The 576,716-nt window shown below is 42.5% G+C and overlaps 1 protein-coding gene and 1 long non-coding RNA gene across 6 annotated transcripts; one reads left to right on the plus strand and one right to left on the minus strand.

Annotated features, from left to right (window-relative positions):
- Positions 1–25,520: 25,520 nt before the first annotated feature.
- Positions 25,521–444,115, minus strand: cadm1a (cell adhesion molecule 1a). 5 transcript variants are annotated; one of them, XM_071327348.1, is made up of 12 exons: positions 443,987–444,115; positions 124,060–124,077; positions 107,186–107,332; positions 94,160–94,312; positions 92,392–92,529; positions 83,943–84,101; positions 77,472–77,568; positions 74,619–74,791; positions 65,072–65,158; positions 51,653–51,685; positions 30,656–30,784; positions 25,521–29,785 (listed from the first exon to the last, which is right to left on the minus strand). In XM_071327348.1, exons 1-12 carry the CDS (start codon positions 444,057–444,059, stop codon positions 29,667–29,669), a joined length of 1,326 nt encoding a protein of 441 aa, XP_071183449.1. In that variant the 5' UTR covers positions 444,060–444,115; the 3' UTR covers positions 25,521–29,666. The 5 variants fall into 5 exon arrangements, with proteins under 5 accessions (XP_071183449.1, XP_071183477.1, XP_071183469.1 ...); XM_071327376.1 differs by lacking the exon at positions 65,072–65,158; XM_071327368.1 differs by lacking the exon at positions 51,653–51,685.
- LOC139568238 (uncharacterized) lies at positions 249,700–253,983 on the plus strand. Its single transcript, XR_011673549.1, has 2 exons — positions 249,700–249,812; positions 250,014–253,983. It is a non-coding gene; the product is annotated as an uncharacterized lncRNA (long non-coding RNA).
- Positions 444,116–576,716: the final 132,601 nt, after the last annotated feature.

Consider the following 576,716-nt stretch of genomic DNA (forward strand, 5'->3'; position numbering starts at 1 on the left):
ATCCAATTATTTTAAATGTGCTAGCCAGGTATGCCCTGTGTTACTCTGTGTGAGTGTTTTGGGACCACTAATATGGTAATATTTTGATAATGTTATGGGTTTCCCTGTTTATGTAGATTATATGGGTAATCCTTGTCGAAGCATTCTGTGTGGGTAACCTTTCAATGATGTTCTGTGTGGACATCTGATCAATCCTGTGTGGATGTGTAACCATGTGCGCTGAGAGTCGGGAAGCAAGTTCAGGGAGTGAGTGTTTTAATTAATGAACACATCATAACACAAACTAAAACATACAAACAACGCAGACATGACACAGGAACAGAAACAATAATGCCTGGGGAAGAAACCAAAGGGAGTGACATATATAGGGAAGGAAATCAGGGAAATAATGGAGTCCCGGTGAGTCTGATGACAGGTGTGCGCCATAACGAGCAGCCTGGTAACCTAGAGGCCGGAGAGGGAGCACAGGTGACATGATGGTTATTTAGTAATGTTCTGTGTGAGCATTTGATCAATCCTGTGTGGATGATCATTAAAGGCTCTGTGTGAGCCTGAGATAAATAAAAATTTGTAGATAAATACTATGCAATGTTTTAAAATAGTTCAAGTTGAAGTCGGAAGTTTACATACACCTTAGCCAAAAACATTTAAACTCAGTTTTCACAATTCCTGACATTTAATCCTAGTAAAAATTCCCTGTCTTAGAGGTCAGTTAGGATCACCACTTTATTTTAAGAATGTGAAATGTCAGAATAATAGTAGAGAGAATGATTTATTTCAGCTTTTATTTCTTTCATCACATTCCCAGTGGGTCAGAAGTTTACATACACTCAATTAGTATTTTGTAGCATTGATTTTAAATTGGTTAACTTGGGTCAAACATTTCGGGTAGCCTTCCACAAGCTTCCAACAATAAGTTGGGTGACTTTTGTCCCATTCCTCCTGACAGAGCTGGTGTAACTGAGTCAAGTTTGTAGGCCTCCTTGCTCGCACACACTTTTTCAGTTCTGCCCACACATTTTCTATGGGTTTGAGGTCAGGGCTTTGTGATGGCCACTCCAATAACTTGACTTTGTTGTCCTTAAGCCATTTTGCCATAACTTTTAAAGTATGCTTGGGGTCATTGTCCATTTGGAAGACCCATTTGCGACCAAGCTTTAACTTCCTGATTGATGTCTTGAGATGTTGCTTTAATATATCCACATAATTTTCCTCCGTCATGATGACATCTATTTTGTGAAGTGCATCAGTCCCTCCTGCAGCAAAGCACCCCCACAACATGATGCTATCACCCCCGTGCTTCACGGTTGGGATGGTGTTCTTCGGCTTGCAAGCCTCCCCCTTTTTCCTCAAAACATAACAATGGTCATTATGGCCAAACAGTTCTATTTTTGTTTCATCAGACCAGAGGACATTTCTCCACAAAATACGATCTTTGTCCCCATGTGCAGCTGCAAACCGTAGTCTGGCTTTTTTATGGCGGTTTTGGAGCAGTGGCTTCTTCCTTGCTGAGCGGCCTTTCAGGTTATGTCCATATAGGACTTGTTTTACTGTGGATATAGATAATTTTGTACCTGTTTCCTCCAGCATCTTCACAAGGTCCTTTGCTGTTGTTCTGGGATTGATTTGCACTTTTCGCATCAAAGTACGTTCATCCCTAGGAGACAGAACGCGTCTCCTTCCTGAGCGGTGTGAGGGCTGCGTGGTCCCATGGTGTTTATACTTGTGTACTATTGTTTGTAGGTGGTACCTTCAGGCATTTGGAAATTGCTCCCAAGGATGAACCAGACTTGTGGAGGTCTACAATTTATTTTCTGATGTCTTGGCTGATTTCTTTTGATTTTCCCATGATGTCAAGCAAAGAGGCACTGAGTTTGAAGGTAGGCCTTGAAATACATCCACAGGTACACCTCCAATTGACTCAAATGATGTCAATTAGCCTATCAGAAGCTTCTAAAGCCATAATGTAATTTTTTGGAATTTTCCAAGCTGTTTAACTTCTCTGGGATATGTGGGACGGTAGCGTCCCACTTGGCCAAAAGCCAGAAAAAATGTAGCGCACCAAATTCAAATATATTACTGTAAAATCAATCTTTCATGAAATCACACATGAAAGACACCAAATTAAAGCTACACATGTTGTGAATCCAGCCAACATGTCTGATTTCAAAAAGGAGTTACGGCGAAAGCACATCAAACAATTATGTTAGCTCAGTACATGGCCACAGAAAATCACAGCCATTTTCCCAGCAAAAGATAGTAGTCACAAAAAGCAGAAATAGAGATAAAATGTATCACTAACCTTTGATGATCTTCATCATACATTTATGTTTTGTTCGATAATGTGCATATTTATATCCACAAATCTCGGTTTACATTGGCGCCATGTTCAGAAATGCCTCCAAAATATCCGGAGAAATTGCAGAGAGCCACGTCAAATAACAGAAACACTCATCATAAACTTTGATGAAAGATACATGTTTTACATATAATTAAAGATACACTTGTTCTTAATGCAACCGCTGTCAGATTTCAAAAAAACTTTACGTAAAAAGCACACCATGCAATATTCTGAGACGGCGCTCAAAAATAACAAAATTTCTCCGCCATGTTGGAGTCAACAGAAACCAGAAATTACATCATAAATATTCCCTTACCTTTGATCATCTTCATCAGAATGCACTCCCAGGAATCCTAGTTCCACAATAAATCGTTGTTTTGTTTGATAATGTCCATTACTTATGTCTAAGTAGCTACTTTTGCTAGCATGTTTAGTGCACATGTCCAAACGCTCGCGCAGATGCAGGCGAACTCGGACAAAAACTTCAAAAAGTTATATAACAGGTCGAATAAACTGGTCAAACTAAGTAGAGAATCAATCTTCAGGATGTTGTTATCATATATAGATTTTTATAGTAATTTATTTGAATTTGGCGCTCTGCATTTTCTCTGGCTTTTGGCCAAGTGAGACAGTAGTGTCCCGCCTAAACTCAGATTTTTGGATATAAATATGAACTTTACCGAACAAAACATACATGTATTGTGTAACATGAAGTCCTATGAGTGTCATCTGATGAAGATCATCAAAGGTTAGTGATTAATTTTATCTCTATTTCTGCTTTTTGTTACTCCTCTTTTGGCCAAGTGGGACGTTAGCGTCCCACATATCCCAGAGAAGTATTAACAAGAAATTTGTGGAGTGGTTGAAAAACGAGTTTTAATGACTCCAACCTAAGTGTATGTAAACTTCTGACTTCAACTGTACATAAAGTGCATTCGTTTCGAAACAGTAAAACAGGCCTATGTATGAATATACCCTCATCTTCACTATGTAAACATCCGACTTCAACTGTATAATGAATTCTAATAATAGTGGATAGGTAATTGCGATAGAGCTGTGATCATGATTATAATTGATATCTAAACATGGGTATTACTTATTGCAGGATACAACTGCAATGAACTGAAGTTGTGGGCAGGAAACGGCTCTGTTATTCCAAAATGTGTTTTTTCCTTATGGATTGACTGATGTATTTTATACATTTGGTGCATTACATGTTACTTTTAAACTCTAGGACATTTCATTAGTAGGAAGCTGAAATAGAAGAGATAGTTGTCAAGTTTGTTTTTAACCTTACAATAGAGGTAAGCGCAGAATGTTGTTGGGAATAGGTTATACAGTGGGGAGAACAAGTATTTGACACACTGCCGATTTTGCAGGTTTTCGTACTTAAAAAGCATGTAGAGGTCTGTAGTTAACAGACCAAAAATCCAGAAAATCACAAGTAATTAATTTGCATTTTATTGCATGACATAAGTATTTGATACATCAGAAAAGCAGAACTTAATATTTGGTACAGAAACCTTTGTTTGCAATTACAGAGATCATACGTTTCCTGTAGTTCTTGACCAGGTTTGCACACACTGCAGCAGGGATTTTGGCCCACTCCTCCATACAGACCTTCTCCAGATCCTTCAGGTTTCGGGGCTGTCGCTGGGCAATACGGACTTTCAGCTCCCTCCAAAGATGTTCTATTGGGTTCAGGTCTGGAGACTGGTTAGGCCACTCCAGGACCTTGAGATGCTATGATACCTATGATAAAAATTACAGACCTCTACATGCTTTGTAAGTAGGAAAACCTGCAAAATCGGCAGTGTATCAAATACTTGTTCTCCCCACTGTATATATTTTTCCTACTGGTAAGAATAGAAGGGTTTCCATGTTTTAGTCTGTTGGTGAAAGCGAGTCGTGCTCGCTGGGCTATATCGGGCTGTAAGGGATGTAGTGGAACATTTGCAGTAGAGGTCTGAAAAGTTGAATCGGAAACGTTCTTTGATCATTTCTGATTACTGTTTCTGGGTTTTATAGTTTAGGTAACACCAGTGAATTTGACCAGGAAGTTAAGGTATTCTAACGTTATAATCTGTTTCCATTACGTGGAACAGTGTCCGGTCACTAAAGTGGATTGCAGTTTGAGTTTATTTTTACAGGGACAATGCACATTAATCAACGTTTCAGTAAAGTGCCGGTTTTAGCCAGCCGGCTAATTTTCAACCGCAATCCCTGGGCAGGTTATTAAAAACTACAATAACAATACAGACAATCACAGAGCAGTAGCACAAAAAGCAACAAAACAAAATACATAAAAGCAACAGTGCTTCAACACCTCACAAGCTACAAACAACATGGAAAGTGACAATACACAGCTAGGGATTATGTTCACAAGTCTGATTGGCCTTTAGCCATGTCTTCATGTTTTTTGTGAAGATGTGATAGGTGGTACAGTTGTGTGTGATGGCAGGGTATTCCAGACATGGGAAGGTCTCACAGAGAAAGTAGATTGACCGAAGTTGCTTTTCCTTAAGGGAACTATACAGTCCCCTCTCATGGCATACCTTGTGGATCTGCTGCCATAGTTCTTTTGTTAAACAGAAAACCCAAACCTGAGTGGAGGGGGAGCCAGGCCATTTAGGACCTTGATTACAAGACATGCGTCGGTGTATTGCACAATATTTTTCAACTCAGGAGCTCATACTTTCTGAGGATGTAACAGTGATGATGGCTATTGGGCTTCCTATCAAGCACATTGAGAGCCTGTTTGTAGATTGACTGAATGGGTTTTAATATTGTAAAGCAAGCTCGGGCCCAACTAGTCAAGCAGTATGTTAAGTGGGGAAGTATCATAGATTTGAAGTACAGTTTTTCTACCTCTGTAGTCAAACAATTTCGTATAAATCGGAAAATAGCCAGGTTGAATTTGGTTATTTGAGTTACATTTTTCACCTGTTTTTTAAATGAGAGTGTGGAATCAAGTATGATGCCAAGGTACTCAAAATCGGATACCACCTGGAGCTTCTCCCCTGACACATAGACATCTGGCTCAGTGGCATCAGTTGTCCTCTTTGTGAAGAACATGTAGACTGTTTTTTTCACATTGAGATGCGAACATGAGTCACTGAGCCACTTTGCAACCTGAACCATTACAGTGTGAGTTCCTGTGCAGCTTGTTGTTTGCGCTTTGCATGCACATATATCACTGTATCATCTGCATACATTTGAACTTCAGACCCAGTACAGACAGAAGGCAGATCATTAATGTATAGGCTGAACAGTATTGACCCTTGGGGCATGCCCACATCATAGCTAAGAGTTGGCAACAGTTAGTTTGACTATTACGCTGATGAGACAGCACCACCTTTTTGAAGGTTCTAGGTTTGTTAAATAACAGGTTTATATTTTTACTAAATGAATGCAACAGGTTGAAATTATTAGATCGCTGGAAAGAGGTTACGGGTTTGTTTATTGTTTATTTTATGTGTCGAAACACTGTATTATCTGATGTGTTTTGAGTAGGATTCTTCCTTCCATGACTGATGAAAGTCCCCTACAGTATGTATGTTAAAGATGTAGGAGACCACGTCTCAAACAACTTTTTAATAGATGCCTGGGATCAAATATCACTGATTCCTTACGCTGAGAAATTGACTACATTTGCGACAGTGCGTGAACCAAGGGCTCTCTATGGTCAGGGCGTGACACACACATGGAATTTTCTGAAATTTTTATTTTCTTTGTTTTAATTGAACACATTAATTATTTTGATAAGACATGTACTGGAAACATATATATATATATAAGAAACACTTATTTGAAGGGTTTGTATGAGCTCTGACCTCTGTCCTGACTTTCCAGTGTGGTTTGATAACCCTCACTGGAAATCCATTTGGATAATGAATTTAAGGTCATTTGTAATACTGATATGAAGGTCATTTGTAATATTGATAATTATGATGAAGTTTATAGTTCTTAACCATATTTGTGTTTTGGACCAATGGGAAGAAGGAGAGGGCATTGCCTTTGACTAAGGGTAGGCTGTCTTACGTTTATTTTACTATGACCGTACGGGTACAAATCTTTTTCTTCATGGAGTTATTAAGTGTAGTGATTCTAATTCGGTTTTGTTGTTTTTTGACCACTAGTTGTGTTTTTTGTGTTGTTTTTTTTTACACATGACTCACATTGGGAGTCATGTGTAAAAAAAAATGGGGGAGGTAACAGTCCTTTGAGGTTTTGGATTGAAGTTTACACACCTTGAGTGATAAGTAGGAGTGTATTGAGTGATATTTGAAGGAGTGTGTTGTTTGTTCTGTTCTGTTAGATACAAATCTCACCAGATTAGGTCTGCTGGATTGTTGGGATTTCTCCCAATGGGTTATAGGGCTAACTTCCTGATCCTGTGGCTCTGCAGTGAAGTTGACAGTGTGATGGGGAGTATGAGCCCATTTGAAAAAACTGTTTCAATAGAATGTGATGTTATTCTTTTTGACATTTGTTGTTGTCCGAAGTAATAATTTATCATATAGTCAATGCTTGTGTGGATTTCCAGAATAAAAAAAAAACGGAACTTAACTGTTGTTCTGATATGTCCTCTCTTGAGGTTATCATGAAAAGTGACGTCAGTCGGTGTCTTAATGCATGGAAGAGATAATTGGACCGAACAGTGTGGGTACCTCAAATCCCCCTCTAACTGGCTGAAGAAAAGCAACAAAGGCTTTCAATACGGCCCTGTCTGCACCACTTCTACCGAGGGACCTGAGTCCGAGCCAGCAACCAGTGTACAGCATCCGATCTAAGCTATCAACTGCTTTTCTCTCATGTATTTTCTCTCAGGAGTGTTAGAAGAGTCCACGTGGTGTGAGCATGGGGAGAGATCTGTTCTAAACTTCTCTTATGTTGCTGGTATACTGGTTGACAAATGGACAAGACATAATGGGTGGGAAAGGTGGTGGCGGCTCAGGTGAGACATTGAAATTGGGACATTATCATGGGCCATCCACTTTGAACTGTAAAGCTATCTGAAGACAACGAAGAAGACGCCAGAAGATTGAGTGCCTGAAGAGGAGATTGGTCAACTGTGCCCAAAATTAGACTTGTCTAAAATAGTTTATTTTGGGGTATCAGGTTGATTGTAGAGGTCTGCACACTACACAAATTTATAGTAATTTAAATTAAGAGTGCAGTAAGATACTGATCTGTAATTATAATTGTGATAAGAAAGTTAATACTAGAATTATAGGATAACTATACTGTATGTTAATATAAATGTACAGTGGCAAGAAAAGGTATGTGATCTGAACTTCATCTAGGTCACAACAATAGATAAACACAATCTGCTTAAACTAATAACACACAAACAATTTTATGTTTTCATGTCTTTATTGAACACACCGTGTAAACATTCACAGTGCAGTGTCATGTATCTCCCCAAGGAGAAGTGGGTGTGGAGTCAGGCGCAGGAGAGAGCAAACTTCGGAAACGGGCGTTTTATTATACAAGTCCAAAGAACAGGAACAGGACTACAACAGTAGCCTCAAAACAACCGGACACCGTCCAGAAAAAAACACCTGTTCAACAGAACACAAGAAAACGCAACCCAAACAAAATGACAGCTAACGTAACAATCCCTCACAAAACCCAGAGGGTATGGCGAAATTAAAATACCCCCCTAATTACCCTCAATCGAACACAGGTGAAACACACGACAGACATAACCAAATGAAAAGGAAAAAGGATCGGTGGCAGCTAGTAGACCGGCGACGACGACCGCCGAGCGCCGCCCAAACAGGGAGAGGAGCCACCTTCGGTGGAAGTCGTGACATGGTGAAAAAAGTATGTGTACCTTTGGATTTAATAACTGGTTGACCCTCCTTTGGCAGCAATAACCTCAACCAAATGTTTTCTGTAGTTCTGGATTAGACCTGCACAACAGTCAGGAGGAATTTTGGACCATTCCTCTACAAAACTGTTTCAGTTCAGCAATATTCTTGCGATGTCTGGTGTGAACTGCTCTCTTGAGGTCATGCCACAGTATTTCAATTGGGTTGAGGTCAGGACTCTGACTGGGACACTCCAGAAGGCGTATTTTCTTCTGTTGAAGCCATTCTGTTGTTGATTTACTTCTGTGCTTTGGGTCGTTGTCCTGGTGCATCACCCAACTTCTGTTAAGCTTCAATTGGCGGACAGATAGCCTAACATTCTCCTGCAAAATGTCTTGATAAACTTGGGAATACATTTTTCCGTCGATGATAGCAAGCTGTCCAGGCCCTGAGGCAGCAAAGCAGCCACAAACAATGATGCCCCCTCCACCATACTTTACAGTTGGGATGAGATTTTGGTGTTGGTGTGCTGTGTTGCCATTTTTCTCCACACGTAGTGTTGTGTGTTCCTTCCAAACAACTCAACTGTAGTTTCATCTGTCCACAGAATATTTTGCCAGTAGCGCTGTGGAACATCCAGGTGCATTTTTGCAAACTTCAGACTTGCAGCAATGATTTTTTTGGACAGCAGTGGCTTCTGCCGTGGTGTCCTCCAATGAACACCATTCTTGTTTAGTGTTTTACGTATTGTAGACTTGTCAACAGAGATGTTAGCATGTTCCAGAGATTTCTGTAAGTCTTTAGCTGACACTCTAGGATTCTTCTTAACCTCATTGAGCATTCTGCGCTGTGCTCTTGCAGTCATCTTTGCAGGACGGCCACTCCTAGGGAGAGTAGCAACAGTGCTGAACTTTCTCCATTTATAGACAATTTGTCTTGCCGTGGACTGATGAACATAAAGGCTTTTAGACATACTTTTGTAACCCTTTCCAGCTTTATGCAAGTCAACAATTATTTTGTTCAAGGCATGGTTCACATCAGGCAATGCTTCTTGTGAATAGCAAACTCACATTTTGTGAGTGTTTTTATAGGGCAAGGCAGCTCTAACCAACATCTCCAATCTTGTCTCAGTGATTGGACTCCAGGTTAGCTGACCCCTGACTCCAATTAGCTTTCGGAGAAGTCATTAGCCTAGGGGTTCACATACTTTTTCCAATCTACACTGTGAATGTTTAAATGATGTATTCAATATAGTCAAGAAAAATTATATAATTTGTGTGTTATTAGTTTAAGCACACTATGTTTGTCTATTGTTGTGACTTAGATGAAGATCAGATCAAATTTGATGACCAATTCATGCAAAAATCCAGGTAATTCCAAAGGGTTCACATACTTTTTCTTGCCACTGTACATCCTGCCAATGTCGATGTGTGTTAAATTTACGTTTTTTGCCTTTGAGTGATAGGACCAATGTGAATCACTGAGCAATATCATGCTAAATTTGGGTTGGATAATTAATTGGGGTTTGATTATGATTTGGAAACTGAATGATTTTTAAAACTGAAGGATTGATTTGAGTTTAGTATGTTAATAACTATATGAGTGAAGCAATTAATGTATTATGGATTGATTGTTTTGATTGCTGTTGTGAACTGAAGATGTTGACACTATTCTCAGCATGCCATGGTGAATGGAGCGTGTGAACTCTGATCCGGAAAGTGAAACTGATCCCAATCTATTTGATCTATAAGCTTTGCCTTATACATAGTGGAATCATGATGCTTGTCCTGGGTCATGTTCATTAGGTACCAAAACAATACATTTTACTTAAACCAGTCACTACCTGGATTTGTCCAACAAGGTATGCTAATTTTAGTTTCTGGGATGGAAATAGTTATTTCCACCATGCTAATCCATTGGAGTGTGCTAAATGACTAAATGTTATTTTATTAAACTCCATTGTTGCATGCACAGCATTAAGCATTAACTATTTGCTTTTCACTGTCTATGAAGATATAGCCTTGAATCATGTAAACTGTATGCATCTTTTGTTTTTCTTCATGGTGACTGTGTATCATGACCTCCCCAGACACATGGGTAGAATGCTTAGAATATGTGTTAGAGGTTGAAATGGGAGACAGTGCTACATTTCTTGGGAGGAGGCTGAGACCGTGCTATAGCAGCCGGTCACATGCAGGAAACCATGCAATGAATTATTGCTTTTATGCTTCTTGTTTTATGAAGAATGTATGCATTTCCTTCATGTGAATTAATGATAATAAATCTTGTAATTTTATTTTAAGTTGAGTGGACTCTCAAAATGGGGGAATGTTTTAGAAATTACAAGATTATGTTATAATACTGTTATTGCATCAAATGGTTGTTTTATGCAACAGAATAGAGGGTTCTTATAACTCTACTGTGTTTGTGTGAACTGAAAGTGGGCCTCGGGGGGGCTTAAGATGTATGATGCTTTGGGGGATAAACCTAACAAGACCGCATTCCATAGCATGAGTTGGTGTTTCTGTTCTATAGGGTACCAGGGGGAGATGACTCCAGGGTCTCTACACAATGACAAGAGTTTTTACAGCAGATACTGTCTGCTGTGAATTATAAGTATCTTTCATACAAATCTTAACTGTGTGACCCATTCCATACATCTGTTGTTTGTCATGTAGACTGAAGGGGGTGTATCTTGGCTATAAAATACCTGTGTACCTTTGTCTCGGAGCTCTCAACGAATCACCTAAGAGTGAATTGTCGACCAGCCATCATTATCGTAGAGCACTCAATCGATTCACTTTATATGTGTGTGTTGTATTGACCTGCTCCCTTATTAATAAGTGAATAAAGATTTAGTTTAAGTATGACTCTGACTTGTGTGATAAGTTTGTCTCTCCTCATTTGATAGTAAAGAAATTAACCACCATGCTCTATCGCACAAAAACAACCATATCTACACGCACAAAAATGTATAGTGCGATCAGTATAACATAGAGCCTTCGTAAGATGCCACAAGTCAAGACTACATGTATTTTCAGATCTCGCCCCCCATCAATATACCGGAAGCCGTCATAGGGTGTATCATTCAGCGGGCGAAGCACAGACCTGCCTTCCTCCTCGGCAATTATGTGTGAAACACATCTCACTGACCTAGAAATGCCTAGGACATGATGAAAACAAGCCCAGATTCTCCCAGGGTGAAATTCCTCTTTAATAAAGGACGTGGGCAGAGAAGAGAAGAGATTGAGTGGAGACAAATCTTGCACACAAACACATCAGCATAGAACAAAGAAGTGAGACACAATGAAAGGAGAGAGAGAAGGGAAATAGATACCATAGTCTGGTAAAGCCCATAGATTGTAATGAACATAAAGTTTTCCATCCTCTGGACACAGTGCGTCTGTTAGAGATACATTTTAACGAGAAAAAAAATGGGTAAAAGGAAAGGGATATGTGATTCCTCTTGTAGAACAGTGATTTATGTCAGAATAACAAACAGCCAGTGACAGGTTGCCGGTGACTGAAAGCAAGGAGACACGGCGTGAGCAGTAGTCGAGAGAAGCTGTAGCCAGTTATACTCCTGAATCATCCCCTCCAATAGAACATGCAAGGAACCATAGGGAGGGTAAAGAGCTGGAGACTGTTCAAGTGTTTGAGCTTGATTGTTGAAGTGAGCTTGGAAGTGTTGGAAGCCTAGCAGTAGCACACACAGATATAGGTGTTTGCTTATGTGATTGCAAAAACTCAGGTAGACCCCTTGGTTTGTGGGGGACCCACAGAGTAGGAGAGCCTGAGGTTGAGCCCAGAGAAAGGGGTTGAAGAGAGGCTATAGGTAGTCTTGCCTTCTGAGGGGCCTGCAGCAAGTTTAGGTTGGACAGGTGGCCTGTGCTGACTGTGATGCCAGCGTTGACTGTGTTGTTGGCAATGTCTCTATGGCTCACAGCACACTGGCTCTCTGTCACTGGCCACCACATGCATGCTGCCTAGAGACCTGGCTAGTCTGGAGTGGCACAGGGAGCTGGCAGAGAGGAGGGAAGGCGTTAATTGAGTCAACATGGAACCATGAATGGCAGCATCCTGACTTATGAGCATCTGAGGCTACTATTGAATATGATCAGCCTGGTAGGAATAGAGCACACCAAATGGATCATATGCATCAGCCTATAAGGTACTTTGACTGCTAATATGCCTGCAAGGACCATTGCTCATGAAACAGCCTACAAGGGAGTGTCCTGACTTATCAGCCTCTGAGGCTGCTATTGAATCTGATCAAGCTCTGAGGCTGAAAGCTAATCTGATCAGCCTGTCAGGAATGGCGCTCTAAATGTAAATATTACCCACAAAACATGAAGTGTCCCTTATAATTCTACACATATCAGTTATGGAAGCTAACAACCAACACAGATAACTAGCTAGCTAACAAGACAACCTAGCTTACTAGCTAGCTAGCGCACAAGACTAGCTAGCCAAATTAGCTTGCTGCCAACCCGGATAGCAAGCTAGCTTACAAACATAAAAATATTGCTCATCTACAACAATCAGTCTGATATAATATCAGTGATGTCAGTATAAAGTTGCCTTAATTATGGAAGATGCTAACTTTATTACCTTTTTTCCTCTAGGCTTCATCTTTCTGGCTCTGTTTGAATGTGTCTCAATGGCTCGATGTTCCTTGCATGTGATTGGCTCTGGTCTTGGGAGCGTCACGTAGCCTGGGAGACAGTGCTGCCTCTCAGGGTTGCCTGTCAGATGCTGTTCAGGGCTTAAATGCCCCACGAGTGAGCAGCTCAAAGCAAGGTTCCGTCAGGAAACTCTAGTCAGTCTTTATCTCAGCTGATCAGTGTGCAGCATACTACCAAATATTGACAAACTCTCCTACCTAATGTACGTTGACCAGTCCAGCAAACATAATTGCAGTGCAATATTGCTAGTGTTTTTGCCCACCACCTGCTTTTGGTTCTGATTTTCTGTCTGTCAGGAGGGAATGGCAGATATTCGGCTCCCTGCCCTTAGCTTGACTTTAATACACATACTGAACAAAAATATAAACCGAACATGCAACAATTACAACGATTTTCCTGAGTTGCAGCTCATATAAGGAAATCAGTCAATTTAAATAAATAGATTAGGCCCTAATCTATGCATTTCACATGACTGGGCAGGGGCGCAGCCTTGGGTGGGCCTGGGGAGGCATAGGCCCACCCACTTGGGAGTGAGGCCGACCCACTGAGGAGACAGGCCCAGCCAATAAGAAATCAGTTTTCCCCACAAAAAGGCTTTATTACAGACAGAAATACTCCTCCGCACCTTGAGACATCTGTGGCGTTGTGTTGTGTGACAAAACTGCACATTTTAGGGTGGCATTTTATTGTCCTCAGCACAAGGTCCACCTGTGTAATGATCATGCTGTTTAATCAGCTTCTTGATATACCACACCTGTCAGGTGGATGGATTATCTTGACAAAGGATAAAATGCTCACTAACAGGGATGTAAACAAATTTGTGCCCAAAACGTGAGAGAAATAAGCTTTTTGTGCATATGGAACATTTCTGTGATCTTTAATTTCAGCTCATGAAACATGGGACCAGCACTTTACATGTTGTGTTTGTAACATATCATACGAAATGGGTGATGGACATCCACAAATTAATACATACCACATGAAACGTAACGTATCATACTAAATGGAGTGTCTCGGATTTACATACAGAATAATATAAAATGCTCTGAGACCAGGTTGGATGGCACTCTAATAAATGTAGAAAATCGGCAATCAAAATAAACGTACCACAGCGACCATGTTATTTTTGGGAAGCATAGTTCAGACATATAAAGTTTGTAAGTGAAAACTACTTCTAAGATGCAAATATTCAGTTTTTCCAAACTCCTTACGAAAAAAGAGTCAGAGTGCAGTATAAATGCAGTATGCTGCAAATACTGCATCTAAATACTGCATTTTTTTTTACTGCAGTAATTTTGCAGTGTAACTGCAACCAACCATGCTATTTTTTTAGTTTTTTGTGTTGTTCGTAACTTGTTTTGAAATGTTGCTGCTACAGTCTCTTATGACTGAAAAGAGCTTCTGGACATCAGAACTGTGATTACTCACTTCAGATTAGACAAAGATTTTTTCTTCAATAAGTCAGATGGGAGGGATATAATACAGACACCCGACCATGCCCAGATCCCCGTCATTCACTGGAGAAGGAAACTGAGATTCCGTGGAAAAAGATCAGGATGCCTTGTGAGGATCAGGTGACGAGTGGCTAATCTGCCTTTGCCTTCCATCCTGCTAGCTAACGTTCAATCGCTGTAAAATAAATGGGAAGAACTGAAAGCGTGTATATTAATTAAAAACTGTAATATATTATGTTTCACCGAGTCGTGGCTGAATGACGACATTAAGAACATACAGCTGGCGGGTTATACACTCTATCGGCAGGATAGAACAGCAGCCTCTGGTAAGACACGGGCGGGGGCCTTGCATATATGAAAACAACAGCTGGTGCACGATATCTAAGGAAGTCTCAAGGTTTTGCTCGCCTGAGGTAGAGTATCTCATGATAAGCTGTAGACCACACTATCTACCTAGAGAGTTTTCATCTGTATTTTCTTGTAGCTGTTTTACATACCACCACAGACTGATGCTGGCACTAAAACTGCACTCAATGAGCTGTATACCTCCATAATCAAACAGGAAAATGCTCATCCAGAGGCGGCACTCCAAGTGGCCCGGGGACATTAATGCAGGGAAACTTAAATCAGTTTTACCTCATTTCTATCAGCATGTTAAATGTGCAACCAGAGGGAAAACAATTCTAGACCACCTTTACTCCACACACAGAGATGCATACAAAGCTCTCCATCGCCCACCATTTGGCAAATCTGACCGTAATTCTATCCTCCTGATTCCTGCATACAAGCAAAACTTAAAGCAGGAAGCACCAGTGACTCGTCTATAAAAAAGTGGTCAGATGAAGCAGATGCTAAACTACAGGACTGTTTTGATAGCACAGACTGGAATATGTTCTGGGATTCTACCGATGGCATTGAGGAGTACACTGGCTTTACACTGGCAGTCACTGGCTTTATCAATAAGTGCATCGAGGACGTCGTCCCCACAGTGACTGTACGTACATACCCCAACCAGAAGCCATGGATTACAGGCAACATTCGCACTGAGCTAAAGGTTAGAGTTGCCGCTTTCAAGGAGCGGGACTCTAACCCGGAAGCTTATAAGAAATCCCGCTATGCCCGCCGACGAACCATCAAACAGGCAAAGCATCAATACAGGACTAAGATCGAATCGTACTACACCGGCTCCGACGCAAGTCGGATGTGGCAGGGCTTGCAAACTATTACAGACTACAAAGGGAAGCACAGCCGAGAGCTGCCCAGTGACACGAGCCTACCAGACAAGCTAAAGAACTTCTATGCTTACTTCGAGGCAAGGAACACTGAAACATGCATGAGAGCATCAGCTGTTCTGGACGACTGTGTGTTCACGCTTTACCTTTAAATAGGTCTTACTCACATCATTGAGAGCTTCAAGTTCTTTGGCGTCCACATCACCAACAAACTAACATGGCCAAGCACACCAAGACCGTCGTGAAGAGGGCATGAGAAAACCTATTCCCCCTCAGGAGACTGAAAAGATTTGGCATGGGTCCTCAGATCCTCAAAAGGTTTGACAGCTGCACTATCGAGAGCATCCTGACTGGTTGCATCACTGCCTGGTATGGCAACTGCTTGGCTTCCGACCACAAGGCACTACAGAGGGTAGCGCGTACAGCCCAGTACATCACAGGGGCCGAGCTTCCTGCCATCCAGGACCTACATACCAGGCGGTGTCAGAGGAAGGCCCTACAAATTGTCAAAGACACCAGCCACCCTAGTCATAGACTGTTCTCTCTGCTACCGCAGAGTCTTGTTCCAAGAGGCTTCTAAACAGCTTCTACCCCAAGCCATAAGACTCCTGAACAGCTAATCAAATGGCAACCCAGACTATTTGCATTGACCCCCCTTCTACGCTGCTGCTACTATCTGTTATTTTCTATGCATAGTCACTTTAATAACTCTACCTACATGTACATATTACCTCAATTGCCTTGACACCAGTGCCCCCGCACATTGACTCTGTACCGGTACCCTCCTGTATATAGCCCCGCTATTGTTATTTACTGCTGCTTTTTATTATCTCATACTTTTTATTTTTTTATTTTATTTTCTGCATTGTTGGTTAAAACCTTTCTGGACTACCCATCCCGGATCCGGGATATTTGTCATCAGAAACGCTGACTAGCATAGCGTAGCGCGATCGGTATATAATAAAATATAATTTCATGAAATCACAAGTGCAATATTGCAAAACACAGCTTAGCCTTTTGTTAATCCATCTGTCGTCTCAGATTTTGAAATTATGCTTTACAGCGCAAGCAATACTTGCATTTGTGTAAATTTATTGATCGCTCGACAAAACAATAAGAACACCTAGCGTCAGGTAACTTGGTCACGAAAATGAGAAAAGCAATCAAATTAATCGTTTACCTTTGATGATCCTCGGATGGTTTCACTCATGAGACTCCCAGTTAGACAGCAAATGTTCCTTTTGTTCCATAAAGATATTTTTTATATCCAAATACCTCCGTTTGTTTGCTGCGTTATGCCCAGGAATCCACCGGAAAGAGCGTTTCTTGACAACGGCGGAAAAAAATCCAAATTATATCCATAATGTCCACAGAAACATGTCAAACGTTGTTGATAATCCATCTTCAGGGTGTTTTTCAAATATCTATTCGATAATATATCAACCGGGACAGTTGGCTTTTCACTAGGACCGAGAGAAACAATGGCTGCCTTTCACTTTTGCGCAAAAATCACTCGGAGAGCCCCCACTTACGCAATGTGGTCGTTCACGCTCATCCTTCAACATAAAAGCCTGAAACTATGTCTAAAGGCTGTTGACACCTTAGGGAAGACATAGAAAAAGAAGTCTGGCAATAGGTATGCATGGGAACAGAGAGGTCTCAAAAACAGGGCCACTTCCTGGTGGATTTTCCTCAGGTTTTAGCCTGCAATACCAGTTCTGTTTAACTCACAGACAAAACTTCAGAGTGTTTTCTATCCTAATCTGACTATTATATGCATATTCTAGTTTCGGGGGCTGAGAAATAGGCAGTTTCAAATGGGTACGCCTTTCTGGACAAAAAGCGAAAACTGCGCGCCCTAGTCTTAAGATTAAGGGCTTGTAAGTAAGCATTCCACTGTAAGGTCTACACCTGTTGTATTCGGAGCATGTGACAAATACAATTTGATTTGATTTGACATGTCCTAAAAATGTTAAAGATTGCTCAGAAAACCAGGTGTTGTAATCAGCGTATGCTTACTTTGATTTTGACCTTACGCCGATTAAAATAAGCAGAGTAGGGTGTTAACATGACTATTCCAAAATCTGCCTACTGCCATAATCAGTTAAATATCGTATGATTACTGGGGATATAAACATTCTCACGACCACCCCTCATCACTGTCAAACTGTCAAAAGCTCCCTAAAACACTTCTCTGAGCAGGCCTTTCTAATCGACCTGGCCGGGGTATCCTGGAATGACATTGACCTCATCCCGTCAGTAGAGGATGCCTGGTTATTCTTTAAAAGTTCCTTCCTCACCATCTTAAATAAGCATGCCCCATTCAAAAATTTTAGAACTAGGAATAGATAGAGTCCCTGGTTCACTCCAGACCTGACTTCCCTTGGCCAGCACAAAAACATCCTGTGGTGTTCTGCATCAGCATCGAATAGCCCCCGCGATATGCAACTTTTCAGGGAAGTTAGGAACAAATATACACAGGCAGTTAGGAAAGCTAAGGCCAGCTTTTTCAAGCAGAAATTTGCATCATGTAGTACAAACTCAAAAAAGTTCTGGGACACTGTAAAGTCCATGGAGAACAAGAGCACCTCCTCCCAGCTACCCACTGCTCTGAGGCTAGGAAACACTGTTACCACCGATAAATCCACTATAATTGAGAATTTCAATAAGCATTTCTCTACGGCTGGCCATGCTTTCTACCTGGCTACCCCTACCCCGGTCAACTGCCCAACACCCTCCACAGCAGCCCGCCAAAGCCCCCAAAATTTTTCCTTCACCCAAATCCAGATAGCTGATGTTCTGAAAGAGCTACAAAATCTGGACCCCTACAAATCAGCTGGGCTTGACAATCTGGACCCTCTCTTTCTAAAATTATCTGCCGAAATTGTTGCAACCCCTATTACTAGCCTGTTCAACCTCTCTTTCTTATCGTCTGAGATTCCCAAAGATTGGAAAGCTGCCGCGGTCATCCCCCTCTTCAAAGGGTGTGACACTCTAGACCCAAACTGCTACAGACCTATATCTATCCTACCCTGTCTTTCTAAGGTCTTCGAAAGCCAAGTTAACAAACAGATTACCGACCATTTAGAATCCCACCGTACCTTCTCCGCTATGCAATCTGGTTTCAGAGCTGGTCATGGGTGCACCTCAGCCACGCTCAAGGTCCTAAACGACATCATAACCGCCATCGATAAGATACATTATTGTGCAGCCGTATTCATCGACCTGGCCAAGGCTTTTGACTCTGTCAATCACCACATTGTTATTAGTAGACTCGACAGCCTTAGTTTCTCAAATGATTGCCTCGCCTAGTTTACAAATTACTTCTCTGATAGAGTTCAGTGTGTCAAATCGGAGGGCCTGTTGTCCGGACCTCTGGCAGTCTCTATGGGGGTGCCACAGGGTTCAATTCTCGGGCTGACACATGGGAAACGTGTTAACATTGCCAAAGCCTGTATACATCAATGATGTCGCTCTTGCTGCTGGTTATTCTCTGATCCACCTCTACGCAGACGACACCATTCTGTATACTTCTGGCCCCTCTTTGGACACTGTGTTAACTAACCTCCAGACGAGCTTCAATGCCATACAACTCTCCTTCCATGGCCTCCAACTGCTCTTAAATGCAAGTAAAACTAAATGCATCCTATTCAATCGATCACTGCCCGCACCTGCCCGCCCGTCCAGCATCACTACTCTGGACGGCTCTGACTTAGAATACGTGGACAACTACAAATACCTAGGTGTCTGGTTAGACTGTAAACTCTCCTTCCAGACTCACATTAAGCATCTCCAATCCAAAATTAAATCTATAATCAGCTTCCTATATTGCAACAAAGCATCTTTCACTCATGCTACAAAACATACCCTTGTAAAACTGACCATCCTACCGATCCTCGACTTTGGCGATGTCATCTATAAAATAGCCTCCAACACTCTACTCAACAAATTGGATGCAGTCTATCACAGTGCCATCCGTTTTGTCACCAAAGCCCCATACACTCCAACCACTGCGACCTGTACACTCTCGTTGGTTGGCCCTCGCTTCATATTCGTCGCCAAACCCACTGAATACAGGTCATCTACAAGTCTCTGCTAGATAAAGCCCCGCCTTATCTCAGCTCACTGGTCACCATAGCAGCACCCACTCGTAGCACGCGCTCCAGCAGGTATATCTCACTGGTCACCCCCAAAGGCAATTCCTGCTTTGGTCGCCTTTCCTTCCAGTTCTCTGCTGCCAATGACTGGAACGACCTGCAAAAATCATTGAAGCTGGAGACTCATATCTCCTTCACAAGCTTTAAGCACCAGCTGTCAGAGCAGCTCACAGATCACTGCACCTGTACATAGCCCATCTGTAAACAGCCCATCTATCTACCTCATCCCCATACTGTATTTATTTATTTATCTTGCTCCTTTGCACCCCAGTATCTCTACTTGCACATTCATCTTCTGCACATCTACCATTCCAGTGTTTAATTGCTATATTGTAATTACTTCGCCACCATGGCCTATGTATTGCCTTAACCCCCTTATCTTACCTCATTTGCACTCACTGTATATAGACTTTTTTGTTTTAATTTTTCTACTGTATTATTGACTGTATGTTGCTGTATGTGTCGAATTGCTATGCTTTATCTTGGCCAGGTCGCAGTTGCAAATGAGAACTTGTTCTCAACTAGTCTACCTGGCTAAATAAAGGTGAAATAAATAAATAAATAAAAACTACGGAACTCAGTCCACACATAGCAGTTTAAACCTGAAGCCTGGTGTACGATTCACAACAACTGGACCGTTGTCATTAGGCTGCTTTTCCATAATTAGTGAGGAATTGAGTATTTATAGGACTATTATTCAAACGCTGTACACTTTTCTCATCTTCCAATATTTCATCGATTGAACTTGAATATGGCAACTTTCAGGATGAATTAAATCACTGTATTTTTTTAATTCATCAATATATTTCGGATCTCCTTATTTAAAGCGGTGGCTTAATATAAATGTACTGAAATCCCTATTGAAGGAAAACTCCACAAGAAAATATGTTGGCCATCAAGTGGGAGGGTTACATTTATTCAGTGTGTGCAAGGTAGCCACACCCGTAAAGCGTGTAAAGCCTGTCGCATGCTTCTCAGTCAACAGTTTGTGCATATATTATTACAACATTTTTCTTGTGTTTTCTTGAGGCAAGTTGAAGTACTGTAGCCAAATTCTATGCCCATTCGTCTGTGGTCAACAGTACTGCATTTTAAATTTTTAGATTTCAGTAATTTAGCAGACACTCTTATCCAGAGCGACTTACAGTAGTGAGTGCATACATTGTCATACTTTTTTCATACTTTTTTCATCCCACAACCCTGGCATTACAAATTGTTCAAGATTTTTTATTTTTATATTTAGTATCTCACCGAAGAAACTTCGCCCCTCTGTCACTGTGTATGTAGGCAATCTATCGGCCGCTGTCTGGTAAAAAAGAGTATGATATTGTTGCCGCCCGTAACATTGAATATAAGGGAAGAGAGCGAGCGTTGAGCTAAACTGAGTGAGCTGAACTGTGAATGGTCCTGGCAAACCAAAAAAAAGTGTCAAGGGAAGCCCGTTTGGATTGGCATCACTCCAATCACATCAATAGCCAAATGTCATTGACAGAAACAACTTGAAGTGTTGCATCTCATTGCGTTGTCCTCCGGTGGCTAGCTAGCAAGCTAAACTTGTCCCTTTCTTAAATTAGCCTGTTTTCTTTGCGACTTGCGGTAACTCCGGTGTTCTAAATCAATAGATGTTAAGTAGTCTGAAAATGTCGGAAACATTGACTTGCTTGACCATGCTGTAGGTCATGTAACTGTTTGTTACATGCAATATGCTTTGTGGATTTCAGACAGATGTTGCTCTCTGGTTTTGTGATGAAACAAAGGTGTGGCTGAATTTATTCTGCAATTGTGTCTTATAGTCTCGGCCTTAGGCCTATTCAGTGGCAGAAAAAGTATGTGAACCCTTTGGAAATACCTGGATTTCTGGATAAATTGGTCATAAAATTTGATCTACACCTAGGTCACAACAATAGACAAACACAGACGGCTTAAACTAATAATACACGTCTTTATTGAACACACCATGTAAACATTCACAGTGCAGGGTGGAAAAAGTATGTGTACCCTTGGATTTAATAACTGGTTGACCCTCCTTTGGCAGCAATAACTTCAACCAAACATTTTCTGTAGTTGTGGATCAGACCTGCACAACGGTCAGGAGGAATTTTGGACCATTCCTCTTTACAAAACTGTTTCAGTTCAGCAATATTCTTGGGATGTCTGGTGTAAACTGCTCTCTTGAGGTCATGCCACTGCATCTCAATAGGGATGAGGTCAGGACTTTCCAGAAGTCGTATTTTCTTCCGTTGAAGCCATTCTGTTGTTGATTTACTTCTGCGTTTTGGTTCGTTGTCCTGTTGCATCACCTAACTTCTGGTGACCTTCAATTGGCGGACAGATAGCCTAACATTATTTTTTTGTCGATGATAGCAAGCGGTCCAGGCCCAGAGGCAGCGAAGCAACCCCAAATCATGATGCTCCCTCCACCATACTTTACAGTTGGGATGAGGTTTTGATGTTGGTGTGCTGTGCTTCCATTTTTCTCCACACAAAGTGTTGTGTGTATCTTCCAAACGACTCAACTGTAGTTTTATATGTCCACAGAATATTTTGCCAGTAGCGCTGTGGAACATCCAGGTGCACTTTTGCAAATGTCAGACATGCAGCAATGTTTTTTTTGGACAGCAGTGGCTTCTTCAGTGGTGTCCTCCCATGAACACCATTATTGTTTAGTGTTTTATGTATCGTAGACTCGTCGACAGAGATGTTAGCATGTTCCAGAGATTTCTGTAAGTCTTTAGCTGACACTCTAGGATTCTTCTTAAGCTCTTTGAGCATTCTGCTCTTGCAGTCATCTTTGCAGGACGGCCACTCCTAGGGAGAGTAGCAACAGTGCTGAACCTTCTCCATTTATAGACAATCTGTCTTACCGTGGACTGATGAACAGCAAGGCTTTTAGAGATATTTTGTAACCATTTCCAGCTTTATGCAAGTCAACAGTTCTTAATCTGAGATCTCTTTTGTTCGAGGCATGGTTCACATCAGGCAATGCTTCTTGTGAAGAGCAAACTGTTTTTTATAGGGCAAGGCAGCTCTAACCAACATCTCCAATCTCACCTCCTTGATTGGACTCCAGGTTAGCTGACTCCTGACTCCAATTAGCTTTTGGAGAAGTCATTAGCCTAGGGGTTCACATACTTTTTCCAACCTACACTGTGAAAGTTTAAATTATGTATTCAATATAGACAAGAAAAATTCAATCATTTGTGTGTTATTATTAATAGTTTAAGCACACTATGTTAGTCTATTGTTGTGACTTAGACGAAGATCAGATCAAATTTGATGACCAATTTATGCAGAGATCCAGGTAATTCCAAAGGGATCGCATACTTTTCCTTGCCACTGTATATCACAGTGACAAGGCATATGAACAAATAGGATATAGAGCAAACAACACAATTATCACAATACAAGCCAGTCCATAGTTCCCACTCCTAGTCAGTAGCGGTGCGTGAGTAAAATCACTGGGGGGAAAAAGCCATATTACATGGCTTTTTCCCCCCAGTGATTTTACTCACGCACCGCTACTGACTAGGAGTGGGAACTATGGACTGGCTTCTTCAAATTAAGTGTTTGTCATTCAACGAGAGACAACTAGTTTTCATGCATTTTCACTTGAGAAATACTGCATCAAACAGCTTAGTTAGATGTAAAATTGCGTGACTAAGACCTCAGCAAAAATGTCAAAATGAATAACTGATTTCTTGATTTATCTTAGATTAATTCTGACTAATTTGAGGAAGTGTTACTGGCTGTTGTTGCTACGGGGTCTCAATCGGGACAAAGAGTAACATTGACACTTTTTTCTACTTTTTCAAGCGATGGTCTGTTAAGGGAGTATGCGAGGCACAGATGTTCACTTCACCTAGCCGAGTTCTACTAGGAGCAAACCAAACCTGGTACGCTGGTGCCTTTACAGTTGAAGTCGGAAGTTTACATACACCTTAGCCAAATACATTTGAACTCAGTGGTTCACAATTCCTAACATTTAATCCGAGTAAAAATTCCCTGTTGTTGGTCAGTTAGGATCACCACTTTATTTTAAGAATGTGAAATGTCAGAATAATTGTAGAGAGAATGATTTATTTCAGCTTTTATTTATTTCATCACATCCCCAGTGGGTCAGAAGTGTACATACACTCAATTAGTATTTGGTAGCATTGCCTTTAAATTGTTTAACTTGGGTCAAACGTTTCGGGTAGCCTTCCACAAGCTTCCCACAATGAGTTGGGTGAATTTTGGCAGATTCCTCCTGAGCTGGTGTAACTGAGTCAGGTTTATAGGCCTCTTTGCTCGCACACACTTTTTCAGTTCTGCCCACAAATTTTCTATGAATTGAGGTCAGGGCTTTGTGATGGCCACTCCAATACCTTGACTTTGTTGTCCTTAAGCCATTTTGCCACATCTTTGGAAGTATGCTTGGAGTCAATGTCCATTTGGAAGACCCATTTTCTACCAAGCTTTAACTTCCTGACTGATGTCTTGAGATGTTGCTTCCATATATCCACATAATTTTCCTCCCTCATGATGCCATCTATTTTGTGAAGTGCACCAGTCCCACCTGCAGCAAAGCACCCCCACAACATGATTCTGCCACCCTCGTGCTTCACGGTTGGGATGGTGTTCTTCGGCTTGCAAGCCTCCCCCCTTTTTCCTCCAAACATAACTATGGTCATTATGGCCAAACAGTTCTATTTTTGTTTCATCAGACCAGAGGACATTTCTCCAAAAAGTACAATCTTTGTCCCCATGTGCAGTTGCAAACCGTAGTCTGGCTTTTTTATGGCAGTTTTGGAAAGGTGGCTTCTTCCTTGCTGAGTGGCCTTCCAGGTTATGTCGATATAGGACTCGTTTTACTGTGGATAAATATACTTTTGTACCCGTTTCCTCCAGCATCTTCACAAAGTTCTTTGCTGTTGTTCTGGGATTGATTTGCACTTTTCGCACCAAAGTACGTTCATCTCTAGGAGACAGAACGCATCTCCTTCCTGAGCGGTATGACGGCTGCGTGGTCCCATGGTGTTTATACTTGTGTACTATTGTTTGTACAGATGAATGTGGTACCTTCAGGCGTTTGGAAATTGCTCCCAAGGATGAACCAGACTCGTTGAGGTCTACAATTTATTTTCTGAGGTCTTGGTTGATTTCTTTTGATGTTCTCATGATGTCAAGCAAAGAGGCACTGAGTTTGAAGGTAGGCCTTGAAATACATTCACAGGTACACCTCCAATTGACTCAAATGTTGTTAATTAGCCTATCAGAAGCTTCCAAAGCCACGACTTCATTTTTGGGAATTTTCCAAGCTGTTTAAAGGCACAGTCAACTTAGTGTATGTAAACTTCTGACCCACTGGAATTGTGATACAGTGAATTATAAGTGAAATAATCTGTCTGTAAACAATTGTTGGAAAAATTACTTGTGTCATGCACAAAGTAGATGTCCTAACCGACTTGCCAAAACTATAGTTGGTTTTTGTTAACAAGAAATTTGTGGAGTTGTTGAAAAACGAGTTTTAATGACTCCAACCTAAGTGTATGTAAACTTCCGACTTCAACTGTATGTGCCTGCATAAGGTAATTCTGAATACCAACTACTAATAAGTGCATAGGAAAGCAATACATTTCCTAAATCTGAATCGGCCCCGTAGTTTGGAGAAAGAGCTTGCTCTTGATATGCTCCTCAAACCACAAAATGTGCTTAATGGACTGTGTAATGGCTCGAAAAACCTGAGGCCATGCATTCAATGTTAAGCATCACATTTTATGTCTCTTTATACATGTCTCTTCATGCATGAAAAATAAAAATTAAATAAGGAAGAATGAAAAACAACACATACACCAGTTACTTTGAACATTAATATATTTTCTTTTTTATTAAGACAAGAACTCATTTTTTTTTGTAAAAATGTCTATTAATGAACCAATACAAAATGTGTATGGGAATGTGGATATCTTTTTTCTTCATTAATACACATTAACATTGCCCAAGTAGACCTACAGCAGAAAGACAAAAATAATCAATGAAGACAATGAATTGATAAACAACCAAACGTCCTGGGAGGAAAACCAAACATGAGAGACGTGTTTAAATGGATAGTTGCACAGCCACAGCTGAGTGTGTTCTGTTCCTGTGTCATTTTTAACAAACTGAGTACTCATACATTATGAACTATGTCTATACAAAGTCATACTTAAACACATATTATACAGTTCACTGAATATTTAAGAAAATACATAAAACATGTACAGCTTAAATGCAAAAAAAACAAAAAAAACACCAGTTGTCTCTTGATCTAAAATTATTAGCGTTTTTTCCATCAATTTGTGGTGGGGCCTAGACTTTGCATTCTACCTGAGATGCAATCACACCATTCAATGCACATGAACCTGAGACCAGTGGTGTAAAGTACTTTAGTAAAAATACTTTAAAGTACTACCAAGTCGTTTTTTGGGTATCTATAATTTACTTTGTTATTTATATTTTACTTCCCTACATTCCTAAAGAAAATAATGTACTTTTTACTCCATACATTTTTCCTGACACCCAAAAGTACTTGTTACATTTTGAATGCTTAGCAGGACAGGAAGATGGTCCAATTCATGCACTTATCAAGAGAACATCCCTGGCATCTCTACTGCCTCTGATCTGACGGACTTACTAAACACAAATGCTTCGTTTGTAAATTATGTGTTGGAGTATGCCCCTGGCTATCAGCAAATAAAAAAAACAAGAAAATGGTTCCGCCTGGTTTACTTAATTTAAGGAATTTGAAATTATTTATACTTTTACTTTTGATACTTAAGTATATTTTAGCAATTCCATTTACTTTTGTTACTTAAGTATATTTAAAACCAAATACTTTTAGACTTTCACTCAATTAGTATTTCACTGGATGACTTTCACTTTTACTTGAGTCATTTTCTAATAAGGTATCTTTGATTTTACTAAAGTATGACAATTGGGTACTTTTCCCACCACCGCCTGAGACAGGAATTAACATAAGAATGTAAAAAGTAATTTGATAAAATAACACGGTCAGACTACCAAGTTAACAGTACCTTGAGTCACAAAGGGGCATTTCATGAGAAAAATAAAACAGATAACAACACCTAGGAAAAAGAAATGACAAAAAACATTCTATACCTTTCTGGACTTTTCACATCCTTCCAAATAGTTGTCCATCATCGAATTACATTTGATTTCAGTCTTCATATCACCGGTGTTAAGTAGGTGCTCATACAAATTAACATTTGTTTTATGTCAACTATGCTCGAGGTGCATACTTTCCACAATACACTCCTGTTTCCTATTGGTTCTGAAAGTGGTCCCCATTCCAAACCACAACACACATAAGTAAAAGGTTAAAAAGCATAAACAAACATATATATCGACCCAGTCCACACAGCGGTGAGTACATTTAATAAAATCTCCACCTACAGAGAGTGAATAGATGTGTTCACTTGGTAAGAACATACTTTTTTAGGTCCAGTTTTGAATGGAAGCCACCACACTTTTTACCGAAGCGAAATGATGCTCAATGTTAAATACAAGTCACACAACCTCAATCTAAACGATGGTAACATTCTCTCTGTTGTTTGTTCCGTTTAAACAACAGAGGGAATCCAAAATGTTTCATATGATGTCACAGTCTAAAATGAAGCATTTAAACGAGTCAGGAAGCCACCGCTGTCCTGATAAACAAACAGCATTGTCGTCGTGGTACAGTGTTAAATCAGTGATAGCTCCTTTTCCAAGATATCATATTTGGAATATATGTCAAATCAAACATGAAAGCAACTTCACCTCTTCAACCTCATTGTCATATCAACCACCTCAGCAGGACAGTAACTAAATTGAACAGCAATGCTGACTGTGGTGATGTAGAAATGAAATGAAAAGTAATAGATAACATAAAATGACTTTTGGCATTCCCCAATTCTCCCCCACTGGCCCTTTCAACATGGTCTCATCTTAAAGCTTAGGCAGGTCATTCACAAAGAAAGAAAATAGAAATGGTGCACACTCACATACATGCAATGTGGTGTTGACTGACTGTTTTGGCAAGTGAAAATTGTTGCATCATGACAAGACCATGTACAGTTCAGAGGCTGAGGTGTGATGGTAGTGGCATAAGGCCGTCTCCAGTGGTAATTCCTAGTGACACACACGCTCCTCAACTGTCATCACCCATTCAGGAGTGTTGTACAGTATGGAGTGACAAAACTCACAACAAACAGCTTGTGATAATCATAAAAACCACAAAATTATTCTGTCATGAAATTCCACTAGGATGTAAAAAATATTTCCTGGCACGTGTTGATGTATAATACATTGGTGTAAATTTATTGGCTGGACATAGTTTGTATATTGTTGAAACTACTGAACTGTTTTGTCTTGAAATCATATCCTTTGTAAAAATGTCTTAGATACAATGATTGTATGTTCTTTGCTCAGAAGTTATGTATCCCCTATTTATCACCATCTCCTTCAAAATCCTATAACCCTTTTACAGCTCTAGTTCTAATTTTACACACAAAGCTGGAAAAATACAACTAAATGTGTGATTTACCTGTTCAGTATATACCAAGATGAAGGTAGTATCACTTTATTAATGTTGATTGCAGTAAGTACCTCACAACCTAGATTGATATCTCTCTTATAATGAGAATATTCATCTTTGATAATCAACATTATAGTTTGGAGATGTCTTCCGGTCATTTCGCATTGAAATTAATCCTATCAGTATTACATAGTTTGTTTTCCCCCCTAACTATATTACAGCTTGGCTAAACTGAGGCATCTTGATTTAGAGACAAAGGGTGAGTACAACACCAAAGAAACCATTAAAAACAAATTATTTTTGTCAGATTCAAAAATCTGAATGAGAGAGGATGTAAAACCCAAAAATGTCATCACAAAAAAAGAAATGCCTGCCGGGGGATTGCGGTTCCATTCAGTGGAACAGAACAAAAACATCATTGTACAGAGAATAAAAGGTGAAAATAATGAATTGAAAATGCCTCTAAGTTCAGCATAGCGAGGGTGAAATAATGTGCCTTCTACTTTCCTTATTCCAAATTGTGGCAATCTTTTAAATGCGCTGGCATATCTAATTTGAAAAACAAATTGAAGAGACAGAGGAAGGAATACAAGTGATCCACGGTGATGAGGAATTGGCCCCGATACAAAGAAAACAAGGACAGTTTTCGAGACCAATTGTCCTCTACTGTCTTCCTTTAGATTATATTTCTGTGTGTTTGTGTTTTGAAGAGGGGGGAGGGAGCACAATGTTATTTATGGGTAATAATATTTTCCTTATATTCATTTTTCGAATATGATACGTAAAGCGTTGGATGTGTTTTGGAGCTTTCAAAAGGTTTGGAAAAAAAGAAAGGTGGTGGTTGAGACCTGGCCTGCTCACAGTATAGTGGAAATAGGGTTCTTATGAGCTTTTGGTATGCAGGAGAGGACGTGTGTGCGAACACAGTGGGAGAGATGAACAGAGCCGCTGTGTAATTTTACCCTCATAGGAAAGCCAACAGCACAATGATAATGAAGAGAGTGGAAGAGGGAGGGTGGGGAGCAACAGGGCATGTTGATGGGGGGGAAATAAAGAATGAATAGAAAATAAATTCAGAACAAGGCACAGAATTTTCTGCAAATGGTTGAACTAAACAAAATTCGTACCAGCAGTTTTGGGAGGTGTCGCATGGTGACGCTCTCTTCTACAGTGATTTCTGGCAACCCCCAAACCCCCCACCCTTACCAAAAACCTCCCCTCCCCATCTTTCCACCTTATACACACAAAACCGTTCTTACTCAGCTGCAGAGACTGGACAATACATTGTTCAATCCCGGGCAATCACCCCTAAAACCAACCTACCCAACCTAATCCAACCAATTCTCAAACCCCAAGCAACCCCCCCTCCCCCCAACCCAAAGACAGCGTGGTGTTCCACAGAAAACAGTATTGGGGCCCTGTGATTTCTATATGTAGTACTCCTTCTTCTCGTCCGAGTTGTTGTGGCCCCCCTCTGCGTTGATAATGGCCGTGTCTGCATCTGCTGCATCGTCGGCTCCTTTAGCTTCATGCGTGAAGTAGGTACCTGAAGGGGGGGATGATAAAAATGGACACTTCATTGCTAAGCTCCTGAATTCCTACTCAAGTTTCCTTGACATTAAGAAGCAAATCATTGAACCAAAACAAACCATGAGGTTTATTGTAGAATATTTGATCTCATAAAATACATTATTAAAATATAATCATATTAAACTCATAATTATGTCCGTTGGCACACCAACACAAACTCTAATGGAAACTGTAACTTAAAAGTTATATATCAGCTGCTAAGTTTTTAATTCTTGTAGGTCAATTATTTATTTGCCACTGTAAACCATTACAAACAAATCATTTTCTTGTCATTTTTTGTTAATCCTTGCCTAGTTAAATAAAGGTTAAAAACCTCTCTGTTGGCATTCTTTGATTCACATTCAAGATTCGCACATGGATATACAGATTCTGCTTCAGCTCGACTCACAACTTCGAATTAACCTTGCCAAGTTCACCGAACGAGTGGGAATGAGCAATCCACTTCAAACTTCATTTCTGACAGGGATTATTCACATCCCAACAGTGTTGGGCCTGATAATGAAGGCGATAGCTCAGATCAAATGGAGAAGGGCAGGGAGTAATTTAGAATCAAAACCAAAACCATGTTCTGTACTCCAAAGACCACCCCTTCAAAAGTACAGTAGCCATAAAAGAGAAAAAAATCTGATTGGGCTCAGGCGGTATGGTAGAATTACTAAAACAGAGTTCAGGGGAGAGGGAAGTGGATTTTTGATAGCCCAGGACAATATTAGTATGATACTGAGTAAACAAAAACATGACATTATAGTGTGTCTGTGTACTTTCTAACATTGTGATTCCACAGAGGTGCTTCTATAGATAGAAAACAAAAGGGTTTGTCACACACCTTTGTGTCTTGCAAAGTACCGTCCCAAAATGATGAGTAGACAGAGCATGGCAAAGACAACCACAGCCACCACTCCTCCAATGACTGCATGGTCGACCGCTCTCGGTGCTCCCTCTCCAGCTCTGGAATCTGTAAGTACAATAACAGAAACAGCTTTTAGAGAATCCACAAACAGTGCATGCTAATGGAGGACATCACACCCACTTTGGTGGATTAAAGATCTACAAAGAAATAATGATAACATTAATCCTTCATAGTACATCATCAGCTACTCCAGCCTAAAATACACAAATGCTGTTTGCAGTTGGAAAAAAGGGCAAAATGAGAATTGTGAAACATTTCGGAAATCACAGCAATAAAGGCCATGAAGATTCTTTCTAAAACACACAATATTATTCAAGTAAAATGTATATTTTATATTCCAGCTTCCACCATAATGGAACTAAATATATAATGAACTGAATTATATAAAACGTCCAGAATGTGGTAAGAGTTTGGTTTGTTATGCAAAATTACTGTTTTTGGAGAACTGCTATACAAAATTAATTTACATATCACATAGCATGTTATCCAATTTACAGTAAGAGCATGCATAACTCTACTGTGGTTGGCAATTTAACTGAATGGCAGAAGAAGATAGTGGAACATTTAAACATGATTTATGAAGAGATACGGGTGGTTCTCAACTTCAATCTACCAGAGCAAGCACCGCTGTTCAAATAAATCTGGACCCTGCCCTGTCTCCAGTCAGAGCTATTGAAATACATTTAGCTTGCAACGACTAAAAGTGCAGTTTCCAGGCAATTTTTTTGAAAGATTTATACCAGTTTGGCCTGAAGAACAAGGCAGGCCTCAGAGGCTCCAAACCGTAATGATATGTGAAGGTTATTGATCATGTGTAGGGATCCATGACAACCAAAAGTTAATGGCGGTTTGTGGACTTGATTGGTTCTTCACGGCGCAAAGGAGGAAAATCTTTCATCAATAGCTCACACTCTGCTAGGAAATGATTTTGGGTGAGAGAATAGATAGGAGACCGGGGGCTTTCGACAAGACCTTACGTCATTGAGAGAGGGAAAAGTTTCAGATTCAATGAGGGATTATACATTTGTAAAAGTGAGGCTTTGGTAATAGCCTATGCCACATCACAGCTACATTCCCGTATACTGTATATCAAAGACTAACCGATTCGATTTTGTCATTCCGGGCGTTTAATTCCAGACCTATGTATGTTTACAGGTGCATCATCTTCAAAGAGCTATCCCGAAAAGATAGGAAGGCTAGAGGGAATGGAGAAGGAAGGAAAAATGAACAACCGTCCTCTTTCCAATCGACTCACATCCACCGCACTCATCGCTAGCCTGAATCCCAGCTTAAGGAATTACTGGTTGGACTTGCCACAATTTATTAAAGGATAACGAAGAGAGAGAGAAGTCCATGCTGTTGGGCAACATGGCCACCCTTACCCAACTCACCTCATAAACAACTCACTGGTAATACTGGGGGGAGAGAACGGGAAGGGGGGAGAGAACACCAGTCACAGTGCTACCTGCCAAACTCAGCCAAACTCAACCAAACATTACTTGATAACCCTAATAGGTTATTTTGACTTCAGATTTCCTTTTTCCGCGCTGGGCAGATTCAATTAAAGTCTGCAGAAATCCTTCTGACACTTAATTCGCTCTTGTCAGGGAGGGCGGTAAAGACGTGCGCTAACACACTTTCCTATTAAGATGTTAATGTGGACTTGGGCTACGCCAGTCCGTGAGGCTGGGGGATAAACAGAGGCCTATGGAAATGTCAGGGAATTTTGCTCTCTCCCCTCCCCCTGAATAAAATGACTTCCTTTTTCTGTACTGGATGAGGGAGGAGAGGAGGTACTGGGTCCATGGTGGGTTTGACATCCCACTCAGTACTTGACACTAATTAACATAAACTGACAAATGGACTGGGCTAGGGGAACCGACTGTCGCCTCCCATCCCATGATCTGACCCCCAGTTGACCCCCACCCCTCCTTCGCCATCTCTGTCGGCCCACCCTCCCTTGCCAGCCTCAGTGCAGCGACTGTAGACAAATGACAGGGGGCTAGGGAACACAGGCAACAAAAATCTGACTGTAGATTGGAGTTTATGATGGAGCGAGGGGCGTCACTCAGGTCATAATGCAATCAGAAGAGGGGGAAATTGTAATTTGATAAAAAAGTCCACTGTGAACCAACATTGTTGCATTGTGTAATTTTAGAGAGGGCCAGATGGTTTGGAAATGAGTTGCTTCACTCTCATAACACAAACCAATGAACGCCTAATCTCATCCAGCCCATTCCGCCCCAGGAATATTCAATAATTCACAGAGAATTGGCATGGTAATGTAAACCCCTGAAATGTCCCTCCATCCAAATTGACTGCAATGAGTCACTTAATTATACCTATTGCATGGTGCTTATAGATGAGTCATTACCACCAACAACAATCCTTGTTAAACACTTAGGATTTAATGGTATAAAACTGGAGCAACGGAGCATCCGTACCTTTCTATACTTCAAACAGATATTGGCGTTAACAAAAATATAACAAGGTGTATATTTTCAGTTGATTGACCCCAAAATCTTTAGGCAGATTAACCCTCCATCATGTGGGTTAAGACCAAGACTTTATTCAATCAAAAACGGGTATAAGATAGTTTTCAGGGTGAGGCAACACAACAATTCTTCATGTGTTGCATGCTGGAAATTATATCCGGTTGACTTTTTTGTCTCACACAGTGCACCTGGTTTAAAATGAATCCAACTGTGCATTCTCGCAGCACAACAAAGTGTTGTTATGTCTAACCTAGAAACACCTGGTTCATGTTTTGTCTGAACAGGGCCCGAGTGTAAACGTCAGTAAAACCAAATGCTTTTGAAGCCGAAGTGCCAGCACCCAGTGAGCACAGCTAGGTACTCAGATCTCTTTATCCTCCATCACCCATCTTCTCCACAGGTGGCCCCCCCGTGGAGAGTGGAGATTGTTACAGACATGGCGAGATGGCACATTGGTGCTACCTGACAGCAGGTAATCAGGGGCGGACGTATTTCTCCATCCCCGGGCCTGGGGTGTTCCCCAGATTACTACCCAGATGCTGGAGCCCCCCAAGGCAACACACTAGGCCTTTTCACTCTGCATTGTTCTTATCCTCAGGCTATCTTAACCCTGGGCTAAGCTTTAGACCTGGGCTAAGGATTCATAATTGTATTCCAAAGCACTGGGCTTACGGACCAACACACATTCTATCTCTGCCACGTGACCAATGTTAAGCAAATTATTTACACATTATTTCCTCTTGCTTCTAGCCTTTTATTTTCAACAGTGATGGTTTGAGTAAACCTTGCTGTCTGCCTGTCTGACCACGGAAACAATGTTTCACTTTTGACATATGATATCGCCCCTGTACAGCGAATGCTGTGCATGGACGAGACAAACTTCTCTGGTCCAGCCGAAATCATGCAACAATAATATTATCATGGATTGCTATATCCAATTAAATGTCAATAGAAAAGCTATGAAAACAGATGAACATGAAGCAGTTGCTGCCCTTCTAGCTGGAGAGTTTGTGTCTTCAGTTGGCTAGCTAAGTGAGATGTTAGCCAGCCTGCAGAGCTATCATTTTTGTTAGTCATAGCAACCAATGTTTTTGCATGGATAAAAGTATTTGGTTTCCTTGTCAATTATTTGTCCTCAGATGGGAGTACTATAAATGTACTTATTAAAATACCATGCAGAACGCATCACAGGCATCACAAGCATATGCAAATTAAGTGAAAGTACAGCTTTTGTGATTGGACAGTGAAAATTCTATGCCTTGTTCTTGACCCCATTTCACACGGGCTATTTTGGCACAATTTTTTTTACTGTGGTAATTTTGCAGTGTAACTGCAGTTAGAGTGCAGTATAAATCAAATGTTATTTGTGTGTAGACTTTACTGTGAAATGCTTACTTACAAGCCCTTAACCAACAATGCAGTTCAAGAAGAGTTAAGAAAATATTTACCAAGTAGATAATAATAATAAAAAGTAGCACAATAAGAATAACTAGGCTATATACAGGGGGCACCGATACAGCGTGCGGGGGTACAGGTTAGTTGATGTAATTTGTACATGTAGGTGGGGGTGAAGTGACTATGCATAGATAATAAACAGCGAGGAGCAGCCCGGTGGCGATTTGATTAATTGTTCAGGAGTCTTATGGCTTGGGGGTAGAAACTGTTGAGGAGCCTTTTGGTCCTAGACTTGGCGCTCCGGTACCACTTGCCGTGCGGTAGCAGAGAAAACAGTCTATAACTTGGGTGACTGGAGTCTCTGACAATTTTACGGGCTTTCCTCTGAAACGCCTATTATATAGGTCCTGGATGGCAGGAAGCTTGACCCCAGTAATGTACTGGGCCGTTCGCACTACCCTCTATATCGCCTTACGGTCAGATGCCGAGCAGTTGCCATGCCAGGCGGTGATGCAACCGGTCAGGATGCTCTCGATGGAGCAGCTGGAGAAACTTTTGAGGATCTGGGGACCCATGCCAAATCTTTTCAGTCTTCTGAGGGGGAAAAGGTTTTGTCGTGTCCTCTTCACAACTGTCTTGGTATGTTTGGACCATGATAGTTCTTTGGTGACGTGGACATCAAGGAACTAGAAACTCTCGACCCGCTCCACTACAGCCCTGTCGATGTTAATGGGGGCTTGTTCGGCCTGCCTTTTCCTGTAGATCACGATCAGCTCCTTCGTCTTGCTCACATTGAGGGAGAGGTTGTTGTCCTGGTACCACACTGCCAGTTCTCTGACCTCCTCCCTATAGGCCGTCTCATCGTTGTTGCTGATCAGGCCTACCACTGTTGTGTCGTCAGCAAACGTAATGATGGTGTTGGAATCGTGTTTGGCACGCAGTCGTGGGTGAACAGGGAATACAGGAGGGGACTAAGTACACACCCCTGAGGGACCCCAGTGTTAAGGATCAGCATGGCAGACATGTTGTTGCCTAGTCTTACCACTTGGGAGCTGCCCGTCAGGATGTCCAGGATCCAGTTGCAGAGGGAGGTGTTTATTCCCAGAGTCCTTAGCTTAGGGATGAGCTTCGTGGGCACTATGGTGTTGAACGCTGAGCTGTAGTCAATGAACAGCATAGGTGTTCCTTTTGTCCAGGTGAGAAAGGGCAGTGTGGAGTTATTCTGCAATTACTGCGTCCAAAATACCAGTCGACTGCAGTTACTCCACTTTTACTGCAGTTTCAAAACTGTAATCTTTTTTTGTAAGGGTGGGCTAAGGTGCAGTGTAAACGTGCATAGTATGGGCCAACCTGGTGGGCCAGCCTGGTTACGCCACTTCGATACAGCTACGACCGGAAGTGACTTTTCGGAACAGGTTAGGAGAGCATTTTGGCTAACCATAAGACTTTTCCTAACCCTTAATCTGATTATTTTAACCTGCTACATTAATTATCCTAACCTACTGCCTAAGTTCTCCTAAGCTGCTACCAAAGTCACGTCCAGTTGTACCTGTATCGAAGTGTGTGAGTGAGTGTTGTGAGTGTTTTTAGGGAATCTCGGAAGGCCTGTCTCAAGCTCAACTAATCTCATGCATGTGTAACCGGTGTGAAATGGCTAGCTAGGTTGCGGGGTGCGCGCTAATAGCGTTTCAATTGGTGACGTCACTCGCGCTGAGACCTTGAAGTAGTTGTTCCCCTTGCTCTGCAAGGGCCGCGGCTTTTGTGGAGTGTTGGGTAACGATGCGGTAACGATGGGTAACGAGGCAGTTGTAGATGTGTGCAGAGGGTCCCTGGTTCGAGCCCAGGTAGGGGCGAGGAGAGGGACGGAAGCTATACTGTTACACATGACGAGGGAAAGTGTCTGAGGTGGAAAGTTAGAATTGCATGCACATATACAGGCAAGGCTAAAAACAGGCCTCAAAAGCAGAATGATTTCAATGAATACTGTTTACCATTATGTCCAGAAAGGTGATATCTTATTGTGAACTGTACAAAGAAAGTGTTGAATAGATGGGAGCAAAACGAGTGAAAGTAAAGAATGAAAATTTGCAACCACCAACTTTTGCTTTTAGAAACATCTATGTAAATCTAAAGACAAGGATTATTTTCAGCTGCCAGAATACAACACTCAACCCAAGGAATGGTGATGTACTGAATTCAGAGAGCCGTTCTCTCCTTTGTATGGAGAAAGTGGTAGACAGACCGCCAATAGGGTAGTCTCTAGATCTCCATCAGACAACAACTGAAACTCTAAACTTGAGTACAAACATCCAAGTGACATTTAATTCTGGGTTGTCAAAGTCCAAGACAAAGACTTAAAGAGAAAGAAGAATAGGTCTCAACAAAGCACTGTGTGGATACAGGACCTTGGGGTTGAAGTGAAATACCAGTGTGAACACAGTCTTGATGAGGGGAAGGAAAGGATGACTCTCAGGGGGTGTCCATCTACAGACCACAGTGGGAGTGCTGTCATGCGGGGTTACTCTCAAACACGCTTTCCTGATAGAGTTGGTGACCGGCCCCTATAGGAAGTCACCCGCGAACAATGGAGTCACGTTTACACTCGCTGAGGGCTGGTTAGCTTGAGAGGGTCGAGGCACTCTGCCGTCCACACCTTTTGTAACCCGAGACACATCCTCCAACACTCAGAGAGGAAAACACAGACGTGATGGAGTCTATAGCGTTTTGCTGCTGAGATGTGGCGACGTGTCGTGTGTGAGTAGCAGCACCTTCCTGAGGTGTTCAACAACTTGGGATTATTTTGGACCAAAAACGCCGCCAAAGAAGGAGCGTTCTTTTGAGATTGGTCCCCTCACGCTTTTTCCAGCGGGACACCGTGGGGTAATTTCCCTCCCTCTCTCTCTCTTGATCTATCCATCTATCTTGTCAGTGGGAAAGAAGAGAAAAAAGAAGAATCTATGTCTATACTGTTTGCTGAGAATGTATTGTACCCAGTCACCCACACCTCCCTGTGGTTTCTTTACAGTCTAGGTTCTGATCTAGCCCAACACGCTCCAATTTACCACCAAACAACTTGAATGACAAACGCCCAAGCTATATACTAGAGTCCCACAGGGATCTGACTCTGTCCTCCCTGCTCTCCTTTCCCCCCGCATTCTCTCTTTCTCTCCATGACTGTTTTGCTAAGCGTCGCCAGAGGATAGAGAGGGTGAGTGTTTCCAGCCCTCTCCCAGTTGTTTGCTGTTTATGTGGAGAGATAGTGTTGGTTTTCTCTCCACCACCCCCATCCATCCCCGCTCTTGTGAGTGGAGCCTGTAGCCACACTTGATCTTGCTCTCAGAGTCAATTACTTTGCTTCCTTGGGATAAGGCTGCTGTTGTTTTTCAGCATCCGGGATCGGGGCACTCATTGTCAAGTTCTAATAACTTTCTCAAATGAAGCACACGATAGCAATAGGCCTCGATGCTATCCTCTGGTGGACAATTAAAATGGTATTCAGTCTGGCCTATTGCCATCTCTCCTTGTTTTGTTGCCTTTTGACATTTAGGACGCACAAACAAACACACTCATATGAACTCTTTCAGTAAATCTCCACCAGGTATTTCAAACACATTAGCCGAGCCAATTTAATGAGCATCGCTCACTGAAATCAAGGATACTTTAAGTGTTTCTTTGAAAATATCCACTCTGTTTCAATATGCAAAATTTGTGAATTACCGAGCCAATTTCTAGAAAGGCCACTCCAATAGTTTTTCAGCCTGCTTTTTTTCCAATGCTTATGGTAAACTGTTGCAAAATAAATAAATACCAATCTGAGGTCACTAACTCTCTTGGTCCATAGACTACTCTAAAGTCTATAGTGATCCATACAATGAGGTAGCCTATATTTGCCATTTGTATGAACTATTCTAGAAAGGCTAGAGGCTAGCTTAAAGAGACGTAGGCCTAGATTCAATCCGGGCTGTGGAAGATCCACGTTATAGCGTGATTGACATTTAAAGGTAATTTCCCGATTGAGGAGCTGACATATGCAGCGTTTGCCGTGCGTGAGTGTGTGAGAGTGAATTTCTGTGAATTTGACTCTCTTATGAATGGTAAGTGTATGTGAATGTACCCAAGTGAGTGTGCATGTGTGTTTCTAAGTCTCTGACTGAGTCTGTAAATATATGATTACATTTGTTGCTTTCTGTGGTATGGAAACTGCGTGCCCGATCATGGTGGTGTGTCGCTCTGGACTGTCATCCGCTGAGGTCTGTATGTGTGAATAATGAGAAGAAATAAGGAGGACATTTTCAGCTTTAATATCTCATGATTAGGGCCTAATTAGATGGCTCCACAAGGAGGCAAAGCACGGCAACAGGCCATCTTGGGCTCTGCTGGAGTGTGTGGCTGTGGTAGTGTCCACAGGGCAAAACACGTGTACAAGTGAGTGTATGTGGGACTACTAGATCATAACTCTGAAGTATGTTGTGTCAATTTTGTATATCACACAGGCGCAATGGTAATACTACATAGCAGCATGTTGATATATGTGTGCTATCCTTCTCAACGTCATACTTAAGCAGGTCTTATACGTTGAAGGTATAAGGTATGAAGGTCAGTGTTTTTACCAAACATCAATGTGCCGATAGTGGTTGAGGATTTGTGAAAAAACTAACTCACCGTGAAAATGTTCTGGTTCAAGTTTAAATTTACTTCCACTCACATGGTGGTTGTCTTGGCATTAAAAAGAGTGCATCACAAGTCCAGTGTAATTGTATTAATTGTTTTCTCTCAGGTGCCACTTTTAAGATGGATGTGAATTTCCATCATTCCCATACATATTAAATTAAAAATGTGATTACTTTTATCCTTAAACACAGAACATTTGTGCATTGTAATTTCAGAAAATGTCCATAACGCCTTCAGAAAGTATTCATACTCCTCGACTTATTCCACATTTTGTTGTGTTACAGCATGAATTCAAAATGCATTAAAAAATATATATATATTATTGCCCATCTACACACAATACCCCATAATGACAAAGTGAAAACATGTTTTTAGAAATGTTTGCAAATAAACTCTTCAAGCAAATTGGTTGTCTTGTCATAGATTTTCAAGCCGATTTAAGGCAAAACCGTACCTAGGTCACTCAGGAACATTCAAGGTCGTCTTGGTGAGCAACTCTAGTGTATATTTGACCTTGTGCTTATTGTTATTGTCCTGCTGAAAGGTGAATTTGTCTCCCAGTGTCTGTTGGAAACCAGACTGAACCAGGTTTTCCTCTAGGATTTTAGTATTGTGGAGTAACTACAATGTTATTGATCCATCCTCAGTTTTCTCCTATGATAGCTATTAAACTTGGTAACTGTTTTAAAGTCACCATTGGCCTCATGGTGAAATCCCTTAACGGTTTTATTCCACTCTGGCAACTGAGTTAATTCTACTTTGACATTGTGGGGTATTGTGTGTAGGCTAGTAACTCAATCTCAATTTGATCATTTTCAGTCTGTAACAAAATGTGGAAAAAGTCAGGGGGTGTGAACACTTTCTGAAGGCACTGTATGTCTGCAGTAATTGTAGAATAATAGTGTTTCACAATATTTTCCCAACCCAAATTATTTTTGGCCCGACACAAAATTGCATCTGATGGTGCAGTCTTCCTATTTGTCAATAAAAGTATTTTCTTGTCGAATAGGAAGGCTGCACCCTCCCTGTCTTCTATCAGCGTAATTTAGAGGCATGGCCATCTCTTCACGAGCACAACCAATAATGGTTTTATTGTGAAGGTGTAGGCTACATTACATGGATTTATTAAACTTTTTAAAGTGTATATGTTCCAAAGGTTTGCATCAGTGGCTTGTATAGATGCCAGGAGATGCAAATGTGTTTATGTTAATTGACAATCAATTACTGTGAGACCGGCAGTTATTTGCTTGACAGTCATCGGCTGTCGAAATTTCGTGACCGCCACAGCCCTAGTTGAGACCTCACGCTGTTAAGATTTGAAAATTCAACAGTTGTATTGGAAGGGGTTGGCGCTGGGGGGCTGTGTGTGGTGTTGTCCTAGTTTCCTGGGGGGGCTTCATTTTATATGTAGCTCCTTTAAGTACCACCATTTGAGTAAGTGTACGGTAAAGTCAGAGGCAGTTCAACAAAGAACAGTGAATTAAATGACACAGAGGAAATGGCTTAAAAAAACAAATTAACAAGAGGATTTGTCTCCGTGCGCAACTTGCCAGATACACATTTACCCAAACCACCAGCCGGGAAGATGTGTCTCTTTCCGCATTCTGTGAAATATAAATCATAACCTCCGAGAGCATGCGGAAACAAGGTGTCCACGTGCCAAACAAAGCACGTCGCCGTTTCACGAGTGCGATCAATTTGTAGGGGAGGAATGCCAACCCCTGGGGGACACACGAAAGTATCTCATTCAGATCAGGCAGCGGGCTGATCTGAATGACAGGAGATCTGCTAATTGGATCTTCTAATCTGGTAATTAAGCATTAGTGATTGCAGTGGTGCAGCTGTGCTGCCTGCGGATAGGAAGAAAATCAAAAGACAGCAGCATCAAGCAGGTGGGTGCCATACAAAGCTACATACATATAGTACATGTGTTACTGCATAGCCTCATTAGATATAACTGCATCACAACTGCACTGTCTCTGCTGTTAAAAAGCCCATTGAGACAATTTAATGATGTCAGTTTAATATTTTTGCCTCCTAGATAATGCACTTGTAAATAAAGTAGCCCAGCTTAATACAAGTCCAGAAGCCTTTTGAGACAGAATGTGTGTGACTAGACATTGGTTACTGCTTGTTTAACTTGTAAGAAAGAACTTGTATACAAGTTGACAGACAGTCAGATGAGTGTGTGCCAAAAACTTAATTAGTTGGATGGTTTGATTCTTTGGAGTGAATTTATTTGAATTCTCACTACCCAACTAAATGTAACTAAATTACTAATTACTTCAAAAACACAAAACTCAGGTGAGGCTGAATAGAGAAAAAAAACTAAATCAAAGTTATCATTTAATTTCCAAAATCATGATCTGGGATAGCTTTGCCATTTTGATCTAAATTGTTTAGTTAATACATTTAATCTGGGTGCCATGGTAACAGTAGACGGATAGGTGGAAGACGTCTCTCCAAAAGCTGTTTCAATCCATGGAAGAGTATTATTAGTGCGTGACTAAGGCTTCTCTATTATGAGATATGGGGATAGTGGGGAAAGGTGCAAATAATGTCAATTAATACCAAGTCTTTTATGGTTTTCCCTACACTTGTACAGCCATTATGTACATAATGAATGAGAAATTGGGTTCTGTGCTTTTCTATGAAGTCCCCTCTCCATTCACGGAGTTTGGGGTCGGGATTTTACTGAAAGAAAAAAGTATTTCACTCATTGTGAAAATGAACCAAGTTCTCTGAGTTGCATGCATCTTCTGTCTCTTAGGAAAGACCTACATTAATTTGGACGTTTTCAATAGAGCTCTCGGTATCTTGGCAACCATTTGAAATCCTCATCGAGACTTTGATATAATCATGGACGAAGAAAAATATAGACCCAACAAACATAACTGACAAATAAAATCTATGATTTTTCTTTCTTTCTTTTATTTCACCTTTATTTAACCAGGTAGGCTAGTTGAGAACAAGTTCTCATTTGCATGATCTCTAAACTAAGAAAGTTTGAATAAGAACTAGTTCATGGTTCTCTCCATAACCACGTCCTAATGTATTCCAGCGGCCGACTATGTTTGTCAGGATGTTCAGAGGACTCGACAGGCCCAGAGACTCTGCAGCTCATCTCATAGATACACCGCCAGCCCTGTTAATGGGAGGCAGAGAAAAAAAACCTGAACAGCGGAGCAATAACTGCTTTTGCTTCACCGTTTGCCCTTTCTTCTCCTCTACCGTCTGTTTATCGTCCCCTCTCCAATTCCCCACCCCTCTCTGTCACCAAGCTGCCCGGAGCCTTGTCATTACCGTATTGGCCGACAAACTCCCCAAGATTTATATTTACAGTAGCGAGGGTCGGACAGGAGTGGGCCGCCGGTGTGGCGTGGAGGCAGGGGAAGGAGAGGAGGGCAACCTTTACAAGCCGGTTAAACCAAATGGATTTTTAGCTTGACAGAGAGTGCCTGAGGAGTCTTTGTATCAGACAAACAAACCACCCCATTAAATTCCAGCTGCTTTAATGTAGTTGTGGGCAAAGAAAAAAAAAAAAGCAGAATATCCTGTGGCAAGTAAAGAATTAGGGACAGATGTTGTGGCAGGGCTCGGTTAAAATTGGACTCTGATGTTGCTTATTTTCTTAGTGAGTCAACATCGACTAGATCCCCCCCAATGTGTGTGTTGGGGTGCCACGTGTATATAACATGACAAAAAAAGAATTATGTAAATATGTGTAAACAACACAAGACACCACTGGGGACCATTTGTCCATTGTGCGAGAGCCAGGGGAAGTGAGTTTTGTCAGGGCTAATCCAGGATAAGATGTCCCTTCCAGGGAACGGTGCAAAGCCTGGGGCGAGCAGGTCCCGTTTCCCAAAAGCTTCCCTCATTTCCTGAGAAAAGACGGATAAAGGCTAATTCTTGTCCTTGGCTGCCATGGAAGCAGTCGACCCACACCGGCGAGCATACGCAGAGGTTCGCATTGACAGCCATCACCTTTGCCTCACTGCGGTGGTGGCCATGTAGAAGTACCCTCTGGGGAAAGGGTTCTACATGGAACCCAATATGGTTCTACCTGGGACCAAAAGGGGTTGGTTCTTCAAAGGGTTATTCTACGGGGACAACCCTTTTAGGTTCTAGAAAGCATCTGTTTTTCTAAGAGTTTACAGCTGGTTGATGGCTTTGAGTTGGACAATGAAAACACCACAAAAAGCAGGCAAAAAAGTGGAAGGAATAAAATGTGGCAATGTATGAATGTCAGCCTAGCAGGGTGTTTTGATTTCCTATCTGTAGGCCACTGTGAGCTGTCATTATCAGGTTTTTGGGTGATTTTCGGTCCCTTTCTGAGGACATACAGCACAATCCTGTAGTGCTTTCTTGGTGAGGCCATTGTTCACAAAGCACGCAGTCATAATGGAGTCCAGAGTGTCGAGAAGAGGTGATGTGTAATCCAAAACCTCACCTCAGAGGGGTCTCTGCTCTCATGTATATGAATTATGGGAACATTTTTACATTAAAGAGCGTCTATTATCCCTCTATTCGACAGATCGGCTCATTTTTCAGCCAGTCAATGTACAGGTGCTTTAAAAGGCTTGTGACGTTCAGAATGTACATAATTTATTTGCGGTGTAGAGCTTAAGAATAAACCAAACCAACAAATTAAGGCAGATTTGGAAACACATTTCCTTCAAGAGGCCAAAACAAATCTTTACACCATGTAGAGAACTGAAACCCCAAAAACTACTGGCTAAGAAGCCTTGCCAGAGAATTACAAACTGTACCTCTGTTTACCCAACATTTCAAACAGGGCCATAGAAGGGAAAATGGGAGAATAATTGAAGAAAATGGCTTAAATGAAGGGCCAGAGCCTTGGAAGGTAGCATTTGGCGTGGGCTGCGAGCGATGGAGAGGAACTGCAGGTGACTGAGGAACTGTTGATTCAGTAGACGAAGCTAATTTCCACACTCATCTGCCCCGCTGCTAGAAATCACCCCCACTGATTCTCGCTTCCCGCCAACCACCAGGGCGTCTAGGCCCCAGACGACCCCTCGGTGGTCCATTTAATTTCAGCCGAGGATGAGTTAGAGAGGGAGAAGAAGGAGGGGAAGAGGGTCCCTTTTTGGTTGTCTGCCTTAATAGTTTGCGATTCTCCTGGCTAATTACGGCAGCATATGCGCCTCACCTGAGAGAGCCCCACAAGTGGCAGGCTCACAGACACAACACGTGCTACAAACACACACAGAGCGTGCTCAAAATTACAAACGCATCTCACATGAAACCCACACATACATGTACCATCAACATGCTACACTTATGCCATACATATTCAGCTCACGTACACACGGACACAAACATAGATACAGCTCTCACGACATACTTGCCATTTAAATGCATGGTGTGTCCACACAGTCTCTCCCACCTAATTTCCCACCCGTTAGCATGACTTCCAAAGCCAGTGGACTAAAGCTGTAATCAAGGAGTCAATGAAAACCCTGACAACTCCGACAGACCCGAGAAATAAACACACCGGGGGAAACAATAGGATGCGGCAAGTCTTGTGACGAATCCTCTAGGTGACTCAAAGTCGTGTTCCCGTAATTTACTGACCAGGTCTGAATATTAATGGCATACAAAGCCTAGTTTATAACTGATTGTGCCCACATTTTCAGATATGCATCTGTGTCTCTTATCTGTCCACTGTGTCTGCATTGCGACCAGATTTTCTGGTCCCTCCTTTATCTTTATTTATTTAAGACACATATTGATGCCATAAGTCAATGGTGCCACCTGTCAATGATTTTAGAAGGCGGGATAATGATGATTTAAATCAGGGGTGGGCAACTCCAGTCCTTGGGGGCCAGAGTGGTGTCACACTTTCCCCCCATCCCTAGCAAACACAGCTGATTAAACTAATTGCATTCCAAACTGAAGATCATGATTAGTTGAGTATTGCAGTCAGGTGTGTTAGCTGGGGCTGGTGCAAATGCGTGACACCAATCAGGCCCCCGCGGACTGAAGTTGCACATCCCTGATTTAAATGGTTTCACTGTCCAGATCCGTCTACACTTGTAAGATATCCAGACACAATGCATACTTCAATACCTCCTGAGGTGGTCAGGAAGATCTGATCACAATCAGATCACAATGCATCTTTTAATCATCTACACCTGTCTGAAAATGTGGGCACAATCAGTATGTGGAAAAGATCAGGAACAAGGATGCATGTTAGAACCAGGTATAAATGGGGCTCAAATGTGGCAAACTCTGTTCCCTATTAAATGGAAGAGATAAGTCTTCCGCTTCACCTGCTGCAGTTCCAGCTGGGAGCAAAGTGGCCCTTATTCCGCCGTCTTCCCGCTCCACCATCGCTTTCCCAGTGGCTTCCTGGGCCTAGCTCAATTATCCCCTCCTTCTCTCGCACACCGCCCTGACAGGCACGTTGGCAGGAGTGTCTTTTCCAGCGTGCTCACCTCTCCAGATAGAAGATTAGCAGGCAGAGCTCGTTATCAACTAATGGAACAGACTTTAGACCTGTTCCATCCTCTGACCATGCCCTTTTCAAAAAGAATGTGTGGATAGGAGCAGAAGATTCTGTTGAAGATATAGAGATGTAGTCCCCATGCCAACCCAAACAGGGGCTCTCAAGTGTAGCATTATGCAGAGCAAAATGTCTGTTTCTTGAAACAAGAAGTTCAATAATGCTGGCTTCTCTCTGCCACAACAAGCAGGGGCATCACCATGGTGACAGCTTCCAGGGGAGAGGTAGTTAGCTAGTGCTGGCACTCTTCGGCATGTAAAACAGGCGCGCATCAGCAGAGGCTCAGCTCATGTCAAACAGAGGCTTAAGTTACTTTGCGCTGAGACAGAGAGAGAGAGATACATAAATAAGCTGTTGCTTAATGTTCCCAAGCAGCAAATGTCACTTTTCCTGAGGATTGCAGGGAGTTTACTTCAGGTGTTTTGTACTATTGGGGGTGACTTTGTGATTGCTTCAGGAATATGAATGAAATATTCTGAGTAACATTCAGAAAAGCAGAGGGCCCTCAGCTACACATTGGGCAATGGTGAGATGGTATTTCCTGGCCTTGAGGTAATTCAAGCATGAAGAACAAGGTAGGACAACAACAAAAATCATGTACTCTAAAATGTCATGCATGAAATGGACACACACAACCCCCCCACCCAAAAACAAGCGCACCAGTCCTTGAAATTCAATTGCATTACTTCGACCATGAGGTGAAATAGTATTACCTTGCCACCACCACACCTTCTGCCTTAATCTGTGTGGGGATCTGAAATAATACCGACGTTGGCTTTACGCCGGGCTTCTTGCAGATATATTTTTTGCAATCAAGTTACTTAAGGCACATCATCAAACAACTGGCCTGGACATGTTAGCCTCATGTTTGTAAAGGCCAGAGTGAAACGTGTTGGCTTTGGAAATTAACAGAGTGAACGAGGGACCAACCCTGAATGCATTCACACAGCGCGAGAGAGAGGACACACTCTGAAGAATGCATTCACACAGCGCGAGAGAGAGGACACACTCTGAAGAATGCATTCACACAGCGCGAGAGAGAGGACACACTCTGAAGAATGCATTCACACAGCGCGAGAGGACACACTCTGAAGAATGCATTCACACAGCGCGAGAGGACACACTCTGAAGAATGCATTCACACAGCGCGAGAGAGAGGACACACTCTGAAGAATGCATTCACACAGCGCGAGAGAGAGGACACACTCTGAAGAATGCATTCACACAGCGCGAGAGGACACACTCTGAAGAATGCATTCACACAGCGCGAGAGAGAGGACACACTCTGAAGAATGCATTCACACAGCGCGAGAGGACACACTCTGAAGAATGCATTCTTTGAGAAAAAACACCAACATCATTTATCGTAAAATAAAACACACAAGATGACACATTATTGATAAATCAGATTGAAAAAGTCAGCACCCCAGGCAGTTTGAAACTAAATACACAGTGGGTCAGGTAAAGGAAACGCTGGTGCCAGTGTGTGGCGATAGAAGTGCTGTCTGACAGCGAGGCTGACGTGCTGATAAGGGTTTGATCTATCTGACCAGGACAGCAATGCGTCTCCCGGCCCGGCCCTGCACTGTAATTCATATTCCTGAGGCAACCCCACTTCAGCTCTACGCCGCAAAGGAGTAACAACAACTTGGCCTTGTAGTATCCATCTCCAAAGCAACTGAATAGTGCTTCAGCTAGAGTGAAGCACTTCTGACAAAGGGGACGATGCAAAAATGTAGCATAGATACACAAATGTGACTGCTTTACTTTGGTGGTAGTGTACTGGTTACTCTTCACTGTAGTATCTTTCTACCCCCTTCAGTCCAACCCCACTCCCCTCTTATTTATGTAACATCGTGTTTCTAGGCTATACCGAGGGTAAAATAGGTTTATCAGAGAGCAGAAACATCTCCCAAACAGTGAAAGTGCACCAAAACAACAAGAACACATTTTGTAACGATAGAATGCAAATGTTTAATACTTCTGCGACAGCTTAATATTTCACAGTGACCTGTGTGAAACTTGTTTTGTTGGCATCATTGTATTCCATGTACCTTGAATGAATCAAATATTTTTTAAGGCCACTGAAAAGCTTTCTGAACCGAATGCAAAGGTACAGTTTAATCAATATGTCTATCTTGCCGACAAAGAAAAGCTATAATGCTATACTCAGAAGCTAGCTTAACCTTAAGAGAGAGTTGCATGCGTCTTACTGATCACAAACATTGATTTATCAGTTGGTGTGAGATAAAGCTGCTTGAAATTTTGCATAAAACATATTTCACACCAGAGTTGGCATTGTGTTAAAGGTTACTTCAGGATTTTGACAATGAAGCTATTTTTCTACTACCCCAGAGTCAGGTGAACTCATGGATACCATTTTTATGTCTCTGCATCCAGTATAAAGGAAGTTAGAGGTAAACTCAGCAAAAAAAGAAACATCCTCTCACTGTCAACTGCGTTTATTTTCAGCAAACTTAACGTTTGTAAATATTTGTATGAACATAACAAGATTCAACAACCGAGGCATAAACTAAACAAGTTCCACAGACATGTGACTAACAGAAATTGAATAATGTGAACAAAGGGGGTCAAAATCAAAAGTAACAGTCAGTATCTGGTGCGGCCACCAGCTCCTTCAAGTCCTGCAGTGCATCTCCTCCTCATGGACTGCACCAGATTTGCCAGTTCTTGCTGTGAGATGTTACCCCACTCTTCCACCAAGGCACCTGCGAGTTCCCGGACATTTCTGGGGGGAATGGCCCTAGCCCTCACCCTCCAATCCAACAGGTCCCAGACGTGGTCAATGGGATTGAGATCCGGGCTCTTCGCTGGCCATGGCAGAACACTGCCTTGCAGGAAATCACACACAGAACAAGCAGTATGGCTGGTGGCATTGTCATGCTGGAGGGTCATGTCAGGATGAACCTGCAGGAAGGGTACCACATGAGGGAGGAGGATGTCTTCTCTGTAACGCACAGCGTTGAGATTGCCTACAATGACAACAAGCTCAGTCCGATGATGCTGTGACACACCACCCCAGACCATGACGGACCCTCCACCTCCAAATCGATCCCGCTCCAGAGTACAAGCCTCGGTGTAACGCTCATTCCTGCGATGATAAACGCGAATCCGACCATCACCCCTGGTGAGACAAACCTTGACTCGTCAGTGAAGAGCACTTTTTGCCAGTCCTGTCTGGTCCAGCGACGTGCCCATAAGCGACGTTGTTGCCGGTGATGTCTGGTGAGGACCTGCCTTACAACAGGCCTACAAGCCCTCAGTCCAGCCTCTCTCAGCCTATTGCGGACAGTCTGAGCACTGATGGAGGGATTGTGCGTTCCTGGTGTAACTCGGGCAGTTGTTGCCATCCTGTACCTGTCCCGCTTCTATCTCTGACAGGTTAGTGTGAGGAGGTAGGGAGGGGGCCCTCTAGTAGGACCCCTCCGGTCCCTTCTTGTATGACACCTGGCTGTGGTGGGTCAATCTGTCTTTGGCAGGCTAGTGCGAGGAGGTAAGGGAGGAGCCCTCTAATAGGACCTCTTCAGCCCCTCCTGGTAGGACGCTGCATGTGTGATGTTCGGATGTACCGATCCTGTGCAGGTGTTGTTACACTTGGTCTGCCACTGCGAGGACGATCAGCAGTCCGTCCTGTCTTCCTGTAGTGCTGTCTTAGGCGTCTCACAGTATGGACATTGCAATATATTGCCCTGGCCACATCTGCAGTCCTCATGCCTCCTTGCAGCATGCCTAAGGCATGTTCACGCAGATGAACCCTGGGCATCTTTCTTTTGGTGTTTTTCAGAGTCAGTAGAAAGGCCACTTTAGTGTCCTAAGTTTTCATAACTGTGACCTTAATTGCCTACCGTCTGTAAGCTGTTAATGTCTTAACAACCGTTTCACAGGTGCATGTTCATTAATTGTTTATGGTTCATTGAACAAGCATGGGAAACAGTGTTTTTAAAGCCTTTACAATGAAGATCTGTGAAGTTATTTGGATTTTTACGATTTATCTTTGAAAGACAGGGTCCTGAAAAAGGGACGTTTCTTTTCTTGCTGAGTTCAGTTTCGCGAGCCAATACTAACTAGCGTTAGCACAATGACTGGGAGTCTATGGTATCTTCTAGCACTTACCACAGACTTTCAGTCATTGCGCTAACACAAGTTAGCAATTAAGATAACGCTAGTTAGCAACTTCCTTCATACTGCACACAGAGACATACAAATGGTATCCATGAGTTTATCTGACTCTGGGGAAGTAGATAAAGGGTTTCATTGCCAAAATCCTGATGTATCCCTTTCAGGGTGAGAAGGAGTTAGATAAATTGTGTGTATACAGTACCATACCTCCCTCCCCATAACTCCTTGCCCCAAATACCTTTACATGTCTGCATATGTAAAATCATATCCAGAAATATGTTCATCTGGTTTCACCAATGTACTATTTGAATAGTGGAAATTGCAATAACTTATTCTGGGGCTTATAGCAATTATAAGTGATACATCATAGGCAAGGCAGACATTACTCCACAAGGTTAACATTACCCTTGTGACATGGTATTTAGAATGGCAGTTAACTGCGAGAAAGCAAAGTTATAACCTGGCTACATGTACCACGTAGCAAACTACAGTATGTAGTCAAGCCTCAGTGCCTTTCCCCCTCAGAAAACACCACTTACACACTGCACACCCAGGCTGGTCCTGCTACTCAAAGAACAAGTAATAGGGCACTTCCTATGCCTGAAAAGCCAAGTAGAAGGGCACTCCATGTCTCAAAACACTAGCTGCATACAAAAATGTCTTGTCCTCTGAGCTCTATGAATAGTCTGCTGTTTGTGGCCCATGTGGACAGAAACCAAGCGGTAATTATCTGGCAAACTGAACTACGCTGTCTGAGTACCAGGTGATCTATCACCTTACAAAACCAGCCATTTAGACATCATTTAAATTCATCATTTTTTTTTTTGAGGCAGGTCAATATTTATTACTTTTGGGCGCAAAATGAGAACACTGGAGGCAAATGTCAACAAGTACTTATGCACACTCATGCGTTGTTATGGAGATATTATCTGGTGTTCAATTAAGAGTGGCCATTTTGATTAACCCAAAAGGGGTGTTTTTTTTAATTAAAATGTACTGGCGAGGATTTCTAACACAAATACACACTAACAGACAGAAAGTCAGGCGGACGGACAGACATAGACACATGAAGGATGGATAGTCATACAATAGACTGGACCCATTCTATATGTGCTGTAGCCAACTCTTCTCGTGTTGTCATAGTATACATGTATGGCATGAAAAGGAACAAACACAGAGAGGAGTTAGCTAAAAGGACAAACTGGCTAAAAGGACCAGCAGGTTAGTCATACAAATGCCCAATTCCAAATGGACCCCTAATTCCTTTCTTATAGGGGAATTGGGCCTACACAGTAATGTGTAAGCAATGCTGACAAAATTCCACCTAGCCTATCAGAAGGCAAAGTGGAGCTATTACCATATTGGCTATATCCTTCTGATTCTTTCAGATCTACACAAGTGTGTAGAGGCTAGGGGATGTTTTGCAATATCTGTACAAACAGACAGAAATATGCACATGCAGACACAAACAAGCAGAGACAGACGGACACAGTAACAAATGAAACCATAGCAAATCATTGTTTCATGTACAGGAGGCATTCATCCACAGTGTGGCAGACAGTACAGTAGGGTAATCAAAGGAGAGCGAGAACTTTAAAACATTGCCGGTTATCAGATGTCATGCTGCGGTGGGGCATGCTGTGGCGGGCAGACAAAAAAGAAGAGGAGGGAAGAGATACCAACCGTGTGCTGCGGGTTCAGTGCTGGGCGTAGTGTCTGAGCACACAAGGACGGAGGGACAGTAGTGGTGGAGGGAGGGAGCAGGAGGAATGTGGCATGCAAAAAAAGGAGAAATGGGGACGGGAGGGAGAAAACAAATGGAACCCATAAGCAAGCATTCAGAGACCATTACATGACAAAGACTAAGACACAAGGCTTAAGGGAAATCAAAGGGAACCAATGTAGTGCAAAGATAAAACACAACACACACACATTGGACATCAAACTGTGAAGGGAGCGCCATTGCCGCTTATGGGAGGACGGCAGCAATCGTGGCGGCGTAGACAGCGTTCACATGGTACACAGACAGCTCATCAATAAAATACAACTGCACACACTCCTGCATTATGTTGAAGGCCAATGTGTGACTGTGGGGAGCTGGGGAAAACATTTTACATTTCATTTACAAAGGGCAGAATTCGGTATGGCTGTGCATATTTTGATCAATATGACATGACTTTGGGAATCTCAATAAAAACCACTGAAATAACCTTTGTCAAATGCAATCATACTAACCTTGATGTGACAAACCGCAATGGTACAGGGCACGCATATTACCCATAGGACCTTTGAGTTGTGAAATATATATATTTTTTGGTGACTTGGTTCCTCAGCAGAGAAAATATCTGTTGTTGCGCAGTATAAAAGCATATGAAAACCTTTATTTGTTGTTTATTTTTCAGTATTTGTTTTTATGATAAAATGACATCAAGAGTATTTCAATAAAATAAATGTGGTTTGCAGAGGACATTGGAGGATAAAACAGGCACTTTGAATTAGCTGTTTATTTAACTTATTCTCTCTCCCTTAACTATAAGTATCCATGATGGATCAACATAAAAAAAGCCCATTTGTTTTTCTGTTGTAAATCCAAAATGTACTATCGCAAATTAGTCCAATTAACAAAACATCATTGTCCCCATGCAGCGCCATTGTGGGGACACAAGCAAAGGTTGTTTTCCCTTTACCACACTTCAGCTTTATCAGACCTCGAGATCCAGGAAACTGTAAGGCTTGTTATGTGGTAACCCTATTTGCAATGTCAATTTCTGCAAGAGTGGGGCGTAACTCCACATCCTGCTCCCTCTCCAGGGAGATTAAATCGAAATCTTGATATAATCCGATTGTGGTCTTTTGATGATTTTGGGCAAAGTTTACCAGTTTCCTTTGCGTTTATCCGAAATCTTAGGAAACGAAGGAGATATGTGTTGACTGTGCTCCACCGTGTCGGAGTAGAGGGAGATGGGAGCAGGGGGACCAATCTGAGTCCCAAATGGCATTATATACTGCAGTAGTGCACTATATAGTGAATAGGGTGCCATTTGGGACGTAGCCTGTGTCTTCCTGAGATGAAACACCTGCCTCGGAGGACTCGGCTGATTTTAGAAACGCAGGGAGATGTCTGCTTGCCAATCAAAGCAGCCTGTCAGGTAACATGGTTTCTCACTGTTTTATCAAAGTCGGCCTGTACCCAACCAAAGCTAGATTGTTGTTGAGAAACCTGTCAACGAACACAGATACTAGCTAGCGCATCGGAAATCACGTGAACACCTTGCATAATGCAATGTTTCAATTCCAGACAACATAGGTATCAAACATATTTTATTCTGAAAGTGGTTAGACACCTCCATCTCAGTCACAGTTAAGTTGGGGCTAGATGCATTTCCAGAGCTGTATGTAAACAGACTTCCCATGTTTCCCCTTATCTACTGTAGACATGAGAGGATGAGTGGAGGGAGGTGTTCCCTCGCTTTCTACACCTCTCTTCTCACTACCTCTCATGTAGACCTTCTATAAGTCCATTAATTGCCCTTATTAATGTAAAATAAATATGCCAGGGCTCTCCAACCCTATTCCTGGAGTGCTAACATCCTGTAGGTTTTCACTCCAATCCCAGTTGTAACTAACCTGATTCAGGTTATCAAAAGCTAATTATTAGAATCAGGTGCGCTAGATTGGGGTTGGAGCAAAAACCTACAGGAAGGTAGCTCCCCAGGAACAGGGTTGGAGAGCCCTGCTATAGGCTATGCAGAGTCGTAGTCGGGTCCATTCGTGTCCACTCGGGTCTATCAGCTGTAAGTACGTAGGTCCGAGACCCAACGACAATCAAACAGAACCCGACCCGGACCCAAGGGAAAAGTTTGGGTTCGGGAAGATCCGTGGAAACCTCTACCAGGGTGTGCAGGCATCTCAACCCTTCTACACATAAAACCACCAGGGACATGAGAGTTAATGCTTCACCTCCCTCATATTGCCTAAGGACCAGGGAACAGGGAGAGATCTCAAACAGCGAGCCTAGATCATGTCCCTCTCAGCGGGGAGAGCCAGGCCTCGGAGGGCCTGCTTTTCCTATGGTCCTCCAGAAGAAAAGCACTGTAGTCCTGTTAAGTAATGCCACAGGGCTCCAGCTAGGATGACAGTTCTTTAGCATAATCGCTTGAGCACCTCGGCTTGCTCTTTAAAATAGATTCCAACCTTGTAAAAGGGAAGAGGGGCCATTTCACTGCTCGCTTTTTAACTACCGCTTCTTTGCGCTTCCTCTATCGGGCTGCTTGTAGGCCAGATCACCACTGGTACAACTGAAAGCAGGAGTTATCAAAGAGGAGTACACTGCATGTCCTCAGGAAGGAGGGAAGAGAAAAACGCAGTGGTTCAAGAACAGTCCTGAAACGAGTAGACATGAAGAGCAGAGGGGGAATCAAACATCTGCACAGTCAAGTAAGGGTTTTTACCTTCTTTCTCAATCTACATTTTAAGACATAATACAACATCACAGCCTCTATTTGAGGCCTAGTAAAATGTCTTCGGGAGGGACGGGCTCTAAGCAGTCCTCCTAAGACAGCTGGAGGGGCTGCTCAAGGGGCTCCGCTAGGGATGTGCCGCTATACAGCAGTAATATACCGCTGCTCATTCAAATCAAGCAGTACAATAAAGCACCCGTCTCTGCAACCCTCAATCATCGGTGGCCCCTGGATGTCTGCTAACCCCATTACTTGGCTGTGGCAGCTGCGCCGGCTGGTCAATATGTTTACTGATGAGCTATCGCCAGCCCCCGGTGCGGTCCTCCTTCCTTTTCTCTTTCTCTCTCGCCTCGTGTCGCAGGTCACCTGAGACACTCGCGTCCTTATTGACATCAGCAGACGTGACAATGGGCACGGAGCTTCCCAGCTAATTGCTATGGTTCCCCACAAGCCCCTAGTGGCAAAATGTGACATACTGTAGCTTCAGTAGTCATCTTGTCATGAGGACACCTGTTAAAGTTTTACTGATAATGCCACTGCACCATCTCTGCAAAGTCTGTTCTGGTTGACAGTACAGAGAAGATAATCCCCACTGGAACCACAGTGGTTGTACTGTAGAAGTACAATGTCACAGTGAGATCATGCAACAGCGCGCTTGAAATGTAAAGGTCATTTCCTATTGAGCCGACATATGCAGCGTTTACCATGAATGCAGTCCCTGTGAACGCGGGAAAATTGCCTTTAAATTTAAATTGCGCTATAGCGCTGAACTTTGGCGATACAGATTGAATCGAGCCCTAGATCTGCATGGGAAACCGGCCCCAAGAGTCAGAATCAGTGGTGTAGTTGAGGGTAAATGATGTTTATGCACCTATTTTATTTTGCTCCAGTGTTTACCTACCCTTTGCGGAAATCTGTTTATAAAAGTATAGGGAGTGTTATTTTACTCACTGTGAACAGCAATCAGCGTTTACCCACCTAACTATTTTTTACATAATCTAAATGAGGATACTATGATATATTCTGTTAGTGGGTGGCAGGTACAGTAATCACTACAGAATTACATTGCTTAGGCCACAGATTATATTTATCATCAACGTACCAATAGTTTGTATATAAATAAACTTGACTTGCAGTGCTCTGTTATGACCGATAATCTCCTTTCAAAATCAAGGTGTAAACACAACAGAAATATACCAATGCTTTTGCACACACACACACACACACACACACACACACACACACACACACACACACACACACACACACACACACACACACACACACACACACACACACACACACACACACACACACACACACACACACACACACACACAAGATTCGCTGTCGTAGGTGATTCAGGGCTAGCTAGCTGATTACCTTTCCCAGCCTACTTTATGAGTCCCATCTTCTTGGAGCCATCATGGAGCGCAATCATGGACTCCAATAACAATATACCTCTACATAAAGAAGACGTATTTGCCGCATTTCTGTGTTTGCATGATGCTAAGCCTTATAAATTCCGCGGGATGCTCTCTCTGAGCGGTGTATCACACGACTGCAGTTGTTGTTTTCCCCCGTGGGAATACAATTGACCTTTAGTGAATTAGCCTATCCTCTGCCGGTGAGCCATCCCTCTCTGTCCCTGCTTTATGCCGCTGGAAGGAATCAAGACAGGCAGAGAAATTGACTACTCTATCTCGCAAGAGCTTGTGCAGGCGAGGGCCTCATTTGTTCAATTCCAAAATCAGTTTACCAGATGGTGTTTTGCAATTTAAGCCTTGACGAAAAAAAGTATATTTGGGGGTAGGGGTAAAATGAATTGGTTGCCATCTCTGTTTATGTATTTTCATCAATTAACAGGCGTTGGCGGCTAGTGCTCCTGATACACAATTGTTTTTATTAGCGCGGGTACATTTTATTAATGGCTTTTTCTGTTGTACGTCTCCCAAACGCTGCTTTACGAGCGTCTATTTCCGTTTCTGGGTTGGGGTATAATTCTGTGACGTCTCATTCTGGTACATCATTAGTCATATACTGTATTCAATCTGAGAGAGAGAAAGGGAGGGAGGGTGAGAGGTAGAGAAATGGAGGGAAGGAGAGAGAGGGAGGGAGAAAAAGAGAGTAAGACAGAGGGATCCAGGGAGAGAGAGAGGGGAAGATAGACGTAGTGAGTGTGCTAGAGATTACTCTGTGTCTTGGTATCTGTGGACTTCACCAAACAGATAGATTCAACCTTCTTCCGCTCTGCAGGAGTGGGTCCGCATTAGAGATGACAATAACTACTGTTGCCCCTGACAACCAAAAGGACAACGGCCTGCCCAGAGGACAGGGCCAGCACAAACACTGCATGTCAAGAGGAAAATCTATTTCTTTGCCTCTCTGACAGAAAGATAGAGAAAAAGATGGAGGGAAAGAATAAGGGATCTGGAGAAATGGAGGGAAACAGTACAAAGAGGGAGGGAAAGAATAAGGGAAGCAGAAATACATATTTGGTAGGAAGAATGAGAGGGAGGGATGCCGGTATAAATGGAGACATACAGAGAAAATGGGAGCAAGATTTGGCCTTTGATAAAATTTGCACAAAAACAAAGCAAAAAAAAAGATGGCAAAATATCGATAAACATACATTTCGGAGCTGTTTTTATAGAGCAAAATAAGAGGCACAACAAATAAAAATTAATGACATCTGTCCCCAGTACAGATGGTACACTCTTAGAAAAAGGGTTATTTTAGGATCTAGATAGCACCTTTTTTTCCCTAAGAGTGTAATGAGCACTCAAAATATATTTATTTTGCAGTGTAAATGGCAATTTAGTAATCTCTAAATGCCACCTCCTGAAGCCACCGAGTACTTTATTCTGGCATTGGGGCTTTAATAGATTTCAATAAAGTTGCAGTATACCAACATTCCAGTCCCCCTATAGACAGAAATAAAATATATTTTTGATAAACTAAGTGGCCTCTACCCCGCGTACCCTCTGCTAGATTGTTTGCCGCTACTTCCTATGATATACAGTTAAAGTCGGAAGTTTACATACACCTTGGCAAAATTTAATCCTAGTAAAAATTCCCTGTCTTAGGTCAGTTAGGATCACCATTTTCTTTAAGAATGTGAAATGTCAGAATAATAGTAGCGAGAATGATTTATTTCAGATTTTATTTCTTTCATCACATTCCCAGTGGGTCAGAAGTTTGCATACTCTCAATTAGTATTTGGTAGCATTGCCTTTAAATTGTTTACGTTTAACTTGGGTCAAACGTTTCGGGTAGCCTTCCACAAGCTTCCCACGCTGGGTGAATTTTGGCCCATTCCTCCTGACAGAGCTGGTGTAACTGAGTCAGGTTTGTTGGCCTCCTTGCTCGCACACGCTTTTTCAGTTCTGCCCACAAATGTTCTATAGGATTGAGGTCAGGGCTTTGTGATGGCCACTCCAATAACTTGACTTTGTTGTCCTTAAGCCATTTTGCCATAACTTTGGAAGTATGCTTGGGGTCATTGTCCAATTGGAAGATCCATTTGCGACCAAGCTTTAACTTCCTGACTGATGTCTTGAGATGTTGCTTCAACATACCCACATAATTTCCCTGCCTCATGATGCCATCTATTTTGTGATGTGCACCAGTCCCTCCTGCAGCAAAGCACCCCCAATACATGATGCTGCCACCCCCGTGCTTCACGGTTGGGATGGTGTTCTTCGGCTTGCAAGCCTCCCCCTTTTTCCTCCAAACATAACGATGGTCATTGTGGCCAAACAGTTCTATTTTTTCCCCATCAACCCAGAGGATATTTCTCCAAAAGGTACGATCTTTGTCCCCATGTGCAGTTGCAAACAGTAGTCTGGATATTTTATGGCGGTTATGGAGCAGTGACTTCTTCTTTGCTGAGTGGCCTATCAGGTTATGTCCATATAGGACTCGTTTTACTGAGGATATAGATACTTTTGTACCTGTTTCCTCCAGCATCTTCACAAAGTCCTTTGCTGTTGTTCTGGGATTGATTTGCACTTTTCGCACCAAAGTACATTCATCTCTAGGAGACAGAACGCGTCTCCTTCCTGAGCGGTATGACGGCTGCGTGGGCCCATGGTGTTTATACTTGTGTACTATTGTTTGTACAGATGAACGTGGTACCTTCAGGCAATTGGAAATTGCTCCCAAGGATGAACCAGACTTGTGGAGGTCTACAATTATTTTTCTGAGGTCTTGGCTGATTTCTTTTTGATTTCCCCATGCACTGAGTTTGAAGGTAGGCCTTGAAATACATCCACATGTACACCTCCAATTGACTCAAATTATGTAAATTAGCCTATCAGAAGCTTCCAAAGCCATGATGTCATTTTCTGGAATTTTCCAAGCTGTTTAAAGGCACAGTTAACTTAGTGTATGTAAACTTCTGACCCACTGGAATTGTGATACAGTAAATTACAAGTGAAATAATCTGTCTGTGAACAATTGCTGGAAAAATTACTTGTGTTATGCACAAAGTAGATGTCCTAACCAACTTGCCAAAACTATAGTTTGTTAACAAGAAATTTGTGGAGTGGTTGAAAAACGAGTTTTAATGACTCCAACCTAAGTGTATGTAAACTTCCGACTTCAACTGTATATGCACCTGCGCCAGTGGAGAAATGAAATCAGCCGGCACAGCGGATTATTACCATAACAGACTGTTCCCTCACATCTAAATACACAGTAATAATGGAACGCCCCAGAGAGTTAAAGGAAAAATCCTCTCAAAACTATATTTTGCTATTTTTATTAGTCCACTGTTGATACAGTCCCAAAATGTTTTGCATGTCAGCAGTCAAGTTTTCAAGATATTGGACAGTCAAGAAGCAAAGTATCACACTTTGCTTCTTGAAATGTGTGTGATGTCACTGTACTCCTGCGTAAATAAACTTGATTCTCAATAAGTGTTTAGTGCATTAACGGCTATAATTGCTCCAGGGACGCTGCACTGCACCTGACCCAATGCGTCAAGCCCTTCGGTGTGTGTCCGTGTCTTGGGGGGTTGGGTTGTGAGCAGAAATACACATTTCTCTTCTATGCAAGTTAATGGACAATATAGTACATCTTATCTTATCTAATTGCGATACTAGATTACATGAGTCTGCCAAAGCAGGTAACAGCCTACTAAGACACACTCACTTGTTTGATGTGAGTAGAAGGTGTATCCAATCAGCAATGTCATTAGGTCTTTGGTTTTTCATTTAATCCAATCAGATAGCATAATCGAGCACAATGCCTAAGATTTCCTGGCTTCAGTAGATTTGTTCCAATTGTGCTGAGAATGGTCTGTCAGAAACTTTCATAGCATTTCTAGCTCAGGGCTGCTCAGCTCAAACGCCATCCTTAAGTGTTGTTTTGTTTATGCACATTTCAAAGATTTGGAATTGCAATGCTGAAAATGGCCTTCAGCAAATAGTTTCTGACAATGAGAGTTGTTATGAACAAAGAGAGAATTGCAATTGCAAGTTAATTTACTAGCCGTCGCAAATGGCTTTATGTGGCATTAAGTTGAAAACCTAATACAATCGAATGGTTATAGTTAGGGCTCTATTCAATCTGTATTGCTGAAGTGTTACAGATTGAGTGATAGGAATGTAAATGTAATTTCCTATTGAGCCGTCATCTGCAGCGTTTACCGTGAATGCAGTCTCCACTAACGCCGAAACATTGCTGTAACACTGAATTTCCACAATACGGATTGAATAGAGCACTTAGTCCACAATAGTATGGCAACCAAGATGTCGTATTGACCTGATAATTTACTTTAAATGTAGTTGAATAATGATGATTTGTGGCATCATCGTGTTGTGTTGTCATGCTCATGTGACTGTCACGTTCTGAGCTTAGTTACTTTGTTATGTCTTTATTTTAGTTTGGTCAGGGCGTGAGTTGGGGTGGGCATTCTATGTTGTTTTTTCTATGTTTTGTTCTATTTCTATGTGTTTGGCCTAGTATGGTTCTCAATCAGAGGCAGGTGTCAGTCGTTGTCTCTGATTGGGAGCCATATTTAGGTAGCCTGTTTGTCATTGTGTGTTGTGGGTGATTATTTTCTGTGTAGTGGATGTCACCTTACAGAACTGTTGCGTTTCGTTCTCCTTTGTTATTTTGTTTAGTGTTCTATTTTTAATAAATATAATGATGAACACTTACCACGCTGCGCTTTGGTCCTCACCTTTTTTCAACCACGACGAGCATTACAGTGACCCTTTTCAGGAAGCTAGGCGTATGTCGCACATCACTACTTCAGAGAGGCATTTGAACTTCTTAAAAGTTCAATCAAAATGTGTTTTTTCTCTGGCAGAAATGCCCCCTGGAACATGTGAACTTACATGTACCTTAATAACAAACATGTATTCCATCTGTAAATACGAATACAATTATGAGCCTAGTTGGTTTAGCTATGGATAAAGGGGAGAACCTTCCCAATGGCCAGGATTGGCTGAGATAATGGATGGGCTGGACATGCTGGGAGATGAGTTTGGATTGGTCTGCCATGTAGCTTGCTTCTGTCTATAAAGTGACCTGATCAGTATGTGTTGATAATCCTTTCTACCGTGGCTTTTTTGAAAGGTTTAACGTTAGCCATCAAGAACTAGAAAAGTTGTGCTACTTTTCTCAACAACATTGATACCCTGAATTTAGCAGGTGCCATCGACAGATCATTTTGAGAAAAAAATCTGCACACGCCACGGTCAGTGTGAACCGGAGTGACTTGACACAATGCTGGCCAAACAAAAGATAAATGGTTCCAGTCTGCCGTCGTTTTCATTGCAAGTTAAAGCATACTGTTCGCTAGCTAGCGAAGGTTAGTTTGCTGGCTTGCTATCTAAAGTTACGTGTATGATCTGTGTAGTAATATTATTCGAATCAGAAAACCATTTGCATTGCTAGTTATAGCCTAATGTTAGCTAGCTAGTTAACATTGAACCTAGTTGGTTAGCTTTAGCAGTTATGACAATCAGTTTGTATTGGTAGTAGTACGAGTTGAGATTATGCTGGTTCATTGTTTAGCTAGCTAGCTAGCTACATGTCCAAACAAAAGACTCCACTTTGCCAGATGATTACACAACCTACCAAGTCAGCCAGGTTTGTCTGGGGGTGATTACGGCCATTTAGTGTATTTCATGTGTACATGTCTAAACAATATTGACCCATCCACTTAGCTAGATGGTGGTTATAGCATTTATTTCACATGAACCATCCATTAGACAAGTGTGTCTGGGTAAGCGTCATCTAATAATTATCTGGACACTTTCTGTTTTTGATATTGCTACTATGCACATATGCACTGTACCGCTTACACCTTCTGTATCCTGTGCATGTGACAAATAAACTTAGATTGTATTTGATATAGTGTGTGTTTACCAGAGACAGTAATGTGAAGAACAACATGACCTGCACCAAAGTCAGATTAGGATATAGGCCAAGGACTAGATAAAGTGTATTTTTACCTGGAGTTTTTCCTTATTGTAGGCTACTACTTGAAATCGTTGGTTGTTTACTACACCACTCACTCTGTTTAGCACATGGCCTCACATGTATCCTCGAAGAGATGGGTGGGGGTAAGACTTAAGAGGGTGTGAACGATGCTGAACAAAGAAGAGCTCTCCAGTTGGTGTATCAAAATATTCAAGGGCCATTTTCTCAAAAGTGGGGTTAATCAAAAGTGGGGTTTGTCAACTTTCAAAGCAGAATTTCATTCCCATTGTTCCTTAACTGCAGTGTATGATATACAATTTTCTAGCTCTGAGTCTCTACTTTTATCCAATGTAAAAAACACAATTTAAAATTTTGCTACGTAGGACCGAATCCAGATGGTGGGTCACATATACGCTTTTGGACAGAGAAAGGAAACACAGTTGATCATAGTGACAGGCCACAACCATGTCCAAAACTAATTTAACGGATTGTTTCAACATCAATTATAGATCAACTGGTTGACTCACAGCCTACAAATACCAGGGCCTATTGTCCATGTAGTCGTATTCATTCATTCTGATCAAAAAGGCAAAACTGATCTTAGAATATCACTCTTACTCTGAGATGCTCGGTACATACGGCCTCAGATCTAGAGGACTCATTGGTACCTTGTCAGTGTTTCTCCTGGACAGAAACCAATTCAAGTTTGGGGGGCATTAAAGTAAGCCAAAGCAATAGTAAGGACAGACATTGAATCTGCAGTAACTGGTTTTGAGGAGAGGTGAGCCAAGATTACAGGAGTTGTAACAGAAAAAGGAAATATATTGCCTGTTCATTGCAACAGGTACACGATAATACAAGAAAGGTAGGGGAGAGATCAGAGCTAAATGTATCACTGTACCTGCATTCTGTATAACAGGAAATAGGATCCAACGAGGGATTACATGAACGATGTGCCGACATTCACATCATGAATGTATTCTGATGACGACGCCAGGGACGGTTAACTTTTCACATATATCGCTTTTGCGACTAAGTTGATTGCGAATGTATTTTGAGGAGTGGCAAGGGACATGAACTTTTCCAGTCACTAAGGCTGCGATTACACAGGCAGCCCAATTCAGATTTTTTTCTCTCACTAATTGGTCTTTTGAGCAAATAGATTAGCTCTGAAAAAGTGCTGATGTGAAAAGATCTGATGTGATTGATCAAAACATCAATTCATGGAAAAAAGATAAGAATTGGGCTGCCTGTGTGAATGCTGCCTAAGAGTGATATGCACCTCATTTGGGGAAAGACGAGTCTATTTGTCTAAAGGACATGAATGTGAATAGCTGGATGGGAAGAGAAGGGAGTCGTCTGCCTGTCCCCGTCTCCGCTCTTTTGTTTGAGCGTATGAAAATATGCCGGCATTGTCAACCCGCAGGAAACACAAAGGAGATATGTAATCCCTGGCTCAGACAGGGCGGAATACAGCCCAGATCGTGATAAGCTTGTGGGAGCAACAGGAGAGGGAGAGAGAGAGAAAGAGAGGGGTGATTCAAGGCCAGGACAGGCCGAAAATATTTTTGGTATCTCAGATTGTTCTGTCAATGTTCACATATAAACTTCACTGGGAGGAATGATATTTGTCATGCTTTTTACATTTGTATCACATTTTTTTAACATAATGATGAGCTTGGCCATGTTAGGTACTTTTAGACCTATACATGCCTCCTGTAAGATCTTACGATCTGTGAAGTGGACATGATACGGACAACATCTTGGTGTCATTATACTCCTAATAGTGTGCTTTAACATATGGAGTATGTCTAGATTCTGAAATAATATTTTTTATAAATGAATGTGAAAAATTGTATCTCAAAAGCACCCTTTTCATTTTAAGACATATTGTTTGGAACAATATACTGTACAAGTACATACAATTTCCAGAGTGGGCTCTCTGCTAATTTTAAATTATAATCTATTTTATGAGCAACACCAACACAGTAAATGGGAAAATGGATTCAAACGGAACTCCCTCTGCTGCTGATTTTCTGAAAGTGCAATCCTAAAGGAGGGTTGGGATTGGTTAATGACCTATTATGTCAATTTCTATGTATAAAATGGGTCATATCATTAAAAGTACCAGAGTCCACTCTGGAAATTTGACATGTTTGAAGAGTATATTGTTCCAAACAAGTAGCCTAGTGGTTAGAGCATTGTAAAGGTTGCTGGATCGAATCCCGGAGTTGACAATGTAAAAATCAGTCGTTCCGGTAGGCTGTCATTGTAAATAAGAATTTGTTCTTAACTGACTTGCCTAGTTAAATAAAGGTTGCATTTGAAAAAAAATAAGAAAAAGGGTACTTTTTAGATATTCATATTTTTATGTTGAATAAATTAATGTGAACATTTCTTTTTCTGAATCTAGATATACTCCATATTTGAGCGCACACATAAGATGTTGTCTGTATCATGTACGGTTCACAAATCACAGGGTCTTACAGGAGGCATATATAGGTCTAAATAGGGCCTAAAATGTCTGCTTTCATCTTTTAAAAAATAAAAAGAATTGTGATACAAATGTAAAAAGCATGTCAAACATCCTTCCCTCTAATTAACTTTCTATGTGAAAATTGCCAGAACAATCTGAGACACCTAGAATATTTTTTGGGGGTGTGGAATCGCCCAGGAATAGATGGAGGGAGAGGGGGAGAATACAGAGGGAGGGCGAGAAAGGGGGGAGAGAGGGGGAGAAAAAGAAAAGGATAGAGAGAGAGCGGCTGAACATTTTAGTGAGAGAAATGTGATGGGCGCGAGCGGGTGGATGATGAGTGCCATTGACAGCCCCGCGCTGCAGTGAGAGGAGGGAGCCTAGGCCTGGCCCCTCCAGTGCGACTCTGTTATTATTATCGTTCCTCCGAATCTTATCAGGACTGGCTGACGGCAAATATTTATCTCTTTTCCTCACACTCTCTTTCTTGTTTGCTCACAAACACACACACAGGCATGCACTAGGGGGTGTCAGGTCACACATTACAGTGGGTAATGGTAACTGTAGAATGAGAACACATAAATACGCATGCACTCACACAGTGTGGATGGTGGAAGTGGTGGTGTTTGTGGTGAGGGTCGGGTTTGGTGGGTATGAGGGTATCGCATATGCACACAAAACGCACGCACAACCACAAAACACACAGGGAGGTGGTGGGAGGTGATACTGTACCTGCAGTGGCTTCAGGGAGGGAGATGGTTGTGGTGGTGGGAGTGGTGGTAGTAGCTGTAGTGGGTATAGGGGTAGTGGTTGGGGCATCTGGATGAAGAAAACAAATACATGACAGACAAGGAAACTAATGAGTAAACCATGAAAACAAAAGACACAATGAAACAGAACTGGGTCCAAATACTATTTGAAACCTTTCAAATACTTGTAGTGTTTGCTTTACCCCATCTAGATGTCCAGATGGGCAGGGTTTGCATTTCTGAGACTATTGTATTGGTCCATGAAGCCAGCCAGCTTAATCGAGCACAGATAAAATATTTGCAATTATTTCAAATAGCATTTGAACCCAGGTCTGCAATAATATGAAACAATTGTGATGGGGAAATTATTAATTCATACCAGTGGCAGTGCATTTGTTTGCCTTTAAGCCTGTCATAAACCAAGCTATATCATTATTTTTAAGCTAAATTAAGGGATTATTTCCGGGTGGTTCAGGTTAGGGTGTCCAAATGTGTCAATTAATCTCTCCTACGGATGCTGTTGGCATGATAATAATAACAAGCCCATCACAAGTTAAAACAGAAAAAAACTGCAGTACTTTCGTAAAGTATTCAGACTCCTTCCCTTTTCCACATTTTGTTATGTTACTGCCTCATTCTAAAATTGATTATTTAATTTTTTTTGTCAATCTACACACAATACCCCAAAATGACAAAGCGGAAACAGGTTTTTATCAATTCTATCAAATTTATAAAAACAAACAGAAATACCTACATAAGTATTCAGACCCTTTGCTATGAGACTCAAAATTGAGCTCAGGTGTATCCTGTTTCCGATTGGAGTCCACCTGTGGTACATGATTTGGAAAGTCACACACCTGCCTATATAAGGTCCCACAGTTGACAGTGCGTGTCAGAGCAAAAACCAAGCTATGAGGTCGAAGGAATTGTCTGTAGAACTCTGAGACAGGATTGTGTCGAGGCACAGATCTGGGGAAGGGTACCAAAACGTTTCTGCAGCATTGAAGGTCCCCAAGAACACAGCGGCCTCCATCATTCTTAAATGGAAGAAGTTTGGAACCACCAAGTCTCTTCCTAGAGCTGAGCAATTGGGAGAAAAGGGCCTTTGTCAGGGAAGTGACCATGAACACGATGGTTACTCTGACAGAGCTCCAGAGTTCCTCTATGGAGATGGGAGAACCTTCCAGAAGGACAACCATCTCCGCAGCACTCAACCAATCGGGCCTTTATGGTAGAGTGGCCAGACAGAAGCCACTCCTCAGTAAAAGGCACTTGACAGCCTTCTTGGAGTTTGCCAAAAGGCACCTAAAGGACTCTCAGACCATGAGAAACAAGATTCTCTGGTCTGATGAAACTAAGATTTAACTTAATTCCTACGGTGCAGCATGGTGGCGGCAACCTCATCCTGTGGGGATATTTTTCAGCGGCAGGGACCTGGAGACTAGTCAGGATCGATGGAAAGATGAACGGAGCAAAGTACAGAGAGATCCTTGATGAAAACCTGCTCCAGAGCGCTCAGGACTGTGGTGAAGGTTCAACTTCCAACAGGACAACGACCGTAAGCACACAGCCAAGACAACACAGAAGTGGTTTCAGGACAAGTCTCTGAATGTCCTTGAGTAGCCCAGCCAAAACCCGGACCGATCGAACATCTCTGGAGAGACCTGAAAATAGCTGTGCAGTGACCATCCCCATCCAACGTGACAAAGCTTGAGAGGATCTGCAGAGAAGAATGGGAGAAACTCCCCAAATACAGGTGTGCTAAGCTTGTAGTGTCATACTCAAGAAGACTCGAGGCTGTAATCACTCCCAGAGGTGCTTCAACAAAGTACTGAGTAAAGGGTCTGAATACTTATGTAAATATGATATTTCATATTATTAAAAAAACATAAAATAAAAAAATAAAAAAAAACTTCTCCAAATTTGTTTTTGCTTTGTCATTATGGGGTATTGTTTATAGATTGATTAGGGGAAAAAACGATTTAATCAATTTTAGAATAAGGCTGTAACGTAACAAAATGTGGAATAAGTGAAGCGGTGTGAATACTTGCCAAATGCACTGTATAAAACCAAAACTCAATAATTAAAAAAAACATGATGGACATGATAAGTGATGAAAATGCACTGTCCAAGTCTCAAAACATCAACAAACATACAAAGTGGCGCAATGTGAGGTCCGATGGAGGGAGGGACGTTCAGCACACAGACTTTCAACTCAAGGACTACCCCCCAGTTGCATTTTCCATTTACTTCATTAGTCGACTCGACCCCCCACCAATAACTGTAGGGGGAAATCAAAAGTGACATTCTCTCAGTCGGACTGGTGGTGCTGCATTGATAAGAACTTGGGGCTGAGGCTTGCGGTGAGGAGAGAGCCTCGTCACTTGTCATGCTGCTCAGTTGCCTGAGAGTGTAGCGAAAAACAGGGGGAAGTGTTAAAGGAGTGCAGAGAGCGAGTGATTGCAGCATTTTTTTCCCGAGGATGAGAGACACAACCAAACAGGTTAATGAAACGAGGGGAAATAAAGAGTGAGAAAGAGAGAGAGGGGGATGGAGAGAAGGAGAGAGATGGAGTGAAATAGAGTTAGAGAGTATTTTCTGTTGTGCTAACAGGCGTGAATGGTGACGTGCGCCCGCGGCCGCACAACTGTTTGCCTGTCTGTCCTCGTCCAGCCAGACAGATACCACTGTGTTAACATCTGTGGAGGTGGGTGGAAATTGGCCGACAGCTTCCCTTCCTCACTCCCTCTCTGCTTTCCTTGTTGTCTGAGTTCTATCAGAACATCACGGCAGGAGGGCCCAGAGACACTTTCCAACAGACGTGGAGGACTTGGGAGGACTGGGAGGCTGGCAGGGACACATCAGAGAGACGGTGACGGCAAAAACGTAGTCTTCAAACATGCCGTGTTTACCAAGCCTTTCAAATATCACTGACAGGATACACAAAAATATTTGAAATACCTCATTCCAAATGCATGTAAATTAAATTCAATGAATACTACCCATCCCTGCAGGAAAATGCAGCTTGAAAGTAAAGAAATTGAGAAATAGTGTTTGTATCTGCTGAAATGGAGGGGTCACTTTCTCCTCCGTTTTTATTGCTTTTGGTTGTTCTGACTGACAGTTTGTAATATTAGCTGCAACTTGTGTGTCTGAAATTAGCATATGCTGGTGGACTGTTTTCATAGGTTTTGAATGATTTCGGATAGCTTTGGCAATGACTTCACGTCAACTTTCAGAATTTTCCCATAGGGCTCTGGTCAAAAGTAGTGCACTATATGGAAATATGGTGCCTTTTGGGATGCAACCAAGGCTATTGAATTACAGATGTAGGATCTTAATTGTATCACTCTGTTGCAGGAGAAATTCCCTGCAATGCAGGAAATGTAAAACGTCTAGTGTATTTGAGGTCTGTAATTTCCAGACTTGATTTTCCCCAAACGAAAAATATATCAATCCCTACAAAAATGTCCATTCATTAAAATCCACATAATAATTCACATTTCCTGTTGCTGAAAATTGTCTCAAATTAAGATCCTATATCTTGCAACACTTTCATTTACTCTCGTGCAAACACATAACTCTAATCCTGACACTAACCTAACCATAACCAATAGATTTGCTGGTGCCATTTCCATTCTAGTTTTCCTGATTGAAACACCCATTCTTTCATTTTACTAAGATCCATCAAATCACAGTGGGCATCAATCGATCTTTCCAAATGTTCCTTCACGTCAACAACACTCAAAGGTGGCGGCCATCTTGTGATCAAAGGGTCACCTTCCCTCTACTACAGCCCACTTAGGCTACCGTTGGTATATCTGTAGCACATTCCCTCTTACCTACTTGTGTAACAACAAGGCACTGTATCTCAGTGCAAGAGGTGTCACTACAGACCCTGGTTCGATTCCAGGCTGTATCGCAACGTGATTGGGAGTCCCATAGGGCGGCGCACAATTGGCCCAGCGTCGTCTTAGGGTTAGGCCGTCATTGTAAATAAGAGTTTGTTCATAACTGAGTTGCCTAGTTAAATAAAGGTTAAATCAATAAATGTACTGACATGTATGCGTATGTGATAGATGCAAACACACACACACTAGATGTTAATGTTTTTAAATATATGTAAATTGTAAAGTATTTTGTCTGTAATGTCTTTTTCATTATGTGTCGGACCCCAGTAAGACTAGCTGTAGCCATTGGCGTCGGTTAATGTGGATACTAATAAAAATTTAATAAAGGAGGGAGGGGTGGACGAGTTTGGTGGCATATTTCTCCAAGGGAGAGGTACTTGAAGAGATTTGTATGTTTGACATGTCAATAAAGTACTTTTATGGATCATGGGTTGTCAGAGCTAAGTTGTTACCTGTCCCAAACTCCCTGTGATTAACAAGGCATGCCTTGACAGGGCAGTTGCTTTCACGCTGTTTCTCGGAACAGTGCACCCATGTTGATTACCTTTGCCAAAGGTGAGACAGAAGGTGGCTTGGGGAGTAGTGGCATGATAAGTTTCTACACTAACGGAGGAATTCAGCTTGGCATTAAGAAATGGAAAATAGATTGGTGAAGTGCTTGATTATAGTTGATCACCTTGTCAGTGTAAAGGAGTATATTTAAACTGCAGTATATTTAGGTACATTCGACAAAGAGGAACAGTTGTAATATATTTTATTGTAATATATTATGTTTGGCTCCCAGAGTCCTTCATGGTTGTTCAGCCTATATTTTGTTAATGACCAGTTAATCGTTTGGATATTCCCCCCAAAAGGTACATTCATCTTCACCCAACACATTATAAAATAGATACATGCGTAAAGAAGTGAGTAATTCAATGTGAGAGAAAGCTAGAGAGTTGTGCAAAGTCTCGAGAATCCAGCCAGGAGCGGTTTCAGAAGCAAACCAAGCCGGCCTTGAGGTGATCTGAATTTGTATTCAAACACACTCTCTAATATTCATTTTTAATTACTAACAAAGAACATATTCCATTCCTGTAAACAGAGGTTTGAAAAAACAATGGCTGAACGAACAAATAGGGAAGCCTATCTTGCGGCGGGAGCCGGCTAACTGGGCTTGCGCCACTGATGAGTTTCACACGTGTCAGGATCTGACAAACTTGAGCTCAGAAGTGACGCTACTTAATTGGTTTTATCCCGTAATAAACTGTGAGGCCCAGCAGATGTTTGGGATCATCGGTGTCAATAGCTCATTAAAAACTTGGCAGCGATAATAAGATCTATACTTTCCCTGCTTCCCACCCTCCAAACAAGCTCGACTGGAGTGAATGTTCACCAAGGTGTCCCTTATAAAATGAAGCACTCCATGCTACCCGCTTTTCCAATGATGTTGTATCAAATGTAGTGGAAGCTTACAGAGTTTTAAATATGGGGAGCTGCGAGTGAGTTTTCCTGTTAAGTCACTGTGGATTGTTTACCAGGGCAGATTATGAATCAGCATCCCGGGCCCAGAGAGCTTGGAGTGGAGGCTGCATTAAAATAGTGGGACTGCCTGACAGAGAAAGAGAATATCCCTCCACAGTCAAGCTAAATGCTAAGAAACTCAAGAAATTGAGAGTTTCTCACTTCCAGTGTCTCTTGGTTTTATCCCCTTAGACAGCTGAGTACAAACAGACCTCTGGAAATTAGCTGAGGTGATACAGCCGAGACACACAGATGTAGGGAGGAGAGAGGCAAGCAGGCAACGTCTCAATTAATCCTTTTTTAAAATGTATCCTTTATTTAACTAGGCAAGTCAGTTAAGAACAAATTCTTATTTACAATGACGGCCTAGGAACAGTGGGTTAACTGCCTTGGCCAGGGGCAGAACAACAGATTTTTACCTTGTCAGCTCGGGGATTCAATCTAGCAACCTTTCGGTTACCGGCCCAACGCTCTAACTACTAGGCTACCTGCCACCCCTTTAACCAAGGGATTGGTGTGGGAGTGGCAAACTGGCACATGTGGGGTTAGTATAAGAATCTCACTCAATAAGGGTCAGAGTAAAAGTCAATGAAGAAAACACAGAACAATCTGGCTAATAGAGCACTTAAAGTATAGTGTACTTTGGGCTGTTGATTTCCCTACTAGCCACCTGCTGGAGTCACACAGCTTTACATATTGGAGAGAAGCAGGAAGAGTGGAAAGAAATCCGGTCAAATCTCCTAAATGTCTACCAAACATTCTCTTCCTGAGCTCATTAATTGTGTATCGCCTTGGGTTTCCAATGTCCAAAGGCGAAAACAGATTGAAGTGGTAAACGAAAGAGCCACACGGTATGTCAAGGACGAAACCCAGGTACAACTTTCGTTCAGACAGAAATCACTCCTTTTCTTACTCAATCATTCCAGAGAGTTATGAAGAAGTGTGGAGATGCCCAGAGAGCTTGGAGCGGAGGCTGCATTAAAATACTGGGACTGCCTGACAGAGACAGAGAATATCATTCCAGATAGTTATGAAGTGTGGAGATGGGTGAAATACGTTACACTACAGCACAATAACACTAACTAAAACACTAACTAACTAATAACACTCTCCCACTCCCAAAAGAGCGCCAAGGGGGTAGTTGACTCCAATTTAAAAGCTTATGAACAGCATGGGGGAGTGACCGCCCCCCCTATTCACCCTGGCAGATAGCAGGCGACTCTTACCGAGGCCCTTCTGTCGCCTGCACAGCAATGGGACGGTGCCCGGCATTCGCCGCGCAAAGAACCTCTCCCAAATCTGCCAGCTGCACGATATGACAAACAAGATTGATGGGGCCTCTCTTCTCCTAACTAGGAGGAGTGGAGGAAAAAAGAAGAGGGGAGGAAAATAACTAGTCTCTGGCAACGGCACCACACTAACAACGGTCATTGGAAGCCAACGGCACACCTGCAGCGAATGCTTGTCTCACGCAATCAACGGGTGGACAATTACGCGTTAATAAAGAAGGTGTGGAGGTTACAAGGGGGAAAGTCCCTCGTCGAGACAACTCATCTGTTTTGAATGGCATCCTTTTGTATGTTTACTTAATTGTGTTCATTTTCGTGCAGGGGGAGACTGACACTGGGATCCCTCTGCAAATTAGCCACCTTTGCTGGACTAAATCAATGTCATCTTGCATCGTGGGAAGCAGTACACTGCACTAATTATGCAATTGGTTGTTATTCAACCAGAAAGATGAAGAGGAGCTCTCTCTTCCATATGGAAGGCTGATATTTCTATACATTTGCATGTCTGCAGATGGGCGTGTCACAGTAGCCAATAGCCATCTCTGACATGATCTAATAGTCTACCATTGATCTCAGGTTATCTGCCTTGTAAATTGAAGCGCCAGCTGACCCCTAACCAGGAGGAAATATTGGCCCCCAGAATCTTATGAAAGAGCACAAGACCCTGGTTAAGAATGGGGGTTGGAGGAGGGTGTCAAGATTAGATAATGTATAGCTTCATTATAATGGCTGGCTGATGATATTGGTTCTGGCTGTGGCAGGACTGCACATGTTGTTTCCCTACAGCTGCTGTCCTGTAGATTGTCTCCAGTTAGGCTTCCTGATCGTGAGTTACACCTGATGCGTGGCGACCGGGATGCTGCCTTACCTTGCTTGGCTGCCTCTAGAGAGTAAACAACTGTAAAACACGTGTTGTTGCCTGGCCGGGAATAAAAATATGTTTCCTTATACTAGGTTAGGGTGTCCGGCAAAAGGTTGCTGTTTTAAATCCCCGTGCCGGCAAGGTGGAAAAATCTGCCGTTCTGCACTTGAGCAGGGCAGTTAACCCCCAACAACTGCTCCCTATGAGCCGTGGACATCGATTAAGGCAGCCCCTCGCAACTCTCTGATTAAATGCGGAAGACACATTTCAGTTGAATGCATTCAGTTGTGCAACTGACTAGGTATCCCCCTTTCCCTTAATAGGAAACGGTGTCTCTTTATTTGCGACAATATTTTTCATTATGTTCTTCATTTTCCAAGCCAGCGTGTAGATAGGTTGAAGACAAAAAAGGTTACTGTAAAGGGTCCGATACATTTGTTCAGCTCTGGCTGTGTGTCTCCTTACAGGGGGAATTAATACTGTACCGGCCACACAACAATATGACTTACAGCTTGACTCAGGTCAGGTGTTGGTGGTTGGGATAAACACAGAAAAGCACATACTCCAGACCAGTTTAGGGGAGTGTATCGTCAACAGTAGCAATCAATCTTCAGCGCCGATGTTGACGCCAGGGGCAGGAGGAGGAAACCCCCGGAAGCATCGCAGGAGGACGGAGAGGAAGTGTAGAGAGCTGAGAGAACTAGAGCGACATGCCGCCGGGCACGGCGCAATAAAAGCGAGAGCTAGTAAAGGAAGGAGGTCCTCTTTATTGGGTTAGAGACGCCTCTGTAAACTGGTTGCTAAATCTCATTCGACTGCAGGGCCCCACCAATTTTCCTTTACCGACGGGCCGCTTGAAGAAATGGGTACCGGGGAATGCATTCTTTCTCCCGGTAACCAGGTTAGTGTCAACTGCCCTGCCGTTGCTCTCCATCACTTAGCTTCACAATAGTCAGGGAAACAAACGTATTAGAGGGATGGGGGCCGGGGTTATATCAGTTCTGCCTGTCAACTAAGGGGAGACAGGGTGGGATGGGGCGGGGCGGGATGCTGAGGCTTCTTGACTTACTGTACGTGAGCTTTGATGGGTTCAGGAGTGAAATTCCGTGGGAGGTTTCAATGGGAAATGATGGAAGGGGGGAAAAGTGTATTACACATTTCTAGACCACTCCAACCTAGAGGATATTGAGGCCCCCACTGAGCATACTGGGACGGTAATAACTTAAATGGATTTCCTATTGTAATTTCCCCTGACAGGAAAGTGCATTATAGTGAAAATGTGTAGTACCAGTGTGGTTAATACTTGAAATAAAAACTGTTTACTACAAAAGCCCTGAATGTGTCACACATGCATTTTTCAATGTTGGCCACTGTTGAGATTAAATGCAGGTATTGTCGTATACCAAATTTTTAAAAATACAATACATGTTTAACAAGTGCGATAAAAAGGTGGAGACAAGTCGACGCATAATCTTTCACAAGCCCTGTTGTTTTACCGTGTTCGTCATTAACACCACCTCCTGCTCTTCCATTGTAAATAACATCCATTCAGCGATTTGTTCCTGTGTCAGTCAACAAGTCCTTTTTTTCAGTCCATTAATGCCCTCAAAATAGCAGCCAAATAATTTATCCTGCAAGCTTAGTACGATTTGGTAAGCGATATCTGCCGAGTCAATTTGCCAGATGGAAAATGACCAGATTAGATGGGAATGTCCTGCAAGGGAGGAATGTCATTGGAATCAATGGTATTGAACCGTGTTCAGATAACGCTGTCAGGAGAGGGGGATAGAGAGAGAGAGAGGATGGGGGGATATATAGAGAGAGAGAGATGAATAGAGAGAGAGGGTGCTGGGAGGTAGGTACCATACACACGTAGAGTATGTATGTAGTCATAAGAGAGGGAGAGAGAGCGAGAGAGAGATAAAGACAGAGAGAGCACTGAATCGAGAGGTACGAGGTATGTACCATAGACATAGAGGATGTAGTCGTCATACGACTCGCCCACTGAGTTGGCAGCGAAGCAGCGGTAGGTGCCGTTGTAGGTCTTGTTGAGGTTCTCGATGTACAGGTCCGGGCCGGTGATGAGGGCGTGTGAGGGCAGATCGTCGTCCACCTTCACCCAGTTGATCTGCTGGGGACTAGAGAGAGAGAGAGGGAGAGAGACAGAGAGACAGAGAGACAGACAGACAGAGAGAGAGAGAGAGAGAGAGAGGACAGCAATGTCACTCAGTGATTAAATAATACGCGTTTGGACTTTTGGGACTAGTCTATTGGCTACACGGGAAAAAGAGGAGACATTAATGTCACTGGTCACGCGCATTGTTTCCCCTAGACCTGGATGTTGAATACATAATACACATCCAGGTCTAGGGGAAACAATGCGCGCCAAAAAATATTTTAAAATCATGGGATTATTTAATTGGTTCCTTTGTACTTCCTTTTTTATGGCACATCTGATAGGGTGCATCCTTTAGGATAAACATCAACACACCCAATGAGATTCTTTCACCTTGCCAAACTATACTGAACAAAAATATAAACGCAACATGTCAAGTATTTGTCCCATGTTAGATTGGGTTGAAAAAAAAGATCCCAGAAATGTTCCATATGCACAAAAAGCTTATTTCTCTCAAATTATGTGCACACATTTGTTTACATCCCTGTTAGTGAGCGTTTATCCTTTGCCAAGATAATCCATCCACCTGACAAGTGTGGCATATCAAGAAGCTGGTTAAATAGCATGATCATTACACAGGTGCACCTTGTGCTGGGGACAATAAACTGCCACAAAAACGTGCAGTTCTGTCACACAACACAATGCCACCGATGGCTCAAGTTTCAAGCGAGTGTGCAATTGACATGCTGACTGCAGGAATGTCCACCAGAGCTGTTGCCAGAGAATGTATTGTTAATGTCTCTCCCATAAGCTGCCTCCAATGTCGTTTTAGATAATATGGCAGTACGTCCAACCGGCCTCACAACCGCAGACCACGTGTAACCATGCCAGCCTAGGACATCCATATCTGACTTCTTCACCTGAGGGATCGTCTGAGACCAGCCAACTGGACAGCTGATGAAACGGATGAGTATTTCTGTCTGCAATAAAGCCCTTTTGTGGGAAAAACGAATTCTGATTGGCTGGGCCTAGCTCCCAAGTGGGTGGGCCTATGCCCTCCCAGGTCCACCCATTGCTGTGCCCCTGTCCAGTCATGTGAAATCCATAGATCAGGGCTTAATGACTTTATTTAAAATTAACTGATTTCCTTATACGAACTTGAAATTGTTGCATTTATATTTTTGTTCAGTATATTTGTGTGTGTGTGTGTTTATAGCTGTGTGTGTGTTGAACTGTGTGAGCTATTAGTTGGGTAGCCTTTAATCTTCCTGGCCTCTCGACGTGGTTAACTACATTACCCAGCCATATTTGTTCCCTAGCTACCTTGGCAGGAAGCTTACATGAAGTGCTGGATCTGGATCCCATTTCTTTGACGATGAGTTATGTGAGAAGAACCAGACGGCACAGAGGGAAAAAAAACAACAAAGCACCTCTTAGCTCTGTTCTGCTCTCACAACCTTCAATGGCGGGTTTGCTAGCTAGCTAGCGCACCGTTATTTCCCCTGAGTGGGCGCCGAGGCCTCTCCCTTGTTGTTCTGTTTTTGTGTTGCCGTTTAAACTTGTTCCCTCCTTTTGAAAAAACTTTTTGGGGGGAGAATGAGGGAGGGAGGGAGGGAGAGAGAAAAGGGAGGAAGAGAGAGTAAGGGAGAGAAATATGAAAAAAAGCACTAAGCCACGAAACAAAAGAGCAGTTTGAGCTCAATAACAGTTGATCTCCCGCCTTTGTGGCTGGGTGAAAAAACAACATTTGATGGCGAAGGCGGCGGGCGGCTCGAGAAAGCAAATCAGAATCCCTCGTCAGGGCGAGAATCTTAGGTAGCCGGAATCAGAGGTTAAATATACACACACAGTGTCGGCCGCTTCTGCCGCGCTCCCGATACGGAGTAAGGAGAAATGACCTAGAAAAAGTGGTTTACTGAGGAAGAGGGGATGACACAAGAGAGATAGAGACTGTGGGGGAATGGAGAGAGGGAGAATGGGCGGCTAGAATACAAATGGACACACACGGCCAGAGCCCGCCACTATCTGGCCGCAGTAATGAGTGCAGAGAACTCTCACGGGCTCTAATGAAAATGACTTCCAATTCTCTGGCCCACTGTATTGATTGTATTTTCATCTTTATTAAATGAATACGGGTGAGAGCCGCCTTGTCTCTCCCTGCTGAGTGCAAAACTTGAAGGGGGAATGGGAGGGAGGTGTGCGTGTGGTGTGTGTGTGTGTAGTCTGTGTCTGTCGAAATGTGGAAATGTTAGAGGTCTCCTCCTTCACAATTATTGTGCCTCGGGACTAGAGGATGGGTAATGATGTAATGTCTTCGCAGGGATCATACGTCTGACAGGATCATGTAATGACCGTTTGTGTTCCGCAGCGGACCGCTGCAGCCGGCATCACGTTTCCACTACGACCGGCCACCGCTTGCTCCCTGAGCTACGGGCGGGCGTTTCCGTCTCTGCATGCGTCCGTCTTCAACGCATTTACAAGCCCACAACCACACTGTGCTACACCTGGAGCATGTGTAGTATGCTAATAACAGAGGCTGTGAGCTAACAGGAAGAGGGGAGGGGGAGCAGTTTCCCCTTTGTAAAAATATGAAAAATACATTCAACCTACTCCGTACTAGCCATAAATATTCATACACGTACATCAGTAAGCCCGTGGAGGTGTGTGAAGGTGTCGATATGTAAAACGTGTGTGCGTCTTACTGCGGTTTGCCTTTGGCCTGGCATGACAGCTCCATGTTCTGTCCTTCCCTTGGCAGCCCGTCAGGAAACTCCACTACAATCTTCACCTCTGGTTTATCTGTGGAAGGAGAGGGAAGGGGAAAAGAGAGAGAGAGGTCAATGAAAACGTCAATGTAATATGCAAGTCATTAGTGCCATTACAAGTTTATCAAGTAGGTAGGCTCTAGTCTACTTAATGTTTCTTCATTCCAAGTTGATGCAGGCCATGCAATGTGAAGTGTAAGGACGTGTGGTTGGCAGGTTCACGAAACAAATGTTAAAAAATTTGGAGCAAAATGTATGAATATTGTATAAAAAAAAGACAGTTCTAAAGCTTCAGGTACAAACTCAGCGTTTGTATTGTAGTTTGGTAAATCTTTGTTTGAAACCATATTTTTTATCTATCAACACGTCACTATTATTTGGGCTCCCGAGTGGCGCAGTGGTCTAAGGCGCTGTATATCAGTGCTAGAGGTGTCACTACAGACTTCCTGTTTCGAATCCAGGCTGTATCGCAACCGGCCGTGATTGGGAGTCCCATAGGGCGGCGCACAATTGGCCCAGTGACGTCCGGGTTTGGCCGGGGTAGGCCGTCATTGTAAATAAAAATTTGTTCCTAACTGACTTGCCTAGTTAAATAAAGGTTAAATAAAAAGTATCTATGCAATGCTAAGGTCTTTCAGAGTTTGGGCCTCAATAAGTACCAGTGGAGGCTGGTGGATGGGAAAATCGGCTCCTTTCTATCCATTACAATGACACCATCCAATGGTTCCTCCCTCCATGAGCCTACACTGGTAAGTAGCCTACACACAACACCCTCAAAAACGGCCACGTTCTCCTACTGTATCCTCCTATCTTCACAGCAGCACACTGTCCACTTCCAACGGATGCTCCAAGCCTCTCCTCTCTCCTCTCCGGTGTGCAGTTTGTCAACAGTCCATGGGACCGACAGCAGGCTACAGCTACACCATTGACCTTTCTGGTCTATCAGTAACAACCTTTAGCTCGTCCATTAACATGACTGGCCGTCATACGCAGACTGCAGAATGGACAGGTTTGGCCAGGTTCTACTCCCCACCACCCGGTGATAGACAACAGGTAAAGGGATGGATTTGACGCAGATGTGTCGTCCATAGCTGTTTTTACAACATTTGCTGTGGCATGTTGCCTACGGGGGAGTTGGAGGGATTGTGAAGGGACTGTTTGAGGCGAGGTTGAGGCGATTTGACAGATTCTGGCCTTCAGGTTGCGGTAGTGTGTGAAGGAGTGTCCCACAGCGAACCTATACTGTTTATTTTTAAGTGTTGGTTAGTCGTCCAGTCGATATCGATTCGTTTATTTAGAGATTTTCTTTTGCAGGGTGAAATTAGTTGAATTTCAATATGTCCCTTCGGGACTTTAGCCACAGTTGCCGTAATGTTTATCAACTTCCAACACTATCTGCCGTCCTTGCAGTATCCGGGGAAGGCAACGAGATGAAAGAGAAAATAAAGCTGCCTCGCTAACAAGACGTCTGGACCTCAAAGACACTTTGGACGCTTTATGTAAGAAAGCCATAAATGTCCTCTCAACAACATTTAAGACAGAAACAGGATTATAAAAGTGGGTAAATCAGTCGGGGCTGCCTTTTAATGTTGCCTTACAGTAAGTTAACACTAATAAGGCCCCCCTTTGCTCCCTTTGGCAGAACTCCAACTCGCCTGCCGTGTTCAGAAGAAAGAGCAGCCTCTGTATTATGTACAGAGCTAATGAGAGCAAGGGGAGAAAAAACAGAGAGATAGAGGGAGAGAAGAGGAAGGGAGAGAAGGAAAAGAAAGATAGACAGACAGGGAGAGAGCGCGTGAGAGAAAGACAGAGAGCGACACAGAGGGGGAAGAAAGAGAGAGAGGGAGGGAATAGAAAGAGGCAAGCGAGAGCGGTGGGTGGCAGGGCGATAGAGAAAAAGAGAAAAGAGAAGCAATTTGAATTTGAGGCAGAGTGAATGGAAAAGATGTGAGAGAAGGAAGAGAGAAAGAAAGAGAAGAAAGAGAGAGAAAGTCAAAGAAAGCACACCATTACCTTTCATTAACAGTGCCCAGGCAGCAACGGCTGGCGTGGACCACGAGAATAAAACACACACAGTATGGCTAATGCACTCCTGCTGGGTGTTGTGTTAATATGACCATCATTATCATCACATTCATCATCATCATCAGGTTGTAATGCAACAAAATAGGAAAAATGCCAAGGGGGATGAATACTTTTGCAAGGCACTGTACCCATAAGAGAGGCAGTTCGGGGCATGTTATTAGGGCTAAACTAACCATAGTTTGGAAATGTATCCAAAACACCAGTCTCAACGTCAACAATGAAGAGGCGACTCCGGGATGCTGGCCTTCTAAGCAGAGTTCCTCTGTCCAGTGTTCTTTTGCCTATTTTTCTTTTTTCTTTTTATTGGCCAGTCTGAGATATGGCTTTTTCTTTGCAACTGCCTAGAAGGCCAGCATCCCGGAGTCGCCTCTTCACTGTTGACGTTGAGACTGGTGTTTTGCGGGTACTATTTAATGAAGCTGCTAGTTGAGGACTTGTGAGGCGTCTGTTTCTCAAACTAGACACTCTAATGTACCTCGACTAACCGGTGCCCCCGCACATTGACTCTGTACCGGAACCCCCTGTATATAGCCTCCCTACTGTTATTTTATTGTTGCTCCTAAATTATTTGTTATATTTCTCATTTTTTTCTTCTTAAAACTGCATCGTTGGTTAAGGGCTTGTAAGTCAGCATTTCACATGTGACAAATAAAGTTTGATTTGTGTCCAAACTTTTGACTGGTATTGTAGATTAGATATTTCTGTATTTCATTATCAATACATTTGCAGAATTTTTATTTGATTTGCAAAAAGCGAGGTCCATACAGAAATGGTTTGTCAAGATCGCTGTGGAAGAACTTGACTGGCCTGCACAGAGCCTGACCTCAACCACCTTCGGGATGAATTGGAACGCCGACTGCGAGCCAGGCCTAACCGCCCAACATCAGTGCCTGACCTTACTAATGCTCATGGCTGAATGAAAGCAATGTTCCAACATCTAGTGGAAAGCCTTCCCAGAAGAGTGGAGGCTGTTAAAGCAGCAAAGGGGGGACCAACTCCATATTAACGCCCATTATTTTTGGAATGAGATATTCGACAAGCAGGTGTCAACATACTTTTGGTCATGTAGTGTATATTTGCCTATTCTGCTCAGTGTTTGACCTGTTGATGGGTTCATTTCCCGAGGAGTATTTGGGTACTTTCACTAAGACTGATGTTGTTGTCCCCAGGGCTCCTGTAGTTGAAGTTGCTGTACTTGCAGATCACTAAATATGTTAACAGCGGAGCTCCACTATCCGGTCAACACACAGCAATCTGCAGGCCATCCATCTGTCCAAATTACAGCCCTGGCAGAGGCTGTGCCACTCTGTCTGGCACCATTTACATTTTACTCATTTAGCAGACGCTCTTATTCAGAGCGACTTACAGGCTCAATTAGGATTAAGTACCTTGTTCAAGGGCACATCAACAGATTTTTCATCTAGTCGGCTTGGGGATTTGAACCAGCAGCCCTTTCGGTTACTGGCCCAACATTCTTAACCACTAGGATACCTGCCGGCTACCTGCCACTATGTTGGTTGGACAGGCATGTACTGTTTTTAATAGAAAGAACTTTGTTTCAGGCTTGTTCGCTTCTACACTGCACTCTCCCAAAGGTTCTTGAAACCACTTTGCTCTCTTGTGGTGTGTGGATTAAAATGAATACAATGCAATGCAGAGGGTTGGTACTGACAAAAGACACTACAGTACATCCCTGAATTGTCCTCTCACTGCAGTGTAATATCTCCTGTCCTTGTCATCTTCAAAATGTCCTCATGAAACTAGAGGTTTAGTGTTTTGATGGCTACAGTACCAGTGTCTGTCTCGGAGTTGTCCCATCTTAAACTCGCTAGACACACACACGCTCCGGTGACTTCCTGGTATTACCACTTGGGGAAAATGAGAGCGTCTCTATTGTCCAGGGAGACGACCATTATCATTATGCTAACAGAATTATTTGCTTTATTATCTGCGTCCCCCAGCAGCACTCAAGCCTCGGCCATCCATCTGCCATGGGCAGCTGAACTAGTGACCCCATGGAGGAAGGGGGGGGGGGGGCAACAGAGCAGTAGGGCAACCCTGCTTACCTTGCCCAGCAAGCCATCAATATTATTACTGGACTTATTTAATATCCCTGGCCATGTTTTTTCTATTTTCTATATGCACTCAATAATTTTAACATGGATTGCTTTTGCCTGCCCCGACAGCCAGGCAAGGCGAAGTGTCTGGTGAGAGCGCACAAGTCGGACCGTGAAATGAGAACGTGTAGAATTTGGGCTGCTGGCTGGCTCACCTTGGAGGAGAATTTCAAGAATTTGGAATGATAGTTCATTATCACATTATTTTGTAGTAGTCACTAAAATGTAGAATCCAATTGCCGCCATATTGTTGGGACCATGTGAAATTGTGTAACATCGAACCGTATCCGCTCTTCCCTTTCCATATTTATCCAGTGCAATATGAATAAGTACTTGTGCGAGCGTGACAGTAGGGGCATCCCAACCAGGCTCTGCAGAAGCAGTTGGAGGGGCAGCCTGGAGAACCAGGCTGTCCCAGGGCTCACGTAGTGGAATTTGCTGTACTTGCAGATCACTAAATATTTCAACAGCGGAGCTCAACCCGGCCGCTCCACTGTCCAAACTTTTCGGTCAACACACAGCAATCTGCAGGCCGTCCAGGAGTCCAAATTACAGCCCTGGCAGAGGCTGTGCCACTGACTGGGTGATGGGCGTGGCGCAACATTGGGCGGACGGGCATGTACCCTTTTTACGAGAGAGAACTTTGTTTCAGGCTTGGGATGTGTTAGTTTCTACGCTGCACTCTCACAAAAGTTATTGAAACCACTTTGCTCGAAACTTGTGGTGTGTGGATTAAAATTAAACCATTACATGCAATGCAGAGGGTTGGTACTGACAAAAGACACTACAGTACATCCCTGAATTGTCCTCTCACTGCAGTGTAATATCTCCTGTCCTTGTCATCTTCAAAATGTCCTCATGAAACTAGAGGTTTAGTGTTTTGATGGCTACAGTACCAGTGTCTGTCTCGGAGTTGTCCCATCTTAAACTCGCTAGACACACACACGCTCCGGTGACTTCCTGGTATTACCACTTGGGGAAAATGAGAGCATCTGTATTGTCCAGGGAGAGGACCATTATCATTATGCTAACAGAATTATTTGCTTTATTATCTGCTTCCCCCAGCAGCACTCAAGCCTCGGCCATCCATCTGCCATGGGCAGCTGAACTAGTGACCCCATGGAGGAAGGGGGGGCAACAGAGCAGTAGGGCAACCCTGCTTACCTTGCCCAGCAAGCCATCAATATTATTACTGGACTTATTTAATATCCATGGCCATGTTTTTTCTATTTTCTATGGCAGAAAGAAGTCTATTAGGCCAGCCTGTGCACTCAATGACTTCAACATTGATTGCTTTTGCCTGCCCCAACAGCATGGCAAGGCGATGTTTCTGATGAGAGCGCGCAAGGCGGACGGTGGAATGAGAACGGGTAGAATTTGGGCTGCTGGCTGGCTCACCTTGGAGGACAATTTTAAGAATTTGGAATGATAGTTCATTATCGCACATTTTTTTTTGTATTCGCTAAAATTTCAAATCCAATTGCCACCATATTGGTAGTTCAATGTGAAACATTGAACCGTATCCTCTCTTCCCCTTCCATATCTATCCAGCGCAATGTGAAAAAAGTACTTGTGCGAACGTGACAGCAGGGGCAGCCCAACCAAGCTCTGCAGAAGCAGTTGAGAGGGGCAGCCTAGAGAACCAGTCTGCTACTGTAATGGGAGCGTGGCCAAATGTCACGACGAGGCACATGAGCCCGTCTCTTCCAAGGAAGAGTCAGATGGAGCATCCTTGTTTATTTTGTATGTCAAGTTTTGGAAGGAAAGGCAAGAGAAAATACCGTTACCCTTTTGTGTAGATAATGGTATCTGAAGCCTAGGTCTTCAGCCCAAAGGCCAAGTCAAGCACTTCAAGCACTTCAGGGCCTTACCCATTGTATCATAATGCCACTACTGCATATTAAACATAGGCCAAACATTAAGTTGGTTGATTTTAGTTCCTGAAATGCAGTCTGGAGGCCTTTGTCTGTCGTCTCAGGTTGGACAAAGGCCTCTGAGAACATTTTTCAAAGAAAAAGGGCAAAATTGTGTTGGGTGCAAAAAAGTATGGATAGACGAAGTTCAGTCAACATATGTGGAACAACAAAATCTAAAATGATTTCCCTCAATCAGTAGAAAACCCATGCTCTCCATACGTTTTCGTATAATATGTGCAAAGAATATTTCTGTAAAAATAGATAGGGTTTGAGTGTCGGCCCATACTCACAATGTACCACAAGGTACGTCTGGGCCTGGACATCTTTGACGGCTGGGTGGTCCACGATGCACACCACGGGCACACCGTCATCCTCCTTGGTGACGGTGAACGTCAGCTGGCTGGTCACGGTGAACATGGTGTCGTACGTCTCCTCTACCTTCGACTTACCTGGGAGGGAAAATGAAGACAGACACATTTAAAGGTCCACTGTGTGTTATTTACAGCCATTTTCTATTATAATTTTGTTGTTTTTGGAATTGAGTGGGTCTTTTAATACAGACCACCGTATTTTATGGCACCTGATGAAGACCTGAGTGTTCGAAACGTTGTCACCAATAAACCACATGCGAGCATAGATTGCAGTGTGCAGAGTTTCTTTATATCGTTTTATCGTATGACAATATACGGCACCTGCTCAAAGACATTGCAAATACAGTTGAAGTCGGAAGTCTACATACACTTATGATGGAGTTATTAAAACTCGTTTTTCAACCACTCCACAAATTTCTTGCTAACAAACTATAGTTTTGGCAAGTCGGTTAGGACAGCTACTTTGTGCATGACACAAGTAATTTTTCCAACAATTGTTTACAGACAGATTATTTCACTTATAATTTACTGTATCACAATTCTAGTGGGTCAGAAGTTTACAAACACTAAGTTGGCTGTGCCTTTAAACAGCATGGAAAATTCCAGAAAATTATGTCATGGCTTTAGAAGCTTCTGATAGGCTAATTGACATCATTTGAGTCAACTGGAGGTGTACCTGTGGATGTATTACAAGGCTGACCTTCAAGCTCAGTGCCTCTTTGCTTGACATCATGGGAAAATCAAAAGAAATCAGCCAAGACCTCAGATTGTTTTTTTTACACCTTTACAAGTCTGGCTCATCCTTGGGAGCAATTTCCAAACGCCTGAAGGTACCACGTTAATCTGTACAAACAATAGTACATAAGTATAAACACCATGGGACCACGCAGACGTCATACCGCTCAGGAAGGAGACGCGTTCTGTCTCCTAGAGATTAACGTACTTTGGTGCGAAAAGTGCAAATAAATCCCAGAACAACAACAAAGGATCCTTGTGAAGATGCTGGAGGAAACAGGTACAAAAGTATCTATATCCACAGTAAAACGAGTCCTATATGGACATAACCTGAAATGCCGCTCAGCAAGGAAGAAGCCACTGCTCCAAAACCGCCATAGAAAAGCCAGACTATGGTTTGCAACTGCACATGGGGACAAAGATTGTACTTTTTGGAGAAATGTTCTCTGGTCTGATAAAAAATAAATAATGACCATCGTTATGTTTGGAGGAAAAAGGCGGGAGGCTTGCAAGCCGAAGAACACCATCCCAACCGTGAAGCACGGGGGTGGCAGCATCATGTTGTGGGGTTGATTTGTTGCAGGAGGGACTGGTGTACTTCACAAAATAGATGGCATCATGAGGCAGGAAAATTATGTGGATATATTGAAGCAACATCTCAAGACATCAGTCAGGAAGTTAAAGCTTGGTCACAAATGGGTCTTCCAAATGGACAATGACCCCAAGCATACTTCCAAAGTTGTATTTGGCTAAGGTGTATGTAAACTTCCGACTTCAACTGTACCTGTGACATATTTTCCTATAGGGAAGAAAAATGCCACACAAGACTGTAAGGACCTACTATAACGCAATCTTCTTAATCTTTAGACCACGAGACATTAATGTAACACGCCTAGCTATACATTTTCTCTTCATAAGGACACCAAATAATCACATAAAAATGGTATTTGGTACTTTTTGTGGAAGTACACACATATTTTCCCCCCATGAAAAGCTTGTATTATGTAACCAACCACATTGAATTGGGAGTGGAATATGTTTAATTTGTAACGAAATGGTAATAAAGGGATACTGTTGTACTCAAGGCTACGTGGGAAGACTAGTAATAACTTAGCGTAAGGGAGAGGCGTCCATTGTGGGTCTCTGAATGGAGCGGCTCTGTGAAAGTGACCTTGTACAGTAAAAGTAGTGGAGAGGGGGAGACGTCCTTGAGAATGGTCAATGGAAGGAGAATCAGCTGGAAATGTCTTGCTGTCGAGGGCTTTTGTGAGTCACTCAATGGCTGCTGTGTTGGATGGGACAGTTTATTTGTGTTGTATTTAGGAATTTTGATCCAAAGTAACCCCTGCCAACAGTACACAGCGAGGTGTGAAGCAGGCCTACACACATACCTTGTTCTGATGACTAACTGTGGTGCTACACAATACAGACAACACACTCTCCACACACTGAATAGGCAAACTGCGCCCCACAACTGCACAAAGAGCGGAGAGGGAGGGAGAGAGCGGGCAGGGATGGGTTCCTTTCCCCATTGTCCCATTTTGTAACAATATTTGGAAGCATGAGTGTATTTTGGTCTTGTCAATAAATTAAATAGATTTAAATTGGATTGAGAGATGGGGAGGTTGATGAGGGAGGGATAGAGAAGGAGTGTGAATGAACAAGGGACAAGAGAGGAAGGGGGGTTGAGAGAGAGATGGGCCCATGAGGGGTGTGTGCTTAGTCTTGTCCTGTACTCTCTGTTCACCCATGACTGCATGGCCACCCACGACTCTAACACCATCATCACCGGTGACGATGAGACAGCCTACAAGGAGGAGGTCAGAAACTGGTAGTGTGGTACCAGGACAACAACTTCTCCCTCAACGTCAGTAAGACCAAGGAGCTGATCGTGGACTGCACGAAAGGGGGTGGTGAGTACGCCCCCACCCACATCGACTGGGCTGTAGTGGAGCGGGTAGAGAGCTTTAAGTTTCTCAGTGGCCAAATCACGAAGGACTTCAAATGGTCCATACACAAGCACACAGTTGTGAAGAAGAATCTTGAAAAGATTTGGAATGGGCCTTCAAATCCACAAAAAGTTATACAGATGCACTATTGAGAGCATCCCACAACCCACAATACAAAACAGGCTACCTAAATATGGCTCCCAATCAGAGACAACGACAAACACCTGCCTCTGGTTGAGAACCATATCAGGCCAAACACATAGAAATAGACAAACAACATAGAATGCCCACTCAGGTAATTTTTTTTTAGACCAGAAGAAAGAGTGCCTCCTACTGGCCCTCCAACACCACTTCCAGCAGCATCTGGTCTCCCATCTAGGGACCGACCAGGACCAACCCTGCTTAGCTTCAGAAGCAAGCCAGCAGTGAAATGCAGGGTGGTATGCTGCTGGCATCGATAAAGATAGCAGCACAAGCCGAGCAATGTAAAAACAAATTCTGTGCTGATAAAGCAACGTGGAGATGGAGCACCGAGGTGTGTCTTAAATCAAACACAGTCAGTTATTTTTCTGAACTGAGAAACCAGCTAAGGTAACTGCCTGACCAATGAGATCAAGTGAACAATTTACTATTAGGGGAAAGACAGTCAGCAGACACTGGCTCTATCACATCGAGAATGTGCAAGGTATATCTTGACCTAAGGAGTTCCCCTACATTTTATGTTATTATTACACAGTAGATAATTGCTGGTATGTTGCATATCACTGCACTGGGCAGTCAACATTATGCTATAGCAAACCTGTGCTGGGCACTTCCTCAAAAGATGGAGATGCAAATACCTTTTGAATTGGATGATGCAAACAATCTTATTTACTTATGAAGATATCATCTTCCCACAGTGATAGCATCTCTGTTTGATAGCCAGAATCTTAGATGTGGCGCTTGAGATTACTCCAACACTATTTTTGAGTGCTAGCGTACATATTAACGTTAATGAAAAGCTAATTGCTTTGGTAGTCGAAGAGTGAAGCTCGGGGTTCAACATCAATGCAGACAGAGTCAAGCTACTTTTAATTGCTTAGCTATTCCTTCAGATGCAGCGCCATTAACAGTCCCTGCTACTTTACATTCGAAAATCGATCATTGTAATTTCAGCACCATTTAGGAGCACGGGGGGTGGGGTACGCTGGTGGCCTGCATTTGGGGAGAATGAACTCAGATCCGTCGAAACGCCTCAGACATTTCTTGACTACTTGCCCACTGCAAGTTCAATTATGCTTTTATCAATTTGCTAGTCATTCTGGCACAGTGTGGCAGGATAATTGAAATCACCCTGGTGGTTCTCTTTGAAGACTTAAGGCTAATGGCCATGTTCGCCCTTGTCCGTCACTTCTCCGTCCACCCACCCACCCACCCCCCGCCTCTCTCTCTCATCTAGTCTTGTCCAGACAAAAACCTGTGCTGCTGGAACTCCCATTGTTCCTTGACTTTCATTTCACTCGTACGCTTAAGTGCTGGAGATATCCGTGGAAGTCAGGATATAAAAGAGGGGGAAATATTAACCACAGAACAAAACAAGCAGGATAAGAAAGAGGACAATAAAGAGGGAGAGGGGTGAAATGAGAAGGGAGACAGAGAGAGGCCAAGGGTGAGGGGAGAAAGAGAGCGGTAGAGACCGAGAGAGAGCAAGAGAAGAGCTATAATGGTAGTAGGATAACTGAGGCTTTGCTTCAGAGGCCGACATCTTGGTTTACATTCAGGACAGGTATGTAACCTTTAAATGATATTTAAAACACGCCCGATTATCCCTTAAGGTAATTAGGTTAAATCATGAGGATGTTTAATTAGAAATAATTCTGCAAGGTGCCGAAAGCAATTTGGAGCAGGCGGCGAGTGGCATGGACCGTGGTGACACGTTCTTCCCTCTTGTGTTCTACATCCTGGCTCTATCTCAATTAGTCATTCCATGATTCCTCAATTCCTATCTCCTTGCCTCCTTCTCAACCATATTAGAGGTCTAAGGTCAGACCATCTCCAAATGATTTTGCAAGGAACCCAGGAAAGATGACTTTATAAAGAGCCCTGGTCTCTTCTGAACTCAAGCATCCTCCTTCTCAACCTCCACATTCTGTCCGTTAAGTTATTAAAACTCCCACATATCTACCTCAATTACCTCGTACTCCTGCACATTGACTCGGTACTTGTACCCCTTGTATATAGTGGAGTTATCGTTACATTTTTACATTTACATTTTAGTCATTTAGCAGACGCTCTTATCCAGAGCGACTTACAGTAGAGTGCATACATTTTATTACATACTGAGACAAGGATATCCCTACCGGCCAAACCCTCCCTAACCCAGACAACGCTATGCCAATTGTGCGTCGCCCCACGGACCTCCCGGTTGCGGCCGGCTGCGACAGAGCCTGGGCGCGAACCCAGCCCAGCCTGGGCGCGAACCCAGAGACTCTGGTGGCGCAGCTAGCACTGCGATGCAGTGCTCTAGACCACTGCGCCACCCGGGAGGTCGTTACTCATTGTGTATCTACAGCGCCATCAGAAAGTATTCACACCCCTTGACTTTTTACACATTTTGTTGAGTTACAGCCTGAATTGTGATTCAATTGAGATTTTGTGTCACTGGCATACACACAATATCCCATAATGTCAAAGTGGAATTATGTCTTGAGTCAATAAGTATTCAACCCCTTTGTTATGGCAAGCCTTAATACGTTCAGGAGTAAAAATATGCTTAACAAATCACATAATACGTTGCATGGACACACTCTGTGTGCAATAGTGTTTAACATGATTTTTGAATGAGTACTTCATGTCTGTACCCCACACATACAATTATCTGTAAGGTCCCTCAGCCGAGACGTGAATTTCAAACACAGATTCAACAACCCACAAAGACCTGGGAGGTTTTCCAATGCCTCGCAAAGAAGGGCACCTATTGGTAGATGTGTAAAAAATAAATAAACAGACATTGAATATCCCTTTTAGCAATGTGAAGTTATATTACACTTTGTATGGTGTATCAATACACTGAGTTACTACAAAGATACAGGCATCCTTCTTATTTTTACTATTTTCTTAGTAAAGTTAAAGAAAAACCATGGAATGAGTAGGTGCATCACTGCCTGGTATGGCAACTGCTCGGCATCTGACCATAAGGCTACAGAGGGTAGTGCGTACGGCCCAGTACATCACTGGGGCCAAGCTCCCTGCCATCCAGGACCTATATACTAGGTGGTGTCAGAGGATAGCCCAAAAAATTGTCTAAGACTCCAGTCACCCAAGTCATAGACTGTTCTCTGTGCTACCGTACGGCAAGCAGTACCGGAGCGCCAAGTCTAGGTCCAAAAGGCTCCTTAACAGCTTCTACCCCCAAGCCATAAGACTGCTGAACAACTCATCAAATGGCCACCCGGACTATTTACATTGACCCCCCCCCCCCCTTGTTTTTACACTGCTGCAACTCGCTGTTTATTATCTACACAGTCACTTTACCCCTACCTACATTAACAAATTACCTCAACTAACCTGTACCCCCGCACATTGACATGGTACCAGTACCCCCGTATATAGCCTCGTTATTGTTATTTTATTGTGTTACTTTTTATAATTTTTTAAACTTTAGTTTATTTGGCAAATATTTTCTTAACTCTTTCTTGAACTGCATTGTTGGTTAAGGGCTTGTAACTAAGCATTTCACTGTAAGGTTGTATTCGGCGCATGTGACAAATAAAGTTTGATTTGATTTGTGTCCAAACCTTTGACTGGTACTGTATGTAAATGATATATTTCTGGTTTTAATTATCAATACATTTGCAAAAATGTCTAAAAACATGTTGTCATTATGGGGTATTGTGTGTAGATGGGTGAGACAATTTTTTTTATTTAATCCATTTTGAATTTGGGCTGAATAAGTAAATGGGTATGAATACATTCTGAAGGGACTGTATTATTACTTTAACTTTTTGATTATTTCTCTATTTTCTTTCTTTCTGCTGGGAAGAGGCCCGTAAGTAAGCATTTCACTGTTAGTCCACACCTGTTGTTTACGAAGCATGTGACGAATAAAATGTGATTTGAAATCTGATTTGAACAATGCGGCATGCCATATTCATCATGTTGATGTGACAATTAAAAGCAAAAACATGGCCTCCACTCCACATCGTTCAAGACGAAGCAAGTCTACGTTCAGAGGTGGTTGGCAATAGAAAGCCCTGAAACTGTTGTCTAGCAACATCACAAAACAGTTTACACGGCTAGCAGTAAAGTTCAGATGTTGGAACTCTCCGTCATCCTCTGTTTGTTGTCAGGTAACTTCTCTTGTCAACAGAGAGTGAAGAAAGATATCATCCACACAGCTAGGCCTTCCCAGCGCTATTCAACAAGACTGTAGTAGTTACGCTAATGGTTAATGCATGGAATGGGCACCAACTGTTCTGGAGTGCCACAGTGGGTGCAGACTTAGGCAGTAGAACACCGGATTCCTCTAAACCTGGTCTATATTGAAGACCATGATTAGTTGATTACCTGAATCAGGTGTGTTAGCGCTTGGCAGAAAGTTGAAGGAAAAATCCATTCAAATATTATCTTTTAAAAAATTATAATATTAGTCCATGCATCATCATCATAATGTGGCAAGTGACACTTTGCTTCTTGAAAGTCAAATATCTTGAAAACTTGACTGCTGACATGCAAAACATTTTGGGTCTGTATTAACAGTGGACTAACAGTGGACCAAAATATAGTTTTTGAGTGGATTTCTCCTTTAAGCCTGCATACACTGCACACAGTCCTGCAGGACCAGAGTCAGCCTACCGTCTCCTGAGTTAAAGTGGTCATTGAGTAGATGAAACCAAGTTGAAAGGCTTTGACTCCTCATTAGGGCTTTGCACCATTAGTATGAGGTTGTGGTTATGACGTGGGTGAAGAGCTTTGGACTATGCTGAGTAGGAGCTGAAACAGCAGGGGGTCATTCCATTGGCCCAATCCTGGGCCCCCCTAATCCCAGCTCCCTTTGAAGAGAGGCTTGAAAGCTGTCACTGTGCCAAGAGGCTCGTCGACCACTGAGCCAGCCCATCACTCTAATGGAAGTCATTCAGAGCCACGGGAGTGACCCAATTAGGCGGAAGTGTCATTGACGTGGGGCTAATTATAAAGGAATGAGGGAAGGAAGGAAGTAGAAAATAAATCAAGAGAGAGGAAAGTTATAAAGAGACCGTAGAGGTAGCGGTGCCAAGAGATGCGTTAAAGGAAACGTCTATGGAGATGATGAGGGGAGGGGTTTTGGTGTTGACTTGGTGATGAGCCATCACCCACTGAGTCTCTGTCTGGTTTTATTGACAAACTATGTGAAGGCCTTTGAATAAAGATATGGTCATGAATGTATCACTATATCACTGAGTCAATTCATTTGAACCTAATCAATGTAGGGAATGGAAAATGATGCATTTCCAACAATAGATAACTTTACAATACATACGGAGTACTTCACTACAATGACTTTAACCGTCGTCTTCTTATCCGTCTTCATAAGAAACATCTTGTTTAAGACTTTGGTCTTTCAGTCGGAGACTCCGCTGAGTTGTAGAAGACCACTAAAGTATTTTGTGAGTGACAGGGTTGACAAAGTGTTTTGGGCGTGACAGTGTTAACGGGCAGTAACCTACCTTGGAGCTCTTTGTCTCCCTTCATCCATCTGATGGTGGCGGCGGGCTTGCTGCCCATGGCGGTGCAGGTCATCTCTGTCTCATTGCCCTCGATTACCTGCCCCTCCCGGGACTCGATGATTGGGTTGCCTGGAGGGACTGGCAGGGGGGACAAATATACACAGTGTTTAAGGAACTTGGGGCATAAATCACTCTAAAAACCAGGGGGTTTAAACCACCATCTTAGATGTCTTAACCATTTGCGGAAATACTTTGAGATAAATCAGATTGACTACAGTTGTTTTGTTGTAACAAAACAAAGTCAGAATGCGCGCAGAAAAGAAAGTGTGAAAAAGGACAAAGTTATATTTAAGTGCGCGTATCCAAGTCAGAATCAGCACCTATCAGCTTTTGGCGAAAGGCTGATAAAAATCACCCACTTTATAATAAAGCCCCTACGCTGACAATATGCAGTACACTTCAGATGTTATAGGATGTTTTCCCCTTCTCTAAACTAGACTGTTCCCATAAACATGTGAGTTGAGACCACTCACCGATTTTGGGTTACTTAATTCCAGCTCTTGCTGGCTACCTACCGCCACTTGAAACAGCTTGATACCATTTGCACTGTTCTACCCCTGCCTTGGCCCAGACACACAGATCCAAGCCAGAGCCAGTCTCCCCATTTCCTCCTTGTGAACACTTTCAGATCACAATCATTCCCCGCATCCCGCTGTCAAACTTCATTGCCAAAACGCCATCATTATGTCTAAGTGCGTGCTCTTGTTTCAAGCACGTTTTGTATGTCGCATTGTATAATACGCACACAATGTAATTTCTCCTCAAAAACCCTGTGAGGATGCACAGTGGAGAACTGGATGGGTGCTGGGTTTTGATTGGCGTGGCTCTTGAAGTGTTTGTGCTTTGACGCCAAATAGGGCTGTGAGCTGAAGACAATGTTCGTCAACTAGCTTGACAAGGTTTAGATTGAAGCCGTTCTGTTGGCTTTGGATTGTTTTGTATGTATGCTTACAAAACATGACATCATGAAAGTGACATATAAAACATATTTTGCTTTCAATGAAATGGCCTCATCCCTAAAAGCGAGAGTTTTACTCCTGTTAATTGGACATTGGCTCGACACTGGCTCGACACCTTGATGACTGTTTTTATTTGTCCTTTATTATCATTATTGAAACCCTGCACTTATCTTCTGTCACAAAAACAGAGTGAAGAGAAAGGGTTAAAGTTTGTCTCTGAGTGCAAAAGTGAGTGAGAGAAGGCTACTTTAAGATACAGCTGAGGGATCAACCACTCCATCGGTCTTTGACGTGCCAGTGATAGCTGTGTGTGTGTGTGTGTGTGTGTGTGTGTGTGTGTGTGTGTGTGTGTGTGTGTGTGTGTGTGTGTGTGTGTGTGTGTGTGTGTGTACATGTTTTACTATACTTGTGAGTATCCCAGTATCTCTACTTGCACATCATCATCTGCACATCTATCACTCCAGTGTTAATGCTAAATTGTAATTATTTTGCCTCTATGGCCTATTTATTGCCTTACCTCCCTAATCTTACTACATTTGCACACATTGTACATATATTTTTCTATTGTGTTATTGACTGTACGTTTGTTTATCCCATGTGTAACTCTGTGTTGTTGTTTTTGTCCCACTGCTTAGCTTTATCTTGGCCAGATCGCAGTTGTAAATGAGAACTTGTTCTCAACTGGCCTACCTGGTTAAATAAAGGTGAAATATAAAAATAAATACAAATAAAAGTGTGTGTAGTCATACTCAGCACAGTGATGTCAGCATAGGCCTCCTGTGGAGGGTCTGTGTACAGCTGGCACACGTATCTCCCCTCGTCAGACAGGGTCACGTTGGACAGAGACACCCGCAGCTCATTGTCCGAGAAGTTCACCAGCTGGAAGCGGGCATCTTTCAGGGCTGAACGGTCAAAGAAAGAGAGATAGGGAGAGAAAGAGGGAGAGAGAGAAAAGGAGCGATAGAAGGGGGGGGGGGGGGGTAGGTCAAAAGAGTGTCATTGTTATGCACGGACTATGAAGATGACTGTCGACCTACTAGGTGAGAGTATACAGTAAGTGTGTATCTTTGAGTGGAGTTCCAGGTGGAGTTTCAAGAGTATGAGGTAAAGTCTACAGACACGTGGTCGCCATATGCTCACTCCCACACTTCCGACTCTAGTCCATCACATCCAGCAAACCTTGCTTGCCCACTATGGAGAGAGCTCACATAGAGGGATGCTAACCAAACAACAAACGCCAGACCTAACTTTGAGGTCTTCGTATCCAGCTCAGGGTCCCTCACCTAATTAGAACAGCAGTGTGTGTTGAATGACACACACACACACACACACACACACACACACACACACACACACACACACACACACACACACACACACACACACACACACACACACACACACACACACACACACACACACACACACACGCGCAGACTAATGAGCAGTCCATCAGTGGTTTGTTTTGCCTTGGATCACGCGATGGAGAATGCCAATGGAGAATGCCAACGTCTGGTTAAGATGAAACCTTCCCCCCACCAACCCCAACAGATTGACAGCGGCCATTTATTGCTCTCTGTGTCTTCTTCCCCTCCCCAAGCCACGTTTATTCTCACCCACAGCAGCTCAGTTCAAAAGAGCAAAACCAACAACATAAAAAGAGGTAGCGTGAATAAATACATAAATAAATGGAAACAAATAGCAAAATGATCTGGCATCATTACAGTTTGCAGCGGCGGGCACATGAAAGCCAGGGATGTGATGGCGATGGGGGATGGGGAAGGGGGTGAAGCTGATTGTTCTTGGTTCCAACTGGTTAGCCGTGCTCTTTTGCTTTTATTCCAAAAGCATGGGAAAAAGGGAAAAAGAGGAGGAGGAGCGCAAGAGAGGCTGTCAGTCAAACGCGAGGCCTTATAAAAAAATATATAAACGCAATATGCAAGAATTTCAAAGATTTTACTGAGTTACAGCTCATATAAGGACATCAGTCAAATAAATTCATTAGGTCATAATTGATGGCTTTCACATGACTGGGGATACAGATATGCATCTGTTGGTCACAGATACCTTCGAAAAAAGGTAGGTGCGTAGGTCAGAAAAGCAGTCAGTGTCTGGCGTGACCACCATTTGGCTCATGCAGCGCAACACATCTCTTTTGCATAGAGTCGATCAGGCTGTTGATTGTGGCCTGTGGAATGTTGTCCCACTCCTCTTCAATGGCTGTGCAAAGTTGGTGAATATTGGCGGGAACTGGAACACACTGTCGTACACGTCGATCCAGAGCATTCCAAACATGCTCAATGGGTGACATGTCTGGTGGGTATGCAGGCCATGGAAGAACTGGGACATTGTCAGCTTCCAGGAATTGTGTACAGATTTCTTGTGACATGGGGCCTTGCAATATCATCCTGAAACATGAGGTGGTGGTGGCGGATGAATGGCACGACAATGGGCCTCAGGATCTCGTCACGGTATCTCTGTGCATTCAAATTGCCAACGATAAAATGCAATTGTGTTCGTTGTCCATAGCTTATGCCTGCCCATAACATAACCCCCCCGCCACCATGGGGCACTCTGTTCACAACGTCAACATCAGCAAACCGCTAGCCCACACGACGCCATACACACTGTCTGCCATCTGCCCGGTATAGATAAACCGGGATTCATCCGTGAAGAGCACACTTCTACTGCAAGCAAGTGGCCATCGAAGGTGAGCATTTGCCCACTGAGGTCGGTTACGACGCCTAACTGCAGTCAGGTCAAGACACTGGTGAGGACGACGAGCACGCATATGAGATTCCCTGAGACGGTTTCTGACAGTTTGTGCAGAAATTCTTCGGTTGTGCAAACCCATAGTTTCATCAGCTGTCCGGGTGGCTGGTCTCAGAGGATCCTGTAGGTGGAAAATCCGGATGTGGGTCCTGGGCTGGCGTGGTTACACGTGGTCTGCAGTTGTGTCCGGTTGGACGTACTGCCAAATTCTCCAAAACGACTTTGGAGGAGGAATATGGTAGAGAACATTTAGCTCTCTGGCAACAGCTCTGGTGGATAGCAAGCATCCCAATTGCATGCTAAATTGTAGTCTCAACATCAACAGTGAAGAGGTGACTCCGGGAGGCTGGCCTTCTAGGCAGAGTTGCAAAGAAAAAGCCATCTCTCAGACTGGCCAATAAAAAGAAAAGATTAAGATGGGCAAAAGAACACAGACACTGGACAGAGGAACTCTGCCAAGAGGGCCAGCATCCCGGAGTCACCTCTTCACTGTTGATGTTGAGACTGGTGTTTTGGGGGTACTATTTAATGAAGCTGCCAGTTGAGGACTTGTGAGGCGTTTGTTTTTCAAACTAGACACTCTAATGTACTTGTCCTCTTGCTCAGTTGTGCACCGGGGCCTCGCACTCTTCTTTCTTTTCTGGTTAGAGACAGTTTGCGCTGTTCTGTGAAGGGAGTAGTACACAGCGTTGTACCAGAACTTCAGTTTCTTGGCAATTTCTTGCATGGAATAGCCATCATTTCTCAGAACAAGAATAGACTGACGAGTTTCAGAAGAAAGTTTGTATCCAGTTGTTTCTGGATATTTTGAGCCTGTAATCGAACCCACAAATGCTGATGCTCCAGATGCTCAACTAGTCTAAAGAAGGCCAGTTTTACTGCTTCTTTAATCAAAACAACAGTTTTCAGCTGTGCTAACATAATTGCAAAAGGGTTTTCTAATGATCAATTAGCCTTTTAAAATTATAAACTTGGATTAGCTAACACAACGTGCCACTGGAACACAGGAGTGATGGTTGCTGATAATGGGCCGCTGTACGCCTATGTAGATTTTCCAATCAAAATCATCCGTTTCCAGCTACAATAGTCATTTACAACATTAACCATGTCTACACTGTCAATTTGATGTTATTTTAATGGACAAAAAATTTGCTTTTCTTTCAAAAACAAGGAAATTTTTAAGTGACCCCAAACTTTTGAAAGGTAGTGTATATCAACAACACAGATGTGGCTTTGGCCAAAAAAACGGAGAGAATTGGAGGTGGTGAGAAACTGAACACTGATACATTTTTGGACGGTACAACAGTGTTAGGACTTGACAACACAAAAGCTCTGTGTTCAACAGGGAACATAGCCTTTCACTAGCGCAGTGGTGTTGTTCCTGGACACAAGCATCGCCATGTTGTGAGGGTTCAGTGGCCCGCCATGTCCCCATTACGGCACAACAACGGCGCCCGCCCGCGACATCCAGCTCACCATGGGGGAGCCCGGGAATGGACACGCAACGTGTCCCCACTAGCTCCTGCCGCAGCAGTGCTGTCCAATGGGGTGAGTTCAAGGAAAACAAAGGCACTAGAAGTGGAAAGCAATTCCACTAAAGAAAACTAACTGAAAAAGAAAGTATTTCGATGTTGATTCGTTCTTTCATTTCCTTTAGTTTGGCAGAGGGTTTCTCAGATAATGTACTTCTTGGAAAGTACAAACACAGGGGCAGACAGAAGTGGGCAAGAAAAGGCAATGATAACACAGTAAAAACAAGTGTGGAGAGACACTGGTGAGGCAACAAACACTTGATCAAAACAATATGTGGGAATATGAATCATAGTGGCAAGGAACAGGGAGAAAACAGACACAAAGAAGAACAAGGACAAGGAAACAATGGGAAATAGCCCAGTCACACAGCAGGGTTGGAAACCGCAGTACATTTCAGACGGAATAATAGATATGGGCGGTAAAGAAAAGGCAAGCAGGACGCTTCGCAAACAAATTAATTCCAGTAATGTCAAAGCATGCCTGGCGAGGTATTTCTGAGGTATTTCTCCCGATCCCCTTCTTCTTTGGGTTCAGAGGTGCTACAACATGGAGGATGACCCCTCTCCCTTTCTTCTCTTTTTCCACCCCTTTCTCCCTCATCATGAGTTCGGGCTGAGGAGAGACGGAGCAATTCTGACAATCGTAATTATCATTGAAGCATGCCTGCAGCGAGGATTTTGGTAACAATAATGAAAACAAAGTCTTTGGATTAAGTGGAGGGGGGGATTGTCGCTGTGGAAGTCTCAAAACACAGCAGTAGACTATTCCTGCTGATTCAAACTTGAATACAGTAGCTATAGGAGTTTCAAAACTAGCACATGTATTTTATGTAACACCCACACAAGGCAGAGACTTGGAGGAACGTTTGTACTGTATACATTTTATTTTAGGGAATGTCTATGTATAATATCTATGGTGGTCTTGAATTAGATTGTGAAAACCCAAGTCAATGTTCTTCATGCAGCCTCTCTACAACCAAACAAACAGCCTCTCTATGAAAATGAATAAACAGCTTTCTTCAAAATAAAACTGATTCACAGTTCACATTGCAAGAGTATTCAAAAAACATAATTGGTTTTGGAGGGTATTGCATCACTCAATTCGGCTCTTTTGTTATTTACCTCGTATCAGAAGGCCCCAAGCCATCTCATGAATAAAGTGATCCTACTTAGGTATGAAATAATAAAACAGAGGACTTTCTGTCCAAGATTTCAAATTCATTTGCCTGGGTCAGATCAACGCGGACAATGCCATTAAAAAAAAAAAGACACTCATTTCCATTCGCGAGGGGTGGACAGTCGCCTAAAGTGGTGTTGAATATACATTGCTTATTTTCGTGTTATCACAAATAGCCAAAGGTCCGTTCGGCACCGTCGAGGAAACGGATGATGGAGCTCAAAAGGCTGCACAAACACACCAAATCCATTGAGTCCTGGCAATCTCTGCATTGAAATGAAGCTGACTGTAAACACAAAAGGGGGGAAAATAAACTCCAATTCATAGCAGAGCAAAAAATATATATAAAGATGAGATAAACTCAACTTTGATGGCTGCAATGGGTTATTCCTTTCTTCTATCTTTCTCTCTTTTCTCCCTCTCTCTCTCATTGTATATGATTTGCGTCGTTTCGCCCTGGTTTCATCGAGGAGGGCTGGCTCCAGCTTTGAGGAGGGCTGACTCCAGCTTCTTGGAGACAAGCTTCTGGGTTCTTCCTAAGTGGCGGCAATCAATTCTGATTAGTGGACCCGGCTACTTTTTGAGAGGAGCCCATTAAAGTTTTATTAAGGAGCGAGAGAGGGCGAAGGTAGGTGGGGGAGGGTAATTTGGCTCCTCTGACAGACCCCCACCACACACATATGCAGACACGATACACTCGCACACACACACTTCAAGCGTTGTAGAAAAGGGAATCTTGGCGCCCAACCTTCCTCTTCTCCCATGGCCCTTTAGCTGATTCCATGCGGTTTTCTCACCTTTGAAGGGCGCCTGAGAGAGACATCTTTAAATGATAAAGCGAGGGGCGGAAAGATCAGAGAGGGTGAACTTTTGGCTTGGCTGCTGCCGTCCCCTTAATGGCCGGGTCAGTGCCTTGAAAAACCAGAGGAGATGGAGGTGAGGTCTTCATTAAGAGATTGGGAGCTGTAGTGGTCAAGGTAAGGTAAAGGTGTCCTTTGGTAATGCAGAGGCTGCTTTCAGACAGGTACCATCCGGGGCCCAGGGGACTCTGGCCTTCAAAAGTATGGCTGTCCACCCACTGTACAGGTATCAAGTGTCTGCCTCTTCACTGTGAATGCCAGTCCAAAAGCGTGTGTGTGTCTCTTAACTCGCTAAGTGTGCCTACAGTATATCATTGTGTGTGTGTGTGTGTGTATTTGTGTGTGCTCACTTTGTGTGCAGAGGGCTAAGCCTGGGAGGAGGTGAGGCCCCCTCACCACACAGGGCTATGACCGCTCCCTTGAAGTGGGGTCACAGGATGTCAATGTCAAAGCTCTCTCCTCTCTTTCTCTCTCTCCTTTTTTCCCCCAATATGGATTTTAGTTGGAGGGGCCCAATATGATATTCCAGGGGAGGCTGGTAGCAGAGCCAAGCTATAATTAAACAGTGCAGCTGCAGTGAAATGCCAGAGTGTTCTTGGGAAAAGATCACAAGAGATCAAGGCGCCCAGTCAAAAGATGAGATGCCCTTGACAGCCAGCTGTGGGCTTGGTATTTGGTGCCCCAGCGAAACAGAAAAACACGAGGCGCGATTTATGCATGCGATGGGGGTCTTGAGGACATGGCTGAGTGGCTGTGTAGGTGTGTGAGGAAGAGTTTGTGTTGGTGCAAAGGGAGGGAGGGACACAACATTGGATGCGTCAGAGATAGATGGGAGAGCTTCCGAGGACGTGGCTGCTTCTCTGTGTCAAATCAAATCAAATCAAATCAAATCAAATTTTATTAGTCACATACACATGGTTAGCAGATGTTAATGCGAGTGTAGCGAAATGCTTGTGCTTCTAGTTCCGACAATGCAGTAATAACCAACAGTAATCTAACCTAACAATTCCACACTACTACCTTACACACACACACAAGTGAAAAGGGATAAAGAATATGTACATAAAGATATATGAATGAGTGGTGGTACAGAACGGCATGGCAGATGCAGTAGATGGTATAGAGTACGGTATATACATATGAGATGAGTACTGTAGGGTATGTAAACATAAAGTGGCATAGTTTAAAGTGGCTAGTGGTACATGTATTGCATAAAGATGGCAAGATGCAGTAGATGATATAGAGTACAGTATATATACATATGAGATGGGTAATGTAGGGTATGTAAACATTGTATTAAGTGGCATTGCTTAAAGTGGCTAGTGGTACATTTATACATAATTTCCATCAATTCCCATTTTTAAAGTGGCTGGAGTTGAGTCAGTATGTTGGCAGCGGCCGCTAAATGTTAGTGGTGGCTGTTTAACAGTCTGATGGCCTTGAGATAGAAGCTGTTTTTCAGTCTCTCGGTCCCTGCTTTGATGCACCTGTACTGACCTCGCCTTCTGGATGATAGCGGGGTGAACAGGCAGTGGCTTGGGTGGTTGTTGTCCTTGATGATCTTTATGGCCTTCCTGTGACATCGGGTGGTGTAGGTGTCCTGGAGGGCAGGTAGTTTGCCCCTGGTGATGCGTTCTGCAGACCTCACTACCCTCTGGAGAGCCTTACGGTTGTGGGCGGAGCAGTTGCCGTACCAGGCGGTGATACAGCCCGACAGGATGCTCTCGATTGTGCATCTGTAGAAGTTTGTGAGTGCTTTTGGTGACAAGCCGAATTTCTTCAGCCTCCTGAGGTTGAAGAGGCGCTGCTGCGCCTTCTTCACAACGCTGTCTGTGTGGGTGGACCAGTTCAGTTTGTCCGTGATGTGTACACCGAGGAACTTAAAACTTTCCACCTTCTCCACTACTGACCCGTCGATGTGGATAGGGGGGTGCTCCCTCTGCTGTTTCCTGAAGTCCACAATCATCTCCTTTGTTTTGTTGACGTTGAGTATGAGGTTATTTTCCTGACACCACACTCCGAGGGCCCTCACCTCCTCCCTGTAGGCCGTCTCGTCGTTGTTGGTGATCAAGCCTACCACTGTAGTGTCATCCGCAAACTTGATGATTGAGTTGGAGGCGTGCATGGCCACGCAGTCGTGGGTGAACAGGGAGTACAGGAGAGGGCTCAGAACGCACCCTTGTGGGGCCCCAGTGTTGAGGATCAGCGGGGTGGAGATGTTGTTACCTACCCTCACCACCTGGGGGCGGCCCGTCAGGAAGTCCAGGACCCAGTTGCACAGGGCGGGGTCGAGACCCAGGGTCTCGAGCTTGATGACGAGTTTGGAGGGTACTATGGTGTTAAATGCTGAGCTGTAATCGATGAACAGCATTCTCACATGGGTATTCCTCTTGTCCAGATGGGTTAGGGCAGTGTGCAGTGTGGTTGCGATTGCGTCGTCTGTGGACCTATTGGGTCGGTAAGCAAATTGGAGTGGGTCTAGGGTGTCCGGTAGGGTGGAGGTGATATGGTCCTTGACTAGTCTCTCAAAGCACTTCATGATGACGGAAGTGAGTGCTACGGGGCGGTAGTCGTTTAGCTCAGTTACCTTAGCTTTCTTGGGAACAGGAACAATGGTGGCCCTCTTGAAGCATGTGGGAACAGCAGACTGGGATAAGGATTGATTGAATATGTCCGTAAACACACCAGCCAGCTGGTCTGCGCATGCTCTGAGGACGCGGCTGGGAATGCCGTCTGGGCCTGCAGCCTTGCGAGGGTTAACACGTTTAAATGTTTTACTCACCTCGGCTGCAGTGAAGGAGAGCCCGCAGGTTTTGGTAGGGGGCCGTGTCAGTGGCACTGTATTGTCCTCAAAGCGGGCAAAAAAGTTGTTTAGCCTGTCTGGGAGCAAGACATCCTGGTCCTCGACGGGGCTGGTTTTCTTTTTGTAATCCGTGATTGACTGTAGACCCTGCCACATACCTCTTGTGTCTGAGCTGTTGAATTTCGACTCGATTTTGTCTCTGTACTGAGACTTAGCCTGATTGATTGCCTTGATTGCCTTGCGGAGAGAATAGCTACACTGTTTGTATTCGGTCATGCTTCCGGTCACCTTGCACCTTGCCCTGTGTGTGTGTGTGTGTGTGTGTGTGTATGTGTGTGTGAGTGTGTGTACACTCATGCCTGAAGTCTCTGAAGTAGACAGGACTTGGGAACTTGTTGCAAAAGTGTGCGTACATTAGGGCTATACAGTATGTTTGTGTGTGTGGGTGTATATCCAACCTCTTTAAATTAATGTGTGTGCGAGTGGAGAGTACTACACTGAACAATAAAATAAAACGCAACATGCAAACATTTCAAACATTTGACTGAGTTACAGTTAATATAAGGAAATCAGTCAATTGAAATCAATTCATTAGGCCCTTATCTATGGATTTCAAATGACTGGGAAAACAGATATCCATCTGTTGGTCACAGATACCTTAAAAAAAGGTCCCACATGTGAAGAAGCCAGATGTGGAGATCCTGGGCTGGCGTGGTTACACATGGTCTGCGGTTGTGAGGCTGGTTGGACGTATTGACAAATTCTCTAAAACAACGTTGGAGGCGGCTTATGGTAGAGAAATGAACATTCAATTATGTGGCAACAGCTCTGGTGGTGCTGTTGCCAGATAATGTGCACAAAATTTGATTGAAATATGCTTTTTGTGCATATGGAACATTTCTGGGATCTTTTATTTCAGCTCATGAAACATGGGACCAACACTTTACATGTTCCGTGTATATTTTTGTTCAGTATAATAACATCAGTAGCAAATTTTAGGATAATTCTACTGAAGTACTAGTACACACGCTTCAAAAACTCTCGACCACTTGTACACTCCATTCTGGGTTGGCTACATGGTCTTTTCCCCGCCCTCCGTTCGTCAAATCTGATCTCTACTCCTCCTTTCCTATAGGCAGAAACTCAAACAGGAAGTACCCGTGCTAAGGTCAATTCAACACTGGTCTGACCATTCGGAATCCATGCTTCAAGATTGTTTTGATCACCTGGACCGAGATATGTTCCGGGTTGCCTCTGAGAATAACATTGACGTATACACTGACAAGGTGACTGAGTTCATCAGGAAGTGTATAGGGGATGTTGTTCCCACTGACAATTAAAACCTACCCAAACAAAAAAACGTGGCTAGATCGCAGCATTCGCGCAAAACTGAAAGCCCGAACCACCGCATTTAACCATGACAAGGTGACTGGGAATATGGTCGAATACAAACGGTGCAGTTATGCCCTCCATAAGGCAATCGAACAGCAAAACATCAGTACAGAGACAAAGTGGAGTCGCAATTCAACGGCTCAGACACGGACAGTTGAAGTCGGAGATTTACATACACTTAGGTTGGAGTCATTAAAACTAGTTTTTCAACCACTCCACACATTTCTTGTTAACAAACTATAGTTTTGGTTAGGACATCTACTTTGTGCATGACAAGTAATTTTTCCAACAATTGTTTACAGACAGATTATTTCACTTATAATTCACTGTATCACAATTTCAGTGGGTCAGAAGTGTACATACACTAAGTTGACTGTGCCTTTAAACAGCAACCCGAAACGTTTGACCCACGTTAAACAATTTAAAGGCAATGCTACTAAATACTAATTGAGTGTATGTAAACTTCTGACGCACTGGGAATGCGATGAAATAAATAAAAGCTGAAATAAATCATTCTCTCTACTATTATTCTGAAGTTTCACATTCTTAAAATAAAGTGGTGATACTAACTGACCTAAGACAGGGAATTTTTACTAGGATTGAATGTCAGGAATTGTGAAAAACGGAGTTTAAATGTATTTGGCAAGGTGTATGTAAACTTCCGACTTCAACTGTATGTGGCAGGAACTCCTGACAATCAAAGGGAAAACCAGCCACGTCGCGGACACTGACGTCTTGCTCACGGACAAGCAAAACACCTTCTTCACCTGCTTTGAGGATAACACAGTGCTATCGACGTGGCCTACTCCCGAGGATTGTGGGCTCTCGTTCTCCGTGGCCGACGTGAGTAAGACATGTAAGCGTGTTAACCCTCGCAAGGCTGCTGGCCCAGAAGGCATCCCTAGCCGCGTTTTCAGAGCATGTGCAGACCAGCTGGCTGGAGTGTTTACGGACATATTCAATCTCTCCCTATCCCAGTCTGCTGTCCCCACTTGATTCAAGATGTCCACCATTGTTCCTGTACCCAAGCAAAGGTAGCTGAACTAAATGACTATCGCCCTGTAGCACTCACTTCTGTCATCATGAAGTGCTTTGAGAGGCTGGTTCAGGATCATATCACCTTTACCTTACCTGACACCCTAGACCAACTCTAATTTGCATAACGCCCCAATATATCCACAGACAATGCAATCGCCTTTGCCCTATCCAATTGCAGTTGCCCTATCCCATCTGGACAAGACGAATACCTATGTAAGAATGCTTGACTACAGCTCAGCCTTGAACACCATAGTACCCTCCAAGCTCATTAAGTTCGGGGCCCTGGGTCTGAACCCCGCCCTGTGCAACTGGATCCTGGACTTCCTGACGGGCCGCCCCCAGGTGGACCTCCACTATACTGATCCTCCTCCTGTTCACCCATGACTGCGTGGCCACGCACGCCTCCAACTCAATCATCAAGTTTGTAGACGACACAGCAGTAGTAGGCCTGATTACCAAGAATGACGAGACAGCCTACAGGGAGGAGGTGAGGGCCCTGGCGGAGTTGTGCCAGGAAAATAACATCTCCCTCAACGTCAACAAAACAAAGGACCTAATCGTGGACTTCAGGAAACAGAAGAGGGAGCACACCCCCATCCACATCGACGGGACCGCAGTGGAGAAGGTCAAAAGCTTCAAGTTCCTTGGCGTACACATCACTGACAATTTTAAATGGTCCACCCACACAGACAGTGTGGTGAAGATGGCACAACAGCGCCTTTTCAACCTCAGGAGGCTGAAGAAATTTGGCTTGGCCCCTAAGACCCTCACAAACTTTTACAGATGCACAACTGAGAGCATCTTGTCTGGCTGTATCACCGCCTGGTACAGAAACTTCACAGCCTGCAACTGCATGGCTCTCTAGAGAGTGGTGCGGTCTGCCCAACGCATCACCGGGGGCACACTGCCTGCCTTCCAGGACAGCTACAACACCCAATGTCACAGGAAGGCCAAAAAGATCATCAAGGATATCCACCCAAGCCACGGCCTGTTCACCCTGCTATCATCCAGAAGGCGAGGTTAGTACAGGTGCATCAAAGCTTGGGCCGAGAGACTGAAAAACAGCTTCTATCTCAAGGCCATCAGACTGCCATCACTAGCTGGCTACCACACGGTTACTCAACCGTGCAACTTAGAGGCTGCTGCCCTATGTACTGTACATAGACATGGAATCACTAGTCACTTTAATAATGGAACACTGGTCACCTTAATAATGTTTACATACAGTTTTTTTCATTTCATATGTATATACTGTATTCTACTGTATTCTAGTCAATGTCACACCGACAATGCTCGTCCTAATATTTATATTTCTTAATTCCATTATTTTACTTAGAGGCCTGTGTGTATTGTTGTGAATTTTTAGATACTACTGCACTGTTGGAGCAAGGAACACAAGCATTTCGCTACACTCGCAATAACATCTGCTAAATATGTGACCAATACATTTTTTATCTGATTTGATTTGATTTTGAAGTGGACCGAAAGATTATTGTAGACTTGATGACAGTATGTGTATGTGTGTCAATGTAGAACTACACTGAGTATACCAAACATTAGGAACACCTTCCTAATTTTGATTTGCACTGCACACTTTTGCCATCAGAACAGACTCAATTCGTTTGGGCATGGACGGGCCAGGTGTCCATGCCCAGACGGGCCAGCATTCCACAGAGAGATGCTGGCCCATGTTGACTCCAATGCTTCCCTCAGTTGTGTTAAGTTGGATGGATGTCTTTTGTGTGGTGGACCATTCTTGATACACACAGGAAACTGTTGAGCGGAAAAACCCAGCAGCGTTGCAGATCTTGACACAAACCGGTGCGCCTGGCACCTACTACCATACCCCATTCAAAGGCACCTAAATATTTTGTCTTGCTAATCCACCCTCTGAATGGCACACATACGCAATCCATGTCTCAATTCACTCAAAGCTTGTAAAAATCCCTATTTAACCTGTCTCCTCCACTTCATCTACACTGATTGAAGTTTTTTTAACAAGGGACATCAATAAGGGATCATAGCTTTCACCTGGTCAGTCATGCCATGGAAAGAGCAGGTGTTCTTAATGTTTTGTACACTCAGTGTAACAGGCCTATCTATTTCCAAGGTGTGTGTGTGTATGCTTGTCTCTGTGTGTGTGTGTGTGTGTGTGTGTGTGGGTGAATGTATGCCTGTCTGTGTGTATGTGTGGTACTCACGTCGGACGTCTCTGAAATAGATTGTCTGTCTGTTGGGGTTGAGGAGCTGGATGACCGAGTCGTCGTTGTTCTTCACCCTGCAGCTGATGACGGCCACGTCTCCCTCCACCACCGCCACATTGTCCGTCACCAGGTTCTGACTCTGGACTGCAGGGCACAGACAGAGACAAACACTCATCATTACAACTGGCAGGCTGTGTGCAGTATAGTTTTTCAAACCAACGAGCCAAGCCAAGCCAAGCCAAGCCAAACCAAGCCAAGAAAAACCAAGCTGTACTTAACCTGGTTAGACATCCACCATAGTTGCTGGAACTGTGCTAAAAAGGTGTGAAAATATAATATCTGAGTGAGCACAATTTGGTTTGTATGGAATGAATTCAAGTATTACTACCTTTTGATATTATTCCCCTACTTGTTGGAGATCAACACCAACATGTTATGTATACCCACTTAAATCAAAATAAGCCCTAAAGTGCTCTCTAAAACGCCAAAGCAACCGCAAAGAAGAGTGGGGAGAAACCCCAGCAGAGTTAGGTGACAAATTATGTACTTGCTTCTTCAAGTCAGCGTGTATTAGGGATTAACACGGGTAACCACTGGAAGCGTCACTACAGATGCAGGTTTGGCACAGCTGGCCGCGACCGTGTGTGTGTGGGGGGGGGGTGGCAGGACAGGACCGAGTTTGGGAAACCCTGACCTATATGATAATTTCAGGCACCATTTTGATTTGGACAGCATCATCACGATGCTTTGAGACAAGCGTGGGGAATCTCCATTTGAATATTTGGTAACAATTTGGCTGGGGAAATGTTAGATAAGTTGAGGTGAGTGCTAATGATTATCTTTATTCTAGTTTGCTCATGTACAGTGCCTCAAAATGATTCAGACCATTTGACTTTTTCAACATTTTGTTACGTTACAGCCTTATTCTAAAATGGATAAAACATTTTTTTTTAAATGCTCAGCAATCTACACACAATACCCCATAATGACAAAGCGAAAACACGTTTTTGCAACATTGTGCAAATTGATACAAAATAAAAACAAAAATACCTTATTAAAAATACCATATTCAAACCCTTTGCTATGAGACTCGAAATTGAGCTCAGGTGCATCCTGTTTCAATTGATCATCCTTGAGATGTTTCTACAACTTGATTGGAGTCCACCTGTGGTAAATTCAATTGATTGGAAATTATTTGGAAAGGCACACACCTGTCTATATAAAGTTCCACAGTTGACAGTGCATGTCAGAGCAAAAACCAAGTCATGAGGTCAAACCAAATTGTCCGCAGAGCGCCGAGACAGGATTGTGTTGAGGTACAGATCTGTGGAAGGGCACCAACAAATGTCTGCAGCATTGAAAGTCCCCAACAAATGTCTGCAGCATTGAAGGTCCCCAAGAACACTGTGGCTTCCAGCTTTCATAAATGGAAGAAGTTTGGAACAATCAAGACTCTTCCTAATGCTGGCCACCGGGCAAAACTGAGCAATCGGGGGAGAAGGGCATTGGTCAGGGAGGTGACCAAGAACCCGATGGTCAGTCTGACAGAGCTCTAGAGTTCCTCTTTGGAGATGGGAGAACCTTCTAGAAGAACAACCATCTCTACAGTACCCCACCAATCAGGCCTTTATGGTAGAGTGGCCACTCCTCAGTAAAAGGCACAACACAGCCTGCTTGGAATTTGCCAAACTGCACCAAAAGACTTTCAGAAAAGAGATTCTCTGGTCTGATGAAACCTAGATTGAACTCTTTGGCCTGAATGCCAAGCGTCACTTCTAGAGGAAACCTGGCACCTCTATGGTGAAGCATGGTGGTGGCAGCATCATGCTGAGGGGATGTTTTTCAGTGGCAGGGGCTTGGAGACTAGTCAGGATCGAGGGAAAGATGAACGAGTCAGGATTGAGGGAAAGATGAACGGAGCAAAGTACTGAGATCCTTGATGAAACCTGCTCCAGAGCTCTCAGGACCTCAGACATGGCGACGGGTTCACCTTCCAACAGGACAACCACCCTAAGCACACAGCCAAGACAATGAAGGAGTGGCTTTGGGACAAGTCTCTGAATTTGCTTGAGTGGCCCAGCCAGAGCCCGGACTTGAACCCGATCAAACATCTCTGGAGAGACCTGAAAATAGCAGTGCAGCAACTCTCCCCATCCAACCTGACAGAGCTTGAGAGGATCTGCAGAGAAGAATGGGAGAAAATCCCCAAATGCAGGTGTGCCAAGCTTGTAGCGTCATATCCAAGAAGACTTGAGGCTGTAATCGCTGCCAAATGTGCTTTAACAAAGTACTGAGTAAAGGGTCTGAATACTTAAGTAAATGTGATATTTCAGTTTTTTTATTTGAATAAATTAGCAAACATTTCTAAAATCCTGTCTTTGCTTTGTCATTATGGGGTATTGTGCCTAGATTAATGAGGGAAAAAACAATTTAATACATTTCAGAATAAGGCTGTAACGTAACAAAATGCGGAAAACGTCAAGGGGTCTGAATAATTTTCCGAGGGCACTGTGTTAGCTGATAAAAAACATTCTGGTCAGAAACATTTAGCATACACTTGATTTAGGCTACAATTTTGCATTATTGATCTATTGACTCACATAGCAGCCTTTAATAAGCTATTTTCCGATCGTCAGTCCCACTGAAACCCAACATCCTGACTCACATGAAAATTCCTAATTTTATTCTGTAATCCATAGGTAGCATTATCAAAGCACGTCTCGCGTATGCATGTCAAAATACCGCTATAACATTTCCCCCACTTTTCTGCATTGTTTCATATTGCTGCCCATTGAGAGCTTCGGTATTGAATTTGTGATCAACAAACGGTATGAGGGTAGATATGGATACATTTTTTTTTTTTTTTTTACAGAGTTGGTCCCCGTTAAGACACCTTGCTATTTAAACAATTTCCTCTCTTTATCGCCGTTATTCATGAGCTGATCTGCTATCTGCATAATCATCAACTACATTTTACCAAATAGGAGATATTCATTGGAAGTTATCTAGCAAGCTTAGCAACTTTGGTCATTTTACTTTTGTTTGACTGCCGTTACAAAGTTTTTATGATTCGACAACGCTATGGCCTGCACTCTGGGCGTCCTGAGCACGCTCTGTATCGAGATGGCCTACTGCTGAAATGCACTGAATTAATTGAGGAACATGATAACGCTCTGAATTTATCAACGGCCTGTTTCACAATTCACAACAATGTAATTGGCGATGAAAGTTACGCTATCACTACCAAATATCATTTTCACTTGCTGTGAAATCTTTACATACCGGTGCAGCCAAGACGGCAATGTGGCAATCTTATTTTGGGAGAACCCTGAGTGACCATATCTTGGTTTTAAATGGGCACTTCCAATTTTTGCAGTATTTCCTGGATATCTGGGGATAAATCTGAATCATTCCTGTATTGAAAATTGGTAGTTTCAGGACTCCCTAGTGTGTGTGTGTGATGGCTCCTGATGGCTGACCTCGTGTGTGTGTGTGTGTGTGTGTACGTGTGTGTGTGTGTGTGTGTGTGTGTGTGTGTGTGTGTGTGTGTGTGTGTGATCCCAGACCGTATCACAAGCCAATAGAAGACTTCATAAATCAACCGTGGACATGCACCTGAAAATCTCCCCGTAAATCTACTTCGAAACCAAAAACACGCACATGTACACACTTTAAATGGATTTGAGCTACTTCATTAAAGTCAAGAGAGCGAGAGAGAGTGTCTTTGATTTTCATCATCTCCAAGATTCATCTCTTGCCTCCTGCGTATCTCAAAAAAATAAAAAAATAAAAAATACATTCAATATTTATTGTTCCCTCCCCTGGGAGCTAATAAGGGGAACCTGAATGGACCTGCAACACATCAAATGCTAATTTACATGTCTTGTTGTCAGGGGAAGAAAGCAATCGCCAGGATAGACAAACAGGATTTAAATCAGCCTGTCAAACAACACCCCAAACAGCCCTGAAAATGAACCTCGCCAGAAAAAGGCACACTCCCCACTTGTAAGAAGCGAATTCAGCCTACTTTTCAATAAGGACCGCCATTATTGGAAATATGCTAATATGCTATGGTAACATGCTAGGGTAATATGATATGCTAATATCCTACACTAACACTGTTTCTTCAGGATAAAGGTTACCCTGCAGAAGGTTAAGCATGGAAGGTAACTAATGCAGCGGATGTCGCCGTGGCAATGCTGCTAAATTTAGTATCCTACTACAGTGGGCTAGGAGTTCAAACCATGGGAGGTGTTCATTCGGTTATTTGTTCTTCCTCTGGTGAACAAACACTTGAACACGAGTCGTGAGGGGGAATAATTACGAGGGAACATGCTCATTAATGACAACATCAAACGTACACAGACGTCACCCAGAAAATGTCAACGTTATCGAGTCACTACCAACAGCTACAGTAGCATAATCTGGATTGCAAATTTACTTTTAAATCATAACTGTAAGTCTAATATATCACTGTGTTTGTTTCATGAAAATAACTCAAAATATACACAAGTATGTGGAAACCACTTCAAATTCGTGGATTCAGCTATTTCAGCCACATCCTTATTTTTTATTTAACTAGGCAAGTCAGTTCAAAATAAATTCTTATTTACAAAGACGGCCTACCCTGGCCAAATCCGAACGATGCTGGGCCAATTGTGCCCAATCACAGCCGCATGTGATACAGCCTGGAATTGAAACAGGGACTGCAGTGATGACTCTTGCACTGAGATGCAGTTCTTTAGACCGCTGCGCCACTCGGGAGCCCGTTGCTGACAGGTGCATAAATTAGAGCACACAGCCATGTGACAAACATTAGCAGTAGAATGGCCTTACTGAAGAGCACAGTTACTTTCAACGTGGCACCGTCAAAGGATGCCACCTTTCCAACAAGTGAAATTTCTGCCCTGCTAGAGATTTCCCGGTCAACTGTAAGTGCTGCTATTGTGCCGCCGAGTGCTGAAGTGGGTAGCGTGTAAACATTTTATTTCCTCGGTTGCAACACTCACTAACGAGTTCCAAACTGCCTCTGGAAGCAACGTCAGCACAAGAACTGTTCGTCGGGCGCTCCATGAAATGGGTTTCATTGGCCGAGCAGCCGCACACAAGCCTAAGATCACCATACGCAATGCCAAGCGTCGGCTGGAGTGGTGTAAAGATGCCGCCATTGGACTTGGGAGCAGTGGAAACGCGTTCTCCGGAGTGATGAATCACGCTTCACCATCTGGCAGTCCGACGGACAAATCTGGGTTTGGCAGATGCCAGAAGAACGCTACCTGCCCCAATGCATAGTGTCAACTGTAAAGTATGGTGGAGGAGGAAAAATTGCTGGTTTTTGTGGTTTGGGTTAGGCCCCTTAGTTCCAGTGAAGGGAAATATTAACGCTATAGCATACAATGATATTCTAGACGATTCTGTGCTACCAACTTTGTGGCGACAGTTTGGAGAAGGCCCTTTCCTGTTTCAGCAGGACAATGCCCCTGTGCACGAAGCGAAGTCCATACAAAAATGGTTTATTGAGATCGGTGTGGAAGAACTTGACTGGCCTGCACAGAGCCCTGACCTCAACCCCATCAAACACCTTTGTGATGAATTGGAATGGCGACTGCGAGCCAGGCCTAATGGCCCAATCTCAGTGCCCGACCTCACTAATGGTCTTGTGGCTGAATGAAAGCAAGTCCCCGCAGCAATGTTCCCACATCTAGTGGAAAGCCTTCCTGTTATAGCAACAAAGGGGGACCAACTCCATTTAAAATTCCAAGATTTTGGAATGAGATGTTCGAGTAGCAGGTGTCCACATACTTTTGGTCATGTAATGTATGTTTACTAATTTATTTCCCTGAGCTTCCTTTTGCCATTGAAAGGCTCAGTCTGATCGGGTGGGCGTGTTGATATACATTTTTATATACACAGCACTGATTGGTGGATAGGATCGTCTACATTCTAGAGCCCTCAAACTCAACTCTGGACCTCGAAGCCAGTTTCACTGCATTTTTTTATGGTTCCCCTCTAATCAGGGATCGTTTTAGACCTGTGACACCAGGTGTGTGCAATTACGAATTAGTTAGAACAGAAAACCAGCAGGCTATGGACCTCGTAGGGTAAGAGTTGAGTACCCCTGCTCTAAAGCCTACCCATAGAATAAGTAATGTAATATGATCTCTATGAGCCTACCCTGCTTACCCCCTTCAAATTTGGAGGATACATATGCAAATAAAAGATGACTGGTTCTTAGTCAGAATAATAAGATCAGCTTGTGATGTCATGATCTGGGCCAAAAACTCCCACCTGAACAGGCTACAATTCCAGGCATTTTTTCTTTTTTTAACAGCTCTTACACAAAAAGTGCATTATCATAATTTGGTAATTAGACCAAATGAAATGAGTAGGTAAAATGACGAGAATATGTTTTAGCAGGTGTTTACCAAAAGAAGAGATGGCACTGCATGTGCAACACAAATAGTTCTGATAATACTGAATGTGTCACGTCAGAAACTGCATCCAAAAACAACAACTCAGAAAACCATGTCAGAGTGGGACCATATCACATGGCTTCAGTGCCCAGACTATCAGATCAATCATTCTCAATACTAGTCTAGATCTGTACCTTGGCAAATCCTCTAACTATCCTTGTGTGCATCTACTGCCATACATGTTTGGAATAACAACAAAGGAATGCAGCAGAGAGAGATGGATAAATCACGGTAGCCTCGCCTACAGATGGGACCGAGCTACAGCTCAACATACATACATGTATAGATGTGCATGTGTTTGAGCAAGAAGGAGGAGACACCTTGGCAAATTCAATGGGAGAGACGTGTGTACATATTGGATGAGTCTTCAGCAAAATTCTATCTCTACCCACCAAGAGTTGGGGGAAAAGTCTCTCAACTCACCCTGCATGCACCTGGCCAGAAAGCAGAGGATAAACAAAAGCAAAGATATGGTCTAACAGCACCAGAATGGGCACAGGAACATGTGTATATTAGTTAGAGGATGGCTATTGTATCTATGCTTCAATGAATTGATTGAACAATAAAATAAATGAATTCCTTACTGACAGGAATCAAATTAATTATTTGCAAATGGAATCTTGTAAACGATGAACCAAACTAGCATGTGCAATATAACATTAGTTTCCCCCTTTAAAGGCTCTCTAAGCTTTGCTGTGCATTTGCTTTCTGTGCATGTGTCAACAATCAACAAGGCTTGCCGTCATGCAAGAAAGGATTCATATCGGTTCCATTTGCATAGCTTGTTCAAACAGATCTGTGACATTATCTTTGTATGTAATTAGTGACGTTCAAAAGCGCTAGCACAGAGCATTGATCATTCTGGCCTAGATTAAACTTGTCAGATGAGGATGCTCTGTACGTTCAGCAGCACTAGCCTACACTGTGTGTGTGTGTGTGCTCGACTGAACTTGTGTGAGTGTATTTGTGCACACATTTGAGTGTGTGTGTGTGTGTGTGTGTGTGTGTGTGTGTGTGTGTGTGTGTGTGTGTGTGTGTGTGTGTGTGTGTGTGTGTGTGTGTGTGTGTGTGTGTGTGTGTGTGTGTGTGTGTGTGAGAGAAAGAAGAGACCCGAGTGTGTCTTTGCTAGTGTGTGATACATTTCCACGCTCGCCCTGACATGAGAGAGAGCACCAGCGGTTGGGAGAAGCCCACATGCGGTGCAAGTCACAGACAGCTGGCTGAAGGCTGCAGCACACCGCTGGATTGGAAAGGTCATTGGGCCCTCGTACTGTTGGTACTGTTCTCTCTGTAGAGGGGAGCGTAGAGGGTCCGGCAACCAGGGCTGGTACTAGCCCCCCCCAGTACACACTCTGCAAGTTCGATCAGAGAAAATAGCACCAGTGTCAAATTAGCATTGACCATGGGAGTTGCGTACAGAAGTGGCTCTTGAGCTGGCTAGCTAGCATACAGCAGGCTATTGAACAGACGCAGTGAGGAGCTCTTACTGTGCCACGCCCTTTGTTGAACTGTACTCTGCTAATGCTAACTGCCAATAAGTAAGTAATATTGCTAGAACGTTATTGGAATGTTAATGGAGTGCTTGTAGAGCTTTTAACCCTGTTAATATGCACACGGCTGGTGTCCTACCTTGAGATGAACGCTGAACTAACAGAATTGATTGGGTGAAAAGCAAGGTTGCCACTGTATTGGTTACATCTAACCAGTTCTGTCAGATTAGTGTTGAAGGGTCTATTTTCCCAGCATTTAACTAGGCCTGTAGCTTGTGCTTACGCTTAACTTATGTGTCATACCACATCTAAGGGGACATTTTAGAACAAACAAACAATGCTGTATTTTGACATGGTGAATTTGAGAGGTCAACTAGTCATTTCTCACAGAGTGTGCTTGACAGTCAATGTGTATCTAAGCACCCTAGATAATTTGATTCCCATCTGATGGCATTCTGTGTATGTGTCTGTGTCTCTCCCTCTGTCTGTCTGTCTGTGTGTGTGTGTGTGTGTGTGTGTCTGTGTGTGTGTGTGTGTGTGTGTGCATGCGTGCCTGCATGTGTTTGTGTGTCTGTGCGAGTTTTGTTGGTGTTCCCGCAAAAACAAGAGGCTCTTTTTTTCCTCTCCCTGCGATTTTTCACAATCCAATTCTGCTGTGAACCAGATGAGTGGCAGTGGCCATTGATCCCTCCATCTGTGAGTGGGAGACCCTGTTCAACAGAAATGCACGGTGATGCAGCCCTGCCAAAATCCCTAACCAACCAGTCACCGTCTCATATTAACACATACTGCTTTGATGCAAAGAACCCTAGCCTGGTCCCAATCTGTTTGTGCCGTCTTGCAAACTCCTATGTTCAATGTCATGCTAAATCATAGATGGCTGTACAGCACACACATATCTGGGACCAGGCTAAAATAACCCTGCTTCTACTCAATAAAAGCAAATGTTTTAAGCCTGATTTACACCGACACAGAAATGTTCTGCTTTTAAGATTAAACATATCTCATTAAATGGAGTAAAGAGGACGTTATAGAAATATTTTATTGCACAGTAGTAAAATAAAAAGGTTTGCTAGTGATGATGCTGAATCATTCAACAACGTCAAGTGGCTTAATTTTCCTCAGAAACGTTAATGGTTTCTTAAATACCGAGGATGTTTTAGTATTTGAGATAGCTCGCTCATTCAAAGGGAATGACTAAGAATGATTCCACATCATCTTTGACTTTTACTAAGTAATTTCACTAAGTGGCAATTGTTTGAATAAAAATAATTGTATCAAGAACAAACACTTATGAAACGCACTTGCAAACAACTCTGTACTACTTATCATGTTAACAGTGAACTGATGTCACCCAGAATCATGAAGCATATTCCAAAAGGGCCTAGCGCTTAAGTTGTGATTACTCGCCCCGAAGAAGAGTTTGAAGAAGCTTTTGTAGTGGCTAATTAGCAACGACGGCATGCCGTTTTTACATGCAGATTATGAGACAGTGTTTATAAACTGACCTCCTACGCCTCCATGCTTTGGAGGAGAAAACACCCGGGAAAATCCCTCAAAGGCTATTCTGTAATGGTCTTCCCTCTCTCCCTCCTTTCCTCATCACCATCATCCTCTCCACTCAGAGAGGAGATAGTGGGGAGACATTTGCAGTGCATTCCAATAAAAAGAGGGAAAAGAGAAGTAAACAAGGAGGGGGAAGCCTGGCCTGTGTGGTGCTAATGGATGGAGAGAAGTGGTGCAGAAAAGCATCTGAATCACGGCAGGGATGGGAGGATGTGTGTGTGTCTGTGGGTGTGTATGGGGGAGGGATGGGAGGATGTGTGTGTGTCTGTATGGGGAGGGATGGGAGGATGTGTGTGTGTCTGTGGGTGTGTGTGGGGGAGGGATGGGAGGATGTGTGTGTGTCTGTGGGTGTGTATGGGGAGGGATGGGAGGATGTGTGTGTGGGTGTGTGTGGGGGAAGGGATTGGAGGATTTGTGTGTGTCTGTGGGTGTGTGTGGGGGGAGGGATGGGAGGATGTGTGTGTCTGTGGGTGTGTGTAGGGGGAGGGATGGGAGGATGTGTGTGTGTCTGGGTGTGTGTGGGGGGAGGGATGGGAGGATGTGTGTGTGTCTGTGGGTGTGGATGGGGGAGGGATGGGGGAGGCATGGGAGGATGTGTGTGGGGGGGAGGGATGGGAGTGTGTGTGTGTCTGTGGGTGTGTATGGGGGAGGGAGGGGAGTGTGTGTGTGTCTGTGGGTGTGTATGGGGGAGGGAGGGGAGGGTGTGTGTGTGTCTGTGGGTGTGCATGAGGGAGGGGAGGGTGTGTGTGTCTGTGGGTGTGCATGAGGGAGGGAGGGGTGTGTGTGTGTCTGTGGGTGTGTGTGGGGGAGGGATGAGAGGATGTGTATGAGGGGAGGGTGTCAGAGAGGCAGTGGTGGCCTGGGCGCGCTACCAGAGGGCACGCCATTATGCTCTCTCATTTGGAAATCTCTTTCAGGAAGGAGAGAGAGGGAGGGAGGGAGGCAGGGAGAGAGAAGGATGGATGGAGGGGTCTCCTCTCCTCCACCCCCAGCCAGATAAACAAAACCAAGCTGAGACCCTGCAGAAGGGCTGAAGGAGGAGAGAGAGAGATGTGGTGAGAGAGAACAAGAGGGAGATACAGAGAGAGAAAGAGAGAGGTGGGGAGGTAGAGGGCACTGCAGCAGAACACAGGCTATCAGCATCCCTCTTCCCCCCTCCTCCCCCCCTCCCCTCCACACTCACTGTTTCTCCTCTTGGTTAGTGGTGTGTGTGTGTTAGTGTGTGTGAGAGGGAGTGCCTGTGTATGTGTATTTGCTACGTGGCTCTAGCACATGGCTGTCTCTCCACAGTCATCTTGTACACAAACACAACACAAAGCATTCACAAACCTGCTGCTCACTACTATCTAGTCTGGTATGTCTGTCCTCTACTGGTGTCTCCATGCCCTCGTGAGGCTTACTTACAATCCACTTTTATTTGAATTGCTTCATGAAGATCATCATCATCATCAAACAGTGTGCTCTACAACACCTGCAAACCAATCAATTCAGAGGAAAATATAGTGGTTGCATTGGTGTTTTCAACAGGCTTTGGAGGAGATCTAGATTAAAGGAATGCAAAGGGCACACAAGTAAACATTGACTAGAACCATTCAACGACAAAGCACGTGTGCAATGTTGCAGGCGTAGCTCTGTGTCGTAGTGTGCCCGTTTCTAGTTTTATTAGTGGTGTGTACAGGATACGCATGGTATACGCCGTCTAACGAAAGTGCTTACTCTCTGGTTCCTTCTCGACAATGCAACAACAATAACACATCATAAAGATGAGAATGCGAACATAAAGTAAATAGCTCAGTGGAATATATACAGTGGGGAGAACAAGTATTTGATACACTGCCGATTTTGCAGGTTTTCCTACTTACAAAGCATGTAGAGGTCTGTAATTTTTATCATAGGTACACTTCAACTGGTACACTTCAACTGTCAACAAAAATCCAGAAAATCACATTGTATGATTTTTAAGTAATTCATTTGCATTTTATTGCATGACATAAGTATTTGATCACCTACCAACCAGTAACAATTCCGGCTCTCACAGACCTGTTAGTTTTTCTTTAAGAAGCCCTCCTGTTCTCCACTCATTACCTGTATTAACTGCACCTGTTTGAACTCGTTACCTGTATAAAAGACACCTGTCCACACACTCAATCAAACAGACTCCAACCTCTCCACAATGGCCAAGACCAGAGAGCTGTGTAAGGACATCAGGGATAAAATTGTAGACCTGCACAAGGCTGGGATGGGCTACAGGACAATAGGCAAGCAGCTTGATGAGAAGGCAACAACTGTTGGCGCAATTATTAGAAAATAGAAGAAAATAGAAGAAGTTCAAGATGATGGTCAATCACCCTCGGTCTGGGGCTCCATGCAAGATCTCACCTCGTGGGGCATCAATGATCATGAGGAAGGTGAGGGATCAGCCCAGAACTACACGGCAGGACCTGGTCAATGACCTGAAGAGAGCTGGGACCACAGTCTCAAAGAAAACCATTAGTAACACACTACGCCGTCATGGATTAAAATCCTGCAGCGCACACAAGGTCCCCCTGCTCAAGCAGGCGCATGTCCAGGCCCGTCTGAAGTTTGCCAATGACCATCTGGATGATCCAGAGGAGGAATGGGAGAAGGTCATGTGGTCTGATGATTCAAAAATAGAGCTTTTTGGTCTAAACTCCACTCGCCGTGTTTGGAGGAAGAAGAAGGATGAGTACAACCCCAAGAACACCATCCCAACCGTGAAGCATGGAGGTGGAAACATCATTCTTTGGGGATGCTTTTCTGCAAAGGGGACAGGACGACTGCACCGTATTGAGGGGAGGATGGATGGGGCCATGTATTGCGAGATCTTAGCCAACAACCTCCTTCCCTCAGTAAGAGCATTGATGATGGGTCGTGGCTGGGTCTTCCAGCATGACAACGACCCGAAACACACAGCCAGGGCAACTAAGGAGTGGCTCCGTAAGAAGTATCTCAAGGTCCTGGAGTGGCCTAGCCAGTCTCCAGACCTGAACCCAATAGAAAATCTTTGGAGGGAGCTGAAAGTCCGTATTGCCCAGCGACAGCCCCGAAACCTGAAGGATCTGGAGAAGGTCTGTATGGAGGAGTGGGCCAAAATCCCTGCTGCAGTGTGTGCAAACCTGGTCAAGAACTACAGGAAACGTATGATCTCTGTAATTGCAAACAAAGGATTCTGTACCAAATATTAAGTTCTGCTTTTCTGATGTATCAAATACTTATGTCATGCAATAAAATGCGAATTAATTACTTAAAAATCATACAATGTGATTTTCGGGATTTTTGTTTTAGATTCCGTCTCTCACAGTTGAAGTGTACCTATGATAAAAATTACAGACCTCTACATGCTTTGTAAGTAGGAAAATCGGCAAAATCGGCAGTGTATCAAATACTTGTTCTCCCCACTGTATATATTTTTTTGCATCAGTATAATACAGGAAGGCACAATTTATAGTCCAATATTTACACATCAGAGAAAGGTGGAATTTGAGGGCAAGTGTTTAAATTGTTCAGTATTAGCAGGCTTTTGTGTGTGTGCACGTGCAGAACGAGAGCGACAGAGACAGAGAGACAGAGAGACAGAGAGACAGAGAGAGAGAGAGTGTGTGTGTGTGTGTGTGTGCGTGATTTGTGAGAGAGAAGAGCGTGTATGTGATCTCAAGGACCCATCTGAACACAGATATGAATCCCTGTACTGTGGCCTGCAGATTAACTGCCATGCGGGAGCCCCTGTCCTCTGCTCCTCTCACATCTCCCTCTATTGATTGCCCCGAAAGAACCCCCTCTCTCACACACACATAAACACACTTGCATGCACACACACATACACACTAATGTCATCAGTGCGTTGGGAGAGGGGAGGGGGGGGGGGGGGGGCAAGGAGTCCTTGTGGCACAGGTTTGTCCTTGAGGTCAGAGCGAGGAGGCAGACACTGTTCAACAAGACATATTTAGGAGGTCCTGTTGTTTTCAAATCTCAGCGCAGCCAATTCCATGTATTTCATGTATTCCAGGACTTGGACACCTGATTCAACTGAGAGGTTGAATGAGACGTTTAGTAAACATGGTTATAGTGCATTAAATCATTTGTTGGTCTTTTCTGTTAGATTGGGTCATTTTCATAGGACTTTATTGACCTAACATAAATGAAATTCCAGTCAGTTATACTAAAACGGGATCAGTCTAGACAATTGATCTAGACTGAAACACAAAGGTCTCAGGCTGAAACATTCATGTATAATAGAGGTGGTGGATTTACCGGGCGCAGTGTTGCATTACTAAGTATTTCTTCTAATCAAGTGTCTGGAGAATGTATCTACTCCTCTGCGCCTGCGAAACATCATTAGGACAGCCTCTGTTTATCGTCCGTTCAGGAAAGGAAATAGAATTCAAATCACAAATTGGGAAAATGCCCATAATTTCAGCGGAATAATTTTATTTCAATTCCCGACTTCAAAGGGACTGGAATTGATCCTGATCCTACGCTATGCTAGGTCTAAACTCCAGCACGAGTGCTGTCCTTCCTGTTGGCTCAGTTGGTAGAGCGCAACGTGGGACCAGTATGAAAAAATATGAAAAGTCGCTCTGGATAAAAGCATCTGCTAAATTACTAAAATGTCAACAGCTCTCCCCTCAACAGCACACCCCTCAACAGCTCTCCCCTCAACAGCTCTCCCCTCAACAGCACACCCCTCAACAGCTCTCCCCTCAACAGCACACCCCTCAACAGCTCTCCCATCAACAGCTCTCCCCTCAACAGCTCTCCCATCAACAGCTCTCCCCTCAACAGCACACCCCTCAACAGCTCTCCCCTCAACAGCACACCCCTCAACAGCTCTCCCATCAACAGCTCTCCCCTCAACAGCTCTCCCCTCAACAGCTCTCCCATCAACAGCTCTCCCCTCAACAGCTCTCCCATCAACAGCTCTCCCCTCAACAGCACACCCCTCAACAGCTCTCCCATCAACAGCTCTCCCCTCAACAGCACACCCCTCAACAGCTCTCCCATCAACAGCTCTCCCCTCAACAGCACACCCCTCAACAGCTCTCCCATCAACAGCACACCCCTCAACAGCTCTCCCATCAACAGCTCTCCCCTCAACAGCTCTCCCCTCAACAGCACACCCCTCAACAGCTCTCCCATCAACAGCACACCCCTCAACAGCTCTCCCCTCAACAGCTCTCCCATCAACAGCTCTCCCCTCAACAGCTCTCCCCTCAACAGCACACCCCTCAACAGCTCTCCCATCAACAGCACACCCCTCAACAGCTCTCCCATCAACAGCTCTCCCCTCAACAGCTCTCCCCTCAACAGCACACCCCTCAACAGCTCTCCCATCAACAGCTCTCCCATCAACAGCACATCCCTCAACAGCTCTCCCATCAACAGCACACCCCTCAACAGCTCTCCCATCAACAGCACACCCCTCAACAGCTCTCCCATCAACAGCACACCCCTCAACAGCTCTCCCATCAACAGCACACCCCTCAACAGCTCTCCCCATCAAGTCCTTTAGGGATTTACTGGAAGTTTACAGCCAGCAACTTTTACCAGTCCTCCAGCCATAAAGCGCTTTGTAGTTTTTGTATTTTACTTAATATATAGATGGTGACTGTACAGTACAGTATGTCTTTGGCAGAGGGGAAGGAGAGCAGAGCAGTGATGCTCAGTTGGCAATCTGTTGTAGAAGACCACAGCATAACAGTGGGTGGGGTAGGATAGGACAGGATATCACTGAGCATAGAGCCGTGAAGGACTGTCCTCCTCTTAGCAAGGGCTGGGCTCTATCCAATCCCCCTCGGGAAGAATCTTTCGCAGCTCAATTCTAATTTATATACGTATAAATAACGGAGGGTGACATTAATAATTGGATCGAAGGCAGGGGCTAAACACACACACACTAGGCCCTCTGCCAAGCGAGGCAGTGTTTTTGCGAACGCTAGTTCAATACTGGCTCAGCATCTTTGGCGTGATTGAATGTGGATGGGGGGGCGGGTGGGAGCATTAATCGCCCGTGCCGCAGTGAGGGGCGTTGTCGGGCCGTCTAGTTTCAACGTCTGACTGTCCTCAACCTCTGTCTACAGTAGTCTACAGCTAACGTGCTAAAAGCCAACGGTCTGGTACGGATATGAGGCCGTGAAGGTGTTGGACAATTCTGGTCCCAGAGACCCACAGAGTGTGCAGGCTTTGGTTCCACCCCTGCACCAACACACCTGATTCAGTGACTTAACTGATAGTGGTCTTCAATTTAGACCATGATTAGATGAGCTGGGATGGAATAAAGACATCCACTCACTGTAGCTCTCCAGGACTGGAGATGTACGAGAGTTGTTGAGAGAGTACTGACTGTATGCTAACTGCTAACGTGCTATTTCATTGTGGCTGACTGTTTGAAAGCCAGTCAAGTTGAAGACGAAAAAATAGACCTTACTTTGTAGCTTGTGTCATTTCTTTTGGTTCCAACCACAAATTCAGACCAGTTTGCCATGGTGCCATGGTGTAACACAAACAGACTAAAACAGGCCTTGTTAGCAGGCAAATGAGGAACGGTGTTGTTTTGAAGCAGGTATGTCCTGGTTTGCCATCCATTTAAAAGTAACTAAGTATGAAGGAAGTGGCATCCTTAAAATAACCTCTTAAGTTTTGCTAAGGAGTATCAAAATGATTCCATTATGAATAACTTGTGATATATTCTAGTGAGGCATGTGAGATGATAAGCTTTTAAACTGGTTCATCGAAGTCCAAACAATATCATAATTCAGTCACAAAAATACTTTGTTTTATGGACAATGCAAACAATTTCACATACCACAGACCATCAACATCTAAAAACCTAACACAAAACAACACTGACAAGAAAAAGAGAATGTGACAAACTGTAGCTCTAGAGTCTAGTGACCTTCTGCTCATACAAACTGGTTTTAAGATCAGCTCTCCCTGCCCCCATGTCTAACATCATCCATTATGCAGTACTCAACAAAACTGACCCTAGACCAGCTATAGAGAGCAAAAGGTTGCAAGAACAAGAGAAGAAAAGACGTGAAGAAGAAACAAAAGCAGGTGCAGAAGCAAGAGATAGTCTATCAGCAGCTATGGAGCGGCGGCGGCGGCGGAAGATGTACGAAAACAGAGGAGAAGGAAAGGCAGTGAGAGAAAAAGTGTGATAAAAGAAAATTGATATGGAAAGACCACTGCGATAGTTAGTATGCAGCACACAAACACTAGACGCTGAGAGGCGACCATTCTGTAAAAACTAAGAGAAGAGAAGGGCACGAGTGAGAGAGAGAAATCAATGAAAAGAGAGAAGAAGGAGGTAGGGGGGGTTTACCTGGGTACTGAGCAGCTCCTGTGTCAGGGGAAAGGAAAAGAGAGAGAGAGAGTAGCGTTAGCATTAGCGATAAGCCCCTTTCACCACAGATTAACAGCCTCCAACATCACCAGTGCAGAGGAGAGGTAGCTCATTGGCATAGCGTGAGGCCACATATGAAGGCAGAGAGAGAGGATTTCTAGGGTACATGATTTCTTCTCAGGGAAAGGGTGAATAGTTTCATTCATTCAATAGCACACATGGCATTTCAATTCAGTCAATTCACCAGTAGAAGATTTGACTTTTCAGTTATAAGTCATATTCAATACAGCTTGACATAATCATAGTATAATAAACATAGTTTAATATTGAACACCTCAGAATTGGTCTGAATAGCAAGCACACGCTTATTGGTGGTTCAATTCATATGACAGTGAAAGCAAATTACACCATTTCAGAGATGTTAGGTACCAGATTTGTCCATCTGTGGTTTCTGCCATCGCTATCCTCCTGAAAATGAACATCTTCACCCATAATGCAATTCATTTGTCACCCGTTACATCTTTAAAAACCGCTCTACGCCAACCGAGCATCAGGATTCTGCTCTGAGGCTGGTTCTGATTAGACAACCCATATCCTTTCAACATTTGCCAAATTTCAATCACGGTGACATACTAATTATCAATTCTCCAAGAGACAAGTGGGAGTCTGTCGATTCCTCCTAGTAGCCGAGAAATCAGTTGAAATTTTCAGAGTGGAGACTGAAAAGAAAATATATCCTATTTGGTTTCCGTTTATATCCTGAGAGACATTTCAACTCGTATTTGTGGCACAGATGCATCTAATGGATGTCTGAAATGGTCAAAAATGTATCATCGGCTGACATCGTCTAGATTTGATTCCATTGAACTTTGCTGAGCAATCAGACTGAATTTTTCTCTCTGCATTGTTGGGAAGGGCTCGTAAGTAAGCATTTCACTGTTTGTCTAAACCTGTTGTTTACGCAGCATGTGATAAATAAAATGTGATTTGATTTTTATTTGAATCACTCGTATATGTTTCTTACTCACTCTGCTGTTAGTAGGCTAAAAGCCATGAACACACACACACACACACACACACACACACACACACACACACACACACACACACACACACACACACACACACACACACACACACACACACACACACACACACACACACAGTGGCGGTCCCTGAAGTGACTCTTATCAACACTGTATGAAAATGATTTTGTGTTTTTCAGGAATGCTGAATTATCTGTGTTGCTCTCACCATCACCCATTCTGTCACACCTCTGGAAAGCAGAGATGCTGTTGTGATAACATCCTGTAGGTCTGATATCTGGTTGGAAGTTCACTTTTACAGTATTCTATTGGTCAACAAATTTTAGCCTTTGATATTAAATTCTCAGACCTTTTTTGATAGTATATTCCTGTAACTCCACAATAGTCCTGCTTGCACATTGCTATTTATCTTATGGAGTCAAGTGATATATGCATTTGATTGACTTTTTGAATATAAATGGCATAGTCTCATTATGGGTTGCAGGTGAGTTATACAGTATATCAAATGATTACCCACTACACACACACACAGAGCGAGTACAAAACAAACACACACGCACACCCCAAACCCAGCACCACCAGTCTCCCCTGCTTAAGGATTCCAGTCATGACCCAGGCCACGGCAACTAAGTGGTTCAGAGAGCCACGGGGGGACCCGGGCCACCCTGGAGATCAGGTTCCTGGAACACAGGCCAGGGGGAAGGGGCTTGCAATGTTAAGTAAATGCCAGACAGTTGTGAATAACTCTGCATGGCCATTTCAACCCCACCGGTCCTGAGGGGGGCTGCCTGGCTAACCCGCCAACCCCTCTTGCCCGGCATGGCCATGTCGCCGGTATGCAACCATCCAACCCTCCAACAACCGTGGAGGTGAGGTTAAATGCTGGAACCAGAGAGATGCATTAAACATGAGTCATTTCAAATGAAAGGTAGCTACTCCCTACTCTAAAAATGATAGGAACATTAACCAGGGGTCAGACAGGCTGGGCTGCATTAATGAAGGCTTGATGCCTCTCTTTAAAATCACCTCTACAGCCCGCAAGAACACTTCACTTCATAAAATGGCTACAGAACAGCTCAAAGACAGACTGGCCTTCTCTCTCGCACACACATCCCCATCGATATGCATGGACACACACAAACATTTCTGAGTGTGAGAGACCTGCAAGAATCTCTATAGCAGCAGCAAAAAATGACCACCAAGTTCATATTCAAAGCCTCAATAGAAATACGGGCCTAATTGCATATGTAATATGGTTTGTATTGCAGACCTACAGTAGGTTAATAATCCAGACATAGCAATCTGCTACTGTCAGCAAAATCCTATCAAGTCAAGGAGCTTCTGACAGCATTAACCCTCTGCTGAACTCTCTACATTAACATTAGTTCAACCCTTTCCTCCTCTAAGGCCTTACTGGAGGAACCATACCTCTAACCTTGTCATCCTTGTCAACCTTTTATGTAGTAGTCCCAAAAGTGCAAAGCTCGCCCACCCTGTGCGCCAGCCCCAAATGAAGTGTACCGAAGGTATTTGAAAGAAAATAATAGGCAATCTATTTTTGACCCAGGTCTGAATGGCACAGATCCAGACATGGGGAAGTTGGCGGTAGCTGGGTCCTCCTCTTCCACCCCCACCCCATTCAAAAGGTGGAGTGTAACCGCATTATGTCGTGATTCAATCGGAAATCTGCAGCTGGAGGGCCATGAAATTGGACATGATGAGTGTGCCACATTAAAAAGTAATTATCGATACCGCTCTCCCATTGTCTCCCTTACAAGCCGCCGAAGTGAATCAAAGTCTGAATGAAAATGGATTCAACCTTATTCCAGTCAACACTAACAATTTGTTTTGTTTTCAAAGCCCCAGTGACCCAATTGTGACTACATTACCGGGAGAGCATTCTTCTTGTGATTGAGATCATACTGTATTGTGTGTGCGCCACTGTGACTCGTGTGTGTGTAAGTGACACAGACTGCAAGAAAGACATCTACAAGTCTGAAATATCACTTACTCACACGCAAACACACACACACACACACACACACACACACACACACACACACACACACACACACACACACACACACACACACACACACACACACACACCAGGGGATGAGACGAAGGCCGCTGTTGAACAGGGACACAGTGGAGCTCTATGAAACCTATGAACCAGCCATTTGTTTTCTTCCACTCTCACTCGTTCTCTCCCCCCTACACTGGAAGCATCGGCTCGGCTCGCTCATCCACGCTCGGCGTCTGAGTCAGTATGGAGAGGGACTTAACAGCTGTCTGCGGCACCGCGATTAAACGCCTGCGCTGTCACACTGATAAGCTGGCGGTGATGGGAAAATTCCCCCGCCATGTCCCAGCGTGACCTGGGCGAGGTCACCACCACAATCATGGGTGGCGCCGAGAGATTGGGAAAATATCAAACCCGGAGATCTTGGATTAATGTAGGTTTCTTAGTGTTTCAAGAGGGGGGAAAACTATGTGCACTGCAGAGCAGACACAGTGTAGGACTCATTTGGAATATTAAGTTATTTTTGTGTGAGTTTTCGTGTTGCACCGCTGAGACAGAAGAAGCCACGGATGAGGTCTGTTGTTACTAAGCGCTGCGATGCACTGCGCTGATTGTGCACGACGTCTGTAAGGTTAAGATGCACTGAAGTACCATAAGTGGCGGAGAGTCATCATAAAAAAACATGGCTCTCGTCATGGCTCTAATGTAAGTCAGGGGTAAACCGCAAACACAAAGTGACTCACTCATCTCTGAGTGGACCTCTCTCCACTGAGCCAACTCATTCAGCACTATCTAGGCTAAATAGGCTATACAAAACACACATACTGGCTATATAAATGATGTAAGGACCATACACAATGTACAGATGTCGGATCTTAATTGGAGCCAGTTCGCAACAGCGGAAAAATAATCCTGCAGCAACAGGAAATGTGAATTATTATGTGGATTATAATTAATGGACATTTTTGTAGGGGTTGTAAAAATGTTCGTAAAGGAAAATCAAGTCTGACATTTCAAAGTGGAAATTAAACTTCAGAAGCCTTTTTAAACATTAAATACACTTTATAAAATTCATACATTGCAGGAAAGTTCTCCTTCAACAGGATGATCAAGATCCTACACCTGTATGTTAACTTTGCACTTTGCATGTGAATGTTCAGTATGTAACCAATGCTGCGTAAGTGCCACTCAAAATAAACATTCCAGGGCCAAGGCAGTTCCAGTGCATTAGGAAAGTATTCAGACCCCTTCCCTTTTCAACATTTTGTTACATTACAGCCTTATTCTAAAATGGATTACATTTTTCCCATCATCAGTCTACACACAATACCCCACAATGACAAAGTGAAAACAGGTTTTTAACAAATGTATGAAAATAAAATAAAAATACAATAAAGAAATACCTTATTTACATAAGTATTCTGACCCTTTGATATGAGACTCAAAATTGAGCTCAAGTGCATCCTGTTTCCATTGATCATCCTTGAGATGTTTCTAAAACTTAATTGGGTTCCACCTGTCTATATAAGGTCCCACAGTTGACAGTGCATGTCAGAGCAAAAACCAAGCCATGAGGTCGAAAGGATTGTCCGTAGAGCTCCGAGACAGGATTGTGTGAAGGCACAGGTCTGGGGAAGGGTAACAAAACATTTCTACAGCATTTAAGGTCCTCAAGAACACAGTGGCCTCCATCATTCTTAAATGGAAGAAGTTTGGAACCACCAAGACTCTTCCTAGCTCCCTGACCAAACTGAGCAAACTGGGGAGAACCATCTCTGCGGCACTCCACCAATCAGGCCTTTATGGTTGAGGCACATGACAGGCCGCTTGGAGTTTGTCAAAAGGCACCTAAAGACTCTCAGACCATGAGAAACAAGATTCTCTGGTCTGATGGAACCAAGATTGAACTCTTCGGCCTGAATGCCAAGCGTCACGTCTGGAGAAAACCTGTTATGGTGGAGACAGCATCACGCTGTGGGGATGTTTTTCAGCGGCAGGGACTGAGAGACTAGTCAGGATTGAGGGAAAGATGAAGGGAGCAAAGTACAGAGAGATCCTTGATAAAAACCTTCTCTGGAGCGCTCAGGACCTCAGACTGGTACAAAAGTTCACCTTCCAACAGGACAACGACCTTAAGCACACTGCCAAGACAACGCAGGAGTGGCTTCGGGAGAATTCACTGAATGTCCTTGAGTGGCCCAGCCCGAGCCTGGAATTGTACCCGATCTAACATCTCTGAAGAGACCTGAAAATAGCTGTGCAGTGACGCTCCCCATCCAACCTGACAGAGCTTGAGAGGATCTGCAGAGAAGAATGGGAGAAACTCCGCAAACAGAGGTGTGCCAAGATTGTAGCGTCATACCCAAGAAGACTCAAGGTTGTAATCACTGCCAAAGGTTCAACAAAGTACTGAGTAAAGGGTCTGAATACTTATGTAAATGTTATATTAAAAAGAAAATATATATATACACACACATTTGCAAAAATGTCTGAAAAAACAGTTTTTGGTTTGTCATTATGGGGTATTGTGTGTATACTGATGAGAAAAAACAAACAATTTAATCAATTTTAGAATAAGGCTGTAACGTCACAAAATGTGTAAAGAGTCAAGGGGTCTGAATATTTTCCGAATGCACTGTACATATGGTTGACTACTACTTAGTACTGCAGCAAATAATGTTGTCTATGTAGACAAAAACATGTGCGCAAAAGTGGTAGCCACCACTGTACATAGCTACAAAGTAACTAATCTGTTTTGAGGTGGTATAATTATTCCACTAGTAGTTGCTGTGGTATATAAGGCCATTGGCAATGGTAAGTGTGACCTATGGCCCTGATAGTATCACTTGTACAGTACATACAGCCCTACACCAATATTGCGTCTTTTATTGTAGCACTGACAGTCAATGTCCCTATCTGTACCTCCCTCCACCACATGTTGCGTTGTGCTTTGGCCAGGAACTTTATCTTATTACTGGTCCCAGTGTTTCCATTTTGGGGAACATTAGGCTATTGCGTGCAGGGCTCCGTATTGCTAGCGAGATGGCTGGGGTACAGGGAAAGCACAGATGGACACCACTGACTGGACTGGGGGGGAGGGGAGGGAGACCAGGGGACTGGAGCGTGACCCGCCACGCTGTCGTGTAATTAAGAGGTTAGGAGGGCCGACCGTGTTCTCATATCAGAGGGGGATTGGTTGGATAGGCCATGGCGTGCGGCATGGGCACCACGGCAACAAGATTGGCTCGCTCAGTTATTATCTTACAAAACAGCCAGGCACCAAAACCTGTTTAGATGACGTGACAAAATACTGGTTCAGATGTGCGCCTGTATTTCTCTCAGTAGGACTAAAGCTGTTTTCTGAATGGCAGTTTACAGAATGATAGAGGTATGATTTAGGACAATTCCACAGAACAGAATGATGGTGAGACTCAGACTTTTCTCTTTTAAAATGTACAGTACCAGTCAAACGTTTGGACACACCTACTCATTCAAGGGTTTCTCCTTATTTTTTTTTACTATTTTCTACATTGTAGAATAATAGTGAAGACATCAAAACAATGAAATATTATGTAATAACCAAAAAAGAACTTCTGTTGTAAAAGCATTCCAGGTGAAGCTGGTTGAGAGAATGCCAGGAGTGTGCAAAGCTGTCATCAAGGCAACGGGTGGCTACTTTCAAGAATCTCAAAAATAAAATATATGTTGATTTGTTTAACACTTTATTGGTTACTACATGATTCCATATGTATTATTTCATAGTTTTGATGTCTTCACTATTGTTCTACAATGTAGAAAATAGTAAAAATAAAGATAAACCCTGGAATGAGAAGGTGTGTCCAAACTTTTGACTGGTACTGTATGTCAAACAAAAACCAATGATTGCAAAGTTAAACAAACCATACAACTCTATGCAAAAGGACTACAACTTCCACAAAACAAGTTAACTTGAAGAACCGTGCAGATGCAAAGTTTTGTAACAGAATGACAGTTTGTGCCGTTCATGCCGTCAATCTGCATAGAGTTGTATGGTTTGTTTAACTTCGCAATCATTGTTTTTGTTTGGAATACATTTTAAAGTAAACATATTTTGGGATATCATTTTTATTTGTCGGGAAAGATGTGTCAGTGTTTCTATGTTACAGAAGCGTTCCAAAACATGATGGCTATAGCCAATAATACCATAATGTTGTCATCTAGGCTTTAGAAGAGAAAATCTAAATTCTGGACTTTGAGGTTTATCAACTGAAAACCTGGATGAAACCATAAGTCAGTGAATATGGGAGCCGGGTTGAACGAAACCAAAAGGAACGTCTAGTGTCTTCTCGGGCGAGACTTAGCCCAGCTTGAGTCTGGGGTCGTGGCAGGGCCTCAGTCATTATTGTTAAATGAGCAGAATGGATTTGTGGTAATGGAAACCCAATGGCTCCAGACAGACATGGAACCGGGGTTACGAGCACAGCGAATGACACTGATAACCGGACCGCTCAACTGTACCTAGAGTGATGGGCCATTCAACGAGCTCCATTCAGGTTGATTCATCGTGCCTGCCGCCACCACACCACTTCCGGGGACAATAAACAAACAGATCCATTTGATGAGTTCGGATTTGAGTTTTCAGGATCATTTTTTATAAACCACTTTATACTTTATGGATGCATTATTGCACTTACACTTTTATGAGGTGATTAGGATCAATTATAGCCTACTTGTGCGTAGGCATACTGATGAATGTATTTAGGCTACAGTCGTTTGTAAGGCTCATACAAGGGGCTGTGACTCAAAGCATAATCAAATCAAATCATCTTGGTCACATAGACATATTTTAGCAGATGTTATTGCGGGTGTAGTGAAATTCTTGAGGGTGTGTTCGACAACACAATGCCCAATGTTGGGGCAGAAACGTTTTTCTGAATCTGAAATGCATTCCTAGGACATTAGCCTCTACATTGGTAGATCATAGATAGTGTTATTCAAGGCTTTTCTGCCATTGAAATCCTTGGGTGGGCCGCCTAAGTGTTTTATCAGGTCGCTTTAGTCCAAAAAGTGTAAATTGGGATGGAAAAATACTTTATAAAGAACAATATAAAGTATCTGGAAGAGATAATGGGCCTATATGTTTTTTTATTGTAGAATCTTTTGAGAACTAACAATACCCAAAATAAAAGATACAGTCAGCGAGAATAAAACATTTTTTTGTGTGATTTTTTTTGCAGTATATTTTGTTATTATGTTTAGGCTAAAGAATACATTATTAGCCATGGCAAAATGCATACAATTTTGGGAAATTTGTTTTAAAACTGCAACAAAAAAAAGGACAAATATTACTGTACAACACTGGACTGAAAAGATACAGAAACCCTGCATTACCATATACAACGTAAGGAAGGTAATGAAAGGAATTTAATTACTACTCAATAACAAATATTACATCATGCCAAGAGCAAGACATAGGAAAATAAAACATAATGTAGCCTATTTTAGACCAGAATCTGGTCTGGTTTCTTTTTCACACACTGGCAATATATTGCTAATCAAATTGCAATGCTAGGCTATGTGGAGAGATATCAATATCAGAGAGCAATCTGTTGAAGAGCGTACTATCACTTTTATATTCATAATTTACCAATAGTATTGGGGCCTATAAGATGTATGTTGACGTGCAGAAACACATTTGGCTATCTACTTTCCATCTGAGATAAACACATACAGTGGGGAGAACAAGTATTTGATACACTGCCGATTTTGCAGGTTTTCCTACTTACAAAGCATGTAGAGGTCTGTAATTTTTTATCATAGGTACACTTCAACTATGAGAGACGGAATCTAAAACAAAAATCCAGAAAATCACATTGTATGATTTTTAAGTAATTAATTTGCATTTTATTGCATGACATAAGTATTTGATACATCAGAAAAGCAGAACTTAATATTTGGTACAGAAACCTTTGTTTGCAATTACAGAGATCATACGTTTCCTGTAGTTCTTGACTAGGTTTGCACACACTGCAGCAGGGATTTTGGCCCACTCCTCCCTACAGATCTTCTCCAGATCCTTCAGGTTTCGGGGCTGTCGCTGGGCAATACGGACTTTCAGCTCCCTCCAAAGATTTTCTATTGGGTTCAGGTCTGGAGACTGGCTAGGCCACTCCAGGACCTTGAGATGCTTCTTACGGAGCCACTCCTTAGTTGCCATGGCTGTGTGCTTCGTGTCGTTGTCATGCTGGAAGACCCAGCCACGACCCATCTTCAATGCTCTTACTGAGGGAAGGAGGTTGTTGGCCAAGATCTCGCGATACATGGCCCCATCCATCCTCCCCTCAATACGGTGCAGTCGTCCTGTCCCCTTTGCAGAAAAGCATCCCCAAAGAATGATGTTTCCACCTCCATGCTTCACGGTTGGGATGGTGTTCTTGGGGTTGTACTCATACTTCTTCTTCCTCCAAACACGGCGAGTGGAGTTAGACCAAAAAGCTCTATTTTTGTCTCATCAGACCACATGACCTCCTCCCATTCCTCCTCTGGATCATCCAGATGGTCATTGGCAAACTTCAGACAGGCCTGGACATGCACTGGCTTAAGCAGGGGGACCTTGCGTGCGCTGCAGGATTTTAATCCATGACGGCGTAGTGTGTTACTAATGGTTTTCTTTGAGACTGTGGTCCCAGCTCTCTTCAGGTCATTGACCAGGTCCTGCCGTGTAGTTCTGGGCTGATCCCTCACCTTCCTCATGATCATTGATGCCCCACGAGGTGAAATCTTGCATGGAGCCCCAGACCGAGGGTGATTGACCGTCATCTTGAACTTCTTCCATTTTCTAATAATTGCGCCAACAGTTGTTTCCTTCTCACCAAGCTGCTTGCCTATTGTCCTGTAGCCCATCCCAGCCTTGTGCAGGTCTACAATTTTATCCCTGATGTCCTTACACAGCTCTCTGGTCTTGGCCATTGTGGAGAGGTTGGAATCTGTTTGATTGTGTGTGGACAGGTGTCTTTTATACAGGTAACGAGTTCAAACAGGTGCAGTTAATACAGGTAATGAGTGGAGAACAGGAGGGCTTCTTAAAGAAAAACTAACAGGTCTGTGAGAGCCGGAATTGTTACTGGTTGGTAGGTGATCAAATACTTATGTCATGCAATAAAATGCAAATGAATTACTTAAAAATCATACAATGTGATTTTCTGGATTTTTGTTTTAGATTCCGTCTCTCACAGTTGAAGTGTACCTATGATAAAAATTACAGACCTCTACATGCTTTGTAAGTAGGAAAACCTGCAAAATCGGCAGTGTATCAAATACTTGTTCTCCCCACTGTATATTTTTTCATAAACCTTCACAATTTAGCCTACATGCCACATATTCAACACATATCCCATCCTGCAGTGAAAATGTGTTTTAGAGGTAGGCTAAAAAGTGGTCCAATACAAAGATTTGCTCCAAACCCTTTAGAAACCATGAGTCGGAATGCTGCTGAGACTACAATGCCCTGCCTCTCCATTTCCTCTCTCTCTTAGCCCTGTTTTTGTCTCTTTACTAAATTGAATCATCTTGGTCGGGTCTACATATCATATATTCCTTAGCGGAAATACTAAAACATATCCCGTTCTACAAGCTAATACCAGGAGAGGCAGAAATACGGATGCTTTAATCCGCCTGATCAGAGCACACAAAAGAGAGCGTTGCCCGCAGTCAACCATTAGCCCCATATTCACTCCTAAGCCCCGTGTTCAAACCTGGAGGCTGCCCTGACGCTGTCTGACAGAAATGACAACAAGCCCCCACCACCCTCTCGCTCATTCTCCTTCACAGGCACTCTCATCTGTGGTGCCTTGGTGACCGCGATGTTCACCGCGGCACAACTCTTCACATACACTAGGCTACATTTTTAGATGGTTGTACTATTTTCGGTCATGGAGGTTCACTCCAATTGTGTTAGTAATTGTCAGCACATCGGTTAAATGACCACCGACCAGGGTAATATGTGTCTATTTGTTATTGAACCTCCAGGTCATTCCCCAACAGGTCCCTATCAAAAGACTGAGAAGGTCAGCATTTGTGATCATCTGTTTGCTTATACCTAGCAAATGCACCTCATATCGTCTGGTTGTCTGACTTGGGTCGGTGTCTGTGCAATGGAGCTGTGACAATGGACCACTGACGTGCTGGTGATAAGCATTGTGATGCACATGACCCCTAGATCTCTGCTGTCTGTCTGGTCACTGATGTAACAGGAGAGCAGGGGGCCTCTCATGATATATGACAACATCATGCTACCGTGACAGTGAGTGCTTGTTGGTGGCAGTGGTGGTATACAAGGGCATCTCCCCCAGTCGTTCAGTCGTTTTTTTTTGCTGTGTCAAGCGAAGGCTAGACCACCACTGAGCCCGGGGCCCATTATTTCTGCACAGCTCAGGCCTCTTGGACTAATCCTCTCATTTAGGAGGTCACTGCTGATCATTATACAGTAGGGTACCATTACATCATCCAATCCAGCATCACAGATTTTCCCCCAGCATAAATACATGCCTCCAGGGAATGCTCTGCATTAGCCTCCCTCTTTCCCTCCCTACATGTCTCTCTCTTTCCCTTTCCCTCTCTCCCTCTAGCATGCTTCTCTCTCCCTTACTCTATTTCTCTCCCACCTTTTATCCATACCTCCCTCTCTTTCTCATCCTCTCATATTTCTCAGTGTGTCCAGAGCAGCGTATAATTGAATCTACAGAGATTGTATGAGCAGGAACAAGTGATGCAGCCAGCTAGCATTCCTGTAGAGGATAAACAGTCAAATAATGTAGGGGGGGATCACTATGCACTGTCTCTGACAAGGCAAAAGAGAAACACAGGGGATGCAGAATACACAGCCGTCGCTTTTCCCACTGCACTTTGACAAAGACAGGGTCCACTCTTTTTCCACTGCACTGATTGTTGTTTCCCCCCCTAAAGCTCCCATTCTGCCTACATTGAGTTGTGGTAAAAATAAATCTTTGAATGTCTGGTGTCAAGCCCATGTTGATGGCCCCATCACGTATTTTCCATTGCCTTGGGAAGTACCCATTCCCTTTTTAATCGCACTTATCTGACGATGGAGGAAAAGCTTGGTTCACAGGCGAACCGCGGGATCCTCGCTTGATTGATCTGTAAACAAGTGTGACTATATTTTCACAGACTGTGGTTTAATTTCCAGATAAAACCTGCTCATTAGCAGGGAGTGGCAAGGGGCATCACTTCCATTCCTCAAATCACTGTCGCAGATGGGACGGCAGACAGCAGACTAATTCTATCCCATCAAAATAACCGCCTCTTGTTGCTTCTAATGCTTATAGTACAACAATTCATCACTCTGCTGAATTCATGAATGTGTAAACCAGAGTCAACTAAAAAAGGCAATATTATTATATCTCACTCCTTTGAGTTGACATAGGCAAATACTGGCCATAATACTTAATAAACACCAATTACCTCCAGAAATGGAAAGGGGAAAGAGCAGATGTTTCAACCAATTACAGAGCTCCTTACTCAAAGGGTGGCGGGGGAATGATACTTCCTTTTTATGCCACTCTCTAAAAGAGAAGGCATTGTGATGTCACAGGCCCAACAACGTCCCTTCTATCTTCATGTCAGGGATGAAAGCCCCACCGTCCTTTGAGTAAATCCCAGAAGACATAACATGTATCAGTAACATGTCTATCCTTGAGGACGTCTGAGGGGACTACACAAAATACTCCCGTAGGCTTTGAGTCTCTCTCTCTGTGTCTCTTTTCCCTTCTCAAAGGTCCTTCCTTGCCAGTTAGATAACACAGAGAGAGAGAGAGAGAGAGAGAGAGGTAAAAAGAGAGAGAATGATATAGAGAGAGGGAAGACTGCAAGAGAAAGAGGAAAGTGAGGGAGAGGGTCGCCGCAGTGCGCGTCATTGTCGACGGGCTGAAAATGGGGCAGCTGCTGTTGAATGAGTTGTCATTCATCACACGCCCAGGCTGTCTTCACCTCCCCCCTCCGCGCGGCACACAGGGCTAAACACATTTACCTCAGAGGATTGGCTGCACTTGGAGGTGGCAGTAATTCTACCGACCCAGGGAATGAGGGAGTGGTAAAAACAACAACCATCCAGGTTCTGCAGAATAAATCCGCAAACTCTTCCCTTTTACTTGGTGCAAACCTCAGGACAAAAACTTCTACTGTAGTAGTTTGGGGTTGCAGCAGTCATAGAACTAGAATTAGATAGATTCTAGTTCTATGGCGGCAGCTACTACGCTGTCATAACACATACTTTGAGAGGAACAAAGAGCGGAGAACAGCGAACAAATTAATTGTCAGCTGTTATTCTACGTGCCCCTCCGTTTAAATTAAGCTACTGACATTCAGTTACAAATCGGCGGTTACGGGGAAAAGGTTACCCGGCATATTGCAGATATTCCATCACAGAGGCTATCAAATTACATTCTAAATCTCTCACCCAATGAGCAGTGAATCGGTGGTACCATGCGGATATAGCCTAGCCTATCATCATATTAGAAGTGTGGGACACTAAAATAAGTGGCACATTGCACACTATCCTGACTCTTAGAAGTTCTAGGAATTTTGCAGAGGTGTTAACAAACAGTCCTTAGCACTTCGCGCTACACTGTGATGAAGCGTTTGTGTGTATGTGCGTGTGCCATTACTGGCAAAATGGCTTATTTTCTGCATACTGCTAAGTGCTTCCCCGCATGCCATTACACAGTGCAGATTTTTCCCGAAAAAAAAACACAACAATCCCCAGGACATTTTGGCCTGAAATGAAACTCTAAGGGAGCACACCATTTTCAAATGGGCATGGGGAAGTAGAATGGCATGACTTCGCTTCAAAATGGTCAACCGGCAACTGGAAGAGGACTCAGAGGAGAGGCAACAAGTGCAATTCTTTGGACCTCTCTAGAGCCAAAATAAGAAATGAGACAGTAGTGGCTCCTTGACGATGGGCCTTTTTCCCCTCTTTGGCTTAATTATTCATCCTTAATGTTGAGATTTTGCTGCCCAAAACCCCAAAGCGAGTAAAAATAGCAGTTTGTTTTGAACCACTGAACTTGATGTATAATGTAACTAGATCAGAAAACATCAATCAGAGAGAGTATGAAGGAAGTAGCTAGGAAATATCCATGCTAAATATGACCAATGGCATACCTACAAATTACTTGGTCATACATTATTACCACAATACAGAGTCCACAAAACTAGCCGAACCAACAGAATAAGGTTAGCTTTGGAGCTTGAGGAGAACAACTAGTGTCATGGACAACATTATAATTATATTCTGAAGTGGAGCTGCCAACTATAGGCTAGTGGAAACAAGAGAAGATGTGTTCATCACGACAGCTCTGGAACACGATGCGGAACCCTCGATGCCGAGCAATATTGTGAGGCAAACTACCGTGAGAGGATTCGTCTCCTGCCACACATTTCGTGGCCAAATGTGGTTCTTGTTCCCCAACACAATGACACGGACTGTCGCTACTCCATTTAGACGTCATCCAAAAGACAAGACTAGCTTTCACAGCTGCCACCAATCAAGGCTGTCCACACTGCCACCACTGTACACCTGCCATTCTGGCATATTATGCTCTGGCATAATTCAATTTACCACTCAATCCCATTTTCAGCATCTGTCAGACTTCCACCAGTGGAAGGCAGTGACTTCAAAAAGATTAGGGAATTGTGGGAGATGCGAGGTAGGGAGGGGTGGGAGTAAATAAAAGAACGAAGGAAAGACCGAATACGGGAGAAAAAAGGAAGAAAATACATAACATTATGATGTGATGTCTCAATTGAAAGGAGTCATCAGTATCATTTGAAAATGGATTAGAGGGTAAAGTCAGTATCAAACAAATAGCTTTAGATTCAATGCCCTACTTACAAAGGTATTAAGATTTGAGGGAGTGATAAAACTGCATGGGGATGGGGGAGGCTCTTAGAAATGGGTTCTAGCGCTGGAGTTGAGCGCCAAAATCAGAAGAGGGACTTTTGGAGGATTTCGGTGGCCATTGCAATGAGCCGTATGGATTTTTCTTTCTTTCCCTCTCTCCTCCAGTTAAGAAGCAAAGAGAGTTATTTGGATTTCTGAAGGAAGCTTTGAGAGTAGTACAATGTAACCCATTGAAGGACGAGAGCGAGGAGTGTTTGGTGTTTGACATGGCTAGCCTAAGTCTAGATTGTTTAGCCTAAGATCATATGAACCACTCTGAAGAGTGGTTTCCTCTGTTCTTTGTCTAGTCTGTATGCTTCCAATATGGAGTGAAACTCCACCACCACGCACCTGCTTTTTCCTAGTATCATAGTTACACAGGTCAATTAAACTCCTGGACACTTGTCCTGGAAAGGTAATCTCAATATGATGGACATATATGTTCTGCTCAGACACAGAGCCATATGACTGTAGATGATGGTAGGTAAAATGAAATCTACAGGGAATTCCATCATTCTCCAAGCTTCAGTCACACTACAAATCAGGAATACACATTGCCGTGAGGCAGTTGACACATTACAACTAAATACACTACACTACAAAAGTATGTGGACACCTGTTCATCAAACATCTCATTCCAAAATCATAGGCATTAATATGGAGTTGGTCCCCCCTTTGCTGCTATAACAGCCTCCACACTTCTGGGTAGGCTTTCCACTAGATCTTGTAATATTGCTGCAGGGACTTGCTTCCATTCAGCCACAAGAGCATTAATGAGGTTGGGCACTGATGTTGGGCGATTTGGCCTGGCTCACAGTTGGCGTTCCAATTCAGCCCAAAGGTGTTTGATGGGTTTGAAGTCAGGGCTTTGTGCAGGCCAGTCAAGTTTTTCCACACAATTTCTGCATGGACCGCGCTTTGTGCACAGGGGCATTGTCATGCTGAAACAGGAAAGGCCCTTCCCCAAACTGCTGCCACAAAGTTGGAAGCACAGAATCATCTACAATGTCATTGTATGCTGTAGTGTTGAGATTTCTCTTCACTGGAACTAAGGGGCCTAGCCCCAACCATACAAAACAGCCCCAGACCATTATTCCTCCTCCACCAAACGTTACACTATGCATTGGCACTATGCATTGGGCCAGGTAGTGTTCAACTGGCATCTGCCAAACCCAGATTCGTCCGACAGACTACCAGATGGTGAAGCGTGATTCATCACTCCAGAGAACGCGTTTCCACTGCACCAGAGTCCAATGGCGGCGAGCTTTTCACCACTCCAGCCGACACTTGGCATTGCGTACAGTGATCTTAGCCTTTACGCATTTCACGCTTCAGCACCTGATGGTCCCGTTCTGTGAGCTTGTGTGGCCTACCACTTCGCGGCTGAGCAGTTGTTGCTCATAGACGTTTCCACTTCACAATAACAGCCCTTACAGTTGACAGGGGCAGCTCTAGCAGAGCAGAAATTTGATGAACTGACTTGTTGGCAAGGTGGCATCCTATGTCACTGAGCTCTTCAGTACGGCCATTCTCCTGCCAATGTGTGTCTATGGAGATTGCATGGCTGTGTGCTCGATTTTATACCCCTGTCAACGGGTGTGGCTGAAATAGCTGAATCTACTAATATGAAGGGGTGTCCACATAAGTAGAGATCTTTATTACACAAGATAACAATTCTGCCTAGGTCTAATTCAAATAGTGTAACTGGGAGAGATTCCTGAGTTAGCTAATGTTCCTTTAACCAAAACTACCCACCTGGCAAAACTGGTTGAAATGATGGTTAGACTACCTTAGATTTGATATCAAATCTAACTCAGTTTAAAGTGCTTCCTTGCATTGGGAAGGAAAGACAATGATTAATATCTTGTATTTTTACTCTAAAATCAAAGCATATAAGCTACTTTTTAATCGAGTAATCAACACTGTGGTGAAGTGTATGTGTGTATGTGCGTATATGCCATTACTCACAAAACGGCAGATTTACTGCATACTGCTAGGTCGGCCTACGTGTTTCCCCACATGCCATTACACAGTGCAGATTCCTCCCGAAAAACTACAAGCCCCGGGACATTTTGGCCTGAAATTAAACTCTAAGGGAGCACTCCATTTTTTAACGGGCATGGAGAAGCAGAACGGCAGTGATGTGCTAATCCACACTGATACAGTGGGATTAGGATAGGTTTAGCAGTGGAAATCAGTGCTCAGACAAGCCAATCAATGACTTTGATTCCTATCAAACTGGTGGCACTAGGGCACTTGGTCATTGACAGCAAATCGACTCCTAAATTATTTAATCGTTCATTGTGATTTATCACAAAGATGTAGTATGGAGTCCTTCACAAAACAGGTCATCACTCAATGTGAATGGGACAAGAAATAATTCCACAAACCAATAGAAAACTAAGTGTGTCAACATCAGACACACTTACTGCCCTTTGAGTATTCCCCTTATCGCGTAGCGATTTCTCCACCTATGAAATTGACATTATCAAAGCACCATTCTGGTATTGAGACAGCCTGTGACCCCGGTCTGTCATTCACAAAGAGCTCTGAGGGGTTTATTTTTCTGGTTCTTTCCGTGTACTTCCAACTTCTGATCCTCTGCTGACACCTTTGTTTCCCCAGCCAGCCAATCGGATGACAGCCTCCCTGGGTAGTACCATCCATCAGGCTTGACACCAATCACAGAAAAGTACAGCAAACACTGCTTCCTCCAATTTGAATATTATTTCAATGTATTTTTGTGAGGCTCAATCAGACCTGTCACAAACACCTGCTTCCTACTGTCCCAAGCGTGTAAAAAGGAACAGAGGTTTATAAACGGTGCTCAAATTTCTAATCTTCACCCACTATTTTTATCTTTATCCTCCTCGCCCTTCCACCTCTTCTTGAAATAGACATGATGCACGCACGAGCACACACACAACCCTCTAACCCCCCCCCCCACATACACACAGCAATCCCTTTCCACGGATATCACAGCTATCAATCAGCCATGGCTTGAGGCTAGAGAAAGAGAGGCTCTAGTGAAGGATACATCTGCTCCATCCCCAGCTCAATTTGTTTGGCATCCCAGGAAATATATGTGGTGCATGGAGCACAAACACCATGTTACCAATCACTCTGTTAAACTGGTGAAGGATGAGAGATCACGGTCCAGGGGAGCAGGAGCCTTCTATTTTACACACATGGCAAGTCCGTAAGGGCTGGCAGCATGCTGGATCCAAACAAAGTCTTATTTGGTTTCAATATGAATGAACCTATATGCCCTGATGCCCACACAGTTATCCATTACTAACATTACAGTGTTGCTAGTGTATACAGCTCATTCGGAAATAATTCAGACCCCTTAACTTTTCCCACATTTTGTTACGTTACATCCTTATTCTAAAATTGATTAAATTGTGTTTTTTCCTCATCAATCTACACAAAGCAAAAACAGGCTTAATAACTGTAATATCACATTTACATAAGTATTCAGACCCTTTACTCAGTACTTTGTTAAAGCACCCTTGGCAGTGATTACAGCCTCAAGTCTAATTGGGTAAAATGCTCCAAGCTTAGCACACCTGTATTTGGGGAGTTTCTCCCATTCTTCTCTGCAGGTCCTCTTAAGCTTTGTCAGGTTGGATGGGGAGTGTTGCTGCACAGCTATTTTCAGGTCTCTCCAGAGATGTTTGATCGGGTTCAAGTCTGGGTTCTGGCTGGGCCGCTCAAGGACATTCAGAGACTTGCCCCGAAGCCACTCCTGCGTTGTCTTGTCTGTGTGCTTAGGGTGGTTGTCCTGTTGGAAGGTGAACCTTCACCCTAGTCTGAGGTCCTTAATGCTCTGGAGCAGGCTTTAATCAAGGATCTCTCTGTAATTTGCTCCGTTCATCTTTCCCTTGATCCTGACTAGTCTCCCAGTCCCTGGCGCTGAAAAACATCAACACAGCATGATGCTGCCACCACCATGCTTCACCATAGAGATGACATTGGCCAGGTGATGAGCCGTGCCTGGTTTCATCCAGTCGTGATGCTTGGCATTCAGGCCAAAGAGTTCAATCTTGGTTTCATCAGACCAAAGAATCTTGTTTCTCATGGTCTGAGCGTCTTTAGGTGCTTTTTGGCAAACTCCAAGCAGCCTGTCATTTGCCTTTTACTGTGGCTTCCGTCTGGCCACTCTATTATAAAGGCCTGATTGGTGGAGTGCTGCAGAGATGGTTGGCCCTTTGGAAGTTTCTCCCATCTCCACAGATGAACTCACCTCCCTGACCAAGGCTCTAGGAAGAGTCTTGGTGGTTCCAAACTTCCTCCATTTAAAAATGATGGAGATCACAGTGTTTTCTTTTGTTGCAGAAATGTACTGGTACCCTTTCCCAGATCTGTGCCTTGACAAAATCCTGTCTCGGAGCTCTACAGACAATCCCTTCGACCTCATGGCTTGGTTTTTGCTCTGACATGCTGTGTAATTTTTATTTTTATTTAACTAGGCAAGTCAGTTAAGAACAAATTCATATTTACAATGACAGGATACCAAAAGGCAAAAGGCCTCCTGTGGGGATGGGGGCTGAGATTAAAAACAATATATATATATATACAGGACAAACACACATCACGACAAGAGAGACAACAGAACACTATATGCAGAGAGACCTAAGACAACAACATAGCAAGGCAGTTACACATGACAAAACAGCATGGTAGCAACACAACATGACAATAACAATTGTGGGACTTTATATACAGTGGGGAGAACAAGTATTTGATACACTGCCGATTTTGCAGGTTTTCCTACTTACAAAGCATGTAGAGGTCTGTAATTTTTATCATAGGTACACTTCAACTGTGAGAGACGGAATCTAAAACAAAAATCCAGAAAATCACATTGTATGATTTTTAAGTAATTAATTTGCATTTTATTGCATGACATAAGTATTTGATACATCAGAAAAGCAGAACTTAATATTTGGTACAGAAACCTTTGTTTGCAATTACAGAGATCATACGTTTCCTGTAGTTCTTGACCAGGTTTGCACACACTGCAGCAGGGATTTTGGCCCACTCCTCCATACAGACCTTCTCCAGATCCTTCAGGTTTCGGGGCTGTCGCTGGGCAATACGGACTTTCAGCTCCCTCCAAAGATTTTCTATTGGGTTCAGGTCTGGAGACTGGCTAGGCCACTCCAGGACCTTGAGATGCTTCTTATGGAGCCACTCCTTAGTTGCCCTGGCTGTGTGTTTCGGGTCGTTGTCATGCTGGAAGACCCAGCCACGACCCATCTTCAATGCTCTTACTGAGGGAAGGAGGTTGTTGGCCAAGATCTCGCGATACATGGCCCCATCCATCCTCCCCTCAATACGGTGCAGTCGTCCTGTCCCCTTTACAGAAAAGCATCCCCAAAGAATGATGTTTCCACCTCCATGCTTCACGGTTGGGATGGTGATCTTGGGGTTGTACTCATCCTTCTTCTTCCTCCAAACACGGCGAGTGGAGTTTAGACCAAAAAGCTCTATTTTTGTCTCAACAGACCACATGACCTTCTCCCATTCCTCCTCTGGATCATCCAGATGGTCATTGGCAAACTTCAGACGGGCCTGGACATGCGCTGGCTTGAGCAGGGGGACCTTGCGTGCGCTGCAGGATTTTAATCCATGACGGCGTAGTGTGTTACTAATGGTTTTCTTTGAGACTGTGGTCCCAGCTCTCTTCAGGTCATTGACCAGGTCCTGCCGTGTAGTTCTGGGTGATCCCTCACCTTCCTCATGATCATTGATGCCCCACGAGGTGAGATCTTGCATGGAGCCCCAGACCGAGGGTGATTGACCATCATCTTGAACTTCTTCCATTTTCTAATAATTGCGCCAACAGTTGTTGCCTTCTCACCAAGCTGCTTGCCTATTGTCCTGTAGCCCATCCCAGCCTTGTGCAGGTCTACAATTTAACCCTGATATCCTTACACAGCTCTCTGGTCTTGGCCATTGTGGAGAGGTTGGAGTCTGTTTGATTGAGGTTGTGGACAGGTGTCTTTTATACAGGTAACGAGTTCAAACAGGTGCAGTTAATACAGGTAATGAGTGGAGAACAGGAGGGCTTCTTAAAGAAAAACTAACAGGTCTGTGAGAGCCGGAATTCTTACTGGTTGGTAGGTGATCAAATACTTATGTCATGCAATAAAATGCAAATTAATTACTTAAAAATCATACAATGTGATTTTCTGGATTTTGGTTTTAGATTCCGTCTCTCACAGTTGAAGTGTACCTATGATAAAAATTACAGACCTCTACATGCTTTGTAAGTAGGAAAACCTGCAAAATCGGCAGTGTATCAAATACTTGTTCTCCCCACTGTAGACAGGTGTGTGCCTTTCCAAATCATGTCCAATCAATTGAATTTACCACTGGTGGACTCCAATCAAGTTATAGAAACATCTCAAGGATGATCAATGGCAACAGGATGCACCTGAGCTCAATTTCGAGTCTCATAGCAAAGGGTCTGAATACTTATGTAAATAAGGCATTTCTGTTTTTTTTATTTAGACTACATTTGCAAACATTTGTAAAAACCTGTTTTCGCTTTGTCATTATGGGGTATTGTGTGTAGATTGATGAGGAAAAAATACAATTTAATCAATTTTAGAATAAGGCTGTAACGTAACAAAATGTGGAAAAAGTGAATGGGTCTGAATACTTTCCGAATGCACTGTACAATGACCTCAAAAAAGGATTGATCTGTCCTCATCCACTGACATGATAAAATGAACGAATCACTGTCAAAAAGGTGCAGGGTTTCATAAAACATCCTAACATAGCCTAGTCTAAAGAATCAAGGGAATAGCCTAATTGACTCCATGTTTAGATCTCATGGCGTTAACACTCAACTCTGATGTTGATAAAACACCTCGCTCCAGATAATATGTCAGCCTACATCCCTCACGACAGCTGACTTGGAATCCACCACCCGAGGCTACTAGAACAAAATAATGATGACAAAATACCTTTCTAGGAATCTTGTGCAACAGCCTACCTTTCTCTGTTCAATCCCTATTTCTTAACGGCAACCCTTGGTCTGGACAGCTAATAAACCCACAAGGCCAGGGAGGGTGATGACATTTCAGAAGTGGTGTTGTCAAATATGATAATTGGCACTCCCTTCCCTCTCTATGAAGGTGCCTATTTGGCTGAGTCTCACATACCTTTCCACAGAAAGCTGCAAGAAGCCTGACACTGTACTGTAGCGCTCCCCCCTGCTAGCTACCCTCTATCGCCCGGGCTCTGTCCGTGAAACTGAGTCAAAACAAAAGCAGAACACCACACACACACACACCCCTCCTATCCCGTCGTCTGAGAATGCTGTCTGTGACAAGACGGGAGAGCGGTGGCTACATGGCGGAAACAGACAGACACGGAGAAGGTTTTACTGAAACCCCGTGTGTATTACACCAAGAGGTGTCTGAGAGCCTGGCCTGCGAATAGGGGAAAATAACAAGTCTTCCCTCTAATAATATCAGACACTCAGTCTGACAGGCCCTGGCGGGGCCCGTGTTGTTGGCTCTCTGTCGGGCAAGGCGGTGTAGTGAAGACTTTAAGCTTCCTGAGCCTGGAGAAAGGAAGAATTGATCAGCGAGGATGTTGTGCCTATGGGGCGAGCCAGGTAAACTTCATTTTTTGTTTATACTTCGTTGGTCGAGGGGGTCTTTGCTGAGACATGGTGAGATAGCGAGAGAACACAATAGACAACAGCACAATGTAGCGGCAGCAACCCTACGGGCAGCGTCAATACTAAACTCTGCAAACACAAATGGACTCGGATCTGTTACATCCTATGATGCCTATTGATCACATCCAACCAAAGGCAACTGGCTAGCATAAACAACCCGCTCGAATAAAACCGTAATGCTGCACTTTTAATCCCTTTGTGAGATAAATGTAACGTGCTTTAGTGGACCCAAGAGAAAATCAACTGTAGCTAAGGATAAACAACTAATTGTGGTTTAGGGCAAGGCTTTAACACTAGGAGAGCCGAGAGCGCCATGTGGACTCCTCCCTCCCTTATCAAATTCTCCTACTGAGTCACAAGCAAGTAAGATGTTTTGTTGTCTTTATAGTATCGCTTCACGATAATAATAATGAATGATCTTTGTGATGGTTTTTATTTATCGGATTTTATCACTTAAATTGTGGTGTTTTAGTGCTTTTTCATTTGTACATGTAGCCTACAGTTACATAAACTAATGAAAATGCTACTGTATTTTTTGAAATAAATTCATATTATATTCATATTTCATATTCTAACCCTCTACTGCACATCGTTGCCCTCAGGCAACAGAAAACCTTTTTGCCCCTCACACCTCCCAAAGTATTATTTTTTAATTCCTACACATGACAATATCATAACAGCATCATAATAGAAATCATAACAGTATTTTGAACTGCTCTTGACAACCAGCCCTCATTTGAATTCCAGTTGTTCTTATGGTGAATGTCTCAAGAGAGAAATGAAGGACCTGTGCATGTCCAAGCATGAAACCAAGCCCACAGGTGACAAAAACCAAGGAACTCCTAAATCCTCGGATCCTTTGCCATTCCATCCAATGACACAAAACAAAAGGGAAAAGTGACAACACATGCAAGAGAAAGGGACCTCATCCGATATCCACAAAGTACCTTTACTAAAGAAGGAAAAGGGGAAAATTTCATTGCTTTCTCTCCAACTGCACCTTCACCGAACCATAGGTGCAGCAGTGCCGTCGTGAGATGCTCCCACGCCCATCGGGTTCTAGCCAGCCTAATTAGGGGAATAAACCCTGCAGTGTCCTCTTCCACTTCCACTGTGCATGACCACTAAGGGGAGGAGCAGCTGCAGCTGCCGCAAACAAACGTATTAAACCAAACAGACCCATGGTGCTGCTGCTGGAAAGGTAAAAAGAGAGAGGGAAGAAGCATTTTGATGCAGACAGGGGGATGGGGTGGAGGAGAAAGATAGATGTGTGCACATTCTCCATCAGCAAAACACTGTGGATTGGTGTAATTGGCTTATTAGTGTTTCAAATGGTGAGGCCTATATCTCCATTCAGATACATCCCCAGATGGAGGGGGGATGTTTGCACTCTGGGGGTAGACTTACCTGAAGAGGAGGTATTTATCCAAGTTGAAGTGAGTTGGCGCCGAGCCAATATAGCAATTTGTGACTAAAGAGAGCACGTGCCATCCATCTAGCTTCCGTTTCTTTTCATCTCAGCTTTTCCAAAATAATCACATTCTCAATATGAAGAAAATTGGTAAGCTGCCATGTACGTGTCTGTAAGTATGTTTGGAAAAGGTTTATGCCCCCCCCCCCCCGACAATACCTTTTTAACTGTATTCCTAATGTCTCCAGCACAAGTATCCAGATAAATCATTTAAATGACACCATCGTGACAAGCCGAAGAAAACAACATGGCAACACATCAATGGTAAACATCTACCCTATATTTTACGCAGGCAGCCGCTAAGATATATTGTCAAAGTCTTATACAAAAAAGGTGGGGAAGTGTTTACATGGTGACGGAGACTTATCAATCAAAGAGAGGACAGAAAAATGGCAGCGTCACACTATGTGTCACTATTTGTAGAGGGGAAGATGGAGCGCTTCGCCTGCCACGACGATTTGACAGTCAGGTCTCGGCGGTGACGGAGAAGCCTCACGTCGAGTGCCAACTCACTCTCAACTTCCGAGCATCTCCAGTGCTCCCCCCTTTCTTCTGCATTCTTCCTGGGAACTGGGATCACAGGCTCACTCCTTCTCCGTGATCCCTACCCGCGTGGGATTATTAGACGCGCCATTATTGTACATGACATATTGCACGGCGGAAGGAAAATAATGAAACTTCATTTATATCACAAGCGCTTCCCCCACATACCTGCCACCACCACCTCCTGTCCCTGTTTACAACTCGGGAATCCTGCGCCTCTTATCTTCAAAGCATTACTTTGAAGACAAATGCAAAGGGTGCTTAAATATCACAGGGTTGAGAGGATGTGAATGTCAGTGAGCCGCCAATAATAAATAGCAGAGAGGAGAGCACCTAGAGTCTTGGTGAATATGAGCTGCTAGGTCCCAGAGGTAGAGACCCTGGGCCCACGCATTCTCATTCTAAACCCAAGCTGAGCATCGCTCACCGGGTGTCATACTACTCAGCTAATAGTGCCTTCACTTATTACTCAATACTGTGACTGATTAGGCACTACCGCTGGGTGAGAAGGAAAACTACTATGGATAGTAAGAGATGGGGGAAAATGAGAAGTAATGAATGTAAGTCTATATAAACAAGTAATACAATTTGCGTCTATTATTTTGTTGCAGGCTAAACATTGCCTTTTTTCAAAATTAGTAATCTTAGCGTAGCTAAGAAATATTAAACTCCTTTCAACAAGCCAGAAGTTGCTCAGTGATTTGGAAGTTAATGCCAGTGACTGTGATCGGAAAGTTTCAAGTGTTGCCAGTAATGCCAAGTAGTGTCTGAAATTTGGCCTAATTCTGTTCGAGAGGCGATGGGAAGAACATTAAGCGCTGCTCCTAAGGGTCACATTGAAGGCCGATTATAAACCCTGTGGTTGTGTGCCACATCATCGACTTCACTGCCGGCCATCACATTGCTATATATTGCAGTTAGCTGATATGTCAAACGTCTATACAGGCGTTGTGAGATCTGGCAGGCGACTGCAGTGTAGTCACCCTGGAACCCGGTCAGTATATTTATCATTGGGTCGACGAAACAATGTCAAAACATGAATAGTTATTAAGTAACGGTAATACAATGCTTTTCCCCTCAATAAGTAAGTGCAATTCTATTGCACCATATACAGGTAACTGCCAAAATAAAGGAAACACTTGAGTAAATGAGGGATTCATAGTATATTGAAGGCAGGTGCTTCCACACAGGTGTGGTTCCTGAGTTAATTAAGCAATTCATATCCCATCATGCTTAGGGTCATCTATAAAAATGCCCAATTGCCTATTGTTTAGCCATGGATACCATGGCTAGAAGAGATCTCAGTGACTTTCAAAGAGGGTTCTCAAAGAAGCATAGGGGGTTTAAATTGTGTGCGTCAGTCATCAGACCTCAACCCAATCAAACACTTAAATTCTGTAGCGGTGCTGAGACAGCGTTTTCCACCACCATCAATAAAACACCAAATGATGGAATTTCTTGTTGAAGAATGGTGTTGCATCCCTCCAATAGAGTTCCAGACACTTGTAGAATCTATGTCAAGGCACATTGAAGCTGTTCTAAATGGCCCAACACCCTATTTAGACACTATGTTGGTGTTTGCTTTGTTTTGTCAGTTTCGTAGCTACCCTTTGAGAGACACATTCATCTCCATACATTTCTACAGATTGTACAAGCATCAAGACAAACCACATTGCTCATTTTCTGGGGTTACTTTTCGGTCAAAAACATGAAGAATCTAATTTGGTGAAGAACTAGGCCATGTTCTCCCATTTCTTCCTCTCGTTGTTTGACTGGGAAATGTAAAATTAAACAGAGTCATGAATATAAATAAACCTCTGGGATAAAAAAAAACTCCATCATTATGCGCGGGAAACATCCTAAAGTAAACACAGCAATTACATTGCGAACAATGACGGTAGTTGTTTTTTCTGCTGTGGCAGTAATGTAATATACGTCCATCCCAGGGGAAGAGTCAAATTAACGAGGAACAGATGGGCAGTACTTTAGGGTTACCGGTTTTGCTTCAAAACGCAGCATTTCCCATGGAATCATTAAGCGGCATTGCAAAGCTGTGTTATGTAACACACAGACAACACATGACTAGGAGAACCAGGCTTAAGAGCCTAGTACGATAAAGCCTTGCTACATAATCAGAACATAATCAAGACATTTTTTGTTTGTTGCTGAAGTGGTATTTTTATTGGACGTTGCAGAGACACAGTAAAGTACCTCCATATACAACCCCATGTCCTTAAAGAGTCAGTGGATGGTTGGCCAGTTACAGGCATTATTGTATAGTTGAGCGGGGGTGAAACAACGACAATGCAGAGTGGTATAAGAGGGAGAAGCTTCCATAGTGGAATGGCTGGATGAACTGTTTGAACGTCCCCCTACGGTGTTAATGACTATGTGAAAAGAAGAGGGGACGCTGTGTAGTGGGGAGCCCTCCAGGATGATCTGCTCTGGGCAATGTGGCACTACCGTGTCCAGTGGCCAGAGAGAGAGGAAAGGAAAGGAGAAGGATAGAGGGAGTGAGCGAGGGAGGGGAATAAAGAAGGGGAAAGGGGAGTGTGGAACAGTGGCAAATCTGAGGTCAGTTCAGGAGAAGAGGAGATAAAGACAAAAGCGAACAGGGAAAATAGGGGAGGAAGGGGAGGTGAAGGAAATGGAGGGAAGAAAAGAAAGGAAATCAGGTTGAAAAGGAGGGATATGGGAAAGCAGGCGACAGAGAGAGCTAGCCAAGTGTCTGACCATCTAACCGCTACACTGACACAGTGCTCACCACAGTTCTCAGACCAGGCTGTGGTCCGTGCGGTGTGTCCGCCATGCGGATGCCTCTCTCAGGCCAGGGTTAGTGGAGCGAGCAGAACAACCACACCCACGGGGACGGAGACAGGCGGGAACACAGGAAGGATTTCAGCTGGCTGTGCTGGTTTAGATGTGGGGGTGTGTGCCTGTATATGTGTGTGTGTCTGACTATTTGCACAGAATGCATGTGTGCACAGAAGTAAATGTACAGTACTAGTCAAAAATTTGGACACCTACTCATTCAAGGGTTTTTGTGAGGGTTTTAGGTGACAAGCCTCTGCTGTTTCCTAAAGTCCAAAATCATCTCCTTTGTTTTGTTGACGTTGAGTGAGAGTGCCCTCACCTCCTCCCTATAGGCTGTCTCGTCATTGTTAGTAATCAAGCCTACTACGGTTGTGTCATCTGCGAACTTGTTGATTGAGTTGGAGGCGTGCATGGCCACGCAGTCACGGGTGAACAGGGAGTATAGGAGGGAGCTGAGCACGCACCCTTGTGAGGTCCCAGTGTTGAGGATCAGCGAAGTGGAGATGTTGTTTGTACTTGTGAAAAGGTTAAACAAATCCAAATATAATTTATATTCTTCTACGTAGGCACCTTTTGCCTTGATGACAGCTTTACACACTCTTGGCATTCTCTCAACCAGCTTCACCTGGAATGGTTTTCCAACAGTCTTGCCGGAGTTTCCACATATGCTGAGCACTTGCTGGCTGCTTCGCCACGCTGCGGTCCAACTCATCCAAAACCATTTCAATTGGATTGAGGTCGGGTGATTGTCGTAACGTCTGCTTCCAACTCACACCCTCAAACACTTAGATCCTCTGAACGCAGTTCACTTTCCAGCTCACACTCTCAAACACCTAGATCCCCTGAACGTAGCTCACCCTCCAGATCCCAATCACCTGAATTCTAATCACCTGTTTACACACTATTTACTGTGAGGTATTGTTTGTTTTGTGACACACGTCTTTCGGAGCTCTGTTTTTCCCGTGATTTTACTCCTCCCGTCTTATGATAGTTTTTGCCTGCCTCACTAACGATGCCTTTTGCCTATTCCCTGCCTGTACTTCCTGTTATCTACTTATTGCCTGATCTCCCGGACTACGTTACTAGCCTTTTCCCTGCCTGTACTGTTGCCCTTTTTAACCCCCTGTGTATGACTTTCTGCCTGCCCCTGGACCCAGCTACCTGCCTCCTCCTGTGGTCCTTTGTAATAAACACCTGCTGCGCCCTGCGCTTGAAACCAGCTCTCTCCCCTCGTGTTCATTACAATTGTGGAGGCCAGGTAATCTGATGCAGCATTCCAGCCTTCCTTTCCTGTGGCTGTCCTCATGAGAGACAGTTTCATCATAGCGCTTGATGGTTTTTGCGAATGCACTTGAAGAAACTTTCAAAGTTCTTGAAATTTTCCGGATTGACTGATCATCATGTCTTAAAAGTAATGATGGACTGTCGTTTCTCTTTGCTTATTTGAGCTGTTCTTGCCACAATATGGACTTGGTTTTTTACCAAATAGGGCTATTTTCTGTATACCACCCCTACCCTGTCACAACACAACGCAGTAAGAAGGAAAGATATTCCACAATTTAACTTTTAACAAGGCACACGTTTATTGAAATGCATTCAAGGTGATTACCTCATGCGGCTGGTTGAGAGAATGCCAAGAGTGTGCAAAGCTGTCATCAAGGCAAAGGGTTGCTACTTTGAAGAATCTCAAATATAAAATATATTTTGATTTGTTTAACACTTTTTTGATTACTATATGATTCCATGTGTTATTTCATAGTTCTGATGTCTTCACTATTATTCTACAATGTAGAAGATAGTACAAATAAATAAAAACACTGGAATGAGTAGGTGTGTCCAAACTTTTTACTGGTCCTGTATATGACAGGTTCCCTATTCCATTACTCTTCATGGATGCGAGTGCAGTCTACTCTAGTAAAATGGCACTTGTCAAAACATAAAAGTAAGATAAGGTTGAGATGATTATAGTCAAGGTGACACTCACGACTACATGTTCCTAGAGGGGGGAGGTTGTTAGCCTTGGTCTCTTCTTTATTCATCCACTATATTCTTGCAAAACAAGTTGATTAAAATACACATCTATTACAACTGTCTATATTTACTGACATCTATATTTGCAACGCCGGAGAAATATACAACCGCCCCTCTCATTTATTGACTAGCTGGAGTAGGCTATTTCTAACAGAATGGAAATTAATATTTAATATTAGCGTGGTAGGACTCCTAGGGTTCGGGGATAATGAATGATTTTGTGTATGCTTTAGCCGAGACAGGCCAGATCTGCTTTAATAGTTTTGATGAATAGCTGAATAGTTTTATATTAAAAGGGCAGTGATTCTTGGGCCCTGCCGCAACACAGACTAATGGATAAGAGCTCTGTTGACTGCCAAGATGGATTATATCAAAGCCCATTGTAGCTTTGCCTCCATTGCGTCTACTGTATTTGACCAGGAGATAGGACTTGGCCATGTTCTGTTATAATCTCCACCCGGCACAGCCAGAAGAGGACTGGTCACCCCTCATAGCCTGGTTCCTCTCTAGGTTTCTTCCTTGGTTTTGGCCTTTCTAGGGAGTTTTTCCTAGCCACCGTGCTTCTACACCTGCATTGCTTGCTGTTCGAGGTTTTAGGCTGGGTTTCTGTACAGCACTTTGATATATCAGCTGATGTAAGAAGGGCTATATAAATACATTTGATTTGATTTGACTCCAGTTGCTATTACAGACAATGATGTTCCCTCAATATTTTTGTCACTGAGAAAATTTCAGTTCTTGTGATAGGAAACTTGTAACATTTTTAAATGACAGTATTAGACTGTAGCCAATAGGCTATTGTGGCTATTTGAGCATAATGTAGGCCTATCAGAGTGGCCTACCAACAAAACCAATGGCGCAAATCCCTTAACATTTTCACATGGAAATAGTTTGGGATTTCTGTGATAGGCTATTGTTCAATACAGGCCTATATTCCATCATGAGACTTTAAATAATTTTTTTTTTTAGATTATGCAGGGATTGACATTATTTTCACTTGGTCTATAACACCATGGGCCAAATAAGTGACTGTAAATTGCATCCACTTTACAAAATACAATGAATTATTACCATACAGAAATAGATAATGTAGACTACCCTCTGTCTATTGGTTTATTTGGATATTTAAATGTGTCATAAAATACAACAATGCCCCTGTCACGTTCTGACCATAGTTCTTGTGTGTTTTACTTGTTTTAGTGTTGGTCAGGACGTGAGCTGGGTGGGCATTCTATGTTGTGTGTCTAGTTTGTCCATTTCTATGTATGCCTGGTGTGGTTCTCAATCAGAGGCAGGTGTTTGTCGTTGTCTCTGATTGGGAACCATGTTTGGGTGGCTTGTTTTGTGTTGGGGTTTGTGGGTGGTTGTTTTCTGTCTTTGTGTTCTGCACCAGATAGGACTGTTTTCGGTTTTCACATTTATTGTTTTGTTGCTTGTAGTGTTCACGTTATTATCTTTATTAAATAATGTTGAACACTAGCCGCGCTGCGTTTTGGTCCTCTCCTTCATCCCAGGAAGAAAGCCGTTACAGCCCCTTAAACATAAACAAGCTTTTTACCTGACTCGCTTTTTGAAGACAGCTTGAAATGTACACGCTTACTAATACTTACCTATAACTGGGCAAATATCTCGCTAACTAGCAAAGAATGTCATCAAATGTGCACACCGTGGCTCTGATCTAAAAAGTGCATCCACAGGCAGGTGATTGAAAGACTGCCCAAGGGCTACAGACGCAATCTGGCAAAGTTTAGATTTGTTTTGCTTTGTTGCATTGAAAAGGGGCTGATATTATTTTGATTTGATCACGTTAAGAGATTTTTTTTTGATTATTGTGCAAACTAATGGAGCGAACTGTGAAATTCAATCTTGTGTGTCTCTGCGGGGGCTGGCATTTCTTCTGCGCGGCAGTCCTGGAGGAGGTACGCGGCCGCACATGCTTAGAGGGAACATTGATTACAGGTACATATAGATAGAGCATTATCATCACTTGCTGCATGATCCACAGACTTGATCTCTGAGAGAAAATAATGGATAGCATATGAACACTGTAATAGCATGAGCCAAGCATCCAGGCCAATGTTACATCTTTAAGAGCAAAGGTGGATAGATAGAGTAGATGCAGGCCAGATATGACTATAGCAATATAGGCCTACCTATCCTCAGTGTGTCATTTCAAATCAAATTGTATTTGTCACATGCTTCGTAAACAACAGGTGTAGACTAACAGTGTACTAACTAACAGTGTACGGAGACTAGCTGGCCTCACACACCTACATACACACGATCATGGTGAAGTTGCAAAGAATTCTGCCAGTCCACCTACACACCCCTACCTACACACATCTCTAGCTCTACATTCATCTATCTGCAAGGCCAACTCTCTTTTGTCTACTTACTTTCAGGATTTGTGGTTGGATGTCCTTAGCCAAGAAATGGCCTTGTTAAACTTTTTGTGAACAGTCATTCTGATGATGACAGTCAGTCCGACACAGTCCTTGTAATACACAGTGTATTTTTAATAGACATGTACAGCAATGGTAGAACGCCAAAGCCCAACTGTGATGAAAGCGAGTTTCAAGGCACCCCTGCGTTCCTTTCAACGGAGGATAATGAAGGACGGTTGGTCTCTAGGCTACGACTGAATGCTTTGTGAACGCTTCGTGCTGTTTCTGCTGTGGTCAACACAGAGGGAGCGGTCCAGCCATGATAATTACGCCACTTGACTAGGGCCGAGGGCGATATGTTGCAAGACGCAGAACACAGTGGGCGCTGACAATAGGATGCGCTAACTAATGGAACTCCATTCAACTGCAAAAGGCACTGTTGTTGTCAGGCTCAGGTAAAACAGTGGGGGTTGATTCGTTTTTTTATTAGGGATTTAGAGCTTAAAGAGCCACTGAACACCGGTTGGCACGTGTTTGTCTGAGCTCATTAGAAAAATGACATTCCGCTTTGGTTAAAGATTTTTGACCCTCATGAGACACTGTAGGCGGGGAAGCCTACCTCACTTCCTAAAAATCCCCAGAATGAATCTAAGATAACTCAAGAAATATGTAATAAATGTTGACGTTTTTGCCAAAGATGTTTTAGTTGCGAATATTTACATCTAACTAAGGTGTTTGGTGCAGAATTTCTCAAGTTAAAAAATGCCTATTGGATAGAGAGCAATCACTGTAGCTGTTTACCCATGTTAGTGGGCAAATGTACATCATAAAATCAAAACCCAACCTTCATTTACCCGTTGTGGCACACAGACGTTCCAAACAACCGTAAGGCTCTCCAGAGGGTAGTGAGGTCTGCACAACGCATCACTGGGGGCAAACTACCTGCCCTCCAGGAAACCTACACCACCCGATGTCACAGGAAGGCCATAAAGATCATCAAGGACAACAACCACCCGAGCCACTGCCTGTTCACCCCGCTATCATCCAGAAGGCGAGGCCAGTACAGGTGCATCAAAGCAGGGACCGAGAGACTGAAAAACAGCTTCTATCTCAAGGCCATCAGACTGTTAAACAGCCACCACTAACATTGAGTGGCTGCTGCCAACATACTGACTCAACTCCAGCTCACTTTAATAATGGAAATTGATGGAAATTGATCAAAAATGTATCACTTGCCACTTTAAACAATGCCACTTCATATAATGTATATGTATATACTGTACTCTATATCATCTACTGCATCTTGCCATCTTTATGTAATACATGTATCACTAGCCACTTTAAACTATGCACTTTTATGTTTACATACCCTATATTACTCATCTCATATGTATATACTGTACTCAATACCATCTACTGCATCTTGCCTATGCCGTTCTGTACCATCACTCATTCATATATCTTTATGTACATATTCTTTATCCCTTTACACTTGTGTGTATAAGGTAGTAGATGTGGAATTGTTAGGTTAGATTACTCGTTGGTTATTACTGCATTGTCGGAACTAGAAGCACAAGCATTTCGCTACACTCACATTAACATCTGCTAACCATGTGTATGTGACAAATAAAATTTGATTTGAACTCTGTTTTATACGAGAATGACTTTATGACAAAAAGTATCCTACTTACTACACTTTGTAGGAAATTTTGACACTAGAATAATGGTTTCTCACTCATATACAGTGCATTCGGAAAGTATTCAGACCCTTTGACTTTTTCCACATTTTGTTACGTTACAGCCTTATTCTAAAATGTATTCAATAAATGTTTGTCCTCATCAATCTACACACAATACCCCATAATGACAAAGTGAAAACAGGTTTTTACAAATTTCTGCATATTTATTACAAATAAAAAACAGAAACACCTTATTTACATAAGTATTCAGACCCTTTGCTATGTGACTCGAAATTGAGCTCAGGTACATCCTGTTCCCATTGATCCCCCTTGAGATGTTTCTACAACTTGATTGGAGTTCACCTGTGGTAAATTCAATTGATTGAACATGATTTGGTAAGGCACACACCTGTCTATATGAAGTCCCACAGTTGACACTGCATGTCAGAACAAAAACCAAGCCAAGAGGTCGAAGGAATTGTCCATAGAGCTCCGAAACAGGATGGTATCAAGGAACAGATCTGGGGAAGGCTACCAAAAAATGTCTGGAGCATTGAAGGTTCCCAAGAACACAGTCGCCTCCATCATTCTTAAATGGAGGAAGTTTGGAACCACCAACACTCTTCCTAGAGCTGGCCATCTGGCCAAACTGAGCAATCAGGGGAGAAGGGCCTTGGTCAGGGAAGTGACCAAGAACCCGATGGTCACTCTGACAGAGCTCCAGAGGTCCTCTATGGAGATGGGAGAACCTTCCAGAAGGACAACCTTCTCTGCAGCACTCCACCAATCAGGCCTTTATGGTAGAGTGGCCAGACGGAAGCCACTCTTCAGTAAAATGAACATGACAGTTTGCCAAATGGCACCTAAAGGACTCTCAGACCATGAGAAACAAGATTCTCTGGTCTGATGAAAGCAATATTAAACTCTTTGGCCTGAATGCCAAGCGTCACGTCTGAGGAAACCTGGCACCATCCCTACGGTGAAGCATGGTGGTGGCAGCATCATGCTGTGTGGATGTTTTCAGTGGCAGGGACTGGGAGACAGGATCGAGGGAAAAATGAACGGAGCAAACCACAGAGAGATCTTTGATGAAAACCTGCTCCAGAGCGCTAAGGAACTCAAACTGGGGCAAAGGTTCACCTTCCAACAGGACAACGACACTAAGCAGACAGACAAGACAACGCAGGAGTGGCCTCGGGACAAGTCTCTGAATGTCCTTGAGTGGCCCAGCCAGAGCCCGGACTTGAACCCGATCGAACATCTCTGGAGAGACCTGAAAATAGATGTGCAGCGACGCTCCACATCCAACCTGACAGAGCTTGAGAGGATCCCCAAATACAGGTGTGCCAAACCTGTAGCATCATACCCAAGAAGACTCGAGGCTGTAATCGCTGCCAAAGGTGCTTCAACAAAGTAAAGGAATACTTATGTAAGTGTGATTGTTTTTGTTTTTATTTGTAATACATTTGCAAAAAAAAATTTAAAATCCATTTTAGAATAAGTCTGTAACGTACATTTTTGGGGTAAAAAGTCAAGGGGTCTGAATAATTTCCGAATGCACTGTATATGCCACAAATGTCATTTTTAAAGGGTTTTGTTGCTTTTTAAAGGCAGTCGCTCTTTAAGGTCACAAACTCTATGACTACAGCAAGTAGGTGATGCACTTTCATCCTTGGCAAGTTTTTTTTTAATGTGGATGATGAAACGGACATTTCAAAGGGAAAGTCACTGTAGGCCAGAGCGATAGTCACTGATTCTGCTGCTACAAAGGAATGTCAGATCAGTGGTTGGCTCCTGATCCTTTGTTGTTTGTGGAATCGGATTGTGCAGCTGAACAGGGGCTCAAAATGGCTTTGTATTTACCGTACATGGCTTTCTCAGCAGAAGTGTTTGTGTGTGTGTGTGTTGACGACAACACGTAGGAAAAAATACATGGGAGCCAGAACGTCGAAGGAAGTGGCCACTCGTTGATCACATTTAATTTCAAATGGAAAACAACGCTACTTGTCTGGTCTACCTCCCGAGCCTGAAAGAGGCCTAGTGTTTTACTATGGTCTGAATTGCCTGTGACACCTTGGAATGTTGCGACAAATTGAAATAATTTTTCTATTTGTTTTGTGTATTGGGCTCGCCGAGGAGCTGTTATGGAGGATTTTCAATTTTCTCTCCCTCCAAAAACTCAGAGGAAATAGTCAATGAGACTGAATGAATCTACACAATAAGGTTCTCTATTTGTCGGTAGAAAATGTTTCTTTCATTGACTAAATGTATAGCAATTACCTTCAGGGTGCATGCAATCTGTTACAAATAAAATCCGATGCAATGATATTTTCAAACTACTGTACCGCTAAACTTTGTATAAATCCAACAAAAAGGCCTCTGCACGCACACTCACCTATTTTCTATTATTTTCCCGAATCAGTTCAACTACACCCTTTTACAAGATAGACAACACACACAGCCATATGCGTGTACACACACAATCAAAATGTCTGCCTTTCCTCCTTTTCTCCCCTCATGTTTGAGCCACCTCAGCTGTGAGAATCGGGCTGGATTCTCTATACAATAGGTGTGGGTGCTCTTTAAAGTAAATGGGTCGTTCCACGAAATGAGTGCCTTTTGCATCCCTTTAATATTTTTTGTGGAAATTGTGCACGAATATTTTTTTATTTATTTTTTAAGTCAATATTGCATTTTTTCATGAAGTGATCTTTAATATAGACCACATGGAGAATTCAATAAATCAGATTTTTTTGTATATGTATAAAGGATTGCTGAAGTGCCAAAATTCAGCATTTTGATATGTCTCCCGTCAACCCTGTGTCGTTTGTAGATTTTAGATTTTAACCAACCTGATCCCAACATTTCTCCAAGTTTCACCATCATTGTAAAGCCCTAGTTATTTTGTTGCTTTGACAAAGTAATTTCTGAAGATTATTAGTTATTTCATGTAATTAGTGAATCATTTACGTCTGTCCCTCATTTTAAGGTCAACCCTGTTACATAAACTTAATTATTGTTTTAATATGGTGAAACTATTCCTTTTAAAATATTTTTCCAAAAGAAACATTGAACATCTAATAGTCAAATCATTGAGTAAAAGCAGGTGAACTGGTTCTACTCTTTTTGGCCATAGACAGGGTAGAAATATTTTAACAATTTAATTTGTTTTGTGAAGTTAGATTTCAATTGCCTCTCCCTGTTGCTCACAACAAGCTTCCATTCCCCCTGCTACAAGGGGATTAATGGCTGATTTACCATGTTACGGTCAGCCCTGTTACGGTCAATCCTGTTACTTTATTTGGCACTTCATAGGCACTTACTATAGTGATTTTTTATTAGATGGGAAAACTTGATTTCAGCACTTTCTCTCTTCCTCTCTCTTGCTCAAATGCCACAGCTTATGTAATTCTGTGTCTCAAACTTCCCTTTTTCCCTTTCACACTTGTTGTGTTTCTGCTTTCGTTCCTCGTTGCTATTGTGAGACAAAGCGGCAATTAAAGAAAATCAGTCCCTGGGTCATGTGAAGGTTATTCACACACGCTGCACTGGGGCAGAGAGTTGACACTCCCCACAGCCGGTTTGCATTGTTTGATATATATTTATATATATTTTTGTTTTAAGCTGCACAAGCGACTGGTCTTTCAGCTCTCAGACTAATTGGTAGAGAACTTCAGTTGAGTATTTTCTCAAATGCAGCCTGTGGGGAAAAAAAGGGTAACGAACACAGACCTGCCATGTCCTCACTGATGGACACACATACACAAGTGTGTGTATGCACACAGTCTCACACAACATGAGCAAAGAGAGAGCCACACCAAAAAAAATCAACAAATGAACCTAGTGAACCCACCACCTTCCATCCTATCCAACTACCATACAAAACCTCTGTCAATGTGTACTGTAACTAAGCCAGAGAGAGAGAGATAAAGAAAGAACAGGAAAAGTGTCCTGACAAGTGGATCAGCTTAACCCTTGCACCGGAACCATCCATCAGGCTGTGGAATCAGCTCTCCGGGATCGCTCATCCATCAGGCTGTGGAATCAGCTCTCCGGGATCGCTCATCCCAAACTGGAGGTGAAATTCCCAACTCCGACAGCTGGGACCAGAAAGATAGCTCACTGGACACCCAGCGCCTCAGCAAGCAATCTTTAAACAACATTCCAGATGGGGATTTTGATACATGACAAATAGGAGAGGAGAGTGATGGGATGGAGGGAAAGAGGGAGAGAGGAGAGGAGAGTGGTGGGATGGAGGGAAAGAGGGAGGGAGAGAGAGGAGTAGTTGAGATGGAAACAAAGTGAGCTACATGTATAGGGAGAATTGTTTGATTTGGAAACAGGGTGTCTGTGTTGAGGTGGGAGAGAGGGATGGATGGATCGAAGGATGGAGGAAAGGGGGGAGGAGAAGAGGTGGATAAGTAGGAAACAGGGTGTCTTGAGTAGAAGGGGGCATTATACTTCATACTGGCATCGATCTATGTGAGGAGGACTGAGCAAAGACAGGATGACATTCATGGTGTGGTCGGTGGTCGGACTGCATGGGTCGTTAGTTCTAAAAAAGACACTTCCAAACAGTGACATGCTCTACTGTGCTGAGAAATAATGCTCGTATTCCAAATACACTGTGGTATCAAGTTGTTCGACATCCAATTGAATCCCATGCTGAATTCTGAATGATGGGTCTTGTTAGTTGCACTGCACCCACTGTATTACATTCACTATTCAACATGTGCTCCAGTGAATGCACCATTCTCTGGCTAGCTACCTGCGCAAACACACACGTGTGCTGTGGTGCTATGTCATTACCAATCATGGAATGAAGGTGAAGAGAGAGCAGGGTGCTACATGTGTAGATGTCAGGCATTCTGAAGCATGCTCGCCTGTCAAGGGCAATAACACACACACACAATGTATGCAATCCTATACCACTCATAACCTACACAGTTGTGGAGCCTTACAGCAGAGAGCCAATCCTGTTTAAGAGGCCAGGAATAACAAAGCCTAGGGCAGTGTTCTTCAATCCTGGTCCTGGGGACCCACAGGGTATGCAGGCTTTTGTTATAGACTAGCACTAACACACATAATTCAGTGGTTAGTTAAGTCAGGTGTGTTAGTGCAGGGCTAAAACAAGCGTGCACAACCTGGGGTGCTGCCAGCAATGGATTGAGAAAATAAACTTGGAACAGAGGTAGCCTACTAGTGGACCCATGTTAATGATTTAGCCAAGTTGTTAATTTGCAGTACTGACAGAATGTGCATTAACGTTTCTTGAGACTTTAGGGTAACACCACAGGTCATCAAATTATAGGTACAGCCTTCCTAAAATTAGGACAGGAAAAACATAATTTTGGCAAAAAACGAAATCCTCCTACAGCTCCTCATTTCTGATAAAATATCAAATCCACTGACGTGGTCCATTGGATGTTTAATTAGACACCACTGCTGGCTGTCACACAAAAACAGAAAAAAAATACACCGAAAAACATACACGACTAGTGTTGCTGGAGTGGCTGTCTGCAGTGTTGGGGAGTAGCAAACAACATGTAATTCAACTAGTAATGTAACTACATTTTGCCTTAGCTTGGTGGTAGTTGAACTAAATTCAAATCCTGGTAGTGTTTTCACTAGTTAATTACTGTTTTTCCATTTAGTGGTGTAGTCAACTACTGGAACTACACAATACTTTTTGGGGAAAAATATAATATAATATGGGTGAGGTAGGCAAGAATTTCCTTTATTTTTCGACATCAGACGTACGAATTCTCATTTGAAACAAAGTTGTTGTGTTTAATAGGCTAAATTACACATTCTGTTAACATCTGACTCCAGGGTGATGTGTTCTTGCAATGTGTTCTTGTAGTCTATGACATTTCAGATTTCTATATGATCATCTATCACAAAGAAGTTTGGATATATATATATAGATAACTAAAGTTACTTTGAAAAAGTAGTTTAAGTAAACTATGTTTTCTTAAGGGTAGCTTAATTTCTTCCAGTGTGAAGTAATTGGTAGCTTGGTAAACTATATTTTCAGAGTAGCTTCCCCAACACTGGCTGTTTGTTTTTTAACCATCTTTGTGTGTGTGTGTATGTATGTGTGTGTGTGTCTTTGAAGGCAAATATAGACACGTTTCAGAATGCTGACTGGTGGGTCTTAACACTTCTAGAACTGTAATAATACTCAGTACATCCAGGTTTTGGATATATATAGAAATAGAAGCAAAAATTGTATAGAGCAGTTGATATCACAGTAAAAAGAAACAGAAAATATTGAGTTCCCCTCACAGAATCCACAAAGCGATGACCTGGTTTGGAAACGCCTTTAAAACTTCTTCTAAACTAGCATATCAGAGGCTAAGTAGGACACTAACAGGTCAACGTGTCTCGCCCAGGGCCTAACCCCAGCTTGAGCTGCCTGCATGCCCATCTTGACACATGAGCGGTGTCGCGCACTAAACCTTCCCCCTATACCACAGGATGCAGACAGTGGAGAATTCATCATGTCTCCAATCCACAGGAGGTGCCAAATGAACAGACCTGCGCCACACTTCATGTGTTGACCCCGGAGGGTACGTATAAAAAACAAGACACCGCATGCATTTGAAAACAAATCCCAAATTTAACTTGACACAGTTCGCAAACTAATTATCACATGGTAATTATGTGAGGAATTATGGCGGCAGCGCCTGAACTGAATCTATCTTATAAGTTGAATATATGAAACTTTGATCAACTTGAAATGATAGTTTGTAAACTTGATACACAGACAATGAATGCAATATCTACCATATTGAAACTGAATAGATACAGAGTACAAAACATTATTCTCTTTCCATGACATAAACTGATCAGGTGAATCCAGGTGAAAGCTATGATCCCCTTATTGATGTCACATGTTAAATCCACATCAATCAATGTAGATGAAGGGGAGGAGACAGGTTAAAGAAGGATTTTTAACCCGAGACAATTGAGAAATTCAGAGAGTGAATGGGCAAGACAAAATATTTAAGTCCCTTTGAATGGGGTATGGTACAGTAATAGGTGCCAGGCGCACCAGTTTGTGTCAAGAACAGCAACACTGCTGGGTTTTACACACTCAATAGTTTCCCGTGTGTATCAATAATGGTCAAACACCCAAAGGACATCCAGCCAACTTGACACAACTGTGGGAAGCATTGGAGTCAACATTGGCCAGCATCCTGGGGGGTGCAACTCAATATTAGGAAGGTGTTGTTAATGTTTTGTACACTGTGTAAATATTGAACTCGAATATTCAATGAAATTTAATTTTAAAACTGAGTGCAATTTCGTTCAATTCAGTTTCAAATCATGAAATCCAAGTAACATTCTTTAATTCAATTGGTACATTTAAAATTCAATATCCTACTACAAATTCAAAATTATGTAATTCAAATTCTGAAATCGCTCCATAGCCAGCCTTCCTACCTAAAAAGTCCCCCTCCTGAAGTTTTCAAAGTGTTCTGAAGGAAATATCTGAACTTCATTGGACACTGAAGGGCACATGAAAGCGGATATTAACCGGAATGTAGGTCAAATTCATTTGAATCCTGGTCCACTGAAATGTAATGACATTCTAAAGTCCCCCCAAAAACTTCAGACAGAATTCAATGTCAAATTCCATTCAATGCTTTACCTGAATTTGGATACATTCGACCTAAATTCAAGTTGAGGAAAGAAATGAATCTAGCAAGGTAAACAGGAAACAGAGAACACCTATCATACTGTACATTGACTTGACATTTTGCCTCCTGCTTTTAGAAGCAAATACACTTGAATGATAGATCCACTTATAACTTGACCTTTGCCTTAACACAACATCCTGATCATGTCTGTGAAGAAGACAGTAGTGGTGAGCATACATTTCCCTCTGTCTTCCTCCCTCCCTTCTGTCCCTGAAGTAGCTGAACTCTTCTCCTGGAGAAATATTTGATTAACTCTGGAATTTATGGTGTGCTGCTACTACACAGGGCTCTCACAATTATCCCAGGGAGAAAGGGCCATGCTAGGGCTGTTTATTCTGGAGAGCTGGGAGGTCTGTCTATGTGTGTGCGTGTCTGTGTGTATGTCTGTCTGTATGTGTCTGTTTGTTTATGCATCAGTGCTCCTGTGTGTGTCTACGCACAGATGTGTGTACTTGTGAGTGAAGGTTTGTGTGTGTGTCCCAGCTCTCTTCAAAGGGAGCCTCTTGGATAGGTCGCAGCTTTGGCAGACATCCAACCTATCAATAGCCTGGCAGGTAGTGGAGCCGTCAAGGATTAATCTATGGAGATTAAACAAAAAATGGTTTCTTCGCAATGGCTATGATGGGGGAGATGGTTGGTTTAGAGAAATGGACCTGAGTGGGGGATGGAGGGATGGTGGGGGGGAGGGGGGAGAACTGGACGCATCCCCACTGGGCGGGCAGGAGGAAAATGGGATGAGAAGGGAAAGAGTTGGAGAGAGGGAGATAAAGGGAGAGAGGATTTAGAGAGAGAAAAGAGGGCAGGGAGGCAGAGTGTGAGATGACAGAAGTGGGAAGGATAGTAAGGAATAGAGAGGGAAAGAGGGAAAGGAAAGAGAGAGATAGTCTAAAGGGGAGCAAGGGAGGGAGTGAAACAAGGAAAGAGGAAGAAAAGCGAGGGGAAATAGGGGAGAGGAGTAGCACTGATAGAAATAGAGTGTAATGAGATGAAACGAGACCGCTATCGCCTGACTTAGCGATGAACACTCAGGGGATCCAACGTGTGTGTGTTCCCGTTCATGTGTGTGTGTGTGTTCCCGTTCATGTGTGTGTGTGTGTTCCCGTTCATGTGTGTGGGAAGAAGGGCGATCAGACACAAACCAAATTGGAGCTGCGATGATGATAGATAAGAGGCAGGACACTACCGGGGGAAAAAACAGGAGTGGTGGTGGTGGTGGGGGTACCTTTGATCATCAGCCTGTTTGCCAGTCTCTCTCTGGGCCTCTCTGACATTACACCCTCTTAAACCCCCCCCTCCACTCTGACAGGTGGGAGGGACCCAAGAGGGGTGGGGAGGGAACCACCAGCCATGAGCCCTAGGTTGTTTCCCAAATGGCACTCTATGGGCCCTGGTCAAAGGTAGTGCTCTACATCGGGAATAGGGTGCCATTTGAGACACAGACCTAGTTGTGATCTAAATCCAAAGGGGGAAGAGGGGGAATAGAGTCGTAACCATGGGCTGCTGGGTGGGGGTGATGAGGGGGGTGAGGTCTAGACTGCCACCATTTAGTTGCATTTTGCGACCCTTTGACTTGGCTCTGCGAGATACATTATTAATTGGACACACTGGTGCGAGCTGCACATTCTACCCAGTCACTTCAATCAAAACGTCCTATTTTTTGGGAGGATAAAACCATGAATTTGTAGTAAAGTGCATTATACTTGAATTATCCTTTGTTTCACTGGGGTTGGCTACTTTAATTACCCCTTGTGGAAAAACTACTTTGGAACTAGTTAACCTATAAAAATACCAAAAATCTGGATACCTATTTTGACAGTAAAATATAACAAAAATAGCCAAATTGTTAACCCAAAATTCATGATAATCACTGGATTAGGTTGCAAATAAAAATATTTTGAATCATGCATTCCTGCTTGGACATGTTTGAGGTAACAACGTATTTATTGAATACCATCTGTCTGTACAGCACTTCGAGATATTAGCTGATGTACGAAGGGCTATATAAAATAAAAAAAAATAAAATTGATTGATTGATCTCAGTAGCCTCAAATCAAATCAAATTTTATTTGTCACATACACCATGTGTAATAACTTCTTAATAAAGCATTGTGAATTACTTTATAGTGACTTAATAAGATTGAAATGTATTCTATTGTGTGACACTGCAAATTTGTTTTGGGGGGGCCGGTGCCACCAACTGAAAAAGTTAGTGGCACCTGTGCCACCAGGGGAACATGCTAGTCTGGAGCCCTGTGAGGTCAATAAAGGAACTTGGGGAAGTAGGGAAGCTCCTCTGACAGTAGGGGAAAGGGAGGGTTAATGCCAGTTGATTAGCACTGAAAGGGTTCTACAGCTAGAGGACTCCATTCTACAGCTAGAGGACTCCTGATATCTCCAGGAGTGATAAGTATAATCTTTTGTCTTTATCTGTTGTGGTCTAGTACTGTCTTTTTGCTAGCTATGGCCATTTACTTTAAGTGCTGCCTGTCTTTCCAGGAGCCTACTTGGTGTGTGAACTGCTGACTGCTCATAACTTGTTGACACATCAACCAGCATCAAGGGGCAGGGCAATTTGTGACTTGTTTTGGTAATCAATGGCTGTATTGGAGGGGGAGGGGTTTCTCTTGTCCTAGGCAATCAGCAATTAGAACGTCTGCTAAGAAATGAGCAATTAGTGTTAGTACTTCAGTCTCCTCTGGCTTCTTAGCGGCGGTTGTGTCAGTCTCGTCGGCAAAAGCGAAGACCGTCGCCGAAACAAAGACTGTTCTACCGCTCAGTCGGGTATCTTACCATGTCATTTTCTGATGATCTAATTTTGCTCTTTTGTAGCTTTGGACACTGCGTTTCCTATACCTATTCACTCCTATGCCTGTAGGCTTTACAGATGCTCCCCACCCCTCCGCTGCAACCCTTCTAATTTAGTGTACCCTGCATGCACAACCCATGTGGATTTCCGGGTCTCTGGCAGTTCCAAACACTGCCAATCTGCAGTCAAGAACGCTGAGTTCATTTCAGCCTCTAATGCCCTTTAGTCCCTTGACTTTTTGGCCCTGACGGAGACATGGATCACCCCAGAGAACATTTCTACTCCAGCTGCTTGCTCTTTATCTGACTATGTTTCTTTCATAGTCCGAGAGCGTCTGGTCATCGCGGTGGTGGCACAGGGCTACTCATTTGTCCTAACTGGAGATTCTCTTTTCTCCCTCTCACCTGTCCATCTGCTCATTTGAATTCTATGCTGTCACTGTCACTGGTCCACTCAAGCTTAACATTGTTGTCATCTATCGCACACCAGGTGCCCTTGGAGAGTTCCTCAAATGAGCTTGACACCTTGATAAGCTAATTTCCTGACGATGGCTCTTCGTACTTGACTTCAACCTCCCGACGTCTGCCTTCAATTAATTTCTTTCCCCTCCTTACCTCTTTTGACCTCCCCCTTTCTCAATCCCCTCCAACTCACAAGGCAGGAAATACACTTGACTTCATCTTTGCTAAAGGCAGTATGCCTACTTATCTCACTTCTGTCTCCCTTTCCTCCAACCCTAGCCACTCCTACCCAGATGATAGGGCTGAGCGGTCTACCGTATTTTACTATATACTGGTATGCATGCACGGACCGGTTTAATTTTTACATTACCTTCTATAACGGTATTTCAATGTTTGATTTATTAAATGTTATGCGCTACTCCGGCGTGTATAATGTCCGTTTTTCTAATTTACTCCGTTTGCTACTTGAGTCATCTCTCTCCCTCCTGCTGCTGCATGCCACTAACCACACCAAGAGGAATAGGCGAAGCATGAATATGTTGGCTGGCTAGCTAGATAGGGACATGAAGTATGAAAAGATCGAATTACGGTCAACTGGAAACACTAACACAAACTTTGGTTCCTAACCTGTCAATAATTCCTCACTGGCTTATACATTTCTGTGATGTCAAACAACAATGTATTCAAGGTGCTGCCCACTATATTTCAACTATAGAATTAGAATAATAATTTTATTTCCATGACTCCAACAGTTAATTTAACTAGGCCTGTTTTTTTTTGCCCATATCATGCTGCGTGAAGATGATCAGAAATTGAATGGAAATGCTGAAAATAATTAGTTTTGAGTTGGATTAAACAGTATAAATGGAGAAAGACCCATTTGAAATCACTTATAATTGATGTTGCCACCCAAAGCATATTTAAAACTTGTATTATTAAAAAACAAAATACCGTGATATGATCATTTCTCCATATCACCCAGCCCTACCAGATGGTCATGCGCCGTCGCAATCTTCGCTCTCTCTCTCCCACTACTCTCTCTTCTATCATATTATCTCTGTCTTCTGCTAAATCCTTCTCCCTCCTGTCTCCTGATTCTGCCTCTTTGACCCTACTCCTCCCTTTCCGCATCCTATGACTCGCACTGTCCCCTGTCCTCCCGGCCGGCTCGACCCTCCCCTCCTGCTCCGTGTTTGTTTGACTCATTGTGACCTTACAGAACAGGGCTGCGGGCAGCTGAGTGAAAATGTAGGAAAACTGAACTTCCGGAGGATCTATCATCCTTTCACTCCCTCCTCTCTACCGTCTCTTCCTCTGTTTCCTCTTCTAAAGCCACTTTCTACCACTCTAAATCTCAAGCTTCTGCCTCTAACCATAGGAAACTATTTTCCATGTTCTCCCTCTGTAATCCTCCACCCCTCCCTCCTCCCTCTCTGCAGACGGCTTTGTCAACCACTTTGAAAAGAAGGTTAACGACATCCTCTCTTCATTCACTCAGCCTATTGAGTCCACTGGTCCCACTCACACAGAACTACCCTACGCCTTGACCTCTTTCTCCCCTCTTCAGATGAAATCCTGCGACTAGTGAGGTCTGGCCGCCCGACAACCTGCTCGCTCGACCTTCTCCCAATCCTCACTTACCTCATCAATTCATCCCTTACCACTGGCTGCGTCCCCTCTGACTTCAAAATGGGCCGAGTCACTCCCCTCTTCAAGAAACCAACAGTCGACTCATCTGATGTCAAACTTTAGACCTGTATCTGTTTATTTTCTTTCCAAAACACTTGAGCACGCTGTCTCTGATCAACTCTCTTATCTCTCTCAGAATGATCTTCTTGACCCTAACCAGTCAGGCTTCAAGACGGGTCACTCAACCGAGACTGCACTTCCCTGTCACGGAGGCTGTACACACTGCCAAAGCATGACTCTCTCTCCTCCGTTCTCATCCTCTTAGATCTATCTGCTGCCTTCGACAGTTAACCACTTCCTCTCCACCCTCTCAGGGCTGAGCATCTCAGGCTCTACACACCCATGGATTGCATCCTACCTGGCAGGCCGCTCCTACCAGGTGAAGTGGAGAGGATCTGCACCACATACTCTCACTACTGGTGTCCCCCAAGGCTCGGTTCTAGGCCCTCTTCTCTATACACCAAGTCACTCGGCTCTGTCTTATTATCACATTGTCTCTCCTATCATAGCTGTGTGGATGCCACTCAACTACTTTTCTCTCCCCCTCCCCGTCTGACACCAAGGTGGTGACACGCATCTCTGCGTGTCTGGCAGATATCTCACCTTGGATATCGGCTAACCACCTCAACCTCAACCTCTACAAGACGGAGCTGCTCTTCCTGCCGGGGAAGGAATGCCCGCTCAAAGACCTCTCCATCACGTTTGACAACTCCACAGTCTAGTCCTCCCAGAGTGCAAAGAACCTTGGCTTGACCCTAGACAACACCCCGTCGTTCTCTGCAAAACATCAAAGCAGTGACTCGCTCCTGCAGGTTCATGCTCTACAACAGCCGTAGAGTACGATCCTACCTCATACAAGAAGCGGTGCAGGTCTTAATCCAGGCACTTGTCATCTCCCATCTGGACTACTGCAACTCACTGTTGGCTGGGCTCCCCGCTTGTGTCATCAAACTCCTGCAACTTTTCCAGAGCACTGGAGCCCGCCTGGTTTTAAACCTTCCCATGTCACCCCGCTCCTCAACACACTCCAGTGGCTTCCAGTCGAAGCTCGCATCCACTACAAGACCATGTTGTTTGCCTACGGAACAGCAAGAGGAACTGCCCCTCCCTACCTTCAGGCTATGTTCAAACCCTACAACCCAACCGGAGCGCTCTGTTCTGCCACCTCTGGTATCTTGGCAGCTCCAGCTTCGCCATCCAAGCTCTTCTGTCCTTGCACCCCAATGGTCCAACCAGCTTCCCCCTGAAGCTAGGACAGCACAGTCCCTGCCTATCTTCCTAAAGCACCTGAAACCCTGCCCCTTCAAAGAGTATCTTAAAAAATCCCCCTCCCCTTTTCTAACTGACTGCTGTTTACTACTTTATTAGGGAAAATTGTAATTACTATGCCTGTGATATGTGGTTGTCCCACCTAGCTATCTTAAGATGAACGCACTAACTGTAAGTAGCTCTGGATAAGAGCATCTACTAAATTACTAAAATGTTTAAAAGGGGTACTTCAATATGTTAAAAGGTGTTAACACTGGTATGGTGCTGGAGATAATGAAAATGATAGAACGTCCAGTAGCAGATTTTAACAATGAAAGAAATGACAACGTGATTAAGACTAAAAGTAAGGTCTGTCAGACTAGAACAGACGTATTTTATTTTGATGCTTAAACTCCATCCAAAAACTATATTTTGGTATTTGTTTCATTAGTCCTCGTTGATATAGTCCCAAAATGTTTTGTATGTCAGCAATGAAGTTTGAGATATAAGTTTAAAAATACAGAAATACAGCCGTTATTATGCACTTTGCATGATATGATGCAAAATGCATCACACCGGCTGTATTTTGAAAGTTATATATTTAGAAAACTTGATTGCTGTCATGCAAACATTTTGGGCCGATATCAACAATGGACTAATGAAACAAATACCAAAATATAGTTACTGGGTGCAATTTTCCTTTAATGCAATAGCACAACAATTATCCTGCTTGCATAATCAGAACAAGGGCAGTTGAAAAACGAGTTCCTTGTGAATGGAAGACTTGTCTTTGATTTTCTATACTGCAGGGTTAGGGCTGTTATGTATTGTTGCACCGAGTACTTTCTGTGGGCATCCAGCGATTTCTTGCTTTATTCCAGCATAGGCTAGGATATACAGCATCCCTGCCTTACCAATAGGGATGAGGAACCACACTGATGTAAAGCTTGGAGTGCTTGACCTGATGTCAAGTATAAAGCTTGTATCGGCCGGCCCACACAGACACCACCTCAGTAAATACTGCTGCTGTCCCGATGGAACACGGAGCTGAGCTACTGAGGTAAAACACTACATGCTTAGTCACAGTAGGTGTGTGTGGGGTGGGGGGGGGGAGGGTGCTTGTACATGTTAACACCTGGGTACAGAAGACATTTAGAGGTGAAAACTGTGCTGTTTCAAGAGATAATAATGTCAGAAAAAACAACTGTTCACACATCTTATAATAGCAGCCTAGGTGCCAATGGAAAACCTCACACTGGTCATCTTGTCCACATTTACAAGACACTACAACCCCAAATGATAAAGCTGAGGTTCACTACTCCGAAGGCTATTTTGGCTAAGAAAAACCTGGCTATTCAATGCTAAACGCATTTGTCAAAGAGGCAGTGCTTGACTTTGTCCGGAGCACCATACAAGGACCTCCAATTTTTGGGGAACTGCGTACCGACTCCTTTAAAAAACAGTGGCCTATCACCAGCCCAGATTCACACACAGCATCTAAAAAAGATTGATCAAAAACGGAAGGAAAGTGGAATCTGCATCAAAAAGCAATGGAGAGTGGGAATTCATATCCTGATTCCACTCTGTTCAAGTTTCTTTGCCTCTAGTTTGTGAATCTGGTGTATGCGTGCCAGTAGACTGTTCAAGTGCAGATTGAGAATGTGCCAGTCTGAATGCAGAGGATGCACTGTTTCAAGTTGTCATATGAGGGTTCTTACGGTCATGAAAATCCTCAAAAGTCATGGAATTGTTAAATTGTGTTTTCCTTTTTAAATATATTATCAATCACTTAATCTGCATGTCAGCAATGATCAGAATTAGGCCTACCCTTCAGCGTGTCTCTCTGTGTGTGCTGTGCATCCTGCATGTGTGCCAGTGCAAGTGAACTGTTGCTCGAGCAGAGAGAGAGACATTTCAACAGCAGGTAGCCTATAAAATAATGATAGACTAACTACTAATGATAGACAATTCCAAACATAACTAGACATACTACACGCTATCTTGCTAGTTAACTATTTAGATATAATCATTAATGTTGTTGACTCGTCGTCTTTCCACCGGTACTGTTGAGAAATAAATCTGACACCGTTGTTGGAAAGCTGTGATTCCCCTCTATTACACGGTAGGCTAGACATACAGCATAATTACAACAAAATTTAAAATATTCTAAGAATAGCCTAATTGACAAATAACTTCCATGATGTGTGTAGATCTCCCTTGAAACATGAATATTTTAGCCTTAACGTTTTAGATAGACGTTAGAAATCTTGCATTGAAGTAGCCTACCTTATTCAATGGATCAGGAATAAAATGGATAAGGGGGACCAGTACGAACAAATATGAAAATGTTCACACTACTGTAAGTCACTCTAGATAAGAGCGTCTGCTAAATGACAAATCGAAATGTATAAATACATAAAAGTATTTGGTTGTAATGTTGCATTTTTATTTATATCAAACGTGGCCAACCATCCTCCAGGAGAGCTACTGGGTGTGCAGGCTTTTGTTCCTGCCCTGCTATAACACACTACATTGTAGCCTAAACATCAGCTGCTCAACAGGACCTTGATAATGCAGACTCGGGTGTGTTTCAGGGCTGGATCAAAAGCCTGCACACCCAGTAGCTCTCCAGATTTTAGGTTGACCACATGTGTTTTATACAGTAGCCTAACAGTGCAGTTATTCTACTTTATGGCGGGTTAAGCGCTTTGATCAAGGGCACAACGGCAGGAGATAGTAGACCTACATGGGATCAGAGACCAGCAGCCTTCTAGTGTCAATACCACATTTATGCAGAATTAATCATGTGGGCTACATAAACACCACCAATTATTGGTCATGGAAATTTGGTCAAAAGTCATGAAATTCCATCTGTCAAAAATGTGTATGACCCTTAACAGTGAATAGGTCTCTATAGCATAATGTAATTTGGGAATTTCTGTGAACATAGTCTAATGAACTGACTTTAAAAAAGACAGCTCCTGCACCTCTAGAATCCCAAGCACTGCAAAGAGGAGAAAATACCAAGGCAGAAAACACCAGACGGCACAGAAAATAAACAAACCAAATGGAGAAAATGTGAATTATCACATTTGTTTTTTGTAGGTGACTTGCCACTGTAGGTGACGTGAAGTCATACTACCGCAAATAGGCTGACATGATTTGCCTTTATGATTTGAGGAATATATAACTTTGCACATAAACCTAAGATAAACCAACCCCAAAAAACAAACAATAGGATGGTCTAAATGACTGAATCACATTGAGTTAATAGCATTGACTTTAGAATTGTTCTGCGTCCCACTTTAACTTGGATTCAGTCTGAATCGAGACGTGATCTGTGCTTGCTTGTCTTCTTCCTCAGAGACATGTTGATCTTGATGACGCCACATTCTGCATGCATTTGTTATGACTCATGCTTTCTGGTAGTGACACTGAGTAGGCGTGCAGTGTCTGTGTGTGTTAGTGTGCTACTCGCCTATGTATCTTTTGCTAAAATGAGGAATATAGGCAAACCATATGGTTATGTGCTGTGATACTAAAAGAAGATGCACGTCATACACACACTGTAAGGCATAGTATAGGCTTAGTACACACACAGTGTCTTCGGCCTCGTTCATCTCACTGATACTTTTACCTCACTGAGTGAGGAAAATAACAATATATTTTATCTGTCTTTTGACATCTGCCTCTCCTTCTGCCCTTGCTCCCTCTCTTTCGGTCTCCTCATGATTACAAACCATTCATTACAGCCACCTAATTGCAGACTGTGAGCAGTGGCTCACTGGCCCAAAAATATTATTGTTGTCGGGCAGGATCAAATTAGAATCATAAACGTTCTTTCCCTCAGACACCCCAAACTGTGTGGCTGAAAACGGTAATCAGTAGCAAATGCAAAAAAGTCGTTATGGGGTTAGTGGGCCTGCAGCTAAGTCGCACGCTAATGTAGCTAAATGACAGGTAGCTAGCTAGGTGGTACTGGGGGATTTGAATGGTGAAAGTGAAACTGTGGGAACTATTACTTAAGTAAAAAGCATTAGCCTATCCCCGGTCCTCTCATTTGCATACCCGGTGCAATTATGGCCCCTGTGGGGTGCCGTCCAGAAAGCAGCCGAGGAGTGGGGATATTGCCGTCGCGACAACAGCGCCCACCTTAGTGACAGGAAAGAGGCATCATCTGCGCTCTTTTTTTCTCTCTTTCTCACATTTTTTTCTCTCTCTGGTCTCATTTTCTCTCTCTTTCTCCATTTCTCATGTTGTCTCCCTCACTGCTCCCCCCTGACTCCCCCTCTCGGTATCTCTGTCTTGGCCACCAGATTGCAGGGAATTAACAGAGTCTGGGGGAGAGGAGCTGGAGGAGGTTGAGTCTAGCTAAGCCCCGCAGGCTGAGGCCGTCCACGCAGCCCCGGAAATTGATATACTTTCATGGGCAAACTGCCTGAGACCGCTCCCCCCTCCTCCTCCCCTGACTACAACAACTCACCCAGCCAGGCAACAGGTGAAAGGGAGTTAGTCAGTGCATGTTGATCAAGTGCCTGGATCTCAAGTAGGGTTATTGGATGCTGGCTATTTACAACCACAGTTAGGAAGGATGTTGTGCTTGGGAGCAGTATGGCTGAGGTATTACTCCATTTGTAATACTGTGGGTAGGGCTTATGATGTGACACAGGATGGGACTGTAAAGGTGCAGTATCTGGCAGATACGTGCTTGATGGTGAGTTTATGATGTGGAGGCATGTGTGGTGATGTTGGAGCCATTATACATTACAGGGGTTAGAGAGAGAGAGAGAGTGAGAGTGTGAGATTCAAACCTGTGTGTGTGAGAAGGAAGAGTTTGGACAGGACTGATGCACCCACCCACTCACATGCTGGACTGTGAGGTCCTTTGGGCATAACTGGAGGCTTAAGGATATGTCACATTAACCACTGAGCACAGCTGGGGAATTGTTGCATGCACACATGTGCGTGGCCTTTTTTACCCTGTGTGTTTTGAAGAATTGGAATAGAGGAGGGTCAGCCAAGGTTCAAGCGACATGCTGACTAGACCGGGCACCAGACGCGATCAGGACACGCAGGTTGAAATATCAAAACAACTCTGAATCAACTATATTCATTTTGGGACAGGTTGAAACATGAAACATTCATGGAAATGTTGCTAGCTAGCTTGCTGTTGCTAGCAAATGCACAAGGTCCATTTTCTTTTGGATCTTTGTAGAATTTTTACCCATTTTGAGTCACACAAAATTGTGTGTTCTCTACTCCAACAATTAATCCACAGATAAAAGAGGAAACCTAGTTAGTTTCTAGTCATCTCTCCTTCTTCAGTATTCTCTTATGTGGACTTTATATGGCGGTTGGCAAACAACTTTGACTGGAATGTGGACCTCAATTCATCTTTCAATCACCCACGTGGGTATATGCTCCTAATAACCAATGAGGAGATGGGAGAGGTGGGACTTGCAGGGTGTCAAGTCTCAAAAATAAGTTATATTTTAGCGCCTGGCTACGCAGACGCGCACAAGCAGTTTGGAGGAAATGATTGAACAACATGTATGTGCAAATTTATTTTGCAACGCTCGTGCAAGCAACGCGGGTGGTGTGGTCAGCATGTGAGGCTACAGCAATCTACATAAAACAACTGCAAACACATAAGCTCATTAAGGTTATCTTATATACACACACACATCACAATAATATAGCCCTCAACAGCCATTAAGCGAGGTGAAAATTAAGTCACACGTAAGCATAATATAATAAGGCCCATACAACATATCATGTGTATACATTGTGTCATCTTCGGGAAACTCTCGGTTGCCAAGAAGAAAAACAAAAGGTTTCTAAAGCCTTTCATTTAATTCCACCTGTCGTGTCACAGCTAGTCCACAGCACAGCTGCTAAGTGGCAGTAGAAAGCCTGTGTATTGTACATTGGGATTTATGTAAACAATGTCGGCGGCATTCTGTACCAGATAAAATATGGTGTCGTTATCACCCCGCCAATGTCCCCCCCCATCTTTAATTCCTGCTAAAACAAGAGCTGTCTGTAGGATGTGATGTATGCGCGCAATCTAAGCTGTTTCTCTGTGGTGTATAGTGTGTGTGTGTGTGCGCGTGCAGGTGTGCACTTAGTATGCATTCAGGGTGTCTATGACATGATATGCATTTGTGCTTTTGTGTTATGTGTTAGAATGAGACGTGTGTGTGTCTGTCTCTGTGTGTTCGCACAAATGTATGTGCACATGCGTGTGTGCGCACCTTCCTCCCCCACTAGATACTGAATTAACCATGACACAAAAGCCTAATCACCTTCACAGCTCTAGCCCCGGCCTCATCTCATCACTGGCTTGTGACCCCAGGAGTTGCTATGGCAACAAACAAAGTCTAATTTATCTCCTCACATTTGCATAATTTTTTCAGAGGCGGTGAATATTCCCTGCATTTTCGTAGCCTCACCTTTGATAATACAGTATGAGGCACATTTGATGATGCAAACCAACTCAACATATTTGGAGATAGTGACCAAAGGCTTTACAACAGTAGATTTATCATCTTGGATTTGCAGTGGTGGAAGTGAGGGGTCCAATGTGGTGTTTGTAGTTCATTATCAGTAAGTACGTCACAATACAGAGCAGAGCGTTCATTTTGGCTGCTGGGGGGAAAGGATACCCCAAGTTGAACTAAACCATTGACAACTATGTGCCATTTTCAAGGGATTGTTAAATAAATGTTATAATTATTTGATTTTAATATCATCACCTCTTGGGGAGCATAGTCAGAACTACACATTTCCGTTTATTCCACATTTAGATGTCATCAGAGTTATACAGCAAGTAACTGCATGCTTTTCATGACCAGTAAACATCAATTGAAGATGTAATTTCAGATATGTGAGGGTAGCCTATCCATTTGGCATGTAGCTAGCTAGCTAGCTAAGCTAACAACATGTGTCATTTAGCTTGCTTCATCGGATAGTAGGCTTTTGGAAAGAGCTTGACATCGGCAAGTCGTCTTCCTGGTTAATGTTTCAGTCAGACTACTGTCATCACCGCTATAGATGCCAAGCATATCAAACAATATTTGGACATTGCCATCTTGGATATCCCCTGAAAGTTAGCTTGTTAACTAGCCATATTGACATGATTTTCTGTTAGATAGCTAACCTATTACACGTGGTCCATCAATCAATGTAGCCTATCACGTCTGTCAGCAGCAATGGTGATTAAACATTTAGCATCCCCTTTAACTTCGCTAGGCCTACATTGGTTAGAGAGAAAAGTACATTAGGTCTACTTACCACTATATGTTTAGCCAACTGTACAAAGTTTCTACCAGTAGCTTTCAAAGTAAACATTATCAGCTAACAGTACAATGGCTTCTTGACAGGCAGAGCCCACAAAGGATGGGAAATTAATCTAAACCACTCATACTTGTCAGGTGTAGTTCATTTTAATTTTATATCACTCAAATATCCAATTAATGGTGGCCATAATTGAGAGAGATCGTGATGCTACGTATCTGAAATTACATTATCAATTGATGTTTACTGATCATGAAAAGTATGCAGTTACCTGCTGTATAACTATGATAGAGCTAAATGCGCACAATTGTTTTGCATGAAATAAATCAGAACGTTTTTGCAGTTGTGACTATACTCTACAAGAGGTGATGATATTACAACCAAATAGTTAACATTTATTTAACAATCCCATGGTTTAGCGGAGATGGGGCCTCCTTGCCCCCTAGCAGACAAATTGAAAAAAGTATGAACTCAGAACTAAGTCGCTTTGGATAAGAATGTGTGCTAAATGACTCAAATGGAAAATGTAAATTGAACGCTCTGCACCTTATTGTGACGTTTTATTGATAACGACCTACTCAAACTAAAATAGCCACCCTAAAGCTCAATTATTGAGTTCCATTTCAATTCAATTATTTTTATACTAGATCTAATCTAATCCGGGCTAATCCCAACCAAAGCCATGTGAGCAAAATGTATAATGTAGCTGAACTGGGGGGGTGGGTGTGTGTGTGTGTGTGTGTGTGTGTGTGTGTGTGTGTGTGTCAGAGTGTGAAGGAGAGCCAGCGCAGTCACACTAGAGTGTGTGTGTTTGAGTTAGGGATGAGCGATATCTTACTTAAATTTTTTTAAGTTTTTTTTTTAAACTATGGGCGATTCACAATATATCTCCTAAAACATTTTTTCTCTAAATTAGCGTAATTGTACACTTAAATGTCAAATACACTGCATTTCAAACATTCAGCAATAATTGAATGCATTCAGGGCATGTGAAGTTATACCTAGGCTAAATATAAGCCTTCCACAACCATACATTTCTATATTTATCAAACTAGTTTAACCTGCTTTTTTTTCTTCAAAAATCACTGATCTGGCTTTCAAGTTTGTCTATGAAAATGCCCTTTTTTGTTGCAAATTTAAGTAGGACCATGCATAATGCACATTCACTAATAAAAACAAACTTCTTGTAGCAGGTATTAGGCTATAGAAAATGAACACAGGTCTCATCAACAATCTCTCAAACCCACGTGCTAGTGATGAGCCAGCTAATCTTTATATTTTATGTTCAGCTAACATGGATCTATTTGCTAGCTAACAAAGTTGAACAGTTGAATTGCTATGAACACACCCTTCTGTCTGTCTCCAACTATTTGAAAATCATGTTTGCCTGTCCACTTTGTTCAGATGTTGAAATCAAGTGGTCTAACTTATTTCTCAGAATGAGAACGTGTTGCCAATTCCTTAAATAATTGTGTTTTATGCTTATTGCACATTTATAAAACAGACTAGACAGCCAGTATAACAGTCTTTGTCTACAATGCTGCTAGCGGTACGTGGTACCCCAATGTCGCACGCGACAAACTGAGCATTCATTTTACAGAATCAATGTTCATTGATACTCTCATTTTAGTAGTGTCTGCTCTGCGCGCAAATTGAGTAGTTGAGACAGAAAACGAGTATGGTTAGAAAGGTTAACCTCTCCTCTATTACAGTAATGTGTTTTGGTGTCCATATGACCGATTCTGTTGGACCAAACCTCAAATGCAAATAGTGAGTTTAAACCGCTTGTCAGAGATGTGATCTCTCAACTTTGTTGTCGTGAATGGCAGGGGGAGGTGCTTGGTGTGTGTGTAAACCATAGAGGAAGAGGTGAAGCACCTCTCGCTAAAATCTGTCCAAAATAAACCCAAAGCGTTTCTATGGGCTTATTTTTTACCTAAGCTTGTCACCTGCCTTCCCACCTTTGGGACAACGACTCCCATTGTTAGGGCGGAGACGTGCATTGTGTCATTATATACAGATCTCTGCTGTAATTGGGGAGGTGCACAGCACAGAAGGAGCAAAAGAGACGAGACCAGTGGATAGATTGAAAGACTGGGCTTATTAATATACCATGAGCCCAGGTCACGGGACAGGTAATTGCTGCACGCTAATGTTGCTACATAATGACTTTCACCTAGCCCAGCAGCGCTAGCACTGGGCTAGGTGAAAGGAAATATAATTTTATTTTAATTTTACCTTTATTTAACTAGGCAAGTCAGTTAAGAACAAATTCTTAATTTCAATGACAGCCTAGGAACAGTGGGTTAACTGCCTTGTTCAGGGGCAGAACAACATATTTTTACCTTGTCAGCTTGTGGATTTGATCTTGCAACCTTTCGGTTACTAGTCCAACACTCTAACCACTAGGCTACCTTTAGTGAGGGTAACTAATGGCCTGAATGGCTGAAGCATGTGTGTGAGAAGTGCATGTCTTGTAGATGGGACACTTGTGGCAGATAGGCTAAGCAGAGTAAGTTGTCCCTGTGACAAATGGAGTCGGTTTTTGATTGTTTGTAATTAGCCATTTCCTCAGTTTCGTGTAACTAAATGGTAACCTGAGGCTATCCTTTTAAATTACATCCAGTGTAGATAAATGTATCCAAATTAAAATGGGCTGTCAGTAGTAAATCGGTTTGACCGATATTATCGGCTGATATTAGCCTTTCACAGAAATATTCTTATCTGCTACAAATATGTTCACTCCTTTACGGTCATTTTTTAAAATGTTCAATGGTTGCCTGAAGAGGGAGCTCTACGAGCTGTTCTTTGAACATCATTCAGCCCTAGGTCACAATGTGAGAGAGTAGGCGAGTAGCTTGCCAGAGTCAGCGTATTTGAATAAGTAAATCATCCAAAGTACACACAAGAATGTAGCCCTGTCCTCATCACATTCTCACTTAGTTAATGTTAGCTGGCTAGCTTGCCAGCAAGGTAGTTAGATTAGCTATCTAGCCAGCAAGGTAGTTAGCTTAGCTAGCTAGCCATCTGTGTTACTTATGTGCTAAGACTGAACTGATGCCAAAGTGAACACTCGTCCTTGATACAAAAAGAACACTGTTGCTGTCTGGGCCTATTATGTTAGCTAGTTGGTTTATTTACCGTAGTTAGTTTTACAAAATATGCAATCTGAAAAAAGCAAGACAATTGGCGTAGATCTATCATTCAGGCCAAGTGCTTGCATTCACGATGAGATGAGCAGTTAACGTTAGCTAGCTAGCTAAATTAGAGTGTGTGTCTAAAACCAGTGCAGCAAGCATTTGCCTACATACACTTTCAGTCATCAGTGCCTGCTATCTGCAGTTGAAATTTATAGCCAATACAATTTGTATTGAAAAACAGTGTAATGTAAATGTATATATGGTTTCTGTAAAAAAAACAATTTTGTAATGAACAGCTAGTTTGTGCTTGTCCTAAGGGAGAGACTGACACAGCTGATGCTAGTCAACCTAAAACTGACCCTTACCTTAGGCCTAACTTTAACCAAACCCTTAACCCTGACCCTAATTTTAACCCTAACCTTAACTTAATTCTTCATCAATTGTGAAAAGTGAAATATTGTTTTTGCCGTTAGGAGTTTCCTTATAGCCTTTTCCTTGTCATATCGTACTCTCATTGTGAGGTTGCCATAAAGTGTTTGTTTACAATGCTGTTGTAAACACTGTAGTAAATCTGATGCTGACACCTAGTGGTGACACTACGAACAGCATGTTACTGCATTTCAATACTTGTTTGTGAACTTGTTAACAGTGTCGTTTCAAATGTAGAGATTTGAGACAAAATGTAATTAATTAAGCCAGCCACCCCTTGTGGTAGTTTAGCACAAACACTTGCATACTTCTTATCCACTGCCATAGATAGGTTCAACTTAAAAATGTGTCTAAGAAGGTCAACTAAACAAGTTTTGTATTTACTGTCATATTTATAGAGGATATAGTTGCTTTTTAGTGGATATATTGTAAACCACAAATATAATGATCTTAAATTGTTACATTTTGTTAAGAAATAATAATTTAGAGTATATGTTAATACTTTGGAACACAATTAGTGTAAAAAAAAGAAGCTGTTTTTCATTCCACCTCTAAAATACAATATATCGGTAGATAGAGCATTTCGAAAGTATTCAGACCTCTTGATTTTTCCCACATTTTGTTAGTTAGTCTTATTCTAAAATGTATGAAATTGTTTTTTTCTCTTTAAATCTACACACAATACCCCATAATGACAAAGCAAAAACAGGATTTTAGAAATGTTTGCAAAAAACTGAAATATTACAAAGTACTCAGTACTTTGTTGAAGAACCTTTGGCAGCAATTACAGCATTGAGAATTGGGTATGACACTACAAGCTTGGCACACCTGTATTTGGGGAGCTTCTCCCAATATTCTCTGCAGGTCTTCTCAAGCTATGTCAGGTTGGATGGGGAGCGTCGCTATACAGCTATTTTCAGGTCTCTCCAGAGCTGTTCGATCAGGTTCAAGTCCGGGCTCTGGCATGCTTTACCGTAGGGATGGTGCCAGGTTTCCTCCAGACGTGACGCTTGGCATTCAGAACAAACAGTTCAATCTTAGTTTCATCAGACAAGAGAATCTTGTTTCTCATGGTCTGACAGTTCTTTAGGTGCCTTTTGACAAACTCCAAGCGGGCTGTCATGTGCCTTTTACTGAAGAGTAGCTGCACAATGGTTGTCCTTCTGGAAGGTTCTCCCAACTCAACAGAGGAACTCTGGAGCTCTGTCAGAGTGACCATCACGTTCTTAGTCACCTCCCTGACCATGGCCCTTCTCCCCCGATTGCTCAGCTTGGCGGTTCCAAACTTCTTCCATTTAAGAATGATGGAGGCCACAGTGTTCTTCGGGACCTTCAATGCTGCAGACATTCCCAGATCTGTGCCTCGACACACTCCTGTCTCGGAGATCTACGAACAATTCCTTTTGCCTCCCTAGAATTGGTATCGGGCCAAAAATCCCATATCAGTTGGGCTCTAGCTGTCAGAATGTAATCAATGAACAGCTCTGGTAGAGTATACAATTTGTCCTTTTGGCTTTTTCTACATTGCTATGCATTGTATGGAGTGGCAATACATGATATTTCTCAAAAACAAAACTCACGATTTTTGGCCAAGAGATTTGAGATCCATGAATTTAACATGTGTGCCTGTTCACTGTTGCCTCCCTGGGAGCCTGTACATGAATGAAGGAGTGCGACATTCATCTTTGGGTAGCATGTTAATGCAGACCCAGAGTAAACAATCCACTCGAGCCAATGGTGGTGAACAACCACACTGACAAATTACCAGAAATATGGATTCAGTCATGATTGCATTTAGATGGAGATTTAACTCCAGTCAATACGCCAATGGTGGTATATATGTAGTTGCAGGCAAAAAGCCACCAACGACACTCGGCTCATGGACTCAACTCTTCGACACACCAAAAAGGCCCATGAAAGCCTTCTTCTCAATCAGAGTTAAATGCCAAAATATGGAAAGTTACATTATCAGGATGGATTCCCTGGGGTATTTACCCTGATAGTGTTACAACATATGTAGCTGGGTGGCTCCACAAATAGAGTGCATTTAATGTCCTGCAGACATGTGTGTAAACTAAACATTTTCTCAACCCTAACCTTGAGATAGACAAACATGTCTGTTGAACATGTGGGCCTCCCGAGTTGCGCAGCGGTCTAAAGCGTCACTACAGACCCAGGTTCGATCCCAGGGTGTGATGCAGCCGGCTGCGACCGGAAGACCCATGAGGCATCGTTGGGGTTAGGGGGGGTTTGGCCGGCCGGGATGTCCTTGTCCCATCGCGCTCTAGCGATTTCTTGTGACGGGCCGGGCACCTGCACGTTGACTTCGGTCGACTGAATTACAGCGTTTCCTCCGACACATTGGTGCGGCTGGCTTCCGGGTTAAGTGAGCATTGCGTCAAGAAGCAGTGCGGCTTGGCGGGGTCGTGTTTCGGAGGACGCATGGCTCTCGACCTTCGCCTCTCCCGAGTTTGTATGAGACTGTAACTACCAATTGGGGAGAAAAGTGGTAAAAAGTACCCCAAAAATGTTTTGGAAAAAAAGAGGTTGAACATGTGCTCATTATGACAGATTGGTGAAATAAATAGTTATTTTGACAAAATCACACTACGCAAAAGGCACTATCTGTGCAATGAAATAATCTGTTCACCTTCTCTTAGTAAAATTAAAAGTGATATCCCTGCATACTTCCAATGAAGTAACACAGGTATGCCTATGCTTTACTACAAACAAATCAGGACATCAGTGACTTAAGAGAAAGAAAAATGCAATTGTTTGCCAGATTTGCCAGATGACAGCTCCTTAGAAGGGGGGTTTGTGCTGTTGTTTTCGCATTTCCTACCAAAGGTTATTTTTCCCTCTTCATCTTAGCCATTGTCATTCCCTGTCACTTTGAGTGGAGTAATTGTAAGAGCTGAGCACCTTTCAGCATAGCGCGGCAAAGTTGTGGTGTCTTGTCAGTAAGCAGAGCTATACTTTGAATACCTAATGTGCCACGCCAAAAGGCCATGAGCTCTGATAGCAGACGGCACCTGCGACTAAAACAAAGGCAGGTAAAAGGAACGAGAAAAAGGGTTAGTTTGTAATCCATCGCCGGTGGACGTTGTCGAGAAATACAATTATATGCAATGCCCTTGAGGTGGAAATAGCAGCTTGGACCACTTCAGGGAGAAAAGCACAAATTAGGCTTAAGAATTATACTTTTGAAACTACCTTCTGTGAAAGTAATTCATCTATACAGGCAGAACCTAATTGAACCAGACTGATGTTCTTCTCAGTTTGAGCCTGTTAACATTTTCAGTATGAAAGTCGATTTCACTTCCATAGTATAGTTAAGTACAGCAGTACACATGTTCAAAGCTATAATCAAATTCTGTTATTGATAGTCAGCCAGGTGTCACAATTGTGTGATTTACGTTTGTAATACCACAATACAGCTACAGATGCATAATACTGTCTGCTGTTGGTTTTGAAGAGGTACAGTAGGCCTATAAGCAACTACAGCATGAACATGGACCATACAGCATGTAGTGCAGAAAGGCTGCATAGCACCATGCACACCTTGCAGCTCATTGGCTGGCACACTGCAACACTGCAGAACTGAGCGCTCAACAGCATGTCCAGACTCCAGTTCATTCTCAACACAGCCCATGCAGACGAGAGACGACGAGGCGATTCTCTTTGGAACGAGGGCCATTCATTCTGCATGAGGTCTTGCTTCCCTATACGTTTATTAGGTACACCACCCCATTAACGAAAATGGTTAGCTCCTACAGACAGTGAGTCACTTGTGAGCCATGGCTTGCTATATAAAGCAGGCAGACAGGCATCGAGGCATTCAGTTACTGTTCGGTTGAATATTAGAATGGGCAAAACGAGTTCTAGTATCTTAGTAACGGCCGGCCTCCTGGGCTTTTCACACACGACAGTGTCTAGGGTTCACCGAAAATAGAGCGACAAACAAAACATCCAGTCAGCGGCAGACCTGTGGGCGAAAACAGATCGTTGATGAGAATGACAAGAATTGTGCAAGCTAACAGGCGAGCCACAAACAGGCAAATAATGGAACAGTACAACAGTGGTGTGCAGAACGGCTACTCGGAATGCACAACTCGTCGGTCCTTGTCACGGATGGGCTACTGCAGCAGACGACCACACCTGGTTCAACTCTTATTAGATATAAACAAGAAAAAGCGTCTCCAGTGGGCACGCGATCACCAACACTGGACAATTGAGGAGTGGAAAAACATTGGCTGGTCCGACGAATCCCGGTTCCTGTTGCGTCGTGCTGATGGCAGTCAGGATTTGGCATAAGCAGCATGAGTCCATGGCCCCATTCTGCCCGGTGTCAATAGTACAGGCTGGCGGCGGTGGTGTAATGGTTTGGGGATGTTTTCCTGGCACACGTTTGGTCCCTTGATACCAATTGAGCAACGTCTGAACGCCAGGCTGTTCTGGAGGCAAAGGGGGCTCCAACCCGGTACTAGATGGGTGTACCTAAAGTGTATGCTGCATTTGTGAACGTATAAATGAAAGTGACAAACACTATCAACAGGCAAAAAAACGGGTCTGCATAAATTATGGGCAGAATTCAGTAAGGAACAAAGGATTTTAAAAATAAATAGCTGACAGATACAGTATAAATAAAAGATAGAGGACAATCTACACATTCCAGCTTTAGCTCCGGTGGTGTATCTCATGTTTTCATGTATACACTGATCAGGAATTCCACAGCTTAAAGTCTCCCGTCCACACATCCAGGCTGACAATTAATGGGTGGAGGTATCAAACATGGCATGTGTTGCCCAAGTATGGGCGAGAAAAGATGATAAAGCATTTGACCTTTTGACTACAGGCTCCCAAGCAAGTAACTGAGTAGCGGTGGGAGGAATACTGCAGAGTCACTGCCAATTTATCGCCACACCAATAGGAGCTTGGCAACCGACTACACAAGGAAGTCAGGAGGGAGGAAAACGCTAGGGGAAGCTGGTGAGGTCAACAGCAATCCATAAATTACCCCTGAGACAAAGTCTCTGCCGCGGTGCATTATTCAGAGGGATCGATACGACTCTTGCGATTCAAACACTACAACCTATTCTTCTTGCTTATCAGCAAACTTCGGCTGAGGTACAGTACTTTCCTATGATCAATTATTAAAATCAACTTGGCTTTGGCTGGCTTCGTAGACATCTACTCAGTGGCTCTGTTCATTTATGCTTGCATAGTGGCCCTCCACAAGGTAATTTTTCACTTAAATTACTTTTAAAGTTTTGACTTTAAAGTTATTTTGATTTATTCAAACTCACTAGTAATAGATAATTCATCAAAATCAATAAAACAAACTTTAATTGCATTATCAAATGGGCCTCTGGCAAAAGGAATGGGGAAATACAAACAGTCATAGAAGACCATTTTCATTTCTCTCTAATGGTTATTCAGAGTTTACAGATGACACATTACAGCATCAGTGTGCCCAACTCAAGTGTAGACTCTTTAGCTGATAAATGGAAATTGTCTAACTTTTACAAACAATTCACCAATATGAAATGGACTTTGATCTACTTATCAAAGGCCCGGATTCTATAATTTTAGAGGAAAACAAATGAAGAGCAGCAAAGAAAAGTGTCTATGATACCAAACGTAGTGAAATAGATCCAAAATGGAAATCTGCCACTAATAATAATAGTATTCTTTGCTATGCCTCTAGGCTACTTGGTTATCCAAAGCAACTAGACATTTCTTCTTCTTCTTCTCTTTCCCTCCTACTTTCCAAACACTTGACTGTGACACGATATACCCTTCTAGATTACTATTTCTCTATCCAACGCCCCCCCTCTCTCCCCATTTGCCTTCCAACCACTGCTTACTGAAAAAGGAGAGGAGGACTATCCCCTTACCCACTAGGGGGAATTAATCAAGTTGGAGAGAGGGGGAGAGAGCGAGGGAGAGACAGAGAGGAGGAGTGGAGAGAGGTGGAGAGATGTCTGAGCCTGCCAACCAAGGAGTTCTTATCCATTAGGGCTAAACCAACTCACCCCACTGTTTAGGGTTTTGGTTTCTCTATCCATTTTTCAGTTGGTTAGCACGTTATCATGTTAGCAGAGGCGCACTGATTGGAGTCACCTCGTCAGTGAGGATGTGTTTCACCTGTGCTGGCACAGCTGGTATTTAGGACCTGCTGACCCAGTGCATCAGTGGGAGAGGAGACGTTGGGAGAGCTACACCTCACATTAGCCCTACGACTTTAGTTAGCCAAAAAGAAGCCAGAGATTTGTGTTTTCCCTGGTTTGCTCCATATTCATTTTACTAAATTGCCGTGGATTGTTTTCCTTTAGTTTATCCTCTGAGGAAAATTTTGTGGGTGTCTTTTAGAAACCCCTTATTAGTTGCTTGCCAACTTTCAGTGGATGCCCTATGGGTGTCTTTCAGAACCCCTTTTGAATCCCTTTCTGTTGTCGAAGTGACTTTTTGTTAGTTCCCTTTTCTGTGAGCGACGACATTTTGAATTTGTCCTTTGGGAACGTAACAGCACCACTCCTAGCCCCTGGCCTGACTCACACCTCCAAACCTCTCGGGAGACTTCTCTACCCTCACTTGCGTCGCCTCCGATGACAGCCCCGCCATTTTCACCTTCTCTCCCAGATATCTGTCACGGCATGTAGCTATTGCTTTAAAAGTTATCTGTGATAGCTGACCTTTGGTGTGTTCGCAGTAGCTAAGGTCTGCTATGATATCTCTGCTCTCTGGTGGTCTCTTTTCTTTATCCTAACTTCACAAGACCTTTTCTAACCTTCAGCTTTCAAAGGAAGTGGAAGCTGTATGGCGTGTATAAAGGAGTGTGTGTGTATAGGCTGGGGAGGGAGAGAAGAGGTGGGAAAAGAGAGGGAGAAAACAGTTAGATCAAGGCCCAGACGGGTCAATGAATCATGCTAATATCCCTAATAAAGCCAGTCAATAGTACCACGGTAATATCACAGTACCAAAACGTCATGATATTTATGATACCAACATTTTAGAATACTGTAGTAATGTTTCACATGATACTACTGACTTTATCATCCATAGCAATCTAAAGAACCTGCTGGCACCTGTTATAAAATGTTTATAAAGTCAGTTGAATTTAGACAGCAGCCACTAGCAGGTCCAATAACATCCACTTCACGTGTGGCAGCTGTAAACAGCTCCCCTACCAGCCCTCACTCATTTAGCCATGATGGAGAGTGGGGATGCAGACCCTGATGAGTCTTCTGTTGTTAGATGTGTACATTTGTTACATTGGAGCAGCGCTCAAAGTGAGCAATGTTAAAACATTGTATCATTTCATCGCCTGTTATAACCAAGAGCACAGAGCAGTCTGAGTATACTTTGCAAGCTCACTGACATGCAGCCTTTGAATGTCCGAGAGGGAAAATGGAGCACTGCTTCGCGATAGGCATGTTTGCAGCTTTACAGCAAAGAAAACAGCTTGTCTTCAGTCTAAACAGTTAATAAAATAGGACCCATATTACCTTTCTATCAGGATTCACACGCATTTGATATTATTTCACAAACCATGTCGCAGGCAGTTTTAAACTAATCCTGGGTCGCTAATTATTGGTTTGATAACCTGGTAACTTGACAGTAGGATTAGGCTAATTAGATTGGCACAGGAAGAAAGGAAAATGGTCTGCTACTCATGAGATGTGCTTCAAAAGGTAGGATTGAAATATTACTGATGTAAGCCTAAACTACAGCAAAAATCTATTTATTTGGTGCTCCTTAAATCCTGTTTGGTGCCTAACATTTTTTAACGTTGGGAGCAGTGTGTGTGTTTGTGGGAGAGAGTGTGTGAGGAAGGTTTCATGCAGTGTTTTCCCCTTACTGACACAATGACATGCAAGTAAATATGCATGTATATCACAGGAGGTTGGTGGCACCTTAATTGGGGAGGGAGGGCTCCTGGTAATGGCTGGATCGAAATTGGTGGAATGGTATAAAACAAATGGTTTTAATGTGTTTCATGCCATTCCATTTGTGCCGTTCCAGACATTATTATGAGCTTGCCTCCCTTCGGCAGCCTCCACTGATGTGTACACCTTCCTCCCATCTCTCCAGCCAAATCACAGGCAGGCTTTTGCAAATATGAGCAAATCAGTCATTCTATGCAGTAAAATATTATACAGTGAACAGTGTGGAGTTAAATTCAATCTGTTGTGTTGTTTAGAAGTGTGCATTTCAGTGACAGGTTATTGGAGAACGTTTAGATAACGTCAACAAACGTCCGGGGGACGGGGCGAACAGGATGCTAGGCCACTGATTTTCTCCCACAATGGTATCGCGATACTACTTGGTATTGTGATACTTGGCCTGGTACTGTATCGTTTGTACAATGTTGGTATTGTTACAAGCCTAGTCAATAGTACTCACTTTTTATCTCCTCTGTATCGCAGCACGTCTGCCTGGCTTGTGCACACACGCTTAAAGGAACACACAGACACACACACGTGTTTGCACAATCAATAGCTCTGTCTAGCCCATTCACACCTGCCTCTAAAAGTGCAAAAAAAAGAGTGCAATAAGGAGTGCACCAATTCCCTGTGTGTAGTCAGTCTCCATTAACCCATTCAATGCAATTGCTCAGTTCTACAAATAGACAAGGTAGACATCCTCCAACTACAAATACAGCCACTGCCAACAGCTCCCTCCCTGAACCAGCCACCTCTAGCCACAGAGCTTCAATCAGCTGTCTGACACTTTTAAAAAGTATTACATTTAGACACCACTCCCTTACACACACACACACACACGCAAGCAGGCCTGCACACTCACACAGTGTCAAGGTCCTCAGTAGCGCCCCGAAACAAAACCATTCACAAGCACCTCATTTGCCTCACCCTATTCCTTTACATCCCCCATTGTCTCTCTCTCTACCACCTGCCCCCTCCTCCTCTCTCATGTTTCCATGCAGTAAATGAGGCCCACTCCTCCAGACATAGACAGTAGAGGAGAGCAGAGACGACTGAACATTGGAGGTAATTAGTGATCTTGATAATGGGGTGAGGGCAAGGAAGGTTGCCACTGATCCGGCCTAATTGCTCTGATCCGTGCCAAAGCGCCCGGGTAGGACAATGAGGTGGATAATGGCCTTGGCGCCCATTGCCACAGATATGCCCGTGATGCGGCTTTTAACGACGTACAGGGGTGGGGGGATGGGTGGCGGAACAGTGGGGACTGACGTTGATGCCACATCCCATCCATTGTCCCCATGCATCCTTCAAGGCGGACAATCTGAAAACACAGCTCAAAAAAAGGGATTGAGAGAGAAAAGGAAAGAAAAAAACAAAGCTCTTGAGAAGACACCATTATGTAAGCAATTAGGCCTACTGTATGCATTCATCAGTTCAGCTACCCGGGCTATCTGCATTCATCAGTTCAACACACGGCCAAATCTCTGAGATACATTATCAGACATTTGAGTATTAGTCGACGATGTGAACATGCAAAAAGGATCAAAACGTGGCAATTACAGATTTTCCTATACAAAAATAGAGCTGCACTCAAGATTCACGTATGGTATGGAACAAAACCCTGAAATGAGTCAATCCCATGAGATGCACTCGAGATAATACAAGGCAGCGAACTTTAAGAAAGGTTTTGATCGCATGTTAGTGCTACTACTCAGTATTAAGACAAGTACAAGGCATACTATTGTCATGAGGGATGCATTAATGCTCTAGTATCCTATATATACACACCATACTCAGTAGAGGTCCACTCAATGTTTAGATCTGAACACTCCATTCAAGAATGGAACATCTTTACAAATGTCTCCACCAACAGACCATTGCAGTCACCAAAGTGTGCTTCACCAAAAAAGAAGACGCATACAAATCGGACAGTCTCTTCAAACCTAGAGGTAGAGTTGGACACTTGACCAAAGGGCAGAGAAGCTAGGACCCTGCAGGAGTTGGGAGGCAGTCGGAATAATCCACACACTGTCACAATGGAACTTACCTAGAGAGAAAGAGGGAGAGAAACATGTTAAACAGTTGCAAAACATCATCTTTAAAAAATATATATTTTACTTTTATTTAACTAGGCAAGTCAGTTAAGAACAAATTCTTATTTTCAATGACGGCCTAGGAACAGTGGGTTAACTGCCTTGTTCAGGGGCAGAACGACAGATTTGTACCTTGTCAGTCTCATTGAGAGAAAAGGCAAGATAAACGATTCAAGGTTTATTCACACAAAAGTGAAGCATAAGAAGGAGAGGATCTAATGGACTGGAGGAGGACAGTGTCTCAACCCTATTAAATTGCTTCCATCTTTTCCTCATCTCTTTTCCTTCATTACCCTTGATGGTTGAAAGAAAGCCCTGGATAAATCTGAGCAATATCGACATTGGTGGTGGAGGAAAGGAGACAAGAAGAGTAAAACTACTGAGACCCAGCCCCGTTCCCTGAATCTCTACACTCCTCTGTTTTAGAGGGAATTAGTCACAAGTGCGCTTTACACAGCTAATAATCTTGACTGCAAGGCACAATTAAGTAGGAAATTCTGAACCACGTGCATAATTTAATTGTAATAAGACACCAAACATTTTATTTTCTACATAACATTAGACTGTGCCTGATTAATAATTTATCACAAAAATTACAGGTGAAAATGAAAGGCTTTCTTGAAGCCGCCTCGCGGGGCAGCGACGGCAGGTTTTGAGGGATGGGGGGGAAGACAAGAGGTCGACACTTAATAATTCGGGCACCCTGAGATGGCAATTAGGAGTTCCCATAATAATCGCCTTTTATTAGGTGGATATAATGGTATTGACTGGGCACCACGCTTTACGTGGGTGACGCATTAACCCCGTGACTGTTTTAGCCCAATGATGGTGCACGAAGGAAACTTTCGTCGCCATCAAAAACGAAGGGGGAGGTTTGGTAGCCGGGAAGAGTTGGGGAGAGAGATTTTTAATCAAGGTGGCAATCATTTATGTTCGTCGAAATCCTAAAACAGGTCGGTTCTTTTACATCCCTGTGTCTGCTAGCACTTTCATCCAGTTTTTCCTGCATAATGTGTCACATTGAAAGTGCTCTTGACAGGCAGTAGTACACAGAGGCGGAGAGGAAGGAACCTCAAAGAAGTCAGAAACTGGAGAACTTCGTAAAGAAGAAAGATTTTCCGACAGACATTTAAATTCCCCTCACCAGGAACTCAGGCTGATTGATCGCCCCCATGTGTCAGTCTTTAAAAAAGGTGCCACTCAAAAGAATTATATAGATATGATGTGAGGTTTATTTGTGTGTGTGGGACAAACCCAGTGCTACTTTGTAGTAGAGTGACATTTCAGCCATAAGACTTTATTTTTCAAAACGCAGCCAGGCAGTCTATCTGACATCTGGGTTTGTCGATTGAAAAAAAGGGCAGCTCATTCAAGTCAAAGGTTCTCCCGCCGAGTGTGAAATCTTTGGAATAATGGCTTTGAAATGCAGCATGTGACAGCCGAACAAACACTTGAATATGGTAAAACTGAGGAATTGGTGTCAAATAATAAAAGAGCTCACGTAGTTCCTCATTTGACACATTATAAACATATCACATTACTAAACATGATTCACATAAGAGTATCCCTGGGTTCTGAATGTATCCAAGACCAATCCAACACGGTCTCAAATGCCAGTGAGTAATTCCTCCTACATTGTCGTGCCCCTGAAATAGATTTGATCGGTGCCATACAGCTGTCGCACAGATCCCATCACACACTATCAAAGACAATAGACGATCCAGCCGAGAGAAACGCACACTGGGGACTTCAAGCAGTGTGCAACACAAAACCTCTCCAACCTGTTACTCTCCACTTCAATAGCCATCCTTTCCAGTTCCCTTAAGTCAATCAGGGTGGGGAATCTCAGAGACACTGCCTATGTTGTTTGCTGACAGCTCAAGGCTCTTTGGAAACCCTCTCATGAATACACCACCAGCACTTTGCCAGGCCACTGGTTAGCCATCTCTGGGCCTTTCCCACTCTAGCAGTGTCTTAGGGAGGAAGAGGGGCTAGGAGCTTCTCTCCATGGTGTGACGGCAAGGTGGGATCCCTAGTGAACACACTCACGCTGATAAACTGATGGCACTTATTTTGTATGCAGGGTATAGATTGAAGCGCCACCCAACTAATTCTCTTTTGCTGCTAAATAACATACTTAATCACCATGCCGAGCTATGATACATGGACTAATCACTGACTAATGCCGTGCAGCTCTGAGTTCCAATTCCAAACCCTCAGGAAGCGTGACAGAACTTCAAAAGCCCCAAATGGAATGTGTCATAGATTTTCCATTCGTATGTGCAAAGTCAGTTTGCATACTAATGAAGATATTAATGAGCCATCATGAGATTAAACCTTTAAATATTAATTTGCTGTCAATTAGCAACATACTCGGGCCACATGTCGCATTCGTGTGGTATAAGAGAAAAAGGCGAGGAGGGGGTCATTGTCTTTCAGTGTGGCTTATGAAATACGAGCTAAATATGCTGAAGCTCAGGCGAAGAAGTGCTGATGAATTTCAAGTCTAATTAACCTCTAAAAGGCATTGTATAACACATTCATACATTTGCAAAACAGACAGTAAAAATGATCCTCATCACGCTGCAACATCGAGAGCATCCTGACTGGTTGCATCACTGCCTGGTACGGCAACTGCTCGGCCTCCGACCGCAAGGCACTACAGAGGGCAGTGCGTACGGCCCAGTACATTACTGGGGCCAAGCTTCCTGCCATCCAGGACCTCTACACCAGGCGGTGTCAGAGGAAGGCCCTAAAAATTGTCAAAGACCCCAGCCACCCCAGTCATAGACTGTTCTCTCTACTACCGCATGACAAGCGGTACCGGATTGTCAAGTCTAGGACCAAAAGGCTTTTCAACAGTTTTTACCCCCAAGCCATAAGACTCCTGCACAGGTAATCAAATGGCTACCTGGACTATTTGCATTGTGTGCCCCCCACAACCCTTATTTTATGCTGCTGCTACTCTCTGTTTATCATATATGCATAGTCACTTTAACCATACCTACATGCAGCCAGACTAACCCGTGCCTGTATATAGCCTCGCTACTGTTATTTTTCACTGTCTTTTTTACTGTTGTTTTATTTCTTTACTTACCTATTGTTCACCTAATACCTTTTTTTTTTAAACTTAGAAATTGCACTGTTGGTTAACTAAGAATTTCACTGTTGTATTCGGCGCACACCTCTGTTAGAATCACCTTTGGCAGCGATTACAGCTGTGAGTGTTTCTGGGTAAGTCTCTAAGAGATTTGCACATCTGGATTGTACAATATTTGCACATTATTATATATTTTTTAATTCTTAAAGCTCTGTCAAGTTGGTTGTTGATCATTGCTACACAGCCATTTGTCTTGCCATAGATTTTCAAGACAATTTAAGTCAAAACTGTAACTAGGAACATTCAATGTCATCTTGGTAAGCAACTCCAGTGTATATTTGGCCTTGTGTTTTAGGTTATTGTCCTGCTGAAAGATGACTTAGTCTCCCAGTGTCTGTTGGAAAGCAGACTGAACAAGCTATAAGCTAAATGGAAGGTCATACCAAGGATCATTTAGCTATTTGATTTATAATTTTAAGACCCCTTGAAGTATAAAATAACAGTATGATGAAAACATTTTTGGGCCTTAAAGCTATTAGCCCATACAAATGCATTGAATAACACATTCACTTCATGGAACAACAGATTGTCCCCCCAAAAAATTCAAAAGGAAATTTCTTCTGAAGTGTCTGTCCTATATCTGAGATAAAAGAAAGATCAGGAAACATTTCTCCATATATACACTATATATACAAAAGTATGTGGACACCCCTTCAAATTAGTGGATTCGGGGCTGTTTTTCATGGTTTGGGCTAAATCCGTAGTTCCAGTGAAGGGAAATCTTAATACTACAGCATACAGTGACATTCTAGATGATTCTGTGCTTCCAACTTTGTGGCAACAGTTTGAGGAATTCCCTTTCCTGTTTCAGCCATGCACAAAGCGAGGTCCATACAGAAATGGTTTGTCGAGATCGTTGTGGAAGAACTTGACTAGCCTAAACAGAGCCCTAACCTCAACCCCATCGAACACCTTTGGGATGAATTGGACCTCACTAATGTTCTTGTGGCTGAATGCAAGCAAATCCCCACAGCAATGTTCAAACATCTAGTGGAAAGCATTCCCAGAAGATTGGAGGCTGTTATAGCAGCAAAGGGGGGACCAACTATGATGTTCGACGAGCAGGTGTCCACATACCTTTGGTCATGTAATGTACTTCCATACAATTTTATGATCTGGTACGGGGGACCTTCAGACGAGTCTGAGGCCGTGCTAGAGCAGAACAACCAACATGTACATGTACGTGAGATTCTCACTACAGACAGAAGTTGGCAGATCGGCTGTATCGACTTCATACAAGTCCCAATACCCTTGTGGGGGTCGTAAAGCAAAACGGAGAACAACATTGTGTTCGTGAGTCATCTTTCCATGAAGAACTAATAGTTTGTAGGCCAAACCGTTCGGACGCTACAGACGATTTTGTGAGAAGACCCGATTTTCACGATGTCTCATGGTCTGACAAACACCACTCTAGCTCTGTCACCTTTCACAGCAGATGTGTAAGTGCAACATTGGCGGACACTGTGGAATGAGACTCATCAAATGCAAAAAACAGATATATTTATCTTAAACTGACAGATTTTTATGGGGATGTTTTTATTATGCTAATTATATTTCCACAGGGGCGTGGACATCGACTCTAGGGGGTTAAACGTTTGAACTGTTTTAAAGTTACTGTTGGCCTCATGGTAAAATCCCTGATCGGTTAGGAAAGTCACCTGTATCTTTGTAGTGACTGGGTGTAATTAATAACTTAATAACCATGCTCAAAGGGATACAGGTGATACAGGATAAAAAAAATTGCCCATCTACCAATAGGTGCCATTCTTTGCGAGGCATTGAAAAACCTCCCTGGTCTTTATTGTTGAATCTGTGTTTGAAATTCACTGCTCGACTGAGGGACTACACAGATAATTGTATGTGTGCGGTACAGTTTGAGGTAGTCATTTGAAAATCATTGCAGCCCATGCAAAACATATCTCTAGTTTAAACTGACTGATTTTGATGGGGATTATTTTTCATTAAATTAATTAGATTGACGCACGGGTGCATCAATAGACTCTAATGGATTAAAGGACATGGGACCATATTTTATCAACACCAGTAACCCAAGAGTTACTTGTGTAAGAAAAAAATACAGGTGCTGTCTGACTCGGAAACCGGACACTCCTGGATAGTAGTTTTGCTTGAATAGGGCCATTAGGGCTGACTAAGGTTTGCAAATATCTAAAACACACAGTAGGTACGGAAGACTGCATGGCGACTTGACTTTCCTTCAGTCAAACCTCTGGCTGCACAGTGTCAAAGACTAAAGTCACACATTGTGACCCAGATTTCACACTCCTCCAACGTTGTCAGGGGCAAGCGATGGATTATACATGGCATCAATAATGAAATGTGTCTGGTGACTAACAAAAGGGGAGGCAGTTAAAGAATTTAAATGAGGGTAGGCACTTACATGCACTCAAAGTGTAATACTTGTTCAAGGTTCCTTGTACAGTTATGTCACTGTCATCGCCTACTGCTGTGTGTTGTAGCGTCTTAGACTGACAGTTTTTTTTTCTTCTCTCTTTGAACAAAGTGGGGCGATGATGGCATTGTTGTATGTACTGTAGCAACTCTGCTTGTTCTCCTCACAAGTCCTTTCATGATCTCTTTCCCTCACAATGAACTTTAGCCTTCCTCCATGCTCGAAGCTGATTTCAAATTTAGGTTATGATGAAAATAACCGCTTTAGGGAGGGGAGTGCACAGGTATGTATGATGCCAAAGACTCTGTCTCTTTAGCTCTTAGACCTTTGACTTCCATAGAAGCCCCCCACCCCTCCCTCCCTCCCTCCACCATGTTCCAACTTCCCACACTGCCCCTACTCGGATGGTATCGCGCCGTCCCAACCTTCGCTCTCTCTCCCCCGCTACTCTCTCCTCTTCCATCCTATCATCTCTTCCCTCTGCTCAAACCTTCTCCAACCTATCTCCTGATTCTGCCTCCTCAACCCTCCTCTCCTCCCTTTCTGCATCCTTTGACTCTCTATGTCCCCTATCCTCCAGGCCGGCTCGGTCCTCCCCTCCTGCTCCGTGGCTCGACGACTCATTGCGAGCTCACAGAACAGGGCTCCGGGCAGCCGAGCGTAAATGGAGGAAAACTCGCCTCCCTGCGGACCTGGCATCCTTTCACTCCCTCCTCTCTACATTCTCCTTCTGTCTCTGCTGCTAAAGCCAATTTCTACCACTCTAAATTCCAAGCATCTGCCTCTAACCCTAGGAAGCTCTTTGCCACCTTCTCCTCCCTCCTGAATCCTCCTCCCCCCTCCTCCCTCTCTGCTGATGACTTCGTCAACCATTTTGAAAAGAAGGTCGACGACATCCGATCCTCGTTTGCTAAGTCAAACGACACCGCTGGTTCTGCTCACACTGCCCTACCCTGTGCTTTGACCTCTTTCTCCCCTCTCTCTCCAGATGAAATCTCGCGTCTTGTGACGGCCGGCCGCCCAACAACCTGCCCGCTTGACCCTATCCCCTCCTCTCTTCTCCAGACCATTTCCGGAGACCTTCTCCCTTACCTCACCTCGCTCATCAACTCATCCTTGACCGCTGGCTACGTCCCTTCCGTCTTCAAGAGAGCGAGAGTTGCACCCCTTCTGAAAAAACCTACACTCGATCCCTCCGATGTCAACAACTACAGACCAGTATCCCTTCTTTCTTTTCTCTCCAAAACTCTTGAACGTGCCGTCCTTGGCCAGCTCTCCTGCTATCTCTCTCAGAATGACCTTCTTGATCCAAATCAGTCAGGTTTCAAGACTAGTCATTCAACTGAGACTGCTCTTCTCTGTGTCACGGAGGCGCTCCGCACTGCTAAAGCTAACTCTCTCTCCTCTGCTCTCATCCTTCTAGACCTATCGGCTGCCTTTGATACTGTGAACCATCAGATCCTCCTCTCCACCCTCTCCGAGCTGGGCATCTCCGGCGCGGCCCACGCTTGGATTGCGTCCTACCTGACAGGTCGCTCCTACCAGGTGGCGTGGCGACTCTCACCACTGGTGTCCCCCAGGGCTCTGTTCTAGGCCCTCTCCTATTCTCGCTATACACCAAGTCACTTGGCTCTGTCATATCCTCACATGGTCTCTCCTATCATTGCTATGCAGACGACACACAATTAATCTTCTCCTTTCCCCCCTCTGATAACCAGGTGGTGAATCGCATCTCTGCATGTCTGGCAGACATATCAGTGTGGATGACGGATCACCACCTCAAGCTGAACCTCGGCAAGACGGAGCTGCTCTTCCTCCCGGGGAAGGACTGCCCGTTCCATGATCTCGCCATCACGGTTGACAACTCCATTGTGTCCTCCTCCCAGAGTGCTAAGAACCTTGGCGTGATCCTGGACAACACCCTGTCGTTCTCAACTAACATCAAGGCGGTGACCCGTTCCTGTAGGTTCATGCTCTACAACATTCGCAGAGTACGACCCTGCCTCACGCAGGAAGCGGCGCAGGTCCTAATCCAGGCACTTGTCATCTCCCGTCTGGATTACTGCAACTCGCTGTTGGCTGGGCTCCCTGCCTGTGCCATTAAACCCCTACAACTCATCCAGAACGCCGCAGCCCGTCTGGTGTTCAACTTTCCCAAGTTCTCTCACGTCACCCCGCTCCTCCGCTCTCTCCACTGGCTTCCAGTTGAAGCTCGCATCCGCTACAAGACCATGGTGCTTGCCTACGGAGCTGTGAGGGGAACGGCACCTCCGTACCTTCAGGCTCTGATCAGGCCCTACACCCAAACAAGGGCACTGCGTTCATCCACCTCTGGCCTGCTCGCCTCCCTACCTCTGAGGAAGTACAGTTCCCGCTCAGCCCAGTCAAAACTGTTCGCTGCTCTGGCACCCCAATGGTGGAACAAACTCCCTCACGACGCCAGGTCAGCGGAGTCAATCACCACCTTCCGGAGACACCTGAAACCCCACCTCTTTAAGGAATACCTAGGATAGGATAAAGTAATCCTTCTAACCCCCCCCCCCTTAAAAGAGTTAGATGCACTATTGTAAAGTGGTTGTTCCACTGGATATCATAAGGTGAATGCACCAATTTGTAAGTCGCTCTGGATAAGAGCGTCTGCTAAATGACTTAAATGTAAATGTAAATGTTATCCCTCCATCCAGACTTCCCTTAGGCAGTATATCTTTGACTAACCTGTAGGTGGATTGCTGCTAGTTCACATCAACTATCTGGAGGCATGGATCCCCAAACACAGGCTAGTATCAGTTAAGAGAAAGAGGCCAGGCTTGGGAGCATAGGGAATGGAAAAGGGAGGAATAGTAGTGTGGGGGCCAGAGAGGGAGGGATGGTGGAGGGATGGAGAGACCCCTTCAACCAGCTAGAGCCCCTGCATTGTGCCCACGGCTACGCGTTGCCTGCAAGGGGCTGCTAGCATGGACGCTAGTAAAAGTGGGTGTAGTCACCGTAGAGCTTCTCATCCCTTCCCCATGGTAGTCTCACTGACAGTTCATGACACAGTTGCCCCTGCTTGAGCTTTTGGAGAACCCCAGGTTCTGCTCCCTGCTACGCTAACTCACGTCCATTCACAGCGATAGTTTACAAATGTGTCAGCCTTATAGCAGGACGAGTCCTTGACTTGGCTGACACGTTTGTCTGGAGGGTCAAGTATGACATAACACAGGGCTGTCAACGACGATCACCAAGAGCGTTCTCTGACACCGGCTGTGAGGGTAATTGTGTCACAACCGGTTGGGCATAGAATTCAAATAAGACGGATGTCTCTTATTCAAATGTTAATTACTGCTTAGCGCAATTTAGCCCGTGATACACTAGGCTACTCTAACAGGGGGAATAGAAGACACAAGGGCAGGCAAGGTCGGGCTATGATAATGTTTAACTGCTGCCATGATATCTCTGAGGAGAGACGTACGCAGACACAATGGGCTGGATCTTCATTACGTGGCATATTTATCTCTGGGTGCCAAGTTAATGCAAGATGACGTTGGGCAACTCAGTGGCGTGTCCTGAGACTGGCACTCTACTGTCTGACATAGACATTGATGGCGATGGATGTAGGACGGCCTCAGATTGACAGTGGTGGCTGTACTTCACCGCTGAGTAAATTTATCTCAGCCAGCCAGGTTCGACTGCCTGAGAGGAGGTGGCAGTGGATAGAGAGCTGAGGCGACAAGAAGCCGTCTCTGAGTCCAGATTCTGCCCGCGTCTATTTCCCCTTCTGCCGAAAATTACGTTTCACTCGGGAGACTACTTGTCAGTAGCAAGAGCTGTCAGCGAAGATGGCCAGAGGGCACGGTTCAATCAAACTTTGATTTATCAAGCTGCAGGATTTAGACTCCACACTTTCATATTTCCACAATTTACGAAATAAAATTTCACTTACAATTCCCACGCCCGAAACATTCTCATTGTGTGGCCCACCCTCCATTGTAAGATGATTGTTGAAATGAAAATGGGAGAGGGAAAAATTGTGCCATCAGAGATCTATTCATCTAGAGTGAGGGTCTTCACAATAATAATGAGGGCCTTCACAATAAAAACTCATGCTGAAATCCAATGCCTCATATTGAGTGGCTAATCCACACCGGTCAATGACGCCACGCAGAATTGCCAACCTTGATTGATGCACGGGCTCCTCGCTTTTCTCACTCGTGGTGACAAATTCACTATTTCACTGCATTAGAAAGCCCCTCGTCTCCCCACAATATAAAACACCCTGGACTGCAGTGATATTCTCTGATTTATTTATTAATATCATTTAAGCTGGTGGCGGAGATAAAAGGAAAATAGGAGCCTGTAAATATTGTTGAATTAAGGCCTGTCTGAGAAAAGACTCCCTCTTACATATACTTTCACAATGTGGTAAGGGTTCTCTCTTTTTTGTTGCTAATCATATCTGCAGGGTGTTGCATGATACACACTGAATTCACGATCAATCTCTCTGTATTCAACTACACCCCCCCCCTTCCCACAAACCCTCCATCGCTCTCTCCCCTCAGACAGCCAATCCCCCTATCAGTCTGGGTGGAGGGGATAGAGGAGAGGAAAGGGGGAGGGAGGAGATTTAATCGTCTGAGACAGCGCTACTTGTGCTGAACAACAACTCCGATCAGCTTCAAGATTTACAGAGTGATCAACGTGGGGCTGCCCTCTGTGGCTATCGATTAAACTTCCCAGGCTGCCTAGCTCTGCTGCCCATTGTTGACTCAAAGGATACCCTCCACAAAGTTAGATTTAGATTTTTGGGTGGAACAATAAAGATGTGAGTAAGGGATAAGCTAAGGTGAAGGGAAGGCCTCTATATTTCCTTGTGTCAATGATTTGGGAAATGTTTAGACACCTACCCCAGGTAAAGTTATCTTCATCCTGACTAAGAAGTAGGGATGCACGATATATCGGTGAACATATTGGAATCGGCCGATACTAGCTAAAAATGCCAACATCGGTATCGGCTCGATGTCTAGTTTAATGCCGATGTTAAAAACCGATGTCAAAGCTACCGTGCATACCTGTATAACGAAGGTACATGACGTATTGATGCCACGTAAAATTGTGCAATACATGTGCAACACAGCATTCCTAACCTAGCCCACAATGTCTGCTGTGTGGATCGAGCAGTCGACAAGTCGAGCAGTCATTTGAAAGAGTAAGAAAATTTCAGCGAGACAACTCAAAGGCGAAATCCATTAAAGCCAAGATAATGGATTTCATTGCCTTTGACAATCAACCGTTCTCTGTTGTGGGTGATGTTGGCTTTCGCCGACTGGTTGAGGCACCAGTACACACTACCAAGTGCGCTATTTTTTAGATGTTGCACAGTAATAGCCTCACTGCTATTAGCTTCACGACATACACACTATAGAACGCCGTTTGGGTCTTTGTGTGTCAAAAAAGATACAGTAGCACTGTCAAAGCTGTACAAAAAAGTCTGAAACAAGCAAACACCAGCCACGAATGATGTGTTACAATTCTGCGTTGGTAATAAAGCATAATTTGTTCGGTGGCAACTTCTGGGGATAGCTAGCTTTAGCTTGGTACCTAGCTAGCACCAATACAACCAACCAGAAAACAATGACCAGTAGAAACTGCAGTCATTTTCATTATTCTTAGCAATGATTTAGGAATCCTTGTGAGTAAGTATTAGCTAGGTTGCCACATGTTGTTCGCCTATTGAAATTGAACTTCAGTTCATGAAAATAAATAGCTAGTCAGCTATCTAACTATAGCTACTGAAACAGATTATGTTGTTTTGCTATGTTTTTGGGGAGGAACATTGTTTGCATCCATGAGCTAGCTAGTGTTTTTTATGGCCAGCACTGTAGGTGCACGAGACAACCTTACCAGCATCATAGCATATGTATCGATGAATCGTTGTGACATATGAAATACGAGTGATAGTGAAATTATTGTGTAATAACTACGTAAAAAATGAATGAATGCGTTAAATTATTATGTGACGTGCAGTCATATTCAGGTCCTGATTATTCAACAAGCTTGTTTGACATGTCAAATAGTGTTATTTGACACATCAAAGACCCAAACGCGTTCCATAGAAATCCTGGTTGAGAATGAAACGACTGAACAAATGAACAACGAAACAGCACAGCAAGTAAGTGAAAGAAATAGGTTTTTACTGGTAATGAGGACATATGTAAATTCCAACAAAATAACTTTTTGGTCAGTGTGGTGTGTGTGTGTGTGTGTGTGTGTGTGTGTGTGTGTGTGTGTGTGTGTGTGTGTGTGTGTGTGTGTGTGTGTCCTTTATTTAAATAGGCAAGTCAGTTAAGAACAAATTCTTATTTACAATGACAGCCCGGATGATGCTGGGCCAAATGTGCTTTACCCTATGGGACTCCCAATCATGGCCGGATGTGATACAGCCTGGATTCGAACCAGGGATTGTAGTGATGCCTCTTGCACTGAGATGCAGTGCCTTAGACTGCTGCATCCATGTGTGTGTTAACTATTTAACTGTACTAGAATGCTTAAAAGGCAGCTAAAATGTTTAATATCAGTTATTGGTATCGTTTTTTTGGGGGAACAAGGAAAATATTGGATATCGGTATCGGCCAAAAATTTTATATTGGTGCATCACTACTAAGAAGTTCAATATCCAAACTAACAAAGCTAAGGCACTTCTACATTTTGGCGGAGGGAGACAGGTAGATGAGCTGAAGGGACTGAGCTGAACTGTCTTCCCAACCCCATTGTCACTGCATAAGATTGACATCCGATCAAACAAACCAGGTTGTCATCTCTGTAGCGGCTACACCGCACTGTCTGGAAATAGTCAATGTGAGTCACATAAGCAATAACCACAGAGATGACACAAAACTAATCGAGCACTACACTCCAAACGATCCACATGCCATTGTGTGTGAAAGCGCAACAGTCGAGACAGAGAGAGGGAAGTGGAAAGGGATTGGCTTCCATATTAATTGTCTCTTCAAAGCGTATGGCAAAGTTTGAGTGTCGTGTCAAACAGTTTTTGGACCTAATCAGGCCTTGATGTCTACGCTCTGTCAGATCAAATGACAACACCACTTTGTGCCAAGAACACAGCTGCAACTCCCCTCCCACTTGTTATGAAATATGAGTAAAAAACATACTACTTTCATCTCGTAAAAAACCTTGTTGAAGCGAGCATGACAGTTAGTGGAAAATCTACTCTACGTCGTACAAAGAGTTACCCCTTCTCCACTAGAGTTGAAGGTTACCGGAAAAAAATACTCCCTTTTTCCCGGGATATATAACTGCGAGAAACCAGTAAATGACAATAAATGATTTATATGAACAACATGGCGTGAAATAGAACTGTTAAATGATCTGTGATGTATAAAACTGGCTTATCTATGGCCTCTGCATGATGAAACATCAACACTCATGGTGGGAACAGACAGCCCATCTCAGTATGTAAACCTATCATCTCATTATCTTAACTGTTTTTCTTGTGACAGTTAGGCCTGCATTTGCTGCAGCATAGTCTATGCTACAGTAATATACTGTAACGACTGAATGCGTGTTTCATTTACCCATCTGTCTTTCAGTGGTCACCATACTTTTTTATTGTAAAAATGTTCAGCTACAGAGTTTTAAAACAGCCTATCACTTGAATATCCTTGCCTTAAATCAGTGAAAACGCGAGCCCCATCTTACAGTCTTTCCCTCTCTCTATCATATCCATTCCTGTTCTAGATTGCATTCGGAAAGTATTCAGAACCCTCGACTTTTTCCACATTTTGTTACGTTACAGCCTTATTCTAAAATTGATAACATCCCCCCCCCCTCATCAATCTATACACAATACCCCACAATGAAAAAGCAAAAACAGTATTTTAGAAACTGAAATATCACAATTACATAAGCACTCAGACCATTTACTCAGCACTTTGTTGAAGCACCTTTGGCAGCGATTACAGCATAGATGATTCTTGGGTATGACGCTACAAGCTTGTCACACCTGTATTTGGGGAGTTTCTCCCATTCTTCTCTGCGGATCCGGTTGGATGGGGAGCGTTGCTGCACAGCTATTTTCAGGTCTCTCTAGAGATGTTCGATCGGTTTCAAATCCGGGCTCTGGCTGGGACACTCAAGGACATTTAGAGACTTGTCCCAAAGCCACTACTGTGTTGTCTTGGCTGTGTGCTTATAGTAGTTGTACTGTTGGATGGTAAACCTTCGCCCCAGTCTGAGGTCCTGAGCGCTCTGGAGCAGGTTTTCATCAAGGATCTCTCTGTACTTTGCTTAGTTCATCTTTCCCTTGATCCTGACTAGTCTCCCAGTCCCTGCCGCTGAAAAACATTCCCACAGCAAGATGCTGCCACCACCATGCTTCACCGTAGGGATGGTGCCAGGTTTCCTCCAGATATGACCCTTGGCATTCAGACCAAAGAGTTCCATCTTGGTTTCAACAGACCAGAGAGTCTTGTTTCTCATGGTCTGACAGTTCTTTAGTTGCCTTTTGGCAAACTCCAAGCTGGCTGTCATGTGCTTTCTACTGAAGAGTGGCTTCCGTCTGGCCACTCTACCATAAAGGCCTGATTGGTGGAGTGCTGCAGAGATGGTTGTCCTTCTGGAAGGTTCTCCCATCTCCACAGAGGAACTCTGGAGCTCTGTCAGAGTGACCATCAGGTTCTTGGTCACCTCCCTGACTAAGGCCCTTCTCCCCTGATTTCTCAGTTTGGCCGGTGGCCAGCTCTAGGAAGAGCCTTGGTGGTTACAAACATTTTTCATTTACTGTGTTCTTGGGGACCTTCACAGATCTGTGCCTCGACACAATCCTGTTTTGGAGCTCTACGGACAATTACCTCGACCTCATGACTTGGTTTTTGCTCTGAGATGCACTGTCAACTGTGGGACCTTACATAGACAGGTGTGTGCCTTTCCAAATCATGTCCAATAAATTGAATTTAGCACAGGTGGACTCCAATCAAGTTGTAGAAACTTCTCAAGGATGATCAATGGAAACAGTTTTTGCTTTATCATTATGGGGTAGTGTTTGTAGATTGATGAGGAAAAAAACGAATTTAATCTATTTTAGAATAAGGCTGTAATGTAACAAAATTTGGAAAAAGTCAAGGAGCCTGAATACTTTCCGAATGCATTGTAGCCAGGACATCCCACATACTTCAACTAGTCTAGAGGAATCTCTTCAGGCTAAAGAACATTTCGATTCAGAGCAATAAAGAAATTTAATAATTTATGTGTGCAAACTAGAAACTTTTCAATATATAAATTCAAACAATACTTTAAAACCATTTGAATATAATACATTGGAAGGTTGTGCAGGACTATGGTAGATGAAGGAATCAATCTGTCATTTCAGACTGTTAGAGTATTTATGTGGTCAATATGTCAGTTTATTATGTCTGTTTGTAACAGTACCTTATGTGGAAATGTGATCGTATTATAAATTGTATTTAATGTTTCAGGACTCTTGGAAGATTAGTCCAAATGAAGACTAAAATAGATCCTAATAAAATAAAATAGAATCAAAGCTCATGCTTTCCTGTATGGCACCAGGAAAAGGATTAGGTGGCCATTCAAGTGAGAATATAGTATGGGGCATATTCTATTGGCTTTGAACTTGGCACAACTGAAATGACACCCAGAGTTGTTTGTGTTTTGCCATTGTGACATAACCTGCTTGACGAGACTAGTGGAAAACATACGCTGTTGTCCGCCACAAAACAAACGCCCTGCCCAAGTTCATATTAGACAGCCAACAGCAAAATATAGCCTGATTTTACATTTGTTTCACACTGAATATATTTCCCCCAGCTTAAGGCACTATTATAACAACATTTCAAATTGCTTGAGAAGGCCAACGTATAAAATGTCATTAAGCCCCTGTGTGCATACACTGACGTGTGCATGTATTAATTCATGTACTGCTAAACTACCTTTTCATTGCGTGCAACCCGTCCCCACTTCCCACAACAACGACAACAAGAAATGTAATACCATCTGTATCCCTAGCAGCCCACGTCGCTCAATAAACACCATCGGTGATGTCAGCTCTTTTTAACCAAAGCAGAATGGTAAGACTGAGTAAGTAAATAAATCATTCAAATTACTGAGACCGGGCAACACCAAAGTCGGGCAACTCTACCAGTTCCTTGATTGTGATATATTGTGATGTGCAAGACTATACTCTATTTGAACTTTACAAATCTAAACTGTGCAGTTTTATGTTGTATTAATATGTTGAAAATGAAGCGCAAATGAATGAACTAAGCCTTACACACACACACACACACACACACACACACACACACACACACACACACACACACACACACACACACACACACACACACACACACACACACACACACACACACACACACACACACACACACACACGTGGTGGGAGATGGGATGTACCCAAAGCCATGGGCGAGAGACTCCTATATGAACAACTTGAGTAAACTGTGGAAATCACTTAGGGAAGGGAAAAGTTGGTTTGCAAACGGACTTTTCTGTCAATTACATTCAATAATGCATTTAGTCCGGTTAGCGTGTGCTAATTAAAACATTTAAGCGTGCCCTCAGGGAAGAGACGGCATCAGAGAGAGACAGAAATAGTTGTGGAGTGACTAAGTGTGAGACAGTGAGAGGGAGAGAGGGGAGAGAGAGAGCGACCGAGTCAACTAATGTGAAACAGCTGGTACCGTCTTCTCTTTGAAACAGAGCTCGCATTGGGCTGCTATTCTGAGCTGGCGCCAACACACAGCAATATGCTGGTTGTCACCGTGCTGCTACAGTAGCTCCAAAAAGCGGATGGGAACCGCTGCTGCCGCCGCCGCCTCTCAGCTGAAAGACATTACTCTAGGTGCTTTGTCTTTATTCACTCAGAGAAAAAAGGAAAAGAACACGCACAGTTAACGTCGCGGTAAAAAAAGAAAAAGTTTCCTGGCCCGGAGCGGTTGCCAGCACTGCTAAATTAGAACAGCTGCGCTCTTCGTGGCGTCCTGACAAGCGCACGAGGGGGGTTTGCTGAAGTTAAGCTCAGGTAAAGCCGGCATTTCCTATCCCAGGATATTCATCGGTGAAGGAGTTGATCTGCAGTCTCACTTGAACACAGTACAATACATCTCTATCGTGGTGCACTAGCTTATGCTCCCTTGATCGCTGTGGTTCATGGGAGTACACACAGGCACTCACGCACGTGCACACACATACACGAACTAGCTCGCAGGCTCCAACGATGAGGCAAATTAATTGTGACATGAGGTTTACAGATTCACGAAACCTTCCTCGATTCCTTGCAGAGCTTGTGCAACTCGGCGACATGGTTGGTTGGTGTGCGTATTTGGGGCACTTTGGGAGTGGAGACGTTGTGCCTTCCCCCATGTCGGATGAGGTGGGACAGGGATTCTCAGATAGGTAGTGGAGCACAGGAGGATGCTGAAGGGAGGATGACTAATAATAATGGCTTGAAAGGTATCAAACACATGGAAACCACTTGTTTGATGTGTTCGATACCATTCCATTATTTCTGTTCCAGACATTACTATGAGCCCGTTCTCCCCAATTAAGGTGCCACCAGCCACCAGTGTAGTGGCGGGTATATGGGGATGGAGATGGAGGGTGATGGGAGGGTAGTCTGTTGGACCAGCTGGAAATTGGAAAAATATGGGGAAGGGAAGTCAGGCGCGAATGGAGGGAGCTCCAGCCTGTCTCAGGCTTTAATGCACTTGACTACACTTAGCAGATCCGCCCAGGCGTGGAGAGATGTGCATGGGGGATACGGCCCACTGCCTCTTAGCCTCCTCTCTCTCCTCTTTCTCTCTCTCTTCTACAGACATGTCTCTCTTCTGAAACACTCTCAAAGCGTGTGTGTGGTAGTGTTGCAATTATCTCATAGGAACATCCATCAGATGGTACCTATCTGAAAGGGGAAAAACACCCATTAGGGGGGGGGGGGGGGGGGAGTGTATGAGTGTGTGCGAGAGAGAGAAAGGAAAAAGATTTGTCTAGAAATATTGGCAAAAACAGAGAATACAATATAATGGTGCAGCACCTCCAGGAAAACCTCCGCTGTGGGTTGGTATGTGTTTGTGTGTAGGTGGAACTCTGAGGAAGTTATCATTAAATCAGGAAAATAAATAACAAAGAGAAAACAACAAAGACTCTTATTCTTCTATATATTCTTCTGAGGTTAAGGTGGGTGGCACAGAGAGCAGCGCCTCTCTTCAAGAAAAATGCCCTGCGGTCATTCTAACTGCACTGTTAAAAAAAGCTGCATATTGAAGCAGGCACCACAAAGGCCAACCTCTCCCTGGAAAGGACCCCTTTGTATATCCAGAATGGGCAGTGCAGTGCCCCCAGCGGCACAACTAACCAACCAACCATCTATCCTCATATCCCACACTTTGGCTCTAACCTCTACGCCTGATCTCTGTTTCTTCACTTTTACTAAATTCCCACCTTAAAAAAAATACAGTTGATGAATGCTTGATTAAAGTAATTCATTACAGCAATCACAGCGTGGATCCTTTGGGTTCCTAATTCATATGTCAGTTTCGCTATCTCTCATTTGTTTCAATTGGGGAAAAGTGACTCTTGCAGTGGCCGGAGAACAGAGGCTATTTGTTGAGCCAAGAGAGGAGGGAGGAGTTGGGGAGGAGGGTTGCTTTGGCAGAGGGGATGGAGTCAGCAAGTGCAGAATAAGCATACGTTCATCCATCACACACACACACACACACACACACACACACACACACACACACACACACACACACACACACACACACACACACACACACACACACACACACACACACACACACACACATACACAAGCATGTGCAGCACCCACATTTCTACACACAAGTACATACAGTGGGGAGAACAAGTATTTGATACACTGCCGATTTTGCAGGTTTTCCTACTTACAAAGCATGTAGAGGTCTGTAATTTTTATCATAGGTACACTTCAACTGTGAGAGACGGAATCTAAAACAAAAATCCAGAAAATCACATTGTATGATTTTTAAGTAATTCATTTGCATTTTATTGCATGACATAAGTATTTGATCACCTACCAACCAGTAAGAATTCCGGCTCTCACAGACCTGTTAGTTTTTCTTTAAGAAGCCCTCCTGTTCTCCACTCATTACCTGTATTAACTGCACCTGTTTGAACTCGTTACCTGTATAAAAGACACCTGTCCACACACTCAATCAAACAGACTCCAACCTCTCCACAATGGCCAAGACCAGAGAGCTGTGTAAGGACATCAGGGATAAAATTGTAGACCTGCACAAGGCTGGGATGGGCTACAGGACAATAGGCAAGCAGCTTGGTGAGAAGGCAACAACTGTTGGCGCAATTATTAGAAAATAGAAGAAAATAGAAGAAGTTCAAGATGATGGTCAATCACCCTCGGTCTGGGGCTCCATGCAAGATCTCACCTCGTGGGGCATCAATGATCATGAGGAAGGTGAGGGATCAGCCCAGAACTACACGGCAGGACCTGGTCAATGACCTGAAGAGAGCTGGGACCACAGTCTCAAAGAAAACCATTAGTAACACACTACGCCGTCATGGATTAAAATCCTGCAGCGCACACAAGGTCCCCCTGCTCAAGCAGGCGCATGTCCAGGCCCGTCTGAAGTTTGCCAATGACCATCTGGATGATCCAGAGGAGGAATGGGAGAAGGTCATGTGGTCTGATGATTCAAAAATAGAGCTTTTTGGTCTAAACTCCACTCGCCGTGTTTGGAGGAAGAAGAAGGATGAGTACAACCCCAAGAACACCATCCCAACCGTGAAGCATGGAGGTGGAAACATCATTCTTTGGGGATGCTTTTCTGCAAAGGGGACAGGACGACTGCACCGTATTGAGGGGAGGATGGATGGGGCCATGTATTGCGAGATCTTAGCCAACAACCTCCTTCCCTCAGTAAGAGCATTGATGATGGGTCGTGGCTGGGTCTTCCAGCATGACAACGACCCGAAACACACAGCCAGGGCAACTAAGGAGTGGCTCCGTAAGAAGTATCTCAAGATCCTGGAGTGGCCTAGCCAGTCTCCAGACCTGAACCCAATAGAAAATCTTTGGAGGGAGCTGAAAGTCCGTATTGCCCAGCGACAGCCCCGAAACCTGAAGGATCTGGAGAAGGTCTGTATGGAGGAGTGGGCCAAAATCCCTGCTGCAGTGTGTGCAAACCTGGTCAAGAACTACAGGAAACGTATGATCTCTGTAATTGCAAACAAAGGATTCTGTACCAAATATTAAGTTCTGCTTTTCTGATGTATCAAATACTTATGTCATGCAATAAAATGCTAATTAATTACTTAAAAATCATACAATGTGATTTTTGGGATTTTTGTTTTAGATTCCGTCTCTCACAGTTGAAGTGTACCTATGATAAAAATTACAGACCTCTACATGCTTTGTAAGTAGGAAAATCGGCAAAATCGGCAGTGTATCAAATACTTGTTCTCCCCACTGTACATGTGTACACACACACAGGCTTTGTCTAGGTCTTTTAAAGGGTATTGGTGGTGTGTATTATCTCTGTACTAGGCCTGTACTGTAAATGTATTTAAAAGAGGCTTTAATTAGCCCAGGAACTGTTCAAATACTCTTCAGACAAACCTGGCAGCTATTTGTTGTTGAAACTCTCAGAAAATGTCCTACCGGTGGCCCATCAGCAACCAAATAATACAAATAATTTGAGCCTTTGGAGGCAGTGTGCTCTTGTTTTGTTAGTTGGGAGGAAAAATGTCAGGTGCCGCAAGAGTTCAGCTTTAAGTTTCTTTCAGTGACAAAAATCAAATCAGGATTCTGGTGGGGCAGTAGGCTGGCACAAACACTCCCTCCCCCCACAGCTGACCTGGCGGGGCCTGGGCATTCCGCAGCAACTCGGCTGTGGAGCGGAACCTCCCTGGTCTTTGTGGTTGAATCTGTGCTTGAAATTCACTGCTCGACTTAGGGACCTTACATATAAATTGTATGTGTGGGGTAAAGAGATTGGGTAGTCTTATTTAGGCTTGCCATAATAAAACGATTGAATACTTATTGACTCATTTCAGCTTTACATTTTTTTAATTAATTTGTAAAAATGTCTAAATACATAATTCCACTTTGACATTGAGGGTTATTGTGTGTAGATCAGTGACACAACCTCTCCATTTAATCCATTTTAAATTCAGGCTGTAACACAACAAAATGTGTAAAGGAGGTGTGAATATTATCTGAAGGCACTGTAGCTCCCCACTCATGCTGCAAGGTCATTAACAAACTTTAATAATGTTGAAACTGTTAATTACTGTTCGTAAAACAATGTCCATACAGGCTAGAACACTTTTACAATGCAAGACAATACCGGTAGCTTCCAGCTTTAATTGTAGGCTAACCACTTGCTGAAGCAACAGAAATTCACTACCCTAGTACCTTGTGTGTGAACCATAAAATATTCTAATTTCAAAGCTGATTGTCATCAAAAACGTTGAATTCACTTTGCCTCCCTCACCACCAAAGCCTCATTCACTTATTCGTCTCCTTCGCCACCCATCTGGATTCCACTAGATTCCATAGTCACAAAGTCAGATTCCACAGCCATTTTCTGCTTTGCAAATCATGTCAAGCTACATTGAATTGTTTTAAGGTCATATCAAGGATCATTTTGCTATTAAATTTTGAATTTTAAGACCCTTGAAGTATCCCAAAAATATTTGATGCATTTTTTGGGGGGGCCTTACCGCTATTAGCCTATACAAACGCATCGAAAAACAGATTCACAACATGGAACATCAGTTAGTCCTAAAAATAAAATTAAAAGGAAGTTTGTTCTGAAGTGTCTGAACAAGAAACATATATATATATATATATATACATATACAGTACCAGACAAAAGTTTGGACACACCTACTCATTCAAGGGTTTTTCTTTATTTTACTATTTTCTACGTTGTAGAATAATAGTGAATACATCAACAACTATGAAATAACACATATGGAATAATGTAGTGACCAAAGAAGTGTTAAAAAAATCAGAATAAATGTTATATGTATTTGAGATTCTTCAAAGTAGCCACTATTTTGCCTTGATGACAGCTCTGCACACTCTTGGCATTCTCTCAACCAGCTTCACCTGCAATGCTTTTCCAACAGTCTTGAAGAAGTTCCCACATATGCTGAACACTTGTTGGCTGTGTTTCCTTCACTCTGCAGTCCAACTCATCCCAAACCAAATCATTATGTGGGAATCAGTTGGGTTGAGGTCGGGTGATTGTGGAGACCAGGTCATCTGACGCAGCACTCCATCACTCTCCTTCTTGGTCAAAGAGCCCTTAAACAGCCTGGAGGTGTGTTTGGTCATTGTCCTGTTGAAAAACAAATGATAGGCCCCTAAGCGCAAACCAGATGGGATGGCGTATCGCTGCAGAATGCTGTGGTAGCCATGCTGGTTAAGTGTGCCTTGAATTCTAAATAAATCACTGGCGGTGTCACCAGCAAAGCACCCCCACACCATTCCACTTCCTCCTCCATGTTTCACGGTGGGAACCCCACATGCGGAGATCATATTTGCACCTACTCTGCGTCTCAGAAAGACACAGTGTTTGGAACCAAAAATCTCAAATCTTGACTCATCACACTAAAATACAGATTTCCACCGGTCTAATATCCATTGCTTGTGTTTCTTGGCCCAAGCAAGTCTCTTCTTCTTATTGGTGTCCTTTAGTAGTGGTTTCTTTGCAGCAATTCGACCATGAAGGCCTGATTCACGCAGTATCCTCTGAACAGTTGATGTTGAGATGTGTCTGTTACTTGAACTCTGTGAAGCATTTATTTGGGCTGCAATTTCTGAGGCTGGTAACTATAATGAACTTATCCTCTGCAGCAGAGGTAACTCTGGGTCTTCCTTTTCTGTGGTGGTCCTCATAAGAGCCAGTTTCATCAAAGTGCTTGATGTTTTTTTTGACTGCACTTGAAGAAAGTTCTTTCAAAGTTCTTGACATTTTCCGCATTGACTGACCTTCATGTCTTAAAGTAATGGACCGTCATTTTTCTTTACTTATTTGAGCTGTTCTTGCCATAATATGGGCTTAATCTATTACCAAATAGTGCCATCTTCTGTATACCAACCCTACCTTGTCACAACACAACTGATTAGCTCAAACTCATTTGAATTCCACAAATTAACTTTTAACAAGGCACACCTGTTAATTGAAATACATTCCAGGTGACTACCTCATGAAGCTGGTTGACAGAATGCCAAGAGTGCGCAAAACTGTCACCAAGGCAAAGGGTGGCTACTTTGAATAATACCAAATATAAAGTATATTTAGAGTATATAAAGTATTTTTCTTTGAAACACTTTTTTGGTTACATGATTCCATATGTGTTATTTCATAGTTTTGATGTCTTCACTATTATTCTACAGTGTAGAAAATAGTAAAAATAAATAAAACCTTTGAATGAGTAGGTGTGTCCAAACTTTTGACTGTTACTGTACTTCCGTTAATCTTTTCAACTGGTACCGGGGAACCTTCAGACGAGTCTTGTGAGGCCTGTGGGCATCCTAGATCAAAACAACGGACATGTACGTGTTGGTGAGAGTCTCACCTTTACACAGAGTGGTCATATTAGCCCAAACTGTTCGGATGCTACAGACAGAAGTTGGCAGATCGGCTGTACCGAGTCCCAAGACGCTTGTGGGTGTTGTAGAGCAAAACGTTCGGACGCTACAGACGATTTTGTGAGAAGGCCGATATTTGGGATGTCACATGGTCTAACAAACACCGCTCTAGCTCTGTCACCTTTCACCGCAGATGCGGAAGTGCGACATAGGCAGATGTGGTGGATTGAGAAGCATCCAATGCTCTACCTTAAACTGAGATTTGATGGGGATTTTTTTACTCATGCTAATTAGATTTCCGTGGGGGAGCGAACATCGACCCATCGACCTTATGTTCAAATGTAATGACATTGAACTCAAAAGATGCCAAACGATTGAACAGAGCAGTAGTTGAGTTTATCTGTCTTGATCAATTACCCGTTCAACATTTATTGATAATTTAACAGTAGCATAAAAGGTGACAGACTATTGGCTGTGCATTTTGAAAATAACTTGATAATCGAGTGGGTGCTTTGAAGAGCGTCTTGGTATTCACATGCTTTGCTGCACTCTGCAAACTGTAAAATGGGACAATCAATAGTAGCTTGGTACTTTGAATACAGCAGTGGTAAAATGCCCACACAAAATTAATTATTTAAAACAGTAGCCTACTACATCATAAAAATGCTGTTCAGCACCAATTGCATTTGACCTACAAAGAAGATTAACCATAATGCCCATCACTTGAAACCAAATATCTTGATGCATATTCCACTTTACAGAATAACTTTCATTTTCTCCAGACAATCACTTTTTCAATTCCAATCCCCACATACTTGGAGGGGCTAACAAAATGATAATGCAGTTGACGTCTTCTTCATCTACTCACTTTTTAATCTACTCACGCTTCATGCTTATTTGATTATTATTCATAAGAAGGTAAGCAGAGTGGCCCGCTCATCCTTCACTCCCGAAGAGTATCATTTCAATTGCAAACTTTTATCTTGTTTACAAATAGAGCTCCAATTCAAACTTATTAGCCTGAATAAAATATATTGTTTTGTCTGCGTTCCTGACAATATTCTAAGACAAGGCCAGGCAGTTCTGTGACATTGTATTCCAAGAGAATACCTAAATACAACAAACACTTGGCATTCTCTGAAATAACATCTGTACCAGGATCAGCTTTAATCAGAGTAGGAAATGTAGGTTTACTAGCTAGGCTACCCCAGACCAACTCTAACCACAAACCTAGTCTCACCGACATGCATCATCTAAGATCGGCTAAGCAGCCTGGTCCCTGCAGTGCTCTTCATCCTCCAATTGCTATAGAGCTTCTGGTCTTGCTCCCTCTCGCTCCTTGTTTACTTAACCTTTAGGAAGTCCTCATTAGCCTACTCACTCCAGAGTGCCTATTGGATTGTCGAGAGAGCTAAATTAACAGTGGGAGCATTGATGTGACTAATGCCTTGAGCTGGGATCATGTTGGTCAGTATGCTCAATGTAATTACTTCATCACCAAGAAGGGAGTTTTCTTAAGTGATTAATCAGGCAAGTTGGGGCTTTCCTCCCCCACCCCCAGCTCACCCATCCCCGCCCAACCCCCACAGCATGCTGCCAAAGTGCGCTGAAAGTTTGCAATCAGCCCGTTAGCGGCTAAAGCAGCGAGAGCATACACTGTGGCACGGCTGAAGGTGCAGCAGCTCTCTGATGACTAGGCTCCGTCTCAGACATACAATTTATTCGAGTGTAATCCTCAGGGTGCCTTTCCTATTAGGGAGACAGAAAAGCTGGAGGGAATCAAAACTTAATATCCCTGTCCTGTGCTCTAATAATGTTTTGGACATGGTCTGAAACTGTGTGGGTGTAATTTGGATGGTAATTAATGAACTCTTCCTGCAGTCTACACTGAAGTTTTCATTTCCCCATGATGTGTAGATGGTTGCTTCCTCTAGAGACCAGGGTTAGAGGTTGCGGGATGTTGGAGGTGACAGAACATCCCCGACCATTACAAGAGGGAATGGAATGTTTGCCCCACACTCTTGTCCATGTCGGCTTTTACAGTACCACTAATTGACAGGCGACTCTTCCAGGTTGCAGTCCTCCTCTGATGCCAACATGTACTGTTTTTTTCTTCCCCTTCTCGCCGGTCGATTGGCGTGTGATAATTGGGTGGCCACAGCAGGCACACTACTGTCCCCAGACCCGGGACCTGTTGTTCCCTCCCTCCACACACAGCTGGTTCTCCTCTGTGGTGGGTTGTGTGTGACAGCTGCCTAGGAGAGCATGAGCCACAGCCCCCTAGGGGAATATAACGCACTGGCCGAGCTCTCAGTCAAGAGAACTAAAAATACCCCTGACCTGCCAAAGCATGGGCTTCACAGCTGAGCCCGCGACCATTCCTTCATCGCCTCGATACGGCCGAGGGAAAAGGGCACCACCATCAGGACAGCATTAGTTTGAGCTAATACTTCACTTGTAATGCGAATGAACACAAGGGTGATGTAGTCTTTAGGGACAAAATGTTTCCTGTTTCGTTTGCCATGATGTTGTATGGGGGTGGGTCTACATGGGTCAATAAGAAGTTTCCAGTCCAGCGTGTGTTGACCAGTCGTCTGGTCTATCATACAATCCGATAGCCATTATATTCTAAGCAAGTAATAAGACAACCAAGAAGAATTTAAGCTGCTAGGCTTAAGATTTAAAATACATTAGAGAGTTGGGATGCTGTTCCCATCCCTCAACACAAAGTCGGTTATAAACCATGAGGGACCAAGAGCATAGATTCTGAAAATAACAACATTATTCTCTGTTGTTCCCAGTTGATAAATTGAAATCCATGAAGAATGATTGTCATTAGGCCAATATTCCGATTTTTTTCTGTATACTGCCAAGTTAGGTCCACATCTTTCTGCCAAATCATGCACCTGTACCAGGTGTGTGTGTGTGTGTGTGTGTGTGTGTGTGTGTGTGTGTGTGTGTGTGTGTGTGTGTGTGTGTGTGTGTGTGTGTGTGTGTGTGTGTGTGTGTGTGTGTGTGTGTGTGTGTGTGTGTGTGTGTGTGTGTGTGTGTGAGTGAGTGTGTCTGTCTGCGATTGCATGCTAACTCAAACCTATCAGTGGGGAGATGTGATTTTCACCTGAAATCACAACCAAAGCAAGCCCGATTGCGAGAGTAATGTGCATTTTGACCACCATAAATGTTCCACTATTGCCGGCGGGGGGTTGCTTCCTTTGATTTACTGGATAATTTCATTTCCTGTCCAGCCATTTTAATCATTGCCCTATTTACTTCATTATGCAGACGGACCGACCAGACGGACCGACCACTCCATGTTGTTTTCGCCAGGCCTTCCAAACTATACGTTGCCACTTTTCTCTTTTTTTAACGAGTCTTGACTCTGTAATTTCTGCTCTAAATGTAAATTATGGAACAGCGGATGAATATTGCAGCTCACTTCTTAAGTGTATCGCCCACACTCTGTGCCGGCGTGCTCTTAATGCCGCCGAGCAGACAGACGCACAAACATCCTCTCACACCCTCTGAGCACATATTTGTCGAGTTGCTAAAACCCCCTGAGTGATTCTGCATTTTGCACCCTCTCTCGCTCTTTCGCTCATTCACTCTCCCTCTCTCTTTCTTCCTCCTCTCTCTCTTTCTCTGTGCTCATCTTTGCCTAGGTTTAGCTAATGGATTTAGGAGGATTCTCTCTCTTTCTCTCCCTCTCTGTGTTGTTAGATGGCTCAGAGCCAAATGACAGTGAATAGGCTTGGCTTCCTGTCTTCCTCTCTCCTGGTATTTAATTCACAGAGAGAAACCATTTCCCGATTGTCTCTCCGTCCTGCACTGTCTCCTGAGGGAATGCAGTGTGGGTACCGGAGTAGTCACAATAAGCATCAAACAACATCACAATAGGAAGTCTGTGAAATTTCTATCAAAACAATTGTTTACTTTTGGGTCGTTCCACCAATTCGATGTAAGTTTAACTTGATAATTATTTTATTTTTTGACAGAATGTTAAAACTAGGTGAAATCAAAGAGCACATATTCAACTTAATAAAAAAAAGTTTTCCCATCTCGAAGTTAAATAATAAAAATGTCTATATTGCCTATTAAGTGCCAAATAAAGTAACAGGGTTGACCGTAACAGAGTTCATGATTTCTTCTTAAATCAGCCATAAATCCCCTTGTGAGAGGGGGAATGGAAGCTTGTGTGCAACAGGGAGTGGCAATATACCCTTTGCTAAGCCCCTGCCACCTTGGTTACTGTTGCAACCTCGGACAACATTTTTCCGGGAAGCCCAATTCCCAATTCAACCACTGGCGAAATCCCCTCACAATGATATCACACTACGTTTCTAATACACAATGAAATGAAACAGACTACCCCTTGCTAATCAGGAAACTCTTGGGTATGTTGTGGTGGACTGTCATTAGAATTGCTTCATGGGTACATGACAAAATGATGTTTGTAGTGTAGCTAGACACTGAATGCAATGGCTCTGAATTCACGGTCAGCAAAGTTATAGTCAAAGTTATAACCACTTTTGGAGCTAACTAATGCTCTCAAATTTTATCCTGATGTCAAAAGGCAGACAGGAGTTGTATTCATAACATTGCAAACTTAGCTAGCTAACATACATTTTAAGAAAACAAGTTATATTAAGTGGCTTGCTAGCTAGCGTTCGCAATGAGACTGAGAGCTTGCTAACCCGCTGAGCTAACATCGAAAAATAATCCAATAGGCTCTGCATTTCAGGAATCACAGTAGCAAGTACTCCTGCTGCACTGTTCAATTATTTAGCCATTAAAACATATTTTTTGAAGAAAACACAGTTTTTGCCATAGCCCTCACTGGCTTTCATGCGATTTAAACGTGAGCTTGTCTGAGGTGTCAGACTAGACAACAGTTACTATCCATTGGAGTGCTGCAATTGGTTGCACAAAATTCTGGGGCGGGGCTTAGCAAAGGGGCAATTGAAAAAATATATATTGTAAAATATTTCTAGCTTGTTTATCTATGGGTAACAGGGTTGACATGTTATGCTCGCCTTGTATCAATATCAATGGCCTGTCTCACTCCGTGTCACCTGAATCTAGTAACGTGCATGCGTGTGTACACACACACACACACACACACACACACACACACACACACACACACACACACACACACACACACACACACACACACACACACACACACACACACACACACACACACACACACACACCACTCCTCCACTTGGTGCTTTGATCACCCTGGAGAATGTCACAGTGGCTTTGAAAAGGAGAATCAGCGTGCACGTCCTCTCTCCGAGACTTCATGTACTATTTCAATCTGCCTTGTTTCTTTACCACTACTATCACAAATCTACTTGGCTTTGCCTGCCTTTATGCAATGCACAGATTCCTCTACTTGCTGCTTTGGTCACCTTGGAGAATGTCACAGTAGCTGAGACTAAATGTACTATTTTGGTTTGTCTGCCTCTATGCAATAAACAGATACTTGGAAGTCTATTGCAGTGTAATCTCTCTATCGGCTCCAATGAAGCCATAGTAATCTATTTGCGGGCCATTGATATGAGATGGGTGTCTAGGATTGCACTGAGGGGGGGAAACAGAGGAGCATATCATCATCTATGGTGGGGTAAGAAATATGGCCTTGTCTTTTTAACCAACCAACACCAGGCGGCCAGGAGTCAAGGCCCTCTAGCTCGCTAAGAAAGTACACCCCCGCCATAATCAATGAGATTCATGTTCTTAAGTGCACTTGTGTTATTATCTTAAGATAAATAGTCTTCAGTCCATACTGGGAAATTGTTCTTCATTGGCATTCCTTCCGTCCGTTCGTTGTTTCAGGATGCTAGCTGTCTAGAGCATATTGGACTGTTAGCTGTATAGATCCATCGGCCAATTTCTTGGGCCACTATACCTATTTTGCCAATTGGACCTGGACCCCTGTGCTACTCGGAACCCTACTAATCCATCACGACTGGTCTATCGACGTCACCGCACGCGGAGGCTAAAACAGACTTTCCTCCGTCGAGACGTCCCTCTAAGGCCCTCTGCTAGCCGCGGCCTGCTAGCAATCTGAATCGCCGTGTCTCCAGCCAGCCCAACCACTCACTGGACCCCTATTGATCACCCGGCTACGCATGCCTCTCCCTAATATCAATATGCCTTGTCCATTACTGTCCTGGTTAGTGATTATTGTCTTATTTCACTGTAGAGCCTCTAGCCCTGCTCAAAATGCCTTAACCAACCATTTAGTTCCACCTCCCACATATGCGGTGATATCACCTGGTTTAAACGTCTCTAGAGACAATATCTCTCTTATCATTACTCAATGCCTAGGTTTATCTCCAATGTACTCACATCCTACCATACATTTGTCTGTACATTGAATCTATTCTATCGCGCCCAGAAACCTGCTCCTTTTAGTCTCTGTTCTGAACGTAATAGATGACCAGTTCTGATAGCATTTAGCCGTACCCTTATCCTACTCCTCCTCTGTTCCTCTGGTGATGTAGAGGTTAATCCAGGCCCTGCAGTGCCTAGCTCCACTCCTACTCCCCAGGTGCTCTCATTTGTTGACATCTGTAACCGTAAAAGTCTTGGTTTCATGCATGTTAACATTAGAAGCCTCCTCCCTAAGTTTGTTTAATTCACTGCTTTAGCACACTCTGCCAACCCGGATGTCCTAGCCGTGTCTGAATCCTGGCTTAGGAAGACCACCAAAACCCCAGAAATTTCCATCCCTAACTATAACATTTTTCGGCAAGATAGAACTGCCAAAGAGGGCGGGGTTGCAATCTACTGCAGAAATAGCCTGCAGAGTTCTGTCTTACTATCCAGGTCTGTACCCAAACAATTCAAGCTTCTACTTTTAAAAATCCACCTTTCCAGAAACAAGTCTCTCACCGTTGCCACTTGCTATAGACCACCCTCTGCCCCCAGAAGTGCCCTGGACACCATATGTGAATTGATTGCCCCCCATCTATCTTCAGAGCTCGTGCTGCTAGGTGACCTAAACTGTGACATGCTTAACACCCCGGCAATCCTACAATCTAAGCTTGATGCCCTCAATCTCACACAAATTATTAATGAACCCACCAGGTACAATACCAAATCCTTAAACACGGGCACCCTCATAGATATCATCCTAAACAACTTGCCCTCCAAATACACCTCTGCTGTTTTCAAGCAAGATCTCAGCGATCACTGCCTTATTGCCTGCATCCGTAATGGGTCTGCGGTCAAACGACCACCCCTCATCACTGTCAAACGCTCCCTAAAACACTTCTGTGAGCAGGCCTTTCTAATCGACCTGGCCCGGGTATCCTGGGTGCCTTCCTCACCATCTTAAATAAGCATGCCCCATTCAAAAAATGTAGAACCAGGAACAGATATAACCCTTGGTTCTCTCCAGACCTGACTGCCCTTGGCCAGCACAAAAACATCCTGTGGCGTTCTGCATTAGCATCGAATAGCCCCCGTGATATGCAACTTTTCAGGGAAGTTAGGAACAAATATACACAGGCAGTTAGGAAAGCGAAGGCCAGCTTTTCAAGCAGAAATTTGCATTCTGTAGCACAAACTCAAAAAAGTTCTGGGACACTGTAAAGTCCATGGAGAATAAGAACACCTCCTCCCAGCTGCCCACTGCACTGAGGCTAGGAAACACTGTCACCACCGATAAATCCACTATAATTGAGAATTTCAATTTTCTATAGGGGGCTACCCCTACCCCGATCAACAGCCCTCCAGCCCCCACAGCAACTCGCCCAAGCCTCCCCCATTTCTCCTTCACCCAAATCCAGATAGCTGATGTTCTGAAAGAGCTGCAAAATCTGGACCCTTACAAATCAGCCGGGCTAGACAATATGGACACTCTGTTTCTAAAATGATCTGCCAAAATTGTTGCAACCCCTATTACTTGCCTGTTCAACCTCTCTTTCGTATCGTCTGAGATTCCCATAGATTGGAAAGCTGACGTGGTCATCCTCCTCTTCAAAGGGGGAGACACTCTAGACCCAAACTGCTACAGACCTATATCTATCATACCCTGCCTTTCTAAGGTCTTCGAAAGCCAAGTTAACAAACAGATTACCGACCATTTCGAATCCCACCATACCTTCTCCGCTATGCAATCTGGTTTCAGAGCTGGTCATGGGTGTACCTCAGCCACGCTCAAGGTCATAAACGATATCATAACCGCAATCGATAAGAGACATTACTGTGCAGCCATATTCATCGACCTGGCTAAGGCTTTCAACTCTGTCAATCACAACATTCTTATTGGCAGACTCAACAGCCTTGGTTTCAAAAAATGATTGCTTCGCATGGTTCACCAACTACTTCTCTGATAGAGTTCAGTGTGTCAAATCGGATGGCCTGTTGTCCGGACCTCTGGCAGTCTCTATTGGGGTGCCACAGGGTTCAATTCTCGGGCCGACCCTCTTCTCTGAATACATCAATGATGTCGCTCTTGCTGCTGGTGATTCTCTGATCCAGCTCTACGCAGACGACACCATTCTATATACTTCTGGCCCTTCTTTGGACACTGTGTTAACTTCTTTGGGACAGGGGGGCAGTATTGAGTAGCTTGGATAAAAAGGTGCCCAGAGAAACTGCCTGCTACTCTTGCCTAAAAGCTAGAATATGCATATCATTAGTAGATTTGGATAGAAAACACTCTGAAGTTTCTAAAACTGTTGGAATGATGTCTGTGAGTATAACAGAACTCATATGGCAGGCAAAAACCTGAGACAAAATCCAACCAGGAAGTGGGGAATCTGAGGTTTGTAGCGTTTCAACTCTTTGCCTATCCAAGATACAGTGGAAATGGGGTCATATTGCACATCCTAATGCTTCCACTAGATGTCAACAGTCTTTAGAACCTTGTTTGATGCTTCTACTATAAAGGATGGGGGAATGAGAAGGGATTGAGTCAGAGGTCTGGCAAGGAGCCACGAGCTGACCATAAGCATTCACATGAGAGGTAGCTTGCGTTCCATTGCATTTCTGAAGACAAAATAAATTCTCCAGTTGGAACATTATAGAAGATTTATGATAAAAACATCCTAAAGATTGATTCTATACTTAGTTTGACATGTTTCTACGAACTGTAATATGACTTTTTGTCTGAACTTTTGCCTGGACCTGCCAGCGCGTCGTCAGTTTGGATTGTGTACTAAACGCGCGAACAAAAGGAGGTGTTTGGACATAAATGATGGACTTTATCGAACAAATTAAACATTTATTGTGGAACTGGGATTCCTGGGAGTGCATTCTCATGAAGATCATCAAAGGTAAGTGAATATTTATAATGCTATTTCTGACTTTGTTGACTCCACAACATGGCGGATATCTCTTTGGCTTGTTTGGGCTCTGAGCGCTGTACTCAGATTATTGCATGGTGTGCTTTTTCGGTAAAGCTTTTTTGAAATCTGACACAGCGGTTGCATTAAGGAGAAAATTATCTAAAGTTCCATGCATAACACATGTATTTTCATCAACATTTATAATAAGTATTTCTGTAAATTGATGTGGCTCTCTGCAAAATCACCGGATGTTTTGGAAGCAAAACATTACTGAACGTAACACGCCAATGTAAACTGAGATCTTTGGATATAAATATGAACTTTATCGAACAAAACATACATGTATTGTGCAACATGAAGTCATATGAGTGTCATCTGATGAAGATCATCAAAGGTTAGTGATTAGTTTAATCTCTATTTCTGCTTTTTGTGACTCCTCTCTTTGGCTGGAAAAATGGCTGTGTTTTTCTGTGGCTATGTACTGACCTAACATAATCGTTTGGTGTGCTTTCGTCGTAAAGCCTTTTTGAAATCTGACATGTTGGCTGGAATCACAACAAGTGTAGCTTTAATTTGGTGTATTGCATGTGTGATTTCACGAAAGTAAAGTTTTTATAGTAATTTATTTGAATTTGGCGCTCTGCATTTTCACTGGATGTTGGCCATGCGGGATGCTAGCGTCCCACATATCCCAGAGAGGTTAACTAACCTCCAGACGAGAGCCATACAACTCTCCTTCCGTGGCCTCCAACTGCTCTTAAATGCAAGTAAAACTTAATGCATGCTCTTCAACCGATCGCTGCCTGCACCCGGCCGCCCGTCCAGCATCACTACTCTGGACGGTTCTGACCTAGAATATGTGGACAACTACAAATACCTAGGTGTCTGGTTAGTCTGTAAACTCTCCTTCCAGACTCACATTAAACATCTCCAATCCAAAATTAAATATAGAATTGGCTTCCTATTTCGCAACAAAGCATCCTTCACTCATGCTGCCAAACATACCTTCGTAAAACTGACCATCCTACCGATCCTCAACGATGTCATTTACAAAATAGCCTCCAACACTCTACTCAACAAATTGGATGCAGTCTATCACAGTGCCATCCGTTTTGTCACCAAAGCCCCATATACTACCCACCACTGCGACCTGTAAGCTCTCGTTGGCTGGCCCTTGCTTCATACTCGTCGCCAAACCCACTGGCTCTAGGTCATCTACAAGTCTCTGCTAGGTAAAGCCCCGCCTTATCTCAGCTCCCTGGTCACCATAGCAGCACCCACCCATAGCACGTGCTCCAGCAGATATATCTCACTGGTCACCCCAAAAGCCAATTCTTCCTTTGGCCGCCTCTCCTTCCAGTTCTCTGCTGCCAATGACTGGAACGAACTGCAAAAATCACTAAAGCTGGAGACTCATATCTCCTTCACAAGCTTTAAGCACCAGCTGTCAGAGCAGCTCACAGATCACTGCACCTGTACATAGCCCACCTGTAAATAGCCCATCCAACTACCTCATCCACATACTGTATTTATTTATTTATCTTGCTCCTTTGCACCCCAGTATCTCTACTTGCACATTAATCTTCTGCACATTCTACCATTCCAGTGTTTAATTGCTATATTGTAATTACTTCGCCACTATGGCCTATTTATTGCCTTAACTCCCTTATCCTACCTCATTTGCACATGCTGTATATAGACTTTTTCTACTGTATTATTGATTGTATGTTTGTTTATTCCATGTGTAACTCTGTGTTGTTGTATGTGTCGAACTGCTTTGCTTTATCTTGACCAAGTCGCAGTTGCAAATGAGAACTTGTTCAACTAGCCTACCTGGTTAAATAAAAGTTAAAAAATAAAATAGATAAAATAAAAAATGCTAACTAATAGGAGCCAAACAAAGCCTGTGTGTGGAGGAATATTTGTTTAATGTTACGTGGGATTTATAATATTTTATGTAGGCCTAGACTTAATCAGATAAAGCGTTAACCAGCGATAGCCGACACCCGCATAGCTGATGTTTTGGCGGTGTAGGAGGTGTAACTGTGTTAGAGCTGTCAAATCAGTGAGCAATATAAAAATAATGATGCTCAATTGAAAATCATTAAACCAAATAATGAGGATTTCTATCAGCCTAATCAAGGTGTTGATTACATCTCACATTCCAGTGTTCCAACTTGTAAAGAAGGCCGCATGGGATTTCTGTTAATGCAACTCCGTGCAGCCAATGGCAATGTCTACTTTTGGTATAATGCCAGGAGCCGCTTGTGGAATCGACAGCTCTAACACAGTTCCACCTCTGACACCACTATGCGGATGTCGGCTATAGCGGATCTGATTGAATAGAGCCCCTAGTTTAGTGTTCCTTGCATGTGATGAATAACCAATCGATACAAGTCAAACAACAGTAACAGACCAATAACCCTCTGGGGCAGGGTTCCCCAACTGGCGGCCCACAGGTGGTTTTATTTATCCCTCCAAGGTGATTTTAATTTAAGAAATTTGTTTCCATGTAGTCCCACGCATAATAGAGAGACACATGATTGTATTCAAATGTAAACAAGGTTTGAAATGATTATGTTTTAGTCAAACATTATCTGGTCAATTTGCAGTCTACAAATTATTTGTAATTATGTTCCGGCCCCCCGACCATCCTCTGAAGATGTTTTCCCGCGGCTGAATCTGGCTCATGATCCCTGCTCTAGAGGTCTAATGAATGGATTAGAGCAATCAACACAATCAAGGTCCATGACCCATGCATGTAAGCTCCTATGAAAAGTAATAGAAAAACCAAAGGCAAAGACCAGTGTGCCATCAAGGGGGGAAAAAAGTAAAAAACTAAGAATACAGAATAGGGGGGGGAAAAGGCAGCTGTGATTAGGTACACCGACACAGCTTTGAATGAAATACTGGTCAGATCAGATCAGGGGAGTGATTTGGACAACAAGTATTTGACTCGGCCATCGAAGATTACTTTCTAGAAGGATTGGATCCACTTTTAGATCTGTAAGTAAATTATTTTCATGACTTCATGTAGCTAATTTACTATATTTAGTTTACATATGCCTATGTAACAAGTAACGTCAATGTTATATAATTCCAAAGTAGTTATTGTCTGTTTCATATTAGTTCACTGTTTGCTGTTTTAAGTTTCATCATTGTAACTTTGGAGAGGCCACTAAACTCTCATGGACATTGTTTATTTGTGGTTCTCACCTCTGCCTTTGTCTCCAAAGTGTTACTGTTTGCATTGTGTGTGTGTGTGCTTCACACCTTCTATGTGAGTCACACTACAGATACAGTTTAAGATTGGTGCTTTTACTTTACAGTAATGTTGTTTTGTAAATGTAGTCAACTGTAATTCTGTGTGTCTACAATATATCCCTTTATTTGATTCACCACAGAGTGGAGGATGCAGAGGATTTGGATGATGACATTTGGGAGCCACCCCTCCCCAGCAAGCGCCCCCCGCCAGTCAAGGTCTTCACCCCCTACTGCTATGTCATCACCCCGTCTGATGGATCTACATCCACTTTTCATAGACCTCTTGAAAAATAAAATAGGGGCTTGTGGCACCATTCGTCCTAACACAAATCGGTTTCCCCGAGACCAAGGTAAACAACATGACAAAGACAGCGGAGAGGGGGACCCTATGTTGGATCAGAACTAACAAGCTGCTTTTTGTGAAATGGAAGTACACTAGGGAAGTAACCATGCTCAACACACATGCCAAAAGACAAAAGGAAGAACTGAAAGCATCGCACAAAACACAGGGGGGGGGGGGGTGAAATGCCAGATCTTCTGTCCGAAATGCCAGTTCGCTTTTTGTTTCCTGGCAGAGTGGGAATGCTTCAAAGAATACCATGACATGCACAAGCTACGGTGAAAGTGAAATCTAATCATCTACACCTGGGATGTAAAATGAATACCACTTGTAAATAGTTATATTTTGGAAGAACATGTGTGTAACCAAGTTTGTGTTTGATAAGGCATTTTATATATATTTTGTATGTACATCTGTTGCTTTTATATTGTTTTTGTAAACAGTTAATTTGTATGTGGGACCCATACATTGGATATGCCTAGGCCAAATGTTCAGGCACTTTGGAGAGGTTGAAAAAACACTTGGATGTCCTCCGACACCACCACAATGTTTGAGAGAGGATGGTGTTGTAGAAATGTAGTTTTTATAGTGAACAATAACTTTTAGGCACATCCAGTGTGCAAAAACAGTGAAATTACCACATTCGGACACTTTGGAGAGGATGAAAGGACACTTGAATGTACCCTGGATACCCCATAACACCACCACAATGTTTGAGTGAGGTTGATATGGTATTGAACAAATAGCATTTAGAGATAGCAAATATGTAATATTATTGGAATTATCTAATTTACAGACATATGTCACTTTGGAGAGGTTTAGGGACACTTGGAAACGTCCCGTGACCACACCTGACACCACTTACTAAAACATCTGCCCATTTCTAGTTGTTAGGTCTATCAATCCTATTTTTTTTCTGATATTGTTCACATGTTGTGGAAGTCATCTGATGTGTTTCCAGCTCTAGGAATCACTAATTCACTTATAGCTTGTTAATGAAAGATGACTTTCAAAATATTTTATTTTTTAATTTTGTGTGTGCTTGACCTTGTGTATTCTGAACTATGTAACTCCTATCTTCTGATAATTCCCTCATTAACTCCCAGATGTCTTCTTTCCAAATATACCAAGTTTTGGCATGTCAGAATCATGTAATTACACATGAATAGCAGTTACTTTTGGGTATGTCTATTTAGGCGGAAATAAACATTTTGCCATTACATTTAAGAGGTTAAACATTAAAATAAATAAAAATTGTTTGGCATAGGCCTACATTTAAAAGCAAAAAATCTGAGTCTCAGCTAAATTACGTTTCCCATTTATTCTCAAACTCCTGACAATATTGTACTTTACCTGAAGCCTATTCTATTTCTCCCTATCTCGTTTTTTCTTTTATAATTTAGTACACTACATTACTGATATTAAGGGGCATGAGAAAACTATTTAATTTGGAGTGAGGATGAGACTGTTGATGCACAACAATGGGGAGAGAAGACTGTTGGAGGGAAATTTCATTTTTAGATTAAAGTCACGCTGTGCAGAGACTTTCTATAAAAAAAAAGCTGTCTCGGCAGATGCCTTGATTAGATTAGACTTTAAATGGGTTTGGGAAAAACTCCCCCACCCACCCCAAGATACAATTACATTTTTTTAATGGTGAACTAGTGACCCACTCTGCAGATTGATATCCATTGGCATATCTCCCCCGCTTGTTGCTGTTTAATGGTTAAATGCTACTGTAATTATACGGTAAATTGAAACCATAATTGGAAACGAGTGCCCCGTATGAGGGATCTGAATCAATCTTGGGATTACAAGGACCGTTGAGAAAGGTGGGGACCTGAGCCTGACACTGGACATGAAACTCCCATAGGGAGCGCTAACGGGGCCCAGTTCCCAAAAGACTAGCCACTGACAGCACTCCAGTCGACACTCAAGAGTTAGCCACGAGCCATCTGCCCTGATTCAGAAGACGCTAAAGAGAAATTTTAACATAGACCAGTCAACTATTCAAGAGACTTCCGTGCACAAAATTAGCTTGAAGAATGACTAGCATATGAATTCCAATGCAGTACGTATTGCAGCAACATAGACTGCCTTCAAAAATGTCAACAAAATTCGCCATAAGAGGTGCTGGAGACAGAGGACATCCTCACTATAACCTTAGCTTTTCACATAAAGGAATGTTCTTCCAAAGCAGTTATTCCAACTTTACTTAGATTGCCTGTACTAGGATGATCTTGTACACTACAGACTGTAGTAGCATACTTCTTCTAAATAAGGTCTGCATGCAATTCGTTTTTCCTTGGGAGCCAATTTCTCATTATCCTTCTCGTCCCATGATGTTATTATTTTCTTGAAAAACATGTAAGAGAGGTATTGATTTCCCCTCAAAAATAAGACAAGAGAAGGAGGTTATGTGGATAAATGAAGCAACAAATGTGGGTGGAAAATGCATTGCATAGGATTGGCTTGGCTGACCACCCAAATATCAAGATGAAATGTTGATATGATAAATATTTTATCTTAAGGGGGATTTCATTGTGATGGATTATACGGTTGTGAGATTACACAGGAATCTATAAATAGACAGACAACAGGATTAAATTAAAGTTGATGTTCCTTAACAATGTTATTCAAATTACATTAGTCTTGGGCAAAATTGAATCAATAGTTTTCAGCTTGTTTAACCAGCTCACCATGACAAATGGCTGTCCTGGCTGTTGAAAAAGGCAATGCAAAGGGAATGGATCATTGCCGCTACCTCGCTTTCCAACAAAGGTGCATGAAATGAGGAGCGAATTGAGGTAGAGGGAAATCGGCAACTCTTGGAGGAGAATGATATTAAATAAGAGTTGCTTTAATGCAAAAAATAGAAATAGGCAAGACATTGAAGACACCTCTAAAAATATTTGTTTTCAGGTGGGAAAACTCGCTAATGTAATTATCAACAGGCGTGTGAACGCAAACTAACTAGCATGCTCAATAGCTTTCCATAGTCTTGACTACGGTTGAATGGCGGAAACCCGGTTACTGAGATTTACCGCCCAAAACCGCTCCCTTCTCCCGGGATAAATAACTGCGAGAAACCAGTAAATTATAATAAATTATTTATATAAACAACATGGCGTTAAATTATATGCGATGTATAAATCTGCCTTCTCTACGGCCTCTGCAAGATGAATCATCAACGCTCAAAGTAGGGACAGACAGCCCATCTAAGATTGGAGCGCAGTTCACAATTCATGTTGATCTATCATATCATCATGGTAACTTTTTTTTCTTGTGACAGGAAGGCCTACATTTGCTGCAGCCTAGCCTATGTTAAAGCAAGATAAAGACTGAATGTGCGTCTAATTTACTCATCTCCATCTGACTTTCGGGGGTCACCTTTTTAATTGTAAATATTTTGAAATATGTTTTAAAACAGCCTATCACTCGAAAATCATTGCTTTAAATCAGTGCATGTGTGAGCACTCTCTCGCAGTCTCTCTCTCTCCATCAATTCCATTCAAATTGCATCCAAAAAAGGTAATCCTGTTCTAGATTGATATATAGCCCTATATATAGATGTCCTAGCCAACCACTTTCAGGTAAAAAATTCAATGCAGTATTAAACTTAAATTTATCAACTTAACAATTGATTATGCATAATAAGCTTTTAACTTATAGCCTCTGTCTCTTGCGCAATATGCACACACCTATGCTCCGCTGGTCTCTCTCCTTAAAAAAACACTCCTTAGCTCTTGGAGTCCCACGCAGGAAAAGCTAGACGAGAATAGCTTGCTGGGCCTCCCGAGTGGTGCAGCGGTCTAAGGCACTGCATTGCAGTGCTTTAAGCGGCACTACATACCCGGGTTCGATCCCAGGCTGTGTCACAGCCGGCCGGGACAGGGAGACCCATGAGGCAGAGCACAATTGGCCCAGCGTTGTCCAGGTTAGGGGAGGGTTTGGCCGGCAGGGATTTCCTTGCCGCATCGCACTCAAGAGACTTCTTGTGGTGGGCCAGGCAGCTGCAAGCTGACCTCGGTTGCCAGCTATACGGTGTTAACTCCAACACATTGGAGTGGCTGGCTTATGGGTTAAGCGAGCACTGTGTTAAGAAGCAGGGTCATGTTTCGGGGGACGCATTGCTCTCTTCTTTACCTCCCCCGAGTCCATACACGAGTTGCAGCGATGGGACAAGACTAACTACAAATTCGATATCACGAAATTGGGGAGAAAAAGGGGTAAAAAAAATGATTGCTTGCTGGACATTTTATTTGTTCCCATTTCTTATACCAATAACCTAGTTTGAAAGAAGAGCGAACACGCGATAGAAGTTATTTATTCAGAACCATATTCATTCAATCTTCGTGAAGAGAAGTGAAAGCCTTCTGCATGGAATTCTAGTCCTATAATATTCAAGGATGGTATTAGAGTGATAAAGATAAGGACAACAACTTATTTAATTTAACTGTTAAAAGGAAGAAATTAAGCAACAATAGATGGCACCATGAAGAGGGAAAAGTATGTGGATATATTGAAGCAACATCTCAAGACATCAGTCAGGAATGGTTGCAAATGGGTCTTCCAAATGGACAACGACCCCAAGCATACTTGCAAGCAAAGTTGTGGCAAAATGGCTTAAGGACAACAAAGTCAAGGTATTGGAGTGGCCATCACAAAGCCCTGACCTCAAACCTATAGAAAATGTGTGGGCAGAACTGAAAAGGTGTGTGCGAGCAAGGAGGCCTAAAAACCTGACTCAGTTAAACCAGCTCTGTCAGGAGGAATGGATCAAAATTCACCCAACTTATTGTGGGAAGCTTGTGGAAGGCTAACCGAAACGTTTGACCCAAGTTAAACAATTTAAAGGCAATGCTAACAAATACTAATTGTGTGTGTGTAAACTTCTGACCCACTGGGAATGTGATGAAAGAAATAAAAGCTGAAAGAAATAATTCTCTCTACTATTATTCTGACATTTCACATTCTTAAAATAAAGTGGTGATCCTAACTGACCTAAGACAGGGAATTTTTACTAGAATTAAATGTCAGGAATTGTGAAAAACGGAGTTTAAATGTATTTGGCTAAGGTGTATGTAAACTTCCGACTTCAACTGTATGTATTGGATAATGGCACTTGGGCTGTTTTGGGCTTGGGCTCATTAAATGTTTTTAAAGTATGGCTCATCAGGCTTGAATTTTCGATCAAAGTTCTAATCAAATCCAGACATAGGTCTATTAATATGCTTTATAATGCTTTTGAATGACACTTCTGGTTTTGGCGGGTAATACCGGGAGAAAGTGATTTATTTTCGGGATGGAACATTTGTAAAATACAGGGAAAATATTCAACCGTAGTCTTGACCTTGACCAAAATTTCAAGATGATCTACAGTGCTGTGTTCTGAGGCTTACTTCACTCAAGCACTAGAACTCACAAGCACAAGTTTCTCTTTTTTTTTTACGGGAACCGTAAAACCTGGATGCAGAGACTTCTGATGGTGCATTTCCAGAGAAGTGTAGCAAATTGGAGAGAATAAAAGGACAGTTCTGCCTGATCCAAGGGATGCAACACAGCATCACTCATTATCCAATACTCCCCACAGCTACTTTTGATTTACTTCCCAGAAGATTATGACAGTTGTGCTAAAAAAGTAAGATTGAACCATTACATCTAGTATTACCTTAACCTTATTACCTACCTAGTGAGAATTGTGAAATTGGTGCTACTTCGAGAACATAACTTTTTTGTTGAACCAGAGGGCCCTCATACAACGCCTCGCTGGAGAAGATGTTTCCAGAAACAGAGTGAGTGATTAGGTGCTTCTCTTCTGTCGTGTCAGCTCTCCCTGCGGTACCTTTACTTCCATCACACTCTTCCCTCCATCTCACGTTAGCAAACCACACACGCAAATGCATTGTGCGGCAGGCAAATCTCCCTATTAGTGCTCTGCTGAGTGATTTGTTTGTGTCAACTCAAAGGTTATTGCTCGGAACAAGTTGTTCATTAAACCGGGCCCCCAGTTAAGACCACCTTAATCTGCCAAGTCCTCTGGGAATTTAAATGAGTCAGTGGAGGAATACTATCATTGCCTAGCCGGGGGTCCGTGACTGGCCGTGGCTCAGAGAGCCCTAGTCATTATCCAGGGTGGGAGACACGGTGGCAACTCTAGGACAGAGGTGAGGGCCTGGCTAATGAGATACTCCACCAGTCAAAATAGTGAAGGGAAGACGTAGCTGAGTAGATGTAGCCTAAGATCTGTCTCTCTTAATTATAAGAAGCACTAGCCATTTATCAACATGTGAAACACTCTGCCTTATTATAAAGATCTACAAAGTTGGGAGATAATATTTTGGTCTGGTTCCTTAATCACAGACAATATTTCTAGTTATTATGTAATTCCTAAAATCTTGGAGGTAACATTGACTTCAGAAGCACCACTGTAGAATAGGATGACCCTATAGATCCTAGCGTGAGCTCGCTTGATTAGAGTTCCTATATTCATAGAGCTGTAGCTCTGTTGGTGTGTGTTTATGAAGCAAAGGTCTTGTGGTGGCTGCTAATTATGGTGGGATTTTATTATCAACCCTGGGTTTTAAATAGACACAGTGTCTTGTCTTGTTCCTGTCTTGCACACATTATCAGTTGTATGTGTCTGTGGAAAATTGTGTGTCAATGTGATTAGGAGAATAACCAACTGTGGTGACAACCACAGAACCAATATCCCACACACAGTGGGTAGACATAGGTGGTTTCTCTCCAGACCAAATGGCACCGTTTGACAAGAGGGCAAAGAATGGCCCTGCAGTCCAATGACTATGCAGTTCATATGTGACGTGAGTAAGCATGTAACATTGCTGTTTTTGTTCTCTGAGATGCATAGGGCTTTGGTGAATTGTCACCATGCAATAAACATGACACCTCTTTTCCTTTGACTTGCTCCAAAGGAATCAGAGCACATTCAGAGTGACTGTTCTGAAGTCTGTCTACTTTTCCACCCAGGTCTACGGATGAGAGAATTCCAAAGTCTGTACGTAGCTCCGGCCTGGGAGCGTCCCTGTGGAGGGCTGCGAGCAGAAACTCCAGTAGTTTCACTGGTAATAAGGCTGTTGAGCATTGAGGTTTTATATTCCCATTTGCACTTTGTACGGTGGAGGTGCAGAATTTGGCTTGACAGTGGAGAGCCACTTGGGGCCTTGCTGCATGGAGCGATTCTGACAGATCAGCAGTCAGACCTGTAGAAGTGAGGTGTCCCGTGTGTGCAAGAGCAAGGCTCTCCATGTCAAAAGAACCTGAGACTTGGACTGGCTTATTAGTGAGGTCTGCCAATTTCCAGCCTCAAAGAAGAGCCTTTTTTTCATAGGGAAACTGTACTTCTTTCTGTGGGTGCTGATATATTATTTTGCTCAAATATTTTCAATTAATATAAGGGTGTGTTTACAACAACTAGCCTATCTAGACAGGCCTGGCAAACTTTGCATACCAAAGACGTCAAGTAACAGAATCAAAGACTACATATCTTTGACTGACAATACATCAATACATAATAAAGCAAATTATTTCAGAGCTGCTTCTTGTCTCTCTCTTAGGGGGCTGTCTCCCTTATTGTCTTTTGTTCTCCAGCCAAGGTGGCAGAGATGAGTGGCAAGACCGTCCACTTCACAAAGACGCCCACAATGCCACTGGCCCCTTATTAGCATATTGCTGACACTGCCTCCACCTGCCCCAGCCGTCTTAGCCAATCATTCTTTCCCGTTGGGGATTTAAATCGGAAAACCCCCCCTTACTTCAAAAAGGAAGAATGCGACAGCAGGAGAAAGGGATCTGTGTGTGTATGTCTGTGTGTGTGCTACATGAACCTGATAAATAAATCAGAGCTGCCCTACTCCTCAACCCCTCAACGGTGAGAATGCAACAAAAAACAGGGATGAGGGTGTCCCAGTGCAGTGTGTTCACAGTTCCCATGGTAGCACATCCAAGTCTGTACTAATAAAATACTGTGTTTAGCACAGGAGGTTGGTGAGGGGAGGATGGCTTATAATAAATTATAGAATGGAGTGAATAGAATGGTATGAAACATGTGGAAACCATGTGTTTGATACCATTCCATTTATTCTGTTCCAGCCATTAATATGAGGCCGTCCTCCCCAATTAACATGCCAAAGCTGCTTATGGTGTTTAAGCAGAAAGAAGTTAAATGGAGCAAAAAGATGACAAGACTGTACCACGAGAGATTGTCAGCAAAGTCAGTGTTTCCAAAACTGTCATAGCTAGGTTGATGTGGCCCTATAATAGATGTACTAAAAGCCCGGAAAGTTAATTTATGATCTGTTGAGTAGGCCTACAGTGTACTTTTGGCAACTGTGTCAACCGACACATTTTTGTCCTGGGGATTACCGAGGGAGCTGGTATATACACTGAACAAAAATATAAACCAACATGCAACAATTTCAAAGATTTGACTGAGTTACAGTTCATATAAGGAAATTAGTCAATTTCAATAAATTTTCCGGCCTAATCTATGGATTTCATACGACTGGGAATACAGATACGCATCTATTGGTCACAGATACACTACATGACCAAAAGTACTTGGACACATGCTCGTCGAACATCTCATTCCAAAATCATCATATGACGGTGCCACACTGAAAGTCACTGAGCTCTTCAGTAAGGCCTTTCTAATAACAATGTTTGTCTATGGAGATCGCATGGCTGTGTGCTCGATTTTATACGTACGTATACGTGGCTGAAATAGCCGAATCCACTAATATGAAGGGGTATCCACATACTTTTGTATATAGAGTATTACTTTTTTTTAAAGTAGGGGCGTGGATCAGAAAACCAGTCAGTATCTGGTGTGACCACAATTAGCCTCATGCAGCGCGACACATCTCCTTTGCATCTAGAAGATCAGGATGTTGATTGTGGCCTGCGGAATGTTGTCCAACTCCTCCACAATAGCTGTGTGAAGATGCTGGATATTGGCGGGAACTGGAACGCGCTGTTGTGTATGTCAATCCAGAGCATCCCAAACATGCTCAATGGGTGTCATGTCTGGTGAGTATGCAAACCATGGAAGAACTGGGACATATTTTGCTTCCAGGAATTGTGTATAGATCCTTGCAACATGGGGCCATACATTATCATGCTTAAACACAAGATGATAGCAGTGGATAAATGGCACGACAATGGGCCTCTGAATCTCTTCACGCTATCTCTGTGCATTCAAATTTCCATCAATAAAATGCAATTGTGTTTGTTGTCCATAGCTTTGCCTGCCCATACCATAACCCCACCGCCCCCATGGAGCACTCTGTTCACAACGTTGACATCAACAAACCACTCGCCAACACGATGCCATACAGTTGAAACCGGGATTCATCCGTGAAGAGCACACTTCTCCAGCGTGCGAGTGGCCATCAAATGTGAGCAATTGCCCACTGAAGTCGGTTACGACGCCGAACTGCAGTCAGGTCAAGACCCTGGTGAGAATGATGAGCAGGCAGATGAGCTTCTCTGAGAAGGTTTCTGACAGTTTGCGCAGAAATTCTACAGTTATGCAAACCCACAGTTTCATCAGCTGTCAGGGTGGCTGGTCTCAGACGATCCCGCAGGTAAAGAACCCGAATGTGGAGGTCCTGGGCTGGTGTGGTTAAACCTGGTCTGCAGTTGCGAGGCCTGTTGGACGTACTGCTAAACATTATCTAAAACTACATTGGAGGAGGCATTAACATGACATTCTCTGGCAACAGCTCTGGTGGACATTCCTGCATTCAGCATGCCAAATGCAAGCTCCCTCAAAACTTGAGACATCTGTGGCATTGTGTTGAATGACAAAACTGCACATTTTAGAGCAGCCTTTTTATTGTCACAAGCGCAAGGACCACCTGTGTAATGATTAGGGCTGACTCAAATTAGTCAAATGGTCGATTGTTTGGCCGATAGGCTGTTGGTCGACAAAGATATTTTAGATTCAAGAGTGTGCAAAGCTGTCATCAAGGCCAAGGGTGGCTACTTGAAGAATCTAAAATATAACATATATGTTGACTTGATTAACACTTTTTTGGTTACATGAATTCATACGTGTTATTTCATAGTTTTGATGTATTCACTATTATTCATCAATGTAAAAAATAGTAAAACCTTTTGAATGAGTAGGTGTGTCAGGTACTGTGTGTGTGTGTGTGTGTGTGTGTGTGTGTGTGTGTGTGTGTGTGTGTGTGTGTGTGTGTGTGTGTGTGTGTGTGTGTGTGTGTGTGTGTGTGTGTGTGTGTGTGAAGTCGGAAGTTTACATACACTTAGGTTGGAGTTATTAAAATTCGTTTTTCAACCACTCCACAAATTTCTTGTTAACAAACTATAGTTTTGGCAAGTCGGTTAGGATATCTACTTTGTGCATGACAAGTAATTTAATTCCAGTAGGTCAGAAGTTTACATACACTGTGCCTTTAAACAGCTTGGAAAGTTCCAGAAAATTATGTCATGGCTTTAGAAGCTTCTGACAGGCGAATTAACATAATTTGAGTCAACTGGAGGCATACCTGTGGATGTATTTCAAGGCCTACCTTCAAACTCAGTGCCTCTTTGCTTGACATCATGGGAAAATCAAAAGAAATCCGCCAAGACCTCAGAAAACAAATTGTAGACCTCCACAAGTCTGATTTATCCTTGGGAGCAATTTCCAAACGCCTGAAGGTAAACACGTTCAACTGTACAAACAATAGTACGCAAGTATAAACACCATGGGACCACGCGGCCGTCATACTGCTCAGGGAGGAGACGCGTTCCGTCTCCTAGATATGAACGTACATTGATGCGAAAAGTGCAAATCAATCCCAGAACAACAGCAAAGGACCTTGTGAAGATGCTGGAGGAAACAGGTACAAAAGTATCTATATCCACAATAAAATGAGTCCTATATCGACGTAACCTGAAAGGCCGCTCAGCAAGGCAGAAGCCACTGCTCCAAAACCGCCATAAAAAAGCCAGACTACGGTTTGCAACTGCACATGGGTACAAAGATCGTACTTTCTGGAGAAATGTCTTCTGGTCTGATGAAACAAAAATAGAACTGTTTGGCAATAATGACCATGTTATGTTTGGAGGAAAAAGGGGGAGGCTTGCAAGCCAAAGAAAACCATCCCAACCGTGAAGCACGGGGGTGGCAGCATCATGTTGTGGGGGTGCTTTGCTGCAGGAGGGTCTGGTGCACTTCACAAAATAGATGGCTTCATGAGGATGGAAAAGTATGTGGATATATTGAAGCAACATCTCAGGACATCAGTCAGGAAGTTAAAGCTTGGTCGCAAATGGGTCTTCCAAATGGACAACGACCCCAAGCATACTTCCAAAGTAGTGGCAAAATGGCTTAAGGACAACAAATTGGATTGGCCATCACAAAGCCCTGACCTCAATCCTACAGAACTGAAAAAGCGTGTGCAAGCATGGAGGCCTACAAACCTGACTCAGTTACACCAGCTCTGTCAAGAGGAATGGGCCAAAATTCACCCAACTTATTGTGGGAAGAATGTGGAAGGCTACCTGAAACGTTTGACCCAAGTTAAACAATTTAAAGGCAATGCTACCAAATACTAATTGAGTGTGTGTAAACTTCTGACCCACTCGGAATGTGATGAAATAAATAAAAGCTGAAATAAATCATTCACTCTACTATTATTCTGACATTTCACATTCTTAAAATAATGTGGTGATCCTAACTGACCTCTAATACAGGGAATTTTTACTCAGATTAAATGTCAGGAATTGTGAAAACTGAGTTTAAATGTATTTGGCTAAGGTGTATGTAAACTTCTGACTTCAACTGTATATATATATATATATGATTATTAAAATAAATGTTGGGGGGGTTAATCGATTGGTCAAAAGAACAGATTACTTTCGGGTTAGCAAATATTTATTTTAGTCGGGGACAGCCCTAGTAATGATCATGCTGTTTAATTAGCTTATTGATATGTCACACGAGTCAGGTGGATGGATTATTTTGGCAAGGGAGAAATGCTCACGAACAAGGATGTAAACAAATTTGTGCACAACATTTGAGACAAATAAGCTTTTTGTGCATACGGAACATTTCTGGAATCTTATTTTTCAGCTCATAAAACATGAAACCAACACTATACATGTTGCATTTATATTTTAGTTCAGTATATTTAGACACTATTAGGTATGTGACATTGTGGTTTGGTAACCATTGACTTGGTGATTTCCTGGTGAAAGGGAAGAATATCCTAAACAATTAGCAGCGAGTAGAAAATAACCACTCACATTCAAAACATCTCTTTAGTATTTACTTGTTTGATAATGCAACGTGTCACCCAAAGCACGTGACTTGAGTGACATTCTCACCTCGAGCATGTGTTAACCTATTGCACCCATAAATGATGCAAGCCACAACAGAGTGCCGCTTGGATGGAGGATGAGATACAAGTCAACTAAATCTAGGTCAGGGATTTCACTCAAGTCCGTTTTTCTCTTTTGAAAGGAGTTTCAAGTCTTCTGGAATGCATATCCGCATAGCAGTGGGATAAAGGTGTGTTGGAGGGATTTAATGACGTAATTTTGCCATCAGGAGATATCCAATGAGAGATCGAGGTGGTTTATCCTAGGGCTGTTAAGGTGACTGTATTACCGTCACACCGGGCAATCATAAGTCATGACCGCAGTCAAATTCCACATGACCGTTTAGTCACGGTAACTAGGCTTCTCCAAGCTCTGATGCTGCTGGTGGGCATTAGTAGCCTACCAAATGCGATAACCGAAAATGAAGATGTAATTGAATATCAAATCATACACTTCATGAGAGCCCATGAGCTCATGTTGCGCAACATTTCTATAGGCTACGCAATTATGTGAGAAAACAGATTTTTGATGGCCTCTATTAAAAATAAGACTTTCTCCACCTTCCTAATGTCAAGCACATTGCTTCGCTTTACAACAGGAGTATAGCTTACCTGGCTGGCATGAAAATTAACCACGGGAAAAGCATCCTCCATTTGCTATTTAAGTGCATAGATAACATGTCTTTTTTCCCACTGACCCTGTTTCGAGACGATAATTGTCCATTCTAAATCTAAAGTAATTTCACAGATATATTATTGAGTATATGTAAAGACAAGATTAAATCAAGAATAGTCTGATGGGTGACAATATTAGCCTATCACTTGTGAATGATATATAATCAATTGTTTTTATATTTTATTTTATTTAACCAGGAAGGGCTCATTGAGATTTGAAATCTCTTTTTCAAGAGCCTCTTGGCCAAGATAGACAGCACCTAGTCATTACACAATTACAGACAGACAACATGAAAAACTACAAGTAATCTAGTAAAAACCATAGAAATCACAGGAGTATAACAAAATCATAAAACAGCAAATTAAAAACATTGAGCGGTCAAGGAATCAGACTGAGAATCCTTCATCAATGATTTAAAAACACCAATCGGGACAAGTTCTTCCAGTTTAAAAGTATTTTGTAAGGCGTTCCAAGCTGATGGCACAGAGTAAAAAAAAGCCCTTTCACCAAATTCAATTCGGACATTTGGAACAGTTGGCAGGATAAAGTCCTGGGAACGAAGAGAGTGAATGATGTGAATGATACCCAGCTTGGGTGCAGTAAGGCAAGAAACAGCACGTGCATTTTTGTTGCGACTTTTTCAAATCATAGTCCCTCACCTAGCCTATCCCATAGGCCTATATGTTTTGATAAGGTTTGTATCACAACTAAAGTGGCCATATGCACATTAATCCGCTTTACAACCGGTGGAGAGCTTAACTTGCATACATAAGCGGCAAGTGAGTTTCAAGTTTGGGGAAGATAATTTTCACCATGAAAATGCACCTTTTATAATAAAGAATTACATGCAAATTCGCATTTGTGGTCACCTTTGAGAATGGTGTTTTCCTGCTAATGGAACATTCACGCTTATAGTCTATTACCATGTGCGCATTGCTGCTCTTATAATGTGAAGAAATAGTCTAATAGTTTATCAACATTTTGAGCTAAACGTTCTCATCTGTTGCATCAGCCTCATTGCTTTACATGTTTTTTTGATGTGAATGGTTGTATTAATTTGCGATCTATTGCATCCCACAACTCTCCCAGAGTGTTTGGAATATTTACTTCTCGCACAGAAGAACAAGTTAACCAATAGAATAGGTCAACTTTGGTACTATGGGGAAGAGTAGATTGACATAGGCTATTGCTTTTGCCGTTCGTTAGACCTAGTCCTCTTGTTGGCTGATGTTTGGATAAAACATCCTTTCTATTTTATTCAGCTATGTTCAATTGTATTCTTCATACTATATATAATATAAAATAATGCCATGGAATTCTAAGCAAATATTGTCTGCTAAATTAACTAGTGTAGCCAACATCAATATGGCATAGCCAGATCAGGGCCCAACATAAGGAAAACTTTTTGCTATTCTGTTCTTCTGAAATAGACTGTTTCTTCATATCATGTTTCTTTAGACCTGTCTAAAATAAATAATGGATTTATTGTGATGGTGTATGCTATATTAAACGGATTTATTAGACATTTTAAAATGTTAAGATGTTCCAAAGGTCTGCATCGTGGGTTGTAGGCTATGCGTGGATGCCAGAGGATGCTAAATGTGTTTGTTAATTAACGGTCAATTACTGTGAGACCGGCAGTTATTTGCTTGACAATCACCGGCTGACAAACTTTCATGACCATCACAGCCCTAGTTTATCACCAAAATTATTTTGCTATACACCCTTTGATGGAAATGTGTTGGATGCTTTTGTTTCTAAATGTCCACCCACAAGGCTGTTGGGTTCTTGCGTAATAAACTGCTACAAAGGAGACCTTGTAATAAATAGAAAAGCTCAGAAATGATGTTTTCACCTTGTTTGTTATATAAGCTTGACGTAACATGGATGAACTGTATCAGAGAGGAGAAATATCCTTATGAGGAATGTTAACCACTCAGAAATTGTGGAGGATTGTCGGTTTGTGTAATATCTGTCTTCTGGTGTTTTCAACATCGCTTCTGACATTGTCAAACTTTGTCCTGTTGTTGTGGAGAATGTAAAATAATTATTGAATCCATTGTGACTCGCTGAAAGGAAGGCAAAGCCTACTGTGCAAAAACTGGTTGAATCAATGTTTCCATTTCATCCCCCAAAATCAATGTGAGACGTTGAATCAAAATGGAAAACTAATTGCATTTGCAGAAAGTCATAAAAATAAGGGCATTTAGTCTTTTTTTCACCCAACTTTTAAACTAAATCCAATGACATGTTGAAAAAATCGACCTTGAATTCACGTTACTGGACAACTCAACCAAATGTAAATCAAAACTAGACGTTGAACTGACGTCTGTGCCCAGTGGGAGGGGATAATGTGTGGGAGTCTATTCTGTGGTGGAAAAACAAGTTGTGGCAGCGGTAGCATGGTTTTACAGAGATATTACCTCTGCATGGCAAAGTTTTTTCAGCTGATGGTTGAATTGTGAGATTTAACATAAGGGTTGCAATTACAAAATATACTCTGTTTGACAATGCTAAAAGTCAGCCAGGGGTTGCCACAGTATCCAACAGGTGAACACTAATGGCCTGCTCTTTCTGCTCTCTGTAATGGGGACCGTGAACCTCTGTTAAACTGTGACAAGTGCACTTTTGTTTTGTTTCTTAACAATGATTGGTTCTCATTCATGGGAGGCTAGTCTTGGCTTTTTTTCTACACTCAACGTCCGTTGCGCCACACTTTCCCACTGAACATCATATCCATTGCATCACAACGAGAAACCAGAAGTACTGTATATGGGGCCAACATTGCTCTACATACTCTGAGTGTACAAAACATTAGAAACAACTGCCCCTTCCATTACAGACTGTCCAGGTGACTCCAGGTGAAAGCTATGATCCCTTATTGATGTTACAGCTTAAAACATCTTAAGGCTAGGGGGCAGTATTTTTTACGTTTTTGGCTAAAAAACGTACCCATTTGAAACTGCCTATTTCTCAGCACCCGAAACTAGAATATGTATATATGTGTCAGATTAGGATAGAAAACTTCCTGAAGTTTCCAAAACTGTCAAAATTTTGTCTGTGAGTTAAACAGAACTGATATTGCAGGCTAAAACCGGAGGAAAATCCAATCAGGAAGTGCCCCTGTTTTTAAAACCTCTCTGTTCTTATGCATCCCTATTGCCCATTTAAAGGGATATCAACCAGACTCCTTTTTCTATGGCTTCCCTAAGGTGTCAACAGCCTTTAGACATAGTTTCAGGCTTTTATTTTGAAGAATGAGCGTGAACGACCACATTGCGTAAGTGGATAGGTGGGGGCTCTCAGAGTGAGTTGTGCGCAAAAGAGGATTGTTACTCCCGGTCCTAGTGAAAAGCCAACTGTCCCGGTTGATATATTATCGAATAAATATTTGAAAAACACCCTGAGGATGGATTATAAAAAACTTTTAACATGTTTCTGTGGACATTATGGATATAATTTGGAATTTTTGTCTGCATTGTCGTGACCGCTCTTTACGGTGGATTCCTGGGCATATCGCACCAAACTAACGGAGGTATTTGGATATAAAAAATATCTTTATGGAACAAAAGGAACATTTGTTGTCTAACTGGGAGTCTCGTGAGTGAAAACATCCAAAGATCATCAAAGGTAAATGATTAATTTGATTGCTTTTCAGATTTTCGTGACCAAGTTACCTGATGCTAAGTGTACTTATTGTTTTGTCGAGCGATCGATAAACTTACAAACGCTTGTATTGCTTTCGCTGTAAAGCATAATTTCAAAATCTGAGACGACAGGTGGATTAACAAAAGGCTAAGCTGTGTTTTGCAATATTGCACTTGTGATTTCATGAATATGAATATTTTCTAGTAATATTATTTACCTGTGGCGCTATGCTACGCTATGCTATTCAGCGTTGCTGATGACAATTATCCCGGATCCGGGATGGGTAGTTCAGAAAGGTTAAAGAAGGATGTTTAAGCCATGAGACAATTGAGACTGATGATTTTGTCTGTGTGCCAGTCAACGGGTGAATGGGTAAGACAAAATATTTAAGTGCCTTTGAACGAGTTATGTTACTAGGTGCCAGGCGCCCCGATTTGACTTCAATACTTCTACGGTTTTCACACTCAAAAGTTTCCTGTGTGTATCAAGAATGGTCAACCACTCAAAGGACATTCAGCCATTTTGACAAATGTGGGAAGCACTGGAGTCAACATGGGCCAGTATCCCTGTTGACCGCTTTCGACACCTTGTAGAGTCCATGCCCCAACAAATTGAGGTTGTTCTGAGGGCAAAAGGGGTTGCAACTCAATATTAGGAAGGTTTTCAGTACGTGCCTGGGATAAGGCTAGTTCCATATAGATATAGCTTAGGTGATTGTCCTTACCATAAGGAAATTAAACTAACAAACCATGCCAAGGATAATAGCAATGTTTATTTTTGCATTGATAAGCAGCCATAAGTCCACATTGTCCTGAAGGACAAAGGACCTTTAGGTACTTTCTTTGATTTGCATGAGGGAAATGGAAGCACTATCCCAAACAAGGATTTCAACCGTATTACCAATCCATTTTCCCTGTCCATATGCCGCCTTCTCTAAAACAAATGAAGTGCACAGTATTGTACATATTCATGTAGTAGAGTTTGTGCAAACAGGAATGTATGAGAAACTAATAACTAATAACTAATGTCTATATTGAATACATCATTTAAACATTCACAGTGTAGCTTGGGAAAAGTATGTGAACCCCTAGGCTAATGACTTCTCCAAAAGCTAATTGGAGTCAGGAGTCAGCTAACCTGGAGTCGAATCAATGAGACAAGATTGGAGATGTTGGTTAGAGCTGACTTTCCCTATAAAAAAACACTCACAAAATTTGACTTTCCAATTCACAAGAATAATTGCCTGATTTGAAGCATGCCTTGTACAAAAGAGATCTCAGAAGACTTAATATTAAGAATTGTTGACTTACATAAAGCTGGAAAGAGTTACAAAAGTATCTCTAAAAGCATTGACGTTCATCAGTCCACGGTAAGACAAATTGTCTATAAATGGAGAAAGTTCAGCACTGTTGCTACTCTCCCTAGGAGTGGCTGTCCTGCAAAGATGACTGCAAGAGCACAGCACAGAATGCTCAATGAGGTTAAGAAGAATCCTAGAGTGTCAGCTAAAGACTTACAGAAATCCCTGGAACATGCTAACATCTCTGTTGACGAGTCTACGATACATAAAACACTAAACAATAATGGTGTTCATGGGAGGACACCACAGAAGAAGCTGCTCTCTAAAAGAAAAACATTGCTGCAAGTCTGAAGTTTGCAAAAGTGCACCTGGATGTTCCACAGCGCTACTGGCTAAATATTGTGTGGACAGATGAAACTACAGTTGAGTTGTTTGGAAGGAACACACAACACTATGTGTGGAGAAAAAATGGCACAGCACACCAACATCAAAACCTCATCCCAACTGTAAAGTATGGTGGAGGGAGCATCATGGTTTGGGGCTGCTTTGGTGCCTCAGGGCCTGGACAGCTTGCTATCACCGACGGAAAAATGAATTTCCAAGTTTATCAAGACATTTTGCAGGAGAATGTAAGGCTATCTGTCCGCCAGCTGAAGCTCAACAGAAGTTGGGTGATGCAACAGGACAATGACCCAAAAGACAGAAGTAAATCAACAACAGAATGGCTTCAACAGAAGAAAATACGCCTTCTGGAGTGGCCCAGTCAGTCTTGATCTCAACCAATTGAGATGCTGTGGCATGACCTCAAGAGAGACAGCCCAAGAATATTGTAGAACTGAAACAGTTTTGTAAAGAGGAATGGTACAAAATCCATCCTGACAGTTAGTTGTTGATCCGCAACTACAGAAAACATTTGGTTGAGGTTATTGCTGCCAAAGGAGGGTCAAACTGTTATTAAATCCAAGAGTTTATACTTTTTCCAACCAGCACTGTGAATGCTTACACAGTGTGCTCAATACAGACATGAACAATTATAATTGTTTGTGTGTTATTAGTTTAAGCAGACTGTGTTTGTCTATTGTTGTGACTTAGATGAAGATCAGATAACATTTTATGACCAATTTATTCAGAAATCCAGGTAATTCTAAAGGGTTAACATACTTTTCTTCCCACTGTAATGATTCTGCCTCTTCACAGCAAAATCTGTAGAACTGGGAAGGTTGTATCCCCTAAATAAATAATATTCTATTGGTTGCAAGAATTTTGTATATTTTGTACAGCGTAGTTTTGCGTATCAGTTCATAAATCATGTGCCATGGAATCGGTACGTCAAAAATCTCTTTCCAACTATTTTGCAATATACACTGCTCAAAAAAATAAAGGGAACACTTAAACAACACAATGTAACTCCAAGTCAATCACACTTCTGTGAAATCAAACTGTCCACTTAGGAAGCAACACTGATTGACAATACATTTCACATGCTGTTGTGCAAATGGAATAGACAAAAGGTGGAAATTATAGGCAATTAGCAAGACACCCCCAATAAAGGAGTGGTTCTGCAGGTGGTGACCACAGACCACTTCTCAGTTCCTATGCTTCCTGGCTGATGTTTTGGTCACTTTTGAATGCTGGCAGTGCTTTCACTCTAGTGGTAGCATGAGACGGAGTCTACAACCCACACAAGTGGCTCAGGTAGTGCAGCTCATCCAGGATGGCACATCAATGCGAGCTGTGGCAAGAAGGTTTGCTGTGTCTGTCAGCGTAGTGTCCAGAGCATGGAGGCGCTACCAGGAGACAGGCCAGTACATCAGGAGACGTGGAGGAGGCCGTAGGAGGGCAACAACCCAGCAACAGGACCGCTACCTCCGCCTTTGTGCAAGGAGGAGCACTGCCAGAGCCCTGCAAAATGACCTCCAGCAGGCCACAAATGTGCAGATATTACACGTTTCTAATTTTGACAGAAAGTGGTTTAATTAGCTAGCTAACGTTAGCTGGCTGGCTCCCTAGCTGACATTTATTATTCGTATCCCAGAGCCGTATTCATGCAGGGTAGTAACGACATGATTTGGCACTGTGTTCATTGTTGGCTAGCTGGCTGGCTCGTTAGCTAACGTTACGCGACACCTTACACTTTGCTTACCTAGCTAGGTTCATTGTTTACCTAGCTATATGTCTTAAGCTAAAGTGTACTGTTAATTAGCTAGCTAACGTTAGCTGGCTGGCTCCCTAGCTGACGTTATTATTCGTATCACAGAGCCATTTGCTTTTCTAGTTAGAGCCTAATGTTAGCTAGCTAACATTGAACCTGATTGGTTAGCTCCCAACACTGTTGCATTGTTGGCACTGTGTGTCACGTTCCTGACCTGTTTTCTCTTGTTTTGTATGTCTTTATTGGTCAGGGCGTGAGTGTTGGGTGGGCAGTCTATGTTTTCTATTTCTATGTTGGGTTTTGTGTTCGGCCTGGTATGATTCTCAATTAGAGACAGGTGTGTGTCGTTTGTCTCTGATTGAGAGTCATACTAAGGCAGCCAGGGTTTCACTGGTGTTTTGTGGGTGTTTGTTTCCTGTGTTAGCGTTTGGGCCACACAGGACTGTTGCAGGTTAGTCACGTTTATTGTTTTGTTAATTTGTAGTGTTTGTTGGTTTGTCATTAAAATCATGAATACCTCCTACTCCGCATCTTGGTCCGATCCATGCTCCTCCTCGTCTGAGGAGGAGAACGACATTGACGGCCGTTACACTGTGTTCATTGTTGTTTAACTAGCTAACAGGTAAGCTGTATCAACTTGGAACACTATTCTCCTGCTTTAGTCTGTTTTAATCATTGCAGGGAGTCCTGAAGAGCAGGAGTGTGTGAAGGGTTTTGTCCCACCCCAGCTTTAACACCTTACTTATATAATCAACATATCGAATCACAGCAATAGGCTATGATTTGTAATCCGGTATAGGCTGGGCTGGAACAAAAGCTTACACACACTCCTGCCATACAGATCTGGAGCTGTCCACCCATTTCATTCATTATTCAGTACTATGGGGTACAATTCGGGGGGGTAGGGGGTATTCATACAATGCATGCTCCACTCTCAAATTGAAGTTGAAATTGTTGACTGATGCCATGGCGGTGGCTGCTAAGAAGGGAGCAGCTGTAAACCACAAGACTGCAGCCAAGGCATCACTGATCCACACCTGCCTTGTTTGTCAGGTGAGTAGTATTGGTTGAAACTGTTTGTGCCTTCAGGTTCCTCTCCATATGTAGGCTATTGTACTGGCCTCTGTGGTGCAGTCTTTCATATGTGTAGTAGTTTGTTACATTGTATTGCTTAGTTTCAAGTTTGTGTCAACTTTTAATTCAATCTAAGCCACAGATTGTTAACTTCCTCCATGTTGTACTTGATCTTTATAGATGCAGACCTGAAAACAATCAAGTAACACTTTGAGAGCAAGCATTCCAAGTATCCTATGGTCCCAGTACTGGTTGATGTGCAGGCCTAAGGGACCAAATTGCATTGTCTATGGCCCAATTTGTGAAAATACTGTGATCACCCATCGTCTTCAATGTTGTGATTCACAGACACGATGACCACGATTTAAATGCTGCAACTGAGACGTAATCACTTCGAGGGACACATGCTGAGACCCAGAGTATGACTGGACATGAACCGGATATTTGTGACATGGACCTAAAAGGGGTGCAGAAGCACATCAGCATCCCATCTCTCTAGCTACCCCTTATTCCACGGTATGCCTTTTATGCCCCATGGTTCCTGAACTTCGGACACTTTGGAACTCTACTTCTTATCTCTATAAACCCACCCTTCCTTCACCTATTTTCCCTATGCTGCTTCCTAGACTCAGTAGCACGTTTAAAAGTGTTGTGCTGTACTGTTTTTGCTACCTTTTTTCACCTTTGTAATGCTGTTGTCCTCCATATTCTCGGGTTCAGACTGAAAGCAGTGGTAAATGTGCCGCTCACTTTTGAAAGCTGCAGCATAGATCTGTTAAATTGACAAGAAGGGTGTTGGTGTGGCTGCGTTTTAGGCATGGCATACTTGTTTTGTGTCTGTTAAGAATGTTTCTCATTATGCTGGAGTTGAACTAGTAGCCACTCACAAAAATCGCAATATGCTGTTTTACATGTTGTGTTATTTGTGTTGGTCTATTTCCTGAAATAGAAAAACAGAAGAATCTGTGCGCCCTCGGAGAATAATAATAGTTCACATGGTGCTCTTCGATGTCCCAGGTTTGTGGCATTGATGAATGAATCATTTAATGTTTACTTAAATTCAGATGTGTATATGGTATGTATGAAAGGCGTATGTAGGGCTAGGAGATATATCAAATTAACTTGATTCATTCTAATTGATGTTGTTGCCCGATATTCCAAGTGCCTGTATCGCACGAATCAAGGTTTTTGGTATTTTTTGTTTTTATGAGCGTTTGTCCACTTGTTCTCATGTCTTTTTAGTCTCGTCCCATTCGCTCTTTCTGTGCTGTGTGCCGCTGCCTATTTACACCAGAGATCTGTATATAATGACGAGATGCACTTCTCCACCCTAACAATGGAGGTGGTTGTCCCAAAGGTGAGAAGGTAGGCGACAAGCTTAGTTCCAAAATAAGCCCATAGAAATGCATTAGGCTTATTTTGGACAGATTTTACAGAGTGAGAAACATCTCGCGTTGCCTCCTCTATGGTTTACACGCATACCAAGCCCCTTCCCCTGCCACTCACAACAAAAAGATGAGATCACTTCTTCCTCTCTGACAAGCAGTTTCAACTTGCTATTTGCATTTGAGGTTTGGTCCAACAGAATGGGTCATATGGACACCAAAACACATTGAAACATTATTTGACTGTAGTAGAGGAGAGGTTAACCTTTCTAACCATACCATTTTTATGTTTAAATTAGTCAAATTGCGTACAGAGCAGACACTTTTAAAACAGGAGTATCAATGAACATTGATTCTGGAAAACTAATGCTCAGTTTGTGGTACTACATTGCGGTAACACGTATGGCTAGCAGCATTTTAGCCAAAGACTGTTATACTAGCTGTCTAGTCTGTGCTTTAAAAATGTGCAATAAGCATAAAACACAATTATATAAGGAAATGGGAACTCGTTTTCATTCTGAGAAAAAAGGTGTCCACTTGATTTCAACATCTGAACAAAGTGGACAGGCTAACATGCTGTTCAAATAGTTGGAGATGGACAGAAGAGTGTGTTCATAACAATTAAACTGTTCTGCCTTGTTAGCTAGCAAATGGATCCAAGTTGCCTAAACTTCAAATGTAAAGATGCTTATAAAGATTATCTGGTTATTCACTAGCACGTGGGCCCACGTGCTAGAGAGATTGTTAATGAGACCTGTGTTAATGTTCTATTATGCCTGCTACAAGAAGTGAATGTGCATTATGCATGGTTCTGGTAAAATTTCTAGATAATCACTGAACCGGCTATCAAGACTTAAAAAACAAAAGTAGGTTAAACTATTTTGATAAAATGATTAAATGATGAGTGGAACTAACACTGAGGAAGGCTTGTTCTCGGAAGTTTACATACACCTTAGGAATTGTGAAAAACTGAGTTTAAATATATTTTGCTGACATTTAATCCTAGTAAAAATTCCCTGTGTTAGGATCACCACTTTCTTTTAAGAATGTGAAATGTCAGAATAATAGTAGAGATTTATTTCAGCTCGTATTTCTTTCACCACATTCCCAATGGGTAAGACGTTTACATACACTCAATTAGTATTTGGTAGCGTTGGCCTTTAAATTGATTAACTTGGGACAAACGTTTCGGGTAGCCTTCCACAAGTTTCCCACAATAAGTTGGGTGAAGTTTGGCCCTTTTCAGTTCTGCCCACAATATTTCTATAGGATTGAGGTTAGGGCTTTGTGATGGCCACTCCAATACTTTGACTTTGTTGTCCTTAAGCCATTTTGCCACAACTTTGGAAGTATGCTTGAGGTTATTGTCCATTTGGAAGACCCATTTGCGACCAAGCTTTAACTTCCTGACTGATGTCTTGGGATGTTGCTTCAATATATCCACATAATTTTCCATCCTCATGATGCCATCTATTTTGTGAAGTGCACCAGTCCCTCCTGCAGCAAAGGACCCCCACAACATGATGCTGCCACCCCCGTGCTTCACGGTTGGGATGGTGTTCTTCGGCTTGCAAGCATCCCCCTTTTTTCTCCAAACATAACGATGGTCGTTATGGCCAAACAGTTATATTTTTGTTTCATCAGACCAGAGGACATTTCTCTAAAAAAGTACGATCTTTGTCCCCATGTGCAGTTGCAAACCGTAGTCTGGCTGTTTATGGCGGTTTTGGAACAGTGGCTTCTTCCTTGCTGAGCGGCCTTTCAGATTATGTCCATATAGGATTAGTTTTACTCTGGATATAAATACTTTTGTACCTGTTTCCTCCAGCATCTTCACAAAGTCCTTTGCTGTTGTTCTGGGAATGATTTGCACTTTTCGCACCAAAGTACCTTCCTTTCTAGGAGACAGAATGAGTCTCCTTCCTGAGCGGTATAATGGCTGCGTGGTCCCATGGTGTTTATACTTGCATACTATTGTTTGTACAGATGAACGTGGTACCTTCAGGCCTTTGGAAATTGCTTCCAAGGATGAACCAGACTTGTGGAGGTCTACATTTTTGGTCTTGGCGGATTTCTTTTGATTTTCCCATGATGTCAAGCAAAGAGGCACTGAGTTTGAAGGTCGGCCTTGAAATACATCCACAGGTAAACCTCCAATTGACTCAAATGATGTCAATTAGCCTATCAGAAGCTTCTAAAGCCTAATGACATCATTTTCGGGGATTTTCCAAGCTGTTAAAAGGCACAGTCAACTTAGTGTATGTAAACTTCTGACCCACTGGAATTGTGAAAAAGGGAATTATAAGTGAAATAATCAGTCTGTAAACAATTGTTGGAAAAATTACTTGTCATGCACAAAGTAGATGTCCTAACCGACTAGCCAAAACTATAGATTGTTAACAAATTTGTTGAGTGCTTGAAAAATGAGTTTTAATGACTCCAACCTAAGTGTATGTAAACTTCCGACTTCAACTGTAGGTACAGTTTCACAAACCCTGAATTCATTCGATTATTGCTGACTGTTTGAAATGCAGTGTATTGGACCTTTAATTGTACAACAAAGCTTATTTGGATAACTTTTTTTAATCTAGATATATTGTGAATCACCAAGGTAGTTCTGAATTGCTTTAATACCGCAGTGCATTCTGACACCATTAATTGAAATACAATGAACAAAAATATAAATGCAACAATTTCAACGATTTTACTAAGTTACCGTTCATAAAAGGATATCAATCAATTGAAATAAATCCATTAGGCCCTAATCTATGGATTTCACATGATTGGGAATACAGATATTGGTCACCTATACCTTAAACAAAAGGTAGGGGAGTGGATCAGAAATCCAATCAGTGTTTGGTGGGACCACCATTTGCCTCATGCAGCGCCACACATCTCCTTCGCATAGAGTTGATCAGGCTGTTGATTGTGGCCTGTGGAATGTTGTCCCACTCCTCTTCAATGGCTGTGTCAAGTTGCTGGATATTGGCGGGAACTGGAACATTCTGTCATACACGTCGATCCAGAGCATCCCAAACATACTCAATGGGATGACTTGTATGGTGAGTATGCAGACCTCTAAAATGACATTGGAGGTGGCTTATGATAGAGAAATTAACATTCAATTCTCTGGCAACAGTTCTGTTGGACATTCCTGCAGTTGGCATGCCAATTGCACACTCCCTCAAAACTTGAGACATCTGTGACATTGTGTTGTGTGACAAAACTGCACATTTTAGAGTAGCCTTGTATTGTCCCCAGCACAAGGTGCACTGGTGTAATGATCATGCTGTTTATTCAGCTTCTTGATATGCCACACCTGTCAGGTGGATGACTTATCTTGGCAAAGGAGAAATGCTCACTAACACAGATGTAAACAACTTTGTGCATATAATGTGAGTGAAATACACTTTTTGTGCATATGGATAATTTCTGAGTTATTTTATTTCAGGTCATGAAACATGGGACCAACACTTTGCATGTTGCGTTAATATTTTTGTTCAGTTAGATTTATCCTTATTCATATAATTGTCATAAATTTATAATGGTTTAAATAAAGACCTCCACAGGCTGAAGGAGAAGAGGATCTGGTAAAAATAAGGGTATGTTGCTAAGACGATCTAGGTAGGTAGCTAGGAAGCTATATAGCTTCCTTGCAACAAAAAAACTAGCCTAGTATTCATGGTACATTATACATATCTGCCAGCTACTGGGATAGTATTCTGTTCAAGACCAAATGCATAAATAAGACAAATATGAGTTAAATAAAATATAGAACAGTTCAATATATATTTTGTTTTGGATCAAGGTAGCTAGCTTGCTGACAAAACAGGTGTCAGATAAAGATTATGTGCAAGAGCTTGCAGGGATTTGTAGTCTTGCATGATGTCTACTTTGATGCTAATTAGCATTTTCAAATCTGAGAGTACATAGAGATGAATATATTGATAACTCACCTCATCCTAGAGACTTACACGGTTATCAAAATGTCACGCCAGGGTAAGCCTACACGAAACACAGCCCTTATTTGACGTTTTTCTAAAATCCACAATGGATCAAATTAATGGCTCAACTGGCCCCTTGTACATATGGCAGAATATGAACCACGGCTTTCAATATCAAGGCTACACTAAGACATGAGTGCCTTATAAATACAGTCTGTATGCAATTTATATGTTGACCGAGAACTGCTTAGGATGGTATGTCTAAATGGTTCTTATTAAGTGGGCGATATTGGCAATGAATTTAGCCAAATTGACAATAAATTGATGACAACAAAGCATTCCTGGTATGAGAATAGGCATTCCGTTTTTATAAAGCTGTTTTGTCAGTTGCTGTGTAAAATAAAACCGCTATTTAGCCAGCTAAGACCTGAAATACCTAGGGAGTTTGTGAATGAATTAATGAAGAGTTAAAACTAATTTAGCCAAATGCTAATTATAATTCTGAGATAGAGATAGGATGCTACAACAAGAAAGAAAGTCAAGCCAACCAATGCAGCTACTGTCAAAGAGTTAGCAAAATACTGAAATAATGACAAATTGACAGAATTATTACTAAAGGTCCTTGCAGCAATATACTTCATTAGCCTAATTCACATCATTTTGTAGTAAATTACTGAATTTAAAGTGAAATCGGGTGTTAATTTGGCCCTTGGAAGACAATATGTCTAAAGTAGCGTGCCCTACAGTACATTCCAGAGCAGGCAGCCCCCACTAGATTGACATACGAGGGCATAACACAGCCAAGATCCAACCCACTGGTTGAATCAAGGTTGGATCTATGTAATTTCATTGAAATGAAGTGGAAACAACGCAGATTCAACAAGTGTGTTCCCAGTGGGTTGAAACTTGGCAGCGTTATGCCCTTGTATGTCAATCCAGTCAGGGTGCCTGCTCTGGAATGTAGGGCACGCTTCTTTAGACATACTGTATGTCTTCAGAAGATGAATAGACGTTGAATTGACGTCTGTGCCCAGTGGGAACTGTGTATCTCCCCAGTTTACATCCACACATTACTACCAGGTCAAAGGCAAATGATGAGTGATTGCATTGATATATGTTTGGCTAGCAGGTCACAAAGAGAGACAGCCCATTCATGTTGAATAATGCAACACCGGGGTGAAAAGTCGACTCCATCCTCTATAACCAAATCAAAGCTGGGAATAGAAATCAAGCCACAGGAGACTGGGGCGCTTAAAAAAAAGTGAAAGCACTGTGCTAAACAGGTAGCCTAACGTCAGAGATATGGGGTCTTCTGGGACAGACCTTCACCCCTCACCTCCACTCCCTCACCTCCACTTCTTACTTCACACACACCAAGCGTTTATAGTGTGTCAAGTCTCAGTGAGTTTAATTATCTGGAGCATGATCTGTTTATTTATGTTTGCGCGCCACGTCCCCTGATCCATCAATGGCATCCCAGTGAGCCAGGATGTGGGATGCGATAGGAAATCCTGATCAGCATGATGGCAATGTGATGCCTTTACACACACTGAACACACACATGCAAATGTGGGCGGCTCAGATTGAGACATCAACGGCGCTGGAGCACAAAAGTGTTTAACGTCAGCAGATTCAGCTTTCATTGTGCCGATGCAAATCAGAAGATGATTTATTCAACATGTCTTATATTGAAAATTGTATTCGTGAACTGATAAATATATTCATTATATTCTGTCAGAGTATTCAATGCTGTTATAATCTGGATAACATATATCTTTGAAAAACAGAGCTAAATCATAGAAGTGCTACCAATTAGAAGTGACGACTACAGACACCAATACTTTGACCATTGATATCACTGAGGTAAAGCTGAGAGCTAAAATTCAGAGATACCTGAGACAAACATCACACCCTCCTCACCTCCACCATTAATCCCTCATTCTCCCACAGGGAGGGATCTGGGCCTTTCCCCCCAATCATCAGCCCTCAGACAATGGCGACTCGCCTTCTTCACGCCAACACCACTCCTCTCATCACCTGATTGTCTCTGGGCGTCCCCTGAGCGAAGAGGTAAGAGGAAGGAGAAGTGAGGAAAACCATTTTTGTAATATCGTTGATAGAAGGGGGAGGTCAGGGTTAGGCCATTCTTCTCTATGGGCTACTCAAGCTCTGCTTCTGGATTTGGAACCCCTTGGGGGTAAATGGAATACCCCCAGAGACTTAACTTCTGAGTTTCGAGATCCTCTGCAGCCCTCCAAACAATCACCACTAGAGTGCTGTGCTCCTCACTGCCCCAGCTAATGCATTATAAATCAAATATCTTCTGCTACGGATTGAACTTTTCTAATCTTAGTGTTTTTTTTGTATCATCCAGTTAAATATAATCTACAGGGAACCCAGCCCAATCACACCGGCTCTCACGGATTTCAGATATCTCACCCAGCATTGCAGAGGTCAGGCTATCAGGTGGCGTAGGTGAGGTCACGAATGTACCGGTCTTGGACGGTTTTGATCCAGAACACAAAGTGGAAAAAAAGGTATTGCTGAAATCGTTGTATCGAAGGAACTGGCACATGTAGCTTAGTTTACGAAGAAGGTGAAACCAAACCAAGCTTTTGTCCATTACTAGGGCTCCCGAGTGGAGCAGCGGTCTAAGGCACTGCATCTCAGTGCTAGAGGCGTCACTACAGACACCCTGGTTCGATTCCAGGCTGTATCACAACCAGCTGTGATTAGGAGTCCCATAGGGTGGTGCACAATTGGCCCCGCGTCGTCCAGGTTTAGCCGGTGTAGGCCGTCATTGTAAATAAGAATTTGTTCTTAACTGGCTTGCATATTCAAATAAAGGTTAGATTATTTTTTTTATTTACTACTGTACGTCTCTGCTGGGAGTTTGAACTAAAATAAAAGGCATGCTGAGTTTGACACCTTGCCTACTGAGGTGCAAAAGAATGGGATGTATTACATTTAATCCTGGAAGTGCTAAGTGTTAAGGGAGTTTTTGTTCTTAACACAATCATTTGCATAGGCAACCATCGGGGAGCCATTAAGGATGCCTCTGAGCGCTTCTCCGTTTGTCTTTCAATGGCTCTCCTGACAATATCCTTCGCTCTCTTCGTTTATTCCTTCCCCTCTCTTTTCTCTTACACACACACACACACACACACACACACACGTAAACTAAGCAAAAAAAGAAACGTCCATGTCTTTCAAATATAATTCGTAAAAATCAAAATAACTTCACAGATCTTCATTGTAAAGGGTTTGAACACTGTTTCCCATGCTTGTTCAATGAACCATAAACAATTAATGAACATGACCTTGTGGAACGGTCGTTAAGACACTAACAGCTTACAGACGGTAGGCAATTAAGGTCACAGTTATTAAAACTTAGGACACTAAAGAGGCCTTTCTACTGGCTCTGAAAAACACCAAAAGAAAGATGACCAGGGTACCTGCTCATCTGTCTGAACGTGCCTGAGGCATGCTGCAAGGAGGCATGAGGACTGCAGATGTGGCCAGGCAATAAATTGCAATGTCCGTACTGCGAGACACCTAAGACAGCACTACAGGGAGACAGGACGGACAGCTGACGCAGTGGCAGATCACGTGTAACAACACCTGCACAGGATCAGTACATCCGAACATCACACCTGTGGGACAGGTACAGGATGGCAACAACAACTGCCCAAGTTACACCAGGAATGCACAATCCCTCCATCAGTGCTCAGACTGTCTGCAATAGGCTGAGAGAGGCTGGACTGAGGGCTTGTAGGCCTGTTGTAAGGCAGGTCCTCACCAAACATCACCGGCAGCAACGTCGCCCATGGGCACAAACCTACTGTCGCTGGACCAGACAAGACTGGCAAAAAGTGCTCCTCACTGACGAGTCATGGTTTTGTCTCACCAGGGGTGATGGTCGGATTCACGTTTATCGTCGAATGAATGAGTGTTACACCGAGACCTGTACTCTGGAGCGGGATCGATTTGGAGGTGGAGGGTCCGTCATGGTCTGGGGCTTGTTGTCATTGCAGGCAATCTCAACGCTGTGCGTTACAGGGAAGACATCCTCCTCCCTCATGTGATACCCTTCCTGCAGGATCATCCTGACATGACCCTCCAGCATGACAATGCCACCAGCCATACTGCTCGTTCTGTGCGTGATTTCCTGCAAGACAGGAATGTCAGTGTTCCGCCATGGCCAGCGACGAGCCCGGATCTCAATCCCATTGAGCACGTCTGGGACCTGCTGGATCGGAGGGTGAGGGCTAGGGCCCCCCCCCCACCCCACCAGAAATGTGTGGGAACTTGCAGGTGCCTTGGTGGAAGAGTGGGGTAACATCTCACAGCAAGTTTTGGCAAATCTGGTGCAGTCCATGAGGAGATGAACTGCAGAACTTAATGCAGGTGGTGGCCACACCAGATACTGACTGTTACTTTTGATTTTGACCTCCCCTTTGTTCAGGGACACATTATTACATTTCTGTTAGTTACATGTCTGTGGAACTTGATCAGTTCATGTCTGTTGTTGAATCTTGTTATGTTCATACAAATATTTACACATGTTAAGTTTGCTAAAAATAAACGCAGTTGACAGTGAGAGGGCGTTTTATTTTTTTGCTGAGTTTAGTTTGGTGGCATGATAAGAAAATCAAAGTGACAAAGACAGTTTTAGGAAAGAACTCACGTCTAGGGATCGGGTAAATCCAGTCTACTATGGCACAAAGCACGTAATAAACCCTATCGGCTCTCTTTCCTTCATCTCCCAACTCTCTCAAATAAAACAGATGTACAGAAAATAATGAATACCAAACCACCTTCTCTTACTATACTTTTACTTCAATTCCAACTAGGCCTAAATCTAAAAAAGTGTTCAAGTTTATTTTCCATTTCAGTAACTAGGCCTACACCACAACCGAAAGCATTTCAGTAAAAAATAAAACAATGGTCTTCATTTTGTTCTCCTTTCATTCTTATTTCATCATCAGGGATAGCAGTAAATTGACCCCCCTCGAGTGATACTCATCTTCAATTCATGGCCCAAATCTCCCAGCAGATTACAGAGTGGAGCCTTGGGGTAAAACAAACCCAGATTACCTTTTGATCAGGTCTAATCTGCACGGCCTGATAGGTGAAGACAACCAGGGTTTTACCTCCCTTATCTGCTCTGCTAAGGGTGCCAATGAATGCTCTCTGATGGAATTGACCGAGGTTGATTTAAATGAGAGCGAACAAACTGCTCTCTTCAGGTGGAGATGAAAGTATTGACTGACCGCTGTCCGTATGAGGTAAAGAAGTCTACCTTCACTATCACTGGATGAGATACAGTATGTGCTTCAGCATGTGAATGTTTACTCCTAGAAAAGATTGTGATTGTTCAGACGTATTGGAAAAACACTCCCACATCTCAGAGATTCTTCTGAAAATCCTTGGGGTCTTTTAATAATCATAGACGTTAGAGCCAGCTAAATTAGTACTATGAGATTCCACACTCAAATGACTACAGACAATACCCTTCAATTCCATACTTTCTCTATCCGTCAAGCCATCTATTGACTTGCCGTGAGACTCTTGAGACCCGTTTAATAAAAAAATCAGTCGATACCGAAATCACCTGTATTACACTAGCGTCATTTGAATGGCGTTATTATCTGCCTCTCGAAGCCTTCACTCTGGTTAAACATACCCAATCAGCAGCCGCACAACTAACACAACCCCCTATCTAAATGGAGGGCCTCTTATTGATGGGCTTTTTTGATTGATAGACCATTTGCCCATGGAGAGAAAATAAATAAACTATCTGGAAGGAGTGGAGAGGAGAGCAGATACGGGGCAAGACAAGACAGGCGATTCTTTTTTAATTTACTATTGATGAGCGAGGTCACCGGCGATTATTAAAGTGTAGTGGCGCCATCATGGCCGTGTTCCTCTGTTTGCACCTTGATGAGATGAAGAGACACGTGAGGGAGTGTCACGCCACACCTTAATCCCTGATTTATTGCCTACCTCCGCAGAACTTTGATTGAAAAGAACAGAGTATCACTGCTGATCGGGTTGACAGAGGGATAAAATTGTGTGTGTGTGTGTTTGAGAGAGAGAGAGTTCGGGATGCAAAGAGCGCCACAGAATGGACTCCACTGAGTGTGAAGTTGCATGCAGATCTAAGACGTCATTGAAGTAGGGAGAGAATGCCAGAGAGAGCAGAGACCCGTACAGATAGAGATAGATACTGGTCTGCAATGAGCACACACACACACACACACACACACACACACACACAGGTACATTTGCTGACAGACAATGCTTACAGCCATGCACGTTGACTCATGCCCTCACATTCCCATTTACACCACAGACAGACACACAGACTCATGAAAAACTCACACACAGACAAAAAAAACACACGTGCACGGTCCGCACACTCTCACACACCACACACAGCCAATGAATCAGACGAGGACAGAGGGGCATGCACTACAGCGCATATTCACGGACCACACACACTAAATTAAGACTCCAAACATTTCTCTCTGGCATTCTGCTTCCCCAACCGAACCCAGCAAAACCATGTCTTTAAGAACCCCTCCAGCTGAAATGGGCTTTTCAACTCTGCAGGGTAGCTCTGACAACACAGACACATCCGCCGTCTTCCACAGAGCCACCATAGCCCACTCTCTGCTTTATGACCATTTCCGCGAAAGATGTATATTTCTGTGTGTGTAAGTGTGTGTTCCCCTACAAACAAAGCTGCAAAGGCCCCATAAGGGTACTTTATAATTGCTTGTTCAGACTTTTAAATGAATGTTCTGCGGTGGTCTTGTTTTTCCACAGCAAAGAGAACCTGAGCTCGGGAAAGGGCCCGTAGGCTGTGGAACTGCGATTCTAATTGCTGTACCCCCCCGGTTCAGATGTTATTAGAAAACGAGGAGGGGTCCGTCACATTCCTCAGTGCTTTCCTTTCCTCTATCTCTTTCTTTCCCTCCCCCTTTCCTGAGAGAAAGTAAGATAGAAAGCAGCCAATTGTTTTAACTCTATCATTTGCTCGGAGGCAGCGTCCTTGAGGAGTCATAAATTAAAATGTATCCAGAGCTCAGACATACACTTTGCTCCTATGGCAACCTTGGCTTAGTCTGTCAAAGCTACCCTGGACGGCGGGATAACAGGACACTGTGTACAATTGAAAGGCTGCTTGTTTGGCGCCGAAGGGGAGGGCTGCTGTTTTACGGGCTCCTAACCAACTGTGCTATTTTGTTTGTTTTTTCGCATTGTTTGTAACTCATTTTGTACATAATGTTGCTGCTACTGTCTCTTAACCCCGAAAAGAGCTTCTGAACATCTGAACAGCGATTACTTACCTCAAAATGATTTTTCTCTAACGAGTCCAACGCTAAGGATATACTGCTTTGTCGAGAAAAGGCGTGAAGAAGAGACAGAAAAAAGTAGGTAAACCCCTACTACCCTCTGTATTATTGACCAACGTGCAATCATTGGAAGCAAACTGGACGATCTACGATCAAGAATAACCGACCAACGGGACATTAATAAGTAAAATCTTATGTTTCATCGAGACTTGGCTGAACGATGACACAGAGAATAAATCGTTGGCTAGCTTCTCTGTGTTCCGGCAGGACAGAGCAGCTACGTCTGGTAAGACGAGGTGCGGGGGTGTGTGCGCGATGTCTAATGTTAAAGAAGTCTCAAGGCATTGCTCGCCTGAGGTAGAATACCTCATGATAAGCTGTAGACCACACTATCTACCAAGAGAGTTCTCATCTATATTATTCATAGACGTCTATTTACCACCAGATACCGATGCTGGCACTAAGACCGCACTCAACGAGCTGTATATGGCCATAAGCAAACAAGAAAATTCTCATCCAGAAGCGGCGCTCCTAGTGGCCGGGGACTTCAAGGCAGGCAAACATAAATTTGTCTTGCCTAATTTCTATCAGCATGTCACATGTGCAAACAGAGGGAAAAAAACTCTAGACCACCTTCACTCCACACACAAAGATGCATACAAAGCTCTCCCTCGGCCTCCATTTGGCAAATCTGACCATAATTCTATCCTCCTTATACCTGCTTACAAGCAAAAACTAAAGCAGGAAGTACAAGTAACTCACTCAATACGGAAGTGGTCAGATGACGCGGACGCATCAAACATTACACTCACTGGTACAAATTCTTGTCCGCAATATTATCACTTAAGTTAACTTCTTATGGCTGCAATCCCGTTAACGGGATCAATATGACAACAGCCAGTGAAAGTGCAGGGCGCCATATTCAAAAAACAGAAATCTCATAATTAAAATTCCTCAAACATACATGTATCTTATACCATTTTAAAAGGTAATCTTGTTGTTAATCCCACCAAAGTGTCCGATTTCAAATAGGCTTATCAGCGAAAGCACCACAAACGATTATGTTAGGTCACCGCAAAATCACAGACAAACACAGTCATTTTCCCAGCCAAAGACAGGAGTCACAAAAAGCAGAAATAGAGATAAAATTAATCACTAACCTTTGATGATCTTCATCAGATGACACTCATAGGACTTCATGTTACACAATACATATATGTTTTGTTCGATAAAGTTAATATTTATATCCAAAAACCTCAGTTTACATTGGCGCCATGTTCAGAAATGCCTCCAAAATATCCGTAGAAATTGCAGAGCCACGTCAAATAACATAAATACTAATCATAAACTTTGATGAAAGATACATGTTTTACATAGAATTAAAGATACACTTGTTCTTAATGCAACCGCTGTGTCAGATTTCAAAAAGCTTTACGCCAAAAGCACAATATTCAATAATCTGAGAACAGCGTTCAGCCACAAAAGCAAGCCATACAGTTATCCACCAAATTGTGCAGTCAACAAAACTCATAAAAAGCATTATAAATCTTCACTTACCTTTGCTGATCTTCGTCGGAATGCACTCCCAGGACTCCCACAAGAAATGTTTGTTTGGTTCGGTAATGTCCATCATTTATGGCCAAATAGCTATTTTTGTTAGCGTGTTTGGTAAACAAATCCAACGTCGGGAAGAGCGTTCACTAAAAGCTGACGAAATTTCCAAAAGTTCCGTAACAGTCAGTAGAAACATGTCAAACGATGTATTGAATCAATCTTTAGAATGTTTTTAACATAAATCTTGAATAACGTTCCAACCGGAGAATTACATTGACTTCAGATGAGCGATGGAACAGAGCTCCCTCTCATGTGAATGCACATGGTCAGAGCATGGTCAGGTCGTGGCAGACCTGACTAATTCCCCTCTCATTCGGCCCCCCTTCACAGTAGAGGCATCAGACAAGGTTCTACAGACTGTTGCCGTAGGAAGTGCAAACTCCTCCATATCTCGCTGTAAATTCAATAGGATCTTGGTTGAAAATCGACCAGTCTCAGAATTCCCACTTCCTGCCTGCCATATGAGTTCTGTTATACTCACAGACATCATTCAAACAGTTTAGAAACTTCAGAGTGTTTTCTATCCAATACGAATAATAATATGCATATATTAGCAACTGGGACTGAGGAGCAGGCAGTTTACTATGGGCACCTCTGTGCACCTTTCATCCAAGCTACTCAATACTGCCCCTGCAGCCATAAGAAGTTAAAGGAAAACACTTGTCGGTCTCATACATTTTGTTTCTGATTCATACAGGACTGTTTTGCTAGCACAGACTGGAATATGTTCCGGGATTCATCCAACGGCATTGAGGATTATACCACCTCAGTCACCGGCTTCATCAATAAGTGCATCGACGACGTCATCCCCACAGTGACCGTTCGTACATTTCCCAACCAGAAGGCATGGATTACAGGCAACATCCGCACCGAGCTAAAGGCTAGAGCTGCCGCTTTCAAGGAGCGGGACACTAATCCGGAAGTTTATAAGAAATCCCGCTATGCCCTCAGACGAACCATCAAACAGGCAAAGCATCAATACAGGACTAAGATTGAATCCTACTACACCGGCTCTGACTCTTGTCGGATGTGGCAGGGCTTGAAAACTATTACGGAATACAAAGGGAAACTCAGTCGTGAGCTCCCCAGTGACGCGAGCCTACCAGATGAGCATGTATGCCTTTTATGCTCGCGTCGAGGCAAGTGACACTGAAGCATGCATGAGAGCACCAGCTGTTCCAGACGACTGTGTGATCACGCTCTCCATAACCGATGAGAGCAAGACCTTTAAACAGGTCAATATTCACAAAGCCGCAGGGCCAGACGGATTACCAAGTGTCTTCACTGACATTCTCAACCTCTCCTTGGCCGAGTCTGCAATACCTACATGTTTCAAACAGACCACCATAGTCCCTGTGCCTAAGAAAGCGAAGGTAACCTGCCTAAATTATTACAGCCCCGTAGCACTCACGTCGGTAGCCATGAAGTGCTTTGAAAGGCTGGTCATGGCTCACATCAACACCATCATGCCAGAAACCCTAGATCCACTCCAATTTGCTAACCTCCCCAACAGATCCACAGAGGACGCAATCTCAATCGCACTCCACACTGCCCTTTCCCACCTGGACAAAAGGAACACCTATTTGAGAATGCTGTTCATTGACTACAGCTCAGCTCACCATAGTACCCACAAAGCTCATCACTAAACTAAGGACCATGGGACAAAACACCTCCATCTGCAACTGGATCCTGGACTTCTGACGGGCCGCCCCCAGGTGGTAAGGGTAGGCAACAACACATCTACTACACTGATTCTCAACACTGGGGCACCTCAGGGGTACGTGCTTAGGCCCCTAATGTATTACAACACCATCAAGTTTGCAGACGACACAACAGTGGAAGGCCTGATCAACCAAAAAATTATGATGAGGCAGCCTATAGGGAGGAGGTCAGAGACCTGGCAGTGTTGTGCCAGGACAACAACTCTCCCTCAATGTGAGCTAGACAAAGGAGCTGATCGTGGACTACAGGAAAAGGAGGGCCGAACAGGCCCCCTTTAACATTGACGGGACTGTGTCCACATCACCAACAAACTATCACGGTCCAAATACACCAAGACAGTTGTGAAGAGGGCACGACAACACCTTTTCCCCTTCAGGAGACTGAAAAGATTTGGCATGGGTCCCCAGATCCTCAAAAAGTTCTACAGCTGCACCATTGACAGCATCCTGACCGGTTGCATCACCGCCTGGTATGGCAACTGCTCGGCAACTGACCGTAAGGCGCTACAGAGGGTAGTGCGTACAGCCCAGTACATCACTGGGGCCAAGCTTCTTGACATCCAGGACCTATATACTAGACGGTGTCAGAGGAAGGCACAAAAAAATTGTAGACTGTTCTCTCTGCTACCGCACGGCAAGCAGTACTGGAGCACCAAGTCTAGGTCCAAAAGGCTCCTTAACAGCTTCTACCCTCAAGCCATAAGACTGCTGAACAACTAATCAAATGGCCACCCGGACTGTTTACATTGACCCCCCTACCTTTGTTTTTACACTGCTGCTACTCACTGTTCATTATCTATGCATAGTCACATTACAAATTACCTTGACTAACCTGTACCCCTGCACATCGACTCGGTACCGGTACCCCCTGTATATTGCCTCGTTATTGTTATGTACATTTCTTGTGTTACCTTTTGATTGATTCGATTTTTTAAACTTTAGTTTAATTAGTAAATCTTTTTATTAACTCTATTTCTTGAACTGCATTGTTGGTTAAGGGATTGCAAGTAAGCATTTCACGCTATTCGGCGCATGTGAAAAATAACATTTGATTTTGTCCATTGCCTTATCGGCTTCCATAGTCTAAGAACAACACCTTGTTATGGATGCACTCAAGACTTTAGAAATCACATGAAACATACCATATACACTCTTAGAAAAAAGGGTTCCAAAAGGGTTCTTCAGCTGTCCCCATAGGAAAACCCTTTTTAGTTCCAGGTAGAACCTTTTTTGGTTCCATGTAAAACCCTCTGTGAAAAGGGTTCTACTTGGAACCCAAAAGGGTTCTACCTGGAACCAAAAAGGGTCCTTCAAAGGGTTCTCCTATTAGCAAGGCTCAAGGGATGCCCACCTGAGAATACAGCTCTCTAAGCCATCATTTGGTTGTGTTTAAGAAGTGGATAATCTCTTTGTCAAATAAATTGCCACTTCACCGATTGCTTTCCAAATAGAAACTAACAATATTCATACTATTACCTGGACTTTACTATCAAGGAAAAGTGTGAAACAAGGTCTCAAAAGGATGGGGGTATGATCAGAAATCATAGAAATGGAACCAAAAAAGTTTCAGAAATCCAAGGCTTAAAAACAAAGGTGTCCATATGTATGCCGATGACTCAAATTTTATAATAAGTCCGCAAGTTAGATCCCTGCAATGTCTCATTTAAGATAACTTTTCTGGACTCTCTGGACAAAAACCTAATTATATACAATATTACATTTTGGATCTTTAAAAAATACAACTTTTACATTACCCTGCAGTTTACCTTTAAAATGGGCAGACGGTGAAGTAGACATACTTGGTATTCATATCACAAAATATATAAATGAGCTCTCCACAATGAATTTCAATAGAAATAGTTTAAAAATAGACAAGATCCTGCAACCATGGAGAGGTAAATACCTGTCTATTTATGAAAAAAATGCATTGATTAACTCCTTAGTCATATCTCAGTTTACTCACTTACTTAATGGTGCTGCCTACTCCTGACGATTCGTTTTTTAAATCATATGAGCAAAATATATTTAGCTTTATCTGGGATGCTAAACCAGACAAGATAAAGCGTGCCTATCTGTATCATGAATATGAGCTGGGTGCGTTTATTTTATTAAATATAAAATCACTAAACCTTTCTCTAAACGCCTTACTTATGCAAAAGTTTTAATTGCACCCTAAATGGTTCTCAAGTAGATTACTAGGAAAAGCTCATCCATTGTCTAAAAATGGCCTTTGTGCGTTTGTGCAGATCGCCATGTCTCATTCTCAATTTTTCAAACAAGCATTGCAGATGTGGTTACAATTACAATTTCACTCCCCTGAAAAGATAGATCAAATATTACAACAAATATTATGGCTGAAAAATGTGCTCGTTGATAAAACACCTGTAGTCATGGAAAAGGGTATTTTGTTTTTAAATTATATTGTAAATTGGAATGGTAAAGTTATGAATTCTATGGGAAGATTTGCTCAATCCAAGATTACAACCAATTGATTACAGAATTACCCCAAAAATGGAGGAGGCAGGTGGCCCACGGAAGGAGGTAGGGAACTGGTCTGTCTACCCAATATAAAGGATCACACCTGTCGGAGGAACAAAAATAGCATAAATTGGAAAGTATACCAGTTTCATTTGAGGACCAGGATGTTGACAGCTGTGCGCCATACATATTGCAAAAATAGTTGGGAAGAGATCTGTGATGTACCATTTCCATGGTACAGGGTATATGAGTTGATATATAAAACAACGCAAGACTTCTTGCTATTCAGCTAAAATTACTGTACAGAATTCTTGCCTACAACACAATTTTGAATATTTGGGGCATATAGCACTGCATATTTTGTGGTGAGGATACAGAATCAATAGACCATTTGTTTTGGTATTGCCTCAGGTAGTCTGTTTCTGGTCTCATGTTCAGGAATGGCTGAAAAAGCATAACATTAATCTAAAATTTACCCTAGAAAGAGCATTGTTGGGAGATCTGGAGAGACCTGGTCAGTCAATTACTAATATATTAATACTCTTAGTAAAATTATTTATCTACAACTCACAATCTGTGGATTCTACTCGATTAGATAGATTCAAACTGTATGTTAAACATCACAGCACAGTTTAAAGATATTTGTTGCGTAGACATCCGAAGAGGGTGGACAGCATAGATAGGTGGGATGGGCTGAAGGAAGCTGAGAGTTGGGATGTGGAATTGGAGAAAAGTGGGTGTGGAGTGGCTGGGTGGCGGACAGAATGACTGTCAAAGATAAATGTAAAAAACGAAAGTAAAAATAAAACAAACAAAAAAAGTAAGTGACACTGAAGGGCAACGTTGTTACATCTAATGCCTCTTTTCCTGAGGCTGATGCTGCGCAGGTGTTTGTATGCGTGTACACATGCATATACACACACTCTCATTCAAACGCACACACATGCATATACACAGACCCACACATGTAAATAGTCTCATACATGCGCTCAAACGTATTCAGTTGGTCTTGCTGTTATGAATTTTGTTGTCCTTGATCTCTTTTGTATTTTGCATTGTTGTTTTCTGTTTTCCTTTGTCTTTTTCCTCTTTTATTCATTTTGTTAGTTGTTGATGTATTGGGGAACAGGGGCTGGGGGGGTCTCAGATGTTTTTTTGTGGGGTTCTCGGATGGTGAGTGGCAGCTCTCTGGAAACTGTGGGGGGGAACTTGGAGGGCTGGTGGCGTGGAGGTTGGGAGCTTGGGCCGGTGGCTGATAGGTCGCTTGTTCGTGTCCCCGTTATTGACATTGTGGCAGATCTGTCGGCGTACCCTTGAGGAGGGTGTTGACCCTGGTTGCTTCTGTGGGTATATTTTCTACATTTTAGAATAATAGTGAAGACATCAAAACTATGAAATAACACATATGGATTCATGTAGTAACCAAAAAAGTGTTAAACAAGTCAACGTTTATTTTATATTTGAGATTCTTCAAAGTAGCCACCCTTTGCCTTGAAGACAGCTTTGCACACTGTTGGCATTCTCCCAACCAGCTTCATGAGGTAGTCACCTGGAACACATTTCAATTAACTTCTCTAGGGTAGGGGGCAGCATTTGGAATTTTGGATGAAAAGCGTGCCCAAATTAAACTGCCTGCTACTCAGCCATAAAAGCTAGAAAATGCATATAATTAGTAGATTTGGATAGAAAACACTCTGAAGTTTCTAAAACTGTTTGAATGATGTCTGTGAGTATAACAGAACTTACATGGCAGGCAAAAACCTGAGAAAAAATCCAACCAGGAAGTGGGAAATCTGAGGTTTGTAGTTTTTCAACTCTTTGTCTATTGAATATACAGTGTCTATGGGGTCATATTGCACTTCCTAAGGCTTCCACTAGATATCAACAGTCTTTAGAAACTTGTTTGAGGCTTCTACTGTGAAGTAGAGGCAAATGAGAGGGGATTGAGTAAGGTCTCTCCCAGAGTGCCATGAGCTGACCACGCGCGTTCACGTGAGAGTTAGCTTGCGTTCCATTGCAATTCTAAATACAAAGGAATTCTCCGGTTTGAACATTATTGAACATTATTGAACATATTGAACATATTGAACATATTGAACATTAAACATTAAAAACATCCTAAAGATTGATTCTATACATCGTTTGACATGTTTCTACGGACTGTAACAGAACCTTTTAAATTTAGTCTGCACCTAGTGATCGCGCCTCATGAATTTTGATTACTGGGCTAAACGCACGAACAAAAAGGAGGTATTTGGACATAAATGATGGACTTTATCGAACAAATTAAACATTTATTGTGGAACTGGGATTCCTGGGAGTGCATTCTGATGAAGATCATCAAAGGTAAGTGAATATTTATAATGCTATTTCTGACTTCTGTTGACTACACAAAATGGCGGATATCTGTTTGGGTTGTTTTGGTCTCTGAGCGCTGTAGTCAGATTATTGCATGGTGTGCTTTTTCCGTAAAGTTTTTTTGAAATCTGACACAGCGGATACATTAAGGAGAAGTGGATCTAAAACTCCATGCATAACAGTTGTATCTTTTAGCAATGTTTATTATGAGTATTTCTGTAAATTGATGTGGCTCTCTGCAAAATCACCGGATGTTGTGGAACTACTGAACATAACGCGCCAATGTAAACTGAGATTTTTGGATAAAAATATGAACTTTACCGAACAAAACATACATGTTTTGTGTAACATGAAGTCCTATGAGTGTCATCTGATGAAGATCATCAAAGGTTAGTGATTCATTTTATCTCTATTTCTGCTTTTTGTGACTCCTCTCTTTTGCTGGAAAAATGGCTGTGTTTTTCTGTGACTTGGCTCTGACCTAACATAATCATTTGGTGTGCTTTCGTCGTAAAGCCTTTTTGAAATCGGACACTGTGGCTGGATTTACAACAAGTGTATCTTTAAAATGGTGTGAAAAACTTGTATGTTTGAGGAATTTTAATTATGGGATTTCTGTTGTTTTGAATTTGGCGCCCTGCAGTTTCACTGGCTGCTGACGCTAGCGTCCCACATACCATAGAGAGGTTAACAGCTGTGCCTTGTTAAACGTTAATTTGTGGAATGTCTTTCCTTCTTAATGCGTTTGAGCCAATCAGTTGTGTTGTGACAAGGTAGGGGTGGTATACAGAAGATAGCCCTATTTGGTAAAAGCCAAAACTTCTGGAAAGAACAGCTCAAATAAGCAAAGACTAGCGACAGCCCATCATTACTTGAAATGGGTGCTCATGAGGACCACCACAGGAAAGGAAGAGCAAGAGTTAACTCTGCTGCAGAGGATAAGTTCATTAGTTACCAGCCTCAGAAATTGCAGCCCAAATAAATGCTTCATAGAGCTAAAGTAACAGACACATTTCAACATTAACTGTTCAGAGGAGACTAAGTAAATCAGGCCTTCATCGTCAAATTGCTGCAAAGAAACCACTACTAAAGGACAATACTAATGGACATTAGACTGGTGGAAATCTGTTCTTTGGTCTGAGGAGTCCAACCCAATTGAGATGGTTTGGGATGTTGGACCGAAGAGAGAAAGAAAAGCAGCCAACAAGTGCTCAGCATATGTGGGAACTCCTTCAAGACTTTCGAAAAGCATTCCTCATGAAGCTGGATGAGAGAAGGCCAAGAGTGTGCAAAGTTGTCATCAAGGCAAAGGGTGGCAACTTTGAAGAATCTCAAATACAGTTCAAGTCGGAAGTTTATATACACCTTAGCCAAATACATTTAAACTCAGTCTTTCACAATTCCTGACATTTAAATCTAGTCAAAATTCCCTGTCTTAGGTTAGTTAGGATCACCACTTTATTTTAAGAATGTGAAATGTCAGGTCTTGGCTGATTTCTTTAGATTTTCCCATGATGTCAAGCAGAGAGGCACTGAGGTAGGCCTTGAAATACATCCACAGGTACACCTCCAATTGACTCAAATTATGTCAATTAATTTATCAGAAGCTTCTAAAGCCATGATGTCATTTTCTGGAATTTTCCAAGCTGTTTAAAGGCACAGTCAACACTTGTGATACAGTGAATTAGAATGAAATAATCTGTCTGTCTGTAAACAATTGTTGGGAAAATTACTTGTATCATGCACAAAGTAGATGTCCTAACCGACTTGCTAAAACTATAGTTTGTTAACAAGAAATTTGTGGAGTGTTTGAAAAACGAGTTTTAATGACTCCAACCTAAGTGTATGTAAACTTCCGATTTCAACTGTATAAAATATATTTTGATTTGTTGAACACTTTTTTGGTTACTACATGATTCATATGTGTTATTTCATAGTTTTGATGTCTTCACTGTTATTCTACAATGTTGAAAATAGTAAAAATAAAGAAAAACCCTTGAACGAGTAGGTGTGTCCAAACTCTTTTGACAGGTACTGTGTATATATATATATATACAGTGGGGAGAACAAGTATTTGATACACTGCCGATTTTGCAGGTTTTCCTACTTACAAAGCATGTAGAGGTCTGTAATTTTTATCATAGGTACACTTCAACTATGAGAGACGGAATCTAAAACAAAAATCCAGAAAATCACATTGTATGATTTTTAAGTAATTAATTTGCATTTTATTGCATGACATAAGTATTTGATACATCAGAAAAGCAGAACTTAATATTTGGTACAGAAACCTTTGTTTGCAATTACAGAGATCATACGTTTCCTGTAGTTCTTGACTAGGTTTGCACACACTGCAGCAGGGATTTTGGCCCACTCCTCCCTACAGATCTTCTCCAGATCCTTCAGGTTTCGGGGCTGTCGCTGGGCAATACGGACTTTCAGCTCCCTCCAAAGATTTTCTATTGGGTTCAGGTCTGGAGACTGGCTAGGCCACTCCAGGACCTTGAGATGCTTCTTACGGAGCCACTCCTTAGTTGCCATGGCTGTGTGCTTCGTGTCGTTGTCATGCTGGAAGACCCAGCCACGACCCATCTTCAATGCTCTTACTGAGGGAAGGAGGTTGTTGGCCAAGATCTCGCGATACATGGCCCCATCCATCCTCCCCTCAATACGGTGCAGTCGTCCTGTCCCCTTTGCAGAAAAGCATCCCCAAAGAATGATGTTTCCACCTCCATGCTTCACGGTTGGGATGGTGTTCTTGGGGTTGTACTCATACTTCTTCTTCCTCCAAACACGGCGAGTGGAGTTAGACCAAAAAGCTCTATTTTTGTCTCATCAGACCACATGACCTTCTCCCATTCCTCCTCTGGATCATCCAGATGGTCATTGGCAAACTTCAGACAGGCCTGGACATGCACTGGCTTAAGCAGGGGGACCTTGCGTGCGCTGCAGGATTTTAATCCATGACGGCGTAGTGTGTTACTAATGGTTTTCTTTGAGACTGTGGTCCCAGCTCTCTTCAGGTCATTGACCAGGTCCTGCCGTGTAGTTCTGGGCTGATCCCTCACCTTCCTCATGATCATTGATGCCCCACGAGGTGAAATCTTGCATGGAGCCCCAGACCGAGGGTGATTGACCGTCATCTTGAACTTCTTCCATTTTCTAATAATTGCGCCAACAGTTGTTTCCTTCTCACCAAGCTGCTTGCCTATTGTCCTGTAGCCCATCCCAGCCTTGTGCAGGTCTACAATTTTATCCCTGATGTCCTTACACAGCTCTCTGGTCTTGGCCATTGTGGAGAGGTTGGAATCTGTTTGATTGTGTGTGGACAGGTGTCTTTTATACAGGTAACGAGTTCAAACAGGTGCAGTTAATACAGGTAATGAGTGGAGAACAGGAGGGCTTCTTAAAGAAAAACTAACAGGTCTGTGAGAGCCGGAATTCTTACTGGTTGGTAGGTGATCAAATACTTATGTCATGCAATAAAATGCTAATTAATTATTTAAAAATCATACAATGTGATTTTCTGGATTTTTGTTTTAGATTCCGTCTCTCACAGTTGAAGTGTACCTATGATAAAAATTACAGACCTCTACATGCTTTGTAAGTAGGAAAACCTGCAAAATCGGCAGTGTATCAAATACTTGTTCTCCCCACTGTATATATATATATATATATATATATATATATATATATATATATATATATATATATATATATAAAATTGTATTACTGTTGGACATAAAAGACTGTAAAAACACCAGGAAATCATCTCCATTTTAATTTTGGAAATATATATTCCAATGCATAATAGAGAGGCACATGATCGCATACAAATGCAAGCAAGGTTTGAAATTATTCTGTTTTAGTCAAATATGATACGTTTGTTCTTTTTGCGGCCAATTTGCAGTCTGTTCCGGACCCTCAACTATAAGCCCAAGAGAAAATAGGCCCGCAACCTAATCTAGTTAATGATCCCTGCTATAGAGCATCTACAGATGGACTATCCAAATAAAGTTTTATCTGACATTCAGTTGATACCTGAAGTCCCACCCAAATGTCTGGATTCCATTGATTTTCTGTCTCTTATTATCCAACTGTTTGTGCTATAATACAGTCTATATTTGATGGATTTTTAGTTTATTCTAAAAGAGTTGATTATCTTACTTGATTATGCAGCTGTTACATTTATCCACACTGTATTTTGGACCACTTATACATGTGTACGACCGTTGCTACTCCTATGAGAACCCTTTCAGGTTGTAGATAGCACCTTTTTTCTTAAAATGCAGAATTGTCATATAAGCTTTTTTTGTATTAGTAAATGCAGTAGTCCCCTGTATTGTTCTGATCATCTTGTGGTATATAGAACTGCAGATACAGGCATATTTGTTTTTTTGTACACACAATCCATTTGGAAACTACTTTTCTTTGACGGCTCAAGGATTTGTAGTGGCAAACAACTTAAATAATACATGCAGATTTGTTTTCTTAGCAGCCATATCCTCAGAGACAATGCAAGTACAGTACTCCAAATGTATTAGATTTCAAAACTAAAAATAAACCTTGAAATTGTGTTCTCTCTCTTAACAAAACACGGTATGTCCTCTGCATTGATATTATTTTTATTCAGGAAAACCACATCCCAAATGGATGGCAGCATGTAAATAATACAGCCATAAAAAGTTGCTCTAATCCCGTAATGCAGCCATGCTTTCCAACAACACATTTTAGGTTTAAGAATCTCATTAAATGTAGAAACTGTTCTCTCTAGACCCCTAATGAAGCACCATACAGAGATACACACTTTGTAACAATACACAACATAATATAAAGATATGCTATTGTACAGACAACAATAATAAGTAGAAAATTGACAAGGACAAAATAAATGGTGGTCTTTTGGAGTATATTGGGAGAATTTGTTTGTGATAAAACTAAAGGTTGTGCCTTGCAGAGTGGTTAAGCTTCAGGCATTAGCACGAGGAGCCACAAATCCAATTAGCTGTTCAACCGAGATATAAATGAATAGGGCTTCAATTTAAACAAGCTAAATATAACAGGATTTTAATTTTATCAAGGACATAGGCACATTCAGTCATTGCTGAATTCATTATCTTAAGAAGAAATGTCAGCATAGGTAAGGTATTTACTACCTCAGGCTTGTGTGTTATTGTCACACCTATTTGAAACAGGTCTTCTTGTGAAAATCTTACTGTGTGAAGTCTAAGCACTGCTGAGACACCTCTTCTTATCCCTAATCCTATTATTCCTGTAGATTGTACCGGAAACAAACTATGGATGTACATTAGACCTGTAATTTAACTCCACTTTCCTCAACTGTAGAAGAGCTACCGAGGTGCACTCTAGTCACATCCTAAAATAAGACTGTCTGCCTGAATTGAGTTTGTCAAACAATAGCTAGGGCCTCTTTTTAAACATTGGCCTTCACTGGACCCAGAGAGTCCTCTGGATGAACCTGCAACTGTCTTGCTTTTATTTTGAACATCCCGTTGGGACGTGAACTGTGAGAGCAGAGTGAGTGGGTGAGTGAGTGTGAGAAGAGAAACAGACTCTTGCATAGGCCCTATTTCCCTATTGACCTGAAGCCTTGGACAAGAGGAGCTGATTGGTCCTCACTTGAATCAGGGGTTCAAACTTGGCTAGGCCCTCTGCTTTGACATGATCTCCTTCTCTACTGTTTTCCACATCTTTCCTCCCATCAAAAAGGGAATAGGATTGAGAGAGAAAACGGCCACAGATGGAAACACGATTGGGAGGCCCGTGCTATTTACACTTTAGCCAATCCCCATTCCGCCTTTGCATCCAAATGGGGCTATTTCTGACAGGTGCTTGTCAATATCTGTGCACATGGCCACGTAGGAGAGAACAGAAAGATATACTCTACTTAAGTGATAATGCCCTCGAAGCTGGTGTTTGGAGGATATATTGGCACGGGTGTTGTTAGGCCTAAGCACCGGCTAATGATTGACATATTTTAATAAAAGCATTTATTTTGATGAATGTATTCATACCATTTCATCCTTCCACAAGATATTGTCCCGACACAAATCTAAGAGGTTGCCACCCAAACCGGCTGGTCATTCATTCTATCAGTTCGGTTGCCCCAGAGACGCGACCCAGATGTTAAGTATTTTTGTTCTAAATATTCCATTGTCATTCTGGCTGGCAATGTTCTTATTCCTTGCTTCCTAGCTTGCCAACTATCCCTAACTTACAGTCACGTCAAACAGTGGAGCCAGAATAACAGCAAAGTAGCTGCATTTGCATTTATTTAAGCTGTTTTCTAGTTACATTTATTTGGATACATCCATAACAATGAGCTAATGATGCGAGATTTCAACTAGCATGGGAAATGTGCTCTCAACAGTGTTGTTCAGAGAAGCTAGCCAACAACACAGCTAACACAATGACTTCAAACTAAAGCTGGAAAGACCGCAAACTAGCAGCATTTTGTTTTTTTACCTGTTTTCTATTGATCATTTTTATGGATATATACAAAGAACTATGCCAGCTGATTCATGATTTCGACTGGCTGAGAAAAGCTGCCTGTCTGTCTCATCCCGACTACCGACACGTTCATTACTATGCAACAGCTGGAGATCAACTTTTAATATTGAAACAATGTGCAAATGTTGGGAGAGACAGACAGCACGGTTTATACAGATCTCCGCTGTTGAAAACGAAATGTTAGTCTAAAAGAAATGTGAGATAATGTCTAGATGCTTTTTATAGTGGAGATCAAGTTTATAAATTGCCTGGCTGGGCTGATGAGACAGTGGATTGAGCAGTCAGATGGAACAGAGTAAATAGGCATTTAACGTTATAGATTTAGCTGGTGGTAATTTGTGGAATAGACACCGCCTGGAATGCGGTTTTAACCAATCAGCATTCAGGATTAGACCCACCCGTTGTATAAGTAACAATACACAACATAATATAAAGATGGGCTATTGTATAGATAACAATAATATGAAATAAAAGCCATTTTGCAGCTCAAAGCGGATTGAATGTACAGATGGAGATTCTGTCAGCATTCCACTCAAAATGTTTTGGTTGTATGTATGGTGAGTGGGCAGTGAGTAACAGACAGATGTCGATGGGAGACCTAGGTAGGAGATCATTTGTACCTCCCTCGTCCACTACCACCTGTTTTACAGGACCAAAATATACTGAACAAATATATTAACGCAACATGTAAAGTGTTGGTCCCATGTTTCATGAGCTGAAATAAAATATTGCAGAAATGTTCCATACACACAAAAGGTTTATTTCTCTCAAATTATGTGCACAAAGTTGTTTACATCCCTGTTAGTGAGCATTTCTCCTTTGTCAAGATAATCCATCCATATGACAGGAGTGGCATATCAAGAAGCTGATTAAACAGCATGATCATTACTCCAGTGCACCTTGTGCTGGGGACAATAAAAAGCCACTCTAAAATGTATAGTTTTGTCACACAACACAATGCCACAGATGCCTCAAGTTTTGAGGGTGCGTGCAACTGGCATGCTGACTGCAGGAATGTTCACCAGAGCTCTTGCCTGAGAATTGAATGTTAATTTCTCTACTATAAGCCACCTCAATTCTCTTGCCAGAGATTTGAATGTTCATTTCTCTATCATAAGCCACTTCCAACGTTGTTTATGGGAATTTGGCAGTATGTCCAATTGGCATTGCAACCGCAGACCACGTGTAACCACTGCAGCCCAGGACCTCCACATCCGGCTTCTTCACCTGCGGGATCGTCTGAGACCAGCCACACGGACAGCTGATGAAACTGAGGAGTATTTCTGTCTGTAATAAAGCCCTTTTGTGTGGAAAAAAAATCATTCTGATTGGCTGTGCCTGGCTTCCAAGTGGGTGGGCCTATGCCCTCCCAGGCCCACCCATTGCTGCGCCCCTAATCCATAGATTAGGGCCTAATTTATTTATTTCAATTGACTGATTTCCTTATATGAACTGTAACTTAGTAAAATCATTGAAATTGTTTCATGTTGTGTTTATATTTTTGTTCAGTATAGATCATGTTCTTTCCGATCTAAAGAGCCAGTGGGTATAGGCCTGGCACGGTCAATTTGGGCCAAGAATAGAGCGCTTGATGACAGGTCAGCTAGGGTTGGAGTTCAAATTCTGGCAACATTAACTGCTCTATGATAGGTGGCAGCATTTTCACGTTTGGATGAAAATCATACCCAAATTCAACTGCCAGCTACTCATCCCCAGAAGATAAGATATGCATAGTATTAGTAGATTTGGATGGAAAACACTCTGAAGTTTCTAAAACTGTTTGAATCATGTCTGTGAGTATAACAGAACTTATTTAGCAGGCGAAACCCCGAGGACAAACCATTCAGATTTATTTTTTTTGAGGTCACTCTTTCAATGGGATTTCATTGGGAATACAGATTTCTAATTGACCTTCTTGCAGTTCCTACCGCTTCCACTGGATGTCAACAGTCTTTAGAAATTGGTTGAGGTTTTTTCCTTTGTGTAATGAAGAAGTACGGCCATCTTGAACGAGGGTCACTTGAGGTGTACTGTTAGTTAGAGGCGTGTTACCAGAAAGCTAGCTACAGTTTGTTTTAATCCTGTATTGAACACAGATCATTCCTTCTTCAATTTTATCGATTATTTACGTTAAAAAATACCTAAAGTTGTATTACAAAAGTAGTTTGAAATGTTTTGGCAAAGTTTACAGGTAACTTTTGAGATATTTTGTAGTCACGTTTCACAAGTTGGAACCGGTGTTTTTCTGGATCAAACGCGCCAAATAAATGGACATTTTGGATATACAGTGGGGAGAACAAGTATTTGATACACTGCCGATTTTGCAGGTTTTCCTACTTACAAAGCATGTAGAGGTCTGTAATTTTTATCATAGGTACACTTCAACTGTGAGAGACGGAATCTAAAACAAAAATCCAGAAAATCACATTGTATGATTTTTAAGTAATTAATTTGCATTTTATTGCATGACATAAGTATTTGATCACCTACCAACCAGTAAGAATTCCGGCTCTCACAGACCTGTTAGTTTTTCTTTAAGAAGCCCTCCTGTTCTCCACTCATTACCTGTATTAACTGCACCTGTTTGAACTCGTTACCTGTATAAAAGACACCTGTCCACACACTCAATCAAACAGACTCCAACCTCTCCACAATGGCCAAGACCAGAGAGCTGTGTAAGGACATCAGGGATAAATTGTAGACCTGTACAAGGCTGGGATGGGCTACAGGACAATAGCCAAGCAGCTTGGTGAGAAGGCAACAACTGTTGGCACAATTATTAGAAAATGGAAGAAGTTCAAGATGACGGTCAATCACCCTCGGTCTGGGGCTCCATGCAAGATCTCACCTCGTGGGGCATCAATGATCATGAGGAATGTGAGGGATCAGCCCAGAACTACACGGCAGGACCTGGTCAATGACCTGAAGAGAGCTGGGACCACAGTCTCAAAGAAAACCATTAGTAACACACTACGCCGTCATGGATTAAAATCCTGCAGCGCACGCAAGGTCCCCCTGCTCAAGCCAGCGCATGTCCAGGCCCGTCTGAAGTTTGCCAATGACCATCTGGATGATCCAGAGGAGGAATGGGAGAAGGTCATGTGGTCTGATGAGACAAAAATAGATCTTTTTGCTCTAAACTCCACTCGCCGTGTTTGGAGGAATAGAAGGATGAGTACAACCCCAAGAACACCATCCCAACCGTGAAGCATGGAGGTGGAAACATCATTCTTTGGGGATGCTTTTCTGCAAAGGGGACAGGACAACTGCACCGTATTGAAGGGAGGATGGATGGGGCCATGTATCGCGAGATCTTGACCAACAACCTCCTTCCCTCAGTAAGAGCATTGAAGATGGGTCGTGGCTGGGTCTTCCAGCATGACAACGACCCGAAACACACAGCCAGGGCAACTAAGGAGTGGCTCCGTAAGAAGCATCTCAAGGTCCTGGAGTGGCCTAGCCAGTCTCCAGACCTGAACCCAATAGAAAATCTTTGGAGGGAGCCGAAAGTCCGTATTGCCCAGCGACAGCCCCGAAACCTGAAGGATCTGGAGAAGGTCTGTATGGAGGAGTGGGCCAAAATCCCTGCTGCAGTGTGTGCAAACATGGTCAAGAACTACAGGAAACGTATGATCTCTGTAATTGCAAACTAAGGTTTCTGTTCCAAATATTCAGTTCTGCTTTTCTGATGTATCAAATACTTATGTCATGCAATAAAATGCAAATTAATTAATTAAAAATCATACAATGTGATTTTCTGGATTTTTGTTTTAGATTCCTTCTCTCACAGTTGAAGTGTACCTATGATAAAAATTACAGACCTCTACATGCTTTGTAAGTAGGAAAACCTGCAAAATCGGCAGTGTATCAAATACTTGTTCTCCCCACTGTATATCGACGGAATTAATCGAACAAAAGGACCATTTGTGATGTTTATGGGACATATTGGAGTGCCAACAACAGAAGCTCGTCAAAGGTAAGGCATGAATTATATTTTTATTTCTGCGTTTTGTGTCGCGCCTGCTTCTCTCTCTTTGTTTACTCTGTTGCTATCATCAGATAATAGCATTGTTTGCTTTCGCCGAAAAGCCTATTTGAATTCTGACCTGTTGGCTGGATTCACAGCAAGTGTAGCTTTAATTTGGTATCTTTCATGTATAATTTAATGAAAGTTAAATTTTTATAGTAATTTATTTGAATTTAGCGCTCTGCATTTTCTCTGGCTTTGGCCAAGTGAGACAGTAGCGTCCCGCCTAAACTCAGATTTTTGGATATAAATATGAACTTTACCGAACAAAACATACATGTATTGTGTAACATGAAGTCCTATGAGTGTCATCTGATGAAGATCATCAAAGGTTAGTGATTAATTTCATCTCTATTTCTGCCTTTTGTTACTCCTCTTTTTGGCTGGAAAAATGGCTGTGTTCTTCTGTGACTTGGCTCTGACCTAACATAATCGTTTGGTGTGCTTTCATCGTAAAGCCTATTTGAATTCTGACATGTTGGCTGGATTCACAACAAGTGTAGCTTTAATTTGGTATCTTTCATGTGTGATTTCATGAAAGTTAGATTTTTATAGTAAATTAATTGAATTTGGCGCTCTGCATTTTCACTGGCTTTTGGCCAAGTGGGACGTTAGCGTCCCACATATGCCAGAGAGGTTAATGAACAAATCCCACATGGTGGCCCTAAAATTAAGGAGGGACAGATCAAATGCTAGTTCATTCCTTTCTTCAACCTCTCTCCTCTGTCTAGTGATGGGGTCTGAGATTCAATGGTCAGAGATGGGATGGGGACATGACATCAGTCCAGTGTGTGCTAATCCTGCCTGGTCGGCAAGAGCCAGGGCCACAGACATCTCTCTGAGCCCTGAACTCAATGGTGCGGTTTGTCACCTTAATCGGTCCCCCTCTGGTACACCTCCTTACAGGGCTGGAACCATCAGGAGCTGCTGGCAACGTGAGGTGCTCTCACTCAAACCATCCCCCATCATCATCATCATTACCACCAGGGGCCAAAGAAAGTGCTTACCTAGACGGAAAGAGAGAGAGAGAAGAGGGAAATAGGATTATTCAAGCTGCCATGTTACGATACACTCAGCAGGTCTATGAGCTCGCTTTTCGAGATGATCCGATCACTCTCCTAAATTCACCAGAGGGCCGGAGCTGATGTCTTACATGGCAATGACTTGGCATGCAGGAGAAACCTTAACATTGGGCTTAGGTGCACCTCCAGTCCCATTGCTACCCTACCACCCATACCCATCTCCACGAGGATGCTGCTGATGATCCCTGGGAGAAGTGAATGAGAGTGTTTCCCATTAGGACTGTGAATGATCAACATACATTTCCTGGTTTTCCCCCACCGGCGCGATAATTACAGCACTATTAGGACAGCCATTATCAGTGAAGCAAAGAAAAACAAAACCCCCACACAGACAGAACACCCGCTCCTGCCACAGCTGGTGGGTGGGTGAGTGATTTGGTGGGTTTTGCATTAAGAGTCTGATTGTGAGCCTGTGGTTAGTTATGATCAACACTCCCTCCACAACCGTTATGTATCCTAGTCTTGCAGACCGCCTTAATTAGACTACACAGGTTAACTCTCCACTGAAGATGGGTTAAGATGGAAAAAGAAAGATGGCACCGGAAAGCACTGAAATCAATTTTAATGCAAGTGGCCTTGGCTGAACATTTTTTCCTGGGGATTTTTCCTTTTCGTATCGTTTTTCGCCAAGACGCTAACTAGCCTAAGATTACAATTCCACATCAAAAACATTGCACATCAAAAACGTTTCCAAGCAGGCCAGCTAAAATTGCCCAAGAGGAAGAGGTACTAATGCACAGAGCAGAGGGGCAGGATGTTGGAGGCGGTGGATGGATGGAGAGATTGCATTATTTGGCTTAATTTGTTCCAGAGGCTCTAGCCTCGGCCCGAATCAAGACTGATGGTGGCTTCGCTGAGCCAAGCCTACAGAGCAGCCAAGACAGAGAGAGACAAAATCACAGACGTCGAACACAGGGAAAAAAACAGCAGTGGCAACAGTAAAACGCAACGACCTTGTTTGTCTGGAAACAAAGTGCGCCTCTTGTACTCAATGGTCCTTGCCATTTGCAGCTAGCAGATTTTATGTATCGCATCTAACAAACCCTTGACTTGTGGGAAAAAAGCAGCTCTTTCTTTCTCCTTTAATTCCAAATCTTCAAGTAAGAGGAGAAAAAAGATGCAGTGCACTCTGAATGAATTAGCCTAGAAGTAACAGAGCAGGGCTTGGTTTGTCAAGTAAATGTATTAAGGGCAGTAAGGGCAACACTGACAGTGTGTTTTTGTGTTTGAACTTCCACACTATTTGGAACACTTTGTTACTTGGCCTGCTTAGTGATTTTAACTTTCTTCTAGAAATTCACTCCATTGTTTCTCAATGGACTTTAGATTGCCATTATTAATTCTAAACTCAATGCCTTTTTACAGTGTGATGGACAACTGGAGTGTCAATCGAAAACTATCGAGGGCCAGTTAGAGCCTTTGGAGAGGATATAAGGAGAGAGGGAGAGAGGAGAGGAAGATTAGAGGGGAGGGATGGGAAGGGGGAGGAAAAATAAGAGAGGGGAAGAGGATAGACAGGAGAATTGAAGACAGACGATGTAAAAGTTAAGGGAGGGGGTGAGGGAAGTGAAGAGGGAGTGGTGAGGGGAGGGAGAGGGGGGAAGAGAGAATACTTATTTTTATTTGAGTTAACCTTTATTTAACTAGGCAAGTCACTTAAGAACAATTGTGCGCCGGGACTCCCAATCACGGCCGGATGTAATACAGCCTGGATAGCACACAGATAAGGTAGCGTAGATGCTGCACTGAACTGAAATTAATTAAAAACCTATTGACTGTCGAGGAAAATCAGTCCGATGTCAACTCAAGTGCATTCAATCAGTAGCAAGGGCATCTTTCAGCTTTGTTGTTTTCCAGCCAATCCTAGACAGGTTTTGATGACCATCCACTGGTCCAAGCTGAACCCAACTGGGTTCTATCCAATCAATGATCACCCCCATCTGCCATGTCCACACATTACAGCATGTTCCCTGAAAACTGACCAATCAGGAAAAGGAACAGTGTGAAACAAACGCTGAAAAGGCACCCCTTGCTCCTTCTATTTCCATATTATAAGCCATAAAATAGAGCTAAAACCCCTGACAAAGGCTGACACCTTTCCAAATGCTAATTTGCTGAACAGGCTGCAGATGATGCGGAACAAGGCTTTCACCTACTCCTGCCATACATAATTCATACTATTGACTGGTGAAGCAATGCCACTTTCATGCACTGGGCTCGCAAAGTGGTGCCACTTTCACACATCGAGGCGAGCCAATGAATCCAAACTAACTGTGCAGTTACACCAAGCATACAATGGGGCTTGGCGTGAAATGTCCACACAGACACACTGGAACACTCAATCTCAAAGAACACACACACACACACACTCACTTTCAAGCATGCAGGCCTACAAGCACACACACGGGCCTTAACAGTAGAACCGCTGGGCCTCGATGGACCCCCCTTCAAGCTAAAGAGCAGTCATTCTGACTGCAACATTCTAACAGTGTAATTAATATATTTCATATATGCTATCGCAAAAACGTTTATGAAGGCCTTGGGTAACATTAGAATACGATTTGTGTTTTATTTCAAATAACACATTAGTATTTTCATTAGGTTATGTTACTGTAGGATATATTTTTTTAATAATATTTTTAATATAATAATAATATATATTTTTTTAATAATAAAAATAAACAAAAATTTAAGCGTTCAATCAATTTTATTCATGGAGTGCCTTTGTTACAACTTATTTTGATAAGCTGTTACCATTTTTATACCTCAACCATCAAGACACACGGTCAAAAGAAGTGGTCAAATAATGAAAACATCAGTAGCCTAAACATCTGCTGCTGACCGGGCGTTTCCCTGGACCTCAAACATCGCTTCACCACAGCTCCCATCCTGGTTCATCCGGACCCATCTCGTCAGTTCGTGGTGGAGGCTGATGCTTCGGACATCGGAGTAGGGGCTGTCCTATCTTAGCGTTCTGCCCTTGACCTCAAGCTACATCCCTGTGCCTTCTTCTCCCATCGCCTCAACGCCACGGAAAGGAACTACGATGTGGGGAATTGGGAGTTTCTCGCGGTGAAGATAGCATTAGAGGAATGGAGGCACTGGCTGGAGGAGGCGGCACATCCGTTCATCATGTGGACTGGCCACAAGTACCAGGAGTATCTTCGCACCGCCAAGCCCCTTAACTCCATGCAAGCCAGATGGGCCCTGCTGTTCACACGGTTCAACTTCTCCCTCTCGTACCTCTCGTGCACTGTCCTGTCGCTATAGCCCCACGACTACTACCCCGGAACCCGAGACTATCCTTCCCACCTCATGCCTGGCGATGGCACTCAGCTGGGGAATAGGGAAGTAGGTCCGTGAGGCGCAGCGTTCCCAGCCAAACCCCAGGGGGGCCTTGATAACCGGATGTTCGTTCCCGACACTGTCCGCTCCACGTTCCTGGAGTGGGCCCACTCCTCCAGGCTGGCCTGCCACCCGGGTGCCTGTCGGACCCTGGCCTTTGTGCGACAGCGCTTTTGCGCTTCCTACCATGGTCCCACCAACGCTTCCTACCATGGTCCAGGATGTGTCGCCGCTTGCACAGTTTGTGCACAGAACAAGACTCCTTGGCAAGCACCAGCTGGTCTCCTCCAACCACTGCCTGTCCCCCACCGTCCCTGGTCTCACATGTCATGGGTCTTCCACCGTCTGATGGAAACACCGCCATCCTGACCGTGGTGGATCGGTTCTCCAAAGCCGCCCACTTCATTCCTCTCCCCAAACTACCCTCGGCCAAAGAGACGGCCCAGCTCATGGTGCAGCATGTCTTCCGGACTGCCCGTGGACATGGTCTCCGACCGGGGTCCTCAGTTCTCGTCCCAGTTCTGGAAGGCGTTCTGCACCCTCAGTGGGTCGTCCACCAGCCTGTCCTCCAGGTTCAACCCCCAGTCCAACGGCCAGTCAGAGCGAGCCAACCAGGACCTTGAGACCACCCTGCGCTGCCTGGTCTCTGCCAACCCCACCACCTGGAGCCAGCAGCTTGTGTGGGTCAAATATGCCCGCAACACCCTTCCCTGCTCTGCCACGGGCCTATCTCCCCTCGAGTGTTCCCTGGGATGTCAGCCCCCGCTCTTGAGGAGGGCCCGATCGGCCTTCAAGACCACCTCCAGGTTTCGATGACAAGCGGATCGCCATCAGACCCCGGCTCCCCGGTATCATCTCAGGCAGAAGGTATGGCTCTCCACCCGGGATCTGCCCCTCTGGGTGGAGTCTCGCAAACTGTTCCCCGGTTTAGCCCCTCTGCTGTTCGTCTTCTGTTGCCCCGTACCCTTCGTATACACCCCACCTTTCATGTGTCCCGTATCAAGCCCGTGTCTCACAGTCGCTTGTCTTCCATTTCCAGGGCCCACCCCTCCTCCCCTCCCGATGGCCATCCAGCGTACACGGTGAGACTCCTCCTGAGGGTTCGACCAGGATTATGCACAGGGAAGCAAATGCATGACAGCCATTGTCTCTGAAGAATTATTCATAGCCCAATAGTGTTGTCACGATACCAGAACACAATTCTGGATACCTTCACGATACTCAATAAATGATACCATGGTAAATAAAGAAGGCATATTAACCAAAGTCAAAGACTGGCGCTTGATCCAGACAGATAAACTCAGCTACTGCTCTGTTTAATAGTTGGACATCTTTAGAGTTTTACATTTTTTTTTACATCAACATTTTTCAGAGACAGCCGTGTATGCATTAATTAATCAATTATACAATCATACGATCAATTTGACTTTGTTTTTACTAATCTAACTACATAACAACATAAAGGTAATTTAATGAAATGGTAAATCTCTTGATTACATGGGTAAAACAAGATGTAGCCTAGGCCTATTCACAATACAGGTGTATGCATATTCAACAGGAGTGTGTGCATGCAATGAATTATTGAGCTTGTTTTGGCAGATTTCATGGCGCTACAGATGACAAACAATCTGTTTCCCTTCCATTGGGACTTATTTTATTGTACTGATCAACAACCTTTGCATAAAAGTATCTTACTGCATAAAAGTGTGCACTGTCTATTTAACCAGCAATGAGGTCATTCAAGAGGCGGGGCGGCCCTTCAGATCTTTGGGAGAAACCCTGAGAGAAAGCGATTAAGTGAATTAATAAAGTTCTGGTGGCAATCAGCTTTGAAATCAGGATATTTTGCATTATGCTTTGAATTCATCACAGAATACTAGAGCCCGACCGTTATATATGGCAATATTATTGGTCGATATTGGCCTTTTAACGCTATATCGGTTTCGGACGATAATTCCATCAATAAACGATATTCAATAAATAGGATGAAAAGGGGGAATATCATGCTTATCTAAACACATTCTCATGTGTCATTATTGTCACAATATATTATATCACATTTTTAGCTATTGGATCATTTCTCTTTTGGATGGCAACGTATGACAATTCAGTGTAAAAAAAAATATATATTGGCAGATACACTACATTACCAAAAGTATGTGGACGCCATCTCATTCAAAAATTATGGGCATTAATATGGAGTTGGTCCACCCAGATGTTGAACATTGCTGCGGGGACTTGCTTTCATTCAGCAACAAGAGCATTAGTGAGGTCAGGTACTGATGTTGGGCAATTAGGCCTGGCTCGCAGTCGGCGTTCCAATTCACCCCAAAGGTGATCAATGGGGTTGAGGTCAGGGCTCTGTGCAGGCCAGTCAAGTTCTTCCACACCGACATCGAAAAACCATTTCTGTATGGACCTTGCTTTGTGCACGGGGGATTGTCATGCTGAAACAGGAAAGAGCCTTCCCCAAACTGCTGCCACAAAGACGGAAGCACAGAATCATCTAGAATATCAATGTATGCTGTAGATTTCCCTTCACAGGAACTAAGGGACCTAGACCGAACCATGAAAAACAGCCCCATACCATTATTCCTCCTCCACCAAACTTTACAGTTTGCACTACGCATTCAGGCAGGTAGCGTTCTCCTGGCATCCGCCAAACCCAGATTTGTCTGTCGGACTGCCAGATGGTGAAGTGTGATTCATCACTCCAGAGAACACGCTTTCACTGCTCCAAAGTCCAATGTTGTCGAGCTTTACATCACTCCAGCCAACGCTTGGCATTGTGCATGGTGATCTTAGACTTGTGTGCGGCTGCTCGGCCATGGAAACCCATTTCATGAAGCTCCCGACAAACAGTTTTTGTGCTGACGTTGCTTCCAGAGGCAGTTTGGAACTTGGTAGTGAGTGTTGCAACCGAGGACAGACTATTTTTATACGCTACGCACTTCAGCACTCAGTGGTCCCGTCTTGTGAGCTTGTGTGGCCTACCACTTCGCTGCTGAGTCGTTGTTGCTCCTAGACATTTCCACTTCACAATAACAGCTCTCAGTTGACCGGAGCAGGTCTAGCAGTGCAGAAATTTGACAAACTGACTACGATGGTGCCACGTTGAAAGTCATTGAGCTCTTGATTAAGGCCACTCTTCTGCCAATGTTTCTCTATGGAGATTGCATGGCTGTGTGCTCGATTGTATACAGGTGTGGCTGAAATAGCCAAATCCACTAATTTAAATGGGTGTCCATATACTTTTGTATATATAGTGTATATCAGTATAAGTAAGTTTTGCCCCCCCAAAAAAATCAGAATCGGTATAAACCTATCGGTCGGGCCCTACAAAGTACTAGGATAGATAATTGATGTTAGCTTTAGCTGTAAGCTAGCAAGTTAGCCTAAAAAGCTGGAAGCTACTGGTATCTTCTTGCATTGTAAATATTAGCCAGCAAGGCTCTTGATCCAAGAGGGGATTCTCTGCTGTTACCAAGTGAATGCTTCATTTTGGAAGAAGCTAACCACTTAGTTAGATAGCTAACTAGCTACTAAATTAGCAAACCAAATGCACAACTGCAGAGCATTTAGCAGTTAACTTAATAGTTATTAGATAGCTGGCAAACATGTAGTTGTTTATTCCATACTGTAAACAGATAACCTGGCACATGCTGCACAACAGTGAGTGACTCACAAAGCTCAGCTCTCAGCGTGGTTGAGTCCTTCTAAACAAACACCACGTTACACATGACTGGGGACTACCGTAAGCTTCATAATAATGTGACAGCTAAAATAAAGAATGCAATGTTCTAACGTATTGCACAAGTTGACTGCAGGTATTTACTTAAAAAGTAGTTACAAATATTTAAATGCATTTTTTTTTTATCTAAGAAATAGTTTCAGCGGTATGGCTTTTTCCAAATACCCTGGTATACGGTATATACGGTACATCGCCCATAGAGAACGTAGAGAAATATGCTTATGTAACGAACCAACGGAAAGTGATGTTTGTGGTGCGTACGACTTTACATATGTAGAAGAGTAGGGGCAGTGTTGACACTCGAACGGGAGTGTGCTGTTAGACATATTCTGATCTGCTCTGAGCAGATGGCTGTCATCATAGGACTGAATTTGGCTTGGGGGTGTGAGGAGTGTTAAGATTTGTAACCAATGGGCATTGTAAACATTTGTAGTTCACTGTTGGAAAGCCAAAGCGCTAATAAGATATGAATATATCACGTTAGCGCCGTGATAACGACACATTAACATTTGTTTGCATGCGGGGCCTTATGTCAAGTGAAAACTGGTTCTTTATGATTTCATGCAGATTGCTGAAATTGCCTCATGGTTATTGGTTTTTATAGTTGCGTCAACATGAAATTTGCCGAATTTTTCACAACTCACAAGGTTTCAGAAAAAGAAAGAAGATAGCCTGGTTGATGAGTTTTGACTGAGCATTTCTCATGTTGGTTGATCATAAAGACCCTCGACCTGACTTTAAAATGTAACAAAGTCTTCCCAATTCTTTGCAAAACTTGACAGTCACAACACAGGTTACCAGGCATACCACAATGCTCAACGCTGTCCTATCAATTTTCCAAACAAAGCACATAAATAGTGTCTCCTTGCGTTTGCCTCAGACTGATTACCAATTCATGAGAAGACAAAAGTGGCCATGATGACAGATGTCAATAACAGGAGGGGTGCTGTAATATCTGATTGCCATGATCGCTTCATCAAATGGAAGTTATTATGGGTTGAACCATCAAACAACACATTCATGTCAGTGCTTTGATAAGGCAGTGTAGCGTCTTTCAAGAATGCTGGAGAGCTTGTGGACTTACAGCATGGGGTCTTTGTATGAAGATGTGCAAAAGAGGAAGCGTCTGTCAAAACAAGTCGCTGTAAAGGGCATATACCGTCACTTTGTTCCATTTGTATTTGATGGTGAATAGCACTGCTGATAGAGTAGGAGGGAAGTTGGTATAAGTTTTAATTTGCATAGCACTTAAAAAGGTCATCACGCTCCTTTTGATATGAAGAGCGTACACTTGAAAAGGGACACTTGGTATTGAATTCCATGACTTGATTAATGGTCGAGGCCTCTGAACTTTGCGGGGCGTTTGCCCACCGCCGCGTTCTAAACAACCGTAAAGCAGTGTGCCACAATCATCATCCTGTTGACTCTGGAAGTGGTCTTTAAGGGACAAGGTTAAGGGCGATTTATCCGGCTCATTCATGATGTAGCCCCCTCAAAATGATGGCACAGGGCAGTCATGGAGAGAGCATGACCATGCCGCAACACCATAAACCATCTTCTCAAGGGACAACTCTGTAATAGAACAGCTCATTAAAGCCAAAACTACTTTAATTATTAAATTGGCCATGTCAGAGTTGTCCTTTTCAAGTCAAATTTAATTTCCCTCTCGGAGCAGCCGTGGCATTTTAAGATTGGCCTTATCCGCTGCTTCTGCTCCTCTGATTCCGCCCTCAGGAGAAGTTTAAGATCACACACCTGACACGTTGCTGGGTGCTCTCACTGTCGGAGGCTCTCTCTCTGCTTTTCAATTCTCACTCCGAGAGCAAATCTTAAGACAGCTGGTTTGATGTTTAAAGCGAAAGGGCTTGAAAGCTTTCCACAAACCACCAAGAATCAAGAAGGCTCCCTTCAAAGGCAAACATCAATTGGCTTAAGAAAATGACTGTACACAAACATGGGCTTGACTCTCCCCACAGACATACAAAACCCCCCTTATTGAAACACAACCTGTTTGGCCAGGCCTTGTGTTTGTAAAAGGGTGGTGTACAGTAGAGCCTCAAGTTATGGAAATGAAGGTACCTTCCTCTGCGAGAAGATGAATGAATAATCATCCTTGTATAACTACATTTTTATCCTGTGACAGCTCAGTGTAAAAAATATAATAAAAATGTCAGCTCTTTCCCTTTGAAACTATGCAAAACACCTGCTGAAGAATAATTTAATGTTAATGAGAAAAAATGCAATCAGAGTATGCAAAGAAAAAGAGGCATTTCTCGGTCAGTGCTCAGGTCATAATATTGAGTCCTACAATGTGTAAACACTAATATTACCTCATGTGAACGAGTCTTGAAGTTGTCTTTGCTATGTTTCATATGTATTGTTTTCCCTCTGGTAATTTTCCATTTGTCACAATCCAGCACACAAAGACGCCCTTAACACAGCAGCCATTTACTATGTGGCAAACTGTGCTTAAAAATTGTGTTGAGGTAGGCCTCCATAAAAGTAGTGGAGACAAAAAAAATTGCCGGCGCAAAAAACAACAAATCATTTATCCCCAGAAATGAGAGAACGAAAAATGTCATGCTAAGTTCAGGGAAGCAAATACATACCGCTCAAACAAACTCTGTATGGCATGTATAAACAACAGTGTCGGATAGAGAAGTACAGCCATGTCCCAGGCAGACTGGACGGAGATGGCTTGGGGTCAGAATTAAGACCAGTCTGGTCTGCTGGAAGCAGCTGCAATGAACATATTCTTACATACCAGCATTTCTATGATGTGTTGGGTGACAAAATGTCACTATTGATGTCTGTGTTAAACTGATATATCAACAGGTGGAAGAGACTGTATATTTGCAGGCCTAAATCTTCAGTATGACCAACCTTAAACTTGAAAATACAATCATAAAATGGCCTGAAAAAGGGATCCATAGGGATATATTAGTAAGCCTGCGTGACCATAAATGACAGTGGGTCACTGTAGAGTCATGAGAGTTTTGTTAAAAGGTTAGAAATTCAATTCCAGTCTATCCTGTCTGGTTCATTTTAGGACACCGCAGGAGTCTCCTCTGAGAAACCCTATTTGCCTCAGTCTGGTGTCCTAAGCTTTTCAGCAAAACGCCATGAGAAGGCCTCAGATTCAAAGTCCCTTTGAGAGGATTTCACAAAACCCTTTATTGCTTTTCCGACTATTTTTGGAATTTCGATATACCTACTCAGTTTATAATGAATATGGGTGTACATAAACCCGACGAGCCTATTGCCTTCAAAACGTATTGTCTGTCTTCTATTGGGAGCCAAACAATGGCATTAAATGGTACCGGCAATGGATAGAAGAAAAGCCACAAGTGCGAAAGCCGACATAGAGGAGACAGAATCTACGGTAAATAACTACAGAATTTCGGGCCTTGTCAGGATTCACAGCCTGGACATGGTCCATTTGACTGACATTTACATTAGAATTAGCTCCACGGAGACACCAGCGGAGAATATCCGAAAAACCTCAGTTCACCGCCTTCAGAAAGTGATCAATTCCCCTCCTGAGTCAATACGCTTCTCTCCAAGCCAGTCATATACCGGCGGGCGGGCAGTAAACCGATAACATCAACATGCATGCGGTGTTATCTGATCCGTGCTCCGGCGGTGGCATATGCAATTTCCATTATTCTGAATCTCAAGTGCAGCAAACATGCCATTTCTGTCAAGGTGGTCTCAAAAACGTCTCGACGAGAGTGGATGCAGCAACCACCCTATCAGACCCTGGTCATTGCCGAGCTCAATTATTCATTTGCTCATTCAGATAGCTTTTTTCTGGGGGCACACAGGTATGTTTATACCTCATTTTGTGTATGTATGTGCGCATCAGGGGCATACCATTTGCCGTATGAAATCAAATCAAATTGTATTTGTCACATGCGCCGAATACAACAGGTGAAATGCAACCTTACAGTGAAATGCTTACTTAACTGCATTGTTTGGTGTCGAGGTAATTGAGGTAATATGTACATGTAGGTAGAGTTATTAAAGTGACTATGCATAGATAATAACAGAGTATCAGCATATCAGCAGCGTAGAAGAGGGGGAGGGAGGGGCTGTTCAAGAGTCTTATGGCTTGGGGGTAGAAGCTGTTTAGAAGCCTCTTGGACCTAGACTTGGCGCTCCGGTACCGCTTGCCGTGCAGTAGCAGAGAGAACAGTCTATGACTAGGGTGGCTACCGTCTTCGACAATTTTTAGGGCCTTCCTCTGACACCGCCTGGTATAGAGGTCCTGGATGACAGGAAGCTTGACCCCGGTGATGTACTGGGCCGTACGCACTACCCTCTGTAATGCCTTGCGGTCGGAGGCCGATCAGTTGCCATACCAGGCAGTGATGCAACCCGTCAGGATGCTCTCGATGGTGAAGCTGTAAAACCTTTTTAGTATCTGAGGACCCATGCTCAATCTTTCCATCTCCTGAGGGGGAATAGGTTTTGTTGTGCCCTCTTCACGACTGTTTTAGTGTGCTTGGACCATGTTAGTTGGTTGGTGATGTGGACGCCAAGGAACTTGAAGCTCTCAACTTGCTCCACTACAGCCCCGTCGATGAGAATGGTGGTATGCTCGGTCCTCCTTTTACTGTAGTCCATGATTATCTCCTTTGTCTTACACAGCTGCCATTTCGTCGTCTCCTCAGATTGTTCCTCATCAAGCCTCACTGACTGGCTGCTTCATCTCCTCAGTCCTCCACATAGGCTACATATTCCTCCATCTCCCAGGAAGTGCTAAATCCTCAGCACAGGTGAGATTCTTCCCTCAGTTCTCTCTCTCTCTAGGTGGGGCATCTACGTGTGGAGCAGCCTGATGGCAGGAGGTCGAGGAAGAAAGGAAGCAGTAAGAGAGGGTGGGCGTGCTAATCTTCACCCTGTTCTGTGGCTGGGCTGCATTAGTTCACTGCCATACTTGAGATGTAAGTAGAGAGGGAATGAGAGAGAGAGGGAGAAAGAAAAGTTACATCAGCACTAGGCATGAGCTTTTAGACTGGCACAGGGAGGAAGGATAGCGCCAATAGGGTGGAGGGTGGAGAGAGGTGGGCGCCATCAAGAAGGAAAGGGATTATTTCACCTAATCCAAATGACAACTACTACTTCACGAGGGAATCTTCATCTTTTTTTCTTCTCCCTCTGTTTCATCACTTGAACGAGTCTTGAAGCAATTCAAATCTAAATTGCTTCTCTTAGCCCTGAACACACCTGTAAGCTTTTAGGGGGGTGAGTGTACAGAAGGAGGTCAATCAGAACGAATCTGGCGGTGTGTGCGTTGTGGAATAATCCAGGTTTACTGCCAGGAGGGGGCTCACAGACCCCCATACCACCCATCCTGTTCCCCATCCCACCTCCTTCTGCATTGAATTTTCCAAAGCGGCTTCGGGTAATTTCATTGAAATCAATGGCGAGGCCCGGTGCCGTGGCCACAGTAGAGTGCCTCTACCTGGGATGCGTCGTCACCCTGGGCCAGGGGTGCTCTAGTGGTCCACTTAGCTCTCTTAGCTTAGGCACAAGGCCTTTAGCTCATAGCGGTTTAATTACCATCCCATTAAAAGACATCTTTATCTTTGAAATGGGCTTTAAAGCCGATGGAAGGGCCTGCTCAAGGGCCTGGGTCGCTTGTAACCAACATGTTTCTGTTTATTGGATCTATTAGAAGTCCCCTGGCTGGCTTTCTCCTCCGGTTTGGGTGTTCTATAGAAGGAAAGAGAGGGAGACCTTCATGTTGCCAATTGTGACCGCCCCTCTGAAGTCTCCAGATATTCAGTGTCTGACCCCGGAGCGGGAAAACAATGATATCTAATGATTGGGCCTCTTTCCCTACAAAGGAGGCTTGACAGCCAAAGTGGCAGCCTTGTTTTTCACACATGAAATGCTGTGTGACATTCTTTGCAATTCAACTATCCATTGAAATATGTGAACCAATTTTGAATCACAATCTGTACAGGCCTCTGCAAATAAGCAACATTGTTTAAAAGGATGCCAACCTATAAAACAACAATTTGATTTGTATTTATTTAACCCTTATTTTACGAGGTAAGTTGACTGAGAACACTTTCTCATTTACAGCAACGACCTGGGGAATAGTTACAGGGAAGAGGAAGGGGGATGAATGAGCCAATTGGAAGCTGGGGATGATTAGGTGGCCATGTTGGTATGAGGACCAGATTGGGAATTTAGCCAGGACACTGGGGCCAACACCCCTACTCAGGGGGCTCCTGAGTGGCGCAGCAGTCTAAGGCACTGCATCTCAGTGCCTCACTACAGACACCCTGGTTCGAATCCAGGGCGGCACACAATTGGCCCAGCGTTGTCCGGGTTTGGCCGGTGTAGGCCATCATTGTAAATAAGAATGTGTTAACTGACTTGCCTAGTTAAATAAAGGTAAAAAATAAATAAAAAATACTCTTCCGATAAGTGCCATGGGATCTTTAGTGACCACAGAGAGTCATGACACCCGTTTAACATCCCATCCGAAAGATGGCACACTACACAGGGTAATGTCTCCAATCCACTGCCCTGGGGCATTGGGATATATAATTTTTTTAGACCAGAGGAAAGAGTGCCTCCTACTGGTCCTCCAACATCAACAAAGGAGAAAGAGGGAGGAGATGTTGGGAAAGGGGCGAGTTGAAAGAGAGTATAGGAGAGATGGAAAGTGAGAGAAAAAGAGGGGCAGAGGAGAGGAGAACAAGAGTAGGATGTGTGAGAGAGAAAGAAAAGAGAGGAAAAGGAGGAGATGAGGGAGTATTACAGAAAGAGAAATGAGAGAGAGAATTACAGAAAGAAAAAAAGAGCGAGAGCGAGCGAGCTGTCAGGAGAAACATGCAGTGTATTAATGTCAACCTCTTATTCTGATAACGATGTTATGCAACTCAGGTTTTTTTTCTCCATAAATGTCATGAACATTCATTTTCAATTCAACCCAGATATTATAATGCCACTCCTCCCTAGGGTGTCCACCCACTCTGCCTAGAATGGGCAAAAACACGCTTTGGTGATGAATTCTCACTTCCTTATGTTATAAAATACATTTTATCTAGACAAATATGATTACTCATATTCTAAATCGTTCAGTGGGGTCTATCCCTAACATATCATTAACATTATATCCAAATATTCAGATTTTGTAACCTAATGCATCCGATAATAAGCACCGAGCTCTGTTGACATAGCGGTGCAGGTTTCTTGTAACAACTTTTGAGGATTTTACATTTTGTGGTTGTCTTCAAAGTTGATTCCGCGGGTCACAAAAAGCTAAATTAGCATGAAACGAGCTGAATTAAATGCAAAAGGCTTTGAAAATAAAAAGCTTGGTATATGCTCAGTGCTTCGTTGACATTTCAGAGAAACACTTTTATTTGTGAGAAATCTTCAAAAAAGAAGAGGAATTTCAAATGAATCTTACCTCTATACTGTTTTATGTCTTGCGGATTCGAGAAAAAAGATGACAAGTTCAAGGGGAAAGTGAGCCTTTCAGGTAGCCAGTAGCCTTAATTCTTGCACAGAATCCAGCCTAGCTGATGCAATTTTCCAGATTTTGTACAACTTTTTATCTGTCCTCCATTGATTTGGTCACCCTAATTCTGGCCACTCTACAAGTGTAAAAACTCCAATAACTTTTGAACAGATTGTGATAGAGACATAAGGTTTGGACCATTGGTTTTCTTAGAGGAGTATCTACCCATTGGTCAAAATATGATTTTTTTTATTGGACAACGTACAACCCTTTAAAAATACTATGGACAAACATCCCAGGCAAGGAACAGATTAGGGTCTCCTGTTCACCATTGGGGTAAATATACAACTATAGACCTACCCTATCATGTTTACAACAATACAACAAGAAAAACATCTCTCCACCATTACGATGGCAACAAAATGCCAAGCTACAGTAGGTCTTGTTCGTCAAAGAATTGTGCAGGTGATAACAGAAACCAAAAAGCAGTCTTGTCATTAACTATGAGCCATGGAGTTTTGGGATACTGTGCTGCAGGTATTTCGAGTGCAGTCTAGTAAAATATGGGCTCCTACAGGCGTTTATTCATCCAGAACTGAACAATGTCCCATCAAAAGTGATATTCAACAGGCGCTGGGGGTGTCAATGCAATCCCCCATGGTATGAGAGCTCCAAGGCTATAACCATCACTCAGCCTCATATATTAAACCTCTCATCATTTCCCAGAATGAAAATGAAAAGCACACAATAAAACCCATCATTACAACCAAAACATTCCCCTTCGAAAGACAGAGGAGCAGGTGGCACACTACGAATCTCTAAAGCAAAGCAAAAACAAAGAAAGCAGATGACGAACCCCGGCTTCGCGAAGCATTAATCAAGGCCCGAGCCGGGGCAGGAAATTAAATAAGGAGACAAAGACATGGGGAGGCCCTATTGACCCCAGGATATTGAGAGACGGTGCACTTGGGCTGCGGCATTTCATCAATTCACCATTGGCATAAAGGTAATAGAGCTTCGGAGGGGCTGGCTAACACTAACGATAGCCGACAGACAGCCCTCCCCCCGAACGAGATGAAAAGGTAGAGCCTTTTTTAAGGGTGAGATTATAAAAGGTGTTGCTAATGAGTAATTAGGCTGTTCTGTTGGAGGGACAGGCTCAGGGCCAAAAGGCCAGCAGTCATTTGAGGAGCTCGAAACGGAGATGACACTAATTGCAGCCGTCAGAACAGCCATTGATTCTCATTTTGAAATAAAACCCTGCTCAGTGGCGCCGGGCATCTCTTGACGGGCGTGTGTTGACAGGTACTGTCGGCTGCGGCGAGAAGGAATATAGCCAGTCCTCAGCTTTTTGCCCGAGAACCTTCCAAATTGGCTGTGTGGTCATGCTCGGAGCGTTCGTCCAGTGGGTTGGTATTTGAGCCAAGTTCCCGGCGAGCTATATTCCCTCCAGCGAAAAAACCTGCCCTTTATGATTCCTGCCCAGCTGATCGGTTTGTTTGGAGCAAGTAATGACCTAATGATGAAGTGATAGAACAACATTAAAAAACCTCTGTTGATGTAAGCTTACATGACCTGAATTGATGAAGTTTCCTACCAACTACTCAATAGATGACCTGGAATGTGACACGATGTGACAGAGATATGACAGTATGCCCTGAGTCATTGGCAGGACTAGGCTTTTGAAAATGTCACAGTACTCTAGGCTATTTAATCTAAGATTTTTCTGAGGCTGAACTCACTCAATGCTCTAAGTATGAAGTGTTGAAATGCAAGAGTTAAGACCGACGTCGTCAACATTTGTAATTTGGGCCACATACGGTTAACATGGGAGATGACATACACACTGCTAGAGTCCCTTGAGGCTTCACAAATCGTCAGGTTTGCCTCATTGGAACCTCCTGCGAAAGCATGCAGGAAAAAGAAATTAAAAGCAGCTATTGACCAAATTGATTTGGCTGGCTGAAGGAAGGCTCGCTGAAGGAAGGTTTGCTGAATGTGTTGTGTACTTAACGAGGGGGAACTTTTGCCAATCTCTGCACTTTAAAACGCTCAAGCTAGTTCCAGAGACACAGCGAGGGTCCTCCAGAAGCATCATTTATTCTCAGCAGGGAACTGAGGCAGAAATGAGTTCCGCCGGGGTCATAAATAGACTGTCAATATGAGCCGACAACAAGTGCTTCACCAAGGGGTCAGAATCAAAGCCCTTTTTTCCTCTCAGGCAATATTTCCATGTCTTTATAGTAGAGAGAGAAGGGTAGAGAACAAATTGGAAATGGAGAAATAACTTTTCTTGTCGTTATCTTATACACAACAAATGTAAGTGCCCTGTGGTGGCTTTATTGGCAGAATTAATGAAGTGGACATAGTCCTAGCCGTCTGATCCGAGCTCAAGTTTCCATACAACCGTATCACCAATGAAGTGATTAGATTGATGCAGCTATCTGGACAACTTCAGCCTTTGATTCTCTGTTTATAACATTGACCTATTATTACATGATCAGACCATGGTTTTCCTTAGAAACATTGTCATAACCTGAAGTGCCCAAAGATTATTAATGATCTTTAAGTAACTTTATGAATATATGTGATCCCCCATAGAAAACCACCAGGATAAATGTATCCAACTGGGCAGGGGGATGTAGGCCTAAGCAGCATAGCCTAACTCGGGTGGCACCAATGTGTCATTGCAAATCAAATCTGGTGGAAAGGGCTGCTACTAACCTCATTCCTGACTGGCGAAAATAACCAGGAAAAGCTTTTGGAAAGGGACATGGATGCCAATGCCAATGGACTTGAAGCCCTGAGACCTGGACTGTAATCTAGGACAGAATACAGTCACATTCCCCCTCTACTACCCATGGTATTCTCCTCAAACCCCACCACCATCACTATCACACACTCTCTCTCTCTCTCTCTCTCTCTCTCTCTCTCTCTCTCTCTCTCTCTCTCCTTGTTCTCTATTTCCCCTGGCAGACCCTGAACTGAAGAGGTTAGGGTGGGCTAATGTTTACAATTTGTAATAATAACGCCAGGAACTGCCACTATAATCACCCTTGAACTGGGTTTAGCCCGGGCCTTATTGCAGTTATTACAAAGGTAATTCAAGCCACTGCTGAGATTCTTTAGATTTCATTTAGGCTAAGCCTTTTGGGATGATGCTGGGCGCTGACAATGGCCATCCATCTTTCTAAACAGTCCTAATCTGAACGGAGGATCCAAGCCTTCGATTGTGCCGTTGATGGATAGCTCTCTGTTTTTCTCTTCTCTCTCCCATCCTCCTTTTTTCTCGCTTCGCATCCTGTCTGAAGACTTTCCATTATCGCATAGTGAGAATCCTTTATAGCAAAGTTGAGGTTATGGCGGGTATAGTGGCTGTCCAGAAGAAGAAAAAACTGTCAGGGGTCTATGAGAAGGCAAGCAAGAGACTAGACAAGACACCCACAAGGGTGTGCTCCCCAATCTAAAGTGGCTTCCTCCCTTTTGTCTCCTTTCCATCATTTGCACTGACATGAAAACACATGGTAGGTGAAAACAACTCAGAGTACTACTGAGTAACCTGGTTTCATCTGTCCAATTATTTTAAGATCAGTGTGAGAAGAATACGACAGGAAGCATGGGTATACTGTATGAGACGGCAGCCACTCAGAGATGACACCTGGACATCATGTGGGAGTTCCTCTTATGTTGTCAATGAGGCAGCCTTCATTGCAATATCTGAGAAAAACTACCAAACATCTTTCTTTTTAATGCTACATTAAAAAAGGACAAGGTTTCATTGCCTAACCGCTTTGTGGAATCATGGATCTCTTTCAGGTCATAACTCATCTGAAGATATCTGCATTCTCAGCCAAGCAAGGGTTAAGAGAAGACCAAAACGAATGGGAGAGGAAGAGAACAGAGAGAAATATAAAGATAGAGATAGCAGAGACAGGGAGAGAGAAGTCTGTCAGAACATAGAGCTGCTAGCCAGCCAACCAGAAGGCAGACTCTCAGCTTATGACTCAAACCCCACTCAACCTAGTGTCTCCTTGGCTCCTCACCCTCCCTTCAACACAACGACAAGTATGGGGCTGAACAAGAAAAACGGGAAACAAGCTTAACTGCTAAGAAATTCAAGGTAATTTGAGCAAAAGACACCGTTTTTCTGCTCCCGGTCGCAGAACCCGAGAATGCTAAATTAGCCCCAAATAAATGAACACCATGAAAGGTAAACAAGACTCGCTCTAGACAAATTTGGCCCTTGTTGAAAATGACATGGTTCACCAGGCAACGTTCATAGCACATTCCCTCAATGACGGAGACTGTCAAAGCCTGGTATTATCCCCTCAAAGCCTGATAGAAGATACCTGGAAGGAAGATTTATTTAATCTAATAGACTGAGAGACTTGAGGTAATCACGATGTAAAGCTAGAGTGAATGAGCTGGTGATGAAACATCTCGCCTACCGCACAAAATCCCCAGTCAAAGATAAGACCAGATAAGACCCTCTCTTTTTGACCAAGACACAAATAACAAACTCATTGTTACAGTTTATCAAGGGCTAACTATAAACCTTCAGCCTCCAATGAACATAAGTCAAAGATGGCTTTGTAGCTCCCTTTTTTGTTGCTCAAAGAGATTGAGGGCATTGGCAATTAAGCGTCTCATTAGCCATAGCCATAGCATGCTCTTTGCTCCTGTGTCATGGCCTTCAAACAGCTTCTACCGTCATTAGCAGTCAATGCTAATCAGCAGGAAGAGGAGAGGAGCAATGGGCGGTGTGAAGTCCAGGTACCAACCACCATTTTTTACCAAAATCCTCAAAAGCTTAAAAAGGGAAGGGGGGTTGTTTACTGACACGGAACAGTCATTAAAGAATTACGGCAAGCATCAATGATTTAGGAATTAATAAATAAACACTTTGGGCACAAAAATAAATAGCCATGCTAATCCATCAGGCATCATCTGAGACCTCCTGTCATCTCGGGCAGGGTTGTAATTAACTAATTTTGGTATGACATGACGGAAAACAAAAAAGTACAGGATGTTGCTATGGAGACGTGAAGTGTATCAGTGTTCCAATTTGAAGTGTGCCCAGCTTAATCATTATTTACCAGAGTTAACTAGCAAATCGGAGTTCTAGCTGTCAATGGTGCATAATGAATCATGCTATCAGATGCTTTATGGGTGATTAAATGTATGATAAACTATATTAAATCAAATCTCAAATACACAGAGCCAAAAGTATGTGGACACCTGCTCGTCGAACATCTCATTCCAAAATCATGGGTATTAATATGGGGTCGGTCCCCCCCTTTGCTGCTATAACAGCCTCCACTCTTCTGGGAAGGCTTTCCACTAGATGTTGGAACATTGCTGCAGAGACTTGCTTTCATTCAGCCACAAGTGCATTAGTGAGGTCGGGCATTGATGTTAGCCGGTTAGGCCTGGGTCGCAGTCAGTGTTCCAATTCATCCCAAAGGTGTTCGGTGGGGTTGAGGTCAGGGTTCTGTGCAGGCCAATCAACTCCTTCCACACCGATCTTGACAAACCATTTCTGTATGGACCTCGCTTTGTGCCCGGGGCACTGTCATGCTGAAACAGGAAAGGGCTTTCCCTAAACTGTTGCCATAAAAATGGAAGAACAGAATAGTCAAGAATGTCATCGTATGCTGTAACGTTAAGATTTCCCTTCACTGGAACTAAGAGGTATAGCCTGAAAAACAGCCCCAGACCATTATTCCTCCTCCACCAAACTTTACAGTTTGCACTACGCATTCGGGCAGGTAACATTCTCCTGGCAAATCAAGATTTGTTAGTTGGACTGCCAGATGGTGAAGCGTGATTCATCACTCCAGAGAAAGCGTATCCACTGCTCCAGAGTCCAATGGTGGCAAGCTTTACACCACTCCATCCAACGCTTGGCATTGCGCATGGTGATAGGCTTGTGTGCAGCTGATCGGCCCTGGAAACCCATTTCTTGAAGCTCCCGACGAACAGTTCTTGTGCTGACGTTACTTCCAGAGGCAGTTTGGAACTCGGTAGTGAGTGTTGCAACCGAGAAGAGACAATTTTGAAGCGATTCAGCTCTTAGCGGTCCCTTTCTGTGAGTTTGTGTGGCCTACCACTTCGCGGTTTGCCGTTGTTGCTCCTAGACGTTTCCACTTCACAATAACAGCCCTTACAGTTGACTGGGGCAGCTCTATTTTGGCAGAAATTTTACAAACTGACTTGTTGGAAAGGTGACATCCTATAACGGTGTCACGTTGAAATTCACAGAGCTCTTCAGTACGGGCCAATCTACTGGCAATGTTTGTCTATGGAGATTGCATGGCTGTGTGCAAAAAAAAAAATCCAACAAGTGACCAAGTATCATAGTGAGATTCACTGATACCAAAGTTAAGCATACTAAAAAGTTAATTGACTGGCCTCCCCAACCCCTTATTGACACCTTATCTAGATGAACTCTGTTGGAGACAGGCAGCCTAAACATATCACCAATATTACCTGATATCTGACAAAATGTAGGCTTGGGCCTATGCATCTCATCCTTGCTAAGAGGTGCCCAAATGTGCAATTAAGACCAAAGCACATACTGTCTGATAAGCCTGCCTCTCCGACGTGCAGATGTGCTACAGTCAGTAATGAGTCTGGTGCAATCCTCCCATTATCTCTGCTCATCTGTTTTCTCCTCTCCCTCTTTATCCCAGCATCATGGCATGCCTAAGTGCCTCTCCCATCAATCATCTTTATGCTCCACTGGGAAGATTCATTATACCTAGAAGACAGTTGGAGATGAGATTCGCCATCTCCAAATGAATGATCGGGGGGAAAAACACTAGGGTCAGATTACGATTTTTGGGGGGACCAAACTTACCGATACCGATATATCTGCTGAGAGTGAGCAGCTGAACACTGTATGCCTCAAACACTTGATTTGTTATTTTAACTAGAACATAACCAAGCTTTGTTAAACAAATACCAAACTTGTTTTTGCATGGATTCCGCCATGTGGTTAGCTTTTAACAGCTAGGACTGCTATTTCTTGTCCCGGAATCCGACTTAACTGACGGGTTAAAGTCTGCTTGAAAGAGCCGCTAACCTAGCTAAGCTGCTAACGTTAGCCATCAAGCTAAAGAAGTTAGTCCAAGATGAGTTTTCCAATGGAGCCCTCTTTGTTGGGAGAAGTAAATTAACTTGTTTGGGATAGGAGGCAGCATTTTCACTTTTGGATGAATAGCGTGCCCAGAGTGAACTGCTTCCTACTCAGTCCCAGATGCTAATATATGCATATTATTATTATTATTGGATAGAAAACACTCCAAAGTTTCTAAAACTGTTTGAATGATGTCTGTGAGTATAACAGAACTCATATGGCATGCAAAAACCTGAGAAAAAATCCAAACAGGAAGTGGAAAATCTGAGGTTTGTAGTTTTTGAACTCACCCCTATCGAATACAGTGGGATATGGGTTAATTTTCCACTAGATGTCAACCGTCTTTAGAACGTTGTTTCAGGCTTCTCGTGTGAAGGGGGGCCTGATGGGAGCTGTTTGACTAAGGGGTCTGCCTACAGCCTCGTTTTCAGTCATGCGCTTTCACTTGAGAGTTAGCTCTCGTTCCATTGCTTTTCTACAGACAATGGAATTCTCCGGTTGGAACATTATTAAACTTTTATGATAAAAACATCCTAAAGATTGATTCTGTACTTAGTTTGACAAGTTTCTTCGACCTGTAATATAACTTTTTGAACGTTTCGTCCGAATGGACCTGATCGCGCTTTTGGCCTGATCGCGCTTTTGGATTTGTTTACCAAACGCCCTAACAAAAGAAGCTATTGGACATAAATGGACATAAATTATGGACATTATCGAACAAAACAAGCATTTATTGTGGAACTGCGATTCCTGGGAGTGCATTCTGATGAAGATCATCAAAGGTAATTTAATATTTATAATGCTATTTATGAATAATATTGACTACCCAACATGGCGGATATTTCTCTGGCTGGTTTGGGCTCTGAGCGCCGTTCTCAGATTATGCTTTACCCGTAAAGTTTCTTTGAAATCTGACACAGCGGTTGCATTAAGGAGAAGTGTATCTAAAGTTCCATGCATAACACTTGAATTTTCATCAACATTTATAATGAGTATTTCTGTGAATTCATGTGGCTCTCTGCAAAATCATAGCATGTTTTTGAACTACTGAACATAACACACCAATGTAAAATTCGATTTTTGGATATAAATATGCACTTTATCGAACAAAACATACATGTATTGTGTAACATGAAGTGCTATGAGTGTCATCTGATGAAGATCATCAAAGGTTAGTGATTAATTTTATCTCTATTTGTGCTTTTTGTGACTCCTCTCTTTGGCGGGAAAAATGGCAGGGTTTTTCTGTGACTTGATGGTGACCTAACATAATCGTTTGTGGATCTTTTGCTGTAAAGCATTTTTGAAATCAGACACTGTGGCTGGATTAACGAGAATTGTATCTTTAAAATGGTGCCTAATACTTGTATGTTGAGAAATATGATTTATGACATTTCTGTTGATTTGTATTTGGCGCCCTGCTATTTCATTGGCTGTTGGCGAGGGGTTCCGCTAGCGGCACCCCTGTCCTAGACAGGTTAACGGTTCCAGCGCTGTAGGAGCTGTATCTACTACGCTTTGTTTCGGGACAAACTGGTTCACTCAGAGTTCCAATGCGGCAATTGTTTGCTTGCCGAGGATGTTAGGCTTGAGGTGGGTTCCTTGATCACACACGTCGCCAGCCTACGTAAGAAACTGGGGAAAACGCAGAGTGGAATGTTTACCTTTTCTATTCCGGTGGATGGACGGCTTTCGCGCATGTTAGTTGCATCTCTGTATAGTCGTTTGTCTTTATCTGACTGGCCGGTGTTGCCTGGAGTTCATTCCCCAGGGGGGCCCTCTCCTGCCTCTCCTCCCCATCTGATAGCGGAATCGAAGGAGCACAGCAAGAGGAGCATGGCAATCAATGATGGTCGCATGTCACGAGCCGTGGAAGCCGAAGACAGCGGCCTCCCGCAAAGTACTCTACACTACCAACGAGAGGCCCGGAGCAGATACAACCAACAAATAGTTTTGCCGCCCTGGAGCCTGATCTTCCTGCACCATCGTCGCTGGGGGTACCTGTGTCTGCGGCCGCTGTGCCTACTCTTACTCCTTCCCATACGATTTCGAAGTCGACAACCTTCCGCCCCTGCTCTGGATCGAGTGGGGTTACTCCATTGACCAAGGCCTGCACCATCCTGTGAAGTGTTGGAGTGGGCGGATTTCCTCGTCCTTCTCGCCAGCCGTGATTTGGGCAGCTCCATGGTAAGAAATGTGACCGTTCCTGGTGCAAAAACAATGTTCTATCCCGGGGCTCGAGTAAATTACATTACCAAGCTGCTCCCGAATGTACTACGGCAGGACATGGATATCGATTCTTTCGTAGTCCATGTGGGTTTTAATGACATTATGAAGGGCAGCTCTGAACAATTGAACTGGATTTCAAAGAGCTGATTGACTCTCTGCTAGACACTAATAAAATAGCCATCATATCTGGCCCTGTGCCCTCTCTGAATCGTCGCATGGAATCCTGCTAAAGCGTTCATTCTCTTCACAACTGGCTACCTGAATATTGCAGCTCAATGAGTGTAACATTTGTTGACAATTTCACAAACTTTTGGAAACAAAATCCTCCCAAATCATTTGGGTTCCTAGATCCTTTCACAGCCTTATAAGGCTGCATTGAGACAATGACTTATCAATGACACGAGTCAAGCTCAGTGAATCCCTACCATCGTGTCGGTGAGTCATCTTAATGCTTTAGCAATTGTACATTATACCGGGGGCATTGGTAGACACAACATAAGTAACCTAATTTATGTCCCTCTAACTGTCCTGAATGCCTCTGCTGATCCAACAGCTATTGCATGCAGCAAGCATGTGCCTATGAACAGATTTATGCTGTTAGCACTAAGGCAGTGTGCCCTAGTAGGAAGTACCCTGTGTGCGGCTCACCTTGCACCAAAAAAATAACATGAGAAAATCTACTTATGCTAAGCTTCCCAGTAAAGCAATGAAAACAAGTAAGCATCACAGAAAAGTGCTCAAAATAGCCCACGTTAACATAAGTAGCTTAAGAAACAAGGTTCATGAAATCAATAACTTGCTAGTAACAGATGACATTCATATTCTATCTCTGAAATTCACTTAGACAATACCTTTTGTCACGTGTGCTCCCTCTCCGGCCTCTAGGTCACCAGGCTGCTCATTAGGGCGCACACATGTCACCAGCGTTAGGTGCATAATGACACTCACCTGGACTCCATCACCTCTTTGACTACCTGCCCTATATACGTCACTCCCTTTGGTTTCTTCCCCAGTCGTCATTGCTCCTGTTTCATGTAGGTGCGCTGTTCGTGTTTCTTGTTTAGTTCATTTATTTATTAAATGTATTCACTCCCTGAACTTCCTTCCCGACTCTCAGCGCACATTGTTACAGAATGACGACTCAACAAAAGGAAGCATCAGGGAGTTATTTTGTTCGTTTTTGTGTTGGGGTGATGTCAGGTCTGGGTGTTGGAACCGGAGCGACCTGGAGGTCTCACCCGGTTTGTAGGCTCCCATGCCTCAGTGTGTTCGTTAGGCTCCCATGCCGAAGTTGGGTGAACAGCCGGCTCATCGGTTCACTCCTCAGCCAGTTCGTCAGGTTTCTGCGCCTCAGTGGAGGCGACCGTTCCGCTCCAGATCCCCGGGATCGTCCCTGTGGTTGGCGTCCTGCGGCTGGAGCCGAACGCGCCGGGGAGGGGATACTGTCACGTATGCTCTCTCTCCGGCACTCTAGGTCCTCAAGCTCCCGCGCCTCACCCGGATCGACAGGTTCCTGCGCCTTAGCAGAGGTGACAGGTCCTGATCCTGATCACATGTGCTCCCTCTCCGGCCTCTAGGTCACCAGGCTCCTCGTTAGGGCGCACACCTGTCACCAGTGTTATGTGCATAATGACACTCACCTGGACTCCATCACCTCTTTGATTACCTGCCCTATATACGTCACTCCCTTTGGTTTCTTCCCCAGTCGTCATTGTTCCTGTTTCATGTTGGTGCGCTGTTCGTGTTTCTTGTTTTGTTAATTTATTAATTAAATGTATTCACTCCCTGAACTTGCTTCCCGACGCTCAGCGCACATCGTTACACCTGTTGCTGTTTATATTCAGAATCACATCACATGTTAAATACTGTTGAAGTAATATGGCTACAGGCTCATCTGCCTCACCTAAAGCCAATTATTGTGGGAAGACCACCAAGTGCTAACAGTCAGTATCCGGATAACGTGTGATACGCTTGAAACGGTATGTGATATCAACAGAGGTATATTTGTGGGTGATTTAAATATTGATTGGCTTTCATCAAGCTGCCCACTCAAGAAAAAGCTTCAAACTATAACCAGTGCCTGCAACCTGGTTCAGGTTATCAGTCAACATACCATGGTAGTTGCACAGGAATGAACTCATCAACATGTATTGATCACATCTTTACTAATACTGCAGAAATATGCTTGAAAGCAGTATCCAGATCCATCGGATGTAGAGATCACAATAGAGTAGCCATATCTAGGAAAACCAAAGTTACAAAGGCTGGGCATAATATAGTGTAGAAGAGGTCATACAAGAAGTTTTGTAGTGATGTTGTTGATGTAAAGAATATTTGTTGGTTCGTGGTGTGTAATGAGAAGCAAGCAGACGTTGCACTTGACACATTTATGAAATTGCTTATCCCAGTTACTAATAAGCATGCACCCATTAAGAAAATGACTGTAAACACTGTTACATCCCCGTGGATTGATGAGGGATTGAAAAAAATGGTATGGTTGAGAGGGATGAGTCAAAAGGAATGCCAAATAAGTCTGGCTGCACAACTGATTGGCAAACGTACTGCAAACTGTGAAATCATGTGACTAAACTGAATAAAAGAAGAAGAAACTATACTATGAAACAAAGTTAAATAACATAAAGAATGACAGTACATAGATTAGGAGCACCTTCAATGACATTTTGGGAAAAAAGCCAAACTCAGCTCCATCATTCATTGAATCAGATGGCTCATTCATCACAAAACCCACTGATAACTACTTTCATGATTTTCATTGGCAAGATTAGTAAACTTAGGCATGACATTCCAGCAACAAATGCTGACACTACACATCCAAGTATATCTGACCAAATTATGAAAGACAAGAATTGTAATTTTGAATTCCGTAAAGTGAGTGTGGAAGAGGTGAAAAAATTATTGTTGTCTATCAACAATGACAAGCCACCGGGGTCTGACAACTTGGATGGACAATTACTGAGGATAATAGATAATTGATCATAATCAATTTAAGCCTACTAGAAAGTGTGTGCCCTCAGGCCTGGAGGGAAGCAAAAGTCATTCCGCTACCTAAGAATAGTAAAGCCCCCTTTACTGGCTCAAATAGCCGACCAATTGTTACCAACCCGTAGTAAAGTTTTTGAAAAAATTGTGTTTGGCCATGTACAATGCTATTTTACAGTAAACAAATTGACAACATAAATTCAGCACGCATATAGCGAATGACATTCAACAAGCACAGCACTTACACAAATGACTGATGATTGGCTGAGAGAAATTGATGATAAAAGATTGTAGGGGCCGTTTTTTTCAGTGCGCCATTTGACATTATCGATCATAGTCTGCAGCTGGAAAAACTCATGTGTTATGGATTTACACCCCCTGCTATATTGTGGATAAAGAGTTACCTGTCTAACAGAACACAGAGGTGGTCTTATATGGAAGCCTTCAACATAATCCAGGTAGAATAAGGAATTCCCCAGGGCAGCTGTCTAGGCCCCTTACTTTTTTCAATCTTTACTAACGACATACAAAATTTAGCAAGTTGAGATGACTAAACTGCTTAGAGTAACCCTGGATTGTAAACTATCATGGTCAAAACATATTGATACAACAGTAGCTAAGATGGGGAGAAGACTGTGTCCATAATAAAACGCTGTTCTACCTTCTTAACAGCACCATCAACAAGGAAGGTCCTACAGGCTCTAGTTTTGTCGCACCTGGGCTACTGTTCAGTTGTGTGGTCAGGTGGCACAAAGAGGGACTTATGAAATTGCAATTGGCTCAGAACAAGGCAGCACGGATGGCCCTTAAATGTACACAGAGAGCAAACATTAATAATATGCATGTCAATCTCTCCTGGCTCAAAGTGGAGGAAAGATTGACTTCATCACTACTTGTATTTGTGAGAGGTATTGACATGTTGAAATCACAAAGCTATCTGTTTAAACGACTAGCACACAGCTGACACCTAGGCATACCTCACAAGACATGCCATCAAAGGTCTCTTCACAGTCCCCAAGTCCAGAACAGACTATGGGTGGCGCACAGTACTACATAGAGCCATGACTACATGGAACTCTATTCCACATCAGGTAACTGATGCAAGCAGTAGAATCAGATTTTAAAAAAACAGATAAAAATACACCTTATGGAACAGCGGGGCCTGTGAAGCAACACAGACATAGGCACAGACACATGCATACACACACATGATAACATACACACAATACACACACGTACACATGGATTTTGTGTGATTTTGTGTGAAAACATGCGGTAGTGGAGTTGGGGCCTGAGGACACACACTTAGTGTGTTGTGAAATCTGTTATGAATGCATTATTTTCTTTAAATTGTATAACTGCCTTAATTTTGCCGGACCCAGGAAGAGCTAATGGGGATCCATAATAAATACAAATATAATATATACTGTTTTACAGCGGGGAAATTAAAAGTGTAATTTTTTCCACACTGAATTCTCAAATTGCCATCCATTTCTAAATCTTGTTGCGATGTCTCACTTACGGTATATGGCCAACTCCCGTAATGTACAGTGTAGTTCCAGCAGCATCATCCCTGAGGCTCTGACATTGAGCACAGTATGCGCTAATGACGGTCCAGTGACGTCTAGTTGGTAAAACCTCAAAAGTATTTGGCCCAACATGCCGCCTCGCAAATTTCTTGCAAAGAGATGCCCAAGAGGTAGCCATACCTCTGGTGGAATGAGCCCTCAGGCACTCCCTCCGGGGGCTGTAAACCCTTGCTATTACATGCCAATATAATAACCTCCCCTATCCAATAGGATAGCCATTAACAAGAGAGGGACCCACCCATACAGTGTGGCGACCAAGGCATGAAGAGTTGTTACTTTTACGCCATGCGCCTCTTCTTTCCAAGTAGATGTGCAAAGCAAGTACTGACCATAAATGGTGGGGACGCTCTTCTTCCTTAGAAGTGAAGGGCGGTTGGTGAAAATCCATAAGCTCTAAGGCGAGGCAATTGTAATTGCCACTGACCTTAGGCATAAAGGTGGGGTTAGGTAACCACGTTACCTTGGATAACCACCGGGCAAACTGAAGGCACAAATGGTTGGCTGACATTATGTACAGCTCACTCACTCACTTTGCGGATGTAAGGGAAATCAGAAAAGCTGTCTCGAAGGAGAGATATTTCAACTCCACGCTTTCCAGCGGCTCAAAAGGTTACTGAGAAATTGTCTCAAGCACAATAGCCAGGTCCCAGGACAGGGCTAAAGGCTTGGAGACTGGGCGTAAGCAACACACTCCCTTCCTGAAAGGACACACCAGAAGGCATCTCCCTACTGTGTTATTGTCGAAGCCTATATGACAGGCCGATAGTGGCTGAAAATACCTTAACAATGAACTGTTTCTGGTCACACCACTTCTTACAAACGCACCACATGTTTCCATACAGTGAGCACGTAGAAGGAGGTCTTGCACTCTGGATAGTCTCAATGACCCTGAGAGGCAAGCCTATCGCATTCAGATTTACTATCTCATGGGCCAGGCCCAGAGGGCCATCGATTCCGAGTGAAGGTGGAAAAGCTTAATTTGAAATGGTTGCTGTCAAAAATATTTTTTAGCATATTTCTGCTGTTTACAGTGAAATGTTATTGAGCACGCACAAAATATCTTTGAGGCTTGGAGAAGGTGGTGGCAGGGAAGTTGCCTGTTGAGCCGACACATTGATACAGAGCTAAACATGGAAACTCAACCATCTGACGGACTCACTGGAAATATTTAAAACAAGTTGTTGAGATCAACCTTCAGAAGCAGTAACTTAACTTCTTATGGCTAGGGGGCAGCATTTTCATGTTTGGATGAAAAGCGTGCCCAGAGTAAACTGCCTTCTACTCAGTCCCAGTTGCTAATATATGCATATTATTAGTAGATTTGGATAGAAAACACTTTGAAGTTTCTAAAACTGTTTGAATGATGTAGCAGGCGTTATACTCATGATGTGAGTATAACAAAACTCATATGGCAGGCGAAAACCTGAGACAAAATCCAACCAGGAAGTGGGAAATTTGAGGTTTGTAGTTTTTCAACTCTTGGCCTATCGAATACACAGTGTCTATGGGGTCATATTGCACTTCCTAAGGCTTCCACTAGATGTCAACAGTCTTTAGAACCTTGTTTGATGCTTCTACTGTGAAGTGGGGGCAAATGAGAGGGGATTGAGTAAGGTCTCTCCCAGAGAGCCACGAGCTGACCATGCGTGCTCACGTGAGAGCCAACTGCTTTCCATTGCATTTCTGAAGACAAAGGAATTCTCCGGTTGGAACATTATTGAAGATTTATGTTAAAAACATCCTAAAGATTGATTCTATACTTCGTTTGACATGTTTCTACGAACTGTAATATGACTTTTCGTCTGGACTTTTGCCTGGACCTGCCCGCACGTCATGAGTTTAGATTGTGTACTGAACGCGCGAACCAAAAGGCGTTATTTGGACATAAATGATGGACTTTATGGAACAAAACAAACATTTATTGTGGAACTGAGATTCCTGGGAGTGCATTTTGATGAAGATCAAAGGTAAGTGAATATTTATAATGCTATTTCTGACTTCTGTTGACTCCAACATGGCGGATATCTTTTTGGGTTGTGTTGGTCTCTGAGCGCCGTACTCAGATTATTGCATGGTTTGCTTTTTCTGTAAAGTTTTTTTGAAATCTGACACAGCGGTTGCATTAAGGAGAAGTATATCTTTAAATCTGTGAATAACACTTGTATCTTTTATCAATGTTTATTATGAGTATTTCTGTAAATTGATGTGGCTCTGTGCAAATTCACAGGATGTTTTGGAGGCAAAGCCAAATGTAAACTGAGGTTTTTGGATATATATATGAACTTGATCGAACAAAACATACATGTATTGTGTAACATGTTGTCCCGGGAGTGTCATATGATGAAGAATATCAAAGGTTAGTGATTCATTTTATCTCTATTTCTGCTTTTGTGACTCCTCTCTTTGGTTGGAAAATCGCTGTATGCTTTCTGTGACTTGTTGCTGACCTAACATAATGATATGTTCTGCTTTCGCCGAAAAGCGTTTTTGAAATCGGACACTGTGGTTGGATTAAAGAGAATTTTATCTTAAAAATGGTGTCTAATACTTTTGAGAAATTTGAATTATGAGATTTCTGTTGATTGAATTTGGCGCCCTGCAATTTCATTGGCTGTTGGCGAGTCCTAGACAGGTTAACAACTAAACTCTAGCCAAGCTTGTGTGCAAATGATAAGAACATAATATTGTTATAAAATGTCTTAATTAGTTGGTCCCGACAAAAACAACAACACCCACACGCTGTTTGATATGTCAGAGCATGTTCTCTTTGTTGACACATTTATATTACTGAAAAATCTCATACACTAAAAGCAAAGTAACTAAACCACAGGTTCACAGCTATGCGCTTTTTTAATCCTGTTACCGTGTCGTAATATGACAACTGCAACCGTCAGCCGAAAGTCAGCCATGCTAATTAATAAAGGCAGACATTAACTGGCCTTAGCTGCAGCTAGGAGTCGATTGTGTTTCCAAGTCAATCAGTCTGCCCGCTGTGCAGTGTACAGCTGTCTCCAGAGGCAAGGCGCTAGCGCTAATGGGCATAGCCCCTAGTTATTGACTCATAATCCTATCAATAATAAAACAGGCCAGGCGTCTGAGGGAACACACCCCTCCCTCTCTCACTCTTCCCTTTTGGTTGAGAGCTTTTCGCTGTCGTTGTCGGTGCAACTCTGGCCTCCTCCTCTTCTGAATTCACTCTCTCAGAACTCTTCAAAAAGGTTTCTTCTGATACGAAACTGATTCACTAGCATGCTAATATTGTTGCACTCACTAAATCTAGGGGTTTTAAGCCTAGCTAACTGGTCTATTACCTGATTTGATGTGTGCATTTATGTAAGAAATCTGTAAGAAATCAGTGTTTGAGGACCATGTTGGATGCACATGTGCCCATGGAGACAGCAACCTTACATTAGGTCCAGGGCCAGTTCTGTCTTGACCCCTTTTGGTCGGCGAGTCCAAGCAGATTATTATGTTCAGATGACCATCCTACCCATATTAGATTACGGAGACATCACTTAACCATTTGGTCATCAGATTTGCCACCAATGCTCCTTATAGAACACATCACTGCACTCTATACTCCTCTGTAAACTGGTCATCTCTGTATACCCGTCGCAAGACCCACTGGTTGATGCTTATTTATGAAACCCTCTTAGGCCTCACTCCCCCCTATCTGAGATATCTACTGCAGCCCTCATCCTCCAAATACAACACCCGTTCTGCCAGTCACATTCTGTTAAAGGTCCCGAAAGTACACACATCCCTGGGTCGCTCGTCTTTTCAGTTCGCTGCAGCTAGCGACTGGAACAAACTGCAACAAACACTCAAACTGGACAGTTTTATCTCAATCTCTTCATTCAAAGACTCAATCATGGACATTCTTACTGACAGTTGTGGCTGCCTTGCGTGATGTATTGTTGTCTCTACCTTAATGCCCTTCGTGCTGTTGTCTGTGCCCAATAATGTGTGTACCCTGTTTTGTGCTGCCACCATGTTGTGTTGCTACAATGTTGTGTTGTCATGTGTTGCTGCCTTGCTATGTTGTTTTATTAGGTCTCTCTTTATGTAGTGTTGTGTTGTGTTGTCTCTCGTCGTGATGTGTGTTTTGTCCTATATTTATACTTATTTTTTGAATCCCGGCCCCCGTCCCCGCAGGAGGCCAAATAAGAATTTGTTCTTAACTGACTTGCCTAGTTAAATAAAGGTTAAATAATTTTTTTTATTAAATACATTTTCAGATGGTGACTGAAAACCAATATACAAAAAGGCATGCTTAAACTAAAGATTTGAAATCAAGCAAAAGGTTTTTATGGCCACCAAACCAACCAGCAGCCTCACGGCTTGCAAGTTGGGACACTGACGATCACCTTAATTGGCAGCACCTGAACAAGGTTGCTGCTGCCCCCTGGGGGAATGGAGTGTGGAAGTGGTAGTGAGCTGTAGTGTGCTGTATAAACGACCTAACCTATCCCATACCACTTCGAAAGTCTTATTTTCCCGAATGTTATTGTTGTTCTGTTCCCATCGTTTTCTGATGCTAATGGAAAGGTATGACAGAAAGCACCAGTAAAGTAATATACTGTTGTTTGTGTTTTCTGCTAGTGCTGTAAATGAAGGTAAAGGGAGAACACGGCACTGAAAGTGCCTTGAAACATTGAAGCTTCTAATAGTCCTCTTGACAGGTACATTACATTTAACAACAGAATAATATATCTGGGGAAAATTGGTCAAAAAGGGTGTCAGGGAGCTTAGCGGTTAGGAGCATTAGGCCAGTAACCAAAAGGTTGCTGGTTCGCATCCCCGAGCCGACTAGGTGAACAATCTGCCGATGTTCCCTTGAGCAAGGCACTTAACCCTAATTGCTCATATAAATCACTCTGGATTAAAGTGTCTGCTGAAATACTTAGATGTAAAAACTACCGTATGTTCTTCAATTTGAAACCACATCAGACCAAACTGTACTCGATATGGCACAGGCTCTCTTTTCAAATAGACTCTGTGAGCGAATAGTAGCGCGCACTGCCACCAAAAGAAGCTCAGTCAAAGGCACAAACACTTTCATTGCAGCTCTGATAGGCCAATCAGACAATGGAAGTCAAATGCCTTTCGTGCACAATTGAAAAAAAAAATCTTTGGTGACTGAGTTCCCTCTCCCATCTCCGTTTTCAATGCTAATGGCTCTTCCAACAGAAGGGCCGGCACCTTGTCGACGCAAGGCAAGCTGTCATCCAGGGGCTGAAATTTACAGCCCCGGTATCCATTTGTAATGGCCCTCGTGTTTGACAGCACTCTATTAAGTGCTCGACAGAGTGAGGCCTTAGTTTCTACCACAGGCTCGCTTTTACCTCTGCCATATTCCACCTGGCACAGACAGGCTAATGCTAAAGGCACTGCCAATACGACCAGACGTTTGGTTGCCAACAGCGACAAGAAAAGCCACAGGTCAGCCCTCATCTTACGTCCAGCAGGTCCCCCTGCCTCTGACCAGGAGTCTATGCTACCAGTTTGCCCTCAAGAAACAAGATGAACGTATTGTGGAAGTCTTGTTTTTTTCAAATGCACTGTCAGGACCACTGAATCAGACATGATTGACACCTCTTGTTATGTTTCAGCAGGGATGTAAAACGATTCCGAGGAGGGAGTCTAATGTCAAGAAAGGGTAAAAAACGGACAAAATTATGGCAATCAAAGTTGTCAGTGACTACAGTGAGAGATGAAAAATTAATTGGAAGATGTGTCAGTGGGAGTAGGAGACTATCATTAAAAAGTCAAATACCACAGCACCGAGCCTGAAATGACAGTGTGAAGATAAATCGTCACACTAACCAGCTTCAACTTTAAAGTATCCTTTTTTATAGCACAAACCGTGATGTAGTCAGTGTTTATATCAAAACTGTGGCGGCACTGTTTTTTCTCACGCAATCTCATTCAGTACCTGATACCCTCTCCTCTTTCACTTGGGTAAACTATGAGAGTGTGGCGGTGAGAGATCCTCTGGGGGACAGTTCAATGCCTTTATTTCAGTAATTTAGCAGACTTACAGGAGCAATTAGGGTTAAGTGCCTTGCTCAAGGGCACATCGCCAGGTTTTTTTTCATCTACTCGGCTCGAGGATTCAAACCAGCCGCCCATTATGAAAACTGTAGTTAGTCCCACCAGAGAGGGGCTCAGGCCGCCAACAAAGAAGCTTGGCAAGAGATCTCCTATCAAATGTATTAGTCAATAGAATGACTAATAACAAACATTGGCCAATGTAGAAACCCAGGGTTTTAAAGAACCGAGCGAATGAAATGCTGTGCCCCGTCTTAGCTGTCCCACAGGAGAAGCTAAGGGGAGCCCTGGGCTTTTGGAGATTTCTGTGGACATTTTTTTATAGAATTCAACAACATAGAAGACAAACAAGTGAAAGGAGGAAAACATTACATTTGCTAACACCATAAATGCCACCAAAGGTGATACATTATGTTTCCATTCATGACCTTAAGTCTGTACATAGCCTGTCAGTAGGAACTTAACTGTAGATTGAAATCCTATTCATGGTCAAAACCAATACGCAATAAGAAAATAAATAATGACTTCTGAGTTTGCCTAAGTTTGCCTCAGCAACACAATATGGAATTAAAACTAAGACTGTGGGGAATTGTCATTTGTCAGTGAATAAGGAACAAAAAGAATAACTGTTAGGCCCTATATGAGTTGAGAATGAGAATGAGATTGAGTCTGTTTTGACAGTTAGGTCTACTGTGACATTTATCCTAGACCCCTCATTTCAGACCCGGTCAATATTGCCACCAAGGGTGTACGAAATGTATTGAGTAGTTTACCACCTTTGCCAACTGTGTCCTATAAATGTGAATGCTGTGAGACAAATGCCTCTTCTGGGGATGGTAAAGTGTCCGGCCTATCTATTAGAGGAGGGGAGTAACTCCCACACTGGGTGACAAAGACAGAAGAGGGTTTCTAGGAAATAAATGGAGACCAGGAGAAGAAAACAGTTCAGAAACTGTGAGGTCAGAGATTTCCATGACACCGCGCCAAAGGCTGAAGGGCGTTATTGAGAAAGGAACCATTCTGTGCATTATGGGATTAGTTACACATGACACTGTGGTGGAGAAATAAGAAAGATAGGTTATTTATACAACCATTTAAGAATGAGCCGGAGGTTAGAGGACGTGAGTGAAAGTGGCTGAGCATAGCATGATGGATGATGTAATCACGCATTTCATCTCATTAGGTAAGTAGTCTCCAGTTGCAGCCTTGTTCTGTGACTGCGGCTAATTAGTCTAAAGTATGTCTGCCACAACCGCAACAGTGGAGACTACTAACCAGGACAAAATGTTGCAGACTCCAAAAACCTCTACTGCACAACACTGGAGGAATTGACAAGGACTGTCAGTTAACAGTATGAACAGTGTGTTGTACATTGCAGCCTAATTAGAAAATCATGGCATTCTCTATGTAAGCATTATGAGACCTCCTTTTAAGCGGTCCATTTTGATGAGGCTCATAAAGCAGATATTGTTTATGAACAAACCAGATCATTACAGAACATTGAAACATGTCTAGATGTGACCAAAATGACAGACATGACATTTAAGTATTCTTCCAGAGACGTGGCATATGTTAATGATGAGAGCCCCTTAAGTGCACCAGGCAAGTTGCTATAAAATCACTCATGACACCCATATGGTTGCGCTGTCTACCCTGTCTCTGATAGCCACATGAAGTACACTAGGTGACGGCCTATTTGAGGTTCCAATGTAGTCCTACATGAGGCAATGTCGAAAATGTTTAACAAAGGTAAGCTTTGACATGCTGCCACTTTAACGTCCGTAAATATTTTACAGAGGTCACCTTATGACGTAACAAAGTAAAACACAGCACTTGGGATTTTGGAAGCCAAGAGGTCCCAGGAACGGTCACCTCACACACCTGCACATTTTCTAGCGTAAGAGAAGAAACTGATTCTAGCCTCAAGTTGGGAGAATACGAAATGAAGAATGGCGTAGTGAATAATTTTTGATTTCCTGTCAAAAATGGTGCAATAATTGCCGTAGTCCCTTTTGCAATAGGTAGCCACATATCTATAAATTATTAGGGCCAGCATTTGATGTTTTTAAAGGCACCGCAGGGCCGTAAGTAGAAAAGTAGAACCAGATTGCCAGGACGTTTAGTTCTTTCCTAGATGCATTCTAACTATTTTAACCACAGCACAGACCAAAGTAGTGAACATGGGGGAGAGGATAAACCATAATGAAAGACAAACCCTCCATCGGATCTGAGGTCGACTAGCAAAGGAACCACAGGCAACCTTCAAAGGTAGCCTTTGATATCCTACACCTGAGCCGCGTCCTGGGGTCTGCGTTTTCAGGTTTGATGTCTTATGCCAAACCTCCTCCAATTGCCTCATAGCCTTGGATCCTTTAAGCTGTGAAAATAAGTGTAATTTATCTTTGCAGAGAGCCGCTGAGGGAAAGATGCCACGGCACACCTTGACTGAGGAGCCGGGGGATAATGTCACAGGTGGCTTGAGCAGCGGGGCTGCCCCAAATCTCCATTACCGGCCCTCAAGACCTGAGGAGAAAGGCAGCAGAGGGAGGAGGCAGGGGCGAGTGCAATATGGCGAGTTTATTTTCACCTGGCCTCACAGTTTGACCTCTGTGCCATGTGTCGACCCCTCTAGAAGAGCTTGAAAATAATTAAGGGGCAAAAAAATTCATTTTTGAGAAAGAGAGAGAAAAAAAGTGTGTGTTCATAAGAGGATATGTTATGCATGTTAAGATGTAAAGCAATGCAGCTCTCCAGAGAGGCCTGCTCGCTGTTGAAATGTGTGTTAATGACGGGATGTCTCCACACCACACAAAGCTCCAGTCAATGCAGAAAAGAGTGTGTGTGTGTGTGTGTGTGTGTGTGTGTGTGTGTGTGTGTGTGTGTGTGTGTGTGTGTGTGTGTGTGTGTGTGTGTGTGTGTGTGTGTGTGTGTGTGTGTGTGTGTGTGTGTGTAGACCAATATTGGCTGGCTGGCGCTCCCCTGGCCTGGTCTGAAGCGCATTATTCTCTTTCTCAGATGTTCACCCAGTTGAACCGTGGTTAATGCCCACTGCCAGGAGCACTGGGCTCCGCTTTGGCATGGCTATACCCAGGTCTCTGAGGATGCGAGGGGGGAGAGAGAAAGACCGATATGAAAAGTGAGTACAATAAAGAGAGTAAGACAGAGTGAAAGACAAGGGAAGAGGGAGAGAGATATAGAGACAAAAGGAGTAGGACAGTGTGTGAGAGAAAGAGAGAGAGAGTTGAGCCAAGAGGGCGGGGGAGAACACAGGACAAAGAGATGGAGGAGAGTAGGAGACTCTTTTCCTGCTGACCCGCTTCCTCTGCACACGCCCTCCGTGCCCCCTCCCCCCCGAGCGGCCAGGTGGCTGAGCCTTCCACGGGGAGGAGTGCAGACGGCCCTCCCGCCCCTCGCCATTCTGTCCCCACTGTCACACAAGGCTCAGGGCCGTGAGGCCAGGCAGGCAGGAAGACACAAAGGGACGGTACACCGTGTTCACAGGCCTGACACATCTACACAGACTAAAACCTCTGAAATGCTACAGTACCTGTCAAGAGGAGCCTGAGAAATAGATGCTATTTTCAAAGCAATTATTCCCATAAAATTACCTTGACGTTGCCACCCATCTGCGGGACAAAATAAACGTTTACTCCGAGTAATGATAATGAATGTTCTGGGTAATGCCGTATTTAAATACTTTATAAATAGCTCAACCGGTTTCTCGTCGAGCAGTGAAAGGCAAAAAAGTTCCTCGGTCAGTGGATGCCAAAGTGAAGTTCACCAACTCTTTATACATTGTACTGTATAGCCTATATGGCAAACCTACAGTTCCTACAACTGCTATTACTTTCCACTTTTCCAATTTGCACAGCAATTTATGTGGCTCATGACCTCGCCAATTGACGCCTGAGTCAATTATTTATGAAAGGAACAATGTTTTATCACTAACCAACGAGGCTTTAGCGCACAAATTGGGCATGCAGGGTAATGCAGACCATGGCATGATGATATTGGAGTCGGAGTGAGCAATTTCTGTAAGAAAAACTAGCTTGATAAAAGGACAAAAAGTAGTGGTGGGGATTTTTGCATTCTTTGATAACTATATTGTGATAATTTTTCAATGCTCTTTCAAGAGTGTATCGAGACAAGATAGGTTATATTTGTGGTAACACCATATTGTCTTTAGAACATAAACAAAGCAGAAAATAATCTGAAGAGGTATCACTCTAACTGTATTGTTGTATTGTCTGAAGCCACTTTAGAGTATGTGCAGCAGCCATTGTCTTTGAGGGCTCCAGAGTGCGACCATTTGTTCGCATTTTGCAACCCTTTGACTTGGCTGTGGGATTTCATTTTAATTGGTGATTGCGTCGATGCGAGCTGAAAATTCTAGCTGTCTGCTTTTTGGGTGTTTTGGGGGCAGCTAAAACAGTAAAGTACATTAGACCTATCCTGATTCCTGTAATCAAAGTGTCTGTGGCTGTTTCGATGCTGGGAAGGATATCGGTAGAGTATCTGTGATGAGCAAGCCACACTCCCTCGGCCCCCCTGTGCGCTCCCGAGTAGAGAGAAAAAAATGCATTCTGATTACGCAACATTTCAAAATGCAATTGCAGGAAAAAATAAGAAAGAAAACAGTGTTGAAAGCAACTCCATTTGTGATAGTTGAAGAAAGGAGGGCCTCGGCTTTCTGTAGGTATTAATATTAAGTGTTTTAGCACCATTTGACAACCAGGGTCAGTTGCGACCCGACCGGTTTAGCTTAAAAATAAATTATAATCTTTTTTGGGTGTAATAAGATGTTAGTAGCCCATGAACCTCACCCTAATAATTTGCTCTATTTACCCCTCATAACTTAGCCTACTGTTCTGACTTGGTGGTGCACATGTAGCCTATAGTCTGTTTTAGAGAAATGTCATCATCTAATATTTTAAGAGCTTGCATTGTCTGCTTATATGCCCCCTATATTTATCCTATGGTACTGACTTGGTGTACAGGGAGAATACTGTAAGAACAGCCAAAGTTCAGCTGATGCTAAAATCGCCACTGACCAAAGTAGACAAACTGGTGGCTTTGAGATACAGAGTGAGTGAAGCGAGCATTGCCCATTTGCAGTGATTGCATAGGCCTATATAGACATCATTGGGGTAGGCCTAGTATGCGGAAAAGTTTTTTTTAGGACATTACATTTACTGTTAGATTAATCCATTACACGGCTAACTAGCAGCATATTATATTTAGTATCATATTTAGCAATCTAGCTAATTAGTTTTGAGTTTCCACTTCCTCAAAATCTGTTTCAACCCCAAATGTAATATTTGTACAAAACATGTTTGGCAAAAAAGGAATAGGTAGATCATTTGGCGTGTCGCCTGGCTGTGAGCTTCACTGTTGTGCGCCGCCCGACTCTGGCAGTGCCAGTCATGTTCAAATAGGTTAAACTATCATCTGTAAAAAAAAATACAAATATATCAAAACTGTTGTCCGTCACATCACGATGTAGTTTCCATCAACGATGTCTCTCAAAGATCGTTGATTTACGATTATATAGTAATATCGCTCAACCCTATGTAACGGATGTGAAATGGCTAGCTAGTTAGCGGTGGTGCGCGCTAATAGCGTTTCAATCGGTTACGTCACTCACTTTGAGACCTTGAAGTAGTGGTTCCCCTTGCTCTGCAAGAGCCATGGCTTTTGTGGAGCGATGGGTAACGATGCTTCGTGGGTGACTGTTGTTGATGTGTGCAGAGGGTCCCTGGTTCGCGCCCGGGTCGGGGCGAGGGGACGGACTAAAGTTAAACTGTTACATTGATGCATTGATGCTGTTGACCCGGATCACTGGTTGCTGCGGAAAAGGAGGAGGTCGAAAGGGGGGTGAGTGTAACGGATGTGAAATGGCTAGCTAGTTAGCGGTGGTGCGCGCTAATAGCATTTCAATCGGTTACGTCACTTGCTTTGAGACCTTGAAGTAGTGGTTCCCCTTGCTCTGCAAGAGCCGCGGCATTTGTGGAGCGATGGGTAACGATGCTTCGTGGGCGAGGGGACGGACTAAAGTTAAAACTGTTACACCTAGCAACAACAGCCTAATTGTCAACACAAAATCCTTACAATCACTGGTTTAGGTTTCACATCTAAATACACTATATGACCAAAAGTATGTGGACACCTGCTCATTGAAGATCTCATTCCAAAATCATGTGCATTAATATGGAGTTGGTCCCCCTTTGCTGCTATAACAGCCTCCACTCTTCTGGGAAGGCTTTCCATTAGATGTTGGAACATTGCTGCGGGGACTTGCTTTCATTCAGCCACAAGAGGATTAGTGAGGTCGGGCACTGATGTTGGGCGGTTAGGCCTGGCTCGCATTCGGTGTTCCAATTCATCCCAAAGGTGTTCGATGGGGTTAAGGTCAGAGCTCTGTGCAGGCCAGTCAAGTTCTTCCACACTGATCTCGGCAAACCATTTCTGTATGGGCCTCGCTTTGTGCATGGGGGCATTGGTGCGACAGGTAGCCTAATGGTTAGAGCGTTAGACTTGTAACTGAAAGGTTGCAAGATCGAATCCCAGAGCTGACAAGGTACAAATCTGTCGTTCTGCCCCTGAACAAAGCACTTAACCCACTGTTCCTAGGCCGTCATTGAAAATAAGAATTTGCTCTTAACTGACTTGCCGAGTTAAATAAAGGTAAAATCAATTTTTAAATGGTCATGCTGAAACAGGAAAGGACCTTTCCCAAACTGTTACCACAAAGTTGGAAGAACAGAATCGTCTAGAATGTCATTGTATGCTATAGTGTTAAGATTTCCCGTCACTGGAACTAAGGGGCCTAGTACGAACCATGAAAAACTGCCCCAGACCATAATTCCTCTCCCAACAAACTTTACAGTTGGCATTAGGTACTCAGCCAGGTAGCGTTCTCCTGGAATCCGTCAAACCCAGATTCGTCAGACGAACTGCCAGATGGTGAAGTGCGATTTATCACTCCAAAGAACGCATTTCCACTGCTCTAGAGTCCGATGGCTTTACACCACTCTAGCCAACGCTTGGCATTGTGCATAGTGATCTTAGGCTTGTGTGTGGCTGCTCGGCCATGGAAACCCATTTCACGAAGCTCCCGTCGAATAGTTATTGTGCTGACGTTGCTTCCAGAGGCGGTTTGGAACTCAGTAGTGAGTGTTGTAACCGAGGACAGACGTTGTTGCTCCTAGACGTTTCCACTTCACAATAACAGCACTTACAGTTGACCGGGGCAGCTCTAGCAGGGCAGAAATATGACAAACTTGACTTATTGGAAATGTGGCATCCTATGATGGTGCCCGGTTGAAAGTCACTGAGCTCTTCAGTAAGGCCATTCTATTGATTTTATACAATAGCCAAACCCATTAATTTGAAGTGGTGTCCACATACTTTTGTATATATAGTGTATCTTGAATTAGGCATTACAGCTCCTTGGACATGTAAGATGAAAACTTATTTCTTTCATCATACTATCTCAGTAGCACTATGAATTAGTTTATAAGATTCATATTTTTCATGGGCTGGTGCCACCAACGAAACATTTTAGTGGCACCAATGCTACCAGGGGAAAAAGTTAGTCTGGAGCCCTGTCTTTGCGAACCTATTCCACAGTAGAACCAGCGGAAGGTCACCAGTCCCTTAAGGACTTGTTAGTTCCATTCCTCTTACGAAATATACAGAGCTTCCACAGTCATTCCATTGTAATTGTGTATTTTGTCAATCACTCGCTTATCTGAACGATTTCCAGGCCTCGGATTCATATGCTATCCGACTGAGCAATGTTGGTTATATCTTTAATATCTAACTAATAAGCAGAGACTTATCCATCAATATTACAGAGTGTAGGCTTATAACTCAAATTTAAAATGAAATTCAACACGCTCGATAGGGAATACACACCCAAGACTACCATCTGTACTTCCATGGCAGATGTCAGAGCCACTCCATCATGTGTGAATGCTCGGGGCCCGTAGGGGCTGCAGTGGCTCCCTATTAGAGGGAACACAACACCCCATTGAGCCACTACACTGTTTCACTCAACAAATGAGAAGATGTGAGTAAGAGAGGTCATCTGTACAGCAGCACACTACTCACAAAGCACCATTCACTTTCCCGCCCAGTAACACACAAAAACTGTACAGAATGATGTACTTTCTATGGCTGGTGCCCCTTAAAGACATTCTCCCAAAATGCTATACAGGTGTAGGATCTTAATTTGACCAGATTCTCACAGCAGGAAAATAATCCTGCAGCAACAGGAAATGTGAATTATACTTAACAGACCTTTTTGTAGGGGTTGATACATTTTTGTAAAATGGAAATGAAAAACTTTAGATGCCATTTTAAACCTCAAATGCAGTACAAGTTAGGCATTTGCTGCAACAACACCGTGATCAAACTAAGATCCTTACAATAAAGACCCACGCTTCGGCGACAGCCCAAGAAGTGGGCGGCTGTTGTAGACAAGAGGGGAGGCCGTGGGAATGGGATGGGCGCTGGTGAGGTGGCTGCAGTACAATCGATCTGCACTTCCCGGTTCATTCATATGTCCTTCCATCACAAAGAGCCGGAGCCCCCTGGCATCGTTTACCATCACAGACCTCGGCTAATTTGCCGTCCCTCGCCCCTCCCGAAGGCCGCCACTAGAAAACCCGTCCTGCTTCCACCCCCATTTGAGAGAAACGGCTGACAACAGATGCGGTGAACACAGACAAATCGTGCTGGCTTTACAACCGTTCAGAGAAACAAAGTTCAGGAGCGAGAAAACAATTGGCATTGCACCCCCGTTGCATCAGATGGGAGTCAGGGCTGGAAGAGCGTTACTCAGGAATTTATCATCCACAAAACCAACAAGCACTTCAAAAGTCAAGGCAAAAACGATGTTCTGCCAAGTGATTGATCTTGGTGACATAAACATGTTTCTCCCTCTTTTGAAAAGAAGAGTGACTTTGTAATGTATGGGCCCCCAAAAATAGAACCCCCCCCCCCCCCCCCCGATTTAGTAACACCGACTTAGCTAAAAAACTGTTCAATGGATTAATCTGTTCCTCCTGGAGGTGTGTGATAAAAGTACTTTATGGCTGCATCAGCGGGAAGGACGTGAGGCGATGCTCCTCGCGTGGTGGAGCCAAACTGTGCATCAGACACATTCTGATGATAATTAATTGTTTTTCGCCCTCTTTCAAGGTCAGGATTCTTCATGCTCGCTGTAAACTTGGTACCTTTAAGCCAATTGTTACACAGGCCTACCAAATAGCCATGTGTTGATATTCTAGACGTGATGCAGTTTGTAAATGTTTTTGTATTTTCTCAGATATCTAAGGTGTCGAAGGCTCATCCATGACCTCTAAGGCCAAATCAGTGAACATCAGGCATGAATAAAGCAGTGAGCTATGCACATGAACAGCTGCAGCCTTGTGTCGCCACACTCAAAACAGATATCCCTCATCCTTCTCCAGCTCCACGTCCTAAAAGGGGTACATTGTTCTCTTTTATTACCTTCATTACCCTCCATCCCCCCTCAATCTCCTAAACCTATCCGTCACTCACAGGCCGTTCTTCGGTTTTAGACTCCCCAATAAATTTTTCATGTGTTTCTGGAGTTAAAGGTAACATTACAATGATTCATACGAGCTCATTGCCCCTCTAGGCTTCCTGTTTGGGTGCGAGGCAAGCAGGGTTCATTTCCTCTGGCGGCGGCTTGGTGAGGTGAGAGAATGAGTATTTTTAACCACTCCGCTCCCTTCTCGCCAATGAATCACCTAGGCACCCTTATCTCCAGCGTATGTTCTCCAAGTGGGTGGGGTAGAGGTGCACATTTATGGTGAAGGAGATGAAAAGCCAAACATCACTTACCTAGAGGAAACGGAGAGAAAAAAAAGAGAGAGAAAACGTAAATCATAGGGATGTAATAATTAATCTATACGCAATGGTTCCCGGTTCAAATGTTTAAGATACAAATGCATCGGTCAGCAGGAGCCCAAACGCTCCAAATTAAGCATGCATCGGTAAGAAGACCAATTCAAACATTACGAATCGCGGTTCACTAATAACTCTTAACTGTTGTGACTGAATCAAACTTTTATGCATGTAACTTGTATGACTGTCAGATAACAACTGTGCGCACAGTGCGGGAGACTCAGCTGCTCGCGCCAACGAGAGGTAGGCCTATCCCTGTTCTAATAGGCTATTCGTACATCTGGCACCTTGAGCATTCAGATGCTTGTAAAATGGCTTTCACAATGTCAAATCATATGTTTTATTAGTTAAGTGACAAGCAATGAAATGTCCTTATAACTCAACTAATTGTAACACAACTCATTTTTACCAAATGTTTTTTTACTGGAGTTGTGTAGCCTACCGGAGGAGACTCAACTCACATCTAACTGCTGATTGGGGTTTTCAATCATTCAGATTTTATTTTAATTGTTCAGGTTCACCATAAGAAATAGCTTTGGTAGTTTTGCTTAAACAGTCAGTGTATTTGTTTTTTTACATAAACAGGGTAATTTCTTAAAGGACAGCAATTAATTTTTTAAGCTGTGAATGGTCACATTCATTGGTCGGAGCGGGAGAAACTCTAAAATTCCCTGCTTTTGAGACTGGGTAAAATCCAAAGCGGCATTATATTAATTGGCTAAATTCCATGCAAATTTGTAAAGATAAATATTATTATAGTACTATCTCACAAAATGTTTAATCTGCAAAAATGACAAGTTTATCAGGGTGATGGTGATTTCAGATAAAAGTGGAGGGACTTGGTACGGCAACTGCAAGGCACCAGACCGCAAGGCGCTACAGAGGGTGGTGAGTACGGCCCAGTACCTTTACATCAGGCGGTGTCAGAGGAAGGCCCAAACACAAAACATTGTCCAAGACTCAAGCCACCCATGCAAGGCTGTTCTCTCTGCTACCGCACAGCAAGCAGTACCAGTCTGAAACCAACAGGAATCTGAACAGCTTCTACCCCCCAAGCTATAAGGCTACTAAACAAGACTGGAAAATAGCTAATCAAATGGCTATCCGTACTACATGCATTGACCCTTTTTGCACTAACTCTGTGGCACGGACTCTATGCACACACACTGGACTCTACCTACACACTCACACACACTTACACTGACATCCCAACACACACATACACTTGAAGTCAGAAGTTTACATATACTTAGGCTGGAGTCATTAAAACTTGTTTGTCAACCACACTACTAATTTCTTGTTAACAAACTATAGTTTTGGCAAGTCAGTTAGGACATCTACTTTGTGCATAACACAAGTAATTTTTCCAACAATTGTTTACAGACAGATTATTTCACTTATAATTCACTGTATCACAATTCAAGTGGGTCAGAAGTTTACATACATTAAGTTGACTGACTTTAAACAGCTTGGAAAATTCCAGAGAATTATGTTGTGGCTTTAGAAGCTTCTGATAGGCTAATAGACATCATTTGAGTCAATTGGAGGTGTACCTGTGTATGTATTTCAAGGCCGACCTTCAAACTCAGTGCCTCTTTGCTTGACATCATAGAAAAATCAAAAAACGTCCGACTTCAACTGTACATACACACACACTAAATATGCCCACACACACACACAGGTCAGTATGCATATGCATACTGACCTAACACATACACACACACACCACATACACTGATGCTACTGTCTATTATCTATCTTGTTGCCTAGTCACTTTACCACTACATATATGTACACAGCTACTTCAATTACCTCATACCCCTGGACATCGACTCGGTACTGGTACTCCCTGTATATAGCCATGTTACTTTTACTCGTTATTGTTATTCGTTATTTACTGTGTATTTATTCCTCGTGTCACTCTTTATTTTTGTATTGTTTAGTTCTGCATTGTTGAAAAAGGACCCGTAAGTAAGCATTTCACTGTTAGTCTACACCTGTTGTTTACGATTCATGTAACACATAAAATTATAAATTGCCCCCACCCCTAATCTGATAGTGTGGAAGTTGATGCAACGTCTGCCCTATGGCTCAGTTCACACACACACTAACAGAGGGCCACTCATTTTAGAGATGTCATCTCAGACAGATCCAGCTCAGAGGCCCAGCTCCTGAGATCCCATCAGCAGCAGATATTCATTTAAAAAGGAAAAGGATTGTGTTCATGCAACAACAACAAAAAATGTGTGCATCGAATCGTATCGAATCGCTTCAATTTGTTCCGAATCATTTCTGGCTAAAACATATCATTCCTGTATCGTGTCGAAGCCCATGTATCTAGATACACATCGAATAGTTCATGAAAGGAGAGATGCACATCCCTAGTAAACCAGGATGCTCGCCAATGTGTTTCGCATGGCCGTAAACCACTATTGGATTACCCTTTGCTACCTGAAAAACCTGCCGTTTGTATGCCTTCCAGCGAGCTACATATGGCCACCATATGCTCCCTGGTACACAGGGACAGCTTGGTTACACATCTCAGGTAATTCCAGAGTCGTTCACGCTTAAGAGGCGAACACATATTTGAGAGTCTCTTAAATTAAAAATAAATCCTTTTGTCCCTCGCCAAAGTGGTCAGGGGCCGTTAGCAACCTGGAGCGACATCTGGGCTGGAGTGGCCGGGTAAACAGACATACGGCATTGTCACATCCCAGAGTGAGACGGAATGTTTGTTGGCATTGTTGCCAGACTAAGCAAACAATCAGAACTGTGTCATCAGTCTGTCTCTGTGTGTTTGTGTGTGTGTCTGTGTCTGTGTGTATGTAGCCAGGGTAATTGGACAGAAATTGGCCGGTGCGACTGCACAGTATACGATCCCCTTATAACAGAAATGCCAATGTCTGCTTAAACCCAAAGCCAAGTTAAGATCTGAATATCGGCTTTCCCGATTTTAATTGTCTACCACAGAAGCTTTGAGGTGTGAGCAAAGAGTGAGAGTGAGAGGGAGCATGGGAGAGATACAGTTGAGTGCAAAGAACAAAATCTGTGTATCTCGAGATTTCTTCAGCAAGGTGCTGTAATGTCTCATTATCTACCATTTAAATATAGGCTACTGGACTAAAATTTCCGAGAAATCAGACACATTCCTATAAGGCTAACCTTACAATTCTCTGCAAAACCTTGTAAAGTAGTACTGTTAAAAAACTTCACTTTTTTGCTCATAGTGCTGGGAGGAGCTGGAGCTATTGGCTGATAACAGCTTTCCCAGAGAATGGTGGAGTATTCATCGCTTGAACAGAGATACACTACATGGCCAAAAATGTGTGGATTCAGCTTTTTCAGCCACACCCGTTGCTGACAGGTGTATAAAATCAAGCACACCGCCATGCAATCTCCATAGACAAACATTGGCAATAGAATAGCCTTACTGAAGAGCTCAGTGACTTTCAACCGGGCACCATCATAGGATGCCACCTTTCCAACAAGTCAGTTCGTCATATTTCTGCCCTGCTAGAGCTGCCCCAGTCAACTGTAAGTACTGTTACTGTGAAGTGAAAGATCTAGAAGAAACTACGGCTCAGCCCTGAAGTGGTAGGCCACACAAGCTCATAGAACGGGATCGCTGAGTGCTGACGTGCAAAGCGTGTAAAAAATAATCTGTCCTTGGCTGCAACACTCACTACCGAGTAGAGTTTAATCTTTTCCCAGTATTGTATAAATGTTCCATCCGGAGAATATATCACTTGTCTCCCGTGTAACCTGGTATTTCCTGCCAAAACCAGAAGTGTCATTCAAAACCATTCTAAAGCGTATAAATACAGTTGAAGTCGGAAGTTTACATACACTTATGTTGGAGTCATTAAAACTCGTTTTTCAACCACTCCACAAATTTCCTGTTAACAAACTATAGTTTTGGCAAGTCGGTTAGGACATCTACTTTGTGCATGTTACAAGTAATTTTTCCAGCAATTGTTTACAGACAGATTATTTCTCTTATAATTCACTTTATCACAATTCAAGTGGGTCAGAAGTTGACTGACTTTAAACAGCTTGGAAAATTCCAGAAAATGATGTCATGACTTTAGAAGCTTCTGATAGGCTAATTGACATAATTTGAGTCAATTGCAGGTGTACTTGTGGATGTATTTCAAGGCCTACCTTCAAACTCAGTGCCTCTTTGCTTGACATCATAGGAAAATCAAAAGAAATGCAGTTGAAAAAAGATTGTAGAGATCCACAAGTCTGGTCCATCCTTGGGAGCAATTCCCAAACGCCTGAAGGTACCACGTTCATCTGTACAAACAATAGTACGCAAGTATAAACACCATGGGACCACGCAGCCGTCATACCGCTCAGGAAGGAGACGCATTCTGTCTCCTAGAGATGAACGTACTTTGTTGCGAAAAGTGCAAATCAACCCCAGAACAACAGCAAAGGACCTTGTGAAGATGCTGGAGGAAACAGGTACAAAAGTATCTATATCCACAGTAAAACGAGTCCTATATCGACATAACCTGAAGGCCGCTCAGCAAGGAAGAAGCCACTGCTACAAAACCGCCATAAAGAAGCCAGACTACGGTTTGCAACTGCACATGGGGACAAAGATCGTACTTTTTGGAGAAATGTTCTCTGGTCTGATGAAACAAAAATAGAACTGTTTGGTCATAATGACCATCATTATGTTTGGAGGGAAAAGGGGAGGCTTGCAAGCCGAAGAACACCATCCCAACCGTGCAGCATGGAGGTGGCAGCATCATGTTGTGGGGGTGCTTTGCTGCAGGAGGGACTGGTGCACTTCACAAAATAGATGGCATCATGAGGGTGGAAAATTATGTGGATATATTGAAGCAACATCTCAAGACATCAGTCAGGAAAGTTGAAGCTTGGTCGCAAAAGGGTCTTCCAAATGGATAATGACCCCAAGCATACTTCCAAAGTTGTGACAAAATGGCTTAAGGACAACAAAGTCAAGGTATTGGAGTGGCCATCACAAAGCTCTGACCTCAATCCTATAGAAAATTTGTTGGCAGAATTGAAAAGGTGTGTGCGAGCAAGGAGGCCTACAAACCTGACTCAGTTACACCAGCTCTGGCAGGAGGAATGGGCTAAAATTCACCCAACTTATTGTGGGAAGCTTGTGGAAGCCCATCTGAAACTTTTGACCCAAGTTAAACAATGTAAAGCCAATGCTACCAAATACTAATTGAGTGTATGTAAACTTCTGACCCACTGGGAATGTGATGAAAGAAATAAAAGCTGAAATAAATCATTCTCTCTACTATTATTCTGACATTTCACATTCTTCAAATAAAGTGGTGATCCTAACTGACCTAAGACAGGGAATTTTTACAATGATTAAATGTCAAGAATTGTGAAAAACTGAGTTTAAATGTATTTGGCTGAGATGTATGTAAACTTCCGACTTCAACTGTATGTCTGGATTTGATTAGAGCTTTGATCAGCATGATAATTCAAACCTGATGCTACCTGAGCCTGATGAGCCATATATTAAATTGGTTTAATGAGCCCTACATTAATTACATTTAAATGAGCCCAAGTCCAAAAAATCCCAAATGATTGTGCCGTTAGCCAATACATATACGGTCTACTGCACATTATGCACAACAGAAAAACATTAAAGCCCATAGATAGCTATATGTGACTCACCACCTGGATTCGGTCTTATGTAGCAAAATTTGAAATTGAGACTCAGAGCTACAAAATGGTATATTATACACTGCATTTGAGGGACAATGGGAAAGTAATTCTGCATTGAAAGTTGATCAACTTGTAAACACACTTTCGTAAATGGCCTTTGAATCGTTGGTATCTAGTGAAGAGCTCCTCTTTGTCTACACCCATTCAGCATCGTTCACACCCTCACACAAAGCTTTAGCCCCACCCATCTCATTTCTCTCTCGAAGCGCACACTTGACGCTCTGGCCTATGATTTGTTAACCTCTGGATGAAACATGAAAACAGTCTAACCAGCTCTGCTGGCAACAATTCCATTATGCTTATTTGTAGACGTTTACTAACACCGGCCATATTCAATGGGTGTTGTACACACGTCACGTAACGTTAACGTCTTGAGAATACAGGGGGTGCTATTTTCCCATTAGCATAATTTGCTCTACAGATTAAACTGCCTCTTATTCAATTATTGCTCTTACTATATGCATATAAATAATACCATTGGAAAGAAAACAATCTCTAGTTTCTAAAACCGTTTCAATTTTGTCTCTGAGTGATACAGAAGTCATTTGACAGCACTTTCCATGACCAAGAAGAAAAAAGCAAGATGTGTATGCCAGCTTCAACGCTCTGCCTATATATGGTCGTGCCCCCTATGACCCGAAACACACCTCATTGGCCTTCCTCTGGGTGTCAAGAGGACGTCAGAGGAAAAATATCTTGTTTATCTGGGACTGACGTGAAATGAGAGCTATTTCTTTGGCGTGACCGACAACTTCCGGTTTTCTGATTCGCACGAGTTGGAGCTGCGATTGTGTACTGTTTTGCTGGCGTTATGGATGAAAACTATCTCCGTGTCGAATTTTGTTTGATACATGTGACCAGATCATCGTAATGTATGTTTTTTCAATATAGTTTAATCAGATTATTTGAATTTTTTCGGGAGTTTTGTAGTGTTCCGTTGTCTGAATTTATTTACGTTTGAGATCCGTGCCACTCGACCGGTACCTGTGCTAAATGGAGTGGGCAAGGAACAATTCTGAACGGAACCAACGACTCATCTTGACAAAGGACACTTTGATCAACATTCTGATGAAAGATCAGCCATAGTAAGACCCAATTTACGATGTTATATCATATCTGTTGTGCATGTGAACTGGCCGTGGGCGCCTAGCCGAATCTGCCTGGTATAGCTATGCTAATTTAGCGCTACATTTTGTTTTCGTTATAAAACATTTCATAAATCTGAAATATTGTTTGGATTCACCAGATGTTGGGCTTTCAATATCTGTACGCTGTGTATTTTTCTGAAATGTTTTAAGATGAGTAATTCGTTATATGACGTTGATCTCTGTAATTGTTCTGGCTGGGTCAGCACTATTTCAGATTGCAGCTGCAATGTAGAACTGTGATTTATACCAGAAAAATGCACATTTTTCACAAAAAAAACTGCTATACCATAAATATGTTATCAGACTGTCATCTTATGAAGTTGTTTCTTGGTTAGTGGCTATATATATTTTTATTTAGTCGAATTAGTGATAGCTACTGACGCAGGAAAAAGCTGTTGGGAGTAAAAATATCGTGTCCTTTGCTAACGTGGTTAGCTAATAGATTTACATATTGTGTCTTCCCTGTAAAACATTTTAAAAATCTGAAATGGTGGCTTTATTCACAAGACCTGTATCTTTCATCTGGTGTCTTAGACTTGTGATTTAATGATATTTAGATGCTACAAGTTACTTGTGACGCTATGCTAGCTATGCTACTCAGTGGGGTGGGGGATGGGGGGTGCTACCGGATCAGGGTTGGTGACTCGTGAGAAGTTTTAACTAACGAGCCAGCCAGCCAACGTTACCTAGTTAAACAATAAACAGTGCCAACAATGCCACAGTGCTGGGAGCTAAGCAACCATGTTCAATGTTAGCTAGCTAACATTAGGCTCTAACTAGAACAGCACGCGGTTCTTGGAAACAAATAATAATGTCAGCTAGGGAGCCAGACAGCTAACGTTAGCTTGAAATGAAATCACTTTGTGTCAAAATTTGAAAATGTGTAATATCTGAAAATGTAACGTAACGCTAGACTATCTTACCTGTATGCATCATCGTACATGGACGAGTCTCCCTGTCAGTAACCAACAAGGCTCGTAATTTAACAATTGTATTTGTATTTACAGATGACATACAAGTTTGTTAATAAGGCACATGAAAGTTCACATGTTCAAGAAGGCATTTCTGCCCAAAACCGCATTTTGCCCCAAAATATTTTTTTACGTTCAAATGGCTCTCCTGTGAAGTTGTAACTTGCGACATACGCCTAGTTTCCTGAATCGGGTCACATATGCTCTCTTGGCTAAATAAATGACACCAGCTCCAGTAGGCTAATCTTTTTGAGTGTGAACTGTATTACTGTACTGTATTATATAGACTGGAATTACGCACATCGTTAAAACCATGATAAAGCAGAAGAGAACATGCAATTCTGGTGCAGCACATGCGGCCTACAAAGTTACAAGTATAGGCTAGCGAATTTGATTTTAATTTGAAATATAATATAGTTGTAAAATTACGCATATATACCTTTCATAGTATTTCCGTTATTAGCCTACCTACTCTTTCTCTCTCTATTGTTGCTTCATTCCTTCCTCGCTTTCAACAGTTAAATGAAATACGTTTCGCTGTCCTTATCTTCATAATTTTAATGACATCCTTGAATAATATAGGACTAGAATTAGATGCAGAAGGCTGTCACTACTCTTTACGAAGATTGAATGGTTATGGTTCTGAACAAATAACTGCTATAGCCCACCGCCATCATGCGTTCACTCATCTTTCAAACTACCCGTGAGTTCTAATGGCTGCTGTATTTAAGATTCAACAAAAAAGAGCTTGCGTCCCTCTTCGAATAGTCTATTGGTATAAGAAATGCTAACAAAAAGAATGTCCAGCAAGCTACTCTTGTCTAGCTTTTCCTGCATGGGACTCCAACTGCTAAGGAGAGTTTTAAAGAAGAAAGGCCAGCGGAGCACAGGTGCTTGCGTATGTTTAACTTCTTTGGGGTAGGGGGCAGCATTTTCACGTTTGGATAAATAGCGTGCCCAATTTCAACTTCCTTCTACTCATCCCCAGAATATAAGATATGCATATTATTAGTAGAGTTGGATAGAAAACACTCTGAAGTTTCTAAAAATGTTTGAATCATGTCTGTGAGCTTAACAGAACTTATGTAGCAGGCAAAACCCCGAGGACAAACCATTCAGATTTTTTTTTTTTTGAGGACACTGTCTTTTCAATGAGTTTTCATTGGGACACCAGATTTCTAAGGGACTTGTTTGCAGTTCCTACCGCTTCCACTGGATGTCACCAGTCTTTGGAAATTGGTTGAGGTTATTCGTTTGTGTAATGAAGAAGTACAGCCATCGTAAAGGAGGGTCACTTGAAGTAAATTGTTTGAGAGAGGCACATTACCAAAAAAGTTGCGTGATGAAACACTCTTCACCATCTGGCAGTCCGACAAAAAAATCTGGGTTTGGCGGATGCCAGGAGAATGTTACCTGCCGGAATGCATAGTGCCAACTGTAAAGTTTGGTGGAAGAGGAATAATGGTCTGGGGCTGTTTTATGTGGTTCGGGTTAGGGCCCTAAGTTCCAGTGAAGAGAAATCTTAACGCTATAGCATACAACGACATTCCAGACATTTCTGTGCTTCCAACTTTGTGGTAACAGTTTGGGGAAGGTCCTTTCCTGTTTCAGCATGACAATACCCCTGTGCACAAAGCGAGATCCATACAGAAATGGTTATCAAGATTGGTCACTTTAATAACTCTACCTACATGTACATACTACCTCAACTAACCAGTGCCCCCGCACATTGACTCTGTATCGGTACCCTCCTGTATATAGTCTCGCTATTGTAATTGTACTGCTGCTCTTTAATTACTTGTTACTTTTATCTCTTATTCTTATCCATATTTTTTTTCAACTGCGTTGTTGGTTAGGCGATCGTAAGTAGTTTGTCCTGATGGGTGATCTGAATCAGGATTGGTTAACTTCTCTAGGATAGGGGGCAGCATTTTCACATTTGGATGAAAAGCATACCCAAATTAAACTGCCAGCTACTCATCCCCAGAAGATGAGATATGCATATTATTAGTAAATTTGGATAGAAAACACTCTGGAGTTTCTAAAACTGTTTGAATCATGTATGTGAGTATAACAGAACTTATTTAGCAGGCGAAACCCCGAGGACAAACCATTCAGATTTTTTTTTTTTGAGGTCACTCTCTTTTCAATTAGGTTTCATTGGGAAACCAGATTTCTAATCGACCTGCTTGCAGTTCCTACCGCTTCCACTGGATGTCAACAGTCTTGAGAAATTGGTTGAGGTTATTCCTTTGTGTAATGAAGAAGTACGGCCATCTTGAATGAGAGTCACATTAAGTGTCCTGTTAGATAGAAGCGCGTGAGCAGAACGCTGGCTATAGTTGGTTTTAATCCTGTATTGAACACAGATCATCCCGTCTTCAATTTTATCGATTATTAACGTTAAAAAATACCTAAAGTTGTATTACAAAAGTAGTTTGACATTTTTTGGCAAAGTTTACAGGTAACCTTTGAGATATTTTGTAGTCACGTTTGAGCAATTTGGAAGCGGTGTTTTTCTGGATCAAACGCGCCAAATAAATGGACATTTTGGATATATATCGACGGAATTAAATCGAACAAAAGGACCATTTGTGATGTTTATGGGACATATTAGAGTGCCAACAACAGAAGCTCGTCAAAGGTAAGGCATGAATTATATTTTTATTTCTGCGTTTTGTGTTGCGCCTGCAGGGTTGAAATATGCTTTTCTCTCTTTGTTTACTATTGTGCTATCCTCAGATAATAGCATTGTTTGCTTTCGCCGAAAAGCCTATTTGAATTCTGACATGTTGGCTGGATTCACAACCATTGTAGCTTTAATTTGGTAACTTTCATGTGTGATTTAATGAAAGTTAGATTTTTATAGTCATTTTCATAGTAATTAATTTGAATTTGGCGCTCTGCATTTTCTCTGGCTTTTTGCCAAGTGAGACAGTAGCGTCCCGCCTAAACTCAGATTTTTGGATATAAATATGAACTTTACCGAAAAAAACATACATGTATTGTGTAACATGAAGTCCTATGAGTGTCATCTGATGAAGATCATCAAAGGTTAGTGATTAATTTTATCTCTATTTCTGCTTTTTGTTACTCCTCTCTTTGGCTGGAAAAATGGCTGTGTTTTCTGTGGCTATCTACTGACCTAACATAATCGTTTGGTGTGCTTTCGCCGTAAATCCTTTTTGAAATCAGACATGTTGGCTGGATTCACAACAAGTGTAGCTTTAATTTGGTGTCTTTAATGTGTGATTTCATGAAAGTTAGATTTTTATAGTAATGTATTTTAATTTAGCGCTCTGCATTTTTACTGGCTTTTGGCCAAGTGGGATGGGAGCGTCCCACATATCCTAGAGAAGTTAACATCTAGCTCTGATCAACTCACACTTCTATGCAATACCTATAATCTCACTCAGATTGTCAACAGTGTAACTAGGTTGAATATAAAATATCCTCTGAAATCCTCTTTGATTGATTTGATCTTAACCAAAACTTAACCAAAACAAAGCATTGAATGGAATGGAATTAATCTCTGATGTTGAACTAGCCTTTTCTTCCTTCCACAACGCATTCCAGGAAGTATGCAATAGGCATGCCCCTTTTTAAAAATGCAGGATTAAGGGCAGAGAGAACCCTTGGTTTACTAAGGAACTTACAAAAACCATAAGGGAACGAAATGCTATTTGGGCTAAACAAGAGGGACTGGTTTGGCAGATGATTGGATGGCTTTTAAACGTCTTCGAAAAATGGGTGTGGCTATGATCCGTAAATTGAAAGCAGACCACTACCTGAAATCTACTTCACATAATTAAAATAATCCATCCACATTTTGGCAAGTAGTGAAAGGTTTGGAGTGCAAAAAAGATACACAGCTTCCCAAACAATTGTTGGGAGACACACAGATTGTAACTGAGAGAACCTCCATTCTGAAAGCCTTGAATGAGCATTTTTTAGATGCAGGCAGTTTATTTGAAAAGGTCAAAGGTATAATTGAGCCCCCTATGAATTGACCTGACACCCCTGTGCACTCCTTCAACAGGTTCTCCTTTTCATCCTTCTGTTTCAGAAGTGTGTAAAGCCCTGAAAGAAATTGATGGGAAAAAATCCCCTGGCCCTGATGAACTAGACCCCCGCTTCCTACACCTAGCTGCAGACATCACTTCTCCCCCCTAACATGTATTTTTAAACTCACGCTTGATGTTAAGGAAATCCCCAAGTTATGGAAATCTGCTTTTGTACTGCCTCTCCTGAAAGGTGGAGATCCTTCGCTACTTGACAACTATCGACCCATATCAAAATTGGCTGTACTGTCAAAGGTACTGAAGTACTTAGTTAGTAGACAGCTAAAAGTCTACTTCAAAGAAAACAACATCTTAAATGGAATGCAATCAGGTTTTAGGTCTGGCCACAGCACTGTTTCAGCAACATTGAAGGTTTTAAATGACATCCACTGTGCTCTTGATAGAAGTTACATTGTGTGTCTGTTTTTATTGATTTTTCGAAGGCTTTTGACACCGTGGACCATGCTGCGTTAGTGCAAAGGTTAAAGTGTTGTGTAATTACTGGTCATGCTCTAGATTGGTTTATAAATTACCTATCAAATCGTACACAATGTGTAATGGTGGATGGTTGTAAATCTGAGTCCATAGAGGTGTGCTCAGGTGTTCCGCAAGGTTCTATTTTGAGCCCACTGTTGTTCATTTTGTATATCAACAACATTGGGGATCTTATTGAAACAGCTGATGTTCATTTTTATGCAGATGATACTGTTCTTTATTCAAGTGGTAGTAGTTTATCTTTAGCTTTTGAAAATGCCCAAAGAGCATTTAACATCATACAACAGAATCTGTATGATTTAAAGCTGGTTCTAAATTTAGGTAAAACAAAATGCATGGTATTTTCAAATGCCAAGCATGTTACTAATAATTTCATTGCTAAATTGGCTGGACATACTATAGAGCAAGTCAAAGTGTGCAAATATTTGGGTGTGTGGGTTGATGATAAGCTGAGCTTCACTGTGCATGTAGAGAACTTGATAAGGAGGCTCAAGCTGAGAATAGGTTTTTATTACCGGCACAAGGCTTGTTTTTCTTTGGAGGCCAGGAAGGAGCTGGTACGATGTACATTACTGGCAGTTTTATATTTTAGTGATGTTATATATATGCAGGTCTCAACCACTACCCTGTGTATCAGGCAGCCCTCAGGTTCATTACAAATCAAAAATGTCTAACACATCATTGTGATCTCTACAGTGCTGTTGGCTGGTCGTCATTGACCTTGCGTAGGCTTAAACACTGGTATACACTGATTTATAAGGCCATATTGGGTAAATATGTTCTCTGTTCTTTTTTAGTCAGGTCGGTAAAGAAATATCAATTACGGTCCCATTCTCATTTGCTTCTAACAGTACCAAAAATTAGAACAGGTCATGGTAGAAATAGTTTTAGTTACTTAGCTCCGTGGTCCTGGAATTCTCTCTTGAACATTGTAAAATTTGATGATCTAGTTTCGTTGGTGGAGTTTAAACACTTGATCGATGTATATATCATAGAAGAGTGTAATTGTCTTTAGGACAGCTGTTTTTAGTCAAGACTTTTGTGTATTTAACATAAAATATTTTTGTTGTACTGTATTAGTGTTTATAGTTTTGTTTAATGTTGTGTTAGTGTATGTAAGATGTTTTGTCTGAAACGTTGTTCCCCCTGCTGCTATTGGACCAGGTCTCTCTTGGAAAAGAGATGTTATCTCAATGAGAAAAACATGTATAAATAAAGGTAAAATAAAATAAAAAAAATTAAAAAGTAAGCATTTCACTGTAAGGTTTCACCTGTTGTATTCGGCGCATGTGACTATCACAATTTGATATGGAAGAACTTGACTGGCCTGCACAAAGCCCTAACCTCAACCCCATCGAACACCTTTGGGATGAATTGGAATGCCGACTGCGAGACAGGCCTAATCGCCCAACATTAGTGCCCGACCTCACTGATGCTCTTGTGGCTGAATGGAAGCAAGTCCCCACAGCAATGTTCCAACATCTAGTGGAAAGTCTACCCAGAAGTGTGGAGGCTGTTATAGCAGCAAAGAGGGGACCAACTCCATATTAAGGCCCATGATTTTGGATTGAAATGTTCGACGAGCAAGGGTGTCCACATACTTTTGGCAATGGTGTGTGTGTGTTAAAGGGAGGAGTGAGCTAAATTCCACAGTCTGAATAGAGTAAAGGAACCTACTAGAGCAGTGTTTCCTAACCTCGGGCCTCTAGTACCCCCAACAGTACACCATTTTTCATTTTAGCCCTGGACAAACACACCTCATTCAACTGATTGAGGGCTTAATGATTAGTTGACAAGTTGAATGAGTTGTGCTTGTCCTGTGTTACAATAAAATGTGTACTGTTGTGGGTACTCGAGGACCAGGGTTGGGAAAAACTGTACTACAGTACCAGCATACTCTCTTAACATCCCAAATGTTACCATGCTCTAAGAAAAACATTAAACCTGTCAGAACTTTTAGCTCCTCGAGAAAATGGCACATTCTGTTTATATTTTATTTATAGTAATTGTATTCCCTGATATAGACTACCAAAGGCAACAGTGGCTTGCATGTAGACTAATATGGCTTGCACATTGTAAGAATGTGGTTTAGCTTTGAAAGCTTAATGCCCTACAAAACCATTTCACGGCTCATGTCTGAGTCCAAAGAAATTGACAGTTTTTACACCTCACTGATAGTGTAACATGATAATATACAGTACATGTTGTCTCTGGAAAAAGTCCCCAAAAAACAGCTGCTTCTCTCTTTTGTAGCTGGAGGTCAAAATTCTTGCCCATAAATCACTGTGACCAAGGCAACACAGCAATCTTTGAAGATTCCATTCTGTCTCTAAAGGGCATTTCAATTACATACTCTGAAGCCAATGTTGAATTTTCATGTCCAAACCCAAATGCATTTCGGAGAGGAAGTATGATATTCAAAATAATATGCCAGCCTGTTTTCATAGGGCCCAACCCAATTAATTTGCTCAATTATTTTCAGATCCTCCCAACTTGCTTAAAGCAACATAGAAATTAACTGCTAACACTGATTTTTGAATAGTAATAACAAAATCATATTCCATGGCATGTGGACAAATGAAGAGGGGTGACAAAAGACAGAGTGCTTGAAGCTACTTACCAGTATCCCCTGAAAGTTCAGGGGAGTTATGGGAGTGTACAGTTTTATAAACAGCTAATTCAGTCAAAGTCTGTATTGGGCTGTGAATGTCTTGCGCTAGGCCTAAATTTCTCTTGCATACAGCCCTTGTGGCATACACACCCCTTGGGCCATGTCCCAAATACTATTCAGCGTTCAGCTGACTCTCACCTGCAAACTGATGATCCTCTCCAGAGCCCAACTCAGGAAACGGGCAAGTCGACGAGTCAGCAGTGGGCCAATGAAAACTTTTAGTATACACTGTTACAAGATATACTCAAGTCGCTGCAAGCGCAAGAATGTTGCTCGCTCGCTTGCTCGTTAGCACACAATGCTGCGTACAGAAGTCTGGACTCCCACTGAATATTTGCAATTTAAATACACGCGCCTGCTGTTCGGCTTGGTTTCCGCAACATATTCTGTTACAGAGGGGGAGGGTCTTTCAAAAAAAGACAGAAGATAGTTAAAACTTTTGGGAAAGGGGAGTGCCCCATTACTTTTTGCTGGCTTGTGTCTTGTAACAACCTGCTGCAACCTCCACTTGTGTGGTCTTCAGTCCCCCCCAATCAGTGCTGCCTCGTCAGCCATTATGCTGCGAACAAAGTGTTTCATTTTGGAGCCCGGGTGAGATCTCCCACTTATTGTGTTCAATCTGTACACATTAGGCCATACCGTGAGCTGTCAAAGGAGAGACGCTCTGCGTATGCAAATGTGCCATAAATAAGTGACGTTGGGCAGAGGGATAGCATAAATAATCCATCTGATGGAGGGCTGGGAGAGGGAGTGGATGCTTTCTCAGAGAGGAGCTAGGGATAGAACTGCAGGCAGGGAGCAACCACGCCCCTCTCTACCCACCCGACGCCACCGCCCTGCTGCCCGGTCAGTTGGACTGTTCCATCACTGGACAGTGGCTGTGTTACTGAACAGATGGAAAGTGGGCCCTTGTAAAGGTGGCTGTGTACGTTTGGAGTGTTGCCCCCTTGACCTCTTCCGGTTCCCTGAGGTAAAGCCCGTCTGGCGACCCCTGGTGTGGCTCTCGCAGGGTCACAAAGGGTTAGTCTCTAATGGACACAGGACAAATCACTGGCTCGGTTAGAAATGCTGTGACAGATTGGCACTGGCCACTTTCTGCTGCCAGCCTCTGTAGTAATAAGGGTTCTATGGAGGTAACCTCCTCGCCTTTAAGCTCTGTATCTCTTTTCCCCTAGGCTGCTGTCACAGTCACAAGCCTGTCGACAATTGTACAATATGGTGACAGAACAACAAGGCAGCAGCCTGGGGGGGATTCACTTCAGGTAATATTTCAGCTCTCCAGATGTCGACCTCTCCTCATGACAAATAGGAGGTCTGAGCAGCTCAAGTTGGGTGAAACAATGGCATCTCTCATTATTAGCTACTGCAAGGTGTGTAAGACAAATTTGAATTTTATACGCTGGCTACAGGCAAGCTGTAACTGTTGCCGAAGTATCGCGGTATAACAGTGGAGCACAACAAATCATACAGACGGTGCTGTAACCGTTGTTTAAATCGGATGTATCATAGGCCTGTGAATTCACTCGTGGGTGTTGAAGCTGTCAAATCTGCTCCAGATCCACTCTTTGCTGCAGTGTGACAGGAAGCAAAACTTACTTGGGGCTGCCTACAGTCCTATTACATTGTATCCCATAAACCCCTTGGCCTGGGATAAAACTGCTGATTAATAGAGAGTGCATATTAAAATCCAGAGCAGAATCAAGAGCACCAGCTGCGTATCTAACCCCTGCTCACTCTAATACAGTAGCCCGAAACTAGGATAAACAGAGGGCAGGGAGATAGGGTCAAACACACAACATCTGGGGAACAATTCCATGGTAAATAGAGGCAATAACAAATAGACTAAGTCATAAACACCTCCTCTTGCTAGTTAACATCTGAAATGGGACAAACCTAACCGAACGGGGCAGGATATGAGGAGAGGCTTCTGCCTAGCCATCGTAATTCCAACTGGTAGGGGTTTTACGGTTGGAAATTATTTAGGCATTAATGGTAATATCCTCATAAAATTTCATGGACTCAATTATCTCAAAGGATCATTCCTTGTACTTACACAGCTTTAACCTGTGTAGATATACATTAAATGTCATTATCCTGGAATGTGTAAGTGTGTAGTTAGCGAGGCTGTCATTGCTCTATCAGCACCGGAGACTGCAGTGATTTTCGGTAAGTAAGGAACTCGTCAAATTGAAAGTGTACATGATTAATTTAGTCAAATGCAAGCAAATCATGCTAATAATTATGTGCTCAATAAAATATTATTCCCAGTTTTAGATTAAGTTTTTTCAGGAATCGCTTATTTTCCATAAAGGGTGAATGTGCATATTATGTTTTGTATGAGTTTTGCCTCAAATAATGATTTTGTACCAGAAATGAAATAAATCCCTCTGATGACTTCTACATCCCTCCAAGGGATGAATTATGAAGTCTCTGAAATGATTTGGTTTGGTTTAGGGCTAAACTTCACAGTGAATGAATCCTTCAATTATTTCACCTTTTTATATACCACGTCTTCGACAAAAACAGATGTAAGCAAAGCCAAGAAGTGAGCACTCCCACTAGCTCTATGGGATACAGTCCCCAAGCCAGTGAAAACAAAACCCTTTTTAGCGTCTATTAGTTGGCACGTGCCTTGACTGAAGCCATTTATTATTAAAATGCATCAAACCTCACATTGGCAGGTGATGATGGGGGACGGGGGGCTTCGAGCTGTGAACAGGAGTGCCCTGAGGCATGAAGAAGGGTGTGAATTTCTCTGCAAACAAAGGCCAAAGTCAACTCAAGAGGATACTCCCCTAGGATTTGTGCTGCAAGGTCACAAATAGGTCGCCAGACTTTGCGGAAAGTGCCAGGGAAGACATAGTGTTGCGACAAAAGAGGGAAGAAGGAAGCTCCTGCTCTGTTAGCTCTGTGTGCTGTGTGGATTGGTAGTAAATGAAAACAAGGTTAATGCATTCAGCTCTCATTACACCCTGCTGAAAGAGAGGGTACCACCCATATCGAGAGGCATGGCACAAGAAATCAAAACAGCGAGTTACGAATGGAGCTCAAAGCCAACACGTTACCGGCGGACGAGATCTATTCGCCTCACTCTTTTGGAGTGAGCCATCCAGCACGCCGGAACTGATTCAATGTCACTCGATGTGTGCCCAAGCATCCTTGCTGTGCTGGTAAGTTCTTAAAAGAATCTGCCAGCTGAATTAACGTCTAGCTATTCAGTGTCTGGCAACTAAATACTATAGGGGGATGCTCTCCAGAACTGTGTGTACCTTTACGGGGAAAAACCCTGTGATCGCATGATCTTATGTGAAGTTAATGTGGTAACATGAAACTACACGTGAAAACATTTGAGCACATGTGAAACCTGATCTCGTGAAATAAATGTGGCAACAAGGGGAAAACAAATTCAACATTTGATACCATGAAACTACACGTGACAACATTTGAACGTTTTTCACATGTAAAACAGCAAATTTCAGGTGAAAACATGTTATTCTCCTCACATGTGAAAAGGTGGTGTTAACATGTGAACTCTAAATTGAATACATGTAAACATACACTGAGTATACAAAAAAATAAAAACACCTGAACAGCTTTCCATGACAGACTGACCAGGTGAAAACTATGATCCCTTATTGATGTCACTTGTTAAATCCAAAAGGAGGGGAGGAGACGGGTTAAAGAAGGACTTTTAAGCCTTGAGACAACAGAGACATGGATTGTGTGTGTGCCATGGGCAAGACAAAAGATTTAAGTGCCTTTGAATGGGGGTTTGGTAGTAGGTACCAGGCACATCAGTTCCTGTCAAGGACTGCAACGCTGCTGGGTTTTTCACCCTCAACAGTTTCCCGTGTGTATCAAGAATGGTCCACCACCCAAAGGACATCCAGCCAACTTGACAACTGTACACCACAATATTTACCAAAATAGTTTTATCTACACTGAACAAAAATATAAACGCAACATGTAAAGTGTTGGTCATCCAGCCAACTTGACAACTGTGGGAAGCATTGGAGTCAACATGGGCCAGCATCCCTGTGTAACGCTTTCGACACCTTGTAGTGTCCATGCCCCAACAAATTGAGGCTGTTCTGAAGGCAAAAGGGAGGGGTGGGGGGGACTGACTTTTGTGCTGACTTTTCAATAAAAATCCATGTGATGACCTAGTGCACACAAAATGTACTTTTTCGCTGAAGCTTTCATGTACTGAATAAAAATCTGAAGTTCAATGTGTTTCCATTGCATTTTCAACTCTACTGTTTTCTCACAAAAACTGTTGGGTTAAATAGCAAATGTGACTACTCTGGTCTTGGCACGTGTACTCTAGCAAACAGCTCTCAGATACAAGTAGATTATTATGGATAAGAGCGAGACATTTTTTATTTGTCAAACGGGAGTCAAGCATCGATATTTATGTCACCAGAATCAGACCATCGATATTTATTGGAAAGGAGCATCAAAATCACTGTTCTGTGAAGTTCATCATAAGTTATTTCTTCTGTAGCCTAATAAAACTGCATGGTTTCCATAGTCGTAGTGGGAGGACCACACAACATATCATCGTGTGACTCCAAGTTTACTTCGATATGATGGTTATGTCGTTATCGCCATTACCTGCATAATTAACTTTAACGACATCAAAATAACCCACCATGTCAACATTTACATTTACATATAAGTCATTTAGCAGACGCTCTTATCCAGAGCGACTTACAAATTGGAAAGTTCATACATATTCATCCTGGTCCCCCCGTGGGGAATGAACCCACAACCCTGGCGTTGCAAGCGCCATGCTCTACCAACTGAGCCACACGGGACAAAGGAATTGTCAAACAAAGGAATTATCTGGCTGCATTTATAATATTCTTGATTTCATCACAGCTGCTGTGACTTTTTTTTTACAGAGTATTACTCTACTCTTATAAAAACTTTGGATGGAAACATGGTTACTAATTTCATTTACTTATTTCAGTAATTTTAGGGTTTTCTGTATAGTTGTATAATGTTGGTGGGGCGTATAGTTCTGTTTTAAATGTTACTCCTGAATCACTATGATAAACATCATAGTTTTTCTTTAGTGTATTATACAAAGCTGAGATTTACTTTGAAGTCCAAAGTGTAGGAATACAGGTGAAATCCGTCATTAACACAGACATGGTGGAGTAGCAGGAAGATTGGAATGCCGTGAACCAAGAGGTTGTGAGTTTGAATCCCAGGTGAGGACATGTTGAATAATAATTACTGTATAAATAAATGTGCATAATGTAATCGTCTGTCAAATATGTACGTTTAAAACACAGACTATTTCTTAATGTTCTGGGGACATCCTAATGACACATTTTTGTTTGAAGGGCATCACCTGTGAAATCTCATGTGAAAAATATTCAAGTGAACATTTTTATCCACATGTGAAACATCATCACGTGAAGTGTTTCAAGACCACGTGGTTTCACGCGAAAAATTGGCCCAGCAGCGTCCAGGTTAGGGGAGGGTTTGGCCGGGGGGGCTTTACTTGGCTCAGCGCACTCTAGCGACTCCTTGTGGTGTGCCGGTTGCCTGCAGGCTGGCTTCGGTCGTCAGTTAAACAGTGTATCCTCCGACACATTGGTGCAGCTGGCTTCCTGGTTAAACGAGCGGGTGTTAAGAAGCGCGGCTTAGCGGGTCATGTACCGGAGGACGCATGACTCAACCTCTCCCGAGTTTCAGCGATGAAACAAGATCGTAATCACGACAAAGGGGGTAAAAATTGCACACAAGAAAGAAACGGATGAATTGGCACAGTGACCAAAATCAAACTCCTGTTGCAAATATTAGTTTAATTCACTAATAATAAGGCTTGTGTCGATGTGCCCGGACATGCATACAATAAGCAAGCTAGCTAGCTAAGCAGATAGCTATGTGACCTGTTCGCAAAGATTACGATAGCTAACCCTTTCATCTGTGGTTTAAGCTAGCTAGCTATATTAGCTACTATGCTAGCTAGCTGGCTAGATAAGCATGGTGCTAACATATCAGATAGGAGCTAATTGTCAACATAGCTAGCTAACAATAGCTGGTTATCATTTTGAACATGCACCATTTTCGGCAACGAGCCATCTGACTTGCGGTGTAACGTTAGTTATTTACTGGTGTGCTGATCTGACCAGCCGCAATCATATCCATAAATTGACAGTTGTTAGTCGGATGAGATGATTGTTGTAATAGGGAAAGAAGAAAGTGTTTTAAAATGGCTAAAAAGGTTGGCAATAGGTTTAGGTACTATCCAATCGTTGCAGTAGGATCAACTTACAACCCACCTATTTCTTGACAGATAGCTGAGCTCGCCAATTGACTTGTTTCGAATTTCGTTCTGGCAGCTGAGTTGTTTAGAGATGCTTCCTGACAGCTGAAAAAATAGTTTTTCCCCCAATCACGGAAAATGAACAAAGTTTCATAAACATCCGTGATTACAAATCATGACGTTACATTGGACCCATTTGCATTGATGTTATTTTATATTCTCAAACTAACAGCAGTGCCTAAATGATTTACTTCCATACAGGCGTGACATGCTGGAGTGATACTTCTATGCAAATGGTGTTGATCAGTAGGCAAAAAAAATACAAAAAACTCCCAAATGGAAGGCAAACAGATTGTTTGTCATCTGTAGCACCATAGACTCCACTGATTAGCCAAAACAAGCTCAATAACTCAATGCATGCGCACACACTCCTATTGAATACGCATTCACCTGTATTGTGAGTAGACCTATGCCATCTTAACATATCCAGTTTAATTAAGAGATTTACCATTCAAATACAATTATCATCATTATGTAGTTATGTAGCTAGATTGGTAAAAATAAAGTAAAATGTATTGTTTGATAAAAAAATGTGTGCATTAACACATGCAATGCTGTCTTGGAAATGTTGTCAACAAAATGTTCAAATTGAATGATATCGAATATAGGTCTAAAACATCAGCCATCGGCCTCCTTAACCACCAGAAATTGTTATCGGCCCTAAAAAAATCCATATCGGTCGTTCTCTAATACAAAGGTCATTCCCATTTCGTCCCCTTGATGGTGTTGCCCTATTAAATAGCTGTGTATGTGTTTGGCTGTAATACCCTCTCTAACAAAACTTTAACTAGGAGAGATAGGGGGAGAGAAAGAGAGAGAGGGAGTGGGCTCTAGTGTCTACAGCAGTGTGAGTCTAGGCTGTCTCTGACTCCCAGCGCATACGGCCCTAGAAGCGCCACTATGACCAATTGCCTTGGTGTTAGTGGCTCTTGCGCACTGACCCACCCACACCGGGCTAGGAGAGAAGAGACAGAGACACTTGGGCATAACAATCCGAGCAGAGTGGGACGCAGCTAGCAGCTCCGGCAAGTGAGCAACCCTGCTTCAGCATGACACGTAATCGCTGAACAAGGGACTGTCTGGTGCCCAAAACATTCCATCAATCACGCTAATGGGGCCTATGAACCTAAATCCATACTGCCACTGTAACCTCTGTGACTGTAACACAACACAGGGCTGGATGACAACTGTTAGCATTAGCTAGCGCAAACCAAAATGGAATGGGACAAAGAGCTACAGGGCCGATGCTACAGTAAAGTGAGCCTGGCTGAGCAGTCAAGGAAGCTTACGTCCAAAGGAAACAGAGAGAGGGGATCTATTTGCCTTCACCGGGAATTACCACAAGTCCATTTAGCACAATATGCGCCAATCAGCGAAAGTGCAAACACCACCTAGCACCCCCTCGATGATCATCCCAATCCAGCTGCACCTATGTGCTCAGAAATAATGCCCATTACTGTGCCTCCGAATGGGGCCTTTCTGACAGGTGAATGTGTCTCCAAAGAAATGTTCCATGATGAAAACAGTCAGCCCTGGATGAGTATTATTCATTCATCATTCTTACAAGTTGTGGTGGCTTGCTCATTTCTCCCTAACGGCTTATCGCCAGCCTCTCTCCATCTCTCCCTCTCCCTTTGAGCAATGCCTCAGCAAATCCCCATTGCTAAATGCTTTTTTCCCTGAAATCTAATGGAAGTGATTTGACTGCAGATTAATAGGCTGGCAGAGGCAAAATGCAGGGGTGTGCAGCACTGTGGATATTATGCTATATACATGGCTGCATGGAAAATGATACTGGGGTGTGCTTTGAGATATGTGGTAACACCAGCTGGTAAGGTGAATGGATGCATAAACACATTTTGAACAAAGGGATATTTATTTTAAATGCCAAGTGGCTAGTGCGATTTAAGAGATGTGTTTACCGAGGCAAGTCCTGCCTCCAAGTTATCCCCCTCTGTCTGTTTGGGTAATAATGCCTTTGTGTTGAATGAATCTACACCCAGGGGTGAGGATAATATAACACTTTTATCTGAGGTTCATAATGGCCCTTTCTGATTTATAGACAAACTGTCAAGATGTGCCCTGATTATAAGCCAAACCCTCCGTTATTCTCTACTCACAATATAAATATTATATTGTGCTTTCACAGAACCAAGACATGGCAGCCTGGGGGACATTCTATAAATACTATATGACAGGCAACATAGGTTTTAGAGTTATCAGTGCATTCACTCGCCTTGCTCACACTAAAATCCTGCATCTCTGTACTCCGAGGGACTCTGAGGGATGGCCAAGTGTTTTCTGGCTTCACTGTGATTTGATCTCATTCAATAAGGGCTTTTCCCCTTTCAAAGGGCCCAGGTTTGTGCATGGCCAAGGGATATGGGAGGTTGGGGAGTTTAGGTGGAGAAGGAGATTGGATTGATGGGTTGACTGCATTAGAGTATGCATCCTGACAACTACAGTGAGCTCCAAAAGTATAGGGACAGTGCATTTTTTGTTGTTGTTTTGGCTCTGTACTCCAGCACTTTGGATTTGAAATGATACAATTATTATGAGGTTAAAGTGCAGACTGTCAGCTTTAATTTGAGAGTATTTTATTCCATTACAGCACTTTTTGTACATAGGGGACCAAAAGTATTCTGACAAATTCACTTATATGTGTATGAAAGTAGTAAAAAGTTAAGTATTGGGTCCCATATTCATAGCACGCAATGACTACATCAAGCTTGTGACTACAAATATATGTTGGATACATTTGCTATTTGTATCTGATTATTTTGTGCCCAATAGAAATGCATGGTAAATAATGTGGTGTGTCATTTTGGAGTCACTTTTATTGTAAATAAGAATAGAATATGTTTCTAACCACGTCTACATTAATGTGGATGCTACCATAATTACAGATAATCCTGAAAGACTCGTGAATAATGATGAGTGAGAAAGTTAGACGCGCAAATACTGTATCATTCCCCAACAAAATGCTAACCTCCGCTGTTATTGTAATGGTGAGAGGTTAGCATGTCTTTGGGGAATATTTTACTACTTTAATACACAACTGAATTTGTTCCAATACTTTTGTTCCCATAAAATGGGGGACTATGTACAAAAAGTGTTGTAATTTCTAAACTGTTCAACCCACATGGATGAAAAAAAACCTCAACGTAAAACTGACAGTGCGTACTTTCACCTCAGTCATTGTATCGTTGATTCATACTCTGGTCGTATGATGGTTATTGTTTTTGTGTTCATAAAGCCTACAGCCTATTCAAGAGACGCTAGAGAGATTCCCCAATGGGGGCACACTGTTGAATCAACGTTGTTTCCACATCATTTTAATAAAATGACCTTGAACCAACATGGAGTTGACGTCTGTGCCTGAGCCGGTCCGAACTGTACCAAAATAAGACAAAAGAAGGATGGCCGGTCAGGGCAGCACCAAAATAAAGACGTCCAAAAGATATTGCCGTCGGTAAATGCTTAGTGGGATCTCACTGCTTGCTTGTGCTACCTGCGAGCAGTCTAGGGCTGTCCCTGACAAAACAAAATCTTGGTCGACCGAGAGTCGTGCCTTTTCTTTTTTATACTTTAAATGTTTAAACACATTTTTCCATATATAGACAGACACACCCTGTGTGTTTGAATAAAATCAACTACATGTGACTTGTTTCAGGAAACTAGTTCACAGGAGAGCCATTTGAACAAACTTTTTTTTCATGAAAATGCGTTTTGGGGCAGAAATGCCTTCTGGAACATGTGAACTTTAATGTGCCTTAATAACAAACTTGTATGCCATCTTTACGTACAAATAAAATTGTTAAATTACGAGCCTAGTTGGTTTAGCCATGGAAAAGTTAGGAACCTTCCCGCTAGCCGTGATTGGCTGAGATAATGGATGTGCTGGAAATGCTGAGAGTATAGATTGGTCTGACATGTAGCAAACTTCTGTCTATAACATGAGCTGGTCAGTATTTGTAGGTAATCCTTTCTAATGCAGCTTTTTTTGAATGATATCAAAGTGTTGCTCTCCACTTTCTGGAGGACCGAGTTTTGAAATAAGTGGAAGGCCCAGTGGAATTAGAGTATGATAGCTAAGAAAAATTCTGGCCTTTGATTGCAAATATGAAGAGGGAGTCAAAATGAGAACACACAGAAGGCTGCATAAAACACCTGTCTCCGGATTACATCTTCAAACTAAGGGCAACCATGGCATCTGTGACAGAGAGGGAGAAGAGTCCATCCATGTATACGGGTAAGATTTTCAGATATTACACAATTCTAATTTTGTAAGAAAGTTGTTTTCATTTCAAGTTAAAGCGTACTGTTAGGTAGCTAGCTAACGTTAGCTGGCTGGCTGGCTTGCTAGCTAACGTTACGTGTATAATCTGTGTAGTAATATTATTCGTATCTCAGAGCCATTTACATTGCTATTTATAGCCTAATGTTAGCTAGCTAACATTGCACCTGGTTGGTTAGCTACCTGCAGATTCATGCAGGGTAGTAACATTATGAGTTGGGATTATGGTTTATTGTTTAGCTAACTAGCTACATGTCTAAACAAAAGACTCCACTATGCAAGTAACCATTTCAATAGAATGTTCATGATGTCACTGACAACTGTCGATAGATTTAGTTGGTAAATTCGCTCTGGCTATTTACTCAGATTTCAGAACACTCTCGTCTGAGTGTGATAGAGCGCAGAATAACTGACAAATTTACGGATGCTCAACACCCGTTAAATGGCCGGTGTCAGTAAACATCGGCAAAAAAGCGTAATTAAATTATTGCCAGCAGCACAGTTAGTCACCAACACTCTGGATAACATAAAAACAGCCTAACTAGCTCTGCTAGGGCGAGTAAAATGGTCAGAGTGAGCTGTTCTCTCATGTGTCTGGAAGTAGCTAGCAAGCTAGTTAGCTTGACTACTGCTGTTAGGTCAGAACGCTCGGATCAACCCTACTCTTCGGCAAGAGTGTCAAGTGTATGCTCCGAATGCTCCGATAGCGAAACGCTCTGAATTTACGAACAGACAACATGACAACGCTCGGAGTTTACGAATGCCTAGGGTGCACTCTGGCACTCCAGATTGAATTTACGAATACCCCCGTAGTATAAACTAGCCTTTAGACTTGAAATCTTTGGTTGTTTAGTACATGCCCTCACATGTGAATCCTTAAAGAGATGGGTGGGGCTAAGGCTTAAGAGGCTGTGAACGATGCGGAATGGGTGTAGACAAAGAAGAGCTCTCCAGTAGGTTTACCAAAACATTCAAAGGCCATTTTCTCAAAAGTTTATCAACTTTCAAAGCAGAATTACTTTCCCATTGTTCCTCAACTGTAGTGTATGATATACCATTTTCTAGCTCCGAGTCTCTACTTTTATCCAATGTAAAAAACACAATATCAAATTTTGCTACATAAGACTGAATCGAACCGGTCGGTCACATATACACTGAGCTTGTCTGATGCTTTAACCACACTGTTTGATTAAATAATTAAGACACACAAATGACTCAAGAAAGAGCCCGATGGTCACACTGTGTTAAAAAAAATGACAGCAAGTGCCTGTGTGACTGTCGGACGTTGTCTCGCTCTCCTCCCTACTGCAGCAAAAAAGGCACCACAGCTGTCCGCGCTGAAGCTGTAACATCATGTCAGCTATTTAGTTTCTTATACTTGTTTATGACTGAAAAGTTCTGTTACCAAAATCCCTAATTTGTTTATGAAAAACATTCCCTATTCCCTCAACTCTTGCTCTCTTCACGTGAAACATGCATGCATGTGACCAATAGGGCCTGACCTATAGCCTATCATAATCACATCAATAAATTGGTCATATAAACTCCGAACACAGTAACACGTGACAGCAAAATGGATGCGGAGGACGTGAAAAAGAAACTCGAAACGGGCGAATGTTTACTGGTTGCTCAGGAGGGAAAGGGGAAGTCAGATCTGTGGAAGACATTTGACTTTTGTGGAAATTACTGGAGATCCAGAAAAAGAAGGGTATAGGAGCAAGCTTTGCATGAATATTATGTGTGCCAAACAGTTGTTGTTAGATTACAATATTACATTTTTTTCTGACCATTTGGAACAGTGTTAACACTAAATAAATAATTGTACCAGAGAGCCTGTTCTAACAAAATGATATATTTATATATCTATATACAGTGGGGAGAACAAGTATTTGATACACTGCCGATTTTGCAGGTTTTCCTACTTACAAAGCATGTAGAGGTCTGTAATTTTTTATCATAGGTACACTTCAACTGTGAGAGACAAAAATCCAGAAAATCACATTGTATGATTTTTAAGTAATTAATTTGCATTTTATTGCATGACATAAGTATTTGATACATCAGAAAAGCAGAACTTAATATTTGGTACAGAAACCTTTGTTTGCAATTACAGAGATCATACGTTTCCTGTAGTTCTTGACCAGGTTTGCACACACTGCAGCAGGGATTTTGGCCCACTCCTCCATACAGACCTTCTCCAGATCCTTCAGGTTTCGGGGCTGTCGCTGGGCAATACGCACTTTCAGCTCCCTCCAAAGATGTTCTATTGGGTTCAGGTCTGGAGACTGGCTAGGCCACTCCAGGACCTTGAGATGCTTCTTACGGAGCCACTCCTTAGTTGCCCTGGCTGTGTGTTTCGGGTTGTTGTCATGCTGGAAGACCCAGCCACGACCCATCTTCAATGCTCTTACTGAGGGAAGGAGGTTGTTGGCCAAGATCTCGCGATACATGGCCCCATCCATCCTCCCCTCAATACGGTGCAGTCGTCCTGTCCCCTTTGCAGAAAAGCATTCCCAAAGAATGATGTTTCCACCTCCATGCTTCACAGTTGGGATGGTGTTCTTGGGGTTGTACTCATCCTTCTTCTTCCTCCAAACACGGCGAGTGGAGTTTAGACCAAAAAGCTCTATTTTTGTCTCATCAGACCACATGACCTTCTCCCATTCCTCCTCTGGATCATCCAGATGGTCATTGGCAAACTTCAGACGGGCCTGGACATGCGCTGGCTTGAGCAGGGGGACCTTGCGTGCACTGCAGGATTTTAATCCATGACGGCGTAGTGTGTTACTAATGGTTTTCTTTGAGACTGTGGTCCCAGCTTTCTTCAGGTCATTGACCAGGTCCTGCCGTGTAGTTCTGGGCTGATCCCTCACCTTCCTCATGATCATTGATGCCCCACGAGGTGAGATCTTGCATGGAGCCCCAGACCGAGGGTGATTGACCGTCATCTTGAACTTCTTCCATTTTCTAATAATTGCGCCAACAGTTGTTGCCTTCTCACCAAGCTGCTTGCCTATTGTCCTGGAGCCCATCCCAGCCTTGTGCAGTTCTACAATTTTATCCCTGATGTCCTTACACAGCTCTCTGGTCTTGGCCATTGTGGAGAGGTTGGAATCTGTTTGATTGAGTGTGTGGACAGGTGTCTTTTATACAGGTAACGAGTTCAAACAGGTGCAGTTAATACAGGTAATGAGTGGAGAACAGGCGGGCTTCTTAAAGAAAAACTAAACAGGTCTGTGAGAGCCGGAATTCTTACTGGTTGGTAGGTGATCAAATACTTATGTCATGCAATAAAATGCAAATTAATTACTTAAAAATCCTACAATGTGATTTTCTGGATTTTTGTCTCTCACAGTTGAAGTGTACCTATGATAAAAATTACAGACCTCTACATGCTTTGTAAGTAGGAAAACCTGCAAAATCGTCAGTGTGTCAAATACTTGTTCTCCCCACTGTATATATAAAGCCTTTATTACAGCAGACTAAAAACAGTTGCATGCATTCGTGCATTGCGGTTTATTTATTGTTTAGGCTAATTATTCAAAGCTTATTTCATTGAAAAACTAAAATGCTTGATTGCATTTCAAAGCTTGGTTAGCTATAAATGAGGCTGTTTTCAACACATCCACTGTTTTAGAATGACTCGTGCAAGAGAAATAAACATTCAATCAATAAGTGAATGAACAACAAAAACATTGTGTCATCATCAGCTTGTCGGTTTAAATAGTGTCAAGTTGATGGTTAACAACAGGGTTAGTAGCGTTACCGCCCGTATATCGGAAGATTGTGGGTTCGTGTCCCAGAGGAGACATGTTGACCATTCTCTTTCGTGTATAGTTTTGACACCCCCCTCGCAATCCCGACACACACACACACACAAACATACCGGTACTCACACGCAGGGTGCATTTTCATTTATTAGCCTTTGGGTTTGTTGGGTATTGTTGAGTGGCAAGGGAAAGAAAGTGTGATGTGTACTAGTACTGCACGTGTCTTGCTACTATGGAGGAGAGGACGGTGAAGAGAACTGCCCTCAAACTTTCAAGGAAGAAGTCGTTACCCTCATCTGTCAGATGCCATCTCTACGGTACATCCCAGGGACACACTGCTTAAAGGTAGGGTTATGCAGGCTTTTTTGTTCAAGCCCACTTCTACCACACCTGCAAATAGAGATGGCCTAGCACTCAGTCATTCAGCTGGGGTGTAGCATGCCAATTGCACGCTCCCTCAAAACTTGAGACATCTGTGGCATTGTGTTGTGTGACAACTGCACATTTTAGAGTGGCCTTTTATTGTCCCCAGCACAAGCTGCACCTGTGTAATGATCGTGCTGTTTAATCAGCTTTTTATATGCCACACCTGTCAGGTGGAAGGATTACCTTGGCAAAGGAGAAATGCTCCCTAACAGGGATGTAAACAATTGTGTAGACAACATGTGAGAGAAATATTCTTTTTGTGTGTATGAAACATTGCTGGGATCTTTTATTTCAGCTCATGAAAAATGGAACAAACACTTCACATGTTGCGTTTATATTTTTGTTCAGTATAGAACGCTATGGACTCACCAGCCCCCGCGTTCTCCCTTTGTGCTATTTACAAACAAACACGTGACTGGCTCAACTGTTCTGGGGAACTACGGTAAGCATAGTTCATAATGTAAAATAATGTGACAGGTGAAATGAAGAACGCAATCTGCTTTATCTCCTAACGTATTACACAAGTTGACTGGCTGCAGGTATTAACAAAAAAAGTAGCTACAAATATTCAAATGTATTGAAAAATGTATTGACGGTATTGAAAAACCATCCTGTGGCTTTTTCCAAATACCCCAGTAACTGAATACTACCCAAGCATAATCATATCATCATGTAAGTACCGTGATAATATCGTATCGTGAGGTCCCTGGCAATTCCCAGCCCTAATTATTATTGTGGCGTCACCATTTATTATAAATATATACAAATAAGCTACATATTTGACAGAGGTAATGAACTGTCCATTGATCAGCAGAGCAATTGATAAGACAGGACCATGTTTGCAAAACAAATGGTTTAGAGCTTATGTCAACAACACACAGATAAGCTAACAGTTACAGAAATCAGGAATGCAGACAGGCTCTATCTGAGTAACTGTGTCCAACACACTACCACCTGTTATGTTGGGCACCTACTGGCCAAAAAAAGGACGTTATTATGAAATAAATAAAACATCTATTCTACTACAAGACAAAACAGCTCACTCAATCAAGCCTGATGGTCTTGTAATAAAAACAAGCTTGAAAAGGTAGTGGAATGGGAATGTCAGTGTGGTGTGTGAAGAATGCAATAGTTTACCTTGTATGCTGTATAAATCACATTATTGTGGGAGCACCTACTTTAAGAGTTATGAATTAGGCTGTTTGAGAAGGTTTGAATCCTAAGCAACCTGCCTATACATTGTTTGAAGAACAATAGACTAACATAGTTACTGTAGTTGGTCAAAGCTGTGTGCTGGAAAACCTTGGTAGAGCCAGGGTGGAGTAGGCATTAAGGTGCTTGTGAATTTACTTTATTTTTCAGCTTCAAACCCATGCCCATCTCCCACTTGAAATTTAGTTTTTCATTTTTTATATATTTTAAGAGCATGGCAGTGCACTGTCACAAGTGCAGCAATCTTAACCAACCCTCATCCCTCCCCTACTCCAGTCCACTTTTGCTAAACAACCAGTCAAAAACCAAACTAATCAAACTCCTCCAAAAGTTCAACTATCCAAGCCAAATTCTAAATGCCATGCTTCTGTGAAGCCGTTTTTTCGAGCACAGACTCTCCTCTTCCAATTCGAGTGGGCGGAATTCTGATTGTCTACCCCATATGCCAGCAGAATAGAGGGAAAATTCTTGCGTCCTCTGTACGCCCAATATTAGCATCATTCGAAACAAAACAGCATCTGGCACACCATCACAGCTCGCTGCTTACCCTCTCAAATGATTTAATTACAAGGCTCCAGATGAGTATGTATTTTAAGCCGTCATTATCTGCCGGAGCGTGCACGTGCTTGGAGAATTGCAAATGTGGCAGGTTTGCATCATATCAAACGCCTAATGGTGCCAGCCAGTAGAACGTGGCAAAACCAGCCACAGGCTTTCTTTTATTGACTGATGATAATTTGGGGGGGAGAATCGTACAAAAACATGGATTAAAATCGAATCAAGGGCTAATCAGCTCGCATAAATGGTAAAAAATGTGTTTACCATTTATGCTGTTTACAGCAAAGTCCAATGATCGCCACAGGTGGTTGAGCCAACGAGTCTCTAAAGACTGAGTTAGTGGATTTTACATTTAAATAGCCTACTCCTCCCACTACAGCTCCAAAGCAGATAAAAACACCCTTAAAATACCTTTAGTTCTCATTTTCTCTCAGCTTCCATGCACTCAAACAGTACTAATAGAGCCAACAAGGCAGTGAAAAAACGAATCTTCAATGTATCCTTCTGAACTCGATGACATTGTTCAGTACATTCACACTACAGGTTTAACTCAGCATGAGACAGTAGTCTGCATTGAGTCACTGAAGGGTTAAATAGGAGTTGAGAATAACAGCAAAAATCCTGTTTGATATATGCTGATATGATTTTTCTGACCGTCAGATAAATCACTAGGAATCGGTCTGGCAGTGCCTGTTCTCCCCCTTCCTCTACACTCTTAGAAAAAATTATTCCAAAAGGGTTCTTCAGCTGTCCCCATAGGAGAACCATTTTTGTTTCCAGGTAGAACCCTTTTTTTTGTTCCAGATAGAACTCTTTTGGGTTCCATGTACAACCCTCTGGGGAAAGGATTCTTTCTACATGAAACATTTACATTACATTTTACATTTAAGTCATTTAGCAGACGCTCTTATCCAGAGCGACTTACAAATTGGTGCATTCACCTTATGATATCCAGTGGAACAACCACTTTACAATAGTGCATCTAACTCTTTTAAGGGGGGGGGGTTAGAAGGATTACTTTATCCTATCCTAGGTATTCCTTAAAGAGGTGGGGTTTCAGGTGTCTCCGGAAGGTGGTGATTGACTCCGCTGACCTGGCGTCGTGAGGGAGTTTGTTCCACCATTGGGGTGCCAGAGCAGCGAACAGTTTTGACTGGGCTGAGCGGGAACTGTACTTCCTCAGAGGTAGGGAGGCGAGCAGGCCAGAGGTGGATGAACGCAGTGCCCTTGTTTGGGTGTAGGGCCTGATCAGAGCCTGAAGGTACGGAGGTGCCGTTCCCCTCACAGCTCCGTAGGCAAGCACCATGGTCTTGTAGCGGATGCGAGCTTCAACTGGAAGCCAGTGGAGAGAGCGGAGGAGCGGGGTGACGTGAGAGAACTTGGGAAAGTTGAACACCAGACGGGCTGCGGCGTTCTGGATGAGTTGTAGGGGTTTAATGGCACAGGCAGGGAGCCCAGCCAACAGCGAGTTGCAGTAATCCAGACGGGAGACCCAATAGGGTTCTAGCTGGAACCAAAAGGGTTCCTCAAAGGGTTTTCATAAGGGGACAGCCGAATAACCCTTTTAAGTTCTAGATACACTCTTATAAAAAAAGGTGCTAACACATAGCCTACAGTATCCTTGAAACATCCGAAAATAGTGTGAGGAAGTGTGTATCTTTGGGGAGTTATTGTACCATAAATCAAATATTTCCCTGTGTCGCCAAAGAGCAGCAGTGAATCGCTGACCCAAATACTCTCTCAGGGCTAGCCAGTATGGAAAAAGGTGGCTCGGTGTACCTGTCGATAAATTAATAAAATCCTGCAATCTAAAATGTAACACTTGTTTTCATGTTGTATGTAAGTGCTAAGCCTACATAAAATGTTCATAATTTGGCAGACAAACATTTTTATTTTTATTTTGCTACAGTCATTGAGTGTGGTGTCTCCTTTCATGGTAAGCACATCTTGTGTGAAAGAATTTCCTGTTCACATTTTAGCTACATTTTATGAATTATTATTTGACATACAAGATGTCTTTATAGACGTTCCTGATTCACTCCTGTTGACTTTCCATTGTATATAATTCACTTGTGGCTTTGGGTTCACTGAATATTTTCCAGACACCTAGGACACTCATGCTGAGAGTGGAGGCGAATTCCTGGCCCAAAAACGCAGGACACCTGACGGGCCAGTGGAATTTCTTAATTAATCACTAAGACCGTGTTCCATAACATGAGGATAACTGTCAAGACCGCTCTCATAACCGTCTGGCCCAGTTCTGTGATCTGTAGTAGGCCAAATGCATGATAACTGACCTCAACTGAGTTTAGGCCTTGAGAATGCACTTAGGCTTTAGGCGGATGTAGAAATGTTGGTCAAATGTTAAACAGATGGACTGCATACTGGATGTGCCTAACTCAATTTCAAGTGGAGATTTGTGATGCGGAGGCGTTTTGCATAACAACGTGTTATCCCGACCCGGGTAACCCTAAGCATGGAAAAGCGTTTGCATTTGGTTGCACACCAACTTGTTCTCAGCTGGATGACTGCTTCCAACCGACATCCAACACTCCAAACGGGGGAAAAAGTTAAATGAAATACTGGAACAACTTCCCCAAAATGTGCACCATCACAGATTCTCTCTCCACTTAGTCCTGAACAACATCTGCTTGAGTATGTTGCTTTGCGAGTGTATTGGAGTGTGTGCCTAATGTTGAAATGTGGTGGACATGCCTCTTATCGCACACATACTTACCCACTGTAAAACTGATTTCCATCCTTCAGAATGCGTAGTATGGGTCTGCAGTAAATAATAAGCAAGGTTCCACATTTAGCATATTTGTGACTCACCACCTGGATTTGGTCTTGTGGCAAAATTTGAAATAGAGTTTTTTTTTACATTGGTAAAAAGCAGAGACTCAGAGCTACAAAATGGTATATCATACACTGCATTTTTCAGGAACAATGGGAAAGTAATTCTGCTTTGAAAGTTGAAACACTCACTTTTGAGAAAAGGGCATTTTAGTGTATCGGTGAGAGAGCTCCCCTTTGTCTACACCCATTCAGCATCATTCACACCCTCTTAAGCTTTAGCCCCACCCATCTCCTTGCGTTAGCTAGATAACAGTACACTTTAGCTTAAGACATGTAGCTAGCTAGCTAGGTAAACAATTCACCTAGCTAGGTAAACAACATGTAATATCACTCGTTAGCTAACGAGCCAGCCACCTAACATTAGCTAAGGAGCCAGCCAGCTAATGCTAGCTAACAGTACAATTTAGCTTGAAATGAAACAACTTTCTGTCAAAATTAGAAACATGTAATATCTGAAAATGTAGCTAGCTAGACTATCTTACCCGTCCGTATACATCATCATGCATGGTGGACGTGCCTTCTTGTCAGGGATCCATGCCACAAATGCCCTTAGTTTGAAGATGTAATCCAGAAACAGGTGTTTTCCCATCTCTTCAGCTATCATACTCTAATTCCACTGATTTCAAAACTCGATCATCCAGAAAGTGGAGAGCAAAACTTATGTACATAAAAAAAAAAATCTGCATCAGACAGGATTACCAACACAGACTGACCAGCTCAAATAAACAATCTCTCATCACTCAGCATGTCTAGCCCACTCATTATCTCAGCCAATCATGGCTAGTGAGAAGTTTGCTGTCTTTTTATGTGGCTAAACCAACAAGGCTCGTAATTTAACAATTTTATTCGTATTTACAGATGCATACAAGTTTGTTATTAAGGTACATGAAAGTTCACATGTTCAAGAAGGTATTTCTGCCAGAAAATGCATTTTGATAAAAAATATATATTTTGTACGCTCAAACTGCTCACCTGTGAAGTCGTGACTTGCGACATACGCCTTGTTTCCTGAATCGGGTCACATTTAGCACTTTAAGTCCTACAATTGTGGTCTATAATTTCTATAACTCAATGATACTTTCTGAGTCAGACTTTTCTCTTTTCCCTTCAAATGCCCTTGGGGACCCAATTAAAAAATTATATTAATAGTTCCTCATTTCAGTTCTCGGTTTGCCAAAAGAACGACATCCTTTGCTTGTCCCCAATGCACACATTCCCTCCTCATAGGCCATCAGGTTTTATGGATTAATTTAAGAATGTGGAGAAATAAGAGGCTTAATCAGCTTTCCTTATTCAAACAGGAGGTTTCTCTCAGACAGCCTCTGCCCCTGACTGTAGAAACTGTAAGGGATGTCATGTCTAAACGAGCCAGGATGTAAAATGCTTCCCACCAGCATGACAACCCACTAATTACAGTGAAAATCAGCCAGCTATGCTGATGATATGGCCGCCATAAAAAAAAGCAGGTGGCCATGTTCAATGGAATAGAAACACTAAATGAAATAAAAGAGCCTGGTTTCCACAAGAGCCCCTTGTCATTTTTTTCATTCTTCTTCCTCCACCCCAATTCCTTGAAATGAAATACAATTAATCCATTAGCAATTGTGAAATTTAATTTGGAAATCTAGCAAATGAAATAAATCAAAAGGAAGTGTCTTACAGCTGCGAGGGTGAGGGAGTCAGGATGATGGATTGGGGTCCCATTATTCACGATTTGTTATTCAATAAATCATTGATGTGTTCTATGAATAACTGTGGTGAGGGACAGAGAGTGAGGGACCGGGTGGGCAGTGTTGCTGACGCGGCAAATTGTGTGCTGGTATATTCGTGATACTCAACGCACATTCAACGTGGTGCGCACGGCCTTGCATACAATAGCCCCAAGTATGATTTATTGGCCTGCGTTGTGGCTCACTAAGGTGACCGGCTTTTGGCTCTTGTACAGTATGCCACAACTCCACCCCTTTCTAACTTAAGAAACTTCTACAAACCAATACAGCTGGGAACATTACCAATATAAGCTCCACCGGGAGATCTTTTTCTTTGTACAAAATATCAAGCCCGGAGATACATTCTGAAGGAGACCTTGTGGTTAACAAAATTGCTAAACCCAATAGTGTTGGCAACTTTGATTGACAGGCCAGACAGTATTCAATAGGAAGACGAGGTACCAAATCCATGGTCTGTTGTTGGAAATCACGTTGAAATATATTTTTAAGCCCTGGCATACAAGAGAAAACTACTAGGTTATATCTCAACACATAAACAACTCTGTATATCTGACATCTTGCCAGATCAAATGGTACTGGTCTGAGAAATTGCAATATGTAGGCCTGAGATAAGCCTAGGCATCATTTGTCTCCATATATCCAAGCCCCCATTAAAAACTCAAAGTGTAGCTATTAACAATAACAGGAGAGTTCAAGAGGCTTGAATGAAACAGGCTAGGAAGCAGCTGGTGTGTGTGCTGCAGAGCCGCTGCAAAAAGCATTTACTAGCAGTTGATCAAGGCATCTCTCCTCTTTCCCTCTCTCTCTTTCTGTCTCCTCCTCCCCCTCCTCCACCTCTACATGACTCTCTGCCTTTAGGCTGAGTGATCCATCACTGTGCGAGGCTGGGCGTCGCTCTAGCAATGTCACTGACACAACCTGAGACAACAACTCGTGTCAGGATGGATTCTGATCACTTTACCCCTCGCACCAGCACCTCACCACCTAAATTTTGCCAGGGGTTGGACACAGGGCCTCCACTATTATCCATCCGTTTATGGCCTTTGTGGCCCTCATAACCCCCTATGGCTGGGTCGGGCCCCTGTTTACAACCTAGGCCCCCTGAAATAAATAAATGACAAAGAGGAAAAAAGGGAAGAGAGATGGAGGCAGAGTGAAGAGATTTGAGGGAGAGAGGAAAGATGGAGGGAAATGGAACAGAGAGAGAGGAAGAGAGAGACAGAAAGAGACAAGGAGAGGCAGGAGTATGAGAGAGACCTTAGAAAAGGAAGGGTCGGTTGAACACGTCTGATCACCTGGAAAAGTGATCAGTCAAGAGGGGCCTGGAGAAAGGGAGCAGGGAGCCTGCACATTTCCCTGATTAAATTAGGTTAGGGATGGGAAACTTTGATGGAGGTGGGGGCCACACGAAATCTGAACTCATCATGGGTCTGTGTTAGAGGTCGACCGATTAATCGGAATGGCCGATTTCAAGTTTTCATAATCGGTAATCGGCATTTTTGGACACCGATCAAGGCCGATTACATTGCACTCCACGAGGAGACTGCGTGGCAGGCTGACTACCTGTTATGCGAGTGCAGCAAGGAGCCAAGGTAAGGTGCTAGCTAGCACTAAACGTATCTTATAAAAACAATCAATCTTAACATAATCACTTATTAACTACACATGGTTGCATATAATCGATGCGGTGCCTGTTAATTTATCATTGAATCATAGCCTACTTCACCAACCGGTTATTTAACAAGCGCATTCGCGAAAAAAGCACTGTCATTGCACCAATGTGTACCTAAAAAACATCAACTCCTTTCTTAAAATCAATACACAAGTATATATTTTTTAAACCTGCATATTTAGTTAATATTGCCTGCTAACATGAATTTCTTTTAACTAGGGAAATTGTGTCACTTCTCTTGCGTTCTGTGCAAAAGAGTCAGGCTATATGCAGCAGTTTGGGCCGCCTGGCTCGGTGCGAACTGTGTGAAGACCAACTTCACCAAACGGGGAATGACTTAACAAAAGCGCATTTGCAACAAAAAAAACAATCGTTGCACGAATGTACCTAACCGTAAACATCAATGCCTTTCTTAAAATCAATACACAGAGGTATATTTTTTTAAACCTGCATATTTAGTTAAAAGAAATCCAGGTTAGCAGGCAATATTAAACTAGGGAAATTGTGTGACTTCTCTTGCGTTAATTGCACGCAGAGTCAGGGTATATGCAACAGTTTGGGCCGCCTAGCTCAACTAATTTGCCAGAACTTTACGTAATTATGACATAACATTGAAGGTTGTGCAATGTAACAGGAATATTTAGACTTATGGATGCCACCCGTTAGATAAAATATGGAACGGTTCGGTATTTCACTGAAAGAATAAACTTTTTGTTTTCAAAATGATAGTTTACAGATTTAACCATATTAATGACATAAGCCTCGTATTTCTGTGTGTTATTATGTTATAATTAAGTCTATGATTTGATATTTGATAGACCAGTCTGACTGAGCGGTGGTAGGCAGCAGCAGGCTCGTAAGCATTCATTCAAACAGCACTTTCGTGCGTTTGCCAGCAGCTATTTCCTGTGCTTCAAGCTGTTTATGACTTCAAGCCTATCAACTCCCGAGATTAGGCTGGTGTAACCGGTGTGAAATGGCTAGCTAGTTAGCGGGGTGCACGCTAATAGCGTTTCAATCGGTGACGTAACTTGCTCTGAGACCTTGAAGTAGTTGTTCCCCTTGTTCTGCAAGGGCCGCAACTTTTGTGGAGCGATGGGTAACGATGCTTCGAGGATGGCTGTTGTCGATGTGTTCCTGGTTCGAGCACAGGTAGGGGCGAGGACAGGGATGGAAGCTATACTGTTACACTGGCAATACTGAAGTGCCTATAAGAACATCCAATAGTCAAAGGTATATGAAATACAAATGGTATAGAGAGAAATAGTCCTATAATAACTACAACCTAAAACTTCTTACCTGGGAATATTGAAGACCTTTAAAAGAAAGAAACCACCAGCTTTCATATGTTCTCATGTTCTGAGCAAGGAACTTAAACATTAGCTTCTTTACATGGCACATATTGCACTTTTACTTTCTTCTCCAACACTTTGTTTTTGCATTATTTAAACCAAATTGAACATGTTTCATCATTTATTTGAGGCTAAATTGATTTTATTGATGTATTGTATTAAGTTAAAATAAAAGTGTTCATTCAGTATTGTTGTAATTGTCATTATTACAAATAAATAAATAAAATAATAAAAATTGGCTTTTTTTGGTCCTCCAATAAATCGGTATCGGCGTTGAAAAATCATAATCGGTCGACCTCTAGTCTGTGTACCTACATCTATACCCACACATGCAGTCAGAGCCGGCCTTAGCCTTTTGGGGGCCCTACGTGAAATTTTGTTGGGGGACCGCCTCACCTTGAGAGCAAAACATTTTAGCGGCCCCCCTATTGACAGCAAATATATATTTTTGCTGCAATTCTATTAGGGCTGTCCCCGAATAAAGCAAATCTTGGTCGACCAAAAGTCGTCTGTTCTTTTGACCAATTGATTGGTCTAAATTTTCAAACGTGTATTTTTTCATATCCATTCACGCTGAGTGACCATTGGGGTGCAATGACAGAGAAGAGCTTGGACTAGGCTGAGCGGGAGCTGCGGCCAAGAGGGCCAAGAGACCTGAGGTGGCAGAATGGAGTGCTCGGGTTGGGGTGTAGGGTTTGAGCATAATCTGCCTGAAGGTAGGGAGGAGGGGTTCCTCTTGCTGTTCCGTAGGTAAGCACCATGGTCTTGTAGTGGACGCGAGCTTCGACTGGAAGCCAGTGGAGTGTGCAGAGTGGGGTGACATGAGAGAACTTGGGAAGGTTGAAAACCTCATCGTCTGTTAACAAAGCCCCGTAATGATAAGCTGTAAATATGTATTATTGCGCTACGCAAGAACCCTTCCATTTCGTTTGAAGCATGGCCCAGACAGCTGATAGTAGGTGGAGATAGGGACACAATTTCCACCCTCATTAATATAAACTGAAAATGATAAATTATTTGATGATACTACTACCTACCACCCCACCGCTGTGCCTCTGCACTGTTAACTATCTGTGTCTACCCCATATTCATACACACAGATTCTATCTGCATCATCATTCGTAAAAGAGATCACTTTCTCTAGAGATAGGGGTTCAGGAGAGGTGCTTGCATGGGTTAAAAAGCCTCTCTCATGCGTCGGATTGCCAAAGGGATCCTTCATTCTGGCTGCAATCAGATTGTGCCCTCAGACGCACTCGTTCACCTTAGCCTTTTTATGGAAATGCCTCTCATTTCCTTCTTTGCAACAACAGCTTTTTCCTTCCCTCTTCTTCCTCTCCCCCCCAACCCCCTGCTCTTCCAGACATTTAAATGTGAGTGAGTTGGGACTGAATGAGGTTTTACAAATGATCCAACTTCCACGCCGGCAAACCAATTACCATGACTAAGATAACCTTCTTCTCTTTCCAGGCAGGAAGAAGCAACCATTGTTGTGGCGCTGCCTTTCTCCAAGGCCTCTGGGAAGTCAAAAGTCAGCCTTAGTCACTTTCTGACTCGAAAATGCCCTGTTCAATCACCCCCCCTCCCCATACGAGATAAATGCCTTCTCTCTATGCACCCAGACATTGCACACACATTCCAAAGACACATACCACAGACCATGTTTTAAAAAAGTAAGTGACATTTGAAATCCAGCACTAAATTTGCATTTTTCTCTATATATCTTAAACTGATAAATGTCATTGCTGTGCCTCGGGGCTATAAGTCACACTGCTGTGACAAAGACTACTGATGTAGGATCTTAATTTGATCACTATTTTGTTGTTGTGAACAGTTTTCCACAGCAGGAAAAGCAAACGTGTGCATTCAAGGTTGAAAAAGGCTTCGAACGTTTGTAATTTCCACTTTAAAATGTCAGACTTGATTTACCCTAACGAAAAATTGATCAACCCCTACAAAAAATGTCAGTTAATTATAATCCACAGTTGCTGTTGCTGCAGGATTATTTTCCTGCTGTAGCAAACTGCCTCAAATAATATCCTACATCTGTTGGTCTTGTTGCCAAATTTAGTGCTGTGAGCGAACAGCTTTGATTTATTCCTCCTGCCTCACTTCCACTAACTTTGTGATTTATGCATTATTTGGGGGATATTTTCGTTCTCTACCAGAACATGGCTGGAGGCAATAACCACATAACGGTGAGGATACATTTAATGACATTCACTCAGGATTAGTACATCACACTGAAGAGAGAGTCAAATCCAGCTAGAATGTTGACAATTTTATCTTAATCGAGATGTGATTTGCTAAGACATTTCCCTCATCCTGGCGAGAAAGCTTTCGTCAAACTTTTACTTCTCCTTGGTGGCAAACTGGAAGTTCACTAGAGTAATTTCAAATGATTTTAACTTGAATAGTCTTCACATCCTTCACAAATGTTTCTATTTCAATAAACTCACTGTCACAAGACAGGGAAGAGAGATTTGGGAAGAGATTTTCGATGTACCCATTCCATGGCACATGGTTTATGAATTGATACGCAAAACAACACCGGATTCAAAACTTCGAATTTTTCAATTTAAATTACTGTACAAAATTCTTGCAACTAATAGAATGTTATATATATGGGGTATACAATCTTCCCAGCTCTGCAGATTCTGTTGTGAGGAGGCAGAGTCATTAGATCATTTATTTTGGTATTGTCCATATGTAGCTCGTTTTTGGTCACAGGTCCAGGAATGGCTGAAGAATTGCAACATTTGCCTAGAACTAACGCTACAGATAGCAATACTGGGGGATTTGAAAAGCCATAGTCAATCAATCAATAATATAATAATTATTTTAGCAAAAATGTTTATTTTTAATTTACAATCTGTAGAAGCTATGAGAATAGGAAGGTTCAAATCTTTTGTGAAGCATCACAGCACAGTTGAAAAATATATGGCAAATAAAAATCCGAAATGGATGATGTTGGAAGATAGATGGGAAGGGTTGAGTGGAACTGAAGGGTGGGACTAATAACAAGATAAACAATGTAGGGCATACGGGATCTGTGAAATGTGTATAGGTGCGGAGCTTTTGTGAAATAGCACAGTTACAAGTGGAAATAAAATTGGATGGACAACAGAAATAGAGGAAGGACTAAGAACAAACAAGAGAGAACTATTATAAAGTAGACTGTGTCTGTAAAATGGGTATAAGATGTATAAATTGAAGGTAAAAGCAGAAGTGTTTATTAGTTTACTCCAATTGGGGGATCGGTGGTAGGGTTGCGGGGAATAATAATAAAGGTATATTCTTTTAAAAAGTATGTATGTCTATATAGGATGTGTATGTATATATGTGTATATGTATGCATGCGTGTATGGATATATATATTTACCCAAAAAAATGGGGATTGGAAATGATGCAGACAATTACATTGGAAGCAACATTCTTTCCGCAATATTAAGCTGATCCACCCCTAAAAATAAAAAATACATTTAAAAAAATCACTGTCACAGATAGCTAACCAACCAAATAAGTGAACACATAAAGCATGGGTTACCAACCTTTCTAGCATGAGAACTACTTAAAAAATATTGTACCATGTCGTGAGCTACAATTTTTTTTCTATCTTTCAAATAGGTACATTCTTCTCTTCTCCTCTCCCCTGCAACCCTTCCCCAGGTCCTTAGTGTACAAGAGAAATAATGATTAATAAACAACTATGGGGAGCTATAAGATTTGTGATTCCCTCCCAAATTCTGTTTCATATTTTCTGAAATGATGTTCAGTTTTAAAAAAATACTGGTTTTCAATTTCACTCTCAAAATTACAATTGTTAATAGAGAAACAATGACATTTGATGTTCGAGTCCATGTCCAAGCTTAAATCACATCAGAAGACACTTTTTTTAGGTTTGTGTAATTCCCCTTTAATTGTGCATCTGGCACTTTAACTGCGCATCTAGTGAGTGAGGAATGTGCTGTCTAATGTGCCGGTCTAGTCATGATTCCGTACTGCTGCTGCTCATTTCATGGCAACGTGAGCAAATAACAAATAATAGATACAAATTATATACATGCTCATTATAAACAGTACCAGTCAAAAGTTTGGATACACCTACTCATTCAAGAGTTTCTTTATTTTTACTATTTTCTACATTGTAGAATAATAGTGAAGACATCAACGCTATGAAATAACACATATGGAATCATGTAGTAAACATATATATTTGAGATTCTTCAAAGTAGCCACCCCTTGCCTTGATGACAGCTTTGAACACTCTTGGCATTCTCTCAACCAGCTTCATGAGGTACTCACCTGGAATGAATTTCAATTAACAGGTGTACCTTGTGAAAAGTACATTTGTGGAATTTATTTCCTTCTTAATGCGTTTGAGCCAATTAGTTGTGTTGTGATAAAGTAGGGGGTGTTATACAGAAGATAGCCCTATTTGGTAAAAGACCAAGTCCATATTATGGCAAGTACAGCTAAAATAAGCAAAGAAAAATGACAGTCCAGCATTACTTTAAGACATGAAGTCCAGTCAATATGGAACAGTCACAAAAACCATCAAGCGCTATGAAGAAACTCTCATGAGGACCGCCACAGGAAAGGAAGACCCAGAGTTACCTCTGCTGCAGAGGATCAGTTAATCAGAGTTACCAGCCTCAGAAATTGCAGCCCAAATAAATGCTTCACAGAGTTCAAGTAAAAGACACATCAACATCAACTGTTCAGAGGAGACTGCGTGAATCAGGCCTTCATGGTCAAATTGCTGCAAAGAAACCACTACTAAAGGACACCAATAAGAAGACACTTGCTTGCGCCAAGAAACACGAGCAATGGATATTAGACCAGTGGAAATCTGTCCTTTGGTCTGATGAGTCCAAAAATTAGATTTTTGGTTCCAACCGCTGTGTCTTGTGAGACGCAGAGAAGGTGAACGAATGATCTCCGCATTTGTGGTTCCCACCGTGAAGCATGGAGGAGGAGGTGTGAGGGTGCTTTGCTGGTAACACTGTCAGTAATTTAACACGCTTAACCAGCATGGCTACCACAGCATTCTGCAGCGATACGCCATCCCATCTGGTTTGCGCTTAGTGGGACTATAAATTGTTTTTCAACAGGACAATGACACAACACACCTCCAGGATGTGTAAGGGTTATTTGACCAAGTAGGAGAGTGATGGAGTGCTGCATCAGATGACCTGGCCTCCACAATCACCCAACCTCCACCCAATTGAAATGGTTTGGGATGAGTTGTCCCGCAGAGTGAAGGAAAAGCAGCCAACAAGTGCTCAGCATATGTGGAAACTCCTTCAAGACTGTTAGAAAAGCATTCCAGGTGATGCTGGTTGAGAGAATGCCAAGAGTGTGCAAAGCTGTCATCAAGGCAATGGGTGGCTACTTTGAAGAATCTAAAATATATATGTTTAATACATTTTTGGTTACTACATGATTCCATATGTGTTATTTCATTGTTTTGATGTCTTCACTATTATTCTACAATGTAGAAAATAGTTTTTTTTTTAAATGATTAGGTGTGTCCAAACATTTGACTGGTACTGTATATATCTACAAAAGTGAAAAATAACAAAAATGTTTACAAATTAAATATAAAATAAAAAATATTTATCATGCTCTCTCTTGTCTCTCTGCAGCAGACATACAGTGAGCAATATGTTTGGAACATTGAATCGCAATACATATCGTATCGGCACCTATCGTGAGGCCCCTGGCAATTGACAGCCCCTTGTGGGCTCTTAGCCAAACAGATTTAGATAAATATACCAAGCCAGAAATGTAAACTCATCCATCTTGTTCCACCGCTGTCTGTTTGTCTAGCGCTGTTGTGCTGTACTGCCGTAATTGGATGGCCTCCAAAGAGCCACGGTGAAATTAATAAGCATGGAAAAGAAGCTGCTGCTTAGTGTGTTTGTGTGTGCTTTCTTCCTCATTCTAGATAACCACGTAAACTGCATGGCTCACTGATCAAGATGGCGACATACTGTATGGCTGCTGTCTTGCGTGCCCAACTTAGTTATTTTGTGATTCATTTGGCGTTTATCATAACTATTTTGCACTAAATGTATGCGCTATCATTTTCTAAGATCGACAAAAACTTTAGAACCTCAAATCGGCAGTTACAAACTTCAATTCCAGCTTCAACGTCACTCATCTGCCCTGGGCTCTTTCATTTCTTCAAGAGGAAAAACAGGCGAAAGAGAGCGGGCATCCTGGTGAGACTAAGGTGAAGGGAAAACCGGCCACCACTCCCCTCCATTCTATTGGCCACTTGATAATAAGATGGATGACCGCTGACTGCAATATTCTCTATATCTCTGAATCAAGGCATTCGTAAAACTCGATGTATCCTCAATTCACCGAGCGGACAGGACGTTGGATTCAGGGAAATCCTGATGTCATGTGGTAAGGTTGGACCCAGGTGCAGAGAAGAGACCAAACGAGGAATCAGTGGTTTAGGATAAACGGTAGCCGCAGCATCACAGTACACTTGAAAAAACAACAAACACTCAGTCACAAAAACTCACTCAGGAAACAAACACACACAGTAAACAATTCAAGCTTCTGCAAAGGACAACAGAAAACACACCTCTTTTAACAGGGAAATCGTAATGAGTAAATTGGACACACCTGAGTGTCGTTAATGTCTCTAGGGCGGTCTTTGCCACTCTCTGGTGACAGATGGAACCATGACACCAGAGGGTTGGGGTATGTCTCTTCATCAACAACAAATGGTGTGCAGACTCTAGCGCAGTGGAAGTCTCAACCCATTGTTTACCTTTCTTAGTTAGAACACCTGACGATCAAATGCAGACCTTTCTACCTCCCGATCGATTTCATCTCTTATCATGACTGCTGTATATATTACACCTAAGGACAACAACAAGCTGGCACTTGACAAATTGTAGGAGGGTATAAACAAACAGGAAATCATGCACCCGAATGCTGCTTTTCTTGATGCCTGTGATTTTAACTCTGCGTCACTAAGACACATGATGCCCAACTTCTATCAACATGTCTCCTCAAATCAAATCAAATCAAATGTTGTTTGTCACATACACATGGTTAGCAGATGTTAATGCGAGTGTAGCGAAATGCTTGTGCTTCTAGTTCCGACCTTGCAGTAATATCTAACAAGTAATCTAACCTAACAATTTCACAACAACTACCTTAAACACACAAGTATAAAGGAATGAATCAGAATATGTACATAAAAATATATAAATGAGTGATGGCCGAACGGCATAGGCAAGATGCAGTAGATGGTATAGAGTACAGTATATACATATGAGATGAGTAATGTAGGGGTGATATTAGAGGTGATAAAGTCTCAACCCACAAGCAAGCATACAAGGCCCTCCCTTGTCCTCCCTTTCGGCAAATCAGATCATGACTCTATACTCCTGCTTCCTGTATATAAGCAAAAGCTAAAACAGGAAGTACCCATGACGAGCTCTGTAGAAAAATGGTCAACCAAAGCAGAGGCTATGCTGCAGGACTGCTTTGCTAGTGCTGACTGCAATATGTTCCGGAACTCGGCCGATAGCGTTGACGAGTTAACCACCTACATCACCGGCTTCATTAGTAAATGTATCACCGACGTTGTCCCCACAGTGAAGGTTCGCTACAGTACATTACGGACTACAAAAGGAAGCCCTAGCTGTAATGTGCCAAAAGATGCCTCGACAAAAACAACACAGTGCCCTACATGAGGGCTCCCGCGATACGGAAGACTGAGTGATATCTTTCTCTGAGGCTAACATGACTAAGGTTTTTAAACGAGTCAACACTCATAAGGCTGCAGGACCAGATGGTATTCCAGGGCGTGTCTTAAGGGCATGTGCAGACCAGCTGGCAGGTGTCTTCACTGACATTTTCAACCTCTTCTTGTCCCAGTCTGTATTCCCCACATTTCAAGCTGACTACCGTTTTTCCTGTTCGCTGGGCTGGAATATAGTTATAAATAATTTGTACACTCCAAATTGATCGCAAGAATCCCAAACACATTTAGTATTTGACGAAAACAGAATAATTTCAAACCTTCGTTACATTGTGATACAATCACATATGCCTGCCTCTCTATTTATGCGTGGGAATACATGGGGGGGAAAATGTGTAAAGCAAAATCACTTGGAGCAAAAAACAAACAAAAAAAAAAGTGATTTTACAGTCTTCTATGTCCAACAACGAAAAGCATATATAAAATATTTGCTTTTTGCTCAGAAAACGTGGGGGGCCAAAAACATAATCACCCACGGGTCGAATTTTGCCTTTGTACCACCTATTGGGGAACCCTGTTCTAAGGCAACCTGCCACAATGACTACCGCCCTGTAGCACTCACATCTGTAATAATGAAGTGCTTTGAAAGGCTGGTCACGGCACACATCAACTCCATCATCCCAGACACCCTAGGCCCACTCCAATTTGCATATCGACCCCACAGATCCACAGACGACGCAATCTCAATTGCACCCTACACTGCCCTCTCCCACCTAGAAAAGAGGAATACCCATGAGAGGATGCTTCATAGACTACAGCTCAACGTTCAACATCATAGTCCTCTCAAAGCTCGTCACCCTGGGACTGGACACCTTCCTCTGCAACTGGATCCTGGACTTCCTGAAGGGGTGACCCCAGGTGGTAAGACTAGTCAACAACATAGGGCTGCACGATTAATCAAATTCAGATGGAAATTGCGATATTGATATGTGCAATATCCATATCGCAAGAGGCAGCGATTTTGTTCTTTCTTTGACACACCGTTAATACAACAAAAACTAGACTATGGTACCTCCTCCAATGAGATGCGCTAGACTACGTTCATTCACTCTCTACATGCAGAGAAGATGCTATCACAAGCAAGCTTTTTTACAATGCATGGCATGCAGAGCACATGCTGGCCAATCCCAAGCGTTAGATGCTGGTGAGGAGAAAAAGGGCTTTACCTCAGTAAACCTCTGAAACATGAGTGATGCGAGTTACTAACGAGATCGATTTGGTGCCAAAGAAAGGCGGATCTTCAGTGGTATGGCAGTATTTCGGCTACAGACAAACTGATGTCAACCAAAAGCAAGTGTTGTGCAGAAAGTGTCTCGGAGTTGTGGTGACAACAAATGGATTCAATCATTTGAAGAAGAACCATCCCCTACTTTACGTGGTGAAAAGGGACTTTGCATGGTGAAAAAAGCACCCAACAGCAGCAAAGTCCCTCATTGATTGCTAATGCTTTTTCAAAACGCACTCCGAAAAAACATTCACATTGGCTATGTGATAGGGAATAGCCTAAGACACGGTTCCTATTTACACAGTCAGCAAAGACAGCTTCAAGAAGATGATAAAAAAGCTGTACAGGACAGGAGACACAAGATTCCATCTCGCCATCCCAACACTGTATAAGAAAAATTAGGCACTACAGTACATTCGTTTGACAGTAGACTTTATTGATGAGGAGTTTCAACTGAAAGGTCGGAGCTTGGAAACATCATAGGCTTCTTCCCTGGATATCACACGGGAGAAAACATTGCTCTGGGGTTGTGAGAAGCTTTAGCTGCCTGGGGCCTGAATGAGGAGCAGCAAGTGTGTATAATGAAACCGGCGCAAACGTTGTAAAGGCCATCGCATTGAATGACTGGACCAAACTCCAATATTTTGGACACATGCTGCACCTTGCAATCGGTAGGCTACGTATTACATGTTTTTAAGTCACTTAGACGCATAACTTTAATTATAATAATGATTGAGCCTACACATAATTACACATTCATAAGCTTCCTATTCCATCTGCAGCCTTTGGCTGCCTGAATAAATAATTAACTTAGGTTATCTAAGAACTCATAATGGTAAAATAGGAAATAGGAACTCATGTTATACATTAATGAATGAATAGGTGATGCGCTTATAGCACACTATATTTTGATGTCAAAAATATATGTTTGTTACAAAACGTTCAGAACTCTTTCCATGACAGACTGACCAGGTGAATCCAGGTGAAAGCTATGACACCTTATTGATGTCACTTGTTAAATCCACTTCAATCGGTGTAGACAAACGAGGAGACAGTTTAAATATTTTTAATCCTTGAGACAATTGAGACATGCATTGTGTATGTGTGCCATGCAGAGGGTGAATGGGTAAGACAAAATATTTAAGTGCCTTTGAACGGGGTATGGTTGTAGGTGCCAGGCTCACCGATTTGTGTCAAGAACTAGAACTGAATAGTCAATCACCCAAAGGGCATCCAGCCAACTTGACACAACTGTACACCACACTACTTACCAAGAGAGTTTATCTACACTGAACAAAAATATGAACAAAACATGTAAAGTGTTGGTCCCATGTTTCATGAGCTGAAATAAAATATCACAGAAATGTTCCATATGCACAAAAAGCTTATTTTCCTCAAATTTGGTACACAAATGTTAGTATTTCTCCTTTGCCAAGATAATCCATCCACCTGATAGGTGTGGCATATCAATAAGCTGATTAAACAGCATGGCCATTACACAGGTGCACCTTGTGGTGGGGAATAAAAGGTAACTCTAAAATGTGCAGTTCTGTCACACAACACAATCCCACATATGTCTCAAGTTTTGAGGGAACATGCAATTGGCATGCTAACTGCAGTTATGTCCACCAGAGCTTTTGCCAGATAATTTAATGTTCATTTCTCTACCATAAACTGCCTCCGACGTCGTTTTAGAGAATTTGGCAGACTTCCAAACGACCTCACATCCGCAGACCACATGTAGGGCGTTGTGTGGGTGAGCGGTTTGCTGATGTCAATGTTGTGAACAGAGTGCCCCATGGTGGCAGGGGGTTATGGTATGGGCAGACATAAGGTACGGACAACGTACAGAATTGCATTTTATCCAAGGCAATTGGAATGAACAGAGATACCGTGACGAGATCCTGAGACTCAATGTCGTGCCATTCATTCGCAGCCATCACCTTATGTTTCAGCATGATAATACACAGCTCCATTTCGCAAGGATCTATACACAATTCTTAGAAGCTGAAAATGTCCCAGTTCTTCCATGGCCTGCATACTCACCAGACATGTCACCCATTGAGCATGTTTGGGATGCTCTGGATCGACATGTACGACAGCATGTTCCAGTTCCCGCCAATATCCAGCAACTTCGCACAGACATTGAAGAGGAGTGGGCCAACATTAAACAGGCCACAATCAACAGCCTGATCAACTCTACGTGAAGGAGATGTGTCGCACTGCATGAGGCAAATGGTAGTCTCACCAGATACTGACTGGTTTTCTGATCCACGCATTTTTGTTTTTAAAAGTACCTGTGACCAACAGAAGCATATCTGCATTCCCAGTCATGTGAAATCCATAGATTAGGGCCGAGTGAATTATTATAATTGACTGATTTCCTTATATGAACTGAACTGTAAAAGTGTTGAAATTGTTGAAATGGTTGCATGTTGCGTTTATATTTTTGTTCAGTATATATTGTTTGTAGCTGTCTATTTACCACCACAAACTGATGCTGGCATTATGACCGCACTTAACAAGCTGTTTAAGGCCATAAACCAACAAGAAATTGCTCACTCAGATGCGGCGCTCCTAGTGGCCGGGGATTTTATACAGTGAAACTGAAATCCGTTTTACCTCATTTCTACCAGCATGTCTCCTGTGCAAATAGACAAAAAAAAACTCTGGATCACCTCTACTCTACACACAGAGCTGTCAAAGCTGTCTCTCGCCCTCCATTTGGCAAATCTGACCACCACTCCATCCTAATAATTCCTGCGTACAAGCAAAAACTCAAACAGGAAGTACCAGTGATGTGCTCAATACAGAAGTGGTCCGATGCAGCGGGCGCCAAGCTACAGATTGGAATATGTTCCCGGCATTCATCCAATGGTATTGAGGAGTTTAACACATCAGTCACCGGCTTCATTAATAGGTACATTGATGACGTAGTCCCCTCAGTGACCATAAGTACATATCCTAACCAGAACCCATGGATTAAATGCTACATCCGCACTGAGCTAAAGGCTAGAGCTGCCGCTTAAAGGAGCGGGACACAAATTCAGACGCTTATAAAAAATCTAGCTACACCCTCCGACAAACCATCAAACAGGACTAAGATCGAATCCTACTACACCGGCTCAAACGCTCATCGGATGTGGCAGAGCTTGCAAACTATCACAGATTATAAGTGGGAAACCAAGCTATGAGTTGCCCAGTAACATGAGCCTACCAGATGAGATAAATGCCTTCTATGCTCGCTTCGAGGCAAGCAACACTGAACCTTGCTGGTGCCAGATGGACTACCAGGACGCATACTCAGAACATGTGCTGACCAGCTAGCAAGTGTATTCACTGACATTTTCAACCTCTCCCTGACCCAGTCTGTAATACCCATATGTTTCAAGGAGACCACCATAGTCCCGTACCCAAGAACGTCAAGGTAACCGGTCTAAATGACTATTGCTATGTAGCACTCACATCTACAGCCATGAAACACTTTGAAAGGCTGGTCATGGCTCACATCAACAGCATCATCCCAGACACCCAGGACCCACTCCAATTCGCATACCACCCTAACAGATCCACGGATGACTTAATCTCTATTGCACTCCACACTGCCCTTTCCCACCTGGAGACAAGGAACACCTATGTGAGAATGCTGTTCATTGACTAAAGCTCAGCGTTTAACACCATAGTGCCCTCCAAGCTCATCACTAAGCTAAGGACCCTGGGATTAAACACCTCCCTCTGCAATTGGATATTGGGCTTTCTGATGGGCTGCCCCCAGACCCTCAACACGGAGGCTCCTCAGGGGTGCATGCTTAGCCCCCCCTGTACTCCCTGTTCACCCACGACTGTAACAGAACTGCCGTTATCACTTGTTTGTGCGCTATGACATCACACAACAGATACATAGCCACAAGAAGAAAACAAGGTAGCTTATGATGCCCGATCTGCCGGGGAGGGGTGGAACGAACCATGACTAAGCCGTTCTTGGGTTTCTATATAAGCCCCTTGCGTTTCTGTATTATTTGGGATCTCAACGATCACCTACGTGTAGTCGTTGATATTAAAGATTGATTGTTTGAAGAAATTGAAAGTCTCTTCTCCCTTACTTGATTAGAATTTCCATGACAGTGTACACATCACTAAGGACCGTTCATGGTCCAAACACACCAACATAGCTGTGAAAAGGGCACGACAACACCTCTTCCCCCTCAGGAGGCTGAAAATATTTGGTATGGGTCCTCAGATCGTCAAAAGTGCCATTGAGAGCATCTTGACTGGCTGCATCACACCTTGGTATGACAACGGCTTAGCATCCGACCGCAAGGCGCTAGAGGGTAGTGCGTACGGCCTAGTACATCACTGGGGCCGAGCTCCCTGCCATTCAGGACCTCTATACCAGGCAGTATCAAAGGAAGGCACTAAAAAGTCTCCAGCCACCCAAGTCACAGTCTGTTTTCTCTGCTACTGCACAGCAAGCAGTACCGGAGTACAAGTCTGGGACCAAACGGCTCCTGAACAGCTTCTACCCCAAAGCCATAAGACTGCTGTACAGTTCATTAAACAGCTACCCAGACTTTCTGCTTTTTACCCCATACCTACATGTACAGAGTACTTCAATCAATCACCTTGCCAAACCCACGTGTACATTTGACCTCAATCAATCACCTCAACTACCTCGTACCGGTTGGGTTAAATGCGGAAGACACATGTCAGTTGAATGCATTCAGTTGTACAACTGACTAGGTATCCCCCTTTCCCTTCCCTTCCAAGTACACTGACTTGGTACTGGTACTCCTTGTTTATATACTGTATATAGCCTTGTTATTGTATATTTGTGTTTTTTTATTGAGATATTATTTTACTTTTATCTATTTGTTAATGTTTTTTACTTTTTAACTGCATTGTTGGGAAAGGGCTCGTGTTGAATTCGGAGCATATGAAAAATAACATTATATTTTAATATTAAATGAACTGTGGGAAGCATTGGAGTCAACACAGGCCAAAATCACTGGAACGCTTTCAACGCCTTGTACAGTCCATGCCACGACAAATTGAGGCAGTTCTGAGTCAAAGGGTGCAACTGAATATTAGGAAGATGTTCATAATGCTTGGTATACTCAGTGTATACAGTTGAAGTCGGAAGTTTACATACACTTAGGTTGGATTCATTAAAACTAATCTTTCGCCCACTCCAAAAATTTCTTGTTAACAAACTATAGTTTTGGCAAGTCGGTTAAGACATCTACTTTGTGCATGACACAAGTCATTTTTCCAACAATTGTTTACAGACAGATTATTTCACTTATATTTCACTGAACCACAATTCCAGTGGGTCAGAAGTTTACATACACTAAGTTGACTGTGCCTTTAAACAGCTTGGAAAATTCCAGAAAATGATGTTATGGCTTTAGAAGCTTCTGATAGGCTAGTTGACATCATTTGAGTCAATTGGAGGTGTACCTGTGGATGTATTTCAAGGCCTACCTTCAAACTCAGTGCCTCTTTGCTTGACATCATGGGAAAATCAAAAGAAATCAGCCAAGACCTCAGAAAAAAAATTGGAAGTCTGGTTCATCCTTGGGAGCAATTTCCAAACGCCTGAAGGTACCACGTCAATCTGTACAAACAATAGTACGCAAGTATAAACACCATGGGACCACGTAGCCGTTATAGCGCTCAGGAAGGAGACGCGTTCTGTCTCCTAGAGATGAACGTACTTTGGTGCAAAAAGTGCAAATCAATCCCAGAACAACAGCAAAGGACCTTGTGAAGATGCTGGAGGAAACAGATACAAAAGTATCTATATCCACAGTAAAAAGAGTCCTATATCGACATAACCTGAAAGGCCGCTCAGCAAGGAAGAAGCCATAATGACCATTGTTATGTTTGGAGGAAAAAAGGGGAGGCTTGCAAGCCAAAGAAAACCATCCCAACCCCAAGATTGCTGAGACCCCCAAGCACGGGGGTGGGAGCATCATGTTGTGGGGGTGCTTTGCTGCAGGAGTGACTGGTGCACTTCACAAAATAGATGGCATCATGAGGGTGGAAAATTATGTGGATATATTGAAGCAACATCCATACATCAGTCAGGAAGTTAAAGCTTGGTCACAAATGGGTCTTCCAAATGGACATTGACCCCAAGCATCCTTACAAAGTTGTGGCAAAATGGCTTAAGGACATCAAAGTCAAGGTATTGGAGTGGCCATCACAAAGCCCGGACCTCAATCCCATAGAAAAACTGTGGGCAGAACTGAAAAAGCGTGTGCGAGCAAAGAGGCCTACAAACCTGACTCAGTTACACTAGCTCTGTCAGAAGGAATGGGCCAAAATTCACCCAACTTATTATGGGAAGCTTGTGGAAGGACACCCGAAACGTTTGACCCAAGTTAAACAATTTAAAGGCAATGCTACCAAATACTAATTGAGTGCATGTACACTTCTGACCCACTGGGAATGGATGAAAGAAATAAAAGTTGAAATAAATCATTCTCTCTACTATTATTCTGACATTTCACATTCTTAAAATAAAGTGGTGATCCTAACTGACCGAAGACAAGGAATTTTTACTCAGATTAAATGTCAGGAATTGTGTCATTCTGTCATTGCACCACACTATAACAAGGGAGAGTTAGAATGCTGATCTAACGGTGGTCCAAACTGTGCACAAACTGACTATCTTTTCGTAAAGTAATGGAGGTGTGAACCCGGAATTGAGAAAGAACTTGCGTAAATACAATGCCGCAATTACACTTGACATGTGGACTGACACTGACAATTTTAGGCACGGTGGGCTTTTGGTTTCTCTCCCACTAAAAACAGAAATAAAGAATTCTAAATAACAAACTGGCTTTATATACCACAGTGTGAAAGAGTGATAGCCACACGTTATACAGTGCATTCGGAAAGTATTCAGACCACTACTTTTTCCACATTTTGTTATGTTACAGCCGTATTCTAAAATGTATTAAATAGTTTTTTCCCTCATCAATCTACACTCAATACCCCATAATGACAAAGCAAACAGAGGTTTTTGCAAATGTATAAAAAAACACAGAAATATCACATTTACATAAGTATTCAGACCCTTTACTCAGTACTCTGTTCAAGCAAGTTTGGCAGCAATTACAGCCTCGAGTCTTCTTAGGTATGACGCTACAAGCTTGGCACACCTGTAATTGGGGAGTTTCTCCCATTCTTCTCTGCAGATCCTCTCAAGCTCCGTCAGGTTGGATGGGGAGCGTCGCTGCGCAGCTATTTTCAGGTCTCTCCAGAGATGTTCTATCGGGTTCAAGTCCGGGCTCTGGCTGAGCCACTTAAGGACATTCAGAGAATTGTCCCTAAGCCACTCCTGAGTCGTCTTGGCTGTGTGTTTAGGGTCGTTGTCCTGTTGAAATGTGAACCTTTGACCCAGTCTGAGATCCTGAGCGCTCCAGAGCAGGTTTTCATCAAAGATCACTGTACTTTGCGCCGTTCATCATTCCCTCGATCCTGACTAGTCTCCCAGTCCCTGGCGCTGAAAAAAATCCACACAGCATGATGCTACCATGCTATGGTATTGGCCAGGTGATGAGCGGTGCCTGGTTTCATCCAGTAGTGATGCTTGGCATTCAGGCCAAAGAGTTTAATCTCGTTTCTCATGGTCTGACAGTCCTTTAGGTGCCTTTTGGCAAACTCCAAGTGGGCTGTCATGTGCCTTTTACTGAAGAGTGGTTTCCATCTGGCCACTCTACCATAAAGGCCTGATTCGTGGAGTGCTGCAGAGATGGTTGTCCTTCTGGAAGGTTCTCCCATCTCCACATAGGAACTCTGGGGCTCTATCAGATTGACCATTGTGTTCCTGGACACCTCCCTGACCGAGGCCCTTCTCCCCCGATTGCTCAGTTTGGCCGGGCGGCCAGCTCTAGGAAGAGTCTTGGTGGTTCCAAACTTCTTCCATTTAAGAATGATGGAGGCCACCGTGTTCTTGGGGACCTTCAATGCTGCCGAAGACTCTCCCCAGATTTGTGCTGCGACACAATCCTGTCTGAGCTCTACGGACAATTCCGTAACAAAATGTGTAAAAAGGGAAGGGGTCGGAATACTTTCCAAATGCACTGTATCTATTTATCCTGCTACTGGTTACTATTACTCTTGTTTACATGTATATCTTCCCGTTCGGACAACATGCACACACACACACTTTCACACTAACATACACTCACCACCATGCACACACCACATACCACTTATGCTGCTGACAAACTATTAATATTATTATTTATCCTGCTACCAGATACTTTCTCCTAATCCCTGCCTACACGTACATACCTACCTCAAATTCTCCAGTATCACTGCACATTGTAAATGTAGTACTGGCACTGACCCTGTATATAGCTTCCTCTCTTAATGTGTTTTTTTTTTTATACTATTTTGATATTGAATACTGCACTGTTGGGTAGGGCTTGCAAGTTAAGCATTTCACTGTACTTGTGCGTGTTCATTTTTTTACTTAACTTGAAACTCATTCCTTTTGGGGCTTTGTTTGCATTAAGAGTACCATGTTTTACTTTGTAGACAAAATAACCTTGCACCTTTAGAAGCAGATTACACTGCTCATCGCTGAATTCAAATGAGTGGGTGCTTATGATGTCACTTTAAACAAAAACGCATAATGGGAATGAGTCTCTAAGGCAATGCAGGAGAATGCAAGTCTGCGTTTTCTGCTGTCGTCATCATAATGAGGCTGCATGTGCCTTTACCAGCCATTCATTTTTAATTCTAAAGCCACCACAAATGCCAGCCAGTGCAGACCACATAATTAAGTGGTATTAAACACAAATAAATTACACTGCCATCATTGGGAAAGGGGGATACCTAGTCAGTTGTACAACTGAATGCATTCAACTGAAATGTGTCTTCCGCATTTAACCCAACCCCTCTGAATCAGAGAGGTGCGAGGGGCTGCCATAATCGACATCCACGTCTTCGGCGCTCGGGGAACAGTGACTTAACTGCCTTATTCAAGGGCAGAACAACTGATTTTTTACCTTGTCAGCTCGGGGAATCGATCCAGCAACCTTTCGGTTACTGGCCCAACACTCTAACCACTATTGGGGGCAAAAATTGGTTTGGTACGCTGCCATGATAATAGAACTGGTAGGCCACAATCAGGGGAAAGTAAGTGCTTTTTAAATTGGTGACTCAATGTATGTTGTCCAGCTGTTACTATAATTCACCATTGGGCTTTTGCTTTAAAGCTGCAATATGTAACTTTTTGGGCGACCTCACCAGTCACATAGAAATGAGAGTTATAGATCTGTCATTCTCATTGAAAGCAAGACTAAGAAGTGGTAGATCTGTTCTAAGTGCGCTATTTCTATGCTTCCCGTTCTTTAACTTTCAGTTTTGTACACCAGCTTCAAACAGCTGAAAATACAATATTTGAGTATTGGGAAAAACAGAAACCTGGAAAAACAAAACTAACTAAAACTAAAAAGATAATAATAATAATATGGGATTAAAAACTAGTCTGCTGCACTAAGAGTCAGCATGCAAGTGACAAGAGCTGTGTTATCCTTTAATTGAGAAGACTGAATATGCATAATGGTAAGAATAATGACGCGCATTGTCAAGCAGCGAGACATACTCATTTGGTGACACAGAGCGGCGACAATGGGAGAACAAGATATGAATTCAGACATCAGCACTGGCAAACAAAAGGGGCTGTTGAAAAAAGGTAAATGAACCAGGCAAATTACATCAAAGTGTGAGATAAAGTCGTTATGCAGTTGAAATGCAAAAAGGCCTGCTGGAGCTACAAGCCAGAGACAAAATGCATCTGCCATTGAGTGAGCTAGAATTGAATGAGTATGTATTGCGATTCGATACTGTGATTTTATTCCAATTCAATGTTCCAAACATATTGCTCACCATATGTCTGTTTTGGTGCAGGTACAGAAAACTAGCACAAAAATAATATTGCAATACTGTCAAAACGATATAATGTCAAAAATAATATCCCAATATATAACTGTACTGATTTATTCCCACATCACTACCTAAGTCTAAAGAATGTAGGCTATTCCATTGAGCACAACCACTGCCTTTGTACAGAAACCATTTCAACCTAGGCCTATTTCTTGGGGCTCATGTTGCAGCTGTTGGCCATGCATGTCTGCATTAATACATCATCGCAGGTCCAAGCATCATTGGCTATGTAAAGTGGAAAAGGCTAATTGAATGACCACATCAAATATAAAATGTATTACCGTGCACTTGCTCTAGACAGGTGAATTGATGGCATACATTACACAAGCGAATGAGAGGTTTCTGCTGTGTAGCCTAGTTGTCCTCACAAAGCCTTTCGACTGTAGGCTTTAATTGCTACGCTAGTCTAAAGAGGATACAGATGGTGCAGACATTAGCCAGACGATTTGACCTGTGTACCTCTGTCGCCTCCTCTAATGTCAACACCACTGAAATCCTCCCTTAACATTATTTTGGAGATCATGAACAACTTTATTCCCTGAAAGAGTAACAGATGAATGATTACAGGGGGCAGGGTAATGAGGGCCAAGTATTTTACCCAAACAGTCTTAACAGTTCAGCTTTACCACAATAGATAATTTCTTGAGAAATTTCAGGGAATAAATCAGGAAAACATCTGTATTCCTATCCAAACCAAGGCCTCAAATATCTGAAATTCCAGAGTGTAAGAGCGTTGAACACTTTACATACACTGCAAACTTAGCTCTGTGATCCTGTCAACTCTGCAAGTTGGTCATTAAATTACGTCTCTAGCATTAAGTGCTTTAGCTTAATTTGTAGTTTGTCTGGTTTTCTAACAAGGTATGTTGACAGAATGGAAGAAAAGGAGAGCTCTAAATTGGCTTGATAATTGATGATGACGTTTCCTGGCCCAGGAGAGCACTGCTATGCAAAACTAATGCAGTTAAAACTCTGAACCTTACCGTAAAAGGGATAACTTTATCTTTCAGGGAAAACTGTTGCATTCGACGTCATACAGACAGGCTCTTGTTTAAGAACTTTGGTACAGAATGACAGGGAACACCCACTAGGTTCAAAGTTTTTTTTACTGTTGATGCCATCTTTTTCCAGATTGGTCAGCAGCTTATGCACTTTGCAGGGGGCTGCCAGGAGTAACAGAGAAGATGGACTCCCACATGATCAATTATACCGCTTTCCAGACACACCAGCATACTACTGTCTCTCCCAGGATGGCAACTGACCTTCTTCACAAATACTAACGTGATTGTGTTTTCTTCATTATGCCAGCCACTCTTCAGCAAGTGGTGGGGGGGATGAATAGAGTTTCAGGGAGATGCTAGCAAGGTAATGGTATTCCACAACTCAACCATATTGAGTCTGAATGGAAAACCAAATGAAGTTGTGCGGTTTCAATGAGCAGTCTCATTTCATATTACTATATTCCATTGTTCTTCTCATAAAATCAACGGCCTGCATCTTAGACAATCATAGAAGGACATAGGCTAACTGAGTTTTAATGATGCCTGAAAACACAATCATGGCTTGAGCTTAGACTGGTGCTGAAAGTCATGACCTGTACATGTGTTTGGTAGTGCTGAACGATGGAAGGTGCAGAAATATATAATAATAATAATAATAATATTAATAAAAATGATGACCTTTTACTTGGTGAAATAATTTAAACCAATGTTATTATGTCCTCTTTTGTTGACATAAAAGCACATACACATTTCTTGCCTTAATTGGGATTGGCACATTCATTTCACACTCAATACAGTCCTTGATAAACACAAGTTGGCCTTCAGTGCCTTCAGAAAGTATTCAAACCCCTTGACTTCTTACACATTTTGTTGTGTTACAAAGTGGGATTAAAATTTATTTAATTCAAAAAAAATTGTCAACTATCTACACAAAATACTCTAATGTCAAAGAGAAAGAAAAACTCATATATATATAAAAAAATATATATATATATTTATTATAATACTTATTTTGGGGAAAAAAGTTTGGGGTGAGAAAATGGTTTTCAACCAGATATAAAGTATGTAGAAAAGATAATGGACCTATATATTTTTTGAAATACAACCTCTTTGAGAACTAACAATCACCTAAATAACCCAACCCAGACCAGCAGCATACCACCCTGCATCCCACTGCTTACTTGCTTCTGAAGCTAAGCAGGGTTGGTCCTGGACAGTTTCTGGATGGGAGACCAGATGCTGCTGGAAGTGGTGTTGGAGGGCCAGTAGGAGACACCCTTTCCTCTGGTCTAAACATTTTTTTTTTTATCCTAATGCCCCAGGGCCCCCCCAGGGCAATGATTGGAGACATTGCTCTGTGTAGGGTGCTGTCTTTTGGATGGGATGATAAATGGGTGGCCTGACTTTCTGTGGGGGTGTTAACCCTGGTGTCCTAGCTAAATTCCCAATCTGGCTCTCATACCATCATGGTCACCTAATCATTCCCAGTTTACAATTTGCTCAATCCTCTCCCCTGTCACTATTCCCCAGGTTGTTGCTAGAAATTAGAATGTGTTCTTGTTCAACTTACCTGGTAAAATAAGGAATAAATAAAAGCTATAGACATTCAGTGAGAATCTATAATTCCCAAAATGATGCGTTCAGAAGATATCTTGGTCATTGATTTTGATATAAAGTTTGAGTCACTCAGATAGCAATGGCACATTTTTCTCATGGCAAAATGTGTAGAATTGTAGGAAATTAGCACATTGAAATCACATTAGAAGGCCTCTAAAAATGTTGGTCGGTGACTGCACCATTAGCCATGCCCATGGCCATGTCCGTGCCACGCCCACCACCTAAGCCCCATTTTGATCCAGAAAAAAACCCTGGCAACATATTGAAACAAATTTCCATTTGGAACTCAAGGACGCAGATTTTCCCATGTCATTTTAGGTAGAATAAATGGATTCACATTTAGGGCTACGAACATCACTGACACTCAACATCTGGCCCACAACCAAACTGGTATTAATCTGTCACGGTGGCATGTTAACAAGAGAGTGGGCCTCTATCTCAACTAGCGCTTCAATGTATGGAAGTTGCTCTATCGATAAAGAATAAGTGAACAGAACCAATCGTTCTCTTTAGCTTAGATTTAGCTAGTTTTTCATCTACACAGAAATACAAACTGGCAGTCCCACATGTCAGCTCGTAGTCCCATTGGCCATTTTCTTCCTGATGCTGATTTGTCCAATAAATTGCTGCTCTTGGTCAATTCAAGTCCCGACATGAGGTCAATAAAAAGGTCTGCAGCGGGAACATTTGCCTCTCATTAACATTAGCTGGGAAATATAAAAGAGCAGTGGATGAGAAAAGGATTAGGTGCCTTCGCTTAACGACGCAGCTTTACTGTCCCACCCCATTACATTCACTGAGATGTCCCTTACCATGGGCGCCGATCGATAAGATACTGGTTTAGGTGAAGTGGCATTATTGCCTGGGTTGCACTCTACAGACTCTGCTGAAGATGATACATTTGGGGGTGGGGGCCTTCAGTGGCAGGGTAATTAAGACGGTTAAAGTAAGCCAAAGTGATGACTCACATGTTAAACAGCCCAAGCAAACAACCTGGAATAACCTTGCCGTAGCTGCTTTGTCCTGTAGGCTTACACAGTGCTCTTGTGAAGGCAGGTCTAGTCTCTCCGTCATTGTAGTAATGACTTGGTACAAGCACAGGGAACATTTATCCTGGCAAAGAGTAGGTGATTGAAGCACGTACACACTAATCCCTCAATTGGATGAAAAGGCTGTCCCTTCATGTAAATATGCATGTGCAATACAGTGCTGCAAATTTCCACTAATCCCAAAATCTAATTCTGACAAATCATAGTATTTCGAGATACAATGCTACACAGCATTACATACACTCCCCTATGTATTTATTTGGACAGTGAAGCTAAAACTTCTTAATTTGTCTCTATACTCCAGCATATTGGATTTGAGATCAAATGTTTAATATGAGGCGACAGTACAGAATGTCACCTTTTATTTGAGGTTATTTTCATATCTGTGTTTACCGTTTAGAAATGAATGCATCTAGTATCTAGTCCCCCCATTTGAAGGTGTCATAAGTATTTGCTACGTGGAGTGCTTGGAAAAAGCCTTTAGCTATGGTACAGTATATTGGCCATACAGTGCATTCGGAAAGTATTCAGACCACTTGACTTTTTCCAAATGTTGTTACGTTACAGCCTTATTCTAAAATGGATGAAAAAAATAAACACGTGCATCAATCTACACACAATACCCCATAATGACAAAGCAAAAACAGCTTTTTTTAAATGTTTGTAAATGTATAAAACTGAAAAATTAGATTTACATAAGTATTCAGATCCTTTACACAGTACTTTGTTGAAGCACCTTTGGCAGCGATTACAGCCTCGAGGTTTCTTGGGTATGACGCTACAAGCTTGGCACACCTGTATTTCGGGAGTTTCTCCGATTCTTCTCTGCAGATCCTCTCAAGCTCTGTCAGGTTGGATGGGGAGCGTCGCTGCACAGCTATTTTCTTGGGGACCTTCAATGCTGCAGACTATCCTGTCTCTGAGCTAAACGGACAATTCCTTCGACTTAGGACCCCTGGGTGTACTTGGCCTATCCACAGGGGGTACTTGAGAAGACTCATGAGACCCTAGGTGACAGACTGGCTCGATTCGGTTTATGTAGCAAAATTTGAAATTGTGATTTTTACATTGGATAAAAGCAGAGACTCAGGGGACTCCCGAGTGGCACAGTGGTCTAAGGCACTGTATCGCAGTGCTAGCTGTGCCACTAGAGATTCTGGTTTACGTCCAGGCTCTGTCCCTGCCGGCTGCAACCGGGAGACCCATTGGACGGTGCACAATTGGCCCAGCGTTGTCCGGGTAAAGGGAGGGTTTGGCCGGCAGGGATGTTCTTGTTCCATCGTGCACTAGTGACTCCTGTGGCGGGCCGGGTGCAATGCACGCTGACACGGTCGCCAGGTGCACAGTGTTTCCTCCGACACATTGGTGCGGCTGGTTTCCGAGTTAAGCGGGCATTGTGTCAAGAAGCAGTGCGGCTTGGCTGGGTTGTGTTTCGAGGACGCACGGCTCTCGACCTTTGCCTCTCCCGAGTCCGTACGGGAGTTGCAGCGATGGAACAAGACTAACGACCAATTGGATACCACGAAATTGGGGAGAAAAAGGGGGTAAAAAAAAAGTTGAGAGAGTTAGAAAATGGTATATCATACACTGCAGTTGAGGAACAATGGGAAAGTAATTCTGCTTTGAAAGTTGAAAAACTTGCAACCCCACTTTTGCCAAAATTGCCCTTGAATCTTTTGGTACAGCTACTGGAGAGCACGTCTTTGTCTACACCCATTCAGCATCGTTCACACCCTCTTAAGCCTTAGCCCCACCCATCTCTTTAAGGATTCACATGTGAGGCATGTGCTAAACAGAGTGAGTACAGTAGTGTACTGAACAACCAAAGATTAAGACTAAAGGCTGGTTTATACTACGTCTCTCTACATGTCTGTAGACAGTTGTCGCAGTGACATCAATAAAAAATAGATATTGTCGTCAGACATCAAACTTGTCATTGTCTTTATGAAAAAGCATAAACACAAAAATGACAGGCAGCATGACATCAGCAGCCTGGTTGTCTAAAATAGCATAACTGTTGTATTTTAACACCAATAAACCCATCAGTTTAAAAATGTATTTAGTATATGTCAATCTAGCAAACCAGGCAACTAAAAGGAACTTTCTAAACAATGTTTTGGTTTGTTTCTAGCTTGTTAGCTAGCTAACGTATTGTTTGCTGGCTAGCTAGTTCAAATAATGACCAGAGGCCCATATCACTGCTGACAATGTCTTAACTTTAGCTCATTTTAATTCATTATTACAGGAAAATAAACTCAGAACAAGATCATTATTTGCAAGTTAATGGCAAGCTAATGACAGAAAATAGCTTACGGTTGTGAGTGTGACTAAATAAAAGCAGGGCATTCTACCGGAGAATTTTAGAACTTGGACACTGTCTCGTTGGCCTAACGTTATTTCCTAATTTGACATTAGTGCAGGTCATGTTGTTCTTCACATTACCGTCTCTGGAAAACACACACTATATCAAATAAAATCTATGTTTATTTGTCACATGCACAGGATACATAAGGTGTAAACGGTACAGTGAAATGGTTACTTCTGTGTCTTCCCTTTGACTTCCTCCACATATTTGCAATCAAACGGCAGAATTTTCTCCATCTCCTTAGCTATCATACTCTGCTTCCACCAGGCATTCCACTGATTTCAAAACTCGATCCTCCAGAAAGTGGAGAGCATTAGAAACCCTTTTGCAGTTCTTCGTGGTATTTTTTTTTTTTTATTGCGTTAGGAAGGATTACCTACATATACTGAGAAGCTCATGTTATAGACTGAAGAATCCATCATGGCAGACCAATCTGAACTCACCTCTCGGCATGTCCAGCCCATCTATTATCTCTAGCGGGAAGGATCCTGTTTTTTTCCGTGGATAAAACAACAAAAAGCATTTTGATTTAAAAAAATTATGTTTACGTTCAAATGCCTCTGCTGTGTGACATACACCTAATTTCCAGAAACAAGTCACATAGGCTTACTGGTAAAATGCACGAGGGTGTACTTCAAGGGAACTCTGGGCAAAGCAAAATGTACTTGTTGGTACAGTAACTGAAACAGTTTGGAAACCACTGGTTTAAGTTAAGATATGAGTGCATCAATCTGTGTAAGCCCAAACCGATCCAAATTAAGCATCCATCGGACAAAAAAACGATTCAAACATTATGTTTTTACTCCGAAAATACCTAATCTGTGACAGGCTACTAAACTGGAAGTATCAATTCTATCTAACTTCTGCATATGACTGTGCGTACAGTGCTGGAGGCACTTGCACAAACGAGAGGTAGGCCTATCCATGTTCTAATCTGGCACCTTCAGCATTCAGATGTCTGTAAAATGACTTTCGTGATGTCAAATCATAGGCTTTAGTAGTTGAGTGTCAAACAATGTAATTAGCTGGGTCTTTGTTACAAAATGTGCAGTAGAAAATTGTGTTTTACCGGAGTTGTGTAGCCTACCGGTCTAGACATCCTGCTAACTGGGGTTTCATACCAAATCATTCAGATTTTATTTAGATTGTTCAGGTTCACCATAACAAATAGATTTGGTAGTTTTGCTTTAAACAGTCAGTGTACTTTGTCATTTTTACATGAACAGGGTAATTTCATAAACGACAGCAATCATTTCGTATTCATTGGTCAAAGCGGGAGAAGCTCTACCTAAAATTTCAAATGGTCTAAACCATTTGCTTTCAAGATGTGGTAAAAATCCAAAGCTGCATCAGGCTATATTAATTGGCTAAAGGCCATGCTAATTTCTAAATATAAATATTGACATAGTACTAGCTCAAAATATTTAAAATCTGAAAAAATTACAAGTTATTCAGTGGGTGATGGTGATTTCAGATAAGGGGGTGGTGACAAAAAGCTTACATTTCCCCACCCCTAATTTGATAGTGGGGTGGTAGATGCTTAGTCTAAGCAATGGCTCATCTCAGGTGCGTACACACACCATTAACAGATTGGCACACACACTAACAGAGGTCCACTCAGAGCAGTAATCTCAGACAGATCCAACTCAGAGCTCCCATCAGCAGCAGATATTAATTTAAAATGGAAAATGAATGTGTTCACGCAAAGAAACTGATGTTCATGCATCAATTTTTCCCCCTAATCAAACAGAATCGCACCGAATCGTTTCAAACTAAAACGTATTGTTCTTGTACCGTATTGGAGCCCATGCGGAGAGTATTGGAGAGATGCACATCCCTAATATTTATGCCATTAACTTTCTTACTCATCATTGTTCACGATTCATTCATGATTATCCACAATCATGGCAGCATCCATATTAATGTAGAAACAAATATTATATTATTAAAAGTAACTCCAAAATGACACAATAGATTATTTACCATTCCTTTCTATTGGGCACAACATAATTCAAAACACAACCAAAACAAACTGCAAATGCATCCAACAAATGCAGTTTGTAGAGTCACAAGCTTGATGTAGTCATTGCGCGCTAGGAATATGGGACGAAATACTCAACTTTTGATTTTAAGTGAATTTGTCCAAATACTTGACACCTTCAAATAGGGGGACTAGATACAGTTGAAGTCGGAAGTTTACATACACCTTAGCCAAATACATTTAAACTCAGTTTTTCACAATTCCTGACATTTAATCCGAATTCCCTGTCTAAGGTCAGTTAAGATCACCACTTTATTTGAAGAATGTGAAATGTCAGAATAATAGTAGAGAGAATGATTTATTTCAGCTTTTATTTCTTTCATCACATTCCCAGTGGGTCAGAAGTGTACATACACTAATTTAGTATTTGGTAGCATTGCCTTTAAATTGTTTAACTTGGGTCAAACGTTTCAAGTCGCCTTCCACAAGCTTCCCACAATAAGTTGGGTGAATTTTGGCCCATTCCTCCTGACAGAGCTGGTGTAACTGAGTCAGGTTTGTAGGCCTCCTTGCTCGCACGCGCTTTTTCAGTTCTGCCCACAAATTTTCTATAGGGTTGAGGTCAGGGCTTTGTGATGGCCACTCCAATACCTTGACTTTGTTGTCCTTAAGCAATTTTGCCACAACTTTGGAAGTATGCTTGGGATCATTGTCCATTTGGAAGACCCATTTGCGACCAAGCTTTAACTTCCTGACTGATGTCTTGAGATGTTGCTTCAATATGTTCACACAATTTTCCTCCCTCATGATGCCATCTATTTTGTGAAGTGCACCAGTCCCTCCTGCAGCAAAGCACCCCCACAACATGATGCTGCCACCCCCGTGCTTCACGGTTGTGATGGTGTTCTTCCTCTTGCAAGCCTCCCCCTTTTCCCTCCAAACATAAAGATGGTCATTATGGCCAAGCAGTTCTATTTTTGTTTCATCAGACCAGAGGACATTTCTCCAAAAAGTACAATCTTTGTCCCCAATCTGGGTTTTTTATGGCGGTTTTGGAGCAGTGGCTTCTTCCTTGCTGAGAGGCCCTTCAGGTTAGGTTGATATAGGACACGTTTTACTGTGTATATAGATACTTTTGTACCTGTTTCCTCCAGCATCTGTTGTTCTGGGATTGATTTGCACTTTTCGCACCAAAGTACGTTCATCATGGGCTGCGTGGTCCCATGGTGTTTATACTTGCGTACTATTGTTTGTAAAGATGAACGTGGTACCTTCAGGCGTTTAGAAATTGCTCCCAAGGATGAACCAGACTTGGAGGTCTACAATTTTTTTTCTAAGGTCTTGGCTGATTTCTTTAGATTTTCCCATGATGTCAAGCAAAGAGGCACTGGGTTTGAATGTAGGCCTTGAAATATATCCACAGGTACACCTCCAATTGACTCAAATGATGTCAATTAGCCTAAGCTTCTAAAGCCATGATGTCATTTTCTGGAATTTTCCAAGCTGTTTAAAGGGACAGTCAACTTAGTGTATGTAAACTTCTGACCCACTGGAATTGTGATACAGTGAATTATAAGTGAAATAATCTGTCTGTAAACAATTGTTGGAAAAATGACTTGTGTCATACACAAAGTAAATGTCCTAACTGACTTGCCAAAACTATAGTTTGTTAACAAGACATTTGTGGAGTGGTTGAAAAACGAGTTTTAATGACTCCAACCTAAGTGTATGTAAACTTCCGACTTCAACTGTACATAAAGTGCATTCATTTCGAAACGGTAAAACAGGCCTATGTATGAAAATACCCTCACCTTCACTGTCCAAATAAATACGTAGGGGAGTGTATATTGCTTTGTGTGAGGAACTGTCACCATCTCAGAACCAAGATCCTACTTGTTGCATGACACAAGGCCTCTGTCGGTGACACTAGAATAACAAGGGAGCTGCACTTGCACTTAGAGGTAAATTGTCAATATGGTGTTCCTAAGGCCACAGTGGGTCTGTGTGAGTATCCAGTAGATTTCTGACTCACACACAACAAGTGAGCTAAATAAAGCTTCCTATTTGCCTGGAACTTCCCACGTTCCCAAAAGTAGACTTACATTTTAAAAGGGTCAGATTAGGAGCTTTAAAATACGATCACAAGTTCTCCAGAGACCTGAATTTTCCCTTGTATTTATTTTAAGGATTTGCTATTCCCAATACGCCAGTGATGGCTCCACATAAAATATGAATTCTGTTGGTAAGAGCTCCGAGTGCATTGTCCCAAGACCTTAATTTAACATATCCTTGCAAGGCAGTTATTTTTTGCTATGCTTCTTAAAAAACATCTAAGGTAGAACACAAAATCCTGAGCAATATTTAATTGACTGACAAGGAGAGACTTCTGTTTTCTCAATAAAAGGAAAGTGGCGAGCTAGTGTAAAGTTGGTATCAAAGCAGTGAGGAATTTAAAAACATTTTCTGGTTCCAAGCCATATGACGCAACTATACTGGAAGTATAATACCACAACTAGCATAACATTCCAATGCAGCTTAGCATGGTTGAAAGATTATGTAACTCCAATCTTCCATACCCTGATGAGTTGCTATTCTAACACAAGAGAAACTGGCACTTTATTTCTTTACTTTCCTTAGATGCTATTATGTGCATTATAGTAGACCCAGTGCAACGCTTCATAGCAGATGAACTCATCTTGCAGAAGTTGTTGGCTGATGTGGGAGGACAGTAAGAGGAAAAAGACACACACACACACACCTTCAGTAGACTTACAGATGGTGGCTCATAGGGGGGAGGTGCAACTCCCAGGATAAGCTTGCACATCAACATCTGTCAGTCTGCGCTGGCTTCACAGGATCCCCTATTAGCATCAACTCCTCTCTTCTGGTTAACTGACGTGCCTAAAAAGGTTGTGCTGGCCAGAGCGTGATAAAACACCTACCACCAGACCTCAGTCTGTTCTAATGGCTTGTCAATCATTTAATCAACTACATCTAAGATTTTCCGGGTATAGAAACTAAGAGGCTGCGTTTACACAGACCAATTCTGATATTTCTGCACAATTTTTATTTTTTTTACCAATCAGATCAGCTCTTTTGCCCATAATTGGGCAAAAGATCAGAATTGGGCTGCCTGTGTAAACGCAGCCAGAGAGACGCAAAATGTTTGGACAGTCTCTCTCCTAGCCACCCATCAACACACCCCACACAAAGTCATGCAGGAAAGGCAACCCTGGCTGCATGTTAATGCACAGATCCTGGCAAGCAAGTCTCCTAAAGACATCCATCTCGCTAGAACTGCCGAAATCACAGTAAGGACCAGGCGTGGAAATACAGCTGACTCAGAGCTTTGAACAATTAATGTAACCTGCAGGCACATGTGCCTTTTCTTTTGACTGAAGCAAGGTTCCCTGCAGATCTACCCTGGAGCTAAAGACTTAATGAAATCTAAGCATACCGGAAATATAATGATCCGACTAGGCTGTCTACTTACTGACAGGACGTCTAGTGGAAAACCAGACAGTACACAACATAGACCGCATATACAAATCCACTGTTCCATCACTAATGTAATTCCTTTTTCCCACTCCTCTCGCTACGTTTCTACAGAAATACATAATTACAAGTAAGGGTAGTTTTACTTGATATTAGACTACACAAGCCCATGGTCTGTAGCCCAGTAATATACCCCAAACTCATAAATGTCTGAATTATAACTGAACCAAATGTACCAGAAAAGACTAAATTCCGAATAAACCCCATTTTGAGTAAACCCTAAGCTCCAATGCAGCCGTTTCTATTTCAATATCAAATCCTTTCTGGGTAACAATTAAGTACCCTACTGCGATTGTTTTCAATTAAAATTGTTTTAGCAAAGAGCAATTTCTAAAGCGAGAATTTTGCTAGGACTGTCTGGGAGTGGTCTGGGTGGGGAGGGGAAAACTGACAACTAGCTGTTATTGGCAGAGAGGTTAGGAACTCTTTCTTTTGGTCTATTAACTACTTTACTGCCAAACTCAAAACCAAAACTCCATCCCACCAAAACAGGCAGAAATTTCAGCTGGTCTTTTCAAACAGCTCTTAATATTAAACTAAAAGGGCATTATCATCATTTTCACAATTTCACAGTATTTTTCCAACCTCATAGATTGGAAATATATATAAAACACAAGTAAATCATATTTTTGACTGCACTGGGCCTTTAATGAAAATAGTGTGGGAAAGTATGTGAAAGCTCCAACAAAATGTGCTACAAACTGTTACTACAATATTTAATTTTTGCAAATTAACAAGACCTTTGGTATATTATGTTATTTTACAAAATCATTAGTAGGGATGAAAGATGCTAACTAAGTCACTATAAACAGAAAAGTCATTGTTGTGTTCATGAGCCCATTTTAGAGCCAAGACAATTTGTCAAGAAAACAGAACAGGGCGGAAAATAGAAGTAGTGGGTTGCTGTTCTGTGCTTCAGCAAATGCTTCAATAGCATTTGAATCTGTAGTAGGCTACGGCTTGAAGAGAGCGAGTTCGGGGAGTGAGTAGGGAGATGAGGGGGTTGACATGGCTGCTTCTCTCTACCCTGCTGTATCCCAGCATAGGACGCATGAAAGTGTCTCCAACATCCCGTCAGCAAACCACACAAAAAAACCTGACAGTTTTTTTAGGTGCAAAATGGGTCATAGCTCACAATGATCTGAAACCATGTCTTCATTATTACATTTTTTAAAACCCTCTTTTTGTAACCACAACCACCTGGCAAAGAATAATGAAGTGGGCCATATAGGAAGATGAATATAGTTGTTAAAAAGGTTTAGGGATAGATTGTGGTATCATGCTGCTTCTTAACCGCACATTGTCTTTTTTTCCATCTTGACTGGCATAGCATCTTCCTCTATTATTCAAAGTATACAGTAAGTGCAATTCAGCAAGGACACAACTTGGTGTTTAGCTTTCAAAACAAGTTTGAAATTTACAAATTGCCTGCTGCTTGGCAATCCACTTCTCTGCTCCCTTGGCAGGTTAATTCATCATCCGTAAAGGAAAGAGAAGCACCAAGAAGTGATGGAAATGAGCACAGAATCTCTTTGACAGCTACAAATCAGGTTAAAGACGTGGAAAGCGTGGTCTCCGCAGGAATGTAGGAAAGTTTTCATCGTAGTCGCAGAAAAAGACAACAAACATTGGCTATATTGGCTATCAAAACATCTCGCAATGCCTGTTATGCAGATATCGCTAGATCTTTTCTACTGTATAAAATATGAAAATATGATAATGTTGTATGGTTGCAATTTGAAAAGGAGAGACCTTCAGCATTCATCCATTGAGTGGCAGTGATATTGTCAAGGCAAAGCCTAGCTTGCAGTTATTAGAAGACGTGTATGTCGATTAAGGCAGCCCCCCGCACCTCTCTGATTCAGAGGGATTGGGTTAAACGCGGAAGACACATTTCAGTTGAAGGCATTCAGTTGTTCAACTGACTAGGTATCCCCCTTTCCTTTTAATGAGGCCAAAGGCACAAATTCGGGCTTGACGCCCATTGAATGGGTACAGTAGACTTTTTTTCTGAATGGGGTACAATACTGGGTGCTTCTGGCTGAGAGAATATGCTAACCCTTGTGTTCCCACCCTCTGGCTGCCGCACCCAAAGCCTGAGGTCACCCTACCATGCTGGGGCTCAGACAATGAGCTGCTTGGCGGAAAAAAACTGGGGCATGGTGGGAAACAATGTCATAGTCATGACCCCGGCCCTTCCAGCTTTTCTTCCTCCTTCCTCATCCCGCACTCTCTCCCTCCTTCCATCTTTCTCATTAGCACTGCCCTGGCATGAATGGGGAGCATTATTTGTCAGTGTGTGAGGGAGGCCGTCCCACCATCTCCCGTCTGTTAATAATTGCTCACTTACCGCAACATCCTGTGACAACTTTCTACCAGGCCTTGTCTGTTTTCTTACAGAGAGTGCTCCCCTTCGTCATTTTTATTACTGTCATACAGTCAGACACTCTGGGGGCACGTCTTAGGACCCCATCGCTCTCCTTTGCTTTGAAGAAATGGGTCCTTAGAAAAGAGGTCCCTGTTGCCAATGGCGACGAGCCACCGGGTCCCTTCATGGGTGTATCTGCGACCATGACCCGCTCTACTGTTGTTTCGAACTGAACACCCAACTAAATTGTGTGCAGGCTATTAAAGTTGCACTTTTGCAAAAGAAAGAGTGGGCTTGAATGATGCCAAGGTTAAGTCTTTCATCACACAGTGAAAGAGCAAAGTCCCTACAGCAGAAGCTGTTGAAGGGGTGCAGAGGTCTCGGAACGAAAGTGCCTCCAACACAACAGGCTGCCTTCACCTTGTTTGCCAGCCAAAGCTGTGTATTGCAGCAGATTCCCCCCCTATTTGGTTCTTTGACCCTTGGTACATCACGGCCGTTCTTTCCTTCATTGTAATGGCGCAAGCTGAAGGATGTTGATTCATCTCAGCAAACAAAGCGGTAGGACAGAGGCGTCAAATCCAGCCCCCAACTCAAGGTCTGAACGACAAATCAGAAAGGTCTAAACGACAGAGGACTATAGGGAGGAGAGTGAACACCCACACACTGCCAGACCCCTGTAGACAGAGGCAAAGCAAAGAACACCAAAACATTTCATTTCCAGATAATAATTTATCAATACGTTGTGGATATGAACTCCAGACTAAAGCTTGAAATTATTCCATGTGCGGTTCTTATTTCTAATGTCTGGCCCTGCAAAATGTAAAGTGGGCAAAGACGTCAACAAACCAAATCTCTCGAGGCACTCAAGCTGTTTCATGTAGGCCAGAAAGCAGCCCAGACTTGTTCTGTCGTTGCCAATGTCGCTAATTAGCTTAGCCGCCGCATCTCTGTGGGCCCATTGTTCATTACCTACGCCATTAGTGTCTCCTGCTCAGTCAATGACCTTCAAGTGAAACTCTTAAAAAGAAGTAGCAGAGCTCTCCGTGGTCGGCGTGGTGCAGAAAGTGAGCGTAAGCCTCAACCCGTATACCTGGAGACGCCCTGTGCCCGGGCTTGTTTTTCTAAGCCTGACCGCATCCCGCTTGCAGTGGCAGCCAAGCAAGAAGAGGATGGATGGGGGAAAGAGGGAGCTTACGCTTGAATTAGCGAAGGTCTCAATCCACCCGAGAGCGCCGGAGCCACGGATGCGCTGCAGAGATAGGATTACGGCCAAGCAAGTTTAAGCTGGTCCTTTTAACGCACACAAACACACACACACACACAAACAGGCACCCACACACACTGAGACATGTGCACAGTACCATAGAGAGCCATACACATACACCCACTCACAGGCACACGCTGTTCTGTAGATAGACACAAACTAAAGCAGCAGGCCTAAACACAGGCCTACACACACACACACACTCTCCCTTTACCCTGAGCTTTCCCCCCTCGGCTAAATGGAGAGAAAATGTTATGCAACTCCAGTTGATTCTCCCATTCAGTTAATACTGTGTCAGAGAGAGAGAAACTGCATCAGAGAGAAAGAGAGTGAAGCTTTTTACTCTGCATAGACAGACTCCCCTAATCTCCCCAAACATAACAGAGAACACTTTCAACAAAAAGCCATGTCTCCTTCATGCATATTGTTGGATGGTATGGATTTCTGTTCTCTCTACTTGTAGACAGCAGTTTCTTAAAAGAGATTTCCTGTATGGGCAAAAGGCATAAGGGATTCACTGTGACAGCATAGATTAGTTAGGGAGTTCACAAATCATAGCCGCCACGTTCCTGGTGTTGTGTCTTTTCTGCCACTAAAAGAAAAGTCGGATAACAAAGAAAGGGTAGAGTGCCTTCTCATTTGCTTTTAAAACAGTGCCATGAATCTTCCAAATGAGTGGAGTCATTTTATTGACCTTCTAAAACAAAATAAAGTGGATGATCATCTAGAATCGATCAGAGTGGCCCGGCGGTCTCAAGTGGCATTTCCTCTGCCGATTGTTTCTTCTTTCATTGCCTTTCTTTGCTTTGTTTCCCAGTTTTTTTTCCTCAGGTCTACAGCTGAGTAAGAGCATGGAGGAGGCTAACATGGCCATGCTAATGCAACCCTTCATCTTCTAACCAGAGTCTAGTTTTTGTGTCAACAATACGCACCGCAAATTATGGATTTTCCTTGCAAATGGAAAAAGGGAAAAGGCATAGAATGCAAACTGGAGCCCGTCGACAAAACCCAGTCCCTGGAAGCCAAGCACTGGGTACTTTCCAGATTAGGAGATCAGTCATCCCCGGCGTTCCCCCTCTGGACTGAGCAAAAAGGAGCCATGGAGAGGACCTTTTATTCCTGCAGTGTTTTCCATCCCAGAGCTGCGGATTTCTCCCCCGTTCTCTGAAACGGCTCCCAAAAACAGGCTTTGCTGCTGTAATGCAAACTAAAACTCTAATTACATTTTTGGGCTCGATTAGCAGAAGTCATAATTATGGTATCTTTATTATGCAAATTAATGGGCTGATTTCAAAGAATTAATTACCCTTGTCCCAAGTTTGATTAGTAAATTAGTGTTTTCGGCATCTGACTATTTTGTTATGGGGGGGGTTCATGGAAGGAAAATTGACAGAAGTAGATGCGACGGATTTCATGGTTGGTTGTTTGACAGAATCAGGCTTTTTCCATTCCCTGTGTTCCATACATGATGCAACATTTTGAGATGAGGCTGTGATTCAGGATGTGTTGCAAAAAGGGACTTGAGACAGACAATAATTGCCTACTGTAAGTAAATGTATCATAACATAGGCTACATTACAGCAATGATTGCTCTAGCAGTTTACAATTTTGATGGAGACATTTCACTCAAACCTACTTGACATTTTCAAATTCTGCCTGCCTCAACTCAATGCCGTAGCTTCAACTCCCCCCTGTTCATATTGATGAGGAGTCAAGACAAAAGCCCACCAAATGAAATGCATGAGCAAAGAGAGCACAATGGGGCCATCTGAATGGCCTGAAATGAACTAGTTTGACAAAAGGGTGGGTATGAAAAAGAGCCCCCTCAAAGCCTTTGCGGCCTCAAAGTCGCTGGACGAGGTTCGATTTGCCAGGCTGAATGAGAACCCTCAAACCAATCAAACCTGACCCTTGACTTGCGCCCGTGTTCCACCTCAAAAAATGAAATGTTCTCCATTCTTCTCCATTCATTATCATGAGATCAGAAAAAGACTACAAATCACAAACTCAGAGGGCCCTGTTAGAGTTGAGTTTCATTTAATGAAATTAACTGACAACATAAAGGGTAGAGCCAATGGACAAGGTCAATATTCAAATTCAAAGACAGCTTTCAAAGCCAGGGCTAGCTGAAAAAAATCAGGCCATCTCAACCATACGCCCCAGATTACATCAAGCCTTTGGGTCAATTTCACAATATGCTTGCTACCGTTGTTATGTGTGTGTAATTAATAGGACAGCAGCTATACTATTGGACAAATTCCCAAATGACAGAACACTAATTTACACTGCCGCAATTTAAAAAACTTCCTTCCTATGGAAGATAAAGGAAGAACGGGATGGCAATTAAATGTTGCTCAACCTTTGTAAGATTACCCTCCAGAAAAAGGAGTCCAATAAGAAGGGGGTTATTAGTAGAGAGCAGTGAGAGGAAAGACAATATGCTACAAATACTAAGGTAGCAAGAGCTGAAAGGGTACAAAATATGGGACAGCTTTGATATTCTCTGGCAATAGGTTAGCATGTGTGGAACACACCGACTTAAACAATCACATATCGACATAAACAATCACATATTTCAGTCACTACTCCCTCTGCATCATGCCCTCTGCCTTACCTCAGTGTGTGCTTGAGGTTGCCAGAGAAATAACTCCATATTAATACCTAAATTAGATCCTCAGGAACAGGCACATGTTATGAAACATATTATACATGTGACTGTAAAGGGAGCAAAAAGAGGTGGGAGGGAGGAAAGAAAAAAAATGTTTATTTCGTAGACTGAGGAGAGGTTGAAAATCTAAGCATGGTGAAGACAATCCCAGTGAGAGACATTGCTGTTCTAGGCTCCATTTAGACTGCCTACTTCTATTGAGGTAATATTAGACCAATGTGCAGTGGCCCATTCATTTTACAATTCAATTCAAAATGGCCACCAGTGGCACATTGATTGTAATAACCACAAACAGTGTTTGATCCAACCGGGCAGAACCCCATCATAGTTCAGTCCCATAGGGAAAGGAGGGGGTGAAATAGGCGGGGCAGGAGAACTAGGGTTGCATTTCAAGTCTAAACAAGCTTAATCCTCTTGTCTCCTTTCCGTCTCTACACTGCATCTGAAAACACAGGCAAGGTGAAAACAATATGAATACTGATTGTAGCATTAGGATCTGCAAAAGTCTCTCTCTCTCACTCCAACTCAACAATTACGCCCACACAGCCTGAGATCTTGCTTTCAGTCGGTGCCGACTTCATAAATGTCACAACGGATGCCCACTGTGGTTTAGATATTAAGGTCCTTGGTACGGCTGTGGCGGTCATGAAATTTTGTCAGCCAGTGATTGTCAAGCAAATAACTGCCAGTCTCACGGTAATTGAAAGTTAATTAACATAAACACATTTAGCATCTCCTGTCTTCCACACATAGCCTACAAGCCCCTGATGCAGACCTTTGGAACATCTACATTTTATAAAGTCTAATAAATCCATGTAATATAGCATACACTATCACAATAAATCCATGATTTATTTTAGACAGGTCTAAAGAAACATGATACGAAGAAAATGTAGTCTATTTCAGAAGAACAGAATAGAATACTGAGTTGTCCTTATGTTAGGCCCTGATCTGGCTATGCCATATGACTGTGGGCTACACTAGTTAATTTAGCAGACAAGATTTGCTTAGAATTCCATGGAATTATTTTATATTATTTTATAGTATGAAGAATAAAATTGAACAAAGCTGAATAAAATATAACGGATATTTTCTCCAAATTATTTGAGGGAGCGCGCACATGCAGATATTCTGTGTTGTGGTTAACAAAGAAACAGGTAGCCCTATATGCTCAACTTAGAGTTATTTAACTTTAGTTTCAAATGTTGGGCTATATGATTTAGATTTTTAATACAATCTAAGGCTGCATGATGCAACTTTAATGATGATTTGAAAAATGTTGCATGAAAGACATGATCTCTGCTTAGTTTTTTTGCACAGGCTGTACACACTTTATCAGTCACATTCACAATTTGACAAGCACTTGATAATGCCTCGATATTTCCCAGCTGCATCCCCTTTGTCTGGCCATAATGCCCCCTAAAGAAATCCATGCCTTTTGCAGCCAGTGGCTGTTGTGCCCTTCGGCTGAATATAATAAATATAATTCCCTTCTCTCAGCTGCATGCAGAAGCACCTCTCACTCACATGGCTCTCAGTCACCGTGATCGAGTTTCTCACAGGCTACAAGTGAAGACAGACACATCGGGGTAGAAACTGCCTGCGTCCTTATTCAATTCCGAGGTGCATATTGAAGACTTTGGAAGAACTGTCTACATGTACTTTTCATCAGCCAACAAGATGAGCAGGCCTAACGAACATCAAAAGCAAAAGCCTATGTCCATCTACTATCCACCATTGTACAAAATGTTGACCTATTCTATTCTGTGCGAGAAATAATTATTCCAAACATAGATCCCAAATTTATACAACCACTAGCATCAAAAAAACTGTTTTAAGCAATGAGCCGGACTCAACAGATGAGAACATTTAGCTAAAATGGTTGATAAACTATTAGGCTATTTCTTCACATTATACGCGTATCAATGCACACACTTCAGTAGGCTATAAGCGCAAATGTTGCATTAGCAGGAAAACACCATTCTCAAAAGTGATCACAAATGCGATTATGCATTTAATTATTTTATTATAAAGGTGCATTTTTATGGTGAAAACTATCTTAAACTTATTATCCCCAAACTTGAAACTCAGGCATTGCGTATGTATTCCAGTTAGGCTCTACACCCGTTGTAAAGCGGATTAATGCGCTTCATATTAAGAAGTTATTTGGACACTTGTGAAAAAGTCGCAAAAAAAGCATGTGCTGTTTGCCTTAAACTGGTCATCATTCACAAGTGATAATATATCAGTCACAAGTGATAGGCTAATATTGTGAACCATCACACTATTCTTGATTTAATCTTGTCTTTACATATACTAAATCATATATGTGTGAAATTTGTTTTGATTTAGAATGGACCATTATCATGCACCTATCTCGAAACAAGGGCACCGGAAAATATGTCATCTATGCACTTAAAAAGCGAATGGAGGATGCTTTTCCTGCGGTTAATTTTCATGCCAGCCAGGTAGGCTATAGTCCTGTTTTAAAGAAAAGCAATGTGCTTAATATTAGGAACGTTGAGAAATAAATATAGTGGGCCTAGTTTATAGAAAGCTGATGGGATCCTCCTCTTTTTAATAGAGGCCAGCCCTCTGTTTTCTCATGCAATTGCATAGCCTATTAAAATCTTGGGAAACATGAGCTCATGGGTTCTCGTGAGGTGTTTGATTAGACTTTCCATCACAGTTGCATTGATGTCAGAGTGATTAGAGGAACAATAGAGTGCTGAGTACCAAGTAGTTAGCAAGTTTGGTAGGCTACTAATGACTAGCATCAGAGCTTGGAGAAGCCTATTTACCGTGACTAAACAGTCATGTGGAATTTGACTGCAATCATGACTCATGACCGCCGGTGTGGCGGTAATACAGTCACCGTAACAGCCCTAGTCTAGGGAGGATTGGTGTTTTCCTCAAGTTTTAGTGGTTCGTAAGATTGCTAGTTCCTGTTTAGACTGGATCGATACATGGTGAATCCTTTCTCTGAGAGAATGCATCGATTTGGTTCTTCAGGCCATCCAACCTTTAATCTCTTGAAATGTTGTGGTGCCGCTCCTGTGCTTTGAAGGCACTCTACCCTGCCGGAACTGAGCCAAAGAGCAGAACCCAAAGATAAAACCGTGCAAGAAAATCTATTCACCACTGTTACACATTCATGGAACTTGTTTGATAGCAAAGCCATGGCCCGTAGCGCTACAGTGATCAGTGAGTGTCACTGAAGGTTGCTGGGGGGGGGTGTACATGATGGCATGCGTATTTAAAGAGAGCAGTTCATTTTCAACCGCATTGTCATGTAGACCTTATGGGCAGAAGAAATCCTCAGTTCTAGGAAAGTTTAAGCTTTCTCCAAAAAAATGTATCTCAAAGGCCTTTTCTAGGTTTGACATGCGCAATGCCTATGCCTAAGTATTAAGTTCTCAAGGTGAAGAACCTTACAAAGCCAAGGAAAATCATTGGTAGGCCACATCTGGTTAACATGTCAAGTGATATGCTTGCATTAATTATCATTCTGGTTGTGTGTATAAAATACAAAGTCTGTTTTGCCACAAAATACTGGCCATGTAGGAGGCAAAACATGTGGGTTACATTTATTTGAACCTGCTCTTTGATTGCAAAGAGGGAGGCTATTATTATTTCCATGAAATACCAGGATGAAGATGATGTCTTCTAATATGCTTGTAAATGGCATTTTGAAGGCAGACACTAGCAGGGAGAGAACGAGCAAGACCATGCTAATGAATATGTACACTGCATTTCATTTGCGGTGAATAGAAAAATACATTTGTAACTACTTAACAGCTGAGCTTAGGCCATATTTCTGTCAGCCCAAATGATATTGCACATTTAGTTTGCCCGTGGTGTGAACAAAGACAATGTTTGGAAAAGAGCCTTGATCAAATATGAATTAAGTACACATGAACTTAGAATATAGTGTTTATTTCGCTGCTTGTGATATGAGGAAAGACCGTTTTGTATTTTGAAGGAAAAGTAATTTCTTTTGGCAGAAGTGGTCAGTGTGAATGGGCAACATGAATATAATTTATTGCGCATTTGTACTCCAGACTAGCATTTAGCAATCCCCGAGCTGACAAGAAAAAGAATCTGTCAATGTGCCCTTGGACAAGGCACTTAACCCTAATTGCTCATGTTAGGTGCTGTGGATAAGAGCATCTGCTAAATTACAAAAATGTAAATGTAATTACATTCACTGACATACACAACATATTTTACATTCACCTCCTTCAGATAATAGTTGTCCAAGCATTAGCCAAATTTCCTCCCTCTCTTCACCCAATGCAACTAACTAGTAGCCTACTTTTTTCTGGCCTGCAATCATTTGCTAAGATATGAGAGGCTGTGCATTAGCGTTGGGCGATATTACGATAGCATTGTCTATCGACCATGAATGACAACATCATGATGTGACAGACAATGGTTTAGCCTATTTGAACTTGACTTTCGCCGAGCAGTAAAAAACGGAGTCTAGCAGCTCACAGCACTGCAGCACACAAGTGACATTCCAAGCAATTTGCCGAATCCTATTTGCTGTAGCCTATTTCAATATATATGTTATATAGCCTACAAAACGCAAGAGAGGAATGTAGGCCAGACAGAGCAGAGGATCCCACCAAAGTAGAACAAAATGTCCAGTCAGAAAAATATATTTCTCTCTCTCTGTCATGCATGGTCATTAGGCTATAGCCTAAACGTGTTTTATTTTTATAATGGACACTCCTTAACTTGTGTCCAGCTGTTTTAAAAAACGTTGCCTATATTCCCTTCTCTCTCCATTCGATAGGCTATGAATATGACTGAAGGCGACGTTTCATTGTTTTATGCATGGCTTTCTCTCGATTGGGGATGGCCAATAAGGACGATAGCATCATATATCAATGTTTTATGGGTACATAATCAAGATAGGACAAGGGTTGACATCGCCCAAAACTACTGTGCATTACTTAGTAATTACATGTGGGTGTGAATTTAATGATCTATAAATTCATTTTTACTAGGGAAGTATATCCCTGTTGCAATGATGTAGTGAACAAACCAAGAGGCTCTAAAATAGTTTATTAGTTGGCAACCTATTAGTTAGAGATTAATTAAAAACTAGAGAATGGAAAGGTCTGCCCATTAACCAATACTACAGAGACCTTTAAGTGTTATGTTATGCAACTTAAAGGCAGCTAAACATGTACATAGGCTATACATACACAAAATGTTTGCAATGTAGGCTAAGCACATACACTGAGTGTACAAAACATTAGGAACACCTTCCTAATATAGAGTTGCACCACCTTTTGCCCTCAGAACAGCCTCAATTCGTCGGGGCATGGACTCTCCCAGGTGTCGAAAGTTTTCCACATGGATGCTGTCCCATGTTGACTCAAATGCTTCCCACAGTTGTGTCATGTTGGCTGGGTGTCCTTAGAGTGGTGGACCATTCTTGATACACATGGGAAACTGTTGAGCGTGAAAAACCCAGCAGCGTTGCAGTTCTTGACACACTCAAGCCGGTGCGCCTGGCACCTACTACCATACCCCATTCAAAGGCACATAATCTTTTGTCTTGCCCATTCACCCTCTGAATGGCACATACGCAATCCATGTTTAAATTGTCTCAAGGCTTAGAAATCATTATTTACCTGTCTCCTCCCCTTCATCTACACTGACTGAAGTTGATTTAACAAGTGGTATCAATAAGGGATCATAGCTTTCACCTGGATTTACCTGGTCAGTTTATGTCATGGAAAGAGCAGGTGTTCCTAATATTTTGTACACTTTGTTTTGTCATTCTGTTTGCATATAGGTTATACAGTATGGTATACATTAATTCATCTCACAGCAGTGATTTACTGTCTGTGAGATCCCTGATAGAAAAACTTTACGGAAAAACGTTTTCATCTATGATGGCTTGTCCTGACATTAACATTGTGATATCAGTGCATGCCAAGAAATTAATTTTAATTGTGGCTGTTAAGCTATTTGGTTCTGTAGAAATCATGCCATAAGGAATTATCATCATTTATTAGACACCCACCCCCCAACACAGTACAACAAAAATAAACTGTAAACAGCTTAAGAGAAAGATATGCAAGGCTGAGCCAAACCTAGTATGTCCTACATTAATTCCATATTTTATTACCTTCCATTTTCATCTATTTTTGGCGACGACACTCTAAATAGCTTGCCTTAGTTTTCTGCTTATATAATGCTGTGAAATTATAGAGCAAGTCACAATTTGACAAATTAAATAAACTATAACTATAATAAAATCTAATTTGAGGCTATGATGCAGGCTCAAGCCACCTAAATATGGAATATGATACTTACCTTATTACCATATGAGTATGATAAACAATGATGGGCACTCAAATAACATGGCTGCTTTAGAAAAGGGCGGGAAATTGCCAATTTTCTCAAAGAATATTATTGCTTTGCGCAAGATGCTTCCCTTATCGTCACTGATGGCTGTGAGCTATGCAAAGAAATATAAACGGGTAAAGGCCCACTGAAAACAGTGGGTGTCTGTGAGCTGGGTGGACCAATACCGTACTTGTGATTGGTTGAGCTAGGAGACTATGTTGATTCCATATTGTTGTCTGTGCTTAGAGGGAAGATCACAGGCCTACCTCTCCACAGGCTCAACTGATTATTCTCAAAGAGTAGCCTGGGTGCACTGTAATCCCCTTGTTTCCAAAGGGTCCTGATTTTACCACCATCCAGGAACTTTGATAACAACAACTTCAAAGAAACTGGCGTAGTTAGGTGCCCAGGCTCTAGGGATTGTGGGTTAGGGGACATGAAGCATGCATTATCTATGGGTCTGCTTGAAATTAGATCACAGGTCCTCTTTTGACGTCGAAAACAGACATGAGCCATGGAAACGTTATCAAATAATGCTGCTGGAAAATGTATGTATATTGGGACTAGGATTCTGTGCCTAGCCCCAATGCTCAACATTTTGTCACTAACCAGGTTTCCATCCAACCTTTTTATGTGAGTAAAGTACATGTTGAATAAAAAAATGGCATGACAGGCCTGAGTCACACGATGACATGTTGTGTGATCCTTCCAATACAACTCGAAGGGAAAGCAATAAGTTTATTCGGCTACAGATGGAATAAGTTATGATGAACTGCACAGGGTTGTGAAAGCGCAAGGCGATGAACTTGATGCTCCTTTCCCAAAAATATCAAGGGTCTTATTCTGGTGACAAGATCATCGATGCTTGGCTGGCATTTGACAAAACAAAATAATCTCGCTCTTTTGTCCATAATAATCTCATCATGTAGGCTATACGTACACTCTAGCAGACAAGATCTGCGCTCTGCTGGCTAGAGCGCACATGCCATACCAGTGGGCACACTCGCTATATAACGCAACATCTTTGGTGAGAAAACCATGAGTAGAGTTGAAAATGGAATGGAAATCCATTTAACTATTTTTTATTCAGTAAATCTTTTCTTTAACTAGGCAAGTCAGTTAAGAACAAATTCTTATTTACAATGACGGCCAACTCCGGACGACGCTGGGCCAATTGTGCACCACCCTATGGGACTACCAATCACGGCCGGATGTGATTCAGCCTGGATTCAAACCAGGGACTGTAGTGATGCCTCTTGCACTGAGATGCAGTGCCTTAGACCGCTGCACCACTCGGGAGCCCATGGGAATGGGAATTTAACCGCAAAAGGTATTTTCATGTGCACTACGTCATCACACACAGCCTTTATATGCAACAAGTCAATTTGATGGAAACACATCTCTGGTAGGAAAATGTGCATATTTTTTTCATTCAGAATTTTTATTTTTTTGCATGAAAATCTGTAGCCAATAAAGTTTTTTTTAAATCTGACACAGCGGTTGCATTAAGAACAAGTATATCTTTAATTATATGTAAAACATGTATCTTTCATCAAAGTTTATGATGAGGCCTCCCGGGTGGCGCAGTGGTCTAGAGCTGTGCCACCAGAGTCTGGGTTCGCGGCCAGGCTCTGTCGCAGCCGGCCGCGACCGGGAGGTCCGTGGGGCGACGCACAATTGGCTTAGTGTCGTCCGGGTTAGGGAGGGTTTGGCCGGTAGGGATATCCTTGTCTCATCGCGCTCCAGCGACTCCTGTGGCGGGCCGGGCGCAGTGCGCGCTAACCGAGGGGGGCGGGTGCACGGTGTTTCCTCCGACACATTGGTGCGGCTGGCTTCCGGGTTGGAGGCGCGCTGTGTTAAGAAGCAGTGCGGCTTGGTTGGGTTGTGCTTCGGAGGACGCATGACTTTCGACCTTCGTCTCTCCCGAGCCCGTACGGGAGTTGTAGCGATGAGACAAGATAGTAATTACTAGCGATTGGATACCACGAAAATTGGGGAGAAAAGGGGATAAAATTTAATTTATGATGAGTATTTCTGTTATTTGACGTGGCTCTCTGCAATTTCTCCGGATATTTTGGAGGCATTTCTGAACATGGCGCCAATGTAAACCGAGAATTGTGGATATAAATATGCACATTATCGAACAAAACATAAATGTATTGTGTAACATGATGTCCTATGAGTGTCATCTGATGAAGATCATCAAAGGTTAGTGATTCATTTTATCTCTATTTCTGCTTTTTGTGACTACTATCTTTTGCTGGGAAAATGGCTGTGATTTTCTGTGGCTATGTACTGAGCTAACATAATTGTTTGGTGTGCTTGCCACGTAAATCCTTTTTGAAATCAGACATGTTGGCTGGATTCACAACATGTGTAGCTTTAATTTGGTGTCTTTCATGTGTGATTTCATGAAAGATTGATTTTTATAGTAATATAGTTGAATTTGGCACGCTACATTTTTTCTGGCTTTTGGCCAAGTGGGACGCTACCGTCCCACATATCCCAGAGAAGTTAAAGCAGCAAAGGGGGGACCAACTCAATATTAATGCTCATAATTTTGGAATGAGATGTTAGATCCATTTATGTCCACATACATTTTGGTCATGTAGTATATATACACGTGACCAAAATGTGTCATGTGGGGGTGTATATATATATACTTTTTTTTCCTACAAGAAGGAAAATACAAAAAAAACACCCTGCATTGGTAGTCAAAATCCCCATTCACAAAGGATTAGTTATACTGGGGAAGAAAGAGTTATGAAATTACGTGAACAAATCACATCTGTAATTTACGTCCGGTCCGAATCTGGCACATCGCTAATTTTTACATAGCAGGAGAGTAATAATTCCAGCTGAAAAAAAGGTACTTTTTTCCAACTAACTCCAAGGTCCTCTGATAATACTAGTCTCGTGAGAATCTACATTCCTGTGTTTTGAGAGAAATGTCTGAGTTTGACAGGTTTTGCTTGCGGTTTGAGCAAGCAAACAATAACTGATTCGATAAATAGATGCTTAAAAATACAGTTGAAGTCGGAAGTTTACATACACTCAGGTTTGAGTCATTAAAACTCGTTTTTCAACCACTCCACAAATTTCTTGTTAACAAACTATAGTTTTGGCATGTCGGTTAGGACATCTACTTTGTGCATGACACAAGTCATTTTTCCAACAATTGTTTACAGACAGATTATTTCACTGTATCATAATTTTAGTGGGTCAGAAGTTAACATACACTAAGTTGACAGTGCCTTTAAACAGATTGGAAAATTCCAGAAAATTACGTCATGGCTTTAGAAGTTTCTGATAGGCTAATTGACATAATTTGAGTCAATTGGAGGTGTACCTGTGGATGTATTTCAAGGCCTACCTTCAAACTCAGTGCCTCTTTGCTTGGCATCATAGGAAAATCTAAAGAAATCAGCCAAGACCTCAGAAAAAAAATTGTAGACCTCCACAACTCTGGTTCATCCCTAAGAGCAATTTCCAAACGCCTGTATGTACCACGTTCATCTGTACAAACAATACTACGCAAGTATAAACACCATGGGACCATGCAGCCGTCATACCACTCAAGAAGGAGACGCGTTCTGTCTCCTAGAGAAGAATGTACTTTGGTGCGAAAAGTGCAAATCAATCCCAGAACAACAGCAAAGGACCTTGTGAAGATGCTGGAGGAAACAGGGACAAACGTATCTATATCCACAGTAAAAATGAGTCCTATATCGACATAACCTGAAAGGCCGCTCAGCAAGGAAGAAGCCACTGCTCCAAAACCGCCATAAAAAAGCCAGACTACAGTTTGCAACTGCACATGGGGACAAATATCGTACTTTTTGGATAAATGTCCTCTGGTCTGATGAAACAAAAATAGAACTGTTTGGCCATAATGACCATCGTTATGTTTGGAGGAAAAAGGGGGAGGCTTGCAAACCGAAGAAAACCATCACAACCGTGAAGCACGGGGGTGGCAGCATCATGTTGTGGGCGTGCTTTGCTGCAGGAAGGACTGGTGCACTTCACAAAACAGATGGCATCATGAGGGTGGAAAATTATGTGGATATATTGAAGCAACATCTCAAGACATCAGTCAGGAAGTTAAAGCTTGGTCGCAAATGGGTCTTCCAAATGGACAATGACCCCAAGCATCCTTACAAAGTTGTGGCAAAATGGCTTAAGAACATCAAAGTCAAGGTATTGGAGTGGCCATCACAAAGCCCTGACCTCAATCCCATAGATAATTTGTGGGCAGAACTGAAAAAGCGTGTGCGAGCAAGGAGGCCTACAAACCTGACTCAGTTACACCAGCTCTGTCAGGAGGAATGGGCCAAAATTCACCCAACTTATTGTGGGAAGCTTGTGGAGGGCTACCTGAAACGTTTGACCCAAGTTAAACAATTTAAAGGCAATGCTATCAAATACTAATTGAGTGTATGTAAACTTCTGACCAACTGGGAATGTGATGAAATAAATAAAAGCTGAAATAAATCATTCTCTCTACTATTATTCTGGCATTTCACATTCTTAAAATAAAGTGGTGATACTGACTGACCTAAGACAGGACATTTTTACTTGGATTAAATGTCAGGAATTGTGAAAAACTGAGTTTAAATGTATTTGGCTAAGGTATATGTAAACTTCTGACTTCAACTGTATATATGAAGGGCCTACATGTATCAACTTTCATAGTCAAAGTTTTTGTTTATACGTTTTGTGACAATGAATTGAACATCGCCAAATGCATTTGGGGAAAAAATATTGCACCTATTTCATGCAACCCTTGCTGTTAATAGATCGCAAAGCAGCATTCAAACTGAGCTAAACTTTTGGAAATTACAAGTTCACTTCAATTATCAGTGTAGCCTCTTATCGCCTGGACATGTTGAAATATCTTTATGTCTAGAATATAAACCTCCAGGATTCCATTATAATTCATTGAAAAAAATATATAATTACAGGGGGCAGTTTGGAAAAAATGAATCCGGTCAGAATAGTAATAGTGGTATAGAATAGGGGTAATAGTTATATTACTAGAAAACGTTGGTTATGTTAGTCCTATGCGGATAGGATGTTTTTTTGGCCAAAGGGACAATAGAGAGGCTCTACTGGACAAAAGGATGAGACAGCCAATCAAAGCTGACTCAAAGATCTCAAAGATGACCTAAGAGGAATGCCTTTAATCGCTCCGAGTGGGAGTTACAGAGCAGAGGGCCTAACTGAAAACTACTGCAGCCCCAACCAAGGTAAAGCCTTTGACATGAGGCATCAGAAATGACATTGGGGTGAAAAACCCAATATAAGGAGACAGGCAGAGGAAAGAGAGAAAGCACTTAGGGATGACTCCGACAACGGAGGGGTGGAATTCGACTTGGCGTTACTCACACTCCAATACGAAACAACCACGCTGAGTGTATTCCTGAGTATGTAGTAGCAAGGAGTAGCAGCAAGGAACCATTGTTGTGTCTGGTCAGATAAGTATCTGAGGCGCAAAACATGAACACAACTGTCTGCTTGGCTGTGCTTCGTCAGACTTTTGAGCTTAGTGCTTCTGTGTGCTTTCCTTACCATTTAGCAGGCATTATTCCAAGAAACATTGATCCTCCCAAATGTCAGCGGTGCTGGACTGGAGCTTAAATATGTTAGCTCCAACTGGGCTGACCCAGTAGTGTGTCCCGTTTACCATCCTCTGTGTGATAGGTAGACTCATTGGATAAACTTGTCTTGTATACAAATAACTCAGGAAAATATGTAGCCTAGGACTACAAGTTTTGGGACAGAATGTACTGTTAGTGACCTTTCTCTTGACCTCAAATGATAAAGTTATCTTTCATTTAGACACTTTATAGGTCTGTATCATTGTAAAATTCCCAGACCTCATTACGGGGCAGCAGACATTTAATGTTTGGGAGTAGGGAATAGGACAGCCTTGGCAAGGCATCAGAACACATTGCATTCAACCTCCCCGACTTCTATCTCTTTATATTCATTCTGCATGGCTCTCTCATACTATGTCCTGAACTGTAATTCTCCAAAGCTACAGCAATTTCCTATTCTCTTGACCCAGAAAGGGGGAGCCATCCTATCTGTGCCTTCTGTCTTGTTATCCGTGCAAGCGTAACTCCTTATGACCTGAAAAAAGCACATCCAGATGGCCCCTGCATCCGTGCACGTGTCTGAAGCCCAAACATGTCTGGACTGAGCACAGTAGGGGGTGAAGCGCAGGCAGAGACCCCCATGATAAAGGGATTAGGAAATCCAGATTGAGAATATTTGGTTCAGAATGCACAAATCTGGCCACAGCAGGAACTCCTTATTGAGAACTTCTGGTCCCGCTTAAGAATCTTAGAAGTTCCTAATGGTCTTAAAATTGGACGCACTTAGCAATTGCTCTTATCAAGGAACTTGGGGGGTTCTGTAAGATCTGCCACAGACAAACAGGGCATTAATTGCTAAAGCGGTCTCGGGAGACAAAAGGTTTTCCTGGGGTTGCCTGGTAGTCTCGTTAAGGTGGTCAGATTGGAGCACAACGGGGATCTCTTGGCAAACATTTATCGGTCAATTTTCAAGCAATAATAAATTGCACAATATTTGCTAGCAATGTCGAACTGCTGCATCTCGTTTTGTTTCGGCAGTTGTTCTTCGTCTTCTACAGCTCACCATTCTTATTAATCTCAGCTCTGAACAACATCTGCAGCAAAGCATAAACATAGACCACTGAAGTCCTCTGGAAAACAGCAATCATAGCATATATTTATAGGCCATAAAGGGTTATGACCAATCCATAATATATTACCACATTCCATTATGGCTGGTGTTCATAATTGATTGGTTCGTTGCTCAAGTATCTGAGCATGGCTAGGAACTGAAAGGCTTGCAAAACCAGTGTTACTATAATATTTTCATCTACATTATGTATACAGGGCTACTGCTGCTTTCTGGTCAGGATGTCCAGTGACATTTGTTGATTCCAATCATAATAGGGGACTGGAACGTTTGCCAGATGATAACATGCATTCAGCTGGTGTCGCATGAAGATGTGGGTATTAGGTCTTTTAACTAAATCAAGAGCTCATGATAGTGTATTCGAATTGTCTAAATGCCTTACAATTAGGCTATCCCTAAGCATGTCTGTCTGATCCTGTACAATTCACTAATGATCAAACCACGCATAACATATGCCTCAAGTAGGTTTACATCTTTCAGGTGACTATCTTGCCAAAGGACAAAATGTTATTTGGTATATGTTTATGAATGTCTTACTGCGCCAGTGAAAAAAACGAACATTTCATAATTATTTATCTAAGTACTACCTACATGACTGGCTACAGGGCAATGTTCTTGTAGCTTAGTCTGATATGAAATCTAATATGACTCACTGTAGGTCACTGAGTAATGAGAGCAAGCAGGGGTCATTTCATGATTCATGGTTTGACAGAGCACATGGGAATGATGCTGGGTGACTTGTCTAGGCCTAGCCTCTGTGGGTTCTGTAAACACCAACTGATAGACTAGAGTGACGGGTTTGTTGCAATGACAATAAGTCCCTTACAGAGATACATCTGACATTACTCCAGTGTCAGCTGATGACAGAAATGTTTTAAAGCAGCTTACCCTCTTCAACTGCTGCTTTTCCAGCAATGTGCACTGAATGACCAGATTAAAAATGTTGGTTAAATGGAAAATAGTCATCAATGCTTGCCTTAACGTGGTCCATGGTTTCTATCTGTACCAAATCACAGCACTCCATAAAGATAGGCTAGTCAACTATAACCTAGAGCCTATAGGTTATGATGTCGTAGATGACAGTGATTAGATCAACTCAAACCAAATCACAACATGAATACAACTACTGTAAGGCTAAGGCTCCTGAAATACTTTTTGTAAGTGACTGTGACCTAATTTTATATCAACATAGTGAGCCTCCAACTATTATGCCCTTCAAGAGGCATAATAAATTAAACAAATCCTCTGAGGGCACCAAAACCTACAAGTGTCATTTTCTGGCACACAAAACCCACAAAGGAAATGCAACAGGGGAATGGATAACAAATTATAATGCACTCAATGATTTAATCCCAGAACGCGACTAAATGACAAGAGCCAAAATAGGGTCGCAAATTAATCTACGCAAACTACCGAAGACAGCATGCACATTTATCTTTTTGTCTGCAAGGAAAATATTGTTTTGAACCACAAATGAAACTGTGAACAATCAAAGCCATGAAGAATGGAAGCCATCAAGAAAGGATTGTCATCCAAAGAGAGCCTACAACTTGCAAGTCATTGAACATCCTAAATGCCTCCAGCATGAGAAGTTCCCTCCAAAGCAGCCGAGGTCCAGTCGATACGAACTGCACTATGAATGAGGAGGAGCAAAAATCTGTATCCTACCGCAGAGTAGGGCCTCTTGATCAAAGTCGCCAGAGTTTTATCCAGAAAATGGTAACAAAACTAATTTATTTTGAAAATGCTTTCGTGCTGATTAAGCTAAAATGATGGCTTTGCTAATACACTACAAGGTGTGTGGTTACAGTGTTAGTCAACTTGTGTGGTCCCGTGTGGCTCAGTTGGTAGAGCATGGCGCTTGCAACGCCAGGGTTGTGGGTTCATTCCCCACGGGGGGACCAGGATGAATATGTATGAACTTTCCAATTTGTAAGTCGCTCTGGATAAGAGCGTCTGCTAAATGACTTAAATGTAAATGTAAATGTACTACCCACTGCTGAAGATTAAAATGTACCATAATCCTTGCAACCAACCAAGACAGACCCTGCGCAGCGACTGTGGATGATCTTGTTGAACGACCACTCTTACAGATAATCGATGGGAAATAATTGCACAAAAAAGTCCTGGTGATAAGAGCATCCACCCACACACACACACACATTGAATAGATGAAGTGGTTATGGTTTCAGTGGATAGCACCTTTAGAGCAGAATTAGCCCAAGAGTGCATTTTTGTCTCAATAAAGAAAAGCTTTAGTCTGAAAAATGGCGTAATTGACCTCAAACATGAGACATGAGGATGTTGTATGGGTTTTAAAGTAGTGCTAATAGATCCTCGTAAGCTACACTTAATGGGAGATCATTCTTGTGTAGGAGGCAATATGATGTATGGGGTGTATGGGGTAGCACAGTTTAATCCGCTGCAATGGCTTTACACAAGTCAGGGGTTGGGGAGGGCTGAGGTGGGGAGACGGGGTGATGAGATTGCAGAGGGGGACAAGTGGGGGGGGGGGGGGTCTGGATCTCAGAATTCAATTCCACCGCTCATTAACTACCTGCTGAATAGATTCAAACCATCCGTTAATAAGGTCAAATTTCCTGCCAGCGTCAAGGTACATTCTGGTAATGACTGATCATGTTTACTTGTAAATAGGTTATGTGTAAACGACTTTCATTTTCAGTGCCGGCTAATTAGAATTGATGCTAAATGTTCAACATAGCCATATAAGCAAAGCTATGGCACAATGGCAGATGTGATGCCATCCTTAATGATATTAAAGATTGATTGATATCATTAAGATTGATTGATATCAATGAGGTTTAATGTACCCCTGATGTTTATAACAAAAAAATCCCATGAAATTAATGTTTTGTGATATCAACCACTCCTGTGGATGTTTGGTAATATCAAATAAACTATTTCTCTTTCTTGATGTAATCTTTTTATTTAGGGGGCTTTCACACCAAATTGGTTTGGAGCACTTTTTCCAAACTCTGGCACATTTCCCCCTTAGTTCAGTTTGTTTAGACTGGATTGAACACTCTATACGTACTCGGGAGCGCACTAAACAACGCACCGTGGTTTGCTCAAAAAGGGTGGTCTCGGTCAGATCCCATTTGTTCCATGGTGCAGTTCACTACAAGTGAGAATGCAGTCCAGACCAAACACGGGAAAAGAACCAGAGGCGCACAGTATTATTGGTTGTTTGACAGCGAGAATTTGATGAAATGCACGCAGTAGGCCTACCATAACTTGATATCTCTGAAACATTGTGAGTACCAGGGATACACTGTAGGTTACTGAATATAGTATTTTCTTGTCACCGTAAAAGCGGCTATTGCACTGTTTCCTCCCACATGTTAACTTCTTGTGGATAGGGGGCAGCATTTTCACGTTTGGATGAAAAGCGTGCCCAGAGTAAACTGCCTCCTACTCAGTCCCAGATGCTAATATATGCATATTATTAGTAGTATTGGATAGAAAACACACTGAAGTTTCTAAAACAGTTTGAATCATGTCTGTGACTATAACAGAACTTATTTGGCAGGTAAAACTCAGAGGACAAACCATTCAGATTTTTTTATATTTTTTTTCACTCTCTTTCAATGAGATTTCATTGGGAATCCAGATTTCTAAGGGACCTTCCTGAAGTTCCTATCGCTTCCACTGGATGTCAACAGTCTTTAGAAATTGGTTGAGGTTTTTCCTTTGAGAAATGAAGAAGTAGCCCTGTTCAGAACGAGGGTTGAGTGAAGTGTACTGTTTGTTCGAGGCGCGTGACCAGAAAGCATGCTACACATTGTTTTCCTCCGGTATTGAACACAGATCATCCCGTCTTCAATTTTATCAATTATTTACATTAAAAAAATACCTAAAGTTGTATTACAAAAGTAGTTTGAAATGTTTGGACATAGCTTACAGGTAACTTTTGAGATATTTTGTAGTCACGTTGTGCAAGTTGGAACCGGTGTTTTTCTGGATCAAACTCGCCAAATAAATGGACATTTTGGATATATATCGACGGAATTAATCGAACAAAAGGACCATTTGTGATGTTTATGGGACATATTGGAGTGCCAACAGAAGAAGCTCGTCAAAGGTAATGCATGAATTATATCTTTATTTCTGCGTTTTGTGTCGCGCCGGGAGGGTTGAAATATGATGGTCTATGATTGTTTGCTTGGATGCTATCCTCAGATAATAGCATTGTTTGCTTTCGCCGTAAAGCATTTTTGAAATCTGACACGTTGGCTGGATTCACAACAAGTGTAGCTTTAATTTGGTATATTGAATGTGTGATTTCATGAAAGTTACATTTTTATAGTAATTTATTTGAATTTGGCGCTCTGCATTTTCACTGGATGTTGGCCAGGTGGGACGCTAGCGTACCACATATCCCAGAGAGGTTAAATATGAAGTTTGGGACACACAAGTTATGTTTCTTGATAATCATAGATGCATTTAACGTGAGCATTTTTCTCCGATAAATAAATGACTTGTTTAGGCATTTTAGTGAAACCAACCGGACCCCCAAAAATATTTTAAAAATGAAAACGAACTCAGAACTATGTGTGAAAACGCCCTTAGAAACAACGTGTTATAATATCACGAGAGCTTAATGAATGTTTGAAGGTTTTACAACAAGATTTTGGCAAACTTGACAGACAACTTTTCATAAATTCAGCACACAAAGCAGATCAGTTCAGCTTGAATCCCTGTGTTGAATTAAGAAGCTCTGATTTCCTCTAATTTGAATAAAGAGCAGTTTTGAATGAATTATGATAAACAATTCTGATGCTAGTCAGCATGAATTTTGGTATTAAGGCATTTTGATGCTAGGAATTTAAACGTAGAAGCCTGTTTTGAATCAAACCCAAGAAAAGGGAAACATTTTATTTTAACTTGGAAATAATGTAGGCCAACATGATAGGCTGAATAAGAGCTTTTGTCAAAATATGGCATTGAGCTTCAAGAATTTTTCAACCACTGGCAAGAATTTCACAGTTGAACGAGACACTATATTGTATAGCACATGGTGCCAATAAAAGAAGGAATGTGGGTAGCACTGTCATAAATGAACCAGCTACGGACTGTTTCATTAACGGTACATGATTGATGATTGGACAGTGTCATGTATTTTCACAAAGGCGGCATAAAAATGAAAAAGACAAAGATCTTACATAATAGATTGTGTAAGAATAAGCTAGGCCTACATAGAGCTTAACGGCAGTAGTCAAGTTGATATCTGAGAGCAATATGAGCGCAGCATTATGTGGCCATTTGAGAGCAACTCCATGTAGCCTTCTAGTTAGCGTCCGCCATATTGCTTGAACCCATCTTGTCCTTTCAGATGAGTGGGGAGTCGAGGTAATAGCACATAACAGGGAAAGAAGCTTCAGAGTAATGGGGCGTGGTTAGGTTTGGGCGGTATACCAGGGTATTTGAAAATAGCCACGGGATGGTTTTTCAATACCTTTCAAACTATTTATTTTAAGTTTTTCCAATACATTTCAATGTTTGTAGCTATTTTTTAAGTTAATACCGGCAGTTAACGTGTGCAATGCGTGAGGAGATAAAGCAGATTGCGTTCGTACTTCAACTGTCACCGAATTTTACATTATGAAGCTTACTTAGTTCGCCAGCACAGTTGAGACAGATGTGTTTGTTTGTAAATATCACAACAGGAGAAAGTGGGAGCAGGTGAGACCAGCTGTGTGTTGACAGGGGTCACGTTTTATATTGAAAGTCAACAGTGTTTTTTTGCTTCAATAGCGTGATTAGGGACATGCAACTATAGTTTTTCTTTACAGAAAATATATTCGGCAGAAAATAGCTTCATTTTCATCAGATGACAACAGAAGTACAATGCTATTTGGCTCGCTGCCACACAAGTAGGCTAAATGAGCTTGCAATGAAAAAGCAAGTTATTATCAACAAAAACTATGCATGGTCATCATATTTCTGTTTACCATAGAAAGAATGTAGTAGCTAGCTAGATTTCCTACTGTTTTTCTTAAAGTTAATGTCATTTTTCGAGTCCAGGCTCTGTCGCAGCTGGCCGCGACCGGGAGACCCATGGGGCAGCGCACAATTGGCCCAGCGTCGTCCGGGTTAGGGGAGGGTTTGGCCGGCAGGGATGTCCTTGTCCCATCACACACTAGTGACTTCTGTGGCGGGCCAGGGGCAGTGCACGTTGACACAGTCGCCAGGTGCACAGTGTTTCCTCAGACACATTGGTGCGGCTGGCTTCCGGGTTAAGTGGGCATTGTGTCAAGAAGCAGTGCGGCTTGGTTGGGTTGTGATTCGGAGGACGCGCGTCTCTAGACCTTCGCCTTTCCTGAGTCCGTATGGGAGTTGCAGCGGTGAGACAACTGTAACTACCAATTGGATACCACGAAATTGGGGAGAAAACAGGGTAAAAAAAAAAAAGTGTGTCATTTTACTTGAGAAAAGTAGCTACACATCAGTCAGAGAGCTGTCTGCTGATAGAATGCCCGTTTCTAAATTCTCATCCGAGTAGAGAAGTGGAACTGAAGTGCAACTGAAGTACAACATTTGTTTGATGCAGAGCAGAAATTATAATAACGCGCATTTTAGATATGCGTTTGCAAAACGCAGCAAGATATTTCTTGAGTTTCTCCTTTTTTTTGTGTGTGAAAAATGAATAATTCTGCAATAACTAGCTAATTAAATGTAGGGGTTGTGTTATCTAAGTAAGTGGCTGAATTAATGTCACAGGGCATCATATTGTGTTAGGTTTCTGCTGTGTTTGAGATTCAGCTATTGGACAATTTATTTTTCTTGAGTGGATGATCAGGGGGCCAGAACATAATTACAAATCATTTGTAGACTGCAAATTGACCGGAAGAAGCCTATTAAGTGTGGGCATACTTTGGAACAGATTTCCAAAATGAAAATCACTTTTAGCTGATTTGCTGGTGTTTTTTCAGGTCTTTTAATGTCCAACAAAAGAAAATGTTAATATATGAAGTACCAGTCAAAAGTTTGGACTCACCTAGTCATTCAAGGGTTTTCTTTATTTTTACTATTTTGTACATTTTAGAATAATAGTGACGACATCAAAACTATAAAATAACACATTTGGAATCATGTAGTAACCAAAAGTGTTAAATCAAAATATATTTTATATTTGAGAGTCTTCAAAGTAGCCACCCGTTGCCTTGAGGACAGCTTTGCACACTCTTGGCATTCTCTCAACCAGCTTCACCTGCAATGCTTTTCCAACAGTCTTAGAAAGGTTCCCACATATGCTGAGCACTTGTCTGCTTTTCCTTCACCCTGCAGTCCAACTCATCCCAAACCATCTCAATTGGGAGGCCAGGTCATCTGATGCAGCACTCCATCACTCTCCTACTTGGTCAAATAGCCCTTACACAGCCTGGAGGTGTGTTGTGTCATTGTCCTGTTGAAAAACAAATGATAGTCCCACTAAGCGCAAACCAGATGTGATGGCGTATCACTGAGGAATGCTGTGGTAGTCATGCTGGTTAGGTGTGCCTTGAATTGTAAATAAATCACTGACAGTGTTACCAGCAAAGCACCCCCACACCACCTCCTCCATGCTTCACGGTGGGAACCACACATGAGGAGATCATCTGTTTACCTAATCTGCATCTCACAGAGACACAACGGTTGGAACCAAAAATCTCAAATTTGGACTCATCAGACCAAAGGACAGATTTCCACCGGTCTAATGTCCATTGCTTGTGTATCTTGGCCCAAGCAAGTCTCTTTTTCTTATTGGTGTCCTTTAGTAGGGGTTTCTTTGCAGCAATTCGACCATGAAGGCCTGATTCACGCAGTCTCCTCTGAAAAGTTGATGTTGCGATGTGTCTGTTACTTGAACTCGGTGAAGCATTTATGTGGGCTGCAATCTGAGGTGCAGTTAATTCTAACGAACATATCCTCTGCAGCAGAGGTAACTCTGGGTCTTCCTTTCCTGTGGCGGACCTCATGAGAGCCAGTTTCATCATAGCGCTTGATGGTTTTTGCGACTCCACTTGAAGAATCTTTCAAAGTTCTTGACATTTTCAGCATTGACTGATCTTCATGTCTTAAAGTAATGGACCGTCATTTACTTTACTTATTTGAGCTGTTCTTGCCATAATATGGACTTCGTCTTTTACCAAATAGGGCTATCTTCTGTATACCACCCCTACCTTGTCACAACACAACTGATTGGCTCAAACGCATTAAGGAAAGAAATTCAACAAAATAACTTTTAACAAGGCACACCTGTTAATTGAAATGCATTGCAGGTGACTACCTCATGAAGCTGGTTGAGAGAATGCCAAGAGTGTGCAAAACTGTCATCGAGGCAAAGGGTGGATACTTTGAAGAATCTCAAGTATAAAATATATTTTGATTTGTTTAACACTTTTTTGGTTACTACACAATTCCATATTTGTTATTTCAGAGTTTTGATGTCTTCACTATCATTCTACAATGTAGAAAATAGTAAAACATAAAGATAAACCATTGAATGAGTAGGTGTGTCCAAAGTTTTTACTGGTACTGTTTAAATATATATATATATATATATATATATATATATATATATATATAATTGCTCAGAAAACTAGGGCTGCCAATTGGGGAACCCTGCACTAGTCTATTGATAAATTAAACTTCTATCTGTATCCAGATGCTGAATCAACATCTGTATTAAATAGCTTATTACTTACAGCTTATGTTCGGTTAGTCATTATAAACCAAACCCTCATCATCCAAGGATTTCATTTTAAAGACCTGAGCAAAATTGCAAACAAAAATAAATTACCTCAGAACCTAGGCCTAAATGGTGAACTGAAGTTTCATACATCCTGCATTGCCTTAATGCAGTACAATTTAATTCTCAATTAATTATGTATGAATGCTATCAACACTGCTTTGCGAAAACAACTTCAAAAGTTACCAACAACTCCCTTCCGTGAGCATTTAGTTCAGTATGCCCAGAGCCAAAACTCTAACCACCTCACTGTTATAACACTTCTGTTGCTGTTGTGTCTGCTGCTGATGTTGCTGCTATCATTATCATCTATATTGCAGGACAGAATAGGGCTGGGCAATATGGCCAAAATATCCTATCTCAGTATTTACACAAAAATTGACAGTATTTTATGTTTTTGAATAATAAAAGTTCAAAATTTGCTTTGAGTAGTGTGTGACCCTAGGGTGGCAACACATACTCTCTAAGTGATTTCAATGGGTGTTTCTCCATTCTAATTATTTTATACTGTTCAATTCAACTGAAACCAACAAACAAACACAAATGTCATCAATTTCTGCACTCATTTGAGATCATTTCCACACTGCCACGTAGGGCTGCACGATATCAGCAAACAATCTAGGCCTTATTTTTAACCAAATGTTGCAATTGCGATTTGACTTGCGATTTAGTGCAAAACACTTGGGTGAACTGTTGGAATCATGGAAATAGAATGATTATTCTAATTCTAGAGTTCCAGTATAATAGTGGGCACTTGAATACAGTGTTGTTTGACATGACAACGAATGAAAATGCCATTGTGACAGGGTAGGAACCAAATTGTTGTTAAGTGTTTCCTAGAGGACCCTATAATCTTTGTCTACATTGAATGTTTTTTCTTAGCTACTTCATGTAGCTAACATATTCATACTTCACTTATTCCTTTTTGATTTAGAAGATACTGTTGCACAAATAACATGCTGATTTAGTTCCACACCATCACTGAAATAATCAGGCTGTATAGCTAATTACTTTTGCTCTGACTCAGTACATTTATTAGCTAGCTAGCCAGCTAACTAGTGATTAGCGGCTAATAAGATTTAGGCCCAACTTGCTAAGAAAAGACAAACTAGCTGTTTGCAGATGTAAGAAACACAAACTAATAGTGTAATTATAGAACGCTAGTGGATTTATATTAAGTGAAAACAGCGGCGTTGTCATCAACATTGTTGCATGTGCTGCATTGACCATGCAGACAGAACGCAAGTGTCTTGTGGTCGAGGTACAACAAACGCGCTCCTTGAGTGAAAGGGGGCAGGGCTGGGCTAGGTCTGTATGGAAAGTGGCATGGAGAGAGAGAGAGAGAGAGAGAGAGAGAGGAGTGAGACCTTACACACGGCGTATCATATTTAACAAACCAAACATTCAAATACCGTTATATAAGGCAAAGTAAAGACCCAAACCGTTCCATGCATCAATACCGGTATATCATAAAATACTAATACCACCAAGCCTTAGGGCAGAAAGCATCAAGAATAAGGCAGGAAATCTGTCTGTGTTCAAACTAAGTAAGAATTAAGAGGGATCTGGTCGCACTGTCATTTCTGTAGGGCCAAGCGACCAATCAATAGTAAGGCAGCTTGCTAGACTCCAGCCATTATCCTCAAAAATATTCTTATGCAGATTAGTGTCTCCCTCACACATTTTCAGTCTGGAAGGTATTAGTCTGACAGCCAAGTGGAGCCCAACAAATACTGCACACTTCAGAGCAGCAGCAAACCGTCTAAGAAAAGCAACCTGGTTCAAACATTAAGTTTAATTAAGAAATAGGCTAGGCCTAGGCTGTGCCTACTGCAGTGACTGTTAATAGGTTGCTCATAAAAAGTAATCACTCTGACAATACACAGTGTTATGTTATTACATAATAATGGTATTTAGGGACACTGTTTCTGACCTGTACTTCAATAGCTTTACCACAAGGGAGGGTCTAGTGTGCATTTTCACACAAGACCCTCCTTGCATCACCCAGCTCAGGCATAAAGAGCATTAGACAGCATAATCCTCTAGCATCTGGCATTTGTGCAGACAAAACAGCAGAGAACCTATCATCAGACAAGACACTGCAGCAATAGGTAGGAACAATAGGCAGGAACTGAATACAATGAGCACAAGGGATCCAATTCCGTGGGAGACAGTGAGGCTGCTTGAAGGGTCTTGTCAGGGGCACTGAAATGTAATACCGGCTCGAGTGTTATGCTAATGTCAGACATGAGAACGCAGATCACTCAAGCCCATCAAGCCCAGTTGATAATTACCTGTATTGTATTCAAAAGGACACATTCATTTTCCTTACCCGCTTACAATGATGAACCAGCATTTTGTTATTCAGGGGTATGGAACCATAAATAATATCCATAGATTGTTTATTCATTGTTTAACCCAGCATTATATGGATGAATACATGCAAAATGTGCCCACTTATATCATACAACATCCCTTCCTGTCTGATTTAATGACATCCTGCTATAACAAGCTTATTGGGGCCTAACAACTCCCAGGGGAAAAGAACTAGGCCTAATCAAAATATTTGTTTTGTAACAAATATTTTCAGAGCAGTGTGCTAGACATAGTACCGTTGGTTATGACTGACATCTTCAAAGGCTATGAATGTGTTTTTTTCTACATTTCAATTTTTACTGTAAAAAGTAGACCTATAAATTGGCACATTTTGTACAGTAGTTTCAAAATATGTTATTTTAATCCAGCATCCCTCATCAGGGATCAGTTAGCACCTCAGTAACGACTTAGCCTTCTCTCTCTTTGATTATACTAAGTGCATAGTGGCCAGATGTGACCAAACCCAGTCATCTGTTGGATGGCACAACCACTTCAACCCCCTCCCCTCAAGATAAAGCCATTGTTCTTCATTACTGCTCAGGGCAGAGAAACAGAGAGCAGCAGGAAATATACAGGTCCATTTCCACACCTGTTTTCAATCACCGGGCTACTGACTTTACAGTGAGCCAAACTCAATACAGGATATGGGGGGGTATTCAAATTATGTGGAGAAATTAGAGATCTTATTACCTAATCTGACTCTTAATATTACAATGAGGTTAACAGATTCAGTCTCACTAAAAAGGTCATCCAAAGGCCTACTCCAAACAAACTGTACTGGTTCTTCTGTTTAGCTGGGAAACAATGGCAATGGGCTAAATCAATAGAACAACTATCGTTAAAATGCCCAACTACATGGGAAATTACTGCACATTAGGCCAATTGTTCATGATGATTTTTGAAAATATGCTCTAGTTAGGCTATGTCGAACGCTTTGAAAGTAAATAGATGGCCACAAGCCATTAAATTAAATCTACATTAAGAACTTCACATGCCTCACCAGCAGAACCATTTCATTCGGAGCACTTGAGTGATTTGATGACTGCTCATATGATGAACTTAAAACCATCGCGTGCGCCAACATGTAGTGGTGATCAACAAATGAATGCACCTGCAGCGCTCTCTTGTCCTGAATACACTGCAATATTTACCATAGTTTCAGTGACTCCATTTATCTTAAATCCTGCAATTCCTTAGCAAATTGTAAAGTGTGGTCGAGTTAAATTATTGATTTGCTCTGTCTGACTGTAGGCCTACCCCATGCTTTGTTTAAAAATCAACAAGGCAGCAAATGTGATAGTTTATCCAGCACCTACCACTGATCCAACAATGGATAAGGGTTTAATATTTTCCGAGCATTTTACAAAAGTTCCATCCGAGAATAAAATCACTTTTCTCCCAGGTAACCCGATATTTCCTGCCAAAACCGGTGTCATTCTAAAGCATATAAAGCATATAAATGTCTGGACTTGATTAGATCTTTGATCTGCATGAAAATTCAAGCCTGATGCTACCTGAGCCTAATGAGCTACACATTAAAAACATTTTATGAGCCCAAGTCTAAAAAAGCCCAAATGATTGTACCGTTATCCAATACATAGCCTTTGACATATAGGCTATCGCATATTTCACACAAAAGAAAAAAAAAGTCCATAGATGTAGCTATGCTCTCTTGGGTAAATAAATGAAACAAGCTAATATTCTAGTGTGGACTGTATTACTGTACTGCAGTGGTTCTCAATCCTGGTCTTGGGGACCCAAAGGGGTGGACATTTTGGTTTTAGTTTTTGCCCTAGCAAAACACAACTAATTCAAATCATCAGCTGATCAACATCAGGATTGTGATGATTTGAAGCAAGTGTCTAGTGGTAGGACAAAAACAAAAAATGTGCACCAATTCAGACCCCTTGACTTTTTCCAGATTTGTTACGTTGCTGCTTTATTCTAAAATAGATTAAATAAAAATCTACACACAATACCCCATAATGGCAGGGGAAAAAAATAAAACTTATTTACAAAGAATTCAGACCCGTTGCTATGAGACTCGAAATTGAACTCAGGTGCATCAAGTTTCCATTGATCATCCTTGAGATGTTTCTACAACTTGATTAGAGTCCAACAGTGGTAAAATTACTTAAAAGGGCACGATTTGGAAAGGAGCATATCTGTCAATATAAGGTCCCACAGTTGACAGCGCATGTCAGAGCAAAAACCAAGCCATGAGGTCAAAGCAATCGTCCGCAGAGCTCCGAGACAGGATTGTGTCGGGGCACAGATCTGGGGAAGGGTAACAAAACATTTCTGCAGCATTGAAGGTCCCAAAAACACAGTGGCCTCCATCATTCTTAAACGGAAGAAGTTTGGAACCACCAAGACTCTTCCTAGAGCTGGCTGCCCGGCCAACCTGAGGAATCGGGGGAGAAGGGTCTTGGTCAGGGAGGTGGTCACTCTGACAGAGCTCCAGAGTTCCTCTGTGGAGATAGGAGAACCTTGCAGAAGGAACACCATTTCTGCAGCACTCCACCAATCAGGCCTTTATGGTAGAGTTGGCAGACGGAAGCCACTCCTCAGGAAAAGGCACATGAAAGCCCACTTGGAGATTGCAAAAAGGCACCTAAAGGTCTCTCAGACCATGAAAAAACAGATTCTCTGGTCTGATGAAACTAAGATGTGATGCTTGGCATTCAGGCCAAAGAGTTCAGTCTGGAGGAAACCTGGCACCATCCCTACAGTGAAGCATGGTGGTGGCAGCATCATGCTATGGTGATGTTTTTCAGCGGCAGGGACTGGGAGATTACTCAGGATCGAGGGAAAGATGAATGGAGCAAAGTACAGAGAGATCCTTGATGAAAATCTGCACCAGAGCACTCAGGACCTCAGACTGGGGCAAATGTTCACCTTCCAACAGGACAACAACCCTAAGCACACAGCCAAGACAAAGCAGGAGTAGCTTTGGGACAAGTCTCTGAATGTCCTTGAGTGGCCCAGCCAGAGCCCGGACTTGAACCCGATCGAACAGCTCTGGAGATACCTGAAAATAGCTGTGCAGCAACGCTCCCCATCCAACCTGACAGAGCTTGAGAGGATCTGCAGAGAAGAATGGGAGAAACTCCCCAAATACAGGTGTGCCAAGCCTGTAGCGTAATACCCAAGAAGACTTGAAGCTGTAATCGCTGCCAAAGGTGCTTGAACAGAGTACTGAGTAAAGGGTCTGAATACGTATGAAAATGTGATATTTCCATTTTTCTAAAAACATGTTTTTGCTTTGTCATTATGGGGTATTGTGTGTGTGGATTGATGAAGGAAAAAAACTATTTAAATCAATTTTAGAATAAGGCTGTAATGTAACAAAATGTGTGGAAAAAAGGGGGTCCGAATACTTTCCATATGTACTGTATATTAAACTGTATTATATGGACAGGATATACGCACCTCATTCAAACCATGAAGCTGGGAGAGAACATGCAATGCTGGTGAAAGACATGTGGCCTCCAAAAAGTTACACTTATAGGCTAGCGAATCTGATTTTGAAATATAATAGGGTCTATTTTACATTTTTATAATTAGTAGGCTGGACTGGAGCATATAGACACCTTTCATAATATGTCCCCTAATGTTGTGTGACATGAGTATTAGCCTACCTCTTAATTCTTCCCTAACTTTCAACAGTTAAATTAAATAAGTATTAAATAAGTAGTTGTCCGTCCTTATCTTCATCATTGTAATGACATGCTTGAATAATATAGGAGTAGAATAAGATGCAGACGTCTTTCACTTCTCTTTGCGAAGATTGAATGGGTATGGGTCTGAACAAATAACTGATATAGCCTACCGCCATCGCGTGTTTTCTTGGCTGCTGTACTTAACATTCAACAAACATGAGCTTGCGTCCCTCTTCGAAGTCTATTAGAATAAGAAATGCAAAAAAAATGTCCAGCACGCCAATCTAGTCTAGCTTGACCTGAGACTCCAACAGCTAAGGGGCGTTTAAGGAAAGAGGCCAGCGGAGTGCAGTTGCGTATCGCGCAAGATACAGAGGCTATAAGTTAGAACCTTCTGATTGAGAGGGGGTCAAATACTTATTTCCCTCATTAAAATGCAAATCAATTTATAACATTTTTGACATGCGTTTTCTGGATTTTTTTGTTGTTATTCTGTCTCTCACTGTTCAAATAAACCTACCATTAAAATGATAGACTGATCGTTTCTTTGTCAGTGGGCAAACGTACAAAATCAGCAGGGGATCAAATACTTTTTTCCCTCACTGTAGGACTCTTTTTACTGTGGATATAGAGACTTTTGTACCTGTTTCCTCCAGCATCTTCACAAGGTCCTTTGCTGTTGTTCTGGGATTGATTTGCACTTTTCGCAGAAAATTCCAGAAAATGATGTCATGGCTTTAGAAGTTTCTATTTAGACACAGTAGGACCCAAAAGCATAATCAGTGCTCTAACTCCCCCTTGCGCTGGTCTGGGGCAATGAAGTGGTGACGTAGGGTACCGTTCTAAACCACAAATTACCTCTTAAGTACCGCAGCATAATCGCAAAACTTTTAGTGGAGCAACCACTGCAGCTGACGGCGATGCTGTAAACATTTTCCTGATTTTAGACCACTTTTTCTCTGGACTCCATTGATTTAGTCACCCTTAATTTGACCATCCTACAAGGGTAAAAACTCCAATAACATTTGAACGGATTATGATAGAGACTATCTACACAATGAACATATTATTTTACCCATTGGACATCCTACATGATGAGATGATACATGCATTGTGAACTGCGCTCCATACTGAGATGTGCTGTCTGTACTAGGGATGCACGATATACCGTTGAACACATCGTCTAATTTAACGCCCCGACATGCAAAACCTATGTCAATGCTGACGTGCATACCTATATAATGTAGGTACATGACATAATGACACCACGTAAAATTTTGCGCTATACGTGCAACACAGCATTCCTAATCTAGCCCACAATGTCTGCTATGTGGATTGAGCAGTCATTTGAAAGAGTAACAACATTTCATAAAGACAACTAGAGGTCGACCGATTAAATCGGCATGGCCGATTATTTAGGGCTGAGTTTTCATAACAATCGGTAATCCGCCTTTTTGGACGCCGATTACATTGCAATCCATGAGGAAACTGCGTGGCAGGCTGACCACTTGTTACGCGAGTGCAGCATCAAAAGGACATTGTGGCTGCAAGGAGCCATGGTAAGTTGCTAGCTAGCATTAAACTTATCTTATAAAAAACAATCAATCTTACATAATCACTAATTAACTACACATGGTTGATGATATTACTGGGTTAACTAGCTTGTCCTGTGTTGCATATAATCAAAGCAGTGCCTGTTAATTTATCATCGAATCACAGCCTACTTCAACTTCGCCAAACGGGTGATGACAAAACAAACAAAAGCACATTTGTGAAAAAAACTACTGTTGCACAAATGTACCTAACCATGAACGTCAATGCCTTCCTTAAAATCAATACACAGAAGTATATATTTTTTTACCTGCATGTTTAGTTAAAAGAAATGCATGTTAGCAGGCAATATTAACTAGGGAAATTGTGTCACTTCTCTTGCGTTCAGTGCAAGCAGAGTCAGGGTATATGCAGCAGTTTTGGCCGCACCATTTCTTCCTAACAAAGACCGTCATTAATTTGCCCAAATTTTACATAATTATGACATAACATTGAAGGTTGTGCAATGTAACAGCAATATTTAGACTTAGGGTTACCACCCGTTCGATAAAATATGGAATGGTTCCGTATTTCACTGAGAACAAAAGAACAAACGTTTTGTTTTCAAAAATGATAGTTTCCGGATTTGACCATATTAATGACCAAAGGCTCGTACTTCTGTGTGTTTATTATAATTAAGTCTATGATTTGATAGAGCAGTCTGACTGAGCGGTGGTAGGCAGCAGCAGGCTCATAAGCATTCATTCAAACAGCACTTTACAGCGTTTTCCAGCAGCTCTTAGCAATGCTTGAGGCATATGGCTGTTTATGACTTCAAGCCTATGAACTCCCGAGATTAGGCTGGCAATCCTAAGGTGCCTTTAAGAACATCCAATAGTCAAAGGTATATGAAATACAAATGGTATTGTCACGATCGTGTGGTTGAGAGACGGACCAAAACGCAGCATTTGGAAAATACATCTTCTTTTATTTTAAAGAAGGAAAAAACAAAACAACAAACAGAACAGACGACCGTGAAGCTATACAAAAATCAGTGCTGACACAAAACACTTCGACATAGACAATTTCCCACAAATACCTAAAGCCTATGGCTCCCTTAAATATGGCTCCCAATCAGAGACAACTATGACCAGCTGTCTCTGATTGAGAACCAAATCAGGCAGCCATAGACTTTTCTAAACACCTACACTCAACCATAGACTATACTAGACACATACACTAAACCATAGACTATTCTAGACACATCCACTCAACACAAACCCATACACTCTAACAAATCCCCCTAGACACTCCAAACCACCCAAGACAATACAAAAACACAAACCTAACCCCATGTCACACCCTGACCTAACTAAAATAATAAAGAAAACAAAGAATACTAAGGCCAGGGCGTGACATAACCCCCCCCTTAAGGTGCGAACTCCGGGCGCACCAGCACATAGTCTAGGGGAGGGTCTGGGTGGGCTTCCGTCCACGGCGGCGGCTCCGGCACTGGTCGTGGTCCCCACCCCACCATAGTCACTACCCGCTTTCTTAGCCCCACTGGAATAAGGGGCAGTACCAGACTAAGGGGCAGCACCGGACTAAGGGGCAGCACCAGGATAAGGGACAGTACCGGACTAAGGGACAGTACCGGACTAAGGGACAGCACCAGGATAAGGGGCAGCCCCAGGATAAGGGGCAGCTCCGGACTGAGGTACGGCAGCTCCGGACTGAAGGGCTGATCCTGGCTGGCCGGCTCTGGCGGATCCTGGCTGGACGGCTCTGGCGGATCCTGGCTGGACGGCTCATGGCTGGCTGACGGATCTGGCTGCTCATGGCTGGCTGACGGATCTGGCTGCTCATGGCTGGCTGACGGATCTGGCTGCTCATGGCTGGCTGACGGATCTGGCTGCTCATGGCTGGCTGACGGATCTGGCTGCTCATGGCTGGCTGACGGATCTGGCTGCTCATGGCTGGCTGACGGATCTGGCTGCTCATATCTGGTTGGCGGCCCTGGCAGATCCTGTCTGGTTGGCGGCCCTGGCAGATCCTGTCTGGTTGGCGGCTCTGGCAGATCCTGTCTGGTTGGCGGCTCTGGCAGATCCTGTCTGGTTGGCGGCTCTGGCAGATCCTGTCTGGTTGGCGGCTCTGGCAGATCCTGTCTGGTTGGCGGCTCTGGCAGATCCTGTCTGACGATCGGCTCTAGCGGCTCCTGACTGACGATCGGCTCTGACGGCTCGGGACAGACGGGCGGCTCTATTGGCACTGGGCAGACGGATGGCTCAGATGGCGCTGGGGAGACGGATGGCTCAGATGGCGCTGGGGAGACGGATGGCTCAGATGGCGCTGGGGAGACGGATGGCTCAGATGGCGCTGGAGAGACGGATGGCTCTGGCCGGCTGAGGCGCACTGTAGGCCTGGTGCGTGGTGCTGGAACTGGTGGTACCGGGCTGGGGACACGCATCTCAGGGCTAGTGCGGGGAGCAGGAACAGGGCATACTGGACCCTGGAAACGCACATTAGGCCTAGTGCGTGGTGCCGGAACTGGTGGTACCGGGCTGGGGACACGCATCTCAGGGCTAGTGCGGGGAGCAGCAACAGGACGCACAGGACTCTGGGAACACACAGGAGGCTTGGTGCGTGGTGTAGGCACTGGTGGTAATGGGCTGGAGACACGCACCATTGGACGAGTGCGTGGAGGAGGAACAGGGCTCTGGAGACACACTGGAAGCCTGGTGCGTGGTGTAGGCACTGGTGGAACAGGACTGGGGCGGGGAGGTGGCGCCGGAAATACCGGACCGTGCAGGCGTACTGGCTCCCTTGAGCTTTGAGCCTGCCCAACCTTACCTGGTTGAATGCTCCCCGTCGCCCGACCAGTGCGGGGAGGTGGAATAACCCGCACCGGGCTATGTAGGCGAACCGGGGACACCATGCGTAAGGCTGGTGCCATGTAAGCCGGCCCGAGGAGATGTACTGGTGGCCAGATAGGTAGAGCCGGCTTCATGGCACTTGGCTCAATGCTCAATCTAGCCCTACCAGTGCGGGGAGGTGGAATAACCCGCACTGGGCTATGCACACGTACAGGAGACACCGTGCGCTCTACTGCGTAACACGGTGTCTGCCCGTACTCCCGCTCTCCACGGTTAGCCTGGGAAGTGGGCGCAGGTCTCCTACCTGCCCTCGGCCCACTACCTCCTAGCCCCCCCCAAGAAATTTTGGGGTAGTACTCACGGGCTTCCAGCCTTGCCTCCGTGCTGCCTCCTCATATCGCCGCCTCTCTGCTTTCGCTGCCTCCAGCTCAGCTTTGGGACGGCGATATTCTCCAGGTTGAGCCCAAGGTCCCTTTCCATCCAATTCGTCCTCCCATCTCCAGAAATCCTGTGTAGGTGGGTCCTGTTGCCGTTTCACACGCTGCTTGGTCCTTTGGTGGGAAATTCTGTCACGATCGTGTGGTTGAGAGACGGACCAAAACGCAGCATTTGGAAAATACATCTTCTTTTATTTTAAAGAAGGAAAAAACAAAACAACAAACAGAACAGACGACCGTGAAGCTATACAAAAATCAGTGCTGACACAAAACACTTCGACATAGACAATTTCCCACAAATACCTAAAGCCTATGGCTCCCTTAAATATGGCTCCCAATCAGAGACAACTATGACCAGCTGTCTCTGATTGAGAACCAAATCAGGCAGCCATAGACTTTTCTAAACACCTACACTCAACCATAGACTATACTAGACACATACACTAAACCATAGACTATTCTAGACACATCCACTCAACACAAACCCATACACTCTAACAAATCCCCCTAGACACTCCAAACCACCCAAGACAATACAAAAACACAAACCTAACCCCATGTCACACCCTGACCTAACTAAAATAATAAAGAAAACAAAGAATACTAAGGCCAGGGCGTGACAGGTATAGAGAGAAAAAGTTGACGCGTCATAATTCCTATAATAACTAAAACTTCTTAACCTCTCTTGGGTACGTGAGACGTTAGCGTCCCACCTCTTCAACAGCCAGTGAAACTGCTGGGCGCCAAATTCAAATACAGAAATACTCATTATAAAAATTCAGAAAACAAAACATATTTTACATAGGTTTAAAGATTAACTTCTTGTGAATCCAACCACGGTGTCAGATTTTAAAAATGCTTTACGGCGAAAGCATACCTTACGATTATTTGAGAACATATCCCAGCAGACAAATCATTACAAACAGTAACCAGCCAAGTAGAAGAGTTACACAAGTCAGAAATAGAGATAAAATGAATCCCTTACCTTTGATGATCTTCATATGGTTGCACTCAGCAGACATGAATTTACTCAATAAATGTTCCTTTTGTTCTCTTTATATCCAAAAACCTCTGTTTTGTTCGCGCGTTTTCTTCAGTAATCCACAGGCTCAAACGCAGTCAAAACAGGCAGACAAAAAATCCAAATTGTATCCGTAAAGTTCATAGAAACATGTCAAACGATGTTTATATTCAATCCTCAGGTTGTTTTTAGCCTAAATAATCAATAATATTTCAACCAGACAATAACGTTGTCAATATAAAAGGTAAACAAGAAAGGCACTCTCTCGGTCGCGCGCATGAAAAAGCTCTGTGACACTTTAGGGTCCACTCATTCAGACTGCTCTTACTTCCTCATTTTTCAGAATACAAGCCTGAATCAATTTCTAAAGACTGTTGACATCTAGTGGAAGGCACAGAAACTGCAATTTGAGTCCTAAATCAATAAATACTGTAATGGCATTGAATAGAAATCTACAAAACCAACAAACAGAAAAACTACTTCCCAAGTGGATTTTTCTCAGGTTTTCGCCTGCCAAATCAGTTCTGTTATACTCACAGACACTATTTTAACAGTTATTTTAACAATCTACTAGTTATATGCATATCATATCTTCTGGGCCCGAGAAGCAGGCAGTTTAATTTGGGCATGCTTTTCATTCAAAATTCTGAATGCTGCCCCCTACCCTAGAGAAGTTAACTTGTTTGGGATAGGGGGCAGCATTTTCACGTTTGGATGAAAAGCGTGCCCAGAGTAAACTGCCTGATACTCAGTCCCAGTTGCTAATATATGCATATTATTAGTAGATTTGGATAGAAAACACTCTGAAGGTTCTAAAACTGTTTGAATTATGTCTGTGAGTATAACATAACTCGTATGGCAGGCGAAAACCTGAGAAAAATCCAACCAGGAAGTGGGAAATCTGAGGTTTGTAGTTTTTCAACTCTTGGCCTATCAAATACACAGTGTCTATGGGGTCATATTGCACTTCCCAAGGCTTCCACTAGATGTCAGCAGTCTTTAGAACCTTGTTTGATGCTTCTACTGTGAAGTGGGGGCGAATGAGAGGGGATTGAGTAAGGTCTCTCCCAGAGTGCCACGAGCTGACCATGCGCATTCATGTGAGAGTTAGCTTGAGTTCCATTGCATTTCTGAAGACAAAGGAATTCTCCGGTTGGAACATTATTGAAGATGTATGTTAAAAACATCCTAAAGATTGATTCTATACTTCAGTTGACATGTTTCTACGGACTGTAACGGAACTCTTTTTACTTTGTCTGCTCCCAGTGCACGCGTGTCATGAATTTTGATTTGTGAACTGAACGCGCTAACAAAAAGAGCTATTTGGACATAAATGATTCACTTTATCGAACAAAACAAACATTTATTGTGGAACTGGGGTTCCTGGGAGTGCATTCTGATGAAGATCATCAAAGGTAAGTGAATATTTATAATGCTATTTCTGACTTCTGTTGACTCCAAAACATGGCGGATATCTTTTTGGCTTATTTGGGCTCTGAACTCAGATTATAGCATGGTGTGCTTTCTCCGTAAAGTTTTTTTGAAATCTGACACAGCGGTTGCATTAAGGAGAAGTATATCTTTAATAACAATTGTATCTTTTATCAATGTTTATTATGAGTATTTCTGTAAATTGATGTGGCTCTGTGCAAATTCACGGGATGTTTTGGAGGCAAAGCCAAATGTAAACTGAGGTTTTTGGATATAAATATGAACTTGATCGAACAAAACATACATGTGTTGTGTAGCATGTTGTCCCGGGAGTGTCATCTGATGAAGAATATCAAAGGTTAATTTTATCTCTATTTCTGCTTTTTGTGACTCCTCTCTTTGGTTGGAAAATCACTGTATGATTTCTGTGACTAGTTGCTGACCTAACATAATGATATGTTCTGCTTTCGCCTAAAAGCCTTTTTAAAATCGGACACTGTGGTTGGATTAACGAGAATTTTATCTTTAAAATGGTGTCTAATACTTGTATGTTTGAATTATGAGATTTCTGTTGATTGAATTTGGCGCCCTGCAATTTCATTGGCTGTCGGCGCAGAACCCCGGTCCTAGACAGGTTAAATGGGAATAATGAAGACTCACGTTAAAAGGAACCACCAGCTTTCATATGTTCTCATGTTCTGAGCAAGGAACTTAAACGTTAGCTTTTTTACCCGGCACATATTGCACTTTTACTTTCCTCTCCAACACTGTGTTTTTGCATTATTTAAACCAAATTGAAACTGTTTCATTATTTATTTGAGACTAAATTGATTTTATTTATTATATTTATTTATTATATTAAGTTAATATAAAAGTGTTCATTCAGTATTGTTGTAATTGTCATTATTACAAAAATATATACAAAAATCAGCCGATGAATCGGTATCAGCTTTTTTTGGTCCTCCAATAATCGGTATCAGCGTTGAAAAATGATAATCGGTCGACCTCTAGAGACAACTCAAAGGCGAAATCCATAAAAGCCAAGATAATGGAATTCATTGCCTTTGACAATCAACCGTTCTCTGCCGTGGGTGATGTTGGCTTTCGCCGACTGGTTGAGGCACCAGTACACACTATCAAGTGTGCTATTTTTCAGATGTTGCCCTACCGGAGTTACACAGTAATAGCGTCACTGCTATTAGCTTCACGTCATTCATACCATGGAACGCCGTGTGGGTCTTTGCGTGTCAAAAAAGATACAGTAGCACTGTCAAAGCTGTACAAAAAAGTCTGCAAACAAGCAAACACCGGCCACAAACGATGTGTTTACAATACCGTGTTGGTAATAAAGCAATATTTGTTCGACTGCAACTTCTGGGGTAGCTAGCTTTAGCTTGGTACCTAGCTAGCACCAATACAACCAACCAGAAAACAATGACCAGTAGAAACTGCAGTCATTTTCATTATTCTTAGCAATGATTTAGGAGTCCTTGTAAGTAATAGCTAGGTTGCCACTTGTTGTTCGCCTATTGAAATTGACCTTCAGTTCATGAAAATAAATAGCTAGCCAGCTACTTAACCCTGTTGCCCAAAGCTAATGTTATAAGCAGCCAGCTAGCTTCATTTGGCTAGTGAGGCTCGACCGCACCGGGTTATGTGTTGTGAAGCTAACCACAATAAGGATTAGTCACAATAGCGGAATTTGCGGTTAGCCTTCAAAATAAAAGTATGTAATTGACAGTAATGTAAATTAATACAAATAGTAGAATTATGCCATATCTCTATTTTGAAGGCTAACCGCAAAGTCCACTATTGTGGCTAATCCATATTGTGGCTAGCTTCACATAGATGGGTCCGACCACCATTAATAAAATAAGAACTGTCTTATAAATGAGGGTTATTTTAGATGATGACACCTAGCTATATAATTAGCTACCTTGAAACAGATTGTCGTTTTGCTATGTTTTTGGGGAAGAACATTGTTTGCATCCATGAGCTGGCTAGCTTTTTTTATGACCAGCACTGTAGGTGCGCGAGACAACTTTACCAGCATCATAGCATACATATCGATGAATCGTTGTGACATATGAAATACGAGTGATAGTGTAATAAATGTGTAATAACTACGTAAAAAATGAATGAACCTATTCAATTATTATGTGACATGCCGTCAAATTCAGGTCCTGATTGGTCAAATAATGTTATTTGACACGTCAAATAGTGTTAAATAGTATCTTTGACTAGCAAAGACCCAACAGCGCTCCATAGCAAAGACCCAAACAGCGCTCCATAGCAAAGACCCAACAGCGCTCCATAGCAAAGACCCAAACGGCGTTCCATGGCAAAGACCCAAACGGCGTTCCATAGAAATCCTGGTTGAGAATGAAACGACTGAACAAAGGAACAATGAAACAGCACAGCAAGTAAGTGAAATAAATAGTTTTTGATTATGTTTTACTGGTAATGGGGACATACGTAAACGCCAACAAAATAACCTTTTGGTCAGTGTGGTGTGTGTGTAACCTTTATTTAACTAGCCAGTTAAGAACAAAGTCTTATTTACATTGACGGCCTACCCAAGCCAAACCCGGACGACGCTGGGCCAATTATGTGATACAGCCTGGATTCGAACCATAGACTGTAGTGACGCCTCTTGCACCGAGATGCAGTGCCTTAGACCGCTGCGTCCATGTGTGTGTGTTAACTATTTAACTGTACTAGAATGCTTAAAAGGGCGCTAAAATTTTAAATATCGGTATCGGGTATTTTGGCAAGGAAAATATCCGATAACGGCCAAAAATGTAATACCGGTGCATCACTAGTCTGTACCCACCCTGAGTGTTGATGATTGATCATGCAGATAGCAGAGAAAAGGCTGTGGAGAAGCCAGATTTAGACATGGCATATAATTTAACAGTTCCATTTCATGTTATTGTGTTCATAGAAATAATTTATTATAATTTACCTGTTTCTCAGTTAATTATCCCAGGAAAAGGTGGGTTTGGGGAGAAATCACAGTTAGTCTGTTCCCATTATTCTATCATCCCTGATGTGAATGTGGTGCATTGAAGTTTGTGCTTCATTCAAGTGAAAAGCAGCAATAGCCTCCTATTTAACCCAATGAGTCCCAATGTAACGCCAGCACATTTAGGTCTTCTAAATATTGTATGTTTTGGCTTCAGACTTATGGGTTGTACCATTGGATTCGTCAATTTCTTCTGCATCCGCAGATAACTGTTAGTCTGTGTGATTAACGGGGGCTGAGCTAGAGTGGTGTTTGTAAGACAAGGGCGGATCCCGAAGGGCCCAGGGACCGGGTATTTTTACAAAACGTTTGTAGAGTCTGAATGGTTTGAGCTACAAACTATATATATATATATATATATAAACAAAACAGACTCTCACGAGCACACACATGTAATGTTTTGCTCTATTACGCTCACAAGCTACACCAGAGTTGTTAGAAGGTAAGGGGTACTTTTGCATAGAAGATCATAGGAAACCCCAGAACAACGCTCTAGCCTAGTGGTTAGAGCGTTGGGCCAGTAACCGGAAGGTTGCTGGATCGAATCCCAGAGCTGACAAGGTAAAAATCTGTCGTTCTGCCCCTGAGCACCGCAAATAACCAACCCACTATTCCCCGGGCGCCAAAGATGCGGATGTTGATTAAGGCAGCTCCCTGCACCTCTCTGATTCAGAGGGGTTGGGTTAAATGCAGAAGACACATTTCAGTTGGACAACTGACTAGGTATCCCCCTTTCCTTTATAATACTGTAATAATCGCACATAGTTGCTGTCACAAACTCTAAACTCCACACAGTTGTCACTGACTAGATGGATATTAATTTCCCAGTGAGCAAACTATTTCATTTGTCAATTAAACTCATGAATGCAACTGTTTATGTCAAATAGTTTTGTGTTCTACTTGTAGACATGGTTGTCCTTAAAATAAAACACTTAATTGTGAGGCAAAATGTATGAGCTGGACATGCAGATAAATGAAAGTCAGATAAATGAAAAGCAGAGTTTTGCTGGGGACTTGGGACTGATATGGTTAAATCACGTGTTGAACGCATAAACATGTTTTCTATGAATTCCGCGTATTGACTGACTCCTTCACGTATTGACTGACTAGGATACATTAACTTGTATAAAAAACGTAATAGTACAGGCTACCTAATATAAATATACGGCACCTAGTATAAAAACATTGGCAATGAAATGCTAAAGAGCATCCAGAAGAAGCACTCTGAAAGAAGATAACACACTGAAGAAATGCCAAATATTCAGCCTAACGTTATATGTGTGAGCGTTTTTGTAAAGATATATCCTTTGTTCTTAATTGACTTGCCTGGTTAAATAAATTAAAAAAATAGGTCCGTGCACATCGTGTGGACTGCAATATCATAGGTTATACAGCAAGTGTTGGTACTTGGTAGCTTTAATTAAGATTAGCCTGTTGATGTTCAGCCTACAGTAAACTAAACTTCCTATAATTTCGAAAATAGATGTGTACATACAAAAGAAGTGTGTTTGGCAATTGGCAGAGCTGCCTAATGCGCCCGCCGGGTTTTTAGGAGAATCGTGTATTCCTTTCCACAATACTAAATAGACTATGATAATTCAAGAAATAACCACCGGTAGCCTATGCTTCAAATTGAGTTAACTAACACGAAAGACATATTTTTTTTTAAACTTCAGAGATTCAGTTTAGCTACATCTGAATTGAAATGTATGCTCAACGCGGGGACTGCATACCTTGCGCACGATATTTGCTATCATTGAATCGGTTTAATTCGTAATAGCCTATCGCGTAGTCTATAACAGCACACGCTCATGTCGTTTTATGTAAGCCACTGATTTGATTTGTAACAGGTGTTTAGGAAGCAAATCAAAAAAGCACCACTAACAACTTTTGTCTACATCGGTGTAGCATCTGTACACCACTAATGCCGTTCCCTGGGCATTCAAATGTAGCGTATAGCTGCAGAGTATCCTTTCTACCTACACTGTAACACTACGCAACAACAGCCCGCCAAGTCACGCATGTGACACACACTGTGGCCAATCAATCACCCCAGTAAGGTTCATAGTTTGAGCAGACTAAATACTATTTCTAAAGATCTAACTGCCAACATCATTCAACAACTAATTATATCTGTAATAAAACTGATCCTCTCCCCAGAAAAAAAATGATGCAATTGCAATGGTAGCCTGCCTAAATCAAGCATCGCACTGAATAGCTCGCGCTAGAATATTCAGCATTCATTGTAGGCTTCGGCGTTCTACAGAATCTGGATAATCACAACCCAAAAGTATTAAGAACAGCTGACTGGTTAACTTAAACAAACCACGTTCAACTTTTACATTGAAGTTGAACGTACACTTGAATACTTGAAAAACAACTATTTTCATATCTAATTTCGCTCATTTAAACTGCCAGCAAGCTATGTGCGTGTGGCAGTGGCACAGGGCTCGAGACGAGAAGGGAAAACTAGCCGAAGTGATTTGTGTGAAGGGTTAGTTGACTATATGGAAGGCAAAAACATCTGTAAAGGCTGTATTTGAGATACATGGAAATATTTAAAGAATGTAACAACTATTTGAGTCTTGTTTTTCATCCTTTAGGCACATTAAATACCGTATTACAACTTGAAGAACAGTTACAATCAGCTTCTTCGTTTATTATTATCGATCCACAATCATGCGGGCACATCCAATAAAAGCTTGCGCTTAATGCAGACACATTTTTGCCCCCCATGTCCATAGAAATCTATTCAAATACGTTGGTTTGTTTCACTTTAGTTTATCGGCCGAAATCCTACCTTTATGAAGAGCTGCTGGAATCATGAACAAAAAGAGAAGAGTAGCGAGAGATCCGTTGCCTGTGATCGCCATGTTGGACACCTGCTTCTTTCTATCTGGCGGCGAGAGTAGTACTTCACCTAGCGACAACAGCGTTTTCTTTAATGATATGCATGGAAGGGAGGGGACAATTCAAATTGCTTGTTTAAAAAAGATGGTTAGGCAACTGAAAAGCTAACAAAGGTGTTACTGTGGATACTTATGAATTTGAGCAAGGGAAATTCTTAAGCGTTTTATTTAAATTGTTCATCCATTCCAGAACATGGAATTATTTTTGTGTAAAGGGTTCAAATGGGTTCGAGGCAAACATGCAGTGAACTTTCCTAATTATTTGTTGTGTGACATACAGCTAGTACAGTGCTCGATGATAGATGACTCATGATGAACTGGGTAGTATCATGTGGTTGGCAGCTTTGAAATGCATATATTCTTTATATGGTAACTATCAAAAATGCTGGACTTGAATGCAGTGAAACTGGACATTCTTTCCTGTATCAATTCAATTGCATGTACATTTGCATATAAAATTGCCTGCGCTCACATTCAAGTAAATAGGCTACATCCACTTTGGGCATCATGCAACTACAATTTAAAAAACAAGCATACAGTCAGTACTGTATGGATAGAACATATAGTTTTCACTGTTATATTTTATTTCTTAAACACAGTTAGGCAAAATATAGACTTCTGCTCTATGTACACATTACATCCACCCAAACCCGAATACCCGAACGGATCCGGGTCCTAACTTTTCCCTCAGGTCCAGGTCGGGTCCTGTTTGATTGTCATCAGGTCACAGGTCTATGTAACTACCGCTGATAGACCCGTGTGGACCCGACCATGGCTCTACATAGACTATAGCAGATTTATTTTAGGCTAATAAGGTGAGTTTATTGACATAGAAGACCTAGACAGCATATAAAGAACTATTATTTTATTTTTGTAAAAAATGTTGTACTTTTTACCCCTTTTTCTCCCCAATTTCATGGTATCGCCCTAAGAATTGTCAAAGATCCCAGCCACCCCAGTCATAGACTGTTCTCTCTACTACCGCATGGCAAGCGGTACCGGAGTGCCAAGTCTAGGACAAATAGACATCTCAACAGTTTTTACCCCCAAGCCATAAGACTCCTGAACAGGTAATCAAATGGCTACCCGGACTATTTGCATTGTGTGCTTCCCCCCCCCAACCCCTCTTTTTACGCTGCTGCTACTCTCTGTTTATCATATATGCATAGTCACTTTAACTATACATTCATGTACATACTACCTCAATTGAGCCAACCAACCAGTGCTCGCGCACATTGGCTAACCGGGCTTTCTGCATTGTGTCCCACCCACCACCCACCAACCCCTCTTTTACGCTACTGCTACTCTCTGTTCATCATATATGCATAGTCACTTTAACCATATCTACATGTACATACTACCTCAACCAGCCTGACTAAACGGTGTCTGTATGTAGCCTCGTTACTTTTATAGCCTCGCTACTGTATATAGCCTGTCTTTTTACTGTTGTTTTATTTCTTTACCTACCTATTGTTTACCTAATACATTTTTTTCACTATTGGCTAGAGCCTGTAAGTAAGCATTTCACTGTAAGGTCTACACCTGTTGTATTCAGCGCACGTGACAAATAAACTTTGATTTGATTTGATCAAATTGGTAGTTACAGTCTTGTCCCATCGCTGAAGGTCAAGAGCCATGCATCCCCCGAAACACGACCCCGCCAAGCCGCACTGCTTCTTGACACACTGCTCACTTAACCCGGAAGACAGACTCACCAATGTATCAGAGGAAACACCATACATCTGGCCAAGCACTAGTGTGCGATGGGACAAGGACATCCCAGCTGGCCAAGCCCTGCCCTAACCCAGACGACGCTGGGCCAATTGTGCGCCTCATTATGGGTCTCCCGATCACAGCCAGGTGCGACACAGCCCCTGGATCAAACCTGGATCTATAGTGACGCATTTAGCACTGCGATGCAGTGCCTTAGACTGCTGCACCACTTGAGAGGCCCATAAATAACTATTATTTTACCAGAAGAGCAACTTGGCTGAAAGAGATGATTTGTTTGTCACTCGGATCCAGTCAGGTCTGGTCTAGACGGGTCGGGTCCATTCGGGATCGAGTCTGATTGTTCTCGGATTCGTTTGGGTCCGTGTCCCCCTTTTAAAAAAAATATTGTCCACTCGGGTCCGGGTCTGCTTATCCTCAGGTCCGTTTGGAGTTGGACACGAGAAGACCTCTAATCAGAGGGTCATTGGAATGAATGCTCTGACAGAAGTAGCCTACAAAGTAGTGCCTCTAGTGGTGGTACCAAGTTATGTAAGAATGTTATGTAAGAATCTCTTGCAGGAAGAAAGGTGATGAGGATGTGCCTTTAGCATACATTAGGCTACATGTACTGATTAGAATAGTCCTAGTGGGAAGGCCACAGTGAGACATTAACTGTCTTGAAAGGAGAAAGGAGGAAACAAATTCATAGTAAAAGACAAGCAATCCCAAATGCAATCTGAAATCGAAGGGTTTCTTCTATGTCATATCAAAAAAATATGCTTAACAGCTCTCTGTTCTCCTTCAATATTAGATTGTAATTTACCTGCTCAGTCATAAAATCCCTAGTGATTTACAAAAGTTCTGACCAAATAAGTTTTTGGACCAAGGACTGTAAATCGGTATTGGATTGTAAGGTTGAGTCGAACAGATCTCAGGACTCTGAGATCCAGAGGGAATCACGACCAGATGAAAGGTCTAATACCTTTCTGATTCGAGTTGTACCCTGCAGAGATTGACACACACCAAGAGTGAAACTGCAGTATTGCTGCTGTGTTCGATGTGTTCACGTCTGTGTTTCGCAGGCCTGTTGTGGCCCAGTATCCTCCTGTGAAGTTATCTAATTAAAGTTATAATGACACAACCATGCAGAAGTTAAGCTGAGGGACTTGTGCTCATCCGCTTGAAGTTTGCATGTTTAAAGTGTAGTGTTACTGTATAACACTCAAACTGGCTATAAGTCCCTCCCTGCAAAAAAAATCATAATCAACAACAACATATTAATGATATTTCTGAACTTAAATTTTAAGCATGAAATGTTAGTTTAAATACAAGTATTGGTGGGTGGCAATGGGAGGGTTAAATAATTTGTTATGCATATGCTGCTTAATCGATTAGTGCAGATGAAGTAGCCTAATTGAAAAAGTGCTGCGATAAATAACCAAATGGTTAATTAACTGGTATAACAGTAAATATGCAGATACATAGAACATTTAGTATCTGTTCTTATGTGTAAAAGTGAACACATTTTAGTCTCGCCATAAGTTAAGAGGAAATTACTGTTTCTAGAGGAAAGTAGTTGGGATATTCCAGATATTTTGAAAGATTGAAAGGGAATACTGATAAGCTATGTTTACGGTTTTAATTAATGTATGCAATTAGTGCCTCATTGAGAAAGACCCTTCTTATGTAGGTTAATGAATGCCCAAAAGCTACATAACCTCCTATAATTTTGTGGTGGACATTTATTTTATTGCATAACCTCCCATTATGGCAGGCGCAAGAGCCTAGAGGGAATGGAACAAACGAGTCTGTCTGGCCATGACATGTGACAGATTGCTTTGAGAGGAATGTGAATGACAACTTTTCAGTTTGATTTATATTTCTAATTATACTCATTCAGAAATCCAATCAGAGATTAGGCCAATCAACCATTGTTTTTTGGAAGTGTATGATTTAGATATTATTTTTTTTACTTCTCTCCCACATTTGAAGGTTACAGAAAAAGTCCTCATCCTTGAAGACATGAGGATATCTTACCATATTTCCAGTGTCATTGGGATAGGTTTGCAGCTGTTATTTCAAACTCATAGGGGAATAAAAGATCAGAAAGTAAGCTACAAACATGAAATAGTTCCTATTTACACTGTTCCTAAATGTATTAATCATGTTCTTGTCTTTGTTGTCCCTTCTGTTTGACATTTACGTTATAGTCCCTCTGGAGAGTAACAAGTGCAGTTTTTGCACTGATGCAAAGTCAATCTCATAATGAGTTGCTTTCTGTAATTCTTCATCATTCTGTCATAAATAAAGTAGTTCAACTATACAAGGTTTGTGGCAGATAAGCTAATACTTTACTTATATACTGTAACTAGACAAGTCTTGGCTATGTACAACTGAATTGAAATAAAGCAGAATCTCATTTTCTTTGAACAAATCTATAACATCTTGATTTAGTACTCTAGCCTTCTATACATTATCAATTCAAGTTTTTTGCTCTACTTGATCCTGACAAGCGTTAAAAATTCTGTTTGTGAACGGTCCATACCTTTGGTCTGTCGAGAGCCTGCCAATGTTGGAATATGACAACCCTGATCCATCTACTATTTTTATTTTTTTCAACAGAAATAGCAGGGGAAATGAATGGTTTGTTGTTGTGCAAAGAAACACAATTTATATTTTCACATTTTGCACTGGTAACAAAACTGCTTAAGCCAACCAAAGCCACGGTGTACTGCACAGATAGAACATTATTACAGATACAGTTGTTTTTGTAAGATTTTATATATATAAAAATATATAAAAAATATATAATAAATATAATTTATAATAAATCTGACCCCTCGAGCTAAAAATAATTTGAACATAGAAACATTTTAGAGAACACCACATTTAGGGAGATTACATGCCCAGTCCAAACCTTACCTCACCCTCCAAGAATAAGAACCGGGGACCTCTCATTAACATAATTATGTTGACTTTATAATGTAAATTAATTTGGTGCTTCCTCAAATTCACTCGCATTTGGAGACAGGGTTGTAAATTGATAAGGTAATCCAGGTAGCTCCTACACGTGGTGGCTCATTATACAAATATATCTCAAATCAAAGTTTATTTGTCACGTGCGCCAAATACAACAGCTGTAGATCTTACAGTGAAATTCTTACTTACTGGCCCTAACCAACAGTGCAATTTTTAAAGTAAAAATAGGTATTAGGTGAACGATAGATAACTAAAGAAATAAAAACAACAGTAAAAAGACAGTGAAAAATAACAGTAGCGAGGCTATATACAGTAGCGAGGCTATATACAGGCACCGGTTAGTCAGGCTAATTGAGGTAGTATGTATATGTAGGTATGGTTAAAGTGACTATGCATATATGATAAACAAAGAGTAGCTGTCGCGTAAAAGAGGGGTTTGGGGGGGGGCGACAAAAATGCAAATAGCCTGTGTAGCCATTTGATTACCTGTTCAGGAGTCTTATGGCTTGGGGGTAAAAGCTGTTGAGAAGCCTTTTGGTCCTAGACTTTGCGCTCTGGTACCACTTGTCATGCGGTAGTAGAGAGAACAGTCTATGACTGGGGTGGATGGGGTCTTTGAAATTTTTAGGGCCTTCCTCTGACTGGTGTAGAGGTCCTGGATGGCAGGCAGCTTAGCCCCAGTGATGTACTGGGTCGTACGCACTACCATCTGTAGTGCCTTGCAGTCAGAGGCCGAGCAGTTTCCGTACCAGGCAGTGATGCAACCAGTCAGGATGCTCTCGATGTTGCAGCTGTAGAAACTTTTGAGAATCTGAGGACCCATGCCAAGTCTTTTTAGTTTCCCGAGGGGGAATAGGTTTTGTCGTGCCCTCTTCATGACTGTCTTGGTGTGTTTGGACCATTCTAGTTTGTTGTTGATGTGGACACCAAGGAACTTGAAGCTCTCAACCTGCTCCACAACAGCCCCGTCGATGAAAATGGGGACGTGCTTGGTCCTCTTTTTCCTGTAGTCCACAATCATCTCCTTTGTCTTGGTTACGTTAAGGGATAGGTTGTTATTCTGGCACCACCCGGCCAGGTCTCTGACCTCCTCCCTATAGGCTGTCTCGTTGTTGTTGGTGATCAGGCCTACCACTGTTGTGTCGTCTGCAAACTTAATGATGGTGTTGGAGTCGTGCCTGGCCATGCAGTCATGGGTGAACAGGGAGTACAGGAGGGGACTGAGCACACACCCCTGAGGGGCTCCAGTGTTGTGGATCAGCATGGCAGATGTGTTGCTACCTACTCTCACCACTTGGGGGCGGCCCGTCAGGAAGTCCAGGATCCAGTTTCAGAGGGAGGTGTTTAGTCCCAGGATCCTTAGCTTAGTGATGAGCTTTGAGGGTACTATGGTGTTGAATGCTGAGCTGTAGTCAATGAATAGCAATCTCACGTAGGTGTTCCTGTTGTCCAGGTGGGAAAGGGCAGTGTGGAGTGCAATAGAGATTGCATCATCTGTGGATCTGTTTGGGTGGAATGCAAATTGGAGTGGGTCTAGGGTTTCTGAGATAATGGTGTTGATGTGAGCCATTACCAGCTTTTCAAAGCACTTCATTGCTACGGACGTGAGTGCTACGGGTCTGTAGTCATTTAGGCAGGTTGCCTTTGTGTTCCTGGGCACAGGGACTATGGTGGTCTGCTTGAAAGATGTTGGTATTACAGACTCAGTCAAGGACATGTTGAAAATGTCAGTGAAGGCCTTGTGAATGTTGACCTGTTTAAAGGTCTTACTCACGTTGGCTACGGAGAGCGTGATCACACAGTCGTCCGGAACAGCTGATGCTCTCATGCATGCCTCAGTGTTGCTTGCCTCGAAACGAGCATAGAAGTGATGTAGCTCGTCTGGTAGGCTCGTGTGACTGGGCAGCTCCCGGTTGTGCTTCCCTTTGTAGTCTATAATAGTTTGCAAGCCCTGCCACATAAGACGAGCGTTGGAGCCGGTATAGTACGATTCAATCTTAGCCCTGTATTGGCGTTTTGCCTGTTTGATGGTTCGTCGGAGGGCATAGCAGGATTTCTTATAAGCTTCCGGGTTAGAGTCCTGCACCTTGAAAGCGGCAGCTCTACCCTTTAGCTCAGTGCAAATGTTAGTAGTAATCCATGGCTTCTGTTTGGGGTATGTACGTACAGTCACTGTGGGGACAACGTCCTCGATGCACTTATTGATAAAGCCAGTGTACTCCTCAATGCCATCGGAAGAATCCTGGAACATATTCCAGTCTGTGATAGCGAAACAGTCCTGTAGTTTAGCATCTGCTTCATCTGACCACTTTTTTATAGACCGAGTCACTGGTGCTTCCTGCTTTAATTTTTGCTTGTAAGCAGGAATCAGGAGGACAGAATTGTGGTTAGATTTACCAAACGGAGGGCGAGGGAGAGCTTTGTACGCGTCTCTGTGTGTGGAGTACAGATAATCTAGATTTTTTTTCCCTCTGGTTGCGCATTTAACATGTTGAAAGAAATGAGGTAAAACTGATATGTTTTCCTGCATTAAAGTCCCCAGCCACTAGGAACGCCACCTCTGGGTGATCGGTTTCCTGTTTGCTTATTTCCTTATACAGCTGACTGAGTGCGGTCTTAGTGCCAGTGTCCGTCTGTGGTGGTAAATAAACAGCTACGAAAAGCATAGATGAATACTCTTGGCAAATAGTGTGCTCTACAGTTTATCATAAGATACTCTACTTCAGGCGAGAAAAATCTCAAGACTTCCTTAGATTTCGTGCACCAGCTGTTGTTTACAAATATGCACAGACCGCCCCCCCTCGTCTTACCGGAGTGTGCTGTTCTATCTAGCCGGTGCAGCGTATATCCCACTAGCTGAATATCCATGTCATCCTTCAGCCACGATTCCGTGAAACCTAAAATGTTACAGTTTTTGATGTCCCTTTGGTAGGATATTCGTGATCGTACCTCGTGTAATTTATTTTTCAATGATTGTACGTTGGCAAGTAATATTGACGGTAACGGCAGCTTTCCCACTCGCCGTAATAGACTACCATCTGCAATGGTTCATAGTGTAAGTGCTTTGATTTTCTGGAGATGAAGAGTAATTCATGATGTTTATACACGCCTCACATTCCAATGATATAACTCCATGCCTATACAGGGTTGGAGATACAACTCTCAGCCAAATCCATTCGGCACTTATCGCCAATTTTGTTTCATTGTACTCTTTTTTGAGGGGGAAGCAACTACAGTATCTCCCATTGAGTGTGTTCTTTCTGAAATAGCTACAGATAAATTCTGTTTTCCCCCTCTCCAATAAAGTGGGTGCAGGCTGTGCTTTACCTACTTTGTGTGACTCTGGTAACTTTGTGACACGCTGATACTTTCTTTGGTTGACAAATCTGCTGTCATGGTGCACAACTAATGCACTTGGTCTGCATTTCTTTTGAATCTATTCTCGCCCTCTCTCATGTACAAACACGATTTTATGCAAATCATTCTGTTCCCAATGTACAGTATAGGAATATTTCAGAGACTTACAGTAATTTATCAACAACATACAGTCAAATGCGTGCCCACATAAGACAAACTGACACCTGTAACAAAAATATGATAAACAACTCTACCCAAGGCACGAAGAAGAGATGTAGTCGTGTGTATCTTTCAACTTTCCTGACCCAAAGCGTGATGAAAATAAATAGAAACGAAATGCAATCAGTTAAAAACAAACCCAAAGCTGCTCCCAGATTAAAGCAACTCCCAACAGGAGGCCACAGCAAGAATACAATGTAACCTTTGAGCATGATGGTAATGTTTTTAGATCCTGCTGTAATAGACTACAAGCTCCTGATAGCTTGTTGGATCAACGCTTTTTTTTTCTGGAATGTCACCATAAGGGCTCTTCAGTTAATGAAATCTCCCTGTTATTTATTGATTTGCTTGAAGGTCTTTGTTCTTGTCTGCAAATAGGGGTTATTTGATTTGGAGTAAACACTACAGTGCACATTTTGTCCCAAGGTACAGACTGTGGTTGTCCTCCTCTGTAATGATTTGTTTAAAGTGCAGGTCTCCAACTGCCGGAGAATCTGATTAATAAGAACTCAAAAATGGAAATCGTACTGGTTCGCATCTGAAGTGATTTATCGATAAGCCCAGGCTTTTATCTGTAAAGTGGGCACAATGCAGGCTAATGTTCAGCACTAATGCACAGAATTGGATTGTGCCCGGTTCAGTGGACAAATGTGTGGTGCTATAAAATTGCTGGAATAAGATGGAGTCTTCCATTTGTTGCATTATTTGTATTGATCATGTCACGTGAGCGGGACTGGCTCAAGACCTCTGTGTTTGCATGTTGGAGCTCACCCAAGCACACTATCTCTTGGCTGTCCATTATATCATCTGATTGATTACAGATGGAATCTCCCCATTCAACACTACATGCTGTGTCTCTGACTGTTGAATGTCATGTGTGCAAGTGATTGCTTAATCAACAGGATATGATAGAGGCTATGCCCTCCTGTCTTGAGATTGAGTACCAGAAAGACAACAGAGTTTAACCCATTGCAAAGATAAACCCTATATGCGTTGTTATGGTATTATGTTCTATAAACTGGCATCTCCTTTTTGTCACATCCTAAACACTGATACATTCTCAAAGGAACAAATGTGGCAATAACCAATAGCAAATGAAGAAATAACCAACCCACAAAGTTTACATTTTATTAAACAAAATAATACCTTTGGAGTCCTGAAGTATTAAAGTACTAAAGTGTGTGTGTGTGTGTGTGTGTGTATGCGCACGTGCCACAAATATTTTGAGCAGTCTATTTTCCACGAGTCTATCCACATCAATCGTTCCACAAGTTAAATCCCGGAGAATTGAAATTCAAACAGGAAACTCAAGTTTGATGTCATTATCCATGTGAGCACATTAATTTCCTTTCTTCCCCTCTCAACGCCATTGGAATAAATATAACATGGAGATGTATACAAGCTTGTAAACTGGCAGCTGTCTTTTATAACAGCCCTTTGCTTTTTGGTACTCGTTATCTGACTGAACGTTCCCCATTCACAGTTTGTCACCCATGTCACCCAAACTGCATGTATTCCAAACTGGCTGTGTGACGGAAATAGTAACGAGGTGGGTGTGGGAGGGAGCGAAGTTAGAAAGAGGTAAACAAATTAGTTTGAGCCTCTCTCATGTTGAGCATGGACTGTCTTGAACTGTAGGACGTGATTTAAGGTTGTGTGTTTCCACTTTCCCATTGATTTCAGCTCTTTCCACAGAAGAGTGTGATATGAAAAGCTCAATTTGCAGAGACAATGTCCAAAGAACACACACAGATAGCAGACCCTTCACACATACCACAACTTTCCAACTGGATAAGATAGCATTGTTTCTGTTAAAAATGATCTATCACTCATCAATGCAGAATGCAATGAAAGACGTTTGTTGGTAAAGAGAATGGTAATCATTAGTGTCAGTAGAGAATTAAAAGGTGACATATTCTTTAGCTAGTCATTATTTAGTTAGTAGTGGTGAGTCTATGGCTCTCTGTCGACAAGGGTTTGACAGATCGCTAGTTAGCCCACAGGAGGTGCTTGCTCTAGTCTAGTCAGCCTTTCGGGAGTCAGTTGGACCCTTTGTTTTTAGTGATTGCCAAGTTTGTGCTTCTTTGCGGCTTTGTTTTGTGGTCTGTATGTGTCTTAGTATGGAAGCAAAGGATGCATGAATTGTATTACATTTAAGTGTGTGTATGTGAATAGTGTACTGCATGTGTTTGTGTGTGTGAATAGGATTTGTACATTGCTACACATGACCGCCTTGTTGACCTGATAGCCAGTGATAGCCAACAGCACACATGCATAACATTATTGTGTAAGGGGAAGCTGGTTTGATGTTGATGATGATGTGTTTTCTGTGTGCCAAATACGCCAGATATTGTTGTTGTGGGGGGAGGTACTCATTTTGGAAGTGGGCTGCTCATTTGACTGCTACATGGAGCAGGCCTTTGACGAGAAGCTGCTTAAGTACCAGCCCCTTGTGGCACGCTTGGACAGCCTCGGGTGTAGGTGCAAGCTGGTGGCTCTGATATTCGGCAGTCTCAGCCACGTACACAGGCTTGCAATGCGTGGCCTCCAGATTGCCGGCCTGATAAAAACTAGGGCAAAGCAATTGGCTAGGTACTGCTCCGTTTCAGCTGTCGTGGGTTGCCTAGCTGTTTGGAGAAGGAGGTAGCTGTTTGGAGAAGGAGGTGCTTTCTGTCCCCTTGAGTGCCAGGCATACAGGGACCTTTGAAATATTTGGATCCTTTTTGTGTAAATTTGATTGGTGGATTTAAGTATTTAACATGTGTGAGTGGATAGTGTACTGCAGGTGTGTGTGTGGAGATGTTATAGGGTTGTTTGTCTTGCCTTTCAACCCCGCTATTCCCTCCTCCTCCAGCCCCTAGAGTTGCAGCAGGCACTCCCTCCCTCAGGGCTGGGCAGATTGTGTCTGGGGCTGGTCATCTGGGAGCCTTGTGGCTTTATCATAATTGCCCTCTCATAAGCTCACCACTCCTGTTATTCTGCACGCTCAACCTAATTAGCAAATGCATACGTTTCCATGCCGCCTTGTTTTAGTGCGGGCTTAGAATGCTAGCTTTAATTAGCTTAGTTTCTCTTTGGAATCACACCTCATTAGTTTATTTGTTTGCCCATGCATGCTTTTTTTATGTATTAAATCGGTGGGGTCACATGATTCCAACATGTCTCATTTTGTTTGTTAATTTTCTGATTAGTTCAACAGGATGTTGCTCAACCCCCCGCGGCAAAGACACTGCACTCTGCCTCATCAAATCAGAAACGTGACTTCTTGGTTCAAGACCTGTGCTACTGCAGGGCCACCTCATATTGCTCAGAAGACCATGGAGAGACATCAACGGTCACATGATTAGAGCACCCCCAACTGGAAGGATCCCACAGTAACATCCACAATCAAGTCCCTGAGGAGGTTGCTTGAATGCAGAGAATAGGGGACCATAGCAGCATACATTTGACTAACAGGGTAAAAGTTGCCTGCTTATTCTAATCTGCACCTGTAAACAATGTGCAGAGTCACTGAGAGCCGTACAAGATCTCCTGGGAAGGTGTGTGCTCCTTTTGTGTGCTGTGCAGTCCTTTGCGGACACGTTGATGTACCAGGCCCATTGATCATAAGCACGAGGGAGAGCATTACTCCACATTGCTCCGGTTGCGTCATGGTTGCCACTCAGACCCTGCTCAGCTGTGTGAGCCTATCCCAGTCCGGCTTTGACACATCATATGCTGTCATTAGATGGACTGGAAGTTTAGCCCCAGATTTTTTTTGTTCCCCCTTAACAGCCTCCACTCTTCTGGGCAGGTGTTCCACTAGAAGTTGGAACATTGCTGCGGGGACTTGCTTCAAACTGTTGACACAAAGTTGGAAGCACAGAATCGTCTAGAATGTCATTGTATGCTGTAGCGTTAAGATTTCCCGTCACTGGAAGCAAGGGGCATAGCCCGAACCATGAAAAGCGGCCCCAGACCATATTCCTCCTCCACCAAACTTTACATTTGGAACTATGCATTTGAGCATGCAGCGTTCAGCTGGCATCCGCCAAACCCAGATTCGTCCGCTAGACTGCTAGATGGCGAAGCTTGATTCATCACTCCAGAGAAGGCATTTCTACTGCTCCAGAGTCCAATGGCGGCAAGCTTTACACTACTCCAGCTGACGCTTGGGATTGCGCATGGTGATCTTAGGCTGCTCGGCCATGGAAACCCATTTCTTTCTTCTGAAAGAGACGCAAGAAAAGCGAGCAGGTTGAGCACGAGCAGGCAGCAGTAAATGAAGTAGAGAAGGCAGAACAGACAGAAAGTCAAAGTGTAGCAGCAGCAGAGTTAGCCACAGGTTTGTGCAGGGTTGGAGGTCGGTTACTAGCTAGTCTCCCTCAGCATAAGGTTTGGCTAATGCTAATAAGCTAGCGTTAGCGCTCAGCATTCTTAAGCTATTGGGTGTCAGAGTTATTTAACAGTATATTTAGTGAATAGGCAAGCTAAGAATGTCATGATATTAGGAAAGGTGTTTCTTTCCAGCGAGTGTATTTGATGGTTTCGTTTCTGTAGCTAGCTTGGCTGGCTAGCCACTTCAGAAGCTACTAGCTGACTAGCTAGCTGAGACAAAAGAGACATTTTTCTGTCTGAAGCGCATATCTTTTGACAGTGACACAGTGCCACCCTGTGGACTGAAGCTGAACTTTACTACAACTAGATATTGAACCATGTTTAAAATGGGCAATGTTGAGGTGGTAGAACTGACAAAATAAAATTAATCATATAGGTCTTATAACCTATTCCATTCTACAGGTAAATATGCTTGACTCTTGTCTTATTTAAATATAGGCTATGTAACTATTTGTAAATAATTGATCATTATTACATTGGTGAAATTATTTCATTCAGCTATTATTTGTAGTACTCCTTTTATTCACTTAGCTACTTAGTTATGTGTCCTCAAATGTTAGTAATTTAAAGATCTCACATTAGCTGGTAGAACTGATTGAATTACTCATATAACTTATTCAATTTTACAGTTTGTTTTTGTGGCTCATGTGTCTTCATATTCATACAGCCTAGCAGATATGGAACTTCTTAACTGTCACATTTGGACCTGTGTTGCTCTGTTATGCGAACACAAACATTTTTCTTTACAGTTGAGTTGTCCTGGTCTTGTTAGTATACATTAACTTTAAAACGAACTAATGACATGTTGCACCTCTACCTTGCAGATGAGCCAAGGAGGAGGACAGATGAGAACAGCAGGCCAGTGGAGCACTTAGAACAGCAGCAGCCAGGGGCAACTGGTAGAGAAAAGGATGATTTAGGTGACCCGGACACAGGCCCAAAACAAGTTAAGCGACCCCAGTATCCCCTTGACCGTGTATAATTGCAAAACTAAAGAGACACACCACAAAAGACAGAAACAGAAGAATAGGTGATGGAGAGAGACACCAGACAAGACACAGAGACCGCAACAGAAGAATAGGATATGATGGAGAGAGACACCAAGAACAGCACAGGTTATAACAGAAGAGGACAGCCAGCAACAGACAAGACACAGAGAAAGTGACTGAAGAGGGCAGATGGAAAGAGAGAACAGATGTGGGTTGAGCACAGTAGACTATCACTTCAAGCTGCTCTATAGATTCTAATTAGTTGTATTTATTTGTACAGATAACAGGTGAAATACAGACAGTTAAAAAGTGAAAAATGGTTTACAAAGAATTTGCAGAGGAGGTGAAAAAGTCTGAAATTAAAGCAATTGTTTACTTTTGGGTCGTTTCACCAGTTCAGTGCCTTTTGAGAAGTGTAACTTTGATTTCACCTAATTGTAACATTCTGTCATACAGAGCACATGTTCAACTTCATAGAAAACAAGTTTTCCCATCTCAAGAGTTGTTTTTTGTGCCCTGTACAGGGCCTGGTGAGTTTGGGGCAGCAGGTAGCCTAGCGATTAAGCGTAACCGAAAGGTTGCTGGTTTGAATCCCAGAGCAGACCAGGTGAAACAATCTGTCAATATGCCCTTGAGCAAGGAACTTCACCCTAATTGCTCCTGTATGTTGTTCTGGATAAGAGCATCTGCAAAATCAGGGGTTTCCAAACTTTTTCACTTCACCATTGGGGAACATCCCACACCCCAAACCAGACATAACTGTTTCCAAGTGACCAAGAGATGTCATGTGATCTGCTGCCATCTAGTGGACAAACTGGGAATCAGAGGGGGGATATATTTACATCAATGGATAGGTAGAGACTTCAGCTTTCTCCTCATATGTATAGTGTCTAGTAAAAGTATCCCGATCTTTTGGATTTCTTCAAATTTTATTGTGTTAAAAAGTGGGATAAAAATGTATTTAATTGTAGTTTCTTGTCAACAATCTACACAAAATACTCTGTCAAAATGGATGAAAAATTAAATAAAAAAGAAAAAGATTAATAAATATGTAGTAACTCAAATATAGTCATTGCATAAGTATTCAGCTCCCTGGGTCAATACATTGTTAGAAACACCTTAACCCACAGCATCGATTACAGTCTTTTTGGGTAAGTCTCTAAGAGCTTTGCACATCTGGATTGTGCAATATTTGCCCATTATTCTTTTCAAAATTCTTCAAACTCTGTCAAGATGTTGGGGATCATGGCTAGACAGCAATTTTGTCCTGCTGAAAGGTGCACTCCTTTCCCGGTCTCTGGTGTAAAGCAGACTGAAGGTTTTCCTCTAGGATTTTACCTGTGCTTGGTTCATTCTCGTTTCTTTTTATCCTGAAAAACTCCCCAGTACTTGCCGATGTCAAGCATACCTATACGATCATGCAGCCACCACCATGCTTGAAAATAAAGAGGCAGTTAATCAGTGATGTGTTCAATTTGCCCCAAACAAATCCATTTAGGCCAAAAAGTGTATTCCTTTGCTGTTTTTTTTGCTGTATTACTTTAGTGTTTTGTTTCATACAAGATGAATATTTTTGATTCTGTATATTTGTATTATTTTTTTCACTCTGTCATTGACAGTAGGTCGTTATTGTGAGTCGCAACAATGTTAATGATCCATCCTCAGTTTTCTCCCATCACATCCATTGAACTCGGTAGCTGTTTTAAAATCTCCAATGGCCTCATGGTAACATCCCTGAGCAGTTTCATTCCTGTCCTGCAGCTCCTGTCCTGCAGCAGTTCAGAAGGACAACTGTATCTTTGATGTGTCTGGGTGGTTTTATCACATAATCCACAGCATAATTATTAACTTGATCATGCTTAAAGACTTAGGCAGCCCTTTTTCCCACCTTCAGTTGTGGGATCTTGTTTGTGTGTAGTTGCTTTCTGCACTGCATATAGTTTTACGTTCATTTTTGTATTTTGTTGTTTTTCAGTGTCATTTTTAATAAAGAGAAATGTACGCCTACCATGCTGCACCTTGGTCTCCATCTATCAACAAGCGTAACAGAAGATCCCACCACCAAAGGACCAAGCAGTGTGGCCAGGAGGAGCAGGGATCCTGGGCCCGGGAGAAAAGTGAGTGGAGGACATCATGGACATGGGAGGAGGTTATGGCAGGGGGCAAGACCCTGCCATGGAAGCAGGCGGAGGCAGCAAGAGAGGAACGGCGACGAAACCAGGAATCAAGGACACGACGGAAGCCAGAGAGGCAGCCTCAAAAAACATTTGGGGGGAGGCACACGGGGTGGCGAGCGGAGCAAAGGTGGGAACAAGAACCAACTCCCAGTAATTACGATGAGGAGTAGGTCACGGTTCAGATACCATGTTTTCCGGATCTGCGCACCGTGCCTCCAGTGCGCACCCTTAGCCCAGTGCGTTCTGTGCCTGCTTTCCGCACGTGTGGGGCTAAAGTGAGCATCCAACCAGGATGGGTTATGCCGGCTCAGGGCTCCTGGTCTCCAGTAAGCCTCCTCGGTCCAGGATATCCTGCGCCGGCTCTACGCACTGTGTCGCCAGTACGCCTTCACAGCCCAGTGCGTCCTGTGCCAGTGCCCCGCACTTGCCGGGCTAAAGTGAGCATCCAGCCAGGACGGGTTGTGCCAGCTCTACGCTCCAGACATCCAGAGCGCCTCCACGGCCCAGTATATCCTGCGCCAGCTCTACGCAGGGTATCTCCAGTGCGTCCTGTGTCAGCACCACGCACTTGCCGGGCTAAAGTGAGCATCCAACCAGGATGGGTTGTGCCAGCTCTACGTTCCAGACCTCCAGTGCACCTCCACGGTCCAGTATATCCTGTGCCAGCTCCATGCACCTGGCCTCCAGTGTGTGTCTCTAGCCTAGTACGTTCTGTGCCTAATCCACGCACGAAGCCTCCAGTGGTGATCCATGGCCCGAAGACTCCAGTGATGATCCATGGCACGAAGCCTCCAGTGATGATCCATGGCACGAAGCCTCCAGTGATGATCCATGGCACGAAGCCTCCAGTGATGATTCATAGCCCGGAACCTCCAGTGATGATCCATGGCCTGGAGCCTGCAGTGATGATCCATGGCACTGAGCCTGCAGTGATGATCCATGGCCCGAAGCCTCCAGTGATGATCCACGGCCCGAAGCCTCCAGTGACGATCCACGGCACGAAGCCTGCAGTGACGATCCACGGCACGAAACCTGCAGTGACGATCCACGGCACGAAGCCTGCAGTGACGACCCACGGCCCGAAACTTCCTGACATGGTCCACGGCCCGGAACCTCCTGAGACGGTCCGCATTCCAGAGTCTCCAGCGACGGTCCGCAGTCCAGAGTCTCCAGCGACAGTCCGCATTCCAGAGTCTCCAGCGACGGTCTGTAGTCCAGAGTCTCCAGCGAAGGACTGCAGTCCAGAGCCTCCAGCGGCGGTCTGCAGTCCAGAGCCTCCAGCGGCGGTCTGCAGTCCAGAGCCTCCAGCGGCGGTCTGCGGGCAAGAGCCTCCAGCGGCGGTAGGCAGTCCAGAGCCTCCAGCGGCGGTCTGCGGTCCAGAGCCTCCAGCGGCGGTTCCCAGTCCAGAGCCTCCGGCGATGATCCATGGTCCGGAGTCTCCAGCGACGGTCTGCAGGCAAGAGCCTCCAGCGGCGGTAGGCAGTCCAGAGCCTCCAGCGGCGGTCTGCAGTCCAGAGCCTCCAGCGGCGGTTCCCAGTCCAGAGCCTCCGGCGATGATCCATGGTCCGGAGTCTCCGGCGACGATCAGCGTGCGGCACGGGGGCTGCGTTCCGAACCGGAGCCGCCACCGAGGATAGATGCCCACCCGGACCCTCCCCTATAGAGTCAGGTTTTGCGGCCTGAGTCCACACCTTTGGGGGTGGGGGGGGGGGTACTGTCACGCCCTGACCTTAGAGAGCCTTTTTTCTCTATTTGGTTAGGTCAGGGTGTGATTTGGGTGGGCATTCTAGTTTGTCTATTTCTTTGTTGGCCGGGTATGGTTCCCAATGAGAGGCAGCTGTCTATCGTTGTCTCTGATTGGGGATCATACTTAGGCAGCCCTTTTTCCCACCTTCAGTTGTGGGATCTTGTTTGTATGTAGTTGCTTTCTGCACTGCATATAGCTTTATGTTCGTTTTTGTATTTTGTTGTTTTTCGGTGTCATTTTTAATAAAGGGAAAATGTACGCCTACCACGCTGCACCTTGGTCTCCTATCAACAAGCGTAACACCAATTGGTAGTTAAAGTCTTGTCTCATCGTTGCAACACTCATACAGACTCAGGAGAGGCAAAGTTCGAGAGCCATGCCTCCTCCGAAACACAACCCAACCAAGCCACACTGCTTCTTGACACAATGCCCGCTTAACCCGGAAGCCAGCCGCACCAATGTGTTGGAGGAAACACCGTACACCTGGCGACCTGCACCGCCACATGAGTCGCTAGAGTGTGATGGGACAAGGACATCCCTGCCGGCCAAACCCTCTCCTAACCCAGACGACACTGGGCCAATTGTGCGCCGCCCCATGGGTCTCCCAGTCTAGTGGCACAGCTAGCACTGCCTTAGACCACAGCGCCACTCGGGAGGCTTGTGTAGATTGTTGATCAAAAAAGTACAATTAAATCCATTTTAATGTGAATTTGCACATGTTTAGAGTGCCACCATTAGGTAAAAGATTTTTATTTATTTTTTCAAACCTAGACTTTCATATCTCTTATTCCCCAACATGGAAACAATTAGGGAACGTGCTGTATCTCGGGCTCTGTAAGCGTCAGTGTTTCTGACACCAAGCATGTGTTTGTAGGACTTAGAGTTTTGAAATTGGCAGGTAGCCTAGTGGTTAAGAGCATTGGGCCAGTAACTGGAAAGCTGCTGGATCAAATCTCTGAGCCGACTTGGTGAAAAATATGTTGATGTCTACTTGAGCAAAACCCTAATTGTTTCTGTGTTCTTCTAGATAAGAGCTTCTGCTAAATGAAAAAAACTGAAATGTACTTTATTAGGGTAGCATACAATATTATACGTTGTTTAGAAAATGCCACCAGAGAGAGTAAGAGTTTAACAGATTTTAAGTGCCAAATAAAGTAACAGGGTTGACGATTTTATCTTAAATCAGCCATAAATCCCATTGTGACAGGGGGAATGGAAGCTTGTTGTGTGCAATAGGGACTGGCAATAAAATGCAAGCTTCACAAAAAAAATAAAAAAATAAAAAATAAAATAAGTCTAGCCTGTCTATCTATGGGTAACATTGTTGAAGTGTTAGGCTCCCTCAGTTTTCCAACACAAACCAGAAAATGGCAAAAAAAATAGAACCAGCTCACCTGCTTTTACACGATGATTTGTTCATGTTTTATTTGAAATAAATATACAAAATGAATAGTTTCACCATAATAAAGCAAGAATTCAGTTCACGTAACAGGGTTGACTTTAAAAAGAGCGACAGACAAGTGAATCACTAATCAGATGAAATAAATAATCATCTTCAGAAATGACTTTGTCAAAGCAACGTAACTAGGCCTTTACAGTAATGGTGAAACTTGGAGAAATGTTGGGGTTAAAATCTTCCTAGCGGTGACAAAGTGTTGATGGAGGGACATGTCAAAATGCCAAATTTTGTCACTTGAGCTATTTATTCTCCATGTGGTCTATATTAAAGGACACTTCAATTTCTACCAAAAATTTCAAAGGGTCACAAAAGGAACCCATTCTGTGGACATGACCCTTTTACACTTTACAATCAGTATAGGACGAGAGAGGAGGGTAGACAAAAGAGACAGTAACATAGAAGACTAAGAGACAGCAACATACGACACAAAGAAAGTGGTGGAGAGAAGCAGAGTAGGGGTGAACACATGGTAGATGTATCACTTAAAGCTGCTCTACAGATTCCAATTACTGCACAGTGTGTGTGTGTGGGGGATTCTTTAAATCAGCTTGGCTCATTGGACAGGTCAGAGTCTACTGTATGTTCAATGTTTGATTGGTATGGAGGTTTTTGGCAATACACTTTAGATGTATGTGTTCCAGAGTAGAGTGTTCCAGAGTAGAGATCCACAGTAGCTACTGTAATTGAGTACCGGCAGTGTCTGCTGTGGCAGGTGGGAAGGTGCAAGTTACCTGAAAAATATAAAATCTCTCAATGTTCATCTCAAAGTGCACCAAATTCATACATTTAGCTGTTGAAATTTGTTTTGCCGTGGGAGGATGCACTCAGACCACGCTACTGGCTTTGGAGTAAGCCCCGAATGTCTTCAAATCCTAGATACACCCCTGGCGGCAGCTGTAACTCAGGGGAAATCGCTCTCCATATCCAGTCTGTTCCCAGACCAGCTGTCTGCCTCAGGGACGTAAGCACCCCAGGACACTTCCTAGGGGTTTTCCCCCTCAGGCAACCAACAAGATGACAACCACTTGTTTCTTCCCCCTCACCAAGGGAGAGGTCAACTGTGCGTGGCATGCTCAGTGGGACTATTTCACTGCAGTGCTGCTGCATCTACAAACAACATTTTTTTGGCAAGGTAATTGCCACCAAACTGGATTAAAATGATTTGATTATACCTGGGCGTATTGGGTACAACAGTGCGATTCCACACATATCAGACATGTTCTATTTTTCTACTGAAGGCTCTGACAATCCCTGAAGTTATTTAGGATGACAACGTCACCTTGAGGACTTTTCAATTTTGTCGATCTCAGTGCCATAGCAGACTCAATGAAGTTGTCGTGTTTGTGTCATAAATAGAATTTGTGTGAGGAATTGAGACATGTTGACAGATGGTGGCCCAGTGTGTGGGAGAGAGTGAGAATGTAAAGTGAGAATACAGAATAGGGTGAGAACTGTTCAAGCCTTGCTATATTCATCTGCTTTATGTATTGAAAGAACATCATTTTAGCTCTGCCACAATACTTAAGATTCCAAAAACTTAAAATCAAAGTAATCAAATAATCTATTTTAATTTCATTGATCTATAACCTACCGTAAATACAGAATGAAAGCGATATGTTATAATTTTCTTTCCAGTCATCTTTGTCCCCATGCAGTAGGCTAACTTTGAGAACCTATAGGAGCGAGTAAATATTTTGATGCATGTGTTGTTGATTTAAATATCAGTCTCCTGTTTCTTTTTCTAGGTGAAAACCCATGAGGTTCCAAGTACCAGAGTGTCCACTAGCTACTTAGAAATCTGCTCTTAATAACCTGACCAACAGTTGCTAAGAGCATTTGACAACTACTTGGGGATAAAGGAAGTGAACTTACACTTGATCCTTGTAGATGGAATTAAGGGGTAATTCCATTTATTAAAGTGGCCAATGATTTCAAGTCTGTATGTAGGCAGCAGCTTCTCTGTGCTAGTGATGGCTGTTTAACAGTCTGATGGCCTTGAGATAACTGTTTTTCAGCCTCTGGAGTCCCAGCTTTGATTCACCTTGCCTTCTGGATGATAGAGGGGTGAACAGGCAGTGGCTCGGGTGGTTGTTGTCCTTGATATTTCTGGCCTGCCTGTGACATCAGGTGCTGTAGGTGTCCTGGAGGGCAGGTAGTTTGCCCCCGGTGATGCGTTGTGCAGACCGCACCACCCTCTGGAGAGCCTTGCGGTTGTGGGCGCTGCAGTTGCCGTACCAGGTCATGATACAGCCCAACAGGATGCTCTCAATTGTGCATCTGTAAAAGTTTGTGATGGTTTTAGGTGACAAGTCAAATTTCTTCAGCCTCCTAAGGTTGAAGAGGCGCTGTTGCGCCTTCTTCCCCACACGGTCTGAGGGTGGACCATTTCAGTTTGTCAGTGATCTGTACACCGAGGAACTTAAAACCTTCCACCTTCTCCACTGATGTCCCGTCGATGTGGATAAGGGGTTGCTCCCTCTGCTGTTTCCTGAAGTCCACGATCATCTCCTTTGTTTTGGTAAAAAATAATACATAACAAAAACACTGCAAAATGTCCTAAGAACAAGAAGCGAGGCAGCCCTCTGTCGGTGCCATCTTTACTTAGCAACGGTTGTGGCTGAAATAGCCAAATCCACTAATTTGAAGGGGTGTCCACATACACTATATTTACAAAAGTAAGTGCCACAGAGTTCAGTGCTTAGAACAAGGCTTGATGACCCTTGGACAATAAAAAGCAGAAGCCCAACACCTCCCATGTGATCCAGTGTCCAGAAGTCACTCTCTCCCCTTGTATCAGTTGTGTGAAGGCCCATGGTCATTGTCATGATGACAGTATAGGTCCCTACAGGTCTGTTATGGTTGCTCGGAGTACAGGGTCTTGATTGCTAAGAGCATAGTGTGACAGAGGGGGGAGAAAAACCTTTGTGTAAGGATGTGGGGGCTAGGGCAAGCTTTTGGTGTTGCAGTCCCAAGGGAGAAGCTAAAAGCCATGACAAGTACCATCACTCAGTGTCCTCTTGTTTAAACCTTGTGAGGACTCCATCTTTATACCACCATAACAACATTTACCACCACATAACCTAACAAACGATTTACATTTGGGTGAAAGGCCAATATACTCCCTTAGTTTACAAGTTATACTTTTAGATTTTCATAAAGTGCACAATGTAGAGAATTTCCAGGCCTGGCATCTACAGTGATCGTGGAGGGAGTAAAAAAGGGAATGAACGGTGTGAGAAACTCAGTGTCAGAATTAATAGAAGGGGAGGCCATCGCTGTCGTGAGCAAATATTGAATGTCATAAATCTATTCAGTACAGTATCACCTGAAGCAATACTGAAGAGCCGGATCTAACAAGGATCCACAGCCTGTACTTTTTGAAAGACTTTACTAACAGAATCAGAGAAGTCTTTCTGTATTCTCTATAAAAAGGCAAGTCTGTGAATGCCAATGGACAGAGGGTATAATATGTCACGTATACATCTCCATTTAGGTAATGCTCTACTGAACAAAATGTGCATCTCATTTTTACTTTGATAATACAACTGTAAGTGAGGTGTTTCAAAGAAACACGCAGACCTGAAGACTTGTGTTAGACCGGTGTTAATGCTTTAGCTCTGCAGGCTAACACTTTATTGGAGTGAGCACGCAGACAACCCAGGTTGTTGCACATGATTTGTATAGTATGCCATAAATGTCTCATGTTCATTTAGCACTTAGAAGTTGCTGTTCTATGTAATTATAGGCAATAACCATAACATTGTCTGAAAAGTCTTTACTCCCCATGAGCCAAACAAAATGAAAAGCTTGATAGAAATAGATCAGGCTAGCAGGATGGAGGAGAGCTCATATTTAACTTATTTTAGCAGGATGGAGGAGAGCTCATATTTAACTTATTTAAACTTCTAGTATACATGTCATTTGAAGACTGAGACCCTACTGTAAACCACCACATGAGCATATTTCAGGGCTGTAAAGCGTCTCTGCAAATGTGGGGAGCAGTAAATGTTCACAGCCATATTAGTCATTGGTTTTTGTCTACTGTCTTTTCTATGAATTACTTTACCGTCATCATGAAACAGGGCTAGCCCTTGCGTAATAATATACAGTATGCCATTTAGCAGACACTTTTATCCAAAGCGACTTAGTCATGCGTGCATACGTGTCTACATACGTGCATACACTTGCTTAGTACATTGGTGCATTATGGGATACAAATACTCCAATATGTCTGTGGTTAAAATATGCAGTTACTTTAACAAAACTTGCTTGTTGATGGCTATCTGAATTGGTAGTTGTATGTGATTGGATATGAGCTTGTCAAAGTCTGTCATCAATGGTGCTTCAAACCATTCCCCCCCATTAATGCCATACTTAGTGTCCAGAATAGACTGGGAATAGTCACCGTAATACACATGTTTTTAGTTTTTGCAGAACACTGTCCTGATTGAAGTTACCCCATTTTTTTACCCAATTGATAGAGAGCACTCAAGCTGCAAACTGAAGAAAGTGTGAACAAACTGCCCCTAAACAAAACAAATTACAATAATTGTTGACAATACAATTTTATACCCAATTGTTACTCTTCAGTATGTTGGTGGGTTCAAATTTCAGTACACTAAAAGCCTCCCCCATTTCATACTGAATGCATCTCATAGTACTGAAAGCAGACAGACAGTACTGCAAGCAGACAGATGGAGTTTCAGACCATTGTATAATAATTCTGAAAGATTTAAAACTCAAATCGAGTTTCTGAAGGTCCCTGTTAAGAAACTTCAGGACCCATAGGAGCCTGAAATCTAAATATACTTCACAGTATGATGTATAAAACAGCCTTTGCCAGAGGTGTTCGATAATAGTTCTGCTATCACAACCATTACACTACGATAGCCTACAGTACACATGTGGAAATGTAGAGGTGAACTGCACACTAAACTGTTTGCCCATCAAAGGTAGAGTTGCCCTGAACATGGTTCCCATTGACAGATGCCACTTGCCAAAAGAGGCTCTCTTCAAAGGGCAGTCAGACTGTGATCCCCAATATTTGAAAGCAAAAATTCTAGGAACTCACTGCGCCTACCAACAGCAACAGGACATTGGGGCAGTCAGGGTTATGAAATCAAAACAAATCTAAAAAGTTTTGATTGACGATACATGTACTACAATGCACAACCACCTTTACTGTACCACTGAATACTGTACAGTGAATGGAATTCCAGTTTCTCAATGATAGGACCAAGGTTTATCAATCCAACCTGACGGAGAAGATATTCCTCAGACTGACTATTGTGTACACTGACTCTTCAATTGCAGATACGTCAGCCAGAACCATTACATTCTCTTCAGACCAATGGCACATTGATTTGTCAATGCAGCAGTGAAAATACATTGTTGCCTTTATTTCTTCACCACTGTTGCAGCAGAGAGAAAGGCTTAACACAACTTCAGAAGAGAGTACATCAACTCCTCTGCCACCATTCATTCATCAGGTTTGATACTTTGGAAACAATTTCCTCAAAGGACCCATGCTTTCTAATAAGAGAGATAATGGATGCAAGGAAAGCGCCAGAAACGTTTAATTCCTGTCACAGATAACTGTGGCATTCCACACAGAAACTAGCCCTCCCTGTGGTAGCTAGCGACTGAATTGACCGGAAACATTTCCTCCTAGCTGATTGCCACATCAGAGCGATGAAGCACTAAGCTTAATCCCTTCCTGGAGGCTAGGGTGGCGGGGTCTCTCTGATTTGACTCCAGCCATCAGGGAGAATTAATACTGAAAAGAACCATGAATCGTTTCCACTGGAGGCCCGGGCATTTTCAATTTGTCTCTTCACCTTAGGGTGGACAGTAAAATGCGGCGAGTGGCTGTTTCGTCGTCACTGTAATTATCCTTGGGAGACTGACAACTTGATGCGTGAGACAATGGATCAGTGTCCAGTTATTGTTTTCCTCTACTCCGTAACAGCATCAGGTCTCCATTAAAGTGTAGGTAATTGTTTAAAGTCGGTGAAACTATGACTGTGCTGTGGCACGTAAAACAGTGGTTTAGCGAGTGGATGTTTTGAAGTTCATGCTCGGAAATAAGGAGTGAGCTGGAGAATGTTCCAGTAGGTGGGTTCAAGCTTGATTTTAAGGATTGTTTGCGGTTGTGTGTTCAAGTCAGTTCATATTGGTCCTGATATTTAAGTATCAGGTGTACAGCAACAACCTCTTGTCCCATTGTAAAAAAGCTTGTAGTATCGCAAACTAACAATGTACACACAGTACATACAATCAGGATTTGGTAGGTTACTTTCTAAATGTAATCCGTTACTGTTTCTAGTTACCTGTCCAAAATTGTAATCAGTAATGTAAGTTTTGGACTACCCAAACTCAGTAACGTAATCGGATTACATTCAGTTACTTTTAGATTACTTTCCCCTTGAAAGGCATTAGAAGAAGACAACATGTATGTTACCAATTGAACGACATCTACTGTAGGATAAATCAATGTTAAAGTTTACGTAGCTGGCCATATATGGATGTTACATTTTACTTTATGGGTTGGTTATGTAGACTTCTTCTAACCCATCACTTTCTACTACATAATACAATTCAATTATATATTCACATTAATATATATATTTTTTTTATTTTTTATTTATTTAACCGTTATTTTACCAGGTAAGTTGACTGAGAACACATTCTCATTTGCAGCAACGACCTGGGGAATAGTTACAGGGGAGAGGAGGGGGATGAATGAGCCAATTGTAAACTGGGGATTATTAGGTGACCGTGATGGTTGAGGGCCAGATTGGGAATTTAGCCAGGACACCGGGGTTAACACCACCAACTCTTACGATAAGTGCCATGGGATCTTTAATGACCTCAGAGAGTCAGGACACCCGTTTAACGTCCCATCCGAAAGACGGCACCCTACACAGAGCAGTGTCCCCAATCACTGCCCTGGGGCATTGGGATCTTTGTTTAGACCAGAGGAAAGAGTGCCTCCTACTGGCCCTCCAACACCACTTCCAGCAGCACCTGGTCTCCCATCCAGGGACTGACCAGGACCAACCCTGCTTAGTCTCAGAAGCAAGCCAGCAGTGGTATGCAGGGTGGTATGCTGCTGGCTGCTGGCATATATAATTTATAAGTCCAAAAATGGATGTAGCAAAAACAGATTGCCCCTTTACATCTATCAAAAGTTTGTGAGTTTGAGCATGTGTCCATTAGGCCTATGGATTTTCTTTTATCAGCATGAATTAGATTAAGCAATAAAAGTCCCATTTTTATTCCATGGGCTGGGATTCACACTATGCAGCTGTTGCAAGAGCACCTTTTTCACCTTTTTTAAAAACAATGATTAATAGGCATTTTAAACTTCTTGAATTCAACCATCTGGTTCAAATACACATTTAGATTTGTGAACAGCCATCCACAACAACCCCAATCTGAAAGGTGCAAATACCTAAATGAGAGAGCAGCAGTGTGATTCACATCAATGCGCTATTTGTAGATATCAATAATAAGTGATATTTGTATCGCCGTAGACTACACAACTGCTGTCATCCTTACGTTCAAGCATTTATTCAAGTTTAATCATCTTTGGATGCCGACAGCAGTCGCACCATTGTAAGACATAATACGAATAGGCTTTTGTAGGCTACAGTACAACAGTACATCCTTCAGTCACATTTTGGTGCTTCATCATAGTGGTCTCTGACTTGTGATCAGACTCGCTCAGGTGGAACAAATGTAAACTTTTTTTCAATGCTGATTTTAATGTCATTGAGAAAACAGAGAAGTGTCAAAGATTTCTCGCAAACATCCTTTCTGAATTTAAAAGTAATCTAGTTTTTCAAAAGTATCTAATCTAATTACAATGTTTTTGCTGGTAACGTAACGGATTACAGTTACCAGTTTTTTGTAATTCCTTGCATGTAACAGATTACATGCAATTTGTTTCTCTCCAACCCTGCATACAGTATATATATATATAATCTTTGCATTGTGTCATACACAGTGGCGATTTTAGCATATAAATCTTTGTGGGGCAAACAAATTTTTATTTGGGGGGATGCATGCCAGAAAAGCCACTACACTACACTTTTGAAATGTACAGCGACATAATTCAGAACATGGGCCGTTCTTACAGTGTTCTCCCTGTACACCAAGGGGGGCATATAAGCAGATAATGAAAGCTCTTACAATATTTGATGATTATATTTTTCTAAAACAGGTTATAGGCTAAATGTGCACCACCAAGTCAGAACAGTAGATGAAATTAAGAGGGGAAAATAGACCAAGTTATTAGGGTGAGGCACATGGGCTACCAACAGCTTACTACACAACATACACTTAGTATTACTTTCTTAGCTACAGTATACATAACTCCCTGGCATATTACATAATTTATGCAGCAGCATACAAGACATTTTTGGACTCACCTTGTTTAGCTGTGCTCACTTGAAGAGGAAGGTGGCGCGGCGGTCCTTCATGGGTGTAACGACGCTGGGAGTCGAGAAGCATTTGGTAAGATTAATATAGCAACGAACATGGACCGATACAACGTAGGACTAGCGTCTAGACATGAACAAACAGAAACAATACTACCTGGGGAAGGAACCTAAGGGAGTGCCAGATAAAGGGGAGGTAATGGAGAGCAGGTGTGCTTGATGATGAAGTGCAGGTGCACATAATGATGAAAGCTAGGTGCACATAATGATGATTCCCAGTAGTAAATCGGCAACTTTGAACATCGGAGGGGAGGCGCAGATGTGACAGTACCCCACCTATGCGCCAGCTGCAAGACGACGTCGGCCAGAGGAACGGCCCAGAGGACGAGGAGCGGGCCAGTCAGCGAAGATGGAAATCACGATGATGTTGGGATCCAGAATGTCCTCCACCGGAACCCAACACCACTCCTCCGGGCCATACCCCTCCCAGTTCACCAGGTACTGGAGCCGACCCCCACAACGTCGGGAGTACAGTAGGGATCTGACGGCATAGGCAGGAGCTCCTTTGACGTCCAGGAGGGGCAGAGGGGTGTCGTGGGGGACAGCATCAGCCAGGGGACCAGGAACCACCGACCTGAGAAGGGAGACATGAAAAGAAGGTGAGATACGGTAATCACTGGGAAGTTGTAACCTATAAGTCACCTCACTGACCCCCCTGGAGATCCTTGAATGGCCACACAAACTGGGGGCTCAGCTTCTTGCAGGATAGGTGGAGTGGGAGGATCCCGGTAGTGAGCCAGACACAATCCCCAGGATGGAACAATGGAGTCTCATTGCAATGGCGGTCTGCCTGCTCCTTCTGATGGTGGACGGCGCGCTGGAGTCTGACATGTGCCTCGCTCCACACTTCTTCTGCGCGCCTGAACCACTCATCAACCGCAGGAGCGTCGGTCTGGCCCGGGGTCCACAGAGCCAGAGCCGGCAGAAAACCCAGAACACACTGGAAGGGAGTCAGCCCGGTGAAGGAGTGACTCGATAAATTCTGGGCGTACTCCGCCCATGGAAGGAATCGGGCCCACTCTCCCTACCGGTCCTGGCAGTGACTTCAGGAACCTCCCCATCTCCTGGTTCATTCGCTCCACCTGCCCGTTGGACTGAGGCCTATACCTGGAAGTGAAGTTGACCGTGACCCCGAGCTTCTCCATAAAGGCTCTCCATACCCGTGATGCGAAGTGGGGCCCAAGGTCGGAGACGATGTCCTCCGGAAGGCCATAATGCCGGAAGACCTGCTGGAATAGTGCCTCAGTGACCTGGAGACCAGAGAGAAGAATAAAACGATAGGATTTAGAAAATATCCACAACCACCATAATGGTGCTGAAACCGTCAGAGGGAAGATCAGTGATAAAGTCAATGGATAGATGAGACCAGGGACAATGAGGCATGGGAAGGTGAAGGAGTTTCCCTGATGGAGCGTATCGGAGACACAGAGCAGAAGTTGATGTAGCGAGTAACATCCTGCGCCAAGGTGGGCCACCAATACCTCTTGGAGAGGGATTGTATAGTATGGGTGATCTCAGCGATGACAGCTGTGTGTGCCCAGGTCAACAGGTGCTCCCTTATCCCTGTGGGAACGTAGATGCGCTCAGGAGGACAGGAAGTGGGAGTGGGTTCCCTCTACAGAGCCTGGTGAATGTCCACATCTACGTCCCAGACCACAGGGGCTACAACATGAGAGGGAACAGAAAAACAGGTCCTCCGGCATTCGGGTGACCAGTCTGATTCTCATCCTCAACCCTGAGATGGTAGGGTTATGGCGTTGGAGCCATGGGAGTCCGAGGATGATCTTGTGAACTGGTGCACTGGTGATAAAGGGGATGTTTTCCTTTTGACTGGTGAGTGGTGTGGTGATGTGTGTGATGGTTCTGGATCCTAGTGGCCGATTGTCAAGGGCTTGCACCGGAAACGGAAGGAGAGAGGGTATGAGGGGATATTCAGAGAGTTCCTCGCGGCACCGGAATCCACTAGCACGGTAGAAACAGCACATGAGAGACAGCGAGCTAGTGTGATCGACACTAAAAAGGGTCTAGCAGAAAGTGATGAAGATGGGATACTCACACCTGTCCCAGGCAGTGGAAGATCATATGACCGTCCCTCTGCTCTCGTGGATCCTGAGTTGGGACGTATCGGACACTGCTGGAGCTAGTGCCCTCCTTGACCACAATAGAGCAGAGCCCAAGCTGTCTCCGTCTGTGTCGCTCCGCCACGGAGAGGCGTGTGACCCCTACCTCCATAGGTTCAGACTCTGCTACAGATTGTTCACTGAGGGAGGGAGAGAAGCGATGTGGGTACCAACGCTCCCGAAGTAGATTGTTCAACCAGATGGCCATTGCGATGAGTGTATCCAAGGAGAGGTTGTCGTCCTGACATGCCAGTTCCATTTCGACCTCCTCGCGCAGTCCTCTTCAGAATAGCATACGGAGCACCTGCTCATTCCATTTGCTGGATGCTGCTACTGTCCGGAAGGTGAGCACGTACTCGGCAGCGGCCTGGTCATCCTGCCGTAGTTGGAGTAGGCGCTCATCCCCCTCTCTGCCCTCTGGTGGATGATCAAAAATACATCTGAACAGAGCCATGAACCCTTCAAACAAAGCCAGCTCTTTCTCTCCCCTTTCCCAGACAGCCGTAGCCCACTCCAATGCCCACCCAGTCAGCAGAGAAATAACCATGCAACCTTGGACCTCTCGTGGTGGGGGCTCCCATCTGATGCGTAAAATAGAGGGAGCACTAGAGTAGGAAGCCACGGGATTTAGATGGGGTTCTGTCATATTTATATGGGAGGGATATGGGAGGGACAAATGGGCATCGCTGACCTGGGCGGACTGCTGAATGGACTGATGTGCTGGCTCGACTGGTGGAAGAGTATCCTCCGCTAGTGGAAGGCAACGTCTCTTGGGCATGTTCAAGACGTTGAAGACTGCGATGAACCTCTTCCATGGAAGTCCCCAGTTGAGCCAGCTGGTTGTGGTGTTTATGAAGTAGGTATCCCTGTTCGTTGACCGTCTGGGAGACCGACTGATTTTCTACTGCTTCCATTTGGTGAGGCAGTATTCTGTAACGTAGATGCGGAGAGCCGAGGTGCAGGTGGTAAGTATAATATAACAACGAACATGGAACGATAAAATGTAGGTGTAGCGGCTTGCCATGAACAAACAGAAACAATACTGCGTGGGGAAGGAACCTAAAGGAGTGCCAGATAAAGGGGAGGTAATGAGTGAGGTAATGGAGAACAGGTGTGCTTGATGATGAAGTGCAGGTGCGCGTAATGATGAAATCCAGGTGTGCGTTGATTCTCAGGGGAGGAGCGTGAGTAGACGTGACAGTGGGCAAATTTTGTCATCAAACTTTGTCATCAAAGTCTGGCATTCTCAGGATTTATGGTGCGTTCAAGACAACTGGGAACTGAGAAAAACAATCTTGAATCATGATGATCTTCAGGTCATAGCTCTAGAAAGAGGCCCGAGTTCCCCGACTTACAATTCCGAGTTGGCTGACCATTCAAAACGTATTTTCCCAGCCTGAGCTAATTTTTTCCCCGAGTTCCCAGTTGTCTTGAACTCACTGAAGTCATATTTGCCAGTTCCAAGTTAAGTTGTTTTGAGCGCGGACAAAATCATGCTAGATTGACAGCATGGCCAATGTTGAATATTTATAATTTTAAGCTGAGAAAAGAGACCCTTAAACCCACAATTGGGACCACACACCCACTCCACTAAATAGCAGGCTGGTGATTGCTTTGCAATGCTTGAGGTTAGCAAGTTGAATTTGTTGAATTTGCAATTTCCAACTTCTTGTGTAATGTTTATGTCTAATGGCCGATGAGCACCGATACATTTTATCTATAATTTCTCTTCATTGTTTCTCTTCATATGACAAGGATTAAAAAGGATTTGCCATTAGATTGTCCACTTGATTCATGATGATAACTGCTAATCAAGATTTTGAAAGTATGATGTTGACATGATCAGTCCAATCAAAGCTACAGTAGATATAACATGATTTTACTTCCTTTTATCTGTGGCCAATGACCTTGAGCCTTCTTGGATGGGCACTTCTAATGTAACTCTATTGCAGCACCCAAGGGGCTTGAATTTTGGAGCTCTACCCTTAGATTTGGCAGTGACGTAGTGTCCCCATGAGTGACAGAACACTGAGCCAATCACGGCGCAACTAGAGAACATTACCAACCCCTAAGCTCCGTATTTTCCACTGGCTGCTCCACCACCACAGAAAGCACTGAGCTAGGCTGAAACACCTGCATTTTGGAGCTGCCTTACTCAAGAAAGAAAAAAAAGAGACCATGTTTGTATCAACGCTTTATTAACTCAATGAATTGCTGTTGTTTTTTACATTGTTTGCAAACTGATATGTGACATGTATTAATGCCAAAATAATATGCAAAACATGCACCTCCCCATTGTTTTTTTTAGCTAAAAATTTGCCCCACCTGCCCAGAATCACAGGTCACCACTGCTCATATCTGACACTGCTCATGTCAAGTCATGTTCTCATGATTGCAGACTATTTTTCAGTTTTTGCCAAAAAAAAGAGTAATAGTTGTGTTCATGATAGTCATGTTCTCATGATTGCAGACTATTTTTCAGTTTTTGCCAAAAAAAGAGTAATAGTTGTCATTTTCAGACACATTATGCAATAAATAAATAAAACATGTCAAGAAACCAGTCAGCTTTCTAACCAGCAGCAGCATGCTTTAAGTTGAACACATGTTGATGATACGCTATAAGCCAAAGAGTGAGCCTTGTGTCACCTCCACCTCTTCATTATAAGCTCTGGTGGATGCTACATCATCACTAAAGCCTTGTTTGCACCGGCAGATTGACTTAAATCCTACTTTTTTGCATATCCAATTCAAATCTGTTATTTTTCCTGCAGTCTGAACAGCCAAAAAGCACATGGAATCAGATATTTCATGTCACATTTCAAACTTCCTTCATACGTGGTTTGAAATCAGACACAAATCTGATTCCTGGCATGCAACTTGTGTCTGAATTGACAAGTCTAATTTATTTGCCCTTAAGTGGTTTTTAAGACTGTTATTTGGCATATATTGATGCTTGCTAACAACTCTGTTGACAGTTTGCCAAGAATGTGTGGTAACTAACTGTAACGGCTCTCTTTCGGTGAGTGAGTAGACCAAGGCGCAGCGGGTGATGAATACATAATGACTTTATTGTAAGACGAAGACAGACACGAAATACACTTGACTAAATATACAAAATAACAAAACGAACTAGACAGACCTAAACTACGAACTTACATGAAACGAAGAACACATGAACAGGAACGACCGAGACGAGACAGTACCGTGTGGTGCAACAAACACAGACACAGCGACAGTCACCCACAAACAAACAGTGAGAACAACCTACCTTAATATGACTCTCAATTAGAGTAAAACGCAAAACACCTGCCTCTAATTAAGAGCCATACCAGGCAACCCAAAACCAAAATAGAAACAGCAAACATAGACTGCCCACCCAAAACTCACGCCCTGACCATCACACACATACAAAACAACAGAAAACAGGTCAGGAACGTGACACTAACTAGCTTGTTAATTGTTTACAAACAAATTAGTGAATGCGCTAGATAGCTACCTAGCTAGCTAGTTGGCTGCTGTGCTTAGCCAAAAATGTGTTGTTTTGAAAGTTGGATCATCTTATCCTTTGAGGCTTTAAACGTGTTCTTACACTATGATTTTGAACATTCTAAGGAACTGGGAAACATCCATGGCAGGCATTGCTGTCACCATAGCTCGCTAAACAACAACTTCTGAGTGATAGGAAGCACCACCCCAATCAGCCTACACCACTGTGCACACACCAATTGTTACTATGACAACTAGTGTAGCCATGTCAGCAAATGACTGTTGTCTGAACACACAGAAATCCGATTTGGTCACTTGTAACATGCTGTTTGGACAGTCAGTATTCCAAAACGGATTTGAAAAACAAAACTGATTTGAACATTAAGGCCTGCAGTGTGAACAAGACTTTAGAGAGATAATTTGACAGCACAGTATAAACAGGCGGATAAACAAAGGCTTAGTTTCAAACATACACTTTTTTCCTGTGGAAACCAGAGAGAATAGAGAGAATAGAGAGAGAGAGAGAGAGAGAGAGAGAGAGAGAATAGAGAGAATAGAGAGAGAGAGAGAGAATAGAGAGAGAGAGAGAGAGAGAGAGAGAGAGAGAGAGAGAGAGAGAGAGAGAGAGAGAGAGAGAATAGAGAGAATAGAGAGAATAGAGAGAATAGAGAGAGAATAGAGAGAGAGAGAGAGAATAGAGAGAATAGAGAGAGAGAGAGAGAATAGAGAGAATAAAGAGAATAGAGAGAATAGAGAGAATAGAGAGAATAGAGAGAGAGGTTCTTCTAGATCAATGGCCATGAATCAGAGAGCGATAATAATGTTTCCCATGACAGCAGCATCAATAGCTGGAACAAAAATCATCCAATAAATGGTTAAGTATGTTAATTATGAGTAATGCTTTAATAAACAAGCGAAGAAAACAATAGGCAACTTTATCAAGGCAAAGCCCCAGTTATTGTTTTGCATCTCGAAAATCATAACCCTAACACTACATGAAGACAGATAATTGTAAAACTATGATAATTGGTCTGCTGATTAAGCTAATTGAGGCAGTCTTATCTGTTCGGTTAGCTGTTACCGTTATGACTGTGGAGTTATTCATTGTTATTGACTCTTTCTGTTCATTGTCTCAGAGTCAAAGGCATGTTCAATTTAAGGGAAGGTTTTCCTTTAATTGAATGTCCTTGCATTTAATCTGTGACTGGCAATGCTTCTGTGCCTGCTGCCAAGGAGGTTTTAGGATAATTCATGAGAACATATCCTCAAGGCATAGCCGCGTGAAGTAGGGGTGGTGGAGTTGCTGCAGCACCATCTGATAAATTGAAATACATTTGCCAATATTATAATATTACTCCTGTCTGTAGAGACATCAATCAAATACCAGAGAGACAAAATTTGGGACGCAAGCATGAACAGCTTGTTGTATTGCGGCCATATAAATATAATCCGTAGAAGGGCCTTGGCACCTCTAACCCTAGCAATTTGACTTGTAAAGTCATTGGTACACTCGCAATGGCTGCCAGTCCTGACTGGAATGGGCACGTCCGTTCTATAGATTATATTCCATGATTGCGGCTGTCAGTAAACAGCAGTTATAATCAGCCTATCGCAAATTTCTAAATACAATTGAGATAAAAAGGTTTTTGGAAAGCAAATGTCTACTGCTGAAAAGAGAAGACTGATCAAATCACATTTTATTGGTCACCTTCACGTGTTTGGCAGATGTTATTGTGGGTGTAGCGAAAATCTGTCTGTAGAAGTTACCAATTTTTTTCTCAACAACTAGGCTGCTCTGCGGTAATAGCGCTGTTTTTTCAAAGTTGCCTGCTTCTTAAATTGTTTTATAGCCTCAATATTTTTGTTTTAAGTGTTTTATTTTAGGTGTTTCGTGGGTCCAGACCCGGAAAATTAGTCTGCTGGACTCCTCCGAGTCTGATTTGCACTCTGTCACAGGCGCAGTGCGAGACCTGTGGACATATTTATTAATTGGATGGTTCACCCATCAATCAGGTTCCCGTTTTAAATATCTGGGTATTTCGATTGATTTTACATTTAAAATACATGCGGATGAGCTAGTTAAAAATCGAAGATTTTTTTGAAATAATTGAAATAATTTACATTTTAGTCATTTAGCAGACGCTCTTATCCAGAGCAACTTACAGTTAGTGCATTCATCTTAGATAGCTAGGTGGGACAACCACATATCACAGGCATAAAACGAACATCTTTCCTCAATAACGTAGCTGTCAGTAGAGTCAGAGCTAGAAGGAGAGAGGGGGGGGTCAAGTGCAAGTGCTGGTTATTTAAAAAAAACATTTGAGGGGGATTCGAGGTGAGGAGGAGGATTATTTTAGATACTGTTTGAAGAGGTAGGGTTTTAGATGTTTTTGGAAGATGCGAAGGGAAGCTGTCCTAGCCTAAGGGAAAATTGGTTCCACCATTGGGATGCCAGGACAGATTAAGAGCTTGGACTGGGCTAAGCAGGAGGGTTGAGAGGGCCAAGAGACCACTCGAGGACATTTAGAGACTTGTCCCAAAGCCACTCCTGCATTGTCTTGGCTGTGTGCTTAGGGTCGTTGTCCTGTTGGAAGGTGAACCTTCACTCCAGTCTGAGGTCCTGAGTGCTCTGGAGCAGGTTTTCATCAAAGATCTCTTTGTACTTTGCTCCTTTCATCTTTCATCTTTCCCTCGATCCTGACTAGTCTTCCAGTTCCTGCTGCGGAAAAACATCCCCACAGCATGATGCTGCCACCACCATGCTTCACCGTAGGGATGGTGCCAGGTTTCCTCCAGATGTGACGCTTGGCATTCAGGCCAAAGAGTTCAATCTTGAGGGCCTCCCGGGTGGCACAGTGGTCTAGGGCTGCGCCACCAGAGTCTAGGGCTGCGCCACCAGAGTCTCTGGGTTCGCGCCCAGGCTCTGTCGCAGCCGGCCGCGACCGGGAGGTCCGTGGGGCGACGCACAATTGGGCTAGCGTCGTCCGGGTTAGGGAGGGTTTGGCCGGTAGGGATATCCTTGTCTCATCGCGCTCCAGCGACTCCTGTGGCGGGCCGGGCGCAGTGCGCGCTAACCGAGGGGGGCGGGTGCACGGTGTTTCCTCCGACACATTGGTGCGGCTGGCTTCCGGGTTGGAGGCGCGCTGTGTTAAGAAGCAGTGCGGCTTGGTTGGGTTGTGCTTCGGAGGACGCATGGTTTTCGACCTTCGTCTCTCCCGAGCCCGTACGGGAGTTGTAGCGATGAGACAAGATAGTAATTACTAGTGATTGGATACCACGAAAATTGGGGAGAAAAGGGAATAAAAAAAATAATAATAAAAAAAGAGTTCAATCTTGGTTTCATCAGAGAATCTTGTGTCTCATGGTCTGAGAGTCCTTTAGGTGCCTTTTGGCAAACTCCAAGCAGACTGTTGTGTGCCTTTTACTGAGGAGTGGCTTCCGTCTGGCCACTCTACCATAAAGGCCTGATCGGTGGAGTGCTGCAGAGATGGCCGTCCTTCTGGAAGGTTCTCCCATTTCAACAGAGGAACCCTGGAGCACTGTCAGAGTGACCATCAGGTTCTTGGTCACCTCCCTGACCAAGGCCCTTGCTCAGTTTGGCCAGGCGGCCAACTCTAGGAAGAGTCTTGGTGGTTCCAAACTTCTTCCATTTAAGAATGATGGAGGCCACTGTGTTATTGGGGACCTTCAATGCTACACTTCCCCAAATCTGTGCCTCGACACAATCTTGTCTCGTAGCTCTACGAACATTTCCTTCAACCTCATGGCTTGGTTTTTGCTCTGACATGCACTGTCAACTGTGGGACCTTATATGGACAGGTGTGTGCATTTCCAAATAATGTCCAATCAATTGAATTTACCACAGGTGGACACCAACAAAGTTGTAGCAACATCTCAAGGATGATCAATGGAAACAGGATGCACCTGAGCTCAATTTCAAGTCTCATAACAAAGGGTCTGAATACTTATGTAAATAAGGTATTTCTGTTTTTTGTTTTAATAAATTTGCAAAAATGTCTAAAACCTTTTTTTCACTTTGTCATTATGGTATATTGTGTGTAGATTGATGAGAAAAAACGAATAGTTAATCCATTTTAGAACAAGGCTGTATAAATACACATGATACCAAATCCGTTCACAAGGTTGATTAACTCGAGGTTCCTTGGGTCTCCACCGAATTAGGTAAATCCAATTTTAGTTGTAAAGCACCTCGCTGGAACCAACTACAAAATACATTAGAAGTGGATGTACTGGTGTCGATCGGGCAATTTAAAATATTGTTTGGGGACCTTCTTATTGAGGAATGTAATTGTTTTTCTTGAATATCTGTGTTGTGCTGTATTTTGTTGTTTTATTTTGTATTTGATTTTGTCTTATGAAATTCTATATGCAGGGCTCCCTGCTTTCTACGATGTCTCCCTGCTTAAATAAAGTTCAAATAAATAAATAACTAAGGCTGTCAAAAAATAATTTAAAAAAATCAAAATTCTTTGTACAAAAAGCATTTGAATAATATTGCCGGTTTTATTTTGTCCACAATAATGGTTAGCAAAATCAGGTAAATTGATAATCACACTTTCTTTAACTTCTTTCTCCTCAAATTATTGTGCACTAAAATTACAAAACATTAACTTAAGTCCAATGCAGCCACTTTTATCTCAATATCAAATAATTTAATGAAGTATGTCATGTACATTACTGTGATTGATTTAAATGACAATTGTCAAGAAGAAACAAAAATAACTTCTTAGCAAAGAGCAGTTTCTCAAGCATGAATTTGGCAAGGACTATCTGGGAGGGGCCTGAGTGGGGATGGGAAAACTGAAAATTAGCTGTTATTGGCAGAGAGGTATGGAACTCTTTCTTATTGGTCTATTGACTAATTTATCGCCTGGTGATGTCACCGGACAGTCTAAAACTCTATCCCACCAAATTAAGCAGAAATTTCAGGTGGTATTTTCAAACAGCTCTTACACTACAAGGGCATTATCATAATTTTCACAATTTCACAGTATTATTCCAAAATCATAGTGTGGAAATATACATAAAACAAAGGAAAATAATATTTAAAATCGATAAATAAGGAGACACGGAGTGCTACTTTAGCTTCTCTGTTCTTTTCACTGGACTTCTTCCAACTTTCACTGACCAATGTATGAAGAAGATGGGCTGATACACTCAGAATGGATGTCTCAGAAATAAGAAATATTTATTTTTTAACACACTTCAATTATTATTCTCAGGTAGGCTAATTCACCTTTTTACAGAATGGCAATACAGAATTTGCAATTCCATATGTGGAGACATTGCTACTGCAACATGTTAACACCACCTTTTCACGTGTTGGTGAAATATAGTTATTCTCCTCACATGTGTATGTTTTTTACATGATAAACTGCAAATTAAATTGTTCACTTGCAATTCTACATGTGAAAGTGAGATTTTCACATATTGAGTTTTCTAACATTTGAAACTGCAAATTTGATTTTCAAATGTTCACATAGTTTCACATGGTCCTCTGTAGCTCAGTTAGTTGAGCAAGACTCTTGCAATGTCAGGATAGTGGGTTTGGACCCCCCATATGTAAAAATGTATGCATGCATGACTAAGTTGCTTTGGATAAAAGCTTCTGCTACAGTGCCTTGCAAAAGTATTCATCCCCCTTGGCGTTTTTCCTATTTCGTTGCATTACAACCTGTAATTTAAATAGATTTTATTTGGATTTCATGTAATGGACATACACAAAATAGTCCAAATTGGTGAAGTGAAATGAAAAAACATAACAAAAGGAAAAGTGGTGCGTGCATATGCATTCACCCCCTTTGCTATGAAGCCCCTAAATAAGATCTGGTGCAAACAATTACCTTCAGAAGTCACATAATTAGTTGAATAAAGTCCACCTGTGTGCAATCTAAGTGTCACATGATCTGTCACGTATATACACCTGTTCTGAAAGGCCCCAGAGTCTGCAACACCATTAAGCAAGTGGCACCACCACCAAGCAAGCGGCACCATGAAGACCAAGGAGCTCTTCAAACAGGTCAGGGACAAAGTTGTGGAGAAGTACAGATCAGGGTTGGGTTAAAAAAAAATATCAGAAACTTTGAACATACCACGGAGCACCATTAAATCCATTATTACAAAAATGGAAAGAATATGGCACCACAACAAACCTGCCAAGAGAGTGCCGCCCACCAAAACTCACAGACCAGGCAAGGAGGGCGTTAATCAGAGAGGCAACAAAGAGACCAAAGATAACTCTGAAGGAGCTGCAAAGCTCCACAGCGGAGATTGGATTATATGTCCATAGGACCACTTTAAGCCTTACACTCCACAGAGCTGGGCTTTACGGAAGAGTGGCCAGAAAAAAAGCCATTGCTTAAAGAAAAGAATAAGCAAACACATTTGGTGTTCGCCAAAAGGCATGTGGGAGACTCTCCAAACATATGGAAGAAGGTACTCTGGTCAGATGAGACTAAAATTTAGATTTCTGGCCATCAAGGAAAATGCTAAGTCTGGAGCAAACCCAACACCTCTCAACACCATCCCCACAGTGATGCATGGTGGTGGCAGCATCATGCTGTGTGGATGTTTTTCATCGGCAGGGACTGAGAAACTGGTCAGAATTGAAGGAATGATGGATGGCGCTAAATACAGGGAAATTCTTGAGGGAAACCTGTTTCAGTCTTCCAGAGATTTCATACTGGGACGGAGGTTCACCTTCCAGCAGGACAATGACTCTAAGCATACTGCTAAAGCAACACTTGGTTTAAGGGGAAACTTAAAAGTCTTGGAATGGCCTAGTCAAAGCCCAGACCTCATTGCAATTGAAAATCTGTGGTATGACCTAAAGATTGATGTACACTAGTGGAACCCATCCAACTTGAAGGAGCTGGAGCAGTTTTGCCTTGAAGAATGGCCAAAAATCCCAGTGGCTAGATGTGCCAAGCTTATAGAGACATATCACAAGAGACTTGCAGCTGTAATTTCTGCAAAAGGTGGCTCTACAAAGTATTGACTTTGGGGGGTGAATAGTTATGCACGCTCAAGTTTTTTTGTCTTATTTCTTGTTTGTTTCACAAGAAAAAATATATTGCATCTTCAAAGTGGTAGGCATGTTGTGTGAATCAAATGATACAAACCCCCCCAAAATCTATTTTAATTCCAGGTTGTAAGGCAACAAAATAGGAAAAATGCCAAGGGGGTGAAGCCACTGTAAATGGCATATATTACTGTACGTATGATTGCTTTTCACATGGGAACTTGTAAAAAATCTAAGTGAGATTTCTGCAAGGAGTTTTCTTACATGTGAGAATACAATTCCAGATGTGAACGTCAGATTTTCATGTGGAGTTCTCACGTGAAACTGCATATCCGATTTGATACATGTGAAAGTTTTTAAGATGTTTAAACTGCAAATTTCAAGTGTGCAACTGTAATTCACATGAGGTGAATGTCACGATCGTCTTGCTGAGAGAAAGTGGACCAAGGCGCAGCGTGTGCAAAATACATTCTCTTTTATTGTAGAGAAAGAAAAAAAAACACGCAACAAACACTATAACAAACTGAAACAAAACAACAAACGAATCGTGAAGCTAATGACGTAAGTGCACACACAGGCTACAAACGTACAACATAGACAATTACCCACATTAACCTAGTGCCTATGGCTGCCTTAAATATGGCTCCCAATCAGAGACAATTAATGACATCTGTCTCTGATTGAGAACCATTCAGGCAACCATAGACACAGCTAGACACCTATATTAAACACAAACCCATCTACTCTATTTAACCCCCTAAACCATACAACCACCCTAGACACTACAAAAACACATACATTCCCCATGTCACACCCTGACACAACTAAAATAATAAAGAAAACAAAGAATACTAAGGCCAGGGTGTGACAGTGAAAATATGTTTTATGTGAAAAGGTGATGTTAACATGTAAACCCTAAATGTTATAGATATGGAAATATGGTTTCATGTGAAATGTAAGTTCAACATGTGAAAAAAAAAAGTTTTTGTAAGGGCGGTCATGTAGGCTTAATGATGCTTGCGTTTATGTTTGCCTAATGCGTTTATGAATGGCCACAGACGCAGCTAAAAATAAATAATGTGTCCACAGCAACCCCAACTCAAAACATCTTCCCGCGGCTATGCCTCAAGGGAATGAGCGGGCGGCATGGTGCAATGAGGAAATATGACATATAAGCAACACTGGTCATGAAATCCCTCTAATGTAAATGTGTCTTCTTTCTCCTCAAAATCATTGTTATTCACGGCAAAGGCTTTTCATATATCCAGTTGTACAAGCGTCCATTTGATTTATGACTCCAGTTTATCTGCTGGATGCAAATAGTAACCACTCCGGAGTCGCACGCATAAGATTCATTGTATTGAAGTGCTAGGCCGGGTCGACAGAATTGCTGCGAAAATAAGAGTTGTCTTAGACAAATGTGATTTGGGTTCCAAATGATTTTCAACAGGTTTTACTGATGGCTTCCAACAGCATTAAGAGAAGACTTGGGCTCCACGCTGCTAGTTTATTATTAAAACATCCAATCAGCACATTCTTGGCATACCATGAAGAATCACTGGCCAGGCCTGCAACTGTTTGCTTACTGTAATCCTGAACTATGTTGAGTGAGGCTGAGTAGAAAATGCCTGTCTGTTGTTGTCCTTGGAACAAATGGGTTATTACAGTGGCAGATGAAAAAGTACAAAAAAATACTGATTTTCATGAATAGGCCAGGAACACTCAATAGCCTCTAGTTACGCCCACTTTGGCAACACTTCCACATTCTGATTAGCCAGCTGGTCAACTTCCGTTGCAACTTCAACAACAATGTTGACATCTACATAGCTACCGGTATGGCATTTTACACCTGCTGTCTGCAGGATCTTCCACAATTGACTGTGACCGATGTTAATCGGATTGTTAAGGCTTCTTTTGTTACCCCTATGAGCAAGATATTTTTTTTAATGTATGTGTCAAGCTACATTGACAACTTTGAAGGTAAGAAGCTACTTTAGCTCTTTAGCTAATGTAGCTAGTTACCTTGCATTGCAAACATAATTTCATATCGACTGTTTAACCCTTTTCTGCCTGACCATTCAAATATCCAATACATCTATCTGTCTGTTTGTCTTTATTTTCACAGTTTCAAACAAAGATCATAAAAGTTAGTGTCAGGGTGACCTGTTATAAGTCAATGAGATTGTTTTTAAGCCACACAGCTTGAGTGTAGGCGTGTAGGATTAAGGATAAATGGCAAGCTAGTTCTCACACATGTTCTGGGGATTCAGTGTTGCTAGTTGTTAGCTAGACATATTACATTTTATAGACAGGCTAAATGCTCCCGAGTGGTGCAGCGGTCTAAGGCACAGCATTTCAGTGCAAAAGGCGTCACTACAGTCCCTGGTTTGAATCCAGGCTGTATCCCATCCGGCCGTGATTGGGAGTCCAATAGGACGGCGCACAATTGTCCTAGCGTCTTTCGTGTCTGGCCGGGGAAGGCCGTCATTGTAAATAAGAATTTGTTCTTAAACTGACTTGCCTAGTTAAATAAAGGTAAAAAAATATATATGTTATATCATATTGTATCATAGTTAACATTTGCATAATGGCATACAATTGAATTTAGCATATCAAATCAAATCAAATGTATTTATATAGCCCTTCTTACATCAGCTGATATCTCAAAGTGCTGTACAGAAACCCAGCCTAAAACCCCAAACAGTAAGCAATGCAGGTGTAGAAGCACGGTGGCTAGGAAAAACTCTCTAGAAAGGCCAAAACCTAGGAAGAAACCTAGAGAGGAACCAGGCTATGAGGGGTGGCCAGTCCTCTTCTGGCTGTGCCGGGTAGAGATTATAACAGAACATGGCCAAGATGTTCAAATGTTCATAAATGACCAGCATGGTCAAATAATAATAATCACAGTAGTTGTCGAGGGTGCAACAAGTCAGCACTTCAGGAGTAAATGTCAGTTGGCTTTTCATAGCCGATCATTTAGAGTATCTCTACCACTCCTGCTGTCTCTAGAAAGTTGAAAACAGCAGGTCTGGGACAGGTAGCACGTCCGGTGAACAGGTCAGGGTTCCATAGCCGCAGGCAGAACAGTTGAAACTGGAGCAGCAGCACGGCCAGGAGGTCTGGGGACATCAAGGAGTCATCATGCCAGGTAGTCCTGAGGCATGGTCCTAGGGCTCAGGTCCTCTGAGAGAGAGAAAGAAAGAGAGAAAGAGAGAATTAGAGAGAGCATACTTAAATTCACACAGGACACCGGATAAGACAGGAGAAGTACTCCAGATATAACAGACTGCCCCTATCCCCCCGACACATAAACTACTGCAACATAAATACTGGAGGCTGAGACAGGAGGGGTCAGGAGACACAATCCGATGATACCCCCGGACAGGGCCAAACAGGCAGGATATAACCCCACCCACTTTGCCAAAGCACAGCCCCCACACCAAATCAAATCAAATCAAGTTTATTTTATATAGCCCTTCGTACATCAGCTAATATCTCGAAGTGCTGTACAGACACCCAGCCTAAAACCCCAAACAGCAAGCAATGCAGGTGTAGAAGCACGGTGGCTAGGAAAAACTCCCTAGAAAGGCCAAAACCTAGGATGAAACCTAGAGAGGAACCAGGCTATGAGGGGTGGCCAGTCCTCTTCTGGCTGTGCTGGGTGGAGATTATAACAGAACTATGCCAAGATGTTTAAAATGTTCATAAGTGACAAGCATGGTCAAATAATAATCATGAATAATTTTCAGTTGGCTTTTCATAGCCGATCATCAAGAGTTGAAAATAGCAGGTCCGGGACAGGTGGCGGTTCCATAACCGCAGGCAGAACAGCTGAAACTGGAATAGCAGCAAGGCCAGGTGGACTGGGGACAGCAAGGAGCCATCACGCCCGGCAGCCCCGACGCACGGTCCCAGGGCTCAGGTCCTCCGAGAGAGAGAAAGAGAGAGAGAAGGAGAGAATTAGAGAGAGCCAAGATTTTCAAAATGTTCATAAATGACAAGCATGGTCAAATAATAATCAGGAATAAAAGTCAGTTGGCTTTTCATAGCCGATCATTAAGAGTTGAACAGGTAGGGGTTCCATAACAGCAGGCAGAACAGTTGAAACTGGAACAGCAGCAAGGCCAGGTGGACTGGGGACAGCAAGGAGTCATCATGCCCGGTTTGCCGTGACGTATGGTCCTAGGGCTCAGGTTCTCCGAGAGAGAGAAAGAAAGAGAGAACGAGAGAATTAGAGAGAGCATACTTAAATTCACACAGGACACTGGATAAGATAGGAGAAGTACTCCAGGTATAACCAACTGACCCTAGCCCCCCGACACATAAACTACTGCAGCATAAATACTGGAGGCTGAGACAGGAGGGGTCAGGAGACACTGTGGCCCCATCCGATGATACCCCCGGACAGGGCCAAACAGGAAGGATATCCCACTAGAGGGATATCTTCAACCTCCAACTTACCATCCTGAGACAAGGCCGAGTATAGCCCACAAAGGGTCCCCAGACACTGTTTTGAGGATTTCTGTTCCATATTTTTGTTACACTCTGTTCCACCTCTTTCTTTCCATCTGAATTAATGATACTAACCACTTTTATTTTTTACATCCTTTAAATGAGTCAGTTGAGACAATGTTTCAAGAACCTAAAGTTTGGCTACAAATTATAATCCATGTCCAATATATACTGAACAAAATAATGTATGCAACATGCAACAATTAAAAATATTTTACTGAGTTACAGTTCATATAAGGAAATCAGTCAATTGAAATTAATTCATTAGGCTCTAATCTATGGATTTCACATGACTGGGTATACAGATATGCATCTGTTGGTCACAGATACCTTAAAAAAGTTAGGGGTGTGGATCAGAAAACCAGTCAGTATCTGGTGTGACCACCATTGCCTCATGCAGTTGATCAGGCTGTTGATTGTGGCCTGTGGAATGTTGTCCCACTCCTCCACAATGGCTGTGCGAAGTTGCTGGATATTGCTGGGATTTGAAACACGCTGTCATACACGTCGATCCAGAGCATCCCAAACATGTTCAATGAGTGACATGTTTGGTGAGTATGCATGCCATACTCACCAAACATGTACATTTTCAGTTTCCAGGACCTTACAACATGGGGCCGTGCATTATCATACTGAAACATGAGGTGAAGGCGGCGGTTTCAGGATCTCTGCACGATATCTCTGTGCATTCAAATTGCCATCAATAAAATGCGATTGTGTTTATTGACTGTAGCTTATGCCTGCCCATACCATAACCCCACCGCCACCATGGGGCACTCTGTTCACAACGTAGACATCAGCAAACCATTCGCCCACATGATGTTCTGAGGCCAGTTGGACGTAGTGCAAAATACTCTAAAACGACATTGGAGGTGGCTTATGATAGAAATATTAACATTAAATCATCTGGCAACATCTCTGGTGGACAATTCTGCAGTCAGCATGCCAATTGCACGCTCCCTCAAATCTTGAGTCATCTGTGGCATTGTGATGTGTGACGAAGCACATTTTAGAGTGGCTTTATATATTCCCCAGCACAAGGTGCACCTGTGTAATGATCATTCTGTTTTATCAGCTTCTTGATATGTCACACCTATCAGGTGGATGGATTATTGGCAAAGGAGAAATGTGCACAAAATTTGAGCGCAAATTTCTGAAATCTTTTATTTAATCTCACGAAACGTTTGCACAAAATTTGAGCGCAAATTTCTGGTATCTTTTATTTCATCTCTTGAAACATGTGACTTTACATGTTGCGTTTATAATTTTGTTCAGTGAACATAATATATAAAATTACTCCATACTATGTGATAATAATAATGTCACATATACATACACTACATGACCATACGTATTGGAAACCCCCTTTGCTGCTAAAACAGCCTCCACTCTTCTGGGAAGGCTTTCCACTAGATGTTGGAACATTGCTGCGGTTACTTGCTTCCATTCAGCCACAAGAGCATTAGTGAGGTCGGGCACTGATGTTGGGCAATTAGGTATGGCTCGCATGGCGATCCAAATCATCCCAAAGGTGTTCGATGGAGTTCAGGTCAGGGCTCTGTGCAGTCCAGTCAAGTTCTTCCACACCGATCTTGACAAATCATTCTGTATGGACCTCGTTTTGTGCACGGGGGCATTGTCATGCTGAAACAGCAAAGGGCCTTCCCCAAACTGTTGCCACAAAGTTGGAAGCACAGAATTGTCTAGAATGTCATTGTATGCTGTAGCGTTAAGATTTCCCTTCACTGGAACTAAGGGGCTTAGCCCGAACCATGAAAAACAGCCCCAGACCATTATTCCTCTTCCACCAAACTTTACAGTTTGCCCTATGCATTCGTGCAGGTAGCATTCTCCTGGTATCGACCAAACCCAGATTAGTCCGTTGGACTGCCGGATGGTGAAGCGCAATTCATCACTCCATAGAACGCGTTTCCACTGCTCCAGAGTCCAGCCGACGCTTGGCATTGCGCATGGGGATCTTAGGCTTGTGTGCGGCTGCTCGGCCATGGAAAACCATTTCATGAAGCTCCCGACAAACAGTTCCTGTGCTGACGTTGCTTCCAGACGCAGTTTGGAACTCGGGAATGAGTGTTGCAACCAAGGACAGATGATTTTTCCCGCTACGTGCTTCAGCACTCGGTGGTCCCGTTCTGCAGCTTGTGTGCCCTACCACTTCGCGGCTGAACTGTTGTTGCTCCTAGACGTTTCCACTTCACAATAACAGCACTTACAGTTGACCGAGGCAGCTCTAGCATGGCAGAAATTTGACGAACTGAGTTGTTGGAAAGGTGACATCTTATGATGGTGCCACGTTGAAAGTCACTGAGCTCTTCAGTATGTGCCATTCTACTGCTAATGTTTGTCTATGGAGATTGCATGGCTATGTGCTCGATTTTAAAAACGGGTGTGGCTCAAATAACCGAATCCACTCATTTGAAGGGGTGTCCATATACTTTTGTGTATATGTAGTTTGTATACAGTATGAGCCCATTGACTTTCATTGTCTCAACTTGCTCCCTTTCCTTAAGTCATCATATCCTATCTTACTTAAAAAACTTCTTGAGAATACAGGGGGTGCTATTTTCCCATTAGCATAATTTGCTCTACAGATTAAACTGCCTCTTATTCAATTATTGCTCTTACTATATGCATATAAATAATACCATTGGAAAGAAAACAATCTCTAGTTTCTAAAACCGTTTCAATTTTGTCTCTGAGTGATACAGAAGTCATTTGACAGCACTTTCCATGACCAAGAAGAAAAAAGCAAGATGTGTATGCCAGCTTCAACGCTCTGCCTATATATGGTCGTGCCCCCTATGACCCGAAACACACCTCATTGGCCTTCCTCTGGGTGTCAAGAGGACGTCAGAGGAAAAATATCTTGTTTATCTGGGACTGACGTGAAATGAGAGCTAATTCTTTGGCGTGACCGACAACTTCCGGTTGTCTAAATCGTGCGACTTGTAGCTGCGATTGTCTTCTGTTGTGCGGCCATTATGGATGAAAACTATCTCCGTCTCGAAGTTTGTTTGATACATGTGACCAGATCATCGTAATGTATGTTTTTTCAATATAGTTTAATCAGATTATTTGAATTTTTTCGGGAGTTTTGTGGTGTTCCGTTGTCTGAATTTATTTACGTTTGAGAGATCCGTGCCACTCGACCGGTACCTGTGCTAAATGGAGTGGGAAAGGAACAATTCTGAACGGAACCAACGACTCATCTTGACAAAGGACACTTTGATCAACATTCTGATGAAAGATCAGCCATAGTAAGACCCAATTTACGATGTTATATCATATCTGTTGTGCATGTGAACTGGCCGTGGGCGCCTAGCCGAATCTGCCTGGTATAGCTATGCTAATTTAGCGCTACATTTTGTTTTCGTTATAAAACATTTCATAAATCTGAAATATTGTTTGGATTCACCAGATGTTGGGCTTTCAATATCTGTACGCTGTGTATTTTTCTGAAATGTTTTAAGATGAGTAATTCGTTATATGACGTTGGTCTCTGTAATTGTTCTGGCTGGGTCAGCACTATTTCAGATTGCAGCTGCAATGTAGAACTGTGATTTATACCTGAAAAATGCACATTTTTCCAAAAGAAAACTATGCTATACCATAAATATGTTATCAGACTGTCATCTTATGAAGTTGTTTCTTGGTTAGTGGCTATATATATTTTTATTTAGTCGAATTAGTGATAGCTACTGACGCAGGAAAAAGCTGTTGGGAGTAAAAATATCGTGTCCTTTGCTAACGTGGTTAGCTAATAGATTTACATATTGTGTCTTCCCTGTAAAACATTTTAAAAATCTGAAATGGTGGCTTTATTCACAAGACCTGTATCTTTCATCTGGTGTCTTAGACTTGTGATTTAATGATATTTAGATGCTACAAGTTACTTGTGACGCTATGCTAGCTATGCTACTCAGTGGGGTGGGGGGTGCTACCGGATCAGGGTTGGTGACTCGTGAGAAGTTATTAACTTTCTGCCTACATTATTTCTAGAACATTTGAATGAAATGTTTTTGGCATAAATTATATTCTACACCTTTACTTACAGATCGGGTTGAAGGACTCGCACCCTGTGGTGTTGCACGCTGTTCATGTGCAGCTGCAACAGCTTTATGAAACCAAAAACAGTGCATTCGGAAAGTATTCAGACCCCTTGACTTTTAAAAATGTTTGTTATGTTAAAATAAAATGGATTAAATTGCTTTTTAATCTACACACAATACCGCATAATGACAAAGCAAAAACAGGTTTTTAGTAATGTTTGCAAATGTATTAAAAATGTAATAAATATCAAATTTACATAAGTATTCAGACACTTTACTCAGTACTTTGTTGAAGCACCTTTGGTAGCGATTACAGCCTTGAGTCTTCTCGGGTATGATACTATAGGCTTGGCACACCTGTATTTGGGGAGTTTCTCCCATTCTTCTCTGCAAATTCTCTCACGCTCCGTCAGGTTGGACGGGGAGTGTCGCTGCATAGCTATTTTCTGGTGGCAGGGAAGTCAGACGCAGGAGAGCAGAACTTGATAATAGCCGGAGCAGTTTAATTGTAAAACCAACGGCATAAAAAATACAAAGTATGGGCACAATAACCCGACGCGCATCAGTCAAACAAAATGTGCACAAGCACTTACAATAAACAATACCACACAAAGACTTGGGGGGAACAGAGGGTTAAATACACAACACATAATGAGGGAAATGAGATCCAGGTGTGAGGGAAAACGAGACAAAACAAATGGAAAATGAAAAATGGATTGGCGATGGCTAGAAGACCGGCGACGTCGACCGCTGAACACCGCCCGAACAAGGAGAGGCATCGACTTCGGCAGAAGTCGTGACACAGAGTCCTTTAGGTGCCTTTTGGTAATTTCCAAGTGGGCTGTCATGTGCCTTTTACTGAGGAGTGGTTTCTGTTTGACCACTCTACCATAAATGCCTGATTGGTGGAGTGCTGTAGAGATGGTTGTCCTTCTGGAAGATTATCCCATCTCCACAGAGGAATTCTGGAGCTCTGTCAGAGTTACCATCAGGTTCTTGGTCACATCCCTGACCAAGGCCCTTCTCCCCCGATTGCTCAGTTTGGCCCGGGCGGCTAGCTCTATTTAAGAATGATGGAGGCCACTGTGTTCTTTGGGACCTTCAATGCTGCAGAAATATTTTGGTACCCTTCCCCAGATATGTGCCTCGACACAATGTTGTTTCGATGCTCGACGGACATTTCCTTCGACCTCATGGCTTGGTTTTTGCTCTGACATGCACTGTCAACTGTGGGACCTTATATAGACAGGTGTGTGCCTTTCCAAATCATGACCAATCATTTGAATTTACCACAGGTGGACTCCAATCAAGTTGTAGAATCATATCAAGAGGGATCAATGGAAACAGGATGCACTTGAGCTCAATTCCGAGTGTCATAGCAAAGGGTCTGAATACTTCTGTAAATAAGGTATTTCTGTTTTTTGTTTTTAAATGTGCAAAAATGTCTAAAAACCTTTTTTTCACTTTTATCATTATGGGGTATTGTGTGTAGATTGATGAGGATTTGTTTTATTTAATCCATTTTAGAATAAGGCTGTAACGTAACACAATCTGGAAAAAGTCAAGGTGTCTGAATACTTTCCGAATGCACTGTAGTTGCTCTGCTGCACCAGCAGGCACATTATTCACACCTCAAAACCCCAGTGGTGCCCCAGTCCTTAGCTGCACAGACAGCGAGCAGTGTTGGCACAAGCCAACAACCATGGTAAATGTGTGTGGATTAGTGATGTTGACTCATAACCTGCAGGTCCCGGGGCATGCGGGTTTAGGGTCATGAAATGGTGTATGGATGAAGGGCAGCTGGGTGGCAAGCGGGTTGAATAAAAATAAAACAATGCATAAAAAATCAATAAATGTATAATTATTATGCAATTCATATTTTATCTGGCATTTAGTGCATAGCCTAAGCCTAAGCTTTAGGGCCAAACTGTAGCGTGCCAAGTACAGGCCAATTGCCAAATGCTTTTGGGAACTTGGGCAGAAAAATGTATTGTCAATCCACTGAGTCAAAAAGGACAATGTCGGTGTTTAATTCAATAAGAGAAAAGCCACGGACTGGAGAGTTGGAAATAAATAGAAGGGAGGGCCAGAACAGTAGACTAATGTTTGGGAAAGATTTGGTAAAGTGGTAAAAGAGGATGATAGCAGTATGTTATGTGTGATGATTGTGAGGTGCTATACAAATTCGACAGTCACAAGATGGGGACTTCAAAATGGCACGTCAAGGGAACTGTACTGTTCAGATTAGTTAAATGGAATAGTAGCCAAACTGATATCTGGACACAGATTGTAGGTCTATAACCTCTCACATAGCCTAATATAATATTAACTCCTGCAGAATTAAGCATTTATTGCAGTAAAACTTTACACCAAATGTACATTTTGACTCGAGAACAGGATTGGAGAAATATGATTGAATTCTTTCAGCATCTTGAAAGAATGAACCGCGGTTAGGGACCGTCTATAAAGGTGCTACCTTTATCAGCATCATAAAAGCTGATATTATTTCAACTACATAAAATATGTATCCAAGCCCAACTGATATCTTACCAACAACATGTTTGGTCATTTTAACAAGTTTTAGTTTCTTTAAACCCGGCGAAACTGTCATTTGCACATTTTTCACAGAAAATCACCAAAAAATTGGGGGGAGTTATTGCATTTTCTCTCCGGTCCCTAAACGTCTTTGCTGCTTGAGAGAAACAGAGATGAAAGTGGAAAGAGAAAACAAATGTCAACTAGATTGAAGCATTCATTCTATCGATTCATGACATTATTTTGTTGAGCAAGGATTTGTTTAGATTTCTAGGGCAACAAGTAATGACAGAAGAGAAGATGCATGTATCTAATTATAGACAAGTTCACTAACAAATAGCCTACCAAAATGTCGAAAGTTGTAAGCAGAATCAAAAGCCTATTTAAAAAAGGCATGTCAAAAAAAAAATTCCGCCATTTCTGATTGTACAAAGGTTCAGGTGCGGGCTTCAGATTTTCATTTGATCACATACAGTATAGTCGGGTGATTGCAGATGGGTTATTAGGAATTGCAGGTGGGTGCAGGTGAACAAACAGCTCAGATTGTTGGAGACCACCTGGGATATGGTTCACAACATTGAAGGCGCTACCAAAGAACAGAGCACCTCACTGGACTGGCAGAAATTAAGGCCATGTCCTGGGGCGTGTATGCCCTGGCACACCAGCCAACACACCGCCATACACACACACACCCCATCCCCACACATACACCCTGACCCTTCACAGCCTACTTACACACAGGCAGTAGTGGTCAGCGATGGAAAAAGTATTACTTGAGTAAATGTAAAGATACCTTAATAGAAAATGACTAAAGTAAATGTGAAAGTCACCCAGTAAAATACTACATGAGTAAAAGTCTAAAAGTATTTGGTTTTAAATATACTTAAGTATCAAAAGTAAAAGTATAAATAATTTCAAATTCCTTACATTAAGAAAACCAGACGGTAACATGACATTTTTTTACAGATAGCCAGGGGCACACTCCAGCACTTAGACATAATTTACAAATGAAGCATTTGTGTTTAGTGAGCCCGCCTGTCACGCTGGTATAAATGGATTCGGGAGACAGACGCAGGAATGCGTAATAGTTTTTTTTATTGTACCCAAATTACGACATGCCAAGTAAAGGCACGGGGACGAAGACCATACAAACACTATACAAAAACACAGGGTTGAAACCAAAAAACAAAAGAGCGAGGAGTACTTCAAATAAATAACACATGCGCACAATGATTAACACACGGGACAAGACCCGTAATCATCTGCTCAATCCACAATGGCTCGAAAGCCAAAACACACAGCACAGGTACTCAGACGCACCAACGGACATTGGAACAATAATCGACAGCCCAATGGAAACCAAAGGGCACACTTATACAAGTACTAATCAGTGGGAATCGGGGACAGGTGTGCGTAATGAACGTTCCGTAGGGATCCGTGACAGTACACCCCCCCCCCGATGCGCGGCACTGGCAGCACAACGACACCGGCCTCGAAGATGATCACAGGAATGCAGTGCGGGTCGACCAGGATCCGATGCAGCTGCCGAAGTTGCGTCATCGGACGGGCCAGTTGTCGCTGCCGAAGTTGCAGCGGCGTCGGACGGTCCAGTAGCAGTGGCGTCAGATGGACCGGTTGTGGCGACGTCGGACGGGCCAGTTGTGGCTGCTGAAGTGGCGTCGTGGGACGAACCCGTTGTGGCGACATCTGATGGCCCAGTTGTAGCTGCCGAAGTTGCGGTGGCGCCGGACAGACCAGTCGCTGCGTCAAAGTTAGCGGTGGTGCCGGACGGACCAGCATCCCTCAATGTTCGATTATTCTGTCACGCTGTTATAAATGGATTCGGGAGACAGACGCAGGGAATGCGTAATAGTTTTTTTTTGTACCCAAATTATGGCGTGCCGTGTAAAGGCACGGGGACGAAGACCAAATAAATACTATACAAAACACAGGGTTAAAACCCAAAAACAAAAGAGCAAGGAGTACCTCGAACGAATAACACATGCACACAATGATTAACGCACGGGACAAGACCCGTAATCATCTGCGCAATCCACAGTGGCACGAAAGCCAAAACACACAGCACAGGTACTCACACACACCAACGACATTGGAACAATAATTGACAGCCCAATGGAAACCGAAGGGCACACTCATACAAGTACTAATCAGTGGGAATAGGGGACAGGTGTGCGTAATGAAAGTTCCGTCGGGATCCGTGACACCGCCAGATCAGAGGCAGTAGGGATGACCAGGGATGTTCTCTTGATAAGTGTGTGAATTGGACGATTTTCCTGTCCTGCTAAGCATTCAAAATGTAACGAGTACTTTTGGGTGTCAGGGAAAAATAACATTATTTTCTTGAGGAATGTAGTGAGGTAAAAGTAAAAGTTGCCAAAAATATAAATAGTAAAGTACAGATACCCCTAAAAAATGACTTAAGTAGTACTTTAAAGTATTTTTACTTACGAACTTTACACCACTGGTAGAGATGACACATAACACGGGCAGTACGGTACAGCGTTTCTCATCCATTTCTGTACCAGTGATTGGTGAGACAGACATGGTCTCACCAACCAGCTCATGTTTAAAACAAATACAGAATGAAAAAACACCACTGGAGATACAACTCACCACTATAACTATGCCTCTGCTCTTTACATTTTGTTTGCCTCTCTCGTGCTGTCTATCTGCCTTAGCATTTTCTCTGCTGTCACTCTGTGCTTCTTCTTGTTCTCTGTCTGTCTGTCTACCTGTCTGCTTAAGCCATATATTTACAAAAGCCAAGCTGCCAACTTTTTTCTGCTGGTGTCACTGGTGCCACTGACTTTTACAGTTGGTGGCACCAGCCCATGATTTGGTCGGACCCAAATCATGAGTATTCATTTCATGATGTCATTCATAGTGCTTTATTAAGAAATATAATAAATAGACTACTGTGGCATTCAATAAATACGTTGTCTCATCTAATATGTCCAAGCAGGAATTCATGATTCAAGATAGTTGGATGTGCAACCTAATCCAGTGATTGTCATGAATGTTGGGTTGACTATAGTTGATATTTTTACTGTCAAAATAGGTGTCACGAATCCCGCTTCCTGAGTCTGGGTTTGCCTGTGTGTCTGTCCTGGAGTGTGTTTCAGGTGTCCTGGAACGCACCCTGTCTGGTTGCCGGGCGAATTAGCTCATTGGGAGATTGGTTTCACCCGCACCTGTTTCCCGTCAGTAATCTGCACACCTGTCCTGATCATCATCTCTACCCTTCAAAAGCTCTGACCTGACTTCCATTCCCTGCCGGATCGTTAGCCATGAATAGTAGGTTGTGCCTGAGTACCAGACTCCAGTTGGATAGAATTTGTTTTGTTGTTTTCATTTACGTATTGCTTGCCTTGAACTTACCTCCGTTTGTTTTGTCTTCAGTTACTCACCTGGATCATTCACTCCATTCCCGCCTGGTTGACAGAGGATTCTGCTACTACATTGGATTCACCTATTTCCTCTCATCTACTCACCACCGCTGCCCGTTACGCCATCTGGATATATCTACCTTTTCACATTTCTTTTTTTTTTGTTTTTTTTTTTTTTTAATTTTATCCCATTTTCTCCCCAATTTTCGTGGTATCCAATCGCTAGTAATTACTATCTTGTCTCATCGCTACAACTCCCGTACGGGCTCGGGAGAGACGAAGGTCGAAAGCCATGCGTCCTCCGAAGCACAACCCAACCAAGCCGCACTGCTTCTTAACACAGCACGCCTCCAACCCGGAAGCCAGCCGCACCAATGTGTCGGAGGAAACACCGTGCACCCGCCCCCCTCGGTTAGCGCGCACTGCGCCCGGCCCGCCACAGGAGTCGCTGGAGCGCGATGAGACAAGGATATCCCTACCGGCCAAACCCTCCCTAACCCGGACGACGCTAGGCCAATTGTGCGTCGCCCCACGGACCTCCCGGTCGCGGCCGGCTGCGACAGAGCCTGGGCGCGAACCCAGAGACTCTGGTGACGCAGCTAGCACTGCGATGCAGTGTTCTAGACCACTGCGCCACCCGGGAGGCCCCACCTTTTCACATTTCACTGTAAATAAATACTCACCTTCTTCCTACGCTCCTTGTCCTGGTCTGCTTCTGGGTTCGATCTTGAAAGATCGTGACAGAACGATCCGGCCAGTAATGAACCCAGCGGACCTGGACTCCGTTTGCCATGCCATTACCCTGCAGGAGAAGAAATTGGGACAACACAATACGGCGCTACAGGAGATAGCGAGTTCGATCCAGAATTTATCTGCTAGCTTGACACAAGTCCAGGATCAGCTCAGTTTGCAGGTGATTCATTCACTACCGGTTTCACCCATCTCACCTGCCGTGTCTGAAGCGGTTCCATTTCGTGAACCCAAGGTACCGACGCCTGATAAATATGAAGGGGATTTGGGAAAATGCCGTTCGTTTCTTATGCAGTGTGGGTTAGTGTTTGATCTACAGCCCCATTCTTACGCCACTGACAAGGCTAGGATAGCCTTTGTTATTGAACTGTTGCGTGGAAGAGCTCTGGAATGGGCTTCAGCCGTTTGGGAACGACAGGGAACCTGCACGGCTTCATATCAGGAGTTCACGGGAGAGATGAGGAAGCTTTTTGATCATCCAGTCCGAGGTAAGGACGCAGCTAAACGTTTGTTCTCTCTTCGCCAAGGAGATCGCAGTGTGGCAGATTTTATGATTGAGTTCAGGACATTGGCTGTGGAAAGTGGTTGGAATGAGGAGTCACTACAAGCGGTTTTTTACAAGGGGTTGTCAGATGAACTTAAGGATGAGCTGATTTCTTATCCAGAGCCTAGTGACTTAGACAGCTTGGTCGCTTTATCTATTCGGGTTGATAATAGAGTCCGAGAGAGAAGGAGGGAGAAGCAGTGGGGTCTATCCAATCAATCTGTAACTCGGTTACCATTCGGTTCAGGAGGTGAACCAGGACGTATTGATCGTTATTATCCACAAGGGATTAGTGGAGGAGTCTTGCCACCAGATTCTGAACCAATGCAAGTGGGGCGACACGGGCTAACTAAGGAGGAGCGCCAAAGTAGACGTGAGACCAATAGCTCTTTCTACTGTGGTAGATCGGGACATTACAACTCCGCTTGTCCACAGCGCCCGTTAAACTGCCCGGCTCGCTAAATTTGGGAGGAATTTTAGCGAGCCAGTTTCAATCTCTCAAGGATCTTGTCAGACCCCGTTTTCCTGCGACCCTTATGAATAAGGATCAGAGTTTTGACCTGAACGCTTTTATCGATTCAGGTGCCGATGGCAACTTTATGGATGCCGACTTGGTGGAACAGCTGGGGCTTTCCAAGGAGCAATTGCCGGAAGCCATTGAAGCAACCACTCTGAACGGCAGTAGTCTGGCACGGATCACTATGAGGACTGAACCGGTTAAGATGTTGGTGTCGGGAAATCATTCAGAGTTTATCTCTTTCTTCATTTTGTCCTCGCCCCATGTTCCTCTGGTTCTTGGTTACCCCTGGCTGAAGGAACACAATCCCTCGTTTGATTGGGTGACAGGGAAGGTAACTAGTTGGAGCATTGAGTGTCATGCTAACTGCCTTAGGACTGCCTGTTCTCCTGCTGTTTCCAGTCAGGTCAGTGACTCTGCTCCTCCTGATTTGTCCCTGGTTCCAGAAACATATCACGAGTTGGGTGAGGTATTCAGTAAACAGAAGGCTCTGTCTCTTCCTCCCCACCGACCTTATGATTGTGCGATTAATCTGTTTCCTGGATCTGCCTTTCCCAAGGGACGGTTATACAGTATCTCTCGACCGGAACGTGAGGCCTTGGAGACCTACATCAAGGAGTCTCTAGCTACAGGTCTCATTCGGCCATCGTCATCACCTTTGGGAGCAGGATTTTTTTTTTGTGAGCAAGAAGGATGGTTCTCTTCGACCGTGTATTGATTATCGGGGTTTGAATGAGATTACGGTTAAGAACAAGTATCCCCTGCCCTTGATGAGCTCGGCTTTCGATTCCTTACAGGGTGCTACGGTTTTTATGAAGCTTGATTTACGTAATGCTTATCATTTGGTTCGGATCAAGGAGGGGGACGAGTGGTTGACTGGGTTCAATACTCCGATGGGACATTTTGAGTACCAGGTGATGCCGTTTGGACTGACCAACGCTCCGGCGGTGTTCCAAAGTATGGTGAATGACGTTTTGAGAGATATGATTGGGATTTTTGTGTTCGTTTACCTGGATGATATCCTCATCTTCTCAAAGGAGCTTTCTAGCCACGTTCTGCATGTCAAGCAGGTCCTGCACCGGTTATTGGAGAACCGTCTGTTCGTGAAGGCGGAGAAGTGTGATTTTCACGCCCATACAACGTCCTTCCTCGGGTACATCATATCCAGGGGAGAGATCAAGATGGACCAAGAGAAGGTTCGGGCGGTTCGGGATTGGGTCCAGCCCGGTACAAGATTGCAGCTCCAGAGATTCCTGGGGTTTGCGAATTTTTATCGGAGGTTTATCCGTGACTACAGCCGGGTGGCTGCACCTTTAACTGCCCTGACGTCTTGCACCAGAAAGTTCTGTTGGACTCCTGAGGCAGACCGAGCATTTCTGGACTTGAAGAGCCGATTCACCAACGCCCCGATTCTCTCTCAACCTGACACTTCCCGTCAGTTCGTTGTGGAAGTGGACGCTTCTGATGTGGGTAACCGGGAGCTTCTCGCTGTGAAGCTTGCCTTGGAGGAGTGGCGGCACTGGTTGGAGGGAGCGGAGCAACCGTTTGTGGTCTGGACTGACCACAAGAATCTGGCTTACGTACAATCGGCTAAACGTCTCAACGCCCGTCAGGCTAGGTGGGCCTTGTTTTTTGGACGTTTCAATTTTTCCCTGACATTCCGACCTGGGTCTAAGAACGGGAAGGCGGACGCCCTGTCCCGGATGTTCTCTAAGACGGAGGAGAGTGGGGTCAAGACTGAGACGATTCTTCCCCAGAATGTTGTCGTGGGAGCCGTTACATGGAGGATAGAGGAGGATGTGATGGCGGCCCTTCGGACGCAGCCCGGTCCCGGTAACGGTCCACCCGGTCGGTTGTTCGTACCCGAGTCGGTCCGTTCTGCTGTCCTTCAGTGGTCCCACGCCAGCAAGATAGCTTGTCACCCTGGCGTTGCTCGGACTATGGCACTACTGCGCAGACGTTTTTGGTGGCCTGCCATGGGAGAAGATACCCGGAGGTTTGTTGCCGCATGTCCTGTTTGTGCCCAGAACAAGAGTACCAATCGGCCCAGCTCTGGGCTTCTTCATCCCCTACCTATTCCTCGGCGACCTTGGTCGCATCTGGCCCTGGATTTTGTCACGGGATTGCCCCCTTCTGTTGGGAACACGGTCATTCTGACCATTGTGGACAGATTCAGCAAGTTTGCTCATTTTGTTCCTCTCTCCAAGCTTCCATCGGCTACGGAGACGTCCGAGATCCTGGTCAGGGAGGTTTTCAGGGTTCACGGATTGCCCAGTGACATTGTGTCTGACCGTGGTCCTCAGTTTACCTCTGCTGTCTGGAAATCCTTCTGTTTGGCCATTGGAGCTACAGTCAGTCTCACTTCTGGATTTCACCCACAATCTAATGGTCAAGCGGAGAGAGCCAACCAGAAGATGGAGTCCACGCTGCGTTGTCTTGTCTCCTCTGATCCCACCTCTTGGTCATCTCAATTACCCTGGGTTGAGTATGCCCATAATACCCTTCCTTCATCTGCCACTGGGATGTCCCCCTTCCAATGCCTTTACGGATACCAACCTCCTTTGTTTCCTTCTCAGGAGAGGGATCTCTCGGTTCCTTCTGTCCAGACCCATATTCGTCGTTGCCACCGGACCTGGCATCGGGCCAGGAAGGCTCTCCTTAGAGTTTCTGACCGGTATCAGATACAGGCGAACCGTCGCCGTATTCCTGCCCCAGCTTATACGGTTGGAGATAAGGTTTGGTTGGCTACACGGGATCTTCCTCTACGGACGGAGTCAAGGAAGTTGTCACCTAAGTTCATTGGTCCGTTTGTAGTGGAGAGAATCATAAATCCTGTGGTGGTTCGACTCAAGTTGCCTGCAACACTTAGAGTGCATCCCACTTTTCATGTCTCCTGTCTCAAGCCGGTTCACCTCAGTCCTCTGTTGCCTCCTCCTCCTCGTCCTCCTCCTCCTCGGATGATCGGAGGTGGTCCTGTCTACACGGTGCGCCGCATCATGGACTCCAGACGGCGGGGTCGAGGGTACCAGTTTCTAGTGGACTGGGAAGGATATGGTCCAGAGGAGAGGAGTTGGATTCCTCGGCGACAGATTCTGGATGACGACCTGATTCGTGACTTCTACCGCCTCCATCCTGGCGCTCCAGGTAGTCCGCCCGGTGGCGTTCGTCGGAGGGGGGGGTACTGTCACGAATCCCGCTTCCTGAGTCTGGGTTTGCCTGTGTCTGTCCTGGAGTGTGTTTCAGGTGTCCTGGAACGCACCCTGTCTGGTTGCCGGGCGAATTAGCTCATTGGGAGATTGGTTTCACCCGCACCTGTTTCCCGTCAGTAATCTGCACACCTGTCCTGATCATCATCTCTACCCTTCAAAAGCTCTGACCTGACTTCCATTCCCTGCCGGATCGTTAGCCATGAATAGTAGGTTGTGCCTGAGTACCAGACTCCAGTTGGATAGAGTTTGTTTTGTTGTTTTCATTTACGTATTGCTTGCCTTGAACTTACCTCCGTTTGTTTTGTCTTCAGTTACTCACCTGGATCATTCACTCCATTCCCGCCTGGTTGACAGAGGATTCTGCTACTACATTGGATTCACCTATTTCCTCTCATCTACTCACCACCGCTGCCCGTTACGCCATCTGGATATATCTACCTTTTCACATTTCACTGTAAATAAATACTCACCTTCTTCCTACGCTCCTTGTCCTGGTCTGCTTCTGGGTTCGATCTTGAAAGATCGTGACAATAGGACTCCAGAATTTCAGATTTTTTTTTTCTCAATAGAGATGAATTACATACATATTTATGTGCACTAACTAATATCATGGGCTAATTTATTTATAATTTATTCAACACCTGAGGAAGTGGAAACTCCAAACACATTTACTAGACTGCTAACTGTAAATGTAATACCCACTGCTAGTAGCCATGTATTCATCCAACAGTAAATGTAATATCCTAACAAAACCTTGCAGTTATAGGCTACTACCCATGAGACCTATAGGCATATGCCCTCGCAATGGCCTGTGCACATTTCGTGTGTGCGCCACTTCCTACTTCCTAGCCATATCAAATATCTCGGTTGTAAAATAGCTGTTATTGAGCTGAATATTCAGAGGTAATACAAATTATACCTACAGAAAGCTAGGACCCTCCTCTCTTCGACAGGGTCAAGGGAACAAAGCTTCCAAATCTCTGCTTTTCCCTCAATTGCATTTTGAAACGTTATACGATCAGAATGCATTTTTCTCTCGAGCGCATGGTGGAGATGAGACTGGCTTGCTCATCACAACAGCAGGTCCCAGCGAGGGCATAGGCACAGGGCAGACACTTTCATTACAGGAATCATGAGGATAATGCAATTTCCTGTTTGACCAAATCATGGTTTTAACGTTTCAAATCGAATAAAAGTTTATTGGTCGCGTACACATTTTTGCAGATGTTATCGCAGGTGAAGTGAAATGCGTATGTTTCTAGCTCCAACAATGCAGGAATATCTATCAATACACAATAATAATAACAATACACACATAATCCAGAAGTAAAAAATAATAAAAATGAATTAGAACAAGCAATATCAGAACGTGCAAAGCTCAGAGTCCGGAAAATAAATATATGTATGTGATTGGTGTGTATGGTGTGAATCTTCGTTTGACTTTGAATGTGAGTTTGCATGACCGCAGCTCAGCCTATCAGAAAAAATGAGGGGCCGACGGTTGCCAACTGTTCAGCCAATGCTGATTATAGATTAGTTTAACAGAGAAATTGCGAAAAAAAATTATAGAAAAATCTTTACAGGCCACCTTTTTCATTTTTTTATATAATAAATATTTGTGCGTGTGCCAAATTCCACTAGCATACCCAACAACAAAAATGGTCCAGCCTATCTGACATTTGCCAGAATTGCCAGATGGCTAATCCTCCCCTGGCCACGCCTAACCTTCTCCGGCTTCAGTGAAGTCTGCCTCTTCCGAGGGCAGAGCTCAGCGGAGGTACCCTTCAGACGGGTCTGGCCATGGAGCCTGCTGCTGTCCGTGAGTACTGCCACATCAGGAACATAAACTACACATTATGTGGGTTTGTAATCCACCTTGACGCCCCTTGGCTCGTGTCTGATGGGCTGATCTACGACCCCATTGAGAGCCCACCATTTGGCCTAATGGAGATCAAATGCCAAAACTCCAAGTTATGTTGACTGCTCCTACCTGAAGCTCCAGCGTGGCAAACTGGAGCTGAAGCCACAGCATGCCTACTACTGACAGATACAAGGCCAGATGCTAATAACTGGGCTGGAGTGGTGCGACTTCGTGGTGTTCCCTGAAGGCAAACCATTTTGTTTTCATTTTTACATGCCTAGATGTCTACATGAAATGCTTGACATCATACATGGCTATGCCTGAGAGATGTTTTGATATACAGTACAATTTTGAATTGGATCCTATTGCCATTCGTGTTCATTCATCATTGATGTTGACTGCTAAAACGTGTTACTCTGATGTGTTTAATCATTGAACACATTTTGGAGCATACCGGTTACTTGTGTATTCCAATTCTCCTAAACTGGTTGCTAGGTAAAGAGGTGTGACCAGGGGGGAAAGTAAGACCATATGGTCCGGTACTGCGTCCTGCAAAATAAATAATGGTGGTACACCGTTCTGGTAAAACGTGAGCCTATCACAATTAATACAAAAACTATAGGCTATTACGCCATTATTTAACATTACTGTATGTCAGCCGCATGAAAAATGTACGAATTGAATGTAAACTGGGTGGCATACACTTCAAATTGTATTGTGGTTCGAAGAGAACACTTACATTTGGTTAAGGCAGAGATGAGTGGCCAAGACCAAGGCACACACGGAAATCAGTGGATGTATTAACTCGGGCTACAAGTGTAGGCCTAATGACAATTGCAGAATGTCATTACAATACATGTAGGTGTTTTGCAACAGATGTCTCTTTCCAGTCCTCAAATTGTAGGTGCACAGTGCACTGTTGGGGGTTGGATGCTGAAATGATTGTGTGAGTGGGTGAATGTGCACTGGTAGCCTAGAGGAGTGCCTTTGTTATAAGATTGTTTGACAATCAGATAAAAACATCATGAGTGGTTGTGTTTAGGCCACATTAAAAGTCATTGCAGCGAATCTATAAGGCTAGGGGAAGCTAAGCTTTCCCTAAACGTAATTGAATTAAGTTGTCAGTTATATAGCCTAATTAGCTTACTACTGTCTATACAGAAATAAATACAATCATTCAAAATAGGCTACTACACCAGAAAGCATGATTTGGCGACAGAGGAAAAAACTGTGGAAGGGCCCGTTATTTGGGCAGCGCGCAAGGCAAATACCAAATAGGCCTAGATGATTGTTAAATTGGGACTATCAGTGAAAAGCAGAGACCCAGCCAGGCATATCACAATATTTAAAAATAAAATCGTGGAAAAACAGTTTGGAAAGCAAATGGCTATTGCTGTAAAGAGATGACAATGAAAAGACTCCAATCTGTTTTTCAGTTATCAATATTCTCAACTTAACCTTGAGCGAACAGTATTGGCACCAGCGGAGAACATCGGCCATATACCCGGTGAGTGTGCATATTCACTGTCTTTATCGTTGGGTCAATGCCACTTTTGTTTGTTTTTGGACAATAATTTCCTCCTCCAGGTTAGATGGACGTCATATTGTATTTGTGTCTCTAATCGTAGGTCGATTACAGTATATGGATCAGACAACAACGTTTTTATTGATTTGTTTGTCAGTGTCAGCAGAGTAGGCTACCCTGTCATTTTTGTAGTATTAAAACAGATTCTGCTAATATCTCCATTCATATAAAGTGTCGTAGAATTGCATGAAATGTGTTTATAATAGGCCAACAAGAAATGTATCTGATAGGCCTGTAGCCTACTCTTTTTGCGAACAGTGATTGATTGAGTTAGGCTATATTATTACCCTAAATTATGAATATCCAATCTATTGATCACATTAGGAATAGTAGGCTATCTTACTGTACATAAGTCTGCAAATGTGAGGATGCATGGAATGCTTTATTATAAGGGTGCATGTTTATGTTAAAACATTTCTTCACACCGCCAATGTTAAAAGATATTGCATGGTAAAAGTAATATGCCACCTTTCCAACAAGTCAATATGTAACATTTCTTCCCTGCTAGAACTTCCCGGTCAACTGTAAGTACTGTTATTGTGAAGTGAAAACGTCTTGGAGCAACAACGGCTCAGCCGCGAAGTAGTAGGACACACAAGCTCAAAGAACGGGATCGGCGAGTGCTAAAGCGCGTAGTGTGTAAAAATCATCTGTCCTTGGTTGCAACGCTCCCTTCCGAGTTCCAAACTGCCTCTGAAAGCAACATCCATACAATAACTGTTCACCGGGAGCTTCATGAAATGGGTGTCCATGGCCGAACAGCCGCACACAAGCCTAAGATCACCATGCGCAGTGCCAAGCGTTGGCCAAGCGTTCTCTGGAGTGATGAATCACGCTTCACCATCTGGCAGTCCGACGGACGAATCTGGGTTTGGCATATGTCAGAAGAATGCTACCTGCCCGAATGCATAGTGCGAACTGTAAAGTTTGATGGAGGAGGAATAATAGTCTGGGGCTGTTTTTCATGTTTCGGGCTAGGCCCTTTAGTTCCAGTGAAGGGGAAATCTTAACGGTACAGCATACAATGACATTCTAGAAAATTCTGTGCTTCCAACTTTGTGGCAACAGTTTGGGGAAGGCCCTTTCCTGTTTCAGCCTGACAATGCCCCCGTGCACAAAACAAAGTCCATACAGAAATGGGTTGTCAAGATCGATGTGGAAGAACTTGACTGGCCTGCACAGAGCCCTGACCTCAACAACATTGACCACCTTTGGGATGAATTGGAAGGCTGACTCCAGTCCTAATCGCCCAACATCAGTGCCTGACCTCACTAATGCTCTTATGGGTGAATGGAAGCAAGTCCCCGCAGCAATGTCCCAACATCTAGTGGAACTAGATGAATACTCGACAAGCAGGTGTCCACATACTTTTGTCCATGTAGTGTATGTACATTATGTCTCAAGACATATTCTAACATGTATCAAGACAAAAGAAAGACAACATGCATTGTATTGATTCATCTACTGGATGAAATGACTTGTCACCAATCACAACAAGAATAAAGATGATGTTTATAATTATTTTATTATTATTATCAAAAAAATGTAGGGGGTAGATCAGCGGATAGATTGTAGCTTCCATCAATTTTATTGTCTGCATAATTTCCAGTCCCCCATATATATTTTTTGTAAATATATACAGTACAAGTCAAAATTTTGGACACGCCTACTCATTCTACATTGATGAATAATAGTGAATACATTAAAACTATGAAATAACACATATGGAATCATTTAGTAACCAAAAAAGTGTTTAACAAATATTTATATTTTAGATTCTCCAAAGTAGCCACCCTTTGCTTTGATGACAGCTTTGCACACTCTTGGCATTCTCTCAACCAGCTTTATGAGGTAGTCACTTGGAATGCATTTCAATTAACAGGTGTGCCGTGTTAAAAGTTAATTTGTGGATTTATTTTTGCCATATATTTTTCAACTGTGCCGTGATGCTTCACAAACGTTCTGATCCTTTCTATTCTCATAGTTTCTACAGATTGTAAATTAAAGATAAACATTTTTGCTATAAGTATTATTATATTATTGATTGATTGACTTACTTTTAAATCACCCAGTATTGCTATCTGCAGTGTTATGTCCATTCCTGGACCTGTAACCAAAAACAAGCTACATATGGACAGTACCAAAATAAATTAATCTAATGACTGTCTCTTCTCCGCAAAATCTGCAGAGCTGGGAAGTTTCTATCCCCCACATGTATATTACATTATTTTGGTTGCAAGAAATGTGTACAATAATTTTAATTGAAAAATTCAAACTTTGATTTTGGCGTTGTAGTTTTGCGCATCAGTTCATATACCATGTGCCATGAAATCGGTACATCGAAACTATTTTGCAATCTAAATGGCACAGCTGTCATTTATTTGGTCCTTAAAACCTCTAAAAAGGATCCACCACTTTATTCAATTTTCATCCCAAAAATACATACCCAAATCTAACTGCCTGTAACACAGTACCTGAAGCAAGGATATGGTAAGGCTGATCAAGACCCCCAAACGTTCCATGAACGCCATCCAGACCCTCGAACGTGAACTGGGGACCCTGATCAGACACTATATCCTCAGGCACCCCGTAGTGCCGGAAATACGTGTGTAAACAAGGCCTCCGCAGTCTGTAGGGCCGTAGGGAGACCGGGCAGAGGAAGGAGATGGCAGGACTTAGAAAACCGGTCCACAACGACCAGGATCGTGGTGTTACCCTGTGAGGGAGGAAGATTGGTAAGGAAATCCACTGACTGGTGCGACCAAGGCCGTTGTGGAACGGATAAGGGGTGTAGCTTACCTCTGGGCAGGTGCCTAGGAGCCTTACACTGGGTGCACACCGAGCAGGAGGAAACATAAACCCTCACGTCCTTAGCCAAAGTGGGCCACCAGTACTTACCACTCAGACAGCGCACCGTCCGACCGATGCCTGGATGACCAGAGGAGGGTGACGTGTGGGCTCAATAGATCAACCGGTCACGGACAGTAGACGGAACGTACAGACGCCCAGCGGGACACTGGAGGGGAGTGGGCTCTGCACTTAGCGCCTGTTCAATGTCTGCGTCCAGCTCCCACACCACCGACGCCACCAGGTAGGAGGCCGGGAGTATGGGGGTGGGATCCATTGGCCGCTCCTCTGTGTCATACAGCCTTGACAGTGTGTCTGCCTTCACGTTCTGGGAACCTGGTCTGTAAGAAAGGGTGAAAACAAAACGGGTGAAAAACATGGCCCACCTTGCCTGGCGAGGGTTCAGTCTCCTCGCTGCCCGGATTTACTCCAGATTGCAATGGTCAGTCCAGATGAGAAAAGGGTGTTTAGCCCCCTCAAGCCAATGCCTCCACGCCTTCAAAGCCTTGACGACAGCCAACAGTTCCCGGTCCCCCACGTCATAGTTTCGCCCCGCCGGGCTGAGCTTCCTCGAGAAGAGGGCAAAGGGGCGGAGCTTCGGTGGAGTACCCGAGCACTGAGAGAGCACTTCTCCTATCCCAGCCTCGGACGCGTCCACCTCCACTATGAATGCCAAAGTGGGATCCGGATGGGCCAGCACGGGAGCCGAGGTGAACAGAGCCTTCAGGTGACCAAAAGTCCTGTCCGCCTCAGCCGACCACTGCAAACGTACCGGTCCCCCCTTCAGCAGTGAGGTAATGGGAGCCACTACCTGACCAAAACCCCGGATAAACTTCTGGTAGTAATTGGCAAACCCTAGAAACCGCTGCACCTCCTTTACCGTGGTGGGAGTCGGCCAATTACGTACGGCTGAAATGCGGTCACTCTCCATCTCCACCCCTGAGGTGGAAATGCGGTACCCTAGGAAGGAGACGGACTGTTGGAAGAACAGGCATTTCTCAGCCTTTCTCAGCCTTGACGTACAGGTCATGCTCCAACAGTCGACCAAGCACCCTGCGTACCAGGGACACATGCTCGGTGCGTGTAGCGGAGTATATCAGAATGTCATCAATATACACCACAACACCCTGCCCGTGCAAGTCCCTGAAAATCTTGTCTACAAAGGCTTGGAAGACCGAGGGAGCATTCATCAACCCGTACGGTATGACGAGGTACTCATAATGCCCTGAGGTAGTACTGAACACCGTCTCCCTCCCGGATACGCACCAGGTTGTAAGCACTCCAGAGATCTAGTTTGAAGAAGCGCGCCCCGTGCATTGACTCAATCGCTGTGGCGATAAGAGGTAGCGGGTAACTGTACCTCACAGTGATCTAATTTAGGCCTTGATAGTCAATACACGGGCGCAGACCTTGTCAGGTAGAGATCCAGCTGCAACAGGAAACCCTGGCAGCGTGCAGCCGTCCCGTCGTACTCCCGGGGAAGGGCGAGACGGATCCCACTGGTACCAGAAGGGGGGGTGAGTAGTGGAGACCCTGGTTGTGCTGGTGGAGGCGCTGGAGGAACTCCCTGTCTCTCCCAGCGGTCCATGGTTTGGTCAACGCGGTCCATGGTGACGCCGAGATGGTGGAGCATAGCCGCGTGCTCCCGGACGTGCTCCCCGTCCCCTATACCAAGGGCACCTGCTCCTGCTGACTCCATATTGTCGGTGTGAAATTCTGTCAAGGGGTGAGTGTAGCTGGAGCATGGAAGTCAGGCGCAGGAGAGCAGAGATGAGTGGACAAAGCACTTTACTAAGGCAATAATTTGCACAGAACGGAACCGCGTCACAAAACAAATGCCCAACTAACAAGTGAGGCAGCACAAAGTACAAAAGCCCAAGTACAAAGTGCCGGCTGCCACAAAGCACGGGTAATAAAACAAAACCCGGCGCAAACCAGCCGGCAGCGTGCCAACCTTGACAATAAACAATTTCACACACAGACATGGGGGGAATAGAGGGTTAAATACACGACAAGTAATGAGGGAAATGTAAACAAGGTATGTGGGAAAACAAGACAAAACAAATGGAAAATGAAAGGTGGATTGGCGATGGCTAGAAGACCGGTGACGTTGACCGCAGAACGCCGCCCGAACAAGGAGAGGAACCGACTTTGGCGGAAGTCGTGACATATATTTTTCAACTGTGCTGTGATGTTTCACAAAAGTTCTGAACCTTTCTATTCTCATAGTATCTACAGATTGTACATTGAAAATATATTTTTTTGCTTAAAGTATTATTATATTATTGATCGATTGACTATGACTTTTCAGATCACCCAGTAGTGCTATCTGCAGGGTTAGCTCCAGGAAGAAAAAGAATGTGTGCATTTTCCCCCATATTCCATCCAGTTTGATTGAGCCTTTGCTATGTATATCTCACTAGGTCAGGATATTTAAGCCTCCATATATCCACTAGTTCCAATATATCCATGACATTCATGATTTCCTTAAAAGCATGAGGGTGATCGTTTGTAGTGTGATTTCCTTTACGGTCCATTGAGGTATTTAAAACAGTATTATAATCTCCCACCATAATAATACAGTATTGTATTGCTTGCAGGGTTGATCATTTATTATATATATTTTCAAAGAAGCGTGGATCATCATTATTTGGTCCATAAAGGTTAATGAGCCATATCTGTTTATGGTCCAATAACATATTTAAAATCATCCATCTACCTTGCGGATCTGTTTGAACAGTTTCCACATTCGGATCAAAATTACTGTTAAGTAATATCATCACCCCTTTTGAGTTTCTTTGCCCATGGGAGATGTATATTTCACCCCCCCAGTCCTTTTTCCACAAATCTTAACCTACAATTGTTGAATGAGTTTGTCACGCCCTGACCTTAGAGATACTTTTTATGTCTCTATTTTGGTTTGGTCAGGGCGTGAGTTGGGGTGGGTATTCTATGTTCTATGTTGTGTATTTCTTTGTGTTTGGCCGGGTGTGGTTCTCAATCAGAGGCAGCTGTCTGTCATTGTCTCTGATTGAGAACCATACATAGGTAGCCCTTTTTTCCACCTGTCTTTGTGGGAAGTTGACTTTGTTTAGGGCACATAGCCTTTGAGCTTCACGGTTTGTTTTTGTAGTGTTTATTGTTTTTGTTCGGCGTCATTGTGATTAAATAAAGAAAATGTACGCTCACCACGCTGCACCTTGGTCCCTTCTGTTAACGGCCGTGACAGAGTTTCCTGTAAACAATCAATATTATATTATTTCTCTTTGAGCCAGGTAAATATGGTTCTTCTTTTCTTATAATCTGCTAAGACATAACAATTATAACTGGCTATACTTATTTCACCATTTACCATAATGAGATACAAGTTTAAAATCTATTTATCATAATATATGCTTGTAAATGTACCATTAAAAAGTACCATAGTGATTGGGTGTCCATATAGCTGTACCATGATATTTGCATTGCTACTAAGTAACCCTCCAATTGTTCTCCACTATTCCACCGGCTAAAGCCCCTCCCCATTCCTGGTTGGGTTGTTATCCCAGTGAACGGCAGACCACCCCTGTGCCAGGACCAATCCTTCGAAAAGAGCACACAGTGCCACCCATTGAATAGAAGCAGATCAACCGCTAAAAGTATTTCCAAATCTCTCACCTCAATTTGCTTTATATATAGCTATTAAAAACATATACACACATTCTCTTGCACACTCAACCCCTTTCCTCCACGATCAACCATAAGCTCAGATGCTTAACGGTTGTTACATCCCAGAGGCCAACTCAAGAAAGGACCAGATTTACGAATGCATATACAGTTACAGCTGTTTGAGAAAGCATGCAAGATTGAGCAGAAATCGGCAAAAATGTGAGATTTAATTAACCAATGTCAAGTCCTAGGTGATGGAGATCAGATCCTTTCCCCTGAAACACACACACGCTGGTCCCCCGTTGTGACCATTTTCTCAAGAATCTCTCTGCAGTCAGACCTAACCATGTGTATGTGACCAATAAACCAATACATTTGATTTGATCTTTGATTATTTTGTGCCACCAGGGCCACAATAATATGCCCCCTCTCTGATTGTCCGAGTGTGACCTTCTCCCCATGGGTTACTGCAGCCAGTGTTGCCAGCACTGCCACTACCTGGGTGGGGGTACTCCACCGGAATCCCCACCAGCTAGGTACAATATCATCATGGTTATCATTAGCAGCTTTGAGAATGTCCTTCTATATTATGCTCTCCCATCAGGGGGCTCTGGCTTTGTAGGTCCAACCCTGCCAGGCAGGCTCAGAATCTTGAGGCGGTGGTGCTGCTCTAGTAGGTCTCTGACTGCATGTATCTTTCTGTTTTGGCTGCGTATAGGCAACTCACAGCAGGCCCATAAAACAGATAAGGACTTCTCTTTAGTGTATGGGTCGCTCAGGTGGGTGTCTAGGGTATAGAATTGGGGACCGTTCCATTATGATAGGACAATAAATAAATGAGATGTATAATTTATTTTAAAATGTATATCCCTCACCTGCACAAAATGCAAAGCTCTCTCTCACAACCCCTGCTCACAGACACACATTGGTTCTGGGATATGCAAAATTTCCTTTCTCACTCATTTAACGCGACACTTTTCCAAACACAAAAACACACACCACACCTTCCATTTTTTTTGTTTTACATTTAAGTCATTTAGCAGACGCTCTTATCCAGAGCGACTTACAAATTGGTGCATTCACCTTATGATATCCAGTGGAACAACCACTTTACAATAGTGCATCTAACTCTTTTAAGGGGGGGGGGTTAGAAGGATTACTTTATCCTATCCTAGGTATTCCTTAAAGAGGTGGGGTTTCAGGTGTCTCCGGAAGGTGGTGATTGACTCCGCTGACCTGGCGTCGTGAGGGAGTTTGTTCCACCATTGGGGTGCCAGAGCAGCGAACAGTTTTGACTGGGCTGAGCGGGAACTGTACTTCCTCAGAGGTAGGGAGGCGAGCAGGCCAGAGGTGGATGAACGCAGTGCCCTTGTTTGGGTGTAGGGCCTGATCAGAGCCTGAAGGTACGGAGGTGCCGTTCCCCTCACAGCTCCGTAGGCAAGCACCATGGTCTTGTAGCGGATGCGAGCTTCAACTGGAAGCCAGTGGAGAGAGCGGAGGAGCGGGGTGACGTGAGAGAACTTGGGAAAGTTGAACACCAGACGGGCTGCGGCGTTCTGGATGAGTTGTAGGGGTTTAATGGCACAGGCAGGGAGCCCAGCCAACAGCGAGTTGCAGTAATCCAGACGGGAGATGACAAGTGCCTGGATTAGGACCTGCGCCGCTTCCTGCGTGAGGCAGGGTCGTACTCTGCGAATGTTGTAGAGCATGAACCTACTGGAACGGGTCACCGCCTTGATGTTAGTTGAGAACGACAGGGTGTTGTCCAGGATCACGCCAAGGTTCTTAGCACTCTGGGAGGAGGACACAATGGAGTTGTCAACCGTGATGGCGAGATCATGGAACGGGCAGTCCTTCCCCGGGAGGAAGAGCAGCTCCGTCTTGCCGAGGTTCAGCTTGAGGTGGTGATCCGTCATCCACACTGATATGTCTGCCAGACATGCAGAGATGCGATTCACCACCTGGTTATCAGAGGGGGGAAAGGAGAATACATACAATACATCCACACATACCCACATAGTGTGCCTTCTATGCTTTCTGTTTACTGTGTTTTTATCTCCACCATGTTGATTGAGTACTTATGTGTTCCAATTAGTTGTATTTGAAGATGTATTCTTTTGCTAGTTATCCTTCCTTCTAATGCCGTCTTATTCATTTATAAAATAATATTAATGGAAAATTGAATACAAATTATTTTACCACATTCCCTATCTTCAAGGGTACAGTGTAGTTGTAGTTTATTTATTTTACAATTGTTTAATTTTATTGCTTTTCTATCTATTTTTATTAGTATTACAATCCCTACAATGGCTAGTATTGTGTGTTCCATTATTCATAATTTTTAGAATAGCCATGAAGTAGTCTTCGTGTCTCGGAACATTTGGTAAGAGAGTTACACGCTTCCCTTTTAATATATTCTCCTTGAAGATTGGGCACAGAACTTTGCGCCGTTCTGCAATCTCCCTCTGGAACTGAATATTCATGCCTATTTTCGTGCTTGCGAGTCTTTTACCCAGGCTTTTAACCATTACTTTATCTTTAAAGAAAGCAAATTTGGCAATGATTGGGCGCTCATATCTCTGTTCCCTTTGCCAGAAACGGTGTACACATTCGAGTTGGATTTTATCAATAGCATCGAGTGGGATTTGAAGCGCTGTAAGAAAGAATTCCTTCAGTACCTTTTCGGGAAAGATACCCGTAAGCACTAGATTCTCTCTCATAGATCGAGTCTGTTTGTTTTGTTTCTCAGAAATATGGTGTCTTTTTTAAGTTCATTAACGTCCGTTTCTATCTTATTGACTGTCCTTTTTAGCTTGTTTCTTTCTGCATTATCGCAGCTTTTCGTCACTCATTTCGAGGCTCGCCTTCAACTCTTTTTTAGCCTTACTGACTAATTCAAGTATACCCAGTTTGTAATTTATCGACTTTCTACAGATCGCTTTCCACCCTTACCAGTCCCGGTGGTGAAAAGCATAAATCGTCTGTATCTGACAAGGAGTCGTGTTTTCTTTTCGAGATTGAATCTTCTCGTTTACTCTCCATCATGTTTGAGTGTTGCTTGTTTTCGTAATTTTTGTCAATACATTTCTCTAGCCTTGTGATTTGTTATCCAGATTGAATGTTATTACCCACGAGTATATGAATTGTTAATATTTAGTCTAACTTACTAATATTGAAAATTATGTTTTTATCTTGAGGCGATCTGCACCGCTGTGTTCCATCTTACTCAAGGCATTCTTAGCAAAGAGCAATTTCTCAAGCAAGAAATTTGCTAGGACTGTCTTGGAGTGGCCTTCCATAGACTTACACAGTAATTATGACAACTACCGGAGGACATCCTCCCACCTATCAGAGCTCTTGCAGCATTAGCTGACATGTTCTCCATCTAATCAAAGGATCAGAGAATGAATCTAGTACTAAAAGCATAAGCTACACTAGCTAGCATTGCAGTGCAGAAGGTGCTACCTTCCAATTGCTTGAAGGTAAATGTTTTATACTTCCACAAAATCATGTGGAATATTTAGAAAACTACCAAATAAAACATTAGAAAATGTATGGAGAAAAGTATGGAGAAAATACAGTTTTTATTTAATGGTGTCTGATGATATCGTTAGCTAGCAACTGTTCATATTGTGGTTTGTTGACATGTAGACCGGAACTGGATGGCCTGGCTTATGTTTTTGGCGGAAGTACGTGGTTCTACCCTATTGTATGCGGTAAAATCCACTAACGCTTCTGCAATTGAGTGAAGAATGATGCCTTTTAAAGTTATGGTTTGAAAATAATAAAAAGGAATGGCTTCTCTCACACTATGAAAGCCACACCATCAGAAAGGTAATCTAATTAAAATCTGGATTGAAAAGGGAAATAATGTGTTACCCTTAAAGGAATTCAACATATTGAATATTCAGTATTCCACCAAGGTTCAAATTCCCTAAATTGGGTCTGAGTTAGAAACTGAGGAGAACACAATTTGATATTTCCCTGATTCATTTAATTTTCTCTGTTTCTTATGTGGTTGCCATTTCCCATTGCTACTCCATCAACCAAATAGAGTGTTCACAGAAATGGAACAAAGCAGGGGTTGATATAGCAGCAATTTGATAAACTGGAAAAAAATACATAATTTATAAATTACGTGAAGCTATAAAAGTAAGATGGATGAACACATTACATTAACCCTGAATTTATGCCATTGTCTTTCAGAGGTGCTTGTCACACCCTGATCTGTTTCACCTGTCTTTGTGCTTGTCTCCACCCCCCTCCAGGTGTTGGCCATTTTCCCCATTATACCCAGTGTACTTATACCTGTGTTCTCTGTTTGTCTGTTGCCAGTTTGTTTTGTTTCGTCAAGCTCACCAGCGGTTTTTCCCGTGCACCTGTCTGTCTCAAGTTCCTGTTTTCTAGCTTTCCCGGTTTTGACCTTTCTGCCTGTCCTGAGCCTGCCTGTCAGTCTGTACCTTGGCATACCACCCTGGATTACTGACCTCTGCCTGCCCTGAGCCTGCCTGCCATTCTGTACCTTTTCGACTCTGTTCTGGACTACTGACCTCTGCCTGCCCTTGACCTGTCGTTTGCCTGCCCCCCAATTTTTTATATAAACATTTGTTACTTCGAAACTGTCTGCATCTGGGTCTTCTCCTGAGCCTTGACAGTGCTCTTATACTGTTATGGGATAAGGCCTCTCACTGGACTAAAAGTAATTTACTGACCCTACCATGGTCATTTACAAATGGCTCTACATGATAAGTTGAAGCACTGCTATTTTCTGGCAGGCAAGAGGAAGACAAAGGGGATTTAGTTCATGTGACTGTACAATACATCAACTTGAGATATATGATTCCATAAAAAAATAAACTAAGTCATATGTTTCATCATTTGGGAGTTGTTGCTGGTACAGTTTTACAAACGCCAATGTAATTTTTTTTTTTTTTTTTTTTAATCAATTGACAAAAATATAACAGTCTTGAAGCATACAATGCACAATGCCTTTTGGCAAAAGCACTTGATATAGAGCATAAAATGTAAATGCCCAGCGCCAAAAGGTAGGATGATGAAAAGGCAGATCTGTGTTACAAAAGCAATGTAATGTAATGTGCAATTAATTGTATTTTATTAAAGAGCGACTGCCCCTAAAAAGAAACAAATCCCTTTGATAAATAAACTATGTGGCATCTATAGTCAGAAACAGTATCATTGGTCATAAAGTCAGGGGGTTCTACATGGAACCCAAAAGGGTTCTCCGATGGGGACAGCCGAAGAATCCTTTTGCAACCATTTTTTTCAAAGAGTGTAGTATGTAGAATAGGTGGTTGGAGTTCATCGGTCCCCAAGTCTGCACCAGTAATGCTAGCTTGGTGTGCAATAATTATAAGTGAGTATAACCAGAGATACTGGAATATAATGACCTCTCTGGTTTAATTTAGCTAACGACGTTAGATAATGTTACTGCTGGTTATGTAGGAACCCATCTTTTGTTATACAACGGGTGGCTCTAATCCTGAATGCTGATTGGTTAAAACAGCATCCATAGATCCAGAACAAAACGACTGAACAACATCTCTATCAACCAGCCAACTTGGGTAGCAACCCTAGATTTGTGTCTTTTATTACATTTTTTATTTAACCAGGCAAGTCAGTTAAGAACAAATTCTTATTTACAATGACAGCCTACCCCAGCCAAATCCTAACCCGGACGACACTGGGCCAATTGTGTGCCGCCCTATGGGACTCCCAATCCCTGTCGGTTGTGATACAGCCTGGAATCGAACCAGGGTGACGCCTTTAGTACTGAGATACAGTGCCTTAGACCGCTGCTCCACTCGAGACTATTTCTTGTGGAAGGATGCAATAGTATGAATAAATTAAATCAGAATAACATTTTTTATAAAAATATGGCAATCATTATTTGTTGTTGGTAACCCGTTGTATAAAAGTGAAAATGCCCTCAAAGCCAGTGTTTGGAGGATATATTGGCATGGTCTGCCGGCCCTCGAAGAAACCGTGCCAATATATCCTCCAAACACCGGCTTTGAGGGCATTATCATTTAATAATAATTTTATAATGCTAGCGAGGTAGGCTAGCTATCTAACATTAGCCTACAAGTTGTATTTGCAAGTTAGTTTGTAGCTCATACAAGTGTATTTTGTATTGTCTTGGACTAAATCTGACTAATACAGTGGATTAGGAGCAACAAACCGTAACGGCGTCACCTGCCTGAATCTAATCTAATCTGGAGCTACAGTCAGTCTACATCTGTTAAGCATAGAATTAGGGATTCTACTAGTTACCACAGCCACAAAGTAAATTTTTAAAAATGTTTAATTTCACCTTTATTTAACCAGGTAGGCCAGTTAAGAACAAGTTCTCATTTACAACTGCGACCTGGATGGGCTATATTGTAAAAATTAAAGATTTTGTTGTTGCTTTTTGGTCTTAATTTAAGATTAGGCATAAAGTTATCAGTGTGGTTAAGGTTAGGGTTAAGGTTAGGTTTAAATCGAATTTTAAGAAGAGCAATTGTAGAAATAGGCGGGGTTTATGACTTTGTGGGTGTGGTAACTAGTGGTGACCTAGAATTAGCGTGACCCGAGTTACTGCCCTGATGACACAGACAGCTTCATCAACAACGGTAATGTAAATTATGGGAGAATTTGTATAAAAAAATACCCGGTTTGATAAAGTAGTAGGTTAATTACCCAGCCAAGAAGATACAAGTAGTAGAGCCTTTCTCTGTAACAAAATGCAATTTAGCATTTGGCTATCTATTGTATCACCCTGTCACAGGTCCTCCCAGTCAACACCACCACTTAAGATGAGGAAGTACATTGTTAATGAGGATTGCCAGTTGTTCGAGAGATGCATGTTTGGCTGCGAGCTGTACAACATAGAGTAGACCAGCAAGTGGACCCCTCAACATCAGGGATGACACTTGAATCAGGTTGGTGACATTTGACCCGGTGAAAGGTCAAAACAATTTTGAGTTCTGTCCGAATTCACCTTCATAACCTAGTCTGCTGGTACCAGCCTGATTGCTTTGTTTATAATTTAATTTTATTTCACTTCACATATCATGCTATCTGAAATGAAATAGAAAGGTGAACGCAGCGATCAGGTTGGTTACACCATGCTAATCATAACCACCATTGATAATGTCATCAGTGCTCTGTGTGTGTGTTTGTGTGTGACCAACCAGTATCTTTGATGAGGGGCCAGGAGCTGCTATGCCCATCATTGGGATGCTGGCAAAGACCTCACCTCCAGCCTCACCTCTTGCCTGCTCACCAACGGTCGTCGATGCATAGACCAGAATTAGGTAGGTTTAGTCTGAGCTGTTCAAACTTCAACATAGTATATGTTTTTGAGTCAGCAATAAAATGTTACTGGACAAAACTGGTACTTTAATTGTATTTTTTAATTGTTATTGAATTTAATGGCATTAGTCAATAGGGGGAGGAAGAAACCCTGTGTATTCTCCACCAGGATCAGGGAACTCCTGTGTTATGTTTTTGACTCATCACAGACACTGCTGCTACTCTTTACTAGCTGTCACTTTATTCCTAGTTATATGTAAATATCTACCTCAATTACCTTGTACCCCTGCACATCGACTCTGTGTCACGTTCTGACCATAGTTTGCTTTGGAAGTTTCTATGTTTTATGTCTAGGTTGTCTATTTCTGTGTTTGGTCAGGGCGTGAGCTGGGGTGGGCATTCTATGTTGTTTTTCTATGTTTGTATTTCTATGTGTTTGGCCTAGTATGGTTCTCAATCAGAGGCAGGTGTCGATCGTTGTCTCTGATTGAGAATCATACTTAGGTAGCCTGTTTTCCCACTATGGGTTGTGGGTAGTTATTTTCTGTTTAGTGTTTATGTTGCACCTTACAGAACTGTTCGTTTGTCGGTTTGTTGTTTTGTTCAGTATTCATTCTTTATTAAATTATTATGAATACGTACCACGCTGCACTTTGGTCCTCTTCTCTTTCCACCAACGACAATCGTTACATTCTGTACTGGTACTCCTTGTATATAGTCATTACTCATTATGTATTACTTTTATTATGTGTTCTCCTTTTCTATTATTTAATTGAAAAAAATCTCTGCACTGTTGAGGCATTTCACTGTTAGTCCACACCTGTTGTTTACGAAGCATGTGACAAATACAATTTGATTTTGATTTGTACAGTGGGGCAAAAAAGTATTTAGTCAGCCACCAATTGTGCAAGTTCTCCCACTTAAAAAGATGAGAGAGGCCTGTAATTTTCATCATAGGTACACTTTAACTATGACAGACAAAATGAGAGAAAAAAATCCAGAAAATCACATTGTAGGATTTTTAATGAATTTATTTGCAAATTATGGTGGAAAATAAGTATTTGGTCAATAACAAACAAGCAAGATTTCTGGCTCTCACAGACCTGTAACTTCTTCTTTAAGAGGCTCCTCTGTCCTCCACTCGTTACCTGTATTAATGGCACCTGTTTGAACTTGTTATCAGTATAAAAGACACCTGTCCACAACCTCAAACAGTCACACTCCAAACTCCACTATGGCCAAGACCAAAGAGCTGTCAAAGGACACCAGAAACAAAATTGTAGACCTGCACCAGGCTGGGAAGACTGAATCTGCAATAGGTAAGCAGCTTGGTTTGAAGAAATCAACTGTGGGAGCAATTATTAGGAAATGGAAGACATACAAGACCACTGATAATCTCCCTCGATCTGGGGCTCCACGCAAGATCTCACCCCGTGGGGTCAAAATGATCACAAGAACGGTGAGCAAAAATCCCAGAACCACACGGGGGGACCTAGTGAATGACCTGCAGAGAGCTGGGACCAAAGTAACAAAGCCTACCATCAGTAACACACTACGCCGCCAGGGACTCAAATCCTGCAGTGCCAGACGTGTCCCCCTGCTTAAGCCAGTACATGTCCAGGCCCGTATGAAGTTTGCTAGAGAGCATTTGGATGATCCAGAAGAAGATTGGGAGAATGTCATATGGTCAGATGAAACCAAAATATAACTTTTTGGTAAAAACTCAACTCGTCGTGTTTGGAGGACAAAGAATGCTGAGTTGCATCCAAAGAACACCATACCTACTGTGAAGCATGGGGGTGGAAACATCATGCTTTGGGGCTGTTTTTCTGCAAAGGGACCAGGACGACTGATCCGTGTAAAGGAAAGAATGAATGGGGCCATGTATCATGAGATTTTGAGTGAAAACCTCCTTCCATCAGCAAGGGCATTGAAGATGAAACGTGGCTGGGTCTTTCAGCATGACAATGATCCCAAACACACCGCCCGGGCAACGAAGGAGTGGCTTCGTAAGAAGCATTTCAAGGTCCTGGAGTGGCCTAGCCAGTCTCCAGATCTCAACCCCATAGAAAATCTTTGGAGGGAGTTGAAAGTCTGTGTTGCCCAGCAACAGCCCCAAAACATCACTGCTCTAGAGGAGATCTGCATGGAGGAATGGGCCAAAATACCAGCAACAGTGTGTGAAAACCTTGTGAAGACTTACAGAAAACGTTTGACCTCTGTCATTGCCAACAAAGGGTATATAACAAAGTATTGAGATAAACTTTTGTTATTGACCAAATACTTATTTTCCACCATAATTTGCAAATAAATTCATTAAAAATCCTACAATGTGATTTTCTGGATTTTCTTTTCTGATTTTGTCTGTCATAGTTGAAGTGTACCTATGATGAAAATTACAGGCCTCTCTCATCTTTTTAAGTGGGAGAACTTGCACAATTGGTGGCTGACTAAATACTTTTTTGCCCCACTGTATATGGAACAACACACAGGAAGGTTTGACAACTCTGACATGTTTGGCAAGGAAGCCTCAGCACAAGCTGACAAAATGCCAATAAGCACAGTATCTGTATCGGCTGGGAATGACAATGGAAGATGAAAGACAAGTGTGACATTTGCATATTGTTATATTAGCAGAACACTGCTTCTATGGTATTATGTAAAGGATTGTTTATTCTACATGGACCTGTTACTACATTTGAAAGTTATCAAAACACTTTGTTTAGAATATCTACATAAGTTCAGAAATTGCACTGTTCTCTATTACTTTGTTGACTACTGATCTATTCAAACCTTCCCCCGCATCTCCCAATACATCTGCCTGTAGTTATTGAACACAACCTGCAAGACCCAAGGGTTGAGGCAAACTCCCTCATATCTAGGATGACACGCAGGTAGCCTAGTGGTTAGAGCTTTGGGCCAGTAATTGAAAGGTTGCTGGATTGAATCCCCAAGCTGACAAGGTACAAATCTGCTGTTCTGCCCCTGAGCAAGGCAGTTAACCCACTGTTCCCCGGGTGCTGAAGACGTGGATGTTGATTATGGCAGCCATTAGCACCTCTCTGATTCAGAAGGGTTGGGTTAAATGCAGAAGACACATATCAGTTGAATGCATTCAGTTGTACAACTGACTAGGTATCTTTCCCCTTTCCCCCCTTTCCCAAATACCCAAATGGAGTCCCATATACAGTGGGGAGAACAAGTATTTGATACACTGCCGATTTTGCAGGTTTTCCTACTTACAAAGCATGTAGAGGTCTGTAATTTTTATCATAGGTACACTTCAACTATGAGAGACGGAATCTAAAACAAAAATCCAGAAAATCACATTGTATGATTTTTAAGTAATTAATTTGCATTTTATTGCATGACATAAGTATTTGATACATCAGAAAAGCAGAACTTAATATTTGGTACAGAAACCTTTGTTTGCAATTACAGAGATCATACGTTTCCTGTAGTTCTTGACTAGGTTTGCACACACTGCAGCAGGGATTTTGGCCCACTCCTCCCTACAGATCTTCTCCAGATCCTTCAGGTTTCGGGGCTGTCGCTGGGCAATACTAACTTTCAGCTCCCTCCAAAGATTTTCTATTGGGTTCAGGTCTGGAGACTGGCTAGGCCACTCCAGGACCTTGAGATGCTTCTTACGGAGCCACTCCTTAGTTGCCATGGCTGTGTGCTTCGTGTCGTTGTCATGCTGGAAGACCCAGCCACGACCCATCTTCAATGCTCTTACTGAGGGAAGGAGGTTGTTGGCCAAGATCTCGCGATACATGGCCCCATCCATCCTCCCCTCAATACGGTGCAGTCGTCCTGTCCCCTTTGCAGAAAAGCATCCCCAAAGAATGATGTTTCCACCTCCATGCTTCACGGTTGGGATGGTGTTCTTGGGGTTGTACTCATACTTCTTCTTCCTCCAAACACGGCGAGTGGAGTTAGACCAAAAAGCTCTATTTTCGTCTCATCAGACCACATGACCTTCTCCCATTCCTCCTCTGGATCATCCAGATGGTCATTGGCAAACTTCAGACAGGCCTGGACATGCACTGGCTTAAGCAGGGGGACCTTGCGTGCGCTGCAGGATTTTAATCCATGACGGCGTAGTGTGTTACTAATGGTTTTCTTTGAGACTGTGGTCCCAGCTCTCTTCAGGTCATTGACCAGGTCCTGCCGTGTAGTTCTGGGCTGATCCCTCACCTTCCTCATGATCATTGATGCCCCACGAGGTGAAATCTTGCATGGAGCCCCAGACCGAGGGTGATTGACCGTCATCTTGAACTTCTTCCATTTTCTAATAATTGCGCCAACAGTTGTTTCCTTCTCACCAAGCTGCTTGCCTATTGTCCTGTAGCCCATCCCAGCCTTGTGCAGGTCTACAATTTTATTCCTGATGTCCTTACACAGCTCTCTGGTCTTGGCCATTGTGGAGAGGTTGGAATCTGTTTGATTGTGTGTGGACAGGTGTCTTTTATACAGGTAACGAGTTCAAACAGGTGCAGTTAATACAGGTAATGAGTGGAGAACAGGAGGGCTTCTTAAAGAAAAACTAACAGGTCTGTGAGAGCCGGAATTCTTACTGGTTGGTAGGTGATCAAATACTTATGTCATGCAATAAAATGCAAATTAATTACTTAAAAATCATACAATGTGATTTTCTGGATTTTTGTTTTAGATTCCGTCTCTCACAGTTGAAGTGTACCTATGATAAAAATTACAGACCTCTACATGCTTTGTAAGTAGGAAAACCTGCAAAATCGGCAGTGTATCAAATACTTGTTCTCCCCACTGTAGGTATACTGTCTTCATATAAGTACCTTAATATGAAACAATTGTACGGCAGAAAATGTTGGAGAAATCTCATTTGGAAGATTTCCAGATCTCAATACCTGATTCCAGAAATCTTCCAATTGGGATTTTTGGAAAACCTGGTGATTTTGGTAAAGTTAACAGAATTTTGCTACCCTGTGTTGAATAAAATGATTCCGCTTTTTACTTGTTGATGTCTTATGGTATTCAAATGCATTTTATGGTTAACATCGAGATCAATCGTGAGCTGGGCATTATCAGGGCATTATCAGGCCCTGTTCCCTCTGATCTCATTTGTCCCACAGTTTTAAGTCAAATAGGCTTTAGACTCAAAGGAAAGATGTATTTTATTTCCACACCATTATTTCCCAAAATTGCTCTCGTAATGCCTCGTAAGATCGAACCTCTCATTAACGTCACCTTCAATTCCGAACTAAAGAAGCGTAATGTCGTCAGTCCCCTTTGGTCTCAGAGCAATCACATTCAGTGAGTACACATGGAGCGTGTTTGATCGCTTGACTTGAGCATCTTCAATGAAAGGCTGGCCACTAAAAAGAGCTGTGGCACAGCTGAAGAAGTGCACGAGGCAGCCAACTGAAGAGATCAGCCACTTCAAGATGAGGAATATGCCTATCGACTGCATTTCATAGTCTGTGAAACATTCAGGAGTCTGTGTCATCTGTGCTGGAAACCCTTTGTTCCAGCCTCACAATTATTTCCTCCTAGCAAGTCCATCTCTCAAACACTACCCACAACAGTGCTATTTGCGATTAAAATAGAACATGGAGGAAAGAGACAGTAGTAGTAATTACAGTATACCATGGCTGTCAACAATAGTATCATCATATAAAAGCAGTAGTAGGGGGTGAATACCAAAACAGATATTTAGTTGTAATCATAGCAGTAGTAGCAGTGATAGCAGCAGCAACATAATTATTATTATTATTATTATTAGTAGAAGTAGTAGTAGTTGTAATTACTGCTTTGCAGCAATAGTTGAAGTAGTAACAGTTCTAGTTGTAGTGTTGGTAGCAATAGCAGCGGAGAACGTACAAGCTACATGTGTAATAGCAGAATTAAAATAGGTTGAATAAGGCATTTCTCATAGTCATAAATAGTAATTGACAGAATGCGTGACACCTCAGAAGTGAAACGTTTTTACTGAAGCAAGTTCCAGAGCGCCACATGCTATTTAAAAGCAGTTTTGAAGATGACTGGAAATTTCCCAAAAAGGGAATTGCGAACGTTATCTGGCTTAACATTCAGTTCACAAAGAAAGTGGGAACGAGAGTAAGCTGAGAGACTTAGCAATCAATTGAACTGAAAAAGAGAATGCGTGACACCTCAGAAGTGAAAAGTTTTTACTGAAGCAAGTTCCAGAGCGTCACATGCTATTTAAAAGCAGTTTTCAAGATGACTGGCAATTTCCCAAACAGGGAATTGTGAATGTTATCTGGCTTACCAAGTAGATAATGACGCTACAGTCTTTTGTACCTTTATCCAATCGGGCAGCAATAGTTTTGAGCCTTGAATTGGTCCATGAATTCAATTGCATCAGCATATCACAGTGAATCTCAACATTATAAAGGCTGAGCAAACAAAAGGTACATGATACCATAATGGGTGCAAATTGCCCTTGACAGCCCTTGGTAATCAATAGAGACAGGAGATGATTGATGACTGTGAACAAAGACAGTGTTGTCAAGATCCATTAAAACGTTTCAGTGGTTGCCGTGGTAAACATAATACTAATAGTATTACACACAGAGCACAGTTTTATTTTTAACCTTTATTTAACTAAGCAAGTCAGTTAAGAACAAATTCTTCTTTACAATGACGGCCTAACCCGGACGACACTGGGCCAATTGTGCAACACCCTTTGGGACTCCCAATCACAGTCGGTTGTGATACAGCCTGGATTCGATCCAGGGTGTCTGTAGTGACACCTCTAGCACTGAGATGCAGTGCGTTAGACCGCTGCGCCACTGTGGAGCCATGTATAATGTCACCACCTAAGGCAAAGTCAGTAAGAACTCTAGTTTGACTTGTTAGACATTTCTACCCATGCACAGGAGGGTGGCGAATATGGCAAAATGTAGCATAACATTTCACTATTAGTGATTGAATGCAGTTGTGATTGTAAGACTTGTGATAAGGATTTACAATCCTATTAGTATGCCCTCATATTTACACCCAGGCTTTATCTTTAGGCTTTAAGTAAAGTGAAGCAAAATGACTAAAATGTACTATCTAAAGTGTTAAGAAAACATTCCATCACAATAATGTCACAAAGTGCATGACTACCTGTTTTGAAATGGTATGATGATATTTATGGTTTTCAATAATGCTTAAAGGACTACGGTTTTCAGGCTCATTTCTGCATGGCAACTTGTGATACGAATTTGTGTTGTTTGTGTTGTTTAGTTCTAATTTACAGTGACACACAGCGGTGGAAAAAGTACCCAATTGTCATACTTAGTAACAGTAAAGATACCTTAATAGAAAATGACTAAACTAAAATTGAAAGTCACCCAGTAAAATACTACTTGAGAAAAAGTCTAAAAGTATTTGGTTTTATATATACTTAAGTATCAAAAGTAAACGTAATTGTTAAAATATATTTAAGTATCAAAAGTAAAAGTATAAATCATGTCACATTCGTTATATTAAGTAAACCAGACAACACAATTTTCTTGTTTTTATTATTTTTACAGATAGCCAGGGGCACACCCAACACTAAGACATTTCCAAAGGAATCATTTGTGCTTTCTGAGTCCACCAGATGAGATTAGAGGCAGTAGGGATGACCAGGGATGTTCTCTTGATAAGTGTGTGAATTGGACCATTTTCCTTCCCTGCTAAACTTTCAAAATGTAACAAGTACTTTTGGTTGTCAGGGGATGTATGTTAAAAGTATATTATTTTCTTTAGAAATGTAGTGGAGTAAAAGTAGTCAAAAATATAAATAGTAAGTAGTACTTTAAAGTATTTTTACTTAAATACTTTACACCACTGGTGACACAGGATGTAAAATATTCTGTGCCTCTTATCTGTTCTGCAACTGTCCACTAGTATGGAAATGGGAAGCATGGAAAAAAAGCATGGCTCGGTGGCATGCGACTTAACCGTTCACACACCAGGGGGTAAAATAATGTGTGTGCATTTTCCTGATGCTGTGGTGGATAACCTAGCTACTACAGGAATGCGGGTGGATGCAGAGATGAGATGGGCAGTGAAGCCCAGGAATAAATCATCCCCAGTCTGTGCAGTAATCCAATGCCTCACTGGTCTGTCACTGCCAAGCTTGGCTGCAGAAAAACTGCAGATGGGGAACAGATATCATCTGCAAGTATTGATGTGGCCTGCTGCCCGTCTCATCGGAAAGGACTACAAGAGAGCTCTGGATGCTCTGGATGGTTCTCGATCCCCTGCGACAGTGTGATTCATCTGGATATGGTTGAAATGCAAACAGCACTCAAGTTTAATTGCATGGAATGCCGATGTCTGGTCCCGCAAAATACAAAGGGCGTTAGAAAAGTGCAGTACAGTATCTTTGGAGGTTGACAGAATGAACAGAATGTTGTTTGTTTTGTTAATTTTAGGATGAATATGATCCGGTGACATTGTTTAAAAGGCCAAAGAATCCTGGATTAGGTGTGTGTGTGTGTGTGTGTATGTATATGTAGTATGGTGGTCTTACAAGAAAAGAGAAGAACAAGAGACATATATTGGCCAATTAGCTGTATACAAATTACTGTATACTAAGTGTGAGCATTAATTTCACCAAACACTTACGACTATCACTTCATGACAGTAAACAACAGCATTTGCAATGAGTGTCAACACGTCTACAAAACAACAGAGAATGAGGTAATAAAAATTGAAATCCTCTATTTGTTTGCCAGTATTCATGCGTGTGGCATGAAAACTAGAATACAAGCTATTGGGACATTGGTCAGTAATGTGACCTGCAAAATTCATCACATTGGCCTCATTGTTGGTGCCCTGAACAATCCACCACAGGTAGCTGGGGAGAGGATTTGATTGCATTCATCAGTAATGGCACGTTCTCCTCAGAAACAGGCTTCTGATCTGATTTCTAAAAAACAACCTTGATGTATCAGGGAGAGTGGTTGTCCTGGGCAATGGTGTATACCCTGAAAAGATTTGGGAATTTGAGACCGAATCGGTCTAAAAAGGAATCATTTGCACTCACAACAAACTCGCTTGACCACAAATCTGAGAAATACAAAAAGTAAAATAAAAAAAGAAACACAGGAGATTAAGTGAAAGAGCAGGATGAGGGTGTTGATGACAGTATGTTTACTGTTCACATTGATATTTAGATTTTTTTAGATGGTGTATAGAATAGTTTTTTTTCCCACTTTCAAATCCTTTCCATCCAGCAGTCCATCTCTAATTTTACATCACTGTCACAGTCAGAGGAAAACTTGGACATGGTTTCCAGCTATTTTGCCTCAGTTGTTGAAAGCAGTGTCAAAATCATTATCCGCCCATCAAGCCAAGCCTTTGATAAAGATGACAGATGGCGAGCAGGAAACAAACAATAACACTCCGGCTGTGTCCATCTCACTACATGTTCCAATTTCATTGGAAATACTCAGATTTTGTCCCAAAATGGCTGATCGCGTGCTCGGTGATGACAGATTGAGGCCGTTAAGACAGTCAAAGATCAAATCAAATGTTATTGGTCCGATGTAATTTTATTTAGCAGATGTAATTGCAGGGTGTAGCGAAATCCAACAGTGCAGCAATATCTAACAAGTCACAGCAATACACACAAATCTAAAAGTAAAATATTGGAATTAAGAAATATATAAATATTAGGATGAGCAATGTCAGAGTGGCATTGACTAAAATACAGTAGAATAGAATAGAGTATATACATATGAAATGAGTAATGAGTACGTAAACATTATTGTCCATTTGGGCAAAAAATCGTTTTTCAACCACTCCACAAATTTCTTGTTAACAAACTATGGTTTTGGCAAGTCGGTTAGAACATCTACAGTACTTTGTGCACGACACAAGTCATTTTTCCAACAATTGTTTACAGACAGATTATTTCACTTATAATTCACTGAACCACAATTCCAGTGGGTGAGAAGTTTACATACACTAAGTTGACTGTGCCTTTAAACAGCTTGGAAAATTACAGAATTATGTCATGGCATTAGAAGCTTCTGATAGGCTAAGTGACATCATTTGAGTCAATTGGAGGTGTACCTGTGGATGTATTTTAAGGCCTACCTTCAAACTCAATGGCTCTTTGCTTGACATCATGGGAAAATCAAAAGAAATCGGCCAAGACCTCAGAAAAAAAAGGTAGACCTCCACAAGTCTGGTTCATCCATGGGAGCAATTTCGAAATGCCTGAAGGTACCACATTCATCTGTACAAAAAATAGTACGCAAGTATAAACACCATGGGACCATGCAGCTGTCATACCGCTCAGGAAGGAGACACGTTCTGTCTCCTAGAGATTAATGTACTTTGGTGCGAAAATTGCAAATCAATCCCAGAACAACATCAAAGGACCTTGTGAAGGAAACGGGTACAAATGTATCTATATCCACAGTAAAACGAGTCCTATATGGACATAACCTGAAAGGCCGCTCAGCAATGAAGAAGCCACTGCTCCAAAACCGCCATAAAAAAGCCAGACTACGGTTTGCAACTGCACATGGAGAGAAAGATCGTACTTTTTGGAGAAATTTCCTCTGGTCTGATGAAACAAAAATAGAACAGTTTGGCCATAATGACCATCGTTATGTTTGGAGGAAAAAGGGGGAGGGCTTGCAAGCCGAAGAACACCATCCCAACCGTGAAGCACGGGGGTGGCAGCATCATGTTGTGGGGGTGCTTTGCTGCAGGAGGGTCTGGTGCACTTCACAAAATATATGGCATCATGAGGAGGGGAAATTATGTGGATATATTGAAGCAATATCAGCCAGGACATCAGTCAGGAAGTTAAAGCTTGGTCGCAAATGGGTCTTCCAAATAGACAATGACCCCAAGCATACTTCCAAAGTTGTGGCAAAATGGCTTAAGGCTAACAAAGTCAAGGTATTGGAGTGGCCATCACAAAGCCCTGACCTCAATCCTATAGAAAATGTGTGGGCAGAACTGAAAAAGCGTGTGCGAGCAAGGAGGCCTACAAACCTGACTCAGTTACACCAATTCTGTCATGAGGAATGGGCCAAAATTCACCCAACTTATTGTGGGAAGCTTGTGGAAGGCTACCTGAAACGTTTGACTTAAGTTAAACAGTTTAAAGGCAATGCTACCAAATACTAATTGAGTGTATGTAAACTTCTGACCCACTGGGAATGTGATAAAATAAATAAAAGCTGAAATAAATCATTAAAATAAATCAATAAATTATGACATTTCTGACATTTCACATTCTTAAAATAAAGTGGTGATCTTAACTGACCTAAGACAGGGAATTTTTATTAGGTGTCACGCCCTGACCATAGAGAGCCCTTGTTTCTCTATAGTGTAGTAGGTCAGGGCGTGACTGGGGGTATTCTAGTTTATTTTTTCTATGTGGTGTTCTAGTTTATTTTTCTATGTTGGTGATTTGTATGATTTCCATTTAGAGGCAGCTAGTAATCTTTGCCTCTAATTGGGGATCATATTTCGGTAGTATTTTTCCCACCTGTGTTTTGTGGGATATTATTTTGTGTTTTGTGCATGTGCACCACGTAGTCACGTTTCGTTGTTAGTTGATTGATTTATTGTTTTGTTTTTGCTAAGTTTCACTTTATAATAAATATGTGGAACTCTACATGCGCTGCGCCTTGGTCCGTCTCTCCTCACGATTGTGACACTAGGATTAAATGTTAGGAATTGTGAATAACTGAGTTTAAATGTATTTGGCTAAGGTGTATGTAAACTTCCGACTTCAACTGCAGGTATTCCTCTTGTCCAGATGGGATAGGGCAGTGTGCAGTGCAATGGCGATCGCATTGTCTGTGGATCAATTAGGGCGGTAAGCAAATTGAAGCGGGTCTAGGGTGTCAGGTAAGGTAGAAGTTATATGATCCTGAACTAGCCTTGCGAGGGTTAACACGCTAAAATGTCTTACTCATGTCGGCCACGGAGAACAAGAGCCCACAGTCCTTGGGAGCGGGCCACGTTGATGGCACTGTGTTATCCTCAAAGCGGGCAAAGAATGTATTTAGCTTGTCTGGGAGCAAGACCTCGGTGTCCGCGACTTGGCTGGTTATGTGAGGATCGATGCTGGAGATGAGAAGCAAGTACAGGCAGCGAACATTTACTGGAAAATGGGCATCAAACCAAAACAATAACAGCTTCTGGACAGGGGGAACAAAACTACATAACAACAATCATGCTGACACGGGGAACCAACTGAGGAACAGACAGATATAGAAGGGCAATCAACAAAGTAATGGAGTCCAGGAGAGTCCAATATTTTGCAGCTGCGCGTAATGATGTAGACAGGTGTGCATAATGAAGGGCAGCCTGGCGCCCTCGAGCGTCTGAGGGGGAGCGTGACAGGTTATCCCTTTGTAATCTGTGATTGTCTGTAGACCCTGCCACATACGTCTCATGTCTCAGTCGTTGAATTGCGACTCCACTATGTCCGTCATGGTCATAGTCATGGTATCGGCTTGAGGGGGAATATACACGGCTGTGACTATAACCGAAGAAAAGTATCTTGGGAGGTAATATGGTTGGCATTTGATCGTGAGGTATTCTAGGTCGGGTGAACAGAAGGACTTTCTATACATTATCACAATCACACTATGAATGGTTAATCATGAAACATACACCACGCCTTTCTTCTTCCCGGAGAGTTCTTTATTCCTCTCTGTGCTATGTACTGACAATCCAGCTTGCTGTATGGACGGGGACAATATATCCGGAGAGAGCCATGATTCCGTGAAACAGAGTATGTTACAGTCCCTGATGTCTCTCTGGAAGAAGATCCTCGCCCTGAGCTTGTCTACTTTATTGTCCAGAGACTGAACATTAGCGAGTAATATACTTTGAAGCGGTGGATGGTGTGCCCGCTTCCTGAGTCGGACTAGAAGTCCACTCCGAATAGCTTTTCTCCTCAGGTGGTGTCTTGGAGCAGCCTCTAGGATAAATTAAATTGCCCTGGGGAGGTGCGAACATAGGATCCAATTCGGAAAAGTTGTATTCCTGGTCGTAATGCTGGTGAGTTACCGCCGCTCTGATATCCGAAAGTTCTTTCCGGCTGTATGTAATAACACAAAAAAACGTTCTGGGCTAATAATGTAAAAAACAACACACATTTTAACGTGTTAAACTAGGTAGTTCTATGAGTGTGAGTGGTGAGTAAGTGTAATTCATGTGCAATGTAGTTACATTAGAAAAGCGAGATGGTATAGCAAAGTATTAATACACAATATACGTTAGTAGCTGTAGCGGTTAGCCTTGAAAGCTTAATAATGATTTTGTTTTGTAGTTGCCGATGGGGGGAACTGTACTTTCTAATTGACATATTTTGCATTTAAAAGCTGGCTAACACAACTTGATACACAGATGTGCTTATCTGTTCAGTGGACATTTCCAGTCTTACTGTATGAATCAACAGTCTCACCTCATTTTACCTTGTGAATGCACAATGGCCACTGTGCAGACCTGTTGGCTTCAATGGAAAATAAATGAGACGTTACATATTACACTACCTCTAGAACTCACCCCACTGCAATAACAACAACTACAATGCTTGACACAACCACAGAAGTGCTTAATTTCATGCTCAGGTGGCACAAACATTATACTAAAGACCTTAAAAAAGGTTCTCCCTGTTAACACTGGATCCAGGGCCCACATTTACATAAGGACGGTTTGTGTGATCAAGAAGCATGTAATAAGGTAATGAAATTTGAATCAAAAGCATGATGATCAAGATATCCCTGCCCCTGGCAGGTTCTGGGTCTGCCTCCTTAATATGCAGATGTTTATTAATTACTGTGCAGTTACATCAGTCCAATCAAAATCAGTTTACTGCACCCATAGCAGTCCTTTGTCTGGGTTAATGCTCCAATTCTACTGCATTATTAAGCTAACAGATGTTTATTTAACACTCATAGCTAATTATACTATTTTCGCCCTGGCAAAATACTGAATTATACAATGGATTTACTCCTGCAGAATAGCAATATTTTCATCCTCTGTGTGCAATATCAACACATATTTATAAGTGGCTGTGCACTAGTAGTCAACACAGAGGTCTACGTGAGTTGTATGTCCAACTCCTCAATGTAGATTGTAGAAAATTCCTGAGGCGTAACTATCAACATGATATCATGAGGCAAAATGCAGTCACTGGGGACCGGCAATGTTCAACTGTCAACTTTTTGTCAGTTTTGGATTTGGAATTGGCTTCGTTTGTGAAGTAGTGCCAGGAGAGAGAGCTGTAGAAATACACGATTGAGAGAGAAGAGAAATTGTCCTAAAGCAAATTACCTTCTCTTCTGCATTTGCAGTGTTAACCCCAGCTAATTATAATCTGGTAATCACATGGTGTGTCCAGGAGGTTGCCAGTTCAAAGGTGAGGGGTCCTCAGAGATTGTTTTAGGTCTTGTCAGTTACAAGACGGGAAGCCAGCAGGTTTGTGGTCGAACAGGAGCGGGTGGTACAGCCAAAGTCAGCCATGGCGGGAGGAGTGATTGATTTGGCCTTGCACGTTGCTACGATGAGCTACAAGCGAACATATCTGATATCAGAATTATTATTTATAGATGAGCAGAAGAAGACGATGGTGGTGGTGGTTGTATTGAACTATGCAGGTCAACAAAAAATGATGTTGCTCTACATGGGCCCAATAATGGTAGGGTATTATTGTAATGTTTATACCTCTTGATCTGAGTAACTTTTTACTCAACTTGATTGGAGTTTTTAGTTGCTTGCAAGTAAAAAGTAAAAAGGTTGACATTTGGAAAAAATTGGATTGGATCTTTTTGTAGAATCAGTTTTTATTTGTGTGTGCGCGTATGTGTTCGTTAGAACAAAACAACTCGATGAAAGCCACTGAGTTGAGCATGGCACAGCTCTATTAAAAATATGAATTCCCAGACTTCAAGCACTTTTTGATTTGATGTGATGGCGCACTACTGCCTATGGAGATTTGCAGTGGGAAAAGCTGAAAGGTTTGATCACCAAGAAAACAATTGTCCTTGATGCTGATTCAGCGGGATTTTTCGAGAGATTGATCAATAATAGATCAATGGCTTATTAATGTTGCGGCTATAGAGAGATACTTCCAGATTTTCTCTTTCTTTTGCTCTCTCTCCCTTTCTCCCTCCCCTAGTACAGTGCTATTCAGTTCTGCTTGTCACATAGGATGCAGCAAAAGTGATTTCAAATTACCAGTCACCTGGAGCACTTTGGATCCATTCTCTGATGGCACACAAACTGACAAAGGTCAGTCTGCTTTTCTGACATTTGACGATCAAATAACACTCAATCACAGATCCTTGGACTGTGTAGCAAGGCCCGGTGCCCCGAGTTTGTACATTTTAGACCATTGCATTGGTCCTTAAAAGTGCAATATGTAGAAATCTCTCCGTCATTTCCTGGTTGCTAAAATTCTAATAGTTTGCCTAATTTCAGTTTATGCAACAAAAACAAGCAAGTATAGTGTAGAGAAACATTGTACCATCTAAACCGCTGTGAAATATCTTTTCCATAACCAAAAATATTGTATTTTCTGTTTTTTAAGCTGGTCTACAAAACCGAAAGTAAATAAGGCAAAAACTAAACTTAAGAATGGGAAGCATAGAAATAGCGCACATAGAACAGATCTACCACTTCTTATACTTGTTTTCAATGCGAACGACAGATCTATAACCCACATTTCTATGTGCATTTGGTTGGGTCTCCCAAAAAGTGACATATTACATATTGAAATCTCCATCCACCCGGGGCACTGGGCCATGCAAAACGAACTGGACCATTGCCTTTACCATTCAACTGTACTAGAGCAGAATTTGGGAATGATAGTGGAATGAACCAATCACATTTTGACTTGCAATGGGTGGGGCCATACATGGTTCCCGTTCTTAATGCTCACTAACAGGGATGTTTTGATAATCATGTAAATATCTCTCGAACAAAGTGACTTTTATCAATATATTCGGCTCTATTTACTCTCAGATACGAAAATGCTAATTAGCATCAAAGTAGACATCATGCAAGACTACAAATCTCTAAAAACTCCTGCATGTCATCTCTAGCTGACACCTTTGCTAACAGGTATTGGGTCAATTTAAAACTTGCACAAGACAGTTCAGAGAATTGTCAAATTAAAGAAATGTAAATTAAATGTATTCATTATATATATATTTAGCTAATATTAGATAGTTAATCCAGAGATTCTTACCTTTGACTCGATTCGGCAGTCTTGTCCAGATCATCATGGCATTTGTAGTTCTTTATGACAGCTACATTAGCAGCTAATTAGCGTTTCATTTTGTGGGGGTAAATACAGGTGAATATATTGATAAAAGTCACCGTGTCTTGACACGGTTATCAAAGCGTCATGCCGGGGTAAGCCTACATGAAACACAGCCCTTATTTTAAGTGTTTCTAAAACGATTGGAATCATTTTCTAGTTTGACCGCTAGGTTGTATGGGTATTATGACTCATACTGTGACACTCTATCAAAGGCCACTTTAAAATGTGCAGTTTTGTCACAGATGCCTCAAGTTTTGAGGGAGTGTGCAATTGGCATGCTGACTGCAGGAATGTCCACCATAGCTGTTGCCAGAGAATTTAATGTTCATTTCTCTACCATAAACCACCTCCAATGTCGTTTTAGAATTTTTTTCAGTACATCCAACAGGCCTCACAACCGCAGACCACGTGAAACCACGCCAGCCCAGGACCTCCACATCCAGCTTCTTTACCTGCGGGATCATCTCAGACCAGCCACCCGGACAGCTGGCTTAAACTGTGGGTTTGCACAACCAAAGAATTTCTGCACAAACTGTCAGAAACCATCTCAGGGAAGCTCATCTGCATGCTCGTCGTCCTCACCAGGGTCTTGAACTGACTGCAGTTCGGTGTCGTAACCAACTTCAGTGGGCAAATGCTCAACTTCGATGGCTACTGGAATGCTGAGAAGTGTGCTTTTCACTGACAAATCCTGTTTTCAGGACCGGGCAGATGGCAGATGTCATTGTGTGGGCGAGTGGTTTGCTGATGTCAATGTTGTGAACAGAATGCACCATGGTGGGGTTATGGTGTGGGTAGACATAAGCTACAGACAACGAACACAATTTTTTACCTATGGCAATTTTAATGCACAGAGCAACCGTGACGAGATCCTGAGACGCAATGTCGTTCCATTCATCCGCAGCCATCACCTCATGTTTCAGCATGATAATGCATGGCCCATGCCCAATGTTGCATGGATCTCTACACAATTTCTGGAATCTGAAAATATCCCAGTTCTTCCATGGCCTGCATACTCACCAGACATGTCACCCATTGAGCTGCTCCATGCTGCCAAACATACCCTCGTAAAACTGACCATCCTACCGATCCTCAACTTCGGTGATGTCATTTACAAAATAGCCTCCAACACTCTACTCAACAAATTGGATGCAGTCTATCACAGTGCCATCCGTTTTGTTACCAAAGCCCCATATACTACCCACCACTGCGACCTGTACACTCTCGTTGGCTGGCCCTCGCTTCATACTCATCGCCAACCCCACTGGCTCCAGGTCATCTACAAGTCTCTGCTAGGTAAAGCCCCGCCTTATCTCAGCTCACTGGCCACCATAGCAGCACCCACCCATAGCACACGCTCCAGCAGGTATATCTCACTAGTCACCCCCAAAGCCAATTCTTCCTTTGGCCGCCTCTCCTTCCAGTTCTCTGCTGCCAATGACTGGAACGAACTGCAAAAATCACTGAAGCTGGAGACTCATACCTTCCTCACTAGCTTTAAGCACCAGCTGTCAGAGCAGCTCACAGATCACTGCACCTGTACACAGACACTCTGTAAATAGCCCATCCAATCTACCTCATCCCCATACTGTATTTATTTATCTTGCTCCTTTGCACCCCAGTATCTCTACTTGCACATTCATCTTCTGCACACCCTACCATTCCAGTGTTTAATTGCTATATTGTAATTACTTCACCACCATGGCCTATTTACATTTACATTTACATTTAAGTCATTTAGCAGACGCTCTTATCCAGAGCGACTTACAAATATTTATTGCCTTACCTCTCTCATCCTACCTCATTTGCACATGCTGTGTATAGATTTTTCTACTCTATTACTGATTGTATGTTTGTTTATTCCATGTGTAACTCTGTGTTGTTGTATGTGTCGAACTGCTTTGCTTTATCTTGGCCAGGTCGCAGTTGCAAATGAGAACTTGTTCTCAACTAGCCTACCTGGTTAAATAAAGGTGAAATAAAAATAAATAAATAGACATGTACAACAGCGTGTTACAGTTCCCACCAATATAAAATCAAAATCAAATCAAATCAAACCGAATACAACAAGTGTCACTCCAGAGAACACGTTTACACTACTCCTGTAACGCTTGTCGTCTGGAGGAGAAGAAGAGGACCAAGGTGCAGCGTGGTAAGTGTTCATACTATTTAATTAAAATATGAAACACTAGACAAAACAACAAACACGACAAACGAACAGTCCTGAAAGGTGAAACAAACACTAAACAGGAAACAACCACCCACAAACACAGGTGGGAACAGGCTACCTAAATATGATTCTCAATCAGAGACAATGATAGACAGCTGCCTCTGATTGAGAACCATATCAGGCCAAACACACAGAAATACAACACAAGGACAACATAGAACACCAGACATAGAATGCCCACCCAAACTCATGCCCTGACCAACCAAAATAGAGACATAGAAAGGATCTCTACGGTCAGGGCATGACAACTCCAGAGTCCAGTGGTGGCGAGCTTTATACCACTCCAGCCGACGTTTGGTATTGAGCATGGTGATCTTAGGTTTGTGTGTGGCTGATGAAACCCTTTTCATGAAGCTTCCGACGAACAGTTCTTGTGCTGACGTTGCTTCCAGAGGCAGTGTTGCAAACGAGGACATACGATTTTCACGCACTACGCGCTGCCTCCGGTAAGACAAGGGGTGACAGTCTGTGTCTATTTGTCAATAACAGCTGGTGCGTGAAATCCAATATTAAGGAAGTCTCAAGGTTTTGCTCACCTGAGGTAGAGTATCTCATGACAAGCCGTAGACCACACTATTTACCTATATTTTTCGTAGCTGTCAATTACCCACCACAAACCGATGCTGGCACTAAGACCACCCTCAACGAGCTGTATAAAGCCATAAGCAAACAAGAAAATGCTCATCCAGAGGCAGCGTTCCTAGTGGCTGGGGAGTTTAATGTAGGGAAACGTAAATCTGTTTTACCTCATTTCTACCAGCACGTTATATGTGCAACAAGAGGGAAAAACACTTTAGACCACCTTTACTCCACACACTGAGACACGTACATAGCTCCCCCCCGCTCTCCATTTGGCAAATCTGACCATAATTCTATCCTCCAGATCCTCTTTACAAGCAAAAACTCGACTCCAACACCATCATTAAGTTGGTCAGAGGCCTGGAAGTGTGGTGCCAGGACAATAACCTTTCCCTCAATATGATCAAGACAAAGGAGATGATCTTGGACTACAGGAAAAGGAGGACCGAGCACGCCCCCATTCTAATCGATGGGGCTGTAGTGGGGCAGGTTGAGAGCTTCAGTTTCCTTGGTGTCCACATCACCAACAAACTATCATGGTTCAAACGCATCAAAACAGTTGTGAAGAGGGCACGACAACACCTATTCCCACTCAGAAGACTGAAAAGATTTGGCATTGGTCCTCAAAAAGTTATACAGCTCCACCATCGAGAGCATCCTGTCTGGTTGCATCACCGCCTGGTATGGCAACTGCTCGGCCTCCGACCGCAAGGCCAGTGTGTACGGCCCACTACATCCAGGACCTCTATACCAGGTGATGTCAGAGGAAGGCCCTAATAACTGCCAAAGACTCCAGTCACCCTGGTCATAGACTGTTCTCTCTGCTACCGCAATGCAAGCGGTACCAGAGCGCTAAGTCTAGGTCCAAAAGGCTTCTCAACAGCTTCTACCCCAAGCCATAAGACTGCTGAACAGCTAATCATATGGCTACCCGGACTATTTGCATTGACCCCCCCCACCCCATTTATTTTTAAGCTGCTGCTACTCGCTGTTTATTATCTATGCAGTCACTCTACCCCTACCTACAGTCGAAGTCGTTAGTTTACATACGCTTAGGTTGGAGTCATTAAAACTCGTTTTTCAACCACTCCATAATTTCCTTAGTTTTGGCAAGTCGGTTAGGACATCTACTTTGTGCATGACACAAGTAATTTTTCCAACAATTGTTTACAGACAGATTAATTCACTTATAATTCACTGTATCACAATTCCAGTGGGTCAGAAGTTTACATACACTAAGTTGACAGTGCTTTTAAACAGCTTGGAAAATTCAAGAAAAGGATGTCATGGCTTTTGAAGCTTCTGTTAGGCTAATTGACATAATTTGAGTCAATTGGAGGTGTACCTGTGGATGTGTTTCAAGGCCTACCTTCAAATTCAGTGCCTCTTTGCTTGACATCATGGGAAAATCAAAAGACCTCCACAAGTCTGGTTCATCCTTGGGAGCAATTTCCGAATGCCTGAAGGTACCACGTTCATCTGTACAAACAATAGTACGCAAGTATAAACACCATGGGACCATGCAGCCGTCATACCGCTCAGGAAGGAGATGCGTTCTGTCTCCTAGAGATTAACGTACTTTGGTGCGAAAAGTGCAAATCAATCCCAGAACAACAGCAAAGGACCTTGTGAAGATGCTGGAGGAAACAGGTACAAAGGTATCTACAGTGGGGCAAAAAAGTATTTAGTCAGCCACCAATTGTGCAAGTTCTCCCACTTAAAAAGATGAGAGAGGCTTGTAATTTTCATCATAGGTACACTTCAACTATGACAGACAAAATTAGAATTTTTTTCTCCAGAGAATCACATTGTAGGATTTTTAATGAATTTATTTGCAAATGATGGTGGAAAATAAGTATTTGGTCAATAACAAAAGTTTATCTCAATACTTTGTTATATACCCTTTGTTGGCAATGACAGAGGTCAAACGTTTTCTGTAAGTCTTCACAAGGTTTACACACACTGTTGCTGGTATTTTGGCCCATTCCTCCATGCAGATCTCCTCTAGAGCAGTGATGTTTTGGGGCTGTTGCTGGGCAACACGGACTTTCAACTCTCTCCAAAGATTTTCTATGGGGTTGAGATCTGGAGACTGGCTATGCCACTCCAGGACCTTGAAATGCTTCTTACGAAGCCACTCCTTCGTTGCCCGGGCGGTGTGTTTAGGATCATTGTCATGCTGAAAGACCCAGCCACGTTTCATCTTCAATGCCCTTGCTGATGGAAGGAGGTTTTCACTCAAAATCTCACGATACATGGCCCCATTCATTCTTTCCTTTACACGGATCAGTCGTCCTGGTCCCTTTGCAGAAAAACAGCCCCAAAGCATGATGTTTCCACCCCCATGCTTCATAGTAGGTATGGTGTTCTTTGGATGCAACTCAGCATTCTTTGTCCTCCAAACACGACGAGTTGGGTTTTTACCAAAAAGTTATATTTTGGTTTCATCTGACCATATGACATTCTCCCAATCTTCTTCTGGATCATCCAAATGCTCTCTAGCAAACTTCAGACGGGCCTGGACATGTACTGGCTTAAGCAGGGGGACACGTCTGGCACTGCAGGATTTGAGTCCCTGGCGGCGTAGTGTGTTACTGATGGTAGGCTTTGTTACTTTGGTCCCAGCTCTCTGCAGGTCATTCACTAGGTCCCCCCGTGTGGTTCTGGGATTTTTGCTCACCGTTCTTGTGATCATTTTGACCCCACGGGGTGAGATCTTGCGTGGAGCCCCAGATCGAGGGAGATTATCAGTGGTCTTGTATGTCTTCCATTTCCTAATAATTCCCCCCACAGTTGATTTCTTCAAACCAAGCTGCTTACAAATTACGGATTCAGTCTTCCCAGCCTGGTGCAGATCTACAATTTTGTTTGACAGCTCTTTGGTCTTGGCCATAGTGGAGTTTGGAGTGTGACTGTTTGAGTTTGTGGACAGGTGTCTTTTATACTGATAACAAGTTCAAACAGGTGCCATTAATACAGGTAACGAGTGGAGAACAGAGGAGCCTCTTAAAGAAGAAGTTACAGGTCTGTGAGAGCCAGAAATCTTGCTTGTTTGTAGGTGACCAAATACTTATTTTCCACCATAATTTGCAAATAAATTCATTAAAAATCCTACAATGTGATTTTCTGGATTTTTTTCTTCTCGTTTTGTCTGTCATAGTTGAAGTGTACCTATGATGAAAATTACAGGCCTCTCTCATCTTTTTAAGTGGGAGAACTTGCACAATTGGTGGCTGACTAAATACTTTTTTGCCCCACTGTATATCCACAGTAAAACGAGTCCTATATCGACATAACCTGAAAGGCTGCTCAGCAAGGAAGAAGCCACTGCTCCAAAACCACCATGAAATATCCAGACTTTGGTTTGAAACTGCACATGGAGAGAAAGATCATACTTTTTGGAGAAATTTCCTCTGGTCTGATGAAAAAAAATAGAACTGCTTGGCCATAATGACCATCGTTATGTTTGGAGGAAAAAGGGGGAGGGCTTGCAAGCCGAAGAACACCATCCCAACCATGAAGCATGGGGGTGGCAGCATCATGTTGTGGGGATGCTTTTCTGCAGGAGGGACTGGTGCACTTCACAAAATATATGGCATCATGAAGAAGGAAAATTACGTGGATATATTGAAGCAACATCTCAAGACATCAGTCAGGAAGTAAAAATTTGGTAAAAAATGGGTCTTCCAAATGGACAATGACCCCAAGCATACTTCCAAAGTTGTGGCAAAATGGCTTAAGGACAACAAAGTCAAGGTATTGGAGTGGGCATCACAATGTCCTGACCTCAATCCTATAGAAAATGTGTGGGCAGAACTGAAAAAGCGTGTGGAGCAAGGAGGCCTACAAACCTGACTCAGTTACACCAGTTCTGTCAGGAGGAATGGGCCAAAATGCAGAAGGCGACTTGAAATGTTTGACCCAAGTTAAACAATTTAAAGGCAATGCTACCAAATACTAATTGAGTGTATGTAAACTTCTGACCCACTGGGAATGTGATGAAAGAAATAAAAGCTGAAATAAATCCTTCTCTGTACTATTATTCTGACATTTCACATTCTTAAAATAAAGTGGTGATCCTAACTGACCATGAACAGGTATTTTTACTAGGATTAAATGTCAGGAATTGTGAATAACTGAGTTTAAATGTATTTGGCTAAGGTGGATGTAAACTTCCGAGTTCAACTGTAGATAAAGGGCCTCATTGCCAAAATCCTGAAGTATCCCTTTAAGCAGATCGTTAATTATTAAGCAAGTGAGGAGTTTTTGTATGGGAGGCAATGAGATTGTCGAATTTAGTCAAGATAAAAATGAATAGCTATTTTGATTTATGAGGCTTATTTGAGCTAATAGTAGTTTCATAATACTTAGGTTGTTACGAGTGTACTGATAAGTGTAATGCACCTGACATCTCGGCAACGTTGAGAAAAAAACACTTTATATCGTAGTTGTCCCTATATAATGTTGTTAAATTCGAAACTGTCTAGCATATTCATGAGGCTATTATAGCATCTCAATCTCAATTGAATACAAGTGGTTGACGTCAACACCACTCGTTAAATATTCCAAAATGTAATCAAATAACAAGATGTATCCACCAATCCAAAGAGACGAATATGCGGGAGCTTGACAGCCCGCCGTTCTGATCTGCGGACAACGAATCTCATTGTTAGGGAGAAGACACGAATATCTTGTCATTATATCCAGTATCTCTGTCTTAGGCCTTCCCGAAGGCCTAGACACGTCACTACTGAGAGCTCAAGAGTAAAGAATCTGCGAGCAGTAGTCTTCCCATGCTTGTAGCTAGCTACACACACATTACAACTCCTGCTACCAGACTCTTATTATCCTGCTAAATGTATACACTTGCCGCCCATCCCCCCTTACCCAATACACATGTAAATATTGTACCATAAATTGTGCCTTCCTGTATTATATTTAGGCTAAAATGTTTATTCTATTCTACTGCCATTTACTTTATGTTCGTATTCTTATTTTTTACTATTTCTTATTGTTGTTCCATTCCCGAGAAGGAACCTGCAGGTAAGCATTTCGTTGGACGATATATACACCACGTGTATCTGGTACATACGACTAATATAAATACAACATTTAAACTAGCTTGTGTTGTAGTAGTTTGACAATGAAAAAAATGAAAAATGTTTAACTTTGTTTTCAAATGATCATCATCATCATCTGATGAGTGACACTGTTTTTTATTGAAGCTCGCTAGCTATCTCTGGAAATAATGTGTGAAACATTGTTGCATTTAAACCTAAGTTTATATCACCAGTTAGTGTGATGAACGTGATAATGTATATTTGCAATGTGAAGTAATAGCTGGTTTGTTAATTTAATTTTGGAAATGAAATGGTTGTGTTTTTGTATTGTTATGGTTAGGGCCTACTGGAGTGAATGGGCTCGTTTGCACTCGTTTGTTTGATTAATTTATGTCATAAAAAAGCATTGCTCCTCCTTCACTAGAACTAGAATGATCTGACTACAGAACATATAAGTCGGGCACATTAAGTGATTCTATGTTCTCTGTTATTTTCTTGATTTTTGAGTTTGATATGTAAGCTATTTGGAATATTTTTGATCCCTCTGAGGGCCTAGGTCCTAGTCTCGGTTCGCCACTGGGGTTAAGATATCGCCATACTGTGATGTTATATTGTTGTATTTTTTCCAACTAAAGAAGGTCCTTACTATAATGTTAACTTTTTGGAGCATTTTTTAAATCTTTACTGGACATAGACCAATGACAAGTCATGCCCATTTTGTTCTGCTTTTCCAGATTGAAGAAGCCTTGAGAGGAGCACATTCTACTCTGTTCATGACTGAGTTCAAAGTTTAGTCTAGATTCTAGAACATGCATCTTTCTTGCCCTATGCAAGCCCACCAGGAGGGAAAAAAGTATAGAGAACAGAGCTTTGAAGAGTGTTGTTGTACGCTACACCAGTCTAATCCTGCACACAACACTGCAACTCTTCAAGGGATTTCTTACTCTGAAGGCGAGGAATGATGCCTAAATGTTCTCATTTCCATATATTACTTCTGGAGAAAAACACTTAGGGGAGGTTTTCAACTAGGAATGTGTTTATTTCCTGGATTGGACTGTTTAACATTAAAGGAATCCAATCTCGTTTAGACAGCTGCAAATTAGGCGTAATTAATTATTTTTGATGACTAGGGTATTGGGATTAGTCCAAAACGTTCTTATCCATCTCTTTGCTGTTCCAGGGATGTAGTTAAAATGAGATACACAATGCTCATGCTGTTAGTTGCTTTATGTGTTTCACCGAACCTACATATGTAGACACATGGACAGTCAAATATAAAGGGTATTTGTGATGGTACCAAACAGAGAGGTGATGTGTGGTTCTTACCAACTGCACACCTTCACAGTTCATTAAACCAGAGCAGTATTTTATTAATAAACTGCAGTATCTTCTCAAAGAACACTCCAGTATTTTCTCAATTTCATTATCTCACCTCTACCTGCAATGGGGGAGATTTTGCGTTGCCTTCAGGCAGGTGTTAACTTTCATTTTCACACATACAGATTTGACAATAATAATTTAGACCCAGGCTGCGGATAAACAGTTTGATAAATAGGATTTCTAAAGGCAGCGGTTCCTTAAGACTAAGTTATGATATTCCTCCCCAGTCCCATGTGTAGTGTCATTGGTGTTCTATTAGGGTGATGCTGTATTAGGCAGGGAATAGGGGTGAATAAGAACAAGCAGAGAAACACATGTGATCAACCCTCCATCTGGAGAAGTACTGGATGTGCAGGCTTTTGATCCAGCCCTGAAATACACCAGAGTCTGCTTATGAAGGTCCTGCTTATGAAGGTCCTGCTTATGAAGGTCCTGCTTATGAAGGTCCTGCTTATGAAGGTCCTGCTTATGAAGATCCTGCTTATGAAGGCACCTGATTTGGTGTGTTACAAAATATTGCAACATTATAACCAAATATCTTTATAAAATGATTCCCTCAAGTGATCACAGTAAATAAGGCTATTCTTCAAGTATTTTTTAACGTTGTTGGAAGGAGATGGCTAGTTGAATGATGGGGCAAAATTTAGATTTCCATCTAAATAGACACACTCAAACATAAGAAATGTTCATGAGATGGCAATAATCGACAACTGGTAATGTTGCATAGTTTTAGAAAGGTCTGGAACTCACCTTTCTGGTAAGAATTGTGATAAATTGCTGAGATGTTCTCACCTTTGAGGACACAAGCTCAAGTACTTATTACAAATATTATGAAAATATGAAAAATCAAATATGATTTTTCCTATTCAACAAAAGTGGCACAATACTGCTGTAAATGACTGAAATGCTTTCTAAATATAGTAACAATCAAATTATACACGAAACAACCCACGAAAATATTTCACATCTCATATAACTGTAAAATAAATATGATCATACTTAGTGACAGTACAATCTTGGCACTATTTCATATAACTGCAGACAGAGAATTGTCTCTTAAATGTCCACTGAGTGGCGCAGAGAAACCATTCAAATGTGAGCAAACCAAGAGAAAGTGGTCTTAGTTCAATTCTATTAAACTATTTACTATTTTTTCATGATGAGAGCTCTAAATCCGACTGAGAATATCATAGCAAGATGAAACTACTATTGTTGCATCCGCTAGAGTCTCCTGTTTCACATACACAGGAAATCTTTCCATTGTCTGGATAGGCCAGAAAATGTGACATGTCTCTCCCAACGCAAATGTGGGGTCTGAAACCTGACACTTTAAAGTCAGCTGAATTGGCTATCTAGTTAGTCTGAATCCTAATTTTAGAGGCTACATGCTGCTGAAATGTCTAATCTCTCTCTCTTCGTGCAACGGCCCACTCGCACTGGCACACACACAGAGATGTGCTGAAGGGTCATTCCAATCATGGCTGATATGTAGATTTTTAAGTGATTGATAATACACTCCATGACCAAAGTATGTGGACACCTGCTCGTCGAACTTCTCATTCCAAATTCATGGGCATTAATACGGAGTTGGTCCCCCCTTTGCTGCTATAACAGCCTCCACTCTTCTGGGAAGGCTTTCCACTAGATGTTGGAACATTACTGCGGGGACTTGCTGCAGGGGACTTACTGGAACATTACTGCAGCCACAAGAGCATTAGTGAGGTCGGGCACTGATGTTGGGCGATTAGGCCTGGCTCGCAGTCGGCGTTCCAATTCATCCAAAAGGTATTCGATGGGGTTGAGGCCAGGGCTCTGTGCAGGCCACTCAAGTTCTTCCACACCGATCTCGACAAACCATTTCTCTATTGACCTTGCTTTGTGCACGGGGATATTGTCATGCTGAAAGAGGAAAGAACTTCCCCAAACTGTTGCCACAAAGCTGGAAGCACATAATCTTCTAGAATGTCATTGTAAGCTGTAGTGTTAAAATGTACCTTCACTGGAACTAAGGGGCCTAGCCAAAACCATGAAAAACAGCCCCAGACCATTATTCCTCCTCCACCAAACTTTACAGTTTGCACTATGCATTCGGGTAGGTAGCATGCTTCTGTCATTTGCCAAACCTAGATTCGTCCATCGGACTGCCAGATGGTGAAGCATGATTCATCACTTCACCACTCCAGCCAACGCTTGGCATTTCACATTGTGATTTTAGGCTTGTGTGCGGCTGCTCGGTCATGGAAATCCATTTCATGAAGCTCCCGTTGAACAGCTCTTGTGCTGAAGTTGCTTCCAGAGGCAGTTTGGAACTCGGTAGTGAGTTTTGCATCCGAGGACAGATTATTTTTACACGCTACGCACTTCAGCACTCGGCGGTCCCGTTCTGTGAGTTTGTGTGGCCTACCACTTCACGGCTAAGCCGTTGTTGCGCCTAGACGTTTCCACTAATTTGAAGTATCCACATAGATTTGTACGTATAGTGTATTTCCCTGTCAATCATCATGGTTGGTTCTCGGCACATAATAACAGATTGCAGTTTCCCATCTGCTTGCCAGAGCAAACATACTCTACTGTGTGTTCTAGTACAGCTCCCTGAGGTGCACCATCAAAAGCATACCGCTATGTGTGTGTGTGTATGTGTATGTGTATGTGTATGTGTATGTGTGTGTGTGTGTGTGTGTGTGTGTGTGTGTGTGTGTGTGTGTGTGTGTGTGTGTGTGTGTGTGTGTGTGTGTGTGTGTGTGTGTGTGTGTGTGTGTGTGTGTGTGTGTGTGTGTGTGTGCGCAGTTGTTGATCCAAGTATTATGTACAGGGAAGCAGGGGACAAATCCTACACAAACAAAGTGCATTTCAATGAGTGCCTAGGGAAGTGTGGCTTTGTACAAAAGGCAACTTCAATCTTATGTGGGAGGGTAGCTATTCCATGTTGAGTTATTGCAAGGGATTTTTGTTTCGCACTAACACCAGTGGCTTTTGTAGTTGTTAGACATCGGCCATGAAATGTGCAGCTTGTATCCAAACTGCATCCATTGTTGCTAAGCTTTGTTATTCTTCCCCAACGTTTTTCTCTGGTTCTTTCTCTCCCTAGCTCCCACACCCACTGTCTGTCCCTTATTATCTCTTTAATCCTGCAGCCACTCCTGAGGACTTATGGAATCTGATATGAGATAGGACATTTAATTAAAATCATAATTAAAGATGATCTAATCATAAGCACACACCTGCTACACTTCTCCGGGACATTGGATTGAACAGTGGAGGTTTTAGGTTTACATGTGTTAAGTAGCTCTTCATTCTTAATTGATTCATGCACCATATGCTTCATGTGTCAGAAGGGAGTTGTAGGCCTATTCCTCTTCATAGTCTCTCTCAGGTTGAAGTAGCGTACAGTTAACATGGGATTTATAGGTTATGACAGTTATGGCAGACATATTTTCACCATTATGATGATACAGCTGATATAGATTGCCATTATGATTTAACAATTATTTTCTCTAAAGGCTATCATCCCCTAGATCGATTCGCTTAAAAAGCTGCAATTGTTTTATTGAGTCTATAGGTTCCAAGCTGCTGGACAACCTGTTTTCTGGTGAAAAAAGCTGCTGCCAACTGTGCAGAGGTCTTTATCTTATAAATTCATATCATAGTTGTGCATTGTAACACAACTGAAATGGTTGCCTTGTCTATTGATGCACGGTATAATAAAGCAATAAGGCACGAGGGGGTGTGGTATATGACCAATATACCAAGGCTAAGGGCTGTTCTTAGTCAAGATGCAATGCGGAGTGCCTGGAGACAGCCATTGGCCGTAATATATTGGCCGTATACCACAAAGCCCAGAGATACCTTGGTTACAAACGTAATTAGAACAGTAAAAATAAATATCCCACGGCTTTCAACCAATCAGCATTCAGGCCTCGAACCTCCCAGTTTATAATGGAGAATTGATCAGGGGCTGTAGATATAATGGGTAACCCTTTACTGTAGTCTCCCTTAGTATGCAGCTACATAATACTACATACAGCTACATAAGACGTTTTACCATCTGTCAAAGGCACTTATTAATATTAGGAATAACGGCACAAGTTGTTATGAAGTATTGTTGCTGCTTGAGATTGTCCAGATCTGAGAAAAATCCATCTGTATATTTGCCTATCTTGGCTGTTGATATAAGGACAGTTGGTTGAGTTCTCAAAGAGTCTCTTTTCATGTAGTCATTTTCACAAAGAAATATGTGAAAGAATCAACTACGTCGGCCATCGCTCATTATATTTATATGTACATATTCTCATTCACCCCTTTATATTTGTGTGTATTAGGTAGTTGTTGGGGAATTGTTAGATTACTTGTTAGGTATTACTGCACTGTCGGAACTGGAAGCACAAGCATTTCGCTACACTCGCATTAACATCTGCTAACTATGTGTATGTGACCAATACAATTTGATTTGTGCAGTGCCTTCAGAAAGTCTTCATAACCCTTGACTTGGATTGAAATGGATTACATTTTTCTTCTCACACAACTACACACAATAACCAATAAAGACAAATGGAAAACATGTATTTTTTTGCAAATGTATTTTTAAAACTTCATTCTTTGTGCAGACATCTTTGAATCTTCATTCGGAGTAGATATTAACAGAGTTTTTGGAAAACGTGGTCACACAAAAACAGAGGGATATTTTGCTCTCATTCTGTTACCAAACTTTGCATCTGCATTCTTCCTCAAGTAAATGTGTTTGAGTAAAATCCTCTGTGGCAATTGTTAAAACTTTTTCATATAGGTGTATGGTTTGTTAAACTTTGCAATCAATAGTTTTAGCTTGGCATACATTTTAAAGGGAAAAAGTGAGTATGAGCATCACTCTGTTACAGTAGAATTGCCCTTAGAACCAATCCCGTTCTTTGCTTGCCTTGTGGGGCAGCCAAAGGAACTGCTCTATTCTTTACCTGCAGGCTATGATCAAACCAATAACACCTGCCAGATTATTTCATTCTGTAGCCTCTAGACATCTGACATACTCTGTGGGAACATAGTTTACCCCAGTCATGCCTCTGTTCACCAGTTGTAGAACCAGGTTCCCAGAGCTGTCAAAACAGTAGAATGTGCAGATCTGGAATGGAGGAGGAGGAAAGAATCCATTGCCTGACTTTCTCTGCATACTGAAAACCCATGCATTTAAATCCTGGGCTGGGGTCTGATTCTCTCTACCCTTCTCCCCAAAGTGTCCTCGTTCACTCCCCTCATGGATTAAAAAAAAGTAGAAACTCTCTATAGGGTTGAGTGAGCAAGTGTACTCTTCAGTGAGAATAGAAAATCATGCCGCAGGCCTGGAATACCTCCACTCTTTGTGTATTTTCCTGTACGAGAGGAACTTTGGAACTATTTTTGGTTATTGAATGGCACAATGTTTCGACTGAATATACATTCTTTGTGGGTGCAAGCTGTACTGTATGTTTAATATAGAACATTTCATTCTATTTTTTTATCTACAAGCTGTTTTCACCAGTATCCCCCTCCTTCCCCCACCCTCCCCACCATCATCTCATCATCACACCAGAAACCAATGAGGTCACACTGTAGTAAAGGGACCACTAAGCAATGAGCAAACAAGCAGATGCAGAAAAAATATTTTGGCTACGGATGTCAATTATGTAGAAGACATGAAAGGAAACAAAGCTAATGTTCACCATGGGGCAAGACAGAAAGCACCTGATCCCATTCAGCAGACCCTTTCCTGGAAAAACACTGTCCTAATAGTTCCTTCGAATTTAAATGTATAATTCACTGTGATTCGGGGGCCAAATGGATCTGTAATTAGCCTCAAATTAAAATTTGGCTGGACCGCTTTTGTGTTTATTGCCATTTCTCTGATTAAGTTCCTCTCTGCATCTCGGCTTCTATCAAGGATGCTGTAAAATCAAATAAGTTGACTTTACTCAAAAATAATTAGGAAACCGATTGCCTTGGAATCCGTACAGCAAGGGTCCCCAATTACATTCAGCCATTGGCCGATTTTTTTTTTGTACATAGTTTGTACACTGCAAATTGACCAAAAATATAATAATATGGGGGTGTTTCTATTTTCCTCTAACAAGTGTGTAATAAAGTTTTTTTTTGCATATACCAACTTCCTCAAGACACCCATAGGGAGTGTGATCATAGCCATGGTCTGCATTGTCCAGCAACCCTGGAGCAATTGGGGTTAAGTGCCTTGCTCAAGGGAACAGCAAAATGTTTTCACTGTCATCTGCGTGATTCAAACCAGCGACCTTTTGGTTACAGCCACAAACGCTCTAACCACGATGCCATACGTGCTGCCCCAGATATACTATTTGAAAAAAATTATATATATTTTCAAACCTCGATTACATTGGGATACGATCACATATACCCTTATTTATGTGTGGGAATACTTGGGAGTTCCTAAATTAAAATCACTTCGAGCTGATTTCCTGGTGATTTTACTGTCTTATGTGCAGAAAAATTTAAATTAAAATGTATATAATATATATACAGTACCAGTCAGAAGTTTGGACACACCTACTCATTCAATGGTTCTTTATTTTTACTATTTTCTACATCGTAGTTCCATATGTGTTATTTCATAGTTTTGATGTCTTCACTATTATTCTCCATTCTAGAAAATCATGAAAATCAGAAAATCCCTTGAATGAGTAGGTATGTCCCAACTTTTGACTGTACTGTATATATTATTTATTTATTATTATTTTAAATAAACATGGGGGGCAAATAAAATCCCTGCCTATTGGGGAACCCTGCAGTACAGGCTCAAGTTAGGTGAACTTGTCGATCCAGAGTCTGATTAGATCAGTTGATGCACGTTAATTCATGTTTTTCACGCATTTACAACATTTGACAGTACTCAGATAAGAATGATAGAAGGATGCATGTACAAGCTCAGTAGAAACAGCACTGTAACTGTTTGACAGCACTGGGGCACTGGAGTTTGAGAGATTACAGTAGTATACTGTACTATGAAAAACATCATCTTAATAACTAACCCTGGCCTACAGCATCCTGACCTTGGAGCAGCCTCCTATGGGCCTGCTAATAAAGCTCCACATTCAATATAAAGCTCTGCTTCTGGCTTTCAAATGATTGCTTAACCTTGATCCCTGATCCCCAATCACCTCTAAGGATATGTCCCAGATCTTACAGTATTCCCACCGCTAGTCCACGTAAAATGGATATCAGCCTCTTCAATTATGCCCATGATCTCTTGCATTGCCTTCAAAACATACTGTATACTGACCCTCAGTAGAATATGTTTTTGTCAGTTTAGATTGATCCCACTTCTTCTCTTAGATTGATTCTTGGTCGTTTTTGAATTATGGTGGCATTTGGGCATGCACTGGTGTAAAGCAGTTTCTCTCGACCCCCACAAGATCATGAATAAATGTTTATTGGTAGGCCTATTTGTTTGTCATTTTTTCATGTTAAGTCTGACAGTTCACAAAGCTATACACAGTGTCACAGCGCGTCCATTTAGACTGCTGGCTGGTGGAAATACTGAGTACCACTCTCCATATTTTCAAGCATAGTGGTGTCTGCATCATGCTATGGGTATGCTTGTAATTGTTAAGGACTGGGGAGATTTTCAGGATAAAAAAGGAACAGAATTAAACTAAGCAAAGGCATGCCTTCCACCAGACACTGAAGGTGAATTCACCTTTCAGCAGGACAATAACCTAAAACACAAGGCAAAATCTACACTGGAGTTGCTTACCAAGAAGACAGTGAATGTTCCTGAGTGGCTAAGTTATAGTTTTGACTTAATTCTGCTTGAAAATCTATGCAAGACCTGAAAATGGTTGTTTAGGAATGATCAACATCCAATTTGACAGCTTGAAGGATTTTGAAAATAATAATGGGCAAATATTGTACAACCAAGGTGTGCAAAGCTCTTAAAGACTTACCCAGAACGAATCAGAGCTGTAATCGCTGCCAATAGCGATTTTAACATGTATTGACTCAGGGGTGTGAATACTTATGTAAATGAGAAAAAAATCTAATTAATCAATTTTGAATTCATGGTGTAACATAACTAAATGTGAAATAAGTAAAGGGGTATGAATATGTTTTGAAGGCACTGAATGTCCATTGTGCTGCACACAACTTAAACTTAGTCTTGAATGATGCATGCCAAGATATACCAGAGATAAAGGACAGTTGATATTGCAACCACACAACTCAAACGCCGGTTCACCAGTAAGAAGAAAATCGCAAACTGATTTTTTGGTTTGAGCCCTCAAGAACTGTTGTCTGCTAAAGATGATAATCTGTTTGCATCTGCCAATATATTGGCTGTGCAGTATAGAGACGAGCTGTCCCAGAGCTTCTTAGACAATTAATCTGTTTCAGTAAAGTGTTGAGGCCGGCAATTAAAGAGAATGCGAGAGCTTCAATTAAAGATGTTGCAGATCTTCTGTATTTGAAGAACCACCCCCTTCTTCTCAGTTTCTTTGATGTTGCAATCAAGCTGTTTTTAACCATCCTGGTAATTGTCAGTTCTGTGGAAAGATCGTTTTCTTAACTAAAACTCATAACGAACTGCGTAAGAAGCACTACATGCTGACCAGACTGCTCGTGCGTGTGTGCCACCGCGCACAAGTTGATTTTGTCCACCCACACCAGACGCTATCAGGACACGCAGGTTGAAATATCAAAACGAACTCTGAACCAACTATATTAATTTGGGGACAGATCGAAAAGCATCTAACATTTATGGCAATTTAGCTAGCTAGCTTGCTGTTGCTAGCTAATTTGTCCTGGGATATAAACATTGGGTTGTTATTTTACCTGGAATGCACAAGGTCCTCCTCTCCGACAATTAATCCAAAGATAAAAGGATAAACCGAGTTAGTTTCTAGTATTCTCTCCTCCTTCAGGCTTCTTATTCTTCTTCTTTGGACATTATATGGCGGTTGGCAACCAACTTTAAGGTGCATTACCATTACCAACTGGACTGGAGTGTGAAGCTCAGTTCATCTTTCAATCACACACGTGGGTATATACCCCTAAAAACCAATGAGGAGATGGCACGTGGGTATATGCTCCTAAAAACCAGTGAGGAGATGGGAGAGGTGGGACTTGCAGCGCGTCAAGCACGACAAATAGAACCAATTTTAGCGGCTGGCTACGCAGATGCTCGTTGACGTGCACGAGGGTATATGCTCCTAAAAACCAGTGAGGAGATGGGAGAGGTGGGACTTGCAGCGCGTCAAGCACGACAAATAGAACCAATTTTAGCGGCTGGCTACGCAGATGCTCGTTGACGTGCACGAGCAGTGTGGGAGCAATGATTGAATAACATGTATGTGTACATTTACTTTGCAATGTTCGCACACGCAATGCGAACGGTGTGGTTAGCATGTCAGGCTCTCGGTCTGATATGCATTTTTGAACACCTGAGTAAGCTCCACTCATTACACTGGCACCTCGTAGCCTTGACCACAGAATTTGTTTACCAATATCCCTTTACTTTAAATCAGTTAAAAACATTTATTTATTACCTTTATTTAAATAGACAAGTCAGTTATTTAACTAGACAAGTCAATTATTATTTACAATGACATCCTAGGAACAGCCTTGTTCAGGGGCAGAACGAAAGATTTTTACCTTGTCAGCTCGAGCATTCGATCAAGCAACCTTTTGGTTACTGGCCCAACGCTCTAACCACAAAACTACCTGCCACCCCAAGTCCTGAGGCACTTTGATCAGTCACATTCTTGAAACAAATACTTAGCTTCCTAGTACGTAATGGTAATTCAAAATGTTTATTAATGACTTTTTGGACGGTTACTTTCAAAATGATTAATGCAAATAATAATAATAATAATAGACATCAATGTCAGATAGGAGTGCCGGAGTGCCGGCAGGGGGGGCCAGAGTTCCTGGGCCCCCCTGCCTTGCAGGGTCTGTGGGGTTGTCCGGTACGCCGGTGTGGGCATGGCATTTTGGGAAGATTTTTTTTAATTTAAATGTATTTAGTATCTTCCCATACTAAATCAACTACTATGGTTGCTAAATGGCTTTATATCATTTTTACCATTATAATAACATTGTGCCACCAGTAGGAGTAGTAACACCAATGAGACGTTTTAGGTAAAATAGACTGGGATGGACGCCACAAATGCTCAAATCTAAGCTGTGCAGCACATTGATAAAAAACATTATCAGCTGGGCCCCGAGCACCTGTTTCAGCAATATTTATCAAACAGATCTAATTAACCTCATTGACAAGCCCAGCAATGTTTGTCCAAGGGATGAGTGGGATAAAGAGTGGATGGGGTCTGGTCTGCCTTGGCTGTGGTGGAAACCCTGTTATGCCATCTGTTTGGCTTGGGAGGGAGGGAGTGTGTGTAGGGACAGCTCACTTGGCCTAAAACCTGGGTTTCTTCAATGTCCTGGGAGCAGGTTTTCAGAGCAAGGTACAACATGGTATGTGGTTGGAATTATTGTGCGATCTTTTGTGTTCTGCTGTCATGTAACATTGTATGGAACACTGAGCAAAGGCAAGGGAGCCTATGGTAAAGTTTGAAGTCCATTTGACTTGTAAATCTCAAGTTTGTATAGACTAGTTATAGTCTGCAAGAAGCTAGAAAAACAGCGTTCAATTCTGACAGGTGTGTCCCTTCTAAAGGCTGTGGTGGACCAAATCCGTGAGGCCAAAGCCATGGGTCTCAGAGCAGTGGATGTAGAGGAAGACAAAAACACTATATGGAAAGGTGCATGCATCCTTTTCTTTGGAAGTCCAGAGAGCTGGTTAGGGAAGACCGGTAGAGATGTGTTGGCCTCAGTCCTATACAGCTCCAAGGTTTTGAAATTGTTGTGGAACCTTTTTGGCTTGACCATGAAGAACTACTATTCTATTGTGTCAAGCCATTTTAAAGACATAATTTACATATTCAAGGCAAATCTGGTAAGCTGTGAAATTCTATGGCTTTGCGTCACACTTAACTTAAAAATGTTTGATGAAAATGTGCAATAAAGATGTCCCTCCACATACAGTGGCTTGCGAAAGTATTCACCTCTCTTGGCATTTTTCCTATTTCGTTGCCTTACAACCTGGAATTAAAGTATATTTTTTTGGGGGGGGGGTTTGTATCATTTGATTTACAAAACATGCCTACCACTTTGAAGATGCAAAATATTTCTTCTTGTGAAACAAACAACTGAAAACTTGAGCATGCATACAGTGAGGGAAAAAAGTATTTGATCCCCTGCTGATTTTGTACGTTTGCCCACTGACAAAGAAATGATCAGTCTATAATTTTAATGGTAGGTTTATTTGAACAGTGAGAGACAGAATAACAACAAAAATATCCAGAAAAACGCATATCAAAAATGTTATAAATTGATTTGCATTTTAATGAGGGAAATAAGTATTTGACCCCCTCTCAATCAGAAAGATTTCTGGCTCCCAGGTGTCTTTCATACAGGTAACGAGCTGAGATTAGGAGCACACTCTTAAAGGGAGTGCTCCTAATCTCAGTTTCTTACCTGTATAAAAGATACCTGTCCACAGAAGCAATCAATCAATCAGATTCCAAACTCTCCACCATGGCCAAGACCAAAGAGCTCTCCAAGGATGTCAGGGACAAGATTGTAGACCTACACAAGGCTGGAATGGGCTACAAGACCATCGCCAAGCAGCTTGGTGAGAAGGTGACAACAGTTTCTGCGATTATTCGCAAATGGAAGAAACACAAAATAACTGTCAATCTCCCTCAGCCTGGGGCTCGATGCAAGATCTCACCTCGTGGAGTTGCAATGATCATGAGAACGGTGAGGAATCAGCCCAGAACTAGACAGGAGGATCTTGTCAATGATCTCAAGGCAGCTGGGACCATAGTCATCAAGAAAACAATTGGTAACACACTACGCCGTGAAGGACTGAAATCCTGCAGCGTCCGCAAGGTCCCCCTGCTCAAGAAAGCACATATACATGCCCGTCTGAAGTTTGCCAATGAACATCTGAATGATTCAGAGGACAACTGGGTGAACGTGTTGTGGTCAGATGAGACCAAAATGGAGTTCTTTGGCATCAACTCAACTTGCCGTGTTTGGAGGAGGAGGAATGCTGCCTATGACCCCAAGAACACCATCCCCACCGTCAAACATGGAGGTGGAAACATTATGCTTTGGGGGTGTTTTTCTGCTTAGGGGACAGGACAACTTCACCGCATCAAAGGGACGATGGACGGGGCCATGTACCGTCAAATCTTGGGTGAAAACCTCCTTCCCTCAGCCAGGGTATTGAAAATGGGTCGTGGATGGTTACTCCAGCATGACAATGACCCAAAACACACGGCCAAGGCAACAAAGGAGTGGCTCAAGAAGAAGCACATTAAGGTCCCGGAGTGGCCTAGCCAGTCTCCAGACCTTAATCCCATAGAAAATCTGTGGAGGGAGCTGAAGGTTCGAGTTGCCAAACGTCAGCCTCGAAACATTAATGACTTGAAGAAGATCTGCAAAGAGGAGTGGGACAAAATCCCTCCTGAGATGTGTGCAAACCTGGTGGCCAACTACAAGAAACGTCTGACCTCTGTGATTGCCAACAAGGGTTTTTCCGCCAAGTACTAAGTCATGTTTTGCAGAGGGGTCAAATACTTATTTCCCTCATTAAAATGCAAATCAATTCATAACATTTTTTACATGCGTTTTTCTGGATTTTTTTGTTGATATTCTGTCTCTCACTGTTCAAATAAACCTACCATTAAAATTATAGACTGATCATTTCTTTGTCAGTGGGCAAACGTACAAAATCAGCAGGGGATCAAATACTTTTTTCCCTCGCTGTAACTATTCACCCCCCAAAGTCAATACTTTGTAGAGCCACCTTCTGCAGAAATTACAGCTGCAAGTCTCTTGGGGTTTGTCTCTATAAGCTTGGCACATCTAGCCACTGGAATTTTTGCACATTCTTCAAAGCAAAACTGCTCCAGCTCCTTCAAGTTGGATGGGTTCCGCTGGTGAACAGCAATCTTTAAGTCATACCACAGATTCTCAATTGGATTGAGGTCTGGGCTTTGACTAGGCCATTCCAAGACATTTAAATGTTTCCCCTTAAACCACTCGAGTGTTGCTTTAGCAGTTTGCTTAGGATCATTTTCCTGCTGGAAGGTGAACCTCCGTCCCAGTCTGAAATCTCTGAAACAGGTTTCCCTCAAGAATTTCCCTGTATTTAGCGTCATCATATCTTCAATTCTGACCAGTTTCCCAGTCGCCGCCGATGAAAAACATCCCCATAGCATGATGCTGCCACCACTATGCTTCACTGTGGGGGTGCTTATCTCGTGGTGATGAGAGGTGTTGGGTTTGCTCCAGACATAGCGTTTTCCCTGATGGCCAAAAAAAAAAAATCTATTTTAGTCTCATCTGACCAGAGTACCTTCTTCCATATGTTTGGGGAGTCTCCCACATGCCTTTTGGCGAACACCAAATGCGTTTGCTTATTTGTTTCTTTAAGCAATGTCTTTTTTTATGGCAACTCTTCCGTAAAGCCCAGCTCTGTGGAGTGTACGGCTTAAATTGTTCCAATCTCCGCTGTGGAGCTTTGCAGCTCCTTCAGGGTTATCTTTGGTCTCTTTGTTGCCTCTCTGATTAATGCCCTCCTTGCTGTTCGTGAGTTTTGGTGGGCGGCCCTCACTTGGCAGGTTTGTTGTGGTGCCATATTCTTTCGATTTTTGTAATAATGGATTTAATGGTGCTCCATGGGTTGTTCAAGTTTCTGATATTTTTTTATAACCCAACCCTGATCAGTACTTCTCCACAACTTAGTCCCTGACTTGTTTGGAGAGCTCCTTGGTCTTCATGGTGCCGCTTGCTTAGTGGTGTTGCAGATTCTGGGGCCTTTCAGAACAGGTGTATATATATATAGTATATGTGACAGATCATGTGACTCTTACTGTAGATTGCAAACAGGTGGACTTTATTTATCTAATTATGTGTCTTATGAAGGTGATTGGTTGCACAATATCTTATTTAGGGGCTTCATAGCAAAGGGGGTGAATACATATGCAAAAACCACTTTTCCGTTTTTACATTTATTTTTATTTTTAAACAAGTTCTTTTTTTTCATTTCACTTCACCAATTTGGACTATTTTGTTTATGTCCATTACATAAAATCCAAATAAAATCCATTTAAATTACAGGTTGTAATGCAACAAAATAGGAAAAAGACCAAGGGGGATGAATACTTTTGCAAGGCACTGTACATACTGTAGTAGGCCATTGATGTATTCTAGGTAGCTAGCTACTACTGGACTACCCATGTTCACTTCTGACAAGTTTCCTTCCCTTGTCCCTAATTTTGGCAATGCATGAACAAGACGTACCCTAAACATTAATATATCATAGTCTGGCCCAAAAAGATCAGACCACAGCAAGTATGTCCAACAAAACCAAAAAAGAAATATGAATACTTTTTCATCCAGTCAATCTAAAATGCAACATTTGCTAATGTAAAGATAAAGAAAACGGAGAGCATGTACAACATTAACTTTATTTTACAGGATGATATAATGCATGAAGCAAACATGGAATGACATAGTGAAATGTGAAGATGTAGACTCAGTGACGATGTAGTCTTTCATCCCTCTATACTCTGGTGCAGTGGAACAATTCTTGTTCAGCCTCATAGTAGCATGATTCTGGATAGCTAAACTCCTGTAAATAGTGAAAGGACATGTACATGTCTATGGGACAGTTTTCCAACTATAACATTGTAACACTAACAGTGGGCTATGAGTTTTTCCAACTAAGGATGATGAATGACATGTTGAATTACAGACACCTTGTACTTGTTCATATGAATTTGAGACTAAAAGGGTGGAGGGGGTTCCCTTACACAGACACAGAGACAATGCAATTGGACAGTAGGACAAATAGGGCTAAGCTTGCTTTATGCAGAGCGCATCGTCTAGTATGCACCTGTAATTAAAAAGTGATCAATATGTTAATAGGTTAATTTCAGTCAATCATTTGGAATGAAAAGGTCTAGGTAGCTTAGCCAGTCAGTGCATTTGTGGCACTGGCATAACGCAGTTTCTCTGGGGCCCCCGCAAGGTCGGAATTCACCCTATTGATGATAGGCTTTCTATGGTGCTTTAGCTAATGGATAAATGTTTATTGGTAGGCCTATTTCGTTGTCATTTTGTCAGGTTAAGCCTAACATTTCACGAAGCTATACACGGTGCCTCAATGCTGCCATTTTTACACTGCTAGCTGCATGACATGAGCCGTCCTCTTGCACTCTCCCAGCTTGGATCGAAAGTTGTTATGTCTATTAATGCCAAATAATACAGCCAGTCCACCCTCAAAACACTAGCTTACTAGGGATTGTTTCATTATGCAGTGTACTATCTATGGCTATATATCACATGTAGCTGCAATTTTGGTGCTAGTTATTAAAAGTTTATAAAAATGAACATCACATAACAATGAGGAAAAAAGTAGTCGGTTTGAGGATAAATTCAGCCACTATTTATTGCTGGCTAATAGCCTACACAAATGGACTTCAATAGTCAAGATAAATTAAATAAGGTTCAATCCAATTAAATCCAACTTGAGAGACTCCCCTGGTCACCTGAAATCCTCCTTTTTTGTGTGCAAATGTTTTCACCACGGCCTATAGGTCCAGGTTGCGGGCCTGACTGTTTTCTATACTGAGTATTGCCAACCCAGACCGTCTTTCCTGAGACATTGTGCATTATTTGTCCATTGTGTCTTGAAGGATGCATGCCAAGATATACCAGAGATAAAGGAATGTTGACATTGCAACCACAAAACTCAAATGCCGGTTCACCCCTTTGAATGAAAATCGCAAACCGCTTTTTTTGTTCTATCCCTCAATAACTGTTGTCCACTAAATATGATAATCTGTTGTGCATCTGCCAATTTATTGTCTGTCCAGTATCCAGACAACTTGTCCCCAGCGCTTACAGTTCATCTCTTTCCATAATGTGTTGAGTTTGGCAGTTAAGGAAAATGAGAGACTCAATGAAAGATGTTGTAGAACTGCAGTATTTGAAGCACTCCTCCCTTCTGCCCAGTTTCCCTACAGAAGTCCAGAGGGGATATATGAATAAAAAAATGATTCCCTTGTTTTGTCCAGATCACAACTTATTTATCTCATGATCATGACATAACAGAAGTTGTTTTGTCGAGAACACAACATCATTCTCTCATGATCACGACGTAACAAAAGTTGTTTTGTCAAGATCACAAGATCATTTGTATTATCATTCATTTGTTCAGATGCATGATGACCACTGGGAGACAAAGCTGCCTGTCAGGCATCGTTCAGGACTTAAATGGCCCACAAGGGCTTGGCGCCCCATGAGCACTTAGCTCAAGGTAAAGGACACTTAACTCAAGGTAAGGGACATTTAGCTTGCTAACATTCTAATTTATAAACTGATAATGAGCTACAAACACAAATGAAAGCATAATGTTAGCATGAAATGTACCATTCCTAAGTGTAGCAATCAATAAAAACGCATGTGCTGATCCACCATGGGCTCAGCCCTACTGTCTATCTATCATCAATACTATCATCAATACTCTATTTATAGAGTTTATCTTGTGATCTCATCAAAACAACTTTTGTTATTTAGTGATCATGAGAAAATGAAGCTTTGATCTCATAATAAGGGGGAATTCATCATTTTTTATTCATGCAGATCCTTCGGAAAGTATTCAGACCCCTTGACTTTTTCCACATTTTGTTTACGTTACAGCCTTATTCTAAAATTGATTAAATAGTTTTTTTCCTAATCAATCTACACACAATACCCCGTAATGACAAAGCAAAAACAGGTATTAGACATTTTTGCAAATTTAGAAAAAACAAACTGAAATATCACATTTACATAAGTATTCAGACCCTTTACTCAGTACTTTGTTGAATCACCTTTGGCAGCGACTATAGCATCGAGTCTTCTTGGGTATGATGCAACAAGCTTGGCACACCTGTATTTGGTGTGTTAATCCCTTCTTCTCTGCAGATCCTCTCAAGCTCTGTCAGGTTGAATGGGGAGCGTTGCTGCACAGCTATTTTCAGGTCTCTCCAGAGATGTTCGATCGGCTACAAGTCCGGGCTTTGGCTGGGCCCACTCAAGGACATTGAGAGCCTTATCCCGAAGCCACCCCTGCGTTGTCTTGGCTGTGTAATTAGGGTCGTTGTCCTGCTGGAAGGTGAACCTTTTCCCCAGTCAGGTCCTGGGTGCTCTGGAGCAGGTTTTTATCAAGGATCTCTCTGTACTTTGCTCTGTTCATCTTTCCCTCGATCCTGACTAATCTCCCAGTCCCTGCCGCTGAATAACATTCCCACAACATGATGCTGGCACCACCATACTCCACCATAGGGATGGTGCCAGGTTTCCTCCAGACATGAAACTTGGCATTCAGGCCAAAGAGTTTAATCTTGGTTTCATCAGACCAGAGAATGTTGTTTCTTATGTTTTGAGAGTTTTTAGCTGCCTTTTGGCAAACTCCAAGTGGGCTGCCATGTGGCTTTTACTGAGGAGTGGCTTCCGTCTGGCCACTCTGCCATAAAGGCCTGATTGGTGGAGTGCTGCAGAGATGGTTGTCCTTCTGGAAGTTTCTCCCATCTCCACAGAGGAACTCTAGAGCTCTGTCAGAGTGACCATCGGGTTCCAGTTGCTCAGTTTGGCTGGGCAGACAGCTCCAAGAAGAGTCTTGGTGCCTTCCATTTATTAATGATGGTGGCCACTGTGTTCTTGGGGATCTTCAGTGCTGCAGAAATGTTTTGGTACCCTTCCCCAGATCTGTGCCTCGACACAATCCTGTCTCGGAGCTCTATGGACAATTACTTTGACCTCATGGCTTCGTTTTTGCTCTGACATGCACTGTCAACTGTGGGACCTTATATAGACAAGTGTGTGCCTTTCCAGTCTCATAGCAAAGGGTCTGAATACTTATGTAAACAAGTATTTATTTATTATAATTTTGCACAAAAAAAACACCTGTTTTCGCTTTGTCATTATAGGGTATTGTGTGTTTAGATTGCTAAGGTAAATGTTTTATTTGTTACATTTTAGAATAAGGCTGTGACGTAACAAAATGTCAAGGGGTTGAAATACTTTCCGAAGGCACTGTATGTCCTCTCTGGACTTCCATAGTTTCCCTGTTATGGCAGTCAAGCTGTTTTTACCATCCCTGTAACTCTCGCTTCTGTAAAGAAATCATTTTCTAAACTAAAACTAATAAAGAACTACATAAGAAGCATTAGGCTCTCGGTCTGATATAAGCTTTTGAACACCTGAATAAGCTCCACTCATTGCACTGGCGAGGTCATAGCCTTGACCATGGCTTTTGCTTGCCAATATCCCCCTTATACTTTCAATCAGTTAAATGTTTTTATTTTTCAGAACCTGGGGCACTTTTTCAGTCACATTCCTGAAGCCCAAGAAACAGATACTTAACTTCCTAGTACATCATGGAAATTAATTACTTTTTGGAGGGTTACTGTCAAAATGTTTTATTACATAAAAATCTAAATAGAAATTGATGACAGGCGCATGGGCCCCCAGAGCCTGTGGGCTGTGGGGGTGTCTAGTAAACCAGTGATTTGTGAAAAGGACATTTTCTGGGTTTTCTGATAGGCTGAGCTGAGGTCACAAACTCGCATTCAAAGTTAAACGCGGCAGAGTGGCTCGCTCATCACAGCAGCAAATAGGACGTTTTGAGTGAGGTTTCAATGTAGAACAGAGATTCCCAAACTCGGAATCTCTTTGATCAAGCTTTGATTATTTGAATCAGCTGTGTAGTGCTAGGGCAAAAACACAAAACGTGCACCCGGAGGACTGAGTTTGGGAAACTCTGTTCAACATTGTAACCCCACTCAAAACATCCTATTTTTGGACCCCCTTGCTGGGGTCTGCTGCTGTGATGAGCGAGCCACTCTCCTCTTTGCTGATGCCACGTTTAACTTTGAATGTGCTGGAGTCTGCTGCTGTGATGAGCGAGCCACTCTCCTCTCCCCCATGTGCTCGAAAGAAAACTGTGTTCTGATCGTATAACATTTCAAAATGCAATTGCGGTTAAAAACAAAGCTTTGGAAGCTTTGTACCCTTGTCCCTGTAGAAGAGAGGACGGTCTCAGCTTTCTGTAAGTATAATTTGTAACTCTCAATATTCAGCTCAATAGCAACTTTTTTACAACCAAGATATTTTATATGGCTTGAAGATATGGAGTGGGGCACGCACGAAATGCGCACAGGCCATTGTGAGGGCATATGCCTATCGATCTCTTGGGTAGTAGCCTACAACTGCTAAAAAAATGTAGGACATTACATTTACTGTTGGATGAATACATGGCTTCTAGCAGTGGGTATTATATTTAGAGTTAGAGTTAGAAATAGTTTGTGTTTTGAGTTTCCACTTCCTCAGGTGTTGAACCCTACATTAATTAGCCTATGATATTAGTTATTGCACATAAAGATGTACGTAATTCATCTCTATTGAAAAAAGAAAATCTGAAAATTCTGGAGTCCTTTTTTGACTGTAAAATATAGCAACTATGGTCTAATTGTCAACACAAAATTCATTACAATCATTGGCTTAGTTTGTAAACTCAGCAAAAAAAGAAACAACCCTTTTTCAGAATCCTGTCTTTCAAAGATAATTTGTAAAAATCCAAATAACTTCACAGATCTTCATTGTAAAGGGTTTAAACACTGTTTCCCATGCTTGTTCAATGAACCATAAACAATTAATGAACATGCACCTGTGGAACGGTCGTTAAGACACTAACAGCTTACAGACGGTAGGCAATTAAGGTCACAGTTATTAAAACTTAGGACACTAAAGAGGCTTTTCTACTGACTCTGAAAAACACCAAAAGAAAGATGCCCAGGGTCCCTGCTCATCTGCGTGAACGTGCCTTAGGCATGCTGCAAGGAGGCATGAGGACTGCAGATGTGGCCAGGGCAATAAATTGCAATGTCCGTACTGTGAGCACTAAGTACTAAGACAGTACTACAGGGAGACAGGACGGACAGCTGATTGTCCTCGCAGTGGCAGGACAATCAGGTGTAACAACACCTGCATAGGATTGGTGCATCTGAACATCACACCTGCGGGACAGGCAACAACAACTGCCCGAGTTACACCAGGAACGCACAATCCCTCCATCAGTGCTCAGACTGTCCGCAATAGGCTGAGAGAGGCTGGACTGAGGGCTTGTAGGCCTGTTGTAAGGCAGGTCCTCACCAGACATCACCGGCAACAACGTCGCCTATGGGCACAAACCCACTGTCGCTGGACCAGACAGGACTGGCAAAAAGTGCTCTTCACTGACGAGTCACGGTTTTGTCTCACCAGGGGTGATGGTCGGATTCGCATTTATTGTCGAAGGAATGAGCGTTACACCGAGGCCTGTACTCTGGAGCGGGATCGATTTGGAGGTGGATGGTCCGTCACGGTCTGGGGCGGTGTGTCACAGCATCATCGGACTGAGCTTGTTGTCATTGCAGGCAATCTCAATGCTGTGCGTTACAGGGAAGACATCTTCCTCCCTCATGTGGTACCCTTCCTGCAGGCTCATCCTGACATGACCCTCCAGCATGACAATGCCACCAGCCATACTGCTCGTTCTGTGCTTGATATCCTGCAAGACAGGAATGTCAGTGTTCTGCCATGGCCAGCGAAGAGCCCGGATCTCAATCCCATTGAGCACGTCTGGGACCTGTTGGATCGGAGGGTGGGGGCTAGGGCCATTCCCCCCCAGAAATGTCTGGGAACTTGCAGGTGCCTTGGTGGAAGAGTGGGGTAAAATCTCACAGCAAGAACTGGGAGGAGATGCACTGCAGTACTTAATGCAGCTGGTGGCCACACCAGATACTGACTGTTACTTTTGATTTTAATCCCCCTTTTGTTCAGGGACACATTATTCCATTTCTGTTAGTCACATGTCTGTGGAACTTGTTCAGTTTATGTCTCAGTTATTGAATCTTGTTATGTTCATACAAATATTTACACATGTTAAGTTTGCTGAAAATGATCGTAGTTGACAGTGAGAGGACATTTCTTTTTTTTCTGGGTTTATATCAAAATAGCTTGAATCATGTATTCCTGCTTGGATGTGTTAGATGAAACAACTTATTTATAAAATATAGTTTATTTCTTATACTTCTTAAAGTGATTCTTTGGGATTTTGGCAATGAGGCCCTTTATCTACTTTCTCAGTCAGATGAACTTGTGGATAGCAATTTTATGTCTTTGTGTCCAGTATGAAGGAACAAATGCTACCTAGTATTATCGCAATGACTGAAAGTCAATGGATATCTGTTAGCATGCCGATGTATCCCTTTAATAAAACACTATGAATGACTTTATAAGATGATTAATCATGATTTGAGTCTGGAGTTGTCGGGGCCGCAATGATGTTGGCTGGTGTGGATATAATGCCAGGGCCAAATTCTTGTCCCAGTCCGCCCGTTTGTGGCACACTTTGTATTTCAGTGGCAGAAGGATGGCTTGGGTCTCTGAGCTTTTCCATTGTCTGCTGTCATCCACAACACCCTCTTGCAGGTACTACCTTATTAATCTTCTCTGCACCCTACAGCAGGAGAAGTGGAGAGAAGATAGAGGGGTAGGGGTGGTTCAAATTAACAGGCCGTGCTGGGGGTCATGATGCCTTTGCTGAAGGGCAAGTGGGCAGGCATCGCCTCAGACACCTACATGGGCTTCTGTTGTTAAGTTAAACCACCTCTGCCACCACTTCTTGTAGTACTTGAAACACCTTGTTTCCATAAACCATTCCATAGACATTCCCTTTCTAAACCAGACTATATAGGCTTAGGAAAATTGTCCTTGGGTTGTCAAGAGGATTTTTCGAGATATTGATCAATAATAGATACTTCCAGACCTAGAGCTTGTTGTTTTACTTTGTGTTTCACTTTGAAGACACTATCTTTGAGTGGTGATGGCCACTAGTAAAGTAGACAGTCGACATGGGCTATGATTTATAGTGTAAGTGATACCTTCTCAACATGGCTCCTCGTGTTTAATTCTGTCGCTCAGATATGTTGCCTGATACTACTTATGAACATCATGTGCTCATATATAGTAATCTCATCTTCTTTCACCAAAGAATGCAGTTCTCCAAGCTTGCTGAAACTCTCCAGAAAGGCAGGTTTTTATTATGACCCCTGACCCCTACACTGGTTCTAGACGCTATCTAGAACCAATAAGGGTTCTTCGGCTGTCCCCATAGGAAAACCCTTTGAAGAACCCTTTTGGGTTCCATATAGAACCCTTTCCACAGAGGGTTCTACATGGAACCCAAAACAGTTATACCTGGAACCAAAAAAGGTTATCCTATGGGAAGAGCCAAAGAAGCCTTTTAGATCCCTTTATTTTAAGTGTACAGAAATATACTGTTATTAGAGTGCTGGCAGTGATAAAAAAAGTATGCTATAGCTTCTTCATTTCCATCCTCATTCAGTATAAATGCATAATTGGTGTCAATATAAAGATATTGAAGCACATTTAATTACTATGCTAGTAGTTCTAGCATAAGAACATTTTGTGTGGGATTCCCATAATTTAATCCAGTAAAAGTACTTTATGTAGTGCCTCTTTCAGCCCTTATATTGCATGTCACCTAGTCATTTATAATGTAGTTCAATCACTTTATTTAGGCTACTCAATGTCTTATAGACCCAACATGCAAACATTTCATACAAACAAACTCTTCTTAATCATTACGTTTGTACAAATACAAAATATTCAACCATTAATTCACTGGTGTGTCATCACTATAATGTACATTTCTAAACTACTTTCGCAGTACCATTCTATACCGTCAAAGTACAGTTCTAGGTCATTGCACATACCATAGGTCATATACTGTAGACTTCATCCACAACAATGCCAACGGTTTTGGAGCTGTTTGGACTGAGGCCAACACATCTCTCCCGGTCGTCCCGAACCATTTTGATTCAATCCCTAAAGTGGTCGTTACTATATGGCAGTGTTGTCTCTCGATCTCCTTTTCAGATTTTTTTCTCCCCACAATTTTAGTTGGCTAGGCTAACTAGCCAGCTAGCCTAACTTTAGCTCGCTAGTGGTGGTGTAACAAATTGACAAGGAAGCGCAGGGAGTGCTGCACTATACTTAAGTAGGGATTCATGTTGAATGTTATTATAAACTGGGTGGTTTGCTAAATTGGACTTGTTATTCTGGGTTCAGTTCCAAAAATCTGAAATTTGCATAGCTGACATCAAGTCTATACTGTATTTCTCCAAATGCCACTATGTCTTATGTTGTATTAGGTACTTGAGAGGTAGACCAGCCTATATGCTTTGGGAAACGTACTGTAACAGTTTTTGAAATATAAATGATTCAGCAGTTTCCTTGTGGCCAGTATTTCATTTACAGTTAATCATATCATTTATATTCATTACATTTATGTTGAATTCTCAGAAACATTCAATGCAAAGCATTTTAATTGATTACTAGCATACCGTCATAGTGAATGACAGATACCGACATTCTTAATATAGAGTTATGAATCACCCAATCTGAGCATGCTAATTTATTTATATCAATGGGGGCAAAGTAACTATTTTGCAATCTATGTTGAATGATGTTATTCTGGTTGGTTATGCAATAATATCCAAAGCACTGGTAAGCACATGCTGTGGTTTTACACAAAACATAATACACAATGTGCATTAAGAAAATATTTTACTGTATGTAAACAGAGGACATCCAAGAAGGAAAATGTATAACTTCAGTGGAGTTAAGAAATGTTCAGCCTATAATTAGCTTACTCGTTAAATTACAACTTAAACATACTTTTGATTAACTTGCCAATTTCAAGTTGATAGCAAGCAAGTTAAAGCTATTAGCTGGTTGGCTTTATTGTGGCTGAACAATGCTAGCTAACATTAGTTGCTACTTGCTAGCCACAAGATCATAATGTTTAATAGGTTGCAGTTGTCTAATATTTCACTCATTTAGTGTAGAAGGCTTATTATGACATTTTTGAAAATATGTGTGATGATTTATGCACCCTATTCATGATGTTAGTGGCAAATGATGCCCGAACTCTGAATGTTTGTGCGAGCTAGCTAACTACTGTGTGTGTTTGCTTTTCCCGGAAGGGCTGGCTGGAAGCGGAAGGGCTGGGGCGGTCCTAGAACGTGTAGACTTTCAAAGATACAATTCTGTCATCAGTAACAATCTACCAAAACAATGACTGATCGGGCATCATATTCTTTAAGTACCAACGGACCCTTCCATTACAGAAATATTGTCTCATTGTTCAACTTTCTGTTACCATCCTGTAGAATCTTTCTCTGTGGTGACAAAAGGGCTTTCCAAAGGTCAATTCTGTAGAGTGGAGAGAGGGTTTCGGTATTTATGGCGGGGGTTATAACCCTCACAAAGTCATGACACTATAATGTCAGAGATTTCATACTAAACATAGGAGAACGTTTCTGTTGCTATGTCTGAGATGTCAACATCTACATACACAAGGTGCAATGTTTTTGAAAAACAGGGGGAAACATTTTGAAGAAAATGTCCTGTTCCTGGCTCCCTATAGCCAATGACAGGTGCATATGTAGGCCAATAGATGTCTCTAGGTGAACTTTCTCCTCCAATCTACTACCATCAACGCAGGCTCAACATTGAAGTGAATTTTCATATTTAAAGTGTGCCAATTATATCACAACCATAAACTCTGATTGTAAAATGGTACTGTTCGATCAATATTGGAAGTTGATAAATCATTATTGCACCCATAGAAATCTGTAATGATCGTCACCTCCTTGCTTTCCAAGCTGTGTATCGCCCATAATTCTATTTTGTAATTTAGCTGCTATTCAAAGCCAGCCACACAACTGAACCATCAGCTGTTTGATAAAGTCCGCTCGTGTGCCCAAATTGCGGCCTTCCCAAATGCTCAAAATGCAGGCCTGTGATCCTGTGATGAAAGAAATTCATTCCATGAGATTCATGATTAAGGAAATAATGATTGTCATGGATATATTGGAACTAGTGGATATACGTCTGGAGGCTTAAATATCCTGACCTAGTGAGATATACATGGCGGAGGCTCAGTCAATGTGACATGGTGAGGTTGGACCCAGGTGCAGAGAGGAGACCAGATGAGGAATCATCGGTTAAGGATTAACATAATACTTTACTGAGAAACGGTAACGGAAGGATCACAGTAACACTGGGAAAACAACAAATACTAAGTCTCAAAAACTCACTCAGGAGACTAATGCACACAGCACATAATTCCAGCTTCAGCAAAGGACAACAGAAAACACACCTCTTTTAATGAGTAAATAGGACACACCCTCTGGTGACAGGTGGAACCATGACAATCAAGCTAGTTGTCTTGACTTCTTTCTTGTGTCATTCTCGTTGGCACCAAAAGTTTAAAAAGTGTTGATAGGGGATAGAATGTGGTCGGACCATCAGATAATTGGCATATACATTACTCTTACTGAATTTCCACGTGGGCGAGGATATTGGAAATGTAATCAAAGCCTATTGGATGATAACTTGTTTTAAACTAGGACTTTAAGGACTAGAAGTGAGGTGACCCTCTCTGTCGGCGCCATCTTGCCCCCCCAAAATATATATAAATAAAATGAAAATAGCTTGTTTTTCCCGAGATCCTGGTTGTCTTGAACTCACAGGTAGCCACTGATTCCTTCCCAAACCACTCATTGTTGAAGTTGCGATTTCCAACTTGTTGTGTAATGTTTAAGTCCAATGGCTGATTAACACCAAGACGTTTTATCTCTAATTTCACTTCAGATGACAAAGGTTGAAAAGGATTTGATTGTCGATTTGATTAATGGTGACGACTGCTAGCTTGCTAGCTAAAATTTAGAAAGTATGATGTTGACATGATCAATCCAATCAAAGCTAATGTAGATATAATATGATTTGTTGTCATTCTATCTGTGGCAAGTGACCTTGAGCCTTCTTGGATTGGCACTTCTAATATAACCCGATGACAGAACCCAAGGGGTTAACATTTTCGAGCTCTAACCTTAGAATTGGGGATGACGTACTATCCCATGAGTGACAGAAAACTGAGCCAATCATCACAGAAAACTGAGCCAATCAGGGGCAACGCTCTGTATTTTCTGCTGGCTAGCCCCACCACCACAGAAAGTACTGAGCTAGGCTGAAACACCTCCATTTTGGAGCTGCCACGTTTGTTTGCGGTTTATTAACTCAAAGACAAACTGATATGTGACAGGAGTAAAAACAGTTTTATCTCAATCTCTTCATTCAAAGACTCAATCACGGACACTCTTACTGACAGTTAAGGCTGCTTTGTACTGTTGTCTCTACCTTTTTGCCCTTTGTGCTGTTGTCTGTGGCAAATAATGTTTGTACCATGTTTTGTGCTGCTACAATTTTGTGCTGCTGCCATGTTGTAGTCATGTTGTGTTGCTATCATGCTGTGTTTTCATGTGTTGCTGTCATGCTATGTTGTCGTCTTAGGTCTCTCTTTATGCCACTGTTGTGGTGTCTCAAGTCGTGATGTGTGTTTTTTCCTATATTTTTAATTTTTATTTTTAATCTCAGTCCCCGTCCACCGCAGAAGGCCTTTTGCCTTTTGGTAGGCCGTCATCGTATATAAGAATTTGTTCTTAACTGACTTGCCTAGTTAAGTAAAGGTTAAATAAATCAAATCAAATAAAAAATCTGATTTTCATTGAGCACTGAGTTTATTGTCTAGTAGCCTATCAAATAAAAACAGATGAAAGTAATTCATTTAGAAATGGCACATCGGTCCTTCATTTCATAAAGGTTGAGAGACGCACGTCCGCGATATAGATCATCATGCCTGTGAATGCATAAAATGATGGCTTTTGGAAAGGAGTTACCATAGCAACAACATAGCATGAGTTCTGACTGCTCTGAAATGTGGATTATTACATTTACAAAAACACTTGTTCTAAAACAACACCATAGGCTAAATATTAAATGTTTTAATCGTTAGAATGTACCTGCTAATAGTATTTAGGGGAGGAAGTATGCAACCTGTTTGAATGCTCTCTATCTGCTACCATCTGTGTCATTGCAATTGCAGATATTATGGCAGATTTTTTAATGGCACCCTATTGCCTGTTAGTAGTGCACTATAAAGGGAATAGGCTGCCATCTGGGACACAAGCTATGTTTTAAAACAAGGTGCCTCTATGCTTCCCATGTCTCCTATTACCCATTCAGTCATGAACCCAGAGTTTTAATTTGATAATATTAATTATGCTTACAATACAACAGTTTCTATACATAGAATACCGTAATAACGTTTATCTTCCTCCTTTATCTGGGGCTCCTGAGTGGCGCAGCAGTCTAAGGTCATTTTCTAGAAGTGGTGAAAATTGGGGGTTATTATTTTTTTCAAATGTGTGTGCTATTTTCCCCAAACTTTTACCACACATGTCTTCCAATATACAGTATGTCAGGTACACATATACAATGACTTCAGAGAGTATTCATACCACTTGACTTATTCCAAATCATTTTGTGTTACAGCTTGAATTCAAAATGGATTAAATATATTATTTTCTCACCCATCTACACCCAATACCACATAATGACAAAGTGAAAACATGTTTTTATAAATGTATGCAATTTTAATGAAAATGAAATATCTCATTTAAGAAAGTATTCACATGAGTCAATACATGCTAGAATCACCTATGGCAGTGATTACAACTGTCTTTCTGGGTATGTATCTAGGAGCTTTGCACACCTGGATTGTACAATATTTGCCCATTTTATCATTTTTTTACTCTTCAAGCACAAATCTCCGCAAGTGAAAACTAAATATTAGTCTAAAAGAAATGTGAGATAATGTCAAGATGCTTTTTATAGTGGAGATCAAGTTTATAAGTTGCCTGGCTGGGCTGATGAGACAGTGGATTGCGCAATCAGATGGAACAGAGTAAATAGGCATTTTAACGTCATAGATTTATCCGGTGGCAACTTGTGGAATAGACACCGGCTGGAATGCGGTTTTAACCAATTAGTAGTTAGGAGTTGCTTGCCAAAACAACATTGAATGTTCCTGAGTGGCCAGTTTTGACTTAAATTGGAATGAAAATCTATGGCAAGACTTGAAAATGGCTGTCTAGCAGTGATCAACAACCAACTTGACAGAATAAACTAACCCTAACCCTAACCCACTGGAATTGTGATACAATGAATTATAAGTGAAATAATCTGTCTGTAAACAATTGTTGGAAAAAGTACTTGTGTCATGCACAAAGTGGATGTCCTAACCCACTTGCCACAACTATAGTTTGTTAACAAGACATTTGTGGTGGTTGAAAAACTCCAACCTAAGTGTATGTAAACTTCCGACTTCAACTGTACATGTACAACTGAATAATGTCCTTAATCAGACTTTGTAAAGCAATATCAGAGACCAGTAGTACAGTGAAGAGTGCAATGAGAGTAATGCAACAAGGTCCCTGAGAGGCAGTACTATGGAATGATCACACCCGTTTGTTGTTACATTTGAAAAAGTTAATGTGATGACTGCTATTTATCGAATAATTACCTACTACGTGTAATTATTACTTTTTAAATTGAATCATGTAACATGTAACTCATTATGAATTTGGGGCAACATGGGAAAAGTTTGTTTAATGAGTTACCGTCTCCCAAATTAATTAACTCAAGAATATATACAGTGGGGAGAACAAGTATTTGATACACTGCCGATTTTGCAGGTTTTCCTACTGACAAAGCATGTAGAGGTCTGTCGACGACACGGGCAGTCTTCACTTGATTGACTGTAACTTTGTCAAATAAGCACCAATCGGGGTCAAACAAAGCTACCTAGATAGCCAATGAGCTGGGCTTTACGGGAGAAACCCCATATCTGTTGCAAAATTTGGCTGCTAACCTTGTGCGACAGCAAGCCTTTTCCTTTTGGACAAAAATGGCAAGAATATGGAGAGTTATAAAGTTATGAAGACTGGGTGTTTTGCAAATGTTGAACTAACAATATGGCAACTAATACTGGAAAAGCTAAATCAAAAGTCCACGTATACAGATTTTTGCAGAAAAATGTAATGTAAATGTAAATGTGTCCTTCACGGTTTGCCCAAATGTACCTGGGTGACTTCACACTAAATGTCATGTAGCTTGCACATACTTCAAGTTATCAGTCTGAAACGTTGCACATATACTGCTGCCCTCTTGTGGACTCCATCGGAATTACAACCAGAGTGATGGCTAGATTTGGAACCTTTCTGTTGATTTTTCAAAGATGGTGGTCGAAGAAAATACAAAAAACGTTAGTTTTTTTCTTTGTGTTTTCTTCTGCCAGATCTATTGTGTTATATTCTCCTCTCCATCCAATTAACCACAAACTTCAAAGTGTTTCCTTTCAAATGATACCAAGAATATGCATATCCTTGCTTCAGGGCCTGAGCTACAGGCAGTTAGATTTGGGTATGCCATTTTAGGCGAAAATTGAAAAAATGGGGGCTATCCCTAAGAAGTTTTAATCTTTAGCCCCATTCATCTCTTTAAGGGTTGATCCGAGTGTTCTGTCTTAACAAGCACCCAAGCTAACTGGCTAATGTTGGCTAGCTTGCTCGCTACTTCCAGACACAAATGAGAGAACAGCTCACTGACCATTTTACTTGCCCTAGCAGAGCTGGTTAGGCTGTTTTTATGTTATCAAGAGCGTTGGTGACTGCAACTGTGCTGCTGGCAACAATTTACGCTTTTTTGCCAACGTTTACTGACACCGGCCATATTCAACAAGTGTTGAGGGTTCGTAAATGCGTCAGTTATTCTGCTCTCTGGCACACTCAGACGAGAGTGCTCTGAGATCAGAGTACATAGCCAGAGCGAATTTACCAGCTATGTCTATCAACAGTTGTTGCAGTGAAATGCTATTGAAATGGATACTTGCACAGTGGAGTATTTTGTTAAGACATATAGCTAGCTAGCTAAACAATGAGCCATAATCCCAACTCATGACGTTACTACCCAGCATAAATTTGCAGGTTGTCACGTTCGTCGTAAGAATTATCGGACCAAGGTGCAGCGTGATATGGTTTCCACAT

This window comes from Salvelinus alpinus, chromosome 1 (genome assembly GCF_045679555.1).
Source record: "Salvelinus alpinus chromosome 1, SLU_Salpinus.1, whole genome shotgun sequence".
NCBI lineage: Eukaryota > Metazoa > Chordata > Actinopteri > Salmoniformes > Salmonidae > Salvelinus > Salvelinus alpinus.

Coding starts and splice junctions, on each gene's coding strand:
- cadm1a (XM_071327348.1), bottom strand. CDS start 444,059: ATGGCGATCACAGGCAACGGATCTCTCGCTACTCTTCTCTTTTTGTTC. Junction 92,530..94,159: donor TGCTGACATCACTGTGCTGA/GTATGACTACAC, acceptor CCCCCCTGCCAG/TCCCTCCAGGCAACCCAATC. Junction 65,159..74,618: donor CTACATCCTCTATGTCTATG/GTACATACCTCG, acceptor TTCTTCATCCAG/ATGCCCCAACCACTACCCCT.